The sequence below is a fragment of the Pteronotus mesoamericanus genome, unplaced genomic scaffold (assembly GCF_021234165.1).
Source record: "Pteronotus mesoamericanus isolate MK-2021 breed Mesoamerican mustached bat unplaced genomic scaffold, CSHL_Meso_final contig_163, whole genome shotgun sequence".
NCBI classification, from domain to species: domain Eukaryota; kingdom Metazoa; phylum Chordata; class Mammalia; order Chiroptera; family Mormoopidae; genus Pteronotus; species Pteronotus mesoamericanus.
The window spans coordinates 18327678-18890085 of NW_026555064.1; the positions used below are offsets into that span (position 1 = coordinate 18327678).

The following is a 562408-nucleotide window of genomic DNA, read 5'->3' on the forward strand; positions in this document are numbered from 1 at the left end:
CAAATTATGAATAGTCTACTTCCCTGTCCTCCGGGAGCTCCAAACCTCACAGAGTGGTCGGACACACATCCAGAGAAGGGAGACGGAAGCGCTGTGTGGAAGCTCTGCCAGGGAGGCGCCCTTCAGACCAAAGCACCACACGGGTATCCATTGTGCCATACGGGCCTGCCGCCATTTTTTGCGGGTCTCCCTGAATGGACTAAGCAAGCATTAATCTACCTCTGTATGATATCTGCCCCAGCAGAGAACCTGGCTATTCAAAGTATAGTCTGTCAAAGGAAGGAAGGAAGAAATAAACGAACTCATGCCAGTGTCCATTTTGTTCTGTGATTTTATCAAATTTGATTTTCCTGCAAGAGTTTGGAAAAGCAGGCTTCCCGTAGACCAGCTTCTAAGCCCAGGACAGGCCCGGTCCTCTTGCCGGGTTTCAGGAGAGGACTTGGGGTAGATGGAAGGGAAGCAATTTCCAAAAGAATGGCCAGGCAAGCCTTCAGGACCCGCACCCTTGCCCGGGCAGACAGAGACAGGTAAGGAGAGCTTCTCAGAGGCTCTCAGAAAGACCGCAGGTGGCAGGCAGGGGTGTGAGAACTACTCCAAGAGCGGAACCGCGGGCTCCCTGCCAAGTCCTCTGACCCTTAGGGTAGCCCCTCTGACCTTCAGGGGCAGCCTCACATCCTCTGCACAGGTGCACCCCCCGCCCCTCTTACCCCTAAGCTCTTTCTAAAGTCATGTAGGTTCCTAACTGAATTAAACTTTAAATCCAGAACTTGAAAGACTGGCTTCTCTCTCCCTGTCCAAGCCCTGACTTCTCCACTCAGCGAGAGGGGTGGCTTGGTCCTGCCGCACACGGGACCACACTCACCTGAGCAGCGTCCGTCTGGAACATTCCATCTCAGTGATTTCAGATTAACTTTTGTACAAAAGGGAACCAGCCCACGCAGAGAAAAGACTTTATGTTTTCACATAAGGCAACTGATCTCCAGTCAATGATTCTTTAAGGTTTAAGCTGGTTCTGCTTGTAGAGCAAACATTCTGTGTGTCTAAATAATGATGTGTTTTAATTTCATGATGACAGTTTGTGGGGCATCACCAGTAACTTCAAATGAATCCATACCTCTCAGCAGCTTATGTTTTTATTTCCGTTTCTACGTGGAAAAGCTGAGACATGCAAGAGCCTATCTGACATATCACAGTCCTTACTTTGGAATAACATTAAAAAAAGCCAATATCATTTGACATAGAAAGTTTCAGAAATAATGGCGATTTTTTTAAATAGCCAGCCTCATGAATGTTCTAAGTGGGTACATTTTGACACTTAACTTTCAACTTAAAAATACAAGCCACGCATCTTCAAATAATTAATTTTAACTCTTAGGGACATTTTGTTGTTATTTTCCTGAAGATTTTTACTCAGATTTTCCACTTCTGGCCCTTCCCCAGGCAAGCTGGTCCCAGCCTCTGCCAAAACCACTGAGATTGCTCGCAGATAAAGCCAAGGGCGCGGCAGGACCGCGACGAGCCTGCCCCCTGGCCGCAGGGCGGCCTCCCCTCCGCGGGTGCCTGGGTCAGGCTCCGCTGTCCTCTTCTCGCGGAGAGCCCTGGGCGCCCGTGCGCAGAGCCACGCCCCCGACAGCCTGACTTTTCCAGGGCCATGGAGGTCTCTTCTCTTTGGGAGTCGCCATGCTGACCCCATGGCCCCTGCCTTCCAAGACCGCATAGTGACTGCTAGGCTTGGTGTCCCCTGTAGGCAGCCCGGAGCCCTCCCGAGCAACCCATGACGGCCAGGTCCCCGCACTGCGCCCCCTCTCCACCTTCATTACCCTGAAGCAGGGCCCGCCCCCACAGGTAACACGGGAAGGGGGAGGGGTCTCACATGCGGGGAGACCCACGGCACAGGGGGTGTTCCTGAGCCGCCGCTTAAGGAGCCTCGGGGAGCGTCCAAGGGCCTGCTTCCCGGGAAGAAGCCTGTCTGGCTGCCACGAGTCTCAGATTCCTCTTCTGTCGCCATCAGTGCCACCCCTTGGAGTATCGGTGAGCGCCCAACGTGAATGGGGCACCGCGCACAGGGACCGGCACCCGGGAACAGCCGCAACAGCGCAGCCAGCCCTGGCCGAGCAGCAAACGCTGTGCAGGGGAAGGAATCCGAACGACCCTTGCTTGCTGGGGCACGTGGGGCGCAGCCCTGCACCCCTCCGAGCGCTGTGAGTGCACATTCTCCACCACCCTGAGCTGCGGTGTCCCCGGCGAGGCCCACACCCTGACATCCCCACGTTCCAGGAGCCGACCTCCTGCCTTGCGATTTCAGAATCACACAGACCCCATGCTGTTAAAACACATGGGTTTGACACACACGCGCCCTACTTAGAACACGTTATAGAAATGGTCCCACCACAAGCTGGTGCTGCTCTGTTGAACCACGCGCAGACGCACAGAGGGCATGAGGAATGTCGTCGTGAGACGGAGGGTGGGAGACGCGGCCCGGGCCAATGGTCGGCGGCGCCGTCGGGCGGGCCTGGCACAGGTCGTCGGGCTTCTGAGCGCGCGAGGGAGAGTTTCAACTGGACTCCGTTCAACAAGACGCGAGCCGGAAAGACCGCTCCAGTCTGGTGACATAAAGAGAAGTTACATAAGTTGAACAAATGCGCCTCTCTTTCAGGAATGTCATTCACAAGACGCCCAATCTGTCAGAGCCTCGGGGTGGCGGGTGGTAGGGCGGGGGTGAAGAGGAGCTGGGCGACGTGTCTGCGCGGGCTGCAGGCGCAGGAGGCCGAGACTGCCGGCCCGCCCTCCCCCGCCGACCCCGCCCACGCACCCTCACAGCCGTCCCCCTAAAAAGGAGCCTCGTCGGGGGACCTCGCCGCCCCGTGGCTCCCAGGTTCCTGCCAGCAGGTCAGGCCTGGGGCGGAGGTGGCCTCCGGGGGCCTGGTCCCCGGGCCTGCCCAGGGCCACACCTGTTCTGAAAGGAGCCAGGCCCAGTGGCACCCCGCTCAGCGCGCCGAGGCCGCCTGGCTCCAGGCCGCGCCGGGAAGCGCGTGCTCTTCGAGGGCGAAGCGCAGGGAGGGCTCCGACCCTGCGGCAAGGCGGCTTCAGGGACCCAGCGCTCCTGCCCCGAACTCCGTGGTCCTTCAGGACTTTCCCAGGGAAGGAGTTCCCGCTGGGCTGAAGAGATGGACAGAGCGAGAGCAAAACAGAAGACAAATCTGTATAATTTTATTAACCAAGGTGACCCTAATAAAAAACTTTTTAAGTAAAAAAAAGAGCCCTGAACAATGTGGCTCAGGTGGTTGGCGTGTCGCTGTGAAGAGAACACCAACGCTGGTGACGAGCCACCTGGGCGGCGCGCGCCCTGCGTGCCGGGGGCTGCTCTGGGCACCTGCACTGCTGAGGGCGGTGGGTTCGTGCTCACAGCGCCGGAGCTGGCCCCGCACTTCCTTCCTGAGCACGTCGCCCCGCTGGCGGGGGACACACGGTCCCTGCCCGCACGGGCCCTGCCTGGCTGGCATGCGTGGCCACTGTGCGCAGGGACTTCCACCCCCGCTTCGCGGCCTCACAGGAGGTCGTGCCTCTGCTGCTAAAGCCAGGGCTCCACGGCCTGGGTGTTTCTACGCTTCTCTGTTTTTATAAATGGACACAGATGGGCCTCTCTGGGAGCTGGTTTCAGGGAATCTGCACTCTCTCCTGGGCCGTTCTCACACGCCGCTGCCATTTATTCATTTTCCAGCCACGTTTAGCACAGCCTGATGAACGGGCTCGTGAACCAGTGGCCAGAGGCGCTGAGGCAGCGCTTCCTGAAGGTCGGGAAGGTGCTTGTCTGTGTGTGCATCTGGGTGAATGCATGTGTGCGTTCGTGCATGTGTGTCCCGTGTGTGCATACATGTGTCTCTGTGAACACGTGCACACACGTGTGGTCCTGCGTGTGAATGCATCGTGTGCTCACATGTGCATTGTGTCTGTGCGCCCACATGTGTGCATGTGTGTGCATATGGCTTTGTGTGCATGCGTTGTGTGTGCATTATGTCTGTGTGCCCGCGCATGTACATGTGTGCAGATGACTGTGCATGCTTCTGTGCATGTGCGTGTGTTCACATATGCCTCTCCATGTGCATCTGTGTGCATGTATGTATGTGTGTTGCCTTTGTGTGTCTGTGTGTGCATGTATGTGCACACATGTCTGTGCACACTGCATGTGTGTGTTGTATGAGCATGTGTGTGCATTGTGTGCATGTGTGTCTGTGTGTGTATGCATACGTGTGTGTGTCCTCCAAATATAGCTATGAGAGAGACCGTTATTGTGTATAACACAGGCATGGAATCAAACAGACCTCAGACAGAATTTGGGCTCCTCTGAGTCCCTTTGAAAGGTTAATAATCTCTTTAAGTCTCAGTTTCCTTATCAGTAAAATGGGACTAAAGATAATACCTATCTCAAAAAGATGTCAAAATTATCTTTTTATATCATATAAAGTTATCATCACTTGCAAAATGCTACTTGTGATTATAGCTATTTTTCCAACGTTCACCGTGCAAACCTCATCATCTTTGTCGTTTAATAATAGCACTCTGTCACATGACCCGGCAACTCCACACTTCCCTGGATTTCCCAGGGAAATCCCTTATTTGCACAAGAACGTCACAGGAGGTTGGCAGCATTGTCTGTGACGGCTCTTACGAGCTGAATCATGTCCCCTGACCTTGGAACGTTGCGGCCCTAGCCCCCAGGAACCCGGAACGGGACTCTGCTTGGAGCAGTACACTTAGTAGAACAGGTGTTAAAAAAATCACAGGGAATATAAATTACTTAAATAACACAACTGATCAAATTAACCTAATTAAAATTACGGAACACTGCACCCCACAACTGCTGAGTACACATTTGTTTTCCAGGTACATAGAATGGTCACCCAGATAGACCATGTGTTGAGTCATAATATATAATTCAATGAATTTCCAAGGGTTTAAATATTACAGCATATGTTTTCCGACCACAATGGAAAAGAAATAACATCAGGTCATTCTGCAGGCAGGTAATGAAAAAACATTCAAAATAACTGTGTCTAAGAAAAACATACCATCAAGATTAGAATAAGCAATAAAAATAATTCATAAGAATGAAAAAAGAATGAGAGTGATTGGAGAGTCTTAGGAAGGAAAACAATGAGAGTAAACAATTGGAAGAGAGGTTCTATGAAGAAGCTACAATGGCCGTTACCTTCATTCTTCTCAGAGTCCTAACAGCGAAACAGGTGACAGCAACGCAGGTCACTGTATCATCGAGAGTCTTCAGAAACATCGGCTTCATAATACTGAGTTTTATTGGCGTTCCTCAACCTTTTTGTGCCTACAGAAGACCTGCAGCTCTTACTAAACCTCAGCGTCCTGCCTAATACATTCGGGCCAGGCCGGAGACTGTGTTTCTGGCACTGCCAACGCTGCTCCTCTGCCCACCACGCCCTCTGCAGTGGGTGTTAGAAGTGACCCTGTCAATACGGTCCAATCACGTCACTGAATGAAATCTCATGGGCAAAGCCAACCGACCTTTCCCAGTTCACAGCCCTTCCATCATTAATTACAAACTGGTTTTATAGGATGCATAAAAATTTTGTAAATGTATTTGACTCTTTAGAGTGATTTTTACCACAAAGAAGGACAAATAAGAAAGAAGTGGGGAGGAGATGAGCAGGGAGCTGTTGGTTAAACATGGACAAAGCCAAAAGCTGCATAGAGAGGCCTTTCACATTCTCTGTTTCCATATGGGGACAAATGTCTACCATACTTCCCAGGACAAGAGAGTTATGCAAAGGACTTTGGTTCTTCAGGTGGCAAATCCAATGTAATTAAAAATACTTAAAATTTGCTCTCATGAAATGGGTTACATTAAGCACTTTTTAATGCAACTGTAAACAACAGGTGAGCATAGAGGAAGAACCTACACATACCTCCCAGAGAGAAATCTGAGGGCACAAGACCCCTTTCGGACTCGAGGGCCAGCAGAGCGAGACGGTCAAGAAAGATCCTTGGAAATATACGGCACCACAAACGGGGCGCAAGCTCTGGTCACCGAAAGACCGAGCCAATGGACCCTGCTTCTTTTTTTGTTATGTTGGCTGCCGTGGAATTAAAAAACAAAATCTAAGTAATTCAACATGCCAAATGGATTCTTCCCTTCCACCATGGAGTCACTCAACTCATGTGTATAACACCTAGCGGACACAGGCATGGTTGTTTCTACAACAATATTTACCCAGAGTTCACATTCCCCAGAAATCCTTCCTTTTCCAGTAAGGTGACTTTTTAATTGTCCACTTTTATTTGGAAATAAATTCAAACTTAGAAGCTGCAATAATACAAGGAATATCCATATACCCTTTACCCAGATTCTCCTATTGTTAACATTTTGCCCCATTTTCTTTGTCATCCTGAACCATCTGAGACTCAGTGGATGACACCGTGCCCTTTACCCCATGTGCTTCAGCGCGTACTTCCTGAGAACAGGGTGTTCCCTGACACGGCCACAGCACAGGTATCAGCCTCAGTAAATTTAACATTGATGCAGTGCTGCTATCTAACATGCCATCTGCAATCCACATTTGCCACTGGCCCCAATAACGTTTTTTATAACATGTTTTCCTTCAGAACTGAATCCAGTCTAAGGTCAGGCATTGCATTTAATTATCACGTCTCTTTAGTGTTCTTTAATTTTGAAAATTCCCTTAGTCTTTTTTTTTTTAATTTTTTGGTCATTTATGATATCAACATTTCTGAAGAATTCATTCTCTTTTTTTTAATAGGATGTTCCTCGTGATTAAATTTAGAGTACGCATTCCTGGCAGGAATTCTCTCTCAGTGATGTTATGTTCTTCCAAAGTATCACGTCCAGAAAGGATGATGCTTTTTAAGTTGAACAAAAATTTTTTCATAGCAACTTAGATGAAATGTTCAACTTTTAAAATAAGCCTATTTATTGAATATGCTTTTTTCTAAATTAAACAAAATGTTTTTATTCAATAAAAGAATTTTTTTGTTTAGAACAAGTAAGCCATCCAATATTGCATGCACATATTTTCTGAGCTTTTTTCTGTGGTCTTGCTTTAATGGTCAAGCATTCAATGCCTGTAGGCTACTCAATAATCTTCAGTAGCTGGAGAAGGAAAATTTCCAGAACCATCTCTTAATATTCATTAAGTCATTTCCAATGAGGTTTCCAAAAAAAAAAAGAGCCTTCTTTTTAAAATACATTCACAATTAAGACCTCCAAAATGAAAATATCTGCATTTGCCCCACGTCCCTTGCTTATTTAATCATACCCTTCATTAAATTAAATAAGGCATTGAGTTCGTGTTGCAACAGATATTCACACTCGTATCTCCGAATTGACGCCAGTAAGCTCGGCCCAATCACAGGCGACACAGGCTATGGCCTCCTACTTGCCTGCGTCATGTTCCCTACATGCCTGCGTCACGTTCCCTACACGCCTGCATCACGGAAGAATTCTAGAGAGCAGTGCATCCTGACAGCTGCTTTCAGTTTGCCGTACTTTTTCTTAAAGAACATTTGTTTTCAATTTGTCAATAAATAATGGAAGAAAACACAGCTGAGGGGCCCAGTGTGATTTTTATGGAAGGTTCATTTTTGGAAATCTGATAAGCTTATAACCACATATGTTTAAAATCATTCTAGTATAAAATTCAGAAACTTGGGACGGAGGAATCCTGCTTGTCAGGACACTCACATTTTATCTACTTTATCTATCCATTTTATCTCTTACTTGGCACTACTTGTCAAATGTTTTGTGTTTTTAGAAATTTTAGGAAAAAATGTAAATACATGGTAAACAACAATGTTCATACAAAACTTGAGCATGTAGATGTTACTTATTGACAATACTTTACAATTGTATGAACACGGGCAAATAGAAATGATATATGTGTGTGTTAATGATGTAGAACAAGAGAGCTACTCTCGCGGACCTACTGGAAGCTCAGTGACATGTTGGCGTGTGTGGGCACATTGGGTGCGGGTATGTTTATTGTTAAGAGGATCTGTCTTATACTTCTCTTCTAGAAGGGTACACACTTAGCAACACCAAACAAACAAACAAGATGTTTTAAAAGGTCTTGAAGATAAAAGATACTTCTCTGTTGGGCAATGATCTGGTCAACAGAATTTAATTTTATGTGCACTATAAATCCTCTGGTAGATAACAGTGGACCAAACACTTATGTCAGGCCAAATGCTCTGCTTTGGTAACTCAACAAGCAAGTTCCAACTGGGAATAAGTTTGATGTAGTAATCGTTCCGTAAGATAATATGAGCAACTCAAATCACAGTTTTCTTAAATTTTAAACACTAGATGAGCTACTTAAGAGCATTTGATAAGAATTTACTACAGCTTCAAAAAGTTCTAGAGAATTAGTTTTTAACAAGAATTTTTATTACTGTTATGCCTCCTACAATCCAGGCTATAAAGATAAACTTTGACAGACCACAATGACAAAACACAAACTTCAAATTAATGGAATCTAAATTTCTCTGAATATTACATTAAGGACAGGAAGCAGTCAAAAGAGGCATTTCCTGGTCTGCACCTATTTTTGGAGGAAAATAAGCATAAGACAGAAGCTCTGTCTCTGGGCATACAGCTATACAGCTATATAGAGAGCCCGAATGTGTAACCTCCCCAACGGAAATCCTAGATAAACATGGCATCCTTCACAATTCTTTTGATAAAGGATCACTTTTGGGTCAGAGTGTACAAACTTCCAACTATGAGATGAGTAAGTTCTAGATATCTACTAATCAGCATGGTGTCTACACTAAGAATACTGTATTATGTGCTTGAAAGTTGCTGAGAATAAATCTTAAATATTTTCACCACACACACACACACACACACACACACACAATGTACTTTTGTGAGGAGATGGTTGTGCTAACTAACCTTATTCTGGGAATGATTTCACAATACCCATGTGAATCAAATCATCACATTATACACCTTAAACTTACACAGTGTTATATCTCAATTATCCCTCAATGAAGCTGGAAAATCAAACAAATAAAAATTACTTTACAATGGTCATCAGATTAAATTCCTTTCTGAAAGATTTTTCAAATACCATTTCTAAAGCCAAGTGGCCAAAACTGAAAGGAGAAATCTGGCAACTCAGACCCAGCCTTGCTGTTATGCGTGGAAAGACATAGGAAGACATCCTTTGTCATAGTAGGCTGGGGTTGTTTTTAGGTTTTGAACATTTTTGCCAAAGAACCACTGAGATACAAATGAGTGAGAAAGAGGATTTCCTTCTGAACACAATTGAGAGAACAGGTGCTGGCTAAGAGGGAATTTTCCCGGCCGCCCAGGAAGGACATGCTTCAGCCTCGTGAAAGGTTACTCATATCTGCCGTCTAACACAAAGAAGCCGCTTGGACGATAAAACAGAAAATGTCAGAATTTGGAGAACAGTAAAGTAGTTAGGAATGTGGACTTAGGAGATGGCTACCAAGCTTAAATTCTAAACGTGCCGTTCATTCACCCTGTGTCCTTGGACACTTTGTGCGGCCTCAGTTTCCTCATCTGTATGATGGGAATCAGCTCATACGGACCTGCTTCCTTAGCCCTGTGTCGCTTTCTCTGACACCTCCTGCCCTTCGCTTCTCCTGGCTGTTGAGTCTCTGACCTCAAACAGCAACATGCCTGTCCCAGCTAATGGCCTGCAAGGGAGCTGGAGCCCTGGCCACCCTGTTCTTCCCACCGACCACCAAGGGTCAGAGCTTTCTACGGTTGCTGCCTCCGCTCTCCCACAGCACATTCTCTCCTCAATCCTTTGTAACATGGGGGCAGGGCCTCGTCTTTTAAGAGCCACGTGTGGTCTCAGCAGCTGGGGGTGTCTGTTTTCACTCGTTCCACCCCGCTTTCTCCCACAGTCTCCCCTTCTTCCTTTCCAGGGCCACACTCACCTGGGCCCCCCCCCCCACCTCTCATTGTTCTCCTTGCTTTCCCCTTTTCTTTCTCATCTCAGAATTATGAGTCCTTTCCCCAGTCTAGTCCTTGTTGAACGATCTTACTCACTTCAAAGGCCTTAAATAGCCCTCAGTGAGCAAGATTCCTAAATCCGCATGTCCGGCCCGGACTCTCTGGGGCGCCCTAAGCCTGCACCCCAAGCTTCCTCCGTGACCCTTCCAATACAATGAATTGCAGTCATTTCAACCATCACATCTGAAAGTTCACGACATGCACGCAACACCCTGGCTGCTTCTCTTGGCTGCTCTGCTTCTGCTGGTCATCATCTCTGAAACCTTAGAGTCACCTTTAACCTGCTCCCTCATAGCCATTTGATCCCTAAACCCTACCCGGACTTCCTCCCCAGCGCCTCTCCTATCTGCCCCCGCGTTGCTCAGGGCCCCCCTGTAGTCAAGGTCATCGTGCGCCTTGATCTCAGCACCGGCCTCCTCACCGGCTCCTCAGCCTCAGCCACGCCACCCCCCACCCCCCGGGTTTGGAGGACACTTCCAGGGAGTCTTTCTAGACCATAATATCCCCATCCTGCCCAAACATCGGTCAGGGCTTCCCAACACCTACAGGACAAGCATAGCAAAGCCGATAATCAGGGCCAGTCCACGCAAAGCCCAACCTACTTTTCAGATTCACCTCCCACCATCCTCCTTGCTGGGCCAAGCGCTGGACTAGCCACGCTCCGCAACCCTGCCGGGCCTCTGGCCTGTTCCCGGCTCTCCTGGCCAAGCCCGCCTGCTCCCAGCGTGAGGCTCGCTCCCGCGCCCCGGCTCTCCCCACCTCCACCACTTACCTTCCTACTAGTTTCGTTACTCCTTGTGGTCGGTTACACTTTTATGATTCGGTCTTGGGTTCGGAGACATTTGGGGAGGAGCGCCATGGGGTTTTCCAGGTAGATGGCCCTCGCGGCGGAAGGCAGCCTGGGCGGGCGCGGGTGGGGAGCCTGCGGCCAGGAGACCGGCGCGCCAGCCCGTGCCGGGTTGGGCTCCGAGGCCGCGCGGGCACCTTTACGGAAAAGCAGCGTCCTGGGCTGGATTGTGGAGCATGGCGCAAAATGAAAGATAAAATGTGTTTTATTAGTAGCTTGGAAAATACTCGTAAGGCTTTTTTTTTTTCTTTTTAAAGAAAATGTGGAAATCAGCACGGTTTTAGAAAAAATAGTGAGAACGTTGTAATTGGCAGAAAAGTTGTTCACTTGGGTGTTTTCTGGTGAAGGTGTTTTCAGGTACAACTGTTGACAATGAACTATAGTTTTAGCAGAATTTCAGTATGGGTTCTGCTCTCCCCGCCGACCCCCCCCCCGCCCCCCCCCCCCTTAGTTTTATAGCAAATAGAGTAAAATGACAAACTGCATAGCTAAATTTGGTCAGACTCCAACAAGACATTCTTTGTTAAGGCCCTAACAATGCCTGTGATGGGAAATTATGACCCAACCCAAGCACTGGCAGACGGAGCTGATTTTTACAGAACGTTGTCTTTAAATGATACAATCCTTTTACTATTCAAGTCATCTACATTCATTTACTGCCTAAGTCGCTCACTAAGCGTAACTATTCAAAACTCTACTTGGGGAAACAGGCAAACCAAATGCAGTCGCTGTGGTAATTGGGACTTCCTTGTTTATGTTTCCCACAGTCCTTTCATATTAATAATTTTTCCCCTATAGGTGAAATGTCAATGGCACTGATTTTTGCATCCTGCATTTGTAAGAGCTGACCTCTTCCTGCAGCGTCTAGGGGGAAGTTCAAGGGTGTGTTAGCCCTGATTTGTGCAGCGATGAAATGCAACGCTCTCGCATGTTTTTTCTTTTTTCCTTTTTCAGGTTTGCTTATTTTTGTGTTTCTTTTCTCATGGTTTCAAAACTTACTCTACGAAACCCCCAAGTCTGGAGTTATTTTCTGTCACTGCGGCCACTGAAGCATAGTGCTGTTTTGCTTGCCGTCCGGAACCCCCTCCAGATCTGGGCGGGGGGCGGGGAAGAAAGGGGGAGCAGGTGCGGGAGTTCTATTCACGAGGGCGCTGACCCTCAGCAGGGGCGTGACGGGGCTTCAAAACAGGATTAGACACCCAGACAAGAAAAAGGTCACCCTTGACATTTCCACTGGAAATACCAATGCAAATAGAGCTGATCCAAGAGACATTTTTCACACACACAGACACACACACACAACTTTAGATGAGCTTTACAGAAAATAAGTTTCAATGAATACTTCTCTAAAAGCTAAAAAAAAAAAAAGCCCAATTATTGGAAATAGGGTCCAACAGTAACAGCAAACATGAGTCAACAAGTTCATTTGAGAAACCATTTCTCTTTTACTTATTTGTTATTTTAAAGGGTTTATTCTTTACTTTCTTGTGAGAGGAAAAGAAAGAATGGAGTTGCGGGGGGAAGTTACATATAGATTTGGACGTTTTGATTTTGCTGCATCCAAACTCAGTTCTTAAAATTTAGTCCCTAATCATATCAACCTCATCTCTACCTGCAAATTGTTCCTGCCTCCTGTGTAACTGATGATAGAGTAATGATAACCTTTTTTTCTTGATTTTCTTTTTTTTTTTTTTTCAAAAATAACTGATACTCATACTAAAGTAAAATTTGGAGGCACCGATGGAGGAAATTTGTCTCAAGCTGCTTCAAGGTCCACCAGCACCTACTGAAGGTTCCCGGTGGCTCCCCGGGAAGAAGTGAGCTGCCCGTTGACCTCACTGCATCATCCTGAGAAGAAATTATGACACGTCATGACGCTTCCAGCTCTAAAAATGTCCATCTTTCCTGGTGCAACTGAGACATGTATGCCCATTAATAATGTCCCCAAGGTCAATGAGACCAACAAAGTTTTATTCTCTCTCTCTCTTTTTTAAAACAGATTTTAGCGGGGGAGAGAGAGGGATTTGTTGTTCTGCTTCTTGACGCATCATTGGTCGCTTCTCGCATGTGCCCTGACCGGGGATTGAAGCACCACCTTAGTGTGTCGGGACAACGCTCTAACCAACCGCGCCACCCAGCCAGGGCTACACGGGTTTTGTTCTCGATACCAAGAGTCCTAGCAGGAGTAGGTAAATTCTAGAGGCCTGCATGTATGCAGCCACACAAAAGGAGCCCAAGACGAATGGACCTGCTGCATCTATCCAGATTTAAGCATATTAGATACCCAGAAAGGGAGGTTCGTCTATACACAAATCATTCGTTAAGATCCTTGGACATTTGACTATGAACAACATTTAAGTCAATTCTACCCTAGAGAAACTAAAACCTTCAATAAGGAATTGTCCTGGTCTGGTAGGGTGAGACACGGGGGAAGGGATGTGTCAGTGTGTCCAAACTCCACGGTTTTCCGATGACCACAGGTTTTGACAGTGTTTCAAACTGAGATGATGCAACTGGTAGTCTTTTATCAGTCAGAGTCACACAGAGCAGCCACGGTGTGTAACTGGTATAAGATTAGACACTTACACCAATTGAATATAAATTGGTGTACTCAGTATACCTGGGTGAACAAATTGAGTTCAACTGAAAGCAAAAACAGAGGTGGGGGAAGCCACTCCGCCCACTTGCCCTGGCCAGGTGGCTCGATCAGTTGAGCCTTGTCCCATCCACCAAAAGCCTGTGGGTTCGATTCCTGGCAGGGCACATGCCTAAGTTGCAGGTTCAACCCCCGGTCAGAGCACATACCTATGTTGCAGGTGTGATCCCTGGTCAGGGCACATATGGAAGGTAACTGATTGATATTTCTCTCTCACATCAATGTTTCCCCTCCCCCCACCCTGCTCTTCCAAATCAATAGGCATATCCTTCAGAATGGATTTTGAAAAAAGCCACCCTCCCCTAGGAAAAGTATGATTCCATTAATTAACCCAAAATTCTTTTGAAACCTTCAAGGGTGCTCATAACTCCCCCAGTTAGCGCCTAGGGACCAGGGACGCCTAGCGCGACCCACAGGCGCTGCCATGCACTGAAGCAGCACCCTGGAGCTTGGCTGCGTTGAGCCTGGAACATGACTTACCACGTTCTCGTCTCACAGCTTAAGTGTAATAATCTAAATTGCTCCTTTATCCTTAATGAAATCCAAGAAGCTGTCACAGGGAAAAATATTTTCAATTAAAGATCGGCTTTAAGGTCACAGTTGCAATCAAGATTGTTTTTGAATCACATATGAAATTCAGAGTCTGTAGGCATTAACTGTAACAGAGACCGTGAAGAAAGGGAGAAGCAGACTTTAGATTAAGCAGAATTTTGGAAAGCGTCTTTGCTGCAATTACTGGGATTTGCCAGCCAAGGGAATTTGTGTGAGTTACCTTTAAAAATATTCTAATAGCAATATCGAACTTTACCTTTGGATGTTTGCCAAAATAATCTCACCTAAGTGCTTATGGGGTTATTTTGGCTGGGACCTGTTAAGGGTTTAGCTGGTGACACAATAGTAAACTGAAATGTGAGTTGGGAACTGTTGATGATCATATTTCATAAAGTCATTTAAAGCAAAAATTCCTAATTACAAGAATGTCATTTATTTCTCTCTACTAAAGAGCTACAGGACCTCACGAGAAAATGTAAAATGTGTCTTGGGAGATAAGGTGAGACACCAGAAAAAGAGAGATCAGATCACTCCCAACTCTGAGGTCACATGGCAAAGGAAGAAAATGTTTTTAACTTTGCAATATAATGTGGGATTGTTTTCCCAGTCACATGCTGATTATGTGAAATTATGTAAAAAAAAAAAAAAGCAACACATGCTAGTTATGTAAAATTTGAAAAACACAACACTTAAAATATTAACTGCCATAAGCAACCACTCCTTCGGGGTTTTTATCGTGCATAGGTGTCCATGCGTAAACAAATGTAAGTATTCATTTGAAGCATTCACATGCATTTCCTCATTTAAACATCGCAATAACTGTACTGGGTGGACAAGCCTGAACCTCTGCAGGTGGGGGCCAGCATGCAAACGGAGGGTCTTTCTTTCTGGTCCCCCACTCTGCCCCACACCACAGGCATGTCACACACATGCATGGGCACTGCGGCCCCCCCAGCCCAGCTCCGCCTGTCCCCACCTCCTCTGCTGCCCCCTCCCTGGACAGCAGCAGCGTGGCGCCGCTGTCCGTCTTGTGCGGGCGCCGAGGAAGGGTCCCAGACTGTCCTGGAGCAGGCCCTGTTGTGTAGGTCCAGAATTCTGGGGTCCAGGATGCCCAGACTATGGGCAACACTGGCTCTGGAAGAGTGGCCATGTCCACCCCGCACCCACAGACTCCCAGCCGCATGGGGAAGGTGAGACCAGTGGAGGGTAGAGCAGGGTCCCCGGAGCGGGCGGGGGGAGGCAGCATGTCAATGTAAGGCCTGAATGCCTAGGTGTGCGGGCTTTGCTGGGAGTACATATTGGCCCCTGCAAGTGGCAGGGACTGGCCTCGAACCTGCGTTGGTCCAATCCTAAGCCTGTGCTTTCCATCTGGATTCCTTATCTTTAACTTTGGCACGTGACAGAGGCACAGCGGCTTCAGATGATGGCCTGCGGTGTTCCAGGAAGGGCTTGAGCTCCTTGAGGTTAAAAAAGAAGGCAGCCCCAGCTGGTGTGGCTCACTGGATTGAGCGCCAGCCTGCCAACCAAAGGGTTGCTGATTCAATTCCCAGTCGGGGCACATTCCTGGCTTGCAGGCCAGTCCCAGTGACAGGGCACACAAGAGGCAACCACACACGGATGTTTCTCTCCCTCTCTTTCTCCCTCCATTCTCCTCTCTCTAAATAAATAAAACCTTAAAAAGAAGTCAAAGTATAGGAAACCTCTCAGAATGCCTGTGTTATTTTGCTGAGGAAGAAAGCGGAGCTACTGAATCTACTTTGATCAAAATTAGACTCATTGAACCCCATGCAGACGCTGGCCTAGGGACACAGACTTTAGGGGGATTCCCAGGGTCCCCATTACCTCCCGTGTTAGAAAACATGACTGGAGAGCAACCCCGTAAGGCCCCCTGGACTTCTGGGGGGCCTACTCCCGTCCCTTGAGGCCAAGCTTCCACAGCAAAAGCCCAGGTCTGAGTCAGTGTGTGTCCTGCGTCTCCCAAGGGAGTCCGACATCGTGCCGGTGGCTCCGGCGGAATCTTCGGAGCCTGGAAGATGTGCCCTCATCTGTCGTTTGTGACTAACAGCGTCCCCGGTGCCTCACCCAGCATTTGACACGCACCCAGCAGCAGTTCATTGGCTCCCTCCCCCGCCTCAGAGCTGTGAGCTCACAGATTCCTGCTCAGCCTGGGTTCAGGCTGCTTCTCCCCTCTCTTTGTGAATAAACCAGTTGCTTCTCTCATTTCCCTTCAGATGCCTTTGAAGAACGAGTCATTCTGTCCTGCCATTCTCAGGTCATCGCAAGTGCTTCATTTCCATTGTCAGCAAAGCCGTTTCCCTTTCTGTTGGGCTTCCCTCTCAATTTGCTCAGAAACGGGTCCTCTCTGGAGAACCCCTAAGAGGGCAATGTTCGCTGCCCTCCTTTGACTTCACCTCTCTGCTGGGTCACCTTTTCCATGCCACCTACAAGACCGGGGACTGAAAAACACTCTAACACCTAAGCATGTTATGAATTTGTGGTAGAGGCTCGTATAGGTTTCTGTTTGTTTCAGCTCAGATGGCGGCGCGGGGTGATGAGCTCAGGGTGGAGCACCCAAAATGCCTGTGGAGCCCCAAACGCCAGCTGCACACCCAGCCACCTTGTGGGGGTCAGAAGAGAGGTGAGGGGCCAGAGAGGACGCGAAGGGCAAGGGAAACTGGGAGAGTGGTGTTTTCTTTAGACCTACTCACCAGATGGACAAACGACTGACTAGGACCGCCCTACAAGCCAGTCTTTTAACTGCGCCTCTTTCTAGCTACCGCCGACGACACCCACTGGGCCATCTCCCAGGCAGGCCCGTGGGCTCCTGCCTACCAGTGATCAGTGGGTGTCGCCGGCCCCCTGAGGCAGCAAAGCTTTTCTCAGTTTACCAAATTATCATTGAATCAGACACAGTTTGCCCCATTCTGGATGGTTTTATTTTGATCTTGGTTGATTTAATGGGTTCAAGTAACCCAGAACATCAAAACCCTAACCCATGGAAATACTTAAAATTGTTTTCTTTTAAAGATCTCCAGAAGTTTCTCTTAGAATTCACCACAAAGGTATAAAAGAAAGGAAAATGAAAATTAAGTTTCCAGAGCAAATGGGTAGTAGAAATTGTTTTGATAAAAATGTCATTTCTGAAATCACTTTCATCTGAATTTTTTCCACCTAAGTTATTTTTAATTCAGGAAAATTTAATAATTATAAACTTGGGGGTTTTCCTTCCTTTGTTTAAAAAACAGTCATTATAATCCAACATAATCAGGAAAAACCCACCAACAAATAAAACTGAATTTTCTTAAAGATGAATGTTACTTCTCTAACGTGTTTAACAAGTAATGTGACATATTTTACAGTTCATTTATATTAGGCTGAGGATTTTGAATCTTTTAAAAGTATCCTTTGTTCACTCTTAGTAATAGGAATGACTGTCATTTTCTTCTCCAAACATCATTAGAGTTCAAAGTTCACAGACTCAGATGGTTTTTCTCCATTTGAAAGTAATGAAACCTGAGAGAAGGAAACCGTGTTCCTCAGCATCTGTCTGCACAGACACCTGGCTTATAGTGGATGGTCAATAAGTATTATTTTAAATCAATGAAATTTAATATCAGCTTTAAGCTCTTAAAATTTGCCACTTGAGAATATCAGACTAAAGAAACAAAAATAAAACTCCATTCTCCCCATGACTATGTAAATCTAGCTACCCAACACCACCAAAGTATATTTAACACCTTAAATGCCCAACTTATTATTAAGGCATAAGTGAGTTACCGAGGGAATAGACTGTGTGGCAAAAATAAAGCCTCAATAATTTGGACCAATTAAGTTGCTGACCAGCTTGACCCATTTGATGTAACTTCCTAACTTTTAGAATGCAGTTGATCTGGATCTATCTATAGGGAAGAACATTGGTTCTGTGAATAAAATAAAACCTCACTTATCCAATATTATCAGATATTAGGCATTGTAGTTTTGTTGACTTTGACCATTTTTTAAAGAAACCTTCCTAAATCTAAAGTGACCTACAAACTTCCCTTCCATGTGAAGAAACGTAAACATAATTCAATGTCCTTGCTGGCTTAGGGGAGTCCTGTGAGCGTCGAGCGTCCATCCTTGTGTGGCGGAGTGGGTAGGCTGCTTGCCTCTCACGTAACACCACGCCTCTGAGCGGTGTCTTCGGGTCGCAAAGGATTGAGGAGCACAGCGTTCCATTTAATTTATAGGAAGTAGGCCCAGACCACCCTGTTTTTTGGGCTCCTGGGGCATCTCTCTGCTTCTTAACTCCCTTTGCAGGTTGTCAATTGTCACTTCAGGCTTTGCGTTCCTCCCCAGAATCTCCTCATTGTCAGCCTCCACTTCCCCAGAACTCGGGACGCTAGGCAGCCAGGTCTGTTCAAACTGTCTCGAAAACAACCTTTGAGAAATTCCACAAGTGTTAATGTTCACAAGCTCCAGCGCATGGATTTGCTGCTCTCCTTTTGGACGTCACAGTGCTAATCACAATCCATCGAACCATCCAGTAAATATTCGCCGAGCGTCCCCCAGAGCCAGAAGCTGCCCAGCCTAAGGGGGTTACGGCGGGTAATAAAGCAAACATGGCCCTTGTGCCAATGCCGTTCACCACTTAGTGGGGGAGGAAGGCAGTAAACAAGTGAACAAGCAAATAAACACTTAACTACAACCATGGTATGAGTGTTCTCACTGCAACTGTAGCAACCACAAACCCCAACATGATCATTACAGCATAATTACCTTCTATGTATAGTGCGGAGTACTTCGTGGCGTTTTCAGGATTTGATTTCATGTTGCCCACAAAAGTTCGGGGAGAAAACCCTTTGACGAAGGAGAAACTGAGGTCTGGAGGGCTTTCCCCGGTCAGCAGTGCAGCCGGGCTTGAACACAGGAAATCTTCACCCTTCACCCTCATCCCATGTTCTCCCCGTTGGATGACAGGAGCGACAGCTCCCTCGCTGTCCCCAGGGCTTGTTTATCAGCTGCAAAGTCCTCTACGGTCTCTGAGGCTAGTTCACCTGTGAGCTAGAACCTTGTGTTGGCTTTTCTTTTTCCACCTCTACCCAACAAGTTATTTAACGTGCTTCGCAAAGGGCAGTAAACAATTATGGCGGTAAGAATAGGTTCTTGCCGGAGCTCAAAGATGCGTCGCTTCAATCACCAGGACGAAATGCTCTCCCAAGCAGTGCTCTCCTGCAAGGGAGGCGGGAAGCACTTGGAAGAGCAAGGCAGTAAAGGCAAGTTCAGGGGCATTTGAATGAAGATGGTGACGGACCCCAGTTCTGAATGTCACAAAAGGAGGGACCGAGAGGAAGAGGAGGGAGGACAAGGACCGGGGATTTGGAAGTCATCAGCACTAATGGGTGACAGAATGTACAGTGCGGAAGGCAGGCCGCCGTGGGTGTGTGAGCTGAGCTGCACACTGGGGCCGAGCCCCTGGTGTCCCCGAGGCCGAGGGTGGGGGGGGACAGAGACACACCTGGAACCGCCCCAGCCAAAAAGACCTTCCAGAACGTCAGAGACCCACCCCGCTCAGCGGACAGAGGGAAACTCAAGCTGTACGATGGCATGGGTGAAGCTGACTATTAAGAAATACTGGGAATTATAATAATTCAACAAATGCCTTGTTTATTTCATGACAAAATGAATATCCAGTTAATTGCCTGAAGCACCCAATTCTGTATGATATTTTACCATGACTTTATTTTTAATTCATTCTTTTACTTTCAACTAATTTTGGGGACTGGGTTTTAATTTTCTTCCTAATCAAATGGAAGATTATTGGCTTACTTTTACGACTTTCTGTGATTATATACCGAATAATCAGCAAATCTGCTCTGTGGCCTCTATTCCCAAGCCTCGGCGCCCTCCTTAAGGTTAACCTCATCAATAGTTTGCTAGCGCATGACTCTTTCAGTGAAAGTATAATTTTATCTTTACATTTCCATGTCATTCCCTATAAAAGTCAAAAATAGACATTGCTATGTCAACTATGCAGAAAATCAGCTTTCCAGGCATGGCAATAAGAGAATATGGTTTACAGCTTTCACATATATTTAAAATTTTGATAGCATTGCTACATCACTACACTAATATTGAGATATTAATAAATGTTGGTTGACTTGACCCCTATGACTACACTGTGTTTTGTTTGCTTTTGCTTGTCATCGCTGTGACAGTGGCTTCAGAAGCATCGCCTGCATCTTGCCTGCCAGTTTAATAAAGGTGTCAGTGAGGGGGAAAGTTCTGTCTTTCTGAAGGATAATCAGCAGAAGAATCTTGATCTCCTGAATCCTAGGCTCTGTACCCTTTTTCAAGTTTATATTTAAGCTACATTCCTCTCATGAAGAGCTTACGGAACTATTGGTTTCCACAACACTCCCATGAACGAAAAAGACAAGTGATCTTAGTTCAGACAGGAGTTTGGAGAAAATAGCCCATGCCAAGCACTGCCGTGACCCCGTCGGCTGCTCCGCTGTGAGCGCCAATGAGAAACAGATTCAGCGTTTCATTGGCCACCCACCCAAAGCCCCAAAGGAAATTTCCAAAGTTCTCCCCTGTCATCTCAGCGCTCTTCCCAATTCTCAGAACAGCTCCAGGGCTGAGGACATCCTTCTTTGCAGGAAAAAATGTGGAAGGAGAACTCAGTACCATTTCCTGGATCTTTTCAAAGATCCCAATGCTACCACTCAAACCTACGGTCAGCCTTCTAAAGACAGTGAGAGACATGTCCTTGCGGATCAGCGGGAGACTGGCACCAAGAGAAACCCACACACACGTGAGCGGCGTGGTCTCCTCTCGCTCCGTGAGGCCCCAGCAGCCACCTTCCCTGGGCCATGTCCCAGTTTCCTAGACTCCGCCAGGAAAGCCACCAAATGGCAAGTTCTCTGGCAAACGTTATCTAATCTGTATGCTGACAAAATTGATCAACAGAACCCATTGCCCTTTTAAAAACATGGATATTTATACACACACGTATACATATACATATCACTATCTTCTCAAAATTATCCATTGGTAAATTTTGCATGTTTCATGTTGTTTTTTGGAGAGAACTGTATTTGACCAGTGAAGCACAAATAAAAACTGAAAAAGGTAGCTCACACCAATCGTCTGGGACCTGTGTACTCACGCAATGTTTATGACACAGTCGCCCTTATAGCATGGAAGGCAGGTCATGAAGGGCCTGTCGGCCGGTCTGTGTCCTTCTAGAACAATTATTTGCATGACTGTGAGTTCCTGCTCCTTCGTCTATACAGTGGAACCCGCAAGACTTACTCACTCTGCCCTTTCCATCCTTGGCTTCCTTTGTGGTGAAGGCTGATGTATGTATTTCCACCTCGTGTAGCAAACATAGGCCCTCTATGTGACTAACAGTCACAATAACTTCTCAGCCATTGTTCGTTCACCACTACAAATCTCCGAAACAAGGAGCGGACTGGACCCCCTGAAGGAAAGCGGAAGCGGCATCACCGTGAGCCCCCGCAGCCGAGGCCGAGGGCGGAGAGCGGTGGCCACTGGCAGTCAGGGTCGCCTGCCTACAGACCGGGGCCGCACAGGCTGCGGGGTGGGAAGACGTTTGTCCCCCTCGGGCTGAGGGCTAGAAAACATCGACATGTTTATGTTAACAATATGTTAATAAATTTCAACAAAGAATCACAAAATGTTTTTATACCTGTATCACAGAACATTAACCTCTAGAGTGGAAACTAGGAGTTTTAAGACAAAAATTTCAAACTACGCTGCTAATTCTAGCTGATATTCCTGGGAATTTGAAAACAAAAGAAATTAAGAACGCCGATGAAAACTACAAAATCAAAAATTCCTTCATTTAATCCAGGAAGCAAATAGTCATGGATATTTTCCCTAATTTTCAAAATAAAAAATGAGTTAGCTTTCAGTGATTAAGGACAGTCTCAGTTATATGGTTTATTACACTTGTTACTTAGAATAATTGAAACCTGCTGGAAAGTTGCTCTCTGAGAAATATAATAGTACATTTGATTAATATTTTAATGTAAGTCTATACAGTCAAGTCAGTTTAATAGTATATTTATACAGTTAAATACCATATAGTGAAATCCTGAAGTAATCTCCTATTTCTCTGAAATATGTGGTTGTTGAACAGAAGGGAGTTAAATACATTCAAATGAATTTCAAAATGTACCGTTTGTTTTCTGGTTTACTAAAGACGGCGTCTTTGCAACCAGGATCCGCTGGTCAGCTTTATATTGGAGAACGCCCACCCCTCCCACCCCCACCCTCTGCCGAGGCCTGAGCGGCACCAGATTCTGCAAAGCCTGGCATTGTTCCCCCTGACACCCGATCAGCCCACACAAAACAGCGACTGCCGGCCCCAGAGCAAATGGGGCGGGGGCGGGTAGAGCCTGGTGCTATCTACTCAAGGGCAAAAGGTCACTTCCGAACAACTGGGCAATAAAAGATTATTTCTAGCGACAAAACAGAGAGGCCCAGAGGTAGTGGGTAGAAAGTGGGGAGGGGCTGGGGAGGAAGGAGGGCAAAAGGGCTCGTGGAGGGGGAGGGGCACAGCCCCCGGGCAGCAGACAGGAACCACCTGGCTCCTCCAGGCTGCGCTGAAGACAAGGGAGAAAGCCCCCGTCCAGGGGGCCCGCAGCTTCGGGCTGGGCGAGGCAAGCTGTGGGAGGAGAGGAGCGCGGCTTTCCCAGGCCCAGAAAAATCCCCGAGAGAGACAGAGAAGAGGAGAGAGGAGAGAAATCTCTTTCCAAACAGAAGTCCAGGCACGTGTAGAGTAGAGGATGCATTGCTTTTCAACCCATCGGTCAGTAAATAAACTCTCTTGAGAAGTACTAAGCAGATGATCCAGCTACTGGTGTGTAACTGTTATTTAACACCAACCTTCAGTTAAAACACACAGACACATGTAATTTTTAAAAGACCGTAAGATCCCGTGGTAACGACACAGTTGTATCAGCTTCTTCTTTAGTGTCTGCTTCCCCGGGCCCTCTCCCCACCACGGCAGCCCCTTGGAGGGGCTGCAGGCCGCGGAGGGGCGCCCATCGCTCAGCCTGCCAGCCTGGGCCTGGGGGAAGTGAGGGTTAGGGGGCGAACCCTGCACCCCCGCCAGCGTCCACATCAAGGAAACCATGCCCTCCACTCCCTCACCTGTGGGTTCTTTGTTTTGTTTTTGTTGTGTGTTTTTTGTTTGTTTGTGTTTTTTTTTTACCACTGAGTAATTACCAACTGAAACATGAAATGACCAGGCAGAGTGACCACGGCTGGCTGTGTGGCTGCAAATAGGAGACCCCAACGACAGTCGCAGGAGGATCTAAGCTCACGGCATGGGAGGCTTAATCATTTTCAGACTTTTTTTTTTTTTTTTGGAGGGGTGCAACATGGCTCGCAGGCCCGCTGGTCTGAGAGAGTTCACGGTGGGCCACGGTATGGTGTTCACGTTTCTGTACATGAACATCTTTAAAAAATGGCGGTGCCCAAGAATTGGGATTCGGAAGAAATGCCTGCCAGCCACACCAGCCAGACTGGTAGGAGGAACAGAGCACCTAGGGGTCCACTTCTCCTAGGACAGCTCAAGCCTGGTCCCCTCTGCAAGGCACCCTTCGTGTAAGCAGGACGCAGAAACACAGAGAACATTGGAACTTGCTGTTGACATCCTCAGAAGCATGGAAAAATATTACAAAAGAAAAATACTGAAGTAACATTATAAAAATTATCACACAAAGATATATTCCGATTTCTTCTCAAGAAGAACACAACAGGAAACTTTAAATGCCGTACTAGAATTAAATAGGCTATGATAATAATAATGGTGGTCAACAGTTTCATTAGCTGTCCACTGCACATTGATCGCTGGACATCCGGTGTCATGTATTGTCACAGGGGGTACCAGGATCCACTTCCTTGAGGAGCTTATGACCTAGAAGTGAGTGGCATAAACCCACTTGGAAAACCTACAAACAAATGTGGAGACAAACCCCCTGCTAACCGAGCCTAATGCTGAGGGAACCCTAAGATGAAATGCACTCGGGGTAAAGCCAGTGTCCTATGGGAGACGCCTTCAATGGTGAGGTGAATTTCAAACAAAATTTCAAAGATGAAGGGAAACATGCTTTGGCAGAGTAAAGAAGACACTGGTCTTCTCTAGCCAAGGAGGCTGAAAGATGAAATGACAAAGCCGCAGCCTGGTCACTGGGATGTGACCCTCTGCCCTGAAGCAGGCAGGCATTGGGGGGAGGTGGCGGCAGGCTGTAGAGCAAGGGGGCGCACAAAGGTGCTGTGGTTTAAAAATCAGCAGCATCAAAGACAGACCAAAACCACACCTCCCCATTAAGATGGACATTGTGAAAAGAAAATCAAATCCCCCAAATGACACGTGTTGATGAAGATGAGGAATGGGAACCCTTGTGTACTCTTGTTGAGAATGTAAAATGGAGCAGCCATTTGCTGGTCAATCAAAAAATTAAATATAGAGTTACCACATGTTCCAGCTATTCTGCTTCTGGGTATAAACTCAAAGAAACTGAAAACAAGGACTCTGACAGAACATTGTATATCCATGTTCATAGCAGCATTATTCACAATAGGCAAAAGGTAGAAAACAACCCAAACATCCATGAGCAGACATTTGGTATGTGCATATGATGAAATATTATTCAGTCTTAAAAGGAAGGAAATCCTGACACACCCTACCACGTGGATGACCTTTGAAGACACTACGCTAAGTGAAATAAAAAGACAGATCCTATAAGGTTTCACCTATAAAGTAGTCAAGTTCATAGAGACAGAAAGTAAAATAATGGTTACTAGAGGCTGGAAAAGAATGTAATGAGAGTCACTGTTTAACAGGTATCGAGTGTCAGTTTAGGGTGATGGAAATGTGCTGGAATTGGGTGGTGGTGATGATCACACCACAATGTGAATATATTTGATGCCACTGGACTGTAAACTTTAAACATGATTAAAAAGATGAGTTATATGTTATATATAGTTTACCACAAAAAAAATACCAAGATAAAATTTTTTAATAAAAAGATGAGCTTCAGCTCTAGCCAGGTAGCTCAGTTGGTTAGAGCGTTGTCCTGATACACCAAGGTTGCAGGTTCTGTCCCTGGTCAGGGCACATACAAGAATCAACCAATGAGGGCATCAATAAATGGAAGAGCAAATCAGTGTTTCTCTCTTTCTCTCTCCTCCTTTCTCTCTGTCTAAACATCAATAAATTAAAAAAATTTTTTTTCACAGATGAGCTTTGAAGTCAATGAGGCTGGCTTTAGCATCAGCTTTGCTACTTCATAGCCATGAGACCACGGAGAAGATACTTTCTCTTTGAGACCCACATTCTCAACTATGGAATAGGGGTAACAATCCACAATCCATGTTTATAAATACAAGAAAAAAAGTAAAATGCCTAACACTTACATGTGAATTAACTAGGATTCTTAGTTGCAAGAAAAGAACCACAAATGAAGTTGCTCAGCGAGTTCATTGGCTTATGGAAGCAAACCACTAGAAGGGAAGGCTGGAGGCTGTCCCTTGGCACAAATGGAACTGAGTTGCTGCTGGCTGACGCTATCAGGTTCTTTTAATGTGACTTGTCATCTGCCCAGTAGTTTCTCTGACTGCAGAGACTCCAGACGCACATTCTTATACTTTCACAACTACACAAAAAAGAGCTCTTCCTTTGCTCCTATTTGGAAATATCCTGGGGAAAGACTTTGATTGGACTATGCTTGGTCACATGCCCATCCACTGGACCAATCACTTGGCTAAGTTAGGAAAGTGAGAAAGCCCCTATTAAAACACAAGTTGAAGAGAGAGGACGCAGACAGCCATGGGGAGAGTAGGTGTCAACCAAGGAGCCCTCTAATTGGGTGACTACAAGAGCCAACTCAGGAAACGACAAGCTAGATTTCATATTCAAGATAATCAGAAGCCACTTCAGAAACCTGAGCAGAGAAATGACCATTTTATCTAAGCAATATGCATTTTGTTATTTTGAACTGATTAATTTAGTCACTTATTTATTAACACTGTCTGAGATGAGTTATTACATATTGGATAACTTTCCAAATAACTAAGATTTACTCTGCCAAGCATTAATATTTTTGTCTGAATTTTATCAAAAATATATTATAGCCATTTTGTGACAGAATATAAAAAAATGTTGGTAAATTCAAGACTATTTATTATAGAAATAACATATCATATTGTGTTGTAATATAGCAATACCCTCAGGAAAAATTTCTTGCTTCCAACTGTTCAAACCCTCCCCCCTAGGCCCAGAGGGCACCTTCAAGCCGGAAGCCACGGTCTTCATTTTTCTGCTCCAGGAAATCTGCTTCTCCCATCATCCTCTGCTCTGCTTCTAATTGCTGAGTGTTGAAAATTCAGATAAGTCGTGACAGTGAGTAAAATGAAACTTTCAGTGTATATTCTAAAGGGGAAAAAATGGAGTTTTTTGGTCCAAAGAGTTATTATAAGCATTCAAGGATTTGATCTTCAGGTCCACAAGAGTATTTTAGAAAGTTGGAAGTCAACCTCTGCCTGAAATCCAGGTATGTTGGGGTATTGAGTCCAGAAATAGTAAACCTCATGCTGGACTCAAAGGCAGCTGAGGCATTGGAAGTGTCTAACCAAGTCATTGAAACGCACTTTATAAAAATGAATTATATAAAGAACATACCACATTTTCGGCTGTGAGGTTTGGATATATACCAACAGGAATTCTGAAGAAATATGTTAGAGTATTTGCAAAGCCATTCTGTTTGGCCCCGGATACATTGGCTATTGAATTTCTCAACTGGATTTTCTGAAGATGTATCACCAGATTAAGAAAACCTCGACCCCAAAAAAGTCACTAAAATGACTGACAGAGCAGCTACAGAAACAGAGAAGTCCCGCCCAGGCACCGCGGCAACCCTCACTGATGCTCCACGATCCCAATAATTTCTCTGCAAGGCAACTTCGGCTCCACTGTCCACCCTGTGCTCGTGGTCGTGGTGGCAACAGTGAGTCTAAGGGAAAAGGACCCAGGGGGAGCCTGGGGACCAGGCATGTTGTCATTGCCGGTTTCCCAGTCTTCAGGAGAATATGTGACATTACCACCCTTTATCCATCACCATCAAGTACACGGCCTAGTATTTTCAGTAGCAAATGCTCAAATCCCTGACTCCATCAGGGACGAATTTGAAAGGGAGACGGGAGACACCCAGGGAGCTGCCTTCCTTGCTTTCTCTTTCAGGCAGCCTCATGGGCCTGCACAGTTCTGTTTTCTCACATGATGAAAAGGGCAAAATGGTAAAACGTCAAGACGAATCAGAGGCAAAGAGAACGCAACTCCAAAGCACCGGGCGCCCGCCACTCGGGGAGGCCACCCCCGCAGGCTCCCCACGCCTCCGCCAAGGAGCTCGGTCTCTCCAGCTGCGTCAGCTGCAGAGAGTTTGCAAGGGCACAGACCAGGACATAACCCCCTTGAGAACAACAAAACGGACACTTGTGCAGACACTCATTCACACTGCACCACGTCACTTCACAACTTACAATGAGCCTAGGAAAGGCCTGGCATTGGCATGGCCCAGAGTGGTCACTCTCATTCTGGAAGACAGGGCCAGCATATCATTGTTTTTCTCTTTTACATCATATCTGCTTGAATCCCCCTCGCGAGGCACTGACAAGCCTGTTAAATCACACTAAGCCAAGTCAACGCCAGGCAGCCAAGTAACTCACTATAAACTGCAAAACATCCTGGCCACCAATCAAGGTCTGACGCTTCATTTTAGGGGCCGAGTTAAGTGCCTCTCCCTTCCCTTCTGCCTGGCTGTCTTACTGATAACTGGCTCTGGCACAGAGAGTCTGAAGGACTGTAGTTATGTTGCCGGTGTGTTCAGTTCGCTCCACTCTAGACACTCAAGATGTAAGATGATTTACTACAGTATAAATATACCCAAACCTCTCACAGGAGCAACAGGAATTTTGCAGATAAAAACATAAATAGGTGACAGGTAGATAAATGATAGCAGATAAACAGATGATAGGTAGTAGGGAGGTAGATAGGTAGACAGGCAAATGACAGGTAGGTAAGTAGGTAGGTAGACAGGTGATAAGTAGGTAGGTGGGGAGATAGATAGGTGATAGGTAGGGAGATAGATACATAGATAGAGAAACAGGTGACAGGTAGATAGGTAGGTGGGGAGACAGATAGCAGCAGGACATCAAGGAGAAAAGGGACAGATGCCCTTTCTGAGTCTGCACATGTGCTAGGATGTGACTTCACCGCCTTTCACTGATAAGATTAATGCTTAAGGAAAAGCTGAGTCTTTTAAGTTTGAGAAAGGAACTGTCATTTCTAGAAAGGGAGTTTGCAAAAGAAAAGGTCAAAGAAATCAAAATATACAAAAATACAGTTCTTTTATTAGGTTCTGCGAGCGTAGTTCTAAACGCTGGAGACCCAAAGCGAACGAGAAGAGCCTGCTCTCGGGAAGCAGCACCATCTGACTGTGGATTCTCTGCAGTTCCTTGTGCGGCGTGCGAGCTCCAGAAGACACTCAGCACTTCGTTCACCGACTGGCCAGCTGTTAGTGTGATCTTAGATACTTGCTTAGAGCTGGGTTAGTGATGAATAACATGAGGCTGAGCACCCCATGTAAGGACGATACAATCAAGTACAGTGCAGATTTGAATTGTGAATCAGAACCAACTGTTTCATGGTCATTGTCAGGCTAGAAGGATCGAGCATTGACCTCCCTCCTCCCCACCTGGCGTCGGGATGAATCAGGCTCTTTCCTGACCCGTTTATGCCCTCACCCCTGACTCAGGCGGCACTGTTCCTCCGAAGGCTCAGTATTTCAGTTTGCTTCTTTAGGTGAAAGCAGTGCCTTCTAATTCCTTCTTACGGATGTGTTGAGGTTGGGCTTACAAAATATTTTTACAAAATTGGTTGGGTATTTCAAATTATTATACTCCCTTAACAATGATCATAGTTTATCATGTGTCTTGTTTTCTGTAGAGCCATTGGCTGTTTTGTTGCTTTTTGAAAAAGTAATCAAATAATAAGTCAGTATGCGCACAAGTAACACAGAAGGCCAAATACGCTTCTGGTTCCCCGAGGAGCGCAGGGGAGAGTCACCGCTTTTCATCACCCCAGGCCTGCGGCGGCCGGCCAGTGGCACCGACTTCTAACTGCAGCTGGTCCTGAGGCTGCGAGCCTGACTCTGCCTTCACTTCCCCTCTCCCTGGAGAACAGCAAACAATTTTGTCAACACAGAGTGCTGGATTAGCTGTGATCAGGAAGCAGGAACATTTTTAAAAATATGAGAGCCCTTAAGAGTGAAAGGCTTAGAGAATCATTTCCATCATTCAATCTCCTGTTTTAGCTTTAACTTTTTTTTTTTTTTTGGAGGTGGGGTGGGAGGGAGGTTGTGTATTTGTTTGGTTCGTTGGTGCTATGGTTGTAATTCTCTTTTACGACTTCAAAAAGCTACTGTGCGTCTGAAGCTTCTAGTCAGGGGCTTTTTGTCCTAGAGTTTCAAAGCTTAGGGCAAATGGCTTTCTCCAGCTCTGCTTAACTCAAACGTGAAACAGGAAACTGTGATGTCGTGTCTGGTAAACCATCAAAAGCACTCTGTTTAAAACAGAGAAATTAAGTGAGCTCATTGCTGCTTTCAAACACCTTAAGTTTTGGCAGAACACTTACCTATCTAGGAGTCATTGTAAAAGGTTACTTAAGTAAAATCTAAATCAGCCACCCCTCCGTGCCCTGGCCGGGCAGCTCAGGTGGTTAGAGCATCGGGGCCCCTGCGCCAGGCGGGGCAAGTACAAGAATCAACCAATGAACACGTAAATAAGCGGAACATAAAACTGATGTCTCTCTCTCTCTCTCTCTCTCTCTCTTCCCTCCTTCCCCCGCTCTCTCTTACATCATCAATAAATTACATCAATAAATTAAAAAAAAATTTTTTTAAATGAGTCATCACTTCTTCCTAAGGGTGTCAGGCTGGATTAGCAAAGGAGAGTTCACATGAGAAAAGACCAGCAGCAGTAGCATCTCCGCGTGGCCGTGGGGGCAGGGAGGAAGGCCTCTGCCACGTCCAAGGTCACTGTCTAAACATTGTTACATTTTCAATGGACGCTCCAAGTAATCACTTCCTCTGCAACCAGAATGAAATTTAATGACAGCGATGATAAAGTTGGCTATGTAATTCCAGGCTAGTCACCGACGGGGGGGCGGGGGGGGGGTGGGAATGATGAGCATTCGTCTTCAGAGACGAAGTTTCTGAAGGGAAGTTATTAGCTCTATTAATGTGGTTCACGGACAGAGCGGAGGAGGGGAGAGCAGGAACCCGGCTCTCACAACAAAGCAGCAGAGACTTTTTGAAGAGTTGTCCTCCTCGTACTTTGCTCTCATTGTTGGCAATGTCAAATAACAATAGTTTCTTTTAGGTAAAAGTCACATTTTTCTTGCCACTGAGCCTTTCTGCCCTCGCGGGATTCCAATATCCTTAGCTCTCTTTTCCTGATCAAGTGCCTTCATTTTCCTCCTATAAAGGTGCTGAGCCGGGTAAGTTCAGAAAGCTGGGAAAAAAGCAAGTTGAGTTCTGCCCCACCCCCATCTACTCTTCTTAATAACCGGAAGAAAAGGAAATGAAATAAAGTACAAAGTCTGGGTCTTCTGGGAGCGACTGTTTTCTGACAGGTCACCCTGGTCTCCACCACATTTTGGAACCAATATGTCTCTTCTAAAAGGGTCAACGCAGAATAGAAAATGCTAAAGCGACAAGAAAAGGTGCAGACTGTGTCTTCTTCTAAATACACATTTTCAAAGGTCAAGAAACGAGGAGATGGGTCAAGAGAGTATTCACATAATTGTGCAAGACCCGCTGTACCTAGGAAATGGGCAGTGGGATTAGCTGGGACTTTCATGGCCTTCCTTATGCTTTTCCTACATTTTCAGAAGTAATGTCTCCACGAACACATAATACATCAGTCAACAGAAGAGAAGAGCAGAGGGCTTTCCGTTTCTGGGGCAGGTCGGCCCGCTGGGCTCTGCGTGGAATGAGGGGCCCACGCGGAGCCCACGCGGCCAGCGCGCCACTCAGAGCTGCTCCTGCACCCGCGCGCCTCTGGGCCGAAAGCCGGCTCCGCGCGCAGGAGTCTGAGCGCCCGTCCAGCGCGCGCTCTGGTTTCACGGGACGCATGAAGGCCTCGCCAAAGCAACTGCTTCTCAGAGCAGATGGGTAACGTGACATCTTCATTCCGCTCGTTGGAAGTGGCTTGGAACAAAAAAGCTACCAACTGTTGGTTTAATGTCACTCTAAAAAATAAGTGGCTGGGGATCTCAGACCCCAGTCTTTAGGGTTTTATCAAGAGCTCTGCAGCCACGCTGTGCTGGTAGATGTGAAGGGCGGGGGCTCACCGTGAGATGGCTGCTTTCTAAAGAGACGCCTCCACCTGTTCCGGCAACGGGAGTGGGAAAAAGTCTGTCACGTGGCCTTAGGGACAGGCCCCGCCATCTCTCCATCTTATTGCTCCCGCCAGCCCGTGGGGCGGAGAGCTATTTCACGGCCGCTGAATGAATCAAGGAGTCCCTCCCACGACCGCCAACCCACTTTGTCTCAAAGTGGACACAGCACAGGGAGGGGCGAAAGTAGGTCCCCAGTTGTCCCTGTGGAAAATAATACAATCATTAATGAATTAATGAGTAACAATACAAGAATAAGCTGTTTCACATACGCACAACTGTAAACCTGCTTTTGCCCCACCCTGATGTTTCAGGGACAAGGGCAGTCTAAAAATATTATTTATTCAGAAGGAAGTGTTAAAACAAAGACCCTGTCACTACAAAATATAGGATGAAAGAGCAAGACACACTTTTTCCAATATGCCAGACATCCAAGGCACTTTCAGCAGAATGTGTGTGGCCAATAACTACATGGAGCGGCGAATAAAAATCTCTTAGGCTGGCATAACTTTAACAAGCGGGTGGGTTCTAGAGTTGAATTTACAGAACAGAAAAAAGGTGTCTTGAAGAAGTAGCAAGCTTCGAAAACCGTTCACCGCATAAAACAGATGAAGACATATCGATGCGCTCTGAGCCCAAAGGCACGGCTTAAAGGGGCGGCGGTGGTAGCCACCCCGAAGCCTTCTCGCTTAGCGGTCTGTATTTTCAGAAGTTTTCCTTTTTCTTCTGCTTTCTGTATCTTGTACTCAGTCATGTAGAGGGTGAGACGAAAGTAGGTTTACAGTTGTGAGAACGTAAAACAGAGCTCCTTCCTGTATTCTTTATTAATCACGGCATGATTTTCCAGACAAACAACTGTAGGCCTCCTTTTGCCCCACCCCGCATGCGACCCAGATACTAATGCCGCCTTGCTGATGCTCAGACAGCTATTGTACCCATAAAACCACTGCACAGTGTCTAAATCAGGAGCTGAATATGTTCTTCTACCTTTTATCGGCTCTAAAAAATGCAGAGCAAACATTATCTATTGTTAATTACCTGTAAAGTAGGGCTTTAGCCACTTCCCCAGTTTCTAAGAGCCCCGGAGTGAAACCTGAAAGAAGTCCCCCATTGTTTTCAATTGTGCAAGGGCCAGGAGCAAACAGGGCTCAAATTGCAGCCTGAAAGGCCACAGGAAATTGGCACCCCACTAATCTGCTATTCAAAGAAACAAAGCCCGCATTCCTGCTGAAAAACTCTCCCGCAGAAACCCAAGGCAGGTCTGTTCCGCTGGGCCTCCCTCGGAAGAAACCTGCAGGAATACAAGTTTAATTAGAGAGCCGTGAGGCCGGGCTCCCGCTTCCTGCTCGGGGAGTGCCCGCATCCTTCAAAGGTCTCCCTCATCCTTCCAGTTTCCCCCCAAAGGAGACTTTAGCCTCAGACCGCCTTCCCCCTAATCATCTGAGCACGGGGTGGAGTGGGCGGGCACAATATAGTAAGAGGCCAAGCGGTCACCGCAGATAGCTGAGTTATGATGGACTAAAATAATCAGCCTCCAAAGCAACCGAAATTTGCTCGTGTGTGTTTGGGCTCCACGCATCCCTTGTAAATGCAACCACGGTGCTTCTAGACAAGCAACTTCCAACCAGCAGGCCGCAAGAATTTTTAGAGCAGGCGCTACCTGACTAGTCGGGGGCGCGGACCTCTTTCCCTTGGGCTGTCAGAAGAGTGACAACAGCCAGCCCAGCAATGGCTGCCTGGTGTGAACGAATCAAAATTATACCTATTTTTTTTTGGTCAGATTGGTAAAAAACATATTGTTTGGTGTGCCCTAGAATTTTAGTCATTAGTTTACGTGCACCATGAGATGGGAAAGGTTGAAAATCACTGGCCTGCACCATAGGAATGGGACGCAGTTAAGAAATCGGTGGGATTACCTTTCATACAAAACAGCACAATTTAAAATGAAGCTCCCTGTAAAATTCAAGTATGAAAATAGGGCTCATTTCAACTGGACGCTGCATCACAGCAAAAGTCACGGGCAGACCCCGGTGTCCTCGGCGGGTACAGCGTACCCACCTGTGCCCACGGGCTCAGTGGCCCCTGCGCAGACAGCCAACGGACTGACCAGACACGGGAGTCGGGGTCTGGTCCTGTCTTTAGCAGTAAAGGGGGAGATTGAATTTCTCCCCTGCTCACACTTCCTTATTTATAAAAGTAGGCTAATCATCCACCCTCTTTAACTCACAAGTTTGTTGAAACACCAAAGTTTTATAAACCTAGGTACTTCAAAAGTGTGACGTGCAATGTACAATTTGAGATATTTCTGTATTTACTGACAGCAGAGCTTTGATTTGAGTGGTAACAAATTACATATCATCGTAGATGTTTCTAAAGAATGTTAAGAAGCATTAATAGCCGTTGTACATTGAAAAAAAATAGAAAGATGTTCTGAGGCGCGCGCTGCCTGTGCCACGTTCAGCAAGAGGAGCAAACAGCGTCTGGCATCCAGGAGAAAGCGCGCCAGCACCTAAGAGGCTGAGGGGCCTGGCGCTCGCCACAGCTCCTGGGTCAACTCAGTGCGAGCCACTCTCAGGAATACTTCTGACCCTTAACGAAAAAGACAAAGTGGTTTTTGCATCATGAATAACTAAGAATAGACTCACAAAGCGAAGGAGTCAGTAATTCTAGGCACGTCCGCCTGGGGCCTACTTGAGGCGTGGTATGGAGGCGCCCTTGCTCCTGGGGGTGGCAGGCCAGCTGATCCAATGACCTCCAGTGTCTGTCTTCTCCGGTGCCCAAATGCTACGGCTCCAATTCTTAACATTTGCATCTTCTGGAAACTTTAACACCATCAATAATATTACCAAAATTCTCTGCAGCAAACGATTACATACCTTTTTTTAGAACTCTGTTTGCTAGTACATGCAAGACAAAAATGGCTTAAAGCAGGTTACAGGACATATCAGAATACATATTTTATGAATATAGTAAATGTCCCTCTGGTCAGAGGAACAAAATCAAAATTTGGGGTTTATATGATTCAAGTGTAAAGTGCAGGGGAAAAAGTATCAATGACTATTTCCTGAGGGCCCACCATGGGCAGAGCCCCTTCGGAGGGCGGGGAAATCTACAACATACCTCAGTCTCAAAGAAGTGCAGCATAAAAGGGGGGAGGGGCACAAACGTGGAAGAACGGCAGAAAAATCTGACCGCAAACTAGGCCACTTGGGCATAAGGGGTGTTGAAGCTCAAGGCACTAAAAGCAGTAGGTGCAAGGAGGGTGCGCTGAGCTACCCTTTATGCCTGAAAGCAGGGGGTGAAACTCGCAGTGAGAGACGCCCTCCGTGTGCCAGGAGGGACGGACACCCTCGCCACCTGCGACGGGGAGCCAGGCCGGGAGCCCGGTCTGCACGCAGAGGCCCTGTGGCCGCGACTCCACCACGGTCCCCTCCCTGCGGCTCCCCGCGCGGCTCAGCCCCTGCCCCGCAGCGGCGGGCTCGCTCTGCTCGGCCTGGTCCACACAGCTGGGCCCGCCGCCTCTTTGGGTCTCGGTTCTCCCGCGGAGGCTTCCCAGGCGCCCGACGGTCTCCGCGCTTTCCTCCCGCTAATCCATCCGGGGCCGATTTGATTCTCAGGCCCCGCCGGAGCCGGTCGGAGGGCAGCGGTCCAGTTTTGCCCCCTCGTCATTAGAAAGTAAACATTAAAAGCAATGAGCGGGGGACACAATGCTGGTACTAAGGAATTTCTGGGAGAGAGGATTTGACGCGACTCAGTCAGAGAGGAAGGACTTAAACCTGGCTACACAAGGAGCGGATGAAAGCGGTAAAGGCTGTCCCTGGACCAGGACTTTCAGGGACACGGGGCCAGGCAGTGCCACAGGCTTGAAGCCTCGCCCTGCAGGAGGCCGGAGGGCAGGCTGAGAGCGCGGGGAGGCAGGCAGCGCGGCCCGCCGCCTGCGCAGCGCGCCCTGAGCGCAGTGGCCGGGGAACCCTCGGGGCTCCGGGAAGACGCGCATTCTGATGAACTGGAAAAGATTAATTTTTAATATGGCTATTTGCTATGCAGTCATGCTGTAGGCCAGGAACATCATATGATAAATGACACAAATGTTTCCAAGTGTAAATCATCATATTCCAACGAGGCAGCCACCCGCAGACGCACATTTTCCATTGGGTCAAAAGGACCCGGCATTTTATTTGCACAAAAAAACACAGCTCGGTGTTTTTTCCCCTGAGAAGCCGCCCCCTAGGTAACGCGGGAGCGGCCCCACCGTGAAGTCCCGGCGCTGGGCCGCGCGGCCCTGCGGTTGACTTAGTCATTTGTTGCGCCATAGGAAGGAGGTGACAGTCACGGCCCGGCCAGCTTGTCGGGCAGAACCTCAGAGGAACTTCCTCACACTCTAGAGGAGAAAGGAACAAATGTTTGTTTTGAAAGATAAGCATGGGTAAGTAGGAAAAAATGCTCAAGGGCAAATACTTTTGGAAAAAAAAATGCTTCATGAAAGAATGTTGGGTTTTGTTGTTTTTTTTTTTTTTTTCAAGAAAGGCAAGTTCAAGCAGACCTCCCCCCCCCCCTTCAGGAGTACTGTTTGCTTTTCTTCTTTCCAAAATTTGCCAGATTTTACAATCTATACGAAGATGTTTCCCCTAAGGACGAAGAGACTCCCCCCAGTTAAAATTTTTATTTAAGAAATCAAGGGACGTGGTACCTCATTCAGTGCCAGGGGGGGAAAAGTCCCATTATCTGCCTGGGACACAGGCTGGGGGCACTTTCACACTTGACTTTTTTTTTTTTTTTGGACTAAACTTCTCAAATTAAGCACCGCCAGCTTCCCTCAAATTCAAGTTATTCTGCTTTATAATGATGGCCTCTCAAAAAAAAGCATGTGCAAGTCTCCACATGCGCCACATACCGCCTGTACAGGAGGAAATTTTAAACTTCAATATTATCATTTACAGGCATTTCACAATACAAGAAAAAAACCGACCAGTTCCAAGCCCGGGGTGGCTGGTCCCTTCTTCCCTACAGCGTCTGCCAGAAGGCGTCCCGCGCACCAGCCCAGTGCGCAGCCTTGGGAGCGGGAGCCTCCCCCGCACCCCGTCCCCGCCCCCGCCCCCGCCCCGGGCCCCCGCTGCGAACGCCCCCGGGATCTGCGCAGAGGGAACAGGACGGGCCTTCTCCAAGAGGCGCCCCACCTTTCTCTCACGTCGCTGGCCCCCTTGGCTTTTCCCTTGAGCAGGTCACTTCATCTCCCTTCCACTCCCCCATGAGGGTAACTTTCTTTAAACTGAAGGAAAGGAAAGAAGTCATCTTTATGGTCCCTCCCAGGTTGGAGTCTGAGAGGCCTCAAACTACTCGACAATCCTGATTCCCAGTCACCTAATACTCATAGTCCCAGTCACCCTCCTTCCTTGGCCCAGCATCACTGCCATTTCAGACTTTGACAAACAGAAAAATACAGGGAGGAAGGACAGCCAGGACACCCACGTGGCAAACATGGGCTTTGAGACTCTCCCCGGTGGAAGCCGGGTGCCTGGGGCTGGGGCCGGTGGGAGAGGGCACAGGGCTGGGGCGGGGAGGGGAGGGGTTTTCAGACAATCAGGAGAAAGTGGTGGGTTTGCCGACTCTGCTGGTTCCGGACTTTAGTGTTTTTCACAGCAAAGTCCGGATATGCGATGGACTTTTCCGAGTGGCACACAGTGAACTCCGGGGAGCTCAGGTGGACGAGGGAACTGAGTTTAGCTGGTCTGGCCGTCAAAGCCTCTGATTTTCTCTGCCTTCCTGCTCCCTGCCTTCAGCCGACTCCGTTACTCGTTGACTGCTCTGGAGAGACGTCGTCCAAGGGGAGCAAAGGGCCCTACATCTGCCGAAGCCCGGGGTGTTTGGCCTCCTCACACATTTCACTCCCAGGCATTCTCCCTGTTTCGTGCTCCCAGAGGCCGTGGATCTGGCACGGAGTCACCAGGTTCCTCCTGGCTCGTCTTCCTCGGCCTGTCCCTCCACACCCCAGTCTTTCCTTCCGGTGTCTGTGTCCCCGTCCGTCGCCTGGGCCATCGCCCGGCTGCTCTCTCCCCCATCGCCCCAGGGTGGCCTCCACAGTGCTGCCTGAAGAGTCTTTCTGAATCTCTCATCTGGACATGCCACTCTTCGGGGTACATCTGTCCTGCCCCAGTCTCCCTGCAGCCCACAGGGTAGAGCGCAAACTTCCTGACGTGTCAGCGACGTTTCCAGGCCTGGCTCCCATCCTTCCCGTGGGCACGCGGGCCAGACGTGCTCGTGCACTTGCGGTTTTCCCACCGTGCCACGATCGGGCCTCTGTCCTCGTCCACCTGGCGGCCAACCGCTCCCCCCCGGGGTTCCCTCCGTGGAGCCCCCCCGACGCGCACAGGCAGACACGGCTACCCCCTGCAGCGCGCACCCGGAGCCCCGGTCACCCCCTGCTAGAGCCGCGCCCCTCCCATGGCGGAACCCTTGCACATTACTCATCACAGACGGGGACCCTCAGCACCTAAGAGGTTGTGGAATGAACAATGAGACGGGTGACAGAGCCACGCAGTTCTTATTTCCCTCAAAACTGCCCATAGTGTTGACATTCGAAACAGTATCCAAAACCCTGCAAAAACCAAGACTCAATTTGGTCACTACTCTCAGCGTATTTCCTTACAGTGAAACTTTGAGGAGTAAATCCAGCAAGGCAATCAATGACAAATAATTTATAGCGTTCCTACTCTACAGTAACAAGCACTGTTCCCTGCATTAGATGGCAAGAAGTTAAACTGCTACATTTTAGTTTCATCTTGATTTTATCTTCCTTCATTGAATTCTGTTTCTGGTACTAAAGGGCAAAAGCTAAAAATGGCCCACAGCAGACACAAAGAGGAAATTAGAGGTAATTCCAAGAGTAGGTTTAGAAACCACAAAGAAACCAGTTAGACCTTTACACAACTGTAAATAACTGTGACACCAGCAGCTTTCTCTGTAAAGATGGGCCTCACGACACGTGAAGTAGGAGGCCCGCTCTGGTGACCTAGTAGGACAGATGCAAAAACGCCAGAGCTGCGGCTCGCCCCGCACGTCTTCAACACGCAGCAGCGAGACAGGCAGGACGGAGCCCGGGACCCAGCTCCTGTGCGTCCGGAAGCGACTGAAGCTACAGGAGGGAGGGGAAAGCAGGTGTTTTGGCTCCGTGTGCTATTTTGACCAAATTGACTGGTCACTCAATTTTCATGAAGTTCTTTTTTTTGATTCAACAACAGATTTGGTTAATAGACCATTTGTGCTATAAATAGAGCACATCCCACTGGAAATCAATTCTACTCCGCCAGTTCATTCCTTATGAAGACATCTTGCATTTCTGTCAGATCTTATGTACTTAATTTATAATCCGTTAGCTTAAAAACAAGTGGGAGTGTCTAAGAACATCCTTTCCAAACACACACAGCGGCCCCAGGGCTCCTTCTCCACCTCTACCTCTGGCCTTTTAATACTGAAATTAACAACTCTTCTAGCCCATGGGCCTGTTTTTCCTCCTTTCGTCCTTCCCTCCAAAAATCTCTCTACCTCAGCTACCTGTCAGCACCAAGAAAGCCCAGATTTCCTTGGCATTTCAACATGGCCGCCTTCTGAGACCTCGACCTGCAAAGTCTCCAGTCTTCAGCGGTATGCCTGTCCTCTTTCAGAATTCTCTGTAAACCTGTGTCCCATCTGTGTTGGGACCTTCATCCGGTCCTTCTGGCCAGGCGCCTCAAATGCGCAGCCGATGACCATCCTAAAATTTCCACCATTTCTTCAAACCCATCACTTCTTACTGGCCCCTTGTTCTTTGCTGTAACTGCCCCGCTAACCAGCGGCTGCAAACCATGTCCAGATAAAATCCGAACACCGTTTAGTAGCCCTCCCCCAAAAAATTCCCTACTTGGGTGTTGATTGTGGATCAGCGGCGCCCTAAGAAGCCACCCTTGACGCCTGTTCTCAAGACCTAAGTTCAGTCCCTGATGCATCTTAACTATCAACCGAAGAGCATCCTATACTCACCTAAAATGGTGCAGTTCCCTCTTCTTGCCTTCAAACTCCATCATCTTTCTCTTCCTTCTCTTCTTCTATTCTCTACTCTGGGAGAAGGCCCCTTGTGCTCTCTCTTCTGTCCTCCCCTGCCCCTCAACATTTCCTCCCCTGCTCAGTTGCCTTCTCTCTCTCCCTGCAAATAGGCTCATGTGTCTGTAATTCTAAAAACCCTCCTCACGTGCCTCTACTTACTTTCCTATCTCAACATGTCTAGAATAGTCCCAGCTGTTAACTCCAGGTACTCACCGACCGCCCGCTTCCTCATCCCACGTGACCTGGTTTTTACTACCACAATTTCACCTCAACACCACCCACCAGATTTAGCTGGGAATCCCCACGGCTTTTGCTATTTAATGACTAGCTTCCATCCTGAACGTTTTCTGTGGATCTCAAACATGCCAGTCTCCTGGGGCGCACGCTCCTCAGACCGCCCCTCACCCCCTGGCCTGTGTCCCTCCTGCCTCTGTCCCCACACATAGGTACGGTCCCCGAGGGTTAGTCCGTAGCCAGCTTTAATCCTGTCCTTTCCCTTGTCACCGCCACGCGGATCACAGGCCACCGCTCACCTCCTTTAAACTCTAGACCTCTTTCTCAATGATCTGCTGGAGACGCATCCGCATTTTAAGAGTTTATCCCAGCAGAACTCAACACTTCCCCTCCCACGTGCCTCCTAAACAAATTCCACCCATTCCAACAGATACCGTGTGCCTGTTCACCAAGGTCCAAGGGCTCAGTTTCACCTTCAAGCCTTTCCTCCCGCTCAAGCCCACGTGCGAGTAACTACCAAGTCCTACAGGTGGACCATGTGTAACGTTTCCCACGCTGACCCTTCTCCGCATTCCCACTAACCTCTGAGCTGGCTCAGATCCTTGGTAGCTCTGGCTTTCTTTCTCTAAGTCTGCCATTTTAATCCCCCACAGTCCCCTCCACATACCTCTGATCTCATCCACCTGGGGGGCTTTGAGGACAAAGCGATGCCAGAGCCCCACCCCAGAGGTCCTGCCGGAGCAGCTGGGCAGGGGCCTAGGCGCCGGCATGTGGCGCAGTGGCTCTGCGCTCTGGGGGGTCTCCTGCCCAGCGGCAGTGGAAGCCCACGGCTAACCATCGGAACTCGGCTTTCCCGGACGCACACCGTGTTTTCTTACATCGAATTCATTTGGCTTGTTTTCTCTGATGTCCTTCTATGGCGCTTCTGTCTCTGCCTTGGGCGGCCATGAGTCCATGGTACATGAACAAATTTGTTCAACTTTATAACATAGATTAACCAAAACTTTCCTTCAAACCATCCCCAACAGCCTCCTTCCAGCCATTCACCGCATGTCCATAGACAGCAAGTAGGTTTCTGTGCAGTTTATTTTATTACCAAGCCCCTGACTTCGGGTAGGTAACTCCCCTGCACCTGGCTCTCTCATCGCTCAGTCACAGATGAATTACAAGACCGTTGGGTTTCTTTCTAGCACTGCAAGTATGATTCTACGACTGTGTTATCAAAAGAAACTCTTGGACTACTGGTGAATGATGGAGGCTTCTAGTATATTCCCCCAAATTACCCAGTTCTGGATTCTCTGACACCTTTCGCAGTTGGGATTCATACCACATCTACTGGCCTGCCTGAGAGAAAACACCAATCTTTTGAACAGGACAAAAGAGAACGTTCAGAACTGCTCTTCAGTGACTGACGGCACTGCCACCAGAACGGCGGGTGAAGAACTACCACATGCACGCTTACATCTAGGTGCTCACGCTTCACCCACGGATTAAACCGAGGTGCTCCTAGAAGCCTGGCCGGAGGAGGCGCGCGCTGTTTTCACACGAAGCTGCTGACTTAACATGCACAGAATGAAAAAATAATTGGGCAACGAAGTCATTGGCTACTTATTGCCAACAGCTAAGTGCAAATCACATATGCAGAAAAGCACCCCGTTTCCTAAGTTATGCTCAAACACATTCATGATGAAGGGAGAGCCCCTGGTAAGAGAGTGAGGTGGTAAAGGCCGAATGGGCAGCGCGGGGCGCGGGGCTTGCTGACCCCTGGGCAGGCCCCTGCTCGGCCCTGGGCCTCACTGCAGGCCCCAGGCGTCGCTGCAGGCCGCCCGCGCCAGCCCGGCCGGGGTTTCTACATCCTCACAATGATAACACGGCCCTAAGAAGGCCTCTCAACTGCCTGATAAAATCGCCCAAGAATACGGAATACAGTACCAAGCTCCTCTCCGGAGAGTCTTCCGACAGAGCCCGAGCTGTGACAGACATCTGAAACGCTCACCTCTCTAACCTATGCGTTTGCACATGTAGCTGAGAAACATTAAGCAAGACAGATCCTGCGATCCAGTTCTAGCTCTAGAATTCTTCTGCGTATAGAATAATGTAGCAACATGGCTTGGTAGCCTGAGAACATATGAGAAGAACCAATAACTTGTCAATTAAGTACATTGCTATTTTGATTATATCTGAACAGTGAAAAAATGGAAAAAAACAGTCCTCCACCTGTTTTGAATATATTTCAAGATATTCAAAGATTCCAAACTCTCTTGCAATTAAAACAATCTATATGGTATAGTTTTAGATGAGAACTGTCTGTATTTCAATGTTTCAACAAGGCATTTGTTTTCGTGTTTTGTTTTGTTTTGTTTTTGCTAAAGAGCTATGCATAAGAACTCCCATGAAATGTAATCCTATTAAAAATAAAAGATTTAGGAAGATGAGACAATTTCAACAATTAAATCCATCTTCTAAAAATGAGTCCTCTGAGCCGGTTCCAATATCAATTTCAGGGTAAAAACACAATTAGTTTTTAACTTCCTTCCTTTCACTTTAAAGGCCATTGTTTTGACTTTTACTTTTTCTTAGCCACAACTAGAATGCTCGATGGTGTGGATTTTGAAAACCAGGGAATAACCGTCACAGGCTCCGCTCTCAGGATTCACCTTTGGATTCACGGGAAAGGGAGCATTGCCTGCCCTCATGTTTCCTTTCTCCGCCAGGTTACACTTGACACTCTCTGTTGACAGGAAACTACTCAATGATAGCGATCCAGTACCGGTTTTATTCACAATTAAATTCTCTAAATAAAACTCCCTTGAAACCAAAAAAAAAAAAAGAAAGAAAGAAAAAAATTGTCAATCCAAAAAATAGGCGGGAAAGAAACTAACAAAAAGGTCCCTTCTGCGGGGTCGCAGTAGAGGAGGAGGAAGACGGGTGCGGGACAGGGAGGCGGGCCCCTCCCGCTGGTGTGCTTTTTCGTTCAGAGGTCAAATCCACGGCAAGTGGCGGGGTGGGAAATATCAGCTTTGTGGATACCTTCAGAGTCTCACGGTCAAAAGCGCTTAGGACGCACCCAAATATTTTTTTCCTTCTAGGTGTAAAGCATCACAAGGGAGGAAGTTTCTAATTCCAGCGTTTTTACTGTGCCCCCGACAAGCCTGACAAGTCCGCGCCTCTGTCTACTCCAAGGGTGGGCGGGCACTGCGCAGAGCCGGGCCGCGGCCGCATCTCAGTCCTGCGTCTCAGTCCCGCGGCTGGGCTGCGCCCGAACCTAGCCCCGATGTCAAAGGTGCCAGCGGGCCCGTGCTCGTGGAAGTTACACGTTTCTTTCCACGAGAACTACAGCTTCTCAATCTGGCGGTCAGAACTACAGACAGTGCTTCCTCCAGCGCCTAATCACACCAAGGGTCTGAAGAGCAACAGAACAAAAAAATACAGGATTTGGAAGGAGTCTGTATTTGAAACCCTTCGTTCATTAAGGAGTCAAATCTCAACGAAACGCTCAGTATGAAGGAGCTGGTGATAACATCGCATAGCTTAAGTAGGAGAGGAAGTCAGTTCACATTTTGAAATACTAGATGATGAAGCAGCCTCTAAAACACAAGCATCCATATGCTTTCAGAGACTAGAGAAACAGTCTGATCACATGCCACAATGCTGATAGGCTTGGTGGCTCGATGGCACAGCACTAAAACAAGCTGCTGTCACGCAGGCCTTGTGTGATTAAAACAAAACCACGGCCTACTTATGAAGAACGATACTTCCAAAACTAGGAGCCAAATCATCTGAGAGATACCAATCAAAACACAACAGCTGGACAGGAGTCGTGAGAGCCTAAATCCTGAGTTCAAACTACGTCAACACGTTGTTCTCCAATGCAGATCACTGTTCAGTGGGACGCGCCACTTAGGCACAGCTGGTGGGTGACACCGAGTCTGAGGATTCACTTGAGCAGAATTTTATCAGGCCCAGAGATACAAGCTATGCATTGGTTTCAGCAAACTGAAAAATAAAAATAGCTTACTTCTCCTATATAAAGTTTCAGGCCCCCAGATTCCTTATCCCACAGGACAGAACGAAAAATAATTTGAGTAGGCAGCCTTAGAGACTCCCTAAAGGAAATGAAAAGGAAGCAATGCTTTAAAAAAAAAAACACAAACCACTAGGTAGGGATGTTTTTGAAAATAGGAATGTTGTTAAAACAGTTCTCTGATAATGTGAACTATTCCCTTGGTGTACTGGAACTCCTAGAAGCCTGCTACAGAACTAAATGCTTTTAAGTTTTGCTGATGAAGACTAATTTCTGATTCACCCAAGCGAGTTAAGATAAATATTTTTATAAACTTCTAGATATGTCCCATTCCAAGAAACTATGACACACAAAACCTCTTGCTTACAAAACAGCCACAGTGGGAGTGATTGTTTATACTGATCCCAAAACATTTTCACTTTATGGTGATTCGCTCAGGAATTTGTTGGAACAGAATTAGGATCACAAATTTGCTTCATGCATTTTCCAGGAAACAAGCAGTTCAAAGTCCGAGCCCACCTGCGTCCAGGCTGGGTCTGTGAACGGAAAGAAAGTAAATGGGTGTGTGTGAAGAAAGAACCAAAGGAAATGACCAGGATCCCCCCAACAGTCCAGGCCACCAAATGAAGAAACCAAGAGGCAGTGTCATTAATTAATATATTTCTGCGTTGCAGTTGACATAGGCACTTTCTTCGTGCCGCCTTATTTTCCGTTATGTATTGATATTTTGTTATATTCAGACATGAGTACATTTCAACAGTCTTTTGAAATAAATATCATAAAATAATAGAGATTCGCATAATAAATATTCTTTACAATAAAAAAGTTTAACAGACTTTTGTCTTAAAAATAGTCAGAATTCAACTTTGTGATTTATACATAAAATATACAAAAAGCACCACAATTTGTGGTTAAGGCCATGAAAACACAGAAGGGGTTAGGCGCACTCAGCTGTTGGCTAACCAGGGCCCAGGGCCCAGGGCCCGCGGAGGGGCCAGACGGCTGCAGGCGGCCGGCTTCTCTGACACCTGCGGACTGGTCGCCACAAACAGGAACTTCAGGAACCCAGGTGCCCGCAACAACAAGAGAAGTTTGGTGAATTGAAAAGTGTGCGCTGTGGAAGGAAGGCAGCTGAGTCCTTCACAAACATGAAAGCTAGAATAAGGATCAGCAAGACACAATATATCTCCAATGTGAAGATTTACATTGTGGAGCGGCTCTAACATGACGTACAAAACTGTAACAACAACAACAACAACAACAATAATAATAATACCTGGCATCTGTAGAAGATAATGCCGAAACTAAGAGGCGGGAACTCTGAGGGGCGAGAAGGCAGTGGTTAAAGGGAAATTTGTATGTTATAACAAAAATATAGCCCCCGTGCTACTTAAGGGCCCAACACTAGGAAGACAGCCCTACCTGGAGAGACTGAATACATAGCTTATTTAAGCAATGAAACGGCTACTTCTTTAAAAGCCGATCTGCCTGCTCCCAGAGCAGCCCCATGAAAAAGAGCTCTCAATCTCTGACGCCTGGGCACGTGTGGGACGTGGGTGTGGACGACTGGGGCAAGTCGTTGGCAGAACCAAAAGGCTCCATGAGACCCAGCCAGGGACTCCTGACAGGCTCCGGAGGGCGCGGCAGAGACTCCTATCCCGGGGGGAGCCCGGTGCCACCCCCTAGTCCCCTCTCACGGACTGTCCGAGGAGGGCGGGCGGCCCCCACCAGCCGCGCCTCGGGAGCAGGGGCAGAGAAGGCAGGAAACGCAACCGGGGCGAAGAAAGGGAAGCTAGTGTCTAACAGCATCTCCTCCAACGGCCACGCCCTGGAAGTCGGGTGCCCGGGAGGCCCGCCGCCTCCGGCATCAGGAGGGCTTGCCCCGCGCCCGGGAGGAGCAGCTCTCCGGCTTACAGTAGACAGTGTTGGAGTTCTTGCACCTGCACCCCGGGCGGCGGGCCCAGTCGTAGCAGCCCCTGCACAGCTTCAGGCCCGCCTTGGCAGGCGGGTAGCAGAGCAGGCAGGGCAGGAACAGGGACAGGGCCCCCATGCACAGGTACCGGGGGCAACAGTGGGCCTGCGAGCAGGAGCAAGGGCTGTCCGAGTAGGAGTCGCCCTCGTCGTCGTTGGAGCAGTGGTAGAAGATGCCCTTGACCAGGCACATGCAGGTGCCGTACTCCACCATGCTCTCCGCGGAGCAGAGGCACTGCCGGTCACAGGCCAGGCAGGACGGCAGGGCCCGGGGAGCCGTGCACTCGCCGCACTTGCACTTCCCGCACCGCTCGCAGATGAACTTGTGCTGGGCCAGGTCCTCTTTCAAGGAGCCCTTCAGGTCGTCCACAAGCAGCTGCTTGGGCTGGGTCCGCACTGCCCTTTCAGAGCGATGAGCAGGAACAGGTCTGGCTGGTGGGGACCTTCCCAGCAGGCCCTGCTCCGAAGACGCGCTGCTGTTGCTCCCAGAGCTGGCGGCGCTCCCAGTGCTGGTCGATCTGCTCAGAACAGGGCCTCGGGCGAGATGGGAGAGGCCTGTGTGCCCCGCGTGGCCTGCTGGCCTCTGCTCGTAGTTGTTGTTCACATTGATTGGTATGATTTCATGAGTCCTCTCCTGCTTTTCTTGTCTGGGAGCCGCTCGAGGAGCAGGTCTTTTCACCACCGACGGCCCTTCCGTGTATTCATTGCTGCCTCTGATGGCCTTGATCTGGTCCAGGGACAAAATAGCAGCAGGCGGAATCTCTCTGTCGCAGTCCAGTCTCGGCCGGCTGGCCAGGGCGGGCTGCTGGGTCACAATCAACGAGCTGCCACTGCCCTGCTGGTTTGGGGGATCCATGTGTGGTGGCCTTGGACGCTGGCAATCAGCGGGAACCTGGCAAGCATCTGAAACCCTAAAAGGGAATCAGACATGAGAAAAACAGAGAAAGAGAAAATAAATGACAGGAAGTATTTGGGGGAGAGGAAGACAACCCCTGTCAAGTCGCAAATTGCCTGGAGCACCTGGTAATGATCACCTTCACCAGCAGATGACAGAGATGCTGGGGTCCTGGCCGGAGGCCAGCCCGAGAGAGGCCGAGGGCCGTATCATGGGAGAAGAATGTGAGACGCAGGCAAGAGCTCCCACGCCACAAAAATCAGGCCACTCAACTTCTAAAACGCAGAGTGCAGGTGGCGCGGTGCCTTCCCGCCAGCAGGTCTAACAAACAGTTAAAATGGAGTTCGCCCGTGTGGGGACACGGGGCACGGCCAGGGAGGAGGACGCCCAGGGTCGTTCCACCGGTTCCCCAGAGGGGAAAGTGTCCACTGAAAACCGGCCTGGGTGCTGCTGCGTCTGTGTCATCTGTTTGCTGTTACAAGCATCCGATTAATGATGAGGAAATCGGCCAGCACATACTTCACCCACTAAAAAGGAGACTCCAAACGAAAACGGAGTCTCAAAATGAGAAGTCATTTTCTGGAGCAACCAGAATTTTCAAGTTAGCTCATTATTAACGTACAACCTGCAAATGAATATAGACGAACGCAGGAGTTCCTGGTGTTTATAGCCACAAAAGTGCGCGCGTGCACACACAACTCAATTTACAGCTCTGCTCAGGTGAAAGAGTATCCACATTTGAAATAACGAAAAGAATTTTTTTAAAGATTAGGTAAGGGCTCCCTCATATAACAAGATAATTTTTCATGCATAAATAAGTGTCAGGCCTTTCAAGCAGTCCGAGGAAATCCTGGCCATGTTAATTACCTGTATTTCCTCTCATTTAAAGACCTGTATTTACATGACAGAGCCTGATTTTCAAAAGCACTGCCAACTCTGAATCAATGCGCTGCTTGTAATAAAATATGCACACTGATAAAAAAAATCTGATAAAAATGAGTAACTGCGTTTCCTTACCAATAGTAAGTTATTTCTCATTTATAATGCATTCTTAAAAAGACAAACTACCAAACATAAAAACGTCCCTGTTTTCAGTCAGTTGTGAACTAGAATATTTTACACACAAATTCCTTCCAAAGGCTATAAATTCGACCTCATTCAAGAACGAAAAGAAAAATGCCCATTCTCCGCTGCCACCTTGAGCCAGAAAACACCAGCTTAAGGAATAAAGCAGAAAGAAGCCCCATCACCTAACTCTGGAGTGAAGGGCCTCAGGCTGTCCTATATCCTAACTTCTGGGCCTTCCCTCCCTCATTCTCCCCACGCGGAGCTCGCAAGGTTCTGCTTGATTCGCCCTGCTCTGTACCTGGGACCCACTTGGTCCCAAAACGCTGGGCTCAGCCCTGCAGCGCTCGAGGGCCGGGCTTCCGCAGCAGAGTGTGGGGAAGGACTGAGGCAGAGTCCCCTCGGAAGGAATCGCGCTGGAGGAGGGTTTGAAGAGCATAAAGAAAACCCCAGGCGCGGCTGTAAGCTGCCTTTCCACTGACTGCGGTCCCCAAGTTCCTGCCGGCTGGAAGGTCGATCAGCAGATAAAGAGAAAGTGAGCCGCTTCTGGCTTCTGGTCTGAAGCAAAGCCCCTTGGGCAGCAGGGACCGTCCCCGAGCCACCCCACACCACGCTCACACGCTCTGGGCACACGGTTCGCCCCGAGAAAACACGGTCCAAGTCGATACCTTCTCGGACAAGCCCCTCACATCCTAAGGATCGCCGTGGATTCTCCAAAATCTGTTTGTGTCCCCACCGAAGTGGCTCACAGGTCCCGGGCCGGCGCGCGGCACGGACGGTAAGCAGCGCCCGATTGCACCTGGGCGCGCAGCGGCCTCCCAGGGCCGGGGACGAAGGTGCGGGGCCGGGGCCGCACCGCTGCGCTGCCACAGCGCGGGGCCTGCAGGGGAGCGCGCCCTCTGCGCTCCGAGCCCAGAGCGCTGAATAAATAGTTGACGGAGAGGAAGGAAAAGGAAAAAGTTATGAATGAAAACAAGTTCTCTCCCCCGCTCCAGCGGGCTGGGGGCGGAGGCGGAGGTGTCCATGACTCGGAGGGCGGGCTGCCCTTTAAAGGGGCCGTGCCCTCCCCGCCGCTCCGCACTGGCACAACGTGGGGCTCGGGGCGGCGGGCTGGTTCTGTCTCGGGGTTGATGCGACTCCTGGGGTAGGTCTCCCAGCGCGCGCGCGCGTACACAAGCGCGCGCACATGAGCGTGCACACCCCCCCCCGCCAAGCGCGCTCCGGGCCCTGCCCGGTGTCCGGTGGCAGAGACCCCGCCACAGAAAAGCCCAGCGCCGGCACAAGTAAAGAAGCTCCTGGCCCTCCAGGGAGTAGCCCAAAAGCCTCCTCGAATCCACCTTTCGAATGGAGCTGTTCCCCAAAAGGACGCCGGGGCCACGGCCTCGCCTCTGCAGGAAACTGGGAACCGAGACCCTGCCTCGCTGTCCTCCGCCCGCACCTGCCACCCGCCCGCTCCACACTCACCTAGGCCGCGGCGGTGGCGGGGGGCCCAGGTCCCGGTGCGGGCGGCGGGCCGGCGCCGCATCAAGCGCGGCGGGGCGGGCGAGGGGGCATGGCCCGCACCGCCGCCGGGCTGCAGCGCTCCCCGCGGCCCCCTTCCGGCCGCGGAGCTCACGGCTCCGGCGCGGACCGCTCACAGCTCGCCTTGGCCGCGCGGCTCAGCAGCATCCACCTCTGGGCTCTTCTCCGGCAGCCCGTCCAAGAACCGGAGCGCACTCCCTTCGGGGGCTCTGAGTCCCTCTGGAGCGGCTGGGGAGCGGCGGCGAGGACTGTGCGCGCCGCGCGCGGACTAGAGGGCTTCTCGGTGCCGATCGCTCCTCCCGCTAAAGGCAGTGGTGGCGACGGGCGAAGATCTGCGTCCCGGACGTCCGAGCCTCCGCGGCCCGGGACGAGTTTCGAACCGGCGTCTACAGCGGGACCCAGGAGCGCACGCCCGCGAGGCCGAGGCCGCCGCTCCCCGGGGGTGGGAGCGGGCCTTTTACCCGCTCTTTAAGGGGGGCGGTGAAGGGAGCGAGGTTGGGGGGCTCTCGGGAGAGGAGGCGGGGCGTCGTCCGGCCCCGCGCAGGTCCAGGCGCTGTCCCGATCCTCGCTCTGCGCAAGTGGGGCGCCGCGTCCCGGGCGCTCGGGTCCTGGCAGGTCAGCCTCGCAGGCCAGCGCTCGCTCCCGGTCCTCCGACGCTCCGGTTCCTCGGCCGCGGTGCCTGCTGCAGGGGATTGGAGATAAAAACACATTAATCCCCCTCTTTCCAGGCGCCGGGACGCGGGGCGGGCCGCCCGCCGCCCGCTGCCATGTGCAGGCTGTTGGTGCTGGCTGTGATTGACAGGCCGGCGCAGTCGGCGTGTCAGCAGCGAACCAAAGTAACATGCAGTCCTGCACGTTTTTTGCCGAAGTGCCTTTGCCCCTTTGGAATGCCTAGGAGTTCAAACAGCGTTCAAGCAACGCCTCTGCGCATTGGAAATCAATACGCAGGGACGGGAAATTCAGGTTTTAAACAATTGCTTCGCCAACAATGCCTAAACAAACACGCACTGGGTCCACACGCCGAGTGCCAGCCCCTCTTCCGCACAAACCATCCAGTTTGTCACACAGCCGACCGTTTCAGACTTTAAACTTGTTACTGCTCGGATAAGTGGGAAAATAATCAAAGGGGCCCTGTGGGTTGTTGTTTTTTTTCTTTTTCCTCCAGCGATCGCATTTTGCTTTAAGAGCACTGGTTTTAGCAGTGGGAAGGCTACTGGTAATTTGACTTGCAGCAACCAGATCTAAAACGAGTTCGAAGAAACACTCAGTTCCTTGTAAAAGCCAGCATTTCTCACCTAATCTTTCCTAAAACGTCTACGGAAGGAAAGGAAGGAAACGGCTCTTACCTAACGCAAAGGTTGGAAATTGCTTTTCAGGCACATTTACAGCGGCCGTAGCTGTGCCTTCTCCGGGGCAGGGCGCTCTCTGCTCTCCCTCTGCACACCGCCGCCTGCCTCGCAGAGCGCTCCCACTCCAGCTCCGCACAATTTCAGCAACTGGCCTCCACCTCCACCTCCGCTCCGGGACACGCCTCCCGTGATATCATGTGTCAATCACATGGGCTGCCCGAAAACCTGGAACAGGATTTCCCCCACAGTCGTTTCCTCCTGCGTTGTGCGTGCACCGACTTGGAAACGCTGCCCTGGAGACTCGCGTAATAAACATCCTCTCCAAGGACGCCTCTGGAGATGCTGCAAACGCAGCGGCCGTAAAGGAAACCTTCACACTCAGGCACTTCACTTACCGATCTCTTAAAAGGGTATGGACCCCACCCTTAGAGCTGAGTTAGAAAGTAATTTTGAAGAATAAAAGATTTTTAAAAGTTGTACGTGAAGCCATCACTTCTGATCAGCTAGAGAGAAAATGCATATTGATATAAAAAAGATAACAGTGTTACAGTTCCTATTTAAAGCACAGTTCAGGATATATAAAGTCTGAAAGTTCAGAGGGTGGACTCCCTACTGCAAATGCGTACAACTATGTGTCACAGAGGTGAAATTTCCTGCTGTCGATTTCATACTATTTGCTTCATCTCGATTTGTGATATAATTTCCCCAAAATCAATCAAATTTTTAAAATTCCAAATGCCTTCAATTTTGTAATATATTTATATACTTTTGCAAAGAAAAAAGTCCAATCCATTTATTGTTTTAATCAGCTAAATGGTAACCAATTAAAATGGAAATAATATACCAAGAAGTTTTATAATTCTTACTGATATATGACATGTCATTAAAAAAAATCACTTTAATTAATAGGAAACTTACTTTTTGTTTCCTTTGAAACTATTGGATTTTAGATATTTGTTATACAAACCATGTACTTAATGCTGCAGTGAGGACAACTATATACGAAATGTAAGGTTCTGCAGGGACTTTTAAAAGACACTTAAAAACCAAAAACACATAGTAAGTGGAAAGGAAATATTTTTTCCAGGCACCACATGTAAGAAGTAGCTTAAACTTTTTAGGAAAACAAAGCCAACAAAATAAAACTCCAGAATTAAATCCTATATAAATTTGAGTATCGACATTTCAGTTCAAAATAATTTTTAAAACTCCTTAACATGGTGAGTAATTCTGTTGGAACTGTTTTTTTTTCCCCCTATGCTAGACTTACAAATGTTTGTGCATTGAAGGTGCGTTTGAAATTACCCCTGAGGAACCCCAGGCTCCACTAAGGCCTCCAGCAACAAGAAATCATCGCTAGAAAGCAACAGAAACCAAGGATTGAGCCAAGAAGCGGCATATTCACTCTGTTAAAAACTGTAGTGAAACCAGCTGTCCGAAAGGGTAAAGTCAACTTTATTTTATGTATTTTCTATTTTTTTCATAGACCTCATTCTACTGGGAGATATAATGAACTTTAATGAGGGCGAGGGTTCTTGACCATTACGAATTGATTGGTAACAGTCAAATCAGAACTGGAGTATCACCTCAGGGCAGCTTATGTGGTGGCTCTTTAAAGCTGTCTCCCCAGCCATCAGCACAAACCTGGCTACGACATCTGTTCACCAATATGATAAAACCAGGAGAGGGAGCACCGAGCACCGTACTTCCACAAATCCCACAAAAATACATTAGAAAGATGTCTATTGCAAAGAAACTGCAAACTATTTCAACCACAGGCATCTAACATACAATTTCCATGAGATTATAACTGTTAAGTTATAATAACATATAAAATCCATGCCATGTTCTCTATAAGACTATCTATAGCATGGGTTCCATTCTAGTTAGAAATCAAATATTATGCTGCACAAAGTTGACCAGTGGCCCTCTACATCATTTAGCACTAAAACAGATCCCTATGATTTTCTTTCACTACAAGATTACAAAGAAATACAGGTATAGCCCTGCCGCCCTGGTCTAGAAGACATTTAATAAGCCTGCCTTTCCTTTGGATTGCCTGCAATTATAAGACTTTGTGGAAATTCTAAATTTTTAGCTTAAAATAAACACTGTTCCCCATTTAGTAAGTTTCGTTACAGTGCAGGCTACAGATGGATAGCTGGCGTGTGAAATGTTCCTGCAAAGGAAAAACAATGTAAACAAATACCCTTAGGGAAAGCTTGCAATGATTTTGAGTTCGCTATATTAAGGTAGGTCTACAAGATGGAAGGGGAGCCCTGACTTGTTCTTCACTTTCATGTGAAACAAGATCAGCCATCTCTTCCATGGATCTGATTTTTGAAAAAAAGAATAAAATAAAATGAAAATAAAATCCAGTAATTCCATGCAACTACTGGTGACTTAAAAAAAAAAAAAGTGGAGTACGGAGAAGCTTAACTTATTCATGTATCTATTTGCCAAAATAGCAGACCTCTAATGTGTTCCAAACTCTTGAAAAATAATACGTTATTAATTCTTGTAATGTGTCTGTAGAGTCATGATAATAAATACAACTTTTTATCTTGTTGAGAAGCAAACAAGAAAAAAAATCACAGAAGTTGGTGAGTTAGCCTACAAGTATCTAATAAATCAATGAAAAACCAGGAATGGGAACTAAATGTTTCCTTTTAGGGAAATAGTCACTATATTACTATACTTCCCAAGAAAAGCTGGCAAGCATAGGGCATTTTATTTTCAGTTTCCTTTTGTAAACACTCTTTGTAGTTGACAGAAATAGACCAACATATTCTGTAAATTTTCCATAAACATTCTCTTCATTTTCATGAGCGAAACTCTCATCTTGCCCTGTTTGAAATACTAAGGTTCTGCATTGGTTTCAAATTCTGGAAGTGGGCAAACCCAACAAGACACTGAGTAAATCACACTGAATGAGTTGTGGAATCCCTGCCAGCTCTGTCAGTCCACACCTCGCCATCTGTGTCCTGTGTCACAAGCGGCTCTATTTTTCTACAAGTTGTAAGAAAAGAAAGACACGCATAGGGAAGAGCTCCGAATTGGTGCCTAAGTGTTATGTCCCTTTACAGAGAATCAAAGTGACAAGTTCAGACAAACTGCTTCTCTGCTACACAGCAAGGATCTTAAATTAAATACACATGGTGAGATTGTATAAGGACACATCTTTGTCCTGGTACAAAACGGTCTTCATTTCTCTGTAGCCAGTTGAGGAATAAACACTGTCTTCTCTTCCATGACAGTAAATGTTTCTATGTAGCCCTCGCTTGCTCCTCATTTTCAAAAGAAAACGAGGTTGCCCCTCTCTTCTGCTGACTTGGTTTCGGAAACCAGGAGTGGAGTAGCCTTAGAACGACCACCTGCTGTCACCTTCGATTCCAGTGAGCAAAAGTTACTAGTCTCTCATCATTTTGATTCCCATCTATTGCCATCTTCATCTTCAGAGACAAACGTGTAAGAATCTCACTTAATTTAAACATGTAGCTGCCCCTAAAGTTAGAACAGTAAGAAAACAAAACCATGTTTTCATTAAAACAAAAACTTAAAAGGCTTGCCCACTTTAATCTTTAATTCCTATTGAAATAACCAAAGGCTATAGTTACTCCTTTTTATGGGAAAATAAAAATAGAATATTTATTTGATGAACTGGCTTGAAAAAAGAAAACATAAAAAACTTACAAGAGGTTTTTTAATAAAAAAAGAGAATCGATCACATTTTCTTCGATTTGCAATTCTCTTGGAGCGTTTTAAATAATTCGATTTATATAAACATGTCCCGTGGTCTGTAATAATCGGTAGGATTCATGTATTAAACTCTGAGCTCTGACCACATCCTTCCTCCATGTCCTGATCTATAACTTCAGCTAATGTACCATATTGTCTCATAATGTCCCCACGTCCAGTATTATAAATATGAAAATTGATATGGTATGGGGAAAAGATCAGCAGATACAGGGTCAGATGATATGAAGTTCATGTCCCAGCTTTGTCACTTTCTAGCTTGGTGACCCTGCTGAACACCTCACAGCCTGCTTGCTTGTCAGGAAGCTGAAGGAGCAACAATGTCTTGCCTTCCCAAACCACACTGCACTCGCACTCCATACATAGTGCTTTTTAAGCTTTACAGCTCCGTACAAATTCCTATATGTCCTCATTGCCTCAGACACACCGTACAACGAACAAATGTTCCAAGTCCCCCGTTCTAGGTCCTTCATCCTCAAATAATAAATTCATTTGTCTTATCATTGTTTCAAATTAATTCAGTTTTCCTTTTGTTTTTCTCAGGCTGAACCCTTAGGTTTAAATACGTAATGGAATACTGTGTGTGTATAATAGGACAGCTCTCTGCTCATAATTTGAGGTTATGCAACTTAATGAGCCTTGTTCACTTCAATATTTACCTGGAATTTATAATCTTTTACATTTTACTTCTAATTGAAATAATGGTCATTGCAAATATTAACAATCACATCTATAAAACTTGTAAACTCTACCATCATTAAAAGTAAAAAAAAAAAAGCAAATATGTGTTTTTTTAAAAAGTAATTGAATAACAATTTCCAAGTTGAAAATAAGTAGAAAAGTGAAAAAACAGATGACCGTCGTACATATTTTCCAGAAGTGCATGCCTGCTGCTTCCTCTCACCATCTCCCAGAATGTTAATGGTGACAACAAACATGGCAGACACGCTCGCAGGCAGTTTCTGTCACCCGCCAAAGTATTACACGAATCTGAAGGTTCTGCATTCGTTTCTAAAATGGGTAGCAGAAGCTGTGTCCTACGGCCAACGCTGCCAACTCCAACGGAAGCCCGGGAAGCGCCACCTATTGTTGGGAGTTGGTCATTTCAAACTTCAAAGCCTGGAGAAGGCCCGGGAGCCGCGGAACTGGGTGCCCACGTGGATGGTGGGTTGGGCCCCGCCCCGCAGTGGGCTGATGTCCGTGTTCTGGGCGCGCGTGAGGTGGGCTAGGCTGAGCCGAGAGGTGTGCTAAGTGCATTTTCAACTGGCGATATTTTCAGCGTTCGGTGGGTTTATCAAGACGCGACGCCACCCGTAAGCCGAGGCGCCTCTGCACCGTTTCTAAACGACCGCTCGGAGCGGGGAAACGCCCTGCGGACACAGCAGGGCCCGTGCGCCGGCTAAAAGGCGGCAGCACTGCTCGCTTATCTTTCCATTGATGCTGGGGCTTCCGGTGGGCTCCGAAGGCGCAGTGCTTGTGTGTGCCTTTTAGATTCCTCCAGAAGCATCCGCAAGCGAAGAAGATCCCAGGTGGTCCTATTAGGCCCGCTCCACGCCTTGTTTCAGAACTCAAACCGGCAGAAGAGGTGGGCAGTCCTGTGTTCTTCTGGAAAGGCCGCGCGAGCTGCACGAGTACTTGCAGCGCGAGTACCATGTTGAAGGCCTGAACCTGCCTTTGAGTTCAATACTGTATTGGGGATACCTAATACGAGAAGATACCAGAGGTTTCAACCAACAGACACCTGGACGTAAAAGGAAAGGAGTTGTGTCCCTTATTAACACCCCTGCCCTGTGCACGCTCGTGTGCACGCGCGCGCACACACAGGTCAAGTGCAAACAACAGGACAGCGCGGCAGGCCGACCAGGCCCGGTAAACGCAGCTCCCAGGTGGGCGAATGAAACCTAAACCACCGATGAGTGCGGTTTACCTGCGGGTGGGATGCAATTGCGGGGAGGGGGCGTGCGGGGGTGGGGAGTGTCTTCCCGTGGCTAATCCATTAATCTGCTTGCCCTGTCCCCATTTAACTGAGACAGCGTGATACACACACAAACATGATCATCATGCTTTAATTTCTTTTCCGTGTGGCACCAAAATGCATGAGAAACCAGCTTTTCTTCTGACTAAAAGGAACGCTGTGTGAGCCTTTCCCTGGGGCCATGGCCCTGCGGTGCCTGTGGCCCCAGGGGAGGTGTCTCCCGGGAGAGGAAGGCTCCGCGCCCGCTGTGCTCCAGACCCTGCCTTCCGCACTTCTCCTGCCTGATCCTCAGGCCAGGAGGGCCCCATGCGCAGAGCCGTTGCCTTGGCCTTGAAACCGTCCACCGCAGGACTGTCGGCAAGGGGCGCCTCCTGCCTCTAAGGGATTCCTGGCGAATTAAAAGGACTCTATCCAGGAAGGTGTTTACTAACAACGGGGAAAAGGCAACTGTCAGGAGATGCACTTTCAGTGCTTGTACGGTTTTACTTTTTAACGTGCACCTGCACCTTACCCAAGCTTTATCTTTTATACGGACACCAATGGGCACCATGTTTCTCGCCGCCACGTGAACTTTCTTTCCCGCGCAGGCTGCAGGGGAGTCTGTGGTTGCCTGCTCCCTGGGGCTTTGGGTTTGCGGGTGAAGGAAGTGAGGGGAGAAGGAGAGGGAAAGGGAATTCAGCAGCATGGAGAGGGGTGTCTTAACTGGTGAATAGTCTCAACAGAAAGTTATAAATAGTTAAAAAATCAGTGGAATAAATAGGGGGTTGGGAGGAGGAGGGATCAAGCAAGAAAGAAAAAGGACTCACGGACATGGACATCGGTGTGGTGGTTGCGGGGCGGGGCCAGGAGGTGGGTGGACGTGGAAGAGGGGACAAGGGGGATAAATGGCAATACAGTAAAAATGAACTATTAAAAAAAGGTAGACTTATGCCTTGTCACTACCCATGAAAAACTAAAGATCCAAAAAGAGTAAATTTAAATCCACAGTAGTCTGTTGTCCCGTAATTATTTAATAGAGTCATTCAGAGTTCCGCCTTTTATTTTGAACAGTGACCTCTCTACTGAATAAGAATCACGTCTACCGGGTCTGAATTATTGCAAGTTCTAAGTGGTTTCTGAATTAATGAGATTAATGAGATATTTTTTACACTGTCCAGGGAACCTGATCCTGGGGTAGGAGCTTTATTAATGAGTGGCCCAGCCCTCGATGACAGCGTGCCACTTGATGGGCGTATGTTTACAAGGCCCTGTGCAAACATCACTAATTGGCTCCCGCTCGGTTCGCCCTGACAGGAACGATCCTGCAAATACACCGCCCAGCGGTCCGCCATCGTTAGCAGAGGCCGGGGTGGGGGTCCCTGGAACTGTTCCTCATGTAACAGTGGCACCGAAAGTTGACGCAGCTGCCATTGGTTTGAAGGATGTTACAGGCTGACTTCGAACATGCTGTGGGTTTTGTTCCCATTGCAAACCATTGCAATAGGCAGTCACAAAAAAGCAAGTCCCATGAAGTTTTTGGCTTCCCAGTGTCTGTAAAAGTTACGTTTATACACGCTGCAGTCTATTAAGTGTGCAATAGCATTATGTCCACAAAAACCACGCACATGGCTTAATTTAAAAATACTCTACTGCTAACAAAAGCCCCCCATCCTCCGAGCCTTCGGCGAGCAGTGAGCTCTTGGCTGGCAGAGGGGTCGCCTGGAGGCTGGTGCCGCTGGCCAATCAGGGTGGAGGTTGCAGAAGGTGGGGTCGGGGCGGGGGGCGGCTGTGGCAGTTTCTTAAAATGAGGCAACACTGAAATTCGCCTCTTTGATAGATTGTCCCTTTCCTGGGTGATTTCTCCATAGCATGCGATACAATTTGATAGCATTTCATCCACAGAACTTCTTTCAAAATTGGAGTCAAATCCTGCTACTGCTTATCATATTAGGAATGTTTGTTGTCATTCAACAGTCTCCAGAGCACCTGCGCCAGGAGCAGAGTCCATCTCGACAGCCGCCTTCTTGGCTCACCCGCGGGAAGCACCTCCTTGCCCGTTCCAGCCTGATCCTGAGACTGCAGAGGTGGCGCCGCATCTTCGGGCCCCACTTCTAATTCTAGCTCCCTTGCCACTCCCACCGCATCAGCAGTTACTTGCTCTCCGGTGGCCTTGAACCCCTCAAGGTCATCCATGGGGGCTGGAAGCAGTCCTGTTCTTTCAGTCCCGTTCGTGCTGATATTCTGGCCTCTTCCCATGAATGGTAAATGTTCACGGCACCTGGAATGTGAATCCTTTCCAGGGGTTTTCAAGCACTTTGCCCAGATCCATCAGAGGATGACTACCTATGGCAGCAGGCGCCTTGTGGGACGTGTCTCTCAGATAACAACCCTCGACTGTTCTCATTTCAGGACAAGGTGCGTCAAGAAGAGCTTCTACACTAACAGTGTGGGCTTCCTAAAGCGCTGATCACTTTTTTTTAAACATACAAACTCATCGATAGCTTCCCAGTGTCCCCAGGCTTGCATCCCAACTTGGCACGGACTTGGGTCGCCGTGGTCTGGCCCCTGCATCTAGGTCTCCAATGCTGCAGCCGCACTGGGATTCTTAATAGCTCCTTGAAGGTGCCCAGGTTCATCCAGCCTCAGAGGCTTTGCCCGTGGCTTCTCCCTCAGTTACAGGATTCTGCCGTTCTTTGCACAGTTTTGCACAACTGTAATTAATCATTTATTTACTTTGAGTAATTTGTTTAAGACCTGTCTGTCATTGTGGGCTGTGAGGCGTGTAGACGTGGTGTTCATGGTCACCGCCTGCTCCGGCTCCGGCTCCGGCCCCGTGCGGCCCTGAGACTCCGTCCGTGGATGTGTGCGGGCCAACGAAGGTCTCTCCTTGCAGGAAAGACTTCATTCTTTGAGGATGGAAATTCAGATTCATTCTGTGTTCTGTAACAATCAAATCATCAAGAACTGTTCGTGTATTTCTCCATTCAAACATATTTTCATCTTTATTTTTTTGGGGGGGTTCTCACTGTCTCATCAATAACATAGGGAGAATATCTAATCAATCCCCTTCTCACATTATTGGGCTATTTCCATAAAGTTAAAAACACAAAGGTAGAAAGTGAAACGAACCACAACATAAATTCCAGATTTGGGATTTTCACAAGTCAGGAGAACAATAAGTGATTTAATAAGTCGGCTGTTTCCTTCCAGATTAGGGACAAATCATGAGGGTGCATGGCCTACGACAACCATCCAATCAAACATTGCTCATCTGTTGATTTCTAACATTCAAGAAACCCAGGAGAGATCCGACAGTGGAGTTCTTTGTGTTTCTTCTCTAATGAGCATTTGGCAAGACAACGAGGTGGAGAAAAATGTTCCTGAAGGCACAGAGTCCAGTGTCACTTGCTTACAAAGCGACCATTGGGACCTGAGGTGATTGACCATCTGTTTTCAATTGTGGGTCAAGATTTCTTTTAATCCAGGATGTAATTAAATCCCTGGTATATACAGAGATATCTGTTTCACGTATATAACTCCCGAGATGTTTAATTATAAAGCAGTTGCAGTCATTTGTACAAATCAATTCACATTATGTGATTTTGACATCAGGTTTTGCGTGGTTTGGAAGGAGCCGTCGGGGGCGCTGAAGTGGGGGCGGGTGCAGTAAAGGAAGGAGCTGGTCTCCTCCCCTCCGTTTTCCGGTGCCCACCAGGCCGCTACCGAATGTCGCCTGGTCACCCAGTCACCCCGTATTGGGAGAGCAAAAGGCCACCTGGTCACACCTAGGCACGGTGGGCTTGCAGTCACCCTATCTAGGTCTGAGTTATAAAGGGATTCCTTACATTCTTCATTGAAATAGGAGCATTTTCTTTACACTACTAATTGTATAGAGCAATACTACTTTAAAAATAAAAAACCCTAACCCAAGGAAGACAGGAGAAATAAAAGATCGTGTTCTTCATGTTATAACGTCTGTGCCCTGTAAGCTCCTCTTCTCAGGTACCTGGGGTGGCCTCCCGATCAGGGGAAGTCTGAGGCGGTTCTTCGGGGCTTCATTTCCTCCACCGAGGCGCCCGGGGACGCAGCCCCTCCGTCTCCGACGGAGCCGCTGCGCTGCCCGCCTCACACGGCTGCTCCTCCCGCCGCCCGTGGAACCTGCTTCCCTGGTCGAAGCGGCCGGGCCGCGCAGGGTTCCCTCGGCGGGGCCGGGGGTGCCGCAGGGTGGCTGGCTGGCCTTCGCTGTCAGTTGCTGGGAGGTCACCCACACCCTCGGCCTTCCTGAGTGGCCCGAGTGCTCTGGTGTCCCCGGAGGGCCTCAGCGGGGGCCTGCCCCCGAAGGCACTCCCGGTGGGCTCCTGGTGGCTCACCTAAGCGGGGGACCCCGCGTGGGGCTGGCCACACCCCTCGTCTTGTTGCGGGGCGCACCAGAAGGACCCGTCCTGTGACAGGAGAGTTGGCGCCAGGGTCCTGCGGCTTACGCGCAGCCTCGGAGGACGGGGGACAGGCGGCTGGGACGTGCGCTCAGCCGCGGGCAGGGACCGGCGGAACCTCCCGACGTGGCACAGCCGCCCGGAGAGAGGCTCTGAGCCGGGGCTCGGGTGGGCTTCCTGGGCTATCAATATCCCACGCAGGTGCTGTCGCACATCGATGCCAGCAGGGGGACGTGTCCCCAAGGGCGTGGGAGCCTCACATTTGCAGTGTTCTGGGTCCCAGGTTTCAGCCTGCGCGGTTCTCCTAGGGGGCTGGTTCTGCTCTGCGCCCTCCTCCTCTGATAAACACTGTCGTGGTGGGCCTCGCGCTTCCATGAGCTCTGCGGGCTACCTGAACAATCGCTGACGTGGAGGGGCCGCGGGGACACCCAGTGCGTGGTCAGTTGAAGGGAAGGTGGCCCTGGGGCACCCCCACCCCCGAGTTCTGCGGGTGTCAGAGTCTGCGGGGGGCCGGTAAAGAAGACCAAGACTACCCCCCATGTCCCTTGCAGGTCCTGTGCCATGAGCAGTTCGCAGTCAGTGTGCTGAGTGGACACAGCTGTCCCGCTGGTCGGTTGTGGGGTCAGGCGGCTGGAGGAGGAGAGGGAGGGAAAAGCAGGCTGTCCTGATGGAGCAAAAGAAGGGGCCAGGATGTGACTGTCTGGGGAAGACAAAGATGTCCCCTGCCCCTGGCAGGCCTGGAATAGCCTGGTGGCTGTGGGGACCTGGAGAGCCCTGGGGAGGGGAAGGGAGAGGTTTCCTGTCAAGAACCAGAAGCTCACAGGTGGGGAACCAAGCACTGGCTTGCAGGAGAGAGGTCTTAGCCGAGGGTAGCATCACCTGGCATGTAGCTGATGCTCCGTAAGAATTTAATGAGTGCGTTGACGTTTTCCAAACAGTCTTACATACACTCTTGTGGTAGGAAGATTGATGTCCCCCCCTCAACGCGTCCATGTCCTCACCCCTCAGACCTGTGACTGCGTTGTTAGGGGGCAAGGGGAGTTAGGGTCGCAGACGGAACGAAGGGTGTCGACCCGCTGATGAATGTGGGAAACTCAGGAAGGTCATCCTGGACATCAGGGCGAGCCCAGCGCAATCACAGGTGCCCTTACAGGTGAAAGAGCCGAGAGCCCAGGAAGTCAGAGGGGTGCATTGTGGGAAAGACTCAGCCAGCCATTGTTGTCTGTGGCCACAGGAAGAGCCACGAGCCACTGCATGTGGGAAGCCTCTAGAAGCTGGAAAAGGAGGGAAAACAGATCCCTCCACCCCCTTTAGTCTGCAGAAATAAACACAGTCCTGCCGGCATCCTGATTTTAGTGGTGTGACGTTTATTTTGGACTTCTGAACCCCAGGACGCTAAGACAATTTGTGTTGTTTCAAGCCAGTAAATTGGAAAGCGATACAATCATTTGGTTTTACAGATAGTGGAATTTAAATTAAGAGGTATTCAAAAAATGAAGATAAAAAGAAGAGACATAAATCACCAATATTAGAAATTAAAGATATTATTATAGATCTTGCAGTCATTAAGAGAATAAGGGATTACTATGAACAACTTTATGCTTATAAAGTAAACACTTGAGAAGAAGTTGAATTTTTCAAAAAGCAAAATTAATCAAATTCAACCAAAGTGAATAAATAATCTGAACTATTTTATGCCTTCAAAGAAACTGAATTTTATAATGAAAAAGCCCAAGAAAAAGAAATCTCTACACTGTCCCCACCTAAGAATTCTAGAAAACATTTAAAGAAGAATTAACCCCAGTTTTATACAATTTCTTCCTGAAAATAGAAAAAGAGAGGACACTTTCTACCTTATTTTATGAGGCTAGTATTACTCTCATACAAAAACTAAAAAGAGTACAAAAAAGAAAACTATAAACCATTATCTCTTATTAGGTTGGATGCAGAAATCTTTTAAAAAGATAGGCAGATTCAACCCAGCAACGTATAAAAAGAAGTCCATACCTTGACCAAGTGGGACGTATTCCAGGCTTGCAAGACTGGTTTAACATCTGAAAATCAATCATTATACTCTGGGTTAAAGATGAAAAATTACATCATCATATCAGTAGATGCAGAAAAAACACTTGATAAAATCCAGCACCCATTTTATGATTAAAAAACCCCACAATTCTCAGCCCATTAGGAATGAGAAAACTCACTCAACTTGGTAAAGAGTAGCTCCAAAAAACCTGCAGTTAATATCATACCCAGGGCTGAAAAAGCTGTGCGCTTTTTCTCTAAAGCTGGGAACTAAGGAAAGACTTCTATTCTGACTACTCGCACTCAGCATAGCAATGGAAGTCCTAGCCACTGCAAAAAGTCAAGAAAAAGAGATAAAAGCCATACAGATTAGAAAGGAAAAACCCCCAAACTGTCCTATCTGCAATGGCATGACTGCCTACAAACCAAGTCCTGGAGCTAATAAATGCGTCCGCGGAGCAGGGCAGGGGATCAACCCACACAAATCGACTGTGCTTTCATATAGGAGCAATAACATGTTTTTAAAGTCATTTAACATCTTTTGACTAAATCATATTTTTACATGGGTCAAAACATAAAAGTATAAAAATGTGGACATGCTCCCTCTACCTAGCCCCTAACCCTCTCCAACGGAGAACCACAGCTATTATATTCTTGAATATCCCTTTTAGAATTTTTTTTTTACTGCTCACACAAGGGATTATGAATATAAATCTCTTTCATTATTTTATATAGACAATAACATATCCTACACACCATTCTTACCTTGCCCTTTTCACTTAACATAATATCTTGGAGGTCTTTTCATCCCAGCGTATAAACAACTTTCTCTGGTTTGTGGCTGCATAATATACTGCTACAGAGAGATCATAGCTTACTACAAACTATCGTCCTGAGGATCGTTCTCGGTTTTTGCTATGATAAGCAATAACCCAAGGAACAGACTTGTTCATCCTTGCAGGAACTTATCTGCAGGATGAACTCCTGGAAGTGGATCGGCAAGGTTTATGGAGCTGTCATTTTTTTTTGATATTTTCTAATCCCATCCGTAGAGATGGCATGATTTTTCACACCCGTTAGGACTGTTCAGGAGAGTTTCTTTCCTCCGGGGCCTCCCAGGCACAGTGTGTCATCAAGCGTTTGAAAGGTCGCCAATCAGATAAGTTAAAAAACGGTACCTAGGTGTGGTTGTATTTGACATTTCTCTGATAGTAGCAGGAGGGTGGAACATCAAACACAGGCTGGATTTCCTTTCCTGTGAACTAATTGTTCAGCTCTCCACTTATCTATTTTATTGTATTTTCCAAAGACTTATTTTGAATGCATTGGTATTTGCTACTGTTTCTTTGTTTTACAATTTGTTAATTTCTGTTTTATTTTTATACTCCGTCCTTTTGAATTTCTCAGCATATTATGTTGTTCTTAAAATGCTTAATTTGTTTTCACTCTTTGTTTATTGATATAAGCAGGAGAGGCTACGAAGTTTCCCTCTAAAAACTGCTTTAGCTATATCTTATATATCCGGACACATAGGTTGCCATTCCTTGTATTTTCTGTATATTATCTCTATTTCAAATTGTATTTCCTCTTTGAGCCAAGAGTTGCAGATTTTATTGGTTGGTTTGTTTTCTGCTTTTCATTCCTAGGTAGTAAGGGTTTTTATTGTTATTAATGTCTGGGTTGCTTTCATTTGTAGTCAGAGAACTTTGTCTACACTATTTTAACTTTTGGGAATGCACCGAGGTTTCCTTTGTGGGCTAATATAAGATATCAGTCCAGGGATACTGAAACTGAAAATATTTTTTCTATTATTAGGAGAAGAAGCATGATATTATAGAACTATTTACTTATCAGTGATATTATTTAGGTCTTCTACATCTTATAGATTTTTTTGAACCTTTGATCTCCTGTGAACTGAATGAAAAGAAATCTACTGTTAGTATTTTCCTGTCAACTTTCCTGGCTCCTCCTATCGCTTCTGCGTTATGAACGCTGCCCCTATATCATCTGATGGAGTAAGGTCATTACACCTTTGGTTTTATTTTGGATTGTCCCCTGCATTCCTTCTTTGCCTTCACTACTGTGCTCTCCCAGACCCCGCGGCGTCTGGCGACTTCTCTCTGGGCGCCCCTTTCACTTGCCTTTGCCCGACCTGCCTTTCTCTTCCTTTATTTTTAATATATTTAAATAATTTTCTTTTAGATATATCTCTTGTGTCCAGCACGGAACTGAATTTTGATTTGTGCTCATACTAATTTTGTATTGCTTTGTAACAAATTACAGCGTAAAACAACACAAGTGTGTTATTTCCCCCGTTACGTGGACCGGGCGTCCTGCTCCGCGTTTGCCGGGCCCTCACTGGGCATCTCGCAATGGCCACAGGCAGGTGCTGGCGGAGCTGGGAGTTCTAGGGGAAGAACGGCCTCCCAAGCTCGCTTGGGTTGCTGGCAGAATTCATTTCCTTATGGCTATAGGACTAAGGGTTCCAGGTTCCAGGTTCCCGCTGGCTGTCAGCAGAGGCCACCGCCCGCCACCCCGCCTCCCCTGTTCCTAGAGGCCACTTGTGATTCCTAGAGACCACAGTGCTTACCACGTGGCTGTCCAGCATCGCTCAGTAAGGGATGTGGCCAGGCAGGGTCGACCAGCAAGATGGAGTCTTACATAACATAACAAAACCACAGGAGCTGCATTCTGTCTTGTTTGCCATATTCGGTTGGTTAGGAGCAAGTCACAGGTCCCCCTCCCTCCCACCGCAAGTGGTGGCATGGCACAGTGTCATCCACACAGGAGGCAAACTGCGTGGGGCCACCATAGAGCCTGCCCCAGGGTGACCCCATCAGAATCTTTTCCTTCCGTTTGTGAGTGTCGCCCCTGATGTGTATGTATGGGTCTCATTCTATATAACTTGGTGGTGTTTGTTTTCACAGCATTTTAAGAAGTCTTCCATTACGTGCATACTCTTTGTTTGGGGTTTTGTTTTGTTTTGTTCTGCATGCTGCTGTTCTGATGTTCAGGAAGGTTTTTTATTGCTGTTCTAGTTTGCTCTCTGTAGTTACGGCTGATTGGCCGACCTCAGCCTCTTCCTGGCCGCCGGCTCCCGTTTCCCAGGCGGCCGCTGCGGAGACACACTCGTCCCGTAGACGCGCCGCGGTGCCACCCGGCGGGCACCTGGGCCTCCGCTCGGAAGCGGCCCGGCTCCCGGAGGCGCTGCCAGCGCCCAGCTCGGCACAGCCGCCCGCCTCGCCTTCAGAAGGCTCCCAGCAGCCCGCTTCGGCCCGGCTGCGCTGGGGCCGCAAGGGCGCCACGCACTCCTCCCTCGTTTCCCAGCGCTGACCTGGGGCTGCCTGCGGCTCAGCTGGCTTGGCCGCAGAGCCTCTTCGTTCCGCAGCCCCGGCCGCTGGGCGGCGGCCCACGGAGCGCGCCCGGCAGGCCGTGGGCCAGCGGTGGCTCTTCACAGCTCCCTCTCGAAAGTGGCCCCTGGCACTTGGCTCACATTTCCTTAGCCGAGTCAGGGTTCAAGGCCACCGCCGAAGCCAGTGGAGTGGGAAGGCCCTGAAGGGACGGCCAGGGCCAGGGGGCAGGAGAGAGTCGGCTAGGGAGGGCAGTCAATATTTTGAACAAATAATACAATCTGTCACACAGGGGGAGTGCCTCGGCCCTCAGGGCGGACTTCTCCCCTTTGGTCAGTATGATTGATTGATTGATTGATTGATTGATTGCTGGCTGTCACCGAGATCTTCTACCCAGTGTCCTCCTACCCAGGAAAGCCTCTCTCTACATCCCCTTCCTCCTCGTAACTCAGCTACATTTAGTGGCCTTCAACAGAGTTAGGAACCAAGAGAATAATATACCTGTTTCCCAATTTCATCCCAAATGGGGTATGTGTTAATTTTCATTCCCCTTGTTGCTTTTGGAGGATTTCCAGGAGGCACAGGATAGGGCGGTGGCAGGGACGGGGACAGGGACGGTTCTGCTGGCAGCTCTGCTGAGCCCCCACCCGCTGAGCCTCTCCGAAGGCCCACAGGCCACGGTGACGTCGCAGAGCCCGCAGCCGGAGCCTGCCTGGTCGTGTGAGGCGTCTGACAATTTTCATAGTGTTAGTTTGTATAGCCACGTCCGGCCTTCCTCTCCAAGTGAGTAGGACTGGTCAGTCCTTTTTCTTTTTCTTTTCTTCTCCTTTGTACCCTTGGGATGTTTGGGATGGTCACTGCACAGTAATTGTGCAAAGTTTCAAGGAAAAGTGGTCACCAGCACAGGGTGAGTTCCCTGTCCCTTTTCTGTCAGCAAGTAACCGATGCCCCTGGCCGTGCCCAGGCCCCTGGGCCCTCGGCACTGCCCTGACCCCCGCGCTCTGCCACTCAGCCTCCCGGGCCAGCGCACCCTGGCTGTGAGCCCCCTTCCAGATGTGACGCCAACGTTCACACAGCCACCGAATGAATGAATTTTGCCCTCTGCCTAATTCCCCCGCGACTGTCTTTGTCCCACGACAACCGCACATGAACAGATATTCAAAGAAAAAAAATATTTTAAATCTTGAATAAAAAGAAAGGTGACAGATTTTTGTCTGCAGCTCATCCTCAATGTGCACTCCGGAGCCTGGTCAGCCACAGAGGGATCCAGGTTCCTTTCTCGGTTTTCATTGTTTTGCAACAACAGACACAACCTCAGGACGTGAGGACATGGAGCGTGGGCAGTGGCGAGTCCTGAGCACTGGGCCACAGATGTGGCCGACGATCGATTCAGTGCCTCCGCCCTGGTCTCTGCTCTCGCACCGCACCCTGGAGATGCCTCCCTTTGCTGATGACTTCCCCCTGAGCTGAACTGAAGCCACCAAACTCTGTCATTCAAACACGCTTCTCCCTCTCAGACCTCAGATTTACCAAATGGAGAAAACAAGACCTTCTGTCTCACTTGGAGGTCTCTGGACAGGCAGGAACCACAGAATGTGTTAGTTGGTAAACAAAATACATTTTTTGATTATGAGGCGTCCTTCTGGCGTGGAGGAGGCAGGTGTGAGGAACAAGAAACAAGAGGAGGCTGGAACTAGTTAAAAAAAAACATTGAATGGGAAGAATGTCAAGCTCCAGGGCCGGGCCAGCGGCGTGTGCATGTGGGAGAAGGGGACCTTCGTTCTGGTCACCCAGGTTATGTGGGTTGGGTGTCTTATTGTCCAGACTGACAGATTTGACAGTACACGTTAGGGTAGAAAAACAGGAAGACGATGGTGTTCATTCTAATTCAAGGCAAATCTACAGCACACAGGCGCGGGCCGGGGGCAGGCCGCAATCGGACTCAGTCAGGGGACTGACCAGGGAGGGACAAGGGGGACAAATGAAGGGGCACGGCCCCTCCACCCCAGTCCGGACGTAGATTTCAGGTCTCATCATCGGCATAAATTCCAAATTACAACTTAAAAGAGCATGAAAAGAAAGAACTCAGATGGACAGTACATGCAAACATTTAAAAATCACAATCCGTGTTTTAAACAAAACTGTGAACTTGTACTTGGATAGTCCTTGACAGTTCGCAGAATATTTTTAAAATACACGTCACCAGAACTCAACCAAGGGATCAGGAAGAGGCAGGAGGAGTCACGTCGCCTCATGGTCCAGAGGGAGATGGCGATGTGTGAGTAAGCCCGGAGTCGCTTCTTCCTGGTGGCAGCGATGTGGCATTAGCCTGAAGCAGGGCATCCGACAATACTGGGCAGGAAGAGTGTTTCCTGGACCGGCGGAGGGAGCGCCGCTGCCCGGGCAGAAGGCACGGAGCCTCCCCAGGTGCACCGGCTGGACCGGAAGCGCGCACGTAAGCCCTTCCCCCCACCCCCATCGGGGTGATAAACCTTCGTGTTAAAGCAGGCACTTCACGTGGCACCACGAATCCTGTAGCACATCTTTCGTCATATTGTTTATGCTGTCAAATTTTTTGAGTTGCAAAAAAGGATGCTCTGTTCCCACTGTGTCCCAGGGGTGGTCCGGACCCCTGCACAAATGGTACCTGACTCCCTGATGCCCCAACACGCCACACCAGCTCCCCGATCTCTAGCTCACAGACTGGCTGTCAGAGTCCTAGGCGACGACGGGCAAAACCAGAACTTCGATTTAGACTCAGAAAAGTAAAATGAAGCCTTGTGCACGGGCGTCAGCGGCCCCCTCTGGGAAGCCATGGACGGGGGCGCGGGGGAGGGGGGCACACGGGAGAGCTCCTGCGCCACTTACCCTGCCCTGGGGAGTGGTTGGTCACACAGTCTATTCACTTGGTGACAATTCATCCAGTTGTGTATTTAGGATGTGTGCGCTTTTCGGTATGCATGTTACACTTAAATAAGAATTTAGCACACGAGGAATGAAAACTCGCCCATAGACACAATTAGCTTCTGAAGAAAAATGATTTTACCGCGCAGGCCGGGGTGGCCCGGCCCCCGCCCTGCCCGAGCACCTGCGGGGGCCGCGGGGTCGGTCAGCCCTTCCGCTCCGTGGCTCCCGCACGAGTCCCCGCACAAGGCGGCCTTACAGTTAAACCGGCTCCGCGGCAGGACAGTCCCCGCCCCGCCGCGCGGGCCGGCACTGCGGGCCCAGGCTGCGCCCGGACTCGCTCGGTGGAGGCTGGCGCGCGGGGCTTGGAGCCCTTCCCGGAGGTGGCTTAGGGGCGATTATGTAACACGTTAAGTCTGTGTTCCTTTTTCAGGCATAACTGAACCTTTGCCAAAACAACTAATTGCCAGCCCTTTCCCACTGACCCAAATAAAAACACCGTAAATAAATTACAGTTCAAAAAAAAAAAAAAAATGAAACCACACAACCTGGCGTTCAAAGGACATCCCAGCCCAACGTGCCGGACGCCGCAGACGCCCACCGAGAGCCTTTTTCAGTCCCGCCCAGGGTGGGGGGAGCAGAGGACAGAGCGTAGTAAAAGAAACCAAAACAGCAACAAAGGATGCTGCTTTTCTGCTGCCTGGTTTCGGTCAGAAAAGGAAAACAAGGCTGTGGCCGAGCCCAGGGCCTTAGGCCTGCAGGAGGGATGTGGGCGCGTGTCCCAGCGCCCGCAGTCCGCGCAGCCCAGAGCAGCCCACCCCAAAGGGAGGTCACACGGTCCCTCTTTTCTGTCTCTGACGCCTGCTTTTTATGGGTCTCGGGCTCTACGGAGGATCTCGGAGTGTGTGCACTGCACAGACAGACCTCCGTGGGGGAGACCCCTCGGTGACCGCAGAGAAGGCATGTCCTTGCGGGACCCCAGCGTGGGGACCCCAGGACAGAGGTGCAATCGGGAGCTTGAGGTCCGCGTGGCACGGTGGGTCCCGCGCTGACCGGCCAACAGGACAGACTGTGGCTTTGGGGGTGGGATTCCCCGTTCCCAGCTCCCTGGGCCAGGCCCAGGCACCCCCAAACGCCCAGGGAGGCCGTTCCCCGGCCTGTGCCGTGAAGACCCACATGCCCTGGGGCAGCAGGCCCGTGCGGGCCAGGGGCTGGTAGGCAAGGCCCAGCGCTGCCTCCGGACAGCACTTTGTCCCCTACCAGCAAGTGCCAGTGAGGATTGAGCCAGGGGAGAACTCAGAGAAACTCAACAGAGCCTCTTGCCCTTAAGTGATCAATAAACAAGCTGCACCCATAGACCAAATGCACACGGGAATGCTGCATTTCCTTGATCCACAGCTGCCATTTACACCCTCCAGGAATGACTTCTGGGGACAGAGCTGTGTGGAGTATGTGTGTGGAGGACAGGGTGGGATCCGACTCAAGAGACTTGGGTACGTGTAGGACGGGCCATGCGGTCAGAGCAGGGGCCTGCGGCCAGGAAGGGGCGTGGACGGCTGAGAGCTGCACCTGCGGGCAGAGGGGACAAGGGTCAGGTGGGGGCTCTGTTCCTGACGTCGTTCTGACGGAAAAGCACTGGATGGCTATTGTGCGAATTCCAGGAACCCAGAGGAAACCGGACCGGCCTTGCGGGTGAGACAGCGGGAAGAGACCGTCAGGCTCAGCTCACAGGGCCTGGGCTGGGGAAGACAGGCTTGGGGAAGTTCAGGAAAACGATTGGTCGGGAGTACAGTACAGAAACAAGGAAATTCTGAGAGCAAACCAACCAACCAGAACAAACAAACAAGCAAAACAACAAAACCAGAGTCAGGCTGAACACGTAAATAATTCCTGTGAATGAGAACAGGTGGCAGCCGCCACAGAAGAAACTTCTCCAAATTGTTCACATTTCCACAGGATGCGCGTTAAGGGCAGAGGATGTCGGCTGGAGAGCAGGCCAGGCCCGCAGCCCAGGCTGGGGGAGGGGCAGGGCCGGCCAGGGGTGCTCGCTGAAGATGGGTCACACGTGACGCACCGTGTTTCATTTTGTCCTTCACAGCCGTACAAGGCAAATGGTGTGCATTTGTTTCAGGCTGTGCTGTTGTGATAGAGTGAGGAATATAGAGTTGCTCCCCACCCGCCGGTTCCAGGCACAGAGCTCCTAAGCCATGTAACTCTCTGTGAGAGCGGTGGGCGGAGCATCTTTGTTAATCGTCACAAGCACCCCCCAACCACACCTGGGTTGGTGCTAATGAGGTGATTGCTGGTGGGTCCCTAGGAAGCTTGGGGGCGGGGGGCGGGGGGCGGGGGGCAGGCGTTGAGTGGCGGCCAGAGGAACTAACCTTGTAATGTGAGGTCTAGAACTTTTAGTCCTCCCTATCCCCTCCCCCCCACCCCAGCACCCGGGAGCAGAGAAAGGTTGAATATTGAGATCAATTGCTAATGGCCAATGGTTTAGTCAGCTATGCCAGTCTATCTACTTTATGAATTGTGCCCATTGGTGAAGAGGAAGAGACCCAGCCACAGGGAAGAGCTAGGGTATCAAAGTGATAAACTGATTAGAGCTGCTAACTAACCCATGACTCCTTCCGGGAACTCAGAGGTGGGAGCCTCCGTTAGATGAGCCACAGGTTGGGAGGCTTTCAGGAAACAAGCGTTCCACCGCAAACCTCAGGTCAAGGTTTATTCTGGGGCATATTTATGCTTTATATCTTACCGCATGTAAACTATTATTTTGTTTATGGATAGTAACCATAGAGATGCTATTTTAAACACAGCAACCTTTTCTTTAATCCTCATCCAAGGATATATTTATTGATTTGAGAGTAAGAGAAAGACTATAGGCATTCCAACTGGGAATCAAATCTGCAACCTTTTGCTGTACTAGGCGACACTCCAACCGAGCTGCGCGGCCAGGGCTGAACACAGCAGCCTTGACTCCATGGCAATATTCAATATATGCCTGTTGGACACCAGGCAGGGACACAGAACAGGACTGAGAGGTACATTTTCAGAATACGAAAGGAGCTGTTCTTTGCCTTCAGGAGCTGCCCCCGGCCAAGGGGGCCACTGAAACAGTCCAGTCCCGATGCAGGGACGAGGGGATAAAAGCCAGCAGGAAGGGCGGAGATGGCCCAGGAGGTCACGGGACGGCGAGGGTGCTGCAGGTCAGCAGGGCCAGGGCGGCTTCCACTCAGCAAAGGGCGGGGGCTGGAGGACGAGTCTGCACGCTCCGCAGGGACACGGGCAGCAGAAACGTGGAGGGGTGAGCGGCAGGGCGGGCGTGAGGCTTCCAGGAGCAGAGCTGGTGCCGAGGAGCCCTAGGGAAGCAAAGGCCTGGAATACTGGCAGGTGGCCGGGCAGGTCCAGCCTGAAGGGGTGGCCGCTCGCACACCGTCTACAACCCGCCACTTGCAGGGGTAACTGCTCTCCGCGCCTTGAGCCCGATTTTTCAAGACTTCTTCCCACTCACACGCCTCCTTGGTTTGAAGCCTGGCTCTGCCGGGTCAGTAGCTGTGTGTCTTGGACAAGGGACTCCTCTTCACGTGCCTTAGGTCCCACTTTCCTCAACTGCACGCAGACAAATAACCGAGCTCCTGAGAGCAGGGTGACAGCCTGTCACTGCGTTAGTGCTGCCTACGGCTGCGTGCCGCTCTTCTGCGCGGCGTGGACACACCGCTTTACCCAGCCATTTGTTTACTGATACACCTTAGGATAGTTCTAGTTTTGTTTTGTTTTGTTTTGTTTGCTACTACAAATAATGTTGCCATAGAACAGTCCAGGACAAGAGAGGCTGACATGTGAAATGTTGAGATAGATCGCATGACGGAAAGGGTGCTGCGGATTTGGTGGTTGCTTTAAGGAAGAGGATGACTCGAAGTTGGCTTAAAGATTTGTACGATATTTGTAATCCATTAAAAAGACTTTCAGAGGATGAAGTTCCCTCCCTCTCGCTCTCCCCCCGCCCTGCTCCTGGATAACCCTTTGGAATGTTCCAACAACCTGCCTACCCTTTCTTCAGTCACCACATCAAAACCAGGGTGCCGCAGAATGGAGAAACACTTTGAAGACTGCCTTGAAAATACACGATAAAAATCACCACCTTCTTCCCTTCCCAATGCCACGGGCCTGAACAGTCAAGGGGCGCACCTTGTTGCCATGGGTTGAACTACGCCCTCACCCCAGCACCTCAGAATATGGCCACATTTGGGGAAGGAGTCGTAATTAAATTCACATTCAGGCATGAGCGAAGCCCTTCCTGGAATGCGGTCGGTGCCTTGTGAGATGGGACAGCCTGCCACAGACAGCGCGGGGTGGGGGCGGGGACATGGGGCGGGGGGCGGGCGCCGCAGGCCCAGAGAGGCTGGACACGTGGGCCCTCAACCCTCCGAAGGAGCCGGCCCTGCCAGCGCCGGGATGGGCCTCTCAGCCTCCAGGATGGGGGCAGGGCGCCTCCGCGGTGGGAGCCACCTGGGACACTCATGGAAGCATCATTCTTATTTTTAATTTGAGTTAATCAAGGTCCTGATTCAAGATCACTGTCGTCATAGGGCTGGGAATGTCCAGCTTGAATTTTGTTATTCACTTACGTTTAACAAGGAACTTGCATCTGGGAAGCCATCTTCCAAAACGAAAATAGGGCTGGGACATGACTCGCGTCTGACCGCGGTCCCCGCCTGGCCAGCCAGCCCCCCCCACCGGCCGCCCGCGTCCACTCTCGGCCCCGCACTGCCCTGCTCCTCTTTCTGCATAGTTTCTTTGTATTCCTAAAGTGTACCTTGAAAACAAGCTCCGTTGCTTTAAAGTGCATGAAGGGTATTGAGTGGTACATAATCTTCGCAACTTTTTTTTTACCTACTATCACGTTGCCAGGAGTCCCTCATCTTGGTACGTGTTGCTGTGCTTTGCTGTGCTTTGTTACGTTCTTGCTGTTTGGAAATGGAATGTCCCAAGGCCTGACGGCCGGTTGGAAACGCTCACACTCTCCTCCTTCCCTGCACTGCCCCTCCTGCTCCGGCTGAAGGCCTGCCGGAGACCCTGTGTTGCAGGACGGCGGCGTCCCCTAGCTCCCATGTCGCGGGGACTTTCGGGCTCACAGCTGCAGGGTCCTCCCGTCCTCGTCCTCATGTTTCGTCATGCCTTTGTTCCCTGTGACGCTCAGAGGCCGGGAGGCCTCCTGACAATGAGGCACTTCCTGTTGGTCACCAACCAGGAGGAAAGAAGGGCTCGGTGGCTCACGTCGCTCAGATTTCAAAGGGCCAGTGAAGGGAAATGTTAACGTGAGTCAGAATTTACCCACAGGCCTTGAGTAAACAACCCAAAATAGTCGTTGCCTTGGGGGCTCCTTTCCTTAAGCGGGTGGCTCTGAGGAACAGGAAGGCCTGGGGCAGACGTCCCAGTGCTTAGAAGCCACCAGCCTACCCGTCTCTCACTTAGCAGCGGGCAAGTTGCCAAGTCCAATGGTGCTCGGAGAAGCCTTCTGATTCTGGGACCAGAGGTCACACCACGGCGCCTTCTCCACTCATGCAAAACTCAACCCCTGAGCGGGGCAACAGGGACCAGCCCAGTTTGTCCTCACTGTTCAAGTCAAGTTCAGGGGCACAAGGACCTGTGGCTCTACGGCACCCGTTCTGGCTGTGACCCGCAGTCCTGACCCCCAGACTGAATGGGCCCTGCAGATGAAGCTGCTGTGGAGGTGGCGGCGGTTCCAACCCGTCTTCTCCTCCTCTGGCTTCTCTGGGGCGCAAGGGCTCCCTGGAGCTTTTCTGCAGGTTGCGGACAGGACGTTCCCAAAGGTGGAAAACCGAGGGATTTGGAGGGGCCATGGGAGGGAAGAATGGAGAAAGTCTAACCGGTGTGCCCACGGCAATAACATGACCTCGGTGCCAAAGCGAGGGGTCGGCAGCAGGGGCTTTTTGTGCAGCTCGGTATTTGCGATGGAGAATTTGCCAGGCCGGCCGATTAATCCCGTTCCCGCCGGCAGACTATTCCAGGACATTGAAGGATTCATTTGTTTGCTAATCTGCTTCAGACCCAGAGGCTTTGCCACACAATCAGGAAAGGGCCAGAAAGGGGAGGTTTTACACCCGGGGCCTCGCTGTGGGCCCCGCTGAGCCCAGGCCAGCCGAGGGGACGCGCGGGACAGGGCTCACCACTGCCCGGTCCCGGGTAGGGAGAAGGGCTTGACTGAGAAGCGCCTGAAATGTTCAAACGTGCAGCTGGGTTTCTAACAAGCTTCGTCTTCCCCAGCAGGTTTACGGGCAGCAACCACCTGTCCTAGTCACCGCAATTTAGAGCGGTCTCTTCTCCCCCAGTGTTCAAACTGCCCCCCCCCCCCCCCGCACGCTAACCACCACGTGCCGGAGCGCTCCTTCCCTTTTCTCCTCGGGGGCACACCGAGCGCGGCAAGAGCCAAGCATCCCCCTGCCCTCGTTCTCAACGCCGAGAACCTTCTTTTGGGAAAAGCGGCCGTTTCGCCCTTCTCCCAGCCCCCTGACGATGCCGAGGAAACAGTCGTTGCCTTAGCGCGGCGCCCGGGTCCGCGCGCCATTGCCAGCGCCTGCGCGTCTGTCCCGCAGGGCCCCGCCGCTTCCCTCGGGGAGGCGCTTCCTTCCGCGCGTCCGCACCGAGAGCCCTGCTTCATTCTCCGCGCTGCCCTGGCTCCCGGGACGCCATCCGCGCCCATCGTCCCTTCTGATCCCTCCAAGGGACACAACGGCCCTTACACAGGGTGAGCCACCCCCCCTTCCCGGAACTGCCCCCCCTCCGCGAGTTATATAATTATGGCCGAAGTGATAATTAATTACTTCCAAATCTAAATATTGTTGAGTTGTTGTTTTTTTTATTATGTCATGAGAGCCTCCAGGAAAGATTTTGACCATGTACGTTTTGAGGCCGACACTTAAACAACTGAAATTGTCTAGGACATTGAGGAAACAAAGTATTTTCCTAGGTAAACGGGCATAAATGTCACAGTGTGTCCCGCAAGCCCTGGGGAGGGTCCCCTTCCTGTCCCCTCCAGCGGCTGCCCAGGCTCGCGGCTCCTTCCCCGCCTTCCAGGCCCGCAGTGGAGCGCCGCCCGCCCAGTGTCCGCCCTGCACGCCCTGACTCCCCGCCCGGCTCCTGCGCGCCAGCGCCAGAGGTGACACGGGGAAGCCCGCACGCTCACCTCGGGATCCTCAGCCACGTCGGCACAGTCCCGTTGGCCACGTGAGGTGTAACATTAAATCCACAGTTTCTGGGGATGAGGACATGAACATTGTGTGACTGATTATTCGGTTTTGGATTTTGTTCTCCAAAGAGCGAGCTGTTGGATCACACGTTTGTCCTCAGTGGTGGTGGTACTGTTGTGAATTTCAGCTCACTCTTGTGTATTTTCCTGAAGTTAATTTTGGAGTTCTTTATAATAATTTTTTGAGAACAGTGCTTAATTTGGTTAATCTTATTCAACTAATAGAAGTGTTTAGGTCTATAAATTACTCTCTTTGCAGAGTATTAATTGCATCTCATGGATTTTGATATTTTCATTATTATCTTCCAGATATTTTACTATTTTTATTTCCTCTTTGATCGAAGTATAATATCAAAGTGAATTTAGAACATCTAATTTTTTTTATTGTTGTTTCCACATTTCTTTAGTTTTATTACATGGTGGTTACAGAGCACATTGTGCATCCTTTCTGCTTTTGCAATATATATATATATTTATATATATATAATATATATATATATATAGTGTGTGTGTGTGTGTGTGCACCCCATTAATAATTATATAGATTATACAATGGGAGCATGAAACAATGTACATTTTGTGTTTGTAGCATATAAGCATGTATCTAGGTTACTTGGATTCTCTATATATTGAAGATAATTTCTACATCAGTTTATAAAGAGCTTCTCTATCATTTTTTACAGCATTATAATGTTCCATTGTATGGGTGTACCATAACTTACTAAATACTCCCTGTTGATAAGTATTTGAGTTGTTCTAATAGTTTTGCTATTGGAACAAATGAGATTGTAATGATTACCTTTGAATGGTAAGTAATATGCCATTCTGTGGGAGTGTATCAGTGGGATATATTATAAATAAATCCATTTCCTGAGCTCTGTTCTTTCTGAATCTTATTCAATTGTTTTATTGTCTCCTGAGTCACATCGGCGGGTTGTCTTAACATTTTTTGAACCTTCAAAGCGGTTGAATTCTAGCGTTTTCTTCTTTCCTCAGAAGCTGTCTCCCTTCAGGCACAGCAGCTCTGTTTTTGGGCTCGTGCTGTTTCTGCCCCTCCTACCTCGGCTGAGATCCCTGGCACAGCGCCTGCCGCCGTCTGCGGCATGTCAGTCTGCACGCCCTTCCTCCCCCTCTGTTCACCTGTCAGCGTGCTCATCGTCGTGACCGTGTTGGCTGCAAATAGTATTTTAATTGCTGTGATCTGCTCCCTTCTCGCTTAACTGTTATTTGACTGATTTTTAGTATGTCTGTTTTTAATATTTTAATGTTTCTGAAATCAGGATGTAATAATAGTCAAATCACAGTGCTTTATCTTTCTTTTTTTCCCTAAAAAATGATGTTTTTAAATTAATAGCCTTACCATTGATGGCGTCTTGGACCCAATAAGGCATTTCCTCTCATAGCATATGTACTCTCAGCAGAGTATGCGTTGAACTTCCTGGATTCTTTTTAAGTTGGTCCAAATGTGTTGTACCTGACAGATAGCCTTTGAAACGTTTACCATCTGGTCCCTAATTTCAGTGTAGATTAACTCGATTTTCTTTCTTCTCACTTCCTGGGGTTTCACTGTGTGTGATGTGTACGTGTGGACACGCTAACCATCTTTCCAGAAGTGTTTATCATTACGTATGAAAGGAGAGTCCGTCATTTCCCAGTGATTCTGCAACCATGTCAAACCTTGTCACATCTCTCCCGCTTAAATTTGCTGGGGTGAGTCCTGCTCCCTAAAGGGAGCCCCCAAAGGTACAGGCTGTTGGGGGTGTGCCTGATGGAGACATCAGGTAAAAAGCCTGCACGTGCACATGGCTGCCATGAAAACTGCAGGAAGGAAACCAGGGAACCCAGGGTTTAGCATTTCCGTATTTGGAAACTACCGTTCATTCCATCCACATAAAATTTCCAAGGGTGCTTTGGTGTGTGCGCGTCTATAAAGGATGGACTCAGGGAAACATGACAAAATGAACCGGGACTTGAATGGCCTCACATTCAGGAATTTAAGTAACAGGCCAGGGAAGGGAAGTCATTGTATTCTATCTTTATAGCAGCTTTTCTGCAGCTTTCTACTGATTAAGATAAATGCAACATAGACTCAAGTTTGGTTTTCTCATAAATCCAATAATTATGTTTCCAAAATGGAAAACCTATGTAGTATTTTTAAAACCTGTTTTACACATCAGAAATAACACAGAATTGAGCATTTTTCAAGCTAAGTTAGGGCAGTCAGTATTAAGCTTATAAATATACTTTCTTGGTCATGAAGAAGTAAGTTAGAAGCCATTCTAAGTTTTGTTAGAAGGAAACATTAATTTCCCTATGCAAACTGAAGTCTCTTGACACACACACACACACAAAGTATCAATATGAGTATCACCAAAACCTTGAAAAGAATCTGAAAAGTTGGTCAAACTTTTGACCAGATTCCAAAAAGATAATTTTCTTTCCTTGTTGAGGTTAACTTCTCCATGAACTATACCCTGTATTCAATCACAAACAAATCCAAATAATAGGATCCTACACTGTTTTAAATGCATATATGCGAGACTCGGGGATCAGAAAACCCTCAGAGGTGACGCTGGGGTGAACTGTTAATAGTGACACCTGACCTGCCCTTTATGTGATTCAGATTTTTATTGGTACTGTTGTCGAAGGGCGCAAGCTTCAAATAAAGCAATACCACTGCCTTTTAAATGATAATAATTAGCTATCTAAAGATATAAAAATAATTGGTTTGTAATAGGCTAGAGATGTCGTGTTCTAAAAATCTTTTAAAAAAATTCTCAACTTCCAACTCCTTCCTCCCACCCCTCTGGAGGACATGTGTCACCTAAACACTTTTACCAAGAGATCTCTCTTGTTTCTGGGGTCCTAAAGCCTGACCTCTTACTTGCCTTCTCACGTTTTATTCCATCATACCCAGCAGTCCTGGTTTTCCACACTCACGGGGCTGCAAGCACTGAGCACTGAAGCGGAAGCACGTGGGACTGGACTCAGTGAGAGGGCTGTGATCTCGGTTAGAACGCAGTCATGGCCACAGGCGCGGTTCACCCTCAATCCATCAGAAAATACTTAGGCACACGAGAAGTGCAGACGGCACTAGAATCAATACCTGCCCCTCATTACCCAGCTTAAAGTAGGAAGTGTTTTCTCTCCCAAGGAAACTCCCCACCAGCACGTGGTGCTTTTCATTTCCATTCATGCAGTCATTTACTACACGTCCCCATAAACATGGGCCATTTTGCATGCTTTACGTGTGAAACAAATATTGTAAGTATTCTTCTGAAACGTGTTTGAGATTCATTTGTTTTACGTGCAGTTCCATTTTTCGCTGCCCTAAGTACCGCATTGCATGAGCATTTCGTCGCAATCCGCTCTCTTACTGATGGGTGTGTAGGTTGTTTCCAGGTCTGTACCACTTACAAACGGTGCCACAATTTCTTCTCTCGTTTCCTCATTGAACAGACTTGCCCTGAGACACACACTGAAGAGAGCTGCTGAGTTACAGGGTCTCCGACATGCTAGTTGCTTCCCGAGGTGGTGGGGCCGTCGCTGCTCCAGCTCCTTTGGGATCGTAAGCTCTGCGGGCAGGGTCTCAGCTGCTGGAACCCTTGTGGACGGGCTGAGGACACAGCCCTCCAACGGGCACAACTGCACATCACCCCAAGGATGTTTCTAGCTCAGATCCATGCTTTCCCGCGCCCAGACCAAGTCAAGAGAGGCTCCATGAGGTCCCCCAGGTGGCGGGAGGATTTCTTTCCCCGTCTTTTCCACTGAAGGTCTTTATAGGTTGGCATGAAGTCTGAGGCTGTTTAACTTCCCACGTCATATGGGCCGATGGGTGTGAGTGGCTTCGCTGACTGAGACTGTCACTCTCCTCCCCACCACCCAGCGGCAGCCCGAGAGCCCCAGGGTGGGGTCCAGCTTACTGCTATGGCTTTTATCTTTGGCAATGGGGCTTCTTCAGTTTTCACATTCAGGCCTTTGGGAAGAATTTTATTTTGTGTCGTCAGCACTTATAAGAAGTTATGCTACTCTAATAAGTAAAGGGAGAATGGGAAGCATAAAAGTAGTTTTGAGGTTTTATTTCAGCGTGTGAGCCTTGTTTTCTAAATCAGCAGAGGCCACGAAGATTCTGAGTGGTGGAAATGCTCTACACTCTCCTGTCCAACATGGCAGGCACTTGTCACGTGTGACTATTGAGTACTTGAACTGTGGCTAACGTGAATATGAACTACATTTTTTTTTAAAGATTTTATTTACTTATTTGTAGAGAGAGGGGAAAGGGAGGGAGAAAAATAGAGAGAAGAATGTTCATGCGTGAGAGAAACACCTATCAGTTGCCTCTCACATGCCCCTGATCAGTGACCTGGCCCCCAACACAGGCATGTGCCCTGGCTGGGAATCAAACCCACAGCCTTTCACTTTGCAGGACAACACACAACCCACTGAGCCACACCGGGCAGGGCTGAACTAAATTTCAGTTAATTAAAATTTAAACTTAAATAGTCCCACGTGACTAGTGTCTATTATATTTGACAGCACAGTTCTAAATAGTAGTAATATTTTTTGTCCCTCAGGTGGTTTTATATACTAATAAACCAACGGAGTCTGAGGAGAAAAGCCTTGCAAATCTGTTCCTGAGAGTTGCAGAGTGAAATGGTTGAGATGTGACCGCAGAACACCTGCCACCCAAGGACTGCAGAGCCCCCCATTTTGATCTTCAGGCATTTCTTGCCTGACTTGCCTGTCTGAGAATTTCAAAGATCCGCAGTGGCCAGGTGTGAGGGTACAATCTTTCCATTGCCAGGAAGCCAGGGAATCAACGGTCCCACAACATTTCAAGGATATTTATGAAGCATCAAAGTGTCGACCAATTCCAAGTGTAAAATAACTGGAGTATAAATATAGCTATTTAGAATGCAACATACGACGGTAAGATTGAGAGTACAATTTCGTTATATCTTTTAACCAAAAACTTTACTGGTGATCTGAAAATGTGTACAAGCTAAAACATGAATACTTCGTATGGTTCACTATAAGTGAATTTAAATTTTCAAAGGGCATTACAGTGTAAGAAATGACTCAGTTCTTTTTTCTTTTCACCATAAGGATAACATGGCTAAAGTAAAAATGCAGGTATTAATTATCCTGAGAACAAAAACATATTTGGAAACAAGGCCACATAAGCTTGACTGGTGCATTTGGCCATTTCACTGTTTGGCCTTCAAAATAGAGACCTGTAAGTGCCATCCACCATGTGGTCGTCCGCACGCACTCTTCTTGTGCGCAGCTGAAGCCCGCCGGCTTGGTGTTCAAAGGAACCAGGTCCAAAATAAAAAAGCTAGAAGTTTGCATTTTAAAACTCAGGACACATTTCCAGATAAAACGGAATAAACTCCTGTCCGGAGATTTTCATTGTATCCTCAGAATTTAAAATGTCTACAAGAGGTGCAGCCCCTTAATTGCAGTTAACACATTTGACATTTTGATTCCTAAGGATTTCTTTTTTAACATTCTCAATACAACATTTCAAAACAAAACAAGTTTTCTCCAGGAAGCATTTTCAACCGCACTAATATGTATACTTTTAGAGTGTGTGAAGCCCACTCTGCTCTCGATAGTCTTCATAGAAGCGTCTCAGGGACTCGGGAATCCGGGGCGTCACCGCGCTCAGGGCTCGGGTAAAATGTCTTCTCCTAATGCACTTGGCTTGAATGTCTTCTTCCAGCGCCAGCAGGGCGGCCTCTCTGCAGACGGCGATGACCTGGGAGGAGAGAGAAGGTGATCAGTGCTGGTGTTTGGAAATGCTGAATTCCAAATATTCGGGGGAGAACGTCTACAACTCCAAGCACATGGCTCAACTTATCTTCAGGAACCATTCTACTTCATTCCAAAACAACGCGCGCAGCACGCAGAACAGGGAGCAGCACCACGCAGCAGCCGGGACGCCTGCTCACAGCTGCGGGGGACGCAGAGCGCAGGCACACCCTCGGCGGCGCAGGGCCACAAGGGCCGAGTGTGCGCGAGTGGGGGCGGGGGCCGGGAAGGAGGCACCAGAGCGTCCGGCTCACCAGCACACCTGGTCACAGCACAGAATCGCCACATTCCTTCCAGCCTTTGATGTATTACCGGCATGTAAAAGCATTTCTTTATGTGCATCTCTTTAATGAGTTGTTAAATCTCGGGAGCATCAGATCGGGTCCTCTCCGTGTACTCTGGGGAGCTGCGTCAGAGCCGGGAGGTGGCTTGTTTACTCAGCCAGGGAGGCTGAGCGCGGCAGAACGCGGCGGGAGGGGCGGCGGCGGCCCGGAAGGGAGGCAGGTTCCAGTCTGGAATCCCGAAGTGTGTTTTTAAGCTCCCTGGACTTCAGACAGCGGAAGCAGCCCGATGGCGGTGTCATTCTAAAGACACATGGCTGCGCTGAAAGGCGCTTGTGGGATGAAAAGGGAGATTGTGAGTGTCGGGGCGGCGGGGAAAACAGCGATTGATCCTGACTGCGCCCTTCCATCGGGCAATGAAAGGGCCAGCCGGGGCGCGTTTGTCCAGCCATTCAGCACATTTTCTCTGTTTGTTCACTTACTGAAAAGGGTTCCTCTGCTTCTCCGGGCTAACGGCTGCCAAAGCAGCTCAGTAGCTTTTTAGGGGATTTAGTTGCATGTTTAGGGAGCTTTCAAAAAACACGCATAGATTTAGGGGCTTTGTCAGGTTACGACAATGTAGCCATTAGTTCTGGGCTTCATTAATGAGAGCTGAGGTTGGCTATGGTGGTTCTGCATGTTAATGCTTTTCCAGAAAGAGTGGCCACCAACTTGAAGGAAAAAACAAAACTTCAGGGATTAGTAAAACAACTCCATCACATACTCTGGTGCAAAAAGAGTTATTCTGAAAATAAGACATTTATAAATAATGAGCACAGAAGTGTGGGGGCTGCCTGGCACGGCTCCCTGGCAGTCCAGCAGTCCCACTGTGATCCACAGAGACCGTGGGGACCTCCTTTAAGGGCCGGGAAGGGACAGAGTGGGGACAGCCTCCACCCTCCTCCCCTCCTAAGCGGCACTTCCTTCATCTGGGAGAGAATTTGAAGCAATGTCTGCAAACCTAAAAAGTCTCAGGGACCATCTGGAAGGAGGCGGCGAGAGGACTGAATTTCCCGCTGGCCAGGGGAGTTCCAGCTCTGAGAGTGCCCCTCTCAGGCAGGTGGCCCAGAGCCGCTGCCGCCCTGGACCAGTGCCGGGCCGCACACACCTGGGAACTCCGGGAGCACAGGGCCCAGCACCTCGTGGCCGCAGGCCCTTCCTGAGCCCCCAGCGCGTGCGCGCCAGACAGCTGCCCGTGCCCCTGCCGAGCAACTGCTCCGGGAGCGCGCCGGGTGTCGCACAACGCCGGGACCGGCTAATGGGGCCGTGCAGTGTGACCAGGGAGCATGAGAAGTAGAGTGGCCAGGGCAGCTGGTGGAGGGTCGCAGGGCGGGGTGGAAGGCTGGGCTGAGCTGAGCAAAGAGCCTCTCAAGGTCCCTGGCGTTGGGCTCACCGGGCCCCTGGGCCATGCTGCCCGCATGGCAGAGAGGGTGACAGACGGCTCGGCAGGCTCTCTCTCAACGCACAGCGATCAAGCCGGGGGAGACTCCCCTCCGGCACCGCGGGGATCGCGGGGACTCTGAGGCACACTGGCAGGAGGAGTGGCAGGTCGCTGGGGCCTGGAGGGCTGTCCTGGGAGTCAGCTCCCCTTCGGATCTGCAGGCACAGATTTCTCTCTGAACTGGAAATTGCACTTTGCCTTGATGTGGTGGCTTCCAGGCAGTGGCTGGGGGTGCCTGGTGTTGAGATGAGGTCAGAGCAGTCCCAGCCATACAAAAGCGGGGTGTCTGCACCTCGGGACCCCCAGTGGACGTCAGGCTGGAGAGATCCCCGACTGCCCGCCCATGCCACCCCATCCGGGCACCGGCACCCTGGGAGGCCCAGAGAGCCCGGCCGGGCTGCGACTAGTGCACCGAGAAAGCCGGGTTAGACTGAGCGACCCTCAGACCCCTGGAGACGACAACAGGGAGACGGCGGCTGGGTCCTGGCCCTCAAGGACCTCACATGAAGGTGTCCTGGGGCTGCCTGAATTCAACACTTTGCTTTGACAAATGCCATCTTGCTTCTTTTTATTTATAAGGACACCCCGAAGAACCACTCAATTAGGCAATCCTTTCTGTCATTTTGGTTTTCCTGTCATATGTGCTTAGCAATGTACAAACCAGTACCTGAGAGGAAACAGGATACTACTAACAACTGTCCGGTCATGCCTTCATCAGTCGACATCCACTGAACAGCTGCTGTGGGCGACCGCTAGGCAGGGCAGAGCAGAGGGCGCAGCGGTGATAGAGACATGCACCGCTCTTCGGGCGCCGGCAGTTAGCTGCCCTGAGGGGTGGTGTCAGAGGCCCCATCAGCAGGGCAAAAGCAAGGTGCTTGGTGTGAAGGGAAGGAAGGAATTACTGCTTCAAAAACCAGAGCGGGAAGGGCAGATTTGGTTAGATGTGAAATGAAAGGGCATTCGGAGCAGAGCGAACTGAGCGAGAAAAGAAACGACGAGGTGCGGGGAACGGAAGGGGGACAGGGAGACGGGGATCACACTGAGCCAAAACGAAAGAGTAATGCCATCACCACACATCACTAAAAATAACGACAGTTTTCAGAAGTCAGGCGGCCACAAGGACAGCCAGGCTAGTCGGCACCAGGCCTCACCCAAAGTGCAAGCCAGGTCACCAGCGGCAGCGGAGCACAGCTCCGCAGCTGCCTGGCCCAGCCTTTCCCCAGGAAAGCGCTGCTGAGTAACAGCTGCGAGAGCAAAAGCCTTCATGGCATCTCTGGCTCTTCCCTCCTGACCCATAGTGGAGGACGGGCCTGAGCACAGCGGTGCCCGGCGCCCCTGCACCTCTGTGCCCGGCCAGGCCCCCGCCCCGGCTGAGTGTCTCTCAGGGGAAGCACTTCGTTTGGACAGAGGACATTTCAGGTAACTGTGCGGGCACTGCTGCCCGCAGCGCATGGCGGGGTTTCCAGACACTGTGGAGCCTAGCAACGGTGATGTGCTTCTTTGTCTTGAACCCTGTGTTTCCCACAGACCCCACCCACCGCCCCATTCTTGGCAGAGCACCTGTCCCCGGCTATCACTGGGGTCACCGGCGATCTTCAGCAGCCACTCCGGGCAGTGCTAACCCCACCAAACAACGTGGTCAGGGAGCATTGTGGCTCTTGCCTGTCTCGTGCTCGCCCCTATTCCAGAGCAGGAGAGGGAGGGGCTGAGCAAGAGACAGGGGACCAGTCTGTTTAACAAGGTCAAAGGGCAGCGGTCAAATGCTTCTGTGACTTTGAGGGATGCTTCCTTAGGTATCAAAATCTGTTATACAGGGACAATGTTTTTGCTGCGTTGTCACGGGAAAAAACTACACTGTCATTGAGAGAGATTCCCAAAAATTTACCAACCGCACAGTTATCAATATACTGGTTTAGAGGACTGAAATGGAAGCTCTGTTATAAAAAATGCAGGTGAAGAGGCCTGCCGGGTGGCGTAGTTGGCTGGAGCGTTGTCTCACACTCGGCAGGGCTGCGGGTCCGACTCCTGGCAGAGTGCAGGCGGCAGGCGCCTGATGGATGTTTCTCGCACATCGACGCGTCTCTCTTCCCCTGCCCCGCTTCCTCTCTTGCAAATCAATAAACATATTCTCAGTGAAGATTTAAAAAAAATTAAAGAGAATAAAATTCTTTAAAACGAAATCATGTGCGTGGTGCTCTCCTGTCGCACCTGACGAAAGTAACCCGGCATGGAGCAGTTGCGGAGGGATTTTCTCTGCAGTGACCTTCTGAAAGGCAAGGTCTCCCTGGATACATTTGCCAGTGCATCTCTGTTTGGGAACTGGGTGCTGCAGGAGCTAAGTAAAGAACCTCAGTTTAAACTGGGACCTCCTCACCGCTCATGACAGCTTGCAGAACCTGACGTGACAAGTGGGTGTCTGTCTACAGGGGACCCAGGGACCGCATGCTCACCGTCCGTGCTAGTGACACATTCAAACCTCCATGGAGAGGGGAGAACTCAGCTGAACTTCTCCCAAGAGGGCACAGAGGAGCCTCACTGGGAAGAGGTAGGAGAACAGGCAGATCTGAACCACAGGCTGGAATGTGACACTAACCCGTTCACAAAGGAAGCTCTTGGCGCTTGAGCGTCTTCACGTCTCCGCAAACAGGGCTCTGGAAGCTCTTTCCAGTCTGTAGCCTGTGGGGACCACTGTGTCCTCGTCCCCACAGGCTGCAGACTGGGTCATTTAACGAATCATCAACCAACAACCGGTTAGGGTCCTTTCGCCAAAATGTTTGGCTGGCTCTGTAAAGCTGAGTTTTACTTTGTGTTCTTTTTCAGTTTTCACCAAAATAGTGATATCTAAGCTTTTAAAAAATATATGTACCTTGTTGCAAAGGTGAAAATACTATCTGTTTAGGGAAATGACAAAGGAGATAAAAGACTAGCAGTGGCCCATGGCCTCGTGGTCAGAGCTGGACTAAGACACGTTGTTGTTTCTGTGGCTATGACACCCACTTATTTGGTGCCAATGTGACACCAATTCTCTTCCCATTTGTTGAGCAGTGACAACAGACTATCAGACACCTGAAAAATAACATAAACAGAAACTCTTTCTATAAAAGATGTAGGCCTATTTGAGGTGAGCATTTAGGCATATTGAGGTGAGTTCCTGAGAGACAGAAAAATATTTTTTAATAAAAATGTTTAAGAAATCCTCAAAATGAAGTCACTGAAGGAAAGAGTAAGTGTTTGCAAAAGCAGGAGAGAAGCTCCGCGTGGATCTCAGGCTGGGCCAGCCTCCAGGGCAGCGTGGGCAGGACCAGACGGGGGCGGAGCCGCCCTGGTGAGGGGTGGGCTGCTCAGGAGATGGCTCTTCACCACTGAACCTTAGGAAATCTAACTGCCTCCCTTTTAAATGCAAAAGGGCAAAAGAGGTAATTGTGCCGACTTCTGAAAGCCACTGAAAGCCCAGAAGAACAGGAACAATGTCTTACTTTACTGTGGAAAAAAATGAACCCTTCCCTCAGCCTTCAGGTGGGCCCACTTAGGAATCCAGAAACGGGTGCCCCGTGAACGTGGAACCAACAAACCAGCACGCTTTCCAAGCACGCAGCACCGTTTTTAAAAATGACACAATAAAGAACAGGAGTCAAGGCAAAGGCTGTTCACCAATGATGAGTCAACAGGCAGAAAGGGCCGCAGGTGCTGGGCAGTGTGTGGGGTGTCCATCCAGGGCACGGTGACCCGCCCGCGTTCTTCTCGGTGTAGGACCCCACCTTCTTTTCTGGGCACAGAGACTAGAAACCCGAAGTCAATGTGAGCAGTCACTGCCGTTTCAAGACAAGGCCTGGTTACTGCACACACTTCTTTTCTCCTGACTGTGAACGGATGAGAGACGCAGCAGGGCCCTTGGGAGTGGCCCACAGAGGCCCCGGACCTGCGCACGGGCACTGGGCCACTGGCTCCTACAGGGACGGCAGTCCCGCCCGCCCTTCAGCGCTGAGCGGCCCCCCGATGAACACCCCCTTCCCGGGAGTGGGGGAGGAGCCCTGAGTGGTTCGGCCACCCACCCTGAGACAGAGGAGCCTCGGACCTGTGGCCTCAGAGCAGACTTGCCGGCAGGGCGGCCTCAGGTGCTGAGGGCAGAGGCTGTGGGACCCAGGTGGCGTGTCCCCCAGTCAGCGCCCGGGGCTGCGGAGCAGGCCAAGGGGCCCCAAGCGTGCCCCAGGGTGGAAACACGCACAGGGGGCCAGCGCAGGCAGGAGAGGGCCAGGCCGGGAGCACTGCCAGCAGGCCTGTCCTGCCCCCGCACCCCCTCCTGCTGCCTGCTGCCAGAGCGCCTCCCACGAGGCCCAAGTGTGCTTCTCAGCCTCTCTGTATTTCAAGTGTGCTAAACAGCTTTAAAGAATCCACCAAATGAAATGGGCTGCAGTGCTTGAAAAAGTCTTAGGTATTTTAAAGAGAGCGGTGTTGTTCAAAGCGTCCTGTCTGGAACACCTGTGACCGGCTGAGCCTCACCGGGCTGCAGCTGGCCGGGACTGTGCTCCTGCGCGGCACGCCTTTCTTTCCACCTCCCCAGCCCGCCCTGATCCCGATCCCAGGTGCTCCCAGGGGCGGCCGGGTTAGGGGCCAGGGCCTAGTGGCATCCTGCTGTTCCCAAATAGCCCCATGGCCCGCCCTGGAGGTGCGAGAGAGGAAGAGCTCCTTCTCCCCGCCCCACTGAGACCTGCTTGCAAGGGGCTGCCCTGCCGGCTGGTGAAGTCCCACCGTCACAGGCCTGAAACGGGAGGGAGCCCCAAAGGGCCCGGAAGGCAGCTCCAAGGGAAGACATGCGAGAGAAGGGAGTGGGGCGGGGAAGGGAGGAAGGAAGTGGCCCTTCCTTCAAATCCTTCAGAATGACACCTCAAGGAAAACTGTTAGGTGAGGCTGAAAGGGAGGACCTAAGAGGACACGTTTCAGAAATTACCAAACTATTGCTCTTAGGCTACACACAGTCCCTTGGGTGGTCAGCAAAAAGAGCTTAAGGTGAGGGATCCTTCTGGAATTATGTTAACGCTGCACTGTCTAGGATGCCACCCACAGTGCCAATTCAAAAGAAAAGAATTTCCCTAAAGACACATTCAAAGTTTAATGACATTAGAGAAGAGGGGAAAAGCACTTGGTTGCTTAATTTTTGCTGATTTAGAGTTATTTTGACGTATGTTAAAATACTGTTGACACATATAAACATCCCAAGCAGAACCCTCCGTTAGTACTGGCATGGAGAAGCCTGTAAGTTTTTACTTTCTAAAATTTACAAATCAATTGATCACTCCACAAGAGCTCTTGGTCTGAAAAGATCCAGAGTTCTTATTCTTATTGTTTCTAGAACCATCTGCACCTATGGGAATTTTAAATGTTTCGAACATCAATTGAACCATAAGATGAAATGGAGTATTTTTAATTTAGAGCACACCAGTGCTCCGGGGACTGCGACGACAGCAGCCAGCACATGGGAAGGGGCGGGGGGGGGGGGCGCGTGAGAGTGGGTAAGGCGGCAGTTACTCTAGAAACCTTGTGGCGCCCACCAGGGATCTGGCCCTAGGAACACAGAGGCCAAGTCCCTTCCCTGGAGCAAGGCGCGCAAAGTCCAAGCCGATCCTCCACTGCCTCTTCAGGTTTGGTGCAAAGGTATCGCTCGGAGTCAACTTCACCCCCCATCCCCACCTGGCTGCTTTAGGGTCACTTGTTTTGTGGCCTGGTAGACACTTGTACTGTTGGGTCACATCTCAGCTGTCAGAATGGAGTTGTTTGTGGGAAACGTCTATTCCCCTCACTAGACTAGACACGCCTCCAGCCCTGGCCTTGCTCTTCTCTGCAAATACACCAGGCTAGCGTAGCCCTTGACCTCTGGGAGACTACAAAACAGTCTCCTGCTGAGGTCTTCTGTGAACAGAAGTGTAAACTAGTTTTTGCTTTAAAAAAATATACCCACAATATATCCACACACACGCTCAGCTCCTGCTGCAACAGCTAACTGCAGCCAAGGCCACTGTCTGCCACGGGCTGAAAGAGCAAATGCGCCTGGGGCACAATGGGTCGCCCTAAATTGAGGTGTGTATTTGGGAGCTCTTGTGGGCTGATGAGTAAGCCAGGACCAGAAAGCTCCTGACGCTGTGGCAGAGGCAGCAAAGTGGGTGAAAGCACCCAGGAATGGGAGCGCCTGGGGCTGGCCCCCAGGCAAAGAGAGGAGAAGAGCAGGACAGGGACACCCGGGACAGAAGCCTGAGGGCACTGTGATGCCACTGGAGTCTGCGGGAGGGGGAGCCCGAGGCGCTGGCTGCAGGCCACCTGCGGCGGGTGGGCACCAGTTTGACCTTGCACTGGGCTCCCTCGCCAGGGCCCTCCACGTAAAAGTGCCTCCTGTGAGCTCCAGCGTCAGGAGCGACCGGGGCCTTCTTTGGGTCTTGTCCAGCTTGGGATTCTGGATTCTTTGAGCACTTGCAGAATGGGGTACAGTCACACACACCACTTAACTACAAAGACAGTTCTGAGAAACATGTCACTAGGCGATTCTGTCATTGTGTGGACATCACAGGCCACTGCACAGACCTGGGTAGGACACACAGCACACCCGGACTGGGTGGCACGGGCCTTGCTCCTCGGCCCGAGGCTGCACGTGTTACTTTCTGTAGTGAATACTGTAGGCCAGCGCAACACAACAGTAAGTATGTGTGCACCTAAACAGACCTAAACATAGAAAACGCCCAGTAAAAATGCAGTATAAAAGAAAACGTGCAGAAGGCACTTCCCGCAAGCGGAGCCTGCAGGACTGAAGTTGCTCTGGGGTGGGTCAGGGAGTGAGGGGGGAGTACACGTGAATGTCCACCACGTTGCTGCCCATGAGTATAGATTTTATAAACACTGTGCACTTAGGCTACACCGCATTTATAAAACAATGTGATAAAATCAACCGCAAGAGACAATGATGGAAATCAAGACACGTGGTAAACGAGATGTACAAGGCTAGCTGTCACCGGTGTGACACGGCATAGTGTTTTACAGCAAACATTTTTTTTTAATAAATAGAAAGAGCACACGTTAAATAACAACAGAGTAGACCGCACAGCGAATGCATAAACATAGTCGTTCTTCGCCCTCAGGCACGCCGCAAGCTCACGCACAGCTCCACAGGGCCTGTTTGCACCAGTGTCACCACAAACACGTGGGCATGTGTTCAGATGACTACAGTGTCACTAGGCAAGGGCAATTTTCAGCTCCATTATAACTGTATGGGACCGCGGTCATAAGCGTGGTCGGCCGGTGACGACACATCATTGTGTAGCGCATGGCAGTTTCTGGGAGTCGGCACGTAATGCAGCACCTTTCCACCAGCCTTTACATTTTTTCTGGGGGGGGTATCATTGACATAGGAGATTATATTCGTTTTAGCTGCACAACATATTGATCTGATATATGTGTACAGGGTGGGGCAAAAGTAGGTTTACAGTTGTGAGTACACAAAAGTTTTATTCTTGTATTACTATTTATTAGTTATTGTATTACAATCTGCACACCTACCTTTGCCCTACCCTGTATATTGTGAAATAATCACAATATAACATCCATCACTACATGTAGTTACAATTTTTTTCTTGCGATGAGAACTTTTTAGATCTACTCTCTTAGCAACTTACCAGATACAGAGTAGACTGTTATTTAACTGTGCTCCCATGCTGTCTTTACAGCCCCAGGCCTTACTTAACTAGAAAAGAAAGGACGTGACAATCTGTAGCTGGCTAAGGGGCAGCTGAAGATAGGTCCTGGTGGGGACATGGAGTGTCCTATCAGCATATGGCGGGGGGTGAGAAGACAATGTAATTGTTTACCGCACACTTATTTTATGGACATCATTCTCATTGACAATAGTATTGTCCTAAAAGAGAGAAAGCTCTCCTTTGCCCCTGGCATATAAATAAATAAAAGTGAATTTATATTAAGTGATATCATCAAGTAACATACTCTAAACACCCAGGATATATTCACATTTCTTCTTTATTTTTCCATGTTTGAGGAGGGCTCTGTTTCTTCTGACTGATAATACTTATAAGCCATTTGTTTAGAAACTCACATTATATTATTTTGTTTTAAATTCAAATAAAGAAACAGTCTTATTTGTTACATAAACGACATTATTTTGAATATCACTTCATCAGTTTTGTGTGCTTATTAGCCATATAATAAAGATTCCTAACCTAGGGTCCATGAACACCTAGGTGGATCTAAGAATATAGTGAAACCTATGAAAACATATATATATATTTTTGTTTGTTTGTTTATTTGTTTTTCTCTCTAGAGCGAGTTGAAAGCTTTCATTATATTCTAAAAAAGAACCATAACCTCTAAAGGGTTAAGAACTACTGCAGTGCAGTAATTGTATTTCAAATTTTGAATCCTATGAATGCTTCATAACAATACCTATCTCCCCCTTTCCAGATTACTTAGGCCGGAATGTGGCGTGGCTGGAACCGGTGCAGTGCCGGGGTTACACACACGGGGGTGGCTCATGGCAAAGGCAGGTAGTTTGTGCTTTCTTAGACCTTCCTCTTGTAACCCCCCAAAAATGTAACAGCTGCTGCTATGTATAACTACATGCTTTTGAGGTCTTTATTGACATAAGGAGGAACCTAAAGATCTACAACCTATTCCATTTACATAGCATATTCCATGTAAAAAAGCTAGGATAGTAAGATACTAAGACTGCAAGTTTCAGCACACTAGTTAAAGAATGCAAAAGCCAAGTTCCTAAAATAAGATTAGAATTTACAAGTGGCGCAGATTAACTGTATGTGATTTTAGTTAACTCACAAGTGAGTTTTTAACTTTGAGTGCATGTCAGCTTGTCGTTTTTGATGTTTGGAAGAAACATTACACACTAGGTATTCAGAAACAGAGGGATTTTCTTCCTTATCTGCAAAATTACATGGCCTGCTGTCTTCTAAGGAGTGAGACACACTCAGAGCTTTATTTCCTGCATGTCCACCAGGAGGGAAAAAAAGAGAAATCTCTAATTTTACTACTTTGAAAGCCAACGGTGAGGTATAGCTCTTGCCTCTTAACAAAAAAAAAAAAAAAAAAAAAAAAAAAAGTGATACAACTTAAAAGAAATTACAAATACTTGTAAAAGCCAATCACTGACAGGACAATCATTTTCATTACAGTTACTCTTCAGCCAGGTCAAGATGGAGAATAAAAATGATTTGGTTTACAAAGGCTTTAACCAAAACATGCGTGTATTTTTTTTTTCCTGACCATTAAGTCCATCATTACTCAATGACTATGAAACCTAAACATTTTTTCTTTACTGTTACCCAAACTCCTTTGTAAGAACTGTAATGACAGAATAAGGTTTGTGTCAAGTTCAGCAATGAAAAAAGCCAGAAAGCCTCCCAAGGAAAGATGAAGAAATGTCAGTAAAGACTAAACTAAAAAGGACGAGCGAGGCAAGGGAGCTGTCTGCAGAGATGGAAGGGTCGCAGGACGAGAGGGTGGAGGAAAACACCTGTGGATATGAAGACACCATGTTTTAAAAAAATGTTAATCTAAAAGGCTGGGATTGGTATGGCATCAGAAATGCAGAAGTTAGTATATTTAAAGAGCTAATGGTGAATTTTCAAAGCAAAGATTATCTATCTAGTTTTTAAAGTCTAAAGATGAAAAATTGAGTGAATTTGAGTGTATATATTTAGTAAGTATCAGGACTACAGGCGCACATTTTACCTCATCGTTTTAAACTAGGTGAACTGTCCTCAGATTTCTAACCATTAAAAAAAAAAAAGCATCATGGGAAAGAGACCAGTAGGTATTTTTAATGGAACAATTTTTTTTCACAGATGAGTCAACTGGACACAAGGGGATTCTACAATGGACACTATTTTGCAGCTTCATCTATGTATTCTCGATTGTCAATGATAAAATATACACACAATAGCACTCTAAGATGTTGCAAAGAGGAGAAAATTGCAGCAAGTGCCAAGAATTTTCTAGCAAGGGCTGTGCTTTCTCATTTGGAGATCTAGTCACTAAGCTTCAGACAGGCCACACCCTGGGGACAAGCACTGGCATCTAAGTGGATATAAACCTGCACAGCTTTCACATGGTGTGATCGAGGTGTCTTCTGTACACATTTTACAGTTACACTGAAGAACATGAGCCAGGAGGAATTTTGAATTACTTTACAGGTCCATCCTGTTCTCTCCCACCAACTGTGCTCTCTTTGAAAATGTAAAAACCCGCACTGATAGGCACGCACACGCACTCACTTGCAGAGACAATGCAAGGTCACGGGCACGGCGTTTGAGTCTCTGCACTGGAGTGACCTGTGTTTTGCCGTCAGCAGTTCCGAAGCCCACCGTTTATGAATCTCAACAATTCACTGGGCTACGGAGATCCCATCGCTCTGGCAGCAGCCCAGCATAGCTGGGCCTTTCACAAAAGAATTTGGTAATAAAACGAGATTTTACATGCTGAAACAAAATATTTTAAAACATCTTTCTGCTGATTGCTCTTTTGGTAATATCTGTGGAATTTAAAACCCACCCACACATACCCAAATGCTCCCACAGAAGATTATGCAAAGTTTTCGGTTAACCTCAGAATTATTAAATTTTTATATCAATCTTCTGATGAACACTTTAGATTTACTTTCTTTTAAACAAACCCAAGTCCTGAGAAGACTTGGAGGCTCCGGGCCCTGACTGCCGCAGCAAACGCGCCGGCCCCGTCAGCCCAGGCGCTTCCCCACTGTGCTCCGAGTGCCCCTGGGCAAGGTGGGCACATTCTCCCCGAACAGGCGCCCTCGCCTGCCGTGCTCTAGGGCAGGACTGCTAGGGACAGAAGCTGGGTGTGACACAGCGGGGCTTGACTACAGGGTGAGGGCTGGGCCTCGGCCGCGCCAGGGACCGGGCTGGGATGCCGTCAGCGGGCTCCGTGCCTCCCGCGCCTGCTTCTCTCTGCACCGCGCCTTTACCCCCCCACCTCAGAGCAGGCTTTCCCGCATGGCACTGCACATGCGGGGCAACATCTAGGTTTTGTAACTCCCAGGGTGAGCCGCCAGCAGGTACTTATTTCCCTCAGTTCCAGTAACCAAAACACCTGTGGCAGGCAAGTCTCTGACTGGCCTGGTGTAGCCACCGTGGCTGGAGAAGGGCTATATGACTGGGCCCAGTCGAGGCAGGTCATTTCCTCTGCACGAAATCGAGAGTGAGTGAGTGAGTGAGTGTGAGTGTGAGTGTGAGTGTGTGTGTGTGTGTGTGTGTGTAGTGTCGCCCTGGGGTAACAGGACAACGCTGTTGGTTTCAGGGGTGCTGAAGAGCCTCAGGAGGCTGGACGTGGAGCCATGCGAGGCAGGCCTGTGTCGGCTGGTTGGGTGGTGGGGAGGATGAGGGAGGGCCCTTTAGGCTCCTCTGCGCAGGTGACCCTGGGGTGCTCACACACCACTTCCTCTCAAATGCTGGCTGGGCAACACATCGCCTCAACATGTTCTGTGCAAAACCTGCCACTGGGGAACCTGTGTCCAGTGGGGCAAGTGCTCCTGCCCCCGCTGGTCACACTTTCCGCATGTGCCCAGTCTGCTGCAGCGGGGCCAGGGGTTCCGGGCTATACAACTGGCTTCCAGGCCGCAGGTACCATCCGGCTAGGAGAAGGGTGACAGCCTCCAGGGCCACCGGTCGCGTTCTCTCAGCGGATGACGGCCTCTAGAGGGAACATTAAAGCTGTTCTTTCTGGGTGATGATTTAGGACAGGTCATGATCAAAGTGTGATGTTATCTTTGTGTTAAATCTATTTGCTTTCTTGGCAACTGGAGCATTCTAAATGAACATCAGAAAAGAAAACAAAAACTCAACTTTTTTGTGTGGGGAGGGATCATAAATAGCTGATAGACTACAAAGCTCGAGTCTGGAGCTGTTCAGTTTGGAAGTTTGTGGAAATTTTATTTGGAGACAATCCCTAAATTAATTAAAATTGTGCATGTCACTGGAAATGCGTGCTCGCAGGGCGGCAGGAGGGGCAGACCGCGGTGGACGGCATTCCCGGTGTGGCGCGCCTGGACCCGTCCCCCAGTCTAAGTGGCTGGGGCTGGTGTGAAGTGTCTTTCACAACAGCACCACCACCCTCTGTGACACTGCTGGACCCTATGCCAGAGAACAGAGCCAGGAGAGAGACAAGGCTGGAATCCTTAAGGAGCATTAAGGGAAGACTATTCTCCCTACCCCACCTCCTTTACACAGAAACAGGTACAACAGAGAGAACAATGTGCAGTGAACACTCGCTCACCTGTTACCCAGCTTTCACAGGACTGACACGTGGCCCACGTGGTTTTATCTGTACTCCACTCCTCACCCCCAACACCGCACTGAGCTTTGTGAAGAGAATCCCAGAATCCTAACATTGTGCTTAACCCATATACATTCCAGCATATAGTTCTAAAAGAATGCTTTTTTAAATGAAAGGCATAATATTATTTCCAAATAAAAACAGCAATAACTTCTTAATATTTAGTCAGTCTTAAAATTTTGCCAATTATACATACCTGCATTTCACAGAGAGTTCAGTCACACTGGGACCAACGTAAGAACCGCACGCCGAAGTCAGTTAACACGCCTGCCATCTAAAGGGCAGCGCTGCCTCGCCCTCACAGTCCATGCTGAAGGCACCGGACCCCATGTCCCACGGAGCTTCCCACATCCCTCATCTTCCAACAGTGCCCCTGTGGTGTGATTCCACATATTCCTCTGTCTGCTGCATTTCCTGTCAACGCATAAGATCTAGAGGCTTGGGCAGATTTGGGGTGGATTTCTTGGGACAAAAAATGTAGAGGTGCGCATGATGTCTGGAGGCCTTTCTTTTTATGGTTTAGTAGTCACTTACGATTGCCCAAGTCCTTCTACCTTTAAGGGCTACAAAATGGTGCCATCCTATTTCTGTTACTGGCTGGGATATATTTATTCATTCATTTTTTGACTGGGTAGCTTTCCATGCCCTCTTGCCACCTTTGTAAATAAATGTTAGGATACTATTCACACTTTCCTCTACCCCGCCTATTCATTAACAATTGGCAATCACTTGATAGATTACAGAGAGCTAGTTCTCATTCCTGTTACAGCTGCTCGGCTTATTCAACCACAGCCTAAGTAATGGGCGTTTGAGTGGTTTCCAGTCTTTTGTTCCCTTTTAGGATTTATTTATATGTCAATCAAAGTTTAATGGCAGTCAAGTAGTACGAAAGTCAAATTCCAGCCGAAGAAAGAACCTGGGAAGATGCTCCTACTCACTGTAGTGTGGGTGTAATTCCAGAACCTTGCTTTTCCAACCATCACTTGTTCAAAATGTTAAAAAAGGCAAGTGTTAGAAGCCCTACTTTCCAGCCCCTTCACTGGTCCCATTCTTACTTCTCACATCGCTCACCTCCAAACAGCCTGTCAGGACCTCGGGCCCTGACAGGCCAGTCCCTGCTCAGCCTCTCTGCACCTCCCAGAGGCCTCCCACTGTCCCCGCCTGCTGCCGTTGCTCTGCCGCCTGCGCACAGGTAAAGGGGAGGCTGTGCTGCCTGTCGGCTGCCAAGGCCGGCTTGGGTTCGGCCCCCATGCTGCTGTCGGGGCAGTGTCCCAGGCTGGGGCGGGAGGGCAGGAAAAGGGAAGCCAGGATTCCCTTTTTCATTCTGGCGATTCACACCAGCGTGATTCTTTCGCATCAGCTTTTCGTGTGTGTGGGAATGTGGTCTCCTTGTCTGAAGATCACACCCCCACATGCCCCAGACAATTCTAATGTGGGCATGGTGTTCTTGGCCCCTGGTTTCTAGCCTTTACCTACAGCCTCTCAAAAAATAAATCTACTCTCACGCCTTCAGATGTCACTGCTATGCACATACCTTCAAAACATTCATCTTCAACTCAGGCACCTCAAGCCCAAAGCATCCAACAGTGGGTGAGCCATCTTGACCCAAAAACTGCCGGCCACGCTAACTTGTTCTCAGTGATAGACCTTCTCCGCCTTCCAGGCCCAAACTGCTACACGTCCCTTTTCCGTGGCTCCATAACCCCAGTCTGGCCACGTCCCCTGTTTTCAATCGTGACTTACCTGGAGTCATGTGAAGACTCAGAAAGGCCAACCCTCCCCAGAAGGGGCTAACGAGTGGGGGGGTGGGCGGAGGGGACTCCCTGGAGGCTGTGCTTGGGCCTTGGCTGCACCCTGGGGACACACACAAGATGAAGCCCTGGAGGCCTGCTGGTCAAGGGCAAAGATGTGTAATATCCAAGGAATACGTGCAAACGCAAGCCTAGGAGAGCAAAGACCCCCAAGGCCAAGACAATCAACACTGATGAGCGAGGGGAGTTGATTACGGGAGCCTGGGCCCTCCTAGGAGAGCGAGCAGCCTGTGCGAGAGCAGCCTGAGCCACATCCCGGCAGCGGCACTGAGGGCCGGGAGCGAGAGCCGGAGGGAGGGAGCGAGCGCCCACCCATGCCCGACAGCCCCTCCTGGACAAGGACCAGGGCTGTTCATCTCATGAGGCTCTAGAAAGCAGACCCATGCTGCAGGAGAAAGGTTTTTGCTCAATGAAAGAAACATGGATAATTTAGAAGCTGGCCAAACATGGAGATAGCTCTGGAGACAGTGCCTAAATGACCACATGACAGGAATTTTATTCATACACTGGAAGAAGGTCTGTTCACCTGGCAGGAAAGGACTTCCAGGACACATTTGCCCCCTTTACTTGTCCCCACACCTTTCCTTCCTGCTTCAATAGATGAGCTGCCTACGTTCCTAAAATGTGTCCTGTTTATGCGCTAGACCCCACGCCTTTCTCGAGTCAAGGCGGCTGCAGCATGTGTCCCCCACACGGGGTCACAACAGTGCACTGTCATGTCTCGTCTCTCTCTCTCTCTCTCTCGTCACAAATCCACCACTAGCAGAACTCCTGGGAGGGTTGTCTTTATCCTCCTTCCTCCAGACGCACTCCAATGCACCCAGGGAGACCTCTGACCCTCCACTGAACTGCTCTAGCAAGATTACGACCCAACAGTCAGCCCTCCGCCATCCCTTGATTTGATCCGCCAGCAGCATTTGATACCAATCATCCCCCCACTTTACCCAGGTGGACAGAACACCCCAGGCTCTCTTCACACCAGCTACTCTGGCTTCCTGGCTATTCTGGACCGCGGAGAGCTCAGTTGTGTTCAGAGCATCTGTGCTTGTTGTTCGTGCTTTTGGAATGCTCTTCCCTCGGAGAGGCACCTGCATGTGTGTTCACTCGCCTCATGGTTTACGCAGATGCCCCCGCTTCGGCAAGGCTCTTGTGGCCACCTTGCTGCAACCTGAGACCTCCAATCCACAGTCCTTCCTTCTTTCCTTCCTTCCTCCTTCTTTACTGGCAACCCCCCCACCGCCTCACTGCTATCTAATAACAGCACAGTAATTGATCCTCGTGACGGTTGTTTCCTTTCACAAAAACGCAGCTCCACAAAGAGCACTGACTTCTGTTTATTTTGTTTACTGACCTACCCTAGTGCCTAGAACCCTGCTGGGCATCCAGTAGGTGTTCAATAAATGTATCTTGAATGAGAACAATGAAGAAAAAAGGGGAACATATGAAGAGAGTAAGGGCTGACGTTTGCCCCACGTTAGCTGAAGTTAAGACTCCGTCCTAGCAGTTTGGTTTCGGGCCCGCGGACACTGGCACACAGCTCTCCACAGCCCGCAGGGCCACGGGGCTCGTGTGCTCGTGCTCCCGAGTCAGCCCAGCCTGCCTCAAGTCCTAGTGGCCTGAAGTGCACTCTTGGCCGGCCTTACACAAAGCGGGGCTGCCCTAAACGCCTGGTAACCAAATAAGTATAGTAGAGATTAAGGAGAGATTAGAGCTAAACGGAAAGTTGAGTAAAGCTCTCAGCTGTGATACTATTTGATATTTCTAAGTGGCTGAAAATAATTCCTGAAAGTATTTGGTGTGTGGGTTCAGCCTGCTTTGCTGGCACTCCTTGTCCCCAGCACACTGTCCCCGGGCTCAGGGCAGAGGGGTCCTTAGGTCCTTACCCCGGAGAAGCGCAGCTGCTTCAGGGCTCTGAGGACACCACCTAACACGGGCCTGTGTGACCACTACCCGGGCAGGGGGTCCGGGGCCCCACAAGGCCCGCCGGTCACCCGGCGGCGCAGCCGCCACAGACGCACAGGCCAGCCACGGCGCAGATCTTCCCTGCCTTCTGCAAAACCACCAGCAGAGCTTCCCCCACGTTCCTGGTCCCCCAAGTGACAAGTCAGCAACAGGACGCTGGGACCAGCATAAAGTGTGATTTGTGAACATGTGACACTTCTGAGAAGCAGAAAATCTGCTTTCCAGAAATATGTTCAGAGGTAGAAAGGATTTTGTAATAAACATTATGTAAAAAGAAAAATTACTAGTTATTTAAGCAAAAAAACAAAAAACAAAAAAAAAAACAAAACCCACAAGACTTTGCAGTGGCTTTGATTTCTTACATTAGAAAGTGTAAGGACAGCTCTGGCCAGCGTGGCTCACTTGGGTGGAGCATTGTCTCATAAACCAAAGGTTGCAGGTTCGATTCACAGTTGGGGCACACATCTAGGTTGCGGGTTAGGTCCCAGGACAGGTGCCTATGGGAGGTCTCTGGTTGGGGCGCACACGAGAGGCAGCAATAGATGTTTCTCTCACATCGATGTTTTTCTCCCTCTCCCTTCCTTCTTCCCTCCCCCCCCCCAAAAATCAGTAAAAATGTCCTCAGGTGAGAATAAAAAAAGTATAAGATCAAAAGTAAGACATACCTTTTAATATAAAAACTGTAAGTATATATTAATCTTATTTTAAATATTTTGTGTATTTATATATTTAATACCAAGATTTTTCTTTTTAAGCTTGCTTTTATTTATTTATTATTTTTAGAGAGAGGAGAAAGGAGGGAGAGAAACATCAACTGGTTGCCTCTTGCACGCACCCAACTGTGGACTGAACCCCCAGCCTAGGCATGTGCCCTGACTGTTCTGCTCAGTCAACTCAGGGAAACTGAGGCGCAGGTCATTTTTCTGTGCTCTTGGGGAGCAGGACTTAAGGACACGGCTAGGGGCCTGGCATTCGGAAGGGGGAAGACAACTACATCAGTGCTTATTTAGGCCAGCGACGTGACTGACCTATGAGAAGCCTATCAAGCTGGGACGGAGGGTAACACGGATGACGACCACAGTGACCGGCACCACCGCCATCGCCAATGTCCCCTTCAGTGCTCAGACTTCACACCCTGAGATCATCCAACAGTCCAGTCCACTCTCCCCAAGCTCTACGTGAAGAAAATCACATGTAAGAATTTCAGTAAATCTGCCCACCATCTTGCAAACAGGTACGGGATGTAAACCTACATCTGCCTGACTCCAGGCCTCTGCTCTGCCTACCAAATCAGCCTGTGCCCAGGAAGCGGATCCTGGGAATGTCGGGGGAGGAGACTGTACCAGAGAGGCCTGGGGACACACAGGAAACTGAGATAGTCCCCCCGGAAAGCAGAGAGGGCTTCAGGAGGGAGGAGGAACCTTGGCAGGTGCGGCAGGAAGGCCAGCGGGATGAGGTTACCGGCTGGAGGGGAGGGACGAATGGGGCCTGAGGGCAGGGAGGGAACGGGCGTGCCAGGCTTGTAAGAACTTTGGTGGTAAAAAGAGACAGGTTGTAACCGAAGAGTAACAATGATCTAAGAAAGGTTTAAAAAAAGAGTACACTACTCAAAAGAGGATGTAAAACAAGAAATAGTTGTTTCCAAAATTAATTTTTAATTTCCTGAGTTCACCGCTGCAAGGATTTCAGACCACTCTGGCACTCACATCCTGGCACGCATCTGACTGAACTGTGGAGACAGATGCAGTGCAGCTCAGACAGAAACCAAACATCCTCTGTAACGCTACGCCACATTCTCCAACTTCCGATCCCCTAACAATTTCAACTATAACATAATGGTTTCCAACAGGTAGGACAGGTATCCCAAAAGGTAGCACAGAAAAGTTTATTGAATAAACACTAGCACACAAAAACTCCCAATAACACATACTATAGTGATTACTCAAAACCTTCACATTTTCCCCATTGTCAAGTACTTTTCCTTTGTATTCATGTTTTATTTGCTTTACCTTAAGTCACCCCCTAATCATGCTGACATCTACTACTGATGATTATATTAGACCTAAAAGTGTTCTTAAACAAATGAAAAATACTGACTTCCATTCCTGAAAGCCCTGCTTCCAATTTTCAGGAGGAAATTAAATAATGTATAAATCAAACACTGGGCCTAAGCCCAGACAGCTGAACATCGTTTTGTCCTTTCAAGGCAAAGAGGAAGTGTCTGCTATGGCAGGGACATGCCAAGAGAAATAAAGCTTAACCTCAGCCCCATGTGAAAGTGATTTGAGATAATCGGGGGTGTCTGCAAATAGGTTAAAAATGGGACCACATACTAACAGGGAACTTTTTATGGAAGTAAAAAAATGTGTCGCCATCTAACCCGCACCTTACAAACGAATCAGGTTGGGAACTGCAGGGCAGGAGAGGGAAGAAGGAGCAGAAAGGGAGGGCGGAGCCAACAAGTCAAAGGGCAAGTCAAAAGTTTCCTTCACTCATCACTGACTGCAGGTTCCCCATTGGATTTCTCTGTAATTGCCAACTTCAAATGATGTGTGACGAGATAGAGGGGGAGGAGAGGAGAGGAAGAGAGGGAAGGGAGAGAACATATATGAATAAAACGTGTGGGTAGAGTGGTAGATAGTGAAAAATTATTTACACCAGGGGCTACCAAATGTATTCAGTAAAGGGCCAGGCAGCACATATCTATTTAGGCTTTGTGGGGATCAGTCCCTCCTGTCACTACTCAAATCTGCCCTGGGAGTGTGACAGCGGCTATAGGCAATCTGCTCCAACGAGATTTTGTGAACACAAAAATTAAAATTTCATGCATTTTCCCTTTTCTTTTAATTTTTCTTCAATCAGTTAACCATGTAAAACTCTTCTCAGCTTATGGGCCTTACAAACCAGCCCGTGGAACGTGTGTGACCGCAAATCATGACATGCAGCGCTCTCGTTTAGACAGGTAACTCCCCCTTACTTCACACAGAATGTTCCTACAAAACTGCGCTTACTCAACCTGGGTACGAAAATCTGCTGTTCTTTTATTCAGCAGCTGAACAAAAAGATGGTAGTCACGGTAGAAAGTATTTATTTTGAAGGAATAGTAGATTCTCTAACCCTGTTAAAAAAAAAAAAAAAAAAAAAAAGGACAAGTCTACTTGTGTCCAGCAGGGTACTTAAACTAGAATGAAAACAAAGTCAAATGCTGTAAACCATTAATGTGCAGCATTATTCAGGGATCAAGAATGATTTAAAAATAGTACCCCCTTTATCAGAATGTAATGTTTTATAAACATCCTTGGCATCATAATGTGAGTCTGGAATCACACAGCGGTTTCCACTGTCACCTCTGCGGAAACCGGGGAGCTGGGGACTAGAGAGCATTTCTGGTGGAACATGCGCGTCACAGATCCCGGGGGATAAACACCACGTGGAGCACCTGACGGAGTCTTTCAGAAACAAAGGGAGCAGAAACGGGCAGGACATCTGTGCTTGTGGTTTTTGTGAGGCAAAGTCACTTTTACACATTCAGGGTTTGGTTCCAGAACCAACACGGGCCTGTCCTTCCCACGCCGCGAGAGGAAACCTTAGAAAGAGCCCAGGCAGGTGCTCTGAGCCTCGACCCAGGACACATGGCATTCTCCCCGTCCCCTCTGTTCTCTATCTCCCTCTTCCTTCTTCCCCGCTTTCCCTATACTCAGTTACCTGAACCGAGGAGCCTCCTGTGGGGAGCTGCCTCAGCTGCTCCGACACTGTGCGAAGCCCGTCCTAGTGTCCGTCCCTGTGGCCGCCAGACTCCACTGCTCCAGACAGGCGGTAACGTAAGGGCAGCAGGAGCCAAGGGGGGTTAAGAAGGAATGGCTGTTAATGTCCAACTGTCCCCAGAGCTGCAGTCCCATGGGCCCCAGCACTCCGCTCAGTGAGCAGTGTCTACACAGGCTTGTTTTCAGGAACTTGGAGCGTGCTTTGTTACTGGATGGCAAGTTCTGGTCAGGAATCCTCAATTATAACAGTGTTCATAAAAGGAAACATAATTCCTTCAACAATGCTCTGTTTGGTGGTGGTTTGTTTTAAGGCGCTGTTTCTAGGAATTCACTGTGGAGAAAGAACTGCCTTACCATCCCCCTGGAAGTGACTGAGGCTGGAGGGGGAGAGCGGAGTGGGAAGGCCACGTGCGAACAGGAGGTTGCAGCGGTGAGGGCGGGCTTGGTGATAGACTTTTATTTCCTCTCTCCTTCATTTCCTCCCATCCCGTGTATGAATGTGTCTTAATAGACTTCATTTTTTGGAGCAGTTTCAGGTTCACAGAAAACTGAATGGAAAGTACAGATGTCCCCCGCCCACTATCACCGTCCCCACCAGAGAAGCCTCCTTGTTATAGCTAATGAACCTACACTGTCGCGTCACTGTCACCCAGTGTCCCTGGTTTACGTTAGGGTTCTCCCAAGGTGTTGGACAGTCTATGGAGTTTGGACAAACGTATGACGACACGTGCCCCCCATCAGAGTGCTATACAGCGTTGTTTCCCGGGGAGGCTAAAATGCTCTGTGCTCTGCTATTCATCCCCCCCGCCCCCGCCCTTTTACTCTTTCCATATCTTTGCTTTTTCCAGAATGTCACAGAGTTGGAATCAGACATTATGCAGCCTTTTCAGACTGGCTTCTTTCACTTAGTGTGCATCTGAGGCTCCTCCATGTCTTTCATGGTTTGCTAGTGCAGTTCTTCTTAGCGCTGATCTGAGGGACCACAGTCCATTTATCAATTTGCCTCCTGAAGGACATGTTGGTTGCTTGCACAGGGTTTGTACTCATTCTTCTATTTTAGTATCTTTCTTCTGCTTTAAAGTCAAAGCATGTCAAAATAGGGTCTTAATTAGCAACCCAAACAACCCTCAAAATAACTCCAAGGAAACTGAGGCCCAGAGGCGAGATGACTGGCTGTGGCATTGCGCCCTCCCTCGTGCATCTGTCGGAGCCCAGTTGGCAACACCCGCCCGGTCCTGAAGCCGCTGCTGTCCACGCCGGCCGCCTGCAGGCCTCAGATCTGTCAGTCTCTGGACGAGGACGTGTGATCCAAGCTTAATCCCCCAAATATTGCATTTTTTCCCTGCATCCAGTGTTATTAAAGAATGTGACTCACCCATCTTCAAGAATATTTTCCAGGCAGTTGTTTGTCAGTATTAGAGGCACGATATTCAGGTAATGATTTACACTTCACAGTCATTCTAGGAAGTGCTACAACCACGACACACAGGAGAGAACGCCCAAGGCCAGAGGGCCAACACATAGCAGAGACGGGGCTCACATCCAGGCCTGCGGAGTTCCAGAGGCTGAGATCTGGTCTCTGCTATACTTCCAATGTGCACGTGTATTTTATATACATTTTTTGTAGTTGAAGCTAAAGAATCTATTTTTCTGTTAAACCACAGATAATATGAACTCACTGTAAGGGGATAATTAATACATTTCAGATATCTTTACCATGGTCCTAAATCCTGGGGCCTATTTTTGTCTAGGAGGAGCTGGGGGCCATTTGTACTGTAAGAAACACACAGATTAAGATTTAAAATTTCTCCTCAGAACTTCAGCAGACCACTCACCCTAATGTGGAAAACATAACTAATTTCTGGAATGTACCTGTCCAAGAAAAAGCACCAGCCCTGCACTTATGCATTTACCACACAGCTTCTAATGTTATAGTTTCATAAATAAAAGCGCAGGCACATGCCACCGAGCCAGCTCGCTACAGCGATGAGCGGGGCGGCCACAGGACCTTCCTCTCCCTCTTCCTGGCCCCGGAGGACCAACGTAACGAAGAGACAGTTGTAGGGATGGCAGTTTAAAAGAACAAACCACACATGAGCAGAAGAGGTGACTAAAACTTTCTGCAAATATTGCTTACAAACTCACCTGCATCACCTGCAGGGCGCTCCTCACTGGTTTCTGCAGCCCCAAAGTCAGTTACCAGAACTGAGACAGCGCAGGCTCGGGGGAGTGGTGGGGTATTACACAGTGTGCCTGTCTGTGGCTGTTTACATTAAACTGGACCACACAATGAGGTGAGAATGGTGAAAATTGGACGGGGTAAAACAAAAAAGAAAAAACAAAAGACAGCCATAAAAGGGTCTGAGGAAAAAGTACTAAAAAAAAAAAAAAAGAAAAAGGTTTAGGTAAACATAATCTAATTAAAATATAAAATATTCCCAGAACTCTAGGATGCAAAGGCTAATGTATCTGCACAACTCAAGAAATAGCAGTGAAGGCGCTCAATCACGCAGCCATGAGTTGCTTCTGGCCCATCCAGCAACTGACCGAGATTCTTCCTCTTACTGAAAATTATGACTCAGTAAACTTGACTTGAACCAAAATGTCTCCGATCACAGTGCTGCTAGTACTCTGGTGAGACCGAGTGATGGCTCTTCATTCTATATTCTCGCCTCAAGCTCTTGCACATAGGAATGGCCCCCTGGCATTACCAGGCGGCCCCTCCAAACACATGGACTATTCTAGCAGGGAGTCAACAATCCTTTCCATTATATCAGTGCCCAAAGCACTTGGACCAGAGAACTGGGTAACAGGATATGATAGGGTTTAAAAAGTTATATACCCTTTTATATAATTCACCTGAACCTTGCCCAAACCAGAACCGATTCAAACTTGTTATCATCAGATATCAAAACTCATCCCAAGGGAAAAGGAAGTGAGCGAAGTCCCTGTCTGCAGAGTGCCTGGGACTCACGAAGTGCCTGGTACTGCAGCGAAGATGCAAAGGTTCAGAGATTCTAAAAGAAACATGCACAGCCACTCCTTGCTGGGGAGAACTGGAGATTTTCTAGTGCACTGAGCTTTAAGGAAATGGCATGTTGTTCCATCCTTCACTCATCAAATGTTCAAGTGCAAACTGCTGGCCAGGCACTGTTAGTCTTCTTTGGTCCCTCAATTCACTGTAAGACTCTGATGCCTTTCTGCTGTATTACAAAGACATTCTTTCTAGAAAATGGAAATAGTTCTCGGATTGTTGCAGAAGGGCAAGCATTAAAATAATTGAGAAAGCCCTTTAAGACTACACTGAGCCACAACCAACATACTACATACTATAAGGACCTATTCTTTGTGATAGTGGACCTGGGACTAGATTATCAAGCAGGTCAGAATAAGTTGGAAAAAAAAAAAGGGCCGGAGCACCCCCCGCCCCCGCCCCTGCCCACGCTCACACCACTCCATAGACCACCGATTCTAGCTGCTTAAACGGTCCAGTCTTCTGGAGGTTGCCGATATTTAAATCTTGACTTACCAATTTCAGATATTCTTTATTGATGTCTTATTATGACACAGGTGTATTTAGCATATTTATACCTCCCCTTTCCTTTTTTAAATCTTGGTAACATTAAACAATACACTTTAGCCTCTGTTTCTTGTTCCAGTAACTGCAGTTTACATCTTGATTCCTTACTGTGGAAGATTAGGATTTTTTAATGTCATTTTCCTCAAGTACTTCTCTGTCCCTTCTTCCCGTTCTGGGACCACCATCAGGCTTTGACTACAGGCTGAGTGTAAAGTGGGCAGGTAACGAGAACAGTCCTGAGCCCTCTGCCGACTCTCCCTAGAGCAGCCAGGGCCCAGCGGCGGGGTCCCTCGCCCTCTGCCCGGCCAACCTGCTCCGCTCCTCGCGGACACCTGCTCAGGCCTGCGGCCAGCCCCCGCCCTCACGCTTTCCATTATTACTCTTTCCATGGCTTCCTTGTTCTGGAATTACTCTTTTGTTTACCTGGCACACAACCTTAAGTCACTTTGTGAACAAGAACACATGTTGAATCCCTTCTAGAATATTAGCAAAGCCTTTATTCAAACCTCCCATTTCTAAAATTTAGTTTGGCATATAAAGCTGGGTTAAAAATCATTTTCCTCAAGGTCTGAAGGAAATCTTCCTCTCAGCACCTTTATCTTCTCCCCCAGTAAGCCTCCTCTCCCTGCTACTATTCCAACGAAATATTGGATATGCAAAGAATTTGGGGCATAAGGGTGAATGGAGCCGCACCTGGGGTTAAATCTTGGCTCCACTAGTTGTTAAATGTGAGATTTTTTTTTTTTTTGAATTACACATATGGCAAGAAAGCCATGCTTTAATTGATCTTTTTAAAAAATTTTTAAATTGTTGTTCAAGTACAGTTGTCTCCATTTTCCTGTCACCAAAGGCTCAAGTTTCTTCTTCTGTAAAACAAGCATATTAATTTTGTACCTTATAGGGTTGTTGTATTCAATTAGACAACCCTGTAAAGTACTTATGTCTAGCATATATAGTAAGTGCTCAACAAAATTGTGGCAAATATTACTAATATTATTAGTATAGTGTCTGATTACTGAATGTATAATAAAGGCCAACAGAGATCTGGTGGCTATGGATTTATTGATCGTTTTTTCCTAATAACAACCATTTATTACTTAATGCAAGAGGAAGTCCCTGAGTGGTCTAGGAGGCTTCTCTTCAGCATGTCCTTATAAGGTCCGACAGGTGGGTACACGTCCTTTCTGGCTGTGACTTGTCTCTAACTCCTGTAGTCCCAGCTCTCCTGGAGTGTTTCCCAGAGAGTGACTGAAGCTGGTGAGCAGGGTTCTGATGTGAAACGGCTGTAAGGAAGCAACCCCAAGCTAATCTTCATGGCCATTCAGCATCCAGTACTGGAGACTGGGGGAGAGTGATATTGTAAACAGCTGGCCAGCAGGAAGGAACGAGGAGGGGAAGTTTATAGGTTCAAGATATAGTTGTGCATAACCAAGTTTTGTAGATAGCAAAATCTTAAAGATTAACTTCATGTGTATTTAGTAAAGAAAGGTCTACTGAACTCACAGTGGTATTTTCATGACATCCACACACATAGAAAAATGGGTTATCTGTCAACAGCCATCTTTGCAAAAGGAAAACAAAACATTTCCTAGCAGACAGAAGCTCAACAGTGTCACCCTGACTACTGGTATTATTTGAACATCAAGACTGAGTGATGAAATCTTAGGCTGCCTTTGCTGACTGGTAGAAGCATTTCTAAGTTGATAGAAAAGATCATCCTTGCCAGCACCTCAAAGAATTTCACTGTGTGCTACAGTGTATTATTATTTATATTATCATGATTATTAGCATGTGAAATACAGATTATTTTAAACTTTTAAAAATGAGTATAGGTAAATCTTATTCTTGTTCCAGTCAGAAGACCAAAGTGACCGACATCATTTGGGGGGCATTAAAAACAACAGCAACAACAACAATAACAAGTGACACATAAGAATGAAGCCCGTGGTAGAATTTTAACTGTAGGACCAGGATGACTTTTCCAGTATAAGTTACAAATGGCAAAGAAAAAGCTTAAACCTTATTCAACTGTGCGCGTGTCACAGTCCATCAAGTGAACAGTGGGTCTCCAGTACCCAGGAACTCTGTTGTCAGAAGTGAGCAGGCCAGAAACCATAAGAGAACAAGAGGAGAACCTAACCCACGGGGGCCAGGACATCCTTCAAGCCATGACCCTTGTATGAATAAGGCTGGCAGGCAAGGCCACCACACCAGGCCACAGTGACTGAGCACTGCCATGGTCAAGAGCAATATTCACATGGACCCCTCTGTGTCCCGGCTGGCAGGACTTCATCAGGGCCCTCAATTCTTGAGAACAAAAGGATCCTCATTTAATTAAAACAAAATGAAGAAAAATAACAACAGATGGACATTTTAACTGTTACCACAGGTGGAAAACCAGAAGATAATAAAAAAGGACTGAAGACCACCTTCAAGCCATTCCAACTATTTTCTTGCCAAGGTGGGAAGGCCCAGCTTTCTTTACAGGTGTGTCTGAGAAATGGTTTGGCCTTGAAAGTCGCTCCTAAGTGAGGAGTTCATCTGGGGTGTTACAGTTGCTCTCCAGCACAGTCCTGTAGTTCTACAAGGACGGCATCAATCACGTTAAATTCGGGCACATCCATGACCTATGGAGACACAACCCCATGCCTCTGCTTCTTCGCAGGGTTCACAAACGGTATCCTTAGAGAACGACTGAGGGACAAAGATGAGGGACTGCGCTGTTGATTTCCACGTGCAACCTACTTCTCAAGGTCTTCAAGGTAAAAACATATCCTCTGAGTTGAAATGGTAAATCCATGCATCTGTTTTTTAGGCTGAACATAAGATAATAATACCTCTACCTGTGATTCAGGCTGTTCTTCTAATTGCACTTTGATCAAGCTTCAGATTAAAATAATTTGCCTGCCTAGCTACGCACTTGCTCAAGGTTTTAATTCTTAAAATTACAGAAAGGGATATAAAAAAATGAAGTTTAAAAAAATGTTATTTTCCTCTTTTAATTTCATAAGCTATGTTTTCTGGACTACATAAGATTTATAACCATTTCTTTATTATATTTCTAAGCCTTACCAATAAATATTAAACATTAACCAGTTCACAAAATGCTTGGTTAGGAACTACCCTTTCCCACAGCAGGTAATAAAGGCAGTAAAGCTGGCATTTTTAATACTTGCCACAGACAAATCACTTTTCAGACTGAAAAGTACGGCTGCGCGCTGTTAGTATGTGCTGTGCTTTTCATGGTACACAGGCAGATTCGATTCCGATGTGACAGACAGCCCATGATGACCACACTAGACAAAACCTCAATTTTCATAGCATTAAGGTAATTGTTTTTAGCCTTCAGCCTCATCTTTTAGTTTTATTTGCCAAAGTAGATTGTATCTGGAAAGCTATTTAAAACTATAAATCTGTCGACAGCTCCTTTTACAGGGGCGACATGGGAAAGAGAAAGGACGGCATTATGAGGGACAAAGGCCGCATTACCAGGAGCACCTGAAATGCAGGCTCCCCATCCCAAACATGGCACTATCTGGAGGCTCCAGGTTTGCCTCAGCTCACGCGTACATGGGAAAAGAAATATGAGTTGCTAATTTCAAATTTAAAAATGTCAGGAATGTAAAAACTGGAGGTTCCAACCTTTACCTGAAACCGAGACTTTTCATTAGAAATGAAACGAAACAAGACAGACTGTTCCGATTAGATAGGCGTGAACCTGTCAGCAAGCACTGGTGCCCCGTGGGCCAGGCCGCCTGCGCTCACAGCTCGGCAGTGTGTGCCGCCTGCTCACCTCCCTGCGCCACGAGACTGCTGGGCGCCCAGGCTAGGACGCCGCAAGGTGGAGATGCAGCAAGCCCTGTGCTCAGCAGCGCTTTCAGCGAGAGCAATCGTTTTCAAACTGCCCTGCAGCGTCCAGAGGCTTCTCAAAGGTCAGAGCAGGAGGGAGACGGACGTGGGTGAAAACAGGCCCCAGCCAAAGTGGTTCAGTCCCATCTCTTTTATACAGGGTGGGGCAAAAGTAAGTTTGCAGTTGTTCCTATGGAAAATAACAATGATCAATAAACAGTTACTAAAGGAATAAAATGTGTCGCCTTCTCACAACTGCAAACCTACTTTTGCCCCGCCCTGTATACTGGTCTTCCCAAGTTTTTAACTCTCCAAGTAAGTGACGGAGGGGAAAATGTTCTGCTTTTTAATCTTTAGAAACTACTCGTTTTTGCTTTAAAAAATGACAGAAAAGACTAACACTGAATTCTAAAATAAAGATTTCCTGGAAAAATTTCCTGGTTTGGAATCAAGAGGTAGAAGGAGCATATGCTCATTTTTTGAGACAATATTTTGCTTTTATAATTTCCAAGTGTAGCTGATGTAATCTTCGCCTACTAGTCTTTCTTATTCTTCTCAATTGAAAAGCAAAGTCAGCCAAATAGTCTCAACCTGATAAGAATGACTTTTCCTTGCCAGCTTATATAGAGAAGCATAAAAATGTTTTTTCTGGAACTTCCCTCCAGTCACCCCGGGGACAGCATTCGCCGCCCTCCTGTGCTGAGCCGCTGTTTCCTGGATCCGTGGCTCTCTCTTGTTTTTGGTGGAACACGTCCACCGTCCACTTCCTAAAAAGAGGTGTGTGGGGAAAAATTTGTTTTACATCTTGCATGTCTGAAATGTACTTATTTCATCTTCACATTTGGTTCCATACTTTGGCTACTAGATACAGAGCTCTCGGCTGGACATCATTCCCCTCAGAAATATAAAAGCGTAGAGGAGCGCTGCTCTCCTATCTGCCGGCTGCTCCTGCGGCTGCTGCGGCGCATCTGGTGGCAATCCACATTCTTAGTCCGTTGCACGTGATGGGCTGGGGCCTTTCAATCTAGAAATTTACATTCTTCAATTCTTGGAAAGAAATTCAGAGTTTTCTCTCCTCTGATTTCTCTGTTTGCTCCCCGAAACTCCTGATAGTCACAGCTCCATTTCTCTAATGCTCATATTTTTGTGTTTTATTTTCTGGGAGACTTACTCAACTTTTGACAATTCTTCTATTGCATTTAAAAATTTCCCCTTGAATACTCTAAAATTTCAATTAAGGAGCAACTGAATATCCTTTTGTTGAGCTTCTGGTCTCATGGTTGTACTCTTTTTCTTATCTCTCTTTTCATCTGCTCCCTTATCATCTCTACTTTCTGTGTTTGTTTCAGATTTATCTCATATTAGAAACTTTCTTCAAATACTAGTGATCCTTAATTTTCCATTCATATTTAGGAACGAGGCACTAGAATTCCAACTGGCAACTCTGTGTGCATCAGGGAGGCTTGTCAGCTGGTGTCATATGGCGTGAAATCACAGGCTGTGGCATCTCCAGCTTCTTCTTCCTTCTCAAGGATGCTTCGGCTATTTGGGGCCTTTTGTAGTACCATACAAATTATAGGGTTCACTGGTTTATTTCCGCGAAAAATTTCATGGAATTTTGATAAGGACTGCACTAAATCTGTAGATTGCTTTGGTAGTTACGACTACTTTAATCATATTAATTCTTCTAATCCATGAGCATGAAATAGCTCTCCATATATTTGTCTTCAATTTCTTTCATCAATGTCTTATAGTTTTTAGTGGATAGGTCTTTCCTTTCTTTGGTTAAATGTATTCCTAGGTATTTTATCCTTCTGATGCAATTATAAAAGGGACTGTTTTCTTAATTTCTTTTTCGGATAGTTTGTTTTTGGTGTATAAAAAGTACACCGATTTTTGTATATTTTGTCCCCTGCAACTTCAAGGAGTTTTTAAGTTTTTGGGTGGAGTCTTTAGGGCTTTCTATATATAAAAGTCATGTCATCCACAAATAGGGACAGTTTTTTATCTTCCTTTCCAATTGGGATGACTTTTATTTCCTTTTCCTGCCTAACTGCGCTGGCAAGGGCTTCCAATACTATGTGGAACCAGAGCGATGAGAGTGGGAGTCCCTGTCTTGGTCCGGACCTTAAAGGAGAGCTTTCAGCTTTTTACTGCGGAACATCACATTCACCGTGAGCCCCTGCTTCCCTAACAGGGCCAGCAAGCACAAGTCATGGTCAACCCATGTTATGTTTTGAACTCTTCTAATGTGGGCAGAGTTACCAAAGAAAGATTATATTCTGCTGCTTTGCTGCTACCAGGATACATTCAATTAGACATGTTTCCACAAGACATGTCAGCAAATTGTTATTAAAAAATCCTCAATTATCTTTTGAGTAAGATTTAAAAAATTGAAATTATAATATATATTAAAAAATTACTTTCTTTATATTTCTGTCTTACTCTTTTATAATGCGGGCATATCTATGTTCTCTGTAGACAATTTCCCCTAAGCCTAGTTCTAAAATTGTTTAAAAGTAATAGGTAGTATAGTTCAATGTAAGAGTCACAAAGTGGGTATAAAACTCCAGAACAGTAAAGCCAGAAAGGCTCTCAGAAATGATTTCATTCAATGAAAGGAAATTAAAATACAAGCAGATCAAGACTTGACCAAGGTCATAAAGTGGCTCGGCAGGACTTAGAGAAGGAGACTCTATGACATCACTGACAATATGTGACGTGACGAGGTCGGCGAATCAGAATGCACTCTACTGTATTTCTTCATTTAAAGAGCCCCTCTCCTTGCCTCTCACCTCCGAGTATAGCTATGCTGTGTTTCAGAACGTGGCTATATAGTACTGCCACTGTCCAGTGTGTGACCTCCACATAATATGCCTCACACACCCAAGTCAGGGCTCCTCCTGTCGAGCAGGGAGTCCCAGTTTCTGAGGAAAACATTTTTCTATTCATACAGGCAGAAGCGTCTTGATTTAAGTACACCAGCATAATATTCAAAAGAAAAAGGATGGTTTTCTTCATGGCTAACAGCTCTTTGAGAGAACAGTTCTCCCTTGCCATTAAAAGTTATAAATCACCCTGGCCAGGTGGCTTGGTTGGAGCCCTGTGTACCGAGAGGTTGTGGATTTGATCCCTGGTCAGGGCACATACCTAAATTGCAGGTTCAATTCCCTGCTGGGGCACAAACAAGAGGCAACCAATCAATGGTTGCCTCTCACACACTGTATTCTCTCTCACATCATTATTTCTCTCTCCCTTCCTCTCTCTCTCTAAAATCAATAAACATACGCTTGCTTGAGGATTTTTTTTTTAAAAGTTATAAATCATCTCAATTTTAAAAGGACAAAAATAAGCTATTGAGCAAATATGGTAACTTCTATCTATAAACATTTATAAAAGCACCAATTGATTCAAATAGATTTCCTTTTACAGAAAGAACACATTTACTACCTTATTAAATATATTTTGAAATAAAAATGAATAATTAATTAAAATTAAAAATTTCTGGTCTAGGAGAGATACAGTTTAGAGAGTGGAAAGATAAGCCACAGACTGGGAGAAAACCTTTAGGGAACACAAATCCAATAAAGGAGTGGTATCTAAAATATTCAAAGAACTCTCAAAATTCAACAATAAGAAAACAACCCGATCAGAAAATGGGTAAAACATCTGAAGAGACAGCCCACCAGAGAAGATGTACAAATGGCAAATAAGCGCGTGGGTGAGGACGGTGAGCAGCAAGCGCCCTCGCTCCCAGTTCGTGGGGCTGCCACGTGGCGCAGGCGCAGCAGAAGACAACCAGCCCATTTCTCAGAAAACCAAACACATTCTGAGCAACCGCACTCTATTTACCCTTGCAAGTGTCCCTGCAGAGTTCAAAACTAAAGTAGACTAGACATGGTGAAGTTTTTGGTGTTAATTTCCTAGCACACACATCTTTATGAAACTATTAGAAGCCATTAAGGAAAGGCCAGACCAACCAGTCTCTGTGAACAACTGGTGCATGTGTGCATAGTTCACACCCATTAGGACCAACTCAGCTTTATGGCAGGAAAATTCATTTTGTATTGACAACTTTTGGATTCATCTCTCCCCTAATCTCCAGTTCCGACACTTAGGCTTATAACATGGGGAAAAATGCTGGGAATTACTGTTTTTGCTATTTAACAGTGTTTGACCTTTTATAGTTTTAAGGATTCTTGCAAGAAGTTAATGCTAGACAAACTAAATGCAATTTTTGCTTTTAAATATAAAACCACTCCTTAAAGATTCTTTTGAAGTGAATTAAAAATGCCAAGGGGCTACTTTTGATACTGTTGAAAGAATGCCTTGTCCAAATGCCAAAAACAGTTTAAGCAATTAAAAAATATTTTTGAGGAAAATGAGAAAATAATTAATTTATGATTTGAAACTTCCATAATGGTAAAAGTATAATATGCATTATACCTGACAGTGTCTTGCTCCTAAATGAATAGGAAAACTCTCCTACAAATATAAAAACCAAACCCATTTTCCACATTTTAATAGGAAAAAGAGAGCTAGCTATTACTAAAGAACACAAGAAATAATATTTGGAGGTTAAAGACAAACGAAACAAAAAAAGAGACATGAAAATTTTAATTTCCTTCTTTTCTTTCTAGCCTAAGGTAAGGTTTGACTCTGTTTTCAAATTTTTAAAACCTAGTGGAGATTACATTTAAGAACAACTGAACAACTACACTGCAATTCTGAACAACCATTTTATAGAGTTTGGTGACATTCTAATAGAACTGAGAATTACTGTCATTTCGGGACGTCACCATCAAACACTCATGACAAAACATGCAGTGCTTTGTCCTCAGCATTAGATGTCTGAGCCCCACCGAAACGCCTGGGTTTGACTTGAGCCTAAATGGAAGGGCACTGCCATTAAGGAGCTCGCTCCACAGGCAGTCGCTCCGGGGGGACAGAACCCCCAGCTCTTGGAAGCTGCTGGGTTCACCGCTTCTCTTCTATTTAATTAACAAAACTCAGGTTAGGAGAGAAAGAAGTAAGTTATACACAAGGAACTAGAAGTTACCTCAACAAATATGCTGGGATAGGGATATGAGGTAGACGGTTTGAAAAAAAAATAAAAAGACAACTTTATACACTTGAAAGTAAAAAATAGTATAAATCTTTAACAAGGAAAAAAATAAAAATAGGTCTTACAGATGTTTATAAATATAAACCAGCTGAAAAAAATGCTGCATGTAACTATGAAATATGGTTCAAATTTAAAGAACACACCACTAAAACTAAAAACATGACACACACATAAAATGCTCATTATGAGTATTCGTAAAATTTAAGGCAATAAAATATAGAAAAACTGAAAAATTTTTAATATTAGAAATCAATTAAATGGGATATAATTTGTTGGTTATAAAAATATTACAGAAACGATTTATCGGGCACTGGCCATGAATTGTGCCCTCTGCCCCGAACAACAGCTCGGGGAGGTGGGGCCGCCCTCAGACGAGAGCCGGTCACCAGTTAGCAAGCGGACAAACCGGGCACTTGGATTTACTCTTTCTCATTCCGTAACCCATTTGCTTTTCTGACGCAGCTTCACCTAGTACAAAATGTTCTCAAAAGAAGAAACAGTTTTCACATATGTTGATGGCATACTTTTTGTATACAGATATTACTATTATAAGAAATTAGCCTTTTATCTCTTCATATATATAACCCAACAATGACACTCCACCAGAATCTGTATGACAGAATTAACAGCATACTTTGCATATCATTTTTATAATCATAAGCTCCTCCAAAGCTGGCAGAACCCCCAAATTTGTTACTCTTTTCAAGATGAAGCGGCACAGATTAAATATTTGGGCAAAAATTCTGGAGAACCAGTATGAGTCAACAGAGAGCCTGAGAATTAGGGGAGGAGACACCAGGCGGGTTGTTGAAATGCCCAGGTGGGCATGCCCCCTGGTCTGAGTAGCTCTTCAGAGCCACGGATGGAGCCCGGGGAGCGGGCTTGGGGAGCAGGTCATCAGTAGGTCTGGACTAACGCGCTACCTTGCTGGGCAGCTTCCCGACAAAGGCTGCAGGACGTGGTTGTGAAAGGCTGTATGGAGTTCGCTGCCAGGTTCTCATTCAACATCCACTTCCTTTCTGACTAATGCTTCTTGTAATCTGACAGTGGCTGCGAGCGCCTGGCAAGGAGTCAGAGCTGCAGGTACAGCAGCACAGCGCGTTCTGGAGGATGACTTGCCTTGCTGTAAACATCCTACCGGAGGCAGCCCTCAGGTGAGCTGACTTAAGGCTCTCTTATTGCCAATTTAAGTAGGAGTTGAAATTTGGAAAGATGTAGAATATTTACACCTCTGTAAACTGGAAGTTTTAAAAACTGTAACTTAAACATTATAACTTGAAACTTTTACTTACTGCCTAACAGAGTTCAGGGAAAAACTGGGCTGTTGCATATTTCTACTTTATAACATTTTTTTTTTATTTCAGTGCCTCCAGAATCATAGATATTGAACTTGACTAGGTGTTTCGTTGAAGAGCAAAAAAACCCTATAGGCCTTAGACGAAAAAAAAAAAAAATTCCCTGGGCCTGGAATTCTGTGAACAGGTAAAACTTTCTTTTCTGTTGAGTGGACGACTGTTAAAGCCTGCTAAGGAGAACTGTGTTAAAACCTGAGTTCTGTGCACTGTCAGTCCTTCCAGGTCCCCAGCCCTCTGATGCCATGGTTCAGATCCCTGGGCCACAGTGACAAGCATGACAGACACTGTTCAAGACCCCAAGACCCAAGGTTCCTGAGCAGCATCATAAAGAAACATCACCGTATTATATGTCCGGGGGCCTGCCCTAAGGGACAATAAATCAAACCCATGACAGGCGTACAGCCATACAATCTCTAGACCTAGGAAGGGTCACATAGACTACCTCCCCACGCCTCATCTCAGTGTTAGAACTGAGCCCTAGAGGTAACGGACGTGACCAAGCAGATACTGCAGTGAATGGCCAAGCTGGGACTATGGTCCAGGTCTAGGTTTTTACTGAACTTCTCGAGCTAGTAGGAGACTGTAAACTAGTGGAAAAGAGGAACGGGGGCGGGTTGAGGGCTGGCTTAAAAGGTACAAGTATCTGCTTTAGTGTGTTTGGGTTTTTGCTCTGAAGGATGAATCGTAATTCATTGACAACAGGGCAGCCATATTTTAGCCACGCAGGGTCAAAGAGATAAGGTATTCACCACAGGAGCTTTTACTCAAAGTTACAAGTGCTAATACGGCTCAGAGAACATAATCCACCGGACCATACCTGGCCATTCACGGCAGATGCTGTACCTCACGGCTGGTTTAATGTGGTACTGCTGCACAAAGACATATTTAATATTCCTAATTTATGCCTGCTCATTCACAAAACATTTTTGTCTAAGGGCTCAGGAGGCAAATCTTAAAGTCAAAGAAACTTGTTTATCTACTTAAGATTAAAATCTAAATTTGTTTATTCAAAGAATATATACCAATTTCATATGCAGTATTGTGCTAGGCACCGAGGGATATTTAAAAGTGGATAAGCCCCAGATGAGACAGCTTTGTAGAGGGGAAGTGTGTGCGTATACAGGGGTGCCCAGCTGAGGGGTGCAAAAGGACTTCCTGAAATAGAGACTTTCATGGAAGCTCATGTTCTGCTGGACAAGGCTTTTTTGTCCCAGCAGAGAGCTGTCACCAAGTGGCGTGAAGACATACCTTTTCATAGGTCGCATAAAGATGCTCAGTAGGCCAACCAGTGGTGGCTTTGGCAGAAATCTGACAGCAACATTCCTTATCAAAATTTTCAATGGTTCTCCATTGCTCAAAGGACAAAATCAAGGTCAGCTAATACCCAAAATCCTTCACATTTGTCTGAGCTACTTTTCCTGTTTTGTCACCAATTACTTCCACATGCAGACTCTTTCCATTAATATTTCAACCTTTAACTAAGTCTAGAACACCCGCTCTCTCTTATGTGTCTCTGCCTTTCTATCTGCCAGGAGCCCTGCTCCGCCTGGGGAACCCCATCCCTCCAATGCTACTCAGAGCAACGACCCCTCCTTCCACCCCAGCCGGCGTGAGCTGCCCCCTGCCCTTTCTCCCACAGTGTTGGACACATCCCTAGATGATGCTGCATGGCCACATAATAAAGGACTTAAGTTGTTTATACGTCTTTCCCTCTAAACTGCAGGTCTTATTCATAATACCTGGGAAATACAGTAAGTGAATAAAGAAAAACAGTTCCTAACTTCAAGTAGCTTACACCTTTTTTTGGAGAGATGACAACAAGTCACTAAAAATAATGGTAATGTGAGACAAGCTCATATAAAGATGGTGAAGATGTCTCATATCTACTGTTTGGCCTACTAAGGCGGAATCCACAAGAACAGCAAACCTTCCCCAAAGACCACTCAGAGGTGTCCACGGGAAGAGTTCACGAGGGTAAAGACCTTGCTTCTGGCCCTGCGTTTGTCTGGTACGGGCTGTGGGACCTCAGGCAAGCGAGTGGTTTTGCTTGGCTCTGGATCTCTTTCATGGTGTTAAGGTGCTCAAATAGATATTCTACACAAAAAGATGTTTAAAACTAGAAAATGTTACTTTAGGGAATGTTAAGACTGCCAGTTAAAAAAATCCTCACCTGAAGATATGTTTGTTGATTTGAGAGAGGAAGGAGGAGGGAAAGGGGGATACAGAAAGAGAGAGTGAGAGTGAGTGAGAGAGAGAGAGACATATTGATCAATTGTCTCCTGTATGTGCCCCAACTGGGGACTGAACTCGTAACCTAGGTATGTGCCCTGACAGGAAATGAAACCCACAACCATGTTTGGTGTAGAGAATGATGCTTCAACTAACTGGACTGGCTAGCCAGGACAGGACTGACGTTTTTGTTGGTAAAATGACTTGGAATCAATTCATAAACCTATCATTCATCCAATATTAACATCCACCGACTGAGTGTGAGACAGCGGTTGCTTTGCTAGACTCCTCAAGTACAAAACCTAGTTCCTCCACAGGAGATCTAACTGTCTGGGGAGATGAGCTGGCTGCTCATATTAAAATAACTACAAATAAAAATGTGCTAAGAGCTAAACCAGTGAAACACGAAGGAGTAGAGGAGTTCAAAGGAGAAGCTCTTTCTGGGCGGGGGGTGGTGGTGATGGTTTAATGACAAAGCAGTGATTTCAGCAGGTTATATGAACCAAGACCACCTTGAAATTCTGGTGCATAGATACAGAATTTTAGGGCGAAAGCGCAAGGAAGAGTGAAGAGATAACAAGATCCCAAATAAGAACCGCGGAGCAGCCGCTGTGGCGGTGCCGGCGCAGGATGCCACCCAAGGCCGAGGAGGGGCAGGTGAAGCCAGGAGGCCGAGTCCCGGGCGCTCTGGCTCGCCTGGAGGCAGAGCACTGTCCAGCGGCCCTCTGACGGTGCCACGCGGAGGCCACAAGGTGTCTGGCCCACTCTGGGACCTTTATTCCCCTGTATTGTTATAAGGATCCCACACAAACTATGCCAGATTCTAACACACTGACCCAGACTTAAATCGTCACGAGACTCACGCTGGAGAGTATAGGCGGCTTGAAGTGGCTGTAGTTGCTCCCTCTGTTTTTGCCAAGTGGGAGAAAAGAGAGGATGTCAGAAGAAATGGTAATCAGCAAGACAGAAAGTGGAAGCTCTCCTTTTATTAGTGATAACAGCTCCAGCCCAGAGAACAGAACCCTTCCCAAGTTAGTGAGGCACACTGGAAGGTGACTTTTTAATGTCAGTCTGGCACACAGACCTTGAGCTACAGGAAAGCATCGACAACAAAACAGAGTTCAGGGCATGACACGTCGTTTTAGTAAAATGGGGATAAATATTCGGAGACTAACTTTACATGAAGTGAAAGCTTTACAAAACTTACTGTGAAATGCATTTAACTAACAAATTGCTTTAAAAAAGACTTTCTAGAGTAGACTCATAAGTAGATTTTTATATTTTGAAGAAAAGGCTAAGCAGACTCAATTATCACTTAACTTTCAGGAAAATTATCTGCCTACGGAGGCAATGGAAACCGCATTACCCACATCAGCCAGCCCTTTGGCAGTAAAGAGAACACAGTGGGCCAGCGGGGGGGCCGGGGGGCGGTGACAATGATGACTCCCACGAAAGGACAGTGATGCCCACAAAACACTCCTTATACCAGGCATTGTTTCTTGGTGCTTTGACATTTATCTTATTTAAACTTCAAGACATTTTAGTCACACAGATATTTTACAAATGAGGAAAATGAGGTTTCAAAGAAGTCAACAACTTGCCTGAAACCACCCTGAAAGGATCTACAACACTATTAGAAATTAACTCAATTGCAACATTAAAATTCTATTTTTCCCACTTGACTGCCCCTCTTGGAAGATGAATCCTGAAATCTTGATGCAGGAGAGAAATGCTGTGAGCGCCTATGTTATTTATAAAAAGTAGGGCTGATGCCTGGCTTAGACATCTCCCCAGTCGCACTGACTGACATCCGCTCTAAAAGAAGGGCCCCGCTCAAATGCAAACATCCAACTCCCCTGTCAGCAAACCCCACACAGAGAGGAAGCGCTGCCTCTCCCTCGCCACCCTGTCCATGAGCACAGGGCATGCCGGTGATGGACCCAGCTATGGCTTTCACATGCATTTATTTGTGATTGTTGGTTTCCTGTCCCTGGGGAAGATAAAAGTTTTCCTAAAGTAACTAGGATGATGTGATAAAAGACAAATGAAAAAATGGAGTGGAATCTGCTACAAATAACTTACACAAAAATCAAAGCAACGGCAAACAACAGCTATAACTGAAAAAGACTTATTATTTCCTCCTGAGCTGAATTCCCATCTGCTTTTAAATGGCAACATGTTTTTCCATTAACTGGGAGCTACAGCCAAGATGCCAGAGACAATGAGGTCCTGGCCACAGCGGGTGGCGGGCGCAGGCGTGGTGGGAAGATGCCGCCTGCCAGCCCCCAGGGGTGCTCCCCAGTGGCCGCATAGCTCCCCTGGCTGGCGACAAACCCCCGCCCCCCCGCCCCGGGGCTCTCCTGAGGATTACTGAAGTGCTCTAGTTCTCTGGACAGACGCCCTCTCCACAGGAGACCACGGACTAACTCAGGGTGTAGGAGCTACTTCAAACACTGGGCCTATGGAAGCGTCTACAGAATGAGGTTGACCGGGCAAAGTAAAGCACAAGATGGAAAGAAAGTCCTTTTTTAAAGTACCTACCTAGCCCAATCATTCAAAGTACCACCCGTATCCTCTCCAATCCAATCATCCTCTACACTGAAATTAAAATTAAAAAACACTCACTACAGTTAAAATAAACATTTTATGTTTGTAAAAAACAGACTGTCAGCAATTCCCTCATCTCTGGCTTATCTGGCCAAATTCTAGTTCATATAGCTAATAGGGTACAATTACATAAAATTACCTTGATATAATTTTGATTAATCTACTCTCCCGTGAGGACAACTAATTGATCTGCGGTTTCATTTCTGTACCAAACATGGCCAGAAAGACACTCTCCAACTCTGAAGAAGCGGCTGTGCCCATAGCGGGGTACAGTGCCGTGGGGCTAGAGGGCTCCGCCCATCCCACACGAGAACGAAGGTCTGTTTTCCCTAAATGTAATTTTGAAAATCTTTTCTTTTCTCCAGTTTAATAAGTATTTGCTAACCATGGGCCATGCAGCTGGCTCTCTGCTGAAGGGTAAGGCCTTAGCCCGGGCAGGAAGCCCATCAATTTTGTCAGCAGTGAGGCAGCGCCTGGCAGGAGTCTGGTGAGCGAGGCTCTGGCTTTGAATTTGTTTCACCACTGAAACTAAAACCTAAACTGATTTTGGTCTCAACGTCACAGCCCCATTTTCATTTTGATGGAGAGGGGGGAAAAAGATGAGATCTTGTATTTTATCTGAAGCTAAATTTTATCTTACATTTCCTGTTTATTAATTTTAAGAGTTTAAAAAAATGATAATAGTTCTCAAACAATAGGGCACCCTCCCTCAAAAAAGACCCCCCAAATATGACACAAACCTGTCTTGTCCAAGTTGAAAACCCTAGAACTAGTAAGATACAGCTCTGGAATCATTTCTACGAAGCTGTAGTAATATACTGATGATAATCAGGGCCACCGTGGGACACCCTGCCCCTACCCCAGCATTATGGGACACAAAAGATGTAATCCAAGGATGAACGCAATTTTCTGCTACTTTCCCTGTGACTATTTTAGAAGATCAGATATAAATATTGATCAGGAACGCACGTGCCTGCACCTCAGGCTACACGAGGCGCGCACCACGTAAGAGCCAGCAAGCAGGCGCAACCGCCAGCATTGCCGAGCTCTCGCCTCTCCGCAAGGCAGAGCCTCGCTGGCTTTGATTTTTGTTTTGCTCTTCTCTGTTACTGCCATAAATTACTTCAAAGTGAGGAAGGTACATTTATACCTTGCTAACTACTCTTCCTCCTCACTCAAGTTAAGTGAAAGATTTATGGTGTCTTCTTGCCGCTTCCTGTAGTCTGACGTATCATGCACACTATGCCAGCCCTTGGTCTCACATCAAAAAGTGAACTCCCGAAGTGCGGCAGCAGTCAGTCAACAGTAGCTACATGTTCATTTTAACGTGATGGATGGTCATGCCAAAGAGATGCTCATTAGAACTATTGTTTGACAGCACTTAAAAGTAAATGCACTTCATCTGCTTCGCAAGCTACTTTCTGCACGGCTTTCCCTTCACCCAGTGCAACGGAAAAACCTAAGGGGGGAAACCAACTCGACATAGTTCATACCTGAGGCAGGGCAATGAGCATACTTGGAATCCATTTGGTAGTTGCTATTGGCCATGACGGTGTGACAGACGAAGTTCAACCGCACGTGTAAAATGACCTATGAACTCTCCCAGTACCACTTACAATCTGTGATGTGTTCATCTCTGGGTTTTACAGAAAGAGATAAAAAGAACAGCAAGCAAAATAGAACGCACAGTCCCAGTCTGCTCGATAACTCAGAATGAAAAGAGTCTACAATATTTTGCTTTAAAAATATCAATTTCTCAGCACAAACCTGTATCAGTGGTATTCAGAAGATATTTTTGTATTGAGTTTGTCCTTTTCTTAAGAAATGCTTGTAGAAAGATGCATAATTTTAATAGAATTGTATGTTGTAAATAAAAATAGCCCAAGTAAGCAGTTGCTAAGGACAAAAGAAAATGTTTATCTGCCATACTGAAAATTTTCCGATTTTCAGAGTTCTAGCCGCTCTTGTTAAGTATATTCTCAGTAAAGGGCAGACTGTCCCCTTTACAGTTTTTATAACAGAATTTTTTTTGTTAATCCACAAGCAGACATACTTTTTCAAAATGATAAAAGATAAGAATATACTCTTTGCCAAGCCTTTTGAACTGCAGAGTGCTTTCATTATACCCTAATTTCACTTTCATGGTCTCAGTGAGAAAATGGTAGAGGTGGTTGCATGTGATTTCCATTCGATAGGTCAAGGGACCAAAGTTCAGAGAAGTGTGTATGGTTGAAAGCTGCGTACCAAGAAGCTCCAAAGAGGACTCCTGCTTCTAGTCCAGTGTTCTCGCCACTAGATCTGGCTAGTACTCTGAAAACTACATTATGAGCACTAACAGGAGCCGAGTAAGAAGAACTGAGGTGTAACAGAGGTCAGGTAAAATGCAATTTCATTTAGTGATCATCTGTCATGCAGTGCATTTCCTGTCTTGATTGTTTAATATACAATTATTTAAAACAGCTGGCATCAAGCAGACTTTTTGTTAATGGCCCCAAACCGCCGCTTTGCTCCCACCAAGATCTTTTGAAAACTTTCTTACCTCTGCTCCTGAATATGTATCCGTTTGGAGGATGAGTTCGTTCAGATCAACATCCTGACCGATTGGCATAGAGTGAAACTGCAGGTTAAATATTTCCCTCCTTGTGGCTGCATCTGGTAAAGGCACATAGATGATTCTATCGATTCTTCCAGGACGCATCAGTGCCTGGAAAGAAGATGGGGCAATGAGGGTCCACCAGGGTCAGTGCCGACGCCCACAGGAACGATGCCCAAAGCCGGGGACGCCTACAATCTCGTGGATAACCACTATTCGTGATTAGTAAACAAAACACCTGCTGGAGAGTCTACAAACTATTTTAAAGATTCAAATCAATAAACACTGTTCAGCATACTTTTGAAAATAGAAAAGCACTATTTCTGAGAGGCTTTTTGCTCCTCAGCCACTGTTAGGTCAGTAAAAGATGACTACTGTTTTTCAGGGGAATGCAAATATGACCTGCAGTCACCATAACAAAAGAGATGTTTTTGGTAACTTCCTGCAATAACTCTTAAAATATGGGATAAGCTGCTTCAGAGAGCCCTCAAAAAACACATCGACTCTTTCTAGAACTGAATGTAGTCATACACACTTTCCTCACATTTTATTGGAGGCTAATGCTTAAATTATCTTAGAGCTAATAAATACATCCATTTAGAAATATTAAGCATGCATTATATATCAGACACTGTTCTTAGTACTAGGAAATAGTAAAATCAGCTGTGATAATGGTTACATGTCTATGAACATAATACGAAAAACCACTGAATTGTATACACCCATTTAAATGGGTGAATTTTATGGTATGTGAAGTATATCTCAATTAAGCTATTAAAAGAGATCAGGGTTTAAAATGTGCACCTGCGCGTGCGTGCGTGTTGGGGGATGGCAGAAAGCCTGCGTGGGGAGGTGACTGGTGCTGTCACCCGAAGGAGCCAGCTGGAGTGCATGCCACTTGTAACAAGAAGCTCCTGGGGGGTTGTAAGTAGGAAGATGAAAAGGTAACATTTACATTTAAATTAAAGATCATTCTTGTGGGATAGTATCAAAAGGTCTAACTGACATGTAATCAAGAGTCCCAGAAGAAAAGGAAAGAGACAATGGGGCAGGAAAAAAAATCAAAAAGAGCCAAAACTTCCCCAAATTGGTAAACAAAAAAAAATTTACATGATTAAGAAGCTCAGTGACTCTCAAGTAAATACAAAGAAAACCACACCTGAACACATAAAAGTGCAGCTGCTGAAACCCAAATATAAAGAAAACAGAAGCTTGCCAGACTGAATACAGGGACAGTGGAGAGTGGAAACCGGGGAACGACATCATATATGGCATTTCGTGAAGATTTAAGAGACACTCACTTATGAACAGTGCAAAACATTTCTATATGTACCCTTTTTAGGATGAAGTATCCAGAGAGAAGATGTAATAGAAGTAAATACAGAAACCAAGGAAAAACTCAGAATTAACAACTTCTAGTTAAAAAAACAAAAGGGGGGAAAAAAAAAACACAGACCCTGAACACATACTGGGGCTGTGCATGGAGCATTTCAGAAGCTATGAAAAGAAGCAGGAAAGGAAGAGGCAAGCGGAGAGCCGTTAAGTAGCCATCCTCTTTAAACCCAGAGATACAGAAATGTAAGATCAAGAACCCGTGTTTTAACATTCCAACCTCGTAGTGTTGGAACAGTCATTCTTTTACTTATTTAAAGAGCATTCACATCTGCCATGTGCCCGGTTTGGGATCCAAAGGTAACTCTCATCCCCTGAATTCAAGGGGCTCAGTCAAGGCCTGGGGGTAAACACACAAGAACAGGAACACCGATGTGGCATCTAAAAGTGAGGCAGAGCCGCCAAGTGCCAAGCGCTGTAATTTGAGTTAGACATTCATCCTCTGAGTAGGTACTAGGACAGTCAAGGATTTTAAAGTATCTGGATGTTTAAATGGTTTGTCCAGACACACAGCTAATAAATGGTGGAGCTAGAATTTTAACCCAGTAAATTTTAACCCGTTAGACTAATTCTTTTGCCCTCCCTTTTAACCTGTATGCCGAATTACAAGTTCCATACTTGGAAGAGTCATAGAAGATTACAGAAAAGAGAAAACGTTGAAGCTGAAACTTGAACCTAGAGGTGGAGCTGGCCTGACAGCTAGAGAGAATCTGTCTCTGGGAAGGGAGGGAAGGAGGTGTGGGTCTGGGGTGAAGGCAGCCTGGAGGGTCTGGCCGGCTGTGCGCAGAAGCGCCTGGGAGCCAGGGCCATGAGGGAGCTGCAGCCAAGGTCGGAGGGCTGCGTGACACCGGATGGCCTGAGGTCCTGGCTGGACTTTGACTTTTCTCTGTGAGGCCCCATTCATTAATGGTTAGGAACTAGGAAGTTACAGCATTTTCAATTAGAACGGTCACTTTAGCAGTGATGTGGACGGGGGAGGGAGAAGGAGAATAAAACGGCTGCTATGATACTCTAAATGAGATTGTGTTGGCTTGACTTGACCGAGTAAACATTTGTTGAGTGCTTTATCTGAGCCGTTGCTGAGTTTACAGTGTGGAATACAACAATACACACCTGCCATGATATGTAGCCTACAAGCTGGCGGGAAAGTCAGACAGTAAAGACGCACAAATATATAATAAAGAAGATGGAGGAGAAATGAACATTTCAAAAGAGATATCAGAGGTATCATGAACCACACCTATTAATCATTGACTTTAATAGGCAAAAGAGATGCCTAGAATAAGTTCAAGGTTTCTTTGAAATAAATCAGAGCTGTTATGAAGGATCCATCTCTCTCCCCAATTTCCGGAACTATCTTCTCCATGAATCATGATACGTTGGTAAGTGTTTTACTGGAGTGAAACATAAAGGCTCAGCGCTGCTTTCGTTTTCAGAGGAAGGCGCTCGCATGCTTACACACACCCCTGCTGAGCATTTTAAATGGATGGCAGCCATAGGACCTGACTTCTCAAAGTGTATGTTTTAAAACCTTGGTCTGAACAAGTATTCTATGGTAATTAAATTAGATTTGAACATTGATAAAATATGAAATCACAGGTGTCACATTTCAGAATTTTTTTTTTCTTTTGAATTTCAGAAGCTTCAAAAAGGGAAGGCAGCCCTACAACTGTGGTATATGGTTGGATAAATAAGAATCATGAATGTGAAATACCAGAAATGCTTTTGAATCAGACAGACAACTAATAGTATTAATTCAGTTTATTAGTGCAACTACTAAAATAGTAAGAACACATTTTCAGTAATGCCCATGTAATATCCATGCTGGGCGCGTCCCGGAGTAGGAGTCCGCAGCGGAGCCCTAGAATTGGGGGCGGAAGGTCTGGGGTGCACAGGCAGGTTTCAGGTGAACTCCGTGGAATCGTCTGTAATTGTGTGGGGATGTTTTGTCTTCTGGGTGGTTTGAGGGGAATTTTTGTCATATGGATGTAGGCATCTCTGATTAAAAAACCACCTGCATTTTCACACACAAGGAAACTGAGGCTGACAGAGGTACAGAGACTTGCCAAGGTTTTGAATAAGTTCTCTTGAAAAGGCAGTTTCCCTGTGATTTCTTAAAAAATAAGAGTTTTTAACATAGAGGCTGTGGTATCTATGACCTTGGGACCAAAGGGTTCAAAGTACTGGGTTGGGCAAAAACTCTGTAAAGTTTTTTCTGTAAAATAAAAGACATATTTTTCATGTTCACCAATAGCTGTAGTGATATGGCTATTCTGAGCATGTTGGCTATGTCCTACTATTGGCTTCTCGTGGGTAGAGGACAGGGGTGCTGCTAAATGCCTTCCATTGAATAAGAGAGCCCCGCAGCAAACGATTATTTGGCGAAAATGCTGATAGTACCGAGAAACTTCGCAAACCACTTCTGACACATTCAGTCACAGCTCCTTCCATACACTGTACAAATCTTTTCTTGTGTTTCAGTTGCATTTTTACCTTTCTTGAAATAAATAAAGCCAATAGGCCAAAATGTTGCATATTTTCTTTCTTCTTCAATATTTAAGATGGTTGCACAAAAATTCACCCATTTTGATAAGTTTTTAAGTGCACACTGCTATGACAGCTGTTATAATACAATCTAACAAAATTGTTCCTAGTGAATTTTAAGACAACTAAGCACTGCTAAAGCCATTGTTCAGAAAAAAATGTAACCCAGTTTTTGGTCAACCCAGTATCAGGAAGCCTTGGCTTGGTTTTTCACTGAGAGCTGTCTTGCAGTGATTTTAAAATAACAGAACTTGCCATCATTCAGACTAGGTTCTTCCACCTTAATATGCCAGGACAGCATTCTTAAGGACATTCTAGGAGGGGTGTTAACTCGTTTAGGGTTCCACAGGAAGGAAAGCTCCTTTTTAAAGACCACTTTCACTGACAAGAGCAGGCCAGAAAAAGCCTCGCTGGCTGCTGGCCCAGACAACACCGCCGCCCCTGAGGAGCGCTCAGCCCTGAGCTGTCCAGGGCCTTGGGGAGAAAGCCCAGGTGCGCCCTAAGTGTTGTTCTCGCGATTTAGGTATGTCCTTTGCTGTGTTGTTCTTTCAGCGATTAGAAAGGAAGGTTTAAAATAGCCGAGAATATTTTCCCAGAAGGGTGAAAAGGAAAACTTCAATTTTATAAAGAAATAAACTAAGCTATTCATAGCTGTATCCCTGGCAACTAAACTAAGGTCTAGCACATAGTAGATGTATAGTAATTTTTTTATGAAAGAATTATGTGCATTTAGTATCTATGTCATGTTTCAGAACAAGAACTTTTTTTTCATTTGTCCCCAAACAGTGAGCTGCACACCGTGCCGGCAGGACAGCAGAATAGAGGGACCGGTTCGGCGCCGAGAGCCCAACTGCAGCCTGCCTCCTGCCTTTCCTGTGCGGTCTCGGCCTCATTTTCTTCTGCCTAGTGAGGCGTGACAGTATCTACCACACAGGGTCTGGAGGGCTATTAAGTGCAAAAGGAAGACACAGATAAAGCAAGGATTCTTTCAGATAGATTTGTATTTGAATTCTGCAAAGAGAACGACGATACTTTTGCCAAATCAAAATCTGGATCTTACCACATGCCACAACCTCACTCTGCAGCTGCCGGACAGGCTTTTTCAACATTTCCAATCGCATTATAGGTATTGAGTGACTCGGTTACTCCTGGACTCAAGGGGGTTTTTGGGGCTCTCTGTTCAAGATTCACAGAGCAGTTCCAATTCTGCAAACATCTGCTGAGTATCTCCTATGTACCAAGTACAGGATTTTAAAATGCGTTTCTGTGTGACAACATCTGAGCGTGTGTTTGTATTAACACAAACCAATCCATCAGTCCGCAGGCTCTCTGTCTAACGCCGGGCTCGCTCAGTTCTGTAACAGCCCGTGGCGCTGTGCAAGAAAGGACTTGACGCCCCTCGCAGCAGGTGTTAAGGACGATGTGCCACAGTCAATGGCAGCGCTTGATGAGGAGCACAAAAGGATGAAAAAACAATTCAACACACACACTCGCACATGCAAGTTCTTTTCCTAGAATGATATATTCTTCATCCACTTCTAATTAAAGGGGCTTTCAGGGGTCAGGGAGCTGGGTGAAAAAGGTAAAGGGGAATATAGTCAATGATATTGTGATAAGTTTGCAAGATGACAGATGAGAATTAGTGGGGTGATCACATTTATAAGGTATAGAAATGCCAAACTACTATATTGTACACCTGAAACATGTAACTATATTGTATACCAACTATACTTAAATACGAAATAAATAAATAAAAGACCCTTTCCCAAAGCCAAAACGGTATTTATCTAGAACTAATCCTAACTCTTCCTCTTATGAACAGTGAAACTATAGAAGAAAACTGAAAATACTGCAATTAATCTTTCAAATATCTCTAAAAAATTTGTTTTAAAAAGTTCTCCACAAGGTAGAAGGTGGAAGAGCAGGGGGGCTTCCTTTCACATACGGGGGGCGGGGGGGGGCAAAAGTAGGTTTACAGTTGTGAGTACATAAAAGTTTATTCTTGATTATTTATTAATGTATTATTTTCCATACGAACTGTAAACCTACTTTTGCCCCACTCTGTACATTGATTTGTATAATATCTAAATATAAATAAACTCTAGATTCTTCACAGGGGTGGAGGGTGAGGGGTAGAGGGAGCAACCTGTGCCCTGCCTGGCCCTCCAGCACCTCTCCCATTATCAGGCCTCTCCCTGCTCTGCCTGTGCTACCAGCACAGGACTCCGTGCAGCTCCCTGAAAACAGACGCCCTTCCAGTCCAGCGCCCCTGCACGAGCTCCTCCCTCCGTCTAACAGCCCCACCTGCCCCAGTGCCGAGCACTCCAGGCAGATTCTGGCGCTTCCTCCAAGTCCCGTCTGCGCAACCCAGAGGAGGATCTTCCCTCTCTATGTTACTTCTGCACACAGCTCACACATCTGCCACACGTTTACACGGCAGTATTTGTCCACGTGTCCTGATGGTCCACTGGACTGCATGGCATTCAAGGGATATCAAGTTTTCCCAATTAAGAAAAAACCCAGTTCATCAAAACATAAGGTGTTGCAGGCATCTGACTGAGGCAGGGAGAGGTCAAGCAACCTGCCAAGGTCGCACCGTGAGCGGTGGTGCCAGCGCCGGACCGCTGGATTGCTCACTCTGGAGCCTGTCCCTCCACTGTGCGCCAGAACACACCTTTCTGGATGCTCCCAAAGTAAAGCAAAGATGACACTGCAAACACAAGCCAGGGTCCTTGTTTTGTCAGTCATGAGGGCAAAGGTCATTTTTATCTGGAGCAAGAAGAGTTTTTCTTACTTTGACACGAAGAAAATTAGAGAACCACAGGATAGTGGCATCACAAAGATTTCTTCTATTCTAAACTCCTGCATTTACTGAGAAGTCTGAGGTCCAACTAATTAGAGGATCAACTAATGTCATGCGTGGCTCAGCGGAAGAGCTTAGAGCAAGCATTCTAACAATGCCTGAAATGACGACATCTGGGTCACCGGCCACATGTCCAGAACTGTGGCCAGTGCCTCTCTGTGGAGACTCAGGCAGTCCTCACGGGAACACTCAGGGGCCACCCTTCTGCCCACTTTACGGAGGGCGGGTAAGGAACGGCCAGCGGTCAGAGGGGTGCTAAGCGGTGAAGCTGGCAGGGGAGCCGAGGCTCCCTCCCACACGGTCGGACCTCAGCAACAAAGCCGCCCTGCGCTGCTCCACAAGGCCACCCCTCAGCCCGCTGCTGGGCAAGAGAAAGTCTTAGGGAAGCTTCAGTGAACATTCGCGGGGAAATGCCTGTACATATACCTTTGCTGGGGAATTGGGCTATTTTTCCTCTTTCTTGCAAGAAGGGTGGTGCAAGATCAGAAATGAAGTTATGTGTGTGTATGCCCCCCATTTAAGATGGGAACTTAATAAAGAAACACTTTAGACGAGAGAACAATTCTCCTAATGGAGCGTAGAACCAGATTCTCCTGGCAATTAATCACCTGGTGCAAACCCACGGGCAGTCTCCGACAGCCCCAGGCCTCCGCCGGACCGGCTGGAGAAGGTGTGCCTGGGCTGGCTTGTGAAAGCGCTCCCTGTTCAACACCTCTAAGGTCTCTGAATATATATTTACATTTACTGACGTGCGCACGCACACACTCACACTGCAAACCTATTTTGCATGTATGTGTCTATATGTGTGCGCGCGTGCATAAGTGTTTGGCTCCCATGAATGTATGAAACTGCAGACCTCGTTCTATTGCTCAAAAATGTAGAAAGAAATGAAAAGAGACCTTCCTTTCCAGCAACAGGGAGCTATCTACCACTTTCAGAGATCCTTCCTGTTTTTAAGCAGTTGGGGAGACACAATTTCCAACCCAAATACTTAGCTTGGCAAGTTAGTGCTGTGTTGATTGATGCGTTTATAACCACATTTATTCCACCTTCAATATCAATATGGAAAGAGAGATGTTTTGTTTTTCTCTCTCAACTTTTTTTTTTTTTCGAAGGTTTGGGAAAATAGGAGAGAAGAGAGGAAAGGGAAGCAAAATACGATAAGCAGAGCAGCAGAGGCTCGCGCAGCCCAGACCGCTGAGGCCGGGTCGCTGCAAACCTACGTTGATGGGGGCGGGATGGCAGCGGCTGTTTTGTCTGAAAGCAAGAGAGTAAAATGGAACTCCAGCTGAACTACAGATCTTTAAAGAAGAGCCTGGAAGGTTCAAGTGCAAGTCCACCACATTCTCTAATAAAGCATTGCAACAAATCTTTCATGCGGGCCATGGGATCAATACTGCTTCGGGCATTAATGTTAACAGCACTGTTGATACAAAAGTTCTCAAACAGGAAACTCTGCATTCATGATTTTTTAGAAAAATGAAAGAATTTTGTTTTGCATTACTTAACACTGCTCCTTGAGGTCCGTTAAGTACCTTCATTTGCCTTTTTGTTTTTTGTTGTAACAAGGAAGAATTCCCATAGGAATAGCAATGTGCTGGCCTGGTTTTCATTTCACGGTGATGGTGAGAACCGACATTAAACTCGACACTAGGTTTTTCTACATTTTACCCAACTTTGTATCAGACCAAGTAGCCTCCTGACGTGGAAGTGCTGCCGCTGAACCCCGCCGGGCCTGACGCGCTGGGACACGCGCTCAGCTGCCCTGGCTCCGAGGTCTCCCAGCTACGCTGGCTGCACTTGTCCACCACTGTGTAAACACTGCGCACACAGCTTCCTCTGCCTGTGGGCAGCCTTGCCCCCAGCCCTGACCTCCGCCTGGCTTAGCTCCTGCCCATCTCCTTCCTCCCTTTGTACGACCTGTGCTTTTCAAGCTCTACCTGTCTCCAGGTTTTTGTCACCCACCTCAGCTGACTCCATCTGTCTCTATCACTCCATCAAAATGACTTGTTAACATAACCACTGACCTCCAGATTGTTAAATTAAACACCCCCCCCCCCCCCCCCCCACCGTTTTTCTGCCTGTAACTTGCCTGAACTTTCTGCAGGATTTAAGAAGCTGGCTTTGTCCTTAAAATGCTTCTGGACCTCTACGCGATACCTTTTATTTCTCTGGACGTTCTTACTGAGCCACCCTTGCTTGAGGTTCCTCCCTCAACTTCACCCACATTCAAAGGTTCAAGCACTTCAGAGCTTGTGCTTAATGTTGTCTTCTTCATCTCCCCTTTTCCATCCATTCCTTCGACTTCAATTATCATCTACAAATAAATGATTCCCCCAATCTATGCACCAGGCCCAGGTTTCTAACTTCCTACTTAACATCTCTAGTTAGATACCACATAGGTATACCACAATCAACATATCCAACATAATTCATTATTTTCTTCTTCAAGCCTGTGATACTTCCAGGATTTCCCACTCTCAGGAAATGGCTTTTCTGCCAACCCAGAAACCTAGAAACTGCGCATCTTTCTCATTTCCCACTTTCAAAACTGCCAGGTCCTGTAGATTCCAAATAAAATATCTCCATCCACTTTGTTCCACTCCCACTGCCTGACCCACTCTCTCATGATTATCTTTGTGTCCCCTCTGGTCACCCCCTCCAAAGACAGCTCCTACAGAACACTGGAATGGGGACATCATCAATTGCCAGCCACTCTCTACCCACACCCTTATACCTTCGGTTGTTTCCCATTGCCCTCAGAACCAGGAATGTGCTACATACTCTCTAACCTCCCTCTTTTCAAACACTGAGCCCTCTGAGTAGAACAATCTCCTGTGCCCCGCTCTCTCTTTTCTAGCCGTCTGCTCATCCTGTACAGCCATCTGAAAAATCAGTATCTCTGGGGATGCTTTCCCTAATCCGCCAGACCAAGTGAGACACCCCCTCCTACATGCTTCTCCAGCACTTGGTGTTTATACACAGCATTGAGTACCTGTAATTATTTTTTAAGTACTTAAAATTATTTAATAGAAATGCTATATACCAGATATTGTGCTGCTTCTTATAATATAATTTCGTTTAATCTTTGAACAACCCCGAGAGGCAGCTAGAATTACATTTTCCCTCTTCGCTAGACTGTAAGCTTCGTGAGAATGGGGGACCATATCCGTATCATTCACTCATCCATTTTCGATACCCAGCCAGGAATATCTTAGGTGCTTAGTAAGTCCTGTTGACTGACTGCTAGCAGTTTTCAAATACACAAAACAACAAAGAGCCTCCACTTAACTTATCTAGTAAGTCAATGTTACATAAATGTTCTATTTTGTATGGTTTACAGTGGAAAAAAAGTGGCTTTATGTCCATCACATCTGGTTTCAAATCCTTAGTTTTCCATTTGCGAAGTGGGGAACATTTGCTATGCAATTCCTTTGGCTTCTCTGAGCTTCGTTTTCATTATTCTAAGATGTGGACATTCTACTACTTCTGAGGACTGTCCTAAGGATTAAATGAGATCCGTCAGCACCATTGCCAGTAAATAATGTGTCCTAAATAAATGGAAGCTGCCATTATTCAGAGCGCTCTGGCTTTGAGCGTTCGTTCGTTCAGCACTTAGTCATTCCGCTGCCTTCTGCTCTGCATGGTTTCAGTAAGCGATCAATTATCATCTTGTCATCTGTATGCGGTATCTCATTTTTCTCCATCTACTTTTAACACTGTTCTGTTTTATATTAGTTTTACACAATTTAATCACGGTGTGCCTTCTGTAATATTCTTTATGTATATCCTGCTTTGGGTTAATTTAAGGTATATATTTTTCACCATATTTGGAAGTTTTTCTGACTATAACTTCATGGAACAGCTTTCTGCCCCGCATCCCTCAGCTGTTTGTAAGCACGCTGACCCCACGGGACAGCTCTGCGCGAGGCTCTGTCCTCTGCCACCCCACCCACGCTTTTTTCTTTCTGTGCTCCCCCTTGGCTAGCTTTGTTGCTACATAGTACCTCATCTGTTAATAAAGTCGGCCAGTGGATTTTTACTTCAGATACTGTGTATTCCAGCTCTATAATGTCCATCTGATTTACTTCATAGCCTCCATTTATTTCCTCTGAACTATGCTTTTCTTTAGACCCTTAAATGCACGTATAGTAGCTGTTTTAAAGTCTGCTACTTCTAGCATCCATATTAGTTATGATCTATTTCTTTTACTGCTTTTCCTTCTACTTATTCAGTTTTCTTATTAAAAAGACATTCGGGAAGACTGAGAACAGAGGAGATGGCTCTAGAATTTTGAAGGGAAAGAGTAGATGAGATGGTTGTCTAGGAGAGTATGAAAATAAATAGATAGAATAAATGAAATGTTCTTATCCAGAAAACCTGAGATTCAGAAAAAAACTGTGGGACATCAGTTTAAGTATCTTCAAGGAGCTTCAATGAAATGTTTAGATTTTTTTGAGGGGGAGGTCGGAGGTTCTAAAATAACATGAAGCAACTATTTTAAGCAACTTCAAGAAACTGAAATGAGCTCCAAAGCCAAGGGTTAGAAGCAAGAGGTGGCCGCTGTGCACCACCGGAACTGCTGCCGCAGCGCAACGCATGGGCCGCCCTGCAGGGTTTCATGGCGAGTCTTCGCTTAGCGGGAGGGGGCTGCCCAGACTCTCAGCCTGCCAGTCCAGGCCACACAGCGCTCCGGGGCCACTGCCCCTCCCGAGCTCTGCTGCGAGGGGGTCGGTGCCTTCCACCCTCCTTTCACAAACCTACCCGCAAGTCACCATCAGACCTGGATTAGTTCAAGCTTGACAAGAGCGTTCAGGAACTTTCAAAGGATAATCTGGAGAAGGACGACATACACAGAAACAAAAATGTGGGTCTCTTGGCCTTCATCTTGAATCCTAGTAGTCTCCTGGCTCAAGTCTTGTCTGTCCATGGACCCATCCAACACTGACCTACACTTTCCCCACCCCATGACCCTGCGCTGAGTTACCTGGAAACACTTATTGAAAATTACCCTTTCTTGTAAGTCCTGCTCCCCAAAAATCTACATATGAAAAGCAACAATTAATAGTCTGTGAGCATAGTAAGTAAAAAGGCCGTCAGAAGTAAACACCTCTAAAATTTTTCGGGCTGTGTTTTGCTCTGCATGGCTCCTTCACCTTAATTGCAGCAACAACACTCCGTTGTGTTCATGAGGAAAGTCCCTTGACAAGACCGTAAGAATAATTCTCAAAGACTGAAATCATGCATGGTTGTTATATCAATAACATTATAACGTAACGGCAACTGCATACCAGAATAATGGTGCATAAGAACTACCGGTGCCCCAAAACGACACCTTTCACAGCAAGGAGAAACATGTGCTAAACCCATCCCAGAGCTTTATAGGAGAATTTGAAATTTAAAATAACAGACACATAAGAAAGTGTTATATGTTAGAAGGAGCCATTCCTAACTTAATGTTCTAACTTATTTTACCAGATCTATAGGAGTAAAGAAAAATCCGTTACTCTACTGGCTCAGGTAATATTGCATTTCCTAAAAATTCATGACACAATTGAATTCAGAAAGTAAGTAAAATCTGGAGCCCACCCCTAACCCCGGACCCTCAGCTCTAAAACACGTGAGGTCTCCAATCTGCTCAGGCCTGCGACATCACATATTGTCACCTACTTGAATTCCAGCAATGAGAAAGGTCACACTAGTCCAACAGAAATACAGTGTAAGCCATATATATAATTTTAAATTTTCTAGTAGCTACATTTTATAAGATTTTTAAAAAGGTAAAATTACTTTTAATAATATATTTCATTAAATACAACAATCCAAAGTGTTATTTAAATACCAATGTAAAAATTATTTTTAAAAATGTTTTACTTTTTTTTTTTTGCAGAAAGCCATTGAAATCTAGGGTATATTTTACACTTCGAGTACATCTTGACTTGGACAAGCCCCATTTCAAGTGCCCAGCAGCCACATGGGGCCAGCGGCTACCAAACTGGACAGGCAGGACTACCCCAAATACACAGTGAGTCATTAGGGCAGCAGGTAACTAGGAGGAAGTTTATGACTCTCATTCACCAGTCTCCTCAACTTCCTCCACAGGAGAGAGCATCCCTGTCTTGCAGAGGAATTTATTTTAACAGACAGTAGGATCAATCTTCTCATGTTGCCAAATGGTGAGTTTCCACTGAAGCTCAATTTCTATCCAGCATCATTTTTGAAACACACGATTAGCCTCACCATATATCTAAGATGATCAATTTTGTTAAATTGAAAATGAGTAAGTTCATTAATAAAACTAATTAGCCATTATCAGCTGAGGAATGTTCAGCTTATTAACAACAAAAGGATCACCGCTAAAAACCACCAGGCACTAGAGTCTGTGACAACAGAGGTGCGCTCTAGGCTCAAGTTTAATTTGCTGTGCAGCTGTGAGCTGAACACAGTCTTAACTCTGGCTGAGATTACTGTTAGGGGCATTAATCGTTAGAGAGAGCAAAGGAGCCCTGTAAACTAGGTAGACTTGTACTTACTAGGAGAAATATGTAACAGCATTGCATTGTTCCTATGATACTGGGTCCCAAACTTGTGTCATAGACTTTACAGTACAGATCCAAGAATTTTTTTAAAATTATTTTTCCAAATAACATTTGTCTCTGCCTCCCCCGACCACTTTCCCCTGGCCCCCCCATCCCCCCTTAATCCTTCCCCACTTTGGCTTTGTCCATGAGTCCTTGCTATATGTTCCCTGACTTGCCCCTTCCCTTCCTTTTCCCCCACCCATACCTCCCTCCCTCCCTATTGTCTCTGTTGGTTTCTTTTTCTTTCAGTGTTGCTGGTCTTATTTTCCTTGCATCTTTGTTTTGTTGGTTAGGTTCTGCTTATAGGTGAGATCATATGGTATTTGTCTTTCGCCCCCTGGCTTATTTCGCTTAGCATAATGCTCTCTAGTTCCATCCATGCTGCCGTGAAGTGTAGTACTTTTTTTCTTTCTGCTGCACAGTATTCCATTGTGTAAATGTACCATAGTTTTTTGATCCAATCATCTACTGATGGGCATTTAGGTAGCTTCCAGAACTTGGCTACTGTAAATTGTGCTGCTATGAACATTGGGGTGCATGGGTTCTTTTGAATTGGCGTTTTGGTGTTCTTAGGGTATAGTCCCAGCAGGGGAATCACTGGATCAAAAGGCAGTTCCATTTTCAGCTTTTTGAGGAAATTCCACACTGCTTTCCACATTGGCCGCACCAGTCTGCATTCCCACCAACAGTGGACTAGGGTTCCCTTTTCTCCACAGCCTCGCCAGCACCTGTTGTTTGTGGATCTGTTTATGATGGCCATTCTGACCGGTGTGAGGTGGTATCTCATTGTGGTTTTGCATATCCAAGATTTTCAACTCATCTGATTTAAATAGTTCAGAGATATGAACACATGTCTATTTATTAGGGCTTTACATTCATTTTAGGTAAAAAGCCAAGGTCTTCGTGTTAGGTATGACTGTTAGAAATATGTGTGTGTGGTATATGTATTATGTACTAATACACACATCACACACACCACATATAAGTAAAATTATACTTTGGCTGCCAAAATAGATAATATGTTTGTCTTTCTATATTTATTTTTATATACCCATAAATTATGGGTATAGATATCATCCACAGGAAATATCATCCATAGGAAATATAAAAAGAAATTACGTAAATTAATTGTTTCATGTTTTTCACTGATTTGGCCAATATGGGTAACAGTGATTCATTCATTTTTATCACAGATTTTGATCTGTTCAGATGTCTCAGATTTCAATGTTTGGATGCAGTGATGGTCATAGCTGACCATTTCCTATTCTCTAACACAAACATTAAAATACAAAAAAAGAGGCCCCAATATTACAGTTCCTTTCAATTCCCACTCAATTTAGAGTGATTTCATATCCTAAGGTTAAAACTTTATAAACTGCTAAAAATACTCCCATTCCCAAGCTTCTAAAGCTAGAAGCAGCAGACTACAGAGAGTAGGCCCATGCATGCATGTGTGTGTATAAAACTACTGTTAAGTAAATCACCTACATTAAAAGGCTAAATTAACCCATTGATTAGCCAGCCAAACAAATACTTACCAGTCTGGCACTGGATTAACCGGTGACGAGCAATGGCGCCCTGGCCTGGAGGAGCTGGAGGATGGCGGTGCCATGTGGACAATTTCAATCTCAGATGCTTCTTAGATGTGAATTTTTTGTTTCTAACGGCAGAATCTGTTCAACTAACTTTTCTAGCCCAAAAAACTGTAACAAAAACCTCTCAAACTAGATGGGATTCACTTCAGCCCAACAAAGCAGTGCAATTCTTTTTTTCCCTAGTACTTATTAGTGGCCTGCTTTTACTGCAGCTGCATCCCATCCAGAACCAATAGCAAGTGAATTTCATTTCTCCAGTTCATACTGTCTGTAAGGTTCACTCCTGTACGTGACAACCTGGCCGCTGAATAAACTAAAACTCCACAGGGGAAGGAGCAGAAGAAAACCTTAAATGAAAATCCCCGGGACACTGTCCTGGTTCTGCTCTCCTGCTTCCTGAAATTCCTGCGTTTTGCAAAGGAAAACTTTAATCAAACTTCCTCGAGTATTTGCACACATCCTCCTGACACACAGGACATCACACTTTACTATCTCAGACAGAGGCGGTGTGACGGTGCCAGCTCGGACCTGAGCTGCGGTGGGCCTTGCAGCGACAGCGGCCAAGTCACCCCATGTCCTCCTCGGGGAGCGTGTCTGGGGAGCGCGCCTGGGGAGCGCGCCTGAATGGGTTCGCTGCCCAGGATTAACCAGCGGGGGTGCGGGGAGGAACAGATGTAAGCACTGAAGAGCCACACGCTGCAATCCAGGGCAACCTGTCTGACTTTTTTTTAAACCCTGCAGAGTTGATTATACAGTATTCCTAAAACAAAGAAAAAAGCGATCATTTCTAAAAATGGCCAGGGAAAAGCATGCGTGTGCCAGGGTGAAGGCTCTGGTGTGTGTGGGAAGGTATGACACATCATCACTCACTACATCCTCCACACAGCGTGCCCTGCACTTCAGTTAGTGCTTAAGTTTTTCCTTTTCACTTTTTTTTTTTTTACTAAGAGAATGTCCCCTCTATATATACCTAAAAATAAATTCTCGAGTCCAAATGAATGGAAAGAGAGGGTCTCTCTTTCCTGAAATTTACCAGGAGAATGTTTAAAACATGACTGAGTTCAAAACGATGAGTTAAACCTCAGTCTTAACACAGCCGCCTGGTCCCCAGCGCTGCCGGCACTGCGCCACCTCCCGGGCGGCTCGGCCCATGGCTCGGCTCTCCCCGGTGCTCGCTGGAATTTATGGTTAGCCACCTTTTACATACGAGAAGGTCCCAAGTCTTACTGTTAATACACAGCAAGGCTATGCTATTCAGTTGACTTTTAAAATAAAAGTAACTACATTGCTTTCTCTGAATAAAAAAAGCAACTCATATTATTGTGAACAATTTCAGAACAGTACTGATTAACATTCAGTACGTGACAGGGCCGTAAGAAGGTAGGAAATGCCTGGGAAAGTGGAAGGAGAAACTGAGACAAGAAAATTAAACAAGGCCAGACAATTGGAACAATGTACAGCCAGGTGTTGAACTGCAAGACCTTATCTCCCCTAACCACAGACACTTGAGAGCAAATACTGTAGTTCATACCTGTCCTCCATGACCAGAGTATACATAGCTTACATTCCCCTGGTCTGAGAAAGAGAGCAGGGTCCCAATTAATGTCATTTGTGCTAGCAAAACCCAAGGATAGATGAAATCAGGGGAACAAATAACAAAAACCCCATTAAAATCACACAGACCAAGATAAAAAGTAAAACAGTAAAGCAGACCAAAGAATAATCCCAACCCCGCCCACCATACACTCATTTTGATGCATCAGCAATTAAAAATGCACCTGGAAAGCTAACGATTATTTTGCTGTAACCCTCACCTAAGATTCTCAGGTGAAGAAAAGGGAGAAAACCCCCAAGTCAAAGACGGGGCGTAGGCCCACTCCAGAGCGCGCTTGCGCCCCTCCCGGGCAGGAACTGTTCACCTTCTAAACTCTAAGGGTCCCCATGAGACTTGCAGCCAGGAGAGCAGGGGGCAGTGGTGGCAGCACTTCCTGAGCTGGCCCGCGATCCTGTCAGCGAGACCCGTTCTTCTCTGGCCTCCCAGGGAGCTAAAAGCAGCCCCGCCTGGGCTCTCTCCTGCTGCTTCTTCCACCCTTCTTCCACCCTTTGCTTCCCTGTCCCCGGCTTTAATAAAGGTACTTGCACCATCTCCTGGACTCGTGCTGGAAACCTTTCCTGCATTAAGCCAGGAGGCCACACCCACAGGCCAGCCGAAGGCAGGCCCGCTCCGGGCAGGTCCCTGTCCAGGAACAACTAGAAAGCAAAAACCACCAGAACGGTAGCACCACTAACATTCTGGGGAACAAATTTCCAGACCATTGTAATGTGCATTCTTTTACATGAAAATTGTGTTATTTTATTAGGGATCAAATAAGCCACACAATCTAAGATTCCCTTTTATAGAGGAAGTCTCCATCCCATGAAGACGGTAACAGAAGAAATAAAATGTGAAGGACCTAGAATGTAGCCTCTGAGATCCATTACAGACAGAGATGAGGTGAGACAAACTCAGACTATCACAGTTCTTTGGGAACAATAAATTCTCCAAGGCACGGAACAAACTAAAGCAGTAACTGGAATAGTTAAGACCCAAAAAGAGGGGAATGATGTATGGGGACTATGACCTTCAGAGCTGGGTGCCCAGCTGATGCAGAAATAACCGCGTGGCTGTTAATCGGGAAAAGGAAAGAGAAGCATCAGGACACCCCCCAGGGGCTGTCAGGCATAAGGAGCGGGAGGCTATGGCTGAGGTCACAGAGGCCAGCGGACCAGGAATGAGGCAAAAGGATGGAGTGGCTCCGGCGGAAAGGACACAAGCCCCCACGCGGGCTGAACTCCAGGGATGGCGCCACCGGGCTGGCCTGCGCCATGGCCTGGGAGCCCCCGGGAACCGGAGCTCCCCTCTGAGGCAGTCGGGGCATGTGAGCGGCCACACATCTCCTACTCTGAAATCTGGGAAACGGAAAACGAAGGCCTTGCTCCACACATCAAATAATAGACATAAGGACAGAGAATTAACGAAGTCATTCCATGGCCTGCAAAGGAATCTAAAAGATGTTCTCGTTCCTTTAGAACAATAGTAAATGTATATATGCTAAAATATCTTTAAAAATTCAGTCCAGGAGAAAACAAAAGTCTGATCTGAGTAAATATTCCACACAAAATAGGACTCCATTCAGGTAGACATTTTTATGCACTTAATCAGAAGGATTACTGGATCTATCTGTAGCTTTGGGTTAATAGGAAAGACAAGAGATAAAACATTAAAAAACTTTTATAATTTATTATAGCTAGTATTTATGACAGTATTTATCTCAAATTAAAAATTTCAATGTGTAAAAATTAATGTGTCACTACCTATTTAGAGCTCTACTTTTGTTTCTTATATTACTGCTATAATTCCTTCCACAAATTCAAAATAATAATGTCATCTATGATTCTGAAAATCTGTTGGTCTCTGTGGGTCACTCGAAGCCCCCAGTTCCGTTTACATAAAAGGCCTTCTGTATTCTGCGAACACTAACATCATTTTACATTCTATGCCTGGAAAGATCAGGATTCCCATCACACGCTCCGAACACCTGGCCTTCCCTTCTCCCACCATCAGCGGCGCCGCTGCTGCTCGTGCCCTGAGGCTGCGGCCCGACCTCACGGGGCCCCTCTGGGACGTCACGTCGCCCCACCACAGGGAGCGCACGGAGCCCAGCTCACCCCTCATCTCCTGGGTGCAGACCCACCAATGTCAACACACTCCCTGACTTGTCTCCTCAACTCCCTCTCCCACCCTATTTCATAGCAAGTAACAACACATATTCAAAAGTGCAAGTCAATTTTAATACACACCAACCTCGGGTGGGGCGGAAGACCCAGTCCTAGGGTAGGAGATTTTTGGACCTTGAATGGTCCTCCCTAGTGGTGATTTTCAGCGTTGTGTAATGTCCTAGCTTCAATGAAATAGGTGTATCTAAGAAGAAACAAACTCAGAAGCAGAGACACAATTCTAAGACCAAGGTGGCAGGATCCTTTCTAATGGGGCTTCAGGCCCAGCAGAGTTGGACCGGGAGTCCAGGGACCCAAGGGAGGCAGGAACACTCTAGCGAGACAGCAGCTCCCGAGCACACACACTCGCCATAGCACCAAACTGCCGGGGCGATCACGCGGCCCTACGCTGCCTGCCTTCAGTGTGGCTTCCATCGGCCTCTCCACACAGAGTTCTGACGAAGGCTTCACGACCCCAAGTTCCTATTTTTCTCCTTAAATAGAATTTGTAGGTCAGCATTCAAAACGTACCTTATAGAGTTCACACTTCTGATTTTATCTAGGTTAACACCTGACCCCCTATGCGCACAACCATGGAAGGAATGTGCATATGCTTATACACAAGAAACTGAAGGAAACTGGTGAGCCAAAGAAGGAGGCTAATGTGTTTTTTTGCCTTTTTAATCTTGTCTTTATATCTGCTACATGCAAATAACTATATTCTCTTAACCTAGGGAGAAACTGAATAGAAATGAATATTAGGGATAAGGAGGAAAACATGCAATTATAAAAAACGCTAATGGTTAATCAATACCACCCCAAGTCTTATATTGCCTGGATTCGTGGGTTATAAGATGTACTTTAAATGTATTTGGCTACTTATAATAAATCTAGGTATGGCCAATATGAAGTGTGTAAATCCAAATGTTTTAGACAAGTATTTCAAATGACTAGTGATTGCAGTAAAGACTGTTAAGTGTTCTTGCTTACACAGTTTTAATGAAAAACAGGGGACACACATTCTTTTAGAGCCAGTGCCACTGCCAAGAGCGGTAAGATCATCTTCACTGAAATCAAAGGACAGCATTCTTCCCTATTATTATTAAAATTTTTTCAATTCATTTTATTTAGTGTTTTACAACTTAAGAGAAAGTTTTACATTGCCAGAAAAATTACCTCTACAAATCTAGAAATAAAGACCCCATGGCAAGAGCCGTACTAACACTAGAGCACTGGGAATAGAAATTACAGTGACATTGTTTCCAATACTATGAGCTGGCAATGAACTTGGGAAATCTCAGGAGTGAGCTTCTGTAATTTCACTTTTCTATCATCTGATCTCCATGCCTGGTTATACCTGACTAACACACAGCAAGTAACCAAGATCCCATTACACAAGCACCCTATGAAATCTTCAAGTTCATAAACAATGAGTCTAATGTGGAAAAAAATTATGTGCTTTTTACTTTTGTGTAAAATGCTCAGGAAATCTATGTTAAGTTGCTTAGTATTGAACAAACCCACCCAGCACCCCCGGGAACGAGGCGCTCGGCACTGTGAGCGGACACAGCCTGCGGGAGGGGAAGGAGTGGGGTCGGGGAGCAAACCGCCAGCATGTCCGGGCTGGGGAAGGAGCGCTGCCCTCTCTCCAGGTCCGAATGGCTGTCGCCACTGGTCCTGACAGAGAGTTACTGGAGTGACGCTCTCCTACCTGTGAGGGCTGAGGGCCATGGGGACCGTAGAACCAGAGGGAGAGCACATCCTACCTCCTGGCATATCACCGCCAAAGGAAACCTGTTATCTGGGCTTTGTTTTGTTTTACTTTTCATAGGAGGATTAAGATTCTTACCTTAATAAGAGATGTTGTCAAACTTGAATTTTATATGCTTTGTATAGTCTAGATTTTCAAACCTGAACTGCATATCTACACAGACAGGGATTCCTACTCCCTCTCTCTACACGCAAAGCATTTGGAAACATCTGCTACTGAGATTCTTCCCTCCAAAGGGGCTGTTAATTTAATCTGACATTTCTGAAATGGAAATTTTAAACAATTTATTTTTGTATTAGGAATAAAACCACAAAATTTGAAATTCCTAACACTGACCTCGTGGAGCTTTATATTTGTGATGAATTTTTGGAGTGTATCTTATAAATTAGCTTCAAATAGATTCAGCTGGGTTCTCAGGACAGCAAATAACTGCGAGAAAGGGGAAGGTTTTAGATCCAGTCTTCTCTACATAAAGCAAATGGTGTGACATGTTTATTTGTTTATTTTTCACTTGACTCACTGGCGTGCTGCCTCAGTAACGACAGAAGCGTGTAACGCAGTCATGCTTTCCTTTTACTTCGTCAGCCTGTTGAACTGCTCGAGTCACCATTTGCGGTCAGTCACTTGCGAGTCACCATTTGCGGTCAGTCACTAAGCTATCATTAGCTTAATACCCTTTTAGAAACTAGGAGGGGAATGAATACATGAAAGAATGAAAATTTCAAGTTATGCGGTAAAGTATGCCTTATTTTCCATATTTGCAATTTAGAAATAATAATATTGCAGGGGGCACCCTAAAAGAAAACCAACGTACAACGGTAACTGAGAAAGGAGCACTACTGCAGCTGTAGCGGGGCGTGTGTATTATCGCTGCTTCCGCTGCTGGGGGTAAGTGCCAGACCTGTCCAGGAGCGGAGGAATGGAACTGTTTGGTGTTGTCATCGCCACAAAAAGAGGAAATCTCATGGTAAAGGTCATGCACTGACCATCAATTTTGAATCAACTCAAAAGCTGAAACATTATTCAAAAACCCGAATAAACTTAATTGAATGTAATCAAAATAATATTTCCTTTATACCTTTTTGAATTTTTCAAATCCCTAAGATTTTTATATAACTCATTAGGAGAGATTTGCTTTTGCTTATAGAGAAAAAATATTTTTAAAAAACGCTTCAGTGTTAATATAATGCTAAGTATCCCTCAGAAAAGCTCCTGTAAAGGTGCCATTGAGGTTTCAACGGTTTTCCGTCAGCCCTTCCAGGCCAACGCGCCCTCTCCCTGCGAACCCTACGCCTTCCTTGGCCAGGCCCTTCCCGCACTCGCCCACCCTCAGATCCCCAAAGCCACCCAAGAACACACTCTTGAAACATGAAATAAAGCAGCCTGTGAGTTAGGCATTAACATGGAAACTGTACAACTCTAAGTTACCTTATAAAAAGAAGTCTGATGACTAGTTCGCCCCTCTAAGACCACTCCACATAACAAGAGGGTGCGCATGTCATTTCAAGTTGCTGCTGAATAACGCCTAATGATTCGATAAAGCGCAGAGAACGACTTGACTCTCCTCGCCCTGGGAAGCGGTGGAAGGTGCCCTGAGAGGCTGGCGGAGGCGTGGACACATGCTCTGCTCTGCTGCCCTTTCCTTTCCGTCCGCGGGGACGCTGGTTCTGAGGCCGTTAGGGCTCTGTCCCGCCCCCCCCCCCCAAGTTTCTGCGTGGTCTGTTTTCAGGAATGATTGAGAAAGAATATACATGTGTGCTTTTTTTTTTTAAATTCGGGTAAGTGATGACATTTCCATACTTTTAATTTTTGAGGCATATTTTAAAGATGTCAGCTCTGGTTTAAGTTTTGATGAAATACAATTCTGTATTTTATGTCCTTTTCCAGATTTAAAAAAAAAAGGTGCACTGCATATTAGAAGTTAAGATCAATCTTCCTTGCTTTTCCTCTGACCTAGTGAACTTCCCTGGTAATCGCACACCAGGGCACAGCTTTGCTGTGGGGCTCAGTATTATTAAGTGCTTTAAAATGTTAAGTCATTTATTCATCGGCTGTTAAATGAATATTACGCTTTTCTCTGATCTGTGGTACTTTAAAGCGAAGCTTGTTATTTCTTATTATGACTTTCAGCACCTAAAAGTTTATTAGAAATAATCAGTAATAATGATCTTCACTCTATATTCTCTGCATATTGCGCTGCAGGGTCAGTATTTCATGTTGGCAAACACATAAAACTCTTGTAACATTAGGGAGTGTTTACGAAACAGGAACACTTCAAGAGCACCGTTCTGAATTTTCTAGGTGTTTTCTGAGTACACTGAAGTCCGGAACATTTATTTTCGAATGGTCGGCGCCTCACTAGCATCGCTGAGGACGTCACAGTGCCCTCCCAGGGACAACAGCCTGTGGAGCTCGGCACCAGCGGCCTCTGCAAAGTTTATAATTCTCCCCGTAAAATCACGTTTCAGCAAAGTTTTATTAGAAGCTTCAGGTTTCCAAGACAATGTGTATTCACTGGTCTCCTCAGAAGAATTAGTTATTCAGTGACTGAGCAAGAAAAACATATAAACACAAATAAACGATGTACTTTTTGCAGATAAAGCCTAGACTTATTTCTTATTTAGTCACACGAGTACCTTAGAAATATTAAGCAAATACTCTTTATGTTTAAATTTATGTTTGAATTGGCATATTTTTAAATGGACTGGTTTATTTACTCGATGCGCAGACCTAATCAAAGATAGAATAAAAAACTGGCTTTGGATTTAGAAAGAAAAATATATTGATTTAAAAATAAAATATATTGAATTCAAATAGAGTTCAGAATTAAAAGTGAAAGAATTGAACTTTTATGTAAATGAACAGTATTTCAATTAAGGCGTGGAAGCTTGAATGCTGTGGCTGCATTTTTGATAACCAGGGTCTGGGTAATTTGAACAAACCTTCCTGCCCAGAATAACGAGAAGAACTGAAGAACAACTTCTAAATGAAGAAATCAGAGAACAAGCAGCAACACAGCCAGCATCCGGGAGAAGGACGACAGAGGCAAGTCCGGTATCTGGGGCAGCGTGTCGCTTGGGAGCAGCTCTAATTCCCGGAAGAAGAGATCAAGAGACAAGAAGCTTGTTGCCCTTCAACACTCGTGCGGGTCCAGGAGGAGAGAAGCTGGAGTGGGAGCCCCCTGCAGGGGTCCAGGTGGGCCCACAGGGAGGGCAAACACTGCACTGCATGGTGGGGGCCCCACACCTGCGCTGTCCAACAGCGAATGCTCCCCAACCACGCGTGCTGAGGGTTTGACACGCACCCAGCGGGAGGGCGAGGCACTGAATTTTAAATTGTCTTTAATTTTAATCGGTTTAAATTTAAGCGGTTCCATGCGGCTCGTAGCCTCTGCGCTGAACAGCGCCTATCTGAATGAGGCGAAGCATGGGGTGGTCACTGCAGCATCAAAAATCACCTCAAAAACTCCACATGGATTGAGGACCTAAATCTAAAAGGGAAAACTTTAAAGCATTTAATGGAAAAAGAGGACTTGGGGTGCAGAGAAGGATTTCTTTAATAAGAAGACATAAAAAACACACAAAGAACAAGACCGGTAAGTTTGATTAAAGTGAAAAGCTCTGCCACGACCGAAGTCCGTCTGGAGCACCAAGTGCCAACAGCGGCGGCAGGGCTGGGAGAGGACACCCAAGGTGCACACGCCTAGCAAGGCGCTAGTGCTCAGAACACGGGCGGGCCTGGAGGCCGTAGGAAAAAGACACTCACAGAAACAACAGCAGAACAGCAGACAGTAGAGTTCAGTGCTTTGTTTTGGGGGTTGTCACACAGTATTCCTGTCTTTCCTAGCTGAACACAGCCGGAGATGGGGGAGTGGCGGGGGCTGGGGGCAGAGTGGCAGGGCCAGAGGGCTCCAGAGAAGGGTAAGAGACACGGAGACCAACATATCCAAACGCGCCATCGCTTGCCTTTTCTCCCTGAGCCTGGAGCTTGTCTCTACAGACACGGGGCCTCCAATAGCCGGCCTCTGAATTAGATGCGGCCTCTGAATTAGATGTGCTCGCCTCCCGCCTCCCGGGTACTGCAGGCTCCCCCGTAGGCAAAGCCTTCCCCAAGCTCACATCCCGCGGAAAAGGCCCACCCCAGCAAACTCTGCCTCCTGGCAGCTCCAGAAAAGGAAAGAGCCCAGGAGGGGTTTCAGCGGTGTGGGGGCCCCCTGGTTCCTTTATCCAAACCAATCAGTTAAGATACTCTTCACAGAAGTGATGCGTATAGGGTGGAGCTGGTTAAGCTTGACAGGAATATCTAAAGGCAGGGTTTCATTTCTTCTGTGTTTGAAATCACTTGCATGAATCAAATAATAATTTCACTTTTAACATGATTATGTGAATACAAACAACAACCCATGCCCCTCCTTTTCTGAACTATTCTGTCAAACTGCCCCGTGCCTACCAGAACTTGGCACTCCACAGAAAGCGCTGCTGGGTGAGGGCATTCATTGGAGTAACGAGGAAAGAGGAACATTTCTGCCAAATTTTGCATGGAAGCAGTTTTTAAAATCTCTGTACCCTTTCTAACACCCACATGACCGAAGAGTATATTTTGCAAAAAAATAGAAACAACGAATGCCCGCCGTAACTGCCAGACAGTAAGGAAGTCAGGGTTCTGACTTCCACACTCACCCATGGCAGGGCCAGCTGCCGTGGGCCGAGAGGCTTCTGCTTTTACCGAGGAAAGGCGGTGTTATTTGCCTCGCATGCCTACTTACGATCTACAAGAGGGGGTCCCTTTCCTGGCGGAGGAAGAGGAGAGAGGTGCCTTCAGACCCTTTCTCATTCTGTTGGCTCTAGGAGATATACACAGGAAGGATGGAAATCTAACCAGAAAAGTGATACTTCAAAGTCCTCCATTCATCTCTGTGAAATCTGGCCATGACCACGGAATCAGATGAGGTTGCATACAGAAAGCACACTGCTTTCTTTTTTGCCCTGATCATTAGTGCTGAGATGGAAAACCGATGAAACACAATGTGACACATATTTTCCCGGAATGAATTTGGATGCTGCCTGATGCCAGAAGTGCTATTACGGAAGCGGAGCCTCATCCGCCCCTGGAACCGCTCGCAGCGCGGGGGGCCGCAGCAGCGCCAGGGGCAACCCTCCCCCGCCCTGCACACGGAGGCAGCGGGGAGGCACAGTGGTGTGGCAATGCCAGGGACTACTCCCGGACACCGTGGATCTCCAGCATTCCAGGGACCGGAGCAGATGGGTAAGGTCTGCACGGACTGGGATCAAACTGGTGGGCCGATCCAGGCAGCAAAGCAGCGGCGCCGAGGGGAAGGTGGCGATCAGAATCAGGGCTGGGACAGCGCGGCGGAGAGTGCAGCGAACACAGCGGTGGGAGGCTCGTTCAGGGCCTGGCCACCCTGGGCGCTTCTCTGACTATTCGTGCGCCGACTAAAAGCTCTACCTGTGCTTAACAAACCAATCTCAATGGGACCGGAGCAAAGCGGGGGTTCACGGAGGTGTCCGGGGAGAGTTAGGCTGGGAAAAACAAGTTTAAGAAAAAGCACCTGAAGGTTCCAGTGGGAAGAGCAGGAGCCTCCTGTAAGACGCACCGTGGGAGAGACACAGGAGGGGGAGGCTCCAGTCCGTGGAGAACGCTCCAGGACTCACTTGTGGTGAACCCCTAACTCTGGGCAACTGAGAAAGGATGAACTAAACGGAAACGTAGAATCACAGTTGAACAAATGTCCTAGAAAAGATGGGGCAGTGTAGGAGAAGGGGGACACCACAGAGCAGGGCTCCTCAATCCCAGCACGACTCACTGGGGGCGCGACCGCCCTTTGTTGTGGGGGCTGTCTGTGCTGTGCGTATGGGGCCTCTAGCAGCACCCCTGGCCTCTGCCCAGTAGTAGCCAGGAAGCTCTCTCTCCAGGTGTTATAGCTAAAATGTCTCTAGATGTTGTCGAACATCCCCAGGGGGGCAGAACACCCATGCTGCAGAGGGAAAGGGCTCGTTTTAGGTGCCGTCTGGCCTCTGAGGCGGCCCCAGTTGGATCCCACTCAGTTATGGGGCCACTACTTGTGTTGGTAACGCGGGGGGTGGATTTGTTAGCAGTCACACCACTCAGCCGTGAGGAGTCAGGCCAGTGGTTCTGCTTCTGGTTTTAAATTGATCTATATCAGATGACCTAAATCATTTGGTCTCTCTAAGGACATCTCTTCCTATAGTTTGAACTAGTGTTCAAACATGAAGTTCTTGGTTTCCCAGTGCATATAAAAGTTATCTTTCCACTATACCCTAGCCTATCATTACGTTTGAAAATGTACAGAGCTTAATTAAAAAATAATTTATTGCTAAGAAACAGCGCCAATAGACTTGCTTGAAGCTGGGTTGCCACAGACCTTCAATTTGTAAATAACACAGTATCTGCAAAGCACAATAAAATGAGGGGTGCCTGCCTCAGTTTCTTTACAGCAGAGAACCCCACTACTAAGCTTGGCATAATGCCTGAAACATAGTATAAATTATTGTATTTATTGATGCAATTTAATGTCCAAAAAAAAAGTTGTATTGTTAATATGATTTAATACTATAAATCCAATCGCAGTCTAGCCTAGACCCGAGCCACTCACTTGCTTCATGTTAACGCTGTTCCCGGATTCTTCACAACCTGTTTTTTCAATAAGCCTGCTGGCCTATGGGTGGATAAAGGACACGCGATACACTTACTGACTGACGATCACCTACAGCAGACATGTAAAGACAGGACATGAGTCTGCAAACCCAGGGAACGACTGGATGCCCCGAGTCACTGACTCCTACCCTGGTGGTTTCTCTACGTGCTCAGCAATCACAGAGAGCATGTGTCATGCTACGTGCAAACCGCTGTACACAGGTCGGGTAGACACACAAAGATAAACGGACTCGCCGCTTCCCGCAGGGAGATGACGCCCAGCTGACGGAGACAGAGCGCTACCACAGGCACGCAGGAAGGGATGCGGAGTGCGAAGACGACAGCCGCCAAGGCTGCCCACGAGGTGCGGGGTTGCCTTGGGAGATACGACACCTGCACTGTGTTCTATGGGAGGAGCCAGAGCCCATCAGGCCGAGGAGGCGGGGCCTGCTACAAAGGGGAAATACCATGCCCAAGGGCAAAGCCAGGACAACACGCAGCAATCACTTTCCTGAACCACAGGGCGAGGGGCACGTGCTTTGACTCCTACTGAGTGTCTGCCGAAGGCCTTAAGATCCCTCCCAACGTGGTAAACGAGTGAAGTGAAGGGAGGATGGTGGGCAAAGGTGAGTCTGAGGGCTGAGAATTCCAACATCCAGTAACCAAGTATGTATGGATAATACGATGCTCTGGATCTCAGATTTAAAAATATATTTAAGTAAAGCATATGCTGACACTTGGATTCTTAAATTCAGCAATCATATCAAGAAGCCAATAAACAAGCCTGGACAGGAAAATCAGAGTGTACTCCCCCTTAATATTATTTTTCTGCTACTTAGTATGGCTTTGCACAGGATCATACTCAAAGAGCAGGTGAGGAATGCTCAGTAATTTCCACTTTTTGCCTCTGCCTATTTTATTGCTTCCATCAGAATGACCCTTCTTTTTCAGATATTGTTGAGTGGGTCACAAGGAGACTATCAAAAAGACAAATACTGCAAACTTGGAAGGCACTGGAAAAGCACTGGCGCAATAGTCCCATCATTTCTTAAACTCCCTCTGACCACTCATCATCACCTCTGCTTACTGGCTGAGTTAGGCCAAATCAACACAGAATAATGTATTTTGAAGCTGCAGGTAAAACCCCCAGACATGCTTGGAGAACAGGGAATGTGTGACCAGGGAAGACACAGAGCAGCGAGAGGCTTAACCATCACAAATGTTTAGTTTTGTGATTCAGAGCTATTATCTCATATACTTAAACCAGTAAACAGGATGTAGGTTTAGGAATAATCGATAGAAATGCACTTGATAAAACTGCAAATTGAAGGAATTCGTCAATTGCCTCAACGTTACAGAACAAGAACTAGCTGATGTGCAGAATTCGGGGGCCCAACATGGCATCCAGTGTCCTACAATCATTAGGATGCCTATCTATAAACTGACACTTTTATGATTTGACACAGAATAAACTGTCAAAACAGAATTATCTTTTACGGTCAATACTTTAAGACTGAAGTGATCCAAATCAAGACATTTGGAAAAGATCAGTAAGTTTCAAGGAAAGAAAAAAGCTAAGAGGAAAAAAATAGTGTTGCCCGAAGACATGGCAGGAAGTGCTGTTGAGACGCCAGGCCGGCCGGACCGCGTGGGCCACACCATCACCTGTGACTAGAGGCTGGCTCGGGGAGGCGAACAAGAATGGTAGTCTTTCTGCCCAAGATGCTGGTTCCTATTTTGAGCATACTGCAGAAATGCTGTTAATATTTTATGATGGTTAATATTTCATGGGAGACTTATTGTTTTTCTTGTAAGGATAGAGATGTCTAAAAACAAATATAATTTTTTGGTAGTTAAAATGTCAAAACTAAAAAATGGTTTACAGTTTTAATGTTATGATGAAATTCATTGGGGAAAAAAATCACTATAATAAATAGAAAGTTGTTGTAGAACAAACTTTGTAGGAGTGTATTTATACTAGGACTTACAAATCCTCAAAATACACAGATTATTAAATGCACATGAACTATAAAATATTGTTTTATTTATTTAATAATAGGAGATAAAAGTGAAAGATTAAGAACCAAAGTAATCTCATTTCTTTTTGTCCCTTAAAATGCAGAAGCATAATATTTAAAGTCTAGAGTTGAGCCCTTTTTTCCCTTACGGCACAAAGAGTTGTGGAGGGTCACCTTAGCTTAGATACAACTGACACCACTATTATGCATAATCAGTAGTAAATATAATTTTGATGCCAGAATATTAAAACTTCGAACAGAAATATTTAAAATGTATTAATATTTTAATAAATTCAAGACTGTACTGTCTCCATAGATATTCTATGGACAAAGAGAAAATGATGTATTTTTGAAAGAAAACCTCAGTGTACTCCTGGTCAAAAGCAGAACCAGGCGGGCCTAAGGAGCACACCGGCCCCTCCATGCTGTGTGTTCTCGTTTATAGGTGGTTTCCGCCCTTCCAGAGTGAACTTAGGGAGTGACCACAGATGCAAGTTAATGCAAACAGATTCATAAAAGAGGGAGAAGGGGAGTAGTAAAGACTCTCAGAAAAAGTGACTTGAGGGGATCGGGTCCAGAGGACACAGTGACACAAACGCACTCCCCCACGAACAGCAGCAAACACCGCAGTAGGCGAGCTCTGACTTCTCCCTTTGTTGGTCATTGACAGTTTTGGCTGTAATCATTGCCAGGATTTGGCTAAAATCATTGCCAGGATTTGCTGTCTACCTTATTTACAAAGCAATGACAAGGAACAGGTTACAGCTATTTGTTAAACTCGAAAAGCTGGCTTAAGGCAGAACACAATACTGTCAAACTGTCTCATAATCTGAAAAGCCAGTATCTTACTGAAGGAAAAGTAATACTTCCATCCTACATAATTTTATTTAACTTTTCCACTGCTTGTGTTAAAATCACCCTTTACATTATTATTCTGTAGTCACAATATGCATCTAAGATGAATCCATATATTATCAGTATCAATAATACTATTATCAGTTGTAAACTAGAACAGAAGTGCATGAATCATCTGTCTCCAAAATAATACGTACAGCAGAATTCCTAGCCTATTAGGTTATTATTAGAACCTATGAAAATTTTGGTATTACACTTTTATGAATTTGTGACTTTGAATGTTTATTAGCATTTTGAATGTCATATTCTTGTAATTTTGTCTAGCTTCCAAAAGAAAATAGTAACATGTGTGACATTATGATACATTCCATAAATGTTGATGTTCTGACTTCACCTAACAAAAGTCCCTTTGATATATTTCTGAAGAAGAGTTCTGATAATTCACAGAGACGCCAATACAACACTTCCCCTCTAAGTGAGTTTTTAGAAGTAAGGGCTTACTGTGGCACTAAAATGATTTTTTTCTTTTTCTTTTTTTTTTTTTTTACAATTTACTAGCAATGAAACAGGAACATGTGTTTATCTTAGAAAATTAAAGTACACAAATTATAAAACCTACATGCTTAAGAAAAGATGTCTTGCTCAGACTTTCTAAAAGGTACGTAGGAATACCTGCTTCTTAGGCACGTTAAACTGAGGTCCTAGAGAAGTTGGCAACTCTTTGGGAGGCTACCAAGTGCAAGAAACTATGTTAAGAACCAGGCTGTCTGCATTCTAGAAAGCAACTGATACCTTGGGAAAAGAAACAATGTCACAAAAATCTAGGTCTAGGTTGTACTAGAAAAAGCTCCCTTAATTAACTGGCCATTGAGTATCTACCATTTCCCAGATGCTATACCAAGACATATTACTGGCCTTGAAGGTTGTTAAGCTAGTGGTTTTAAATTAATATTATTTTTCTATAATAAAATTTATAAAGGAAAATTCACAGTTAAAAGCATGTAGTTTAAAAGGATGATTCATAATCATTTTGTTTGGTAGTTTACAAAGGATTTTCAGCATCTACATTTCAATTAAGAAAATAAGCAGTTTTAAGAGGTAGGCAGAGTTGGTGTCATTTCCTCAGTTTGATGAAGAGGAAATTGAAACAGAGTCGTTTGGTGGCCTGCTGGAGACCAGAGAGTCTAATAAGTGGCAAATTAAGGGCTCAGATTCAGACTACCTGACACAGGGCACACCAACAGATGGCATGGCTCTAGGTAATGGTCATGTAGGCAGTCATGGACTTTAGGTGAAGCATGAGCAATTACTTCCTGTAGTAACTAGGCTGGTACCTAAAACGACAAAACAGAAGCACAGGCACTGGTGTTGCGTGGATTCTCGCGCTGTAAGAGGCTCTCTGCTTATCCTCACAAAGGGGCCAGAGGAGCCAAGGCCGATCATGCCACCTGCCCCCAGTCCCAAGTGCGCCGGCACACAGCTGGCTCTAGATCGCAGGGCTGGCGCAGGTGCACCAGTGGGCCCAGCCTGTTTCCCAGGCCTCGCAACTTAGAGTGGCGACTGCATTCTAGGAAGGCTGTGAAGACAGGCGCGGAGGAGAGAGAGAGAGAGAAGAGGACGGCAGGTGGGGAGTGTGGCAGGGACCCCGTGCACCTGCAGAGGCTCGAGTACTGGCTCTGGGCCTCCAGGGAACAGGTTTGCTGGCCCTGTGGAGATCCTGAACCCGGACAAAAAGACCCCCTACTCCGAGCCCCGGTGTATCAGATAACAGCACAATCTTAAAATGTGCTTAAACTTCTTTATAAAGGAGGAATTAGACAGTATTTTTTTTCCTCCTCCAAAACACTGAAATGTTTTAAGGTAAATGGATTTCAGGTTTGAAATACTTATGTTCTCAGTAACTTCTGATTGCAGGATCATGGGATTTACTACTTGTCTATAGTGTGCAAAAACTAAGAACCAGAATAGAGAATTCTAGTCTGAATGCCAAAAGAATTTACCTTGCCTAGGTAACCCCCTCCTCGAAAACCCAGTCCCGCCCGGGCCCACGCCTACAGGACACAGTGGGTCTCAGCCGTCGGCAGGGACCCAGACGGCCCCCTGCAGCGCCAGCCACAGTCGCCCTTAAAGCCAAAGGCCTGCCCGCATACGAACCTCCACAAACATGAAATCTGCCTCCTACTGCCAGTGGCTAAAGAGATTTTAAAAAAAGTCACTGTTGTTCTAAATGTCCCTGTAAAATAGCTAAGTCAATGGTTATACTACTAAATTCTTTACTAGCTTTCCCTTTCCTTTGGTATCACATGCTCAAAACACCTTCTATCCATTCTGATAAAATTCCCCTGGAAAGACCACTATTTCAAGTTAATGATTTTAACAGACTGTCCAATGCTATAAGCACTAATTCTTACAGCAGTTGCAAGAGGATGACATTTATGATGTGTGGGTACATGTATGGAAAATTGTGTCAAGTTCCATTTCTGATATGGAGATACTAAATAAAGTCCTACTTAAAGTGAGTGTCAGTTAACGATTTGAAGAGTTTGAGGAAAAACCACATTAGTTATTTAGGGGAGGAAGCGATCTGTCCATTCCTGCTCTGTTTCCTCCACTGCTAGCGAGCTCAGGAAAGACCGCTGAGGTCCCAGTCTGGCTAGGTACACTCCTGAAAAAGGTTCCTCAGAAGGTGTTCATTCTCGTTGAGTTCCTGCTGTGCTTCATACTGTAGTAGTCTTCGCTGTTAACATAGTGTGGCAACCATGTTATAGGTTTAAAAGACGTAGGGAGCTACCATTCTTAATACTGTTTTTCAGGAAGATGTGAATTTGGACAATTTACAAACAGCCCAATTTTTGAGAACAGTTCCTTCTTAATCCTATCTACATAAAACAAATGTGGAATTTGCTAAATATTTTTGAGATGAAACACACGGAAATTTTAGGAAACGAAACCCAGAAGTGTGAATGAATAAATTCTATAGAAAACACTGTGGCTTCTGTCAAGAAAATAGAGGCCTTATACAATACAGAGATTTCATAGCTTATGCATAGTAAGCAAAATTCCAGAGTGATTCAGCAATTGGGGTATTATTCAAGAATGTGAATGGAGGTATGTTTGTTTCTTAAGTTAAAATTCATTATATTTGTAGATATGGAAGAAACCTGGGGATCTGCCATGGACTTATGGAGGTAGTATAATAAAGAGAAAGTATCCTTAAAAACTAATTTCAGGGTTTTGAATGCTTACAGAGAAAGTTCTGTATTTGCTCCTACAATGTTAATGAATGTTTGAGTACTTACAAAGATGAGCAAACAGGATTTGGGGACATAAGAACTACTGTAATATACTCATACATTTTCCCTTACCTGACAACTAAATGGCATAAATTAAGAGAAAGAATGTTTCAAAACCACCACCAGAGCAGAGCCAACAAAGAAGGACAACTAACAGTAGGTCAGGCCTGGGAGGCGGCATGCCCTCCCGGGTGCCGCAGCTGACCCGGACGGCGTGCCAGGCGCCGTGGGGCCCCCGCCGTGGGAGCGCGGGATGGGCCAGGCCAAGCCCGGGAGGACCCTGGGACAGAGTCCCACGCGGTCACCTGGGAGTTGTGCAGGAAAGGGCCCAAAATCAAAATTAAGCCTTTTCTCCTTCCTAAATTAAAGGGTTTATGTTCTGAATACCGCCTCTAAATAATTACTGCAGAACCAGGGGTGAATCCTCTCAAGACACTTAGGATATTTGCTTTTAATGCATCACCAATAAGGGACCAGCAGTGGGGACAGGATGTCTCTGTGCTCCTTAAAAACATAAGCTGTCTTCTACAGAGAAAAAGTAAACGATGACACTGTAACATGATTACACTCACTTGAAGGTTTATGAAGAAACCTTTTACCTAAGATTGTAATAAACTAGCTTTCTCTGAAGCTAATATGAGCACTTTTTTTTTTTTTAATTTCCAAAGCTTTTGGGTATGTTTAAAGTTAAATCAAGTTCCCACATGAAATATTAATGCTCTCATTTTACACTGGTGGGCATGTTTTATTTCAACAAGCAGCAACATGCTATCGTTACAGTAGCTCATTCCTGCTGGGGGAAACGAAAGCGGTTTAGGAAAAGCTAGAAGGGGGCGGGCCTCCACCCCAACCCGGCACAAGCAGGGGCCCTGCGGGAGGGAGACGCCGGCCCAGCGCCCACTCCTCCCCGCACCAGGCGACGCACATGCTGGTCCTGGGTCTGGGCCGCCAGGCCGACTGCCCTGACCTTCAGTCTCTAGCACGGGAGCGCACAGGCTCACACGAGGCTCCCCTCTAGGTGCTTCCTTCCACCCCGGCCTGGCCCCCTTCTGCTCCCCACCATCCTCACTAGAGAGGAAACCCGTGCCTTTCCACGAGGCCTTGGATCTACGTTCATCCTTGAATAACAACACACGCTACTGTTTATTTGTTTGACTTCCATTCATCTTTTCAATAACCTGTATCACATTCTCAGTTCTCTTCGTGGGCGCGGGGCTGGGACAGAGAGAAGCAGAGGCAGGAGCTCCTGGCACCAACCAGAGAGGCTGGCCCGCTGGCCTGCCACTCCTCAGTGTCCTGCTGAACACGAGTGTTTTTACAGAACATCCCCATCAGACAAGGCTACTCTGTGACCACGATGGATCTTGGCAGAGAAAGACCACTGCATGATCATGTGATCATGCTTGAACACGGACAAAATATGAACACTGTCCAAGCGCAAACACAACCAAACCCTCCCTATTCTCCCCTCCTTACAGATCCTGTGAGTTTACCTCAGCTTCCTGACAGCGTCGGCACCGGAGCAAAGTTCCACTCTAAACTCGCTCTGGAATCATCTGAGAACTTCCACACTTGGATCTAAGCCCCCCAAACGTCCTCCTGCTGAGGCACCCCGCAGTCCTGCCCTCCCAGCAATGAGCAGTAAATGCAGCGAGGCCCGCCACAGGGGCGTGTGGGGATGCTAGGGGGTCTTTGGCTGGAGGGCGCTGCCAGTACCTTTATTTTATTGCTTCTGACACCTACAGAGTGCTCTCTAGAGTGCACCTATCATGTTTTATGTAACCATTCCCCTAGTGATGCTTAAGTTGTCCCCGACTCGACGCTATCTGAAACAATTCTGCAGTAAACATACTGGAATACACAGCCTGTTAAAGACCTGAGCTGTGTTTCACTGGAATGTGTCACAGAGGCGGACTCCCGGGGGCAGTCACACACACACTCCGCTGCGGTCGGTGTGGCTGCCTTCCAAGCTGATTGCATGAGCCTGGATTCCCACCAGCAGTGCCTGCAAACCCCCAAGACCCCTATCTTCGCCTACATTTTGATTTATCAACTGATTTTTCAGAAATTTCTTCCTAAATAGATGGGTGTGAAGTGGTATGTTGTTATTATTTTAATGGGCATTTCTCTAATTAGAATGTCAAACATCTCTCCTGATACACTTGGCCATTTAGGAATTTTCTTCCATGAACTTTCTAGTAATAATCTTTGCTTCTACATATACTGTTTCTCCTTCTCATTATTGAATTTGCAAGCATTTTCATATAGTTCACAGATTTATCTCTTTGCAGCTTTGAAGTGGCAGATATCTTCTTCCCTCTGTCACTGTTGTGGTAATTTTGTTTATCCTGTAATTCACTCAACAGAAATCCTCAGTTTTGACAGTCAAGTTACCAATTTATCCCTAATAGTTTGTGCTTTTGGGGTAGGATTTAAGTTCTTCCATGTACTGAGGTGGCGAAGATATTCCGACAGTTTCTTCTATTACCTCCATAGTTTTACCTGTCATTGTTGGTCTTTGTTCCCCTTGGCGTCTGTATAGTGCGAGATGGGAGGCAGGGCCCAACCATGTCTTTTTCGTCTATTAAACCAGTCTTTCCAAGAACCTTCTGAGCAACACAACTCCTCCCCACTCTTGGTCTCTTTCTGAGCACTCCCTCCTGTTTCATTAGTCTGGCTGCTTCCTGTGCCATTTCTAGAGTGCTTATATTAATATAAATTAAAATCTGGTCCAAAAAAATCATTATTCTTTTGAGTTTATTTCAAAATAGACTTAGCTATTGATGGATCTTTTTTGAGTTCCTCAAAATAAAAATGTTACTATCATTTTAGTTGGATTTATTTGTGGCAAGAATTGACATCTTTATGTTGTTTTCTGCCTCACGGATGAACGAACATGTTAGCGCTCTTCAGTGATTCAAGTCTTCATTTATGTCCTTTAGTAACACTTTACAATCAGTTCTATAAAGTTATGCTTTTGGGGGTTAATGACTAAATATATTACAGTTTTGTAATTTCTGAATTAATAATTACTGCCAATGTGGAAAAACAAAACTATTGGTTTTTGAAAGTAATAACTTGCTTTTACTATTAGTTAGTCCTAATAGTTTGCACATGTAGACATCATCTAATCTCTAAATAAGGACTGTTTTGTCTGTTGTATGTTTCTCTTTCCCCCCTCCTCCCTGTCTATCTTTATTTTACTTCATTTTTTCCCCCTTTGCATTAGCCAGATCTGTAGCAAGAGTATCAGTATTAACAGGTATGTTTGTCTTGCTTTGTCTAAAGCTTGTTTACAGTTTTAGTTTTGATGTTTGCTATAGGTTTGGTATATAACCTTTATAGAGTTTGTCATTTCCTTCTATCTGTAGTTTATTCTACACTTTTAGTCATAAAGTGGAGTTGTTTTATGAAGTACTTGTTAAACATTCTTTTAGATAATTATATAATTTTATGTGTTTATTATGTATATATTTTCACCCATTAATATAGTGGATTTCATTGCCTTTTTAAAATGTTAAGTGATCCTTGACTTCTAAAGGTAAATACTGTATTTCTAATTATTTATTTATTTATATTTATTTTTTATTGAATTTATTGGGGCGGCATTGGTTAATAAAATTATATAGGTTTCAGGTATACAATTCAAAAGCCCATCATTTGCATATTGTATTGCACGCTCACTGCCTCAAGTCAAAGCCTCCTCCCTCACCATTTACGGCCTTTCCCCCTTTCCCTCCCCCCTTCCTCACTGTCTGCTTTCCTGAGTCTTCTTTTTCTTTGCTTAGTCCCTTTCACCCTTCTTACTGGGCCTGCAGCCTCCTCCCCTCTGACAGCTGTCGGTCTGTTCTCTGGATCCATGAGTCTGTATTTTTTAAAAACCTTACTGCTGGATTAAGTTAGCTAATGTTTCCTTTAAAAGTCCCACAGTTGTCACTGTAAGTGACATGGACCTGTAGTTTTCCTTTCTCATACTGTTCCTTTGGAATTAAAGTTGCACACTCTTGCAAAAGCAGCCAGGCAGTACCACCATCTGCTGCCACTCTTTTTATTTATTTTTTTGCGTGGGGAGGTGGTGGTGGTTTAGGATGAACCCCCCTATGGAAATCTGCATGAGACAGATGCTACATCTGGAAACTTGGTAGAATATCTTGAAAAACCTCTTCAGGTCAGGGAGGTGTACCTGTTTATTCAGGTGTTTGAGTAGAATTTAGGGAGAGATTGGATTATCATTTTTTCTATTTCTTTGACAATTATTGACAATTTTCTACCTTTTTTGCGTATTTACTTTCTGTTTTCAACGCAGTGGTTTCATAGAAGGTAATTAATCACAAATACGTTTTTGCCAACCAACACTCCGAGTTCACAGGATTCACATCCACTGTTACCGAGACCTTATAGCCAGGTCCGGTTTTCAGCTTGGAGTATCTATAAAAAATGACCTGTCTAGCAGGAAGCTCTGTTCTTAGCCTCTAGAAACAACGATCTGTCCCTATGTGGAGAGCAGCCTGAATGATGTTGCCTGATGGGGCCACACTATGGTATGGGAAAAATCTGAGCATTTATACTTCAAAAATAGGAAGGAGTGCTTTCCAGAAGTAAGGGACTTAAGAAACAAAATTCGAATCTAAGAAAATTTGCTGAAGGCCCATAAGTGGGCGGAAAAGTTTGCCTTTGAACCTGGTTTTTAATCTATTTCATCTGGATGATCTAAATCAATGCTCCTCTTCTGTTAGGACATCATAGGCATCCAGAGGAGCCAGCTCAGGTACAGATTAAAGAGGCGATGCCCCACTGAAGATGTGAGCAGTTATTAGGGACACACTGTGATGGCTAAGGTCAGCATTTCTGAACAATTAAGGCTAATGAAAGCCTTCAAAGTTAGGCAGCTAATTTATTACGTGGAGACTATTCTCATGGTTTCTACTACTACACTATTTAATGTATCTTCTACGTGTTAAACCCATAGGCCATAATAGGGTTTTTATAAACTGTTAGGACAAATGCTGACGTGCATCTTACTTTGTTTATCACTGAACCCAGGCCAAAAGGCACTAATTAGAGCAGTTCTGCTACACAATGTTTATATACTAATTACCCCACTTCCTAAACCAAATGTTCCAAGAAGTCCTAAGAATGCATGGCAACGTGCTGCTGGCTGCAGCATCAAGCAAGCTGCTTACCAACAAGAGGAGCAAGAGACTCCGAAAGAAAGGAATGACAGAAAAGTAATGCATGCTAGAAGGTGCGGTGATTAAGGCTGTGTTTTCCTAACGAGGTGGTGAGTGTCATTATGCTAAATGGCACAGATATTTTAATAAGTATTGAGACTTTCAAATTCAAATATATATATATTTATATATAAATATATAAATAAATTTAGAAACAAAAATGTTATACGCAGTAAAGGCAAATATGCTCCATACAATCAAGACATTTTATATGTCTATGTCTATTTTTCTATACACACACATGTATTTCACATTCAAGACATAATTATGGAAAATATTAGGGAAAAAAGTCCATGAAAAATACAAGTTAGTAATGCAAAGCCTTATTTTTGAAATTTAAATATTTCCTGAGTGCCTTCTATGAGCCCCATGAGGAATAAGATACACATGTTCCTTGCCTTCGAAGGCCTGCCGCCTGAAAGGGGAGGTGGACAACTGATCGAGCACACAGTATAGTGTGACAAATGCTATGAAATGGTGGGCAGTAACAGCCTCCAGAGAATGCCACCCAGTCTAGGGTTTTACTCCATGTGTATATATATAAACAAATGAATGAATTTTAGATGGAAGAACTTTCTGGAACTTTCCTATCTTATCTGTCCTCCTTCCGGGCATGTATATGTTACGCTGTCTGCTCCTGTAGTACTTACTCTCTTGCCTACCTCCTATCAGTTTGCCTTCTTCCTCTTCCCTCATGTCTAGTGATTTTACGTCACTTACTTTTATTTCCCTCCTTAGCAATAATGTAAAACAATGTACTCTTTTGCACTGTTAAAAATATTTGTCCTAAAAAAAAAAACAGTGATAATGTTGGAAATAACTATAATAGGCTTCCTGATGTGCCAGGGTGGTCTAAGTACTTTGAAGTGCAACGACTCATGAGGATGAAGCCATATGGTTTCATGGAAAACAATTGCCCATGTCCATTCTATAATTAACAGACACTGTTCCAGGCCTTCTGATCATTCCACAGATGTGATCTCATTCAATCCTCACAATGACCCTGTTAAACAGGTAGATTAATAACCCCATTTTAAGGATAAGAATATCGAAGCACAGTGAGCTGCCCAAGTCACAAAATTTTAATAGGAGAAAATAGTAAGAAAAATGAATTTTGAAAACAGAATAAAATCCTAAACTAAGTTATCTTTATTGTTCTACAACACCATATTATCTTGATCCAGACTCTGGAGAAAAACAATAGTTCTATGCTTCAAGCTAATAAATCTGACTCGATGCACTGTCATCGGTCCAAGGTGTTCCTGGTTCTTTAAACAAGGAAGCTCTGCCCTGCCACTTTTCAACTGCGCTGCTCAGTAATTCAGCCAAGCATCTTCCTTTCTGCTGACTTAACTCAAAGTTAATTTTTATTCTCTTTACCTTCTCAGCAGTATCACAGAAAATCAGGTAATAGCACATCAAAAAGAGATACATTATTAATTAGTTACGGACGGAATCTGACCATCAGAAGACAAATGAGCCCTCTTTGCCTCCATGTTTTCTGTCAAAAAGCACACACATCTCACGAGTAACTCAGAGTGAACCTTTATGATCATCTCCTTATACGCAGGCAATGCTGATTTGGATATATAAAAACAAATAAATAAAGGCACACTGATTTGTGTGTGCACGCTGCTATAAAATTACAAGCATCAAAACCTCCTCCAAAAAACTTTAATTCACAATCTCGTTCTCTGAATTTAGGGGAAGTAAATGGCTCTCCAATGACGGGGAAGCCGTCTTAGAACGCTGGAAGACTTACCAGTTCAAAAGCACAGCAGAATTCAGATTAGGGAAGGAGGTAATTAGTGCCTGCAGCTTTGTTTAGGGTTATTAGTGCCAAGGACTGCAGTCAAAGAGCACATGCAATCAGTCCTGCACATTATAATTAGATGATGGGAAGGACAGAGCTAACTACTAAAAATACCACAACCGTCTGAAGTGTGAAAGAAAACCTATTAGCTTTCCCCACCAAGTCATGTTTCCAGCTCTGTGACGTGAGCTGTGTGACCCAAAGCTTTTCTAAGCATTCTTGAAATTGTTTAGGGTGAAGACGTTTCGCCTGCGCCTGCCCACTCTTCCAGGCCTGCAGAGGCCGAGGGGCGCACTCGCAGCCTGGCCCCAGGCCAGAAGTACGGAACCTGAGACGGCTGCGTGTTAGATCCGGAATGGTAAATACTCAGGCAGAACTATTTGCTCTCCACCGAACCTCACATTTCTGACATGAAGGAAAACAGAAAAAACTTGTGGAATAAACATAATCTACACTTAGTTCTCAAGTTTCAACTTGGTCCTTGCTGCTCTTCGGTTATGCTCTCAGGGCCCACTCCCCTGGCCTCACTGGCTAATGCAAATCTTCCTAGCGGGCTCAGGCTTCAGGGAAGTCTTCCTCCAAGGCTGGCTGAGGGCTGCAGGTGTTAACTCTTTCATTGACCTTGCTCATGACCTCAAAATTCCTCGTTTTCTAGACTTGCCCTAAACCCGAGGAAAAGCTCAGCTGTGCCCACGCCCTGTCTTCCTCACCATTCCCACCCGCCCCGCCCCTGCGCCAGGCTCACAGCTTGTGAGAACGCCTCGCAACCTCGTTGCATCCGCACAGCAGGACCACACACCCTCAATGCTGTTTCTCTCATCTCCCAGAATGTTTTCAGTTCAACAAACACTTTTAAGCGCCACTGGGACATGGTGAGCACCTGACTGGATGCTAGGTGCTGTGCTAGGTACCGAGTCACCACCACCGAGGCGGTGTCCTTATGTCATCCAGAGACCATCTTCCTTTTGTCCTCGAATACCCACTAATAATTATCTTCCAAAAACCTCTTGGTCTTCATTCCACCTGAAGCTGCTGCTACCTCTATCTAGTGATAATCCTCCCAAGAGCTCAGAGTCCAATTCAAGTTGCACCCTCATGTGTTTTTCCTGATCATTCCAGACTGGAGCAATCTCTCCTTTCTTTGTTCCAATAGCTTGAACAATCATACACATCTGCTTGTTTAAGAGGAAAGGATGGTTTTACAGTCAGAGCACGGCTCAAGGTCAGGCCCTCCCTGCTCGGGACTGTATGACCTTGAACAAGTCACTAGTCCTCCCTGGATCGGGGGATTATTGTAAGGATAATAACTTAAAATATAGGCACACAGGTTGGTATAAATTCTCTTCCCCATTTGATACACTTTGATTGAGGTCTTATAGCATGTGAATGTAAGAGTAAGAATTTATTAGTAAGCCCTTATTTCTAGGCTCCTCCCTGTTGTTTCCATGTAGAACCAAGGATCGCAAGCAAAGGTAGAAAAGGGGTCACTCCAGGGAGGGAAGAGCTGGTCCTGCAAGCCTCTACTTACTGTTCGTCCAGCGAGGAGCTATAAGCCGATACCGTTTTAGCTGACAAAACAGTTTCTACCCCATCAGCGCACATTTCGCACAGCGGCTGCTCTGCCCGTCAGGCCTTGCTGCACTGCCATTGTACACGGAGGCGCGCGCCAGCGGAGGGCGGGCCCATCGGACCAGGCTCACAGCTAACGGATGCGCGTGGCTGCACGCAGGCGTTCCTCTCCAGCAAACCGTGTCCTAGGATTCTGAACATGATGACCAGAGACAAAATGGAATCCCAACCACCTGCTATTAGCTTCAGCTGCTCACACAAAAGGCAGAGCATGTTCATGGCAATACTGACTGTTCTTTTCCATAGGAAGCTATTTTATCAGACATCAACTAATAATATTTATATCTGTTAGTATATACAAAAGAAACTTTTAGCTTTTCCCTTTACAACATCAGAGACTTACCAAATGATAAAATGCATACTGTATTTTAAATGACTTCTATTTAAATTTATACGTAGATAATTCCATGTACAATCATCCCCCATTTGAAGTAGTATTCAATTAATTTTTTTCACCACCCACTTTTTTATAAAGAAGATTTACTTAGAAGAAAATGGGGGCGGTGCTGTCTTTTCTCCTAGTAAGGTAGCGGTGGGATAGCAATAATGTGCCAGGCTCTCAATGCCCACCCGTTATTACCTTAGTCAGACAGACTGTTTTAAATACTAGCCATCCTGTCTTGCACACATTTTTAAAGGTAGCTGGATATTAATTTAAGGTATCATTTGAAATGAAAATAAAAATGTAAATAAAGACTTGCTTTTTCATTTTTGCTTTATCTGTTATCAGTTAAGAAAACACCACACTGACCTCTGAAATTGTTTCTTCATTAATAAACTGCTGAAAGGAGAATAAAAGGTTAGATTAAAAAAAAAATAAATGAAGCTCAATAGTTTGAAATGTAAGAGACGCCCTATCTTATCTCCAAATACCTTATCCTCAAGATTTTCTAAGTTTAAAAGCATAGGTAGAATCTGTACACATGATTGATATATATTAGGGGAAATTACAAATGCAATTCCCAAGTAAACAGCTACTTGGAAAAGTATCTCCAAGAAATGATTACTAACAACTATATAAAGAATTTAAACTAATTATTAAGAAAGGTAGTAAGATTTCAATAGCTAAATGAACAAATTTACTTAAAGAGCAAATCTACACCAAAAAAACAAAATGATTAATAAAAATTAGAAAACAAATTTTTAAGACGCCATTTTCACCAATTAAAATATGGCAATAAAGTGATTCTTAAACACTATTGGTTGGAATGTAATATAGTACAAAATTTCTAAAAAGTCATTATAATATATATAAAGAACATTAAAAGTATTTATACTCACCCGGCAAATCCACAAAATATAACAAAGATAATGTTTAGAATAGTTTTTTAAAATGAGAAATTTACATGTTTATAATGTTTAGTGAAAAGGGCAGAGTATAAAACCGGTTAATTTTGTTTCAATAATGTATTTAAATGCCAAAAATAGCTGTTAAGGAAAATATAAAAAATACTATCACAGGTTATCTTCATAAGCTAAGAACACATATTTCTTCGTTTTGTTTTATTGCATTTTCAAAACTTTCTACAAAGAGCATGTTCTTGCTTTATAACATAAAAAATCATATAAAATAGATGTACCTATATTTCTTCGTATTGAACCTGAGTGTTAGAAATTCTACTTTAAGAGATTCTAATAAGTCTTGAGGCCTTTCAGGGCCTTAGAGAGGTTTTATGAAAATGTAAGTATTTCAGGAAAGCCAGCACACTAATAAGCACTTACCAACCTCACCTCGTGATGAACGTATACTTGGGGTCAGGGGTAAAGGCACAGTTGGAGGAAGGCCGGAGAACTTCATGCAGGGACAGAGGGAGGGCCAGGAGGCCGCGCCTCAGTCTGCCTCGGTCCGCCTAGAGCTGGCCCCTGGACCGGCACGGCCTGGGCTCACTCGCGGCGGGGCCCAGCCAGCCTCAGCCGCGGCTGCCACAGGCAGCCAGACCAAACTCTCCTGCACTAATTTCAACTGACCCCAACAAACGGCAGGGCTAGGGCTTTGTGCGTAAATAAGGTGGGTTATTTTTGTCTCTGATGCCAGGAGTTTTTATACCAAGGTTCGCTGGAACAGTCTCATATTATTCAGTAAGTTTAAACTTGTACCTTCATTTTGATGATAATCCTGAAGAATTAAAATGCTAGATCAATAAAATGAATACCTTATGCTAGGCTACTACTAACCTGATTTCGGCATCTAAATGTGTATTTGTATTTCTGATTGTGTTGGTACCAAGCTATCATGGAAAGTGACAGTATTTAATTAATGAAGTTTCTTCAGCTGCAATCTGTAGGTATATTCTTAGAAGCCTGAGGGAATTATCTTCACAATGTGTCCAGATTTAAACATATAAAGAGAAAAATCTGGCCAAGGAGGACAGGAAAAAAGCTACTAATGTGTATTAGTATGTTAATAATAGTAAGTTCCTGTTATACTATATTCAACATGCTGTTCTAAGTACTTCTCATCGTTAACTCATTCAATTCTGTCAAGTTTATGAGGAGTTTTATTCTCTTCTGCAGAGGGAATAGCAACTTGTCCAAGATCACCGAGTGAGTGAGTGGCAGCGCCAGCCGCAAACCCGGGGCGCCTGAATCCAGAGGTGTGACTGCCACAGTAGGCTCCTGTTCATAGCCCGTGCTAGGAGCTGGGCAGACAGCATCTGCGCACTGTAGCTGGAAATTAATGTTAGTCGGACCAGGAGCCAACAGGGCTAGATGAGGCTGATTAAAAAGGGTGACATCCTTAGCCATAGTTACTTACAATCCATAGATTTATAAAACTTTGAAGTTCAAGGAAACAAAGAAAGCAGTCTAGCTTTCTTCTTCTTGACTAAACAAGAAAACTCTGTTGGTGTGTTATGACTATGCCTTGAAAATCAAGAGCTATTTAACCAACTAACTCTATATACCCAAACAGGTCCCTTAACCACCTAGGATTTCATAGCAAATGCATAATTTAGTAAGATTGTAACCATCTCTGTATTAAGAGACTTTTCAGAGATAGTAAAAGAACCTCACACTTCACATTCTTATTGTCATTAAAAATATATTTGGAATTCCAAAATCATTCAGTAAGTAAAAGTACTATTTTTTGTTTGCTTCAGCATCATACTTAAAGAAGGAAAAATGTACTAGAAATCACAACAGTCAAGTTTTCATATTAAGTGATTTTTAGCCATGACACCTTAAAGTGTTGCTAATTATAAAATAAATCAGAAATGCCCCAAAAGTTCTCAAAGTCAAATTAATTGAACGAATTAATGAGACCAACAAGTATCCAAAAACTTGAAGCAATTTAATAAATCTTTATCACATATTAACTGTACCTAACTACAATATGTATTTTGCTAGGCACAATGGGGGACAAGATAGAAGATAGTTTTCTACCCTTTAGGGGATTGGGGAAAATAAATTAGATGCATGAACTAATAAGAGAAGAATTCAAAACAGAAAGAAGCGTCAGAACCGGGGCTGTGAGTGAGGCGGACTGGAAGGGTCACTAGAGGTCGCAGAGGAGTGACTTGAAGTGTGGTTCTGAGACATTTAAGAGGCCAGAAGGGGTGGTTTTCTAATAGGAAGGACAGTACAGTATATTTGCTAAAGAACAAAGTGCATCAGCTCAGTACTGAGCAACAAGCCTGATCCGTTGAGCGCTGACAGTCCGCGTGAGTGCAGTGTGATACTGGCCGCAGATGAGAGGGTACAGAACGAGGCGGGAGACGCGGGCATCAATGCCTCCCCTCTGCCCTGCAGACAAGGGTTTAGATAAGGCTGGAAAAGGGACACTGCAGCACGCGTGCCTGGACAGCAGGGACTGAGACTCTCTTCTGCATGAAACAGGACAGTCCTCTGTCCTCACTTCATCTACTGACACTTGGACGCTTCCTTTCAAGGGTTGCATAAGAGCGGGCAGTCCATTAGGTGAGTCACCGAGGAGCTGGCACCGCAAACAGGAACAGCCTCCCTCCCCTCAGGGGCGGAGGAGCCCAGCCAGGACTTCCAGTCCATCTCAGTCTGTAAGATAGGTGTTAACGGTCAAGAGTGGGGACCTGCTGTTTGTTCATACGTTTCAGGAAACGAAGTGAAACCGACACTGAGGTTTCAATACACACTGGGCTCTACTCAACACAGAAATCCTAAGCATGACCCAATTTAGAATCCTGAACTTGTGGAGCAGGCAGATAAAGAACCTGGGTTTGCCTTGGTTAGGGGCTGCTAGGCACGAACTGACAAGTGATGGAGCCAGGCTCCAAGTCCAGCCTGCCTGGCCCATACGCCCCTGCTCTTTCTGCCTGACCACTGTGTCCCCACAGCATGTTTATTTAAAACCTTTCAGATAACAGTAACAGTTGCTACGTTTTAATATCAACTATGTTCTAGGCTCTTTTCAGTTTCCTGAATAAAACATTATCTGTACAATAACCCAGGAAGAGAGTAATTATATTCCTGCTTTACAGATGATTAAACCACAACCCAGAGAGGCCAAGTATTAATAGTATGCCAACATTAAATAGCGGGTAAGTGGCAGAGCTGGCTTCAGGTTCAAGTATGCCTGAAGTTGCCCACTGCTCTTTATCCTGCAGCACAATTCCTTATTGGGTGTGCATTTTAAGAAACAGATCTTGTTATTTACACATGGGTACCTAAACCCATGTCTCTGCATTTTCTATTTATCTGAGAAGTATAAGTGAATTATTATAAATTCTGAAATCCTCATTTAGTAACCTAAGTAAATAGCATGGCCATAAGCTCTAAGACATTGGTGAGCCCACTGTTCTTCTTCCTTTATCCTCTGATATTAAAGATACTCATAAATAAACCCAATGGCCTAATAATTTGTTCTTTTAAAAACACCTGCCACCGTCAACATCCACTTCTCATATACCCACAGGTTTTACAATATTTCTGATGGATGGCCTGCTACAATTGATAGCCAGCTTCTTATGTGAACGAGAAAAGTTGCTTATCTATAACTTATAAATGGTTCTGATATATGAAGTTAACTGAATCTGTTTGTAAGTCCCATTTCTATGTGGCAGACTTTCCTTTCATGTATTTGAAGACAATGCTCAAGTTTCTTACCAGTCTCTTACAAATTTTGTGTCTTAAGCCTCCTATTAGACTCTCATTTTGAGGCTAAGGAATGTATCTTATTAAGCCAATATTGTGCATGGTAAATACAAACTTCATTGCCAGCATATGATATAAATCTTCATCACTTAATCAAGCCAACGCATCTTTAGTGACCATCTGTCACATCACAGGCCCCGGGCTAAGTTCATGTGACATGAACCTGAAGAAATGGTCCTTTCCTTCAAGGAATGGACAATACCACGAGACCTGAAGTTAGAAGCAGAAACCAGGTGCACCCGCGCGCTTTATGCAGAGCAGCAGCCTGAACCTCTCCAGGGGCAGTCGGGGGCTGAACAAGCGGATGAACAGGAAGGCCGTTCCTCGGTCACAGTGATTATGGCGGTGGTCTTTAGAACATGTTGTAGGAAGAAGAAAAGTCAAACATGACACTGCCGGGAGAGGCCAACCAGAGCGCTACCCACGGGACCCTGGGGCCTGGAGAAGGCAGTGCTAGCATCAGCAGGACTAGGTGATTGGCAGCGGGGGCTGAGCTGATGCAGAAGCGATAAAGCAAGGAGCTGGCCACAGCAATTTGTGTTGTCTGTGTTTTCAGGAAGAGGTGTGTCTTTATTTTGCCTGCAGTAAAACCGGTGACTAGGGCAAGTCTGTACTCCACCCAAAGTGAATCACTTTTTTAAAGGATCTAACTGAATGTTGTGTTCTAGCTTTGCCTTTACAGGTGAGGGTGGGTAACTTCTTTACTACCATGTATAGGACTTGGATTTTTCTCCAAGAAGTAGTACATCTTGGTAAATAGAAAGAAAAGCCAGCCACCACACTGACATTGTTTCTCCAAAAAGTACAGATTAGAATTACTCAGACCTTTCTTAAAACGCTGTTTAACTTCATTTCTTTCCTTTTCAGAGACTATTTATGGAAAAACAAGAGTCAAATACTTTATGCACGCATTCTATCCTTTGTCTTCAAAATCCTAGGAGTCGCGAAGATTTTGAGAGTTGCTCCCATTTAAATTGTTAAGACTCGATATCTGATCCATTCCCCTGTTCACAGCTGGACAGAGCCAGGAGGCTGGGTTTGGGCTCAGGCCCAGGCACTGCTGCCCGATAGTGACCCACCGGTCCCAGGCATCTGCATCAGCTGGCTCCCCTCTGCTGCTCTCCCACCCCTTCAGAAAGGCCCTCTCCCTAACCCACCGCCTCTACTACTTCCACGTTCTAAGGAGCTCATTTCTTCGTCCTTTACATCGCAGAAGGGAGCACGGGACCTGCTGTTGGTGCACGTTGTAGCCTAACTGGCTGCGTTTTCCTTCTTAGTCACCTGCCAGGTAACGGTGTGCCTCACCACCAGCAGCACCTGGACTGTACCACTTCCGTGACAGGACTTCCATCTGACTTAGCTCCTGGGTTACGTGCGATGGAGTCGGCTCCAATGCCCGGCGACCCAGTGGACAAGAGATGTCCACAGCAGCCCGTCCTCATGTCCCTGCTCAGCTCCTGGGGACTCGGCCTGTGGCTTCTTTTATGGAGTCAGTCCATCTCCTGCTTGGTCTCCTTTTTTCCTGCCACCTCCTATTTGCCCAGCATTACTCCCCCACAGAATCGTGACTATTTTGATAAAACTCCAATTGAGTGAGAAATGAGACTTTTAAAAGCAACATTTGGTAGCTCCAAAATGGGTCCGAGTATCATTAAAAACTTGTTAGAACTTCTACAAAAGAAAACTACATAATATGGTATATTATCTGTAAATCCTTCACAATCAGTTTCCCAGAAACACTTACTAGTTATAATCAAATAACAAACATATGCACTTTAGATGGGCTGTGATTTACCTGAGTTTGAAAATGATGTGGTTAGTTATTCTTCATCACAGAGTGTCACGGACAGAACACTGGACCCTAGGACTCAAATCATGTTTTCCAACCCATGTTACCACACCTGGGAATAAGAGGGTCAGAGATGATTTAAGTCCCTGCCAACACTTACCCTCTGCGGTTTTCAGTATCAATATTTGGATAAAGATCATCTTTACTGGTAGGAAAAAATATACAGTCTAAAATCTAGGACACGACTGTCATTTTGCAGCTGAATTTGAACCTTGTTTTGAGTCAGAGAAACCTGCTGCTTCTCCTGCGCCGCGGGCGACGAGGCGTCTGGCACTCGGACCTGGCACCCCTCCCCTGGCCTGCTGACTTCCTTCCTCTGATGCTGCGGACAGGCTGCAGCAGGCAGCACTCCCTTTGGGAGAGATTTATTGTGCTCTAATGTTCCTTCTGTGCTTCCCTCCCGACATGATGCAACAGCAAGCATGTTTACATACGGCCCGCGCACCCTGTGTTTCTTGACTTGAACTTCTCTGAGAGCCACTGCATAACAGGCGTTACCACACCCGGAACTCCACTTGTCAAGGAGAAAGATGAGAGACTGGAGAGCTGCTTTTTTCACCTCTCCTGCTGTCATGCCTCAGTGAATTAATAGCTTAGTAAACCCCTGTCTTCATGCTGCGAGTTTATATAAAAGCGTACTGCTAGAAAAACCCTCAGTCTCCTCTCTCCCTGCCCCGATCTGCATGCACACAGAATCACAACCCTTGCTCAGAAATCCCTTTCGTTGCACATACATTGCCACAGACTAATTCCAAGAGGACTCCCAAACTTTCAAGTGTCCAAAAGAAACAGAGGACAACCTGATCTGAGACTCCAGTTATTTTATCTTCTCCAAGCCTTAATGATCACATGTATCAAGGGAGGATTTGGCCTGTCAGTGGTTTTCAACCCATCTTCTGCCTCAACACACCCGAGATGATCCTCCTCAGCATCAGTGTCCACTGGGCCCTCGCCTGGTGCTGCTGGAGAGGGGGCGGGGGTGGCGGTGACAGAAAAGGCTTCCGGGCGGCCCTAGAGAGGTGTGTGCGCACAGGCTGGTCACTCTAATCCCCTCTCTACTTCCACTGCCATTGCCAAAGGCTGAGGAGCCCGAAGGTCCTTTCCAGGAGCAGTTTCTGTGACTATAAATGGAAAGTTCTCTTTCAACAAGAACATATCCATTATTTAAGTTGAATAGGTTTTTCTCTTTCCGTATTGGTAGTTTTTTTCTTTCAGTGTTTTAAAGATATCATTCCGTGGTCTCCTGGCTTGTACTGTTTCCGACAATTCCTACCTGTGTTCCTGTATTTAACATGGGTTTTTTTTTTGTTTGCTCTTAAAATTTTCCTTTATTACCATTGGTTCAGCAACTTTATTCTGATAACCCTGGGGTTTACTAAGCTATTAATTTAATGAGGCATAAAACAATAGTAGAGATGAATAAAACATCTTTTCAGAGTTTCACCTTCCTCCTCAATGAGTGAAGTTCCAGCTGCGGTAACACCTATTAAGCAGTGGCTCCCCAGAGAAGTTCACGTGGTTTCCTTGTGCTTGTCTTGCTTGATTTCCTTTGTGCCTGCGTATCCTGCTTATTCTTGGAGCTACTTTTTATCTGTGGGGTGATACCTCTAGCAAACCTGAACATATTTTGGCCACTTTTCTTTCAAATATATTTTCTCTGATCCTCTTCCCACTCTACCCCCAGGAATTCAATGTCATCTACGTTAGATCACCTAATGCTATCCCACAGGTCACAAAGGCTCTGTGTTTTTGTGTGTTTGTTTGCGGTTTTGGTTTTTTTGCCCTTCTGTTTTCCTGTGGTTCAGTTTGAATGGGTTAGTTTGCCAACAGCCTGATGCATTTACTGATCGTTCTTCTGCAGCATCTAATCTGCCGTTAAACCCATTCGATGAATGCTTCGTTTCAGACTTCGCATTTCTCAGATCTACAACTTTTATTCGATTCTTTTAAAAAACGAAATAAGAGTATAAACATGGTATTTTAAAAGGTAAATGGTGGGGGTACCTAAATGAATAGAGAGTGGTTCATCTTGGGGAATAGAAATTTGGGAATGGGGAGGAATGTGCACAAGATATACATTTGTTTTCTTTGTAGCCTTGTAGTTCCTTTTTTTTTTTTTTAAATTTTATTTTATTTTTTCAAACACATTTGTCTCTGCCTCTCCCCCCCTTTTGATATTTAAAAGTATGATAAATGAAATGAAAATAGATATAGGAAACTATTGCTATACATACATGTATGAAATGATTTTTGAGCAATATCATCCCTCCCTACTCTGTTTCTCCATAAAGCAGACACTTTTGTTTTCTGGGAAGTACTGGGATCCAGGATCCCCACTCCCCCTTCCCTACCTCGTACTCCTTAGAGTGGTTTCCTGGAACGCCAAGCCTGAATAAAGAGTCATGCGTAAGTGAAACCGCTAATCACACTCAGTTCTCCTTCTTCCCACCCCACCAGGACCCAAATCTTATCCAACTGTCAGGTAGCCATTAAGAAAACTGTCATAGGCAAGATATTTTTGAAATAGCTTATGTTATTCCAAGTAAACTAGATGGTTGGCTCGCATAAACAGACTGTAAAAATAGTAACAGCATAGGAAGCTATCGTATCATCTGCTATGGGTTACAGATGGCTGCAAAACCTTCCCGTTCCTTCTGTCAAGGGGTTGATACTATTCTCCTCCCACAACAGGCTAGCTTTGTGAGATGCTCTGACCAAAACCAGGGCAAAGGAACTAAGTAAAGTGACGTGGTATGACTTCAGAGGAGGGCCTTTGGAGATCTGCAGCTTTTGATCTGCTGGGCTAGAAACACTCCATCTAGAACCCAGCTGCCTACCATTGGGAGCCTGTGCTGGTAGAGTGGCCACATGGCACTTGAGGAGAATGCTCCAGGTAAGTCAGGCACATGGCTGGGCTACTCTGGCATTCTAGCCCAGCTGAATCCCCATTTAAACCTAGAGCATCATCCCTATATGCCAAAGTTGTAGGCTCAATCCATGGTCAGGGCACATATAAGAATGAACCAATGAATGCATGAATAAGTGGAACAACAAATTGATGTTTCTCTCTCTCTTTCTCTCTCTGAAACAATAAGTAAAATTTAAAAAACATAAAATAAATAAAAGAGGGAAGCTAGGACTGGAGTCAACTGCTCACTTAAAGAAAGAGCTAAAAAATATTTGAATAATAAAAGGAAAATTGGGGACATTCCTTTGATAGTTAAGACACATGTGCAGTTACTACTGCAACAGTTAAATAATTCAACATATGTAAAATATTTAAGACAGCATCCGGCACTTCCTAAGTGCTCAATAACTGTTAGCTATTATAACTACTGTCAAAGAATCATCCCAGGCTTCCCTGACTTTTCAGCCGGTCCGACATCAGCTATCCCTGGCCTGCATGGGCAGCGGGCCCCACCCGGGCCTCCTCTCTCCCATGCACTCACGCACACCCCTCACAACGGAGATGCGCATCTTGGAGCTCTTGATAATCACCGACTTCAGCAAACAAAAACCTGAATTTTTAGGATTACTAATTATGAAATTAAAAAGTATGAATTGAATCAGAAGAAAAATCTTACTATTCATTTTCTCTTTATGACAGATGTTCCCATTTCTTACAATTTTATTTCCTGCTCCTCAAACCTTTATTTTTTTCCTACAATTTCTCTTTCATAGTATCCTTCCTATGTTTTTTTTCTTCTTCACTGGCTCAGTAATTTTTCTGAATTAGATGATTATAATTCTTTTCCCTAGGATTTTACCATTTTGCAGCAAAAATTCATCCCATCTCGTTTTGGCTCTGGCTCACTTTTAATCACTGTGTTCTCTATTTCCCCATTTCTAAGCAAGCAACTCCTCTAATTACCTGGACAAAATAGAGAAAAAACAGTGAGAGAGAGAGACAGAGAGTTTGTTCTATTCTGACTTCAGTTCTATCAGGTCACAAATGTTTGCCAAGGTAGATGGCAAAATACACAGAAGTTCAGAACAGGCTGTGGTGGAATCAGAGCACCAGCCAACTCAACTGTAGTTACTATAGAAATGAGAGTCATTCGTGTTGGCAGAAAGTTGAAGGAATCAAGACATAGAGCTAATGACACATATTAAAATATAATAAGGCAGTTGCTACAGTCTGGCTGGGGACGGACTCTATTATTTTTTGCCCTTTCTGCATTCTGATCCTTTCACCTTTCTGGCTGATCTCCCTTCAAAAATCATTTTATAACCACCCACTCTTCAACACTCCCTGGAAAAGCCTCACTGCTTAACTTTAAAAGCATCTCTCTCTCTCTCTCTCTCCTCCTTCACCTCCCTTCCTTTCTCCAAAACTGTAGAGTTCTGGTCTCAATCAGTGTGCACATGTAGCTCTTAGTGGTGCTAAAAAGGAACTGTATGTATACTTGAAAAAGAAAATTGAGATTGTTGCCGCCTCACATGTATTCATGTTTAAATAGTTGTAAAGGATGTAACTTCCAGAGTACTATAAATATTGAGATTTTAAAATAAGACCTTTTTATCAACCCTTTCCAAAATATTCAGATTTAAAACCACCATGATTTAATACTATCTCATCCATTTAAAACTAGCTTTGAGAAACTTTACATTTCTTCATTTTCTCCTTAAATTTGTAGTTATATTCCACTACCCCAAGAGAACGTCTTTTCTTCATTGATCACTTTCTAATAATTCTCAGAAGTAAAAAATACGTATATACATTAAACATTTTTAAAATCATACTAATGTTATTTTCTAAGTATTAAATTTCTTCTGATTTGAATTAGCATTACAATTACTTATATACAATTATATACATTAAAGATTTAGGGGAAATGCTAGGCATAAAAAGTTAACATTTAGAAATTCATTTCTTAAGGAGACAGATGAAATTATCTGATCGGTCTTCTCCACAATGTATTCTTGTTGACGTGGGAATCTATTATTTATTGTTAGGATTCAATTCTTTTTCAATTCAATTTCTTATTTTTATGGAATTAAGTACAGACAGACCTTCTTCACATAAATAAGTGGGTGAGTTTAGAAGAAATTTTGTTACAAGATCTCTCAATTCTTTGAAATTTGGGTTACATGTAATATGACAAACAAATGACCCCTGAGCGCCTTTCTCCCCCGTAACTCCTGAGAAAAGGAGAGCAGGACAGGCAAGAGGCCGCTGCGCCGACCCCCAGGCCACACGGAGAAGACGTGTGCGGCAGGGCCAGCGTCCCCTCAACCCTGGTGCCCGTGTTGCCTGCTGTCCTCTCATTGGGCACCTCGGGGTTTTTAAAGAGGGATCTGGAAAGGCGGGAATCCCCACTACTGTCACTGCCGGACTCCCAGGCAGGTCAGTGTTAGATACGGGAAGTCCGGAGATGGACTTCCTTAAACCGCTGCTCCTGTGCGTGCCACGCCCCCCCACACGTGAGCGCCCCTGGTTTAAAGAAATGAATGTCTTCAAGATTGCTCATAGAGCATTTAGGTGATAGCTAAGATAACTGAAGAATGAAACTGCAATACAAATATTTAATAAAACAAGATCAAGTTTTTCATAAAACATGATATATCTTGGAGCTTCCAGCTAAAAAGAAGGGAAACTGGCTCCAGCTAGAAATGGGTCTAGAGCTGTGGATCTGTTCTCAGGAGCCATTCACTCCAGGTTGTGAACAACAGGACACGCCGAGAAGAAAGCTGTCTTAATAACCCCTCAGTCTACGCCTCTGGCAACAGCCACAACCCCAAACCCTGTGTGCCTACTGGGGTGTAACACCGAGGCAAAAACGAGGGCTCCGGCACCTGCCGCGGGGCCCTCACGGGATGACAGCACGAGACCCCTGCTTTCAGCAGCACGGCAGCGCTAAGAACACCACGCGGACCAGAGTGAGTTTCTGGAATCTTTTAGGTACTTGCAATTTAGGGACACATGAGACAAACAGCTATTTAAAGCCACATACATTAAATGGTCAGCAGACCCTCTAGAGGGAACATCCTACCAGAGACTGGAAGAAGGAGAAGGTAGATCACCCAAGGCTGGGCAACACCTCCTTGCAATGCCCTTTCTAAGTGAGTCTCACTTTGCCCGAGGTCCACCTATTGGTGCGGGACCAAACCTGTCAAGTTTTTAAATATCGTATACAAAAAGAATAGGACATTTAAAACTATTCATAAACTAGTCTAAGCAATTTCATCAATTACCAAGAAACAGGGTTCGGGTCCCTCTCAGTCTGAAAAATTTGACATGACAGGTTCTGTATAAGCAATCTTTTTCCCAGTGAAGTTTTTCTTTTGTTTCAAAAACTGACTGTAAAAACAAGTATATTTTTTCTTCTTACTGAAACACTTCTGCTTTTAATCATATCTAACACTTTAAGACAGGTTAAAGAAAGGAGAGAAAATACCCCTTATAATTATAGAGCTTTATAATTACTGTGTGGTTTACAATAGGCCCACTTACAAGGCATCTTCCTTTTTCAACTAAAGCTGGAATCTCTCTAGATATTAAGTTATTTACTGGCTTCCCTTGCATCTGGCACCCAGTGTAGGACATAGTATATAAAACTATAATCTGGCCTCAGATAATAACAGAACAAAAGCCAGGGAAAGCATAATTAGCATTACTATATTACTCAGAGCATGTAAATAAACTGAATTAGATAATGTATACAGCTTATCCTTAAATTAATTAAACTTTGCTGAGCAAGACAGAAAAGTAACTGGTGGAGAATATTTAAAAGTAAATGAAACCAACAGATATGTAGAAAGCTGAAGACTTACGGGGATGAACTTTCCCAAATTTCCTTCATGTCTATGAGGCTACAGTACAGTAAAAACAAAATGGTTTCAGGATCCCTGGAGCAACCTGAGAAGCTGCCCATCCCATCGGCCTGGGTAGTTCCTGAGCGTCTCCAATGGTTCACTACTTGCCTACTGGCAAACTGCCTGGTACTCTCTGTCCCCCAGTCTCTGCACTGGGAGAAAGGACTTCATGGTATGTCTTGGCAAGTTAAGAGAACTGGCCTGAACAAACCGGTGACAGAGCAAACTAGTCTTTCTGGGAGTACAAATAGGACACTCCTGAGATAGACAGACAGACAGATAGATAGATAGATAGATAGATAGACAGACAGACAGACAGACAGACAGACATTACTTTCTTAGCTTGAACAGATTAAACTAATATTAAGAGCAAAAACATTGGAAATTCATAGGGCCAAAGATAGTTTTCAATGATTATTCTCAAAATTCAAATCCCGGATTTGCAAATTCTTACATATATGCTAAGTGGCTGAACCATGAAATCATTTTATGCTTGCTACCTCAATTCAAAATTTAAAAACAAATCAGAAATGATCTTTTCTAACTTCCTAATCAATATGGCAGATACTTAGCACAATCAACCCTTAAAAACCTCTGGAGGAACAGAGTGGTCCCCAACTCCCAGAACCAGCAAGTCCACCACATGAACAGCTCTAGCTTGCTGGAAAACTATTTTGTTTGCCCAGAACCTTTTTAAAATCTGTCTCTTCTACAGAATGAATGTTTAAATGTATAAAGACAATAACTGAACCTACATTTATTCTTCTGTTCTCCAGAATATAACATGCTCTGGTCTGTATCTGTTGTATCTAAAATTATTTACAAACCGTGAGATCCCAAAACTGTATACTATACGGTAGATGTGATCTGACTGCGACAGCGCACCAGCAACTCAGCCCATGCGAGCTGGCACTGTAACCAGTGCAGCCTAGACGACGCGAGCACATTCTCAGTAGAATCATGGCCGTGTTGGACTGAATGTGAGCTCAAATTTCCATATCCCATCAAACAAGTTAAGGTCTCTTTTATCTTGTGTGTGTTAACTTCGATGACCTTAAATGTAAAGTTTTCGGCTTGTTTTCAATAAACTCCTTTTGGGGGAAGGAATGTTCTATATAATGCTAAGATTATTTTTCATATTGCCATCATATGAAGTTTAATATCTTATCCAAGCTTATAACAAAGGAAGTATATATAAAGCAATGTGATAATCGGCAATCCACTTTAGCAACTATAAAGTATCCAAGGAGTTACTTTTTAAATAAAGTTTTAAAAGAATCAAATTTAATTTAACACTTTCCAATTTAGAGATTTATAACGCCTTTGGCACTGCAAGAATGGGTTTTTTGTTTTATTTTTTAACTGATCCTTGAAGAAATTGTTATGAGATAGAACAGGTGTGTTCTGACTCAATAAATAAGCCTAAACTATTATCCTATATCAATCATTTAGAAGACTATTTGCAGTATTTTCTATTATGCTGTTGGATTGTAAGTAAGAGAGGAAAACCAGAATTTTAAGTACAAAATCCATTAAACTATGTATGTCTAACACTCCCAAGCACTGAAACCGAAAGCAGATTCTATTTTAAAAATAATAATAATAATGAGCGGCTAACAAAAGGCGGATTTCCTCACTTAGTCATCCTCCTGTATTAACAGCTTCATTTCCTATCCAGTGTTTACTCAACCAAATGCTGGATGTTCTGTAAACAAGTTTGTTTGCTTTGTGTAACAGGGACAGAAGGGAAGAAAGGAAACCTGGTACAGTATTTCTTTTCCTGAAACAAACACCAAAATGTTAGCCTTCAGAAGCTGGGCCATGCCAAAAGGCTGAACCCCTCGATCCAGCAACGGCCTGTCACCTGCCTGTCCGCTTGCCCCTGCGGGTTCTCTGAGCACCGTAGCAACCCGCCTGCAAGCCACCACAGCACTCTACAGGGCACAAAGCACGGGCTGGCGGGAAGCTGCTATTTTGACATACAAATCTGACATGTCTTGGTGGGAGTGAACAGGACAAATTATCTTGTTTCAAGCTGTGTGTGTCTTGAAAAGGAGAAAATAAGTTCTCCAACTTGAGCCCTATCCCTACTGGATATCTGTTTATCTCTTGGTGGACACAGTTTTTAAAACTATTTGTTTTATCCTAGAAACCTATTCCTCTGATGTGGCTGAAAAGCAGGAGATCTCAATTTAAAAACAGAAAGTTCCCATTAAATAATAGGCTTACAAAAATCTAATTGAATGTACAAGCTAAATAATCCAGAAAATTAGTGACCATTCACAAAATAAACTGTTCTTAGACTGGTAATAAATAGTACTGTAATAATGCATCAATTTTTGCAGAACTTAAATATAACCTAAATTCTGTCTTAAGTGGAAGATAAATGTTCACCTTGTTAATGATGGGTCACTCCTTCACAGTGGTTTTATATCAAGTACGTGAATTCAGGTGTTACTTTAATTATCTGACACCTTAAAATGGACTGAGTATCTTAATTCTCTTAATATGAAGATTAAGTTACCACTAAAATATATTCTTTATTATAATTTGTAACACCAAAATTCATAATTTTACTTCCAGCTTTTCTGAATCACAATTCTGTCAAATGGGTCTGGTTTTAACTTTCAAATGTTAATGATGCTTTTTTGGAATCTTTAAAACTCATCTGATTCCAGAAAGGAAAAAAAATGTTATTGTGCCCAAGGCTAAACAGCAACAACAAGCTGATGAAAAGAAATCTGACCACACAACAAATTTACTACTGGTTTTAATGAATCTTGTTTGAATGACCTTGAGTACTAATTCCTTAGGAACAACACAATGATTGCTAGAGAACAGAGTAAAGGAAAACAAAGAGAAAGTTGCCAAACTCAAAAGATTTTTAGATCTTTTCTCTCTCTATCTCTGAAAATAATGTTTCATAGACATCAAACTTTTGTCTTAATATTTGCAAAATCTGTTTCTTTTCCCATTTGAAAAGAACTATAATATAATCAAATCTGAAAGAGAAAGATAGCTATTAAAAATTCTAAAATTGCCCTGGCCAGGTGGCTCAGCCGGTTGGAGGGTCAACCTGTGCACCAAAAGGCTGTGAGTTCAATCCCCAGCTAGGGCACATACGAGAGGCGAGTAATCAAAGTTTCTCTCTCACATTGATGTTTCTCTCTCCTTCTCCCTGCTTTCCTCTCTCTGTAAAATCAATACACATATCCTCATGTGAGGATTTAAAAAAAATTATAAAATTATACCTATTAATACCCCACAGTTAATAGGAACATTTTAGCTGACTAATAGAGTATTTCCATTTCAATGGTAAGGTCTGAGTTTGATAAAAATTAAGAGTTCTTTGATCTCCCCTCTATCTATTCTACTCCAGTATCCTAGGAAAAATGTGTATCTTACTTTTGTTATTATTACTCATTAGTAGCCTAAAATACGGTTCTTAGTATGAGTTGCAGATTCCTGTGATTCAGACCCCATATAAACATCAAACATTTTCTAAAAAGTGAATAAATACTATGACCTCCACATATGCCATTATTTTTCATATATATGTATATGGTGCTATGATTACAACAGAAAATCATTTAAAAGTACCACACAGGTCTCAGTTTATTTTTTCCCATAAAATATTTTTTCAGTTACACTGAGGAAATTTAACTGCAATTATGTGGGAATCCACAAATTGTTTGGATGTCAAAAACAAGTTCCACAAACTCAAAGAAGTTAAAATCTGCTGGAATAAATTTCTAATGAGCTATTTTAAGTATAGAAGATGCCTTTTGAAGATGGAGAAAAAGTACATTTTTACAACTAAATTAGAATACCTAAAGATATGAGAATACGTACACTTGGAAATCAAATACTTAAAAGAGGAAGAGATTTGTCATAAGCACCACTACTGCCTGAAGAAAAATACAGGCAGTAGCACTGCAGTCAAATGTGCCAACCTTGAAACCAAAACACCCAGCTCTGCCACTTACTAGCTTAGTTGTGTGACCTTGGGCAACTAAAACTCCTTGCACTCCAGTTTTCTCATTTATATCAATAATCTTGCATCAAGTAAGAGTACATGAGCAAGAGGTTAAAGAGTAACTAAGGTTGCCTTCTATGGGATACGCCGAGCTGTTGCTGAATATCTACATTCCCTGTGTTCTTGACTGAGATAGTTGTAAGGTTTCTACACTGCACTTTGAAGGATAAAATATTAACTGTAGTAGACTCTGAAAATTTAGGTGTGGATATTGTAATTACTAGAGCAATTAATGCAAAAGCATACAAAGAAATACAATAATAAAGGTATCAGAAGAACTGAAACAGTGTAGTGAGAAATATGTCAATGATTCAAAATAAGGAAGAAAAAAGAACACAGAAGAATGAAAACCAGAGGGACAAACAGAAAAGCAATTAAATCACTAAACATACTGACAATGACACTAAATGTAAATGGTATAAAACACCAATTACAAAACCTGAGATTCTCAGATAACATGACAAATAAGACCCAACTAAATGCTACCTATATGAAACTCAAATGAGATATATAATAGACATGTTAAAATTAAGTGACTGGGAAAAAATACCATGCAAACACCACCCAAAGAAAAGTGGAGTAACTCTGCAGTACTATCTGACAAAGTTACACTTTAGAATATGGAAAATTACCAGGAATATAGGAGGCAATATATAGTGATAAATATGTATGCACTTAAGATAGTGTCAAAATACATGAAACAAAAACTGACAAAACTGAGAGATAAATAGATAAAACCACACTTATACTTGAGGACTTCAATATTCTGTCTCAGGACTTAAGAGACCAAATAGAAATCCAGGAAGGATACAGAAGACACAACACAACCGACCAAGGTGACCTAAATGACATTTATAGAATACTATACCCCAAAACAGCAGACTACATTCTTTTAAAGAACACTTTTAGATATTTATACCATTTGAAGAAAGGGTTAAAACAAATAATCTAAGTTTCTACCATATGAAGTAGAAATAAGACAAGCAAATAATAACCAAAGGAAGTAGAAAGAAAGGAAAATACAAGAATAGAAATCAGTTTGATTATTTTTAAAAAGCTATAAAGAAAAATCAATGCAACCACAACCTGGGTCTTTGAAAATTGCAATGAGTTGTTAAACCTCTTCAAAGACTAACAAGTGAAAAAAGAGAGAGAGAACACAAATTGCCAAATCAGTAAGAAGAGATTTTACTCAGACTCCCAGAGACACTAAAGGATAAGAGAAAATGAACAACTCTATAGGTGTAAACTTAACAACTTAGATAAAATGAATCAAATTCCTAGAAAGACACTAGCTTACAAAACTTTATTAGGAGAAAATATGTAACAACAGCCTAATCTATTAAAAGTACTGAATTTATAAAAAAATGAAAACAAACTGCAACAAACAACCCCTCCAGATTCAGATGATAGCAATGGAGAATTCTACCAAATATTTAAGGAAGAAATAATATTAATTCTAAACAATCTCTTCTAAAAGAATAATTCTAATTTCATTTTTTAAAGTATTATTGATATAAAGCCAGACAAGAAAAGGTAATTATACACAAACATCCATCATTAACACTGACAGAAAACTTCTGAAGAAAGTATTACCATTAAAATATCATTGAATGCAGTAATATATAAAAAGAATACAACATGACTAAGGCGTATTATTCCTCAGAATGTAACACTGGTTTAACATTTAAACTCCATGTAATCCAAGACTGTAACAGTCTAAAAAAGAAAATTCCCATGATCACATTGGGAGATATAGGAAAAGCATCTGACAAAATTCAAAGTCAATTCATGATTAAAAACTCTGATCAAACTAGGAATAGAAGGGAACTTTCTCAATCTATTAAAAGGCATCTACAAGAACACTTAAGCTACCACAACACTTAATGGTGAAATACTACATGTTTTCTCATTAAGGTTTGGGGAAAAACATGAATGTTACTCTTACCATTTCTATTCAACATGGTACTGGAATCTTAGTGCAGTAATTCAAGAAAAAGAAAAAGGCCATACCAAGTGGAAAGGAAGAACTAAAACTGTTCGCATTCATAGACAATATGATTAAGCACACAGAGCCCAAGAAATTTACAAATATCTCCTAGAACCAAAAGTGAGTATAGCAAAGGTGATCAACACACAAAAATGTCACTCATATTTTGAGATAATAATACTAAAAAACTGGAAGCCAAAAATTAAACAGTATCATATATAATACCTGAAAGAATTACTTTAGTATAAAGTTAATATATGTGCAAGTTTTCTGTGCTTCAAACCAATACACTGAAATAAAAGAGCATCTAAGTAAATGGACAGACAATGTTCATGACTGTGGAGATTCAATGTTGTTAACGTTATAAATTCTCACCAAATTGTTTTTTAGATTAAAAGCAATTCCAAATAAAATTTAACAGAATTTTTCAAAGATTTTAACAACTTCAGGCTATACTTTATATAGAAAGGCCAAGGAACTAGAATAGGTAAAATAAATTTTGAAAATCAAGTAACAACGACGGAAGACAGATTATCTGACTTTAGGTCCTACTAAAAAGCTACGATCATGACAATGTGGTTTGGTGAAAGGACAGAGAGAAAAGACCTGACTCCACAGAAATACGATTTTTTGAGGATCTGCCATACTGTTTTCCACAGCACCTGCACCATTTTACATATTTTCTATTCCTACCAACGGTCCATAAGGGTTCCAGTTTCTCCACATCTCTGGCTAACTCCTGTTATTTTGATGCTTTGTTTTTTGTTTGTTTGCTGTTTGTTTTTTTTAAATAGTAGCCATCCTAATAAGAATGAGATATATCTCATTTGGTTTTGATTTGCAAATCCCTGATGATTAGTGATGCCGAGCATTTTTTTTTATAAGCTAGTTGGCCCTTTGCCATCTCTGGAAAAATATTCAAGTCCTTTGCAAATTTTTTAATCTGATTTTTTTCGTTTACTCTGTTGATTTTGTCCTTTTAATTTTTATGTAGTTCAATTTGTCTATTTTTACTTTGTTGACTGCATTTTGGTGTCAGTCCAAGAAATCCTTACTAAATCCAGTGATATACAAAGACTTTCCCTTTTGTTTTCTTCCAAGCGTTTTATAGTTTGGGGCCTTATGTTTAGGTCTTTGATCCACTTTGAGTTAATTTTTATATATGGCATAAAGTAAGGCTCCAACTTTATTTTTTTGCATGTTGTATCTAGTTTACCCAACAACATTTGTTGAAGAGACTCCTGTGTTGTTTTTGTAAAGGATTTACAGTTTTACATTTAAGTCTATAATTCATTTTTGGTACAAGTTATGTATGTAATGTGAGTGACAAGTAGCAGTCCTTTTTTGCATGTGGATACAAAATTGTTCAGCACTGTTTGTCGAAAGACTATCCTTTCTCCATTGGATTGTCCCTACCACTCTGATTAAAAATAGAATTACAATATGACCCAGCAACTCTACTTCTGGGTATACATCCAAAATAACTGAAAGCAGGATCTCAGAAATATCAAAGTCCAATTAATTATTAACAAAGCACACTTACGTTTACAAAAGCACTATTCATAATAAGCAAGAGGTGAAAGCAATCCAAGTGTCATTGACAGATTAAACAGATAAGCAAAATGTGGTATATACATACAACAGAATTACTATTCTGCCTTAAAAAGACAAGAAATTAGAATACATGTTACAATATGGATGAGCACTGAGGACATCATGCTAAGTGAAAAGACCAGTCACGAAAAGACAAATACTGTATTGGTCACGTTTCTTAACCTGCCTGGACCTGTTTTTTCTCTACAGGATCAAGTATGATCACTGTACTTTCCTCAAAAGTTAAGAACACTGAATGATTAAAATACTTAGAGCCAAACTTAGATTTAGGATATGATGAACCAGAAGCGCCTCTGAGATGTCGACGTAGGCAGCGCATTGGAGAGAGCGGAGCGAAGGGCTAAGCTGATCCGAGCGGCACCGGAAGCCATGGATGTGCATGAGGGCGCCCATGGAGGGAGGAGAAAAGAGGGGCGCCAGCATCCAACCTGGATGACCTGCAATGCTTTACAGCCAGGCAGAGGAGAAGAAATATGTAAAGGAACCAAGAGGGGACAGGAAGAGAATAAAACCAGATCACGGGGTCCCGCCAAACACTGAAGAAGAGAGTGACCCTGAGAGGCGGGGCGGACGGTGGCAGCGAGGAAAGCTACCCCCTGACGGCCCGGCCTGCTGGGCCTTCCCTGTCCTCCAATATCAGAGCTCCGCAGTTCAAGCCGCACACCCAGCCCATCAAAACAGAACATGTGTTTATTCTGCAGACTCCCTTGCAGAATAGCTGAATGTGGTCACACAGCTAAGATGGATCGTATGTATGTAAATCATGCGAGCACCTTCGGGGTTCTGTCCTTCCCGTGAGGGAGCGAGCTCTCCTTCCTCATCCCCTCACCCCTGTTCACCTGGCAGAGAACCCAAATGATAAGACAGTGCGGGTTTGGTTTTGTTTTTAAATCACATGGCCCAAGTGATGGTATAGCAGCAAGTTAGAAGGTATCGGAGCTTCTGACACTGTGGAACCATCGCAGCACTCGGTGGCTCTACTGTCTTAAAAGTACTCCTTTAAAAGACTCTTTCTTGAAGATGCAGTAGCCTTTGTACTTCAGAATTCATCACAGCAGATTTATGAGAAAGGGCATATATGAAGAGTAATAACATATTTTCAAGCAAATATTTAAACAAATGGTATAACATATACATTAAGAATTATCTGATCTTTTATAAAAAGCACATGATACTTTTCTACAGTTTGAAAGTGACCAAATGGCATTTTAACCTCATACTTGGAAATTCTTACAGGTGTTTCTCTGTTTTACTGGGTTTGAAAGTAAGGGCTGACGTAAAGAATCAATGTAAATAATTAGGTTATTTCCCATGATAATAATGGGAAAAATGAGAAAGAAAAGAAAGGACCACTGACAAAAAATTAGACACAGGTCTAGTCTATGCCTGTTTGGTCAATCATTTAAGAGTTCAATCATAACTTTTTTTCTGTCATTGAAAAGAAACATCAGTACAATTTTAATTCAATCCTTAGCTATCATATTTAAGTATAAAGTTAGTTACACAATTGATTTTTGTATATCTTACTCACATTAAATAATAAAGCAACATAAAAACTCCCAATCTAGCTTTTAAAAAATTTAATCTGTGTTCTAGAAACAATCTCCAAAGTATTTCTTTATAGAAATGTTGGAAACCCTGCATTTTTTGAGCCTGGAAAGAATTATCAAAAGCCTGATTCGAGTATCAAAAAAGGCATTAAGTTTTGAGAATAAAAGTAATAATTATTTACTAAATCTGTTTCTATGTTAACCTCTGGTGTTTCTAGCAACAATTTCCAGCACACTACCAGGAAGATGCTTCTCCCAGACATAATGTATTCTTTTCTGACTAGCTGCATGCATGCAAAGTTAATAAACGGAAGGAAAAGCAAATACAGAGCTGGTCATTTTAAAATTATATTCTTAAAAGGTTTAGAGGTATCATTTGTGGAACACAAAGAGATTTCCTTCTCTCACAGCATTCCAGGACGCCACTCTTTCCTGCCTACCAGCAGACAAGATTATACTTGTCTGGAATGTCAGTGAAGTATTTATACAAAGGCACTTTTTCAAAATCTTCTTACTGTGAACACAAAACAGGAAATACAGTAATGCCACCAGTATATGTTAAACACTGTTTAGTATAAACTGTGTTTCTCCCTTAATAAGAGGAGGAGGTGAAAATGAGCACGTCGATAAACACATACCACTGGTTGTTTGCAGCCGGTCAGAGGGAAGGTTCAGAAAGAAAAACTCAATAAAACTTGAAGACTTTGCCAAACTATGTTTTAGTGTTACACTATCGTCTCTAATAAAAACTCATTTTTTCAAGTTCACAGGGGCAAATGAAAATATTTTATAAAAGTTAATATTTTACTGGAAAATAAAAACCAAGCCTAATAATAATTTAATTGAAATTCAGACTCTGAGGCAGGAAAAACAAATTTCTATGTAAAGTGGCCATCCATCAAAACTGCCAGATAAAGTATTTTATATTCTAAAACACATCTTTCATTTTTTATTTAAAAATATCTTACTTAACTTCCATGAATTAAGAGATCAGAACAATTCTACAAACCTCCCTACTGAAGAGTTTTAAAATATATAAATGGATTATAAAGTATAGTTGGTATCCCAAGAATAACTCTTACAGAGACAAATTTTAATTTCCCCTAAGATAGAATGTACTTGGGTTTGACTGCCCTCTGCTGATGTGAAATTCCTAAAACTACACAGGTTGCCCTAATAAAACTGTGATGTTATTTTTTATTCTTATTTAAATTTTTAAAAATTGATTCCAGAGAGAGAGGAAGGGAGAGGAAGAAGAAGAGAGAAACATCAATGAGAGAAACACCAATAGGCTGCCTACTGCACGTACCCCAACTGAGGACTGAACCCACAACCCAGGCACATGCTGCGACTGGGAATTGAACCCACAACCTTTCTGTTTGCAGCATGATGCCCAACCAACTGAGCCACACCAACCAGGGTGCAATGTTATTTTTTAAAAACCATTTTTTACTCAGAAATTCGTTTTAATTTCTTAGTGAAAACTAAGAAGATTTAAATATTTAATCTCTCGTCTTATTTCCATTCGAAGAGCAAACATTTGTGGAATATCTATTACCTGATGCTTATCAGAAATATTTCATCTCTTTGACCTCAAAATACAAGTTGTTAGGAAAAATCTGGAAAAGAATAAACTATTAGAGAAAAATCAAGAACTAAACTACAGACATCCAGTAAAGATGGAGGCCTAGGTAGATATGCCTCGCCTCCTCGCAAGACTGTAGAAAGAATTACACTCAGGTCTCAAAATTAGTTAACACCTGGAGCCATCAGACAATCAAGGTGTATGGAAGTCTGACAACCACGGATTTAAAGGAGACACATTCATCCAGACAGGCAGGGGGCAGAGCTGCAGGGACAAGCGAGAGGTGGTGTGGCTGGAAAGGTGACAGAGGCAGACGGGAGGGATGCCTTGGGAGTGAGCGATCCCAGCCCCAGGCCGGACTGCACAGCCCAGGGGTTCAGCACCGGGAAGACAGATCCCTGGTACCTCTGGCTGTAACAAACAGTGGGGGTTGGGGCAGTGGAAGAAACTTGGATTTTCACTGCTTAAAAGGCCAGATGATCTTAGAACACACACAAACCCACCTACTCCAGGATTCACCACCAGGGCAGCAGCTGGAAGGGCACCAGACATACACAGGAAGGGATTAAAGTGCCTGGAGACAGGGTGAGCAAGAGGCAAACCACCAAAGCCAGGCGGCAACATTGTCCCCTCTCAGAGTCCCCCCCAACACAGCCACAAAGTGGTGAAGCAGTTGTCCTGCCCTGACAATTACCTAAGGCTCCGCTGCACACAATTTACAGGTGCCTTTTCTATATAGGCCATGCTACTAAGACAGGGAGTCAAAGCAGCTCTACCTAATACACAGAAACAAACACAGGGAGGCTGCTAAATTGAGGAGACAAAGGGAAATGGCACAAATGAAAGAACAGAACAAAACTCTAGAAAAAGAACTAAGCAAAACAGAGATAACCAACCTATCAGATGTAGTGGTCAAAACACTGGTTATCAGGATGCTTAGAGAACACCTTGAGTGTGGCAAGAAAATGAAGAAATGAAGGTCACATTAAGTGAAAGAATAATCTACAGGAAACCAACAGAGAAGGGAAGGAAGCTGGGATTCAAACCAATGACTTGGAACATAAGAAAGAGATAAACATTCAACCAGAACAAAAAGAAACAAGAATCCAAAAGAATGAGGATATGCTAAGGAACCTCTGGGACATCTCCAAACATGACAACATCTGAATCATAGGGGTACCAGAAGGAAAAGTGGAAGAGCAAGAAATTGAAAACTTAGTTGAAAAAATAGTGAAAGAAAACTCCCCTAATTTGGTGAAGGAAATAGACATACAAATCCAGGGAGCACAGAGTCCCAAACAAGTTCGACCCAAAGAGGAACACACCAAGACACATAATTACAATGCCAGAGGTTAAAGACAGAATTTAAAAGCAGCAAGAGAAAAGCAGAGTTACCTACAAAGGAGTTCCTGTAAGACTATCAGCTGATTTCTCAAAAGAAACTTTGCAGGCTAGACGGGATAGCAAGAAGTATTCGAAGTCATGAAAAGCAAGGACCTACAACCTAGATTACTCTCTCCAGCAAAGCTATAATTTAGAATGGAAGAGCAGATAAAGTGCTTCCCAGACAAGATAAAGCTAAAGGGGTTCATCATTACAAAACCATTATTAAATGAAATGTTAAAGGGACTTAAGAAAAAGATGATCAAAACTATGAACTTTAAAAAGGTAACAAATTCACAACTATCAACAACAGAATCTAAAAACAAAACAAAACAAAAAAACCCCCAAAATGAAGCAAACAACCAGAACAGGAAGAGAACAATAGGCATGGACGTCATCTGGAGGGTTATCAGCGGGGAGGGGGAGAGAGGAGAACGGGGGCAAAGGTGCAGGGGTTAAGAAGCATAATTGGCGGGTACAAAACAGCCAGGGGGAGGTGAAGGATAGCAAAGGAAATTAAGAAGCCAAAGAACTTACACACAACCCATGGACATGAACTAAGGGAGGGGGATTGTTGGAGGGAAGGGGGATACCAGGCGGAGGAGGGCAAAAGGGGAAAAAATTGGGACAAGTATAATAGTATAACCAATAAAATATACTTAAAAAAAAAAAAGAACTGAACTAAATGGTACTGAAGAGAATCAGGCTAGAGGGGGGGAAAAAAAGTTGGTAGAGCCAACTTAGTTAAAAAAACCCAACTTACTGCAAAAGGTCGTGAAGACTGCGACAGCTGAGAAAAGTGATAAGGATGGTGGCAGACAAATAGGAACAAGACAAAATAAGCACACGCCTAGAGGGAATAATGACATGGCATGTACAGAACGTGTGACACCAGAAGACTTAATTGCGAGGATAAACAGATAAATGGTCACTGGTGAGAGGTTGGGCCCAAGTTTCTAAACTAAAAAAGCCAGGATGAAGAGCAGAACTTAAGGCAAACAACAGGGAGCATGGGAGGTCCGTTAGCAGCATGATAACCTGGTTAAAGATATTCTCTAGAAAGAGTACTATGAAATAGAAGGAAGATGAATCGGAGGAAGAAGAGATAGGAGGCAGAGAAACCAGGTAACGGGACAACTGTCATAATCCAGGGAAAAGTACAGAACCATAAGGGAAGCAATGGAAATGGGAAAGAAAAATGAAATTGAGATCTATTTTGGGTCAATAGCAGAACTGGGTGCCTCATTGGATTCAGATTTGGGTGCAGTTCTTCTGCCATATTGATTGTTAAATTTAACTGACATTAAAAAGGAGCAGTGCACAAAGAGGGAAGTGGCCTTTAGCAGTATGTTGGGTTGGCCAAAAAGCCCGTATGGTTTTTTCCGTAAAATAAAAGACATTTTTCATTTTCACCAATAACTTTATTGATTGCGGTGTCCCTGGGACTACAGGCGCAGAGTTTCAGTGAGATATGGGTCGTTGGCAGGATCAGACCTGCAGATCCAAGGCAAACAAGAACCCTAAGAAGCCATTAGGTTTCGTTTGATAGTCAATGGCGACCTTCCCAAGTTCACACGTTTAATAAAATAGAACAGTCAGGAGTAACTAGAGAGCTGAACAATCTCAGGATTGAGATGAGCCGCAGAACTGAGCAGAGTGAATTCTCTTCAGGGGACCGTGTCTGTCTCAGAGCAGAGGAAAGGAGGAGCATGTAAGTAACAAGGCAGACCATGTTTAGCTGAAGGTGGGGGTACACAAGGAAGTTCATGGCAAATGGTCTCAATTATCTCTAAAAATCAGCTTTCAAGCTCATTTCTCAAAAAAGAATGATAGATTAATATTCACAAAAAACTTGGAAAATATTTGATATCACTTTTCTACCCAGGAGTCCAGTTTCTAGTGGAGATATCCAGTCCTCAGGGATGGCTTCACTTAGCCACGGCCTCTCGTTTTTTTATATGTCTAGAAAAAATCTGTGCGCTATTCCATAACAAAGTTCAAAGCAGATCGACTGTTGACACTGCTTCCTACACATACAAGTACAGTCTTTCCAGACATGTTTTATGTGAAGACAGCTGGAATTAAGCAGGGAACTCAAGAACAGACCATACTCACAGCCTAAGTAAACATGGTCATGGTAAGACCTCATGGAAGTCATGTGTACCCTGAGATAAAACAGTAGCTTGTTTTAGAATCACCCAATGAAGCCATGATAAATTCTGAATTTTATGCTACATTTTCTTTGCAAAGGAATTTCTGTTAAAAGAAGTAAAATACTTGAAGTTAGATTTCAATTAATTCATTTGCTTGCACAGCATATCTCTGCAATGCTTCTGGCCCAAGTTCATTATCTTGTATCACTGTATTATTAGTATTTAAAAATGAATGTTGAAAATTGAAGTTTCCTCCCAAAACTCACAGTCACAAAATAATGAAATAAACATCCAGATGTTCAGAGGCTCAGTAAGATCATATCATGCTTCCTGGAGAACACGCCAGTTGTCTAGAGGCAAGACCGAATTCTTCCTCCGGACTGAATATTCGGAATATACCGTAAACTGATAGGAGATGCTAGCACTAATAGATATTCGCTAGAAAAAAGTGTAAAATTACGAAGAACTAGGAAATACTTGTAGAATGAATAAAAGTGCTGCAGTGATTATATGCCTATACAACAGACCAAACGAAGTTCTCTCTAAGGTTAAACAGGGAGGGATCTGATAACATCTTCTTCCTTTAAAACTGAAAAGGATTACTGAAGTTATTAAATATAATTTTAGAAAAAGGCAAAATTAACCATTGTTTTCTTCTTTAAGTATTATCCTCTAGTCTTTATGTAAATTAACACATTTTATACACTAGTTATATTTTAGGTATTTTAAACTTCTTTTGGTAAAATGGATTTTTCTGAGGCAATTGCCCTTTGAAAAACAAACACAAGTTCCTCTGACAAGAGATTTCCCTGCCAAAAAATAACAAAATAAAGCAGATTTTCAGAAAGTAAAATATTCATGGTAAAACTAAAACAGTAGGAGTAACCATTTTAAACAACGAATGCAAAGCCGGTTCTAATGTACTGAGTGGGCCAAAAAGTTGTTTTGGTTTATTCCGTTAGATGACTCTAGTAGGGCTTAGTTGTCTTTAATTTAATTCAAAACAATTCTGTTAAGATTGTATTGTGACAGCTATCATATCAGCATGAGTTAAAAAAAATGGTGAATTTTCATGTAGCCATTTTCATATTGAAGACTGAAGAAAGTACAAAACATTTTTGGCATAGTATGCTTTATTATTTCAAGAAAGGTGAAAACGCAACTGAAAGGGAAAAAAAGACTTGTGCAGTGTATGGAGAAGGTGCTGTGACTAATCAAACATGTCATGAGTGGTTTGCAAAGTTTTGTGCTGGAGATTTCTTGCTGGACGATCCTCCGAGACTGGGTAGGCCAGATGAAGTTGATAGTAATCAAATCGAGACATTAATTGAGAACAATCAATATTCTACCACATGAAAAATAGCCAACATACTCAAAATATCCAAATCAATAAAGTTATTGGTGAAAATGAAAAATGTCTTTTATTTTATGGAAAAAACCATACGGGCTTTTAGGCCAACCCAATATACTGCTAAAGGCCGCACTTGGATGAAAAGTAGAGGCTCTTTCAAAACAAAACCCACAACCAAAGACTGTTAGACCACTGGCTAACAACTGTGTAACCAAAACAGATGACATGGCCAAAACAGCTTTGTGCTCTATTCAACTAAGGAGATTAATATAAATGCAAAGAGATAGTCCTGTGTGAAGAAAGAACAGTTCATCAATACGTCAAAATCTTTCTGATACTTTCCTGCATTAGACATTAAAAGCAGCAGTATTATGTCCAGAGGAGCACAGTTAAAACACACATGTATCTCAGAGCGAATCTAGCTGTTTCATCAATATATCTTGACGAAATATTTACCAAATTATCTAAGTATTACCCTAGACACTAAAACAGGTATATTTTAAATCTATAGATTGGAAGTAGAGGGTGATGCATGAAATGAGCGATGCAAAAGATGACAAATAAACAAACGCCAAGCAGGCAGCTGGAAGTACACAATGGGCCTTGGGCCAGGAACGAAAGACATAGGGTGATGGCATCCAAGACCGACAGAGCTGGTTTAAAACCAAAATCAAATTTGTTCCGTACGAAGTTTTGTAAACAATCAATCTTGAATATTTTAATCATTCAAAGACTTAGAAGGATGGCCCTGACCTCCATTGGTAAGAGCGCAATCTGGATATGTCAAGGTTGCCAGTTCGATTCCTGGTCAGGACACATACAAGAATCAACCAATGTATGCATCAGTAAGTGGCCCAACAAATCGATCTCTCTCTCCCTTCCTCTCTCTAAAATCAATTTAAAAAAAAAAGACTTAGAAAAAAGTTCATTATTCTCCACGGGCACACAAAAAAGCCTGTGGAATCTGACTCAACTGAAACAGTCTATTTGGACAAAGGTTACAGAAGAAAATATCTTGAATCTGATGACAAAGTAAATAGCAGGAAGGTGGTACAGGGACATGGCAAATTCATGATGATGCATAGGGGAAAATGAAATGCAGCGAACACTCCCCTAGTATGTTTTCCCAAAGAGACAGCAAGATACATAGGTGTCTGGCCCAGTCTGGCACTCGAGCCGAGAAATGAGCTAGAACTTAAAACTGAGGCTTCCCTTAGGCCGCTGCTCTTCCAGTTTAATCACAAAGGAAGGACATATCACAAAACCCTTAATTTCCAGTACAGCGCAGTGCCAGCCTGGCAGGCCGAAGGTCGCTGGGCAAGGTCACCCTCTGCAGTGCCCCTGCTTTCTCCGGCCTGACCTTTCCTCCCGTGCTCTGGGTGCGAACCAAGAGTCAGCAGAGGCTGTCCCGCGCGCCGTGTTTCCTTCCGTCCCCCCACCTTGCATTCGTGTTTACGGAGCACTCCGTACGGCCAGACACCCTAACAAGCACAGTGACACATCGGTGAAAAAGGAAAAACTCCAGAATCAAAAATTCTAGTATAACAACCATTTAAAAATCAAAATAATGGGATGTAAGTATTATATGAACCAATACAATATGACTGTTAAAAGTACAATGCTATTTCTGAGAAAATCAAGGCAAATGCTCAGGAAAATTCAATAAATGTGAATAAAGTAACTGTTAGTTTGATGTAATCAGAACACCTGTTTGTTGTTTTGTTTTTTTTTTTAAAAAGGGACACTGAGGGCGCTCGAAGTCCTCACCCTGTAAAAGTCGCACATATACATCAAGACGATGAGGTTAGACAAGAGACAACAGAAAACCCCTACCAGCAGACTATTCCCAAAGATGAGGTTTGCCCTAAGACAAATAAATCGTGAATTATTGCATCTTTAAAGATTTTTATGTAAAAATAAAATCACTAAACTTGATGGAAAATATTTTAAAGATTCTTTATTTAACTGACTTTTTAAATTAACTACTAACTACTGGTACCAACCTAGAAATCCTGACACAGTTCAAATTACCAAAGAAAAAGCAAAATGGTAGAACTGCCGCAGGAGGAAATTAGGCAGTATCCGCCCAAATCACAGTGGCATTTACCTTTTGACACAACAGCCCTACCATACAGCAAACCTGCACTGGTACCGAATGACACACTGAGGTTAGTGTGGCCAGAGGCTGGCGCCAGCCTAAGCACCACGAGCAGGGGGTGATTTGTGTGTAGTTCTGCACCCATGCAGCCCACAGAAGAATGAGGAAAATACCCACTTACTGCAAAGGAACAAACTGCAAATACAGAGCTACGTGAACAAGCAAAGCACTGGACCGTGTGCTGAGTCCCCTGCTGTCTGCATGTGTGGTGGGAGGGAATGCGTGTTGGAAATAATAAGTAAATACACATGATTTGCTTGTACTAAGAACACTGGAAGAAGAAAAAGACTAATAAAAACGAAGTGAGAAAAATCAGTATTGGGATGCAAGAGTGGGAGCAAGGAATCACCACGTGTATCTTTCCGTACAGCGTATCACCCATTTATTCTTTAAAAAGAAAAAATGACTAAAGAATATACAGAATACAGGATGACATGAAAGTTATTATTTTGCTTCCTGTTATCAGTGAAACAACTGATTTTATACATTACAGCCTCTAAGAGGTGATCAAACTTTGCATTTTTCACCTCTCGCTGGGAGCGAATTTCTTATCTGAATTTTTCTTTACACTAACTTAATAGCTCTGGCTGGTCCCTTAATTAAAAACAAAACAAAACAAAACCACTCGGAAGACTTTCGGTGGTGACAGAATGCAGATCTCCTGTCTGTCTCCACCAAAGAGACAACTCGTTCTTAAACATGTAAACAAAGGTAAGTGACTTGCTATGATTTGTGACTCCAGGTTGCGTGTTTTTTACGCGTTCTTGCTTTACAGAAAACATGACTTTTTCATAGCATGCATTCAGCTAATTAACGGGGTATGAGTAGAATGGCAGATAACAACATCATTGTTTAAAAAATAAGATGAACTGCAATATTTTTTAGTATAGTAGGATTAAGAAAATGGCTCGCACTTCATCCCCAGTGCCTGTTTTTGTTTTAGCACAATGGGTGGAATATTATGAAATCTCTCTGAGGCTTTGTGTTCTACCCCATGCGCCACTCCCACGAGCCTCAAGGGTGGTCATGGCCATGCCCTGGGTCCTGGGCCAGGAGGCGAAAGCCTCAATCTCTGGAAGGCAATGTCAACATTCTTTGTCCCTGACTGGCCTCCCCTAAGTCACCCACTGCGTTTGTATGTGTTTATCCATGTGTGTTACATACACTTCCTTCTACTGCAAATCGCCGTAGACAAGGATGACGTGATGGAGGTGCAGGGGCTCCATCTGGGAAACGAACAGGGGAACGCAGCTGCCAGTTACAGTTCTTTTAGTTCTGAGAAACGTTTAGTGTCAATGCAAATTGCCAAATACAAGTTAGGCGACACCCATCTGACGAGTTTAAAAAACCAATGGACTTTGTAGATATGTGAGACATTAAATAAGTCAAAATAGATTGTAAAGGTAAAAAAAAAAATACAAAATCCCTCATGTCCTTCTATAACGAAATAGGATTGTTTTCATTTCTCTGAGATCACCGTATTTTCTCCGTGAACATTTTCCAAAGGATGTTTGTTTACCATCTCCACAAATCCCTAAATCAATGTCAAAAGCTGTTCTTCTCTCTTCTTAGCAATTCAAACAAAACCAAATTTCCCCATAAAACACTGCACACTTCAGTGTGGCAATGCATTAGGAAAAACTCCCTGAAGATACACACCTCGGCCTCAACCCTCCTGACTGCGGAGCTGCCCGTCCGCCACAGGGAGCGCACGGCAGCCCTGGCCTCCCCTCCCGGGGCCCAGCATTGCCACAAGCAGCGGTGTCTCCAGATATCACCGCAGGTCCTGTGGGCATGGAGGGACCGTCAGGCTGAGAACCACTACTATAGAAGGTTATAAAACCCCCATTCCTAGAAATCTTTAGGAAAAGAATAGTCAGCTTCCTGCATAGTCAGACATTCACCGCTTGTTGTAGAAGTTAGTCCTGATAGTTTTTGTTTGGTTTACACAATCTTTTGATGTTTTTCTTGTTGTTTGTTTCTATAATCCTATCCTAAACTTTCATTCAGAGTTAAAATTCTTACTGTAACGTTTTTAAAAATAGAAATGTCCTCCAAAAACACTCAAATTGTACTCATCACTGTATATGCCCATGTTTTTCTATTCAGCTTTGACAAAGATGACAAAATATAAACCTTCCAAATCAGGGCCAAGATTGGCAGTTGTGAGGAGATATATATGGAAACTAAAAATGAAATCCAGGTGATGAGCAATTGAATTATTGGCGCTCCTGCTTGATTCATCAGCATAATCACTCTCCCTAAAGATTGAACTGGTGAGGATTTTGCAAGCTATTAAAAACTGTTTATAGCCAGTTTGTTTGGTTTTTTTTTTTTAACTGGACAAGAGGCTGCAGTGTACTGAAGGCTATGGCTAATGCAGGGGGAAGGTTTAATCCCTGGGCGGACTATCTGGGTAAGTGAGCAGAGACTCTAGGTGACAGCAGAGATAATGCGATTCAGTTCCAGGCCAAAGCGCTGTATTTGTTTTTGTTGTTTTTCTGCTGTCCTATCAGCAGCCTGTCTCTATGGATCTGTCTAGGAAAATGATAGTGAAGCAAGCCACCCACTCCATCCATCTAAATCATCCTCCCAGACTCCAAGCAAGGTTTTGAGAAGGACCATCTTTTTAAATGTCCATTTCTATACATAGTAAGTTACTTAAAACCAATGAAAATAATGCACATGCAGAGAATAAGTATTTATACAGAAACGTAATTCCTTGAAGTTCAAGATACATTAGAGAAAAAGGTCAAGGACAATCATCAAATATTTGTAAATATGTAGAACAGGAAATATAAATATGTGATTGATGTTCTACCAACCCCTAGTAACTAAATTGCAGTAGATTAGTTACAAACCAGATGTGACTTCCAAAGGCCATCTATGCACTAGCCCTTTAAAATCTAGCATTCAAATTCTCCTCTAACTTCAAGAAATAAGAATCTAAAAGTACTACATGGATATCAACATCACCAAAAGTAAATGGCAAACTCTTATTGCAAAATGACAATACCAAGATGCACGAAGGGAAAACCTATACAGTTTTTGTGCCCTGGAGATACTTTTGGAAGAACCTTTAAAACACTGGAAACAGGAAACATGTTAATACTTGGCAACCAGATAAAGATTTTTTTTAAATTCACTATTCTTTAAGGTTCTATTCTCTACATTTTGTGCCTTTGACCAACCATTCAGAAAAAGGGATTCCACATCGCTCTTCTCTCTAATGAAGAGGAACTGAAATTTGAATAACGGAAGTGACTAAGTTTCACAAGATTTAGACGCTACGTAAATAAATGCAGACTATAAAAGATCACATCCTTGAATCTAGGATGATCTTGGACAGCATCACTGTCTGATATGGGTAGCACCCAAGTGACAGACCCAAGAGGACAGCACCCCGCCTGCATTTTAATCGCAATGATCTGAGGAACACAGAAACCATTAAAAATAGAAAATTTAGCTCGTCAACCTTTTTTGTTTTTTCTTTATCTCCTTTTCTAACAGAATTCCATAATTTCTTTTTGACAATTTAAAAAAATAACTAAATATCAACATTAACCTTTTTTTAAAAGATTTTATTTATTTATTTTTAGAGAGAGGAAGGGAGGGAGAGAAGGAGAGAAAATCCAAGTGCAAGAGATACACTGATCGGTTGCCTCTTGCACGCCCCCAACTGGGGACCTGGCACACAACCCAGGCATGTGCCCTGCCTGGGAATCGAATAGGCGACCTTTCAGTTCGCAGGCCTGCACTCAATCCACTGAGCCACACCAGCCAGGACAATATTAAGTTACCTTTTAATGTAATGTTTCTTAAACCAAGGAGAAGGACCTTCTATTCAATGGGAGGTTCTCAATAATGCTGGAGTCCAGAGCTCTGAATTCATTCACCAGTCATTCGACAGATATTAATTTAAAGCAATCTTTGGTATTAATAAACAGTATTTAAATGATCCTCCCATTATAGTAATTATAATTATAATACAAACTAACATTTATATAACAGGTATGTACAAAATATCCTCACTATGTTATTATAATTGACCTTTCACTCCTTCCTGCCTTTATGATCTACTGTAAAGGGGGAAAGTTAAACTTGCGACGAATAAGAGGTAGGAATAGGAGGCCGCCACAGGGAGTCATTTGAAAGTTACAGAATCAAATAGAATAGTAAAATTTAATTTCCCGATTTTTCATACACCACCACAAGACTTGAATGTATCTTTTTCAGGAATGCTAGCTCCTTTACTACCCTGTGGTTTCCCAGTCTTTCATCAAATCAAAAGCTTAATTAGTCCTTTTTACTGTCCTATTCAACGTAAAATCTGAGGGCCATCAAAAGCTAATGTCTATGCTCACCAGGTAGTGTCAGGTTCTAAACCAACCAGAATGCAAGGATGCAGAGGCCACACACCCCCGAACTGCGGGAAGGACAGTACATTACTTCTCATGGCTCTAAAAAAGGAAAACTCATTAATTGGGGCACAGTATTCAGTCTTGGACAAGTAAGTATGTGAACAGAGAAAAACCAGAAGCAAAATGTATGTGAAGGGCTGCAGACTGACGCTCTCCCCGTTTCCTGAGCAGCGTGGCATGCTAATCCCAGTTAGCGGCGAGAAGATGGACTGAAATGAGGAAAAGGTCCGTGACAACCCAGTCTCTTTAGAGCCATTTTTACATAATAAAGATGACCTTTGGGTAATACCTTTATGCACAATATTTTTATTTAAAAACTTTGAAACACCAAACATTTCAAACAAACTTTACAAAGCATGTTGGTGATTATGTGGCTATATAAGGCCTAGTGAATATGGGGATGAGAAAGGTAAAATCAAAGAATCCACCTCTGCTTAAAATGGGAAAGCAACAGCTTTACCTTTAAAATGACACACAAGGAGGTGTTACCCCTCTGCATGCCACCTCCCTTTTTGTAACACTCTCCTCAGGTTATTTAGAAGCACACAAGAAAATTTAAATTTTAAAACTGTATGGTGTAAATGTTATGAAATGTAAAATTTTGAAACCAAGTATAGAGTGTATTCATTTGGTAACACATCATAGACAATCCATGAGAAATTGACATGCTGTAGGATAAAGAATAAGGTAGTTAGAGAAACATTAGCCCTATCTTGCAAGACCGCCTTTAGTGCTTAGTAACTCTTGAACCCTGGCAAGCGATTATTAACCTCTTTAAACATCAATTTTTCTCATCTCCAAACTGTAAATAGAAATACTACTTTGCAGGGTCATGCTGTTAGAATTACAGATGATGTGTGCCTACTAAGTTGTAAGTGGTGATAATTCTTATTAGCTTATAGTAATATTCCTTAATTTTTCTGATCCCTTTCATGTACTCAACTTTATTACTTTGTTTTTTACTTCAAATACTATTCCTAAGAAAAACTCCTGCAATGAAATACATACAAGCACCTAACATTCATTTATTCAGAATTACATAGGCAGATTTACCTATAATATTCCATATACACATTATATTTTTGTGTAGACTACATTTTCACTTCTTTGTTTTCCATGAAGACAACCCTTGCTGCTCACGAGAACATTCGGCTTTTCTCGCTGTCTGAAGGGACACAGGGTTAGGTCCCAAATGTGAATGTAAAGTGTGAATTCACGGAAACTCGGCTGAGGACTGCTGTTCTCACTAATTCTGCCAACTATGCAGGCAGAGTAATCAGTATCACCAAAACATACTCTCGAATGTAACTGAAGGAAGAGGAGGTCTATGAGGAATTATTCTTAATTATTTTAATGGCAATTAAACACACAACCACATCACTTCAAGGCTATCAGAATAGTTAACAGAAGCTTTAATCTTCGTGTGCATTTTTCTATTCAATAAATATATAACTCAACTACTCCTACTGGCTTTCACTGAACATTTATCACTCTCAAGAAAAATATATGTGAATAGTAGTATTTAACTGGTGATAAAGCAAGGAGGTAAACATACAGGAAATACTAATATCCTCAGTGAAGAACATATAAAACAAAAAGATACATAATTTTGCTTCACAAATTATTTTCATTTTGAATCAGCAAATTATAGCTGACATAAAAGAGCTGAGGCTTTCAAATGCATTTATGTAGCCTATCAGAAGAACACGTTAGGCAAGCCTCTTTCCCACTAACTGCTTATTCTGTGCCCCAGCACTAGGATCCACCAGGTGTGTCCAAAAATGCCAATCCAACAACCATCCTGGTCTTTCTGGGGCTCACCCTGAGCAAGGGCAAGACAGACAGTACCGAACGCTGTGAACAGGTGGGCTACGGAAAAGCCCCAAGCAACGCGAATGGGAGTCAGGAGCTCCCGAGACAGGAAAGGAGGCGAGGTCTCTACGTGTCAGGCAGCTGGTGCACTGTTGGCCAAGAGGCGCCGCAGTATTACTGCTTCACTCAGACGAGATCTGTCTTATGAATGTTGTCTAGCTCTTATAACTCCTATTAGTCTATTAGTTTTTTACAACCTGTGTTATAATGGTTATTAAAAAATGTTACACATTTCTGTGGGAAATGTTTGTTTTTGACTGTCACCTATGACATTGCCTGGCACATAACAGGTGCTCCATAAATATTTGCTGAAGGACTCAATCCAAGCCAATAAACAAACCGTTTATCTGAACAGTGGTCCAAAAACTTAGTTCAGGGGTCAGCAAACTTTTTCTTAAAGGGTCAGACAGTAAATACGTCCATCCTAACAGCCCAACAGTCTGAGCAGCAGCGGGTGTGACTGTGTTCCAATAACACTTTGTCTGCATAGAAAGGCAGAGAGTCTAATTTTCCTGCCTCTGCCTAGTTTAGTCTGTATCTATCTAATTGCTTTAAGTCTTCTGTTAAATTTCCCTGGGAGTATGAATGTACTTTCAGCATCTGCACATTTGCCAGTGCTTACTTTTTCAAGTCTAATAAACTCAAAACAAAACATAGTGACAGCAACACACACAAACTCAGCTTCTCCCTCCCTCTTTTCTCCTCTCCTGTTTTTTTTCCCCTTCTCCCTTTCTATTTTTTTAAGTGAAGATTGGTAAATTGTGAAAAAAACAACTACACTGACTATACCATAATTTTTACAAGAGCACACACACAGCACTACTAGCAGCGCACAACTGCCGGCCTACGGAATGCGCTGGCGCCCGCTCGCGGAAGGCGCAGACAAGCGCTTCCAGCACCTGGCCCCGGTACCTGTCGGGTGTGAGCCCGCAGCACGTGCTCGGTGCGCAGCTCCTACCTACCTGACGACCGCTGGGTCTCCCCCCACGGCTCCGCTTGCCTGTTCCCAATGTTCCCACCTCAGTCCCACCCAAACTGACATAGCCTGCACTCAGACTTAAGTCGTTATTTGTTAAATAAGTTGTACAGTAGAACCCCCCTACCCATCACTCAAAAGCAAAGCCAGTCCCCTCTCCTCCCGAAGCTGCAGCCTTGGCTGCGGAGTGCCCGGGCTCAGGCGACACTTCAGGTGCGCGTCTCCATCTTGTGTCAAGAGAGGGTAACTGCAACACCAAATCTATTGTCGGGCAGAACACAGGTGACAGAGGCTGGAGAGAAGAGACCTCACCTGCTCTGCGCGGGTGCCTGCACAGGCCTGCGGACAAGGTTTGGGTGTGGTGCGTGCTCTGTGTTTTTAATACTTTAAACACACCCCTTCAAAACACACACACACACACACTCTCTCTCTCTCTCTCTCTCTCTCTGAATAAAATGCCAGGCATACAAATGGCACATTATTATTAATATTCTCTTTCTACTTTAAAAATAACCAAACTAGCCCTTCTACTAATGACTGTAAAACCTTCATGACCTCAGATTTAGTTCTTGGCTACACTAAACATTAGTTCCCAAATAGAGGAATCTAAGGGTATTAACAATATAAGAAACTTTTTCAAATTTAACCTTAACTTTAACTTCAAATCTACCATAGAGCTAGACATTCTTGTTCTAACTCAAAATTATTTTCGCATTCATTGAAGTTTTTAAAAATAGCATATTATATAGGCCAAAATATTACAGGCTGATTAGACACCTGTGAAGGAAGAAAATATGCAGCTCAACAAGTTTTCCTTTTTCAAAGAGTAATAAATTTTCAGTAAAAATTTAAGTGTTCTTCAACTGTCACCCAAGGATTTTATTACACAACAGCAGCCTGAAGGCTGATTTATGACTTCCCCCACCCTTTTCTGACAATCTAGTGGTTAAAAAGAAAAGTAATTTTTGCACACCTGGATAACATTCGCTTGCTTTATAACCTGTTTGAAGAAAGGAACTTTTCATTAACAAGAAAGTTTGAAAAGGTGGTATCTGAAGAAGCTTTAAAAACAAAACCAAACCATCAGAAATGTTTAGTAAATAGCATCCTTTTATATATCATTTACAGTCTCTAGTATCTGTCTCTGTGTCACATTAAAAAAAAAAAAAAAAAAAAAAAAAGACTGTAGACCATGAGTGATGCATCAGGGCTTAGCTGGTGTATTTTTGACAGGTACAGAAATTTCAGGCTCAGAAAGGCTGAATGGCTTCAAAGAACACACAGTGTGAGAACGGAGCCAGAATCGGACCCAGGACCCCACAGGTGTCTGTCTCATTTCTTCCAGGGCCGTCTTCTCACTGTCAATTTCAGGCCCTCCTATCACACTTTGCGTATAACACTCTAGTTCCTATCACCTTTGTCATCTGCTCCATGTGCCAATCTCACTGTCCCCAATTATGCAAAAGCTCCTGTCCAATGTGATGCACACTCCAAAACCTCAGCTGAACACTGAGGTTTGGGAAGGGCTTTGCCCAAAACACAATAAACACAACATTCAAAAATGAAAATTATACAATTCCTCGTACAATACTTCTAGTATCACAAATTCCTGAAGCTGTAGCTATAAATAAAAAAGTAGAGGCCATTGAGGAGGATGTTAATTACAGTTTCAGCCCTGCTTTAGAGCTAAAAGAAAACAAAATGTTTTAAACACCTACGAGGTTTACACCAGATGAACGGTGAACTCCTCCTCACTCTTACAGTACTCTTAAAGCCTTACGGTTAAGAAGGGCACCTAAATGTCATTGACAGTAATGTGTCTACTCCCGTCAGAGAAAAAGGAAAGCATTTCTTTACCCAAATATGTATTCTTAAGGTAACTTATGTAATTCTACCTTCAACTGTTCCTCCTCCATAAACGATCTTAATGGTAACTCTTCAAAAACATCCGCGGACTATGTCTGTGCCAACTGAGTGTATCATGAAGCTCACCTAAACTGGGGGGCCTAGACTACATCTGTTAAACTATTTTTCAAAAGTCAGAAAGCTACACAAATTCTTGATTTTTAAGACATATAATGTCTCTGCTATCAATGCACAGACAAGACATGCAAAAAGGTAGAAACAGGATACCTCACTTGACAAATTAATCTATCAACTCTAACAAAATGAATTTCATAAGTCTTCTAGTCCTACGTCCTGAAGCCCTTGCAGCTGCTGCCATGGATGCTATTGGGAAACCATCTGAGCTAAAGGGAAAGAAATCTGTGGGAAGCACACGAAAAGTAGGATGGGCTAGGAGGGGCTGAGTTTGAAGGAAGACCTCAAGATCCGATGGAACATGGCTCAACTTCTAAGACTTAAATTAATAGCACACATCGAAGGCAGGGAAGCCACTATTTGCCAGAAAACTGAGGGAAGATCTTGATTTTTTTTAGTTTTGTTCTTGACGACCTTGAATTCAATAGCATTCAACAGCAGTCTACAGTGTGACACAGGTGGCAAGTAAACGAGCCCAACCCTGGAATGCATTAGCTAAAGGCAGGAAGTGTCTCACCAAGCTCTCTGTGCGTGTCAGACTGCAGCCTACTGTGGTCTATTCACAACTGCAGAGAGAAAGGAACGAGTGGACAACAGTTCAGGAAAAAAAAAAGAGTAAGAATGCTGAAGATGGAATAAGAGTGTCACAGGAAGTTAAAGCAAGACATCGGGCCTAAAGAAGGAAATACTGGTCTGTCTGAGATAAAATGTAAAGACAAGACACATAACACGCAGTTTTCAAGAATAAGGAAGGACCATATAAAAGAGGGATTAAAAACTGGTTTTTATTGCATCTTGGAATGAAATCAGACTGTGTGTAGAAGCATTAGGGAGACAAACAGCTGCTGCTTCTTTAGCATAAAGAACTTCCTGACAGTCTGAGCAGCAGACGAAGCCGCCTACTGCGTGAGGTGACAGGTCCCTCGTGGTGCGGTGAGCGGTGCGGTGAGCTGAGCGAGGGAGCCACGGGCGGAGGAATGCCGGGGAGGGACTGACGGCAGCGTCAGGGTGTCAGAGACAGTACTAGGCTATCAAGCCTTCCGAGTTCTCTCCAGTTTTAAAAGAAGTAGTTTCAGGTCTCGGTTATCAAGGGCAATACATCTTATATTTTGTTACTGTTCTTTCTCTAACAGAAGACTAAATTTACTTATATGCATGCTGCCACCATAAAATATTATTTACCAAACAAATATATTTAAACAACAGGTTTTTAACTTCTCAAAATTCAAATATCTAAGCCTGAATATCCCAATGGTGACAAAGGGCATTCAAAATACAATTACAAAAAAAAAAAAAAAAATGTAACTTTAAGCTTCCGGTGTCATGAATATTTATATTATTCATATACTGTAATAAAAACTGCATTTATAGATTTTGGTGAGTCATTTAGTTGGAAGATATTTAGTCTCTTCAAACATTAAATATTAAAAGAACTTTTAAGAAGAGGCAGAACATACTTGAAAGAACAGAAGTTAACGCAGTCTTCCTGCTACTGTGAGCGCATTCTTGGCTGAGCATTATATGGTTGCCTCATATAATTTATCTTCAGAAAATTTATGCAGTAAATATATTTAAACAGTAGTTAGGAGAACTGTGTAGCTCATGTACGAACAACATACATCGGAGACTTTACTAAACTTCTGAAAGTTTCCAAGGGCAGATCAGTGGCCAGTGAAGGTCCAAATGGTAAGACGCTCCGGCTCCAGAGGCCACGCCCCAGTGTCACGCTCCTCCCTACTCCCCAGTGCACCCGCTGGGTGGTGCTGCCGGATTCTAGCAGAGCTTTACGTGCGGAGATTGAAATGTGAATTTATCATTTTCACACATCACAAAATATTATTCTTCTTTTGAACCATTTTTCAACCATTTAAATATGCAAAAACCATTTTTTAGGTCATGGGATATACAAAAACAGGTGATGCTCCAAGTCTGACTCATAGGCCACAGTGTGCTGATCCCAGGGATAGACAGTCTTTATCTTATCAACATCGAAATAAGGTAAAACCTCTGGCCCACTTCTCTACTCACTCCCAATCATCCGTCCCCAAAGCTGAGACCCTCACAGCTGCCGCCATGGGAGACACAGTAAAGGGACTGTGAGCATCCTGGGAAAGGCCAGCAGAGCTGCAACTGGAAGCCGACCGTGGGGGCAGCCTCCCAGGCCTGACTGCGCTGCCGCTCACTCCTGACCCCCAGGGGCTCTCCACGCCCGGCTGACAGACCCCGTTAAAGATTAGCGAGGGCCCCCTCCCTGAATACTTAGAGGGAGGAAACTGCAATGCACAGACTTTTCCTGTCGGTTAGGTTGGTCAGTTCTGACTTAGCTGACGGCAGTGCTGTTGGAGCGGGACCTGTCACTTGCAACGAGGAAGGATAAAGAGAAAAGCTGCCCACAAACATACTTGTAACCTTCCTTCTGAAGGTATTTTTGGAACACAAGTCATTGGAAATTGGAAGCTACATCTAGTTAGCTTCTCATTTGCTGACATTTCTAAATATGTTAATTAATTTTTTCCATGTAACGAAGATAACCATAAAACCAACTTCTGGTTTGCAATATTTAAAAAATAAAAATTAAAAGGTTTAATTCATCACACAAGTTTCTTCTTCCAGAAAAACTGAAAGGGAAGTTCACGCCAGTTTGTCACACGCATGACAGAAACCCATGAGGTAGAGAATAATTCTGAGCCCTGAGTTCCTTGAGACCGTTACATAACTTCCAAGTCTTCCTCACCTCTCTCCTCGGTCATTTCCACAGATGGCTGAGAGAGCAGTGTTAAAAATCTACACACTCACTAGTACGTGAAAACTAGGTTTATGGGTTAGGGATAATACTCTCAGTAGTAATCATGAAGGGCCTACTACACACTGGGCATCAGTACTAAAAAGTAATCAAAGGCCTAAATTAAAAAATATTCATAAAATTAAACTGTTTTGAAGCTGTTTAACACCTAGAAAAGTACACAAGACTGTTTTTTCCTTAATATTAAACACAAATGCATGAAATGTCATGGATTGAACACTATTCTAGAGGGGCCACACAAACAATGGCCTAACAGAGAACAATATAAACTTATAGAGTTTGTACATTTACCTATTACTTGAGCCTCAATAATAATCTAGCTGTTTGCTGTTCTAAAGTCTCTTGATGCTGCCTGAGGAAATCCAGACCACCATCAATCTAAAGACGTGTCTGCCTGACATCACACAATCTCATTAATCTTCATCTGTCCTTCACTTCCTGTCATTCTTAGCAAAATGGACACTTGAGGTTGCAACTTCTCTTCACTCATCTCTAAGCTGGAGGAGGGGGTTGGAGGGTAAGAGGTCTGCAGAGGCTTTGCGATGCCACCAGAGACCCCGGGAATCACTTTCCTCAGCCTAGTGCGCTGCAGCGTAGCTAATGGGGTTGATGTGTAAATATGACATAAAAGGAAACAGAGTATGATTCTTACGTTGCGTCTCACTTCCTTTGCTGATCACCATAATCCCTAAGAAACCCTAGCTTTCGCTTCCCCAGACTACATGAAACTGAAATGCTGTCCAAAAAAGACACTAGCTATGCACAACATATGGGTCGCATGATGCTATCAATTTCACCCCTCGGACGGTCCGAGAATTCTCCTTGTTCTAACACACTGACACAAGGTCAGCAGGACACAGAGGTTACAGGTGAAAGGGCAATGGTTTGTAACGTATGCGAGCTAATTTACAAGGCTGAACACCTTAATTAAACGCAGCCAAAGGCAGACTCATTATTACATAGAGAGTGTATTATTACATAGAGAGTGTATTATTTCTCTGACACCAGATTGGTCCTTCCCCCTCTCCCTTTCCCCCTGGAGGCCTAAAACAAAATCTCTACTTTCAATATCAGCCCATGAAATTTACTTTGACTCTTCTGTTGCCTGTTCTCTTCCTGCTACAGTTTCCTCCAGACAAGACAGGTGGCGAAAACTGTGTCTATGCATTTCACAACAGGAAATTGTTTTCTGGCTTGAAAAAATTGTCTCTTAAGACTGTTTTGTTTCTACCAGCACATTCAGGGCACATTTTGGACACCACGTTCTAATCACACATGTGCTTAATCTTTTTTTATAGCACTATTACACAACACACAAGTAATACTCTGCAATAATTCTTCCGAAGAAAATAAATCTGGAAAGGAAATAGACTTTCAATATACCATATATCATCTGAGTAGTAACAAAAGCACAGTTTAAAAAAAGGCATACTCTACGTGAATATGAAATTTTATCTGAAAGAAAAAAAATGATTAAAATATTTTTTAAGAAAATTTCTGATTATTTAAAGTAGTTATTTTGGCCCTGCCTGATGTGGCTCAGTGGACTGAGTGCCAGCCTACGAACCAAAAGTTTGCCAGTTGATCCCTGGTCAGGGCACAGGCCTGGGCTGTGGGCCAGACGCCCAGGTAGGGACATGAGAGGGGCACCAACCAATTAATGTGGCTCACATCGGTGTTTCTCCCCTCCAACCTTTTTCCTTCCCTTCCCCTCTCTGAAAATAAATAAAATCTTTTAAAATATAAAATAAGATAAAAATAAAGTTGTTACCTTGCACAAGTACAGGGTAGACGTAGAACATTTAGGCCATGTTTCAATGAACTGCACTCAAAGTTGTACTTAAATGCATAGCATATCATTTTGATGACCTTGAAACCATCCCCCCCACTTTTTTTTTAAATTTTAGAGAGAAGGGAAGGGAGGGAGGGAGGGAAGGAGAGGAACATCAATGTGAGAGAGAAAGGCTGACTGGCTGCCTTCCACACACGCCCCAAAGAGGGTTCAGCCTGTGACCCTTCGGTCTGCAGGACGCCGCCCAACCACCGGAGCCGCACCAGTCAGAGCTGAAACCATTCTTAAAGATACTTTTCCCAGTGACTGATTTTATGTTTTGCTGCCAGTAATTTTACTTTCATCTGTTACAAATCAAACATTACAATTTTTTAAAAATTTAAATAGTTAAAGATCTTTAGGTTCTTCCTAATTCAGTGAAAAAGTCTTCATATCTAATTAGTAAATTACATCTTAGTTTAAATGTGCTCATCTAAAATTAACTGGTTAAAAGACATTAATTCTAATTTTTAAAAACTAATAAAGTTCTCTATGTATGTATGTATGGGTGTACATGTATACATACATGCATATATACTCATTCATATACACAAATACACACATATGTTTGCGCTTGTCTCTGAAGCTTCTTGAAGCAAAGGTTAATTAGTTAAGAAGTGTTAACAAAGTGTAAAAATACTGGCTCTTAAAATATGTATTTTGGACAATTAAGTGTTTTTAGAACTGAGGCATTAAAGGTAACATTTTACGAAGGATAAAAATATGACTACAATTTGGGCAACATATTTCTCAAAGTCTGTGATGTTGAAGAGTGTCACTTAGGAGTTGCTACTAATGAAACACAGCACCCGCCTTACTCTTGGGCAAATATTAGCAGGCAAGAAACAGAAAAACAATCCAAAAAATCTAAAATGTAAAAAAGAACTACTTCCATCCCTTCAATCTCACATTTTGGAGAAAAATTCTGCCCCAAATGTGGCATTTTCTCCAAGAGATCCCAGGGAGCCACGGACTACAGTACCCTAAAGAGAATGGGAGTCACCTACCTCGGGGGTTCTGACTTCTAAGATGAGCCTAAGAAAGGCCCCAAACCTTAGAGAGGCTCAAGAATAATTCTCATCCCCAGGTTTATCTCGAAAACTTCTCAGGGTCTCTGGTGCCAGGCACAGGTAAATCCAGGCCACCTTATACCTTACCGAAAAACACAACAGCTGGGGTTCAGTTTGGGTTTGACAGGAAAAATGTAAAGAAAACATTATAAATCAACAATTCCATAAGGTGTACACTTTTCATGTTCATATAAAAAACATGAAAAAAATGTATCCCTTAAAAAGGGCATTCAACTTGTTTTGCTCTTTTCTATTTTAAGAGAGATTATATGTACCATCTGAAGACATCTCTCTGGACAAGGCGTGGCAGTGAAACGCCGCATGTGAGGACAGCAGATTCCACAGAACAGGGACATTTCAAAGGAGCTGGTTTGTTGCCAGTCGTGCCAGGCAAGGATAAGCTGGTCCCTGAGAGTGAGACTTTGTTCCTGGTGCCCAGAAGAGAAACTGGGGGGGAGGCGCCGAAGAGCACCGAGGCAGGAAGAATCCGAGAACAACCAGCCACAGGGAAGGCTATGGTCCCTGGTGGGCAGCCCTACCCCTTCTCCCAGTCATTCGAAGGCCAATCTAGGCGCCACTGTGAGGGGCTTTTACGAATACAACCAAGGGCCTGAATCAGCTGACTTGAAGGTGGAGAGATTTTGCTGGGGGAGGAGGAGCTAACCTGATCAGGGGAGACTATAAACAAGGTGGCGCCTCCTGGCAATGGAAATACACACCACGCGAGGTACAGAAGATGGTGGAGTTTCTCCTCAGCTGTCTCTGAGGAGGGAAGGGGAACAGGTGGGTGGCCTCCAGGAGCGGAGAGCGGCTCCCCACTGAAGCCAGGAAGGAAACACAGTCACCAGGCCTGCAGTCACAAGGCGTGAATTCTGCCACAGCCCCATGCACTCAGAGAGGAATACCAGCTCCTGAGGAGAATGTCCTTAGCCTCTAGCGAGTCCCTGAGCAGACAGCTCCGTCATGCCATGCCCCGATCTTAACCAACCCGCGGAAGCACTAGTAAATGGGTGTCGTGCAAAGCTGCTAAATGTGAGGTCATTTGTCATGCAGCAAGACAACTGACGCAAGCCCTAACCAGGCTAATTCACACAGCCTGATTTAGAAGAACCCAGAGAAGTTTACTGTAAGCTCAACATCCTCCTTCCAGAAATGGATCGAACAGTGAAGCCATACAATACAAAAAAACCAAAGAGGAACGCGGTTGGATCAGGCATGTGGAGCAGGAAACCCAGGAACTTTCAGAGCTCATTAGCCATCGAGTCACCAGGATAAAAATGCCGTAAAAATCAATGTAGTCTTAACAGAAAAAAGACACTTTTTCTGGATTCAGCCCCTTTACTTGTGAAACCGAAAGGCGGGCCCAGGCCGACTCTCCGGACTCTTTCCCCACTTTCTATAACCATGGTCAGATGCAGCCCTCCCATTCCACAGGCGCCTCGGAGCCTGGCACCGACTGGGGCGCTCCAAGTGCTCAGAGCTCACCTGGCGCCTTACAAACGCTGCATCGGAGAGAGTGACTAAAGGGTCTTTGTCACAGAGCAAAATACCTAAGTGAACGAATTCCACATAAAAGTTCCTTTTACATTTTCAAAAGGATCATTCTTTAAAACCCTTTTTTTAAAACCGAAAGTCTGCGTATATGTACACGGGGTGGAAGGAGCACATAAGGTCGTATAATGTTAACAAAAAAGGAGACACTGGTTCCAGCTCTGGGAGTAAATTATTACTCTCAATTTTAATCTTTGTTTAAAAAGGTATGCATTCAGTACAAATTAGACACTTAAAATTTAGTTGGCTCTTTTATTCAACTATGACGGGCGGAGGGAGCAATAACTTGAAAAGGTTGCTGTTGTGCCTGTACGCCTTATTGAATGCTACAGCCTAAGTACATTCTTAGAGAAGGAAAGTCCACTGTCATTTTATTCTAATTACTCTGAAATCAACTGCTAGGCCCGGACTTCCAGCAAGTTGTTAATAATAACTTGAGTCTAGTACTAAATAGCCAGAAATTTATCTTAAAACAAAGGGAAAAGTTAAAAACTTCTAAAAAAAAAAAAGTCAGATGAAGCAATAAAAAAAAAAAGAATCACAGAACTTCAATTCTCTAGGGAAATACAATGAAAGTTTTATGTAACCATGGGTGAGGGGGAATTCAAGGGTTTGCAAAACAGTTTCATTAACACCAAAAGCAAAAAAAAAAAAAAAAAAAAAAAAAAGGCTTCATTCCCTTCATTTCCTTTAGTTTAAAGGCTTTCGGTATCCTCTAAATAAAAAATGGAATAGGAAATAATTTGACCCATAATCACATGCCCCCGTCCCTGAGTCTGCAACACCCAGGCAGCCCCCTTCCTCACCTTGTCTATCCTGTCGGGGCGGTTCGTGGCGGCCAGGACTGTCACGTCCCTCAGCTGCTCGATGCCGTCCATCTCCGTGAGGAGCTGAGCCAGAACGCGGTCAGCCACACCTCCAGCACCTGAGGAGCTGAGGTTTAGAAAGACAGTTTAAAAAGTGGGGTGACCTATCCCCAAATATGCCATTATTTTTAAAATATTGTATATTCTATAACAAAAAAATTACATCTGTTTCAAAATATAAAATGCATGTTCAGAATCCATTCCTGCATGAATTATTACATCCCAAAACGAACTGTATTCAAATCACTTCTTTCCCCCGTCATCAACCACGTTCATTTTCTCCTCAATAATGACATGCTATGTCAGTGTCGAGTAGTAAAGAACTGGGCAGAAAGCTACGCATATTTAAAAAGCAGCACACGGATGTGAGAAATACTAAGGAACACAATCAATAGGGCTGGTAAACTGAAGCTTTCATGGAGTTGCTGGGGGAGAACTTCAACTGCTGACATGCTGCGTTCCAAGTGCCTGTGGGGCAGCTTCAGATGTGGACATAAAAGAGAGGCCTGAGGTAGAAATCTCTCTCCTGACTTTTGCCATAAACACCATACCTGAGAGATGGGAATAGAATAGATCACCCAGAAGTGTATAGTGAGTGAAAAAAACTAACTGGGTAAGGAACAGGAAACCATCACCAGGATTTTAGAAGGGGTATGCCATAACAAAATACCACCAACTAGAGGCTTCAACGACAGGAATTCATTTTCTCATAGTTTCAGGGGCTGACAGTCCAAGGCGAGAGTTCCTGCATGGCCGGGTTCTGGTGAGGGCTCCCTCTGGACTTACAGACGGCCGCCCTCTGGCTGTGTCCTCACACGGCAGACGGAGAAACAGAAAGCAGGCTCTCTGGTGTCTCTTCTTGTGAGGATATCAATCCCATCAGGGGGGCCCCCCCTGCATGGCCTCATGTAAACCTAATTATATCCCAAAGGCTTATGATCTAGAATTTTTTTGAAAAAGCAATGTTTAGTACTTCATTCATTCTTTTTGGAGCTCTTTGGCAGATGAACATATTCCAAAGCTCACAAATGCTTCTTTATGAGGATGATGGTGTCTCTATGCACATAAATACAGGTCACAAAATTTCCCAGATAGTTCCAGAGTTTAATTTTTTGAAAAATGACACTGAAACATGGTAACGTCAGATTCTAAGAACCAATTGAGTGAACCCACCCTCTGGCTTTTCTGTGCCTTCATTCCCTTATTTGAGAAATAAAGATCTGGTGCTTCCTCGGTAGACACTGTGCAAGAGAGCGAAGAGGCTGGAGGCCTTCCTGCTCCCTTGAGGACTCCACTGTTATTGGCAAGTATGATGAGGAAGTTAAATATACATCTCTTTATCTTTCTAGCTTTAGAATTCTGTGATTCTGTGATGGTATTATGTAGTGCCTAACTCAAGTTATTTAACTCATTATTTTTAATAAAAATATGCATATTCAGAAACTTGTTACTGACAGCCCCGATCAGGTACTTCTAAACAGACAGGAATTCATACTCGACCAATTTGCTCTCTGCTGCCAGAGGAAACAGTGGCTGGAAAGGACGTGGAAGATGAGGTGAAGGGAACTCTTCGGACTCCCATCACCCCCCACCGCCGTGCCCTGCATCCCCACAGATCAGTGAAAGCTGCTGGAGAACAGCACAGTGAAAATGTTTTATGGGCTGAGAAATATTCTTGGCTGAATTTCAAAGCTGCAGTAGGAAACAAAAACCATAAAACCGACATCCTAGGAAATCAACTCCCAGAAAAAGTCTGAAAACAAATGTGTAATCACTAACATAATGAAATGATTTTATAAAACTTTATAATCTGCTAGAGATAGTCAACATGAAAATGGGGGGGCAGGGGGAATGTTCAGCTGTAGAAAATATTGAAGCTTTTTCCAATTATTCATATTCAAAAGTCACATGATACCATGGACCGAAGGGACTCTATATCTTTAAACAGGTCAGGAACCTATGGCCACAGACCAAATCCAGCCAACTGACTGTTTTTTCACTTGCTGACATACTTGCCGGGCCTCTCTCGCACTGTGGGGGCGGAGACGAACAGCTTCTGCAGAGGCTGTATGGCCCGCACAGTCAAAAGCATGTACTAACTGGCCTATGGCAGAACTCTCACTGCCGTGATGGTAATTAGTACACTGATTCTTATTTTTCAGTACTCGATATTTCACAAAAATGATATATTTTCTTCTGAACTCCTGCAATGAAATGTTCTATCATATTTCTAAATTATAGACCAAAACCTCATTTATCCAATTTAAAATTGTCAATGTTTTTCTAGTATACATTTTAAAACACTACAAAGAGCTCCAAATGGCAGACATCTGTCACAGGCATTATTCAGGCCTGGAAGAGACCTAAAGAAGACCAGCCAAAGAAATGCCACTCTGAACACAAGCCTGTGATGATTCTCTTGGTGTTTATGTAAAATGCAAGAAAACTTTCATTTTAAAGGCAAGACAGACACAATAAGGGAAACTATTTGTCCTATGAAAACAAAAAAATAATTCCTAGTGGCTAGTCAGATGCTGCAACAGGCCCTGTCTTAAAGAAAAGTCAGACCTTTCATCTATACGGTTACAGTGCTTAGACAAAACACAAAACAAAATACTTGTAGAACTCTGCGGCATGTCAGGAAACTATTGCAATGAAAAATCATTAAATGCTTTCCATTTCTTGTGCTGTTTTCTTCAGCATTTGTTTAATATTAAAAGTTGACCAATGTGAAAAATCAGCATACCAGAAAACAGGCAGTGAATTTAGAAACTCGAAACACAGACATTCAAAGTAAAAGTGGTTGAAATTCTTACGAGGTGGTTTTTGTTAGAGTTTGTTATATGCAGAAACCTTCGTTTTGTGATTAGATCATTTTTACACGGATATAGACACACCCATGTCCTGAGGTCTAGGCAGCCGCTCTAAGAGCCTACATCAGACAGAGTGCGTGTGCTCCATCCTGCTGAGACCACAGAGGAGTCGTGGGCCTCTTCTCTTAATTCTAGCAGCTTCTGTTCCTCTTGAAGAATAAAAACTTGTACTAGATCACTTGTCAGAATTTTTCCAGCTATAAAATTTTGTGGTTTTATGAAATTTTAAAAACCACCATAAAAATCACATTAAAACAGTTTAGAACGCTCCCTGAGAGTGTCATTCAGAGAAATGACGCCTACAGAAATTCCCTCTGCAGCGCTTAGTGTCCTGAATACTTGGGTTTACCTGCCCTCAGGCTATGTGACAAAAAAGGCTCCCCCACCCCCTGGTCATTATTGGAAAACTCAGAGCTCTGCTCAGAAGGCCACCAAGTCCAGAGCCCACATTTGCCACGAAAGCAGACCCGGGACCCCCTGCTGTTTACCACATACCCCAAGTGGGAACCAAGTGCACCAACAGCCACACACATCGCTGGTCATTGGTATCACGGATTCTCCAACACCTTACGGGAGATACTCCGTCAGCTTTTAACCGCGCACTTAGTCTTCTCCATACAATCATCTTTTTTACATTCTAGTCATAAAACAACATCTCAAGCAGTTGGTATGTAATAGCATTGGTTTTATAAAACAGAAGAGAGCACCCTCTCTTTCACCCAAATAACAACACTGTCTTTCTTCTATTTCTAAAACACAAACTTGTTTCATATTTAAAATTTTTGAAATAAGAATGTCTCTTGGAGTTGGTGATTTTTCAGCACTGTTTCACAGTTTAAAGCTGAACTTCTCTTCAGTAATGACACAAAGATAATGACCTGTCTTACAACCGATGGCATCTTAGGTTGATGAAATCTCACAGTACCGGTCGCTTGTAGAATACTTTTCCTAATTTCCCAAACACTTCAGTTTCTTCTACTAAAATATAAACTCTGATGAGCAGGATTCATTTTTATCTCTAGCACTATACTTCTATCTATATGAAAGTTATTATTATAAAAATACCTATGCAGAAATTACAAGAAATGCTAAAGTTTTTAAGTGGCCACAAAATGCCGGGCACCATGTGAAGCGCTTTCAGGGGTGTCCAACCCACGGCCCAGGGCGGCTGTGAACGTGGCCCAACACAAAATCATAAATTTACTTAAAACAATCAGAGATTTTTCTGTGATTACGTGTTGCAATGCATTTAATGTGTGGCCGAAGAAAACTCTTTTTCCAGTGTGGCCCAGAGACCCGAAAAGTTGGACACTCCAGACATGTATTTAATCCCAACAACCTAGAATTTGTTACTATTAACTCCACTCTGCAAAGGAGAAACCGTGGCCACAGGACGTTAAGGGAACTGCCTTAGGTCCTGTTCCCTGTTTTATCCCCTCGCTGAGCCTGCTGCAGAAGGAACTCTCAATAAATATTCACTGAACCAGTGAATGAGTGGGTGCTTGAAAGGAGTCTAACAGCAGCCCAGTTAGAAGGACAGGGTCATTACTACGTAAGTCGCTGGGAAAACACAATGAACACAAACTTGAAAGGTAAGAGAGTTAACTACTTAGACCTGGAATTCTGGACTCTGTGGTGTGGTCATCAGTTCAGAAAGTGGCTCAGAGGGTCTGCTCCAGAGTGGAAATGCCTGACTTCAAATTCCAGCTCTGCTACTAGGGATACCTGAGAAAGGAAGGTATTTACACATCTAAATGCCCAGGCCAGTTCACCTGATCAATGGAGGTGAGAATAGGGCTACACTTCCTGGGGCTGTTGTGATGATTTGCAGATAATACAACAAAAGGCCACAGTGAAAGAGGGAAGTTAGTGAAGTAAACAAGATGGGCCTCTCATGCTAGGGTCGCTAAGTTCCAGAGATAAGCTCCCAGAGACAGAGATTCTAGTTCTGCAACCAGCACCAGCTTTTGACCTTGATCTGTGACAAAGGAAGTTTTGAGCCTCCCCCCCCCCCCCCCCCCTCCCCGTCTCTAAGTTAGCCAGTGGCCAAGTCCTCAGTCACAGGGGGCCAGGCCAAGCAGTCCCTGGGGCTCCCCTATGCCTGTCCACTTCTGGAGACAGGGCTGCTGCCCAAGACAAGGCTGACTGCCCAGCTTGCTCTCCCATCTCCATTGTAAACCTTGAAAAAGGTGGAAGGTTAAGGTAGTAGGGAGGTGGGGCAGAGTATGGAAGACAGTTGTCAGTTGTGTAATATCCTACTTTGCATTTATGCAGGGGTCTTTTTGTGAGGCTTTCTTTACCTGTAAAGCATTTAAAAGTTTCTAGGTCCTAATAAGCACTAAATAATGTTATTTAATGTTGCTTGTCCTGTATAATTCAAGTCCCTCCCTACCTCAGTGTCCTACTTCCTCCCATATTACCTGTTTTCCAAAGAGCTGTGCTACTTTAACAGCATTTCCAATTTTCCCAAATGTTACAGAGATCACTGAAGCACTCTACAAAAGGAATCTTATATTTCCTCCAACTCCCAATGTGAAATAAGACCAAAAAAAAAAAAAAAAAAAAAATCTTATTCAGAACACTGTAATTTAAATGGGTACACAAAGAGATATAAATATGAGGTTTATTTATTTTCAAGTCCCAAAGAAATTTAAATGGACAGGAGGAGGAGAAAACAGTGGTTGTAACTAGACACTTTTATGAGCATGAAAAAATTCTGTCTGAAAGCACAAGTATGTCTGAAGCTAAGCAAACAATGTATCTCTGCTCTGTTCTCAACATGCCGCCTGCAATCCTGTCTTCATGGCTAATTTGAGTGACTAGAAATAGTCTAAATTAATTGGTTTAAGATAGTACGGGCTAGTATGTATGTACCATAATTCTCTGCTCAATTTATTAGACACCTTAAGTTCGGAAATTAAAACCTTTATAAAAAGAAACAGTCTTCTTACACATTGTCATTTTTGGACTAGCCATATGGGTTTTATCTAAATGTTATTGTTTGAACAAATGAAAGTAGTGACTATTCTATAGCACAATATTATGTAGAAATGCCTCCTACTTCATGGAAATTTTTATTTTTCTATGTTTTCCATTTCTTTAATAATGCATAAAATTGGTTTAGGTATCTCTAAAATTTTATGCTTTTGGTATCCATCAACAGCTGTTTTTACAGTTTCTAGAAATTGTTTAATTTAAACAGTTGAAGAACAAAAACATACAAAATACATGTGGAGGTTTTATTTGCTTTAGTTTTCTGGTAATAGCAACCTAATTAGATAAAATGATGACTTTCTAGGCAATGTTGGCACATCACAAAATCAGGAGGAACAACACCCTGAAAACAGAATATCACCCTATGAGATCCCTATGGCTATGAAAAACAAACTATATGAGACTTACTGCTACTGGGGTACAACCTAAACTCTACTTTGAACCATTAGCATTACATTCGCTCACCAGTCTCACCTTTGTTTTCTGAAGTGTCAAATAACTTTGACCCAAAATTTTCTATACAAAGGACACTGCACAGAATTCACCTGTACTTGATCTGAACAAGCCTCTGAAGGAGGGAGGCACACAGTCCAGACCCTGATGGACACGACTGGAGGACACGACAGACACTGGAGGATGCACATCATTAGCATCTAGCAAATTCCTTCTGAGCCAAACTGCCTGCAAAAACAGGAGGTTTCTACCAAGTGCTTTCTCTGGTTTCTCATACCATTTTATTTCAAAAGCATTTCATGAGAATCTGCAACAGATTCTACCTCCCATCTGGTGATCTTTAACGATGTATCTCACCCTGTTCCTTTCCGGGCTCCATAAACAGATGTCCCTAATGTCACATGAATGTGACAGGTCACACGCTTCAGCTGACTTCTCTGGCTTCCTTTCCTTCTCTTGCAGTTAAGCTGAACCGGAGCTTTTTGCAATTGTGCCATCTCACCTCAAAGGTAATGAAAGGGCCCAAGGACGCGAACCCGTAACATGAAAAGCCTGGCGGCATCTGCAGGAGGCACAGCGGGTGGACGGAGGGCAGGGCAGGCTCCCTCCTCCCCAGGCTCCCAGGGCCCTTCGCGCTCTCATCCCACCCGGCGGCCAGGCCACGTGGCGGCAGGGGAGCAGCACCGCCTCTTATCAAGGTTGCTCCTGCAGCTCCCACGGTGCCTCTGCCACCGCTGTCATTGCCAGGCAGGCTTCTATAACCAATACATACATCAGGAAGCTATGCACAATGCACACAAATCACCATTCTCCAACACAAAGTTCCCATGCATATTCCTTAAAGGACCTCTAAACATTTGTAGGGAAGAAATGATCAAAAATAGTTCAGTGATACATGTATGTGATTATATGATCATAAATTTAAACTATTATAAATAACCCTCTTTATTGTCTGAGATTCAGAAATAAAACTATTAATACTAATTTCTATTCCTTTGCACCTAATTATATTTTAGGAAACGTGGTTTAATCCAGAGAATACTAAGATCTGTATACTAACACCTTTTATCATAATTGGGTTATACTCTATATTATACTTAATTGACCTTTGTTCATAGTTTTAATCATGTATTTATGACAACTCAAGTTTTGATAATGCTAAGGGTCCCTATAGATAATAAACTATAAAAATTAACTCAAATGCCGCAAATGGGTATCAGTGATTTTTTTAAATTGTATATGAAATTGTATATATGAAGTAATTTAATGGATATAATAAAAAAAAAAACCTACATGACTTGCAGAATGTTTTCTTTCAGGCCAAATGTACTAATAAATAAAACTGGTATCAGAGATGTTATTTTCGCTGCACTGTAGGTGCTGCTGTCCCACAGCAGCCCTATAAAGCAGTGCCTACCTGCCCCTTTCAACCGCCAAGGCGTCCAGCTCATCAAAGAAAACAATGGAAGGAGCCACGGCTCTCGCTCTGCGGAAGACCTGGGGGAGAGAGCGCCACGTTAGCGAGGAATCAGCTAACTCCAGAAAGCCCTGCCACTGGCTCGAGTGTGAAAACTGTTTAGAACTGAATCCATTAGATACAAGACAGTCAGCCCCATAAATATGTGCTGCACCCAGACAAACACCCACAGGTATCCATAGAGGTCTGTCTACATGTTGGGGGCAATGTGGTTAAGCGATCAAACAAGCCCAGCTAAAATCCCAACTCTCCCATCTTAGTGGCTGTGTGACTTTCAGTGGGCAACATAACTTCTGTGACTTTCAAAATGTCCACACCTATCCAATGCCAAAAGTGATAAATGCTAGCCTCAGATTATTCTAAGAACTGAATAAAAAAATAATGCAAAGTAATTAGCACAATGTCTAAAACATAGTAAGAGCTTAGTAAAAGATAGGTATTAACCACCATAAACACATGTTAAAAAGAAAAACCATAAATGTGTAAAATTAACCATAGCTTAGCTTATAAAATAGAGTCAAAACTCAGTTCTTGACCCTCTTGGCTCTCAACCAAGTTGTTCACAGAAAAAAAAAGTCAGTTGCCTAACAGACCTTCGACTCTAGATTCTCTACCAGACACCCCTTTCATGCTGACACCTGTGTCATCAGCCGCACGTCTCTCGGGTGACAAAGGAGATGTGGTTTTCGAAGAAGAGATTTGGTAAATCGCTTCTCGAACTGTTTTCCAGAACAAATTAAGTTTGAACCAAGGTTCCACTTACCCCTAAACTCAAAAGCCACACACCTTGTTCACCTCACTGAAGACTTTATGAAAGACAAATGAATAGTTGATACAAAGCCAGGAAAAAAAAGAACAAGGGCCAAAACTGGGAAGACCACAGGCTGGTTAGGCCAGAGGTCAATCAGAGAAGCCATCAACATCAGAGACTGGACAGCCAGAGAGCCACAGGGCGACACGTGGACACGGGCTAGAAGAAGTCAGCACAGGCGGGGAGAACCCCAATGTGTGTTACCTGTAACCTAGGCTCCCATTTCCTTGTCACAAGTATAAGAATACAAAACATTAAATAAACATCATCTTTTTCATTTCAATCAATGATGGTACTGTCATTATCAATTAATATTTTATACAATTATCATCATCTACATGTTAAAGAAACAAAACAAAATTTTTCCTCAGATGCAAAAGAAAGTATTCCGATCTCCAATATGCAGGTATTTCACAAATGCAGACCGTCCACTCCACTGCTGCTTGTGTTTTCTTGTCCTCGCTGAGCTTCTGTGAGGACACAGGGGGCCTGTGCGAAACAGGGCCCCTCTGCTCGGGAATGTCAAGACTCGTGGCCACACTGCTGCAGCCGCCACGTGCCTCCTGCAGTGAGAAGGCGTGGCCTGTCAGCCCCGCGGGCTTCAGAGCGTGGGGGTGGGAGGGATGCGTCCAAACCACCAGGCCACGGGAAAAGAAGTAAAATAGGAGAGTACAGTGGAATTTTTATACACTAAGCTTATTTGCTTTAAAGGACTACTTAGTTTAAAATATTCAAATATCATTCTGAGATCACGTGTTCTTTGTAAGTACAGACGTGTCCTTTTGTAGATGAAATGCTGGTACCTGTTTAAAAAACCTTTGGTAAAACTAAAGGGTGGTAATACTATGAGGCTTAAAAACAAAGTATGACAGATGATCAAAACTGCATTTCTAAATAATAAATAATATTTGCCTAAAGAAAAAATATACTACTAGAATTGGGATTTGGAAATTTCAAAATCTGTAACCCGAAGCAGAATGGAAACCATCTGGGGGCCAGGAGCATGGCTCTCCTGGGCAGAGCGCCACCAGGAGGGACGGTCCTCTTACCTCCCGAACCGCCCTTTCTGATTCGCCGACGTACTTGTTCATTAATTCAGGCCCCTGCGTGACAAGAAAACAACTGTTCAGTTCGAGGAAAGAGAAAATACATCCATTAGATAGGAAAAAGTAGGGGGGACGGGGGAAAATAAACAAAAATCTGTTTCTAATTAAATTAGTTCCTTTAGCATGCTTATTTTCACTGGGTGTTATCTGTGCCTCAAAAATTAAAGCTATTCCATATTCCAAAAACTACACATCGATCCAAAGGAGAGGGAGTAGTCATAAACGTCTTGTTCAGCCGTCTACCCACTGCCCACATTTCCGCACTGCATCAGGCACGGCGCTGGGCTCTGAGGGTGGAAGACCAGCAGAGCTCCCAGGGAACACTGAGTGCCGAGGCCGAAGCACTGCCTGCTCTCAGCAGGTCCATTTGTGAGGGTCGAAGCCCACTAGCTCAACAGGCCTCAGGGCTCCTGTCCCCACGATCCCACAGTAGCTCTGGAAGTGGACTGGGAACCACAGGGTCCATGACAGGGCGCTACGGTGCTTCCCCGAGAGTTGCTGACGTAAACGCCGCCAGCCGACGTTCTGCTCTCCCTTGACTTGGCCATGCAGACGCAGACTATGTGCATCTCCAGGGCCAACCATGCCCTTCTCAGCCATGCCCTGACCAGAGGGGATCACGCCTGTACAACAGTGCCTCAGGACCACAACAGTGTCATGCTGTGGCAATGACCCTTGTCCCCCTCAAAAGTGTCTATTCACTCAACCTCTGCTTGAATCTTGCTTAAGGTGTCTGCCACTCAGCACTTCGTCTGGGTGATGAAGAATCTCCCTGCCTTCTGTGTCCAGGTATGTCAGAAGGGGAGCCAAGGCTGAAAGGCGCACACTTTGTGTAACGAAGCCCTATCAATTGTTAGCAACCAGCCATCAGAAGGAGAGTCCCTACTAAAGCGGCTGGTCTCCCGGTGATATACTACATATTAATGACTGATTCAAGGACGCACATTTTTTGACTTAACATTTCTGAATTTTAACTTTACTTTTCCTTAAATACTGAAAATATCACATATGGTATGAAAAAACAGTAGGCTTTCTTTTTCTCCACACACCTAACTACTGTCTCATGTTATACAGTCCTCACATCACAAGTAGTCATAGGATATTAAAAAAACAACAAAAACCCCCTGCCTAGACCCACACCTACATCCCTCAGGCACTGGTCCAAAGGTCGCCGACCAGGCCAGGGGCCCTTCCCGCCCGCGGCAGCGTTCTCTCACTGCGCTCACGGTCCTCCCCAGCCCCTGGCTTCAGCGACGCCCTTTCCCCACACAACTCCAAATCCAACAGGTGCTGTGTTGTGTGTTTCTCCTTCTCCAAACACCTTATTTTGAAAAAGGTTCATGTTCGACCCCATGCATACAATGAGTCCAGACATAAGGGGATATACGCAGGCACTGGCCTGAGTGCTTCCAACACGATTTACATCAATTAAAAAAAACAAAAAACCCAAACCTGATGGAATGCAGCACACTGGCAAAGCCTAGCAAAATGTCAACTAATGCCACAAACTGGTATAAGTGATACTTAGTTTCAGTTAAGAGACCATTTCACAATAATTACCATTTGGTATGACAAGTACTAGGAGAGAGGCATGTCTAGGTGCCACCGAAACACAGAAAAGAAACTGCTTAGAGTCAAGAACACTGGTGGAGAAAGAAACATGCCAGGCGAGTCCTCAGTTGACTTATTCTGTACCTTCAAAAATAAGAAATACATCAAGACCCAAGAAGAAATCAAAAAAGCCTCTGATGAGCCCAAAAGATAATACTACATGCACTTTAACTGGAGAAAAGCTCCTAAGGTCTTTCTTCAGAGGTCCCTGACTTCTCCGGGATACAGGACAGCAAACCTGAACAGAACAGACTGACGGCTGTCAGAGGGCCGGAGGTTGGGGCTGGGTGACATGGGCGAAAGGATAAAGCAAAGGAAAAAAAGAAAGACTCACAGACACAGACAACAGTGTCCTGACTGCCAGAGGGAAGGGGTGCACTTAGGTGGAAGCAGAAGAGGATAAAGGAGGGATTAAAGGACGATGGAAGGAGGCTGCACTCGGGGTGGTGAATGCGCAGTACGATATGCAGATGATGTGTTTTGAACTGTATACCTGAAACCTGTATAATTTTATTAACCATCACCCCAATAAATTCAATAAAAAAATAAATTGGAAAAAAAAATAAGCCTATGGTAAAATTGGTTTCATTATACATCATTTCACTTAAAATTCCAGAATCTACTGACAATGTTAGGTGAGGGCTTACCATAGTTAGCTGACCCCAATCTAGATTTTAAAAAATCATCAAAAATATCAATGACATGACTGCTGAGTGAAAAACCTGGATTTCAAAATATTATGAAAACTGATCAAAATAGTATGGAAAAAAACAACACTTAAAAAGCAGTATCAAAATATCTAATAATGTTTAAGATGACCGATGACAAGAACTTCTACTTCAATGTACAAGAATATTACTGTAGCACTGTTTAGAACAAATATTAAACCTGAAAAAGTCTAGAACTTGATTATTATAAAAATGAGTAAATAAACTGTAGTGTCCTCATAAAATGGAGAACTGTACTGTCAAGTTGTGAATAAAAGGTTGGGCTAAGGAGACAGTTTGGAAGCAGAAGGACCAGCGAGAAAGCTGTTATATGGGCAAATGCACTGCCTTACACATTTATAAACAAGAGTCAGAGAGTTCTCAATGTTTTGCCAAATCTTCAAAGGTCATGGAAAAGCTGGACTTTCCCTCACTGATTGTTAAGATTGTTTTTGCCTGGTTTCACCTTGTATGATCATTTTCACAGTCCTGAGCTACAGTGCAAAACAAGGTCTGCCCGTTCATAATACGAGACAGAAAGTCAAGTGAACAAAACTTGTGCTATTCATCTACATATGATTCTTGACACTTTTACCCAAAGGGGACTGTGGACAAAGTTCAGAAATTGAACAATAAAACAAAAATCAGTCCACTCAATAAATAAGCTTTAGATAATCAGGAGAATGGGTTTCACACAGCTTGGTAAATAGCAGAAGAGTGATTTAAGTCTTTTAGCTATTCATTACACCTGACAATTAGAGACAATGCCCCAGATGTTTAGCCACCAACAGGCACGAAGGTAAGCGACACATAAGAAAATCAGCACTGCGTGAGCCAGTCACAGAAGGTGATGAGAGGAAGGGCAACAGGAGTCACGAAGCCTGACCTGCCTCACTTAGAACTCAAGGAAAACAGGGGGCCAAGGGAGCGAGAGAAACACTCAAGGTCCCAGAAGAGTTAAATGGCAGAAGGGGTGGTAGGAATGCAGGATTTTGTTTCCCAGACAACTTTTTCTAGAAACTATGATATCCTCTGTTTTCGCCAAGTCCTTAAAAAAAAAAAAAAAAAAGGAGGGGGATGTCTCCTTAAGATTTTACATAGTACCAGTGATTCAAACTCAAAGGTATTTGTGGGAGCAGATTGTGTGGCGAGGGCAAAGTCTTATTTTCCACACGCAGCTACCAGGATGGGTACATGGGCGCCCACATTTGCTCAGAAGTTATTTAACTCTTAGAAAAGTGATATATAAATCCCTAGAATAGCCCAGGTCAATGAGGCTGGACAAGGTTACTTCTTTTCCAATTGTAATTACCAGACAGATATCAATGGTGTGTTAGTCCTGCCACATTTCACCTGCCTAGGCGCCATGTGCTTCACTGATGCAGATGAGCAAGAACAAATACCACAAGGAAGCTAAGCAGCATAAATTGGCTTAGCTAGGGGCAGCATTATTGCACATTTCCATGGCTGAGATCAAGTGTTCGTTTACAAAACATCAGAAATAACATATATACATGTAAGTGGTTGTCCACTGTTGAATCTAGTGTGAGCGAAGCCAATCTTTTACTGTTTCATTGTTTTACACCATATCAGTCACAGATTTGAGGATAATATTTATACCTCATGTTCTCGCAATTTTGCCCCTTTAATCTGCTGGGTTTCTCCTAGTCTTCCCAAGGGCTTTTTAAATGTGTCTGACACCTGCCTGTTGCTTTTGGCCATTACAATTCAAATCAAGTTTTTATAAGTTCTAAAATGTCTAGGGAAGGCAAGTTAACCTAAGTGTTAACTATAGTTAAATGTTACGGAATATGCTCATAAAAACCCAAACTCACATGAGATAGAATTACATATATGTAATGTAAGTAAAGGATCTTGAAAATTAATAAAAAGAACGGCATCAGCACATACAGAAGGCCATTTTAGGAAAGTACTTCAAAGGGTGTGAAAACAGGCATTAAATACCAGGTCTTGGGTAAGTAAAAACCCTAAAAAGCAACAAAGGCTGGCAAGGAAGGGAAGAGAATTCAAGCTGTTCCTCCCAAAAAGCATACTACAAGCCTTCCCCAAAACGCACTCGCTCAGAACAGAACAGACGTGTCTCAGAACTCACTGAGGACACCATGCTGACTCCGCCCAGGCCGGCAGGGAAGTGTCCCATGTGCGCACACCGCGACAACCCCCCGTGTCGCTCACCCCCCTCTTCCGCCTGGGACACAGAACCTTCAATGCTGGTCTCAACTTCCATGCTGCCATCTCTAGAAACGGTCCTTCTCTGGAGCCACAAATCCATATTTACAATGGCCTTCAGAACCTATCTGCCATATTGTTTTAAAGGTGTTGCAAGCTCCAAGTGTCTAAATCCCAGTTTAGTACCTGCTCCCTCACCTCCAGCCTGCCTCTCCTCCTCACACGCTAAGTCTTCCCATGGTCAGGGGATTTTTACCAGTCATTGGAAGTAAATATTTTAACCGCCTTTGACTTCCCGCTTTGTTTCTGCAATTAATTGTCAAGATACTAAATGTTACCCATTTCCTCATATCATTTGTTTAGTCAAGTGTCTCTCTCCCTAAATTACAGGCTAATAGCAAGGAGCTGTCTAATGCCTCTCTGCTTACCATGGACAGTGCCTAGCACACAGAAGGCGCTTCATGTGCAATTTGGAGTTATTGTTGCAATTTAAAACATTTACAAGTATTTCTTATTTTTGTGAAAATAAGTCTTATAAGTGTTTTGCAGTGTTACAGACATAAAATTGTAATATTTATTTCAACTCTAATTAAATTCCATTAAAAGATCGAAGAGAGAATAACTAATCTCTCTCAGCTGGAATCTATGAATAAAAAATTAAGCCAACCCAATAATAAAATTTTCTTCTGTTATTAAGTAAATTTCTTAGAAGTCTAAAAGCATTCTTCTCTTTCTAAATCTCTCTAGATCTTCTTACATTCCAAGTGCTAAAGGTTTTATGACAGTTCATATTATTGTCATTTTTTGCTTTTAACCAGGTGTTAGAGAATATTTTCACATCTTTTTCACATTGCAGTTTGACATAGCATGAAACAAGCCCACCTCAAATACATTTATTAACATACAGAGTTTTAACGTATCTCAACACATCAGTTCACACAGTGTAGAAATAATGCCAAATTTAAGCAAATCCAATCTCATGTCTACAGAACTCTGTGATACTGACAATGGCACATTAACTATTGTTTGTCCTAAGAATAATACGTTACCATTCCCTAACCGCCACTCAGTGATAAAACTAAGGATATGTCTTCATTTAGTATCCATGCTAATAACCGCCAACTTAAGTGCATGGGGCAAATTAGACAGTATTATTGGGAGAAGTTGAGGGAATTTTTAAAGTTAAAAAATAAAAGCTCTAAAGCAATTCAAGTAGAAACTCCAAAGGTCTCACACTCTGGATGAGCCCAAATGACAACAAACCTATAGAAGGAGAAGAAAGGGTTAAGGTCCACAAAAGGCACAAAAGTGAACATAGTTTCTGGCTGAGACTCTAAATTAGAAGCTGTACCCAAGGTGAAAGAAAAAATAACTGAAACTCTACAGGGAAGTGTTCTTTAGAATGCTGGAGTCTGGGTCTGCGGCCAGAACCAACACGCACGCTCCAGGCTCCCCCTGAGAGCGACAGAGGAACAGGCAAGGGCAGCCCCGCCGGGCTCCCCAGCCGGCCTCCTGCCAGGGCTTCTCCCAGTAACTCTCCACTGTCGCCACACACAGGGGGATGAGAGAAGGAAAGGACCCATCCTGTGTCCTCCCCGGAGGAGTGGACCATCGTCCCGCGGTGCCCCTCCCCTGCCTCCCACCCACCCGGCACAGTGCAGGACACCACCGAGCCGGTCTTTAACTTCAGCTACGTTCACTGCATGTGTGTAACATGCTTGGGTCTGTGCTACTGCCTTTAAAACTCTTTCATTTAATTAACAGACTTCTTTGGCAGCTGGGGAGGAAGTTTAAGACTTATAGAAGAATTGAACAGACAGTACAAAGAATTCCCATATGCCCATCCCTATTCCTCACCACACAGTCACTTTTCCCATTAATATCATACATTAGTATGGTACCTTTGTTACAATGAAGAAACCAATATTGATGCATTATTAATAAGTAAATTCCACAGTTCATTCTGATTTCCACAGTTTGTTATCTAATGTCCTTTCTCTGTTCCAGGGTCTCACCCAGAAAACCCTCACACTATGTTTAGCTGTCATGTTTTCTTGGGCTCCCCTTGGCTGCGAGTTTCTGGGCCGTCCCTTGCTTTTGACGGCCTTGACAGCTGCGCGAGTGCCGGTCAGTTTTCTGAGGCCTGTCTTTCCATCTGGATTTGCCTGATGTTTTTCTGACAACTGAACGCCAGTTCTGAGCGTCAGGGAAGAAGACCACAGAAGGAGGGGGCCAGTCTCAGCGCTCTCCCACGGGCACACGCCGCCAGCACACCTGACCCCTGCGACGCCGAGCTGCGCCACCTGGCTGAGGTGGTGGCTGCCAGCCTTCTCCACCGGAGAGCAGCTCATCCCCACTCCCGCGTCCACACTGAATTCTTTGGGTGGAAGGAAGCTCCAACTACACGCAGCTCCACACATACGGAGTTGGGGCAATTATACCCTCCGGAACTTCTTCGCCTACTTTTTTAATATAATCCTCTCAAAAAGCCTGTACAGATGAAAACACTGAGACTCGGAGAACTTGTTTAAGGTTACACAGCTGAAATTTAGTGCTGGAGTTAGGAGTCAAACCAAAGGCAGCAAAAGCCTGGCCTGGTGCTCCCTTCGCTGCCACACACCCTGTGCCAAGGGCAGAGGCTGCACGAGCCCGTCCGTTGCCAGCTCCGCCTCATGCAACCCCTAGCCGTTCCCACGCACTTCCACTTTATCCGTCAGGCCCTGTTTCTATGGCAGCGGTTAGCCTCTCTCATCGACTCAACCAGCTCCCGTGCCCAAAGCCACGCTGTTTCTCTCGGTTTTCTTGGTCCTAGGCCCGGTGTCCGACCTTTGGGCGTCTCTGCACCACACTGGAAGAAGAAGAGTGGTCTTGGGCCACACATTAAATACGTGGCATAACGTAATCAAAAAAAAATCTCCTATCGTGTAAATGTACGATTTTGTGCTGGCTGCACTCACAGCCGTCCTGGGCTGCGTGCAGCCTGCAGGCTGGAGGTTGGACACCCCTATTAGAGAATCAAAATTTTATTTTTAAACTAGGTCCCAGAAACATCTATGTTTTCACTTCTCTGAAGCCGCCCTATGGAAACGGCCTGAACTACCTTCACCAGCAACTTGGTGTAAGTGATGAAAAAAAGCACTGGACACTAGTTTTATTTTATTTTTAAAGGGAAATGAAAGATCCTATAATAGAGTGGGTTTGGAGGTCAGGCCCTAGAGTCAGAAAGTCCTGATATCAAATTTTAGTTCCATCACCACCACTTTGACCTTGGAAAGGTCACCTCACCTTCTTAAGCATCATTATTTATTTGTGACCATAGAGACCAATCTTAAAGCTTTACGGATATAAAAGAGGTATCTATGCAGTTTTCCACACAATGTCTGCAAAACAAAAGCTCTCTGATTTACTATCTAGCCTACCAACAAAAGCTTAAAGATGAACTTGGCACTCACCACGCTCAGATATTCTTATACCTGTCATAACAGAATGATAAGGGATCTGGTTAAATTGATAAAAGCAACTACTTTAAATAACATACAGGTTTTCCTAAAAATACACTGTATTTTGTACCGTTCCTCTCTGAAACCAGGATCAGAAGGAAATCTCCCCCAAAAGTCAAGGACACACTAAACCCACGGTATCCCTGTACTCGGCCAATGCAGCTAACAAGGCTTCCCAGAAATCCCTGTCCGGGGACCAGCCAGCCTCCCTCCAGCACCAACGGCCGCGCGGGGACAAGCAGCCCTCACGCGCCAGGGTGACTGGCCTACTGCAGCATGCCAGACACAGGCAAGAGCGGCGCAGGGAGGAAGTTTCAACTGGGAAATATTTGGACGTAACTGACCCAGATGACAAACTAAACTTCAGCGTATGTCAAGTGCTCTGGTCTGCACAAAACACGTACAGACGCCAAAGGCTGTGAAGAGCCCACACAACTGGCCACGGTGACGTCTCAACTGTCAGTAGCGTGTGTATCTTCTAATCACTGTTTAGAAAAGATGCACAGAGGAAGCTAGGGGGTACTTTCATAAACTCAGAAAAAATGCCCGAAGTCTTTCAATTCTTTATCTTGGGAGTTAAAGGTAATTAATTAACCCTGAGAATGTGTTAGGGAGCTCCTCTTTTCAATATATCTAAATTACTTGTTTCCCAACTGACTAAAAAATCCCTGTGTCTAACTACTTTTTTCTGATTACTTTCAAAATGTATAAGACTTGTTATTTCAAAAAGCTCAAACTTAATAATAATGCTGAAAACCCTCAGTAAACAAACGTGTATGTTGGAACCAAAATGCAACTTTTTTCTCCTGGAAAGATAAAAGAGAAATGATACAATATAATTCCCACCTTCTTTTGACTTCATCTCCTCATCTGTAAGCTGTGTGCCAAAGCTACTTTAGCTTTTCTCACAAGATCAGACCAAGATGAAAGAACCAATGAAAATACAAAGGAAAGCAAATTGGTTTTACATGCTTCCTCCAGCTTTTACTTCTGAAAAATTTTAAACATATAGCAAAGTTGAAAAAAATGGTAAAATGAATACTCATTGTTCATTAAATATACCCTCCACCCAAATTCAAAAATAGTACTGTGAAATACAATAAATTCTACACTGAATAAAACCCCATATTAAATAAAAATTAGTAAGTCAGGGTGTGATAATCTCTAGGCAAGTCTGAATGCATACTATTAAGAAAATTTCTTAACATCGTTTATCTTTTGTCTGCGTAACCTAAAGGAATTAAAAACTTAATTAAAAAGCTGAACACAGCCTGGCAGAGCACTCAGTTGGTTAGCGTCGTCCTGATACCCCAAGGTTACGTGCCAGTTCCCTGGTCAGGGCACACGTAAGAATCAACCAGTGAATGGACAGGTAAGTGGAACAACGAATCAATGTTTACCTCTCCCTCCTTCTCAAGTCAATCAATGATAAAATTTGGGGGAAAAAGCTGAACACATGGTTGGTTATTTTACAGGAACAGTGTCCAAGAGAAACCTTTCAAAGAACCTTTGAATCATTTTCTCACACTGAAAAAAGACAAAAGTGAAACTATCTGAAGTTATGAAAAGTTTCATATTAAAAAATGGTAATAAATATATTTTTAAGTAATCCTAGTAGAGGCCAGAGAGCAGTCCTGGTACCATCTGGAACTGTTATTTTAGGTCATGAAAAGTAAGGTGCTGATTTGTAAGAAAATATATGTAATTTTCCTTGAGATTCAAGTGCAAATAACTATGAGCTGAGTCCTAATCAAATAAGGTTCAAATTTCTAGTAGACAGGAAAAATTCAAAGTTTATCATATACAACTGAAGAATTACATGACAAGGTAGGCACAGAAAAATGGAGATGACAGTAAAGTAGAAAATGCCGGTACAATGGCCCTGTCCATCACCACAACGTAAAAGGACAAGAACCAGCAATTTAATATATTTGAATACATATATTTGTGGTAAAGTCCACAGAAGTATATTTAAAGTTTTATGTATGTATATTTAGTAAATGGCTTTATAATTGTATTCCACAAAAATTAATAACAAAATTAATATCTATTCTTCAAGTAAATGTATAACAATGTATCAAATAGGATTATCTAACCCAAGTTTCATGGCAGGGCAGTGAACAAATAAAATGTGCACGTGTACTTCACAGAGTATTAAACAATGTGCATATATTCTCTGACTGCAAAATTTTTAAGGAATTTAGCTTTACCATACACAAAACCTGAATTCTTTGAAAACTCTGTATATGTAAATATTAAATTCACAATCCCATTTATTTATAATTAAGTCTTGGTTATGTAAAAGTCTTGGTTAAGCAAAATTCTACATTTTTAAATCAGTACAATTTAAAAATGTAAAAACTAAAAAAGACTGGCGTCTATTACACATGAATGTAAGAAATGCTGAGAATCAAGAGACTGAATAAAGCAGCCCTCGGCTGCCCGCCTTGGTGTGCTGATGACTCACACTCATTTACCCATCTCCCCGTTTTCCGTTGCCATCAACCTCAAATGAAAATCAGCTACCCCTTAAGTGGCTTTCTCACGTTTTCGGAATGGAAGGAATCACAGGATGGGTGCTGGAGGCTGGAATAAAGAGTAGCAATTTAAAACTTTAATGCCATACCTTTATGGCCAGGAAATTGAGCCCACTTTCACTGGCCAGAGCCTTGGCGATCATCGTTTTCGAGCACCCAGGTGGCCCGTACAGGAGAACCCCTTTAGGTGGCTGAACACCCATTCGGGTGAAAGACTCCGGGTGCTTCAAGGGCCATTCCACAGCCTGTTTCAGTTTCAGCTTGACGTTTTCCAGTCCGCCTATATCTGACCAGGATACCTGCAAAATAGAACAGTTTGTGCATATCAGTTTGCCAGGACAGAGAGGACTTAAGAAAAATATCAACAAAAGAAATGCAAGAGAGGGAACAGAATCGTTTAAAAATCATGAAGATCCTAAAAAGAAATTCCAACAGTATCAAGATTACTTAGGAGCACATAAAATGTAATCTGCATATTATAGAAGTATTAAAGAAAAACAAAATGCTTCTGCTTGCAAACCTTGCATAAATTACTGTTTAAATGACTGAACACACTGTTAAATCTATCTTCTATTAAAAATTAGGCTTTAAAAGTTAGGTTCATCTGTCTGAAAATGGTTTGAATCAGTGACCCAAGGTCTCATCTCTATATATATAATTTCTTACATTTCTTTTTTAGCAAATGCCTGCAAATGTATTTCTGTAGGTCTTTATGGAACACATAATCTTTTCTGTCTTTGGCATATTAATGAAATATCCTCAGAATTTTGTTCCTTGCTCTTAACTGCAAAATACTCCCCAAATAAGCTAGCTCTTTACATATTATTTACCTAATAAATATGTATTAAGAACTACATAGCAGATAATTAGGAAATAGAAAAAAATAAAACAGGAATACAGACTTTAAAGAATTTAACAAGTACCGGTGACATGCACACAAATAACTGTAGTACGAGGGAAAGGGTCCTAATCACATTAACAAAGACCCAGAAAGGCCTCTGGGAGTTCCCAGGAAGAGAGGCCCTCCAGCCAGAGCGCAGCCCTGAAAGCCAACAACGCTCAAAGCACAGATGAGACCTGGGAATGTGAAAACAGGGAAATGGTCAGGTAGAGGCCAAGACATGATGAAAGACTTAGAAGGAAGTGTGACAAGGATAAGAGAGGAAAAAAATTGAGGGAAAGAAGTGAAATTAGAACTGTAAGTTGAGGCCATATAGAAGTAGAGGACCCTGAAGACTAGATGAAGGAGTTCAAGGATCTCTGTTTCCTGAAGAACCCTGGAAGGGTTTAGTCTAGAAAGCGATATGGCCTGACCTGCGCATCAGGAAGACTGACAGGACTCACTAGAGGAGAGCGAGCACAGGGAGTCCAACTGCAAACTGTTGATCACAAACATCCTCAAAAACAAGAAACAAGCTTGAACGAGAGTGAGCCCACGCAGACGATAAAGACACACCAGAAAGACACTGCAGGTCTATAGGGGAGAGTTCTGAGGGTGCAGCAAGAAAGAGGGAGAATTTAAAGATAAAGATGTCAAGGCGGATTGATAGAATGTGAACCACAGAGGGGGAAATGTTCAGTAGGGAAAATAAGATAAATTTTTTTAAAATTAAAATGTGGGATAGCATATTCAAAAGATGAAAACTGAGCAGGTGACAGGTAAGCATCACAAACAGAATAGAGATCTCTACACACAAACAACAGAATACACATGATCCACTAAAATTGCCAACCACAGTCGGAGAGATGTGGGTGTTGGGCACCACATACATTTAAGAGGCAAGTGGAAATGAAGAGGAAGAAAAGTCAGAAAACAATCTACAAATCCATAAAAAGGGGGGAGGGTGTTTCTTTGTTATTATCAGGAAAAGACTGCTTTTCCCAACTGAACTTGCATGGTTTTTTGGCCATTTTTCTTTTGTCCACAGAACTAGGAGAATGCTGTATTCCCAGCCATAATCCTGAGATCGATTAATTTCTGAATTGCTTTCCTGGGTTTATTTTAAGAAGTAAGGTTAGTGGATTAAAAGGTGTGGACATTTATTGGTCTCTTGATGCACAATGCCAATTTGTTCTCCCAACCACTTCATCCACTTTAACAAGAATTAGTTAGATTTGGAGAGGTGGTGAAAAAGAAAATGGAATCAAGGGCAACAGCCAGGACTCAGACTTTGGGCAACTGTATAACTGAGAGTTACCTTAAAAGAAAAAAAGAAACGTGTTTGGAAATTGAGGAATTCACTTCCAATTATCTTCCATGTGCCGGGCTGTCTTAGGGACTACAAAGGTACAAGGACCAATGAAACAATGTTCTCAAAATTTTTGTAATCTAGGGAAGAATAAGAAAAGTCTCCTAAAAGACACAGTCTTTGTCTAAAGACAAAATATGTCTTCACACAAATTAGTACAAAAACTACTAAAAATATATAAAATTCTTTTACAGCTCCTAAATACGTGAGATGGTGAGGACGGAGATTTGGAAATTGTTGCATATACGTAAGGCGTGCCAAGGTGTTAGAACGTGAGAACAGAAGCTATTCCCATCTCATACGATTATAAAGATAACTGATATATAATATGTGCAGCCTATAAAAAACTATAAAGCACAGTATAAGAATTAACTGTTTCCCCAACACCTAAAAGCAAGCATTGTTATTATTTTGGTGTAGTACTTTCTAGCCTTTCAAACATATGCGTGTACATGTGTCTGTGTGAGTTTTTCCAATGAAATCATAATGTATTCTCAATTTTATATTCATACAATTCCCAGGATTATTGTGAGAATTAACCAATACACTACCTATTAAATCAGCTATCCTTTGCCAGGCACACAGTTCCTATTTAATAAATACAAGGTATTATTTTATGTAAAAGTCTAAAGCACAATTATAATAAATAGTTATATTCTGAAGGACTAGTGACAAGAAAAGATCAAACCATCACATTTGTAGTTCATAAGCAATATATAATGACCATAATTTTTTCTATTGTTTTTCTTTTTGTCTGAGCACATTTCTTAAACTAAAGGCAAACAAATTTTAAATTTCAATTCAGCACCTGAGTGTCAATAAATGTCTATAGCTAAGATATGAATTCAAAAATGAGTATAAATCAGCTTAAAGAGCTTACAACTGTACAGAAGAGTCTTAAAGCACAGAAAAGTCATGGGAAAAGTTAGTCTGTGAGAGAACAAACACCAGCATGAAATCATAAAATCCTTGAACTAGAACAGGAATTCAAAAACTAGTTATTTACTATCCCCTCCTCAGTCAGTTTTTCATCTTTCAACTCCTCTCATCTTTCAGCAAATACTATCTTATGCTCTTCTAAATTTTCTAAAAATTCTACGACTCTCTCTTTTTACTCAAGTTACACTCTATCATAACTGCCATATTATTTCTACAATCTAACCAAAATCGGTGCTGATAATAGTTGGGTCCTTTCTTTCTTATTCTGTTCTAATGAAAATAGTGAACAGCTGCTCACATATGGCTTTTTAACTCTTTGAATTAGCAGTAAAGTTAGAAGGGAAGGAACAGCTGTGAAAGGAGCAGACAGAGCAGTGAGATAAATTTCCCAAAGGAGATGACCCCCCCAACCACACATTGCACCCCCACCCCCGCCCGAACATCTTACAGTACTTTCTGGACAAAAATCTAACAATACACACCAAAAAACCTCAAACTACATACCCACAGATGATCAGGCTGAGAAAGAAAAAAAAGAAAAAACCCTGTATGGACAAGTTCCAAGGGGACCAAATAAAACTCGGTGAGCTGGACTGCAGACACTGGGAGAAGTACTATGAGAGAGGAATTCAGGAGCTCCAGAGGGGCCGACAGTGTCTGTACACATCTGTGAGTCCTCTTGTTTGCTAGGTGCCAAGTTTTACACTGCCGGGGATAAAAATTCTTTTGAAAGTGTTATTTTTATAGAAAATATTGCAACAAAGAATACTGTTCATTTTGTTCTTTCAGGCTAACAAGTCCCAGCATTAAGGACCAGAAGCCAGGCAGTAGCAAGCGGGCTGGCGCCTGCTCCAAATTCTCTGCTGGGCCATACACTAGGACATTTATTTTGTTTTGAAATCATAAACGTACCAAATTACTACAGACACTACATAATGAAGAAATAAAGAAGTCAAGAAAACCCAACCTCCGAGATCCAAAAGAAAAACAATAGATTTCTAGGTGCTTCTTTAATGGAGGAAAAGCAAAATTACTACTACACTAGGAAGCAGTAGTGTTCTAAATGTATTCTCAGATCTAAGTGAAGTGAAGGCCTTTAGCTTTATATTGTGAAACGACAAGTATTTTCCCCTATGTTTTAAAAATGTGTTCTATAGAGATTTTTTAAAAAACAAGTCAAAGTTCCAGTTCTGCTACAGGGTCATAAACCACCTACAACCCCACCCCCCCCATTAATTAAAAATAAAAGTTTCATTCCAAATACACACCCTGAGGCCAGAGGACTGTGAAAAGCCAAGGAAGGGGGTGGGTCATGAGGTGAGGGAACCCTCGAGCACCACCCTACACACAGGATGGGGGGCTGAGCGCCCTGTGGTGTTTGTCCTTGTCTTTCCCTCTGGACTCAGCTATTCCCTTCTGCCTGTTTCCCTTCCATTTTGCAAAAGCAAGCTCCGGGTCAAAATATCTAACAATTTCACAAGTAAGAGAGCACAGGGAGCTAAAAAAAAGTAAATAAGAAAGAATGTAAGAAATTGTGCACCAAAACTTGACCACTAATTGCAAATTGCCACTGATCTGAGTAACCTTGTTCTTTAGTAAATCACATTAAGCTTCTCAATGAAACATTATAGGAACTATGGGGACGGATGCTCCTATAAGTCTAATTCATAAGGGAAAACATTAAGATAAAGAAGAAAGGAATTATTCAAGTAAAAAAATGCATATATCCCCAAAAAACATGAAAAACATGATCAACTTAAAGATAAACATGTCACAATCATTTTAATGATTATACTGAAACCTGAATTTAATTTCTAAACTATCACGACATTCCCATCTCACGTTAGTAAGTTTGCTGAGCTGTCCTCAGTGAGCTGTTGACGCATAGTCAAACCTTATCTACCTAATATGTTATTATCTAAGTGAACGTCCCTTAGATCACAAAAGTTAATGCCTTAATCCAACTTAAAAATGGGTAACCGTATCCAAAACGAGCTTTTAAAAAACTACTTTTGCCAAATGAACAAGTACTGGGGGGCGGGGGGGGGCGGGGGAGGGAACCTCATATAAAAAAATGGAAACTTTAAACAAGGAAAAAAACATTAATTTAAAAAAGAAATAAACCTCATGTCATAAATATGATACAAAGTTCAACCTAAAAAATTCTTCACATTTCATTAAAATATTTTATATTTTTCTAATTTGCCAAATACCTTAAATAATTTAACTGTAATCTGCAGAAAATGCTTTGATTATTTAAGGAAACTGCTTAGTAACTCTTGCCATTCTTACAATGGCACAGCAGGCCTGGGAAAAAACAAAAGAATACGGACAAAGGAGAGAAAGAGGCAGGGACTTCTACTGCCTGGCCCCCGTGCCCAAGTGCTAACTAAGCAGCACGTTTCTCAAGTGAATTTTAAATCAACCATATATAACACATGACCAAATGCCTCCAAACTGAAATAAATCACATAAAAGGCCTAGAAAAAGGCCTAGATTTAATGGTAAACATTTTTCAATGAATTTCATTCTGATTATTCTTCTTTAGGAATTTGTGATAGGCAGAAATGATCACCAAACGAAAGGGCTTTTTGTTATAAAGTGCGTATTACCAGGACCATCCCAGCATAGGGCCTCATACACACAGGTGCTCAAGGCTTGGTAATGGGATAAATTAATGGGCAGACACGTACTTCCCTGTATGATCTTAAAAATAAAGCAGGAGAAGGGTAGAAATGGCAGGGGGACAGCCTGGTAGGAGGTGGTATGAGAAAACTAGGAGAGTTAGGAATATAACAGCACATGTGGTCACAACTAGGAAAAAGTGTCACCAACACGTTAAAGTGCGCAACAGCATACCCAGCTTGCATGACATTTTCTAGCCCAGATCTGTCCAAATAATTGGGTGATAAATTCAAGCATGTTCCTCTGATTCCTGATGCTTGGTTGACAATAAACGCTTGCAGATATGGAAAGAAAAACCCTCTCCTGCTAAGACTGGCCAAAACAATGCTCCAAGCCCTCTCTATGTCAGAAAGCCGAGCCAACGCACGCAAGCAGACTCCTCGGCAGCTCTGCCTGAGTCCTGAGGTACAGACCAGGAAGGAAGCTCCCGCACGGGGCACGTACCCCTCTGGCTGGCGTGTTGGGGAAAGAGGACTGCCGCGGCTGCCTAGCTGCAGGGCAGAGAGGTACAAGGACGATGAGGAAAGGAGGTGTCACAAAACAATCCTCAGAGCACAGCCTTAAGAACAGTCAATACTCAGAAAACGAAGGAAAGATTTTTTTCCTTATCATTAAACATGTCCTGGATGCTAAATGTGCTAGGCACGACAGCCAGGGGAGGGGCGTGAACGCAGTGGAGGAGGGCCAGCTCGAGAGTCAGGCCTGAAGGGTGATGCCCCAGGATGATTCTGAAGGCAGAAGTTGTCTAAAGAAACTAGAGATGTATTATAAGCATACACCGAGTACGGGAAAGGTCAAGCAAGCCTCAGAGAACTGGGCAAAGCCTGTGTGGTAGGGTGTTGAGCAAAAATTACCTACCCTGGGATAAAAGTTGTCTAACTTTCACCTTTTATAACTTCTGGTAAACATGGGGCTTTACGTACTACAGGTGTCAACAAAAGATCAGACTCTTACAGGTGAAGCTGATAGAGGTTTTGATATCAAATATCCATTTATTTACTCATTTACTGAATCACTCATTCACTCAGTTATGTTCTTATTGCAAAAGGCTGTTAAGTCTAGGATGCTTAGCTGGGCTCTAGGCATACAGGTAGAGTATACAGAATGAGCAATGAAGGATGCACAAGACTGACGTGCACTCTACATCATGGAGCTTGCAGTCTGGAAGAAAAGGCAACATTAAATGAATATACTAATAATAAATTAAAAACTAGAAAAAAAAATACAGGATACTACAAGAGCACACAAAAGGCCTCGGAGGGTCCCACAGGGTCAAGCACAGTGTTCTAGACAACCTGACACTTAGGCAGAGAAATGAAGGCGGAGTGGGAGTGGGGCAACCAAAGAGAATGAATGAGGTTGAACCATCTTATTTTTCAGCTCCTCCTGGGGAAGGAAGAAATGCACATGAGGACAATGGCAGGCACACTGAGGGGACTGGCTAAGTTTTACTCCATACTCTAATCTGGTCAAGAGACCTGTTCTAGCTGCCCCAGTCCGCCCCTTGGCTGCTTACTGCTCTGCCTCCTGGCTGCCTTTCCCGACTCTCTTTAGGTGAACCCGCAGTGCACCCGCGAGGTATCGATGTCACTGAAAAAAGAAAGGCTGTAGGTTAATTAAACGTGGGTAAGAACCACTGAGAGCGAATGTGCAGGTAGGCCGCACCTCAACTTAAATTCTGTTTAAGGACTCCTGAGGGCCTGGAGGACTTCTAAATTAGATCATTAAAGGTCCAAAATTAATATTATACCCTCTGTGGCCTTCACCTCTATGGCCTTCCTCCCAAAACCCTATACTCCCAGCCTAACCATAATAAAAACAGCCAGACTCAAATCGAAGGGCACTCTGCAAAGACCTGACCAGGAGACCTCCAAGCTGTCAAGGCCACTAAAAACAGAAAAGAACAAGAAACGCTGTCACAGCCCAGGGATTTCTAAGGAGCCAGGTAACTAAGCGTACTGTGACAGCCTAGGTGGGGTCCTGAAATAGACAAAGGGCATTAGGGGAAAACTAATAAAATCTAAATGAAGTCTGGGGTTTAGTGATGTGACAGTGTTCAAGAAAGGTTTGATTCAGAAGACCCAAATGTGAAAGCTAAAACTATAAGCTCTAAAAGAAAGTACAGGGAAAATCACAGTGCCCTTGGATTTGGCATTGGTTTTACAAATGTGATACCAAAAGTACATACAACAAGAATAAAATAGATACATTGGACTTCATCGAAATCAAAACATTTGTGCTTCAAAGGACACTATCAAGAATATCATCTTTTAAAAAAGAGGCAGTTCACTGAATGGGAGAAAATGACCACAAATCAGATTTCTGCTATCAGGTATCACAGATCTAATAAAGAACTCGCATGTACAATATATAAGAACTCTTACAGCTCAATAATAAAAAGACAAATAACCCCATTAAAACTGGAGAAATAATTTGAATGGACATTTTCCCAAAGAAGATATATAAAAATGGCCAATAGGCAAGCAAAAAGCCACTAAAAATGCCAGCAAAACCACCATGAGATACCACTGCACAGCCACTAGGGCAGCGACAATAAGCAAGACAGCCGGAGACACCCGCATGCGCGCGGCTGAGACACGCAGGCCTCTCTGCACACTGTGGGGGTGTGAAACGGGCAGCCAGGCTCTAACCCCGGCAGTTTCTCGTGTGACCACAGAGCTACCGTGACGCAGTCACTCCACTACCGGAGGTGCGCCACCGCAGAGCCGGTGTGCACAAACATTCGAATGTTCAGAGCAGCTTCTTCATGAGAGCCAGAAAGTGGAAGCAATCCAAATGCCTATCAAGTAATGGATAAGTCGAACGTGCTATAGCCAAACAATAAAATATAATTTGTCAGAAAAAGGAATGAAGCACTGATACATGATACAACAGGGATGAACATGTAAATTTTATATTAAGTAAAAGAAGTCCATCACAAAGAACCACATATTTTGATTCCATTTATGTAATGTCTAGAATAGGTATCTCTACAGAGAGGTAAAAAAAGATCAATAAATAGCTGCCTGGGGCTGGGGGGAGGATGGGCAGGTCGGGGGACGATGGGCAGAGGGTACGGAGTTCCTTCTGGAAGTGATGAGCATGCCCTCCAGTTGACTGCGGTGATGGCGGTACAACTCTGAATACACTAAACACCAAATCGACCCTCTGAATGAGTGAACTGATAAGTGAATTTTATCTCAATAAAGCTGTTACCAAAAAAAAAAAAAACCCCACATTTACATAGAAAGGTAAAAGGACTATCTCTGAAAAACAAAAACCACTATGACCAAAATGCTTCACAAAATATCCAGTCATTTCACAAGTTTGTATGTATTAACAGTTGTTACTACTTTTAAGCAGTGGGAATACAGAGACGAACACGACCAAAGACCTCAGGCACATGCACGTACTTTGCGCACATGCGTGTTAGGGATCGCACTTGCAAGGTCCTTGGTGCCGGGGAGGCCAAGCAGCGGAGAGGGCAACACGTGCAAAATAAGGGCTGGCTCGACGGGATGGGCCAGGAGCGGGACATGGGAGGAGAGTGGAGGAGGCGTGAGCCACGTGAGGAGCACCCCCAGGAAGAGCTTCGCCTTCCTCCTAGAGGTGATCAACAGAGAGCTATGCTGATGGTTTTTAACCCAGATCAGGAATTTCTTTTGGAAATGCCACCCTAAGCAGCACTGGGATGGAAGGGCAAGAGGGTGAGCTCAGATGAGTATCCCACCGCCCCGTGCCTGCAGAAGGAGGTGCAAGGCAGTGCGGCGCCGCAGGATGACCACGCCGCCCCTACCAAGGAACTCCTCTGCTCCAAAGGGAAATCGGTGTTTTAGCAAACACGCATCAAGTTTTATTAAGTACTGATCAACTACACATACAAGTGCAGCATTATTCATAAATTCAAAAGAAGACACCCATAAGAAACTGCAAGTTAAGAGTCTGCCATTTATAATCTAAAAGGAAGAGTGTTTGATTTCACCAAAGTTAACCAGGATCACAGCTGAGAACGGAAATCGGTGATTCTACCACTAACTTTTGTTATCTCCTCATCTCTGCTCCTCCAGAAGCCTGAGAGAAGTAAGGTATAAAAAGAAAAGTGGAACAAAAGAGTTAAACTTCTAAAATACGTAATAAAGCTAAAACTACAATCTTGATCTTGGCACAGAGTATTTCCTGGTTAAAAGTAATCTACTTTCCCAAATGTGCTTTCCTGTTCAATTGTTATTATTTAAAACTATAAAAATGTACAAGAGACGCTGGCAGGGAAGACTGGGATCTTGGGAGTGATAGAAGACACTCTCCTGTCTAGACAACAAGAGCCCAAATCAAAAGAAACCGAATTCAAAAGCCCTGCCAAGAACCAATATGGAATTAATAGAATTTCCACAGGTTGTACTATCTATTCCAAAAAAAGCAATCTGTTATTTAGGAAAGCATCACAGGAACCTTCAATCCTTTGAAACTGTAAAAAATAAAGAAAACAGAGAATCCAGTGCTGTTTTTAAAATACAGAAACTCAATAAATTCCTTCTAATTATCCTGAGGGTACATGAAGAATGAACTGTAATTATGGTCAATTAAACTATTTAACTCAAATCTTCGCACCAGAGAAGTAATGTTAACGAGCTCATCCTATGAAATTCACCTGGCTTGTCACATTCTGCGATCTCCTCTTATCTGAAAAGGTGCCAAATGAAAATACATCAGTAAATTTTGAATATGTAATTAGTGAAACAGACAGCCCTTTGATTATTCATATAATTAAGAAGTTTGCTACTTTCTAAAATGGGAGTCAATAGGGAGTGTTTGTTTAACCAACGACATGCTGTATTCTCTCAGTGTGACAGCCCACTACCTGGAAGTTTAATCTGGACCCAGGTTTCCTAATGAAACCCACTGATTTGGGGCCACACAGCTGGTCCCAAGGTTCTGGATGTAGCTCACTTTACAAAAGTGGGTTCACATGAAAATAGAGCCCTACCCTTTTATTGGCTTTTAGCTTATTCTGAACCAAATGTCCCAATTCTGAAAACTGTAATCCAAAAGCAGTATCACAAGTACAAAGATGGATCATTTCTAAGTAATAAGGGACAACCTAAAACTACATAAAATGAAATAGGGAAGGCTGGGGCGGGGAGTGGTGGTTAAGATGCATAAAATGAATTAAACTTGATGGCAATTAATCTGTATATATTTGGTTAAGAATGCTATTTATCAGTGATAATTGCTAAGGTATATATGCAATGACCTATTGCAAAAATACCATACAAATATTAAAAGCATACTTTTTCTTTACCTTACTAATGAGAATTTTAATACATTAAGAAAACTTGTTTCTGCAGAAAATATAAAGCACTATTCTACATCCTTCTAGAGTAGACAGCTTAGCACTATTACAGGCCCTTTAATTACAGAAATGTTATATTAACTGAACAAACAGTAAGGGCTAAAATTCACTCCAGAAATCAGCAGCTTCATAAAATATAAAAAATCTGAAGAATGTTACATGTAGGAAATAACAGACAGACTATATTGGACTTTTGTGTAGAAGAAAGATGACATACTTTTTCAGATGTATCTAAAATGAGGCATCTAATACGTTTTTTCATGAAAAATTGTATTAACTCATTCATTCAACAAATATTGATTGGACATCTCTTATGTGTTAGTCATATGCTAAGTACTAAAGATAAAAATAAAAAGCTCTCATAAAACTTAAAATCCATTAAAAAAATCATCAAGCTACACACTTTATCTAAAAATTTAACATTTTTATGGAAGGAGGAGGCATATAATACTTTTCATCTTCTTTTTAAAATCTCTATGCATCTAAATATTAACCAGTAATATTCCTCATAATAAAAGAGGATCTCTTCAGTCAAGACAATAAACTCTAGTAGAAAGTAAAAAAGAAAAAAACTGAAGTGAAAATAAAGTAAGATTTTGCTTAAGCTCTTCGTCATTTAAAATTTTTATTACATGGTTATAAATTAGAACAACCTTTCTGGAAAAGAAACACCTTGATATTCTAGTAATTCAACTTCTACAAATCTTAAGTGCAAAGACTAGACAAAACATGTTTATAACCATTTAAAAAAATAAGAAACTTAAATATTTGAGAATGGAAGGATAAAACAATTACAGTTTATCCATATAAGTCTGTTATTCCGTCATTAAAAAGATGTTAGCTAATAAATTTTAAAGTAAAATGTTTACCATATAATTTTAAGTAAAAAAGCAGAATATAAAATTATACCCTAAGGTTAACTATATTAAAATATCAATATGCTTACAAACAAATCTTTAAAATCTATTGAAACTATAACAAAATATTAACAGTTGTTATCTCTGGGTAGAAAACTGACCTTTCACAATATGTATTAGAATATTCAGTGCTCGCTTCGGCAGCACATATACTAAAATTGGAACGATACAGAGAAGATTAGCATGGCCCCTGCACAAGGATGACACGCAAATTCGTGAAGCGTTCCATATTTAAAAAAAAAAAAAAATATTCAAGGATTTTAAGAATTCTTGTGGTAAAGAAATACCTTTGACTTTAATCAACACTTAATTGTAAAATACATTTGACTTTTAATACACCAGTTGGTGTAATCACCATTTCAGAGCGTCCAAGGAAAGGCAACGTTAATCTCAGTAAATGGCCAACGCTCACGGTCCCCTGAAGTTAGTAAGGTGGTGTATTGTAACTGGCCACGTTCCCATCCTGAGACATTTCTTTCAAACTTAAATATAGCGAGGCAAGTGTGACTACAAGTCTTCAATTTCACACACTAAAATCTTTTCTCAAAAGATACTGAATGCTCAATTTACTACTTTAAAATGTTCACAATTAACTAGCTACTGAAACATGTTTTCTATAGCAAAGCAAGCATATTTTCTGCAGAAATAATTGAGAGATATTTCTGTAGATGTAGTAGCCAGAAATCAGAAGGGTGAAGTTTAGGAATCCAATTATAGAAATGTTGACTTCTCAGGAAATTTTTTACAATCTGAAGTGAGCATAAAAAGCAATATAAGCAAGTCCTTTGACCAGGACTAACCACGTCGGAGCTCGTGAGCAACATCACAGGACACCGTGGCCCAAGGCCAAACCGTAAAGTGCCAAGTGGAAAATGGCACAAGTCCATGGACTGTAAATACTGTATCAAAAGAAAATAAAGGAAAAAATCTTTCATTAGCGCAATTAAAAATGCAGTTATAGTACCAGTTCCTGTGATGAATAAATCAGTTCAGCAGGTCCAAGAGCTGACAGCCACTGTTTAAACACATTCTCCACTGGCAGCGCCTTTACGTTTAAGACCTTACTGTATGTTTTCCTAGTTCCTAAAGTTTTTCAAACAGTAAGGTGTTTTTGGATGGTATAGTTGATTTATAACCCTATCATCTAAAACATGTGGCATTTTATGGTTAGGCATCTATCTGACCCATTATACTATGCAAAAGTAGCCAATAAAATACAGATAAATACAGCAAATAAAAGTATTCATACCGATGTGCCCAAACTTTAGACCATAAATTCCAAAGAAATGAAAAGTTTCTACTAACCCGACATCAATCATTCATTATTTCATAAACCCCATTTGTCAAATTATTCTTACTAAATTAGCATGTTCTGCAACAGAGCTTCTGAAAAACCCCAAAGGTAGGCTGTAAGTTCAGTAGTGAATTTGAAAATGTTTCAAAAACATTTCAAAACCACATTAACTCGCCTGAACTAGCAGCCAGTCCTCGGGGGTGCTCCTGCCTCTAGGGCCCCATTCCCAGCCGAAATTCACAGAACAATTGTGTTTTATTGTATAAGGAGTTAAAAAGTGTCTGTACCTCTTAGCTTTTGCTATCCACCCCAAAATTTAGTGGCCAATAACAAAAGACATTTATTATTTCAGACAATTCTGAGGGTTTACTGGGGGTCCTTCCGGTGTGGGCAAACTCCGACGGGCGGGCTAGTCCAGCGCAGAATCACATGTCTGGCAACTGGCTGGATGGCTGGACTCAAGTGGGTCTCAGGTAAGAGGGCTCATTTCTGCTCCGCATGGTCTCTCATCCCCCAGGAACTGGAACAGGTTTCTTCGCAGGACCGATGCAGGGTCCCAGAGAGCAGCAAGAAGGCAAGCCCCCAGCGATGCCAAGCCTGCTTGCAAGTCCCAGGGCCAAGTACAGGTACCAAGAAAGGGCAGAGAGCTTGACTCCCTCTCTCCTATGGTGGGAGCTACAGCGCTGTAGAGCAAAGGGCAAATGCACAGCGACAGGAAGAGTTTGTGGTCCTTTTTGCAATCTACCACACTGCCAAGCAGAAAGCCTCTGCTCCACATGGGCCATGGCCAAAACTATTTCCCTAACAGCTCTTTCGACATTTCATAATACATATTAACATATTAAAACTGTTCATTCTCTAGCAAATTAATATATGCAAAGAAAACTAAAAGGCCATTTTTTCTCCTGAATAACAGGCCCACTTGGGACACAGGGAACATTAACAGATGATCCACACAGTAAAGGTAACTCCCCGGCCTGCCCTCACAGGTCCCCTCCATCCTTTAACAGCACATAATGCTGAAGTCTGCTTCCCTCTCGAATTCCCAAACCGCATTTCGACGCTGCCAATGGAATGTTTCCTTTCAGATGTTCGGCCAATACCTTACCAAACTTGTAGCTCTGGTTTGAATAAATTAACAGGAAGTTCAGAGGCAAAAGGCATGTTATTAGTATTTTAATTAAAATTTTTTTTTCAAGTTTAGCCTAGGAAGTCTCAGCTCCTTTCAGAGTTGAATTCAGCGTGGCCCGCATGAGGGTACAAACAACTTACATTTGGAACATCAACTGCGACCTCCCTCATGGCGCTGGGCCTGACGTCATTCATCGCCTGCACGAAGTCGCTCAGAGTGATCTTCACCAAGCCAGCCACCTTGCTGTCAGGGAGTTGAGGCTGCTCCTTCAGGACTCTCCGCAAGGCACAGAGACCTGCAAAGGGAACAGTGACACAAGATTTATCCTTTACCCCTTGAATACAGGCTGAACCACTACCACTCATAACAAGCCCAAAGCTCACGCACATCATAGCATTTCAAACGTGTTGTCCTTGTTTGTGTGTGTGGCGGGGGGGGGGGGGGGGCCGGGGAAGGGGGCGGTTGGAGAGGAAGGTGGATGAGTATGAGGGATGGAAGCAAAACTCCAAGTGCTGAGTTTGGCAGGAAAAAGAAAACAAACTGGTATGAAATATGAAAAGACAGATGCTTTACACACATGAAATCAAACTTATAAAACAACATCCTCAAAAAAGACCATAAAGGTCCATCAAAATAATCTGTTTGAAGAATTTCTTTTAAAGGCCAAAAGGGTAAAATACTAAATGGTGCAGTAGTATAGAAAACAAAATAAAACTTTAGTAATAAGGTGCTGTGTTGTTTAAACAGTACTATGGCGGCCTGAAAGAATTTAAGTAGTTTTTTAAAAAAATCTTCCATAAGTGGAAGTGCTGAAAAGGCCAGAAGACTCTTACTCTTCTTCATGCCCCAGGCAGCTATATGACAATACCTGTCAACATCTCTCATTTAAACCAGGTATCTCACTCTTACCAGTACTGAGATACTAAAAGCTTAAAAAGGTTAGTGGTCTAATAATTTTCCAGCCACATTTATGTCATGTAAGCATAATGATCAACAATAAAGAAGGCCAATTATTTTCATTTGAAAAAGGGGTTTGGAAAGGGAAGGCAATAATACATGGTTTTAAAAAGGATATACAATATTATAATACACCTACATATTTATAAAACACAAAGCCTTTGTGCTTTCAAATACAAACTACAGAATTTACAGCTGGGCAAAAATGTGAGGTCTATGTGAGTAATAAGAAAACAGCACTAGTTCCAAGAGGAGACAGAAAAGGGAAAACAATGAAGTCTTTCAAAAAATTAATAAATAGTAAAGTACAAAGATTAATTCTGTGATGAACACAACAAAACATTTCCAAGCGATTAGTAAACATATTACATGAAATATATAAAAATATAACATGAAAATTTGTGGGACGCTACTAAAGCTGTACGTTATAAAGGATGGTGACAGATACAACGCACATGTTAGGGAAGGAGAAAGGATGAAAGTCAAGGAGGTGCTCAGTTCCTCTAATCTCACCTCAGGCACGTCTAACCCAGGTTAGTGGGGGGGATTGGTGGCAATTTAAGACAACCGTCACAGAAATAATTCAGTATATCCCTTTATTTCAGAAATGATGAGAGATTAAAAAGTGTCTCCAAGTTCAAGCAGTTAGACTTGAAAAAATGAGCTGATGTTAAACTGATAACATGGGAATTAAGGCCAAAGAGGCAGCAGAGTTTCCAGGCAGAGAGAAAGGCAAGCAAAGGCCCAGGGATAAGAATGAGCGTAACACTTGAGACCATGAGACCCTAGAAGACAAAACCCCGTCCTTAAAGAGTTCACTCTTATAAAATATGAAAGAACATGTTTTGAATAACCTAAATCCAACTTCCATACTTTGTTTGTAGATCCCTGACAAGATTAAGCATGGCAGATGGTCAGAAAGGAAAAAAGAACACTAATATACAGATTTGCAAAAGCTATGGGTCACGGGCCTTCTAATGCTAAATGGCTATGAGAGCTTGCAAAAATTAGGCTCCCGGGAGCCTTCCCATTAACCGGTCCGGCCCCACGGTCCTCTGAGCAGCCACTAGCTGAGGTGTCACTTTACATAAAACTGCCTCTTCGGCCATCAGCTATCTCATTTATTAGATGGAAAAATTAAAATCTATTTTCTCTAAATTATTTTTTCAGTTTTAAAATCCTGTGATGCTAAGCTGAAATTACTGGACACCAACCATTCCTCACGAGGACATACTGGAATCTATGCCAAGAAATTAAATTCTTAAAAATATGAATTTTTTTAAAGCATAAGTAAACAATTACTCAGAGACGCAAACGGCCACATGTACATCATCAGGGAATATGGCTTAGAGCAAGCAATCTGTGATACTTCTTTTCCTTGTTATGTTTCAAGTTAGTTTTTAAAATGTAAACAAAAACAGAAGCAATACTTCCCTGTTCTTAAAAATCTTTGAAACAAAAAAACAGGTGTACCTAATTAAACAATAAATGTGACATTTTGTTTTAATTATTTTATTTTCCAATGCTCTAAAAAGTTGAGAGTAGAAAACAAGATGCAGTGAAGAGAAGACGATAAAGCGCCCCCGGCAAGCCGGATGCCGGCACACCCCTTCCAGTGCAGCGGGAACCCCGCCCCCGGCCCCACTCCGCCATCCAGAGAGAACCGTTTCCGGACAAGAGCAATTACTCTAAATCCATGCTCTTCATTACCATCTGTTCCAGACTCAATCAACAAACATCATCTAGCCACACGCATGTGGAATCCCACAATCTGACACTCAATGCTTGCTAAATAATGATGTTATTTTTGAGAGTGCAATTAAGTTCCTTTATTAAAAACTAACAATAAACTTCAACGGATTCCAGAAATAATGATGCTTTTTTAAAATTACTACCTACCCTACAGACAATTGTATGAAGAAGTAACAGGAAACATGGGCATCTGGATCTCAGATTTGAATTGAAAAGTTGAGCATAAAATTTCCTAATAATATACTCAAGAACGTAAAGCCTGCAAGTAAGTATAACAGAATCTAAGGCTCCCTTTGTAAAGTGCAGTTTCCTCAAAATATGAGAACACCAGAAAATTTCTGTTTTATGCGGAGTCTTCACTCCCCTCAACCCAGTACTGCATTCGGACACGGGGCAGGGGAGGGGAGGCATCACTCACCGTGTCCCCCCCGCCCATTCCCCGCCCCGCCCCCGAGGGCTCCATCTCTCCCTGCTCCTGCACGGAGGAGGAGGAAGCAGATCGCCTCAAGGGAGCCCGGGCTCTTGTTTTACTCACATTTAAAAGTCACTGGTGTCACCTCCACTGATTACAGGAACTAGTTCTGTTCTGAACCGCCACCACGTTCTTTTTTTTTTAAGATTTTATTTATTTATTTTTAGAGAAAGGGGAAGGGAGGAAGAAGGAGAGGGAGGAAAACATCGGTCGGTTGCCTCTCTCATTCCCCCAACTGGGGACCTGGCCCGCAACCCCGGCACGTGCCTGGGCTGGGAATTCAACTGGCAACCTTTTGGTTTCCCGGGGGGACACCCAACCCACTGAGCCACACCAGCCAGGGCTGCCACCACTTTCAAAAGTGTGGGACAAGGGAGGCAAAAAAGGGAAGAGTCTGTCACTCTGATTCAGAGAGAAAATCTGTCAGGGAGGCCCCCATAACAAGCCACATCTGTCTCCAGGCTGTATGTTCTTACTGATGAGAAAGTCGTTCACTGACCCAGATTTAGTAAAAAATCACTACTCTAGCAAGGCAGAGAATTCTTCCAAATTTCCCTGATGTCTCTTGTACTAAAATAACCACAAATACTTCATAAAATATCAGTAATATTGCCAAAATTCAAATAAGCTTCTACAAGTGCATAAATACACATAAAATGCGTAAGTTTTTAAAGAGAAAGGCCCTACTTACCAAGGGCCTGAATGAACCATGACCACTGCTGCCAGACTTTTTTTATACCTCTTAAGAATTCTTAAAAAGGTATGTCATCCTTATTTAGCAGTGAGGAAACAGAGTACAAGAGGTTATCTGGCCTGCCCGAAGACTCAGCCAGCTGACAAAGGACAGTGCTACCATGAGAACCTATGCCATAAGCCTTCCACTAAACCCCATATGTCCCTGGACTTTATTTAAAAATACTGAATTCTCACAAATCAGTATTTTAATTCTAACTTAGAAAACACCATTGGAGGAATTCCAAACATGGTGAAAAACATTACAAAGAGAACTTTTCATAAGAGTTAAGTACTTTGTACAAAGTAGATCCACCATAAATTCCCATTAAAATAAGCTACTAATGGGTGGGAGGAAGGGCTAATAGCCATAACTATCTCAGAACTCTGGTTTAAGATAGATAAAATTTTCCATCTCAAAAAATGTTATCTTATAGTCATTAGGTTTAGTATTGTTACTAGACCTACTTGAGCGTAATAATGATAAAATCATTGTTTAAATATGAGTTTTCATTCTTCCTGCTCGGTGATGCTGTCTTACCAATGCCCAAGTATGAACACAATGAAATGATGTGTAATCAACAAGGATGCTACAGATAAACTCATAGAGTAGTGAAGCAAATACTTCCTTTCCCTGTAAACAAAATGTCTGAGCCCATCTCTTGAAAAAATCAGCTCTATTTATATTCACTCTCCTGAAACGGTACAGGCAGCCTTAGAAGGGCAAGTTTATAATAAATCCCTATATTTGGAAAACACTGTTGCTAAGCATCTACTAACATTCAGCAGAGTTTATATAATTCACGTCTCTGCTACATAATTAACATTTCATGTTTTCCAAAAAAGTGTAGTGTGCTTATCTAGGTTGTTAATTTAAAACATTATAAATTTTGAGGGAATTAATAAAAGGTTATGCAACTAATTAATTAGAAAGGCAGCCTAATCCCTGGAGAAATACAAACACAGACATTAAATGTCAGGATGTGTCAGAGCTGAGCTTGTAAACAGCTTGTCCGGTTGAGATAGAACATTTCAAGATGCAGCTGCTCTCTGCTTAAAAAGGTGAGCTACAAAACATGAGGCTTTTTGGACAGGTCATGACATATCAAATCACACTCTAGCACAAAAGTTAATTATAAAGGAAACATAACATTTGAAAATAAGTTTCACACCCAACCCTCAATATTAATATTATATCTGCTCAGATAATAAGAGATCCAAGTGTTGAAAGCGACATGACTGTAGTATTTCCAACTTTCATGCTCATTATGGAGACAAAGGTAAAAGTTATGGAAACTGTTTAGTAACACTGGACAGACCAGAGAGCTGAGCGCAGGCGCACTGGGACAGAGGCAGCGTCCCTGTGCCAGGCTGCGGGGAGGCTGTGAGCCTTCCAGCCTCTGCAAGGGCCTGCACCAGTGAACATACACCAAGGGGATTCTGGCCTTCCGTGCTGTGTCCTGCAAACAACCTTCGGATTACAAAAACAATCAACGGCCCGGCCTGCGTGGGTTTTGTGAAACTCAGGATCGCTTCACTGTATGTGAGTACCAGACATCTGTGCACAGCGTTTTGTTAAAAAGAGCAGCTTCCCCGACTAGAAGGCGGTCCAGGAAGAGGAAAACCATCAGAGAGCCAACACTTCAAAGCTCACAGAACACACAGGTCCACAAACCGCAAGCAAGCCAGTGTTCCAGAAAAACCATATGTCCTCATGCTTATTTCTCTTATTAAGTGTTCATTCTTAATGGTTTCCTTAATTGTGGCTTTTCTTTCAGATTTGCCATTTTTAAGTTTTGTTCAAAACCATTACGCATACCCGGAAAACAATCATGGACACGCACTTTCTCACAGCACAGGAGAGTTAAATGACATAGCTGGGGATAGCACATTATTGTCACATGAAAGCTCTGGAAAGAAACTCAAATCTAGCAGAGGTAGTCAGAGAATCACATTCCCTAAATCTAACCCTCTTATTTAAATCATAACAGACAATCTGCAAAGCTCCTGGCGCTGTTTGGCCTAGATCCGCGGCCCGCGGGGTACAGTCCTAGAACCAGCAGCATTGACACCACCTGTAACTTGACAGAAATGCAAAATCTCTGTGCCCCTCCCAGACTTGCAGGGCCAGGAGAAGGGGGCCCGGCACTGCATTTTTAAGAAGCTCCACCAGAGGCTCTCACACAGATCACAAACGAGAACCGCAGGCCTGACTCCCAGTTCACACGGCTCGCAGGCTGGTGCATGACCAGCTGCTTCACAAGCGCGTGGGAAACATAAATACCAATGCCAGGTTCCCCACCTCTCTCACTCAATTCAGTATCAGGGCAGGGAGCAGGGTCAACATGATGCATAAGAAGGTTTAAGAACCAATGTCTTGTGTCCTGAGCTCTTGGAATGTGGTCCCCAGACCAGCAGCTAGGAGCCTGTCAAACCTTCGCGGGCAGCAGCCCAGATGGCCCGGATCAGACACCCGGGGGCGGGCGCTCTGGCCGGCTGCACACTGAGCTCTGCAGATGTGAAGTGTGGCTCCACACATCTGTCCTTAATTGAAACTCGCACAGGGACGTTGCCCTGTGGAGGAGGAAGAGCCCCCCACAGACCGGAGGTCATGGTGTCCTGCCTCCCCGACGTGCCGGCAGGCATCCCAAGCTGTCCACTTAAGCACAGCGTGACCGGGAACAATGAAAAGGCCGCCTGCGAGGCACCGGTTTTAAGCAAAACGTAGGAGAAGTCCAGCCAGAGCCACAGCTCGGGACCTGTGCATGGGAAGCCAACCAAAGCTGGGCCTGTTCAAGTGAGCGCAGCCGCTGCTCAAGCAGGTGCAGAGCACCCACCTTGTTTACAGCTCCCCAAACAGCAGCCGCGCAGGTGGCCATCCTGTGTCCCAGCTTTCACAGCCCCCTCTGATCAAATACCTTTGGGTCCCTACTGTGCACCAGAAATCACTAATATTGCCTCCAAATATTAAGATGTTACCAGGACTCTTTCGAATAAAACAACAGCTCTAACTCTGTGTGCAGCCTTAAGGTCAATGAGACCCCTGGGACCACTGCCACTGGCCCAAGGCAGCGTACTTGAAACGGGGAGCGGGCCCCCAGTCAAAGCTCCCCAGGTGGGCCTTTCGCAACTCTGAGAGCCATTCCAGCCACCTCTCAGCAGGTCTAAATTTAGGCAAGATGCCACACCAAATGTTCAGTTCCTTTTATTTATAACTAGGCTAGTGGTTCAAATTTACCCTCTGGTGGAGCATTTTCTTGCTGTGCTCAATAACACACCACAATATATGGGGATCCTTGTATGTTCAGTAAGTCGGACATACTTATACTTGTTCTACAGCAGTTGAGCGTAATTCTACTATTTCTAATGCTAACAGTATTTGAGCTGTTTTATCTTTCCTTTTGAGTTACACTGGTAACCAATCTTATAATTTACCTAAGTCCTTAGTCAAAAATAATAAAATTGTTCCAATGAGAAAATGCAGCTAACTTCACCATCAACATTAGTTTGCTTTGTTGCAATAGTTCCAAGAACGCTGGGAGAAAGCCCCAAAGCAGCGAGGTGCCAGCCACTCAGACAAAGAGCCCAGAAGAGAAGCCAGTGAGGGACAGTAAGGCCGATTGCAGGACGGTGGCCAGTGAAGCCAGGCCAAGTTCAGTGGGTAATATGAGTATTCTTTGTTGCGTTCCCCTCTCCTTTTTCTAATTCTTCCTATCCCCCCTGCCAACTTCTTCCTTGTTCTCCCTCATATCCAGGGAATGTCCTATTTATATTTACAAAGGTTCTTAATAACGTCTACCACAACACCCTCAGTTTACAAATGAGAGAAAACTAAGGCTCAGAAAAGACAAAGAACTTGCCCAATACCACAAGCCTGATTTCCAAGGTTGGTGTGTCCAACTCTCAAAAGCCATTTTCTACTATAGCTCCGTGCCTCTCTAGAAAACCCCTTGCAAAATAATCCTAGCACAATGCTCTTAAATTTTATTCTATTACATAGTTACAGATGACACCACGCAATACAACATACACTAATATTTAAGACAATATCCACAAAACCACTTATTTTTCCCTACTGGACACTTGAATTATTATATTCATCTTTTTAAAAGCTACCTTCTCATAATCTGATTCACCCCTAACTCAAGGGAAAATAGAAGACTGAATACCTGATCATCTGAAAATATTAAGTTCCATTATTAGCGGTTAATATGTATTTCCTGCTGTGCACACCACGTACAGCTTTTTATATACAACGTCTCTCTGCCTTCAGGTTGGAGCCGCTGCCTGCCCCATCTTCTGATCTTTCACAACTCTGTCAATCAGGTGTGCGTAGTGAGGAGCAGAATTGCTCAAGTTGTCCTGCCACTCGCCGCAAGTTCTGGGGGCAGTGCCGTGTCCCTGAAAGCAGAAAGTCCTACTGACAGCAACTGTGTGACTTGCACGTTCACGTCTCCCCTGAAATCGGCTCAGGGCACAATTTAATTTTGGAACTAGACTTAACTTGTAAAAAAAAGTATGGTATTTCTTCTATATAAATTATTCCTCCTCTTAGGTTCATAGATAAATTAAAAAGCCTTATATCACTCTAACAAAAGCCTGTTTTATGGCTTAATCACCAACATGGACTTGGAGGATGGTGAACTTGAGGTCAGACCCCAGCTCTGCTCCACACTGGCCGAGACCCCGAGCCCATGACCCTCACGGCGCAGGGCCAGTGCGCGGACGGGAGGGAAGAACATTTGCCCTTCTGCACCATCTCATGCCCCACATTCTGCCTGTAAAATGCTTACTTTTTCTTTAAGCTTCCTCTCAGATGGCACTTTTTCTACATAATAACAGCATTTCCTTTCCCCACAGGGAAGTTTCTATGTTTTCCATAGTTTTTTGTATACATATTTCACTGTGTAAATAAGTGTTCACAAATCTTTCTTTCATAAGGCTGTTCATGGACAGTAAGAATCCCAGAGTCTTCTAGAATATGCATATTAGAAAGTCAGAAACTGTCTGGTAAAGGATGTTGAAGAATGAATCCTTGCCTACATGGGCAAATCCAAAGCAACGCCTATGCAGTACCCCAGAGGTTTGGAGGTTCAGTTCCAGATCACCCAGGAAAGCCAGTATTTCAATAAAGAGAGTGGTAATCGTACTGCTGGTGGAGGGACTTGCCTTCAATTTGTAAAACACACATCCATGAAGTGCAATAAAGCAAAGTAATAAAAAAAGGTATGCCTGTAACCCAGACTCTTCATTATCACCTAATGGAATGAAGGAAACCAAGTTATCCACTGATACATCTGTTTCCTGATGTATCAGGAATTCAGTTCATGATCAATCTCACCACTTCTTGTGAAGCACAAGAAACTAGACAGAAAGAGCCCTGTGCTTACACCATGATGTACCAGAAGAATGTTTGTGTTTGCCTTGTGTCTACATAACCTGCAGTCTTCCCCAACTGTGGGCCCTCTAACATGGAAATCACAATAATGATCAAACAGAATGAAATAAACCTGATTTTCTCCTCCAAGAGTGAGATATTGAAAGACTCCCAAGTATCTCTTTCAAGTTTTCCTTTCCCACCCATTCTTCATTCTCTAATCTCTTTTCGTGCAGTCAGGCCAGATCAGAAGGGCCAAGGACTAATGAAAGAGTTGACAAAGCCAACTAAATTAGATGAGCTGTGAATCAATGATTTGGAGGAACTTATGAGTTACTCTATTTCTGTACTAAAGCTCTAGAATAACTAAATTTCCAACTCAAGAATTCAATGTCTTCTATTACCTTGGCAAGGGTTAAACTTTCTTTATAGCACCTTATGAAAATATTGGATAGCTCACAACTGGAACAACATCATGCCACAACTGAACAAAATACCTCCAAAGTAGGAAAGAACTTAGAAACAAATGCTCGCACAAGAAAAAGGAATAAATATAAGGCACCTAAGATTACTGGGAAACCAGAGATGATCTGAGGTATGTCCCCCGCCTTTAGAGGTTACCAAAAAATACACACATCCTTTCAGGAAGGGGGAAAAAGCCATCAGAAAGCTTTCAATGAAGCCTTACTTGCCTGATCAAATATTTCAATAGCTTATAAAAACTGCCCTGATCTAAATAAATACCTCTTCCATGGCTGAAACTACTCTGAAAAATTGCCCACACGTTAAAAGGTCTTAAGGCTTCCAAAGTAACTACAGTTATAACAAGTGAAGTTCTTAAAGTCAAAGAGCCAAATGATTAATAATAGCCCTTAAACGGTTTCAGCCTTAAACATCACCATCACATACTCTGAGGCATAGAATTCTTTGGTTTCACTAAGCGCTTTTACAGCACTTCAACAAATACAAAGCTGATCCTTAAGTAAAATTTGATCTTGCAGGCACCCTAATTTCCATAGCACAATGTTAATAAATACTATCATTACTACTACCATTAATGCATACATTTATACATCTGTGTGTATGTGCAGACGTAAGAAAAATCTGAAAGGATATATGCTCTAATAGTAGTAATATTTAGGAGGCAGGATTAAGAGTGATTTTTCTTTATTATAGTTTCATGAATTACCTAGATTTTTTCAATAAATATATCTTTTATGATTAGAAAAAATTAACCATTTTCATTACGAAATGAGATAGAAATTATCAGTTTATATAAAAACTAGAGTTACGAAGCCCATCACCACAGACCAACTACACAGCAAACCTCCGTCACCTGCTTCGTTACACAAGGCTTTCAGGTCCGCCCCGACGTATCCGTGAGCGCTGCTCGCCAGCTGCCTCAGCTCAGCTTCCGTGAGGGCACGGGGGGCCTTTCGCAGCAGCTTCCGAAGGATGTCCAGCCGGTCCTGAGCATTAGGAACTCCAATCTCAATCTCTTTATCAAATCGCCCAGGTCGGCGGAGTGCAGCATCCAAAGCGTGAGGGCGGTTTGTGGCCCCAATGACTAACACCTGTCCTTCACTTCCTTCCTATCAAAATAAAATAAAATAAAAACAAATTAGTTATTCTTCTAAAAATAAAACATATAATACACATTCATACATATCTATAGAAAGAGACACACGCACACGCAGGCAGCAAGGATGGACGGATCTGACTGTCCAGGCGGCTGAGCCCTTCCACTCTTACTGCCCACCCCACACTTCCTCAAGCAGCCCGAGTGCTCCCTCCCCTAGGAAGCGTTCCAACACCTGCCTTCCCGTCTACTCAAAGAATGGCTCTCCCACACGTAGCACCTTACCTACTATTCCTATGAATAATAACATATAACACACTATCATATAGTTATTTTAACTTAAATGTTTTAAGTTGTCCTTTTCTCTTACTTGAAAGCAAAGATTACAACCTACAGATTATTTAAATAGAAGAAGGCACCGGAATAGTTGTCAAAGAGATCTTCACATATGGATTGTTTTCTTTTTTAATTTTGATAAATTTTTAAATTCCTGAAAACACCAACAGCAATATAACTAAAACCCGAGTATCAGCAATACTTGAGTATGTATGGACTTTTACTGAGAATGAAATTTGGAACAAATTGTAAAGAACTATGATCATGATCAGCCATCTACAAAAATTATCCAACATTCTACTCAGAAGACCCAAGTGTAATCTACAGAGGCTAACGTACCTGAAATGTGATTCAAAGAAAACTCAAACCTAATCAATTATTTCGGATTTGCCAAAAGAAAATGCATGGGTTATTATGAATTCAGAAGACAAATACAGGCCCTGAACCATCCTCGGACTAAAACACCAGCGTCACACGCTTGCCGTCCACCCAAAGGCACGAACACCGGCCCACAGCAGGCCTGCCCCAGGGGCACAGAAAGAGGCAGCTGCGCTCAGTGACTAAGATGCTCCAGCCAGAGCCTTTCTCCTGAATTCCTACTCGCCAAGATTCCTAATTACAATACAGTTCTCCGTATACATGCCTTTTGGGTGAAAATGAGAGTCATCCATAAACTAAGATATTTGGTCAGCTTAATAACTCTATTTCTCATTATACACAAACTGGTGCCCCAGGTTATGTGTCAGACGTGTGAGTATTATTACTGTGGGTCGGTCATCAGAGCCCCACCAATTCCGAAAGACTAATGTTGGATTCTCCAGCTTCATCAACTGAGAACCAAACCTGAGACATGACAATCACACCTAGGTACTGACCCAAGACTGAGAACCAGGGGGTCACCCAGCCTCCCCCAGACGGCAATCCTTCTCTTGTGTTACTCTTAACATTTTAACACACTGTTGGCAAATAACAGAGCCTTGCCCGGGCCAACTGGCTCAGTCAGTTGGAACACTGTCCCATATACCAAAGGGCTACAGGTTCAATCCTCAGTCAGGTACACACCTAAGATGCGAGTTCAATCCCTGGTCGGGGTACATAAGGGAGGCAACCGATCAATGTTTCTCTCTCACAACAATGTTCCCCCTCAACCTTCCTCTCTCTAAAAATCAATAAACATATCCTCAGGTGAAGATTTAAAAAAAAAAGAGACTCAATATGAAATCTTCACATTATTTTCACATGTTCAGTTTCCACCAATAAGCTGTAAAAACCAAAAAGTTCTAATAGTCCAGTGTTTTAATATGCATAAGGAGTACATAATTTTAAAAATTTATTTAGGTTCTAACATGATTCTAAAAAATAAGTTATTTACAATCCTGCATAAGAAATGTATTTTCTGATGGATGACCGTCAGGAACGTGGGTCTCCCTTCAGTAATCAGCACAGACTTTATTAACCTAAGGGTGCCGCCCTGTCAGAGAAGCTAGTGAAAAGGTCAATTCTTTTCAAATGCTGAACAAATACATTTTCCATTACTCTCACTTTCTTTCCTTCCACTTGTCCCCGAAGTATCAATTTACACATGGGCATATAAGACTTACTCATGAAATTTCTTTGTAAATTGCCCTAAAATCTAACCACTAAATCTTTCTTATTGATTTTTGCTTCAGGTTTTAAAGTTAATAACATGTATTTATTATAAAAGAAACCCATCATCATATATTATTTTATATGCTAGAAAAACATACCAGGTTATACTGCTCTAGCAGTTACTAAGGAATCTGCCCCAGAAAATTATTTTATGGTCCTTCCTCTAGTTTTTATGGCTAATATTTTTCCCTCATCCTAGAATACCCTAAAACTCAAGGTATATTGGGTAGTTTTTGCTACCACATACATACAAGGCATTAAGAGTCAACCCCTTCCTACACCGACTCAACAGTGGCGCTGTACTTACTGAGCCAATGCCGTCCATCAGTGTTAGGAGTGAAGCTACAACTCTTTTCTCCACTTCATTCTGAGTCCCTTCTCTTTTTGGGCAAAGTGCATCCAGCTCATCAATAAAAATAATGGATGGGTGCCTAAAAACAAAGAAGCAAAATGAATTCTCTAATATACATTTCATTTTTAAACTTAAGACATGGTATTTCAATTAAAAAATTAAAGCTATAAATCAAACACAACATGTCACATTTACGATTTAGTTAACACTATTAAAAGACAAAGGGAAAAGGATGTTAAACTCAAAAGCCTTGGGTTAATTCTAGCTAAACTGCCAGCTCACCAAAATCACATTCTGGTGGCCCTGAGGCCCGTGAAAGAAGAGCCCCGGGTGCAGGCTGCTGCTCCTGCGCCGGGAGCTGTGCCCAGGCAGCAGCTGCCCGCTAACACCGCCGACTTGTGGCGCCTCGATTAATTCAGGAGCTGAGACTAGAGATGCTGTCCCTAGGAGCAGGCCTACTGTCCAAGGTGGGGAAAGCAGAAATGTGCTCTTTTTTTTTAACTATTAAAAAGTAACTTTCAATATGGTCAGTGCTCCTATAAAAAGATGTGAATCTCTCCTAAGAGGGAACCTTAACTGTCGCGAACATATCAATGACAATAAAAATACACTAAATAATAACGTACACGCTGGCTCTCAAACCTTCAGGATTAAGACTACAGACTCCATATTTCAACTATCCTATTACTGGGGAAAAAAACTTTAAAAATATTACTTTAAAATATTTTAAACAAAGAACCAAAGAAGTTCTTTTGATAAGACAGCAGTAATTAGGGTAAGATAAACACGCAAACAACGAGAGCGACCTAGCCATATGATAAATATTACATTAGACTAAGTCATAGACCATAGTCAACTGCTCCTTACAATGTAACATGGTAGCCTAATTTGAGGAATAAGCAATAAAAATTGTGGTTTAAGAGCAAAACATCTGTCCCTTTGAAGCAAAGTATAATTAAACAAAGTTTTAAGAATGAAGGGCTAATGCACTATAGTCTACAAAGGAACGACATATGCTGACTATGCCTGCGAGCCCAAAAGAAAGAAAACCATAAATTTGTATGCCTAAGTGACATGACATCAAATAACACTGCCTTAATTCTTTTACCTTATGTAATTTTTAGAAATTGAAATAAATTGACATATAACATTATATTAATTCCGAGTACACAATGTAACAGTTTAATATTTGTACTTTTGTGAAACAATCACAAGTCTAGCCACGGTGACCTCTGTCACCGTGTATAATTACAACACTTCCTTTCTTGCGATGAGATCTTTTAAGATCCACTCTCTTTACTGCTTTCAAATATCAACTTTAGGCACCATTCTGTACATTACACCCCATGACTTATTTCTTTAATAACTTGAAGTTTGTACCTTTTGCTACTTTACGTAATTTAATAACTCACTTATCAAGCTTCCAAAAGTTTTAGATAAAATCAATTTGATAGAAAATCATTAGATTTACAATCTCTTCTCATGCTACCACTAATAGTTTTGTACTATTCTTCCATGCTTTGTATAAAGTGTTGGTATCTCTACTTCGATTAACACATCTTAACTCCTAACTTCAAACATCTGAAGAGGGAGAATACCGCAGAGTGGCTTCAGCAAATATCTGACGTAATCTTGCTTCAGTCTCCCCATAGAATCTGTAACAAATAAAATACATTTAAAGGCTAACTCAATATTTTTAACGCCTTTTCTATAAAAGCTCATTTGACTTTCCAAATATTTCCAAAATACTTAAAATTACTTTCAAAAGTTACTTCCCAAACAATTTGTATATACATTAAAAAGAAAATTTAAAACATTTAGACATACAAAACATCCACACAGAATACTATGCAACCATTTTTTAAAAACCACATTTGAGCAGAGCATCTCTGGCGTTCGAGGAGGTAACGCCGCAGCAGGCAACAAATCCTCCTGAGGCAGGTTGCCGTCAGCACCTGAGCCTCCACAAACCTCACAGACCTATAATGGCTTTCGGACTGACCACCCTTTCTCTTTGTGTGGCCGATGCCGGTTATTCGCGTGCAACCCGAGAGAACACAAAGGACCTCTGTGAAGCCACTGGCAGTGAGGCGCACAGTCACGCGAAGGGCGAGTGCCTCGGTGCGATGACCAGCACTCTCACTACGGGCAGGGCTGCATCCAGGGCCCTGGAATGGTCCCTGACGGACTTTCCGAATGCACACCACGGTCCTTGCTTTAAAATGCGTCAGTGAGGACACACGAGAGCCACTGCAACCAGACCAGGACGGCCCGTTTTGTCCTCTCAGAGCTGCAGCCATTACTTCATTCTTTTTCCACAGAGAGCTTCTCAATATATTTTTTTAATTAAATTTCTTATAAAAGTGCCATGAGAATGGGAGTCATTTCCGTTAATTAAGTTCTATATGATAAAAGTACCCTGTGTTCTTAAATTTGTATGGTATTTTTAATATTTTAAGGTCAATTGTATCCTTGCAACTACTTGTGAAGGTTTAGTTTTGTTACACTACTTGCAAAAGCAAAGTTTATTTTCTACCCAGCACGGAACCTGTGTTTGTAAAGAAAAAGAAATAACGGTAAGTTACTGTGAAGCCTGCAGTCAACACTCAAGACAAACAGTATTTAGAGTTACGGATAGTTCATATATTTAGGTTTTCCATGTCAGCTATTTTTGGTTCAGAATTTTTTTTAATTGAAAAGATACTCCCACTCACCTACTAAAACAAACATTAAATGAGGGAATAACCCAAAGTAAGTGTTGTTTTATCTTTAAAAAAAAAAGTATGTTATACTGATGTATGATGATTTTATTTGACTACAACTATTACCTGTTTTTGCAAAGTAATGCTACAATGATATGATAAACATAAGACTAAATGTTATAGTTACTTAAAAACCAGAACTATGCAATAAGTAAGGCCTCCTTCCTGTTTTGGGTTTACCTTATATAATTTAAGTCTTTGTGATAAGGGTTCTGGACCTGTTTCACTGCTAGATATTTACTCTATTCTCCAAATCACTGTAACTGGGGCTCAGTAATAAATACTATCTCTGAAATTTTGTTTTATTATTATCAAATAATAATAATGGCATAGGCAGAGTTTCTCATCATAATGTAAGTTTTTAATTTCCAGTACTTTACTGTGGTTTTTCAAGATATGTAAAAATGCAATTATGTCTGATTTGTAGATATTAAAGAGCTCAGCTGAGTGACGTACATGCAACTAAATCAAATCTTTACGAATGAGCCCTAAAAAAACGTATTTAAGAAGCATGCTTCAGAACGCTGGTATTCTATTACAGGCTGCACCTACTTGCTGATGATCTCAGGGCCGTTTATCACGGACATGTACGCTCCGACCTCGTGGGCGATGGCCCTGGCGATCATCGTCTTGCCCGTCCCCGGGGGGCCGTAGAGCAACACCCCTCTAGGGGGAGGGATCCCTGGAAGGACAAGAGAGCACCTGAAGTCAGCATTGCTAAGGCTCTGGTAACTGCTGTCATATGGCTTAAAAGACAAGTTAAAGGTACAAATTTATCTCGCATCACAAAAGAGTCAGACCTTCTTCACTCTGCCCAGAAAGAGGTACTAACTAGGCCAAACACTGCTCTCGGGCAGTAACTGCTTCTCTCTCTACAGACCCAGCCCGTCCAGGCACGCGGACAAGAACTGGCTGGACACCACACTGTTGCCATGGCCCATCCCACATCATCAACGCCAAGTCCAGACAACAAGGCAGCACAAGGCAAACCGCCAATCCCAATTTTTATCCAACCAGCTGTCTGGAAACACACACGCATTCCTATCAAAATGGCAATCCAAGGGTTCATTTTATATGTACATACATACATACTTGCAAAAAAGACAAAAGCAGAGATGGAGATGGTGCACACCGAGTACGTGCAGAGCACCAGGCAGCAGCCACATGGCAGCGGCTCTCGTTTGCGAGGAACCCAGCCACTGCCCTAACCACTCGCCTCATGCAGACGTGCGGACTCAGCTACGTTTCCTAACCAAGAAGTCTCATCAGCGCATGGCTTATGTCTTTAGTCATTACAGCTGACCTAGCCTGACAAGAGACTTGTCGTAGATCCAGTACAAACAACTGTGCAAGTGTGCAATGAAGAGACAAGGCTGCAACCAACTCACTGCAACCTGAGGACCCGGCACAGAAGAGAGCTCAACAACTGGCATCTCCCAAAGCAACCCGCACCTCCTGCCATGCCTACCACTCAGGAAAGAAATGTAGGTAAAAGGGCGGGCAGTTATTAAAGTGTAATGAGCAAACTGCTTTCAAGTTTGAATTGAACACGTTTGGGTGCCATACACTGAAGAAATCATACCGTAACTCTTGAATAGTTCAAGCTGCTTCAGAGGAAGTTCAATTATTTCTCTAATTGCTTTCAGCTGACCACTTAAGCCACCTATCATGTCATAAGTTATTTTGAATTGGTTGTCCTGGTCTTTAGAATTTGTACAAAGTTTTATAAAATTGACTCTGGTTATTGAAGAAATGAAATAGAAAGAGTCAGTGTTGCACTTTGCTCCCAGACTGTCTGACTTTGGCCCTCTCTCTTCACTGGTAAGGTGCTTGCTTCCGTCTCTGGCAGACACGAAGCTATATTCAAGACCTGAGACCTCCTCGAGCCCAAGCCCACTGCTGCCACCAGGACTCTGTGAGACATCCGACAAAGTGTCACCGGCTTTCTTTTTCTCTCTGTCATCTACTGGTTTGCAGGGAGTGCTGCTTGACGGTGGGACCCGAGGCCCTTCCAGGTCCAGCTGGCTTAGCTGCAAGGACATATCCAGGGCGCTGGCTTCAATGCCAGCCTGTGCAGAGGGCACACCATGGGCGTCAGCGTCAGAGCTGCTCTGCAGCCATCTCAGTATCGTGCCATCCGCCCCTTTCACTCGCAGCACCTGCAGCTTGCACGGTCGTCCATAGAACGTAATGTACAGGAAGTTGCCTGGTAAAACAATCTTGCCATCTATAGAATAATTTATTGAACATACATGTTAGCACAGTTTTTCACCCATCTAATGTTTAAAAAGCAATTTGTTTCATCAATTAAAGAAGCTCCTTGACTGAAAAGACTAAATCAAAGATGGGAGTATTAATAAAATAATTGTCATAAGAAATAAAGGCCCTACTATTCCCCTATAAGGGAGTACTATCTGGAGATCAAAGAAAAATAAGATGACTCTCTGAAATGGCGAAGACTCTATCAACTACATTAACAAATAGCCAGGTGGTCTACATTTGATAATAAACCAAACTGGCACTGTTATGCCAACACACCAAGATAACACTTCTCACTAGGAAGAGCAAGAGCTCAAGGGTTCAAAGTCTCAGTTCTCCCATGACTTTGCCCATAGCCATGATGTATATTCTCCCTGTTGCTCAACTACCAATCAGTTAATTGGGGCGGGGTGGGGGAGGGAATACAACACATCACTATCTTAAAAAGACATTAATTCATTGAAGAGAATATTTTCTACACTACTTTGAAAATAAGATTAAGTATACAAGTCCTCAAAGACACATAACTTTATTTGCTACTGCCTTGCTTCTTAAAAAACTGTTTAAAACATGTCTCACCTAGTTTTCTCAGGAGACAACCAGCAAGTTGCTCTTCATTGATATCCAGATTTTTATCACTGTAAAGGGGAAAATAGAAATAAACACTAAGTATACCAAAAGCTTAAATATAAAATAATACATACATAGCTATAATGTAGACCTAATCAAAAGCATAATTAATTCAAAACCTGGAAACGATTTACACAATTTTGGAATGATTTACAGTTTTCAGATAGTTCTTATAGCCATGAAAATGTCACCTGCAGTTTGATGTCCTCGTGGCCTAAGTCAGTGTTCTTCAAAATATAGGATATAGCCCTGAGTGGTGTGGCTCAGTGTACTGAGCACTGGCCTGAGAGCCAAAGGGTCACAGGTTCAATTCCTGGTCGGGGTGAATGCCTGGGTTCCAGGCCAGGTCCCCGGCGGTGGGGTGCATGAGAGGCAGCCATGCATTGTTGTTTCTCTATCTCTCTTTCTCCCTCCCTCCTCCTTCTCTAAAAATAAGTAAATAAAATTTTTTTAAATGTTAAAAAAAATAGGGTACTATCCATTAGTACATCATGAAATCATTTGTCAGTCCTACCCAGCACTTTTAAAATAAAATACAAAATGCCAGAGTATGCCACACACAGATAGGGTAAATATTGCTTTGTAACATATTATTTCATTGTATACACATACACACCTGTGCATATGTGCATTCTGTGTTTATATATTGTAGATGTGTATATACAATGAATCACAATGATAAATGTTCCTTTTTTTATTGGGTGTCAGTCAAAAACATTTGAAAAATGCTGCCCTTAATTCCTTACCAAACTTGCCTAGCTTGGCAAAAGGCTTCTACTTATAGCTTACTTCATTCCTTTTGAGTAATTTATAGATTATCTTTCAGAAAAGAAAAATCCTAGCTTTTTCTGAAAAAAAAAATATAGTACATTATTAAAGAGGAAGAAATAAAAACGAGAATGGTACAGTGGAAGTTTATTCTGGAGAAAAGGCATGTCTAAGAAAAATGAGAACCCTATTCTGACTGACAACAGTACATTCCAGAAAGGTTCTTGTTTTAGTCCAGGAAGCACGCACATCTAAAAATCGTGGCACCTATACAGGAACACGTCCTTGGAGAGTTCTCAGAACTCCGCACATGTTCCTTCTCTGTGTGTAGCAGCAGCCCACAGGGCCGACAGCTGTGTGCTCTGCTGACATCAGTAGAAAGGGAGGGTTTGCCTCAGAGAAAGGTGTTTTGGCAGGGCCGCTGGGCCAGGTCTAAGCCACACCCCCACTGTCTCAGTAACACAGCCAGCAAAGCTGACATTCATTATCTGCAATTCCCTACGTGCAAGTCACCTACTTGCTAAATGAGCTGGTGACCCCCAAGTCAGTACTAGCAGAGCTTTCCCAGTCATTCATGGGGATGCATAAAGGAGGCAAAGAATGTGAGCCACACAACACTCTCCCAGCCTCTTGTTTCATCCCTCAGCACAGGTGACCGGAGGCTGGCAGCTGGAGACGGCAGGGGACAATGCAGGGACAGTGCGAGTTCCAGCTGTGGGACCTGTGCGAGGAGTCTCAATCCTGACTCCGGCAGCTGTCAGTGAGGTGGCCTCACCTCTGAACTACCTCTTCTCTTTTCTTAAATATAGAAAATAGAAAAAATAGAATATACCAGAATAAAGTGTTCTAAGAATTTAAGATTATAATGTATATAAAATAGATAATACTTGCATATTTATATATGTTAAATATAAAAATACATAGGCCCCTAGGAACAACGGTTCAGTTTTAATTCAATGTTCGAGGCAATTTTACAGAATACAATAGCACGAATAACAAGAATTGATTGTGTATTCATATAAAAGAAAAAGGAAGAGAAAAATATAAGAAGGAAATTTCATGAGTCAAATGTATGTATAAACTAAAGAGGAAATAATATGTGACTCCCTAGATGCTTAAATTTATTTGTTTCTAGAAATCTGAACCAGTTATACTTAAATTGTTTCTATTTATTAAACTCTGAATAGAAGATATTTACAGATATGTGCAAGAACAGTAAAAACACTCAAACCAGTTTGCTTTTAAAAAAAGAATGGGTGTGGATAAAATCATTTCCACTAGAAGGAGCTCTAAACTTACTAATGAAATGTTTCAGAGCATACAACTAAAGGCTTTAAGCAGCAGATTAAAATTACTTATTTTTCTTATTGGAAATTACATCTCTTATCTAAGCTCTGCTTGCTGCCACATTTAAACTATAAGATTTTTTTTAAATAAAAAATTTAAAACCAAGCTTCCACGGAAAACCTATGGAGTCCCTCCACTGCAGGTCCCCATCATGACCAGAAGTGCCGTGCTCTCCGGAGGTCACAGTTAGCGGATCTTCGGAAGCCCAGACCCGGGGGCTGTGCCCACAGACCCGTCTGCAGGCAGTGTGAGCGCTGACACTAACCAGCCCGCCATACAGGAGCCGCCACACAGGAACTGGCAAGCTCCTTCTCCTCGCTGGGAAAAAGGGGTATGTATGGACAACTTGCAGGATGTTTAGGGGGTTAAATGTAAAGAAAAAGGAAAAATATGTGCATGCACACATGTGTGCTAGGACACAGCTGGTGCTCAACTTGTGCTGAGTTCCTCTTCCTTTCTACCTTTTATTTTATCATTTGGTAAATGGCTGTTAATGCTCTGAAAACATTTTCCTGTTTTTCAGAAAAAAAATATGCCAAAGCTAAAGCTTGGCATCTACAAAAGTAGCAAAAGAGAAGAAAACATTTTAAAATCAAGCTAGATTGAAAAACGTTGTGTGATTCTTGTATTAACACACACACTCCCCCAACACGGTGACTAAAGTGATACTAAAGTGTCAAAGGCCCTGGCCGGACAGCTCGGTTGTTAGCCTATCTCCCCGCTCCACCAAGGCTGCAGCTCCATCAGGGCACATACAGGAAGCGACTGCTGGATGCATCAGTAAGTGAGCGACAAATCGGTGTTTCTGGCTGGCTGTCTCTCTCTCCCCCTTCCTCTCTCTTTCAAATCAATAAATAAAATTCAAAAGTTGAATGAAGTATCAAGAGACGATCTTTTAAAAAACAAATCTTGGTAAGATTTTTTACATCCAAACTAAGTCAAAATCCTATTAGATACAGAATTTCCAAGAGGATGAGCGATTTAACTATATTGATAAGCTGTTTCAAACAACTAGTCTTTGGTGAGGGGCCATTTAAAAATCTGATAGAAATAAATGTTTCACTAGAATGAATAACCAAGGAGTTAAAATATATAGTCAAGTACGTCGTTTGAGCAGTCTCAATTAAAACCTGCTTCTTGCCTTCTCACAGTATCCTACGCCCTCCTGCACAGCTGTAAAAATGGCAAGCGGCCCTGAGTGCGCTGCAGACCCAGACGAAAAACATAGCTAAACACCCATCAGCAGTAACTCCTCTCACCTGAAGTGTCAGGGCACACTCTAATCAGAGGCACTGGAGTCCCCAGTCCCTAAGTCACACAGCACTCGTCTAGCTCGTGCCTTCTAATGCAGGAGGCCACTAGCCACTCGCCACACGGGGCCAGTCCAAACTGAGATGTGCTGTAACTGTAACATACACACTGCATTTTGAAAACTTAGTGTAAAAAATAGAATGAAAATCTTATTAATACTTTTTATAGCTCTAAGTTAAAATAAGATTTTACACATATTACATAAATTATATAATTATAATTTCATGTGTTTATCTTTTAAATGTGGTTACTAGAAAATGCAAAATTACTTATGTGGTTCACATTTGTGACTCTCATTATATTTCTACGGGGCAGCGCTTACTCAGTCACCAAAGAAAAGAGCCAAACCTGAGAGTCACGTCCATTTCCTCGGCCTGCAGCACAGCGCCCAGTAGAGGCTGGACGTGGATGGCGTCGCCAACTCGGACACCCACATTCTTCTGCGCAATCTCGCTCAGGCCGACCTTGCCTCCGGGAAAGCCGGACACAGGCCAGGCTGTGTAGACCTGCCCAGGACCCAGGGAAGAAAGACACGAGAAAATTAGCACTCATACTCTACCAGTGATTTGTAAAGCCCGGCCAAGCCCATGCACCTGCCAAAGGGGTTACAATCTGACACAAGTTATTAAGAGTTTTTATAAATATTACATCTTTTTGTGAAGATTACAAATGACCCCACAGAGAAAATGGTGGAAGATTTGAGAGGCGGGGACAGGAAAAGAGACAGAGGTGTTGCAGGGGAGAAGAAAATGAGATGAGATCCTGCCGGGAAGATGCCAGCAGGTAGCCCAGCCGGAACGTAAATCTAACCTAGGAAACAGGACGGCAGCGCCAGAGCTCTGGGGAACCAGCCCGTCCCCAGGCAAGCGGGACGCTCCGGCAGTGGGCTGAGCTCGGACATTCGGTGGCTCCTCTTCCACAAGACACAGTACAGGGTCCTTAAGGCTAAGCCCGAAACAGTGAAAAGACTGGGAGGCATGACATCAGCAGGGAAGATTTCAAAGCCTTTCCAGAGGGCTCCAGGGGATGAGAGAACACTGAGTCACGGTGCAGAGAAGACGCAGCAGAGGCAGGGGCCACAGCAGACAAGAAACAAACCAAGCTGCCAAAAAGCAGCAGCAAGGAGAAAGGAGGCTGAAAATGAGGGGGGGCAATCAAGTATTTGTATGAAAAAGACATGGTGACCTTCATACCCCCAAAGCGTATTTCTGTAGAGACAAGTGACAGACCGGGAGAATGAGGACGACAGTGTAGGTCTCACTCCCTCCACCGTGACACCAGGGACCGTACTCCCACTGCAGTCAGACATCGAAGGAGGCGACAGCTGACATGGGGAGAGGGTCTTTAAAATAGAGGTTTTGTTTTTTTCCTTGTGTTGAAAATTACAATCCAAAACCTCTCAAATCTTTCCAGACTAAGAAAATGACAAGGACTGTTACCTCTTGTTTTCCGTGTAAACTGGTAAGCAGCACTGGTCGGCCTATACATATATTTGCAGACTTCATAGTGTTGAGTCCAAGTTGAACGAGGGAATTCTGGAACTTTTTAGAAACTTTGTCATCTACCAAGAGTAAAAGAAAATTATTTTTGTATTATTTTGTAATTAAAATTAAAGACATGCTTTCTTTTGGAGAAAATAAAAATCATCTATCCACATAACCACATAAACACACGTACCATACCCTGAAGAAAGCACTGTTCACCCCTTCTTACTTTAACAGACTTAAAACCAAGCCCTTAGAGGATCCACAGACAGTATGAGTCTGGGCTTTGCTTAACTTAACAAAAGAACGTTTTACGGAGTAGCTAATGGTTTTCGTTATTTAAAAAAAAAAAAATTTGCCCCGGCTGGTGTGGCTCATTGGGTTGAGTGCCCGCCTGTGAACCAAAGGGCCACTGCTTGATTCCCAGTCAGGGCGCTGGGTTGCGGGCCAGGTTCCCAGTAGGGAGCACGCAAGAGGCAACCACACATTGATATTTCTCTTCCTTTCCCTCTCCCTGAAAATAAATAAAATCCTTAAAAAAATTTTTTTTTAATTTCACAAGGAACTGAACATACTTGCAACCAGAAGTCTTTGAACTTTCCTTTCTGTATTACCGACTCTGAGTTGAATTGGGGAGCTGGTCCCTCATCTGGCTCTAGAGGATTAGGTCACATTTCCACTTCCGGTCCACGTAATAGCAATCAGATATTTTTCTTCGGTTCCCAAGGATACATGGAGACCACAGTAGCCCCTCAGGTGAGCACTCTTACACTGCCAGGCCCAGAATTCAGCCCCGTTGGCAATGCTTCTGAAAATGACGTGCTAACATCTCACCCCTCGAGCTTCACGCTGGGTTAGCGCTCCTTCCTCTGACTCTCCCAGCATCTCATGCTGCCTGTTACTAGCACTCAGCATCATAATATTCGTTTGTTTCACAGTGTGATTTTCTCCCAAACTATACACTGCTTCAGGACAGGAATGGAGCCATATTTATTTTTGTATCTCCAATGCCTAGCAAGGCATCAAATATAGCAGCTCCATAATAAATGTCTGTTAAATGAATGAATGTAGTAGACGAGTACACAGTATTTTCCTTTTCAGTAAAATTCCATAATACTTAATGAAATTTTAACCTGCCACAGACTTTCTTATAAAATTACATATACCATAATCATAGAGCTCTCATATTAATGTTCCTTAATAATCAGAAAAACAGCTCTTCTGTAATTAAAAATTAGGTAAATGAAAGAAAACCAAAAGGTATGTCTGATTTACATTACTCTCTGCTATAACAAAATAACATCCCAAAAACATTTATTCTCCTCCTATCATCAGATGAATAAATCTAAAAACACGAAGCATTACACTGAGGTAAGATTCATCGTACTAAGTATAAAATAAAATGAGCATATTTTGCCGTGGCTGGTGTGGCTCAGCGGAAGGGGCCTCAGCCTACGAACAGAATGGTCGCTGGTTCGATTCCCAGTCAGGGCACAGGCCTGGGTCATTGGCCAGGTCCCCCGTTGGGGGCATGTGAGAGGCAACCAGTCAATGTTTCTCTCTCCCTCGTTCTCCCTCCCTCCCTCCTCTCAAAAAAGAAGTAAATAAAATATTTTTTAAAAAATGAGCATATTTCATAATATAACAGATTGAAAGGAAATCCAACTTTCCTGTGAGCATCGGGTCTCTCCCGCGGTTCGCCCCTCCGTAATGACAGTGTCCCGCCGGATGACCTCATAACGGACGTTCCCTCGTGACAGGTGTATCAGTCCTCAGCAAGAGTCTACATTTTCTTCTCTTCCCCCGCTTCTACCCTGCACATTCACCGAGCACCGGGATGCGACACATCACAGGCCTCTCCAAATACCGCCACTTCCTGCGTCACCCGTGGAGATCACCCTCCAAAGGCCGCGCGGCCTGACTTCCCAGGACATCTCCGTTGTACCCTCTGCTCACAACACACACGTCGGCGAGCTGCCCTCCACAGTTCCGGCCACCAGTCCCCAATCCTTGAAAACTTAAGAAATACATCTTGACGTCTACTAACTCACTCTGGTAACGAACTTCAGATTTTTTGAGCATTTATGAGCCGGGTTAGCGGATGAGACAGCAGCGGGAATTTCAAACGACCATCCACACTTCACTCAGCCATTCAGCAAATCTCTGCTCTGTGACTAACGTGCGGCAGCCGCTCCGTGAGGCACTGGGGACAGAGGCGACGCAGTCCCTGGCCTCGCAGGGAGCCCACAATCTAACAGGACAACAGTTACTAAATAACCACTGAATAACTGCATAATTATAAACTAAGGTTAATGTAAAAAAAAAAAAAAAAGACTTAGTGTGCTAGAAAGAAAGGCTTTAAAGTGGGATCTGATCTAACCTGGAAGAGTAAGAGAAGTACCGTTTCCATCCCGATCCGGAGGAGGCGGCGGAATTGGCTAAGTGAAGGGGGGACACCAGAATTCTGGGCGAAGAACAGCAGGTACAGAGACGGCGGGCGGGCGGAGCTCAGAGGAGAGGGGGCAGGCAGAGGAGGGGGGCGTCGGGGGGCCTCGCAAGGAGGGCCGAGGCCACCAAGGGCGGCGGGCGGCCTGGAGCTGCGGGCCTTACTCTGCCTGCGGCCGCGGAGGGGCGGGCAGCCGGGTCCCGGCAGGGCCTTGGTTTCAAAGGCCACCGGGCTGCAGGGCGCGGGGCGCCGGCCGGGTGCGGGCTCCTGCCCACGCAGCGGGAACAGAGGGCCGGGCTCCGGGGCGGGAGAGGGCGGCCAGGGAAGCGGGCTGCCGCGGGGCGCCGGGGCTCTGAATTCGGCCGCGGGAAAACTGAGCGGCCCCGCGGTCGCGGCCCGCAGGGAACGGGTTCCTGAGGTCCGTCTGCCAGGCTCTGGGACCCGCCCAAGAGCGGAGGGATTGCCCAGCGCGGCTTCAAGTGTGGCCGGCAAAGTATTGCTTCTGCGTCCTGGTAACTGCAGAAAGTCAGAACCACCGTGTAGAAGCGGTGACTGCAATTTGACACAGTAATTTTACATCTGTGGAATCTAATAAAAATTTCTGTTTTTTAACTTATTTTTCCAGTAAGTCACTTTTATTGTATTGTGCAACCGCCTGACCTGTGCCATCCGGGCAATTTTAAACCTCGCCGCAGCTCCCAGCCGGCAGCCGCGAGGGCGCCGACCTCCTTCCCCTCAGGCTGCCAAAAAAGGAGGCCGGCCGGCGTGCATGAATCGAAATTATGTCTGTTTCTTTTGTCAGAGCAGCAAAACAACGCACATTCTGGGGCGCCGCGGAGTTTTACTAACGGGCTTGCGTGAGCGGTGCCGGGAAGGCGGCTGCGAACCGCGGCTCCGGGGACGGTGCGCCGCGGCGGCGGCTCGCCCACGCCGCAGACACGCGGCGGACCAGGACGGGCGCCGAGCCGCTCGCCGCAGAGTCCTGGGCGAGAAGGCAGTCGGACGAGGAAGGGGGCTCTGCGGCACCTGCCGGCGGCGGAAGGGGATGGGCCTGGGCCGCAGGCTGACGAGCACCCGCCCGGGGGAGAAGAAAACCCAGAAAAGTCTGAAGGGGCGGCACGCGGAGGAGTCACGTGGTCCCCGGAGGAGGGAACGGTCAGCCGACAGACGACAGGGAGGTCAAGGGCGGCCGGCGACGAAGCCGGCCCCGCGGGTCTGTGGCCTCGCGGACGGACGCACGGCCGCGACCGGGCAGCGGCGGCCGGGGAACACGGGGTGCAGGCCCAGCGGGGACCCGCGAGGAGCGAAAGGGCCCCTCGAAGGCGGGGCCGGCGGGCGGGCGCGCCCACGTGCCTCTCCGCCCGGAGGACGAGGACACGTCCCGCCGGCGGCGAGTCACGCGGGGCGCGGCGCTAGGTCGGCGGAGGACGGCCGCAAGGGTCGCCCCGCCGCTCCTCGGCCGCATTTTCGAAGCCGGGACCCGCAGAGGCTTTGCCCGTCCACGCCTCCCCCCGTAAATCCGTTGTCCCAACTCCCGGAGCTGAGATCGAGGCTTTGCGGCCACACACGTCTGGGCTCAACGGTCGCCCCTGGCGCGTAGTCGCTGTGGAACCCGCGAAATGGACGCGATGAACCCAGCACCCGTGTCCCGGGGCGTCTGTGGAGACCAAGTGTGAAGGCGACACTCGCGGACAACGACGACCTGCCCCCGCCCCCGCCCCCAGAGCCCGTGCGGTCCAGCGGGAACGAGCCGCCTCCCGCCCCTGAAGGCGCAGGAGCGATGCTCGGGATGGACGTACCCGCATCTGGACTGAACCCGACTTCGTTTTTCGCCCCCTGTGCTCGCAAATAGGAGCAATCGTGCCGCTAAACATGTCGGACATCGCACGTGAGCCGAAGTTGTCTCGAGTGCAACTTGGCCATTCAAGGCAATTTACCAAAGGGACCGCTCGTGCCCTCGCGGCGGCGGCGGAGCCGGCTGCGAGCCCCCGCCCACGTCGGCCTCGCCACCTGGGGCGCGCGGCGCATGCAGGCGGATCGCCGGGTCTCCGTCCCCTCAGACGGCGAACCCGGCCGTCCTCCCACAGCTCTCACCCTTTTCTAAGAAGTTGATCACCGCCAGAGTCTCGATGGCCGCCGCGAAGCCGGCTTCGCCGCCAGCCGCCGAGGCCCTCGCAGGAGAGTGAGCCGCGGCGGGCGAGGGCGAACCGCTGTCGGAGCTCCGGTTGAGCCGTTTTCTGTTCTTCTTGGAAGACATTATCGGAAGGCAGCCTGGAAACAAGCAGCGAAGCCGGCTCAACGTGCGCGCTTTACTGAGGGAAAAACTTCCGGGGCAGAAGTCAGCGAGACCCCACCCCCCGCGCCGTAATTCTCCGAATGAAGCGAATAAATAAAGGATAGGGGACCCCATGGTCTCCAGAACCCGCGGTTTTCGGGGAGCCCTTCTGCAAAGGAAGACGGATTACGTGGACGGAACCCTCATTTAGACTGCACATTCCAGAAAGACAGTACCTTTTCCTATCTCCGTTCGCCTTCTCTAGCCCTGCGTACGCATGCGTTGTATTAAACTACAGGGATGTGGGAGAATAGTGGTGGGGAAGTTTCTCCCCACTGTCCTGGGGCCGAGCAAACTCCTGAGAGGAGCAGGTGAACAGGACTTGGTGGTCTCCTGGATATAGCGCTGCAAAGGGAGAAGCCCCGCTCAACTCTAGGCGGCGTGTGCGGCACTCTTCTGGGGATTACGGTAGCACCTCCTCTCCGGTGGGCAGAGGCGGAGCGATTTGGGGGCTGAGCGAGCGGGCGGTGTGGGCCGGCGTGGGGATGTCACCTCTGCCGAGCGGAGGCTATCTGGGCTCGCTACTGGCCCGGGCCCGCGATGCCAGGCTCTTGGCCGGGCACCGCGGTGCCTCGGGAGGCCCAGGTTGCGCGCGGGATCCTCCCGCCGGAGCCGGCTTGTTGCGGGGAGAGCTGGACAGATTCGGGGGCGTCTCGGTGCAGCTGGGCGCGTTGGACCGCCTGGACGCCGCCACCTTCCAGAGGGCTCTGCAGGGCAAGTGGCTGTGCCGAGGGTTCCTGGCTCCCCGGTCGCAAACGAAATAACCGCGACCCCGCGCCTGAGCCTGGCGGGCACCGAGCCCAGGGGGCGCGCCTGATCGCACCCGCTTCCCGCTGGTTCCCGGGCCCTTTGCTAGGAGGTCTCCGAGGCGGTTCCGGGGAATGGCGGCGATCCTAGACTTCGGGGTCGGCAGTCCCAGTTTCTGGTCCACCTTCTAGCCTGTGACCTTCACCTTGGGCAGGTTCTGTAAACCACCACTTCCTCTTCGGTGAAACTGGGTAATAGGACGGCATGAGGTCGCCGAGAGTTAAGTTGGTAAAGAGCAAAAAGTGCTTAGCACAGTGTCGCCCATATTTAACGCTCAGTAGACTTTGTCAGTACCAACCCTTTATTCATTTGTGTCATTGCCTGAGCATTAGGTTTGCCGGGCTCTATGCCCAGACCCTCTCATACATGTGGTGGACAATGAGTGGACCAGAGGTTCCCTGTGGTCGTATTTGCATACAAATCGGGTCGGGGCCGTGATTTAATCAGGAAGGGGGTGAGTGACTCATCTTCAGTAAGAGTGCTACCCACTCTGGACCCTGAGTCCAGTGACAAGAAGGAAAGTTTTGATGGAGGAGTCTTCACTTTGAGAGAAGCATAGATTTGGTGGGGCAACCTGTTTTTCAAATTGTCCCCGTGCCCCCCCCCCACCCCCCAACCTTAACAGATTGAAAGCTTAGCATGGAAGTGCTGCCAGGGAAAGATCCTCACACTAATGAACTTCGAATAATCTCAGTCCTATTATTGAGCAATATGGCAAATGAGCATCTATCTGTGAATATAATTGAGCTGAGTTTGTGTTTGTTTTGACAATTTCTGTGAGCTTATTTGAGCCAAACTAAGGACATATGCTGGGTAGCAAGGTCTCAAATGCTCCTCTTTCTTTAATCATCTTCATTTCTAAACTACCGACTTCTCATCTTCTCTCCTGTTTGTGAATAATTGCTGACTCCAGCAACATCACCAATAGAAGATTCAAATCAATGTTCATTCTTTAAAAGGTGTACATATATGTGTGGGCAGGTACAGGTACTGCACACATGCGTCACCTGTCAGCGACCACACCAGTAATCAAAGCTCTGCAAGGCAGAGCAGAAGAGAGGGGCCTGGGTGTGGAGTCACACAGCGAGTTTTCAAGTTCAGTTTCTGCCACGTGCCTAGCCAGGCATTAGGCATTTCACCTCGGAAAATACTTGCCTCTAAGGTTGTTTCTGTGAATGCCAGGGCAAACTACTGGATAGATGTGGTCATCAAAGATGAATGATATGAAACTAATTTGTAAACTCAGAAGAACCATATACTTTTTATTTTTAAAATACTGTTTCACTTACTTTGAGTGCTAGACCCCGTTTTAAGAACTTTACAAATAGTAATCCACTTAATTCTCATAACAACCCTGGGAGGTAGGCACTAACATCTTCATTGTAAAGATAATGATACTGAGGCACAGAGTGAGTCTTACTTCTCGGGCTCTAGCATCTATTCCCGCTGCACTGACTTGCCTCCAAGAGCTACTGCTGGTTCTCTTGTTATTAAGCCCAACAGAACTGAATGGCATTGCCTATTAAAAACCCAAATAATTTGTGGATCCCCTGCACCCTGTGTCTGTCACTGTGTTGGCCTCACTCGCTTTTCAAAATGACATAACTGTTTAAGAGTAAATATGATAGAAGCCCACGATACCCACTTGTAAGGATTAAAACCAAAGTGTTAAAAGGAACATTAAAATGGCATTTTAAGTCAGCTCTGCAATTGTTCGTCACCAATTATGTGCCAAGCAATTGTGTCTGGTGATACGAATATAAAGCCATCCCTGTCCTGACTATTCACGAGGAATTCAGTCTAGTGGGAAAGTCACGTAAACAAGATGGCCGTGACATAAAAGATGGCAGTTCCCACGCTGCGGGAGATCAGAACATTTTGGGGATCCCTCCGCCCCATAGCTAACTAGTGAGGGAAGTGGGTGCTCAAAATGGCTTCCTGGAGGCGGCCACGCCCTGGATGAGTTTGAGTGTAGTTTACTATCCCCATTGGCAACCACTGAAACGCGCGTGTCTCCTGCATTTCAGCGGCCGTTCAGCAGTGGCGCTCGGACGGCAGGGTCGCGGTCTGGCTGCACGTGCCCATCCTGCAGAGCCCGCTCATCGCCCCGGCCGCCGCGCTGGGCTTCCGCTTCCACCACGCAGAGGCGGACTCGGCCACGCTGACCTTGTGGCTGGGACAGGGGCCCAGCCGGCTCCCCGGCTACGCGACACACCAAGTGGGAGTTGCAGGTTAGTTTCGAACCCACGGGAACCAGGGTTAACTTTTTAGACGAGAAGTTTACCCAGTTTGTGCTCACAGCTGAGCGACGGTTTATTTTCGTGGGGCAAGTGGAGGAAATGGTTATCCTTGGGGCCATTGCTGGTGCTCTGAATGGAGGAGTCTGCCCCGTGAATCAGCAGAGGGCAGCTCGAGACCGAGCAGGTTCAGCGTTTCGTTTGCCGAAGGCGGTACTTGGACTTGCTTCACACAGACATTTGAACTTCACTACTCAAATAGTAACACTGAATGGGCACCAGGGAATAAATGCATTATGGTAGAACATTGGTTTTAATTATGTGAATTTGTAGAATAAAAGATAACCTGGGTGGAATTTCAGATAAAGCAAACCAACTTTTTAACGGTCTGAACATCACTTCTTAAAGACGTTGAGTTATTGTGCCAAACCGTTGTTTAAAGTAATGTAATTTAAATATATTGAATTTTGAAATTACTGATTACAGTCTTGAGAGAAGACTTGGTTTAGGTCAAGAGAGGTTCTCAAATTGTGGAGTTCATCAAAATCACCTAGAAGGCTTGTTAACCAGAGGCTGGGCCCAACCCTCCTGAGTTCTGCTCAGGGGTCTGGGGTGGGGCTTGAGAATTTGCATTTCTAATAAGTTCTCTGCTGCTGCTGTTTTCTTTGAGAACCGGGTTGAGAACGTTCCTAGATTTCCAGAAAAACTAAAATAGTATAAAATCCTTATGACCTAAAAATAAATGGAAGCAGTTATATAGTAATTACTAATTTAATCAACAATAATTTTATTTGCCTTCCTAGAATTTACAGGAGTTTTTAAAGGTAGTTCGCATCTTTGAAATCATTTAAAGGAGTTATTCCAGGCTGGCTAATGTTTTCTCGGTCCGTGGTCTCAAGCACAGGCCCTTGGAAACTGTCCATTCGGCTCTACTTCATAAAACTCCATGAAAAATTTGATGACAGCCTCACACGTTGTTAGAGAATCAAACCGATGGTTGTCCATGCGTCAGTGCAGGCTGAGAGTTTCCGGTAACACGGAATGGGTGCTGTGTGCGGAACGAGCATCCTGGGAAGCACTCGTTTCTGACTGAGGACTACATACTGTATTAGAGTCAAGACAGACCATAGGAGTTCAGGGAACGAGTTCTGGAACTTGACAAAAGTCTTGAATAAGTAGGATTTGAAGTAGCTATTGCAGATGGGGATGAGATAATGTAAGAATGCGTTCTGGAAAGGTACAGAGTTCCTAGGTGAAGAGAAATAGTTGACACTGGTTGCTATAAGCAACAGAAGGTAGGTGTGACCGGTGTTGGAGCTCCGGCCACAGAATCTGCCATTTTGGCGTATTGATTATTTTAAGCTGAAGACGATGGAGAAATAGCAATGCAGGAAGGGTTCTCTGCATCCTCCATTCTATCTAAAAATAGGGCATGAGCTTCTTGTGCCAGGAAGAGCATTCTTATCACCAGAGATAGGAGCTGACGGAGAGGAGTCTGTACAACCTACTAACACGACTCTTGTATTCTGTTACTTTCCCCGTTCACTTCCTAGCCACTTTCCCACAATTTACCTCCCCTAGTCAACCTTTTGTCTTATCACCTCTCTACAATTTATCACTCTTTGTTAAAATGGTCTAACTGCTTTTCTAGGGCCTTCTTTCTAGGAAGGCTTCCACCCCTATGCCAGGCCACGTAAAAATAGTAATATCAAATAAGATGCGTATTTTTCCTCCAGTAGCCTGTCTTCTGTCAGTTCAGTTCACAGGCCCCAGACCCCGAACCCGTGTGGGTAGCGGAGAGCTCTTTCCTCCCTGCTGGGCCTGGCCCCGAGCCTGTAGGCCTGTGGCTCCTCTCCCTGCCTGCCCCGCCCGAGCCTTGCTTTACTTCACTCTTTGGAGCTGGCCTTTCTCTCCGATGGCTCCTCAGCAAAGCTCCTGCCGTTCTGTCTAAACCACAGTCTTCTCACTTGTCAGTCCCTTCATCCTGCTGTTTTCCTTCATAGCCCTTATCACAATCTGAAGTTATATAATTTCATATACTTAATTTCCCTCACAATAATATAAAACTCCATGAAGACAGGTACTTTATCTCCTGTTCACCGCTGCATCCTCAGGTGAAAGACAGTGTCTAACATAAACTCAGTGCTCAGTGCGTATTTCCTGAGCGAATGGTTGAATAGGTCTGCAGGTGGGGACAGCCACCCTGTGAGAACTCAGCTGTGTCTCGGTGAGGGGCCCGGGCTGCCGTCACAATGCCGTGAACAATGCCCACAGGATGCTAGTCTCCGAGCCGTGCCGTGTGGCCAGTCAAAACGATGCCGCTGGCGGGACTGATGTGAGGACCACCTGGGGGATGCGCCTAAAGCGCTGCGCGCCGTTCCCCGCTGATGATGGTACACTAATAACGTGTCTCACCTCCGATCTCTTTAGATTTAACTTTTATGTTGTGACCAGCAGGGGTCGCTCACATTGTGTTTTAGCGCTCCGGGGCTTGGCTTTGGGATACTTTGCTCCTGGTTACAGGGAACTCATTAGGGAAAAGTTCAATTTGAGTAATGACAAATTATTAAAATTTAAGAGTAGGTTTCCTTGACATTTCTTTGGCATTGTGTCCTTTGTAAAATCCAATTAAATTATAGTTTATGTTTCCTAATAGAAGTCAACATTAGTGTTAATTATATCTCACTTAGTGGTTTTCCTTCTTGCTTAGAAATACCAGTGTGTTTTCATTTCAAAGCTATTCTTCCTTGTGTTACACATACCTATCCCCTTCTATATTTTACTGCCCAGTAGCATTCACCACCTTCTCACATTCTACATAATATTTTTGTTTGCTATAGCCTCTTAGACACACACACACACATACACACACACACACACACACAACTGTGAATCCCATGAACATAGGGAGTTTTGTATTGTTTACCACCATATCGCTGTCACCCAGAAAAGTGTCTGACATAAATAGCAGCTCAATTCATATACTATATATAGAACCTATACATGTTATATATAGACACTGAATTAATATGGAAAGAATGGATATGTAGAAACTACCTTTTTAACACTATCTTCCCACATTATATAAACACAAATATTTTTAAATTATAGCATTTAAAGTAACATAACACCCATCATTACCGTATCATAAAGGACCTAGGATTGCCCAAGGAGAAATATTTTAAAAATTGTTTTTGACTCCTAACGTCTAGCCAAATACTTGGTGTACTGGGCAGTGTATATGATGAATGAACAAATAAACGGAGTGGACTAGAACTTAAAACATATATAAAATAAACACGTGTTCCAAAGCAGCATACTGCTATGTTATCAAGGTGGGTACAAAGAGGTGAGCAAACCGAGGGGGCTTCAAGGAGGTCTTATGCTGAGTGTGGACATGTGTGAGGTCCGCTCACCAGGAGCACAACCCCTGTTCTCCCCTGGTGATCTGAGGAATAAAAATGAGAATGGAAAAGTCAGCGCATTAATTCAGTATTTTGAAGCAGTTGAAATGGTCCTGACACGAAAGTAAGTGCTATCAGAGGATCGAAAGATGAGATATTGAACTGTCATCCTCAAGAATAAACAATTGAGAGAAGCTTTGCAGGAGGTTGTCCTACAGGGCGGCATGTCTTAGAACCTTCATTGGTTAAAAGAACCTGGATAATCAAGCAACCACCTTCTTGCTGGAAAGAGTGTACATCTTCATGGATGAGCTGGTGTTGAACTAGATCTTCCAGGATGGGTAGGGTTTTAATGACCACATACAAGAGTGTAGGAGGAATCTAAGATGAACAAAATTAACATTTCTCGGTATCTTTTATTTTTCCCTCCAACAGGAGCTGTATTTGATGAAAATACTGGAAAAATATTAGTTGTCCAAGATCGAAATAAAGTAAGTTGCTTCTATTTATAAATTGCTTTCTAAATGTTCTCTCTAGAGAAAAATAAAACATAGAAATTTTTATATGCTCAAGGAATTACAGAAAGTTATTGTGAAGAGTTATCTCTAAGCAGTTATGGATCATTTGACTATTTATTTAATCTAAAAAGTGCCTATACAGGCCTTGAAATGTCAGAGTCCTCTCACCATCGCTCAGTATTATCTTATGGCCACAGGAAATTAGAAACGGCTGCGTTTGATCGGGAAGACCGCTATTTCTAACAGGCCATCAAGATACCGTCCCATTCATCAGACTTTCTTTAAGCTCCTACCTGGAGCCAGGGGCTGAGAATACAATGATTAGAGACAATATCCCTCATGTCCTGCACCTCGCCCTCTGCTTGGGAAAGCAGTCATACAACACATGGTAACTGCCTGCTTTGAAAAAGCCCCTCAAGAATTCTCAGATGAGGTGACATTTAAATTGGGTCTTGAAGAATAAGTAGGAGCTTATTAGGACAAAAAGGAGGGTAGGAAAACAGACTGCGAACATTCGAGTTGCCTATGTAAGGGCATGGAGCTCAGAGAGCTGACATGGGGTGCTAGCCCAATCAGGCTGCTGTAACAGGAACACCACAGGCTGGGCGGCTTAGACAGCAAACAGTACTTCTCACAGCGGTGGCTGCTGGGAGGTCAAGGTCATCCTGCATGCGGCCCAGGATGGCTATGAATGCAGCCCAACACAAAATCATAGATTCACTTAAAACCTTTTTTTGCTCATCATTTCTCACTAGTGTTTATGTATTTAATGTGTGGCCCAGAGGCACCAAAAAATTGGACACCCCTGGAATTATAAATAATGCTCCTACTTAGGGTTTTGCTCTTTTTTTTTTTTAAAGTTACAAGCAGACATCCACCTGAGAACAACAAAATACGAAAGCTTAGTATTCATGTATAATTGAGTGTTGTAATAAAAAATACAAAATGTGACACTAAACCATATTTAACCTCTGTAACTATTTTGGTGCCAGGTGGGAGTTAGGCACACATGGCTGCTATTAACCATGAACAGCTAATCAGCACTATTCCCAGACACTTGAGCCAGTCCTCCTCCTCTAGTGCCTCCCTTGGCCCAGGCAAGTGTGTGTGGCAGAGGGAGCTTGAACCCTCTCCACAAGCGCGTGCACACACTCACACCCACAGCTCAAATGATACATGCGCATGTCCTTTTTCCTTTCCTACCCACGTATTCCCATCCTTCACCCCACCCCGTGATTTTGAGAAATACAAGATCTAACAGTGGCTTGATCCTGTAAACTGGACACTAAAAAGCCAAGCGCAGGACAGGGCCTGTTCACTCCCTCTCCAGGCGTTTCTGAGTGCCCGTACTCCCTGCCTCATCAGCTGTGTTCTGAACGCTAGGCACGCATCAGTGAGCAAAGTGAAGGTCCTGTGCCCGCAGCTTACAGTCAAATGGGTAAGACATGAATAATCAACAAATGAATAAATGATACATCAGGTGGTGGTGTTATTAAGAAAAACACAGTGGTACAGGGAGGAAGAGAATGGGCTTGCTATATCTCGCATTAGTTTCTGTATGCCCTGCACTTCACATTCAGTAAATTTTTGTTGAATGAATGAACTTATTAAAAGGTCTCCATGGCGGCTTCTATCTCACTGGTAGCAATAATAATATTGTAGCTAATGTATCATCTAAATACGGTGGCTCTGAATTCTGAAAAGTGAGAGTAGCAGCATGAAAAGTGGAACATTGGAAATAAAAGATCATCAACTTTCTGTCATCTGAACAAGTTGGAGTAAAGGAAGAACATAAAGGTCAAATAATACGCAAGGACCTACAGGAAGAGGCCAGCGGGGCCACACCCTTGCTCCTGGTCCTGGAGACAGGGCCGAAAGAACTGAGTAGTCACTAGGGGTTCTGTTTACGCAAAGTTCTCCCTCGGATTTCGGCAGCCCTGCCCAGGGAAGCTCCTGAGGCTGATCGTCTGCTTAGGGAAACAGGAGATGTCTGTGAGTTTGGAAAAATAATGAGAAAAAGGATCAGAGAATAAAGCATTCCTATTCAACCCATTCTAGAAACTCGTAATATGAACTGGAGTTGATCTTCAGGACAAGCTTTAAAAGAAACAGTGCTATAAAATTAAAATTGCTTTAAAAGAGAAAATATCTCACACTCTGTTAGTGTCCCTGAAAAATGCATTAGAAGTAATACCCCTTGTTGATACTCAAAATGCTTATTTCTTGGGCTAGAAATCCCTACCCCCGAGGAAGGGGGCATTCGCAGTGATGGAGGGGACCACGTTACGTCGTCCACTGCCCTCTCCTTTCCATCCTTCGGTGCACACGTATGCACATGCCCAAGGACATCAGATTTATCATTGGCCAATGTATAGGAAAACTTGTCATCGCATTCACTGTTCCGAAATATCACACATCTTTCTAAGTTAAAAGGGTACGTGACCTCTCATAGTGTGCAAGAATCAGCCACGCCTAAGGGACTGGGCTCAGCAGCTCTGAGCCGGGAGCGCCACGGGAGTGAAAGCTGCGTGGCACCACCAAGCACAAGCACTCTGAGGAGAATATTTCTTTTAAAGTGAGTGGAAAGTTCCTTTTGTGAGATTAGGGGTAAAAGGATCATGGAATTTTACACTTACAGCATAAAGATGTTTTGTCTTTTTTTAAATGTGGGAACTGCGGATGAAGATGAAAACAAAACAGACTCAAATAGGTGTTAATCGAAACCCATCCTCTCCCCTTCCTCAGTAATTTTTCCGTCATGAAACAATATACTGGAATGATAGTAATAAGTCACTAGCATAGTATTAAATCTCATGCCAATCAGAATGTTCTGGATAGAGAACTCACAAGCAACAGGCAGGTACAAACACGTTTGATACCGAACTAGAGTTCGGTTCAAATTCACAAGCCCTGGAGGGGCGGAAGTCTCCGGCAAAAATGTTGGTCTGGTTACATGGAATGTTCCAATGAGGTCTGAAGGAAAGAGCAAAAGGTTAAGAAAAAAGCAGCAAATGGTACTTAAAGATTAATGAGAAAACAGCCAGTCAACTTTTTAAATTGCTTAAAAGATGGGTAGAATCAGACAGCCTGGATTTTACTGCACCCTAGCTGGGTCACCTCAGGCAAGTTATCAAATCTGTTTATGCTCTCGGTCATCAATTCCAAAATGGGTTACTGTCATAAATGTGTGTAGTTCTTTAAAAAAAAAAAATTTTTTTTTATTTATTGACTTTAGAGAGAAGGGGGGATCAATTTGTCATCCCAGTTATTTATACATTTATCTTGCTGCTTATATGGGTCCTGACCGGAGATTGAACCCTCAACCTTGGCATATCGGGATGATGCTCAGACCAGCTGAGCTACTCAGCCAGGGCTAAATGTGAGTAATTCTTACAGAAACATTTAGCAGCATCTCAAATCTAATGGACAATCAATATACATTAGCTGGCATTTATTATGATGTTGGTAAACCCAGCTAATGGGGAGTATTCTTTAATATTAAAAAAGAAGATACACTCATCTCTCCATTGATCAGATCTACATTAACCAGGTTTTCAAACCGCCTACCTTGGCCCTTCTGTCATTTACACTAACTGCAGGCTGAAGCTTTTAGCGGGGAGGAGGAAGCTTTTTCAAACAAGCTCTTTAAAGCTAACTGGTACCGGAAGATATCACAAACTACTCACCAGCATAAAAGCAAACTGAATTTTTCCATAGCTAAGTTTTATGAAGTAATGAAAATCAAATTTATGTGATCTGTTTTCAGTCCTTATATCTAACAGGGGTGTCCAGCCTGCGGCCCACGAGCCACATGCAGCCCAGGATGGCTGCGAATGTGGCCCAACACAAAGTCGTAAATTTACTTAAGACATTACAAAATGTTTTTGTGATTACATTTCACAATGTATTTAACATGTCCAAGACAATTCGTCTTTCATTGTAGCACAGAGACGCCAAAATGTTGGATACCCCTGATTTTAGCATGTTACCCCTTCTAATATGTTCATATCTCCAAATTTAATCAACAATTAATCTCCAATTATTTGCCATCAAGTCTAGGAAAAGATTTTAAAAGTTGACTTTTGTTGTTTTGGGAAGCCTTTGAATCTTTGGTTAGAAATGAAATTTATGGTGGTGAAGTCCAACATCCTACTGGATGAAAGACCACATCGTGTCTACAGAAGCGCAGCCTGTGGAACCACTTCCAAACGGACTTCCCAGAGACAGTGGCAGAGTGTAGACACACTAAGAGGTCCCTACCCGCATAAAATAAAATATACCCTGCATTATAAATGAACCTAGAGCCTGAGCCCAACACAGAAGGCTGGGAAGCCTGAATCCAGTGCCCACAGGACTGGCCGTCTGAGGCAACGCGGGGAACCGTGCTACCGGGCTCCAGCCTGGCCCAGCTGGGAAATGACACGCTCTTTAAGAAGCCCCTGTCCGGGAAACGGGGGGACACAAAGCACGCCGGCCGAAGTCCCTGGAGGTGTGTGATGGAGGAAGAGTGTGGTGTCCTGGCTCCACGCTGCAGTGCCTGTAGGAGTCTGCCCTCATTTCTCCTTGTTCAGCTTCCATCATGGGGATGGGGAGGGGGTGTAACAGACCTCTACTGGGAAAAAATCATCAGGTCAGCCACAAGAATATTGCCCCAGGCCATTTCAGGATTATTCCTTATTCTTTTAAAGATTTTGTTTATTTTTAGAGAGATGGGAAGGGAGGAAGAGAAACATCGATTGGTTGCTTCCTATGTGCCCCTCAACCGGGGACCTGGCCCCACTACCCAGGCACATGCCCAGACCAGGAATTGAACCAGCGACCTTCTGGTTCACAGTCCAGTGCTCAACCCACTGAGCCACATAATAAATCTTTCCCATGTGTATCCCTCTTCTAAGTTCAGATCTTCCCACTGCCCATTCCCCATCCCCCCAAAAAGGAGCACAAAAAACCCTCATAAACTTAAACTAATTAGTTTTATTCATACTATCCATGAAATCATTAACACACAGAGCAAGAGAAACCTTAGGATTAATAATATATCTGATTAGACACACAATACAGAAAATAAATGTGAAATTAAAATAGTATACTTTAGTGATTAAATTTATACTGTATTTTCTACTTATTTATAGCAGCATCTGTAAGATTCTTCTATTTGTTAATAGGTAACTAGCAGCAAAATTTTTAAAATTACACAAATTCAGTAGATGTTTCCCTTCACTGTTTCATTCATACAGAATTTATCACATTAACCAAACAAGACCATTTCTATTTCCCAAAGAAAACCGTAGGAAAAGAATTCATAAGTTACCAGTTTCCCCCAAAAAGAAGGAAGAGAGGAATGAGGAAGGAAACCAGCAAAAATGTACATACAATTACGAAAAAATAAACCTTAAATATGGGTGAATATTGTGGATCTTCAGGTATGTGTGTCTGAGAATACAAGCTGGGTTGACTTTATTTTCTGACTTTATGCTGCAGTTGAAAAACATGTGGAAGTTCCCAGGAGGCCTGTCGGAGCCCGGAGAAGATATTGGTGTGTATCTTACATGTTGTTGAATGGTCTGAAAATGTGGAGGAAATTTCAATGTGCTTACTTTCTTGCTCTATAGTTAAGATTTTAAATTTTGTAACTGGTTCAGAGAGAGGTTACTTCAGGGCTGATAGGAAATTAGCAGCAAAACTGGTAACATGGGAACTCATTCCATTCCTATAAAGAAGTGCCCCGGGCACCCACACCTGCCCTGCCCTTCAGACGGCCTGGGAGCGCTGTGTGGAAGTGAGCAGCTTCGGGCGTGCATCAGCCAAGGTTAGCACTGACGGCCATTTTGGCTGTGACTAAAATTGTTGGAATTACACTAAGAAAACACAATTTCTTGACCATTTCATTGCACAAGGATGAATAGTAATTTTTAAGTGAACTTGGAAACAAGTAATATTTATAAAGTCAATTATGGAGCAGTGGTGATGTAATTGTTCTCTTTTTGAAAATTTTATCTACTATTTATTTTGAATAATCAGGAAACCAAAACAGTGAAACATCTCATAGGAGATCTCAAATAAGAGCCATAACTCCTCAAAACTACGTACTGAGATGAACACGAGAGACAGGGAAAGGTCAAATGAGCTAAGAATTCTCATTGTCACTGATTTTATAGGAAATAGATGAAAGAATAGAATCTGAGTTTTCCTACCTATTCCATACACCACTGGGTCAAATACAGCCCCTCTCCAAATAAATCACAGATGACTCATTTGCTACCAGTAGTATTTCTCCTGACTTCTTCCTCAAAACGCATGCCCCTGTTTTATTCAGCCAACATTTATGTGAACAGTTTCCTAAATTATCTTTAGATATTTAAAAATGAAACGACTTTTTAAAAAATATAACACAGATTAAAATGCCCTATACACAATATATAGCCAACTCCTAACATCCACTAAGTAAATTCACTACATTCAGATAGATCCGTAGCCAGTTCTGGGTTTTAGATACTTAACTGACCCAGATTCTGCTGGGTCTTCTGTACAAACAGAAGAGGACATGGTTGTGGGGGGAGTGCTGGAAGGGAAAGCCACTGTCTCGAGGACACCTGATTACCTTCCACTCTCCGAGCGTGATGCTTGAGAGCGTGTGGACTGGGTAAGCTTCCGGTCACCCCCCACCCGCTCCACGCTCAGCAGGAAGCTGTCAGTCTACGGGGGGCGGGGGGGTATATGCAGCTTCCTCTTCTTGAAAGCCCATCTCCAAGCCAAACAGAACCATTCCAGTCTGACTAGTTAAGAATTCACTACTTTTTTGAAGCATCTGCGATGGTCACAGCAACCCACCTACCCAGGGACCACGTCTCTGCCTCAGCCACATGGAATTAGGAAGCAGCAGCAGGTGGTGCTCGCCCTGCTGCTTCAACGAAGTATCAATGAAAGCTTTGCCTTCGAATGGTACTAAATCCCCGAAAGCAGCTGGAAACGGTAGCTGAGAGCAGAGGCCTGGAGGACAAGTCTATCCGAGGGCCAATCTGCTCTGTAACATAGCACACTAACAGACACTCTTGATGAGGAAGCCACATCGCCCAAGAAGTACTCACTTTAAGCCTGTACTTCGGAACATACCAAGCTTCAGGAATCCTGCCACTACCTATGTGCAAGCCTTCACACAGGCTCGGAAGTAGGAAACGGGTTGACTGGGAAGCATGCCTGTGTGGACCCCCACGCTTTGATCACGCTACGTCAATGAAGCGCTGCCGTCTGTCCCATTGTGTCTAAACAGAATGGAGAGGAGCACATGCAAAGGGCGGTGCAACCCTTTCTATACCGCCTCGGAGCACAAGGATACGGGCATGGGTGAGAATGCGGGGGCTGCCTTCCCAGAAAACCCCAGGACCCCTGCCGGGCAAACACCTGCCTGGCCCCGGGACCAGCCACTGGTCCGGGTTCATCAGGGCACCCAAGTCTGAGGGAGACACCAGGAAAGCCCACCTTCTGCACAGTTTTTCTTATTATTTTATTTGATTTCAACCTATCCTATCATTAAGTATCACAAACTAGTAATAAAAAATATAAATTCCATTTCATTACTGTCTTGTAACTCAACAAAAATGCTGTGATGTATTTTAACATCTTCCTCAATCAGCAAAAATAAAAACATAAACCTCTCGGTGTTTCCTACGACCTTCAAACCTCTGTAACACAGTAAATGTTATTTCAGTTTAGCTTACAGAACATTAGAATAACAAAGGCCCGCCCGGGGAACACACTTTATCCAGATAATTCAAATTCAGGGTCACACTTCCATCTTGAGGTGGAAGGGATCTCTCGTCCCCAGACACGGAAGCACTGGCTTCCTATCGCTTCTCAGTCTCACCACTGCTCTGCTGGCGCGAGGGAGACAGACAGGACGCTGGGCAGCGCGGGCCAGGCCCACTGCTCTGGGGACCACTGAGCAGGGTGGAGTCCCTGACCAGCCACATGCTGCGCCCTGGGGCCCAGGGACAGGCTAGACAGGGGACAAAGGCCCCACTGAGGAGTGGCACTGAGAACTCACAGGACCCACATGTTCGCTTTTCAAAGTGCTGAAAGAATTAATACTGAAATAATAAAGCGAGATGAGCAAATGACAAAATCTAAGACCAGTGCCACAATCTACAAAAGGTTTAATAACAGATATGCATTCTATGTCAGACTGAAAGTTATTTTTCTTATTAAGGAAAGTTGTCCTTTTTTAACATAAACTCTTCTTCCATATTCTTGGTTTAAAAAAAATATAATTGCTATCCCTGCGTCATCTGTGGGAAATCTCAATTATAAGGGAAGTCGGCCGGTAAATCAAAAACGGCAGACGGACGCGCTGCACTTCAGGGCACCTTCTGCACGCTGCCAGAGCTGCTACCCAGCGTAGGGGTGCGGTGGGGAGGCCAGGGCGCGTCCAGGGACCTGTACAACGTGCCAGACAGGGCACGGGGAAGGGAGACAGTCTCCTCACCTTCCTCTTCCTTGCCTGTTCTTCCCCAGTAAGACCACTACCGAGAAGGCAAATAGAATTTACTATTTGACAAACAAGAAACATCAGGCACTGAAGGGCATTGAACAAAAATCTGTGTAACTAGGATGCTCCTGGCAGACGAGTGAGGAAGGCAGCTGTTTTGAGGGCATCGTGCCGGCACTTGGGGAGAAAACGGACAGCTGCACAGGATTAGAGAAAGCCCACGCGGGGGCTGCATCTGGAGAGTCGGAAAAAGCAGCCACCAGATTATGTGAATAGCAATAAAAATCCTGTCCCAGAAATTTGTGTATTATCAAAAAATCACCCTTAGAAAATGTGAAAACCCTGTTGTATTGCAAAATTCTGCATGCTGCGAATTTTTGGAAAACCTCTGATGAAGTGACATTTGGGTGTTGGAGGAATGAATCTAAGTTCTTTGGAACCTCAGGAAACAAGGAACATGCCGCACATTCCCAGAGTGGGCTTCCACGGGCCCGATAACTAGGCAAGTGTAACAAAAAGGTCGCAAAGGCATCCTCTCTGTGCTTTAGAGCCCAGGGCCCAGGAGCTCGCGAGCCACCTCAGAGGTCCCTACCCGCGGCCACCGCGCCCTTCTGTGAGGAAGAGTGGATTGCTTTTTCTCAATTCCCACACACACAAACGTGAGCAGTGCTGGTGAATGTTCAGGAACAGAGGAGAATGAAGACGAGTAGAAACAGTAACCGCAGCTTTGCAGCCTACGTTTTCACCTTTTGGGAAATAGAGCAGGAAGAGGTTAAAAATATGTGGCCCCCAAAACCACACAGGCAGGTAAGCCCCCTGTAGCAGCCAAAGAAATATTCACTATTTCAAAAGCTTCTTAGTGTGCAGTGGTCAGAGAGGACTTTGGTTCAGGACGCCCAGAAGGCAGAGAGTGTTTGTCAAAAACTTCAGTTCCGTGACATCTTACTCTTGAACCTTTGATAACGCCGCTGTTAACTGAAAATCCTTGAGGATTATTTTCTAAAAAAATGTGACCCTTACTGATGCATACATCTTCCTTTCATGTAGGAGACACGGCCGTGCGAGAAGTTTTTGAAGAGACGGGCGTGCGATCCGAGTTCAGGTCCCTCCTGAGCCTTCGGCAGCAGCACAGCCACCCCGGGGCCTTCGGGAAGTCGGACATGTACCTCATCTGCCGCCTGCAGCCGCGCTCCTTCGCCATCCAGCTGTGCCCGCACGAGTGCCTGCGGGGCGCATGGATGGACCTGGCCGACTTGGCCGCGGCCGCCGACACCACGCCCATCACCCGCAGGGCCGCGCGGCTGCTGCTCTACGGGCACAGGGAGGGCTTCGACAAGGTCGACCTAGCGGCGGATGAGCTCCCGGCCGTGCACACGGGCTTGTTCTACAAGCTCTACCACCGGGAACTGCCGGACAGTTACAAAGCCACGCCAGGGGTGGAGTGAACGCACCTGGGCACGGGCAAGGATGTTAAGGACATTGTGCACGGACGTTAACGGGGGCCATGTCGCAGGAGGAGCGGACATTCGGGGTGGACTCAATATCTGGCTTTTATATTCTCATGCGGATGATTTCCATGAAGAAAATTTGTAAGAGCGCACATTTTAAAGGCCTCTTTTCAAATGAAGCAAATGTATGGAAAAGATTGTAGCTCTAAGTAAGCTTCACTGGATAAAGGCAAATGCTATATAAAAGGTGGAAATTTATACATTTTCCAGGAATTCTTGTTTTTCTTTAGTAAGGCAATGGTTAAATATGTGACTATTAGATAAAGGGTTACCTGACCAGTTATCCAAACTGAGCAGAGAGCTGTATACATCTCCTTTCCTTCTCAGTAACAAAGTCCTCTTTTACAAAGTCCTCAGTAACGATACACCTCTTCTTTTGCGCGCAGTGAGATCAGACAGGGGCATCGAGATCAGCTCTTAGCAGACATCGGTAGGAAAAGTATGGCTTTCTGGCCAGGTCCTGTTTTGGGTCCCAGTTTGTACTGCCCAGTCCGCTTCAGGGCCACGTACCAGCTGGAGTATTTCCTTGACCGGTAAGTGTTGTAGTTATTGGATTCCAACCGTTCAAAAAAGAAACACTCGTCCGTAACACATTTCTGAAAAATAAAGGAAGAGGTAGTTGTTATCATTGCCGGTATTATTGTACTTTTCACATTAACTGCCCATGACCATTCCCTGCCCATTCTGCGCAACCACAGCAGTGCCGCTGGGTGCGGCAGGACAGCCAGACTTAGCAAGACTTGACAGCCAGACTCCAACACAGTCCGGCTGCACAGACAGAGGCGGGACGGCTCACCTCTTCGGGGGACAAGGCCAAAGGCCATTTCCTCAGCCCCTGCCAGGACAGATCAGGTGTTGGGTGGCAAGACACACAGATGGTGTAGGAAGCATACTAGCTCTGACTTGAAATATCCCATGAACATAGTTTCAGAGGTCCCCGCAAAGAGGGGTGTGGCCAGGACCAAGAACCGCTCCACACCTGGGGAACCCCAGAGGCACAGCTCCCACTGGGCATTTACAGCCACACTTGTCCCCCTCTAGGGGAAGGTCACCGATCAAGTCACGTTGACTTTACCAGGGTCCCCATGAAATGGGGCTGGACACGTAACTTTCTCATGACAAGGAGCAGGCTTTTGTTAGTACTTTACTCACAGAAACAGAATTAATTCCTCAAATTTTAATATTTTTTCTAGTAGCTAATATTGTCTCTAAGACAGAAATGAATAGCTTATTGTACAGAAAATAGCGAATATATGTAATGTCCCCAAAGTGTATTGCAACATTACATAAGATGAGCATTCTCAAAACACTGGGAGACAGTGTGGGACGCCCGGCCGCTGGCAGTGTCCGGCGGGGGAGGCAGCCACTCTGCCCTTTGCCATCCACCCGTCAAGCACAGAGACCCGCGAGCTCGGCCAACAGGGCGATCTGCAGGCACTGTTCCAAGCAAGCAAGGCTACCGGGCTTCCATGTTATTTCAGGTAAATGTTCAAAAATCAGCTCCACAGAATAGCACTGGTGATAGGTGTTGACCTCTAGGAGGGAGGGGATCCACAACTGATTTGGTCGCTGTGAGGGAAGTAAGGAAAAAATCACTTACTTTTTATATGGTAATTATAGATAAATGGATAAACTCACATAGAAGGCCATATATTTTTACACATATTTATGTCTCCACATATAAGTACATGTACACACACCCATGGTTTTGCATTGATGTGCACACCAGATTGCTGCCTATGTCTATATGCTCAGGTCTAGGACTTCAGGATTGGGAAAACCCACATTCAAAAGGCTTGAATCTCTTTCCAGATTCTTTGGTTCCAAGATAAACTAGGCAATGGCACAAACTGTCAAAAAAAAAAAAAAGAAAAAAGAAACATAATTCAATAAGCAAGACAATGAAAAGAGCTGGTGTAATGCGGAAATGAAAAGGTTCTGAGACCAGAACGAACGCTGCTCCGGCGGCTGACGTGGGGGTGAGGGAGCAGGGCACGCAGTTGGCTTCCAGGGCCAAGAATTTTACGTCAAGTTTTCTTGGCTGTAAGTGTTGATCGTTGTTACTTAAACTTTAAAAAATTGAAATACAAACTCATCTAACTTGCCCATTTTTTTTTGCAACAAATTAATGAAGCAATTTAAGTCTTTCTGATGAAAATGAAACCCAGGTCGCCTTGCAGAGAAGGACCAGCTCTGCGAGGCCCAGGACTGTCTTGTGGTGCCTGGAAAGACCCAGATGTGGACGCAGATGTGGGCTCCGGGGACACAGGAGTAATGTCGACATGCCATACTTTCACCCTACCTTTGGAGAAAAGTACTGTACATCTTGTGTGGACTGAGGTTAACCTGTGGTCCTTTGCCATTTTTCAGTGCCACTGATAAAAATCTCCCTCTTCCCGTCTTCTAGCTTTGAGACCAGGAGTGGCAGTGGGAGGAAGTAAGAGTGAAAGGGAAGGCCGTCACGATCGTAAAGGTGACAGGGAAGGTGGCACTGAACGGCACCGGCGAGCTCCCTAGGGGCAGGCCCAGCCCGCCTCCCTCAGGCCTCCGGACGCCGATATGCTCATTTTTGGTGTTCAGTCAACTTGCAGGGTGCCCCCACCTTGCCAGCTGGCACTCTTCACAGTGTTTGGCCTATGGGGATGTGTCCCATGCCAGTAACATTTGCCTTCTCTGCCAGTTCCTACGATTTCAGAGAAAAGACACAGTACCAGGGATTAAGTGGACACTACATCATGGAACCTGCAAACTGTTTTTACAGAGGTTCCTTGTACCCTTACAAAACAGCGCGGACGGAAGGCAAGCTTCTCCGTGCTGGACGTCCAGACACATAAGTTTACTAAACAACTGCTATGCACTTGAAAACAAACTGCAATAGTTTTTCAAATGGGTCGTAGGGCAAAACTCGGCTGTCAAGAAGAGCGGGCGTTTACCAGCGCCATGTAAGCACAAGTTCAATCCTCTCCCTTCTCAGTTTACAGATTATGTTCTGTGGCTGTGACCTCAATGTTTCTGTTAAAAATTGATGCAACGTAAGTTCTATTAGCCTTTATAAACATGTTTACAGAGCTTTTTTCCTATCCCCAATGTTTAACTGCTCATCATTTCGAACTTAAGAGAAAAGGGGATCTTTGGAGGAAGGGTGTTGCTGCAGAAGTGGGTAAGTAACTTCGAAGGGCCCGTGACAAAGCGCACCTTGCTTCAGGCCTTATTTTCTGTAGGCCGTGAGCTGAGAAATCTCTTAATTCATAGTTGCTGATTGCCTTCCTGCACATCAATTTCTATAAATACCACAACAATCCAGCAACATCGTTATTGAATACTCATCAACAAACAAGGAATCTAAAACCGGATGCCCTTACTAAGTTATTTCAGATTGCAGACATCCTTTGCTGGTGTATCTATCTCACACTTTTTCATCAAATTAAATTTTCCCTTATTTTGGTTTATTTTAATTGAAAAATCATTTTAGGATGTAGAAAGCACACGGTTCAAATAATACATGTATTCATTGAGCCTGTGCTTTTGTCGTCCAGGTGCTGGGACTGGTCCACGGACAAAACTGAAGGAGGGCGCGTCTTTGCGCCACTCCCCTTCTAGCAGGTCCGCCGCGCCCGGGGCGTAACTGAAACAGAAGCAGCCCCGTGGAAGGGCTCACGGTGACAGCGTGAGAGGGTTGGGGCAGGGTCGGAGGTTGCAATACTCAATTGCTCGGTCACAGGAGGCTGCGCTGAAGAAGCGACATTTGAGCAAACACTTGGAGGTGGAGGCGTTAACCATCCAGCCAGAAGAGCAGAGCCCTGAAGCAGAGAAGGGACAGCCAGCGCCAACGCCCCGGATCAGGACCAGGCCTTCAGTGCCAGGAGCGGCAAGGTGGCCAGGACACATGCACAGAAGGGCTGGCCGGGGAGAGGGCCAGACATGTGATCAGAGAAGACATGACCATAGAGGACACTCAAAAGCTGGTCAATGCTCTGAGGAAATGGAGAACCACTGTGGGCTTTTGAGCAGCAAAGTGGCCGGACCCGGCATTTTTCCAGGTCACGCTGGGGCCCAGGCAGGTGCAGGGGCCTGAGTTAGGGGCAGGCTCGGCACCGCAGGCAGCAAAAGAACAGACACAGATGGCGAGAAGCTGTCTGTGTCTGGATATATTTTGAATATAGAGGGTTTTATGACGGAATGGCTATGTGGTGGGAGAGAAAGAGGAAGAATCAAGGATGGCCCTGAGGTGAATGTTCTAGAATGATGACTTCTCACCAGGGAAGACGGGGACAGCTATGAGGGGGAACTCATCAAGGAAGCGCAGGAGCAGTGTTGAACATGTTGAGTCTGAGATGGACATCAGCCATCCTGACAGACGCGATGAATATTTAGGGAACACATTCTACAAGCAACAGGCCCATCGCTTAACCTTCTTTCCCTCTTGCTCATGCTAATAACCACAGAATTGCACGCTGAAAAGTACTAATTAATAAGCTACAGTAATCCTCAATTCTAAAACGTGTGTACTCGAAACAAGGAATGGGGGTGTCGATGTCTGAGACGAATATACACCTGCCGCGTGTGCGCGGTGGGGCGCACCTCAGGACTTCCTGAGGGTAACCTGCATGGCCCAGCGCAGCCTGGCGTCCTGGGTCAGCGACCCTGGCTGTCTGCTGCCATGGTAACTACCGTGCTAATGGTTTTAAGGGTGGCACCGGGAGTCTGGCCCCCTTGGAGGGGTATGGGGCTAGGGAAGAACCAAAGAGAATTCAAAAAAGCCTAATTAACATTTTAAATAGTTTGACTTGGTTTTTTTTGACTAGATATTTAGTGTACTTTGAAATTTCAAAAAGGAAATGAAGTAATGAGAGATTAATCCATACTGAAAAACTCACCCAAGGAAATGGGGGGAACCAGGTTTCTCACTGTTAGGGGTTACAGACCAGCAAGAAAGGGCAGCTAAAATGATTCAAGTGATGCTGGTGGCTGAGAGCCAGATACATCCGTGTGTCCTCACGGTCAGCGTAACACGTTCATAAGTGTGCGTGCATCCCCCCGTGAGCAGATGCCTGTATTCCATGCTCCGCCAGGCAAGGGGCTGGAAGGAAGCACAGCTCGGTAGCAACAAGCACACCAGCATCCAGACCTTGGTTCCTAACACCATTTTCCAACAGAAGGAACCAAAGTATAAAATAAATATCCATGAGGAGACACTGATATAAATCACTGAATAAATAAATGGATAGACAAATTCCTCACATAAGAGAATCCCAATTAATTTATGTACATCACTGCCCCCCAAGGAGATGTAGCTCACCCCCACATCCCTTACCTGAGGGCTGCGCACAGCGACCTCCCTCCAAAGAAGGCAGCGCAGACGGAGCGGGGGCTGGGGTAACCCACCGCTCTCCCCGCCCCGTCCCCTCCCCCGGTGCCGCTGGCCTCGAAACCCCACCAGCAGCTAAACGTTACATTTGAACCTTACGGCCATTCCCTCGTGCTCTGTTTTTTGGATTGTTTATTCTTTTACAGTACTTTGATTTTGCAGTTTTGGCTTATGAGGGAGTTTGCTCAACATGAATCCAAAAATGCTTTTGCTTACACCACTTCTGAGAATTAAAAACAGACGTGATGTTAGTATCAGTGCTATTTTAGAACAAACTCAAACACACAAATTGTGAAAAGCTAAAAGGAAGTTTGATCTTAATCTTGTAAAAAAATATACATCTATATGTTGTGTAATATTTTTTAAGATCGGCTTCTAAACGAAGTAATAATTCGAACAAGGCAATAACCTCTGCATTTAATCCTATTTTCTCTCTTAAAAATGATATACCTTCCTCTTTAACTGTTACATTTTCCTGACAAATTTGATCAGTGTATATTGTCAGTCTGGATAACTGAGCCCTCAAAAATCTCATCTCCCTACTTTGCTTTCCATGTATGTTTCACAGTAAAGGCCCCTAAGTAAGAAAGTGAATCTATAGGTTAAAAAAAAAAAAAGTATTTTACTTTTACAGTAATGAAATGTGTATCCTCAGAGAATATAAATAATTTTTCATATTTCACTATTATGGACCAAAACACATTACACACACTCAATCCTTACTGAAATATTTTGCTGGGTTATCACAGTCTATAGCATTTTATAGAAAACAATGTGGAACTTTCTAGCAGATAAAGTCCAGGCAGATTTTTTCATTTCAATGCTAACATTGAGGTTGTTTGGTGATTTAAATGTAAATCTACAATTACCTCACTATATGCAATTTTTTTTAAATGTACAAATTTGGTGAACGCTTAAGAAATCATAAATCCTAATATTTGTTCTGGACTTCTGTTGCTCCTAGCAACAGGATCTGTCCTGCTATGGAATGGAATAAGGAGTCTGTTGTGTATTAAGAACAACTCCACGTCTGCCTCCAAACACAGGCTTTTGTATTTTCTAGCTTGGAAGGGGCAGGGGGTGGGGAGGAGACCCTTGAGAAGTGTCTTCAAACAGTGACAAATCCGTAGCCCAAAGGCTCATTCATACCATCACTATGTGAAGGTGTTGAGAAAAAGGTGGTACACAACTTCATCTTTTCTTCAAGCGCTCAGCCGGCAGCAATCTACCTGACAGGACTTGGAAACCAGAACGTTTCGCGTACCCAGAGTGCTCTTTTCCCGCGGGGAGGGGGAGGCGGGAGTGTCTGGCCCACCCCACGGGAACCGCACAGGGTGCAACGCAGAGGGGCCGCGGCAGGGGCGGCCAGGCGGACCCACGGGGAGCGGGAGCAGCAGGCCTCTGGCAACTGCACCTTGCGAGCCGCCGTTTGCCCAGTTGTAAGGAGCCTCTGCACCCCGACGATGGCTACTGGTCACAGCACTGGGCTCAAACCAACAGTTTCTATCGCTGACAGCTCGGGGCCCCCGGGTCTGACTCCCAGAGAAAGATGCCCCTCCCTGAGCCACCCACAGCACCCCCGTGGGGTGGGGGTGTGAGGCTGCTTTCTCCTCTGAAGGCTGACCCAGCCCCCGCAGACTAACACGAAGGAGACAGGATCGCTGTTGGAAAGGCACTGGCAGGGAGCCACCGAATGGGGAGCGGTGAAGTCAGAGGGTAACGGCGACCTAGCAATGGGAGCGGGAACCACCAAGAGGCCCCCGCTTTTCGGAGGAAACTGACAAATCCGGAACTTCCCCTTTGTGCGGGCCGCTGCAGCTTTGCCCCTGCGCAGGAGAGTGTGATAAATTCCTAGGCATTGCCAAATTCCCTCGTTCTGCACAGGCTCCAGGGAGAGCTGCTGTGCTGGGCAGAGTCAGCCCACATCCAGCCAGACGGGCGCACTTCAGGTGAAATCCAACCCACAACCGTAACCTTGTGGGAGGTCCTGGGCAGCGAAGGAAGGAGGGGAACATTTATTTTAGAGCCCTTTATGCTTCCGATGGCGCAGAAGCAGCAGTTGGGGAAGCCTGATGCCTATTTATCAGGAGAAGAGGTCTGAATTCTCTGAGTCCTAATGGGTAGAAAACTCTGCAGGCTTCCAGGCCCGTTGCCTTCAACGGGGTCCTCGTTTAAGGACCCCGGTAGTGTCAGGGACGCACTTGGAGGAGAGCCTCTTCTGTTTTCATCACTGTTGACAACTAGGGAGCTTTTGATCACCACTGATGCACCTCCACTCCAGACTGCGTTCTCAAGAGAGGTGACCCCTCCAACAGCTACCTTACAGGGCCACCATCATTAGCAGCTACTGGTTCTTAATCTTGCTGAGTGGGAAACCACAGGGCAACACTATCGAATCACTCCCTGAGCCAGCTTACGACAGGCATAGAGAACACTAGCGCTTTAGCACCATCTGACTAGGGTGATCCATATTGGTTATGACAAGCCAGCGTGTGCACCTCCCCCTTCCCTCCACCACCTTCACCGTCGGACAGCGGCCAAACCAACACTATTGCAGAAGCCAGGGTGATTCACACCACGTGTGATTTGTCACATCCGGAGGTGAGGAGAGCAGGGGTAAACTCCTCTTCCTCTCCCTGCAAGGGTAAGGTCATCCCAATTACCCATTGATTCACAGTCCTGGAAATATTTAAAATGCTACTTTGGTGGAGTCCCCAAGTATTACATCACCCCCTGAGTTGACAACAGACTGGTAGAAAAAAGAGACGAGAACAGTGGAAGAAGTGAACTCCCAAGTAGTCAATCTTGTAGAGCTATTTTTCACCCAGAATGTCATCCATTGCTCTGACCTAGCCATCACCTTGGTGCTGATGACAGCAGAGCCTTGAAGCGGCGCAGACCCCCCTCCTCTAAGCCCCAGACCCAGGCTGCCAGCCACACCGGGCGTCCTCACCCGAGCCTCTCCTTGGCATCTCAACGCAGACAGCGCTCCATGAGCACCTGCATCACCTTTTCCCAGAACTCACTCTGGTCCTCTCTCCGGTTCTTATCTACCTTCTCATCCAAACCAGAAACCCAGGGACCCCCTCCAGCTTCTCCCTCTGCTCTGCTCCTAAATGTAACCCATCTCAGCTGCTCGCCCTTCGCTCCCTGCGCCGCCGTCAGTGGGCTTCCTCCTCGCTTACTTAAACCCGTCTCTCTCCTCCAGTCTTGGCCGCCTCAAATCCATCCTCCAGGAATTAACAGTTTAGGACCTATTATGTATTAGACCCTGATATTGGCACATGATATATTATCTAATTTAATCTTCGCAAAACCTGTGAGCTAAGATCGTTAGTGTTTGTATTTTACAAGTAAGGGAACTACCTCAGAATAATTTGCCCAAGACCCCACAGCTAATCAATAGCAACCCTGGCATTGACACCTGGGATAAGAGCCCACATTCTCGAATGGTGTTCCCCTGTGCAAGAGTTTGTACTGCATATCTGCAAGAAGAAACTGCTGATCTTCAAATGACTGCACAATATAAGGATTTTCAAAAAACAAAACGGAACTGTAGTTTAACAGCTTTGCAGTGAGCTGGGGGTCAGGCCCTGCCTCAAGGCAGCCAGGCTGCCCTACTCACCTGATGACTCCCTTGGCACTCAGCTTCCCTACCTGTGAAACAAAGGCCCTAATACTCTGCATGTTATCGGGTAAACGTGGATAATAAATAGCACAGTACTTGTAAAACCTTTAATTAAGACTTAATAAATACCACCAGCAGGCAGGAAGAGCACACAGCCAACACAGGAACAACCGCAAAGCAGAAGGCGCTACTCACGGAAGCCAGCAGCCGGCCATCCTCCTTCATGGCGAGATAGCGGTTGGCGCACACTCCTTTGATGGACACGACCCCTCTCTCCTCGGCTTGGAGCTGCAGTTTGACTAGGAGCAATGGGGAAAGTGAGCTTTGTAGCATCGTAGAAAGAGGCACCCACCACCACGTTCATGCGACGTAAAGGCAGGGGACACCAGGGCAACCTGGGCGTCCCCTCGAGGAGCTGAGGGGCAGGGCATGGGGAGGGGACGGGGGCGGGGGGCGCATGGCAAAGCTACCACGGGAGACGCAGGTCCCCTAGAGGGGAGCGCCGCCTGACCCCCTTCTCCCTCTGACCAAGAGGAGGGGCAGCATGGAGAGCGTTTCCCTTCAATATGCGATTAGCGCCCACTTAGCTGGGTAACTGCTCGCTTTCTTCGTAAGGGCGCACAAATTTAAGGGTACGTAAAACGTAAACCGCTTGTGAGAATTTCCATGCCATGGCCTGAGTCTAAGTCTAAACTCTCCAAAGGTTATTTTTAACCAATTCTTCAGAAATAAAATAGGATCGAATCGCTATTATGTTTGGTTTGTACTGCCTTGAGTTTCAATATATCTTACTTGTAGCTTCCCTTTCAATCCAATACCAGTGCATTTTTCTTCCTCTTGAGGGAGTGCAATGTATAGTTGTGTGTTGTTTTTTGTTTTGGGGTTGTTGTTTTTTTTTTTTTTGTTTTTTGCAAATATCTATCTAGTGAAAAACAAAATGTTTGCTTAATTTGCTCATACAGTATAAAAAGTGATTTTCAGAATGTAAGGCACTGAAGCAGCTGGTCTGCTATGCTGCATTATCAGTTTTAAGCAGGTTGCAGGAAAACAAAAAGATATTACATGAGTATAATGATAATGTACTCATGTAATATCATGTAATAGAGACAAATCATCTAATTCAAAAAAAAAATGAAGTTCAAGTTTTCTATTTTGCTCTTCTTGCAAATTTCTAATTTGCACTCTCCTGCCTAGAGCAGCATTCCCCCAAATTTACTTGGCTAACAGAGGTTAGATTAAAAAAATAGGCTCTGGGGCCAAATAAATTTACAACATAACTATGCTGTTTACGAGAAAAGCATTTTGGCCCTGGCCGGGCAGCTCAGTGGGTTAGAGTGTCGTCCTAATAAGCCAAGGTCGCGGGTTTGATCCCCTGTGAGGACACATACAAGAACGGACCAATGAATGCATCGATAAGTGGAGCAACAAATTGACGTTTCTCTCTCTCCATCTCTCTCTCAAAAAAAAAAATCAATAATTTTTTTTAAAAGCACTTTAGATACAAACATCCAGGCAAACTGAACATAAAAATGTGGGGAAAAATATAAAATGCACACCCTGAATGTAAGAATGCTGATATGGCTATATTAGCATCAAACGATGTGGACTTCAAAGCAAGTATTAAAGTACTATAATTAAAGGTAACAGCATTATGTCATAAGAGGGTTAGATACATCAGGAAGGCATAATAATCATAAACCTAGTAATAGAACTCTAAAATATATGCAGCAAAAAACTGACAAATGAAATAATCAAATCAGTAAGAATATGTAATACATGAATAACATTATCAACCAACTTGAGTTTTTAAAATTTTAGATCACGTAGGTTTCATTCATCCGAGACTTTATTCTTCTCTTAACATCCATCCAATGCTCATTTCCCCATTGGGTTTGAATTGTTCAAATCGATTAACTTCAGCTGAGCCATTCTTTTTCCAAAGTCACCAAGATATTAAGTCATATCAAGGGCTCTGGTCCTGAACTGTTGGCGCTCCTAGTGCCTTTATTTTTTTAAGAATTTGAGATACAATTCACACCCGACAGAATTCCTTTAAAGTGCACGTTCAGTTTGATGGGTTTTAGTACACTCACGAAGTCACGTGGCCATCGCCACAATTAATTTTAGGACGTTTCATCATCCCATAGCCTTTAGCACTCACCGCCCAAGCCCATAATACTGCCATCCCCAACCACAGCGGTCCCCTAACCTACCTCCTGTCTCTACAGACTTGCCTGCGCTGGGTATTTCATTAAATGGAGTCACCTCTTCAGTGGTCCCTCGTGACTGGCTTCTTTCACTTCACATGAGGCTTTCATGACTCACCCACGCGGTAGCCCTTATCAGTGTTTCATTCCTATGAACTGCCAAATAACATTCCATGGACTAGAGAGGCCACATTCGATTCACCCATGTCAGCTAGTGGGCCTTTGGTTTGTTTCCAACGTCGGGATATTACAAATAATGCAGTCATGAGCATCCATGCAAAGGCTCTGCAGACATGCGTTTTCATGTCTCCTGGGTCTACGGCGACTATACCAAAAAGTTGAACTACTAGGTCATGGAGTAACTCTATGTTTCACTAGGCTGTTTTCTGAATTTTACCTCCCCAGGTTCTGATATCCTCACTTCCAAGCCAACCTTGCTACTGTGTGTGCGCGCGCGCACTCGCGCATGCAGGTGGGTGGGTTTTAATTATAGCCATCCTAATTCGGTGTGAGGTGATATTCCATGGCTCTTATCCACATTTTTCTGACGGAAAATATGCTGACCATCTTTTCATGTGCTTACTGGCTATTTGTACACTGTCTTAAGAAAAATTTCTATTCAGATCACTGGCCCATTTTTTATTAGGTTATCAGTCTTTTTATCATTGAGTTGTAAGAGTTCTTTATGTATTCTAGGTACAAATTTCTAATCAGATATCTGAGTTGCAAATACTTTTTCCCATACTGTGTGTTGTCCTTTTACTTTCTTAATACTGTCCTTTGAGGCAAAAACATTTTTAATTTTCATGAGATGCAATTTTATCAGTTTGTTCTTTCACTGTTTGTGCTTTTGGGGTCCTTTCTGCCCAGACTGACATCACGAAGATTGATTTACACCTGTTCTTTTCTCATCCAGCTTCAGTTTTACCTCATTCATGCAGCTTCAAGCCATTTTGAGTTAGTTTTTATGTGTGACGTGAGGGTCCAGTTTCATGCTTATGTGTGTGGATAGGTCCAAAGGGACAAGTTCATTACACACAAAGAGCAGGTACAAGGGATGTTCCCCAAAGTAAGTTATTGTTGGCCATGAACCAGGTCTCAACACATTTAAAAGGACTGAAATCATACGGAGTATATTAGAAATTAGTAACAATAAGACATCTAGGAAATCCCCCAAAATTTGGAGATTAAGCAACATATTTCTAAACAAAACACAGATGAAATAAATCACAAAGAAAATGAGAAAATATTTCTAATTATCTGATAATGAAAATTCAACATGCTTCAATGGAAAGGTATAGTTGTAAATGTTGATACTTGAAAAGCAAAAAAATTTATGAAAATCTAAGTGTCTACCTTAAGAAGTAGAAAAAGAAGAGCAAATTAAGCCCACAGTAGTAGCAGAGGGAATACTACATAAAATTATACATTGAATATATACAGATTAGTAGAAAATAATCCCAAAGTGTTGACAGTCATTTTGAAGTGGTGAAACAAAAATAATATTTTACTTTCATATAATTGATACTGAAATTTTTTCTCAGTTACACTTATGCATCTTTTATAATAAAAACATGACAATGTTCGCATTGCCAGAATTTTTAAACAATCTAGAATACGAAGTGTGTGCCATAGTAAACATGGCTATGGAAATAACATTCATGAGTTCCAAGAGGGAGAGGAAATTTCTCAATGAAAAGACACGTAAGAGACACATCAGTCAAAAGTACGGTGTAAACCACATTTGGATCCTGAGTAACACAAACCAACGGTAAAAAACAAAAATATATTAAGACCACAGGGGAAATGTTAACACTAACTGGGTATTTTGTGCTTCTAAGGGAAATTTTAAGTGTTCAGGCATGAGAGTGGAACCGTGAGCACTGTTCAAGCCCTTGCCTTCTGGAGATGCATATTCACTCCTTACGTATCCAGCAGGCACTACCTGCACGCATATCACTTATGTCACGATTTCTGTAGCCACCTGTAAATGACCCGGTCCAATGGCGTGGTGTCTGGCACGCACCTCCAAACCACCCCGCAGTCAGGAGGGGAGAAGGGCTGGGGGCGCAGGCAGAGCCGGATCAGCCGTGCGAGGTCAGCTGCGGCAGCTGGTGACAGGCATGTGGGGCTTTGCTGTGCTGGTCCTTCTATTTTTGTATGTATTTTTGAAACTTTCTCTAATAAAGTTTTGCAGGTTAAAAAAGAATAGAAAATAACCAGAGGCAGGTCACTGGGCAGTTGTGTTAAGTCTGGGTAAGCAATGTATCGAAGGGTGCTATCTGGCTGCTCTAACAGCAAATGCCCGAGACTGGGCGACTTAGCAACAAACTGTATTTCTGCCAGTTCTGGAGGCTGGGGAATCCAAGGTCAAGGCGCTGTTAGACTTGGGGTCTGGTGAGGTCCTTTTCCTGGTTCACAAACAGCCGCCTTCTCTCTGCCTTCACACAGTGGGAGGGGCTTAGAGGGTCCCTTTTCCAGGGACACTGGCTCCACCTTCCCAGAGGCCCCGCCTCCCAATGCGGCTCATGGGGGCTAGAATTTCAGCATTGGAATGTTCAGGTGACACAAACGTACAGTCCCTCGTGGGCGTGAAAACTGTGCACCTTCTGGAGAGAGTCCTCGCAACTCTGGGGGTCAGTGCAAGGCGCACTCTCGGCCGGCGCTGCTCACGGAGCCCGACAGTCCTGTCCAGGGAAATGGAATCCGGGACGTGCAGGTCGGCCTTCTCGTCGTCACTGTCCCATGTTGGGACAGCTTCACGGGGAGGAGGACACAGTAAAACAGCCACACTTGAGACCTGGAAGGCTCCCGCTCAGCAAGGCCGCTGGATCTCACGACACAGCAAAGGCACACGCCAAAGATACAGGGCATTTGGGAGTGGGCTGGGAAGGGGCCATCCTAAAGGCGCAGATTCAAATGTCAGGTACTTTGAGACAGGGAATGAAAGAAATTATATTACATTTCCACATAAAGAGCACATTGTAAAACTTTCCACTGTTTCAGGAAATGAAACGACATAATGAACAGGCAAGCTGGCAAAACTTTGTTCTGAAACACGGAGGATGACGTAACCCCCGCGTCTTCTGAACCATTCAAGGGGTCCTTTCCCTGCTCCGCCCAACCAGGGAGGCTTGACTCGGCCCAGCCTCTGCAGAGACAAATGTGCCTGGCTGACTTGTCGCCTTAGCTAAAAGCTAGCCCCTCCTTTAATATTCCAATCCAGATTTTTGAGTTACACGCTTGAAAGGGGCCTGCCCCAACTATCCAAAAAGAAAAAAAAATTACTTTTTCTCCACGTTAACAGGAAGCCTGCTGCCTGAAAAGGGCTTCATAAACGACTACGAGAACCTTCCTTTCCGCGGTAGGAGGTGACCCCGGGGAGACGCCGCGGACCGAGGCTCGGAGTGACCCCTCCTCAGGGAACCTCCTGCAGCGGCCCCCTGCTCCCCGCTCCGTGCAGACGGACCTTCTCATCCGCCCTCGCCCACGGCCTGCTTCCCCACCCCGCTTTCCCCCGTCCCGTCTGTCCCGCCAGCCCACGAGCCTCTGGAAGGTGGGGAGCTGAGCAGCAGGCCCCCAGGTCCCGGCGTGAGCGCCGAGCCCGGCACCAGGAGCGCGCAGGGGCTCCGAGGGGGACCAGGGCAGGCTGGCACAAAGTCACCATCGCAGCCGTGTCCGTGGTCTCTGACGCAGGCGCTGCGGGAGCCTCCCGGGGAGGGCCAAGGGCTAGGCTGAGCTCCAACGGCCCGGGAGGACCAGACGGCACGGACAGGGCCCAGGGTCGGGAGACACGGGGGAAGGGTACTCCAGGAAGGATGGCATCCGTCCCAGGACTGAGGCACAACAGCCCGGCCCCAGGCAGCCAGAGCCGTCAGGTCAGCGAAGCCCAGCCTGAGCAAGGCCCCAGTGACCGCGAAAGGCCGAAGGGGCACCTGGGACTGCGGAGGGGAACGCTCACATGTTTCAAAGGCAAAAATGGAAGTGGAGTATTTAAGGGGGCCTACTGGCATGATGAAACTATTAGGAAAAGCAAAGAGGGGATTAAAATAAAAATCTGCACACCTGAACAGGGAGGCGGGGCCTGGGAGTGGGGGGCGAGGCCCACCGAGGCTCTGGGGCAGCTGGCAAAGGTCCTGCCTTCTGACCCAAGTGATGGTTACAAGAGAGTTTGCCTTGTGCTAATTCATTAAAGGACAAATTTGCTTTGTGTGGTGTTCTGTATCTATGGTATATTTCACATTTTTTAAGTTTTTAAAACTATGAAAGAAAAAAAGGGCTACACTAAAAGCCCTTCCTAAACCAGACCCCAGACACAGGTCCTCTCAGCGAGCGGCAGACCACCCACTGTACTTAGTTTATGGATACACAAAAGTCAACTATTTTGATAAACACAGATTTCTGTTGGCTTTGTAATGTTGATATTAAATCCAGTGAGACATGAAAACGAAAGAAATAGTGTATTACCCAAGCTTAAAATTCAACCTTTTTTTTTCTGTTGTAGCACAGAAAACAAAAGCTATAAAACTACAAAATTTAATAATCTCATCACTAGGCAAGATTTCAGTCCCATCATTACAGTTACATCTTAAGCCCCACTTACAGCATCCATGAGAAACGGTTGTCTAACTGTTGCTTGAAACTCCCCAGCAAAGGAGAATGCACCCAGTCTCTCTAAAGTGATTCAGATCCGTGAGCAAAGGAACAGAAACTCTGTCCGCTGGAAGGAAACCACTCAAGTGTTCAAGTGCTCAGACGACTGGCATGCAATGCATTTAGCCTTGCACTACGACCAGAAAGCCAAGTTATTATTTCAACGTTACCACCATGGCTCAAAAGATCTTAGAACTCCTTTTTTGGAATTACCTTCAGAATTTGCATGGTTTCCTTGAGAATATGCTCAAGGATGATAAATCTTAAAATCATAAACACTGGTTTGGAGGAGCTGAAAAGGACTTCAGACAGCATCCAGTGCACCCTCTTCATGTATGAACAAGGAAGCTAATGCCTACACAGGTTTGTCCCCAGCAGAAAACATTGACTATATAATAATTTTTTGGAAACAGTCAAGTCGGGGTTTCCGAGGACAGTGAATTCATGTAGTCATTCACTCAATAAGCAAGCGCTCGTAATAGCTACGCGCCAGGTACTGTGCTTAGCAATAGGAAGCACAAAGGAAAATACGGCATCTCTTTGACTTTGAAGGACATCCAGTATTGTCGCGGAGACAAGGGATAGCCTACAGGTTAATAAACAAACAGGACCGATAGTGCACGTGCCCCGGGAGCTGTTTACACAAGCTACCTCGGGAGCACTTGGAGGGCACGCCTGACCCAGCCTGGCGACCAAAGGGTTCCTCGAAGCAGTGACACCCAATGGGGACCCGAGGAGTCCGCAGGAGTCTGTCAGGAAAAGAGAGCGTTACATGTATAACTGCCAAAGGAGAGAGGGCGAGCAAGCGGGCACGCCCGGGCGGCAGGCCCTCGCGTGCGGCACGCGTGCAAGGGGGCGGCAGGGACTCCTCTTCAGGAGCTGGATGTGTGAGAAGGGATGGGAGGGTGAGCGCAGGCGGGGGACAGCTGGGACGGAGAAATCAGTGAGCAATGAAGGAGACAATGAACACGAATGGCTGCGAGGGAACAAAGGGAATGGAGGTAGGAGGGAGGCAGGGAGGGAGGAGAGAGGGAGGGCAAGGGGTGCAGAAGGAGTCCAGGTTTCTCTCTCTCTTATAACTGGGGCATCACAGAGACAGGAAATCCAGGAAGGGCAACAAGTTGGCAAGAGAAGACAATGAGATGTGTTCCAGGAAGACGCACTGAAAGTCTGCGGAAAGTCCAGACAGAAATTTCCAGAAAACATGAACCTGGATCTCAAAAACGAGCTATGCTAGAAAGGAAGGTCTGGCGATGGCAGCAAGCCAGCCACGCTGGTGCCGCCGCCCCCAGCCCAGGCAGGGAGGTGGAGACGCAGGGGCCGCTGAGCGCGCAGCCAGCACAGGTTCCCAGGCAGAGGCGGCCCTGGGAGCACCGACCGGGGGAGGCAGGCGGAGCACGGGCCTCCGGGAGGCGGCTGGCCCACACGCACGCGGGGCGGAATGCACACGTAAGAGCTGTCACACACGCACACACGGACTCGGAAAGCAACAGACAAAACCGTTACTCTCCGCAGATGGTACAATTTTCTACATTAAAAATCAAGAGACTAAATGCCACGCGATATTCTGGCCTGGATCCTGGGATAGAAAAGGGACACTAGTGGAAAAAGCGGTGAAACCCAAACACGTCTGCAGTTAACAGGAATATACCAGCATGCTTTTCTTTTTTTTTTAAGTTTTGACCAAAGCGCCAAAACAAATTGCCCTTATGTAAGGAACTCACCTCAGGGAGAGCAGGGTGAAGGGACTGGGGAGCGCTCTGTAAAATCTTTGCAATTTCCGTATATCTAAAAGTCTTCTTAAATTAAAAGTTTTCAAAAGTCAAAATAAAATACAAATGAACTACTAATTCAACAAGGTTACTTGATATAAGAATACAGAGTAAGGCAAAAAGTAGATTTAATTGTTCATATGGAAAGAAATATAATTAATAAGTAATATTACAAGCATAAACTCTGTCTCACATACTCACAACTGTAAACCTACTTTTGCCCTATCGTATATATTAAAATCAGTTGACTTCTTGTAACCCACAACGAATGGTTACAACATGTGATCACACTTTATAAAGAAACCATTGGGGATAATAACTAAAGGTGTTCGCATGGAGAAGGCTGTACAACTTCATGGCAAGTCGTTTTTGGAAGACGGGAAAGGGGAGCTTTGCGTGCTTGCAGATGGGAAGACTCAAAATAGGTGTAAGGCCGCTTCCTCCCTCCCTCAGAGACTGTCAGTTTAATGAAACCCCACGAAATGGTTCGAGGGGGAAAAGCAGGATGGAGTGAAAACCAAGCAGTGACAGACTCTCAAGTGGGACCTCCAAAGAGACCTGGAGTGGCAGATGGGACGAAGGAAGTCACGTAGCACCAGGCTGGAAAGCATTCACCGGGTTCGACCACAGTCAGAATCTGGGAAGAGTGACTGCAAACAACTTCTTCAAGAAGCTGGCTCGAAAGACACCATCTGGTGCCAAGTGCATGGGTTTTGGAATCAAGTAGAACTGGACTCAAAATCGGGCTTCACCCCCCACCCCACCCCACCCCGCTGAGCTCACCTCCTCACCTGCACCATGGAAAATAATTGCTATCAGTCAAGGCTACAGTGAAGATTCAAAGAGATCAGATTTCACTCCACATATAAAAGTTTTAGTATACAGTAATCATCAAATGGGTCAGCTTTCTACTCTACCTGCTCCTTTTCTATTGCTTTGAGATTCAAGAAATTACATTATTCATTAGGGAATCTTGTACCTGATCAAGGACGTGAGAACATCTAGCAAAGGGCAGGTATGACCTGCGTCACATGGCTGGGACATCATTTAAAAATGTGTCATTTATGCTGCATAGAATGCCTTACCATAGCAGGGCTGATTCTTCGCCTACAGCAAGTAAATTTGGTTTCACTCTTCTCAAGGGAAATAACGGTACTTAATGCAAGCAAAACGCAGGCCTTATGCAACTTCTCAGCCTGTTATTCAGCGTTTATTATTTATTCACCCAACAAAGTGGTATCAGTTGCCTCTTCTGTGTCAAGAACTATTTTTGGAGCTAGACATACAAGCGTAGCCAACATCTACAACGTCTCTGTGACAATGGTGTGGTGCTCATTACTTGGGCCAGAAGGCATGTTATTTCTCATTTAAGTAATTTGGAGCTGAAGTAAACAGAAACCCGCAATTTAGTACCTGAAGGTAATCGGAAGGCGGCTGTCCAATATTCCGTTTCAAGGTTCGCCCCATCGGTCTACTGATGAAAAATACTGCTGTTTTCCTATGCCCTCATCTCAGAACACTGCGCACATTTTACTTTTCTTGCTTACTCATTCAAAACAACTTTTTCATTTAACACTGAGTGTGTTAGCTTTCCAAGGGAATTATGTTTTTAAGTAAAAATAAATAAATAACTGAGTTGGGTTTAGCAGTCTCCTTGGAACTGAAATTCCCAAGTAACTGATAACAAAATTCCAAGGCATAACCCATGGGTTTCTCTTCTCTCAGCAATCACCCAGCTTGATGTGAGACCGGACACTGAAAACTCTCAAGCGCTGACAAAGGAGCCCAGGTCACAAAAGAAACACATTCACTGCAATGAAAAACTTTAGGTCTCCATGCGTATGTATGAAACACTAGAGGAAATAATTAGACAAATGCCAAAGAGCAGCGACCTAAACTTACTTGTCCCTTTTTTCCTTTTGGTGAACAAATCACAGATATGACTAACGATCTTCCAGTCCATCATTTTTTATTCACTTTCACTTTTTATTATTTCCTTTGCTTCTCATCCAAGAACCCACAATCCAGATTCCATTCTCATCACATCAAAACTGGCTAAAGTTTATGGATAAGATCACTAGACACACAGATATTTCATTAAAATCCTTGCAACTCCTCAGTTTGCAAAGGTTAAAACAGGACATAATATGAAAGAAAGAAAAATAGAAAGGAAGGAAGGAAAGAAGGCAGGAAGGAAGGCAAGGACCTTAGGAGCCCACTCATCCTTCGCTGCCACTCGCTCGGGGCACAGCTCCGTGGGTCCATGCATGCTTTCTGCGTGTCGGTCCCCACGTCCTTGTTGTAGAAAGTGTTTGTTACACGACCCAAGACTGTCGATGGCGACAAAATGTTTAAACTGTTTTAATATAAATAAGTGTAATACACTATGTCCTGAATGCCAAGTTTCTTGCCATAATTATTACACTTCTAAGGCACACCATTTAATTTCTGCAATAAAACAAAATTGAAAATGTACAGCTGATCAACGCCAAAGACAGAGCTGTTACAATCAATTCTGACCCATAGAAACCTACAATGATCAATTCCCTCCCCTACCTCTTCTTCTGGACTTCATACTTCAAGCCCCAAAATGCATGCGTTTGGGCTGGCTGGGCTGCAGGCCAAGTGCAGCAAGCCCGAGTACTGGGGGCAGCAGGTGATTCCTGATCCTTCTGATAGCACGGCTTGTTTAACAACGGCAGTGGCTTTGACTTCTGTGGTGGCATCGGCTAATTACGTCAGACTGATTGAAAGCAAGAAGGACAGACTATTTGGCACCTTGTGCTGTTCCAGATGCTCCACAGTCAATGCAAGATCAGAGCAGAGCTGCACCTGGCAGAGAGCACTTCGAAGAGAGAGAGGGAAGAAAAGGAGAGAGCTCAGAGTCTCAAACAGTGGTCGCATCCCAGCAGGTTGACAGAGAAAACACCTTCTCTCACCCTTTCAGCCGCCAGAAGCTCAGGTCGTAATCGAAATCACACTGTCCAGCGTCCACGAGCAACCAGACATGCTCTGCCCCCAGGTGCTTCCTGCCTGCTGCACTAAGGTCTTGTCATTCAGGTGGGAACGTTTTATCAACCTGTGGAAGGGGCCTTTCTGGCCAGAACACTTGCAACGTTGACACTCAGCAGCCTGGACTTCGGGGCCCTGCACTATCGCCGCAAAGCGACACTGAGTGCACGCAGCGGTGAACGCTAGCCTCCACCTGTGAAGGTCATCAAGTGTTTCTACACACAAGTCGGGAACGAGATTACAGAAACGCAGACCAGCTTGGGGGCTGCCAGAGGTGGCATTGGGGAATAAGCGTGGCTCCGAACGGGCAGCCTGAGCCACCCCGGCAGGGGCAGCCCTGTCCCCTGCCTGTGCCGACGTCCGCAGCCTGGCTGTGGTGTTGTGTCAGAGTTCTGCAAGATGTCACAACGGGGAAAAGTCTCTCTGCGTTCTCTCTCACAACTGCATGTGACTCTACAATTACCCTGGCATTTAGAAGAGTTAATTACGAAATGTCAGCCAATTAGTTCAAAATCTCACCTAGTTTAACAATTAACATTTGAAATATGTGCTTTGAGAGACACATAACTGTTTGAGAGAAAAAAAACTACAAGCCAAGTAATGTAAAGCAGACAGAGCCCACTGGGTGATATTTTACTGTAACTTCGGCGCCGCGGTGGGACAGACAGGGGGACGCCAAGGACCCACAGGCGTGGAGCACGCGGGCCCAGCGCCGAGCGCACTGCCGAGGGTCAGTGTCCTGCAGCTCCCGGCCACCCCCGCGAGCTCATCCTGTCAGGGCTCACGGAGAACACAGCACAGTGTGAAAGCCGGATGCGAAGTTGCAATTAATACTACATTTTAATGATTTTGCTCTAATAACCATGCAGGCAATGCATGAAATGACTCTAAGAAGAATCATCATTTGAAAATTCTTTTCTTGGATGACTAATTCCACTTATCAGATCCTCAGTTACTCAGGGGCTCCTTCTGTGGTCTGGGGGCTGTTCTCCCAGCCGGCTTCTCCGCCCGGCCCATCCTCCGCACACAGCCTCTGAACGCGTCCACCGGAGGCACGCACGTAGGGGCGGAGGGGAGAGGGGTGAAGCGCAAATATCACTTTTTTTGAATATACAAAATGAAGTCACTTTAATCAAGCTACTAAAATTATTACTGTGAAGGTTAAGGGATAAAGAAAGAGTCCATTCTTGTTCTAACTGGCCCTAAGAACTTAAAATTTTTCAACTTTCCAGTCCTGAGTCAATGCCTGGATATACATCTGACTTCAGGTAACTCTCTACTTACCTCCCAAAGGACTTACACATCCAGACCATCCGCCTGCCCCCCGAATGACTCAGCGGATACACCCCCTTGACACCCGCTATCCAGACACCCCTGACTGGCCAGAGCTCCTGGCTCCCCTCGCCCCGTCCGCCTGACAGCTCCTGACTCATAGCGGTCCCGGAGCGACCCAAGAGCCAGGCATGCGGGGTTGATAACTCCCAAGAATGAACGTTTTACTATAACAACTTTTAACTTTTCTTTTTTCTTTGGAACACTTCTAGGGTTTTGCCTAACTATGTTCCCGTCTGCAAACTCCAAGACCCTTGAATAAGTATTTATCATTGATTTCTAGCAAAACCTCCAGGCTTTTTGAATTTGTTCCACAGAGCTCCTAGAGTTTCTGTGAGGCTTACATGGGTGCTTAGCACAGTACCTCTCACACAGTAAGCGATCAGATGCCAGCTTTTAATATCTTCATTCTACCGCTAATAAGTACGGGGATGGGGAGCCTATTTGTAATGCTTAGCTTGTGCTTTTATTTGTGTAGTGTGCAACAAGTCTCAGTACATACTGGTTCTCTCCTTATCCTCAGAGATAACAGTCACATTACAATTGTCTTTTTCTTACCCTTCCCCCCTTACACTCTTAGCCCCTTTTCATGAGGAGCCAGACCTCGTTCTTGTCTCATCCTCCCAGCATGGGGAAGGCACAGTAAGTGTTTAAAGTAATAAACTATTAACTGACTGTTAATAGTTATTTCATTCTGACTCTGCAGAAACTTCCAAGTTGCTCATGCGAGAACTGTCTTCATTGTCCCTCACTCAGAGAATAATGTTGGCCCTGCGATAACTTTGCCATCATCTTCCCGGCAACTAGCACTTTTTTTAAAAGTATATTTTATTGATTATGCTATTACCATCGTCCCATTCTTTTTTCTCCCCTTTATCTCCCTCCACCCAGCACCCCCATTCCCTCCAGCAATCCCCCCCTTAATCCATGTCCATGGGTCACGCATGTAAGTTCTTTGGCTTCTCCATTTCCTATGCTATCCTTAACCTCCCCCTGTCTATTCTGTACCTACCAATTATGTTTCTTATTCCCTGTACCTTTTCCCCCATTCTCCCCTCTCCCTCACCCCACTGAAAGTTTTCCATGTGATCTACATTTCTGTGCCTGTTCCTGTTCTAGTTGTTTGCTTAGTTTTTTGTTTTTTTTTTTTAGGTTCAGTTGTTGATAGCTATGAGTTTATCATTTTACTGTTCATAGTTTTGATCTTCTTTTTCTTAGATCAGACACTTTAACGTTTCATATAATAAGGGCTTGGTGATGATGAACTCCTTTAACTTTACCTTTCTGGGAAGCACTTTATCTGCCCTTCCATTCTAAATGATAGCTTTTCTGGATAAAGTAACCCTGGATGTAGGTCCTTGCTTTTCATAACTTTGAATACTTCCTTCCAGCTCCTTCTTGCCTGCAGGGTTTCATTTGAGAAATCAGCTGACAGTCTTATGGGAACTCCTTTGTAGGTGACTCTCTTCTTTTCTCTTGCTACTTTTAAGATACTCTCCTAATCTTTAATCTTGGGCAATTTAATTATGATGTGTTTTAGTGTTTTCCCTTTGTGTCTACCTTGTTTGGGACTCTCTGAGCTTTCTGGACTTGTATGCCTATTTCCTTCACCAGATTGGGAGGTTTTCTTTCATTATTTTTTCAAATAAGTTTTCAATTTCTTGCTCTTCCTCTTCTCCTTCTGGCACCCCTATGATTCAGACACTGGAACGTTTAAAGTTGTCCCAGAGGTTCCTAGGCCTCTCCTTTTTTTTTTTGAATACTTGTTTCTTCATTCTGTTCCAGTCGAATGTTTCTTTCTTCCTTATGTTCCAAATTGTTGATTTGAGTCCCAGTTTCCTTCCCTTCACTGTTGGTTCCCTGTATATATATTTTTTTCAATTCACTTTGTATGGCCTTCACTTCCTTTATTTTGCATCCATATTCAAATCATTTCTGTGAACATCCTGATTACCAGTGTTTCGAACTCTGCATCTCATAGGTTGGCCAGCTCCTCATCGCTTAGTTCTTTTTCTGGAGTTTTGATCTGTTCTTTCATTTGGGCCATATTTCCTTGTCTATGTGCATCTGTTACGGTGTAAGGGGCGGAGCCTTAGGTATTCACCAGGGTGGTGCAACCCAGGCTGCTGTGTTGTGGTGCTGTATGTGGGGGAGGGGTCAGAGAGGGAACAGTGCTGCTTGCTCAGCTCTTGCCCCGCTTTCAGTCACTTCCCCAGCTTCCCACAAGCGAACTGCACCCTTCGAGGCACTGCCCTGGTGCTGCTTCCCAGGTGGATGGGTTTGTGTACATTCTAGGACCCCGCAGGACCCTCCAGTGGACTCTCCTGTGAGACCGGAAGTTTCTCCAGCTGCCACATCACCCACAGGTTTTTATAGCCAGAGATTTTGAGGCTTTATTTTCGTATCACTGGAACCCTGGGCTGACTGTCTTGCTCCCCCTTTGTTCCTCCTGGTTTACCTGCACGCAAACGTGGGACCGCGCCATCGGCCAGTCGCAGCCTTGCCACACGTCCTCTCCACCTGCTGCCCGTCTCCGCCCCTCCCACCAGTCTGGATGAATGTTTCTTCTTTAACTCCTTGGTTGTCAGACTTCCCTACAGTTTGATTTCTGGCAGCTCTGGTTGTTTTTTGTTTTTAAATTGGTTGTTATTCTTCCTTTGGTTGCACGAGGAAGCGAAGCTTATCTACCTGCGCCTCCACCTTGGCTGGAGGTTGTAAGTATCACTTTTGCTACCCATTTGCCGCCATGGTACAGATTAAGTGGTAGAAGGGGGTTATGTAAAGACAAAAGATTTCTTGTGCCTCAGGTAGATGACTGTTCACAGATGGTTGTGTTTTTCATACCAAACAACTCCAAGAGCTGTCCTGGTACTGCGTGATCATCACACACTTCTCTGCATTTCTTACAGTGTTTACTGAATGAGCAGGCCCCTCGGCCCGGGGCGGGGGCAGGAACCTGTGCCATTTGTGAAACGTCTTGAGAGTCCTAGGGCTGGCGGTGGTAGCGCCAGGTGAGACCCACGGCAGAAAGGCCTGGGAGGCGTTGTGTCCCAGTAAGGCTCACTCTGCCACAGCCTGACCTTCTGCCAGGGTTGGCCACGGCTATAAGCTGGGAAACGCTCTCGCCAAAAAACAGCTGAGGCTTCTACATTTTAGTTCTGTGTGCAAATCCATTCTCGAAGCTTCCTTGTCCATCCCTTTGGTTGATCTTCAAGCAAATGGACTTCAGCATTCAAGCAGCCGTGGAAAGCCCTGTACTCTGAGCGGGGTAGCCGCTCCAAGGCCTGGAGGTTCCGTGCTGGGGGCATGCAGCGAGGAGCAACTTGGGGACGAGCCGCAGAGGAGCAGAGGCAACGGGGTCTGTGCTCAACCACAGCATGCGCATCCCAGCTCAGGAGGCCGCCACCACTGAGCGCCAGCCCTGCCGGAGTTTATACTCTGGGACACGCACACTCACACACACACAGTGATGGGACGGTGACTAATTTTGACTATCGACCTGGCCAGAATACCCTGAAGTCAGAAGCAGCTCAAGACCAATGAGCACTGTAGAAGCTGCCTCAAGCAAGCACCCGACATGCCCGGGCAACAGAGCACGTCCTCACTCTGGCCTCTTCTTGGCGATTCTTTCTGTCCTTTCGAAATGCTTCTTGGACGATTGCGAGAGTCTGAGTTTTCTCTCAAGTTAACTGCCCCGCGGAGATAACGCAACCCGCTTGGTTGGCCGCGTGCCGAAGCCCGGGGGCGGATGCCAACGCGCCCGGCTGTTTGTGTTCCCGGCACTTCCCTCTGGATTGAGAAGTTCACATTCATCTACAAAAATCACACAATTCAGGCAGCTCCAGAACAGAAAACAGAGCAGCAAGTGTGTGCCCAGGAAGGGGAAAGGAGGGGCTTCAGGGGCAAAAGCAGGGCTGGGCAGGAGGGGCAGGAGGGGCAGGAGGGGCGGGAGGGGCGGGAGGGGCGGGAGGGGCGGGAGGGGCGGGCGGGGAGGGCGGCGGCCCTGGGTGTTCCAGCCATTGAACTGCACTCTCCCACACTCACTCGATTTGACTGGGAAAAGGGAAAATCATTAGGAAAACACCTTTCAAAGCCGGCGTAAGACAAGAGTGTTTTTTATTTGGCTCTGATGAAAATAGCCAGGCAGCACGTCCCTCAATCAATGACGAGCATTGCTGCAGCCTCCGCTCTGGAAAACTCCGGTTCCAGCCAAGAGCTCCAGGCGCATCTCCAAGACTTCGGAGGAGGCCCTCCCAAGGAAAATTCTCCCGGCACCCTGCACAGCAGAGCCGGCCGGGCTCCGGGGGCTAGAACCAGCGCCCTGCCTCCCAGCCACCAGTGAGAAACAGAGACCCTGCCCAGCTGTGCTGGGAGCCCACAGGGACGACACAAGGTGGCAGTGAGACAAGGTCACAGCTCAGCCCAAGAGCGCAGCTGCCGCAAAGCCCCAGTTAACGTGGGCCCCGGGCTTGGAGCTCTTTACAACAGGGTACTTGAATCTGAGGCTAGAAGCTGGGGCGGGGGGAGATCCTTCAGACACACCTGCCTGCCCCTTCCCTAAGCAGCACCCCGAAGACTGAGGCTGAACGCCCTCACTGGCCTCCCAACAACGCCGTGTCTTCCGAGTGGAAACAAACAGCATCGACAGCGTGCCTATGAGCGGCGGGCTGCGCCGGGCGACTTCTGAGTTCATGCTTCTGTGGCCGGCAGTTTAACCTGCTGTCTCCCCAGAGGGACAGGAGGCAAGTCTGTCAGTGCCCTGTTTTAAAATGCGATCTGAGCCAAAAGACTCACACGTCTAAAAAGAAATATAACAGCTTTCCCTCCCAAGTCCCCGACGTGTTCTGTGTAAGTCCCCTGGCGTGCGGCAGGACTGGCTAAGGCTTCACTCCTCCCACACACGGCTGAGTGCTTAACAAATGTCTGTTTTTAATGGTGAGGATAAGTCAGAAAGCTGCGTTCTGCATCTCTCTCCATTTAATGCACAAGCACATACATCCTTTTATTTGACTCTGTTGACGCTGTCCGTTTTAGTTTATAAAGAAGCATGAATTTAACTTCAGTTTTGCTTCTATCCTTCAGCCAACGAACACTCGGGAGGTGGTCCCTGTGTGCCCAACCCGGTACCCCTGATACCGGAGAAACCAGGCCGGGTGGGTGTGCCCCACAATGGAGCCAGGAGCTGCACACTAAGCGAAAGACGGGTCAAGGTTTTTTTAAATTAAGAGATTCCATTAAAGGGGATCTAATTTGTAAACCACTCCCCCCCAAAGACCCATCCGCTTTACATCGTCTTTGAGGTTTCTGCCCAGCCTCCCCTACCCGCTCTGTGCTCCAAGATATTTGTAATGTGGCCGGACTGAGACTCTCGTCAGGTGCCTTCCCTCCTCCTGCTCCGACTCGGGGGGCGGGGGAGGCAGGTGACGTACAACAGTATTAAGAAAAAAAAAAGCCTGACCACTGGAGTGGGCTCATAAAGAAAAGCCGCAGAAAACCCCACAGGAAGGTTAGTTTCCATGCCGCGAGAACTATAAATGGGCTGCAGGGTCTCAAGAAGCAAAGCATCAGGGATTTTGCAGGTGCTCGTGTGTCAGACGGTAAGGATGTGGACGCTGACGGTGGCCGTGATGGGGGGGACAACGAAGCAATAAACGCCAGGGTCTCATGAAGACGGGATTTTGGGGGAGAAAAACCAGAAGAGGGAAATGAGTGGTGTTTACGTTTTCCACTTAGAAATATGAAAACTGATATGGGATAACCTGGGGCGAAAGCTGATAGAATGAGAACAACTGATCTATGAGCCGGCACCAGCTCCACGCTCATCGAAGAGAACGACAAATTGCTCATTTGTCTGAAGTGCGGTTAGGAGATTGCAAGCTCACAGAGCGCCGTCCACATGTATTTTCCAGACAGGAGAGACTGGGAAACTGGATGTGGTAGACTTATTTTGGTGGCTCCAATGAACCACACCTCTTGACAGTCATACCTCGTGTAGCCCCTCCCGTAGTGACTCCAGTCTGGGGCTGTGTTGACCGAATCTGGTCAACGGGACATTTAGCAAACACGGTGTAAACGGCGCTTCGACGCCGGAGCTGGCGTTCTCGAGACCGTTGTTCTTGAGATCCAGCCGCTCTGGAAGAGGCCCCAGCCAGTCTCGTGCAGAGACTGCATGGAAATGACCTTCTCAGGCCCCCACTTACCCCTGCTATGTGGCAGACAGGTACGAAAGCCCCTTGAGACATCCCTGTCCCAGCCGCCATTTGTCTGCAGCTGCGTGAGAAATCCCAGGCTCTTAGCAGAAGAGCTTCCAGCTGAACCCGTCAATCCGCGGATTCAGGAGAAAGAACCACATGGCTAGGTCGGGCTGTTACGTCGTGAGATGTTCATTTCATAACGTAACCGCCGCCCTGGAGGTCAGGTGAGGCACGCAGCAGCAACAGCTCACAGCTGGTGAGGGCTGCCGCCAGGCAGCACTGCACCAGGTGCTCCGCCTGCGTTAGTCTCTGTTAGCACTTACGACAACGCGAGCACCACAGCTATCACTAGGGAACTAGCACTTCAAGAAATGAAGGAACTTACCCAAGACCCTACAACTAGAAAGGCACAGGTGAGCCACAAACCCAGGTCAGCCTGTCGCCTGCATGAATGTGAAAGACGAGACCACAAGAATGACCTTAGCAGTAGAGTGGAAAGAAAGAGGCCGAGGGCGGGGCCAGGGCCAGAAGGAATGCCCCCCGAGTCCAGTTCTGCATTTTTCCTCTAATGTCAAGAACAGCTGTTCTACACATTCCAGGGAAGGACGCAACCACAGGCCCAATTTAGGCGGCCTGTCCCTCACCTCGGATGCCAGCCGTGTCTCCGAGAGCCGCACTGGGGGCGCGCCGGCTAAGGGAGACCGGCCTCCGTGCCATGGCTTCGGGGTGGCCCTGGCCGCCCCCGGGGCCAGGCCCGGCGCGGAGCACCCTCTCTTCTGGGTGCACACTCTCTTCCCGGGGCCACGCCTACTTCTGACTACTCCCGTTATCAGCTGGTCCCCCAAACTCATTCTTGGACCCTCCAGCAGACCTGGATTCAAATATCCTTAGAATCTGGCTCTGAGGAGCCACCTAGTCCGGGCCTCTCGGTTGAAGGCCAGGAAGCACAGCGCCATGTTGGCAAGCGGCTTTGCCCGCGGTCACGCGGGACCCAGGGTCACAGATCAGCCGTCCTCACCCTCCCCTCTGGGCACTGAACCGCACAGAAGCATGTGCAGCATGTCACGCTGTCACTTCCTCCTGTGCCATTCTCCAAGGAACAGGGGCTGAACCAATGTTGAAACTGTGCCTCGCTCCCAGCAGCGAGTTTTGTGTGGATGGACAGGGTGGGGGAAGGCAGGGGAATGGATGAAAATGCCAACAAGAGGTCTTTTCTTCCCAAAGAAAATTGTCTCATACTGTCTTCTTCTTCCTTCTAATAAGAGGACAAAGAGTTCATTGCTATAAATTAGAATATTACAGAAATGTCGCCGAAGTGCACAAGCAGTAAAGCAAATAGCTTCTGGCTCTAGTATTCATACTTCCTGCCCCAAAAAGGAGCCTAAAATCACAATTATTGAATAATTATTGGATTTCTTTCCTACCCCCAGGCCATGGAAGCTCCTCAGGGTGTTTTCTTTTGCTCCGCCAGATTTGGAGGCACTTTCCTGAGGGCGGAGCCAAGCGCCCCACACAACCAGCCACTCAGGAGCTCAACTGAGTGCGCACGCCCGCTTCCCCGAGTCGGCCCTGCGCCCTGGAGTGTGGGCCTGGTTGCTTCTCCCTCTTCCTTCTCCTCCTCTGCCTTCCGCCTCCCGGGCCTCACTGCTCCCGGCTTCACTTATTCTAGCTGCTTCCTCCAAAGGCCACACAGGAGGCCATGGCAGAAGAGAACCCAGCCCCAAAAACGTGTCCACCGCTGTCAGCCGTTCATTAATTAGGGGGAAGGCTTCAGGCCCCAAGAGGGACACAGTTGTGCAGCTGTGACCTGAAGTCTCGCTTCTCAGGCCTGGAAGGGGGTCTGGGCCTCTCATGTAAATTGTTCCAAGACCAGAAACAAACAGACTCCTTTTGCTTAACACACAACTTTTTACTGGCATAACCTATTTTCCCCAAGAATTGCTCAAGTATTCTCCTGCCTATCTCCCAGAGAGAAGGGGGATTTTCACGTGACAAGATTATTCTGGGTCTGCGCACCTTCTTCCCTCTGGGCATTATAAGGGATTACTTCCTAAACCGCATTTCTTCAGATGCCTGGAAAGAACTTTTAAACCAGGAGGATGTTTTCTAGACCATGGGTTCCAGCACCTTTGGTTCCCTATCCCATGAGGTTTTCCCCTCGCAACACCCAGCTGCTAAGGGCTGCCGGCCACCTCAGTGCACTGCCACCCCTACGGGGGGCCCCTTCTTCCTGACGAGCGCTCCGACCGGGGTCCGGCCCCGCCCTGCAGGGCGTGGGGAGCCTTCGTCGAGACCCGAGCGTCCAGGGTACAGGTCTGGGACACCTGCGGTGCGTGCCCCGACCCGAACCCCGCACCCCCACAGCCCAGCTCAGGCCCAGCAGTGCCCGCCGCAGATTTGGAAGATGGGCTGGCATCTGCTAGCCACCTTCCCTTCCTTCTGTCGCCAGAAGGCTCAGACAGCCCACCGCAGAAGTGCCTCTGGCCCTGCTAGTGCTGGTTCCATCAGCGACATTTCTCCTGCCCAGAGAAAGAGGGTGACGCTTGGACAGAACTGCCGGCATTTCTGATCACAGGCCAGAATGTGGCTCAAAAGCAAACCAGCCTCTCTACGGAGCCAGGCGCGGCCTCGACACCCCTAGGCGGCCCCAGCGTCGGGCTCCCAGGCCTGGTGCAGCTCTGCGAGGAAAAGGACAGGAGGCCTTCGGGGCAGGTGGCCACCGGCAGGGACCAGAGACAGCGGTGGCCTTCCCAGGACCGCGGGCGATCGGACACATCCGCACGTGTAAGCCGCTCTGCACTCTTGGTCAGAGTCGTTTCTGTGTGTGCGTCTAATCTAACAGTGTCCTTTCTTCTGGAACAGGACCATGACGCTCGTTTCCAAAAATCCTAAAGAAGCCAAACCAACCCACATATGTCAGGGGAAGGAAAAGAACCAGGAGAAAGAAGCTAATGAAAAACAGAGTGGAGGAGGTTCCTCAAAACACTAAAAATAAAACTACCACGTGGCCCAGCTGTCCCACTTCCGGCGTCAGTCCAAAGGGGACCCAGTGGCCCCTCAGGAGGACACGGGCACCTGCGTGCTCATGGCAGCACCGATCACGGCCTCGCGGGGCGGCCCGAGCGCCACCGCGGGCAGCCGGACGCAGAGTTGGAGGCGCCTGCACCCAGCGGAGTGTCACTCAGCCCTGGAAGGAGGGAGCCCCGGCCCCTGGAGACGCCACGAATGGCCTCAAGGGAGTTACGCTCAGCAATGTCGGTCAGAGAGAAAAGACACACGCTCATCCGTGGAATCTACTTAAAAACAAACTCAGACACAGCGAACGGGCTGGTGGTCGCCAAAGGCGGGGGCAGTGGGGGGAAGGGCGGCAACGGTGCCAACGTCGGTGACGAGATGAGGGAGTCCCGGGACACGAGAGGCAGCTTGGTGACCACAGTCGGCCCCACGGTGCGCTGCGCCCCCGAGGTCGCCGAGAGGGGAGGCGTGCGACGTTCTCACCGTAAGGACAGAAAATGTGGGCCTCTGGGACTCTGGGACTCGAGGGCGTCAGCTACACTCACTGTGGCGGCCATTCCACAGCACGTACGACCGTCCGTCGCCACAGGGCGCGCCTGAGACCAGGACAACGCTGCGTGTCAACGGTATCTCCATTACAGGGCGAGAGGCAGGGGCCCAACGCTTTGTCCCCTGGCAAGCACCAGGGCCTGGGGGGGCACCTGGGGACCGAGGCAAGACTAGCCCCTCCGGCTAAACGGGGGGCCGCCCCAGTGCCTCTATCGGGAGCGCTCTGGCCCGCGTCCTTGGGACACAGCTGCTGTAAGTTGGTCCTGTCCAAGCCACATTTGGACCCTCAGGCCAGTCCCCAATTTATGCCAACAGGTGCCTGCAACTGTTCGTTTTATTTGTCGACTTAGTGGAGGCACGGCGCCCAGATGTGGGGTCGAGCGTCCCTCCGGATGGCTCTCTGGAGGCATTTTGGGGTGAGATGAGCATTTAGGTCAGCAGACTCCGAGGGAGGCGCCCGCCCGCCGCGGCGTGGGTGGGCCGCACCATGTCTGGGAGGCTTGAGCGGACGGAGGCCGACCTCCCCTGAGCGAGAAGAGACCCTGCCAGCGGGTGGCCTCTTGGCTTGGGCCGCAGCCTCGGCTCTTCTCTGGGACTGATGGGTTGCCAGCCTCCAAGTCGCAGAAGCCAACGCCTTAAAATAAATCTCTCCCTTCCCCGCCCCCGCGCCCGCGCCTATCTCTGGAGAGCCCTGACTAATACCGGCCCCTAAAAGTCAAATCACAGGCCACGGTGCGGACAGGCGTCTGTCCAGTCACGGCCCCAGGCAGTGTCTCCAGACAGCTGGTCCACGGACCTGCTCCTCCCCGGTGAAGATCCCCAATGAAATATTTTCTCAGTTTAAAAAAAAAAAAAAAAAAAAAAGAATGTAATAGAGTGGGAGAAAAGATGGCAAAGCCTCTGAGGGGAGCTTGAATTATTTTTTAAATCACTGTTTCTGTTCAAATTTCTGCTCCACTGTCGCTCTGGAACCCTGGCCATGAACCGGTATTTAAACACTAAGAAGTCCGAAGGCACAATTTACCATCACCTGCTGTCACAGAGGTGGCGTCCTGAAAAGCCAATAGCAAAAACTGCATTCGTGTTGGCAAGATGAGGATGATGACACTTGTTTCACACATTTGTAATCAAGAGTGAACACATCTGTAAGGCTGACTTACAGCATGTTTTCAAGTATTTCCTTCCTTCCTTCCTTCCTTCCTTCCTTCCTTCCTTCCTTCACTACTCAGTCAACACTCAAGTCCTAGGAATACAGCGGTGAAGGCCAAACAGCTGGCCTTTCTCCTACTGCTGGGGACAGGGACTTTGCTAGTCGCTATGCCAGCCTCCCCAGGTGTCCAGCTGAACAGAACCCATGACCGCTTCCCGGCTTGAAAACCCCGCCTCCCCAAGTGACCTACGCCCCATCCTGTAACAGAGGAAGGTGCTGCTGTAACTCATCATTTCTTAAAGTGGCCCCCGCTGCGTACGCCCTCCAGACCGATGGCTGCTAATCCTCTAGGAAGCTGGTCAGCAAGGCTGTCTTCCCAATTCCACCCGCACGATGCTCCCGTCACGGAATTGCTGAGTTTAGAATAATGTATAAATGTAAGCATGCGAAAACTTCCAAAACTTGGAAACACACTCAAAATAGAATATTTCTCTTCTCACATCTTTTTTTTTTTTCTTGACAAATGTCTTATCCCAAAGAGGATAAGGAAATAAGGTTAATCAATCTTACATTTAAAGATTAAATTTGACTCGGAGAAAGGCTCTCCAGACAGCTGTCTCTAATGCGATGAAAAGTAACAAAGGAGGATGAACTATGCAAAAGGCAAGATCACCCCATCCCAGAATCAGAGTGTCCAGGATGCAAGGGACCTTCCTGCCTTGCGTCCCATCCAGTCCGAGTAGCCGTGCAGCCAGTGGGCACGGGACACTCCCCGCAACGCGCACGCACGCACCCCCTTCACACGAGCCAAGGCTAGAATTAGCTGTGAGGAGAAAGGTCAGCTGACACGGGAGGATAAAAAAAAAATCTTAGGCCAGAAAGTAATAAAATCAGTTTAAACACACACACACACACACACACACACACGAGGTGTAGCAGGTGTTGAAGGTATATGCTATCAGTGAGTAGAGAGATTAATTTCATTTCTAATTAAAAACACAGACTGTTCAGCAAGTGACACATGACAAAAAAGTGATTTTTAAAATGAAGGTATTATGTGACTCTGTGCCTTTCTTCCTTCCCTATGTGTGTAATGACCACCTAAACACCTACGAAATTGTTTTCTGTTTGCAAAATGATTCAGCTCAGAGGGGAATCATTCGGCGACCTCTCCCACCAGCCCTTGCAGACATCACAGCACAAAGATTATGACTCACTTTGTCACACAATTTCTGTCCTTTTAAGAGTTTTCAGATTGTTGTGATGAATACTGGCTGGCTCATACGTCTGAAAGTTTTAGGGTGAAATGATTTGTGCTCCTCCTCATCGCCAAAAGGGATACTAACAAAGGTCCCAGACAGCTCTTAACCCTAATTTGTCAGATGATTCACTGGTTTTAGACTTGAGAGAGATTTACAGATTCAAGTGCTTGATTCAAGTATTAATTCTTACATCATCATTCCTGAATTAGAGGATTATTTCTCGTTCTCGAACTGGTTAGAAGCAGCACTGATGTTATTCAGTAGCTGAAAAGGACACCTTCCACAATAAAAAGGAATCCTAACAGATGATGAAGCTTTACCTTTACTGCTTCAAGGGGGCAGTGGAAAGAACTGCCATGATACCACAGCCCACGTATCCATTCTGCATGCCTCCTGCTGAAGTACTTACGCTTGCTACCTTATGGTTCTGGCTCACCGGACAAACAGAGAGACTGAAGCCCCCGGGGGCCTCCGCCAGGTCCTTCATTCAGCAGCGGAGCACAGGACAAGTTATTTCATCTCAGAGCAGAAAAGGAAAGGGCTGCAAAGGGATGCTGTTTGACTTTCTTTTTAAAAAAGATCCTTACAACTAAGCATTTCAGTACCATATGGGGACAGGCAATGAAACTCCATCAAGCACTCAGACAGCATCTTCAGGCAGCACACAGGACAGACGGGCCCACGGCACCTTGGGGGCTGACGGGCGGGCCGAGGAGGGAGGGGACTTTGGAGCCGGAGGAAAGGGCCGCGGCCGAAGGCTCAGAGGGAAGGAGGAGTGAGGAGGTGTCGGGAAGGACGCGGGGACACTGGCTCCTTCGGTGGGACAGGTGGAACTGAGGCCATCTTTGAGTGGCCACAGTGCCTGAGGACAGATACCAAAATTCTGACCCGGCCCCTGCCCACTGTCCCCAGTGCCAGGACAACAAAAGCATCAAGTCCGGCGGGAGAACAGGTGCCGAGGGCTATGGGATAAACAGAGATGGAAACAGTGGGCTCTCCCTGCGGAGCTCAGGGAGCGGGTCACCCCAGAAAAGACTCTGGAGCTGGCTCTGAAACCTCTTCCTGGAGATGGGAGGAGAGGGAGGAAGGTGTGAGAAAAGGACTGGTAAGAAATAGGGTTTTTCCAAAACCCAGGGTCACACGAGGGAAGGCCTGTGATCGTCACGGCGATGGTTCTGAGGCAGCTCTGAAGCCCTGGGTGCTGGAGGCATGGCAGGGGCGGGGGCAGTAAACAGGAGACAGGATCGGGCAGGCGAGGCAGGCAGAGGCTAGCCCTCAGGGAGCAAAGCGCAGGGGACCTCAAGAGGCAGGGCAAAGGAAAACCACTGAGGCAGGGAAGGCTCCGAGGGGTGGAGCTTTGGGGGCTAGAAGAATTTCACAACAGACAGAAAGTTGGTAAGAAGGGTGCGAGTTTTCAAACGTGATGTTCTGTTTTATGCGTGTTGAGTTGGGGCCGTGATGGTTTACCGGTCCCTGATGCAGTGGGAGACTCGGCGCTGACCCAGATGGGAAACCGGAGACAGAGACCAGAGGGGATCCGCTGAAGGGGCAGAGTCCGCAGGAGAGCAGAGGCATGGCCCCAGCTGTAGGGAACAGGGAAGACGAACACCGAAAGCCGGAGAGGCCAGAAGGAAAGACAGGTTGGGTGCGGGGGGGGGGGGGGGGGCAGAAGACCAGGGCGACGGGGCATGAGGGAGCCAGGGGATTCTCGAAGACGGGCAAACAGTAGAGCCAAATGTCAGAACGAAGGTGACAAACTGGGCACACACCAGGGCCCAGAATGATTTAAGTAGATGCCAGAGTTAAAAAGAGAACAGCAGGTGAACCTGAAGAGCAGAGTAGAGGACTCCAGGAGACGTGCCACAAAGAAAGTGTGAATGAACAACACGTGCTTACCTGGGGACCTTCACGTCGCATAGGACATGACCAATCGCTCACGTGCTCTTAAAAGAAAACAGAATTCCTCAGGAGAGCTTTAAACTATCCTGGAAAATGATTCCTCGTTCCATAAATTACCCCTAAGAAAGGCAAAGCGCCAGCCTCTGAGATGCCCAAATATTTTGCAAATACAGCTGCTTTGCATACAATCACCTTCGTTAGGAGGGGCCACACGCCTCGATCAACGCCTGTGCGCTGCACCAGGAGAGCGACAAGCACCCCCAGCCACACACAACACACAGCACGCTGCGCAGCGCATTCCTCCTGCGCTGACATCGGCGAGCTCGCCCTGCGCAGAAGGCACAAGCCTTTCATGATGTTATTTACACAGGAAAGTCGTAGTTCCTACCATAAGATGCCAGCATTATGAACACAGAAAAACCCACTTCCAGGATCTAGCCAGATCTTGACTACTCTATACAAAGTCCCTTTTTAAAAACCCACTTCTTTCTTGGCTAATTTGAGTTATTGCTTAATTATAAATTTTAATGATACATTAATGTATGGCTTAATTATAACTTAAACCAGGAAGATGCCTTTCAACAATTCAATTGTACCTGGAACATAACAATATTCATATACCTCCTCTTCATGTTTTGATCTCCAGAATACCTTAAAAATCTGTGAACCTTTCATTTGAGAGTTCTGTGGGATAATTTAGTTTACAAGGTATGTCATTATGGGGAAGTAAATAGCCCTTTGAAAACGCAAACACACACCCCCCGGATTTCTGTAAATGAATGAGTAAGCATTAAGGATACACTGATCAACTCAAAAGCCACCCTCTGCAGGAAGAGTGACAGATGGGATGAGACATAAATTAAACACTGAATTTTAAATGCTGTCTGTTGCCTCCAGCCCCCCCAAATTTCCTCAAACTAAAAATATCCCTCAGGCATCTCGAAGAGGCTAGTCTGGCCTCTAAGACCGGCAGTCCACGGCTCCGTGGGTGAGCATGGCCGGGAGTCACGGCTGTGGAGTCCTCTCCCACGTTCCTGTGGCTGTAAATCACCGGGCTTAGAGGGAGAGTCTGAGAGGGAGAGAGGAAGCAGCAGCTAACCTCACAAACACAGCAAGGGACAGAAAGTCACGATGCCACAGCAGCACTTCCTATCGACGCAACGCAATTCTGCATTTACGATGAGATTCTGCATGGACAACTGTTATTCCAAATGATCTTCCAAACCACCCAGCGTTAAATATTAAGAGCACTGACGACATACAGTTTAAGACCAAGACCAGAACCTCGACTTTCGAGTGCAAAAAAGGACAAGCTCAACAACAAAACAGAACAAAATAGAGCTGCTTGGACAGAATATGTCGTGAGTTTCCGGTTTGGGCCTGACAGCCGGGATCCGCCTCTTGCCGGGTGAGCCTTCTCACGCGGCCTGGCCGCTGGCGGCAGAGAGGCCCCAGCAGGGCGAGCGGAGCAGCCGCGAGCGCCGCCTCGGGAGAGGCACGCACAGGCCGCGGCCCCTGTGCCGTCACCGTCCTGCGGTGGTTCGTCAGGCACGGTTCTCACAGTGCGAGGGAGACCTTACACCACCTTTTCTAGTGCTGCCGATGGTGATTTCTGAGAATCGATGTGGACACGGATGAGGCCAATTTTACAATTATAATGTACAAAGGATGGTTCTTGTTTTGATTATTACATCTGCAACATTTTATTTTCGAATTAAGCTCCAGACCCCGGCCATCCACTTAAAGGGGTATCATAAATCGAAATGCGAAGACATAGAAGCCAGTGGTTACACAGCACTGTCAAAGCCGGATTACGTAATGGCCACACTCCAAACACAGCGAGGGCCCACAGGGCATGTCACAAGGGGGTGCTGCTGCTTCTAGGCTGAAGTCACTTGGCATCACCTCATCATCCAAGGCTCCCAAGGTGTGGTAATATCTATGACTCAGTGAATTGTCCTTTCACTGCTGCACCGATTACATGATGGCCATTAAATGAACTATGAGAGTCTTAGTTCATTTGTTTACTGCTGACAAACAGCACTACAGTAAATACCGGGTTGATTAAGGCAAATCAGTGAGAACCCCTTGTCAGATATGAGCCAAAAAGGTGAGGGGACAGAATATAGTGTCGTTCGCTCAACGGTTCCACTGACAGAAAGGCAGAGCAGGGACAAAAGTTTTATCTGCTGGCCCAGAAGTACACCTGGAGGCGACCTGTAGACCAGGGAGCAGGGCTGCCCTGCTGGCACCGGAAACGGAGGACCCTGGAGAAGGGGCCCAGAGGCGCTCACTTGGGCAGAATGGAAGACAGCGATGAGGCGGGGCAGGCGGGGCCAGGGGCCAGGCATGGGTGGGCAAGCAGCTTGCTCAGAGGCTCACAGAAGAAGCCGGCAGGTGAACCTCAACATCCTCTTCTACAAAATGACATCGGTGAGCCAGACAGTCTGAGACTCCCTCTAAAAGCCACAAGCCCCCGTGCGTATCATGGTCAGGGCTGCAAGGCCAAGTGCGGGCAGGGCGTCAGGCCCGAACCATCCTGGTCCATGGGAGGGGGGGTTGCGGCTCCTCGGGGGCCTTGAGGCAGAGGGAGCAGCAACGGAAGCCCCACCTGGGAGAAGCCCGAGGGCAGACCCGCACGTCCAACTGCCTCCACCTGTCCTCCATGGGAGCGTCCGGAACACATTTGCTGCCAAACGGGGCGCAGCGACACGCAGCTCACATTCCGCCACCACACACTCTCCCAAATGCCTTCACCAGGTTCGCTGCTGTCGAAAACACGCTTCCCCTCCCACGCCCCGTGGACGTGTGGAGGAGGCCCATCAAAGGACCCAGCACGCCCAAGGAAGGCAGGCATGGGGCCCGCACGGGGGAGCAGACTGTCACCACAGCTCGCCGCCACCCCGGCCCTCACGGCAAGGGAAGGTTCTCCCAGGACAAGGAGAAAGGGCAGAAATGTGGGCCCTTTAGAGCGAAACAATGCAAGCAGACACCCAGGTGTGAGGCGAAGGTGAGCTGCAGGCACAGAGGTGGGAGAAGCTGGGTGCCGGCACCTTCCAGCTGCCCCCCAGGTCCACCTCTGTCCCCTGCCCGGTCTCCCCTTCAGTGCCTGAGCCTCACCACCACACCTCCCCACACAGAGGTCCATTTTCAAAGCGCCTCCGAAATTCCGGTCCCTCCGGTCAGCTTCTGCGGAAGAAGCTGCAGCGCCACTGAAGCCGCACTGCGTGTTAACATCCGACAAAAGCTGCCGCTGCCTTTCAGAGGGGTTTGCGTGTTAGAACCATCAGGACAGAAAGCTTTGCCACCTGAGGACTCAACCTCCCACAACAGGCTTGCGGGTGAACAGGATAAAACAGTGCGGGGAATGGGCTATCCATGGGTTTTTTCAACTTTTCAAACATGTCTGGACACCGGCGCTACAACCAATGGGAAACCGTGGCAACCACTAAGATTCCTCCACGCACGCTCTTCTGCTGTGTTTCTTCTGGGGCCTGGAGCGGTGGCTGCGAGAATGTTGTGGCACATCCACACTCAGGCTTTGCCTGTGTCTTCCCATCGGTTTCTTCTTGGTTGGGTCAACTATTGGCATGCCTGCGACATGCCAGCAAAGTAGACGGAGCTTAAATTTATGCCCATGTTGGCTACATAGGAGTGGCCTAAAGACATCATTTTTAGGTTTGTATTCTTGTCAGTCTATTGCCTAATAAAAGGCAATTTTTTAAAAATCAGCACTCTCCACACACCTGGATGTACTCTTTGCTTTTTCCGTTTATCTTTAGCTAGTTATCCGGTGGGCCGGGTTTCTCAACCTGGCACTATGACCCTGTGGGTCAGAAAATGTTGTGCTGTGCATCGCGGGATATCCAACAGCATCCCGGCCTCACCTGCAAGATGTCAGTAGGACCCTTCAGGGTGCCAGGACCAAAACTGTCTCCAAGCATTGCCAAATATTCTTTGGGGGCAAAATCATCCCCATCTGAGAACCACTGAGTTAAAATAAGATTAAAAAATGACAGCCCAGCGCAGAGTTGGGAAGGAAGGTTTAGGGCGGCTTTTAGAAGGGCTGCACCGTGGCATGCGATTCGGAAGGAGCCTCGCTCATCAGCCCCTGTCAGGTTACGCTACTGCAAGCAGGGCATCCGACACCCAAAGGAAAAGCTGATTCACAGCAACTAGTAAAGCGTCTAAGGGAAAGAAAGGAGCCAGGAGAAGCCCCGACGTGAACCTCATCTGGCGGAGACTTCTTCTGTCTCTCTAGTCAGAGAAGGGGCTCCTGTTTCATCACAAAGGTCCTGGTGCTGGACGACGTACACTGGCTAGGACATGCATGTGCCTCAGCCTCGTCTGCCGAGCCAGCCCCGCAGAAAACTGCAGAACTGGCTGCAAACACACATGTCAACAGAGAAGAGAAACAGCACTAACCCGTGCACTGGCTAACAAGCATCTTTTCAGTTTGACTGGATAATGCAAGAGGCTGATAAAGGGTTTAAATTATGGCAGGCCTGGGGAAAAAAAAAAAAAAACCACTAAAGACCTCCATCTTTTGCTCATGGGTACTTTGGAATTCGTACAGACACAACTACTATAAAAGCGCATTTCCCTGTCCTTTCTCAACCAGGTTTGGTGGCAGAGCCTCCTGCGCTTCCTCCCCTCATCCAGGGTGTGGCATTCACTAGCTTTCTGAGGCAGAGAGGTTAGCTGGCCTTTCCTTGGGTAAGCAGGTGATTACATTCGCTGCCTGAAACCCCCGAGGGAAGGAACACATAAATACGATCTTTTTTAAACATCGCTTTGTTGTTCTACTTTATATATTTACACATTCACTGGTTGTTTTTCAATGTGTCCTGGCCATAGGTCGAACAGGCGGCCTTGGTGGGACGGTGGCCTAACAAACTCAGATGCCTGGCCAGGGCTTGGAATTCACAGCTTTTTAACACAGGCGTGTTACCTGCACCTACCCATCACAGTTAAAATACCTCCTGACCCTACTTCTCTCTCTTCAAACCCCAGTGGCGGTGTCCATCGCCCGGTTCCTTCACTCTTCTTCCGCTTTGCTGTAGACCAAGCGGCTCAGGCCAGCATCCCCCGGGGAACTCTCCACACGTGCACATGATCAGGCCCCTCCAGAACTCGGCAGTCGGCGCCTGGGGAGCCGGGCCTGGTAACGAACCCTCCAGGTGGATCCCCCGCAGCCTGACCACCAATCACTTCGGCAGTGTTATTTCTGTAACCACTAACAGACGATTTTTGCAGAAAACAGAAGTGTGTGTAGACTGGCAAACGGAGTCGACTCCGCACGTTACCGAACTTCTCAAGCGCCCCTCCACCCCGAAGCAAGCCAGAGGCTATCGCTTCAGGGAGGGGCCGGCTCAAGGGCTCAAAGCTGGTCGCTGCAGATGGGGGGGGTCAAAGTCCTTCCAGTTTCCTCACTATTGAAACAGAGATCTGTCGCATCTTATTCACAGAGTCCCCCCCCCCCCTTTTTTTTTCTTTTTTTAGCTTTTGGGTAATTCGAGGACGGGGGAGAGAAATGGCTGGGGAGAGCTGCGTGCCCGCGGCCCGGGTCCTACTGGACGGGCATTTGAGGGCGCGACTGGGGAAGGTGTTCTTCTAGCAAAGAACCCCTAACCCAGCCGCGTCCCCGCGGGCCTCCCCCCGCGGGGCTGCCTGCGGCTACAAGAAGAGGTGGCAACTTGGGGCGGGGGACACGCCTCTCCTCACCGCCGGCATCCTCAACGCGACAGGTTGTCCGCGAGACCGGAGCCAGCCGCGCACCCTGCGGCTCCGCGCCCAGGGGACGGGTTTACGGGGAAACTGGCACCCGCAAAACCCGGGGGGCGCCCAACCCGACACCGCAGCGCGGGGGAGGAGGCCGCGGGCGGGGAGCCTGAAACCGCCGAGGGCCGCGCGAAAGGAAACCGCAGTCCCACTGGGTCCGAGGAAAGGGAAGATGGAGCGAGGAGGCTGGGACAGAGCGGAGGGGGCGCCCCGGAGATGGAAATAGGGGGCTGGAATGGAGAGGGGGTGACGTCGCAGGAGATGGAAATGGGGGTCTGGAATGGAGAGGGGGTGACGTCCCAGGAGACGGAGGTGGGGTGCTCCAGAACTCACTGTGTGGGTCGCTCTTCTCTCGGACCCCGTCCACTCGGCCGTCGGGGTGGATGCGCAGGAAGAAGCCCCCGTTTTTGCAGTAGAGCCTCTTGGGGTCCTTGAAGTGGCCGGGCGGGAAGGCGCCGCTGCCGCCGTCCTCCGGCAGGGCGGGCAGCGTGGTGATGCTCCCGGCGGCCATGGCCCCACCGGGGCCCTGCCGGGGTCCCCGAGCCCCTGGCGCCGCGCGAGGAGCCGCCGCCCCTCGGCCTCGGCCCCCGACTCGCTCCGAGGCGCGGCCCCGGCCCCGGCCCCGGCCCCCCAGCCTCCCGCCCGGCGGCGCTCGGCCGCGCCCGCGGGCCCCCAGCCTCGCGCCGCTCGGCCCTGCCCTCCCCGGCGGCCCCGGCGCGCGGGCGGCCGGTGTCCCGGGAGCACGGGTCTGCGCTCGGAGTCTCCGCGGCAGCCGCTCTCCGGAGGGCCCCGACCGGGTGCAGCCGCGGGAAGCGCGTCCGCCGCTCTGGCACGGCCGGGGCTCGTCGTCACCACTTCTACATCCCCGCCCCCGGCACCCACCACCCCACGCGCAGCTCCCCGCCCTCCGCGCGCGCCGCCCCCTGCCCGCGCCGCGCTTTGGGGCCGGGCGCTCGGGCCGCAGCACGCAGGCGCGCGAGGGCGGCCTGGGGCCCCAGCGTGGCCCGGGGCGGGGAGGTGCGGGCGTGGGGGTCCCCCGGCGGGTTCCCCTGAAGGCGCCCCAGCCCAGCCCCGCCCCGCGCCAAGGCACCGCGTTCAGCCTGTCTCCGCGCGGCCGAGCTGCAGTGCGCGGCCGGCCGTGACTCAGCCTTCGGAAGCTTAAACGCAGCTTGCTCGCCGTGGTCTCTCCGGGCCCGCGTTTCAGCGCCGGGAAACCGTCCACCTCCAACAAGCAGAGGGCTCACAAGTGGGGGGTGGGGCCCTGTGTCGGAGCAGGTTTTGACCATTTCGAGTCCTTCAAAGAGAAGGGCACCCAGAACACACACCGTTAAAATTGACGGCACAAGCTGAAGTCGCTTACGAAGGAAAGGAGAGAAAGAGGCCGGAGGAGGGGAGCGGGTTGTCTTCCAACCAAACTAACTTGAATGAGGCGACGTGGGGAGAAGACGACGGGCCTCAGACCCCGATCGTGCCGGACTGTGTTCCTGTCTCGACGTGTTCCCACACTGGCCCTCACCGTGGCTAAGTTGTTGGGCATTTCTTGGAGACGGTAGTTTTGTGGAAATCCCGAGCTCCGGGACTGAAGTCCGTCGCGCTTTGGTAGCCCTCGGTGGCATGGAAGAGGCGCTGCAGATTCGCAAACCGTCCGCCCGTAAAACTTGAGGCGCTGAGCGCCCACTCCGCGCAGAGCGTCGCAGCCGGTGCGGCAGGGGAGCCCCGCGAGGTGGGAGGCGCGTGGGGCCGCGGACACCGCGAACGCCGCCTGGGAGCGTCAAGGCCGGGAACGGGGTGGCGGGGGGCAAAATGAAGTGAGGTTTCAACCGAGGGCTGAGTCGGCTTGGGGGCCGGTGGGGAGTAGGGAAAGCTTCTAGGAAGAGGTGAGAATACAGAAATTCCTCTATTTAGGAACATATTTGGTGTCACAAGATCACCCACGAGTGCATTTGTTCCTAGGACTCCAAGAGGGCTTAGCTCTAGCTGCAGTTCTAGGACATTAGTTCGGAGGAAGCGTGGATTCTTCAGAGCTCGGGCGCCAGGCGTCCTCTCCGCCGGCCTGGTGTGTGTTCTCTGCCGCCTCCCCCTAAAACGGACAGGTGTGTCCTGCCCTGAAAATCCGTGGAAACAGCGCCCTTCCGGGCGATCCCTGCAGGTGATTCCCAAGGAATGCTCAGCGCTCCTGCGGCATTGAGGAAGAGAGTGAAGGCCTGCGACGCAGTCAGTAGACAAGCTGCTAAATTACGAAAATCAAGCAGGTCCAGGCGTGGGGAACGGATTCTGTTCCCGTTTTAACCGTCTGAACTTTCCGGTCCCGTGTCATCAGACCCCCAGGTAACCCTCTGAGGGCCCCCGAGGGCTAAGGAAAGAGGAAGCGACGGTCCTGCGTCCGGGCCACCTGAGCGCCATCACTCCGGTCATCGCAGCGTCGCCGCCTGGGACCAGCCCGGAGGCTCACGACGCAGGACCGATCTTCTCAAGAACGTATTTTTTTAATTTACTATAAAAACGTTTAGCTTTTCTTTCTTGTTTGGAATACTCTGGGCTTGGCCTAGTTGTGTTTGTTTTGCAAACCCCAAGACCCTTGACTAAATCTTTATCACTTATTTCTGGCCAAAGCCTCCAGACTCTTTGAGTTCATTCAACATACAACCTAGTAACTCCTCAAACAATTAAACATATAGTCACCATGTGACATAGCAGTTGCATTTCTATGTATATATACAAAAGAAATGAAAACATATGTTCACACAAAACATGTTACTGGATGTTCATGGCAGCATTATTCATAATAACCCCAAAGTGGAAACAACCCAAAGGTCTATCAACTGATGAATGAATAAACAATATGTAGTATTTATAGAATGGAATGTTTTGTCAGTAAAAAGAAATGAAGTACTGGTATATGCAACAACATGGATGAATGTTGAAACATAATGCGAAGTCAAAGAAGCCAGATAGAAAAGCCCACATATTATTGTATGAGTCCGTTTATACAAAATGTCCAAAATAGACAAGTCCACAGAGACGAAAGCCGACTAAAAGTTTCCAGGGGCTGGAAGCAGAAGGAAATGGGGAGCGACTGCTCACGGGCGTGGGTTGTTCATTTGTGTGAGAGATGAAAAAAGGCTCTGGAATTAGATAGTGATGAATCTATTGAAAAAACACTGAATTATGCTCTACGCTTTAAAATGGTAAATTTTATGGTATGTAAATTTTAATTTAGAAAACTAAAGACATGCATTCTGAAATAAAAATAAAATTTTTCTCCCATAAAGCTGAGAGCAAAAAAGAGACACCCCTAAGGGCAAGGTGACCTGGAGACTTCATGAGCTACCGGACAGCGAATAAATCATTGCAGCATCTTAGAGGGGCAGCTTAAAAGCGTGTGTATCAAGTCCTTTAATTTATGAAATTAAATATCATTGGAACCAGTGTTTTTGGAGCAAGAAATTCACTCTAAAGGGGGAAAAACACACAGACGGATACATTTAACAACCTTGGTGTCCATTACAACACTGATTGTAATGAAGAAAAAATGAGAGAGAATGTGAGTAGTTAAAGGTGAACAAATCAATCTGAACAAACCATGTTCTGTTCCTGCAGACCAATGTGCTCCACGGAGCCATAGAGGCCGTTTTGTAGGAAGGTGCGTAGCGTGGAGAGCTGCTTGCAGGGCGTTGTTAACTGAAAGAAGTGGTTGACAGAACTAGAGGAGTATCTTATTGGTCATATACATTCCCAAACACATCTTAGAATGACATAGAGTAAAATGGTAATAGTGATTGCTTTGGGTGGTCAAACTATTTTATAAAAATAGCCTCTGGCTATTCACTATAACATCAAACATCTAATATTATATCTTGCCTATTTGTTTCCTTATTTATTACCAGTCCCGTCCCTCCAACAGAATACAAGAGGTCCCTCACAGGAGGGGCCGGTTTGCCCCAAACACCGCAGGATCCTTGGGCCTAGTGGTACTAACCAGGGTCCGAATAATTATTTTTTTTAATGAGTGCATACATTAATTTCATTATAAAAAGTTGTTTTTGAAAGCCACATTCTTCATCTACACTATGATCAAGGATCCTGGCACTCCAGATGTGAACTGTCCTTCTAATGAAACCACACCTAACCCATTTCCTTGTGAAATCCCGCTAAAATGCACACGTGACTGTCTTCTCAGACCTCGCACATCAGGAACAGCCTTGTCAGCCCTCCCGTCGTCATGATGCTGACCCTGGCCAGTGGCGCAGGGGGACAGCCACCGCCAACGTTGTGTCCACCGGTGGCGGGTGAAAGTGAGCATGTTTGCCTTCCATCCTCAGGTAGCAGATTCTGGCCTCTCCAGAAAACAGTTCTGTGCTTTAGGTTGATTTTGTGTCCTGGGTTTTAAAAAAACAAATAAACAACAAACACAAAAAATTCCTGAATAGCCAAGGTGTGATTAGGTTACATTTGGCAGTTCTATTTTTAAACATTGTATCATCCTAACCAGATAGGCGGGCTCCAGTCCTTGGCCGTAATCAGGCGTCCGTGGGACTGGACTGATCAAGAGACTCAGCTCCTCACGCCCCCCTTGATTTTGATCAACCACTAAGATCAACCACTAAGCTCAGAAAAATCAAAACCTCATGATATGTTCCATTCCTCGGCTATCTTTGGGGCTTCTCTGAGAACCAGCAGACAACTGCAAAGATTTGTCCTTGTACCTTTTCAAGGGAGGGGTGCTAGAAATTATTATATTTATTCTGACATTCTCTCTCTTTTTTTTAAATGAACTCAAAGCTATAGGAAGAATTGCATGGGAAGAGCTATGAATCAAAGAAGGAGCTCAGCTTCCCACATATCAGTTCCATTCAAATGCATTGTTATTAATAAGACACACGTTACAAAAACGGCCCTTCACAGAAGGTCCTGTTACTCCTTAGAATCTTCATAATCTGCACAGATTACAGACATTCTAATCTTGGTGTCTAGCTGTTCTTCTTTCACATTAGTTTAAAGGGACGTCCTGACTCAATTCAGAGCACTTTTTTTTTTTTTTTGAACCTGTAAAAACGAGGGGGAAAAAACTGTCATCTTAAAGCAACCTCGCAAGATGTGGGAACCTGGATGTACCTTTGGACCAGGCTTGGTTTCCCCTTGGTTTGGGGAAAGCTGTAAGGACGAAGCCTGCAATGACACAAATTTAATGCAAAGACCCACCGCCAGTGCTGCCCTTGCGCACGACAAAGTCATGAGAGGAGTGACACATTGGGAAAGTATGCCACATCTGTGACGTCAGCGTGACTCTTCCAAATATAGAAGAGACCTTAAGTGTCAGTGAGTAAAGATCCATGGACAAAGGAATAAGAACAAGTAGTTCATAGAGAAGGAAATACAAATAATATATAGATAAATACATAATATTTAAATGAAGCAATCTTTTAACACATATAAATATGAAATGTGAGTAAAAAATGCAAATGAAACCTAGCATGAGATACACTGTTCTACCTCTCGAACGCCGCAGTCAGAAAGCTTAGGACACAGCGCTGGAGCACAGGAGGACCCGGCCCTCGCTCCCGCCGGCGGGGGTCCGGCTGGCAGTAGCAAGCAATATGCAATAGGCGCACCTTCCAATCCGGTGACTTCTTTTCTAGGCGTTCATCCTATAGCCACACTCACACGTGGGCACCGAAATGTAGGAACGCAGGCACTTGAGCTTTGCGTGTGGTTGCGGAGTTTGAAAAGAAGCAATTAAAATGGTCATCAGTAGAGGCTAATAAAGGCAATTCTAGTAGTCATTCATTTCATGTGTGTTTTTGAAAGTCTATCAATGCGAGATGTATTTCTACAGTGAACTATTGCAGTTTTTAAAAAAATGAAGTCAATCTACATACATAGCTATGGAATGATGATGTCCTCATCTTTCATCAACTTGTTTTTCCCTCCATATGTGTTGTAGCAAATGTTCCATCTTAGTTAAGCAGGAGCAACCTTGTTCAGCTGCTACAGAGAATTCCACAGTAACGCGTCCATGCCACTCGCGCATTGCCTGGCAGAGGGGCGTGCTGGCCCAACACAGGTCCCTGCTGTTAGACACAGTGCCTTGGCAACCACCCTTGTCCGGGCCCCCACGGGCCCGTTTTTAAGTTTTTCTCGACAGTTGTAACTAGCCATGGGTTTTTGGGGTCCCTGCCTTTTCAGTTCTTAGAGACTGAAAGGCCAACAGAGAGAGAGTCTGTAGGAGAGGATGCTCTACGTGGAGACAGAAGAGAAAGGGTCACTCTCACTTCCTGCTCCAGCGCCCGTCCAAATTCGCCTCCGGAGTGACGGAGCTGGACGCCAGGCCCGCCGCAAGCGCTCAGGCCTTCGGAGAGGCGCTGCGCCTGCCACAATTTTAGCGACATCAAGCTGAGAATTCTAGTTAGTAGCGGAGATAATAAGATGGAAGTCAAAAAGTCTTCCTACAAGTTAGAAAGGAATAACATGAAATTAGTAATAATGTAGATAGATACAGGTGAGGTTCTACATCAAAGTACGAGAAAAAGAACGAATTGGACAAGTATAGCATGGTGAAATCTGGCTTGGAAAAAGGTCACATAAAAGAAGATCACACGGCAGTTAAGTAGCCAGGCCTGCCTCCCTACGGAGACCACGCCCGCCAGTACACTGGGCAACAGCGACAGCAGAGCCTAGTGGAAACCGAGAGCGCAGACCCCTACGGGGCAAGCCAGCAGACCAGGCCTTCACTGTCGTGCCCAGAGGCTGGGAGGCCACAGCTCCTCTGACCTTTAACCAAGTCACACCGGAACACACACATCTCAAGGGGACGTTTCAAGACAGGGCAACGTGATTGCCATCGTCCTGTGCTATGATCGTCACACAAACTCACACGCGTCGTCCGGTTCTTCCAGTCAAAAGCTGGGGGGGGGGGGGGGGGTGCCATGGCAGAGAGTGAGAGCGGCTCTATTCCTTAGCTCTCCAGGTAGAGCATCCGCTACTACGGACTCTCCCTCTGTTGGCCTTTCTGGGTACAGGAGAAGGACCACCGTCGAGTTCTTCCACCTCCACAGCTCTGACACTTTTTATCCTTCCTGGGAAATATTCTGTTTTCCCAGAAGTGTTCCTAAACATCGGTAACTTTGCCCTGACCATATATGGTCAGAGAAGCAACGCGGACCAGATTTACAACTATTATAAACTCCACCCCAGGCCCACAGGCGGATGATAGCCCATGTTTGTGTTCAGAGGAGAGGACTGAGTATTTTTTTCTTTCATCACGGAAAGAGCATCCGCTCTGCCTGTAGCCCCAGCTCACTGTGCTCTCAGCCAAAACTATGATTTCGCAACTCCCCAGCCAGTGACCTCAAGCCTGACTCTCCGCAACCATCTCCTGGGACGAAAAAAGGTCATCGGAACACCTCAGGTGCTAGTCACTAGGAGGACACAAAATTTCATCTGAAATTGGCGTTCTTAACGTTCAGGTCTCCCCACAGAAGTAATAGAAAGAATGAGTAATGGCTTAAAAAAAAAAAAAAGCTGGAACAGGAGTTGACTGGACTTGAACATTTCAAATGTTTTTTCCAATGTTTCTTCTACAATAGGAAAATGCATTTCATTAATTTAAACTCTCCAAAACACTGTGTTGTCTGAAAAGCTAATATTATTATTAGTTTTTACAACGATACAAAGATTAGCACAACGAAGAAAATATTATTGTAATATCCCCAGCTAGCAATTATCATCGGCGACATTTTGCTAGGACGGTAGTTCCCCTTCTCTGCGGGGGACGTCTTCCAAGGCCCCCGGTCGGTGGCTGTGCCCGCGGATAGCGCCAGCCCCTTCACACCCTGTGTTTTCTCCTATACTCGCACATGTGTACACGCTTATCATAATATTTAATTTATAAATTAGGCACAGTAGAGATTAACATTAAGACCTAATAATAAAATAGAATAATTATAACAATATACTGCAATAAAAGTTACGTAAACGTGGCCTCTTCCTCTCTCTGATAACCAGTGCCGTAACCCGGATGGCTGCTGAGAAAGCAAAAGGGAGGTCGCATAGGCAGGGCGGCGGGCGACAGGGGACCAGGGCACAGTTCATGTCCTGGGCAAGGTGGTATGAGATTTCATGACGCTCTTCAGAAAGGCGCGCCGTTTTTAATTTATAAGTTGCTTATTTCTGGAATTTTCCATTTAATATTTTCAGACTGCAGCTGACCATGTGTAACTGAAACTGTAGAAAGGGAAACTGTGGGTAAGGAGGGACTAGCGTATAATCTGCACAAATAGGTAAGATTTGAGACATAGAGACAGTTTTTTATGTATTTGTTTGCTTTACAAAATTGGGTCATACTGAAAACACATCTGTAACATTATTTTCCATTTACCTGTGTATTATGGATATTTCTATGTTATTAAGTATTTTTCGATATAACTTGATTCTTAATGCCATCATATCTTCCTGCTGCATGGATATACCATAATTTATTTAATCCATTGTCTGTAGACATTTAGGTAGTTCTTACTGTTTAAATGATCTTACTGCATAATTTTGATTACTCTCTTAGGATTAACTCCTTGTTTTTATTTCCTTTTGATTTCCCTTTTGCAGGACACATTGCACTTGTAGTTACTTTTGTAATGTCTATGAACCAATAGAACATAATTTCCAGCCCTTCATAGCAAAGACACCCAATAATACTTTTAATGAAATAAATGAATGTTTTAAGACTTTGGGGAATATTCTATCAAGTTGGCTTGAAGAAGTTGTGCCAATTTCTATTTTTTTTCCCAAAAGCATAGTGAACATCTCTTTCATCTTCCCTTTTCCTTTAGCTATTGTCTTAAATACAACATTTGCACAACTTGACATGCAAAAAAATGGCAGTTTGCTATTGGTTTAATTTGGATTTTTAAAGTTATTGTTGAAAGTGAACAGTTTTCCCTGTGTTTATTGGGCTTATTGCCTGTTCTGTGGTTCGCTGGGCTCAGGTGTGGAAAGTGCTAAGGAACCGTCATTTCAGTGTTATCTGGAAAGTGCTGGAAACAGCAACGTCCAAAGCGACGCTCTCAGCTGTCAGGTGCCAGGTTCCTAGGCAGTAACTTTAGACGCTAAGCAACCAGGGTTCTGACTTCGAGTCTGGAAGGGAAGGCGCCTCGCCTCTGCACGAGGGCGAGCCACAGGCGCCCCGCGAGCTGGGTATCTGGGGGATAGAAAGGAAGTCCTGGTCAGGTGCACCTGCTTTGTCGTTGTTCTTTTCTACTCCTCATTCTCCATATGGAAGAGGCATGTACCAGACTCTACGCTGACTGTTTTTCTTGGTCAATTATTTTCAGCGCTTAACTTTATTTTTCTTACTACTGTGTTTGTTTCCCCTCAGGTTTCCTATTCATTTCTCCCCCCTCCCCATTTCCTGATCTACTTAGACTAAACCCCAGCATGTAATCCTGTCCACCTCACTGCTATTAATGCTCTTTTTTATTTTTTTTAAAGATTTTATGTATTTACTTTCAGAGAGATGGGGGGGGAGGGGAGAAAGAGAGGGAAACATTGACCAGTTGCTCCTCGCAGGTGCCCCGACGGGGCCTGAACCAGCAACGCAGGCATGAGCTCTGACCAGGAACTGAACTGGCGACCTTTCGCTTTGCCAGACAACGCCCCACCGAGACACCTCAGCCAGGCTTATTACCCTTAATGACGTCAGCGTGAGGCTGCAAAAGCACCAAACTTTTGAGAGGAGTTAGTCATGCAATTTGTGTGGCCCCGTCTTCACTTACCCAACAAATTTTAAAAAGACCTGAACTACATCACTCATACCAAGTAAAATGATACATATTCCTTTATTCTTTGCAGTTGATGAGGACCCATAACCCACTCCAGACCTGTGAGTCCCAGGCTGCGGCTTCTGCGGGGTGGCGGCGGCCAGCGCGCGGGCCGGCTCACGCAGAGGACTGCCCAGGACGTTCTTGTGTGGTGGCAACACCTTCGAAGAGGAAGCGCAAGATGACCTCTCAGGTGCAGGGGTGCTTTCAACACCACTGCCCACATGTACAAGGAAGTGGGGAATACCAGCAATTTGTGATGCTGAAACTGAACTCATGGAAGAGCCACAGAAAAGGGAAAGCCTGTGTGTGCAAGGCATTGGCATTGTATAGTCCAGGCCGGTGGTCCTGCCCAGGGTGTGTCGATAAGGCCTGTGGTTGCCCACGTAAGGACACCCTGGGTTCCCTCCAGAAATGCTACCTATCGCCTTAATCCAGTAGTTCTTTCAACTTCTGAGACCACTTCGCACCTCTCCATTTTTTTTCCAACTTCCAACAAAGCCCCACTCTTTGGTGACTCCTCGCCTTGCTGCTTATTTCACTGACTATAACGGAATCAATCAAAATAGAATTCCCCCACTTCCCACCATCAAACGGCCACCCTACTGCACTGGCGCCGTGGGCTCCGCTGGCCGCCGCCCCGCCCCTGCCCAGCTCCCCCGAGGTAAGCGCCAGGCACACTTCCTCGCCGTGGGTGAAGGGCCGTCCTCCAGCACCACTTCTCCCGGTTTCTAACAGTTCACGACCATCAGCGTAAAAATATGTAGCTGCTTCCTCTCGTCAAAAGAGCTGCTCCCTTTTCTGGCCCCACACCCCTCTCCCAATCCGGCCGTCTCTGCTTCCCTGCACAGCAAAATTCCTCAAGCGTTGTCTAATAGTTCGGTCTCTTCCACTTCCACCCTTTTGTTCCTCTGTTTGAAGCCTTTGTGTTCATCCAGTGCTTGAGCAACTGTATGACAACAAAAGTAATTAATACAAAAAAGGCTTCACCCACATTCCACGAGCCTAAGACAGCGATGACCGCTGTCTGATTTGTGCTCCTGCTTATATTTGCTCATTGGCTGATGTCCTTTTCTGACCTGTTGCATTCGCAGGCTAGGAATATTTTTATATTCTACTTGTGGTTAACATGATCATTTCCTATCTTTCTACATTATTTACAGAATTCACATTTTAAAATTAAATCTTACCAATGGGATATGTGCACAATTCATCTCACTATCCACTATTTTGGGCCATTCCGATGGTCTTTTACCATTGTTACAATACTGCTGCCCACGTAACTTACCAATAACCTATCTGTGAGTTGCATGCATATTGCAGAGGCGTTTGTTTAAAATGTGGTGTAACTACCCCAGAAGTCGTGGTTAGTGTTCTTCCACAGAACTCCCTCCTTGTCTGTGGTTTCGCGTTTGGTGGTTGCAGTTACCCACTGTACAGCGCAGTATGCAATATGAAGCGGAAGATTCCAGAAATTATTCTTAAGTTTTAAATTTTACGCCTGCCATTCTGAGTAGTGTGATGAAATCTCGCATCTTCCAGATTGCTCATTGCAACGCTTTTCTCCTCCTTCCACTGAAATGAAATCTTTAAACATGTACCTACCCAGGCCCCCCCGTTGCCCAAAGCTTGAGTTGGGGTGGGATAATTGCGGGAGTTCAGTCCCAGACCATGGCCACGCTCTCCCTTGCAGAATCTCCTGTTTCAAAATTCTTAGCAGACCACAGGCCCCGTTAACTCTCATCATCCACTTCGATTCAATTGTAAGTATTATAAGCGTCATTGTTCATCAATGTTTCTTGAACGTTTCATCTTCCCTATCTTGAGATTTGATTTTCATTTGATTGGAGAATTTTGTTGAGACGTATATGAATAGGATATTTTCAGAGCCCTTATTTTATTTTTTATTTTTTTCCTTATTACTAAAGCAAGGCAATACTGACAAATGCATGGGAGAAAAAAGGTTTTTCTCTACCCGCTCAGGTTCTACACCCGGGGGGCCTTTGAATTAAACTGACAAAAGAAAGATTAACAGGAGAAAAACTTTGTTTCTTTATTGATGTCAATATTTTTATGCGTGAAGAGATTTCACAGAAAAGAGGCGAAAACCCAAAGAGGGGATCATGTGCCATTTTCACCAAGGGTGATACACTGTGGGGAAGCGACTAGACAGAGGAAAAGGGGGCTTGGCTCCCACCGGGGTAAGTTGTGAGGTGCCCAGGAAGTGTACGGGACAGGAGACTTCCTCAGTCGAGGCGGTTATGCGGAGGGGAATCTTAGCTCTCCTCTTCCTGCAGAAAGGACGCTCTACAGACGGAAATCTATTCCAGCTTTACAAGGAGAGATCTATGCCCTGCACTCAGGCAGCAGGCAGGTGAGCAGGCAGCGCCCCTTGTATCAGCTGCGTCTCGGTGGCCCTCAGCTTGAAGTAATCGTATTCCCGAGGGGCGTGTTTGGGGTGGTACAAAGCAGGACACGGGGCCTTCATGGCTGGGGCCAGCTGCCTGGGCCTGTGAGCTGTGCAGTCACACAGAGACCTGCCTGCACGAGGACCGCGGGCTTGGCACAGTGCTCTGCTGCCACTGTCTTGAAATGCTTAAGGTTTGAGCAAGTGCAGGGGAGGAAAAATATTTTCCCTCCACCCTTCTGAGCTCTTGAGGCCGTCTGTGATAAAGGGCATTTTAAAAGGAAAAAACAAACCAAAGTTTATTGAAATGTACACCTCGTGTATACATGGAGTTCCCGAGGAACACTGAGTAACCCCTCGGATGGTCCAAGCCTCCACTTAAATACCATCTTCAGCTAAAAACAAAAGAAGGATGTTGGGGCAAGGCCAGTTATGGACGGCGACGAGGAAAAGCGAGGTCAGGAGGGCGAGGTCTGTCACGCAGCTTGTGCTTTCTCTCACGACGGGACTGTCCTGTGACTCCGCCGTCCGTCTCACCCTGGAACTGGGAGGGAGGCCTTACGAAGGGAGACTCCCTCTACAAAGGCAAGTCCCTCACCGCAGGCGACGTCCGCCCTGTTTCAGGGCCTCTCTGTGTCTCTCATCCCTCTAAAGAATCGGCTCAGGACCCCCCTATGCCGGGAGGCTTCCTTGGGGCGGGCGCATCCTGGTACGCTGTACAAGAGCCCCTGCTTTTTCATGTTGCATTCATACGCCTTTTTGAAAAGTGTATAACATATTTTTATAGATTTTAAAGTGAAATCATATTGTGCACATTTTACCTGCCTTTTTTCAGCTGAAAAGTGTTTGTATATCAATATGGATATTGTCAGCATCATGTTTAATGGCTGTATAATATCCCATTATATAGAGTCACCATTCACTTAACTAATTACTTATTATTGGGCATATAGATTATTTCTAGCTCTTCAATATTACATGAGCCAGGAATTTGGGTTAATAGACTTGGGTTAAAATCCTCCCTCTATCCTTTACTAGCTGTGTCACCTTAAAACAAATTCGCTTATCTGAGTCTCAATTTGCTCATCTATAAAATGGGGGAACTACTAGAATCTCATAGTTTTTTTTAAAGTATCAAATGAAGTGCTACTTACAAACCACTTAGTACCTTGTACATAGTCTTTGCTTAATTTTTGAAAATTAGTTAATTTTTCCTCAGCTTCCTCTGTTGTGAAATGGGAATACTATAGTATTCATCTCATGCATTTCTTATGAGAATTAAATGAATTATTATACACGAAGTACATTTAATCAGTGAAAGGACAAAGCCAGGCCCATTTGCTATCATGGCACCACAGCGGGCCTATGACCTTGTTAAACGCGGCTGCCACTTTACCCTTCTGAGCTTGTCCCCAGGACTGGAAGTGACTGGAAGCAAGAACAGAACCAGCCGCTCCCAACAGCCGCCGGCGGGAGAGAACGCTGGGATACACCCCCGCCCCCCGCCCTTTGACATCCAGATACAGTCCAACAAAAGCTCCAGGGCACCCCCCCCCCCGGGGCTGGTGCCTCTCACCACACCACGCCCCCTCCTCTCTTGGGGAACGAATAAAACCTTAATTCTCCACACTTTCTTCTCTTGTGAATTCTTCCGCAGCCCGCGGCACCGCCCACCGTCACAATCAGCACTCAGTAAACGTGAGCAACATGATAATCAACCACAAACCAATTCAGAGCTGCCTGACTGACAATGAATTATCAGTTAAAAGACCAAAAATTGAAAGACGAAATCTGAGTAATTATTTATAAAAATACAGAAATGCTTAAAAGTGGTTTGTGGGGGGATTTTTGGCAAATATTTTTTTGACCCAGATATCTGAAGCCAGGAGTTAGGAACTCTGTGGCCAGCCTTGGTTTGCTCTGGCCAGCTCCTGGGGCTCACCGGACCGCTGCGCTTTTATTTAAATCACTGAGCTCATTCGCTAATGTGCTATTAATTCTGGTTTTTAAACCAGAATCATATTCCCTCTTCAGCTGTGTTTCCTCGAACGAAGAAAAACAATACTTTCCTTTTTTTTACAGGTCCCACGTTACTGGGTTTATTTAGCTGCCAGATATATTTTGAACTAAGTTCTTATGTCTTTTCAATTCTGTGCTCCTCGCCGGCCTTTGGGGCCCAGGGCCCGCGTTCATCACTGCCTGTTTTAAATGCCTTGGACAAACTGAAAGCGGTTTCTCCTCTCATTCTTTCCCAGCCCATTCTCTTTCCTTGGGTCCAGATCCTGCCAGCCCGGACGTGCCCGCTCAGGCCAGGCCGAGCCGAGCGAGCCAGGGAGTCCCCCGCCGAGCTCGAACCAAAACTCGGGAACTCGGAACGCGCACCCCGATGTCTTCCCACGCTGGCTTCCTGTCCATCTCCCTGGCAGGGCCCCCTCCGGCAAGCTCCGGCCCCCCAGTGCCTCCGGCCCTCAGTGCCACCGAGGCTATGGGCCACTGTGCTCTGTCTTCTGGAAACTCCCCTGTTTCGGAGGCTCTGGTATTTAGCTGGAGACATCCATGGCCTCCGGGAGGGTTGTTAACGCAGAAACACAAAAACAAAGAAAGAACTATTGTTTAGCTTTCGTGTTTCAAAAATAGATCTTTCAAACCCACACCGGAAACAATAGTAAGGGAAGAAAAAAAAAATCAGGGCTTTGTGAGAGAGAAAAGGTTTTCCTTTTAGCTCCAAAAACTTAGTTCTAAGTATCAATAGAAAAATGCCTCAAATGAAGTTTAATAGGAAGGATACCTTGTAAAAGGTAAAGTAAGCAGGCGAGGCCAGGCCTGGCCAACCTGGGAAGCGTGAATGGAGGGCAAGAGCCCCTCAGAGGAAGGGGCAGGCCCGGCCCTGCCTCCTTCTGGGTTGACACCCTGGGGGCAGCTGAAGAGAATCTACTGGAAAGTTTTCTGAACGCCAAGACCGGGGCGTCTCCTGTCTTAGGACGCAGCTCTGGGTGGGGATCAGCCTCGCAGACCCACCCAGAGCCTGGCGCTGCCCTGCCCCTTGTCCCCCCCACAACAGACAGGGCAAGTACGCCTCAGGCCCTGGGTCGAGGTTGGGTGTGGGGGTCAAGGAAAGAGACTGGGGTGAGGAGGTGCCCTGGCTGCATGTGGGGATCAGATGAGGATCAGCTGCGTCTCAGGTGATGGGACAACACATCCGTGGGATGCCTGTGTGGTTAACAGCAGACACAGGGAGACCCTGGGTGACCCAGGGGGCCAGGACCAGCTACCCCGCCGCGCACCTGGGAGCTCTCTCTCGTGGGCACCTTGGTCCCAGCTGGCCACTCTGTTTGACCCGCACGCCATCCTGGGGGGCGGGGGCCGTGCTAGCCGTCGATGGCTCCTAGAGAACTGTCCTCATCAGGAACAGCTCAGACCCACCTCGCCCAGCCTGGAGCCAAAACTTGGCACAGGGGCCAGCCTAGCCTGTTGCCCCAGGGCCTCAGCTCTGTGATGCCCTCCACTCCCCGGGCTCCGCAGTCCAGGCTGGATTGCAGCAGGAAGCCCCCAGGGAGCCGCACTGTCCTGGGCGGAAGGGAGGCTTTTTCTGGGGCGGCTTCCCCTCCTTCTCGGCCTCTGCTCGGCCTCTGCTCGCCCTCCCGGCCGGCCAGTGCTGGGCGCTCCTTCCAGGGCCGCTGCAGGCGGCCCCTTGTGGTGGAGCGAGGCCCAGCCTGTGGCCCGCTCTCCGTGCTGTGGGTTTCCAGGCTGCCAACGCCTCACCATCCCGCACAGCCCACACTTAAGACGCACTTTCCTCACAAGACTTCTCTGGTGTCCCGGAGCAAAATGACAACTCAGGGACGCCTTGACAGTCGGATGCCTCGTTCAGGGTGTTTATTCGACTCCATCCCGTGCTCCAGCTGTTTGTGGGCGTCCCTTAGCCCTTCCACTGGCCTGCAAGTTCCCGCCGGGCCTGTTCTCGCTCTGCAAGCCCCGACGTCGGGAGCTACGACCGATCGAGCACTCAGAACACATTTGTCGAGGATAATTGAATCAAGAAGTAGTAGACTGGGCACAAAGAAATTGAGTGTGTGTGTGTGTGTGTGAGTTTGTGTGTAGAGCGAAAAAAAGAGACAATGAGGGAGAAGGACGCAGTTGAAGCCCCGAATGAACGCCCGCCCCACAGATGCGTTCAAGGTGCCAGCGCGGCCTTGCACTGCTCTGCTTGTCACCATGACAAAGCTGATGAGTGCTGTTTAATTTTAGTTCATATTCTATTTAATTTTTGTCCAAGTTTCTATGTGTTTTATTTTTATTAAGTGTCACAACTTTATAGTTCAATTTTAACTTTAAAAAATAATTGAAAGCATGCCTTTTTGGCTTATTACATAAGGTTCTTAACAATGTAAGTATAGTAAAGGCAAATTGTGCTCTTAGTCAAAGACAATAAAAAGTTTCAAACCAAGTGTTTTCTATTAGCTTAACAGATTGCAAAGAGTGTAATCCTGCAAGTGCTGCCCGAAAATGCAGGGGTTTTATATAACATTTGCATTACTTACTTTTGCAAAAAATTGTTCCATTTCTCTTCGGTAACATAGTTCAGGATATGCCAATCCTTTAAATGAAAATTAAAAGAAGTAAGCACTAATATTCTGGGAAAACTTTAATATTATTAAAAATAATTGTCCACAAAATTTAAATTTTTTTCTTAAAATGTTTAAGGAAATATTTAAAATAAGTAAATAGTATGTAGCTTTCCTTTTTATTCAAATTTTAACGGTGACATTCAAGAGGAGAAAAACGTTTGCGTCACAAAAGTTTCAGGCGGGTCCTTGAGGGTTAGACAGGAATCTGACTCTCAGCACGGACACCGCCTGCGGGAAAACTTGCGCTCGGTGGGCTTCCACCTGGGAGTCGCCTCGTTCCCGCGCCCCAGGCAGGTGGGCAGGTACCGGGCAGAGGCCGCAGGCAGCCTGGGTCACGGACTCCCAGGCCCGTCTCAGGGATGCTGCGTCCAGGTCGGAGGCACAGCGCGCTAAGGAGAAAGAGCGGATAGAACGACTCGGAGCCGCGAGGCCATGTCCCCGTGGCGGGGGGCAGAACTCTCCCCGCCGCCTCAGGGCCCCCAGCTGGGCCCGAGGGTTAAATTGACATAGAACAGGCTAAGGAGGAACGCGCGGAGACCGTCGGGCGCCCGGGAAGCCTCCGCAGGGGAACGAGGACCCAAAGAGGCGGCCGGGCCCAGCTGTTTGTGGACCGGGCCGAGCAGAGCGAGCCCGCTGCGGGGCGCGGGCTGAGCTGCGCGGGGAGCCGCAGGGAGGGGACCGCGCGGAGTCGCCGCCACAGGGCCTCTGCGTGCTCTCCGCCTGGCTCCCCGTCGCTGTGGCGAGGGTGCCCGTCCCTCCTGGCGCGGGGAAACTCACGGGGAGTTTCGGGTCCAGCGTTCCGGACGAGGGGTGGGGCTCAGCGCACCCTCCGTGCACCTACTGTTTTTAGTGCTTGGAGCTTGGAACGCTCCTCCCGCCCAAGTGGCGCATTTGGGAGGGGCGGTTCTGCGACTGCTCAGGCTCAGTGTGGGTTCCGCGGGGCGCCCCGCTCGACGGAATCCCGCAGATGACGCCGTCAGGGAGAAAGGACCCTCGGAGGGAGGATGCGGGCCGAACGTGCGCCGCCCTCCTGCAGGGGCGCCGCACAGCGCCGAGGCCCACTGCGGGCCGGCAACCGACGGCAGGAACGGCCGCTGGTCAGCGCTCTCCGGCCGAGAGCCCCGCATCCGGGCCGCGCCGGGACAGGAGCGGCAGCGAACCCCCCATCCTTTTTTTCTGTGTAATGCATTTTTAAATGGCTTTACTTCTTTCCTTCTTATTTTTACTCAGGCTAATAATGAAAAACCTGGTTATGATGTCTTAGGAAGCATCAAAGCAACAGTCGGGAGGCCAGTGGCCCCCTCCCCCGACCTCCCAGCCCCGTCTGGGATAGAGTATTTTCTGATAAACCAGAAGAAAATGAAGGTGCTCGCTGTTTACTGAAGTGGGCTTTGCAGGTTTTGGCTTGTCCCCTTTGCATGTTTACCACACAAAGCGTGTGCCAGCCACAGCAGGGCTGCCAGCCGGACCCGGGCGGCGCAGGCCAGACACAGAGCAGACACCTTGCATCCACAGCCACCGACAGCTTGTTCTTGTTTTCTTTGCCTTCGTTTCCCAAAGGAGATTTTGCTCCGTAAACGATAGGAAACCATCTCCTGTGGCCACTGGCTTCCTCCTCCAGGGTGACTTGGGAACGAGGGAAACCTGGCAGCCTGAGGCGAGATTCCGAGGGAGGGACACCAGGCAGCGGAATTTTACCTTCCTCACGGCTGTTTGGAGACAACACAAAGGCAGCTGGCTAATCGCCAAAGACCGAGGAGAAAAATCTGCGTTTAAGAAAATGAGTTCTTGGACTGTTTTCTAATCTTTTTTTTTTTTAAACACACCAGCCTCAATCTAAAGCAAAGATTTCCAATGTACAGTATTTTGTTAGTTTTACCAAAAGGCAAAACCAAAAGTGCTTAACATTTTCACATTAATGGAACAATGTCATATTCCAAGGTAGCAGTTTTCATTATCTAGAAAACAATTAGATTTTTAAAAAAATGAACATATCACAGAATAATTTGGGTGATGATGTTGACTTCCGTGTGGATGATTCTTTGTCTATTTATTTATTTTTATTTATCTTTTAAATCCTCACCCGAGGATATGTTCATTGATTTGAGAGAGAGGGAAAGGGAGAAAAACATCAATGTGAGAGAGAAACATCAATCAGTTGCCTCCCATACACGCCACAACTGGGGAGTGACCAGGGATCTATCCAGGACCCACCAGGGATTGAACCCGCAATCTGTTGCTGTACAGGAAGACGTTCCAACAGCGGAGCAACCCAGCCAGGGCCAATTCTTTGTTCAAAAGCACTTTCAGATACCATGTCTTTCTGATCTTCACAACAATCCTCTCCTAGACAGAGCTTCCGACATGGAACCCAGAAGAAAGTATTTGTTTATCCTTCTAATTGGGCAAGAAGAAAAAAGAAAAGAGAGAGCTGAGAAATAGGATATCTGATAAAACGGTTGTTCGGTGACCGTTTGGGTTTTTTTTTTGACTTGGAAAAAGATATAACACAAAACTTAAAGTGGAGCAGAACAGGCGGGTGGGGGGCTGGGGACAGGGACTGGGTGGCTCTGACGGAGACTGGAGGCGGGGGAGCCCCCACAGTGGCCTCATGGAAGAACTGCTCCTTTTCCAAAATTTCCAGTTGCTTTCAGGCTGTGCTCCCTTGAGCCGTGTCTGTTGCCACTTCACTGAAGTCAAGACTTTTCCAAGCTTGAACAGCATCCACTTCTTTCCATTCTTTCTTTTTCAATTTCACTCCCCTTTTTCCTCTCTAAATGCTTTCAGGAGCTTCAGCCACATTTGCTATAGAAGTGGGATGGGAAAAAAATGTAGATTTCTCCTTTTCTTTTTCTTAGTTGATAATGGGTACTGAATACTATTTTCTTTGTATTGTCTGTACATAGATAAAAGTTTTAATCAGATTAGCAATGATCACACAGCAATTCTTGGAGAGTTATAAAAGATTAATTTGTGCTTTAGAGAAAAAAAAACAACAAACAAACCCAAACACTGAAATTCCAAATGTTGTGACTAGTATGAAGAATCAGAAAATCTGTTTACTCCAGAAGTACTGTGGAAAGGGGATCAGGCAACACCTGCTTGAGGTTAGAAAGGTGAAAATGATGGCAGTTTATTTTGGTGATCTTCCTGCACTTTTCAATAACTGGTGGAAAAACTGAACAGAGAATTGAAGTAGAAGTCACAAGGGAAGAGAAGCTGAATAGTGTCACTGGATAAGTTGACAGCATAATGCGCTGTCATTTAAAAATTCAGCTTCCCAGTGTTGCACTTTGGAAAAATCTTCTAACCGGAGCATGAACACGGCAGCCGCCCCGATGGCCGCCAGCGGCTGCGCCCCTCTCTCGTCAGCTCAGATCCCCGGTCTGTGTGGACAAGCGCGCTGGAGCGTCTTGCTCTGAGTCAGACGCTGGGGCGCGCTCCCCAGGGCATTTTGGAGGAACTTCTAGTGAGTACATCGCTTAGATATATTTTGTTCTTCCCTGTTAATCACTCAATGAGGGCTCTGAACTCTTCTGCAAATCTCTAAACAGGAAGTCCCATGTGTGACGCCTTCTCTCGGTCTGCGTCTTCTTGGGATATTACACCTCAAAAGCAATTCCCAGTAGTCAGGCGAATAAACAAGCACCAGATTCCAGAAGTAAAAAAATAAATGAAAAATCTGGAATACAGGATTCCCTCACCAGGCTGAAATACTAAGGAAACTGGGCCAACCAGGGGATCATTCTCTGTCCCTTGGCCTTCGGTAATTTCTAATCTCTTGGCAACACACAGATACGAACGTGCATATAAAGGACCTGCTGGGAAAAGGAAAAGAAAAACCTTTCTCTTTTCTGCAGCATTACATCGAAGACCCACTCCCTCACCTCACGTGACCCGCAGTGGAGCCGTGCGTTGTTCCAGCATGCCTGGGCACGCTGGGACACTGCGTTTGTTCCCAGCCACGCCCCCGGGGACCCCTGGCAGCCCAGCGGTGGGAGAGGGCGGACGCTGTCCCTGAACCGGCAGGCAGCCTCACCCCACACAGACGCGCAGGGCCGGTGTCCTGCCTATGCTGGTCACAGCTACGTCTTGCCACTTCTATCTCCTCACTGCATGCCCACATATAGGGGTTATGATAACGTATCTAAATAAACCAGACTGAGACCAGGAATGGCTGCAATGGTTAGTTCTACCGTCACCTTAGAGGTTAAGGGGACCTGGGCTCTTGAGAGATCTTGAGAGGACAGATGCTCTTAAGATTCTTAGAACCGCTTATTCTTTATACTTTCCAGTGTTGCACCCAGGCCTAAGTGTCTTACTAAATGATATCCTGTTGCCACGAAAGCATCAATGTCCTCCACACTAAAAGTCCTAAGACACAAGGAGCGCAGCTGCTCAAACAATGCCCTGGTCAAAGCTGAACTTTCCGAGAGAGCCCAGGTATCCAGTCCCTCGCCACTAACAGGGTAAGCATCTAGTGGGACAACTGGGGCGTGTGTGGGTAGCAGTACCTGCTGTGTTGTATGTGCGGATCTATAAAAGTACACGTCTGTAGGGATTGTAGTAAAGTGTTATGAGAGTTGCACTGTAACGTAGAACCTTTGAGCAACGAAGGGCTGGTGCTCTTGGCTTTGCCCTTTGGCACCGCCTTCAGGCTGACATCTCCGAGTTTGGGGAATGGAGGTCTGGAAGTCTGCTCCGGACTGAATGCGGGCACAGCCCGGCCCTCTGCGGGCTGATGGCCTGCCCTGCGGCGGACCGGTGCTAGGACCTGGGCCTTTTCGGAGGTGACCGGGTCATGGGGGGCAGCCCTCACGAATGACGCTGGTGCCCTTGTGCGAGACCGGGCGACAAACCTTGTCCCTTCCCCCATGTGAAGGCGCCGTAGGAAGAGGGCAGTCCGTGACCGAGGCTCCTGGTCTGCTGGCGCCTGACCATGGCCTTGCCAGCCCCGGGAACCGTGAGCAGCACATCGCTGCAGTGGAGGTGCCACCCGCCCCTTGCGCTGCTGCAACCCAGACTATGTAGGATGCGCTGGCGTTGTTCGCGCTAGAGGCGGGGGGAGGGGGGCGGCGGGTGAAGGAGCCATCGTCGCCGCGGTGACCGCGGCGTCCAGGCCAGACGCTTTGGTGCTGACCCGGCGGCTACATGGCCCGACGCCGCCAGGCACGGGGCTGGGGTCAGCGCTTCTGGCGGCCAGGTGGGTGCTCTGTCAGCCGCGCGACTAGCCGCCCAGGGCGCTTGCAGGCAAGGGGCTGTGGGCTTTGCAGGTGTTTGACAAAAACGTGGTTTCTTACAAAACCTCTGCCAACAGGAGTTAGGGAGAGCGATCTCTCACGTTCCCTTCATGTGTTATGCCCTCTTCAATGGATGGCTGCATTTCTTTGGCAAATTACAAGAGCAGTGCTTTTTGATAAAATTGCAAATGATGCAAACACGTTAATACAGAAAATAGAAATTCCAGAGTCTCGCCCCCCAGGTGTTAACTGGGTGCTGCCTCTTGCCCCTGCCCCCATACATTTTTTTTTCCGCGGTAGGGAGGCATCCTGGCCTAGCAGCTAAGAAGGCACATTTTGAAGTCAAATCTCAGCTGTCACCTACCAGCTGTGTGACCGAGGGACCAGAAGCTGGCCTCTCCGTCCGGAATCCTATCTGTACAGCGGGGCTGATGGCCTCCTTCCTACTGTGAACATTCGCGTGTTGGTGTTTGTGTTCAAGGACACGGGGACAGGGCCCGGGACGTGGCAAATGCTGCTTTCATTTGTTATCATCCTACTACAATACGCAGAAGCAGATATTGACACGCACGGACCTAAGGTAATGTGTCTGTAGGTGTAGCTCTGTCTTTACAAAATTAGAGGCGCCGCGTACCCGCTGTGGCCATGCTGCTGTGGGCTGAATCCCCGGCGTCTCCGACTTTCCCCTGCGAGCCGCGGGGTTTTTCTCGGCCCAGGCCTCCGCATCGCAGATCGCTCGCACCTGGGTCACTTTTGCTCCTGTTTCACATGAGTTCATTATTTCTTTAATGATGTTACTGTTAACACATTTAAATGCATAGGACATTGACTCCAAAAGGAACTCAAGGGACAGAGTGACAATCTTCCTGCATCCCTGTCTACCTGGCTCCCAGTCCCAACTAGAAGCGATCATGCCTGCCATTTTCTTGTGGGTCCTTTCGGAGGGGTGTGTGTGTATAACCCAGTTGCCACAAACAAACAGTTCTGCACGAACGGTTGCACCCGCAGCCTCTCTTCCACACCTCCTTTACAACGCATCTCGGAGAACCTTCATTGTTACCACATAAATACCTGCCTATGAGTTAAAAATACTGCTTAGGGGAAAAAGATGCAATGAAACAATGAAGAGCCATGGAAAAAAAAGGGCTTGATCAGTCATTAGCTGCATGGATTTCTCTAAGCCTTAGTTTCCTCATCTATAAAGTGAAGATATTGGGGCAGAGAATCTAAAAAAAATTCCTTCTAGCTGTTAAGAACAAAGCAAATTTAAATGATGTTAGTTTTCTTTGTAAACTAAATCAACCTGAGATGTAGGAACACAAGGCAGTGCCCACAGCGGGGGACAGAATAAGGAGCTGTTCTGGAAACACTTGACAGGGAGTAGCAGCTTCGAGCACAGAGCTTATGAAATCAGTAGCAATGCTAAAGCGACTCAGTCCTCAAGGATCAACCGCGGACACAGCGGGGTCAGGGCCGACGCGCACTGTTGCAGTGTACAAACATGATTGCAAAAGGAAGCAGACGTTTTCCAGAACCTTATGATAAGGGAGTCATTTCTGGAAACCCAAGGTCTTATGAATAGTTCCACAGAAATAAAAGAGTAATAAAGTGATGAAATCCTGGAGCCTATGAAGAAAAAAAAGTGGGAAACAACTAAATTCGTGGAGCTTGGAGAGGCAATAAACATGGACAGAAAGGAAGGCGCGTCTGGACGGTCCGCGGAGGAGGAGTGATTAAGAAAAAGTCACTGGCAACAATAGAAACGAAAGAAAGTTGAACTGACCTTAGGAAATTCCATTTGATGACTGGCGAAACACATCACAATATGGTTTGCTATAACTAGAAATAGATGAGTGAGCCAATTCTCTTTAGCAAGTAGCCTGATATGGGAATTTGAGGTTCTGTTTTTCTTTTCTTTTGCCTAATTTTTTACTTCCCAGAATAAAACGTAATTATAAATTAAAGGTAGTCTCGAAGAGCTGGATTAAGTCTCAAAAGATTATCTGGCCAACGACTACCAGACAGCATCTCGAAACAGAGCTGATTCTACAGCAAGGCGAGTTTCCAGAGTCCTGAGCACAGTTTCTGGGGGCATCTTCGGCAAACAAATCCCGTACCAAGGACTCCTCCCGTCAGGTGCTACCTGGATGTCTCATCAGAGCCGCTCTCCTCAGGGGGGAAGGAAGGGTCTTTCCCGTGTTTCCAACAGCAGGAGCCTGAACATCTTTCAGTCTCCTCTTGATAACTCAGTTTTCCCGGAGCACAAATCGTAAATATACAGCTCTACGCTGAATGACCGCAAGGTGAGCCCCCTCTGCGACCGCCACCCAGGCCGTGAAGTAGGGGCCCTGCCACACCCGGAGGCCTCCTCCCCCTTGTCGTCGGTGCCCCTCCCCCAAACACGCCCGCTGACTGACTTCCAACCAACGCAGGTTTGTATATGTCTGTTTCTAAGGTGTACAAAAAATGGTTAAACCATATGTTCGTTCTGTTTTGGGAGCCCCTAAATTGAGGTGTACTTTACACAACATAAAATTCCCCACTTTCAGCTACACGGCTCAGTGGTTTTTACTATATTCTCTGTTTGGCAACCATGGGCTTTATCCCACTGCAGCCTTTTCCGTCCGCCCACCGCCCCCTGAACTCCCTAGACCTATCAGCGGTCAGTCTCATCAGCACGTCCTCTCCTCTTTCTGGCTTCGTTCGTTCAGCACTATGCCTGGAAGATTCATGAGCTATGTTCAGAGCCAATATTTTTTGACTAGAGCCTAAGAAGTAAAGTGCAGGTTTTTCCAGTTAATTTTGGTTCCATGCACAATATTAGTGGTTTTGATGATAATTACACACAAGTACCCACCAGAGGAAGTTAAAAACACTGATGCGTAGCCCCGCCCCTCCAGGTGAATAAATGACAATCGGGCACTAGCAGTGTTGAATGGGCTTGGCAGCCAGGGCTGAGAAAGGCTCACCTGTCAGAAGACTTCACCTGGCCAGAAGGGGGCGCCAAAGAGAGGACAGCGTCTCCTGGGCCCTCAGGCTCCTGAACTGGGAGCCTGAGGCCGGGGGTCTGGGAACCTGCATTCTGACAAGCGGCCCCAGTGCTTCGCACATGGCAGTTTTAGAAACACTGCACCAAACCGATAATTACTTCTAAGAAAAGAAATGACTTCATCAACAGAGGTTTCTATTGCATTTAAATAGAAAACACAAGTGCTGATTTAAAACATTTTAATACATTAACAAGAAACTAAATAAATGGATATTTAATTGGAGTTTTGGGGAGAAAAATATGTTACCTCGGCCTCGTTTCTTTAAATTTGACCTTAGTGCAGAGTGCAGCCCGATCGGGAAGCAGCCCTTTCTGCCCCCCCGCTCCGAGGTTAACACAGGAAACAGGCCTCCTTTTTCCAGACATAAACCAGACTCCGTGTTGACAACAGACTAGGAGATCCCCAACTTGCCTGTCATTCGTCGCGCACAGTGGACACAGAGGCTTCTTCACACCACCAGACAAACGAATTGGAGCATTTGGCAAACAGTGTAGAAAAGGAGACCTCCAAATAGTCCGAATGGGACTTCCTGACGCGTCGCAGTGGAACGGTGACCACTGGGCGCGTCGCGGGAGCCGCGCCCGCAGCAGGGGCCTGCCTGCGGACCGCGCGGTGCTCTCCGCGTCCTCCGCTCCCAGCAACGGAGGGTTCTCTCTGCTGAAGGGCATCTTCTGTTACTGATCTACCACATGGCTGTACATGTGACCTGGTAACTTTTCGCCTCATCAGTTGGACGCTAACAGTAAACTAGGTTTGGTTATTTAGTGCGTTAGTTCAACACATGAGACGATGTGATGGTTGTCTGAGTACACTAATGTAATTTTAAGATCAACACTTAATTTTATGTACAAAAAAGTTGTGAAAATAGCTCAGAGCATTCCCATATATGCCACATTTAGTTTCCCTTATTATTAACATCTTCTGGTAGGATGGTATGTTATAATTAATAATCTGATACTGACACATAATTATCAACTGGAGTCCATACTTTACTCTGATTTCCTTAGTTTTTACCTAATGTCCAGGATCCCAAAACTCTTGGTTGTCAGGTCTCCTTACAGTCCTCTGGGCTGTGACTGCTTCTCAGACTAAACTTGATTTTTTACTAAACTTGATAGTTTGGAGCAGAGCTGCTCAGGTTTTTTAGACTGTCACAACTAAACTTTTAAAGATGACCTAATTTGTCCCTAGCTTCAATTAGTGCATTAGAAAAATCCACCATGAAGTGATTCTAAAAGGGAAAAAAAAAAACTTTTGGAGGTGGTTCCAACTAATATTAGAATCACCTCAAATGGACTTGAATACTTGGCCTTACTACATATGGACATACAATAATACCAGATAAAATAATTATGACTAATTAGAATTATTGTCATTTCTAAAAGTTGGGACTTTACCAAATAACAAGAATTGGAATGATTTACCTTGCTCTGTGTTTCAATCTTTGATGTTTTCTCTGGGTTTCAATCTTTGTTGTTTTTACGTATTATCTCAAGCTGTTTTTTCATTTGGCACTATTTATAAACTTGTTCATGTGTTGAAGTAGAATGCATACTTGACGCTTTTTAATCGTAGCACAAGCCTCATTCCACCAGAGCAGTCCCTCCTATTTGTCTAAACACCGCCAGTGTGGAATATGTGGTTTGCTTCCATTTTTATGCTACTGTGACCACTTTCCCACGCGAACCACTGACAGCTGAGCCGACTGGCCTTTTCCCCGCGGCGCCCCAACGCAGGCGTCCCCGCCGCCCCGAGCCCGAGGTCGGATCAGACAGTCCGCGTCCGCTCCGACGGGCAGGCCGCCGCCTTCCAGGCGCTCTACCCGCGCTGCGCCGGGGCCCGCGCGCCTCCCGCGCCTCCCGCGCCTCCTCTGAGCGGCGTTCAGCCTCACAGAGGGGGCCGCACGGAGAGCACTCCGCTCGCTCCCGCGGCTCCAGGAGGAGCTGCCCGTCTCGGAAGCCGGGCGTTCGGGCGAACGCGCGGGGCCCCCTGGACACTGGCGGCGAACGCACCGACGCCGGCGGCCGGCGCCGAGAAAGGCGCGGAGGCGCAGGGCGGTCGTTCCACAGCCCGCAGCGCCTCCCAGCGCCCTCCGCAGGCCCACCCAGCGCCGGGTGCGGGCGGGCGCGGCCACCCGAGGGCGGGAGACGGGGGACGAGGGACGCGGCCGCTCAGACAGTCGGCGGGGGAGGCGCGGGCGCGGGGGCGCGGGGGCGCGACGGCGGCTCTCAGGAAGCCTTGGACACTGGCGTGGCCGGGCCGCCTGAGCTCATGGAGCCCCACCTGCCGCTCGGGGGTGGGTGTTCGTGTTCACACACTTCGCACAGGACGCCTCTCAGGGTGTGTCCCACGTAGCCCCCTGTCACTGCAAATGTATGTATTCCTGAAATATGAAAAAATGTGTCCTGTGTTCAGTAGCTCTTCTCTTTTTTTAATATCCCCCAGTGTATTGCCCATCCACGTTATTCTGGCTTCTTTGGGTTTTATATTTTATATTGTCGCTTCTTGCCGATTTATGTTCTACCTTTGAACCCTTTGTAATTTACGGATAGGGCTGCAAAGACAGCAGTTCTCAGCTCATTCTTTTTCCTCTCGATAAAAAAAGGCACGTCCTTCTCTACTGTTACCTCCGGTCGGCAATAAAGTCAGTCATTGCAATGGTCTGAATCCATAATTGGCCAGTTTTGAAACCCCAACATTATAAACATCATGTTTTAAAGCTTTTGCCACCAATTTTAGTTTGGCCTTATTATGCTCTTTTAAGAAGCAATTTAATCTTTTCCCTCCTTTCAAGTGAACCTCACTATCACTCCAAATCTGTCAGGGATTTAAACTGGTTCCAAGAACCGTGAGAGTCAGAGCTGGAAACTATAGTGGGGAGGACGTCATTCCAGTTCCACTTAAAGGTGAGAGGCCCAGACCGGCCGCCTTCCTGAGCCACAGCAAGCTCACCGCAGAGGCGGGAGGTGGGAGGCGGTTCCAGGTCTTTGCGACCGTCTGCGAACCCACACTAACAAGAAGGAACGGCCTTCACCTTTCCTGCCCTCCATTCACGCGTCCCCAAACCAAAATCATCGCTTTCCATTCTGTGCACTTGAAACCAGCAGGTCGGTTTTTTAAGAGCATGAGGGTGGAAGTTTGCCACCTACAGGTCAAAGAAAGAAATCTTTCAGGTTTTTCATGGTAAAATTCGGACAACCTTGCATATTTTAAAGCGCTTCTGTGGGAGCACGTAGCTCTCAATCTTGTATAGGACAACTGTCATAAAGGGGCGCTGCCTGTATCACCCCACTGCTGGTGTGACGTGTGTACCGTATTCGTTTTTCAGTAGAATATGCTGCTACTATCATAGCAGAAAAGAACGCTGGACACTATGAATCCATCATTAGAAAGGCGTGAAAATGTTCCTGAGCAACTGAGAACCTCTTTTTCTGCTGGTATTTCCTCTTCACTGCTAAGAAGTATCTCAGTGGGCAACAAAAACTCTAGCGTGATGCTGGGACAAGTGGATAATCATTTGGAAAAAGTTCTTTTAGAGTTCAAGCTGTCTACTAAAATAAATTCCAGATGGACTAAGTATTTAAATGTGAAAGAAGAATAAGACCATAAAATTACTAGAAGTCTGTATAGGTGATTGCAGTGTAATCTTGGGGTTGGGAAGACCTTTCTAAACATAACACCAAAGGAAGGAAATACAGAAATTTTACAAACACTGAAATATAAAGAAACATTACTGCCCTTTCTTCCTCACTAATAATCAAAGGAAGGTAAGAGACGAGATTCCATTTTCACCCAAATTTCAAACAAAATTTTCTAATATCCAGTGGGGACAATGGCTATGGAAATGACACTTTCACTTGCAGAAGCTTTGGAAGAATTTGGCAAAAATATATTAAAAAAAGCTAAGATACCCACCTACCTGTTGACTCAATAGCCAATAAAATTTTCTCCAAGGGACATAATGACAAATAAGAGGAAAGATGCAGCTACAAATACATTTTTCATAGCCTTGTTTGTAATAGTGTCCAAACTGGAACAGGACTAAATGTCTAATAGGAAATCCGTGAAATAAATCACAGTAGGTCATTGGCCTGGAGTAACACGATGCCACTGAAGGAATTTTGCTGAGCTCTATTTGCAACATTGGGTCAATTTCTTAATGTATTACCTGACAGAAGCAGGTTCTATGGTGATGTGTTTAGTACGATCCTAATTACGGACTGTAAAAACATTTCTACATCTACACACACAGAAGGGGCTTGGAGAACCACACTGAATGTTAATGATTCGTTGGTGTGTGTTTGTGGAGGTTGGAAGAGACCAAAAATTTCACTCTTGCAGAGTAACGGAAAGCAATAAAAGGTGCACGCGCACGCGCACGAGTGTGTGAGAAAAACCCCAGGATGAAGCATGAACTGGGCAAGAGGGAAAGGCGATCCCCGGTTAAAGATGAAGAGGTGAAAGAACGGGCCGGGCTATTTTAGTAGACAACATGAACTCTACAAGATGAAGAATTAAAAGTATTTCGGGAGAATGAAGGTGCCAGAGCATGAAATCAGGCTGGTCAGCGATAAAGTCAGACGCAAAGTAAGGGCCTGCCAGGGCCGCTCGCTCGGGAGCCGGGAAGGGAGACCAGGCCACCTGCCAGCCTGGGGGGCTTCCTCACCCCAGGGTCGGCCTCATGGGGAGCAGAGCCTCTTGCCTGAGGGGAGACCTTTGCTGGCTAAAGAGCTCCGTAGAAACGTACTAAGGGACCACAGGTGAGAACTCACTTTAAAATAACAGAGAAACTAGATTTTTTAGAATGGCTCATTGAAAACTATTTCACAATGTTTGTGGGGATGTCACTAAAATATAATGTCACTTTGTTAAAAGTCTCAGCATCACCCCCTGGAGCCTGTTTGGGGGCAGTTCCTGGCTCTCTGGTTCATGTTCTTGTTCTACTCTGAACCGCTCGATTTAGTGGGGGTGGGGGAAGCGCCGGGGTCAAAGTGGCCCAGGGTCTCGCAGGCCGCATGCCTGTCAGTCGCCGAATGGAGGCTTCTCACAATCACAGCTCTGCCGGCCCACAGACGCCGGTGAGGGCAGCAGAGGGTCACCCTCATCAGGGAGTAGCTCGTACGGACCAAACTCACAGAGGTGCTGCCTAGAGCAAGTAGCTACTTTCACATTTACACTTGCGACCGAACTGCCAGAGGAAGCAAGAATACTCACATGAACTGAGCCAAGAGTTTTAGTCTACTGTGATTTACAAAATCTGTTGTAGTGAGACCTCTAGTTTCAAAGGGAAGGTAAGATTTTACTAAATAACATGCAAATACCAGCTTCACAAAAAACCCATCATACAAAGTGAGGTGAACCACTATCTACATTAATATCAGTGGCACACATAACCTGTGCAGTATTTTAACAAAACCTAAGTGTTAATAGCATAGTATACAGGAGAGTAAAGGTGTCAATATCTACTCAAGTAAAATAATATATTTTACTTTTAAAAACTGTTCAACACTCAACATTATTTTTCTAATTTTGAACAACAACAATATACACACCTGGGATGAGGAGCTGTGTAAGATGGTCACGTGATCATGTTTAAAACAACATTAAACCCCAAATCCCAGTCTCTTACCCGAGCATGAGGGTAATTAAATCACAGTCCCTAACATATGTTTGAATCCCCTCAGATATCGCCCCATATGACAAGAGGCTGCAGCTGCTTGGTGACACTAGCTGTGTGACTTAATGAAATCCAAGTATGGGCCATTCAAATCAGGTTTCACAACGAACCCGGAAGCAGAGGGGCCTGGGCCTATGGAGGTCCTGTAGGTGGGGAGAGTGGCCGCGGGAGAAAGGTCCTCCACCAGGGATGGCGGTTGCATTCCTGGAATTTTTTTGAAAATGACACCAAAGATCAGCAAGTCAGTCAAAACTCCCTTGCATGGGTGATACTGGATAATCGGTCTTGGACTACATCCTGGCTAGTAAAGAGACCTACGAGGCCCTGGAATTCACAGCCGACTAAGCTGAAGTCCATGGGGGCCAGAACCGCGATCAGTACTGTAAACTGGCTTCGCGGGCTCTCCGATGTTGACAGCAGCCTTATTTAATTGCTGTGTGAGACCAGCTGGATGGATCTGGTGTCAACTAAACGACCTGTTTGTCAAAGTAGCCAGGGCAGCCGGCGAGTGGCATGCTCACCTGGAACTTCAAGTTTGGCCAAGACCGTATCAGGCTGAGTGCAGGCTGCGGACACAGCTGCCCAGGATGGGCTCTGGGCCCTGGGCACACTTTCTAGGGATGCCATGAGCGCGAGGACCGGCCCTATCCTCACCAGGTCCAGGTTCCAGGCGTGTGCTATGCTGCTCTGTAACCCCGACGCGGGAAGTAACGCTCCGCTTGGACAAAGTACAGGCCCGGTTCTGCTCGTTGTAAACGCAGTGACTGCCCTAAGCTCAGTGACCCGCTCTCTAACGGGACCCATGGCTGTGCCAGCTTCCACCCCTGGCCCTTCGTGTTGCCGCTCTGGGACGCTGGGCAACTGTGGCAAACCCGCACAGGGCTCTGCTGCTGCCTCCACTGAGTCATAGAACTCCTTTGTCTCTGACCAAAGTGTCTCGTGGGTTCTGCATCATCCCCTTCCTGTGAAAGAGTAGCAGGCTAACCGGTGAACTTGTAAGTGGGGTGGATTCCCGACCTTGCACAGTTACTGATGGACATCAATTTTTCTTGGTAAAAGCTAGCATTTTAGGCACGGTGACTCGTCTACTAGAAAATTTATTATCAGCATATCACAAAAGATTATTTCCCAAAGACTTAGCCAATAACCCTACAAAAACAAAAAGCCCTCCGACTCCTGTGACTTTATCTGGGCGTGCCCACGCCCAGTAATGATTTCGCTGTCTGTCTGCAGCACTAACAGCACTAGATCCAGGGCGCGGCGCCATGCCTCCACCTTTGGCGTAACGGTGTCGTAGACTCTGGGGCTGTGCCCCAGCTGATTTGAATTGCCTAAATTAAAAATTCCACTACTCAGTTCACTATATTCATTCAAGATGTAAGACGAAGGAGAGCCCGAGTCTGCGGCGCGTTGCAGATGGTGCTGAATCAAAGTCCAGGCTTCCAGTTCCGAGGAGTGACCGGCGGCGTTACGCAGGAGAGTGGAGAGGTACTGGCGCCACCCGCTGGCCAGGCCCCGGAGCACGGCGGGTCTGTGGAGCGCCGGTGCCGCGGCCAGCCGTGGGGCAGCGCCCGGCCGCCCTCCAGAGCGGGCCTGGTCTCCGGCAGCCACAGGCAGCTCCGCGAGAGCCTGCAGGTGGCTAAGACACAGAAGCTCAACCGCACCGCCTCCGAGGAAGACCTTGTGCTCCTTCAGAGCGTAGTGCAGACGGTAGGCGCAGGCCCAGAACCTGTCTTCTCTGGTCTGCACCTGTGCCGCGACAGGGCCAGTGAGCACCGCCGTGACCAAATTAATCCCTTCCGTTTTCACCACGATCGCCCTTCCATTGACTCCATCGCCAACGACCCCGGGAGCACCGCCCCAGGCGGCCACGCAGACCCCGCTGCCCACGGTGGCGGCGCTCACCTGCGAGGTGTAGGTCACCGGCGTGGCGCTGGAAGCCTCCGCGAAGATCCGCATCACGCGGCCGGGCACCGACCCGATAGCCAACCGCCCGCTGCGTGCGCACCTCTCAGCCAGCAGCTCCGACACGCTTCCCTGCACCAGCACGAGGTGCACGCCGAGCCCAGCCAACACCTGCAACACGTGGTTTGCCCACAGTTCCCCGGGGCTGTCTCGGTGAAGTTTCTCTGCGCTCTCTGACACTGTTCGGACATTTGCAGCCTTGTTAAACCCCGGGTGGCGGTAGCTCTCTGTGAGGTCCCCCTCGAGGAGAACCACTCGGAGAGGCTGGCTCGGTAAGTCCCCGAGCAGGGCAGCGCAAGCTGCTGACACGACGGTGACATATCCCGCACAGACGCAGGACGCGGCTTCGGGGAAGCCTGGCAAACAGCAAGTGAAGACTCGTGAAACGTCGAACAAGAACGGCGCCGCCGGGCTGCCCCGGTGTGGGCCCGCCCGCTGGTGCTGCAGCCGCACGGCCGCCTCTACCAGCTTCATGCTGCCGGCGTCTCCGTGGCTCAGGCCCGCCGCCAGCTCTGCCAGCTCCTTGCACCAGGGGGCAGGGGGAGCGGCTGCACATTGTTCTAGAACTCCACCTGGCCTGCTCGCCCAGCGAGCATCGCCTGCCCGATTGCAGTGCCTACTGTGGGTCAGTATGCGCTTTCCGCTGCGGGGGTCTGCAAGCAGACTGCTTCTCAGAGTCAGGGGGGTTTGCGACGGGTTTTCATCTGTTCCGACTGTAGCCTTAGGTCTGAAAAGTTTGGTTGACTTAACAGGTCCCCCAGCAACACTGGAAATGGCTGATGACTGAGAGGCAACCTCTTGGGGACCACACTCTTCCGGCATCAAACCAGTCTCTGAAGGCGTCTGTAGAGAGAGACCCAAACTGACACCCGATGACCCAGGCCCAGAAGACGGCTGCGTACTGCCCATCTGGTCCACGACATGGTGGAGAGGCACTTGAAGGACAGCTGCCTCTTCCATGCAGGAGGCCAAGCCCTCCGCCATGCCCGACACAATGGATGGCACGGGGACCCCCAGGTGGAGGCACTCGGCGGCGGCGCTGCTCCATGCGCCAGCGAGAGACAGGAGGGTGCTGGCCCCAGTCCCGTAGGCGCTGCTCTGGGCCTGGACAGCCTCCCTGAGCAGCTGCCCTACCGCGCCAGACAGGTCCAGCCTTTCCAGGAGCCGGGCTGTTGAACTGACTAGCACACTCTCCTGACCCTCTTCGTCCACAACGAACTTGGAGGACTTGACTGGGCCCAGGAAGGTCCTTCCTGCGTGTGCGAAGGACGCGAGCTGCTGGAGTCCCACGTGCCTCCTTTTGTTTACGCCCCAGCAAGCCATCACCCCGCCGTCATCTGCAAATGAAATAAACACCTGGGAGGTTACTGAGCGTAGTTTACGCTTCAGAACGCTTACAAGGGACAGTGAGACAGTCCCCGCCCCGAGGAGATTCTGGACCGCGCAGCCTCCGTCACACGCAGCCGTGCGGGAGTGGAGGTGTGGGGGCTGGGGGGGGAGCCCTTTGTCCCACGGCGGGGGCGGGGGCACAGGCACTGGCTCCAGAAGAAGGTGATGCCAGGACTGAGTCTTGAAGAATCATCTGACAGAGCCAGCAAGTTGAAGGAGGTGGCAGGAGATGCAGATACGTGAAAACTCAGGGGGTGCTGGGGCCAAACAAGCAGTTGAGTGTTAGGGGAGTGTAAAGGGCGTGGGACGTGCAGGACATGACGCGCTACAGGAGGCGAGGGCTCGCAGCCTGCAGGGCCATAGGTCCCTGCCCCTGCTGCGGCTCCGGGAACCACAGGAGGGCTTCGCCTACGAGGGCAGGAGACAGCGTGAGGCAGCGGGTGGAGCACGCTCTCCGAATCCAGCAGCGGGGCCTGAGCTCAGCTCTCGGGCACAGCCTCCGGCGAGTCACTGACTGCTCTGCCCGAGACACAGGGCACTTCCCAGTGTTGTTAGGAGCAGGAACGAGAGCCATGCTCAGAACAGCACCTGGCGCAGAATTAGTGCTCTCCGAGCACTCGCTATATATGCTGCTGCTAGTACTATTACTGCTGCTACTGTCTGTGTTTGGATCTATTACCACTACGCTGCCAAGAGGGTTGGAACTGAATGGGCAGGTGCCAGACTGCAGGCAGGGGGCCTGTTAGGACCATTCTGTAGTTACTGGATGAGAAGGGGGCGGGGGGATGGAGGGGAGAACGATAGATGTGGTCACTGATTAGAATATCAAAAAGGAAAAAAAGCAGTATTCAAAGGAAACTCAAGAACAATTGGACTTTTCCCACATAATCTTCAGAATTCACATCTAAAACTAACAGAAAGAAGTTACAAGAGAAAGACTTTAGCCCAATAAAAACAGCTTTTTAAGCAAAGTAATTGAAAAGCTGTCTCATGGGTATGAGCTCTCAGTTAAAGTACTAGAACTAAAACTGTAGAAAATATGAACTTCTCTTCTACCTCTAACACATTATAATTCCTTGACTAATGTGTTTATTACCATCTTTTAAATCCAAACCATCAAAGAGCATATGACTCGGAGGTTCCTTCTCCTCCAGCACCGGCCCAGCACTGGTAAGGGGACCGGAGCGCCTAATTCACCCCTGCAGCTGAGGAGTGAGCACCGGGCTCAAGGCGCACCGAGGCCAGCAGGAGGCCGGAGCACAGCTCCGCAGCGGCAGCTTCCTGCCACTGCCAGGGACGAAGGAGCAAAGCCAGTAGAGTCCAGGGGAACATAAAACGGGCTGTTTGAACTCAGTTTCAAATTCTCTTTTGTGCGGTTCTCAAGTCTATAGAATAAAAATAACTCCCGATACACGCACACCCCTCGACAGCATCAAAATACACAACTCCAGTAATCCTCCCCCACCGAGTCCTACCCGGCCCTGATCCTGCCCCGCTCTTGCTGCCTTCACCCCTCGGCCCGTGTTGTTAATCCTCGGCTCACCCAGTGTAGCTCCCACTTATCAGTTACTACAATCGCCCTCAGAACCCTTGTCCCTCTTGGGGTCCGTCTCACTCACCCTGCAAAGCCACTGGTGTTGAAGAAATCCAGCTCTCTCTACTCCGCACTTGCCGGGGCAGCTGAAAACAAACAGAAAAACACCCAGGACCCTGCTGATGGTGTCAAATGGCCTTAACACTGCCTGGCAGCCCATTTCCCTAGTCGTTCTTTTTTTTTTTTTTAATGGTTATAGCTTTCTGGTTCTATTTTTAAAAGTGTTGCCTACCACTGAGTACAAAGGACGTTCTTTTATATTGCTTCTAAAAGCATTACAGTTTAGTCTTTTTAAAAATGGAGATGAAATTCACATACCAAACTTAACCATTTTAAAGTGTACAATTCAGAGGCACGAAGTACATTCACAGTGTTGTGCGACCTCTGCCTGTGACTAGTTCCCAAGCATCTCCATCTCCCCAAAAGCAAGCCCTGCAGCCAGGGAGCAGCCTCCCCCTGTGCTCCTCATCCCAGCCCCTGGCAAACGCCACACTGCTTTCTGTTGCTAAGGATTTACCTATTCTGGTATTTCATGTAAATGGACTCATAGAGTATGGACCCTTAGCGCGGCCTATCTCACTCAGCGTACTGTTTCTGAGGTTCGTCCTCACTGCATCCCGGGTCAACACACCATTCCCTTTGTGGCTGAGTAACATTCCACAGTACGTGTACGTCATTGGGTTGATCCATCCATCCCTCCCTCCGTGGACCTTTTGATTCCTGTGAGTAGGGCAAGCAAACATCTGTGTACAAATGTTTGGGTCCCCGTTTTCAGTTCTTTTGGCTACACACCAGGAGGGGTCCTGTGGTCGGTCCATGCTGAACTTTTCGAGGAACTGCCACACTGGTTTCTATAGCAGCTGAGTCCAGGTATTTGCATGGCCACGTACCTTTCCAAGGCTCTAGAAAAGAATCTTTTTTGCCTCTTCCAGCTTCCAGTTGCTTCCAGAGGTGTCTGGCTTTTGGCGCCATAACTCCAATCTCTGCCTCTCTTCCATAGGGCCCTCTTTAAAGGACAACAGTCATTGGGTTTAGGGTTTTCTAGGCAGTTCAATGCCAAGAAAAGTTGCTGGACGTACTTTCATCTTTGAAAGGATCTATGTCACCATCCCCTTCACCATCTTCGCCTTTTTTTACTCAGCTTCTTAGAAGATGAGGGATTCTTGTTTTCTTTTTATTTTATGTTAATTATAGCAAGCTGGAGGGACGGCAGGCATCGGGTTTCCTAATCCCGTACAACTTCATTTTACATAATTATATCTACAAAGACCCTGTTTCCAAATAAAATCATTTTTTGAGATTCTGGGTGGACATAAATTTGGGGGGAACACTGCTCAACTCTGTGTTTACCAGAACTTATTTTTCGTTTGTTTTGTTTTAATAATAGACATCTAGTGGGTTTAAAGTGAAATTTCATTGGGGTTTTGTTTTGCATTTCTCTAATGTCTAATGTTTTTAAACATCTTTTCATGCGATTTTGGGCCACTTGTATATTTCTTTGGAGAAATATCTATTCAAGTTTTTTGCCCATTTTAAAATTGGGCTGTTTCTCTTTGTGTTGTTGAATTGCAAGAGTTCTTTATATATTCTGGATATAAGAAACATCAAAATACGCCTTGCAAATATTTTCTCTCGTTCAGTAGATTGTAATTGTATCATGTACTTTGATATGTAAAAATTCTCAGTTTTAACGAAGTCTAATTTGTCTACTTTTTCTTCTGTTGCTCATGCTCTTGGAAGTCATATCTAAGAATCCATGTCAAATCCAAGGTCCTGAAGATTTACCCAGTGTTTTCTTCAAAAAGTTTTACAGTTTTGTATAACATTCACTAATACATTTTCAGTTGACTTTTGTATATGGTGTGAGGTTGGGGTCCAACTTCATTTTGGTTTGTTTTTTTTTTCATTTAAAAATCAAATTGTTCCAGCACCATTCACTGAAGAGGCTATTCTTTTCCCCACTGAGTGGTCTTGGCCCTCTGTCGAAAATCAATGGGCAACAACACATAAGTTTGCGGGTGAACTCTCCATTCTAGTTCACTTGCCCTTAAGCCGGGCCACCCTGTTTTGAGTACTGTAGACAAGTAATAAGTTTTGAAGTCAGAAAGTGAGAGTTCTCCTACTTTGCTCTTTTTGTTTTAGGTTTTCCATTTACAATTTACCTTAAACTGATGTTTATAAATGGTACGAGGTGTGGGTCATTTTTTCCGTTATGAGTTAGAGCCAATTGCTCCAGAATAATCTGTTGAGAAAACAAACTTGACAGGATAAGACTCGCTTTTTGCTTTTGTTTTTATTTCTAACAGGTTTTGAGAACTTACTAAGTCTGAGGCCCTTCACATGTGTAGTTCTCACAACAACATAAGGTAGGAACTATAACTGACCAGTTTTAATGACATGAAAACGAAGAACAGTGAAGTAACATATACAAAATCTTGCAGTAGTAAGTGAAAAGTTATGGACTAAAACCCAGGCCTGTCTGATGCCCCAGCCCCATGCTATTAATGACGACCTCTAGCCAGCAGGGCAGAGACTCAGCCTCTCCTGTGGAACCCTCCCCTGCCCAGATTGCCTTCCTCCCGGCCTGTTCACGCTCTTCACACCACGGATGTGCCCTCCCCCCCCCGCGCCCAGGTGTCAGAGTCTCTGTTTATGGTTTCCTTTCTATACTATGTTTAAATCCCAAGAAAGTACTAGATGAGTGGAAAAGTCATAAAGAATTTAGAGCAAAAGGAAGGTAGCATAGGCTATTTAAAATTTAGTCTGTATTTATGCGATAAAGTTTTCCCAAGAGAAACATTAAATTATTTTAACTAATCTACAAGCAAAAATTGATATCAAAATTAATACAAGATCTATTTCAGCATTTGAAGAGTCTATCCCAAGTTTCAGTAACTTTTAAAAAAAGGCTTAGCATTCCTAAATTTAGAAGCGCTCCTAAATGGTTATTTTGAAGAAATTGCAGCTTGCTATAATTAACATAAAATAAAAAGAAAACAAGAATCCCTCATCTTCTAAGAAGCTGAGTAAAAAAAGGCGAAGATGGTGAAGGGGATGGTGACATAGATCCTTTCAAAGATGAAAGTACGTCCAGCAACTTTTCTTGGCATTGAACTGGCGCAATCTGATCATGTTCTGCTACGCATCAGCAGCGTTTTCCATGAACAGCAATGTTACTTGCCAGCTTGGCGTTGCTTTAATTCTCTAAGTGCGCAAGTCGGACAGTGGGCTCGGCCCTCCACTGGGACTCGGACATCAGAAGGCGCTTTCTTGTCTGAGATCGTGACTAGTCTTGGCTGAGGTACTTGGCTCAGAATCCTAAGACATTTGACGCCTTTTCAGGAGATGCATTATTTTAAAAAGTAATATTTTCTGACAGGTATAATTAGCTTTTTTCATCACGTCAAAACCAACAGTTTGCCTAGCTTCAGTCTATTCCCAGTACCACAGTCTGGTCACATCATTCCACTGCTTTGGAAAATAAAAGTCTCTTCTCCCCTATCTGACACAGGACTCCCTTTTAAAAGTTAACTCATGTCTTTTCACTCCTCTGCTCAAAACCTCGTAGAGCCTTCCCACGTCCCTGAAAGCCTTTACACCGTCCGGGCTATGCGCACTCCTGCGCCGCCTTTGCCGGACGTTGTCTGCTGCTACTCTCCCCCCAGCCCCCTCTGCTCCACCGCCCTTCCATTCCTGAACGGGCGAGGCAGGTTCCCTACCCCAGCATTTCTGTTCTGTTGTTCCCTCTTCTGGAATGCTCTTCCCCAAGGAATCCAAAGCCTCGCCACCTTTAAACATTTTCTCCAATGTCCCCTTTTCGATGGGGCCCACCTGAGCACCTTATCCAACACCCCAAACTCTTTCCCACTCTACACTCTGCATTCCTTTATCTGCTCTGCACTTTCTTTTTTCCTGTAACACGTATCTGCACACAGTACACAGTTTACTAATCTACTACTTACTTACTGACTATCTCCTTTCTTGGAATGTAATTTCCGGGGGCGGTGGGGGGGCAATTGTAGCGACTGAAGTATTGCACGTACCCGAGATATTGTCTGACTGCTTACGAGTGACTGCGTGATTGGTTTTCACCGTATGAACGATTTTAAATTGAAGCACAAAACTGAAACAAGATTAAATCAATGGCCCTCTCGGTACCCCTCCACCCTGGCTGTAGGGATCAGGCCCCTTTGGAGTGGACACGATTCTTATTTGCTGCGGCCTTGGTTGAGGCCCCTTCATTGTTTTCAAAATGGTTCCTGTAAACAGTGACTGCTGAAAAGCACAAATATGATCAGGCTGTCCCACTGCCTAAAAACATCTGCTTATCTTAGAAAACCCAGTCGTTCCTTCCAAGCTCAACACAGGTGTCCCATAATCTAACCTCATTCTAATGCGTAAGACTCCTCTTCAACCAGCAGGTCTGGCGCTCTGCACAAGCCTTTGCTTTGGTTCAAGCAGGTATACGGGTGTCTATCTCTTGGCTGTCACTGAGTCACCCGGACTACCGGGCGACCTGTGTCCTACTCGAGAATGCGGATCTGGGCAGGATGTGGTTGGATCGCCGGCCAGATCTTGGGGGTCAGCCAGTGGGATGGCTGAGGGTGAGCCATCCCTCCCCGGCAGTCGTCTGGGGGCGCTCGCCGGGTGGACTTCGCCGGGCCCTGCGTGTGTGTGCAGACGTCTGGGGGCGCTCGCGGGTGGGGCCGAAATCCTCCCCGGCAGATACACACCACAACACAGGTATACCCTCCGTCCTATGCAAGGAGGCTTCCAGGGCATCCGAGGCCCACCGCGCCCCTGCACCCGCTCCCTCCGATCGCGCCCCCGCACCGCGCCGAAACTCCGCGAACAGGACAGGAGGCAAGTGGCCAACGACCCCACCGCAGGCGCCAGCGGCGGGTCTCTCTGCCTCTGGCCCACGTCCCCCGGACCCGGCGGGCCCTCCATTCTCACCCTTTCCCAGGCCCAAGCGTAAGGAAAGCAAACAAGGGCTCCCCGGACTCCATCAAAGACCGAGCAGTCGGGGGAAGCATCTCGCTACTAACCTCGCTCTGTTCTCCAGCCCCACGGGAGACTCCACAGTCCGCTTCCCACCAACTGGCGGGTTCTGGGGGCACAGGCACACCCGAGCGCGGGCCGAAGTCGGCCCCCGCCCCGCACGACGCAGTTTGTGCAAGAGCGAAAGTGGCCGCGCGGGCCGGCGGCGGGCCTGGTCGCTAGGAAACCAGACCGCGAGTTCCGCCTAATGGTAGGTGGGAAGGCAAGACGTCACGCTATTGGTCAATAGTAAAGAGGGGGCCGGCCTTAGGGCGTCTCTTTCTGACTACTGGGTAAAATGACTGTCAATCAGCATTGGAAAGCCTGGGTGGGCGGGGCTTCCTGAGATCTGCAGCAGCGGCCTTAGCAACGGCTTCGGAGCCGAGGAGGCTGCTTAGTGTTGCGCTACGCGGCGGGCGGAGGAGGCGGGTGGGCGTCAGTGGGCGACATGGTGAGTGCGCCGCTGTAACCTCTGGCTGGGGCTGGGGCTGGGGCTGGGGCTGGGGCTGACGGTCCTCCCCGGAGCAAGGAAGGATTAGATCGTGACACGTATTGGTTATTCGCCTCCTTTTCCTAATCCTCGAGGGTCGTTAGTCACCCCTCCTCTTACTGCCAAACAAGCGCGTCGTCCGCGGCTCTAGGGACAGAAGAGCGGTTCCCTAATTCGTTTTCCCTCCTCAGCCCCGTCACCCGCTCGCACCTCCAGCCTCAGGTAGGCTCCCTGTTGGAAACAGAAACCACTCTTTAGCCAGAAAAGAGTTACATACAAAGAATAAGACGCGGAAACAGCTGGAGGGGCTGGGCCCTAGGAGGAACCAAGGGGCTCCGCACAGCCGGGAAGCTGGAGGTGCCGAGGCTGCTCCACCGTGGACCTGCCGCCGGGGGATCGAGACCCGGCCGCCGCCACACCCGTTGGCACGCGCGGCGCTGGCCGCCGAGGCGCCGAACGCGGAGTCCGGCCGGGTGCTGCCTCTGCCACTGCTGCTCCTCACCCGGAGGCTGCGGGCGACGAGGTGCCCAGATGAAGCTGCAGAAGAGGCCCCGAGGCACTCGGACCTCGCCTGCCAGTGGAAAATGGCTAAGAGCACGAGGATGACCCCCGCCTTCCCTGGACACAAGGACTGGCCCAACATGTACTCTTACGCAGATCCCTGGAGTAGCTTTTCACCTGCAATATAGGAATGGAGGCTAGAAGGTGGAGAAGGGTATTATGTTCCCATCCAGCCTATCCCACAAAATAAGTTTAATGATGAGACAGTTAGGCATAAAGGAAGTGAAGGTGCCTTCACACTGCTTTTCAGATACACCCAGTACCGCCGACTGTGTTCTGTGACATCTCTTTCAGCATGTCTGCCTTTGCCTCTTCTCCTCTAAAGGCACTAATTTGAAGGAAAAACCTAATTGGTAACAAAAATCCAAACCAAAACAAAAACCCAAAACAGGCTTTCCACCAATGTATTAATAACAAAAGCAAAAATGTTCGCACGGGGAAAGGCGGCCCCTGCTGAGGCTCCCTGTATAGTTAGAAGAGGATATTTGGCAACGATTCTTGTATTTAGTTAGTTCACATCCACTGCATCAATGATTCTGGTTCTGGTAACTTTTCTGGTTACGTAGCTTGTCTTTCACCCACATGTGTATTTATTACAGGCATCCAACAACCACACAAGTTCAGGCCAACCGAAGAAAAGAGCGGCAAAAATTGAACTGAGTGAAACTCAAAAACAAGAAATTAAAGAGGCCTTTGATATATTCGATGTCGATGGGTCTGGAACCATAGATGTAAAAGAACTGAAGGTCCAAAAGTTACTTCTAATTCTAAGACATTTTAAAAAGCATATCATTTATTTGTGGCAATCTTTTAAGTCTTTAGCAGTAACCTCCTGAAAGCTGGATATCAAGTCCCTTCCATGCAGACAGCCGGCTCACACCCACCAAACAGTATCTTGTCTAGCAGTTTATTCTTGTTTTAGACAGTGATGTGTCCCACGGTGCAGCAGGATTGGAAGGCCTGCTGGCCAACTTTCTGAGTGTGTAACTTGTCCACAGAAAAAGAAAAGAGAGAGAGAGAGTAGTAACTAATAAATCATTTAAAAACTAAGAATGAGATTGTGGCATATGATAATATATTTGCTTCCTATTTCAGATTGCAATGCAGGCCTTGGGATTTGAACCAAAGAAAGAAGAAGTTAAAAAACTGATAGCTGAAATCGACAAAGGAGGAACTGGCACCATTAATTTTGAAGATTTTTTTGCCATGATGAGTGTAAAAATGGTATAGTAGGAATTGTGTTTTTCAAAGAAATACAATCAGTAGCCTTCTCCATATTTTTGGTAGGAGCAATCAAAGGTTTCATAGAAGAATTTAAACATGGTTGAGGTTTAGACAGGAATAGCAGATTAAAGATGTTTTCAGGGCAGTGACGAAGCCCATCTGGTGTGCAGAAGGGCTTTTGTGTCAGGGAATCACAGGACATGTGGGTGGAGGGAGGGAATGGGACTAGCAACTGGAAGCCTGGAATCCCACAAGCCTTCACTGAGTGCCTGCTTTTGCCTAGCACCCTTCTGGGGACACTGAATGAGACGACTTCCTTGTTCTCTTGGGGCTCACATTTTTGTAATGGAGTTCAACTACTGGGATTAATAAGACAGACATCCTCGTTACCACCTGCGCCTCTCCCACTTCAGCAGCCCTGCGTGTAAACACCTCGGCAAGGAATGAGCGCAGGGGCACCGTTTTAAAAGGCAGCGCGGTAGGTGAGGTCAGAGCTCAGCTACCTGGTATAGTGCTGCTCTACACCTCGAAGACCTGTAAGTCCAGCTTCAAAGGATAAATAAATGAAAGACCAATAACATTTTGTTGTTTCTATTTTTAAAGAGTGAAAAAGATGAAAAGAAAGAACTGTTGAAGTCTTTCAAATTATTTGATGATGATGATACTGGAAGCATAACATTAAACAACATCAAGAGGGTTGCTAAGGAACTTGGGGAAAATTTAACAGATGACGAACTTCAGGTAAATTTTACTTATGTTTATAACAATAATTTACATGTATAATTATGTACAATTATCTACATATTATAATTTACAGTTACAGTCTTAATTGTACTCATATATTTAGAATTATGTTTTTAGTATATATTTGAATATTCATTTATATCATTATTCATTTTTCATAGATTTTACATTATATTTACATTTTCTTTTATAGGAAATGTTTGATGAAGCTGATCGTGATAGAGATGGAGAAATAAATGAGGAAGAATTTTTGAGAATGATGCAAAAGACCAGTCTTTATTAATACTGGTTTTTTTTTTTTGGTTGTTGTTCCTTCTGGAAATTAACTAATTTATATTCTACAGTTTTATAATATCTGAATATTTATTTTCAATTTTCAGTTTATATGCACAAACTGGTCTCTTGATGTCTAGTGCATGTGAGAAGTTACATGTTTCTACCAATATGTTGTTAAATCTACAACATCAAGAAACAAAATAATGACTTCCTTGAACCATGAATCTAAGCACAGTGTTCATTCCGACTGCTATTTATAAAGCCTGGGTCCAAAGACTTGTAATCTCTTCTTAAGTTCAATGAAATTGGCCCCACATGCAAATGAACTTGGCAAACCAGCATTACTTTCCCTATTATCATCTCTTTAAAACTGATGAACATTTCTTTTTTCAGCAGTTATTCAGATATGAAAGTATTGAATAAAACTGTCCAGCAACTACTACTTACATGCTACTACTCTTATTTGCTAAGAGTATTATTTGCTACTCTTCTTCCTCTACAGAACTTCAAGGCAGCACAGGTATCCCCCAGCTTTCCCCATACGTTAGCATTTATATATTTAATATCGGTGTCCTAGGGCAGGAGTTCTACCTGTTAGCTCAGTTAATATCCTGCAACTTAGAAGCTGGTAGCATTCTCTCTGACTGCATAAGAGGAAACGAAGTTCAGAGAACTTAAATTTAAAAATCGCTCAATTATCCATAGATACTAAATAAAACATGGATTCTAAAGTCTGCGTCTCTCAGTAGGCTGCTTCCCTATCGATACACACGCTCAGGGTCAGCACATTGTCCGACCCTTTCCTTCTGTGACTCCTGTCCTTTCACTGCTTTGTCTTCCCCGGCAGAGCCAGCCCTTGGGAAGGCGCCCCCCGCCCCCGCCACTGCCCCCTACAGGCTGTGAGCCCTGCGACTGCTTCCTGAGGAGACTGTCCTCCCGAAGGAGCTCGGCTGAGCGCGCTCTCCCTGTTTCAGACCCGACCCGGACCTGCTCATTCCCCCGAAGTGTGCGTGTCCCGTGGCCCCTGGCCGGCGCCCGTCCCCCGCAGAGCGAGGCTGGGTCTGCTGTCCAACAAGAGGGGGTGTGCAGGGCATCCGCCTCGCGTGGGCCCCGGGAGGGACCTGCGGGACCCCAGAAACCCAGGCTCACGGCTGAAGCCGGCCTCGCGCCGTCCCTCCCCTGGGTGACTAAAGGCCGGTTCCCTCCGCCCCGGGCCTGACTGCCTTTGTTTTCCTCGGCGGTCGGATGCCAGGCTGCAGGGGCCGACGTGCGAGACTTCCGGTCCTGGTAACAGGTGACAGGTGCCACTCGCGGGACGCAGGCTCTTCCGAAACCCAAGTAACGGGCCGTGGAGCAGGAAAGGCTTGTAGAAAATGTAACTTTAATTGCCTCACCTGAAAAAAAAATCTGATTTAAAAAATGGGCAGAGGACAAAAACACTACTCCCCAGAAGACCTACAAATGGCCAACAGATAAATGAAAAGATGCTCAACGTCCCTAGTCATGAGGGAGATGCCAGTCGAAACCCCGATGCGACGGCACCTCAGCCCGTTGGAAGGGCTGCTGCCGAGGAGACAGAACAAAGCGCTGGGGCGGCTGCGGAGCAGGGAGGCCTCACGCCCAGCGGGGAGGCAGCGCTCGCGTGTCTTCACCGGGAGCCCCGCCCCCTGCGCCTGGGCTTGAACTCACGCCTCACCCTTGGCAGCGCTGCCTCAGCCCCGTAGCGAAGCTCTGGCGCAGCCCTTTGTCCTCCCAGACACTGATTTCTGCCGGGTCTTTCGAAGTCCGACCCTGGCCACCTGTCACGCAGGAGTTAGTCCGTGACAGGGCGGGGCAGGCCGGAGACCTGGACGGTATTTTGCATTTCGCTCAAACTGCCCCCCCCCCCACCCCACCCAAGTGTTCCTCTCAAGCCTGGACACTTTGGCCGCCCTCAAATCCCAGCCTGTTTCTGATGAGTGGCTGCCTTTGGTGTGGAAACCCGGAGGCTGGATCCCAAGCTTTCCGTCCTGTGATCTCACTTCCAGTCGCCGGGCGCAGATGCAGCGGCCACGCTGGGGAACAGCGGCCGAGCGCCCGCACGCGCGCTGCGCGGCTCTCCCTCCGCCGCGCGGGCTTCCTCAGCCCGGGCCTGTGCCTGCTGGATGCTGTCACCGTCGTCGTCATCCCAACTCTACAGACGAGGACGCTGCCTTCGTGAACTCAGAGGGAGAGGGCCCTGCGGCCGCCGCGAGCAGGGGGTCCAGACCGGCCAACGGCTGTGAGGTCAGAGAGCACAGCGGTGAAAGTTACTGCTTGGTATTTTATATATGGGCACTGTCCCCCCACATCACTGGCCCTCCCTTTCTTGGTGATGGCTCACTTTAACCAAAGAATTTTAAGTGTAGTTTAAATATTTGTTAAATGAATGACACAGGAAGTACAATTTTAATAACACGAGGAATGTTACCACTGAAATGTTAGTCGCGCACGACGGAGCATAGAGGCCACACCACTAGAGGGCGCTGAGGCCCTACCAGTGCGGCCAGGGAGGGTGTGCTTTGATTTATGTTTCTTTTTTTGAGCAACTTAAATTACTTGGATTTTTTAAAAGGTCAAAGTTAAAGACGTAATTTATCAAGAATAACTTGAGAAAAAATTATAGAAATTGAATTATTCTTGAACCCACTTCCTTGGTAACTAATCACTTGTGTTAATGAAAAGTAAAAAAATTCATTTATCAATAAAACCAATGGGACACTATTAAAAAATATAAGCTATCGATTTATCAGTGGGAAAATATAGTACCTGAATATTTAAAAAACCTTTTCCCCCAATCTAATTTTGAAGATGTTTGACATTTTCCTCTTGTTTTATAAGGTAGGAATTCAATAGTTTCGTATAAAAAATGACCACAGAGGGGCTCACCCAGCTGCGGACACTCGTTACTTCCGGAAGAGGAGGGTGTGATCTGGGAGAGGGCAAAGGTGCTTGCTTTTCATTCACCATAACTGCGTATGGTTTGAATTTTTATGAACGTAAGTTTTATAACTTAAGTAAAAAGAAGTAAAACATCCCATTCAACTGCTTTTAAAAACTAGGTTAGGAAACTACTATAAAAATAGATTAGAAATAGCCTTGGCCGGGTGGCTCAGTTGGCTGGAGCGCCATCCCAGGCACCAAAAGGCTGCTGAGCGATCCCCAGTCAGGGCACCTGCCTGGGCTGCAGGTTCAGTCCTTGGTCCGGCACACGCAGGAGGCAGGTGACTGTCTCTCTCACATCGATGTTTCTCTTCCTCTCTGTCTCTCTCTTCCCCTCTCTCTAAAAATCAGTGAACATGTCCTTGAATGAGAACTTTTTAAAAACTAGAAATATAAGTCCAAGTTTATGTACTACGCCTAAATATTTATAAATATGGTGCCCAAGTGATATTAATAAGCATTCTACAGTACAACATCAAATAGAAAGGAAGGGTGTTGTTTACACCATATACTTCAGCACCTCTTGTACTGCATAATAGATAATAACATATAGGCTCTGAAGTCTTCAAAATTGAAACTTAACTTGTTTCAGCCCCAAATATATCAGTTTCGTTGAGAATGGAACACTTTTTTTCACACTTAACAAATGATACCTATAGACTCTGTTTGGTGGAAAGTGACACATTTAAAGGCATTAACGATATATAAACAAAGAAACATTCACAGTCAAAAAATTATGTTCTGGAATCAGGCCTTTTGAATGAATTTTAAGCTCATGAAGAAATATATACATATACTATATTACATTATTATTTCTTTGTTTTTTATTAGACATATAGAAGTCTTTTTTACTTCTCTTGGAAAGAGTTGTAGATTAATCAAATATCAAACCATATAAAAATTAGAGCTAAAGAAACCTATTCATGTGAGGAGGGAGGCCGCTCCTCATTCCTGACTTAGCGATTCCCTACCAAGCACCCTGAGCCGCGGCGGTCCCCAGCAGTGCCCGCGGGGAGACTCCGGAAGGCCCCGCCTCCGTGGAGCCTCCCTCCCCAACCCCCGCCCTGCCCCAACCCCTCCAAGGGGCCTCTTCCTGCCCGAGGGGCTGCAGTGAATGCATCCCCTCCACCAGCCCCGAGGGGACTGTCCCAGAGGCATCTGGCCAGAGGACTCAGGGCCCGCAGCGGGGCGCCAAGCATGTCGAAAGAAGAGACTATGTTAGGCACGATCTCATCAAGACGGGATTTGAAATGAATTTTGATCAATCATATAAGCAGGAAACTGAGGCTTTTTCCTTCTTTTATTTTTTGGCAAATAGAGATAAGTGTCCTTCCTAATGGTGAGAGCAACCGATGAGAACACTTCGGAAGGTAACAGAGAGGGTCTGCAAACCCAGAGAACGAAAAGAGAAAGCACTTGGATCTGAGCGAGAGCACAGGCCATTTTCTTACCTATAGTGTGTGTGTGCATGCGCGCTCACGTGCATGCGTACACCTCTCCCAGCTGTGTGTTTTTGGTAACTATGTGGTATGGAATTAGGCACGTTATATTTTGTTGGTATTCCTCAAAATAAGTGCAGTCCTCCTCCTTCAAGTCATTTTATCTATCTATATGTCATGAAATATGTGTAAAAAATTCCATCGGGTGCCTGAGGTGAGTTGACACTACCTAATTAACTCAGCAAAACCCCTCACCCAACTGCATGACAGTGACGAGGCGCACGTGTGCGCAGTGCTGCCACAACAGAACGTAATGTTCTGAATATCTCCTGCTCGTTGTTTCAATATTATATACTGGAATCCTTCACGTCATTCATTTTTCAAAAATTCAGTTATTTGGATTAATTTGGAAACTGAGCATAAATAACTACTAGTTCTCCTGCTGTATGCCTACGTTGAATAGTATTGAAAATCTCTTATGCAAAAAAGTAATGTCCTAATCAAAGTCTTTCAGCCAAAGTTAATTACAATCAGTAAAACCTCCATTTGAAAGCTTCTCCCACCTTTTCAATTATTTCAAAACATGTCCAGATCAGTAGTTTTGTTTTCTTATATCTTTCTTTCTCAAAAGTGGAACACGGGACTCTCCTAAGTAGGGCTGACACCCGTGAGTGGGTAAGATAGGCAACAAATCAGCCGTGGAAGCGATTTGGGGACAGGAAGGGCTCGATGGGTGGCAAACGTGCTCGGTGGCAGCGGGACAGGATCTGGATTATTCCCAGCTCAGGTGGCAACGTTGAAGACACTGTTTCTATAGCACGTAAGTAACAGGCGTGCAGAGTGAGCTGTGGAAGGAGACAGAGAACTAGTTCCTAATGCTCAAGCCACTGCTGACCTAGAGGGGACCCGTGGCCAGCTCCCCTAACCTTCAGCGGGCTCTCTGTTGCAGCACCTGGAAAGGAATCTGCCCGCAAAGCCCTGTGGGGCCTTCCACTGACAACCCAGATGAGACGAAAACATCTTCTACTTATGAACCACGTGAAACCCACAGAAAATAATGCAGCAGGCACCGTGGATCGCCAGTCAGACTTAAAGGATACGAGCAGTTTGCTGAAATTGGCACAAATCTCATTTCTCATTAAGAGATAAAGCATTTACAGATACAGCAGAAGTTCCTCTCTTGCCCCTACTAGCATTTCCCCTCTCTTCCCAGAAGCAGCTGGGGCCTGTCACTTCCAGGCACTTGTCTGTGCTTTACAACACGGTGCATCCCTTAAGTGGCAGACCATTGTCTCAGGTGTCTCACACTTTACCTGAGAGCTGTGTAAATATCCTTTTACAGCTTGGCTTTTTTACTTGACATTGTATTTCTGAGATTTGTGTACATTAACCCTTGTTAATGCTGGTTCATTTCAACGGCTCTGTAGAATCTTGTTCTGTGAACAGTTTCCTTCTCTGTAGGAAAAAGTCTGGCCGTCCTCTTGTTTTCACTGCTAGGTCCCACACGCTGTCACAAACCTGACGTCTCCTACACACGCCTGTGTAAAGGCCTTCCAGGGCAGGCGCCAGCTTAGCTCGGGCTGCGTAACAAAGCTCCCCTGGCAGGGTGGTTACTGTCTCAGGGTTCTAGAAGCTGGGCGCCTGGGGGCAGCCTCGGCAGCTTCCGGGGAGCGCTCTCTTCCTGGCCTGCACGCTGTTGCCTGCTAGCTCTGTCCACGTGGCAGGGAGAGGTCTCACTTCCCTGCTTACCCTCTCCATTCCCTGCTTACCCTCTCCATTAAATGTGACCGCATTTAACCCTAATCACCTGCTGAAGACCCCATTTGCAGATCCAGTCACCTGGGGGATTAGGGCTTCTACGTATGAATTTGGGGGTGGGGGGCACCATTCAGTCAGTCCATAGCAGTTACCGAGTAATAAAATTGCTGAGTTGCCTAACACCTGCATCTTCATCCTTTTCAGATTATTTCCAAATTGACCTCCACATTGGCTGTAATGATTTACATGCCCAACAGCAAGTATATGCGCACTAGAATATTTTTAACTAGAAGAACTTTAAAACCCCAAATGGAAGATAGAGGCTGTAACTCTTGCAAACTGCTACTTCTTTTTCCCATCCCACCAACATCGGGAGAGTCTTCTTCCAAAGAGCCACTTCCCCCTGGCTGCTGCTGGCGAGCACTCCGCTCAGAGCACAGCCGGAAACCCTGACCTCCTCGGTCCGGCGGTGCCTCGCTGCGGGTCCCCGGCGCGGACCAGAGCCTGCAGCGGGCTCAGAGGGATAGCGAGGGCTCTGGCCCAGGGAAACCAGGTCTCACGTGCTGGGAACAAATGACACAAGTGCCACGCCCACCGCCGAGGGGCGCCTCAGCCCGCCGACCACCCCCACCCCTGTCTTCCACGTGTTTTCACGCCAGGGTCTTTGACACTGTGATTTTTTTTTCAAGTGGAATATTTAGTTTTCCTTAAGGATGGTTTATGCGGTGCCCAGGCACCTCCCTCTCATTCCATTGGCCCCTGCTGTGCCCTCGGTCAGCATTCCGGGCCCCCACCTCGTGGGCGCGTGGCCCCCCAGCCCCCCGCTCCCCGCCCCCGTGGTGTCGCAAGTCCTCCTGCAGGCACGGGAGGGTGACGGCCTCACGCCCTGGTCTGTGAGTTGGCAGGAGTCTGATCAGGGAAGGAGATGCTTTCTTCTGTCTTGGCCAAGCAGACGGCCTGTGAATCAAAAGGGATTTCTCAGAGTGAGTTAAACAATCTACTTTCCTTCCCGTATGTGTCACCGTTTTTCTGGAAACTCTTACTTATCAGGTGCTTGGGGAGGCTCTCCGGCAGCTTAATCATGTTCTGCACGGATCCCACAGTGAAGCCCGAAGCTGAGAGTGTGTGCCCCTCTCATTTCCGTGGCAACTGTCTGGGGGACAAATATAGGGCCACCGTTTCGCCGTAGGACCCAGCAGAAGAAGGAACTGAGTGGCGAGGAAAACCCCTTTTAGTCAGAAATTTTTCTTTAGGAGGTCAAGACCTTTGAAAAATTAATGGAAAAGTACCAACGATACCTTTCTTTACACATACACATCTTTTAGTGCTGCCTTCTTAACGAGGGAATTTTACACCTATGTGTCACCATGAATCTGTTTTCCCTTTGCTGCCCCTTCTCCCTCTTTCCGCGTCTGTCAGTCTTTCTGATCCTCGTTCTTTCCACTGAATATGATGCCTCTCTAACCAGCAGGAACTGGAAACATGTTTCTGAAGGTGATACTGCGCCCAGTCACGAACGGTCCCACGCAGGGGGCTCCCCGCGTGGCGAGCCGGCCGGCGCTGGCTGTGGTCCCAGCCCCTGCGTTCTCTGGGGAGAGGGAGGGTCCCCACGAGCCGGTTCCCCCGTCTTGGGCCTTTGTCATTTAATCTTGAAGGCTGTTTCTCTTACACTCAAATAAGAAGTGTTTGCCTCACCTGCCATTCGCTTTGGCGTGAAAAATCAAGACACGGTCCTGCTGCCTCCTTTCTGAAGAAGGGGGTGATGTCCAGGCCACAGTGCTAAGCACGACACCTAATGCCTGTGGCAAGGCTCGGGTGCAAGGCTGTGGCTGTCCCCGGCAGAAGCCCGAACACCCCTGCCCATCGGGCTGTTGGGCTCCTGATGGCCGCCACCTCAGTCTGACCCGTGGGGAGCCGTCGTTGACAGCAATAACAGTAAGACAGGGTTACTGAAATGTCTAGACCTTGATGGTTTCTTTAGATTTACCATAACTGCACGCCCGATTCTGTCAGTGGTTAATGAGATTTTACGATGACTGTCAACCACAGCTACTAGCAGTTTTTCTAGGAATTCTGAGAGAAAGGAACAGCCCAGGTATTTCGGTGCGCACTGAGGGGCACTGGGGTCAGGCTGGTATGAGACCCCCCAGAGCTTAGGAGGAGGGCGCCTGGAGGGGCGTGTGCTGGAGCCCCCCACCCCCGCCCCCAGCCCCGGGCCTCCCAGGCCAGGACACTTCTGTAACTAACACAGGGAGAGGAGCGTTTTGGTCTGTTTTAAAGAGAGCTGAGCCACTCCTGTCACCGTGGAAGCACAGGCCCTTGGGGACACAGAGCCAGGGTGGCATCCGGCCCGAGCCCTCCCTTTCCCTGCCGACCCTGCTGCTCAGGATGCCCTGTCCCCCCAGAACCGGGGGCAGAGCCCCCGCCCGCAGGAGAGCCACCGCCCTGCACGGGAGCCTCAGGCACCTGCCCCAGGCCTGGCCGGGCTATGGGCTGCTCCGGGCAGGGCGGCGGCTCCTGCGGCCCCCGTGCCACCCCTCCACCGGCCCCAGCACCCCGGCGGGCCCAGCGCGGGGCGGGGGGGGTGGTGTTCCTCCCGTGCCTCGCAGGAGTGCGTGAGAGCCAGGCGCTCCTGAGCGCTTCCAGGCTCTGCTTCCCGTCCTCATAGCTGGCTCACAGGTGGCCTCGTGTGGTCCCGAAGCCCGTGGCCCAGGCACCTGTGACCCAGAGGCGAAGGCCTGCTTTGGCTTTACCAAGTGTTTGGCCTGTAAGGAAGACAGGATGCATAGATTGAAACTGGTTTTTAAATGCCAATTACATGAAAGGAAGGCTGGAAAAATCTCCCAGTTTTAAAGGTTTTATTAAATTGTTAGAGTTAAAATATATCACTAATAATAGGCCTTACTGGCTAAAAAATTTGTAGGGAAAGATACTTTACGGGATCTTTCTTTTTTGCACGTGAATCTCTTATGAGACAGGGACTATGGAGAGAAATGGCTTTCAGAATGAGTTTAAGAAGAAAATTCTAGCTTTGAACAGAAAAGCCACATGTCTATACTAAGTAGTTTGATTTTTTCTTTTTTCAAATGAGACAACTAGTAAAGTTTTAACTGAATAAAAGAGTGGCGCTAGCTAGAACGGTGACGCTATTGCAGAATGGCGGGCGCCTCTCCGGGAAGGTCGCTGGGCTCTTGCGGGCGAGTGCTGAGCTCAGGGAGAGTCAGGTCTCTGAGTTCTGGACTGCGGACAGTAAGTTAATGCAGTTTTATGCCATTTCTAAAGAAGTGGAACACATACATACTTTCTACCACCTCTCTTAGTTTCTCCAAAATTAATGTTTATGTTCATCTCCTAACAACGCATGGCCACCTCTCCTCCATGGGAAAACTAGATATTCTTCCGAAAGGTGAGACAGGTGACAAGGGACAGTCTGCCCTTGGAGGCAGGAAAGGAGCCGCGCGCTGTGCCGGGCCTCTGGCCTCGAAGCCCAGGCCGGATTCCCCGCAGGGACCTAAGCAGAGGGCGGGTGCTCAGGAGGCCCCTGCGCCTCCATCCTTCAGCTTCCTGACTGGGGACGTCTCCAGCAAGAGTCACCGGCCAAACCAGAGGGGTGAGCCCCGGGCCAGTACCCTGCACGGGTGGTTTCGGCGCCCTGGTGCGACCCCTCTGCGATGGAGAACCCATCTCGGGCCTGAGGCTCCAGTGGGGTTTCCTGATGGTGCCTTTGCAGATACCAGACACAGGCCAGGGGTGGCTGGGGAGAAGGGAGGGGAGAGAGGGCCAGAGCGGACTCCCAAGTCCATGAACCCACTTGGTCACGGGGGAAGAGGTGACACGGCTGAGACACAGCGGCGGGTCCACACTGCTTGTGACACAGCGGCTCTGCTCGGGTGAGAAAGGAGGCCCCATAAACACTCAGCAGGTTGCCACCAACGGGCTGCTCCTGTTCTTTTGGAAAAGGCCCTAGAGGACAAAGGGGACCGCGGACAGAGGGGGCGCCCCTGGCGGCGGGAGGTAAAGCTTCTTCTGCTGCTCCGTGGCGATGGCGTGGCGGTGGCATTCGCTAAGAGCATGCGGTGACAAGGGCGGCTGTGCATTCGCCAGGGCGAGGCGCTCTGGGTTCTGAACGAACGGGGCGCGGTCGTAGGTGCAGCGGACTGCAGCGCGCCCCGCGCTCCCTCTGCTGCGCGGATCTCTGCGGGAGTCCTGGCGACGCGGGCGCCGACTGGGTGTGCCCGCCCCCGCCCCCGCCCCCGCCCAGTTCCGCAGAACGTGGCTGGGGGCGCACCATCTTCTTCGACCAGGCTGGTAAAGACACGCGTGCCGGCAAATAACACAAATCGGAATTGATTTAATCGCTTGGTAAGCTAGCAATGCAAACAAAGGGGACATTATTCTAGAAACAATGGCATTTTTTTTCTGGTTTAAATTCTATCACATTTCTTCACTGTACTAAAAATGATTTTATCAGTTAGTGTTTAGTCCATTATAAACTCCATCCCAAACTTCAGTGGCTCAAAACAGAAACGACATGACTCAGGTGTCTATGAAAAATAATCTTCAAGCCCCCTTAAGGTCCAGGCTCACCGTGGTACCTTGCCATTTCCCTTTCCTTCCAGTGCCCAAGGCAAGTCACATGGCTAAACCCAGAGTCCAGGGGCAGGAAATACACTCTGCTCCCTTAGCGGGAACACCTGCAAGGTCCGTGGCAAAGGGCAGGGGCCCAGGAAGGCGCAGAGCACGGAGCTCATCCTACAATCTGCCACAACGGCCCACGGCCAGTAAATTACATGCGATGCTGCCCCTCGGAGAGTCCGACGACGCTGGGAGTGTGTGGGGCTGGGCTCAGGGAAAGGGGAGCCGGAGCTCCGGGTTGGCCCGTCTGATGAGGGCGCCGCGCCTGGACTGAGCGCTTTAAAGCGTTCGACCCGCTGGTCCTGCAGGGGGCGCTGGGGCCCTCTTGCTCCCTCAGAGCTGTGACCAGGCAGAGCTGTGACGAAGCCATGAAGTCCCGTTGATGGGAGGCGGATGCCCAACAGAGGCAGAACCATGTGCGGGGTAAGTAACCAAAGGAGATGGGGACACCCAACCAGTGCCCCGGAGCCCCAGTAACTGGGGAAGCCTTGAGAAGGGCCTGGGGGCCAGAGACAAGGCCATGGCTCGCCACCCTCAGCAGCTCACGCGGGAGACAGGAGGGAGCGGCTGGTTTGGTGACTTTGCCGAACTTGTTTTGGAGGGGTACACATATAAGAGAGCTGTATTTCCTAAAACTCAGGTAGTCGTGCTGAATGGCGCCCCGCCCCCAAGCCTTTCCTTCTCATGCAGGTTTAACAGTAACTTGGCCAGTTTTATAGTTTTTCAGCCTCTCTGGGTTATCAGAATAGTGTAATCATGGCACTTAACATTGAGTCCTGTCCACAAACCTGAGTCAAAGCCTGTTTCCTTCCTCAACTCAGGCTAGATCTGCGTCTATACCCCCCCACCCCGCTGTGTCTCAGGGTTGGGGGCAGGGGTGCAAGCCCCCCAGGCTGCCCACAACTATACCTGCTCCAGGTCTGCACACACTGAGGAGGAGCCTCCAATGCCCTTTGCAAATGAGGAGGACAGTGGGTGGGGAAGGGGAGGCCCTGGCCATCCCTGGCTGGTCTGACCTGCCCCCCTTCAGAGCCCCCCCGGTTGGTGGCACCTGCCTGCGAGGCGGGGGCCGCTCTGCCAGCTCCCTGCTTTCCGACACACCTGTCCACGCCCGCTGCCCGCGCCGCCCACACCACAGCTGTGGCCCCAGCTCTCGCCTTCCCGCGCGCTGTGAGGTCAGCAGGCAAACGCAGGGTCCCTTCCTCCAACGGGAACCGGCAGGTCGCAGGCAGAGTGGACCCGGGAGCGCCTCCTGCCCCTCCCGCTGAACCTCTGCACCTATTCAGGTCCCATGCGAGCCAAGCCACATGTCCTGCTACAGGGATGAAAATGTTGGTCTTCTCTTGTAGGCACCCCCATCTTTAGAAAAATTCTTTTTCCCCCTTTCCTTTTCTGTTCGCATGGGGGAGTTATGCCCCTTCCCCTCTCAGTCCCCCTGGGAGGGGACCTAGAGCTGGCAGCTGTCTGGGACGGCCCCGAGGGGCTGGGCCTCTCGTGGTGCTCTGGCAGATCGGGGCTGGCAGGTGCCCGCCGCTCTCTGATCTTAAAACGCACCTGCGTCGCTGGTTTTCGGCCTTAGCTGGGGCCTGAGCTGCAGTTCAGGGCCTTACTCCACGTCCTCTTAGCTTTGGGGTCTTTTGGCAAAACTTGCCTCAGAGCTGAGCTCTGCTACTCACGACTGAGTGTCAATTTCTTGACCCAGAATCTCCTTCTGGGGTTGTTTGACGATAGAGCGAATGAGGGCCATTTGGCTTTCACATGCAAGGTGACCGGTCCTGTTCGTTCTCTTTCTCGTCCCTTCACCCCCCACACCCGCCCTCTGCACGCTACTTGCAGCCGTTTCTGTGTATGGGCGCACCTATGCAGACAGATATAAACATGCGTGTTTTCTTGCTCCTTGAATCCATGTTATGCCATTGGTGCAGGAAAAGACACTGAGGACATAAATCTTCACCATTCAGTCGCAATCGTCCTGAGTTCTCATATGACTCATCGCGTCACAGCGACCGAGGGCGGCAGGTGTGGACTTTCTGCTCCCCGCAGCACAGCTGTGTAGGTGTGCTGTTACCAGAAACCCCCCGGCACTACCCAGCGCGCTACCGAGATGACTGGGATGAAAGAAAAGAAAGAATGAAACAAAGAAATGTGATTGTTTTTATGTTTTACCATCAAGAATACCGTTTTAGTTAAAATGAGACCATCCAAATGAGAATAAACAAATTTACATAATAGAAGTTTTGATGCTGATTTCTAAACTGACTGGGGTTTTACCTGATAAAATCTACAAAGCAGAATATTTATCCTCAAAACACATCAGCCGCGCATAATCATTACTCATGCTTTCACACCCTCAAATATGGTAGATTTTTAAAAAACTAAATAGGTTGAGAGCTTTTTAGGATACCTGGGCTCTATGTTTAGAGAAAGAAAAGTTAGTTCAATTGTTCATTCAACAACCGTTTGTTAAATTACTAAGCTAAAGAAGTGTCTCTGTTGCTTTCAAATTGGGAGCTTAGTCTAACAGAGGGAAATGAAGTAAACAAACAAAATCACACTCCAGTGGCTTCCTATTCTCCTTTCCACGTCCAGTGGCTTCCCCAGCTCCCCCAGCTTCACCAGCTGGGGACACCCCAACACCACGATGGCCGTTTCCACCACCACCAAGCAAGCGTAAAAAGGTCTGCTGTATGTGCCCGGCAGGAAAGTCTACAAGAAGGAGAGACATCTTGAATCATTGCCTCTCCAAGCTTCACCATTGACTAAATCCACACAATACCACCCGACTAGTCATCATAACCAGTTACCAGCGGCTCCTGCAAGTCGCATCTGGCAGAGACGTAAGCGTGTCCACCCGGACTACCCGTGGCCAGGCCCTGCTTCCGTGCACACGTGCCCGCGCACACGCATGCGGAGGAGGGAGGCAGGGCTTGTGTTTGACTTTATTTTTAGACGGAAGATACACTCAAAGCTCTGGCTGATTTTGACTAACACGAATGACTTCAACAGTTCCAACACACCAACCAAAAAAGTCCCATGAGCTTGACGTACACACAGAGACAATGGCCAGGCCACCCCAGGAACAGGATGTTGAAATTGAAGCATCTCGGGAGTCACTAGTCCAGATCTCTCATTTTACTGATAAGGAGACATAGGCCTTTGACTGTGTCGGGAAAAACTCAAAAGACACTTAAACAGGAAGAAAAAGAGCACCGGGTTTCCTATGTGGCACACCTTCCAGGGTGTCTAGTGCTACAGGGGTTTGAGGCCAGTCGTCAAGCTGTTAGATAACTTAGTAAGTCTTAGAAAACTTACAGTAATGCAAATAATCCTTGTCCCTAGACATGCCAATGAATATTTTCATGTGGAATTGAAATGATGAAGTCCCAGTGGATATTAACAACTTTTCCATCCATGTGCAAATTCTTTTCAGCATTCCTAATGACCTATGTGTGTGTGTTTGTGAACCAGTAATGTTATCTTTCTGGTTCCCTCATTAATTAACGCATGAAACAGAACCACAACCACCTTCTCAGTGCTCCAGTTAGCATGGCAAGGAGCAAGCCAAAGAGAGTCTAGAGTTTTACTTTCGGGAGGTCCAGGTATGAAGGGGAAGGCAGTGGGGCAAACTTGCTTCTTCTGTCCCTGGATGATTGTGGGAAAAGAAAGGAGACAGAAGCAGTGAAAGGCAAGGGCCAGGCGCAGGTCCCAGCACTGGTTACGGAACGATGAATAAGTAAAGATCTGCGGCTTCCACAACGCAGCCTGGTCCTCCCGAACCAGTCTGCGGGTGTGAGCCCCACGCACGCTCAGGCTGGAAAACCACGGTTCTAGGGGCCCAAAATAATTTGGGGCTCTTACAAAGAGAGGGAAAAATGAATTAAATGAAGCAAGAAGGAGAAACCCTACGACTCTGATCTGGTTCCAATTTTAATAGGAAATGAGCCATAGAAAGCATCACCCTGTGTCTTTGGCATGATGGCTCCAAATGTGGGTAGTGTTGGCAGGATTACCTTGGATTTCAGCCTCAGGAACTACCAGAGAGTGTTTTCTTGTGGTTCTCCAAGCACGACCAAGGCCTTACATCCACTGATGCTCGTTCTAACGAGGGTGCAGAACCGCCCCCAGCAGCCCCGGCTCCGGCAGGGAGGGATGAAAGTCAGGATCGAGCTTTCTCTAATAGGGAGCTGTTTATTTTTACAATTAACATAGAAAAATAGTTAGTCTTTGAGATTTGTTGGTTGGTTTGGTGAGTCAGAACTTAAACTTAAAACACTAGTTCTAAGAGAGGAGTTGCCCCCAAGCTTCACCCACCCTGTAGAAGCCAAACTTTTCCATGACAGAAAAGGATGTATCCTTGAGAAACGCAAGGAGATGAACTGGGGGCAGGGCGTGGGGCCACTCTTGCGTGTCCGGGGCCAGAAAAACTTGAACTCTAAGCACACTGGCTGCCCCTCTGGTCTTAAAGGTTCTGAGAGCTCCCGTGTAACGAAATAAAGTAGATGAAAGAAGACTTGAACTCTGTAGATAGACACTGGTTGGCATTAGCAGCTTCCAAATGCTTGTGTGCTGGGTTCCAGTTCATGGCAGGGGCCGGTGAGCTTCTTTACATTATGTCTTGTTGTGACTGCAACTTCCAGCTCCATTGCTGAACCCAGGCTCCAGACCACGAAGGTAAGACGCCCCGTAGCCTTTCCTTAGGGCATCAGTTACCTAGGGTGGCCAAAGTGCCACAAACAAGGTGCCTTAAGACAAAAAGAAATTCACTGTCTCACAGTTCTGGAGGCGGGGAGTCTGGAATCAAGGTGTCAGCCAGAAATGCTTCCTGGCCTTCACCTAGCGGCTAGTGGCCTCTGGGTGGCCTCTGGCACTGTGGCTGCATAACACCAACTTCTGCCATTGTCGTCATGGGGCGCTCCATCTCTGTCTTCACGGTCACCTGCTCATAAGGACGTCAGTCCCTTCGGACCAGGGCTCCACCCAATTCCAGCAGGACTGCACGTTAACTAATCGAATCTGCGACAACTCTACTTCCAAATAAAAACATGTTTTATGGGGCTTGGCCCTCGACTGGCAGGGGAGGCGAGCGGCCTGGCTGAGCCAGGCTGAGCGCTCAGCAGCAGCAGCCCCCCGCCCTGCACGGGGCCCCGGCTCAGGCCCCGGGGGCCGACTCGAAAATGATCAAGAAGGAAACACCTGGATGAAGGAAAGAAACGGTCCAGGTAAAAGTGGGGCAGACAACAGGGATGTAAAGTACAGCACAGGAAATGGAGCAGCCAAAGAACTTAGACACGTGACCCACAGACAGGAACAATGGTTGGGGGTTGCCTGAGGGAGTGTGGGGTGCTGGGTGGATGGGGGGGAAATCAGGACAACTGTAATAGCACGATCAATAATATATCATTTTTAAATAAGTGGGGCAGACAAATAGAGCAAGAAAAACTAAGAAATACTACCTTAATTTTTTTTGACACTACATAGTAACAACAAAGTCCTTAGAACAGAACATCGTTCTGATACTCAGGAAAACTAAATTCATACAAAAATGGGTAACAGAAAAGTGCCAAGGTCAAATCCCGTGCAAAGACACTATGCGCTCTCAATAAAAAACCCTATTTGAGAATTTTTCACATCTTGTGAGAATGAATTGTTATTTTTCCACCTTAAAATTTCATGAGGAGAAAAAAAAAATCAAAATCAGGTTGGTTTCAGAGAGTAAATAACTAATTACTATCAATTTTTACATCATAATGAATGTAGAGAAAAAAGAAAACAAAATAATCGCTAAAGTATTGAACACACATTTAGCTTCACTAATCGACTTCTAATTGGTGACTATTAAAATTACTATAATATTCTAAAATTTTAATTATTTTTCAGACTTACTCTTGATCCCTAGTTCTTTTTCTCATTTGGTTTGGCCTTGACTTGAGCCAAGTACTGGCTTGAACTCTTGGCCCTTTAGCATTTGGAAAACACACTCATCGGTGCACCCCAACCACGTGAGGCTTGTGGCACGAGTGATAGAGGACACAAATTCTCAGGGAGCTACTTCCCCCAAAAGGAGGACAAGAGCTGGGGTGGACCTGCGTGCCCTCAGCCTCTCTTTCTAGACTCATCAATCTGATTATATCTTCATCAATTATCTACTGCTGTTTAAAAACCACCTGAGAATTCAGTGGCTTAAAACAATTTAATCTGTTCCTAATACTGTGGATTGTGCTCATGGTATTACGTATATTCAGTGACACCTATACTAACACTGAGAAAATAAAGAGAAGATTTACATGGCTCCTGCACAAGGATGACACGCAAATTCAAATGTCAGGTGCTCCACATTTCTAAGGGATCAATTCTTCTAGAAGATAGAACAATGGTAAGTATACATGCGCCCAACATTGGAGCAGCTGAATGTATTAAGCAATAGTAACAGATCTGAAAGGAGAAACAGACCGCAATACAATAATGTTATGGGACTTCCGTATCCCACTTTTGACAAAGGATAGGCCATCCAGACAGAAAATCAGCACGGAATGTTGGAGTTGAACCTAACATTTATAGAACATCCTATCCATCAGCAGAAGAATACCCATTCTTCTCAAATGCACGTAGGACGTTCTCCAGGATAGATCATATGATAGGCCACAAAGCAAGTCTTAGAAATTTTAAGAAGACTGAAATCATACCAACTATCTTTTCCAACCACAGTGGTATAACTAGAACAACAAGAGGAAAGTTGGAAAATTTACACGCATGTGGAAACTAAAGAATATACACCAGAACAATCAATGGATCGAAGAATAAATAAAGAGAAATTTAAAAAACCCTCAAAACAAATAAAAATGGAAAGAGAGTATATCAAAACCCAAGGGATGTTGCAAAAGCAGTTCTGAGAGGGAAGTTTATAGCGATAAATGCAGATGTTATGAAAACAGAAAGATCTCAAACAACCTAATTTTACATTGCAAGGAACGAAAAAAACAAATGAAGCCCAAAATTACCAGAAGGAAGGAAATAACAAAGATTAGAGTGGAAATGAATAAAATGTAGATCAGAAAAACAATAGAAAAGATCAATGAAACTAAAAGCTGTTGTTTTTTTTTTAAAAGGAGAGAAGACTCAAATTCATAAAATCAGAAAAAGAAGACATTACAACTGATATTACAGAAATTCATAGGATCATAAGAGACCACTATTAGCAATTATAGACCACCAAATTGGATAAGCTGGAGGAAATCAGTAATTCCCAGAAACATACAACCTGCCATGTCTGAATCAGGAAGAAATGGAAAATCTTAACAGACTGACTATAAGTTGGGAAACTGAGTCAGTCATCAAAACCCTCCCGACACAGAAAAGCCAGGAGCAGGTGGTTCCAATGGTGAACTCTACCAAACACCAATCCTTCTCAAACTTTTCCAAAAATTAAAGAAGAGGGAACACTTTCAATCTCCTTCATTTTATGAGACTGCACTTCCAGGATAACAAAGCCAGATAAGGATTATAGAAAAGAGAAAACTATAGAACAATAATTTGATAAATATAAATGCAAAAATCCCCAACAAAATATTAACCAACTGAATTCAACACCCATGAAAAGGATCATACGCCATGACGAAGTGGGATTTCTCTTTGGGATGAGAGGATGGGTCAGGATACACAAATCAATAAATGTGATATATCACACTAACAGAATGAAAGATAAAAATCAGAAGATTATCTCAATAGATAAAGTAAAATCATTTGACAAAATACAACATTCTTTCATGAAAAAAAGAAACCCCTCAATGAATTGAGTATGGAAGAAACACACCTCAGCCTAACAAAGGTCATATATGCTGAAACCACAGCTAAGCCCATGCTCAGTGGTGAAAACCTGAAAGCTTTTTCTCTAAAATCAGGACCAGGACCAGGGTGTCCACTGCCACCATTCACATTTAAAACAATATTAGTTCTCCTGACTAGAATAACGAGCAAGGTATAAAATAAAAGGCATCCAAAATGGAAAAGAAAAAGTAAAATTGTCATTATTTGCAGGTGTTATAATCTTATATATGGAAAATTCAACCAAGAATCTGCTGGAACTAATCAAGGAATTCAGTAAAATTGCAGGGTATATCATCAACATACAGGAATCAGTTGTGTTTCTATACATTAACAATGAAATATTGGAAAAAGATGATGCCATTCACAATAGCATCAAAAACAATAAAATACTTGGGAATAAATTTAGCCATAAAAGTGAAAAGTCTGTGCAATGAATACTACAAGACTTGGTAACAGAAACTGAAGAAGACACAAATGGAAAGAAATCTTGTATTCATAATGACCATGGACATGGAGAACAGAGCGGAAACTGACTGTGGGAGAGGGGGGCGGGGTGGGATGGGTGGAGGGGGCAAAGGGGGAAAAATGTACTAGAGTAAACATGATTTAAAAATAAAACTTAAATAAAAAGAAATCTTGTATTCACAGATAAAAAGAATTAATATGCGTCAATGCAATCCCTCTCAAAATCTAATGGCATTTTTACAGAAATAGGAAAAACAATCCTAAAATTTGTATGGAACTACAATAAACCCTAAATAGTCAAAACAATCCTGACAAAGAACAACAAAGCCAGAGGCATCCTGCTTCCTGATTTCAAAGTGCACTACAAAGCTGTAGTGACTAAAACGATATGGTCCGGCATTAAGAACAGACACACAGACCCATGGAACAGACTAGAGAGCCCAGAAATAAATCCATGCACATTCTGCCAACTAGTATTTGCCAAGGGAGCCAAGAACAGTCAATGGGGACAGGAAGTCTCTTCAACAAACGGTGCTGGGAAAACTGGAGAGCCATGTATAGGAAGATGAAATCGGACTCTGTCTCACACCATCCACAAAAGGTAACTTGAAGTGGATTAAAGACTTCAGCATAAGACCTGAGAATGAAACTCCGAGAAAAAATGGGGAAGAAGCTCCTTGGCTCTGGTCTTGGCAACGATTTTTTGGGTATGATGCTTTTGCTTGACATTGCCAAACAGCAGCTCAAGCAAAAAAGCAAAAATTAACAAGTAGGGCTACATCAAACTAAAATTGTTCTGCACAGCAAAAGAATCAACAAAATGAAAAGGCAACTCGTGGAATGGGATAAAATGTTTCCAAACCACATATCAGATAAGGGGTTCATAGCCAAATGTATAAAGAACTCATACACAACAACAAAAAAGATTAAAAACCGGTAGTTATTCTTCCAACAAAGATCTCCAAATGGCTAACAGGTACACAGAACACACTCAACATCATAATAACCAGGGAAACAAAAGTCAAAACCACAATAAGATATCACCTCACACCTGTTAGAATGACTGCCGTCAAGGAGACGGGCGATGACCAAGTGTTGGCTGGGATGTGGAGGACAGGGAACCCTTGTGCACTGTTGGTGGGGATGCAGACTGGTTTCAGCCCCTACGGAAAACCGCGTGGAGGTTCCTCAATCCGTTAAAAATACAGCTGGATACCATGTGATCCAGCAGTCACATTTCTGGACATACATGAAATGAAAACGGAACGTTGACAAGACACCTGCGTTCCCATTTCCATTGCAGCGCTATGCACAACAGCCAAGACACAGAAGCGACCTCATGTCAAGGGACGAATGGATAAGAAGCCGTGGCGTATAAGGGTGTAGACACAGAGGACGGAATAGGACTGAGCCATGAGTGGGGAGGGGATCCTGCCATTTGTAACAGCAGGGGTGGGCCTGAGGGCATTACGTTTAGTGAAATAAGCAGACAGAGAAAGACAAATATTGCATGGTATCACTTCTAGGTGGAATCTAAAAAAGCTGAATTCATAGAAACAGAGAGTAGAACAGTGATTATCCCCGCCCGGGGGTGGGGGAATTGGGGAGATGTTGGTCAAAGGGTGCAAACTTGCAAACAGAAGATGAATAAGTTCTGAAGACCTAATGCTCAGCCTAGCGATGATAATCAACAATTCTGTAGTATACACTTGAAAACTGCTGAAAGACTCCGTATTAAATGTTCTCCCCCCCCCAAATGAAACGATAATTATGTGATGTGCTAGAAGTGTTAGATTAAGCTATGGTGGTAGTCAAACTGCAATATATAAAAGTGTCAAATCAGCACATTGTGCACCTTAAACTGACACAGTGTTGTGTGTAAATTACTCATCTATCTCAGTAAGAAAACACCATGGCTCACCCATTCGCCCTGGACGCGGCGGGGGTCCTGCTGGCCTCGGCCGGCCACCCGCAGCTCGACGGTCTGAGGCGAGCTGGCTGGTGTGGCTGGGGCTGGTTTTGGCCGGTGCTGGGCCCTGCTCCCATGTGTCCCCCGCCCCCGCCCGTCACTAAGAAGTCCAGTCTGGCCTTCCTGGCACAGGGGTGGCAAGCAAGGGGCCAGAGCAGGAGGTGCAAGGCCACTCGGGGCTGAGAGGTTCAGAAGCCCCGGGCCACCCATCCCTTGCCCTGCGTTACGGTGGTGGGAGCACACGGTGAGGCGCCCCCAGACTGCAGGGCCGGAGGGATGAACCCCGCCGCTGCAGGGGAGGTGGCTCAGTCCCCTCGTCAAGGGCCTGGGGGGGGGAGGGGCAACTGGGACAGCTTTTGCCAACAATGCCCCCCAGACGAGTAAGGGCAGAGAGAGTCCAGCTGCGGGAAGGGGAGGGGGCCCTGCTCATGGAAGGGGACAGCAGGAGTAAGGGGGGGCGTCTGTCGCTGCCATGCACCCCGCAGACCGGGGCTGTAAAACAGACGACTCCCATCAACCCATGGATGGCAATTCCACACACTTCCAGAAAAAGAACACTAACCTGAACAACATTATTTTCTGCTTATTACTATATCTTTAAATCTTTCAATGTATAATCAGTGGTTCTAGATCTTTAGATTCTATTTTGCCGTGAAGCTTTGGTATTGTTATGGAAAGTTTAACGACAGTTTCAATATATTTTTCTCCTGATGTGAAAAGTAAACCAATGAATGTGCTTGCAGCTAGAGGGGGGATAAGTAAGCCAGGAGACTTCCAAGCTATGGAGTTCATTGTCAAACCCTGATGAGCTGACGGGAAGCTTCCGACTCACTTGTTCTCTCCAGCACTTCACAAATTGGAGAACTTCTGTGTTTAGAGGGTGTAAGTGTTGGCTCGGTACTGGGGGCCGGGGGATGGTGCTAACCAACCATGATTCACTGCGCCTCTGCCGCCGCAGAGCCCACCGCTTCTTGTGAACGAGCCGGGCTGCTGGCCCATCACCGCCCCGCGGATGAGTAAGAAAGGAAAAGGCCGCCTGCGTCATGGGCAGTGGCTGGGATGGGGAGCGGGGACAGTGCAGGTAGGGCAAGCCTCTGCGGCCGCCAGGGGTTCGCTCAACAGCCGCTCCAGGCTCTTTGCTTGGGGAAGGTCCAGCATTCCTGGAGCAGAACTGGACCCCGGGTGGGACAGAGCCCATCTTGGACGGCCAGGCATCGGTTTCAGGGGCTCTTTGGTGTCAGGGCCCGGCTGCTGTGTGACCTGGTCATGGCGCAAGGGGCTGGCGCCATGTCCCTCTGTGTGTTTTCATCTTCTTGTTCTGAATCAGGGCAAAGTGCAGGTGGAAACTCAGAGCCCAGCAGGGGAAGTGGAAAGGTGGCTGTTTCGCACCCGCTGCCCTCCCTCGGCCGGGGCTTTCCTGGGCCTGCGCGTGCTCTGACGGCAGGGGGCCGCAGGGAGACAGGTGCCCGCAGGGGCGTCCCAGGAAGACGAGCCCCGCCTGAAGGCTCTCTTCCTTTCCGCTGGTGGTAACCATGGGCAATGGATCCCTCTTTCTCTCTTCCCCCACTCCCTCCTTCCCTCCCTTCCATCTCTTTTGCTTTCTCATGACTACGCACTCGTGAAACCAGCAAGAACGACCATGATTGAATGCGATCGGCATCCACACAGCTCAGCAACATGCACAAAGGCCATTTGACCATGAAAGCTGTCAGAAGCGTGACTCAGGATGTCTCCTCATCTGTGTGAGGAATTCTGAATTTTGCAGATCTTTTATTCTGGGTACGGGTGGGCATACATACATACGTGACCTTTAAAACAATTTTTCCCCCTGAGTCTTAGGGAATCATAGCAAGACTGGGTCCTCAGGAAAATCAGGGTTTGGATATATTGCATTTTATGATGCTGTCACTAAAGATGCATCTGGTGTCCAGCCTGCCACGTAAAAGCTCAGCACAGTGGGAAACGCGCGTTCTTTGTGTACAACGCGAACACTGCTTCCGACTTACTAAGCGCTTTCCTTCTGGGCTGATGTTCATGTAGCATGTCTGCATCTGTATGGCACTAGGGAGAAAAGGGGCCACAGCACAGGAGGAGAAGGTGGAGTCACCTGTCACAGAGGAGACTCCCAGAGGACCATATTACGCCCACACATGAAAGGATGCTCAGAGCAGCTGACCACTGGCCACTGGTGCACAGTTAAGAAGCAAGATGGTAAAGTCATGGCTTTTGGGTCTTGGGTTTACTTGGTGATATTTTGGAAAGGTAGAGAACAAATTCACCAAACTCCTATCCTCCTACATCTGGCCAAGTGTCCTACACACTCAAGTCTCTGGCGTGAGGCTCTGCAACCTCAGTCCCTCTCTCTGGTCACAAGGGGGACCCACCCCACTCCTCTCAAATGATGGTGCTGTAAATTGCATTTCTCCCAGGGCCTCTTCTCTCCCCTTTGCAGGGTGAGGAACCTGAGGCAAAGAGAGGCCAGCTCACATGTTCTCAGTCACACACCAGTAGGTGGTAAAGCCAGGATTTGAGCCCACTAGTCTTCCTCCAGACACATGACATCATGTTGCACTTGTTCCACGATGTCAAAGCAACCAGAGGAGCCGGGGCTGATCTGACACAGGGCCCTCCAGCGCGTTCAGAGGCGCCTTCTCGCCTACCGCGTACGCGGCTACATCAGCGTCTGATGAGACACCTCAGTGCCTAAAGGGGGAACCAGACCTGAAAGATGCCTGGAAGCAACCTGAGCCCAGGGCCCTGTGGGAGCTTTGTGTATGCCCTCTCATTTTTCAAATAACTTTTTTACTCCCAACTAATTCAACATCAATTATTTTAGGTACTCGCTTTTACCACTTCTTTCCAAAGCATTCTACCAACTGCCCCAGAAATTATTCCCCCATCATTCCCCCTCACATTCCCATTTCAGCAGGTTACATAATGTCTCATTAAATCACTTAAGTCCAGTTTCAGAGACAGATGGCACAGACAGGCTAGAGCAAAGGTCATTGAGCTCAGCGAGCCCTGAGCTCAGACGGCAGCCAGGCCTGGCGCCGCGGGCGGGTTTGGACCAGGACGCGTCAGCGAGCACGTTCTACAGAGCGAAGGAGAAGCCTGGGTTACCAGTGGAGCTGAGCGATTGGACACTATTAGGAGAGCTTCCGCTGACCAGATTCCTCAGTCGGGCATTTGTAGCCTTGACTCACCCCTCCCCGCCTCCCCGCCCCTCCCCCTTTCTCCTGCCTGTGTCTCCAGGACCATCCGTTAGACCTCATTCAGTCCTCTCCCGCAGAAGAATCCATGCTCCCGTGTTACAGGACACTTTGTCCAAAGCTTCCCCAACGTGGTTCAAGCTGCCCCTGCCCACAACTTCATTGTGTCATGACAACACCGGGACACCCCCCACAAAGTGTTCCTGGGAAAAGAGAAAGACGGTTCTTGGATAAAATCCCCGCGGCCCGCCCGCACGGCCAGGCTGGGTCCGCACACTGAACCCACACAGAGGCAGACATCGCACTTGCAGCGTCGAGGGGAGCCGAGCGTGCGGAGCTCTGCACCCGGGCTCCGTGCCCTCTCCCTTCTCCCCTCTGCCCAGTGAGCAACAACTCCTTCACTTAAACAGGGCATCCTGTGCTTCCGTAAGGCGGTCAGGCTGCACTACTCCGCGCGACCTGCAACGCTCAGGGCTGGCTGGTTCCTGCTTGCGGGCCCATGTTGTCTGTCCGCGATGCCGTCTCCAGCGCGTGCTCCCACTGAAGGCCTTCCCACCCCCAGGTCTCTCTCCGGAGAGGAGGTCAGCCAGTCAGCAAGGCAGCGTGTGCAGCGGAGATCCACACGCCCTCGTGTGTTCCTGTCAGCGACCGAGTGCACCTCACGGGCCACGGCGGACACGGAATTGAGGTGTGCAGTGCGCTACGCTGTCGAGCTTTGTGTTCATGCTTCCTATTGCGGTGTTCGCACAATGATGAGATCGCCTAACGATGATGTCTCAGAACCTGTCCCTGACATTAAACCGTGCACAACAGCATATGCCATTCACATTCCTAAAGGATTCCCAAAGGACTTAACAAATTCAGAATACACGTAGAACCAGACAAGAGAAAGAAGGGAATTTATTTGCTTGATTGTTTGGGTTGCTCTTTTACCCAGCAGAGTTCTGAATTTCGTTCTTGGTTTTTCTTAATTTAAATGGCACAAGAAATACATACTTTTTCATTGATAAAGGAAAGTAAGCTTGTTTTGCTTCAAGACTAAGTCATTCCTGACACAAGACTCAAACGCAGCGAAGCTGCACGTTACCACCTTTCGTGAGTAAGTGGGCACAGAAGAGAAGTGAAGAGGAGCCTCAGAGTCGGGGCCGAGGCAGCTTTGCGGAGATAAATTCACGGGCCCTTGTTGGAAATCCCTGGAAGTCTTCCCGTCTGATACCCAGGCTCTCAGCCGTCACCCGCCCCAGAGATCAGAACTTGCTGATGGCTCACTCACGCTCCCCCACTGTCGGGCGCTCAGACCGCCCGTAGGCCATCGCTGAAGGGACTTCACATCGGGGGGACTGAGTGTGTCCCCCCACTGATCAGCCGACTGATCTTGTCAAATTACTTACCTTCTCTGACTGTTCATTTCCTCATCTATAAAAGAGGTATAATGACTGGAGAACTGTAACTGAAAATTACCCATCACAGCACCTGACACATATTAGATAGCAATAAAAGATACTATTATTACTAGTTTTCTGAAAACAAAAACGCCCGAAACCCCACATAAAAACAAAACCTCAAACAAACAGACAAAACAACACTAACAAAAACCCTTCCTCCGCTCTGGCTTCTTTTCCTCTGATGAAAAAACGCACAGGCCTCCTCGGTCCTGGGGAAACCTCGGTCTAACTGACGAGTGTGCACCATTTTCTTTCCTGCCCACTTTGTAACGCTACTTCCTCACTGCCTGCTGCCTCATTGACACTTCAGAACCTGGCTTTCCTGAGACTGCCTCTCCGCCCCGTTGAAACGGCAGGGTCCCCAGTGACTCAGTGGCTCTCTGCTGCATGGGGCCGTGTCCCTTGCCTCACCCTACCTCCTTGTCCTTCCGCACCGCCATTTCCTCTCCTCTTCGCTCAGTGACCCCACCTCGGCTCTGCCCCAGGGAGGGCTGTTGCCCAAGGAGTTGTGCTCAGGCCTCTTCTTTACATAATCTCCACTCTGACTGAGTTATTTGATCAACAATAATCTTTTTTTTAATCCTTAAGTGAGGACACGCTTATTGATTTTAGAGAAGGAGGGGAAGGGAGGGAGGAAGAGGAAGAGAAAGAGAGAGAGAGAGAGAGAGAGAAACATTGATGTGAGAGAAACATGGTTGCCTTGTATGCACCTTGGCTCGGGACTGAACCCACAACCTAGGTATGTGTCCTGACTGGGAATCAAACCTGTGAACTTCCCTTTTACGGGGGGGCACTCCAATCGGGTAAGCCACGTTGGCCAGGGCAACCAACAGGTATCTGTATGGAGGTGCCTCCCACATCTTTCTTTCTAGACCAGATTATTCTCCAGATTCCAGCTGCAAAATGTTGAACTTCATTTGAATGTCTCATAGACACCTCAGACTCAGTGTCCTGACGCGCATCAGACTCCCCAAATATAATCTCCCTGTCTGTGTAAGGTGCCAACCTTTGACCCATCTTTGAGTCCTCCGTGCCCCCAGCACCAGGCAGGAGCGAAGGCCAGTCAGTTCTTCCGCTCTCACGCACCTCCCCGCCCCACTGACCCCTGCACCCGGGGGTCACTGCAGTTCTCCCAGCTCCGGTTTTCTTCCATCTCAGTCTATGCTGCGTACCAAGTCACTGTCCTACAGGGCTGTTTCATCAAACACATCAGATGACGTCCCACCTCAAAGGCATACATGGCTCCTTAAATTTTATAGAAGAGACAACCTACTTTGGTATTGTAGTTAGAGTGCTAAAAATGGATTTATTTTGTCCTTTGAGACTTATCGACAACTAATCATTAAGATTGCTATGTATTAAAATAAAAATAGCCTACTCATAATTTTTAAAAGTCCATGATGTTTTTAGACTCCAGCATCTATTCCCTATCTTCCCCTGCTTCCCTGACTTAAAAAAAACCCAACAAAAAAACCCCAAAAAACAAAACAAACAATCAAACAAAAAAACCAACCAATCCCGTAGTTTCTTTCTGGCACACACGCTTCCCTGAACATCGACCCACTCGTTGGCCAAGGTCCTACGTCCAGCGCCAGGAGTATCGCGTGGGACCCGAGCTCGCGCCCCCGGGGCACAACTCCTTTGTGGTCACAGTGCCTGTTTCCAGCATGGGTCAAGGGCGCATGGGTGGCTAATTAGAATAAACCCTGAGAGCTGTGAAGATTTCCTGAAAAGAGAGCCAGGATAGGACCGATGCGACTCAGCGGCTCCTCAGGCAGGAGCCCGGGTAGGACAGCACGACTTAGGGTCGCGGGGGCGGGGGGCAGGGCCCGCAGCACTTGCTTTCCCCACGTCCGACTCAATTGCTATTGGGCTATTCCTACGTCTCCAAGACAGGACGGTGAACCAAGTGAGGAATGAGTCAATATCAGAAGCTTAAAGAAAGCAACAGAGAACAGAGAAAGTAAGGCTTTCTGGGGAAGTGACTCTAATAATCCCACTGATTTATAAAATCCATTGTTCATTGTGACTTGTAATGGGGGGACTGTTAAGTCTTCAGAACTTGGAGGAAACTTTACCAGATTTGTCAGCAAGGAAATTTGCTACTGATTTTTAATACCACAGTTAGGGTTGAGGCAACAATTTCCCCTCTAAATTCTCATAAATGCAGGAAACCAGGTTTGGGTTTATTTAAACACAAAAATTTCCAGCTACACCAAGGAGAGAGGAAGGGTTGCGTCTGACACGGTGTATAAGGGGCCACTCCACTCATTCCAACGAGGCTGAAAATGGAACAGAGGACAATGATCTCTCCACAGGGAGCATCTGGCCTTCTGCGATGGTTAATTTTATGTGTCAATTTGGCTAATCATGGTACCCAGAAATTTAGCCACACGTTATTCTAGGTGTTTCTATGAAAGTATTCTTAGAGGACATTAACCCGTGAATCGGCAGACTTTGAGGGGATTGCCGGTACAGGGCAGGCCTCCTGCCGGCAGGGGCAGCAGGGGAAGGCTTCGGTGGGAAAAGGCTGATCAGCCCCAAAGACGACGGGGAGCTCTGTGTGCCCGTCGCCTCTGGGCTCGAACCACAACACTGACTCTCCCCTGCGTCTCTAGCTTCTCCCTCCATCTGTCCGGTGGCTTTGGGACTTGCCAGCCTCCACAGTCACGGGAGCCAATGCTTTAAAATAAATCCCCCTTCCTTTAAACATGTATATATCCAGTTGGTTCCAATTCTCTAGAAAATTCTGACCAATACCCTAGTCGACACATGTTTGAAAGCTTCCCTGACAAGTGAGTTTATGATGTCCAGCACTGACTCACGACCTGCTCGGCGGCGCTGGCAGAGCTGGCACCACCCGCCACCTCCCCAGAGGAAAATCGCAGGCACCACCTATAAATGAGGAGAAAGGGCAAGTGAGGCCAAACATAAAATTCCTTCTGAGAGATATTAATTTTATAGTACAATATGTGACTCCTTTGTGTGAACTAATTTTAATACTCTCTAAAAATGAACAAAATAGTAAAAGAAGGAGGCAGTAGAGCAGAAGGAAGGGGAAGAGAAGAAAGAGTAGAGGGGGAAAAGAACAAGAAGGCAAAGAAGAAAAGGAAATGAAATTATTAAAATGAACATGAGGTCTTTTTTAAAAACCTAAAACAAGAAAACCATCAGTCCAGGATGAATCAATAAGTTGGCTAAGCCCTTTTCTAGTAAAATGATATTTAGTTGTAAGAAAAGCAACCACAAAGGGTTTTTTTTTTCTCGCTCTCTCTTTTAAAAAAAAAAATATTTATGATTCGTACATTGTCTATTTCAAAGTCTCGTTTGAACTTTCTATAGTGAATCATCCCCACAGCATATTTTCTTAGTAATGGTAGTGAATCACTCTTTTAAAAGGTACTGAATGTTCCTTAGCATTCCACACTTGATAAACTGGCGCAATACCGCTACGCATGAATACTGCTAAATATCATAAGACCACCATTTGCCACAGAACTGAGGACTTAAATGAGATATAAAAGGGTACTGTCTGATCGCTCACACTCCTGAAAATATATTAACTGTTGACAAGATCAGGAAGCAGAACAACATAGTATAAAAAGTCCTGAACTAGAAATCAAAAGACCTCGATCCCAGGCCCAGATGTCACTACCAGGGTCCCCATGGGCAAACCTGTCTGATGACTCTGAGCCTCAGGCATGGCGTTATCCATAGCATCCAAATGTTAATAGGAACGTTACGTGGGGGAGATTATCTTATGTGGGAGTGTTTGGTACAGAGTGAGATTCCTGGACACCAGCGACGTCCAACCGTGTCCCTGTCACGGCACACCTGAACTCATTGCTATAATTCTGCAGCACGCCAAGAAAGTATATTTTTTGCTCATCTGACAAAGAACTAAGTATGATTTTGATTCATTCACAGCGGACAGCTATTGTGGTGTGGTGGCTGTTGTCACTTTTTTTTTTTTTTTTTTTGGACAAGCTAAGAGGTCAGTGCCCCGACTACATAGTCAGGTGTTGCATGTTTTACAAATTCTCGCCGCCGGCCGGCAGAACATTGCTGATGTATCCGGATACCACATGGGGAGAGGTGGCACCCACAGCGTCCGGGGCAGGGAGAACACACCACGAGGGGGTGCGGGAGTCAACAGACCTTCGAGGGCCTCGCCCAGGCTCTGAGCGAAGGGCAGGCGGCACAAAGAACCAAGGACCCCTCTGGGCCCACAAACAGGGCTGCCACGGGGCCAGTGTGGTCTTCCCCGCACCCTGGGCTGTGGGAGGGCACGCCGAGCAATGTCACCGCTGCAGGGTCCACATTCTTGCAGACGGCAGGTGGCCGAAGGGATCTCCCGGGTGCGGGGCCTCTGGCTGGCTTCTAAGGGAGCCCCAGATATTTCAGGCATGTGGCCTGGGAAGGAATAATCCTCGATCTCGGGGGAGCCACGTGTAGATAAAATTCGCATGGCTCTGCGTTGCAGAAAGGGTTGTGGAGCAAAGGACTTGGCGAACGTTTGGTGCATCGCCGGTCTCCAGAACGACGGCTCTCCTTAGGCCTACTGCTACCATTAGCATCACCAAGTTGGAGAAGGTGGTGGGGAATTAAAGCGCATGGCAGAGACGCGCCCTCTGTGGCTTCTTTCTGAATTACACTCGAACAGATAGTAAAGCACGTGGGTTTTCTCTGGACGGGCAGAGCAATCACGCGCACGGGAGCATGCACCGGAATTCTGTGAATTACACCTGGGGGCGGGGCAGCCCACGGTGGGAGGTCCCCAGGGCACCGAGGTAGGGGGTAGGGACTAACGACCGCCCCCTCACCCAGCAGTCCACGTGCACCCCGCGTGCGAGCCCAAGGGTGCACGCCTGTGCGTGGGATCAGGCCGGGGTGCCCGGAGCGCGCCAGTGCGCATGCGCTGACTCCTTCGGGTTAGAAATCCTAGGAAGCGGGTCTTGGAAGTCCCGGGACAGTCCCGGCGGGGGGTGTAGCTCGCTACCTGTTTTCCCTGAGCTGATACTCCTGACCGTCTCCTAAGGCCCAGCCTGTCCTCCCACGTGAAGCCGCGGGACACGAGCGCGGACAGCTCAGGAGTTTCCCGGCGTGACTGCCCCCGCCCGCGTCCCTGGGACGGCCAGCGAGGCGGCGGCGTCCCAGCCGAACCGGAGCCGCGCGGGTCCTGCTCGCAGCACTGACCTGGCTGTTTGCCGTGCTTGCCCGGGGCCTTGTCTGCCGTTCCGGGGTCGCCTGTTGGGCTGAGCAAGCCCGGGGCTGCTGTTGGAGGGCACGTCACTGGACAGTCTGCGCTTTCTTTGGCCACAAACCACTTAATCCACTAAACAGCAGAAACGGAAATGAAAGAGCCGTAGTGGCCGCTGGGGTGAGAGCTCCCGGTGCGCCCGAGCGCGCCGTCCTCAGGCCCGGGGTCCCCTCCGGCCGTTCTTCCCGAGCCCCACGGCAGACGCCCGCTAACCCACTAACGTCAAGCACATACCCTCTGCTTCACATTGGATATTTTTCTCCGTTTAAAACAATGTCTCTAAACCTAATAGGATGTCAGAATCCTGGCTGTGGTGCTGATTTCTCCGACTCTGCAAGCTACGGACTTGGAGCTAAGCAGAAAAGAAGGTTCTTGTTAAATCGCCAAGATTTAGATCCCTTTTAAAAATATTATATTTTAAAAATATTAAAGGAGAAAGTTAAATTGGGACCTTCATGTGACTATTTCTCATTAATTCTTGCTTCGACACTACAGACTTAGTTGGAAAGAGTGTCCTTTACACATTCTGTCACTTCAAATATATTCATCTTTAATTAGAAATATTTCCAGTTAATCAAAATTAGGTCATACCGAAGTTTCCAAAATATTATAGTTTGGGTTGATTTTTGACATCTCCATAACATCTGTAGATGAAACGAAGACTACACCTTATGGTGAATTTCAGCAGCTTTTATTCAGAATAAAACTCCCACCTTTACCACAGCTCCCAAAGCTTCCTCTGCACGCTCACCAACGAGCGACTTTCTGAGAGAAGCGTTCAAGGAATGTATGAGTCGGTTCCAGGCAGTCCCCCCTCCCCTCTCTGGCGGTTAGGAGTCTTAGCTTTTCACAAGTAAAAACATCCCCTTTGTTCTGATTGTCACAAAACCTGGATTTTGAACAGGAAGGCTCCAAGCAGCAGGGGCTTCCTGGTGGAGGTGAGGTGCTAGAAACCATGGCCGCGCCCCTCACTGCGGCGACTTACCGGGCCGTGCTTGCTGGCGGTGCGGATGCTACGGGCCGCCTTCACAACTTTCCGCTGGCGTGGAATTCCATCTGTTTAATCAAACCGAAACAAGTTGCAGTGTCAAGGTCCTTGTACCTTAAAAGATTTCCTTCCCGTTATCTTGTTAACCCATTGCATCATTCAGAAGAATAAATACCCCAGCTCAGCACACAGGAAATGTAACAACAAAAAAAAGGAAATACAGAATTATTAAGATTTATACATGTACGTATCACATATGTACGCAAAAGAGAGGGTCTTTGTAACAGAGGAGTCAACCGTTTATTAAGCACATGTAATAATGTTTGTCTGGTATATTTGAAATGATAAGCCAGCTAACTAAAACTTGGACCTTTCCCGTCATTTTTCAAAGACAGGAACAAATCAGACAGCATCCTGAATCTGCGCTAGCACTGGGCGGCAGGATTCCGTGTTCGCCCGTGTGCGGAGACGAGGCTGCTGCTTCGTTCCCCCGGGGCCGCTTCATCCTCCCGATGCGCCCCGTCCCGGGGGGGCGGGTGGGGGGACGGGCAGACACACCCGCACCGACAGGACTTCGACTGCCTCTTTGGGTCTCAATTCCAATCTATTCAAATATGACATGATACCATCAAGCAGAAGTGATTTCAACAGTTTCTTTTTGGTGATTCAGTTCTTCATAAATGCTCAGACTTTCAGAATTCTTTCCTTCCTTTCGGGTGGCAGCTGGCTGCGTGCGGGGCTTTCCTACGCTCTTTGGGGCGCCCCAGGCCACGTGCGGGCTGCTGTCCTCTGAGACTGGGCGCTCTGCTTCCGAAGTCTGGGGCTGGTGGGGCTGGTCTGTGTTCTGTCAGTGTGGCCTGAGACCAAGGTTTCCCCTGGCGACTTGGCCCCTGAAGGTTGGCTGCAACCGAGCTCCAGGGCCACTTTGCTCCTGCCTGGGGATTTCTGCCCCATCGGACAGCCAGCACCATCGCGTCCTTGTGTGGCCCCGCCCCGCCCACCCGCGCTGCTGGAGGCTCAGTGTGGACTGAGTGCCAAGGGCAGCCTCGCCGGCCAGCTCGGACTCTGCCAGCCAGTCCCCTCCACCGGCACAGCCTCCCGAGCAGACCTGTCCCTGCGGGGACCTCAGCCGGGGGAGCAGCAGGAGCTCCAGGCCTCCCCTCCCCTGCCTGCCTCCCCCACCCCTGGTTCTCAAGCGCTTTTCTCACTCCTCCTCCAGCTTCCTAACCCCAGCCTGGCCGCCAGAGCTCAGCGTCAAGGCGCTAGATCGGGTTCTTCCCATGTGAGTGGGATGACAAGGGTTTTACAAAATCATTTGACTTTTCAATAAAATGAGGCTTTATTGTCTCAGCACCCCTCCCCCTGAAAAATCCTATTTGGATTCTCAGAGGACAAACAGTGACTCTTTCCTCGCACTCCTGCCACAGAAAGTTCCAAAACACAAGCCCCCACTCACTCAAACCCCAGTTCTCCCGGCAGGTGCCAAGCAGGAAAGCCCAGGGATCCTCTCCCATAGGATGCAACTGAGCTGCAGGTGCACAACGGGCTGCGATTTCAAGGCCTCTCAGGCCAGTCAGTCCACAGGGGGACCCCGCTGCGCTCTGACAGGCGGCCCGGCCCCGCGCGTGGTCCCGGCCTCTCTGGGGAGGAAGCGGGCAAGGCTTTGGAACATGCGACGTCTCATAGAGTTGATGTCACGTTGTTTTAAAGGATTGTTTTCTCTTTCCTGTTTGGGCACTTGAGACCCTCTCCATATTAAGAAAATATGAGTTCGAGTGCTTTTAATCAGGAAGACATCAAAAAAAAATTCAATATTCCACTCTGCATTTGAGAGATGACCTCATACTTTCTCACTGAAATCAGATCTTGAATTCATTCTTTTGAACCCAAAATGAGGTTTTTGGTAAGTACCTAACACTCTGTACATAATTTCTTTGTTAAAAAAATAACAACCTGTCAAAACAAAAGTGTCATTTGATTGTCTGTACAACCCTTGAACTCAGGAATTTTTAAAGGAGTTCTTTGAACTTCTTGGAGTCATACACAATATTTTTTATCTGCATTTTTATGGGAGAAAAAAGTATTAGCTTTTATCAACTCATCAAACTGGGGATTTTTAAAGTCCTCACACAAAGACATTTTTTTTTAATTGCTTTTTAGAGGGAGAGGCAGGGGGAGGGAAACACATTGATGTGAGTGAGAGGCATCTGTCGGCTGCCTCCTGTACTCGCCTGCCCTGGGGATCACTGAGCGCCCTGACCGGGGACCAAACCCGCAGCCCTTCGGTTTCAGATGATGCTCCAGCTCGCTGATCTAACACTGGCCCCGGGCTCGAACTGGGGGTTTTGATTCCCAAACAGGGTTTAGAATTGATCTTGTATTTTACACCTAATCATATTGAGTGGCCAATCAGCTGAGAGAAGTAGACAGTAATGACTAGGTTGAAAAAGTCCTTTTTCTGAGTAAATTATAGTTTGCTAAAGGAAAATAACTGTGTGGACATGCAAGTTTTCCTTGGCAGGAGGTTTAAAATAAAATGAATTGCCGCTCGTGGCCCATGACCCTTCTTGCCCGCTGCGCAGAGTTCAAGCTCATTCGCGCGACACGCAATGCCGTTGACAGCCGGCCCCCGCCCGGCCCGGCCGCTGCGCCCTCTCTGCGTCTCAGCCTGGCTTGATCCCCCACTTTCCTCCGGCTCTTTCATGCACATTCAAGCCTCTCTGCGGACCTGACCTCTGCTGGTGAATCCCTGCCTACCCTTCACGGTCTCCTCCCTGCACGAGGTCAGTCCCCACGCGAACAGCTCACTCATGGCCTTGCAGTGGCTCCTCCCGAGTCCTTACCCACCGGTACCAGTGCACGGCCTGGCGCTGGGACGCTGCAGTCCCCAGGACAAGCATGTCCTGGCATATAGGAGGCACTCGGCACATTGGTCGAACTAATAATAAAACAAGAGAATTCACAAGAGGCAATAAAGGGCGCCGGCAGAGAATAGCGGGAGGCAGCTCAGCGTTCGGACAGAGGCATGAATTCACTGTTCTCACGAAACTCTCTAGAATGATCCCTCCTCGTCCCAGCAGAGACCTCCACCCACAGCGGGGAACAGGGGCGAGTGACAGCAGCTCAGGCCTGGGGGTAGAGAGGACCCCGACGCGAGACGCCCCTGGCCCCCCTTCTGCTCCCTTGGCCCCGCACTGTCCCCTCGCCTCGTCTCTTCCTGCTCCCACCACTTTCCCAGTTGCTACGCCACAGCCCACACCTCGTTTCAGAAACGGGCCTGTGAGGAGCACCGGGCCCCCGGTGACGCCAGTGTGGGGGCAGCTCTGGGCGCTCTTTGACGATCCGGTTCTAGGGACCTGCGAGGAGATGTTGACAGTGTGCAAAGCACTGGCACTGTGCCACATGTATCCTCTCACTCGATCTTCATTTGGGACTCAATTGCTCAGATTAGCAGGTGCGGGGGGAAAACACAGCAGCTTAAATCAGCGAAGGTGAGGAGCCTGGATGGGCGGGGCCCGGAGCAGGGGCTTCTGACCCCACGTGCACGTGGGGCTCCTGCTGGGACACAGGCTCAGGACAGACGGAGGCGTTCTCAGTACAGCCGAGTGTGAACGCAATTTTTTTTGTTGTTCTAAAAGTAGTAAGTGCACAAGGAAAGAGAGATGGTGAGATGAAATCCAAATGTGTGCTTCCTGCCCCCCAGGGTAACCACCACAAGGTTTGCATGTCCTTCCGCAAGTGTCCTCCTGTGTGTGTGCGTACACGTATGAGGGGAGACCCCCAATAGGGATTTATAAAAAAGTGTGTTTATTCTTCCATGTTTCAACTTAAGTCGCCTTCAAAGTGCTCTCCATCTGATGCGATACACCTATCGAGACATTTTTTTTCCACTCCTCAAAACAGTTTTTGAACTTGTCGATTTTGATGGCTTTTAGTGCTTCTACTTTTGTTTTACCTCTTCCACATCAGCAAAACATTTCCCTTTGAGGCCTTTTTCTCATTGGGGGAAACAAACCAAAAACAGTTGCTCGGGGCAAGATCAGGTATATGGGGGGCTGGGGCACAGGAGTCCTGCCGTTTTTGGTCAAAAACTGCTGAACCCTCAGTACAGTGTGGGCAGGTGGGCTCATAAATCATCATCATGAAATGGGCAAATGCATGGAAAGTCTTCACAAAAAAACTCCCTGAAGTCGAACGCAGCCTCTCACAACACCACCAGCTAGTGCACTGATACATCCGGGTTCCTAGAACACTCCGCTAGTGCAGGAAGCCTGTACTACAAGGGGCCTGCCTTCCCGAAGATAATTCTGGTTTTTTGGGGTCCCCCTTCATATGCGTTATATAGAATCATTACATAGAAGCATGCACAACTAGAAATACGCAATATATGAATACACATTTATAAACAAATTATGAGACCATTAAAATATAGAAATATAATATCTAAAACCAACCTTACATCTCTATGTGTATATATGCATGTATAAAATAATTCTATATAAAATCCCCCCTGTATGTGTTGTCTATATGTGTGAATGCATGTGTGCTAGTGTAGATACCCACGTGTACATACACGGACCTAGCGCCAGATGTTAGGGGCATGGCCGGCGGTGGAGGCTGGGGACGTTGTTTCGGACGCCCGCCAGGTCGAACGGCGGGCGTCCGGAGGCGGTTGCTTTGCTGGGAGAGCAGCGGGGCCCCTGCCGGCCCCGGCTGCCTGGGCAGAATGTTCTTCCTTAGGGAAGCTTGGTCTGTGGCTTCCCTTATTAGGCAACCCTCAGAAGTTGGTCTGTGGTGATGGCCACGGACTGCGATCATTTGGACTCCAAGACCCATCGCTGGTTCCTCCCGAGCACGCCCAGCCAGGGCTCCGCGGACGTGTCTGAGTGGTGACTGACTGTCTGCTAATGCCACCAGGCCTCCCAGCCAGTGACAGGGTGAGGGAAGTGCCAACAATGTCTGGACCCTCTCTGTGGCCCCAGCAGAGACCCCCCCAGGCGGGTGAGCGGCTGCAGAGCAGACCGGAGGCTGGCGCTGGTGAGGGCAGAGCCTCTCGCCTGCAAAGCCTCCCCAGGCCCCGGGGAGAGGAGGTGGCCTTCCCCGTGGAACCGTTAGCAAGGGCGCCCTCTCCGCTGGACGCCAATGGGAAGCAGATCATTTATTTTTAGAGCTCCTTGCTCCCTTTTCTAGTCTCACACCACCTGCGAACTGGCAAACTAGAGCAAGCCATCAGGTGCGATTTCTGTGCCTGGCAGCTGCCAAGCTTCTCGTTCTGGAACATTCTGTGGGGAACGCCTGGCTTGCATTCACTGGGGGAGAGCAGTCTGAGTGGCCAGGACAGTGGCGGACTCGGTGGCAGCTCCGGGGGAAGCACCAGTCCCTTACCCTGTGTGTGGAGAGAGCGGGGAAGCCACAAGGACGTGGACTTTGACCCAGTTTAGGGAGAACTTCCAAAACGCGGAGCAGCCACTCTTTAAGGCAGCGTGCTCTTTGGACCTGGAAAGGCGAGAACCATCCTGGATGGACGGGTGTCTCCGGCGGTGTCCAAGTTCGCCGACGTCACCTAAGAACAGCGTCAGTGGCCAGCGGGCGTCCCCGCTGCCCGCCCAGCTGAACTCCCTGCAGTGGGGGGTGCGGCCGGGTCCTCGTGAACCCTGCAGGCCTGCGGGGCCCTGGGAGTGTGGCTAGCAGGGCAGAGAAATGCATTTTAACAATTTGTTTTTACTCTTTCAGTTGCAGTTGACATTCAATATTATTCGGTATTGGTTTCAAGGCACAGCAAAGTGGTTAGAAATCCACGTCCATTACAGAGTACCCCCCGCCCCTGTGGCTGCAGCACAGCCTGGCGCCCCCTCTACCGCCAAAACCCTGCCCTGTGCTCCCGGCCCGCCCCGCGGCGTCACACGATGGCCCCTCGCTCCCTGTCCTGGCAGCTGCCTGCACACGCGCTCTGCCTAGCATGCGGCCTTGCTTCAGAGGGCCCATCGTGTCTCCTGGGAAAGCAGGAGCACCCTTTAAAAACAGGGGCTCCGCCACAGCCAGCAGGAACAGGCAGCACACACAATACTGCCAGGCCGGAAAGTACACACAGACAATCGACTGTGTGGCCACAATGCAAACACGGGTGTTTCTAAGAAGCGGGAAGGTGTGCCCTGCCTAGGGTGGGGGCGGCGGGCGCAGGCCCGCGAGCTCAGGCCCCACCGCGCTGCGCCCGCAGCAGGAGCCTTCCCACCGCGCCCGTGGCCACTGGGTTCCTTTCCCAGACGCTTTAAGAGCGAGAGAGATTTAGCACGAGGTGATAAAGTAACCTCAGGCTGCGTGTTGCTTCACCGGCAAGAGGAAGTTGTCTGACTTAGAAGTTATCATGTGAGATCAGGAAGAGGCCTTGGAGATTATATAATCTAACTCAGCTCCGTGTTGCACAGAGCAGTGAACCGAAGCCCGGAGAAGGCAGGTACTGGCTAAGGCCATGCGGTTATTTAGCAGCAGGAGATTTCATGTGCTTAAAACAAACCGTTAACATGTAGTAAGTAACAGATAGTTCCCCGTCTAAAATGTAAACTTTTTCTTAAAAACAAAGCAGCGCTTTCCCAGAGCCAGCAGCTCTGAAGGAGCATCCAGGGCTTCAGGGACGGCTTGGCAGGGGAAGGGGACGGATCAGTCCTCTCCTGAGTGTGGAGAGAGGGCCGAGCCTTTCACAGGGCCCTGGCTGGAGGGCTGGACCCGCCGCTCCTTGTGCTCACCTCCGCGAAGGCCGCGCCCCACCAGACGGGCCGGGGAGGGCGCCCCGGGGGGGAGGGGGTCTGCTCCGGCCGTCCCCTGTCAGATGGCTCCAAGCAGCTGGGCCCTGGAAGGCGTCTTCCCCCTCGTTGCTCACAGAACGTCCTTGAACATCCCCCAGAGAAGGGTGAAACCTAAACAAACAAGTTCTATTTTCAATGTGTCTTCCTGAAAACCATCCTTCACCCACATGAAACCAGCTCACAAGCTTCAAATGCTAGAGGCTTCTAGGTACTTTCTGAGTTTGCTCTGACTCATGTCTTACCTACATATTTATCCTCAATTTAAAAATAAAATAAAATAGATAAAGCAGAGACATGAGGGCTCCCTTTCAATGCAGAACAATTCGCTTCTTCCCACATCCTCATGTTTTCTCCATTACCATGTAAAACTTTTTCTTTTTCCTTAAAATGGGTATAGAATTCAGATAACTCACGTATTTGGAAGCTTATTGATGGAGAACCAGACTTCAGAAGTTAAGTTTAATAAAAAGATAGTGTCACTTCCAGCTCTGTAATCAGATCAGATTTCTTTTCATAATGACGAACAGATTTTCCTGGCGTCACTTGGCCGTACAAAGACCACAGCTGCCTTTCTGCTGGGAGCCTTTGGGTTGATCGGCCTTTGCTCCCGGCAGCCCACCATCAACGCTCCCTTCCCGCACCCTGTCGATCCACGCCTCCAGCTCGGCCCAGCCCCCCGCCCGGCCGCCCCCTGCCCCGTGGCCCCCCAGGCTTCCGTGCAGGCCACTCCGCACCTCGCCCCCTCTGTTCAGGACTGCCATCGCCCCCGAGAGCGGGCAGAAAGCTCTTTCTCTTCTGGGAACCCTCCCCTCGAGGCCCATGCAAGGCCTGCAGCGTTCCTTGTCTCCTCTGAGAGTCACTGCACGTGATTGCGTGCAGCGTCCCTGCTATGAGAAGAGCTGTGAAGCTTCACACCCGGGGAGACAGAGGTCGGGCCGACTGCACCCCCGGAGGGCTCCCCCGCCACCCCTAGCTCAGCCCGGGGTCCGCATGGCGCAGATACGCCCAAGGCCCCCGGGGCTGGAAGCTGCACCGTCCGGGCAGTTGCTGGTCTGGTGGGAGCGCCACAGCGCCGCTTAGATTCCTATCTGGGTGGCGGTAAACACTGAGGAAACATGCAGCGTGTTCTACGGAAGGTGAGGACAGCCCAGAGCTGCACTGGCGCGACGCTGCTGTCCCCACTACTAACAATTAGGGCCGCGGCCCCCGGTCCCCACAGCAGCGCGGGGCAGCCGGGAGGCCGAGCGCTGGCCGCGAGCAGCCGCGGGCCCGGCGCGTCCGAGCCCCTGCGCGCCGCCCTGCCCTCCGCTCCAGCTCTGCGGGGCGCGCGCGCCAGGCGACCGTGGCGGCCCGGCTGGAAGGCAACGGGCTCCTGACTCGGAAGAAGGCTTCCTCCAAGTCACCACGTGGAAGGCTGCCGCCGAGAACGCGGCGCGCAGCCTCCGAGCTGCGGTGACCGCGAGAAACCGAGCCGTTCGCGCGAGACTGCGCCGAGCTCCTCGCTCTGGGCCGGCGTTCACTCTAACACGTGCACACGCGCGCTACTCAGCTCTTCCGAGCTCCCTGCGAATGAGGTGTTGTCTCGTTTTACAAATGGAAAACCAAGAAGGAAAGGGCCACACTACTCACAGGAGGCGCGGCAAGGACTTGAACCCAAAGTCCACCCGATTCCTCGGGCCAGTGGTGAGAAAGGTTCAGCCTGAGGGCGGGTGTAGCTCCTGAGCCATTTCAGGCTCCACCGCGGCGATGCATCAGCTGCCCACCGCCAACAGAGGGCAGTAGCGGCTGCCGATTGACTGTCACTTCCAAATGATGAACAAATAGATTAAGCGCTACCTTTACATAAAATATAAGCTAAATGCACAGGGAGGAGATGCTGAATGCTCTATTGCCCTTTCCTGATGAGGGGTAATTTTTCCTTCCTCAGAACTGTCACTGCAAGGTATTCAAACCCCCAGGCCTCTCCTCGGAAAATGAGGCAGTTGGCCTAGCGTCTGATAACCCATACCTTCTGCTCAGACGCCGATGGTCCATTGTGTGAACGTGAAAAGACACAAACTCCACGCTGACCTTGCGGGTAAAAGGTACGCTGGCAGCTCACGCCGGGCTGTCCCTGTCCCCGTAGGAGAGAGGCTGGGCAGCAAGTTAGGTTGTGGTTACGCCCGACAGCGGGCGACCCAGACCAAGGCTCAGGCCAAGGCACGTCTAAGCTTCCCTTCCTCCCCCCTCCTTCCTTTCTTCCCTTCCCTCCCCTCCCTCTCTCCTTTCTTCCTTCCTTTTTCTTCTCTATATTTAAATTTTCTTCCAATGAGCACATGCAATTATATAATTAAAATAATATTGAGAAAAAAATAAGACACACAGAAACGCACAAGCACGTGAGCGCTGTGAAGGACATGCCATAAAGAAAGAGGCAGTGGAGGGGAATGGCTTTGGGTCACGGGGGGCCTGGGTGCACAGCCCTGCTCCGCCACCCCCTTGCCGTGCCCTCGCGAGTTCCCCAGCCTTCCCGAGCCTCGGTTTCCATCTATAAATCGGGGGGCGGGTAGCACAGGCACACCACAGGGCTTTGTGAGGATGAAACACCATACGAGCCGGAGGGTCTGGGGATGGGACAGTGAAGACGCAGAGGGCAACATACACGGTGTTACATTTAAGTGGTTTCAGGTGCCAATAAGATGAGAATGAGCAATTATATGCTAATTATTACCATAGTAACCAGTTGTTTTCTCAGTTTTCGCAGTTTGACCTCTTGAGACCTTCATCCCTGCCCACAAACAGAAGTCACACCTTTCTGCTCCCCAGCAGGCCTGGCCCATGGCACAGAAAGGGCGCCGTCTGTCAGTGCCCCCGGCCCAGCCTCGAAGCACGCAGCGTCCGAGCGTCACAGAGCAAGCGCTGCCGCGCCGCAGCTGCCGGGAAGGAGAGGCGAGCGGCTCTGTCCGGTGCGGTGCCCACCGCGTCGTCATGAAACTGCCAACCCGGGGACCAGAGGCCGTCCTGAGTACCGTGGCAGCCACCGCCACCCGAGCACGCTGCCGGACGGCACCGCTTAGGGGCACCAGGGAGAAGGGGCTGCCGGGGTCGGGCCGAACACTGCCCCTCTCAGCGTGAATTCCCTCCGAAGTTACCAACCACCCCCACTGTGACCTGTTAATGGCTGCCATTTATTAAGCATTTAGTGTGTGCGAGACATACTGCTTAGACCTTTGCCCTCAGAATTTATCCAGTTCCCACACTCTGAGAGGCAGGCATTGTTCACCATTATAATACTTACTGCTAGTAATTACTCAATTATGATAATTATGAGGCATTAACAATGATGATTAACTTGCTTTTTAGAAGTAATAAAGTGGTTCAGAGAGGTGGAGGGACTTGCCTGAGGTCTCCCAGCCTGGCGGAGCCGGGGCTCAAATTCACCGTTTATCTGCCCCTGCGCTCCAGCCCCGGCTCCGCTGCTTTGCCCCGTCAGGCCTCGCTGGGGCGCAGCCTAGGGGCCGCGGGGACAGGCAACGGCACGGAGCACGCACTGCCTCCCAAGCCGTTCAGTCTGGCGTGGGAAACACATGGAGGGAAATGTGCACAGCCAGCTGTGCTCGCAGCTGAAGGAGAGTGGCAGCCGTGGCGGGAAGAGCCCCGGCTGGGCTGGGGCCAGGAAAGCCGGAGAAGGGCCGGCGCTCATTCTGGGGCGCAGCCAAGGCCCCGTGTGGGAGCCGAGTGGCGGCGACGGAGGAGATGGAAAAGCCGGAGGGGAGAACGCTCAGTGTTCCAGGGGTGCTGGGGAGAAGGTCGAACGGAGGTACGGTTGTCAGGCCCTAGACGTGGCCATCCCCTCCCGGTACTCGGGGCCTGGTGGGCCTCTGCCACTGGCGAGACCAGCAGGTGTGGTGGAGGACGGGCGTGTGGCTCCCCGGGCAGGGCCCGAGGAGACAGGATGGTGCTGCTCCCGCCTGCCCTCTGGTCTGCTGTCTCTGGGGGAAGCCCGCACCACGTTAGGCGCCACACAGGAGGCCTGTGGGGAGGCCCCCGCAGGGAGGGGCCTGTGGGCCACCGTCTGTGCTTATTGATTTTAGCCACTGAGATTTGAGGTGATGTTGCTATATCGCAATAGGCAGCAAATAGAGGCAGCATCACGTCACTTTGCGATGTTCAGCTTGGGGAATGGTGGAGCTAATGACCCATTTCTCTTCCTTTCATCACGCCATCCGTATGAGCAAGCCACTTTGCGACCCAGTCCCGCAGGGACGTCCATTCAAAGAACAGCTGTGCAGCAACCGAGAAGTACACGAAGCGTCTAGTCCTTTACAGAGCTCTCTGCTGAATGTGCTGTAGGGGGACCACTTTCAAACACGTGGCTAAATTCCTCTGTAAAATCCCATTCCCCATTTGTCCTCGGTATTGCCTTGATACCACACTAGCTCCAGAATCCATCATCAAGATCTCAAAATACCACACAGTGAACTCAAGCCAAGTCGGCTTTGGTTGCTCTCGCCTTAGATCCGTCTTCTTGTGAAGATCTGTGGGAACCCCAGCCTCCCCATCTTCTCATTATTTGCACTCAGTAAACAAAGGGGAACCCAGGAACCCCCCGGAAACAGAGAACCCTCTTTAAGAGGAAAGGGTGGGGAAGAGAGAGAGAGAGTGCCCACGTTGCAACTACCAGCAGGCCAACACAACGCCCTGCGCTTTTGCTTCACGTGTCTGCACACCGAAGAGAGCTCTCGGAGCAGCCGGGTTCCCGTGAGTCCGCCGGCCGCCCATGTGACCCTGCGGAGCCGGAGAGCAGCTCTGTGCCTCCGTTGCCTCCCTCGCAGAGTGGTAGTACCTGCCGGCCGGCAGGCTGTGGGAGGAGGAAATGAGTGAACGCCTGTAAAGCAGCGCAAACCGCTGAACGCACAGGGAGCCGTCAGCAGCTCTTGCGATCTAATGGTTCATCTGAACCACTGGAAACTTGGCATCCTTAAACGTTACTCAAAGGGCAACTGATTTCAGATGCCAGCAAAGCCTGAGAGTCCCTTCTAAAAAAACGCTTTGTTGGCCTCTTTTGATATTTTTAGATAGCTGCTTCTATCCTTGTTAGGACAAGGTGGCTGCGACCCTGGTGTGGCATGGAATAGTGCCCTTTGTCTCTGGACACGTAAGCTGTAAGCTTTTAAATTCTGGTTTGCACTCTGGCTGGCGTGGCTCAGTGGACTGAGTGCCGGCCTGCAAACCAAAGGGTCATCGGTTCAATTCCTAGTCAGGGCACAGACCTGGGTTGCAGGCCAGGCCCCAGCAGGGGGCGTGCAAAAGGCAACCACATAGTGATGTTTCCCTCTCTTCCTTTCTAAAGATAAATAAATAAAATCTTTAAAATAAATAAGTAAACTCGGTTTACACCATGCCATCTGCCACTGACGACTTCTACGGCAGATGGCTTTCTCCATCGTCCTGCGCATTCGTCCCTGATCCTGCACGTACGCGAGAAGCCTGTGTGCTACAGCTAGAGGAGCTTGTCGTCTGGCGCAGGAGTTCAGTTCTGCTCCAAGTCATTCTTCGAGCCCCTACTACGCGCCACGGTTCTGGGTGCTCTGGCTGCATCAGTGAACAAAAAGGGAAAGGCATCTGATGCCCGAGGAAATCCATCCTGGGGGGAGGATACAGAAAATAAACAGTGAACACAGCTTATGAGTAAATTGTATCGCTATAAACAGTTACAATATAAAATCATTACAATGGGAAAAACAACAACAACGACAGAGTAAGGAGGTGGGACGCGAGCTGGCCGGCAGAGGGTCACCCTACCATGGGGCTGTCGGGCGGCCTCGCAGAGACAGTGAGCTTTGCACTAAATCCTGAGGTGAGGAAGTTGCTGAAACATTCCAAGCAAAGGGCACAGTGCACACCAAGGCCCTGGGGCAGGGTGTGTTGCACACACGAGGGACAGCGAGGAGGCGAGTGAGGTCCGCGCTCTCCTGGAGGCCCTTTGCGGCCACGGCAAAGACTGTGGCTCTTACCCTGAGAGAGAAACAAGCAAACTCCCCCAGGGAGCTTGAGCAAAGTGACACCATCTGACATTTTAGAAAGATTCTGGTGGCTGCTGATGCTGTCGCTGCTGGAGGGGGGTGTGACCTGGGCAGAGAGGGGTTGGTGGCGGGGGCGGCGCTGAGAAGCGGTTCGATAATAAACACTTCGCCTTCCGCCATAGTAGTTCAACTCAATTCACGTGCCGCCGACGCACCGCAAAAAGCCTTCTGCGGCTGACAGGCATGGGCGCACTCGTGGGCTCTCTGGTTTGCAGCTTCTCCCTGGATTAAAAACAAACAGCTATTGCTCCTCAGCTAACAGCCAGCTGACGAAACAACCTCCTGATTCTCTGGGAACGAAGGTGTTACACAGTCTCGTACCTGTTCAGAAAAGGCTCATATTGTCTGATGTCATTTCCCATCCATTTGGGGAAAAACTGCCCGTTGACGCCCACAGCAGTTGTGAGCTGCGTCTCTGATCTCCAGGTTGAGATGCGGTCAGACCACACACAGAGCGGCACTTCCCAGCACATTCCCCCCGCTCCGCTCTGTCCCACCACGGACACGCGTGTCCGCGGTGACCGGGCCACCGAGGACTCGGAGGAGCACTCGAAGGAGGCCGTGGTGACAGGCCTTCACGAGGGATCCTGAAAATCACCCGCACGTTCCCAATTGCATTAGCTCTTTCTTCTTAGTACTTTTCTCTACCTTCCACACCTGGAGTAAAAGGACGGCGAAGGCTCCCTCCCACGGCAGCCCCTCCTCCCAAAACGCGTGACCACAGTGCGTCTCCGTGGGGCTGCAGCGCCGCCTGCTCCGCAGACTCTCCGTCAGTTGGCCCTGCTGGGGCTGCCTGCCCCAGGCACAGAGGAAGAGGGATCGAAACACCGAACCGACGTGCGAGTGGGCTGTACGGGGTCTGCAAATCTCGGTCTAGGAGAGACGCTTTGGCCTTTGTCTCTCTGAGGACAGTGGGCACGGGTAGGTCCATCTCTGGGTGACTCTCTTTTCCCAGAGCAGAGTGGCCAAGAGGACGAATCTGTGACTGGATAGGGGAGGCTTGAGCAAAGTGGGTCCAGGCTGGGAATGAGAGCTTCCCTAGCTGCCTGGGTTCTCTAGATTAATCCTGTGCTCCTTCAATCGTTTCAAGAGTCTTTGGGGGTAGGGGGTCCTTTCAAGAGCTTCAGCCATGGGTCTAGATGTCTCTGGACAGCCTTCACATCCATCCGTCCATCTACCCGTCCAGTTCATTGTCCAAGGCAGAAGCCTGGAAATCTTCCTGCGCTTCCCATACTCGCTGCTCTGGTCAGCGTTGCGCCGTAGACGCAGACCCACTGTGCGCATCGTGGGCTGAGGAATTCTTTGTAGGAACTGGACCTCGCACAGGTGTGGGGGAAGCGAGGGAGGAAAGGCCTGAAGAAGTCGGAGAGAAGTCACTAGCCAGCTGCCGCCGTGGGTGTCGGGGGAAGGTGGGGCTCCACGGAGGACCCCAGTGGAGCAGCAGGTGGTGGGCTGGGCTCTCTCAGGAGGGTGCACTTGGGGCAGGACGAGGGACGCCTGGCTTCAGAAGGGTAAACTCGCGCCGATCAGGAAACCCCGAAACGCATGCCGGCCCCTCGCGGCCTCTAACCCCGACGGCCAGCAGCAGAGGCGGGTCCCTGAAGTGCAAGAGCCGCATGCCGAGCCCAGCACCGGGGTGGCCGGAGGAGGGGATGGCAAGGCCAGGGGAACGGCGGGCCGGCCGCTGCCCACGTGGCCGGCAGGTCAGTGGCGGCCCGAGGCAGGCTTTTCCACTCCCACCTCCAAGTCATAGCCAAACGCCCTGTGCGGTCGCCTCTGACCAGACACACAGAGGAGGAAGTTCCGGGACGCGTGACTGCAGCTACCGCGTCCGAGTCCAACAGCAACCCACACTCTGTGCGTAGCGCTCCATTCCCGCCCTCACAGGGCTCTTCACGACGGGCTTCCCTTCCTCCCCTGCGACCACCGCCGCCCAGACCCCCGGCCCACTGGCCGAGCAGAGCTACACAGCATGTGAGGAGTCCCCGGGTTCTGGACACTGGAACCTGGGAACGTCATCTGCCGGGACAGGCCCTGCTGCCTATCTCGCTCCTGGGGGCAACCAGAAACCTCTGGGACCCCTGGCGTCTGCGTGGCTTCATTCTTGCCGGCCTTGTCCTGCCCCGGCCGGCTGGCACACCGGCTGGCTGTCCCATGCATGCACACTCCTCGGTGCCCAGGACTGTGCCGGGCGGAGAGGACGGGGCGGGCGGCCACGGCAGCTGGGACTTACTGTGCTGCGTCCCTGGCCCACGGGTGCCTATTCTTCCCCTCACTGCAATGTTTCCACCAATACCTCCATTTTTCAAAAAAGGAAAATTCAAGTTCATAGCAGGTGGTGAATCACCCACAGTTAGACTGTTGGCAAGTGCTGAGCTCAGACTTGGCCCCAGACGTCGGTTTGCAGGGTGGAGGCAGCCTGGTCCCCGGCTGCCCTGACGCTGGGGCGTTGGCAGCTGCCGGCGCCGCCAGTTTCTCAGCGTGGGCCCGCGGCCGGCGGGCGCGTGGCCCGCTGTGCGGTGGCTGCGGCCAGGAGCCGGGTGCCCTGGGAGCCGGTCGCATGCTGCGAGCAAGTGGAGGGTCAGGGGCCGGTGGCGGGCGCGCCAGCAGCAGGTGGGGGACTCCAGGCTAAGGTGAGTCAGCCCCCGGCCGGGAGCCCTGGGCCAGGATGCAGACGGGCCAGCTCCTAACTCCCAGTGTGACTCAGTCGGCAGCGCGGCCCGAGAGTGGTTTAAGATGCGAGACACTGAGCAGGGGCAGCTCGGGGCTGCCCGGGGACCCCGTGCTGTGTTCTCTGGGCACCCACGGGCCATCGCAGGCTCTGTGGAAAGCTGAGCCCAGCGCAAGGTGGGGCGGCAGAGCTGCAGCTTGGCCTGGCCGCTCTGGACTCCGGGCCGCAGACCGGGGGGCCGCGCCGGGGAGCAGCAGGCAGCGCTGGGAGCCGAGGCAACAGGGCGGAGGGCAGCCGCGGCCGGCGACTGCGTGGGCGACTGCGGGAACGCGCGTCAGCGGGTAACAGGGGGCGAGGCCGGCGCAGAAGGCCACACCAGCCGGGGCGCAAACCAGAACTTCAAGGCTTACAGCTTGTGTGTCCAGAGGCAGTGGGCACTATTCCATGCCACATCAGGGCCGTAGCCACCCTGTCCTAACAAGGACAGCAGGAGGGAGGGCCAGAACGCCGGTGACGGCGGGCTCCGCGCGGGGGCCAGCCCAGCCGCTCCCAGGGCCCCGGCGCTGCCGGGCGGCGGTTCCCTCCCCCGACCCACGCGCGTGCAGGCCCTGCATGTGTTCACCTCCAGCGGCCGCGGGCAGCAGCTGCTGGGCCGAGGCCCTTGTGCGCGAGAGAGTCTGGCCGCTGCGTTCACGGAACCTGCCTTTCCTCCCACGTCGTGCACCGTCCCTGTTACCTAACTGCCCGCGGACGTGACGTCCCGGCTGCGGGGCGTCTCTGAGGCCACCAGCACCGACGCGGGACAAGCACGCTCCGCACCAGCTTGCAAGCCGTTCCCGCCTCCCGGCGAGGGGCCCGCAAGGGGACGGCGGCAAGCATGTTGCCCCGAGGGCGTCCACTCACACCGCCACGGGGGACAGAGCGGGGACGCTACGGCTGCAGCTTGGAGAGGGCGTCGGTCGGGGCTCCCTGCACCGTGACCCCGGTCCTCACCCACCTTGCGTCTTCAGGAGGCCGGAGGAGGCTGCATGCACGTTCTGAAACTTCTTTTTTCCACTTTGTGAGAAAAAATTATACCCCGGGAGGTGATGGTGGGGGCGCAGTTCTCGCATCATGAAAGGCAGGTGCTGAGTGAGCCGAGTGCGGGCAGCCCGCCCACGCAGGCCCCGGCCTGGCCCGTCAAGCGCGCTGCGCGCGCAGGGGCGCAGGGGGCCAGAGAGCGCCGGGGGCGCGCGCGCGGGAGCCGGCCTCCGCGCTCCCTGGGGGTCTGGGCCCTGCTGATTTTGGGCAAGAACACCCCCGCTTTACTTAACTTGCTGTTGCCCTTCCCAGAGTTTCACAAACTCCCTTCTCCCAACTCCCATCGCCATCTCCAATAAAAAAAGATTTTTAAAAAACCAATGAAGGTGAAGTTTCCTCATCAGGAAAAAGGAGGCCTAGTCTTAACCTTCTGGAGTCAGGAACGTTTTCCCGGCAGAAAGCTGTGGGCAGGGAAAGGCCTCCAAGGCCCAAGCCTTTCCTGCCCCTCCCCCGGCACAATGCTCGTGCCCTGCCGGCTCCTCGGACCAGAGAACTTTAAAATTACAGAGGCCTCCCCTCTGCCTGCTCCCCGTCCAAACAATGAAATCGGTGCAGCTCACGGTACGGCCTGGGCATGGTTAACGTTAGAGAATGTTTGCAGTGATTCCCGTGCACAGTCAGGCTGAGAATGAGAGCCCTGGGCCCTAATGTGCACAATAAAAAGAAAATGGTTAGAAGGCAGGAAAACCAAGACACGTGATACCTCTGAAACACCTCCCTGGAAGGGTTCGCTATAGATGGTGCAAGAGATGGAGAGGGAAGAGGCCAAGACGCCCCGCCGTCCTGCTGGTTCCACATGACTCTTGCGTCGTCCTCCGTAAAAACAGAATGCCCGCTTTGAACTGCGAGCTACCAGCGGTGGTAGGTGCTGGTCATAGGCCCCTACCGCCAGCGAGGCGGCCTTTTTTGGTCCTCGCCCCCACCAAGGCCCCTCCCCCCATTTCTTGAAGCTGGAAGCCTGAGTTCCTTGCTCCTGCCGCTGACCTCGCGCCGGACAGCTCCTGGTGGTTCAGACGTTCACACAGGCAGCCCCGCCGGTTCACTGGCCTGGAGTTCGCTGACCTGGAGTTCACTGGCCTGCTTGTCTGTGTCCAAGATCTTGCTGGCTCCACGCCTCTGCCACCCACGCCCACGGTCACTCCCTCGTAGACCGTGCCGTCGTCGGTCCCCTTCACCCCGTGCGACCTCGGGGGCAGGCACCCCGCCTGCTCACCACCCCCCCGGCTCTCTCTCTTGCCCCCAGCCCCACTCCTGCTCTGTCACCGCTTGCTGGTCCCGCTGCGGGTGGGCCGTCCCTCACTCCAGCCTCATGCCATCGCTCCCCGCCTTCCCCATCATCATCGTCCCCTGCGCTGTCCCCCCGGCCGAGGACAGCCGCGGGCACGTCCGCCCCTGCACCTGCGCCGTGCTCGCACACCCACGGCTGGGCCTGGCCGCAGAAGACCTTGCATCCAGGCCGGCGGGTCTCGTTGAAAGTGCAGGGCCATCAGCCCGGGCCACGAGGTGGCTGGAAAGCCTCACCAGGCTGCCCTGCACCCCCCGATTAGGTAACCCCTGGCCTCCCCTCCAGCCCCTCCCTCCTCAGCCGCACTCTCAGCGAGTGGCCTGCGGCCACTTTCTCGGAGAAGAGCGCTCTCCGCACTCTCCGCCACAGCGACCCACCGAGCCGGGTCTGTGTCCTCACACTCAGCTTTCTCCGCTTGTCACGCTGGAGGGACGATCTGTGCCCCTCCCTAAGGGCGAGCCCGCCCCCCGGGCACAGGGCCGCACCCTCACCTCACCACGCAAGGACACCCCCACAGCAGCGCCCCCCGGGGCTACCATCAGTTTTCTCCCTCCGAACAGGCTATGGTTTTCCCTCTTAAAAATGGCTTTGACCGTCCTCTCGTCACCTACTACTTTTCTCTGTTCTCCTTTACAGCGAAACCCTGAAATAATAATCTCTGCCTCCTGGCGCTCTCCTTCCTCCCAGTCTCTCTTAAAGCCACCTGGCACTGGGTTGCCGGCCTCACTGGCTCGCTGAACAGCCCTTCGCCTTCACGCGCACTCCCGCGCTGCCCGCCCGGCCACCGGGCACGCCGCGCCCTCCCTTCCCTTCGCGTCCGCTCTCTCGGCCTTGCTCCCTTGCCTGTGTCTACTCCTTCCCAGTTCCCTCTGCAGGTTGCTCCTCATCACCCCAAATTTTAAACTTTTTAGTGTGTAAACTTGAGGCTTAATTCTCATGCCTCTTCTTTCCTCCATCTACACGAACCCCCTTGGTGGTCCCAACCGCCTCCCCAGCGTTAAGCGCCGGACACATGCCTATCACTGAAAACGTGTTTCCAGCCCCGACTCCAGGCCTGCCTGCGTAGCTGCTCGCTGGACACCTGCACCAACTCTTCCCTCTGCCTCAGATGCCCTCCCGGCGGGCATCCACCGGCTTCCTTCCTCCCCGCTTTACCCGTAAGGCCTCTGGGGCACACTCTGAACCCACATTCCTGTCTTCCTTGGCCTTGTCTCTCCTACGCAGTCATCAGTGTCTGAAACGCCTTGTAGTTCAGGTTGTGGTCTGTCCGTTCTCTGTCTCTGCCCACCAGAATATAGTCTCCACGAGGGCGAGGCTCTTGGTCTCTTTGCCTGGCACAAAGTGTGCATTCAGCAAATATTTGCTGACTGAATGAATGAATGATCCCAGACTCTAGAATCTGAACGTCAGTAGGAGCAAACAGAGAGCATCTCTACCTGCATGTGAGACCACTCACCAGGAGGACTCTGAGGGTCTTTTGTAGACTCTCCCCGTTTGCCTCTGGGCACTCGCAGCTGAAGTTAGCCCGTGGGGACCCAGCGACGGGGTGGGGAACCGGGGTGGGGAGGCTTGTTCTAGTTAGAGCTGCATCCCTGGGGAGGGACGCCCCACATCTGTGCTGGGGATGCGCCTTCCCAGAGGGGACCCTGCAGGGCTTGTCCCGCTGACGCTCCCTGAGGAAGAGTCTCCATGATCACATGTTCACTGCTGGAAGTCAAAGCCATGATCGCACATTAATCAGTCAGAAAAGGCCTGCAGTAAAGGAGCCCAGCTGAATGCTTTTCGAGGCGTAGTCATCCAAAGACAGCGTTTGTTCTTACTACTTACTTGAAATGCATTTTAGAAACTCCAGTTAGACTGGGATGGAGCGCACAGGGGGTGAGCCTATAAACAGGACCCGCAGGGATAATGTGCCTCTCCCTGCGCTCAGCTAGAGACAAAACGCTAAGCCTATTTGACCAAACACTAAGATTTCAGGGGTTAAGAAAAGAAAGAAAGAAAGAAGAAAGGAAGAAGAGAAAAAAGACCAGAGAGCTGTAGCCCAGGGTGGGCGGACACAGCGCACGCTGGGATGCCGGTCAGCGAGGGGCGCCTCCCAGGCTGCACCGTCAGAACAACGTACAAGAGCTGGCGCTCGGGGGCTTAGCCTTGGCCAGAGTCACAGCAGAATTTGGGGACCACCGGAGGCGGTGTGGTTGGAGCAGTGAGGGCGGCCCACGTCCGGGCCGACTTTTGGTTTACAGGCCATCTCCTGCCACAGCGAACGGCGGGGACACACGTGCAGGGCGGGGAGCCTTCATCAGACACCTGCACCCTGGAGAGCCCATGGGGAGCGGGGCTGCGCTGTGCCTCCCCGCCGCGGTGCGAAGGATGAGCGCGCTCTCGCATGAAACCCTCGTCTCTCCCACACTTGCGCAGAAAGCCTCCTCTTGGTTCTCCAGACTCCACCCCCTGAGTCATTTCCGAGCCACCTGTCATTATAATGCGTGTGTGGGGGGTGGAGGGGTGGGGGGGCAAGGCGGAGGGCCTGGGAACCCTCCCGGCTGACCATACCCAGGGCACCGGTTGCCGCGTTTAAGAGCAGACGCGGCAAAGAGCTGGGAAGTCTAGAGAAAAACGGGGAGCCCGAGGTCGGTATTGTTGGCAACTGGGCCCAGGGGGAAACGTGAAGCCCGTGTGGTCAACGAGCAGAGAAGAGCAGGCCCCACGGAGCCTTTGGGCCCCGCTGCGGCAGGGCTTGGAGACAGAAGCTAAATTACAAGGCGGAGAGCCAGCTCTGAGCATGTTTTTCCAGGCCCTACTGTGCAGGTCCCGTCGGGAATCCCAGCGGGCAGCTCGCCTGGCACAGGCCTTGCCGACAGGCTCCCCGTGCTGAGCGAGCCAGCGGAGGCGGCCCTTTTCTGGGCGCCCTCCGCCCTCTCGGAGTGGCTTCCCTGCAGCCAGGGCAGCTGCTGGTTCTGAAGCTGGCGGGGGGGGGGGCCCGGTCTTCCACACAGCCTCGGGGCGCCCCCCAGCATCCGACTTAGCCACGTGCTCCCGTCCTCCTAGTAGGGATAAATTCACACTCCCTTTTAATTTTTTTTATCCACCTGAGAAGGACTTTGCTGATTTCTAAAGGAACAAATTGTATGCATGACTGCGTATTAAAACAATAAAGCTGGCTAGTGGATGAGGGTGTAAGCTAAAAATCTTTAAAATAACATGTAACAGTGTGTGGCAGGTTGCGGTAATGGACTGGATTTTGCACATCTCCCTGTACCCATCTCCTTTGGCGGTGCCCCCGCCATGCTGACTCCGGGCTCAGCCATGTGGCTAATGAGTTGGCAGTAAACTTGACACAAGCAAAGACCTGGAAAAAGACTTGCTGTTTCCACTTTCTCCCTTGGACCCCTGCCAGCACCATCAGAGCAGCGTGGGCTGGAGGGACGTGAGAGCCGTGTTCGGAGACCTGGTGGGTCACGGGAGTGTGGGTGAGTCGGCCAGGACCCGTGAAGCCTACCCCAGGCCACCAGACCTGCTAAGCTGTCCCGTAACCACATGAGAAGGAATGCACCGTGCTTGCTTTTGGCCGCTATGTTTGGGGCTGTTGGTTACAAAGCCCTAGCGAACTGACATACGCGTTGCTCTTTAGGTGCCTCGGGAACACACCTGCTGCTTTTTGGGAGCCTGTAGAGGTGCCAACAAACACCAATTATTGATTCAGGCAGAACTGCCTGCCACTTGGCTCTTCTCCCCCAGCAGGAGAGCAGTGTCTGCAGGGCATTAAGTAGCATTAGGGACAGAGTGTGGTGGCTTTGTTGAAGTTTATAAGCTGCATGTCCTTATTTACCCAGATCAGCAACCCAGAGGGTGTTATAGTTGGCTGAGTGGCAAATGTGGATCTACCACTGAGTGCTAGTGAGGTGACCCAGGTAAAACCTCTCATAGAGAGAAGACGGGGGTCAGCTGCCTTAGTTTTTTGCAGGTTTGGAGTCACATGGTCAATGATATCATCATCCTGATCAGGGCTCATGATACTGCGCTAAGTGCTTTCCCTGCCTTAGCTCATTTCATGCTTGTGGTCACACTATGAACTGGGTGCTGGGTTCCACCATCTCCACTTTACAATGAAGAAGCTGAGGCTCAGAGAGGTTCTCCCAAGGTCGATCTGCTCTTAACTTGCAGAGCCAGGATTCACACTCAAGCAGCCGGACCCCCAAGCCCACGCTCCTGACCTCTCTACTATATAATCGACGTACATATTTTTCAGGGGGTGAAAAGGAATCTAGTCCAGCTGCCTCATTTGGCAGATGGACGGTTGAGACCAGAGTCTGGTATAGAGATGCTCTGGCCCACAGGAATTGAGGGAGTTCTCCCTACTCTTGGTCCAAATCACCAAAAGCTGAACAAAACCTGGATTGTTCCATGAGGCTTCCCCTAAGACAAACCTCCATGTGTCAGCACGGGGTGGGGGGCGGGGGGCCGGACTCCAGAACTCTCTCCCCTCATTATGCCTGTGCCCGGGCTCGGGGCTTCCTCCTCTCAGGGGAAGCAGGCACCTTGGAAAATCACTCTCTTGCACAGAGAGGGAGCTGTTTTATTTTCATTTCCACCAAAGTACCATGTGTGAGTGGAGCCCCTGCTAACTCGTCTGCAGGTTGCTCCCAATAAGACATAGCTGGAGACCATCCCATTTTTTCACAGATGGAAAAAATGGAGGAGAAAGTGGAACTCGCTGATACTGAAGACTTGAATGGATGCGTTTTCAATGAGCAAAGATGCCCTCGCTGTGCACAGACACGCATGGCCCCAAGCACGTGAGACATGCAAATTCATACACGGGATGAAGTCCATCGCACCAAACCATTCACAAGATACGATCGATACGCTCTAATGATGCACACTCTTTAAAAATAAAATCCAGCAGGTTCACAGCTTTCCTGAGACACCCCCTTACTTCTGTCAGGGAGTCGAACTCAGAGGACAGAGAGCGCCGCCAAGCAACTCCTCTCTTCGGCAACAGGAGAAGCCACTGGCCCTTGCCAGTCCGGGGCCTTGCCTTGCAGATGTTCACGCCTCACCAGAAACCCGGCAGGCCGATGCCCTCCCCACATCGCATGCCCCCGCCCGGCCCGCAGCGCTGCGGGCGGCAGCAGCCTGGGCCCCGTGCACACGCAGGCCGGCCTTCGCTCTGCCTCTAATGACCGGGCCCCACGGCGCTGAGTCATTTCCTTACCATTCCCGTTGCTAACAAATGCTAATAACGCTGCACCAGGCAGATCACACATCAAGCTGGCTACTGAAAAAGAAACTACATAAATTATTTTTTTAAGTTGTCATCAAAAGAATTGCTTTTCTGCAGGAAATTTCTTTTCAACTGCTCAAGCATTTGCCTAGCTTTCTGCTCAAGTGACCGCTTCTTTGTTAGTTAACAAATGCTTCTGGTTCGTGAATGGAAACAGTTTGTCTCGTCTAGGGTACACCTGCAGCCTCTGCTGGGTGGGTGCCACTGCAGGGAAGCCACCGTCCGTTTTCTAGACCTGAGCTGTCTGTTTCCTGGCCGCTTAGGTTAACAGACTGGGGGTGGTCTCCTCCCATTCTGGGGCTCACTGAACCTCCGACCTGCAGCATCAGGGTTGAGCTGGCAATTGGTTTCCTGCTCTGCCCAATTATACTCTAGTGCCTGCCAGTCATCGGTTCATGAAACCGTTCATTCAGCCAGCCAGCCATTCATGTCTTCCGGCGCCAAGTGCCTCTGAATGCCTTTCTGTGCTGGGCGTTTTGCCGGGAGCAGGACGGTCCCACGAGGTCTTGATACAACACTGAGGCAGGAGGCAGTTACTTGAGGTTCTCCTGCCTCAAAAGCAGAAAAAATGACCAAGGAATTTAACCCAATGTTATGCAGATGAATTCTCGTACGAAGCCTAATAAAGCAGTTCCACCGGCAGGTGGAATGGCTGATGTTACTACTGCTCCATAGTGATTCTCCCACTGAATTTTCTCAGGCAGTGGACCCTGAGGTAACTAGCTAACCCTTGCTAACGGGTCTCATTAGTGTCCTCCACTCACGTGGGTTTCTCCGGCCTCTGCCCGAGTCTGTCCATGTCCAGGCTCTTTCTACTGTGGTTTCAGTCGTACGATCCCAAGTGTGTGCTCATGGTTTGATCTCAAAGACAAAAACCGTTCGATGAGCCAAGACTACACTTCTAAGGCTTGCTAATCATCGTAAAGTCACGGGTCGCCAGGAGTGAGTGTGCTACAGAAATTACAGAATGAGGACTCAGTGCGACTGAAAACCAAACCTCAAGAGCACATCTGTCCGACCCGACAGGGACGTGCTCACACAGACAGGCTGGCACGCTTTCGTTTTCTCCAGCACGCGTGTCAGGGAAGGTCAGCCTCACATCTTTGCGGAGCAGGACCCGGGAGCATCTGCGGAGGAGGACACATGCACAGACTCAGTTCACGTTTTCTGGTGATGTCACATCTCCTACTTATTATCTTACAGTGCAAGCCATTTTAGCTTTAAGATGGGTACATTTTCATGGTAAGTGCTGAATAATGCCTTCAAGAGTCCTCAACTTAGAGATAAAGAAAAAAATTCCTTGAAAGCAGCTCAGTCACCTTGCCTCCTGATTTTCAGAACACCACTGAGCCTGCCTGTGACTAAGCTGTAGGAAAAACCTCTTGCTGCTATGGAAAGGAAAACGTGGGCGGAGGGGACGAGGTTGGTCTCTGTCCACCTTGCCCCGCGGCTGCCACAGAGGAAAAAGGAAATCTCTGCTCTCCCCAGGGAGGGAGATGAGGTTGCTCCGAATTCCACTTTTGGGGAAGTCCACCGTGAAGGTGATGTAAATTCTCAAGTAGCAAATTGACTCAGCATGTTCCTAAGCCACAGACCTCCTGAGTGACGTGAGCTCAGGGCACGTCATTGGCCCATTTGCTCTCCCGGGTGACAGGGAAACCATGTGTGTTCCCCACCCCGTGCACGCACGAGCGGAAGTGCCCCGGGCTCCCCGGGGGGCTCCTCTCTGGCGTCTCTGGCCCGGAGGAGTTTCTGCGGCAGGTCGTGGCTGCTCATCCCGGCTTTCTCTCCTCGCTCTGGTGCGCCGCGCGTGGGGAATGACCGCGGTGACCCTTCTCCGCCCTAATGCTTTTCCTGTTTCTTCAAAGTCAGGAACACCGTTTCACCTTCCCAAACCTGTTTAGAAATCGCCCGGGACCACACCAGCCCTAACGCCTGTGCTCCTGCTTGACCTCAGGGGCGGCAGCCACCGCCACGACACCGACACCTCGAAAGGCTGATCCACATGAGAGTTTGTTTTTCTTGGCGGGGCGGGGGGGTGGCCTGAAAAAGCCAAGGAACGAACACTCAGTGGGTCCCTGCGATGTGCACGGAACAGGTTTCACGGACTCAGCTGAACCATGCCCTTTGCGGGCACACGCGTTCCGGTCGCCGTTTCCAGCAGAAGACTGATGATGTATTTCTCCAGCAGAGCCGGTCCGGGAGCGCAGGAGCACGGAACCTGCCCGCAGTGCGCGTGTGAGGCTTCTTTCCCCCGGCACGCCACACCAAATCTCACGTCATGGCAGTGATGCTTGCCGCCGCCTCTCGGTCCCCGCCTCACATCATTTGTCCCCAGGCCTCCTGTCACCTCCCCAGTAGCAGCCCTGGTTTCTGAAACACTAACATACAAAAATGCTTTCCTAAATGGATCAAACACAGTAATAACTAAAAGACATTATTAGCTCAGAACTTAAGAGCAATGCCTAGCACATAGTATGTGCCCAAGAAATGTGACCTGGAAATACCTGTCAGCAGCCTGGGCCACCGAGCAGGGAGGGCTCGCCAGCCCCCGGGGCCCGGCGTGGCTCTGGTCGAGGCTGGATGTGGGCACGACCGGCAGTGCCCCCGCCCCGGGCCCTGTGAGCCAGGGCTCCCTCAGTCCCTGAACACCTGTGTTCTTCTAGCGGGTAAGCCTGTCTTCGAACCCGCGTCTTCCACAGGCCCCAGCGTGTGAAGCCGGTGAGAGAGGGTTTTCTCTGACAAGGCAGCGTGGAGGGGCGCAGCGCCCGCTCCCCACCCTTTGCCTGTGGGGTGGCCCCTCCAAGGAGCCCTCTAAGGACAACGATGCCACTTTGTCATCATAGTTAAGATAATGAGTCTCCTAAAACTCTTCCAGGTGTTTGTCAAGCAGTTACTCCACACCTTGTCAAATGTCACTGTCCTGAAATGTCACCTTAGCTGAGGCAGTTCACCACACCCCTGGCAGCATCATTTTCTACCTAATATGTACATGCACAGAGCAGAACACACTTTCAATGTCCTTGTCTCCCCTTCCTCCTCTCTGGTCTCCCAACTCCGTCCATTCTGTCACAGGTGACTGAGGCCACCCTTTGCCTCAGCCGGGCCACCTCCGGACACTCTTGGATGCTCGCAGAGGACAGAACATGAAGGCTGTCCAATGTTCGTCCCACACAGACTTTTCGGCCGCCCAGGACTTCCCATTCTGACGTTGGCTGGGCCAAGAAGTCCCTTACATTTTTTTCTGGTAGGATGGCTCAAGTAGCGCTTAGTTGTCTTAAACTTCATTTGAAACAATGTTGTTATATTATATTGTGACAACTGTCATATCAGCATGCTTTTAAAAAACACCACATTTGGTGAATTTTTGTGCAGCTATTTTAATATTGCAGATGGAAGAAAATATGCAACAATTTCAGCATATTATGCTTCATTATTTCGAGAAAGGTAAAAACGCAACTGAAATGCAAAAAAAAAATTTGTGCAGTGTGTGGAGAAGGTGCTGTGACTGATATAACATGTCACAAGTGGTTTTCGAAGTTCCTTGGTCTGTTGGCACTGTGGCCAAATGATTCTCTGCCCTGGGGCTGCCTTATGTGCTGGAAGAGATTTAGCAGCGCCCAGCCTCGGCCCACTACAAGCCAATAGTGGGAGACGGCCGACATACGCAAACTATCCAAATCAATAAAGTTATTGGTGAAAATGAAAAACGTGTCTTCTAGTTTACGGAAAAAAAACATAAAGGACTTTTTGGCCAACCCAATCTATCTCTCGGGACACCTCCACAGAACAAGTTCAATTTAGTGAACTCAACTGCATGTCAGTTACAAGTTTATGGGAAACAACCCTTTCCAAACAGCCTTCCCTTCCAGGGTTATCCGGAGAAAACTTAGCAGGCGGGGGAAAGGACTGAAATAGAAATTCTCTGTTCGCCATCCCACACAAAATCGTCCCGCGTGTTTCCTCCCGGGGGGCGTCTGCTGGACGTGCGGGAGGAGGATGCGGGTGTGGGCGTGCCGTGTGCAAAGGAGGGACCGGCGCACAGAGGCCTCCACGCCTGGGCGGGTGCTCAGAGAGCCTTGACCCCAAGAGCTGCCGCCACGGGTAGGAGGGCTCTTACTGAGGCAAAGCAGCGCCTCGGAGATTCGGGAGTAAACGTAGGATATTCCCAAACTATCATCTCACTGGACACTAAGCCGGTTCTGCCTTTGTTAGTTTCCCTGTGGAACTGATCGTTCTATAAATTAGGAAAAGGCAGAAAGAACAATTTGTTTTTCTGTAAAAGGATCATTCACTCATGAGAGGGGGATAAATATCCCCTAAACTCAACTCCCATGAGGTCATTTACCAGAGGTGCTCCGCACGCCTTAGGGAGAATAGCTTGTTTAATTCATTCTACTTTAGTAGTCACAGGAGAGGCTGGGAAGCCTTATCTCATATAACAACTACCATGGAAACACATTTTTGAACAAAAAGGAAATAGAGCAGAAGAAAAAAGCACTAGAGAGAGAGAGCGCAGAACCGGGGAGCAAGTGCACAGCAAGAGAGAAGGGGGCTAGAGCCGCCCAGTGAGAGTGGGGGCGGGGGGAACGCGGGGGAGCCCGGGCCTGTGGTGCGTGCGGGCGGCGCCCTCGGCTGCGGTCGTTGTGCCCCGTGACCTCCGCTGACCTTCAGCCGCCTTGCCACGCACACTTCTCCAGTCTCCACTTCCAACATTGACCTGAACAGCGGCCCCTTTAAAAAGGATTCTCTGAACACAGCAGCGATGATCAGGGCAGCGGCTGTGAGAGCTGGGTCAAGGTCAAGGTCAAGGCTGGCCCCCCACCCCCTTGAGGACATTGGCGCTCCCAACTGTTGCACGTACAGGTGGCAGAAGTATCGGGAACTGTGAGGACGTAGCTGCCGATGTCCCCAAAGAGTGAGCCATCCATCTCCTAATTTCAGGAAGCTCTCATTTTAGGTGGCTCTCTTTAGAAGCATGTTCCTTTCGCTTACTGATTTCCCCTCCGCGTCCATCTGAGAGTTCTGGGCACCATCAGCAGCAGAAGATGAGTGTTCTCAGGGTCTCATCACGAGAAGGCTTGAAAAGCATCGCAAACCAATTATAACTGGTTAAATAGATGCACATAACTTAATCATGCTTTGGCCGTGAAATTGTCGCGGCAGCTGATTTCCTGGCTGGTTTGTTTGTGCCGCTCAGGGAATATGGTGCTTTCCTAACCAGAGACCCTGGACGGCCAGGAAAACAAACAGGTGGGTCCCAGGGCATATTACACCTGAAACATCGTTGGAGGCAAAAATGACAAAACAGAAGCTGTCTTACTTCGGGCACCTCTGAGAAGGCAGGTTCTTTGGGAGAGAGAATGATGCTGGGCAAAAGGAAGGCAGTGGGAAAAGAGGAGCCCACACAGGGATGGATGGTCTCCAGACAAGAAGCCGCAGGCTGAGCCTCCAGGGGCCGAGCGGGGCCGCGGGGTGGGCTGCTGTGGACGCCGCTCGTCCCCGGGGTCGGCGGGCGGCGGGGCCGACGCTACCGCCCATAACTGACGTTCAAGACCCGAATGATTGCTGGAGTCTGCTCACTTCCTTCTCTACTTTCATGGTTGTGAAATGCCAGAAAATTCTGTCAGCTCTTCCCCGGGACCAGGCTGTCACTGGGCAGCGTAAATAAAAGGGAATCAGATGTTCTGGTACAGGCTGGAAGCCGATCACTTAGTTAACCCAGACACAAGAGGTACATTTACACCCTGGATCCCCTCAGGAACAAGTTTGCAGCAGGACTCTCCACCGTGCCCCAAATCCACGTGCGGACACCTCGCCAGGGCCATCTAAGCCCTCTGCGGGGTCTCACGAACGGCCCAGGCCAGGCCGTTGTGCCCAGCAGCCCCGGCTCCGGACAAAGGGGCCTGGCCGTGCAGGCAGTTGCCTCAGTCACTTCGATGTGTCGTTCAACTTCTTTCTGCCTCCGTTTCCTCATCTGTAAGGAGAGAGAATCATAGTCCTACTTTTCACATTATTGCATCAAATGAGGCAAGGCCAATGGGACACTTTGCTCTAGAAGAGTTCGCTTTGATTGTTATTAGCTTTTTGATGGGCCCCGGGTGTTCCCCCAGAAGCAGAGACCCCTGCCCCTTGGTCAGCAGCAGAGGTGAATCTCAGGGGTAACTGGGGTTCCGTTTAAAGGCTGGTTTCAGGGCAGCCTCCGAGCTCACTGAGCAAACCTCGCGGTCTGTGTTTTCCTGCCTCCACTGGGTAACGGTCGCTATCGCTTACAGACCTGCCATGCTCTGTGAAAGAGTTCAAGTGCAATAAAACGGCGGTAAAAGTGTAGCGAACACAACTGGCGGAGGCTCAGATGCCATGTCAGGGTTCTGCAGTGCCCTGTCCCCGAGTGTGGTATAAGACTGTGTGCCTAATAATTCTGTCACGGCCAACTCTGTCCTAAAACGGCGGTGGTCAGGAGGCCCATGCATCCCCTGATGGAAGGGCCACTGCCCGTCAGCTGACTAAACCACGCTCAGTCATACATGTATTATAATTTTTCAAAAAGTATGTAGCTAGTCTTGTGATGAGTTAGACGCCAGTTCGTTTAAAAGCTCCCTTGGCATCCAACATTCCTCCGGTAGGACGCCCTAAGTCAATTTCTGCCACTGGCCATTATGGAAGATGAGGCATTTCTGGGGTTAAACAGGAGTTCATGCTGTAGAACGTAAGAGTCTCTGACACAGCAACATAAAAACCTAAAATCTCTGTATGGCAAAAGAGGCCACAGAGAAAATCAGCTCAATGTGTTTAGCATATCGTTCATGGGAGCGAGAACCAACCCAGCAGATGGGCAAAGAGTAGGAATGACCCTGTTGGCCGAAACAGAAATACGCTGGCACTAAAGACAGGAAATTATGCTAGACCTGACTGTCGATCAGAGAAAGGCAGACCAGAGGCAGGAAGACATTTTTGCCTTAGAATTCTGGCAAGTATTTAAAGTATTCATAATATATCGATGAGGACGGAGGAGGAACGAGAGCTCCGCTGGTAGGAGCGCACACTGGCTTGGCACGTTGGAGGGCAATTTGGCAGCTTCTATCAAAATTTTTAAAAGATATGATCTTTCCACTTAGGAAGTGAAAGGTGGGATGGGCACCTGAAGGTGCACGTTCCGTGTACTTCAAGGTGGAGCTGCTTGAGGACGTTCCCGGCAGCGTTGCTCGCCGCGGGTGGAGCGCGAAGCGCCCGTGCGTCCACCCGGAGGGCAGCCGCGCAGCGAGCACCGCCCCGCGGTCCAAGGGCGGCGCCCGGGCAGGCGTCCTGTGCGCGCAGCCCTGACGTGCTGTTGAGAGAAGGAAAGTGGTAGCGTCTGCCTGGGAAGACTAAATTTTTACGTGAAAAAACATTTTTCTGTCACCTCTAATATGTCTTTTTCTATACATCTTTATCTCCATATATAATTCCCTTTCCTGCAATCTCTATACATGTTCCCCTATATTGTTCTACATCCATAGCAGAAGCGTATAGAACGACATGTAGTCAACTCTCAGGAATATCCCCAGTGAGTAAAAATTATGGGAGAAAAGGAAGCCTTTTTTATTTTTACTTAACACACTGGTAGGTTCTTTGAATTCCTTGATTTGGTTCACAGATGCCTGGCGGCTCCCTGGGGCAGGCCCGGAGAGCAGAGAGAAGGGGCTTCCTGAGGCCGACGTCTGCCGGGAGGCTGGGGGCGGCCGAGCCCTGCCCCGGCTGCTGGTGGTGCATTTGGATCTCCCCGTCCTCCTCCTCCGCCCTCTGTGCTGCCGGTCCCGGAATGGAGGACCTCCAACCTGTGGCCTCGGTGATACCTGTCACAGTTGCCCGGAGACAAGCCACCTGCTGGGAGACCTCTGGTACCGGAGGCAGTGCATGGTACAATCACTTCCTGTCGCCCTCAACACGGGAGGCCTCCCCTGCGGGAGTTGGCCACGCAGACCACGCGCGTCTGCCCACGGGGGAGGGGAGCAAAGTGAGAACAGAAACGGAGTGCATGGCACGCTGAGGTCCCGAGGGAGCGCCGTGAGGACTGGGCAAGCTCGGTGGGCCCGGGCAGCACCCGGCACAGCTGCAGACCTGGCCGGCTTTCTGCCCGCAGCACCGCGAGGCTGCGGCCTCCTGAGCGATGCCGGCCCTGCGCTGTGCGGCGGGCCAGGACCCCGGCGCATTCCTGCCAGAGCGCCGGCCTGGGAGCGCAGACCATTAGAGAAAATCCTTGAAATGTGTCCACGGATCCCCGCGAGGGGGCGACTACAGCTTCCTGCCGTCGCGGTGACGGCTGGGCTCTAACCTAGGAAAGGACACCCGTGGCAGGTCCGCCCCCAGCCTATGCCCCGGTGCGCAGCGTACACAGGAGCCGCGAGCGAGCAAGCCTAGCGCTGGCCGCTCCCGTGGCTTCTCCGCGCCCGGCGCAAAAGGTCTGCGGCTGCCGCTCCCACCAGCGCGGAGGCCGCCCATGCTCAGGGCTTTCAATGCCGGAGCTCGGGTGGCCCATGCGTGAGAACAGGAAAGACACAGTTTGTTTTTCCATCTCTCGCCCTTCCTCCACCGCGCGCTTCCCTCTCCACCCTTAAGACTACATCCTTTGTCTGGTCCACCCGGATATAGCAAGTCGCTGTTCGGGCCTGCGTGCGACCACGCCGGGACAAAATTCAGGGCATTCTGCTCCGGCGGGACACGCGCACCTAATGATCGCTGCCCCGCGAACCTGCGCAGTGGGGGGATGGGATTGGGGCCTCTTCCTCAAAAACACATAAAAAAGAGGGCAGCATACGAATAAAAAGACGGCCGTTCTCCATGTTAAATGGTTAAGAAGTACCTACAGGCTACAAGTCAGGCACTTGACCCAGAGCAAGAGCTGCAGTTGGCTCAGGAAGGCGAGTGTTGGGTGGGCTGCCTCTTGTGAGCTGCTGAGAAGAGGCCGGCCGGGGTCCCTGGGGGGAAGGAAGAGTGTGCCCCCAGATGGGGGCAGCTGTGGCTCGTCACACGCGTGGCTGTGTGGGAGCGCGAGGCCCGCGGGCGTCCTGCGCACCATCCGCTGGAGGCGGCCGCGCTCCCCCGGGTCTCGTGCAGGAGAAGCTGCGCAGAGCGCACACGGCATCCTTGTCAGGCCCAGACTCCTGCCTGGTCTATGAACCGTCTTGAAATACATTCTCGTCTTCAACGCAGGCGTCGTGGCAGGGCTGACTGAATCTGGAGAGTAAAAATGATTACAACTCAAAGAGTAAAAAGCTGATAGACGCCAATTAAATGGTGCTGTGGAGGTAGCGAGAAGGTTAATGTTACTGAGCAGAGAGCACACACTCCGGTAAATCTGAGCCTCCTTTTTCCTACTCTCAGGTGCCTCTCGACGTAGTGACAAGTTCAAGTGAAATGCAGACCGGGCTCCATAAGTTCAAATCACACCGTCAGTTGTGAGTGAAGGTCCTGAGCTCCAGGAAGAAGTCATTACACCCGACTCGCAGAAAGTCCTTAACCCACAGTTTACCCCGCACATCCCCCGCCTTGCAGCAGCTACACCAGCCTCCCCTCCCGCACTTCTGCGCGGTCCTCGTCCCCTTACCGGCACACCCCGCCCCCGCCCCCGAGGCAGTCGGGAAGACCCCCACCCTGGGACAGGCTGCGCAGCCACGCCGTGTCCGCCGGAGCGCCAACCTGCCACGCGCCTCCTCCCACCCAGCACTTCAGCCTCTTCGGGCTTCTAGAAACTCTCCTCTGACCCTCGTCCTTGGCCAGCACGCAGATCGTCCACGACTTCAGCCCACGCCGGCTTCGGGCCTTTCGCCAGGAATGCCTATTTAAGCCCTACCACCGCCTGTGATTAGATCCTAGACTTATCTTCCTTTTGCAAGAACGTGCCCAGGGTCACGTGTGCTATTGATTGTCAGGGCCTGGGCTTGAACCCTAGCACTTCGGTTTAGAGGCTGAGCTCTTAACCTCTGTGGGTAGCGTCTCCAAGGAGACGCACCCTCTTCAGGCAGACGAGGGAAGCTGTACAGCGACGATGCGGGCGGCGGCGGTGCCCGGCAGCAGGGAACCCCAGTCCCTATGTATCTCGAAGGCTTACACGGGGCCTCCCCTGCAGAGCCCCAGGGCACAGGGAGGGCTTCTCGTTGGGCAGTAACGGTCTCACCTATTCTGTAGGACCAGCCTGAGCACCCTGAATAGATGGTCTATGATAAAAAGTTACAGTCGACCTTCAGAGCAAATAGGGCCCGCACTCCAGTTTATCTTGGCTACAAGACGTTCGAGAACAAAGGATGGCGGCTCATGTGTAAGGAATAAGTAAAGGCAACAGTCAGGAGCTCAGTTTGTAAGACCTAACTGGCTGGGGAGAACAGTCTACGCAGCTTCCTCAAATGTCAAGAGCGGCAGGGACAGGAGCCACAGCGAGAGGAGCGCGAGAGAACCGCTCCTGGCCTTGGGGGCTTTCGTTAACCGCCACCGGTCGCAGCTAGAAATGTGTCGTTTGTACCCAGAGGAAATGATATCTGACAGAAGGAGGTAGCACTGCACAACGAGAAAAAAGCATCACATGTGGGTATTTTAAATTTTGTTCCTTGAGAAAACACATCTTGGTCCGGGCGGGAACATTGGCCCTTTTCCCTCACTGGGCAGAAGCACCATGCAGGAGAGATGGACGCTGCAGGGCGATTTAAATGAAGGCAGCGTGTGGACACCTGATTGGTTCCTGCGTGGCCCCTTGGAATCACTGATTCCACGTACAAGTCAGGTTGTTGCGTAAAATGCTAGAAGCCAAGACGAATGTTATTTGAAGATGCTTTGGGGAAGAGCTGGAAGCACATTCTGCTCTAAACCCTTTCACCTGATTAAGAACCTAAACTGTTCTTGCTAACTTGGAAAATACCCCTGATATTTAAAATTTCCTAAAAGGTAGCTCTCCTCCTACCTTTTAGATGGAATACTAGGTGATATCAGTCAAAAGGCATCATTATTACCATACGAAAAAGTCCTGTGAGAAGGCACGCGTGGCCCTTAGTCATTGTTGGAGTGTCTTTATGACTGTCAGGGGGAGCAGGTGAGAGGCTGGCGCGGCGGCCGGAGAGAGCGAGCGCCCTGTGTTTTTGTTTACTCCTTTGAAGTCGTGCAGCACCTACTGTTTACCACGGGCCTCTCTCACACGCTGGCGGCTGGAATTCACCGCGTGCCTCCCTTTTCCTGTCGGAGGCGCGGAGGGAGCGCAGCCGTGGAGCCGGCCCATCCCTGCCCCCACGCGTCAGCACACGCACACGCACACCTAGCCAGTGGAAAAGAAAAAGGGTTACTCACCTTCATCCACTTGACAAAGATTTCCAGGCGGCGATGGGAGGGCTTTAGCTCTCCCTGAAGGATGAATAAATACGCAGCCCTGCTCGCAGCCTGCTCACAGTCAAACCGAGGTGGAAACGGAGACCGAGGTCCTGCTCGCCTGGCGTCTGTGAGACCCCGTCCTGGCACCATGCAGGGCATAGTCCTCTGCCTGATGGTCCTCTTCTCAGGGACAGTGGCCCAAAAGTCCGGCCTCCAGGGGCAGGATCGCCTCTTGATTAGACTGCGCCAGCTTATTGATGTTGTTGATCAGCTGAAAAATTACGTGAATGACTTGGTAAGGCCATACTTGTCCAAACACAGTCTAAATGATATGCTTCCATGAATGTAAAAGAAGCCTTTTGACTTAAAATAACTCAGAACTAATTTTCTTTTGCTCTAGGACCCTGAATTTCTGCCAGCTCCAGAAGATGTGGAGGTAAGACCAGTTGAATTTATTTGTGAAGATATATTTGATGCAAGTTTTAAAATCCCATTAAGAAAGGCATTGACGTGATTGTTTAGGAATATGTTTACTTTCAATGAATTTGGAGGTTTAATAGTTGAGAAACTAGTTCTTTCTATTTTGGTCCAATATTCACTAATTTACCGACCAAGCCAACCAATAAAATGCTACCTACCTTATAAAATATAGTTTTAACCCCAAATATCTCTCAGAATACACCCATGTGGTACTGGTGAGACAGAACAGCAAAACTAGAGACTAAATCTATACCGTGGCCAGTGTCTGAACACTGGCCCCCTGGTAGGATTTTAGGAGCCCTGTGCATGGGAGCTCTGGAGCACCCACGTAACCCCAAGAAATCGAGACCTGCACTATAAGAAGCAGACCTCGCCTTCTAATACAAAGAAAGGAAGAAAGAGAGAGCGAGAGAGAAAGAGAAAAGAAGGAAGGAAGAGAGGAAGGAAGGAAGGAAGAGAGGAAGGAAGAGAAAAGGAAAAGGAAGCCTGGATCGCGGGGGATGCGCAGAGTGCGCCCAGGAAGGCCGCCCGCGCCCAGGACCCCTGTATAGCGGCCTCTGCCAGGCAGGCCTTGGGCCCTCGGTGAGGTCTTTTGAAAGGGCCGTGTTCAGCAACTCACCCCGTCCTCCTGCGCCATCTCCCTCCGCTCGGGCCGGGAGAAGAGGCCTCGTGCTCAGCGTGCTGTGTGCTTGCTCCCTCCCCAGGCTTCGTGCGCCGAGGATATGAAGGCAGTTGGGGAAATTTTTCATTGCCACAGACTTTTAACTGCATAAATTAGAATAACTCCACAAGTGCTGCCAGTAATTAGGACCTTGCAGAGGGGGAGACTTAGGAAGCTCGGTTGCAAAGAAAACAATTATTGTAAATGACTATGTGTAAAAGTGTAGAAAGTGAATGAGTCACAATGATTGTTTTTCTCTAAAATTCACTCTCTAGCTCTGAGCCTAACCACTCTCATTTACTGGGGCCTTTTCCAATAAGCAGCATCTAAAATGAAAGTAGCACATTCAGTTTATTGGAAAGGCTTTTCCAATAAGTAAAAGTATGTCTTAATCAATGTCCTAGTTATCAAAACATAAAGCGTTTTACAGCATCTCCCGCCCTCTGTTTAACTGCTGTGGTTAGAACTCTCTCTCTGGAGTTCTGAGCCGCAGCCTGTAACTCGCGAATTGAGAAGTAAGAAAGATGTGCAACTTTCTAGCTTCAGTTGGCCTAGCGGGTACTTTCTTTATAAGCTTTGTTATGGAGAGGTATGTCTTATCTTCCATCACAACGCGAGGACTTTGTGTGACACTGTCTCTGTGTGGCAACCTGACTGAGCGGTCTGGCCGAAATGCTGCTGAGTGATGGTCTAACAAAGGCCACTGAGTTGCGCTGGCAGGCAAATCAGGAAGGAAGCGAAGAGTTCAAGGCCACCATCGTGTTATATCAAGTTTTTCAGGGCTAGCACTGAAGCAGGATCTATAAGAGACTTAAAAAGATTTAAAAGTTTAATGAAAATCAATTTATGTAAATTTTGCAGGCAAAGATTTATACACAGTCATTATCTAAGACCTCTAATTGGTCTTGGAAGTGTCCTTCTTTCTCTTTCTCATCATAACCAGGGGTCCTGAACCGGTGGTGACTTTGCCACCCCCCACCCCAAACATCTGTCAGCATCTGGAGAGCTATCTGGCTGGCACAGCTGTGGGGGGGGGCTTTGGGGGAGGTGTTTTCTATTGACACCTGGCAAGCAGAGGCCAGGGATGCTACTGAGCATTGTGGAAGGCACAGCCCTGGCAGCTGAGAGCAACCCAGCCTCAGGTGCCCAGCCTCAGGTGCCACCGTGGCGATGCCCTGACTTAAACCCAGTTTGTCTGTGGGACAAAGGTTATTTTATTCAATTAGCACGGCTTCTCAGTGTGAATGGGCAGGGCTTTCTTTGAAGGAAAAAAAAAGTAAGTAGGTTAAAAATAGGCTGTAAGAAGGCAAATATTTTCAACTAGTCAATTGTACAATGACAAAGCCTTGTGCACCTCCTTGCAAAAGCAGCGCTTGCCTAACTGCTCTTGGGCTGGGGACAGGGTGCCGGTCACTCCGGCTTCTGACCCGCACTGCTCCCGGTGTACGGCAGAACTCACGAAGGACAGCGGAGTCCCTGCGTCTTCCTGCGCCAGCAGACCAGGGAGCCAAGCCCTGCTACATCAGGCGCAGCCCTGGAAAGCCGTGCTTCTGCTCCCAGGCGGCGATGCCACACATGAACCTGGGGTCATCGGGGAGCCCCCCAAGCGGCAGGGCTCCTGGGGCTACCTGGACAGGTCCCCCTCTCCATGCCCCTCCGTGGCCACTTCCATGGCACGCCCTCGCTGCTGCTGCGCCGGGGCGGCCTCTCTGCAGGGGCACGGCCTCGCCGCAGCCGCGGGCGGCACAGCCCGCAGCCTCTTTCCCGCGGAGGCTGCCTTTGATGTGCATCGGGAATCCCGTCCAGCAGCTCTGTGTCCGGCCATGGCCACGCGCTGCCAGGGGCCGCGCTGCTGCTTGCAGAGAGCGCAGAGCCAAACCCTGGAGCCTCCGGACACCGGCCTGCAGGAGAGGGGGCCCGGGCTGGCAGGTGGCATCTCTGGCCTTGACCACTCCTGGCAATGGCCCCCGGGGGCTTGATTGGCGGGGCCCCCTGCTTCTTTGGAACCTGGCTTTCTTTCAACACCCATGTAAATGTTAACTCAGCAAAACGGGTCTCTGTGAGAAATGCTGGTTTCTCAGATCAGCACAGATGAAGCAGTTAGCGTTTTCAGTTTCAGCTGGAAAATTTACCTCTTTAAATATGAATATTATTTTTTCCAGTAAGTTAAGCCGGTTGTGGTCAAAAAGAAGAGAAAAGAAAAAACTTCAACAAACAAGAACATGTGGTTTTCAAGGAAAAAAAAGTGCTATAATGAACATTTATAAATAGTTTCTATTAAATAAGCGTTTTCGCAGACAGGGACAGGACCCCACGGTGCCTGCTGAGAGGTAGGCTGCGCTGGCCCGAGGAAGCCAGATAAGATACCTCGGGCTGAGGCCCGGTATGCAAAGCGGGCCTGGGGCTGTGTCTTGAGATGCATGGTATTAATCAACATCCACACGGGGTGAGTGCCTAGGCTGGAAAATGCAAAGCAGGCCAGATGCGATATTCTGCTGATTGACTGCCCAGGAGAGTCAGGGAGTGCTGTTACGCATGGGGCCGGCCTGGCAGGAACTGGCAGGTTGAGGTTTCTGGGCGTGTGGCCACGGCTCCCACACACCCAGGAGTGAAACGGTGCCACGCAGCTTTGGGGGATGCGATAGTATCACAGGCAGTATCACAGGCACCCACTTGCTGCAGGAAAAAAGAAACTTGGATACGAGTTCTTAGATCAGCATTAAAATGTTTCGACGGGTCAGTATAAACTTTGTTCTTCCGATAGATCTCATTTCATTGGCAGGGCGATTTCCAAGATTTTGACTTATGCCCTAGTCACCCGTTACCTCACTAAAGCAGGAGACCCCTTTGGACCCCCCTTCTGGCCCCTTGTCCATTCTTGGAGGCTGCAGCTTCCCTAGTCTCCTACCGTCCGGGGAGCTCTCCTCCCTCCCACTGGCCGGCAAGTCTCCAGCTCTGTCCTGCGCTGCTGGACCAGGCAGAAGCCTCCCCCACCTGGCCCAGGGGCGTGAAGCGCATTTCGGGAAAGCCAGGAGCAGCCCGCGGCCAGGCACTGGGTCTCAGAGGAGGCTGACGCCTCTGCAGGAGGGCGCCCAGGCCTCCCGGGGCCGGGGCTCGAACCCATGCACGGCCCTTGCCAGCTCGGCAGGTGCTCGCTGAGTGCGTACCAGGGAGCGACAGCAACACGTGCAGGGCACTGCCCTAGTCCCTGCAGGGACTTCAGAGCCTCACGATTTAGGAAGTACTTCCTTCTACAGCCCAACTCGGTCTCCCTCCCAAACACAAACCCCCGCCCACCGCCTGCCCCCAGGCCTCCGAGGAAGCCGCTCTGGGCCTGTCTTGTCAATCCCTCTGCATCCGCCCAAGCCAGGGCGGCCCAAGACACCATTGCGCGAGTGGAAAAAGAGGATCGGGGAGGACGTTCTGGCTTTCTGAGTCACTTTTGGGCACCCATCCACAAATGATTTCTTTTTCAGAGACACTGCGAGCGATCGGCGTTTTCCTGTTTCCAGAAGGCCCAGCTGAAGTCAACAAACGCAGGGGACAGGGAGCCGAAAATCAGCGTGTTAACTAAGCAGCTGGCGCGGTCGCTGCCCCTGACCCGCGCAGGGAGAAGGCAGAAGCAGAGACAAGTAAGACTGGCCCCGATGCCTGTTTTACCCAAGGGGACTAAGTGTATCTAACACACACGCACACACGCACACTCTCAGAAGGAAAGGAGCTGAGCAGGCCCGCGAATCCAGTACCGAAGACACAGGTAGGGTGGTGCTGAGATGTGTCCAGTTAAGCACCTTCACTTGCTAGACCAAAGGGGCTCAGTAATCTGCCGCCCGCAGACAGGAAAAGCCAGAACTTCCAGCTCCTCACCGTCTGTCGGTCACAAGCTCACACCACCACACCAGGCTGACATTTCAGGTGCTAAGTGACCAGTGGTGGCCTGCTGTGTGGCTCTCAGTAGCAATCAGGGTAAAGTACACAAACCGAGAAAATTAAAAAAATATACATACATGAACAATACACATATGAAAAACTGTGCACTCTCTCTGTGATCAAATAATGGAAATTAAAACAAGGAAATCCTATTTTTTCCAGTAACGAATTTTAAGGCCCAATAATGGTAAGAATGCTCTATGTGAATACAAGTAAGACTTTTTACAATATACATCGAAAGCCTTAAAATTTTTCATCCCTTTAATTTAGTAATCCTACTTCTAGAAATTTATCCAATAAAATAAACAAGGATGTATATGAAAAACTATTCAGGGATGTTCTTTGAAGCACAGTATAAAATAGTGAAATATTAGAAGTGTTATGTGTCCAAAGATAGTAATAGTTCAATCCTGTGTTGGAATACAAAGCTACCATTGTGTATCATATTTTTGAAGAATATTTAACACGCAGGAATTGTTTGTGATAAGTTAAGTGTAAAAAAAAAAAAAAAGCAAATTACCAATCCGTGTAAGTACATAAATACAAAGAAAAAAATCACTGGGAAGATGTATCTCCAAACACTGCCACAATTGTCTCTGAACAATTTTATGTGTTTCTCAATTTTTTCAGTGAGCATGATTTATGTCTCTAATTGGAAAAAAATACATTTTCGATGAACATTTTATTCAATAGGAAAAATGTTTTAAAGAATGTCACTTTTTCATTGATTTCTAGACGTGCCCTTCATGTGATTCTTATGAGAAAAAGCCACCCAAAGAGTTCCTAGAAAGACTGAAGTCGCTCATCCAAAAGGTACGCCTTAACACACATTGGCTTTCTGACCGCGCGCCTGCCCGGACCGCGTCCTGCATCGGGTGCTCACTCACAGTCTGCTGTTTCCACAGATGATCCACCAGCGCCTCTCCTAGAGCCCGTGGGAGGGAAGGTTTCCGAGGCCCTGCCGGCAGCTGGACACTATGTGACACACTATAACACGGCCGTGAGATACACTCCTGGGTATTCCACTTGCGGGGACGCCATACATCAGTGAGCGGAGGACTCAGATAAGGGTTCAAAGTTAGGACTATTCCCCCCATCGCTACGCAAGACTTCGGTTCAATCCGTGTGGTCTGTGTTTGTCCAACTTGAAAAAAACTGTCTACTCCTTAGAATCTGATTTCTTATGTTACGGATTTCTGTGACTTCTAAAATTTGTATTTAATGGCCCAACGATCACACTTCTTGGTTGGGCAGAAACTTAAAATTTTTAACCAAAAATGCATTTGGGAATTTATGGATCTTCTATTAACTTTGATCTTGATTACCACAAGAATAGGGCCTCTGATAATTATAACCTAAAAGTTGCACGCTTTCATCCAAGCTGAAAAATATAGAAGCATAGAGTCAAAAAGGAAAGTTGAAATCTTTAGTCACTTAATGAAATGAAAACTGAGTGTTTAAAAATGTATTCCCGAAGAGTTTACTGTTTATCGCAGAATGTCTAACATATAAATATATAATTTATTTATGTGCCAGGGGATATCTTTACTAGATGGTTACACAAAAAGTCTTACTTCCTTATTGAGGTGTGTTGAATATTTAAACACCATAGATGTGAATGTATTTATTAAATAGACTCTTCTTGTCTTTTTTCTGTATGTGGGTTTAGTAGCACATTTCCAGCTCAAGCCCCCGTATGAGCTAACACTGTGCGCTTGCGGAAATGGCGGTCCAAGTCTGCGGAGGGCCAGCCTTCGGAGATCTAAAAAGCTCACAGCCGCTCTCCCTGAGACGGTTGTGATCGCTGCATGAGGCTGAGCCAGTAACTCCAAATGCCCAGTGCCTTCCTCCTTTCTTTTTCCCCTTCTTTTAAAAATGACAGTTTGCGTTTGCATGCTTTACCTAAGGCAGATTCGGTCACCTGTAGAAAATTGAAGCCAGGACACACACAGAGAGTCCAGGACTCCCATCCTGAGAGAGCGCAGACTTGGGCACCGACGTGCCGGCCGCCCAGGCGTGGAGGTGAAAACCCGCAACCCGCTCTAACTGCTGTTTCCTAGCAATTCCACAGCTTGTTCAAGGGGGGGCGTTAGAAACTCTAGGAAAAGAAAATCTTCGCTCGGACATTATAAGCTATTTGAGAATCTCTTATTGTTAAAATGGCTGTGAGTGCCAAGAAAATGTTGTACAGGAAATGCTTTATGCTCTGAGAAGAAAAATTATCCACTTAGAAGCATTTTTAAAACAAGTGTTTTTATAGTTCTACAAGATATGTTAGGAATCAATTATGCTATCAAATCTCCATGAGATGTGTTATCATCAGAAACAACGTATTCTGTTTTGAAACTTTAAGATGCTCTCGCACAGGCATCAGGCAGACAAGCGCACAATGTGCCGCTGCACGGGGAGCCCTCGGTGCACGGGGAGCTGGCCGGGCCGCGGGGGAAGCTGGGGAGCAGGCGGAGGTGGCTCAGCGCGAGGGGTCTTCGTTCCTTGTTTCTGGCTTTCTAGTTGTTGACTTCTTTGACACTGTGATTTTATATTTAAAATAATATATTTATTGTGGTATGTTTACTGTTAATAAGTCTCTGTTATAATCTGTTTGACCAGAGATTTTACCTTCAAAGGAAAAGTAATTTAGTGGGGTGTTGGCTAAGGGCCTTCACTCACCCGAGTCCAGAGGCTCGGGCAAAGATGCTCTCAGCATCCCGAGAAAAGGCAACGCACCAGCGTAAATAAGATGAGGGGCGAGACCCGAACAGCTTCCCCGCTCTGTGTGCCAGACCAAGCCAGCCCTTGAAAGCCCGAGGAGGCTAACCCATAGCATTAGTGGTCACCTACGATGGTGACACAGGACACCTGCAATCTTGCTGGCTGTAGCACTTGCTTAAATTTGGGGGGTTTCTATTTCCTCTCTATAGAATGAGGCTGTTTGCCTTTTTTTTTTTTTTTTTTTTTTTAAAGAGCTTTGTGTGTTTCTGAGTTGCTAAAATTCTGGATACTCCTATGGGAATATCTGACCACACTTCTGAGTAAAAGTTTCTACTAAAATCTGATGTATAAGTGGTCAACTTTATTCCAATAGAATTTGTAGCAATACTCACTGTGGGAACAAGGAAAACGTTCAAAAAAAAAAAAAAAAAAAAGGAAGGAAGAGAAAGGAAGGAAGGAAGAAAAATATTGGTGTAGGTCACAGGAGTTCAGGGAAGTAAGTCAGGATTTCTATATTTTAGCTGAAGGTGTCTTCTTTGGACACTTGCATAGAACTGTAGCATTATTATCTATGTTATTGCTCTATTGTATTGACATTTGCATCTGAGAATTTAGTTTTAATATGAACTCTGTACTTTATAACTTAATGATTATTTATTATATATTTGGATTTAAATGTTTATGTTCATGGCTTCTTATTTAAGACCCGACCGTATTAAATACTACCCAGTCAGAACCACTGTCTTCTGTTATTCCCTGGAAATGCTTCATTCACTCTCTCAGCAGAAAATAAAAGACGACCCTTAGTTCCTGGAAACTTAGTTTTTTGCATGTATGTGCTAAAGACGATCTGCTTGTCTTACACACGTCACCGCAATGGAACTTTCCACTGCCTGCCCTGCCCCTGGGATGCCACGACCTCTGTGCCTCCCGAACCGGGGGCCGGTCCGGGAGGGATGGAAGGCAGCCTCCCCAATGCCCGCTGCTCTTGTGCGAACCGCTCTCCTAGCTTGACTGTCCCCTGCTTCTCATGGATGACCGCCATCTCGCGAGCACCCCTCCAGGATCTCTGAGGGCCTGGGCACGTCCTCTTCCTGACATCCAGCTTCTGCCACCCGCCGGGGACTTCAGCGCCCACCATGGGGGCTCGCCCACACTGCAGTCCCCGGAGCCTTAACTGCCTCACCCCCCACCCGCGCCTTTTTCTCTGTCCCTGGCCCACGCCAGTGCCCTGCGCCTGCCTTTATCTCCCGGAACCATCCTCTGTCTGAAATCTTTGTGTAGATAAAACCATCGCCTGCTAGTCCCCTAGCTCTCACACTGCCTACTTCTCTGCCACCGGTCCTGAGGCCCCATCAAACAGCCACCCCCTGTTCCCTCCACTGATTAGTCCCCTTTGTGCCCCATGGAGCCTGGGCCGCCGCCACCCTCCAATGCGGTCGCAGCAGCACACACAGCCGCGTTCTTTCCGAGGACCTGCCTACAAACTCCCTTCCGGGCTGCTCTGTCTCAGTCCCCTAATCCAGTTCAAACACTGGCTCTGTCCCCCGCCTGGGGATGCTTTCCCACCCCCCACCCCCGGCTCTTTGGGGTCACTTTCCCCCTTCGCTCTCAGCCCTGAGAACTCACCTGCTCCCACGTCTGTTCCCCCCACTCCAGTCCCCAGGCAAGCAGGCCAGGACCTCGCGTCCCGTGGGAGAGAGATCTGGGAGTGGGAAGAGCGGTCTCCACCTGCCTGCGCCCCTCACCCTCTGTCTGCTCACCAAGCCTCCGTAATCTGCTACCTGTCCACCCCTCGTCCTGCTGCCGTGGCATCAAAACGGCCCTTTCCCTGCACCGCCGCAGCTCTCCGAGGGTCTAAGTCCTCGTCCCCGCTGCCCCCCTGCCGCCCTCTGACCGAGGGGGCAGCCCCTCCTCCTGACTCTCGTCTTCCCTCCCGGGCCCACACCTGCGGCATCTCTCCCCCGCCGCTGTCCCCTGTCCTCCCTGCAGAGGCTGGTGCTCCTGAGGATTCTGGCCTTGGCTACCCGCCCACTTAAGCATCTTCCCTCAACAGTGGATGAGGTCCTGTGTTCCAAGTACCCTCCCATATGCTGCGGGCAGGATCTGTAGAGAAAGGCTACCTCCTCTACCTGAGAATTCCCAGACCCGGGCGGCCACCGTCTCCCTGGAGACTTCCGTCTGCGCCCCCGGCCCTTCGCCTCAGTGTCCCTGGATCGGCTTCCGTCCTACCCCCGCAGCCAGGCCTTCTCCGATTTCCGGGCTCCCTAATCTCAGCGACGGCCGCACCCCCGGCCTCCGACGCCCCACCCCCTCTCACAGGCTGTCCCGACCACCGCCCCGCTGCTTCCTCTCTCCAGCCCAGCCGCTCCTTTCTGCCCCCTGCCAGCACCTCAACGGGTGCTGGGCCGCAGCCGCCGTAGCCGTCAATTGGATTTCCAGGCTCCTGCCTCCTCTCCTCTGCAACCTACCTCCCTGTGGCCACCAGAGGGACACTTTATAGAACCCAAGTCTGGTCACTACTTTCCCTTGTCAAACCCTTTCTCTGTCCTTTGGAAGGAAGCCGAGGCCCACAGCTAGGCCTGCAAACTTGTTATCCTCTGCTCCGCTCAGCTCCCAGCCTCTCTCCGCCTTGAACTTCGTGCTCTGGCCAATCTAATCCACTTCTCGTTCCCTGGAGGGGAGTCACCCCTCCGTGCCTCTGTCCCTGCAGGGGCCTCTCCCGGGAATAGCGCTCCCCGCCCCCTCCGCATCCGCCTGTGGGTACCTCACCAAGCAGTCACTTCGTCCAGAAGGGTTTCCATCTGTCTTGCTCTCTGCGACGGGGCCCGCGTCCACGGCTCCCAAGTAAGACGGGGAGCTTACTTGGACCACCAGACTGAGCGTGGCGGGCACCGCTCGCGGCTCCCCCTTCCAGAACAGAAGCCCTTTGCAGAGGGACTGCGCTTTGCTGGCACAGCACGTCACATGCAGTAGACAACATATAGGAGGAAACGAACATTTGCAACACGGAACTGAACTAAGTACAAAATACATGATTGCGCATCGATGTTTTCCTGAACATCTCTCTCGCTTACACATTGAATCCAATGACTCCCCAAGCCAGTGGCGCCTGCCAACTGTGCTCGGAGGAGCAGGAGGGTCCCGCGCTGGCTGAGGCCACCAGCCTTGGATGCGCGGGACCGCGACCGCCCCCTGCGGTCCTCCTGCCTTTGTCCTGGCCCCTCGCTGAAGTCTGTTAGCCTCAAAGCAGCCTGAATGGGCCTTTCATGACATGTCGCCGCTGCGCTCACAGCCTTCCCGCGGCCCCCATCCCGCTCGGAGGGGAGCAGGGGTCCTCTGAGGGCTGCCTGGCCGTGTCCCCTCGCCCCCAGCCTTTCTAATCTCATTTCCTCCCACGGTGCCACTCTTTCCTCTCCCCGGCACCCCAGGGACACCGCCACCTGAGGCATTGGCAGGGGCTGTCCCTTCCTCCGGAACGCCCCCCGCCCCAGCCGAATGAGCACATGGTCCATCCTTCGCTCCCTTGTGTCCGCGCCCAGCGGCCGCCTTCGCGGGGTCCTCGTGGATGACCGCCGTCTTGGGAGCTGCAGCTCCCGCCCAAACCCCCTGCTTTATCTCTCTCCACTGTGCTTGCCGCCCCGGGCACAGATATCCCAATGACCCCTGTGTCTGTGGGCTCTGCCCCCCATCAGAGCGGGGGCTCAGCGGGGTTGAGGTGTGGTCTGTTTTGTTCCCTGGTACCGCTCTGCACCCGGGGCAATGCCTCGGACATGGAGAGGGCGCGTCAAGCCCCGCGGGGCGCACCGGTGCGCCCTGCAGGAGGCATTGGCCTGCCCCCGCCGCGGTGCGGTCGGCGCGCTGTGGGCTGGCCCCGGGCAGCTGCTCCCCGGTCTGTGGGCAGCACGCGTTTTCTGCAAACTTCCCCATGTGCTTGTCAGGTGTAGCCACACCTCTTAGTTTTGAAATTGGCTTTCAAGCCGCCTAGAATTTGGGAGATGAATATGGACACGTCATCCCATAGATCATTAAAATATTAGCAAGAAATGTTTTTCTAAAGGAGGCTTCTAGGTTTCTGGTGTCTGGAGTGCTTTCACTGGTAGATAAAACAACTTGATATTTTCCATGTTTATGGCTTCAAGTCTCCCATATTATATTCCCTCTCCCCTTACAAAAATAAAAAGTTCAAAGCATTCATTAGGACTCTGTAAAGGTGTCTTTTTCTGCTTTCATTTATACTAAGATGTTCTTTCCAAGAAGGCTTCCTTGCGTGTTTGGATGGCCTTCCCTCACTTTCTTCAGCTTCCCGTGTTCCCGCCCTCCGAACAGGATGGTGAAGTACGAGGGCACGACACACAAGCAGAGGAAGGGGGAGGCAGGCGGGGCGGGCGACGGGGACCATGTGCGGGGCAGAGGAGAGGGCAGTTTTAAACAGCAGGGAGCCCTGTGCCCAGGGGACCCTCCGCTTGCTTCCCGCAAGGCCCGGGAGGAACGCCACAGGAGGGCCGCGCGTCCCCAGGGCACAGAAACGACCCAAGGGAGAGCTCTCTGAGATGCGGGCTTCAGCTCAGACGAATGACTGCGCCCACCCAGCGGAGTGGCCAGTGGTCCCCAGCCCTGGCAGGGGGCACTGTCACCTGGGGAGCCTATAACAGTGCGCCTGGGCATTGAATTACAGCCACGCCAGGGTCTGAGGGCCTGGGCGGGGCGCTTTGCGGCAGGTGCCCGCAGGGGACCCCACGTGCAGTCAGGGCTGAGGGGCACGGTGGGGCGGGGGGCCGAGGCCGACCGTGCTGACACCTGGGAGCAGGGGCGGGGTGACAGGGGCGCTCAGCTAGGGGGAGATGCCTGTGCTCTTCCTAAGTCCTTTCCTTCCTGCCACAAATTCTCTCCAAGTCCCTGAGAACCAAGGTGGTGCCCAAAGATGTGCTTCTCCTTTGTAACAAAGGGATAGTTTGGGAAGTGTTTCAAGTACGATTATTTGTTTAAAAAAGAAAAAATTGATTTTGGCATAATCATATAATAAAACACAATATGGCAATAAACAAATGAACAATAGCTGTGTTGAAAAAAGGTGCTAGACACTAAAGAATACACATGTTATGATCTCATTTATAAAAAGTTCCCAAACAGGTAAACCTCATCGATGGCACAGGTGACACTTGAACCACATAGGAGGGGGGCTGGGAGGGCTGACCCCCTCGCAGCCCAAAAATCCACGTATCGCTTGTGACTCTCCAAAACGTAACTATCGATGCCCTACTGTTTACCAGAAGCTATACTGATACCATAAAGTCGATTACCGCGTTTTTGTATGTTATACATATATATTATTCTTATATGCTGTACTCTTACAATAAAGTAAACTAGAGAAAAGAAAGTGTTATTCAGAAAATCATAAGGTAGTGAAAGCGCCTTCGCAGAACTGTCTGTATTTGCTGAACAAAACCCGCGTGTGAATGGGCCCGCTCAGCGCACGCCAGTCACCCAGGCCGCTGGGTTAGTGGGCGGAGGGCGGTCAGGTGGGGGCAGGGATGCGGGCGCAGCAGAGGGAGGAATGAAGGAACGATGTGTTTTTCGGCCCAGAATGAGGTATTTATCGAGCTTATGATTTATGCCATTTTCTCAATGTATGGTACACTCTAATAAGAAGTCGAAAATAAGTGAAAGGCAATGTGTTTTAAAGAGGTCCTCTGTAGCAGATGCGTGGCACCCGGTACCCCTGGAAATGCAAGAGGTGAGGGTGGGGAGGGAGAACAGCCGCCGAGGGGGGCGGAGGGGCCGAGGGAGACCCCGCAGGTGCCGTGAAGGAAGTCTCGGTTGTGGGGCCCTAGTTAAGATCCACGCCTTTACAACGACCCTTTTAACCTGGCGCTGACCTTGCTACCCTCTTTCTGTTGGTCAGCGAGATTGTCGATTTGGAAAAGTTTGTGTGGCTGTGTGTTTTTCCCCCACGATCCTAATTCAAGTACTTTTCCACATCTAACTTACAAAATCAAAGGGAAAAAATGGAGAGGGCGAGAGCGCATGCGAGAGGAAAACAGGCCAGCGCCCACCCGCGCCCGAGGTTTCCGGGAGAACCGGAGAAGGAGCGCAAAGGCCCGGGGTCGGCTCCGAGGCTGTCGTGCAGGCGCGTCCGAACCCGCTGCGCGGCCTGAGGGGTGGCCTGGGCCACGATGCCCCGGAGGTTCACAGGCCTGATTACGGTTCACGCCCGGAGTTTCCCCACAGAAGCTTCCCACCGAGGGCCTCCTTTTCAGAAGACACCTCTGAAAGAAGAGGACATACTGCCACCTACTGAGACAACGCAAACATAGACAGACATCCCATCTGCCCAGCAGTGCTTTGTCGCCCACACCTGGCGAACAGCAGGCGGGACCTACGCTGAAGGGTTTTCTCTGCTCAGTCCCCGCCTTCACTGAGCTTTATTCCCGCTCCTGAGACCATTTCTAACCAGCGCTTCTGGGCCAGCACAGCCGTCTGCCTTCGCCCATGGCGACCTGCTCTGGGCGGTCAGCCCGAGGCCACGTGCCAGCCTGCAGGCCTCCAGCAGGCAGAGCACCTGTCAGGCTGCCGGGGACATGCCCTCCACTCGCGGGGCCCTTGGTAGACAGAGGTGCGTCCCCAGGACACTGACAAAGCCAGAACAGTGCCGGTGTCCTCACCGGGGAAGCAGCACCGGGGCCACTATGGGCGCCCACAGGGACCCCCTGGGCGCTGGCCCGAGGGGGCTCTCTGTGTCCCTCGGGGCAGGGGCGCAGGGCTCACTGCGGGCTCCGCCCCTGGGGACAGAGCTGGGGGCGGGCTCCTGCGTGCTGTGTCTGCCTGGGGACATGCTCGTGGGCACCTCTTGTCCACAGCCGCGGCCTCAGTGAATTGTCCTTTAACACACAGCTTCCTAATAAATAAAACATGTTCCTGGTGGCTGCCACAGAAGAGAGATTTAAATGCACCGATGCGATCATCTTCTGTAGCTGCCCCTGACCTGTGCCCGCCTTCCCGAAGCTGGCCGGTGGCGCCTGCGTGATACAGCTCTGCTCAGTAGTCGCCAGGGAAGACGTTCCACACGCTCCTCAGACGCTTTCGGGAAACAGAGGGGAGGGAGTTCTCCCGAACTCGCAGGCCAGCGCGATCCTGCCACCAGGGCCCGTGAGAAATCTCCCAAGAAAAGAAAATTATGGGCGCGTATCCTTCCTAAGTGTAAATATAAAAGGCACTTTTAAATTGGCAAATTGTTTCCAGCAATGTAGAAAAGTTTATGGCATCATGACCAACTATAGCTCATGCAAAGAATGCAAAGATTGTTGAGCATTAAAAAAAATCAACCCCTGTAATCTAATGTATCAATAGGACCGAGGAGAAAAAGCTGGTGCTGAGTAAGGGTGCCCCTGACAGCTGACTGCGGGCACCGGGGCAGGAACGGTGACTGCAAACTGGGTGCGGCGGGGTTCCCCAAGTCGCCTGTGATGTCGACGGAGAGGAAGGACGCAGCAAAGTATGTTTTGTTTCACAAAAGGTCAAAGTTTTTGCTGAGATGAAGGAAAAATTCTGTGGTGATATAAAAAATGTCTAGTTTACAAAAAAAAAAAAAAAAAAAAAAGGAATGGCCGCAGAGATCTACCTCTCACTGAACGCTGCCTGTGCGCCGGGACTCCGAGAGGTACGCGCCGGCATTTCCTCCGAGGCGCAGACGCCGACCCCGAGAGGCCGAGGAGACCGCCACCCCGTTGGCAGAGCAGGGGCTGAGATCGCCCGGCGCCACGCCCAGGCGCCTGCCGTGGCCACCTGCGCAGGGCCGTCTGCTCCAAGGTCGCCGCAGGTCACGGCTGTGTCCGACCCCACGGCCCCCGGGAGCTGGGAGTGCAAGGGGGCGACTGCGGCAGAGACGCCAGAGCCAGGGGGACGCCAGGGCGACCGTCCATCCTCCGCTGCGACCCTTTCCTGGGGTTTGAGCCTCCGCACGGCAGAGACATGAAAACCCACCCGTGACGGACTGAACGGTGTCCCCGCAACGCCCGTGAGCGGAAGGCCTGACCCTCATGGCTCAGGATGTGACCACGTTGGGAGAGACGCCCTGTGGAGAGACGGTGAAGTTAAAGGTGAGGCAGGGTCTCCTCCAGGTCTCCCCTGGGCCCGTGTCCCGTCCGGGAGGGGGACAGGAGACGCGCGGAGGACACGGCACGAGAGGGGAGGGTGGGGACCGCGGCCTGCTGGCACACGCGGCTCCGCTGTGCAGTTTCATAGGCCGCGGCGCTTTCAGCAGGAAGTGAAGGCCTGCAGGCAGGGGGACGTCTGGGGCATTTCCATGCCAGGTGCACTGACTGGAACGTCATGGAAAACATGCCAGGACCAAGGTCCGAGCTAAGGACAGTGAACTAGGGGACGCTCAGTGGGGTCCGTTGGCTGGAATTCATCTTGGCGTCCCTGTGGTCAGAGACAAGGATGCTCCGTTCCCAAGGGTGCGGGAAGGGCACCCCTCACAGGAGGGTCCAGTGCCTGCCCTGGAGGAGACGGGGAGGCCAGAGAGTCCTTCCTGCGTCCGCCATTTCTCAGCCTGAAATGTGAAATGTGCCAGCGGCGGTGTTTTAAGCCAGTGTATCCTGAACCTTGTTACCACTTTAGAATAGGATTATTTTGAGCCAAAGACATTTGAGAGTCAAGAGCTGCAGAAGGAAGCCTCACAGGGCGTCCCTGGTCTGACTCAGAGTAGACGTTCAGGAGCATGCGGACCTCCACCAGCCCCCTGCCCCGGGGAAGCCTTCGGGCCAGGAAGGCGGTGGGCATGGGCCCTGGGCTGGACCCCCGCAGGCAGCCCTTGTCTCCACAGGCCCCTGTACCTATTTATGTTACACACTCTGCCCCCTCGGAACCCAAAACCCTTCCCTTTGTCTTGCCAGGTCCCCGCCGCTCACCCTTCTCTGTCACAGACAGCACAGGCTCGCAGAGCTGCTCACTTTCGCCGTCCTCGCTTCTTTTCCAGGAAGTCCACCACGGCCCATAAAAATCATCACAAGGCAAACCTTGTGTGCCTTTCCTTTGGTTGATCTGTTTTTTGTCGATCTGCTTCGCAGGCCCCAGGTAGGGAACCTGAGAGGGCAGAGGGAACCTTCCTCCCCTAGGTTGCTGGTTTATGAGCTACGTCAGCTGATTTTCTTCATTGCGGTCCCTGTTCATTCATCTGTGCTCACAGGTTAACGTTCCGCCATGTTTGCCCTATGCATCCACCCATCTGTGCACCCGTAACCCACCCAGCTGTCTGTGTTACGGAGTCGTTTCAGAGCTACTTGTAGGCATGACCCTTGGTCTGTAAATACTTCAGCAAGAACCTCAAAGAAAGGCAATTTTCCTCTAGAAACAGGACTATCACACTTAGGCGTTTAACAGAGAATGAATACCATTACGTAATACCGTGCAGGCACCCAGTGCGGGGTCCCAGGGCCGGCCGCACCTGACCTCACATCTCGGAGCCCCCACTGTGTGTGTGTTGGAGGGGTGAGGTGTGCAGCCTGCATTTCAACAAACCCTCCAGGCGACCCGATGCGCGCCAGCGTCTGAGAGCCCCTGTTCTAGGTGAAAAAGAGGCTGAAGGTTTTTGACAACTAAATGCAGTGTGAGCTCCTTGAGTAGATTCAAGTTTGGGGGCGGGGCGGGCCGGGGGCGGGGACAGCCAAAGGAGCGCCGCTGGGGCGGCCGGGGAAAGTTGAGGCGTCTGCTAGAGCCTCGCCTCGCGCGTCTCAGCGCCCACAGGGCGCCCGGGGCCCCATGAGAGCGCAGAGCCCGGCTCTGCGTCGGGCGGCCCTGGGCTGCGGCGTCTGCGGGCCGCGGTCCAGGGGCAGCCGGCGCTGCCGGCCCGGGCGCGTTTTGAGGATTCCAAGCCAGTTCCCTGGCTCCTCCCCTCCGTCACAGTGACACTTCTGCAGCGCCCAGGCCGGCCGTCCTGCCAGGATCTCTTAGTCCCGGTGCGCCTGGTTGTTTCCCCAGCCATAGGTTCGGATTCCAGCTTGGGGGCAGGAACCGCCCTTCTCCCAGGGCACAGCAGGGACACGTGGCTCAACTGCTCCTTCCCGCATGGGCAGCTTCAGCCTCTGCCTTCCTTCCTGTGCCCAGCCTGCCCCTCCCGGCAGGGGCCAACGCAGGGGACCCGCCCCTGCCCCCCCCCCCGCCCCCCGCACTCTCCACCGGACAGAGGCAACGGAGGGAAAGGCGGCAGCCCCTCCCCGAACCCGGTGTCACAACACAGGGGAGCGTGTCTGTGAAAGTCCCCAGGGGCCGGGAGAGCCCCTGGCCGGCCTCAGAAACGAGAGGGACTGAACCAGACGGGCTCTGCTGCCAAAAATAACCCAAGGAGGAGGCCCTGCCACGGGACAGAGAGCACGCCGGAGCCCGCGGAGGGGCCCTTCACAACTCCTCTCAGGAGACACAGGCCCGGCCTGGGGACGGTCACCAGTCAGCGAGCGCCCCGCTTTCCTCCTGAAGGGAATCTCAGACTCGTGCAAGACACCAGTTTCACGGAGACGACCTACGGGTGCACGGAATGAAGACAGAAGTTAAGAATACCCGACTTTTGTTCTTAGCGAGGCGTCAGTTGAAGCTGAATAGTCAGAAAGCACTTGAACCTTTGCTCCCTTTAAGACAAGCAGGGAAACAGAGAGCAGCCGTCCTGCGGGACAGCTGAGCCCGCTGGGAACCCGCCTGAGGCGAGCGGCGGCGCTCCGGGCCTGCCCGGGGAGCAACATTATTTTTGAGGAGGACGGACACGAGAACCGTGCACTACACCCCTCCGCCTAAGCGCTCCGCCTGCCCCACAGGGCACAGCGATGCCCGCCGAGGCTGGGGTGCTGGCCGGCCTGCATCTTCGCTCTTGAACCCAGGCAGCTGGGAGAGCCGACTCCCCCCAAAGCTGGGACTCGCTGGGTCCCACGTCCAAGGCCTGAGACACCGAGACACGGGCGGAGCTGACACATTGTCACCGCACCCCGGAGACGGAAGCATGGGGAAGGCAGAGGTTAAACTCAATGACCTCCAACCTGCTCTTTCAGTCTGATGTGCTGTTAGTAATTAAGAGCAATAAGAGGGAGAGAGGCTTAAATGCAAATAAAGGGGAAGGGGTGTAGTCAGCTCGATAAATATAGGAATTTTTTTTTAAGTTGCCAAAGAAAAAGAGTCAGCTGGCCACCCCGCTGTGGGCCTGCTTCTCCCTCCGGCCGGCTGCACCTGTCGCTCGAACGACGGGGGTGCCTCGGACTGGCCATGCAGCCTTCCTCCCGGCCTCTGTCCCCGCCTTCCCCCGTTAGCCAGCGCACTCGGACCGGCCATCTCTTCCCAGGAAGCCCCCGAGCGCCGCCCTGTCCAGTGCTGCCCCACAGCGCCCTGTGCTCATGGCCGTGGGGGCGTCTGTCTCTTCCGCTGGGCTGTAAGTTCCTGGAAGGCACGAACCCTGTTCATTCTACTTTGAATTTCAGCATCCAGTCCAGTGGCTGGCACATGGTATCAATCGTGACAAAGAAGAACTTACTCCATAGCAGGCGCAGCTCTTAGTTCTCTGCGGCAAACAGTTTGTTTTATGGTCACAATGGCATTGTGAGTGATGTTATTATCCCCATTGGACAGGAAGTGGAGGCACAAAGTGCTGAAGTAACCTGTCTGTGTCCTCATACTGGTTAACGGAAGAGCCACCATTTGAATGGGGACAGTTTGGTTCTATGTACTGTGGTCTTCAACTCCAAACCTATGCCACTCTTAACAAATACTAGGTAGAAGGATGGATCAATGGAGATGATACTGTAAGGATGGATGGATGGATGGATGGATGGATAGATGGATGGATGCATGGATGGCTGCATGGATGGATAGATGGGTAGGTGGACAGATGCATGGGTGGATGAGTGCATGGATGGACAGATGCATGGATGGGTAGATTGGTCAATGGAGGGAGGGATGAGTGGATGCCTGGATGGATGCCTGGATGGACGGATGGATGGACGGATGGATGGATGAAAGGATGGATGGATGGGTGGGTGGGTGGGTGGATGGGTGGGTGGATGGAAGGATGGATGGGTGGGTGGGTGGGTGGATGGATGGAAGGATGGATGGGTGGGTGGGTGGATGGATGGAAGGATGGATGGGTGGGTGGGTGGATGGATGGGTGGATGGAAGGATAGGTGGAAGGATGGATGGATGGAAGGATGGATGGGTGGGTGGGTGGCTGGATAGGTGGGTGGATGGAAGGATAGGTGGAAGGATGGATGGATGGATGGATGGGTGGTGGGTGGATGGATGGATGGGTGGGTGGGTGGATGGTGGAGGATAGGTGGAAGGATGGATGGATGGAAATATGGTGGGTGGGTGGGTGATAGGTGGGTGGATGGAAGGATAGGTGGAAGGATGGATGGATGGAAGGATGGATGGGTGGGTGGGTGGGTGGATAGGTGGGTGGATGGATGGATGGATGGGCGGATGGATGGATGGATGGGTGGATGGGTGGATAGGTGGGTGGATGGATGGATGGACAGGTGGGTGGGTGGATGGATGGATAGGTGGGTGGGTGGATGGATGGGTGGATGGATGGATGGATGGATGGGTGGATGGATGGATGGATAGATGGGTGGATGGATGGATGGATGGGTGGATGGGTGGATAGGTGGGTGGATGGATGGATGGATAGGTGGGTGGGTGGGTGGATGGGTGGATAGGTGGGTGGATGGATGGATAGGTGGGTGGGTGGATGGATGGGTGGATAGGTGGGTGGATGGATGGATGGATAGGTGGGTGGGTGGGTGGATGGAAGGATGGATGGGTGGATGGATGGATGGATGGGTGGATGGATGGATGGATGAGTGTTCAGCTCTGTAGCCCATTAAAGAAAGTTAGGGCATGATAATAACTTGCCCACTGTAGTCTTCTTCTTTCAAGTGCAAACTTTTAGGCATAAACTATGCTAAAGCATTTCATGCTAAAGCAGGAATGTGTATCTTTGTGGACATACAAATGCACAAAAGCAGGCACTAAGGAACCCATGGGAACAGCACGGTTTCAGAACCAGAGGACCAGATTGCAATTAAGGCCCTGCCAGTTTGGGCTCAGGGAGGAGAGTAAGGGTCCAGAGGGTGCCTGCACTGAGGGGCCTGGGTCTGATTTACCACAAGAAGGAAAGTTCAGAGAAAAGGACCACAGGGGTTGGAGGACGGGGAGGGAAGACTTGTCTGACTCCCTTGCCCCTTCCTGGGACTGGGCTTTGGGCTTTGAAAAGAAAGGTGGACCCTAGCTTCCTGAGCTCTGCCAATTCTGCAGATTCTAGGATGGCTGGGCAACTCCCACGCCAGCTGGAGAACACATGCTGGTTATCACAGGTGACACCTCTGAGGCCGGCGTGCTTGATATTTATGTCTCAATGCACTTTCTCGGGTAATAAAAGCCATTAAAGCACACTGCAAAAAAAATTCAAGAACACAGGTACAAAAAATGAGATATCGGTCTGTGTTTATAATCTGGGAGGATCTTTCTTAGTTTCTGTCTATGTATACAAGTACAACATGAGTCCTTTTTAGAAAAAACTCATCGAATTAGACCGTATGCACGTTCTGTCATCTTCGCCGGACAGTGCCTAGCGGGATCACTAGCCTCACACGGTCAGGCCGCCGCACAGCGGCCCATCGAAGGACGCACCGCAGAGTCTTAGCGATCCTGTAGGTGACACTCACGTAAACAGCATTCCAATGAAAATCTTCGTTTACACATCTTTGAGCCCCTTTCCTATGATTCACATTTTAAAAATTCCCATAACGGGAATTGCCAGGCTAAAGGCGGGCACTTGTGTGTTGACGCACGCTGCCAAACTTTCCGAGAAAGGAGGCCCTTCACCAACAGAGAGGGAAAGTCACCGACACCTGCACCAGCACGGGGTGCAGCCATTGCTCTCAACCCTGTCAGACACATGGGACGAGAAATGTCTTCTCATTCTAACTTATATTTCCTTAATTGCTAGTGGATCACATACATTTAGATGCTGTTTGACCCTTTGAATGTTCTTTGGTGAAATTCTAGTTCGTGACCTGGCCCCATGTGCCTGTCTGGTTGTAAGAGCACACATTCGTGTTTGCATACCTGACACCTAGTGAGGAGCCTATCACAAGCCCTGCCCTGGTGGCTGGGCTGGTCAGAGCATCAGCCAGTAAACCAAAAGGTTGCAGGTTCGATCCCCAGTCAGGATGCATAGGGGAGGCAACCAATGTTTTTCTCTCATGCTCTCTTTTTCCCTTCCTCTCTAACATTGGATGAGGATTTTGGGGGAAAAAATTGTCACGTAGAAGTCGTTTAATAAACACTTGTTGAGTCCCAATACCCGCTGGCTGCAAAGCTATGTTTCTCCCCACGGGGTACGGGGCAGGGGGTTCTACGCAATCCTGAATCTGCCAAGAATTCATTGTCTCACTCTGAGAAAATAAAAATCTTGGAATCTGAAAATGATGACCACAGTCAGACCCCCGATGGCCTGACACCACATGGCCCCCAGCCTGATACTTTCGCAGGGGTGTCCGAGCTTTTGGTGTCTCTGGGCCACACTGGAAGAAGAAGAGTTGTCTTGGGCCACACATTAAATACACACACACTAATGAAAGCTGATGAGCAAAAAAAAAAAAAGGTCTTCAGGAAATTTATTCTTTTTTGTTCAGTTGCATTCACACCCTGGGATGTAATAAGTGTATGTTTAGAAGAGTCTAGTTAAGAAAATTTGTTAATAACCAAAATGTAGTGTGAAGTCAGTAGTTATGGCACATACATTTATATTTTACTAGTTATACTCACCTGCATATTTTAAAAATTAGTGGTACATTTGTCCAAAACAATCTTTTCACTCCTGAAACGATGCATGTAGAACCCCGATTCAGGGACCCTGTGCAATAACCCCATGGCCCACTAGGGGTCCCACGGGTCAATTCCACTGAACTACTCGCTGTGCTGGTACTTGACTGGGCCAGTCACAGAACCGCAGACTCCCGGGGAAGGGAACCAGCTATGCATTTGGATGCCTTTCAAGTTGGCGTTTATTTATGAGCCCAGAATTACTAGAATAAATTCCTCTTGGAATGTAATGCCAGGAACTACGTAAATCGCTCATTGTCTCTCTTCTGAGTCATTTAAAATTTTTCCAGCTTTGTTGAGATATTATTGGCATGTAACATTGTGCAAGTTTAAGGTTTGGTACCTTTACTTATTGCAAAATGATTCACCATAGCCTTAGCTGACGCCTTCACCCCGTCACAGAAGCTACATATCTCTGAAGGACAGCTCTGTTTCCTCCTTGCAGGCAGTGCGAACGATCGAACGCCCGCTCCCCTCCCCAGTGCTTCCCCAGCTGCCAGGAAACTGAGAGCAAAACCAGGTGCCCCGCGGTGGTCGCTGCCCTGGGCCACAGCCCCTGCTCTGCCCGCCCCTCCCCACACCGTCTCTAACTTCCTTCTTTGCTCTTGAACGTCCCCCTGGGCGTGGTTGCCACTGAGGTGTCCCCTTCACTGGACCGAGGTGGGCATGAGTTATAAGCAAGCACAGGGCCCCTCTTGGGCCGCGAGCCTCCAAGCGCTCACAGAGCGCGGATGCCCTGCACGGGGGCTTCCTCGGCGACACTGCTGCCCTGCCGGCACCTCTCCCGAGCGCCTGCGTGCGCAGAGGGCTCGTCCAGTCTCTGAGGCAACTGTTCCCAGAGATGAGGGGAGTGCAGGGGACAGGGCGGCTTAGCAGGGGACTCAGGACGACAGCACCTGAACCCCATGGCGCTTCAGAGCAAAACAGAACAAGCCACGCAATCCCTCCCCCATCGCAGGAAACCCAAGAGAGCCGACCAGCACGGACGGGCAGAAAAGGCAGCCCCCGCCTGTGCCCCCCGCGACTCCCCCTCTGGCAGGCTCTCCTGACCACTCTGCCAGGACACTTCTCTTCCACTTGGTCTCCTGCCTGTCCCCTGGCCTCTCGCCCAGCTCCCTTCTGCCCACTGGCTGACGAAGCCCTCCCGCCACTGGGGGGCAGTGCTGCCAAAGGAGCCGAGGGCCACGGGGCTGCGGCCCGGGCTGGAAAGGGTTCGCAGGAAAAGCAACCCATAGGCGGCGTCCTTCTCCGTGATTATTTTTCCTCTCCACGTGGAACCCACATTCTGGCGAGATGCACACTTCTAAGTGTATATTTGTATTAATGATTTTATGAACAGGTTGTCCTGCCTTCTGTCCAAGTCCTCTTCCCAATAAGGTGTCACCAAACACACGGTGCTGTGACAAGTAAAATCAAAATCGAGACCCAGCCTGGCCGGGTGGCCCCGTTGGTAAGAGCGCCGCCCCAGCGTGCCCGGCGGCAGGTTTGATCCCCGGTCGGTCGGGGCCCTTGCGAGAGTCAGCCAATCAGCGTTGAAGTAAGCGGAACGACAAACCTCTCTCTCTGTCCCCTCCACCCTTTCCCTCCCTCTCCCTTCCTCTCTCTCTAAAATCAATCAAGAAAGGTAAAAAGTGTTTAAAGTAAATGAAATTACTATCAAACTAGAGACCCAAGGGAGATTGCACTTGACTAAGGCCTCCTTTGGGTCCAAACCACAAAGTAGTGAGGACGAGGTATTTCTCTGAACTCACCCTTCAGACACGGGTGGTAAGACCCCTGCAGAGGATGCGGGGGATGAGGAGGATGGGGAGGGACGGGGTGTCCGAACAGCTCCCTGCAAACAGCCAGGCCCTTTATAACAACGAGGACCTTTGGGGATCGGGCTCACTGAGACTGGTAAGAATCAGGCCCAGTGTGGCGACCGCTTCTCAGTCAGTCCGTACACAAACGAGCCATTCTGCCATACTCCTGAAACCGCTGCAGTGTTCTGTGTCAAGTACACGTCGACTTAGAAAGGTTGGACGGTCTACACATCAAAGACAGAAAAGAAAGGACCAGAGCTAGGCAGGGAGAGCTGGGCAGAGGGAGCCGGGCCCCCAGTGTCGGCAAACGGCTGGGAGCCTGGATGCGCATCCCCGTCCAGCTGACAAAATGACCCCCTGTCCCAGACTGGAGAAGTGTCTTCTGTCCCTCTGGATAGAGTCTGTGGGCTAACCCGGGCGGTCACTGCCGACCAGGCCCTGTGAGGACGGACTCTGGGTGGCTCGTGGAGGTGCCGCACGGTGTTCCCGGAGGACTGGTTGTTGTCTGTCCTGGAGGCGTGCGGCTCGGCGGTGTCAGTGGGCTGCGGTTGCGGGCGGGGCGGGGGTGGGCATTTCTGTCTGCCACTGCGACCTCTCTGCAGATCTCCGGGCTGTGCATCGCAGTCAGTTCTGACACAACGTCAACAACAGAACTATGTGCTTTCTCTAGAAGAAAGCAAAGCGAACAGCTTAGGAGAGAACAGGGAAGAAGGGGAGTGGGTGGAGGCAGGTGCGCCGAGGCCGAGGAGGGGCCCTCGGCTTGGCCTGAGGGCGGCGGCGCCCTCCGAGGCAGGCGTTTTATCCTCCTTGCTGCGGTGTATTACTGTTACCCTCGCCCAAGGGAGGAAACTGTGAGGGCCGCGACGCCCCAGAGTCTCCCAGGGAAGGGGGCGGGACCCCCACCCAGCCGCGGACACTGCTCCCCGGCCCTGCGCCCAGCCTGCCTTCCCCGCCGCCTCTGCAGCAGGGCCTGTGCGTCCGGACATGGGTCGGCCGGGCAACGCAGACCTGGGGAGGCGTCCGCTGCTGCTTCTCAGCATCCGGGCCACGCCGGTGGGTGGGTAGGACTTGCTGTCATTTCTCTGGTGGTGAGTCCCCATTTTTGCCTTCCAGTGCTGTGAGCTTGAGGGTCCTCACTTCTCAAGCGCATCGGGCTTCAGCACAGAGCAGTCCCTTGGCAGGTGTGCTGAGGTTTGCCACCCAAACTGGGGAATGAGGAAACCTGTAAAGCTGCCTGGACGGTAACATCGCCCCCGGGAACGAAGGTAAACAGCAGCCCCTTCACCGACTCAGGGAAAATCATGTAAACCGTCCCGCACACATCACGGCGAGAGGCACACACTTTTCAGTGAGAGGGAAGCATCTGCTGAGAATACCCTCATTAGAGGCGACCGCAGTGACTCGGAGCTGGCGCCCGTGATAAACGCAGGTGCACACTGCGGGGGCTCTGAACGATCGCTCTCAGCAACGTGCAGAGGGTAAGGAAATGGCAAAAGACGGAGTGGGGGACGGCAGGTCATACTAAGCAGCAAGGTGATGGGCACACACCATTCCCTAGGGATGCGGTTTCAACTTAACTGGAATAGGGCGGACCTAGTGTTAACAAATGGTCCAGAACTATTGGCATAGCTACGGACCGCTGGGGCTCACGGGACTTTGTCCTGACGCTTTGCCATACACACCCTTCAATGTGAGTCTGATTCGTAAATTCCCTTTCTCTTGGCAACAGGTCGCAGCATGACCAGGTGGTCCGTGGTAGACACCCTGTGTGAGGGCCGCCCTGCTCCCGGCGGCCCCTCCGTGCATCCCTGAGACACACGGCAGGTCCCCAGCAGTCACGTTTGTGCCTCATGTCCCCATGAGGGCTGCACGCATTGATTGGGCTGGTAGGGGGTCCCCCCCAGGCAATGTGGGATCTGGAGCCAGACTGGTGTTAAGTTCTCTGTGTCTGTAACCACAGTGCTTGAACTTGGGAGCGATGAGAACTGCCTCCTTAGCCTCTCGTAACGCAGGTGCTTGGCAAGGAGAAGCGCGACACAGTGAAAGCGGACCCAGGACGCCCGCCCGACATCCCGTCCCACTCCCGCGGCTCCCGCGGCCCCGCGCTGCCAGCCCTGGCCCCTGGGGGGCGCCTCCGTCTCCTGAGAAAAGCAGGTACATCCTGCTTTTCTTCCTGAAGTCGCCTCCCGGCATCCACTCTTTGCCTCCCCCCTCCCAGCAGCTCCCCCGATTTCCAATCCGTTATGTCCGGTAGAACTGACCCTTCACCCTGGTTCCAGAGCGGGACTGGACTGAGGCCAGTGAGTGCAGCCCACTTCCCTGGGCGTGGTGACCGGTGCAGAAGCGAGCACATGACCGAGTGTGTGGTCATGGAGCAATTCAGAGAATTTTCCGGTAGCTTTGGAGAAAGGAATTTCCTTTCTCATTCTTAGAAGTGAGTTAAAAAATGTCCAGTGGACATATATGAAGAGATATATAAAGTCAGACTCTCTGAACGATACCTTACAACTATTAGGGAAGTCAGGTTTAACATAAAACCAAAACCATGCAAGAAAAAAGAAAAAGAAACAAAGAAACTGGTCCTTGAGGAGAACCTAGATCAAGCTTTTCCTGAAGCCTCCAGTTACATCACTTACATGTATAATGCATCTCCTTTATTTTTCAAGTCAATTCAAGTTTGGTATTTGGTTGCTTGCAATGAACAGCATCCTGATAAATAGTTTTAAGGTGATATCTATCATTTGCAACAAAAGAATACTAACTTTGTAGCATTCAATGATTTAATCTGCCACATGAAAAAGAAGTACAGGAAAAAGAGCAATTGGGCACTGAGGAGACACACAAGGGAAACTTCTGTTAAATAAATTCTTTAGGCTTGGGTGGGGGTAGGAGTGAGAGCTAAATACTGTTTTTACTTGATCTAAGGCCTTTTGGAGGTTCCTTCCTGATTTTTGGTTTTCTTACGAAGCTAGGTTACCAAATAAAGGAACTCAGGACAAGTGTCAGCAAATTTAGCAACAGAGGAAACGTCAGAAAGATGAACTACTTCAGCTTCCTTACCCATGAAAATCACCAAACATCCCTCAGATCCGAGTGGAACAGAACCTTCTCCACTGCCTCCAAATTTCAGCTAATGCCCCGAGCTGGAGGTAACGGGTAAACCCTCCACATCCCGAGGGGCCACAAGACATGTCCCAGCGCAACTTGCTGAGCATGCCCGACCCAGTCCCGTGACCTTCGCCCAACACCCCGGGACAAATGGGCGAAGGCTTCCCTGGGAAGAGCGAGCGTTCTCTGCACAGCGTTCCTGGGGAGAAGGCTGTCTCATGCACGGCCAGGGGTAGTACAGGACCGCCCTCCCCGCCTGCCCTCTGCCTGGCCCTGACTGCGGGGGGGCGGGGCGCGAAGAAGCAGCGGGTCCCACCACTTTGCCCAGGGCAGGTTGGAAGCCACCGATGCTGACCCAGCTGTAGGGGAAGGGGAAAGGTTTAATGGACAGAAGATTTAAGATTTGATACTACAGTGGGCTGTCCCTCTTAGAGGCTGAACATCAGATTGTTTTGATTTCCCACAACAACTGAGAGACTGGAAGCTGCCTCGTGTGTTCTCCAGATGCGGGGAGCGGAGAGCTGGTCCCTGCTCAGGCACAGCATGGCGACAATGACACTGTCTTACCTGCTGAATAAATAGGTAATGCTGGACTCATAAATACACACCAACAAAGACAACGGTTAGATTTTGAAACAGGATTCATAGCAGCTCGATAAATTCACACTGCAGACCTAACATTCTACTCAGGGGTCTGCTTAGCAAATAGCGCTACCTCCTGCTAAGGCTACTTAACTTCACGGGGCTGGGTCAGAAACACCATGGGGGCAGGCCCAGCCCCTGGCCCAGAGGCCCCGCCACACGCGGACGTGACATTCCCATCAGAGGCCCCACGCTGGTGTCATGGGGGTCCCCTCCGTCTCTGCCCATCAACAATTCTAATTTTGGCTTATTCAGGCACTTCCCCTTTCTCTTTGCCTAGAAGGTTCTTTGAGGACTGAAATAGTATAGATTGTAACACCCAAGTCTACAGCTAACAACCTATGGGTGATTTCGACTATACCATGTGAAAAACAATGACCGTGAATCTTGTCTCTGTGTGAGTAGTTAAAAATTCATGATTATTACATTTGTTCAAAATAACAATTCTTGTGTTTTGGTAGTTTGTCATAAAGGCTCCTCCTCGAGCCCTTGGGAGAGACAGCACAGCCTAGTTCTGTGCTTGGACACATCCGCTGCAGCCCGGTCACGCGGGTGGGCGCCGCAAGGGTAGGCACGCGCCTTTGCCTTGCGGCGCACAGGCCCCACCGGGGAGACCGCGCTACTATAGCTGCAGCACCACACAAGTTGGTCTCAAGACATGGAAAGTTCAGCATCACAATATGCAATCATGACTGTGGTATATTCTACTCTAATCACACGGGCTGGTATATTTTACTCAAATTACAAAAAACACACACATTCTACGAGACCTCTCAAAGATAACCAAAACCCAAAACCTTTTATTCAGCTCTGGATTGTCCGGAGAAGTCAGTTCACTAGACTCTCCTAATCTTTGGATACTGTGATTAAGTGCAATATACTTTTAGAAGCAGGTCGCTACCACCATAATGGATTTATAATAGGGCAACTCCATATTAATATAAAGAGTAAAGGAAGTGATAACATGAAATTATGCTTTTGTGAAACATTCTTGCTGAGTTTGTAAGTCTTTTAAACTTCATTTCTTTGTCTGCATGAGATTTTCACCCAACTTTGGATTTTAAGTGATTGCAAATTCTCCTTTAATATATTCTGTGCCAATAGGTATCCTCATTCGAAGACATGGACACCGTCAATAAGATGGACACAAATTTCCTGCCTTAGGACAAACACACTGAAAACTAAACAAACAAAAATCCAGTATTACTGTATCATTCAGAATCTATTAGAAACTGCTACTGTTAACTTCTGTAGAAAAATTTAAATTCTATTTTGCACACATATAGGTTTTCCTGTGGCCTTTTTGCTACTATCTATTCATAATATAGCCTTTATTGTCAAACTGAAATGTGAAATATAATTTACAAAGTTTCGTGGCTCAGATTAGCGTCCGCTGAAAGAGAATTAAGAGATATATTAAAATGTCTTTCAGAATAGAAAAGTGCACTCTAGGTGTTTTGCAACACCAAAAACTGATGCACAGAGCATATGAATAGTAAATGAATTTGCTCTCCTCCCCACAAACTGGATGTGCCGAGAGAGAAATGTCATCGTGCTGTCTTTGGCGTGTGACGCGGCCGACCCCTTCTGTCTGTCTCCCCCGGTTCCTTGCCACGCCCTGCCCTGACCCTCCTCTCAGTGCTCTGGTTCTGCCTTCCTTGTCCCCCTCCCCAGCTCCTGCACTGCTCCCCATTTCCACCCTGAGTTTGAGTTTATATTCAGCTGAAAGTAACAAAGACCCAAGCACAGTGTGAATAATAAGAGAAAATGTAGGTATGAAATGTCCGGAGCTGGTATATAACAGCCTCGGAAAGTCAACAAAAACGCAGGTCCTTTGACTCTTTGGTCCACTCTGTGGCCTATTCCCGCCTGGCCTCGCTGCCCTCTGCTCCCGCCCGCCTCAGCCCATCCTGCTCAGGCAGGCAGAGGGGACACCATGCGAAGAAAGGGCTGCAAAGCACGAGAGGACCCGCCTCCGTCGCCCCAGCGCGTTCAGACCAGCGTGGAGCTGTTCACTGGCTTCCGGAAACCAGCATTGTATTTAGGAACCGCTGTGTCCTCAGAGAGACCGGAAGGACCTAGGCCCACGGTTCTCCTCAGCTACAGGGCTATGTGATGGCTGCAGAGAATGGCACTAAGCCTAGTGCAAGAAACTTACGGGGCTCTTTCTTCTGAAGTCACCCCAAGGAGACATCCACATTCAGATTAAGTAATTCTTAATTTGAAGACTCTAATTTTTGAAAACCAACATCTCAGAGTTATTGCTTTTTCCTCCAGGGGGAGCTCCAAGGAGTCGCGGGCCAAGACCCACAACCCATCGCCCCTCCTTCTCTAGCGTGGACTTAGGGCTTGACGCAGCGGCAAGTCCTTCAGGGCGGGGGCAGGACTTCCACGCCTCCTGTTACCCCCGTGGATCTGGCACGCGCAGTCCACACTGGGGACGCGAGGCAGCCAGAGGCGGATATGGGAGACCACATCTTTGCTGCAACCCAAGCTCCTTCCAGAAGGGTCCAGGGGCTGCTCACACAGCCATCCCCTCAGGTGGGAATGGAAAACGCCTGCTCTCTGGTGGATGATGGGCCAACTAGAAATTGGATGGTAGGTGGTTTCTGTTTATTACTGTCGGTAGACACCTGTCTTTGTGAAGACATCGCCTTTTCCAGTAATTACCACTCCTGGTGTTTCTGGTTGGGAGGCAGAATGAGTCACGGGGGCCTCAGGCCACAATTGAGGCAGGTCTTAAAACCACATGGGAAAAACATGTTACCAAAAGAAATCTAAGTATATAACTCTCTATCATGAATCATCGCCTTCTTTTCTTAAGCTCATTCAGCACGCAGTTGAGCACCTACTGGGGTGCTCTGCACTCACTGCTGTTTGCTCATCGTCATCCATTTGCTAAGTTAAGCCCTTGTAAATAGGATTTCTTCCTATATAAACAGGGGCACAATGTACCAAAGATAAAAGCGCCTTATGAGAAATGACTTGGGGACTGTGACTAAAAGACCCAGAACTACTTAGAAATTTCAAGTCTCACTTTCTTTTATCTTGGAATTCTTTTTAACTTTCTCAATTTAAAATGTTCCGCTCTCTCCTACATGGAAAAAAGTAAAACCTGTCTTTCTATTTTAAGTCTGCAAAAACATGTTGACCGGCCCTTGGCAGCCAACGTTCTCAGGCCCACAGTTCAAATGCGTCGCCAAGCAGTGCCTCACAGCCCCTAAGCTGGCCCTGCAGAGCCTCAAAGCACGACATTTTGTCATCACTGTGACAACATGAGAGTCACCCTTCCAATTCACTGCTCCTTCAAAGCAAGAAGAACTGCGCAAGTCGGCCAGTTCCATCTGTTGTACCAAACGTCCAACAGGAGCCTCTGCTGGTTATAGGCCAAATGCTTTCTTATCACTTGTCAACACTTTGAACATCTTAAACATGAATTTCAAGTTGTTTTTCAATACCGATATTTAGAATACTATACTGATGACTGTATAAACATTTTAATTATTTTAAATGTTTTCAGTCATCATCACAAAACTAACGAACGCTTTACACTAAAACTTTACAACAAGTGTGTCCAACAGGGTCATGTTTCTCTCCCTCAAAATCACCTGTTACACTTTCCCCTTGGGCTGAGCGGTGTTAAAACGCCCTGAACGTTTGCGGGGATTTGGCTAGGCCACGCTTTCTCAGTGGGGAACACCTCGCTCTGTTTATGTATAAAGCGCAGGTGTGGACGTTGCCGAAGCCTATGTGCAATGTATCTTTGGTATTAAAATCCCATGGGAGGAGGGACCAGGAAAAAAGGCAATGCATGGAGAAGACGTGCAGAACCACCAGGCGAAGGGGGGATACGTTTAGTCTAGTTTCGTGGTGTGTCCTTACGTGGGTGGCCGCCCTTTTTTTTGCAGGCGAGCGAGGGTGGGAGCACCCTGGAATGCCACGCCCCCCCGCGCCGACTTCCCTGTGTGGCGGGGAGGGACAGAGCTGGCGCGGCGCTGCCCTGTGGGGGCGTGCTACCCTGCCGGGCCGCACACAGAGGAGAAAGCGGGTCTGGAGTATACGAGGTGAGAAGCGGCTCTGGGACCGACTCTTGTCGTCACCAGACACAAGCATGTGTAACTGAAGGGTTTCTTTCCTACAGACTTTAAGTCAAAGGTGGACGTTTCCCTCGCCATGGCGAGGCAACGCAGATGCGCCCACACTTGCATGGGGCCCGCACACGCACCCCGGATCCCTCGCAGAGCCCGCCCACAGCAGAGCCGTCAGCGGTGAGCCCCTGTGTGCGCCCAGCGGCTCCATGTTTTAGACATTGACCATCAGTCATGAAAATACAGTGCAATCGCCTGTGCTACAGAAAGTCTGTATTAGCTTTTCCTTTTCGCCACGGAACACAGCTTTGAGCTGCCCAACACAGCCGTCATGGGACCTGCACGAGCCTCCTTTCCTGTTCAGCGGGAACGTGTCCCGTGGCTGGACAGCCATGGAGTTGACCCATGTCACTGGAAACCCAGACGGGCACTGTCTTCCCTGAGCCTGGAGCCTGCCCCTCCCGCCGGCCCCGCTCCACACTCGTGGCGAGGTGCAGCGTCGGCCTCCAGAGCCACCCTCTGAGGGCGCTGGCACCCGAGCGCAGGGTGCAGGGCGTGCATGAGCCCTCGGCTGCCCCTGGCCCCGTGCCTCAGCAGCCACGCCCCCTGACCTCGCCTGTCCGAGCCCGCCTGTCCTCACCTGGAGTCCCCACAAACTGCCGCTAGGACTGGAGGGTGCCTAGGGCTCTCAGGATGTGCACACTGGCACCCACGGCCCCAGAGCCCAGATTACGGGTCGGTGCCGCAGCGGCGTGGCTCCGGGGCCAGCTCCTCGCCAGCGAAGACACTTGTCACAAGTGACTGCTGCTGCCCAGAACCTCTTCTTTCTCAGTGCTAGGTGTGCGTCACCCCCAGGCCCCGTCTGCCGCCCCGGACGTTTCCGTTCCTTTGGGCTATCATGATGAAGCGCCGCTCCCTGGGCGGCTTAAAACAGCAGAAGCTTGTCGTCCCCCAGCCACGGTGCCCCAGGCGTTCCCCCCTGCGGGGCCCCTCCTTGTCCCCTCGTAGCTGCTGCGTTGCCAGCGGCCTCCGGCCTTCCCGGGCTCGCACCCACACCGCCCCGGCCCCTGCCCTGGTTGTCATCTGCTGTCCTCCCTGTGTGTCTGTGACTTTGCGCACGGCCACCTTCTTATTAGGACACCAGTCAGACCAGATGAGAGCCCTCACTCCCGTATGACCTCGCCTTCACTAACAACCTTGGCCATGACCCTCTTTCTAAAGAAGGTCGCGGTCTGCGGTGGTGGCGGTTTGGATGTCAACATACACTCTGTGGGGGAGGATGCAACGCACGCCCTCGCACACGACCTCCCACGCCCCAGGCTACCCACGCCGGGTCACGCCCGCCGGGCCGTGGCGCCTCAGCTGACTCCTGCCCCTGCCACGCTATCTTGCCCCATTTCAACTGCCTGGAGCACCTTCCCAGGAAATCGTAACATTGACTGTGTTTGGATTTAGGTGGCGAGAGCGAATAGACTTGGGGTGTGCTGTTTGCACCGCATACTGGAGGGGCCCCCTGCCCCACACTCAGTTCTCCCTGCGGAGCTGGTCCCGGGCGAAGGGCCCCAGAGCTGCCGGCAGAGCGGCCTCCCTGGGCCAGGCACCAGCCAGGGGCGGACAGCAAGTGAGGGCACGCGGACCACACATTTCTCAGGAGAAAGCCCCGGTTTCAGCTGTGGCCTGTATCCTCTCTACTATTTTAAACACGCGTTTAAAGGCTTCTCCTTTAGCCCTGGCCACTGTGGCTCGGGTGGTTGAGGCATCTGTCCCCCGAAAGGTTGCAGGTTTGGTCCCCAGCAGGGGTGCCCACGGGAGGCAGCGGGTGGGTGTTTCTCACATCGATGTTTCTCTCCCTTCCTCTCTAAAAAGACTGCCCCTTTAATGTCACCCACAGAGTCCACGGTGACAGGGAGGGGTAACAGGAGAGCTGGGCCAAACCCTGGGGCGGCAGAGCGGACGCCATCATGAAGTCAGACAGAGGGACGCAGGCGACCCCCCACCGCCTGCGACGGTCTGCCCCAGCTGTCCCCAGAGACTCTGCTTCCTAAGTGGCCCTGGCTGAAGGAGCCCTTCCCCCACCAGGACAGGTCTTCCTGGGCCCTCAGCTCTGCCCGAAAAGCTCGGCGAATTCTCTCGTCAAACGTCCTGTGCTGGCAGTCAGACGTCAGAGGCCACGTGGGAGATCGTCGGTGGGCGAGGGGCTGCCCTGTCCTAAAGGAGACACCGTGGAAGGCTGTGCCTGGGGGTCAGAGACCGGGCGGCGGCCTTTCTGAGGGGCGACGGGACTGGGAAACCTCAGCTGGGGAGAGGACGGGGTTTGCTTAGGGACCTCCCTCCCGGCATGTGGAACAGAGCGAGCCGCCCGCAGGCGAAGAAAGGAGAGGGTCTCCATTTCAGGGACGCCGCTCCTACAGCAAAGGCAACGGGCGGTGCAGTGGTTCCTGGTGTGCACGGTTCTCCCTTCTGGAAGGGCTTTCAGCCCTCGGTCCGGAGAGTCAGGGGGAAGGGAAAAAGTCGACACAAGCCCAGGGGAAGCGGGGCAAGATTAAAACAGGCCCGATGGCACCGAAGGACTTGTAAAGGGCCCAATTGCTCTAAGTATTCTTACTTACTCATCTTTTGTGTTTTTTAAGCAAATGACTTCTATAGATGTTTATTTTTGCTTTGCAGTGTTTGTTCACATTTTTAAAAAGTTTAAGTGGGAAGGCTGCATGTTGTTGGATTTCCATGAATTATATCTACAGAAACTCAGCTCCGGCCTCAGCCGTACCTGCCCCTGAGCCGCCACCCGCGGGCCGGCCCCTCTCCCGCGGAGACAGGGCAGGCGTGGTGGGGGGCGGGGCGTCCCCGCGGCCGGACCCACCGCTGCGCCGGGCCCAGGGCCCCGCACGGGGCCCCTCAGACTCTGGCCCCCCGGCTCCATGTGCCTTCTCCGCAGCCTCCCGAGGCCCCGGGCCCGCCCTCTCCCTGCCGTTACACCGGGGCACTGGCGCCTTCCCCTCTTTGCCATCCCGTTAGCTTCAGGCCACACCCCCTCGTTCCACGCGTGCGCGTGCTTTCGATCTTCGGACCAGGTCCCCACAGAAGCCTGCGGTGGCCCGCGCCCTCGTTGCTCCGTGACAGAGCTGGCGCTTTCCCTCGGCCTCCTCCCCACCGGCCCCGCGGCTCCGCTGCCAGAGCCACCCTCTGAAAACGGCTGCCCCTCGTCCTGCGAAGGCGGACGGAGGCCACGCGACACAAACCACCTGTGCGTTGCCCGTTTCAGCTTCCGTGGCCTCGGACGCGCCTGGTCGCTCCCTCCCTGCCCCGTGGCCGGCTCTGCCAGGCCGGCGCCGGGTCCCCGCGGGGGCAGCGCTCCCGCCCGGAGCCCCTTCGGCCGGACCCCAATTACCCCTCTTCGCTGCCAGGTTTTCTCTCGGTACTGTGCTCCGGCGCCCGCCGGTCTTCTTCCTTTTTTAAGAGAACCTTTCTCATGTGTTAACTGTGCTAACGCTGTGTGTGGACACTGTTCGTGTCTTTTGCTGGAATGAAGACTCCTGGAGAGCAGGGAGTAAAATGCGAGCCTGGTGCGTCCTTCCGAGTCTGACCCTGAGCCGCGCTCACAGCACGTGGGGAATCGGTGTGCGCCGGATGCGGGGGTTCCAGTCTAGCAAAGGCATTCTCGGGACGTCCTCCCATTCTTGGGATGTTCCTGGGAAGTCATTCTAGCGAGGTTATCCTGGTCTCTGGGACGCGCCCCGCGAGTGCCGATTGCTGAGGCCGGACCCCGCAGGGCGGAGGAGGCCCACTGGCCGCCGGCGTGGGCCACCCGTCTCATGGGTGCCGCCGCTGCCACGGCCCCTTCTCCGCTCTCAGCAGTGACACGAACCTCCCCCTGAGGGATTAACTCCGTTGACTTAGGTCTTCAGCCCATCTAAAACGACAAGTCTCCGGGAGATGGGTTACATTTGAATTGGAGCAAGTTACTCTTTCTGGTACTTTCCTTTAGACCAAACTGCATAGATGGGGGAATGGAAATAGCATCTTCTGGCCACAGCAACTACCCACAGAAATAGAAGGCCTGGGCTTCCGGAAGCCGCGCTTACCGAGCAGCCTGGCATGCAGGCCCGGGCCCCAGCTGCCCGGCGCGCCGACTGGCTGTCACGATGCCCGGCGTCTCGCGTGCCCAGGGCAGGCGCCCTCCGCAGCCTCGACGATGGAGCACAGACACTGTCCCCTGAAGGCCACGGCTGAACTGTAGTTCAGGTCAGAAAGGGGAAGGCAGACCCCATCTGAACCTCACACATCTGTGGACTCTAACAAGCAAAGCAAATGAATGAGGCAGAAACAGACTCATCGGTAGAGAGAACAGACTGAGGGTGGCCAGGCTGGGGGACTGGGAGGAAGAGGCGAAGGGATTAAGAAGCACGAATCGGCAGCTACGGACAGTCACGGGGACATCCAGCCCGGCACAGGGAATGGAGCCGGTGACACTGCAATCGCTATGGATGGGGTCAGGTGGGTGCTGGACTGCGGGGGACCGCGCTGGACACTGTGCACGGGTATGACCCCCCTGCTGCGCACCTGAAGCCACTCGAAGAGGAGGTAGTCAGATGTGGGCGGGACCCCTGCCTCAGCCCCCCGCTGCCCGTCTGAGCCGAGGGCGGCTCCGGGGCTCGCCTCAGCGGGTGCTGCGCATGCGCTGCTTGTGGTTTCCACGGGCCTGTGCAGCCTGTGGTTGGTGATAGTTTCCCTTCTTTCTAAGTTTCCGTAACTTCAAATATCCTATAATTCATATGCTTTTTAAAAAGATTTTATTTATTTATTTTTAGAGGGGGGGAAGGGAGGAAGAAAGGGGGGAACATTGATGTGAGAGAGAAACACCGATGGGGTGGTGCCTTCTGCACGCGCCGGCTGGGGACCAAACCCGCAACCCAGGCACGTGCCCCCACCGGGGATCAAATCGGTGACCGTCTGCCGCGCAGGACAGTGCCCGGCCCACGGAGCCACGCTGGTCGCTTCCACGTGCTTCCATTTTACGAGAGAAAAGAGGAAACTATCTAAAGAGTCCATTAATTACAAGTTTCAGGGGGGAAAAGATGGTAATATCTCTGAGGCTATGATGTTTTTCCCAAAAATGAATATTGGTGAAAAATATTTTCTGCAGTACGCCGTGCTATAATTAGACCTAGTCTCCACCAATTCTTAATCACCAAATTTAAGGAAAGTTAAATAGATCATATAGGAAAAACAAGGCAAGGAGGCTCTATCGATATAAACCAAATATCCACCCCCCGCCCCCGTGTGCCCTTGTTCCTGACCTTAAATTCTGACGGCCTCCCACCCACACAATCCCGCAGCTGCATTTCCGATTTTCATACGGGGCAAATGTCAGACTTCGTCGGGAACTCCCGGGTCCCCTGTCCTGACGCTCGACTGCAGGGTTTGAGTCCCCGCAGCGCCTCCCAGAGCCTGTGAGCACCCGGGAAGGGTGTCCATCGCGTCACCTGCCCTGCACCCGCCGCCGTCCGGGCCGGGGGCCTTGCAGCAGCGTCCCTGCGTCACCGCAGCCCTGGCGAGCCCACCCAGACCCTCGCCGGGCCGCTCCCTGGCCCCCAGCGCCGACGCCCTCAGGCCCCGAGGCCTGCCGCCCCGCCCGGGAGGCAGTCTTCTCGGGAACCTGGCACACTGTGTCACTCGGCCTACGCGACCCTCAGCCCTTGGCCCCTGGCTGTCCCATCCTCCGCAGTCCCATGGTGGGCAGAGGACACGCACCACGCCTGCCGGGCTGCGTCGGCTCGAACCCAGCCCCCGGGCCGACCGGGGGCAGGCGCTGCCCATCGCCCCATCCTCCTTACGGCCTTCGCTGTGCGCGGCTCAGACCCACGGGCGGCTCCGCCGTCCCTCTGCTCAGCTCTCTTGCATGTCTGTGGCGGCAGAAACTGCTGCTGGGGTGCAGGGGGGATAGAAAGCGAGGACGTCCTCGGCGGTCGCCGTGCGCAAGCTCTGGGTCAGTCAGTCAGGCGCGCAAGTATAATTCCGACACCAGGACGCTAACCTGTCCTTCAGTCTGGAAAGCCAGGCAACCGGCCATCTGAGGATCCTAGTTCTGAAACCATGGTCAACAGTCAAGACCCCCAGGAGCCCTCGCGTGTGCTGGGGAGTCCAGCCGGCTGCTCCCAACAGATTCTTCCTTCACTTGTAGGAAACGTGGGTTTTCACAGCCTGTGTGGCCTCACCCGGGGACTCCTGCCTGCTCAGTGCCTTACCAGGCAACCTGCCGGGCCCCCGTCCAGCTGCTGCAGCGGCCCCGCAGGTCACGGGCAGCCGAGCCCCAGCCCCGCGGCTGTCGCACGGAGGCCAGGCTTCAGCAGGCGGGGCATCCGCGGTGGAGAGGCAATCCTGCGCCTCGCAGCTCATCTGGCTGGGCTTCCGCAGCCAGGATCCCTACCCGCGTTAGAGAATTTGAATTCACAAAACCAGCAGACAAATCCCGACTCCACCTGTTTCCCATCTGACTTGTAAATGAATGAGCATGTTTCTTTTTTTCGACCACATCCCTCTGCACCCCTGTGAGAAGCTCTTCAAGGATGAGGGAGTGGAGAAAAGGGAACCAGGGTAAGGAAGCAGGTAAGGGAAACGCAGTGGGACCAGGGAGCGCAGCATGAGTGTGAAAAAGAAAGAGAAAGTGAGGCTGGCCTACAAGACAAACTCTTAACTTCCTCCACGAGGAAAGGCAGCCGGAGGTGCTGATTCAAGCGCTCCGTCCCGGATGACTTCAGAACGCAGCACCCGGTCCCAAGACAGAGCTCCCAGGAAGCCGGGTGCCCCCTCCCCTGGCCGCCACAGACATGAGCCACGGGGAAAGCAAACAGGTTTGTTTCCCCCCAATCATTCTACAACTCGACTTCAGTTCTTCCACTCAGTGGGCCTCTTTACACCCAGCCCAGAGTCTTGGAGCTGAAACTGAAAGCACTGTTCACTTGCCATAGCGAATCCTTTCGGTTGGTGGTTAGGTGCTGGGGAGAAGTCTCTCTTCCCACGGCCCCCACCCCTCTGAAGGTGGCCGGGCGCACTGAGGCGGAGCGGGGCTCTGCGCCCCTCCGGGCCTGGCTGGGGTCTAAGCGGAGGTTCACTGGGCAATCTTTCATGAAAGAAAGTTGCTAAACTGTCTTCAACACCCACAGATCCGCAAGACCGAGAGTGAATCCGAAAGCCATAAATAGTCACCAGACCCGATCGTGTCCTTGTCTGTGTCATCCACACAAGGGGTGAATAGGTCAGTGCCTTCTGGAGAGTGAGAGACAGGACAGGACATGGAGCCCCTGAGGAGCCCTTCCTGTGGCGAAGTCAGCCCTGGCCGCCGGACCTCCGCCTTCCGCGCGCTGAGACGGCTGGCAGGCCGTGGCCACGTGCTCCCGGCTCCGAACCGGCGCGCGGCAGCATGGCGGGACCGGAGCCCTCTCCCCCCTGCCCCAACGCCTTCCCTGACACAGTCCTGGCCGTAGCCCGCACGGGAGCCTGCCTTTCCCATGGTGTTAATGCCGCTGACGCCAGAAACTCAGGCCTATGCAAATCAATGAGGCTTTCATAAACCACTCGCCTGGCTGGAAGCATGGCGCAGCTCTGTGGTTCCGCCAGGACCTGAAGTCTTCGGGGCGCTGGTCACTCCCAAGGGGAGTGTGTGGTGTGACCAGCACCCCCCGGGCCCAGAGGAGCTGCCCTGCATTCTGGATGCCGCTGCAGGGACAGCGCTCCAAGGGCCGGCACCAGCCCATGTCCGTGTCCGAGTTCTGCCTGCGTTGGCCCTGGTCTCCCCGGGGCGAGGGGACCTCCTAAGAAGGCCACCAGCTCCCTGGGACCCAGTGGCTATGAGGAATGCCGGGCTCTTGCTGGGAGCCGACAGTGTGCTGGGGAGGAAAGTGTGCTCTCGGGCTCGGAAGAGGGACGTCCCGGGGCGCGAGCTGCCGCTTCAGCCTGCAACACGTTGCAGCACATTGTGACACTGCTGTGGCGTGCTCGCTGTAGCTGGATGGGACGCGTTGGTGAACCCTGACGTGGCAGCACTTCTCTGGACCCAACGGACCTCCGACAGCAAGCCCGCCCCAAAATTTCCCTCAAAACATCCCCCACAGCCTGCCGAGCCTTACTCTTTTTCTCTGTTGATTCAGCCTCCAGACAGCAGTTGTTCTGTTACGAGGTAAAAACAAGGTGTCTGTCTGTTGTCACTGAAACAGAACCACTGGGCTCTATTCCTCCAGGTCCTATTGCCCGCCACCAAAAACCGCGACTCCCAGTGCCAGAGTCTTTTGAAAAGGAAAGGAACTAGTTATTCAAAAGTTATACAGGTTTAGAATAATGCCGGAATTCTGCCGCTAAATACCACTCCCTTCAGGAAAAAAAAAACAAACACCCAGAATCGCACAGCCCTGCCCCCCCTGCCAAACCAGGCCATTCGGGGGCTCCGTCTCCTAGGAAAAGGAGCAGGCATTCCCCCGGTCTCCGTCAGCGACCCCGGCTTCTCCCTGTAACCCGTGCCTGGCACGGCCCCTCCTCATGGTGGGCAGGCGAGGGTGCTTCTGCCTCCTTTCAAACTGTGTGGCCAAGGCTGCCCTCTTCGCTCCCAAGCCACGCGGCTAAGAGCCCGCACAGCTGCGAGAGCAGGCTGCCCCGTGCTTGGATTTACTCTGAGCGCGGACCTCCCTTCGGAACCCCGTTTCCGACCCCCCCCACAAAGGGTTACACCTGCCAGCACCCTGGTCTCTCCTGCCTGTCTTGGCTGCCATTGCTAGTCCGGGCAGGGTTGGTCCCCTGACGCGGGAGCCGCCGTCTTGGTCTCACACGGGTGTGGCCAGCCGCTCAGAGTCCCATCCACCTCCCCGGCCCCCAGAGCAGCAGGCGCAGCTGTGGGCATCACTGAAACACTGGCCACGTTCTTACGATGTGCAGAGTAACGCTCGACGGCCCTGCTTGCCCCCCTTCCCCAGCCATGTTAGTGGGGGTTTCAGGGACCTTCAGCTCAGCACGCCGTTACGTTACCTGGACCTTAATTCTCCACTGCTCCCTTGTCTGTGGCTTGCTAGAGCGGTCCCTGGGTATTTTTCCTTTTTCGTCACGGGTTTGTTTGTTTGTTTGTTTATGGCACAGAACAGATCTATCATGTTAAATCTAGTCTGCTTTGTTCACCTTTTCTTTAGAATATTAGGGATCTAATATTAGGGTAAAAGCTTAAGGGTTTAATCGGGCAATTTTTCATTTTTCTGTGTTAGAGCAAATCTCCATTAACTTATCACATAACACCCATTATGTGATCCTTCCTTGTACCATAATCTAAAGACAGGAAACCACCAAATACCTCATTTTGCATAGTAATTATAAACTCTGACTCAGAAGGTCTGATTAGAATCACAGAATCTGAACTTGGAGAGAAGAGAGAGGTCATCTCACTGACTTTATCTTGGGAATCACTGGGGTTGGTTTTGTTTTTTTTTTTTGTTTAAGTACTAGGTCCCTGCCTCTTCTCACCATCCCCAGAGATTCTGGTCTTCTGGGTCTTAGGACTGAGGGGCCGAAACCTGGACTTGCAGAAGGCCTCGAGGTGAGTGAGGGCCTAGCGTCTGTGGGCCTCCAACTAGTCCCCTCTCACACTCTCGATTTGTGAACATCCAGCTTCCGCAGGGACACGCTGAGACAGGAGACCTCCCCGAGCCCGCTCGTCCCACACGGAAGGAGGGGACGGCCGTCCTTCGCCTGCCTCCTGCCGGGTAGTCGATGCTGAAGCCGAGGTCCGGTGCCCTCGTAGCAGCCACTTGAGGAGGCTGCGAGGCAGTCTATAGCTCACACGTTTTCCAGTGTTATCACGTGCATCATCCAGTTCCAAAATAATTACACACCTAAGTAGATCCTCTTCGCTTTTTGTAAATGAGAGAACCTACTTTTCTTAGTCTCAGGGAGATGCTTATTTTCTTGTAGCCGTCTTAATTATGCAAAATTAGTTATAGCCAATAATTATTGATCACTTATTACGGCCCAGGCACCTCACGTGGTAGATCAATTATAGTACTGGCACACTCTGTGGGAAATACACTACTTATTTAAGTCAATAAGAGGCTTTATGATTTAAAATGTCTTCTTCTTTACAGGCCTTTTAAAAAGAGGAAAGATCCTGACTGCTGGGGACGGTTACAAGACTGCAGGGCTGGGAGGCAGACAGAAGGCGTCTGGAGCCCCAGAGTCCCCGCTTTCTCTTCCATGCTACGAGCAGATGGTAATCGGCCCAGAGAGGTCCTTGGTGAACAGCCTTCTACTTCCTGTCAAATTAAAAAATGTTTCCAGTGTGTTCATGGATTGAAAGCCGCTATGTGATCATAATGGTTCACTTTTCCCATGAGTTCAGTAAGTTTTATTTTTAGCATTTTTCTAAAGCCATAAAAAAATTTACCCCAAAATCCCAACAAACCCCAAAGTGTTACTTTCAAAAGGGAGGTTTTTTTGGCCACAGCAGTGGATTAGTTTACAAGTGACTAGAGTAAAATTTAGCTCAAGTTAAATTTAAGGTATTCTCTATTTTTTCTTCCATTTAGACTAAGGGCATTTTTAAATGTGTTGATAAACTAGAAAAAACTAGATATTCTTAACTCTGAGAATAACTCCTTTTCTAACTTGAATTTTTGAACACAATTCCAATTAAAAGGTAAAGTCACATATATAAAGTCATACTAAGATCTAAGGTAATGAAACTTCACTATATACTTCATATTTTTTTGCACCTCGAGTGTAAAATGACTCATTAATTCAGTAAATGTTTTTAGGGCCTGGGATGTATGAACAACCATGCCTGCCCCTAGGTGCACTGAGATGAATGAGACCAGGGCTCTGCCCTTGAGAAGTTTCATCATACTTTTATGTTATTGTATCAGACTGCATCATATTATGCCAATTTACCATTTTTAGCTTACAAAAATGGCAATTTTGTGTGGTTCGACCTGTAGTTACTATGTTGCATTGCACTGATTAATCAGCAGAAGTATGAACGTAGCTGCGGGAACTCCATTTCTTTACCACGGCCCTTCCTCCTCTCTGTCCCTCAGCACCCCCTTCATCATTAAGTCCTTAGGACATCAGATTCTGGTCCTAAGAGTCAGACTGTCCTAAGAACAAAGCCTGGGGTCTGTGGCCACAGAAACAGAGTTTCCTGTTGAACTAAAGATGACGCCTGGACCTCCGCTGTGTTTGAGCCCCAGGCCCAGGAGAGCACATGGCCCTACGGACCGTGCCCTCTTGAGCCAGACAGACATCACCACTGGGGACATCAGGACCTGACACAGCGCTCAACCACCCGCACCCTGGCCCCAGCCAATCAGGAGAGCCCACGACCCCGACTCCCGCAGCCACCACGATCAGCGATTTTTCCCCCAGGTCACCTGTCCCCCACAGCCATCGGGGAGCCAGGTCTTGGAGCATCTGTTCACCTGTGACCCTGGGCACAGCACTGTTTCCTCCACTGATAAACCCTTCTTTTCTCTGACATGACCTCCTGTTTGCATTTGGCTGGGCTTTGGTGCACCCAGCTGAGAGGACCGCACTGGCTGGTTATGCAAGGAAGCACTGCCCTGCGGGGAAGCAGGGAGAGACCACACACCCACACAGCTGTGGCTGCAGCGGTACTGAGCCCTGCAGCCCAGGAGAGCGCCGGCGGGGCCTCGCGCTCCGGCGCGGGGATGGGGTATGAGATGCCACTGGTCTGCACTGCTAAAAAGTGTTGTAATTTAGGTGGTAGTTTAGGGGATCAGTGCAAGGAAGGAGAAGCTGGATCATGAGATTAGTTTTAAGGCTGTCCATTAGTTTAGGTGAGATATGATGAGGACCTGGATTAAAGCTGTTCCGCAAGTATTATGGACAATATTTATGAAATTAACCATTTCCCAGGCTTTTTTGTTATTTTATTTAATTTTATTTTTTTATTGTTAACACTATGACAGATGTCCCCCATCCCCCCATCTCCCCTCTAGCATTAATTTCCTGAATGAAGAGCAGGCTGGGCCCCCTAAGGAAGGACCGTGTACACTGCCAGAACTATTCTGTCAGCCTTGCTCCCAGCCTTCCCTCCAGCTCGAGTGACCAAGACAAAAAGCGAGACAATCCAAATGACCAAATTCACAAATGAGAAAAAAGAGACACCAATGTAGGTTAAAAGGGTAATTAGTAAATGTTATAAACAACTTTTATGCCAAAAATTTAACAACCAGATGAAATGGATAAATTCCATGAAAGACACGAACATGAAGGCAAGAACTCTGGACAAAGCAGTCACAAATCAAATCCTTCAGTTTATACAAATGATAGGACATCATAACCAAGTGAAGTTTATCCTATGAATGCAATGCCGGTTAAACATTCAAGAAATTAAAATTAATATAAGTCACCATCTAACACACTAAAAGAATAAATCATAGGATCCTGTGAATAGATACAGGAAAGACATTTGACAAAATTCAACACCCATTCATGATAAAAACTTTCAGACAAAGAGGAATAGATGAGAACACCCTCATATTATTGGGAGCCATCTATCTATAGGGAATCTACACACACTATCGCACTTAATGGTAAAAAAACTATCTCCTCCCCAAGACCTGAAATAGGGCAGGGATGTCCATTCTTACCACTTCTGTTTCATTTTTCTAACGGGTTTCCGCAGCCTTCAGTGCTGCTCAAACTTCCTTCGTGACCCCATGACCTCAGGCATTTCTGTTGTCTCCTAACTCCCGAATAGCTGCACTTGGGGAGCGGCTCCCAGGGAAGGAAGAAACACGCATCGGGAGCGGGAAGTGTCCTAAGGAGGGGCTTTTCTAAAGGCACAGGTGTGTGTGAGCTCAGGCGCCCTGTAAAGAGTCGGTCATTGGTGTGACTCGCCCAAGCGCCCCCGGACACAGAGCCGGAGGCAGAGCTCGTGTGCACAGGTTTTCCCAGGAAGTGCCAGCTCGGCAGCAAGAGTCAGGGGAGGAGGAGCGGGAGGCAGGAAGGAGAGAGAGGAAATACACGTGGCTGCCGTGCAAGCCGGCCAGCGTCACTAGAAAGCACAAGGCTGCTCAGGCCCTCCGGATGGACTTCAAACAGGCGCTCTGGAGGCTTCGTGGGATGAAACAGTCCATCAGAGAGAGGATGGTCAGTGGCCCCTTTCCATCTCCCACACCTCAGTGGTCCGAGCTTGCCACGTGGTGCTCGATCCCCTGCACTTTGCCTGGTGCCATACAAGTCCCTTGTGCGGGCACCTGCCGGAGAGGTGGGACACCACGCCCAACCGGCTGATTTGGGACCAGGCGGTGGGAGGGGCCAGAGCCTCTGCAGGTGCCACCTGTGTTCCCACTGCAGCCCGGCAACCACCCCGAGGAGGCGGGACAGCAGGCGATTCCAGGCGATGGGACAACTGCAGCAGTGACCAGCGCACCCCCCTGACCACCAGGGAGACCCCGAGGGCCGTGGGGCTGAGGAAGCCCAGGCCGCTGCACAAACCGGGTCTGAGGAGTCTCCAAAGCACTGATCGCTGTGAGCGGCCTGCGGATGGCCTGAAATACCTGCCTAAACATGGCCCTGTTTTCTGAAACCTTTCGGGAAAAATTTCCTGAAAAATGCACTGCATGCTGCCATTTATTGGCCATAAACATAAAAGGTGTGGCTCCTGAGTTTTCTCAAATGCTGCATGGAGTTGGATTTAACAGCACCTCCATCCGTTTTCTGGGGCAGAAGCCTGGAGCCTTTTTTCCTGCCGAGATGCACACCCAGGTAGTGGCCCAGGGTGTCAGGAGCCCAGGGCCCCTGTGAGATGGGTGCAGCTCCCCGCACCCCCCCGACCCCAGCAAAGGGAACGTCTACCAAGACAGTGACACACGACCAACCATTGAACTATGTAAATCATTTATGATGAGCGTTAGTATCGTCAGAGGCGGAAGGACCACGGTTAAGCTCTGGAATTCCTAACAACACAGCTCCTGCCACAAACATCCTCGCCTCTCATGGCTCATTTGCCCACCATGACACACGAATAACAATGACGTCCCTCAGCTTGGGTCAGGTGGCAATTAAGTGGATTCCTCCCTCATCCCATGAGTGAGAGCTGCTGAGCTGGAGCGGCACCGAGCGCACACTGAACACGCAGGCAGTGCCAGCTGGTAGTGACAGCTCACCGCTGCGATTATCATTGGAAACCATTATTAGTAGCAAGTGATTTCATGTGATCAGTGTGCCACTGGTGTTCAACTCAGTTTCATGAATGTAGACTATTGCTTTAAAAGAAAAGTAGAAACTGTGCATTGTGAATCTGGAACAATTTTTCTTTGGAAAAAACCTGAAAAGCTATGTCATGCATATAGTTCAAGTACCAATCCTCAGCAAAGCACATTCCATTTCTGTAAGGCCTTTGTTCTAATTCTTACTAAGAGCTGCAGGACTCTGGGCTCTTCCCTGAAAAGGTTACTCTGGCACTTTTGACTGGCTGTGTTCTCAACAGGAAGGGTAAGTTCAGCATTGGAAACTGTCAGGGCCTGGGTCTTAGAGCCACCGACGGAAAGGGGCCCGTGAGCGCAGGCAGGTGGGCGAGCTGCGGAGCGAGGTAGACGGCGTGGGCGCGCAGCGGCTCCTCCAGGTGGGCGTCCTTTTCATGTGCTGTTTTCTTGCCGGGCGTGAGTTCCCAGCTCTGCCACACAGGTGCCTTGCAGCAGCCACGCTGTCGGACCTGCTCGCACAGCGCCCTTCCTGTCTGCCGCGCCGCACAGAGCGCCCCGTCTGCTCCCTGTCGGGGCCCTGGGCCCCTGCACTCAGGGTGCGGGTGCGGTCGGCCTGCCTGCCGCCCCGGCCTGGCCCTCCACGCGGCACCTCCTCGCGTGGGTCCGTGGCCACCGCCCCTGCTCTTTGGCCTCACTGGCAGGCTGCTCGCACCTCCACCCCCCCGGGACCACTGGCCACCAAGAGCTCCAGAGGCCTGGCAGCCCCTGAGCAGAACCCAGGCCACTCCGCAGCAAGAATGTCTTAGGTCTGACCATATTTGTTTGATGTAAAATAGCGTCTTCAATTACTTGCAGGCTAAATTATCTCCACCCCGCCCCCGCCCCCGCCCCCGCCCCCACCCCCACCCCCCACCGAAGCTTCAGGTAAAATGAGCGCTCTGCGAACGTTCTGCTGTGAATGCGGAGGCGGGACACCCGGCCTGGAGAGCACAGCTGGACTGTGTCCGCGGTGGGTCCAGCAGGCAGGTGCTTCTCACCTGCATCCCAGCCACGGCCCCCTCTGCCTCATAACGCACAGAATCTCCGCACGGCCCACGCTGCGCACTGGCTCTGCTCCGGCGGCCACGTGCCCGCGGCCTCGTCCCCTCCTGGCCCAGGGGACGCGGCCGCCCACTAGCTTGTCTGCGCGCGGCCCATGTGTTGTGCTCTGTTTTCTCTCCAGGCCTCTGTGCTCACTCTCTAAACGGCCTCACTTTCTCTACTCTGTTTTTCTTAGTCCTTCCAGGAACAACTCACACGCCTCAATCCCCTGAGAACATTTCCCCCCAGCTCAGGAGTAATTGCCTTTTCCGCTACAATTTGTTACAATTTCTCACTGACCCAAGGTTTTCTTTGATCTTTTCAGCTGCTTTTAAGCGAGACTCTCCCGGAGCAGCTCCCGCTGGGCTGCACACAGCGGGCTCTGCCGGATGGGCCGGCGGCACCCTTCCCCGCCTGCGGCCCGGGCCTCACCGGCCCCGGAACACACTCTCCTACGTGCCAAATGTGCCTTCTCCGGCTCCACTGACGCTACAACTGACAAAAGAAAAACGACGGGCACTTAAGAGGCAGAGCGTGACTTTATGGCGTGTGCATACACTGTGAAATGCCTTCCGCTCGGGCTAATTACCTTACCCCTCACTGCACACAGTTATCGTTATTTCCCAGCATGGACTGAATGTTGGTTCTGCACAAGTCGCTGCGTCTAAGAATTATCACCCAAATAGATTTGAAGATACTATTGGTCTTGCCTGAACATTTATCATGACTCTGAATATCATAAAGCTTACGATTTTTTATCATAACGCTTAGTTCTTTATAAGGAGGTTTATCTTTGTTTTTGGACAGCTGTGCAAGTTTTTCTTTATGATGATGTGAAATATGTCCCCCTGCCCCCACCCCGATCTCAGTTCTCCTTCTGGAACAGTGAGAGTGAATCTCATCTCTCTTCATTAAAACAGTACTTGAGGCGCGCGGCTTTCTACCTCTCAGAGCTCCCTCCCCAGCTGGCATGAGCGCCTTATCTCCTGCCCCCTCCTCCTGTGCACCCTTTTCTGCAACGTCGTGGTTTCCAGACTCTTCCTGATCTTGGTTGTCTTCTTGTGAACACACCCAAGTTTACCACAGTCCCTAGGAAGCTGAATGTGAAGTACTGCCGTGCTGTCACCAAAGCGCCTGCTAATGAATCAGGGCACCTGAACGTCTTAGTCTAAAGGGCAGTGTCTCAAATGACATACGGCACCTGGGTCGCCAGCCCCAGTCTAAGTTGCCGCCTCGAAGTCAAGCTTGCCGACCACCGTCAGATACCAGATGGTACCGTCTGCTACCAACGAAGGACCAGCAAACAGGCACTGCAGCTTGGGGCCTGGCGTGTGCCTGGCGTGTACCCAGATGCTAGAGACACGGTTGTGAATAGACAGGTTTTTCCAGAAAGAAAAGCAAATAGGAAACAGGACAGAAGCCAATTAATCAATATAATCACTCTAATGGAAATAGGACAAAGCAGGGCGGTGGGGTATGGGTGGGGGGGCCCCACGTGGCCAGGGCAGCCGGGCGGTGTCTCCATGGCGCTGACCGGAGGCTGAGATCTAGGGAGGGGGAGGTGGCCCTGCCAAGTGTGAGCGGGGAGGGCAGCCTCCCGGAACGAGGACACCGACGACGGTGCCCCAGCAACAGGGAGGGAGTGAGGCCAGGGTTCAGTTTTAAAACCGCACGGAGGCCAGAGAGCAGGGACGAGGCCGGACAGGGAAGGCAGGCAAAAGCCAGGTCACGAGGCGTCCGGCAACTGCCATCCTGAGCAGGTTAGAACTGAGAAGCAGGCTTCGATTTTAAAATACTCTGGATGCTCGGCATGAACTGCCGTGGTCCAGGAAGGAGGTGACAGCGAGAGGCTTGGGCCTGGGCGGCTGGGGTGGGGCTGAGGACAAGGTGGCAAAATGGGATCGCGGAGGCGCTGACTGCTGTTCGCTGCCCTGCCTCTATCAAAGCCGGGCATTGTTAGTGAATTCTCTCAAACCTAAAGAGCAATTTTCATGCAAACCGTAGGCACAGCAAATAAACAAACTGATTTTTTGTTGTCTTAAAAAAATAACAACATACAGCAGAGCCTTTGTCTGCATTGGCAGGAAGTGGCTGTTCATATTCCAGATTTGAAATCTTGGGCTCTCTGTGTCCTGAAAACATGAACGGAAAAAGGCTCATCCAGAGAGTCCCAGACACTGGGCCCCTCTCTCTGCTCCTTGGAGGGAACAGGGGGTCCAGGCTCACTCTGGGGCCAACGCTGAGACGCTGGCTTGGCTTCAGCCTTGGATTCGTGAGCTCCTATGCCAGGAAAAGAGACCTCCGCTCCTCACGTGGAAGGACTTTCCCCAAAGTTCTCTGTCAGACTCCCCGTCTCCTCCGCTCTCACCAGGTGGCCACTGGACCGGCCCATCAGTGGCAGGGGACTGACCCGCTTTCCTTTTAGGGACTTGATAAATAAAAGCTGTATTTACTGGTTCTCAGGAAGGAAATCGGCACACTATCCCAGAGGCTAGTGCTTGAAAAGATGCAGTTGTGTAACAGAGATCCAAAGAGGAGTATCAAGATGGCCCTATTGCTAGCAGAGAATGGTTCTGTTGTCTCGGACAAGATTTTTGGGTATTCCATGACTTGGTTTACCTAAATATTAATTAAATGGTTATAAAAATCAATGGATCGCTCTCCACCCCTTTCATGGTAGGAAACTAAAATTCTGAAAAATCCCCAAAATTGAAAAGGAACAGTGAGAGAAAGTACCTAACAGTCAAAAAGGGAAAAGGAATCATGCAAGCACCTGGCAGTGCGAAGCTGTCATGACTCAAGGAGCAGAGAAAATCAGTGAGTCAAAAACGAACGTTTTCACCTAAACAGACTTTCTCTGTTCTGCAGGCCCTGTGGTTTCACTGATTTCGAATCCCCTGGAAGGTTGTTGGGTCTCACACAGTGGGGGTGCAGGTGTCCCCAGGACTCTGACCCCATCCCCACCTGGCCCCAGGACCTGCGGCCCGAGGTGCATCTGCCCTTTAAAGTGTAGCCCCTGGGTTGTTCGCATGGGTGGCTTTTCTGAAAAAGAGCCCGGAGACCCATCCGCGCGGCTAAGGACAGGCCTCCCTTCCCGAGCAGATCTCCAAACCCCTGGGCCCCGCTGTTTCCATCTGCAAAAGGAGAGCTATGAGAGCGCTCGCTTAGTCCAGCTGTAATGTTTAAATGGTAAACCTAAGTAAGACTAATTAAGTCTTGGAAATGTTTTATGTTAGTGACACATTATTGGTAACGTTGGTGACGATAAATGGTAGCTAGTATTATTCTACATTCTTACCTGTGGCCACAACGTCACCTTCCACGTGAATGCTCGTAATTCCCAATTACTACTTAGCCCTTGTCCCAGACTCGTGTCCCCTCCTCCAAAGTCCTCTGCCCACAACGGTAACCCTCTCTTTACTGAGTTCGCCGCGTCAGCCCCCGCGGACCCCGCGATCCGGTCTTGGCCGCCTCTCTGCCTCCCGGTCCCCATTCACACCCGCTCACGCCCCGTCAGGACAGCCTAGCGGTGCCGCACTCCGGGCTGGGTCTCTCTTTGTCCATGCGCCTCCGGGGCCTGGAACGCCCTTTTCTCGGCACAGACAAACCCTACTCGTTCTTCAAGGTCTTCAGTCCCATCCTCCTTACGACGTTACCCTCCTGAGCTAAAACACGCCCATCTGCACCGACTCGGTACTTAGTTATAGAGCCCTTGTTTGAGTTTTCATTTGTTTTCTGAGCGAAAACCGAATGTCCCCAGCCAAACCGACTCCTGAGCGTGAAGAGCCCGTCCGCTGCCTCTGGCCGGCCTCCCACCGAGCCCGCCACCCACTTGCAGCGCCCGCCTGGAATCTCCACGGGGGCCGGTCGTCTAGGAAGCAGCCTGCGCACAGGCCAGGGAGCTGGCGGTGGGAGCGCAGGGCCCGCTCGCAGTCCTCTAAAGCCCTTCCTCACCAGCCTCGATGGCCTATGTCACGTGCCGGCCTGCCCCACGGCCGAACATGAGCCACGCTCCTGAAGCCTGTTTCCGTCTCCGTGTTGCAGATGGGGAAACGAGAGGTAAAGTAGTGTTCCCCAGGGCATAGAGCTGGAAGGCCACCCCCTGTTTTTCCTGTTGAAGTACATACTGTACATGTTCCATCAGCAAAGTAACAGAGACAGTCTGATCTTCTTTAATTTCTTATGTGGAATCTTTGGAACTAGAAGTCACAAACTGGCATTTCTTGGCCAAATATGTCCACCAAGTTTGTTTTATTTGGTTTACATATTACACACACACACACACACACACACACACACAGGCACACACACACACAGGCACAGACACAGTAAAGCAGATGATTCACATGAAAGGTTGCATTCCTCACTAAATTTGAAGGAATTCCACAGTTTCAAATTGCTCAAATATTTGAGTGGAAAAAAAATACGGTACTAGAGGAAAACCTAACTTAATATTTGCATACTCCTGGAATTGTGAAAGAACTTTCTAATAAAAATATCAAGTCCAAATGTCATAAAAACTTTTTGACATAAAAATTAAAAATTTCTATATAGTAGAAAGAGAGGGAGACAAAGTAAGAAAATTAAGAAGTCAAAAGTCTAACCAGGAAACAATATTTTCAATATGTAAGGAGATAAATGCTAAACCATCCCTAATATATAAGAAATTCATCAAAATCCATTAGAAAATGATTAAATTTCCAATTCAAAAAAATAAATAGGAATTTACAGATGAAAACTACAAGTGGCCAAATAAACATATGAAAAGATGCTGTAACTTAAAAATAAATTTAAATGTCCAAATCAATAGAAATGTGAGATAAATTATGGTAGAGCCACACAATGAAATATTAGTAAAACCTGGAAGGAAAATGACATAAAGATATGAAAAGAATTATATAGCATGTTATTAGGTAAAAAGTCTGTGTGTATATTATGATCCTAGTTACAAATAATTATATACTTATATGTGGAAAAAATCCAGAAGCATATACACAGAGCGTTAACAGCAATATTCTGTAGTAGAATTATTTTATATACTTCTGTATTGTTTGAGTTTTTAACTGGGCTGCACTTCTTTTGTAAACTCCCTGCTCCCTGGAAAACGCCTGTGGAGACATTTCACGCTTCCTTTCTATCTGCTCCCGCTTCCCGCTTACTGCTCTCCTCCAGGACCAGGAGGCGCCCACCGCGCCCCCCCCCTCCCCGCCAGCTGGGGACCTGGTTTGTGTCTTCCCTGTTTCCCCGCCCCTGTGCACACTGCGTTCACCCCAGCGCGTGGGTGGGGAAGAGGTGCCCCCCTCCAAGGACAGGGCCGGTGCGAGCGCCTTCGAGGCAGGGAGAGCATGTTGCACAGCTTCAGGCAAATCACTGTGTCTGAACCTCAGTTTCCTTCATTGTAAACTGTCACAATAATACCTCATTAGTCAGGTGGCTGTGGAGAATAAGTGGGAACATAAATGCCTGGCGATGGAAGTGTCTGCTAAGTGGCAGGTGTTGTCTGAACTTCTTACCTCCTGTGCCTTTGAGGGCCAGGGCTCTGCCTATGGTATAGTCTCTGTACGTTTTACTTAGTCCAGTTTTATGTACAAATGGGCACCCTAAACCATTACTCCTCGAATACTCCTCGATAGGGGTGGCCACATAGCTCCAAATGATTCCTGTTCATGTGTGTTTGAATAATAGCGTGTCTTTTCACATGTTCCAGTGTGGAGACTGCTTTTATGGGCGGACCCTGGGACACGCTGACCTTGTCCATTCAATCTAAGATTTAGACGCGAGAGGCAAGCTGCCCGGGAGAAGCAGCGCTGCGGGGAGGAAGGGGTGAACTGCAGACGCACAGGTGAGCCTCTCCGGTGGCGGTGGCAGAGCGGGAGGAGGGGAGAGAGGAAGAGGCTGTGTTTGCATAAACCCCAAGATCTTCCTTTCAGTTCACTCACTGTGATCTCACTGAAGATAAAGAGGAGACCTATCTGCTGCCTACCCACCCTCCTGCCAAAAAAAGAAAAAGAAAAAGAAAAAAGAAAAAAAATTAAACACAATCTTTTCAGGTTTGAAATCTTAGAAAGTTTTTGTAGTTTGGTAGCTCTTGTCAAAAGAACTTCAAAGGAAGATTCAGGCGTCCTAACTTAACAAGCCTCCTAAGCATTGATTTTACAACCCTCTTCATGACTCTGTTCCGGCGACACCCCTTCTTGCATGACTAAAAAGACTGTGGCCGGAGGGTCTTTATGAGAATGGTCAGGGGTTCCCGGTATCATCAAACCGTTAGAGCGGGTTTTGGGAGGGGTTGTGATTTAAGAAGGAATTTCATCTCCTCCACAGTGAATTTCCTTGCCTTTATTGACTGCTTTGAATCTTCATGCCATTAAAAACTGAGCTTTTTAAAAAGCAGAATTTCTGAATATGGAAAAACAAACTGCTTGCTCACTGTCCTCGGCGTTGGAAGGCAGGAGTGCGGCCGCCTGGGGTGCGCACCTCCCTCGCTGGCTCGCAGAGCCCCGGGGCGGGGTGTGGAGAGTCATACAGACAGTAATTTGAATAAAGGTGGGAAGACCAAGTCTTGGGCAAATGCCTCCATTGTTTTTGCCTGTATTGTCAAGTTGATGTGAATAAAAACTCCAAATTTTTAAGGGAAAATTAATGCCAGGATTTCAGCATTTTTTTTTTCCCCTGTTACTCAACTCTCTAATCAACCTCCATCTTCCCCCTTCAGAAGGGGAAATACATACCAATGTTTGATACGGTGCTTTGTGACCCATTAAAGTTTTTCATTTTTTCAACAGTTTAACTTTTTAAAAAATCTACATCATCAGGATCCTGTCAAAAACAGAGAGGGATGAATGCACTATGAATACTCCAGGGCAAAAATTCACATTTGATTGGAGGGAAATGTTCTTGTTTGTTTGTTTGTTTTGTATGTGCATCTCAAAGTTATTACAAACACCAGCAGCACAAAAAACCCAATGTCTCTTCCTTAATTCATAACTCACCGGGGGCACCTGGTTCAAACCCCGAATTTCATCACACAGGTAGCAGCAGAGTGTGGAACAGCACATGGCCCGGAAGGGGGCTTCCGCCTGTTTCCCAGCTCCTGCCTGCCCTTCCCCCTAACAGGGGAGTGGGAGCCAAGGGCAGAAGAAAGGGGGGCATTGGCAAAGGCCAGGCTGGAGAAAACAGTGCGTCTGCCCGCCGAGAAAGTCTGGCCCAGGACAGGCAGCAGGAGGGCCAGGCCGGCTAGAGAGCTGAGGGCTGGGGCCGACCTCAAACCCCAGAGCCAGGAAGCCCGGGTCAGAGCCTGGGAGGCGCGCCAGCCGAAGTGGGATGGTCCGGACCAATCCAGGGACTGTGGGAACGGGGCCGGCTCAATGGGAGACCAGGGAAGGGCAAACAGTCATAGTAAGTTCTACTTTTAAAGGCTAGTAAGTTGAATTAAAGTTAAACATATAAACCTGGGACCTCCCCTGAGCCCTAAGCCACAGTGGACAATAACCTCCACACTAACAAGAGGCGAGTAGCGAGCCCTTTCTGCCTGTGCAGATGACCCCGGGACCTGCGTTCTCAGCTGGGGACCCCCCGGCAGCCATGCTGCTCTGATGTGGGCAGTGCCCAGGCAGCCTTGCCGCGCCCAGGCAGCCTTGCCGCGTCCAGGCCTCCGCCGAGAGCCCCTCCCCCCTCACCTGCGACCCACGGCAGCCGGCGCCACGCTGCCCGCCACGGCCCGTCAGAGTCTCCGCTTTGATTGCCGCCGTGGGTCCCGCACAGGCCAGCGGGCACTGTCTCCTGGTCAACTGGTGACTTTGCCTGTCCCCAGACCACACCCGAGCGGAGGTCCTGTTACACTAGCCTCAAGGGGCAAGCTGGCCAGGCCACACGTCCCAGGGTTTGTTCCGAAGGCCAAGCAAGGCGAGAGGTGCTCCCTGGGGAGGCGTCAGAGCAGGCCCCTCCTCCCTGACAGGGCGCCCGCCCCCCACACTGCAGGCCGGCTCAGCAGAGCCCCCGGCCATCCGGAAGGGGCGGCCTGAGCCAGGAGGCCTCCGTCCCCTTGGCTCCTAGGAGGACGCTGGTGTTGCTGCACATCAGCCCCCTCCTCTGCAGCCGCCAGCCGTGCAGGTCAGACCCCGTCCAGGTTCCATTCCACCAGCCCTGGGGCAGCTGGCTCCTGAGTCCTCTTGTCTGCGTGTCATTGGGGATCCCCATGCCATGGAGAAGAGGGCCCGCCGTGCCCAGCTGTGTCGGGGAAGCGTGAGCGGCTTCTGTGCTGATGGAGGTGCTGACGTTGCCGTCCCGCTGGGCACTTTGTTACACCTGGAACCCCAAACGGAAGTTCGCAGACAGTGGGCTGGTTTGGTAATTCCTGCCACATCCACCTTGGCATTCAGGTCCGCCAGAGCTGGGCAAGGCAGCGGGGCGGCGCACTCCGGCTTCCTGGCCTTGAAGGCCTGACGCGCCTTCTTGGGGGAAGCGCCCATGCAGACAGACGCAGGTGCTCACTGCCCCTGTCGGCCCGGGGCCGAGGACCAAGGTGGGTAGAGGAGGGGCCGACCCAGGCCTTCACCACTCACTGGAGGGTCTTTCAGTCCCGCTCCCATGAACCCAGCTCCTGTGCCCACAGTAGGAGGGGCTACAAGAAAGTGTGACCAAAACCCTCAAAGAACTGATTCACTGGACCTTGTAGACTTTTGGGAACCCAAGAGAGGACTTTGCAGAGGAAAATAAGGAGAGCAGGAGTTTTTCCCGGTTTCGGTAAAAGCCAGCAGGGCTCTAGAGCGCGAGCAGCTCCCGGAGGTAGCCGCGGGGAGCTGGGCAGGAACCGGAAGTGCCACGTGGGAGCAGAAATTCTGAAAGACCTGTGACCTCCCACCGGGCCTTTCAGAATTAGCTGGGAGGAATTTCTGCAGAGCAGGTAGCAACCCACAGGCACAGGGCGTTCTGTGGCTGTCACCTGATTCTGCTGTTCCCTGATCTAGGCTGGCGCCAGACACACTAAAACTCAGCGGAGGCCTGAGGGTTTGCTCCTTGGAAGTCTGCCGGGTGGTCTGCATGCCACCTGTCTTCTGTAGGTTGAAGGGCTTCAAAAACTGTTTGACAGTCATCCTTACACACAGTAGCAGCGGCATGGGCGCTGCGGGGAGGAGGCATCGGTTCAGACCATGGGCATGCGCTGTTGGGTGAGAACCAGCATTCGGAACCGAAAGGCGAGGGTGGCTTTGTCCATCTGCAGGGCAGGCGTTCGAGCCTGAGGCACAAGGTCTGGACAGGTGCACCCTGCCCTGCGGTTCCTCACCACCCGCAAGTCTCAACACCGGCTCGCAAACTTCTGAAAAGAACCTGGATATCAAATCTTGAGCTTACGTGTTTCCCTTGCTTATAATTTAAACCTGTCTCTTTGTGAAGATTAGAGCAATATTATATTTCCATTATTCAGAGTTCTTTGATTGTTTTGCCTTTTTATTGAATAATATCTTAGAAGATTCTCTCCTTTTTCTTTATCTTATTTTCCTAATTTTGTTTTGTAAGCAGATAAGAGAAAGAAGAAACAGAAGAGTATCAGCTACAAAGGGAACGCTGAAAATGTTTTTTTACCCCCAGAAAGTCATCTTTACTGTTACTGTTACTATAAAGGTAATACTGCTTATGTCAAAAGTTCAAAAAAATATAGAAAGATATAAAGAAAAAGTAACAATGATTCCCAATCACATTATGCTGAAGATAATCACTATTAGTGTTTTAGTAAACAGCTTACACGTGTCTGTCTATGTACATACAGACATACAAGACAGACAGATGGACAGAGGAAGAGGGAGAGCATGTGAGAGCCTTTCTGTGTCCTTCAAGAACAGCCTGGTACTGCCCCTTGAACCAGAGCCTAAATGTTGTCACTCGGGGAAGACAGATAAGCAAACCCCATGTTTCAAAATTACCCATAATGCACGCGGCAGCTCCACAGATCAAATTAACCACACAGGACAGCCCTGAAGACCGCTCAGGAAAATTGCTAGAACCACACTGTTATCTAGTTTCCAGAACAATTCAGAACATCACTGGTGAGGAAACCCATACACTGTGAAGCATCGTCTTTGACGTACATTATCATCTGATAGGGGCCACAGCTCCTGAGTGGCTCAAAACACCGCAGCGTGGGTGGGGGGCCCTCCCGCCCAGGAGAGCCCTCCAGCACACTCCCCCGCGTGATGCTGCAGAAAGTCCGCGCTGTGCGAGGCTACCCCTGTGTTTGGAGAAGGCCCCAGAAAGACTCTGATGAAACTTTTGGAACCGATTAGTTGCTGGTCTACATCCAGGATAAACTGACTGATTTTCCATCAAAGGAGGAATTTAAGAAAAACCTACATAGAACGAAACAAAACAAAATTTTGCCAAGGAGGAGAATCAGTCTGGTACAATCCCTGTGTTTCCTATTTGTGGTCACACAGGTCTGAGTCAAAGGGCCCTCGCTTTGGCTGAGTCCCAACGTGTCCCATGCAACATCCTTACACCGAAACGCAAGGTTAACTAGGAGCCTGGGTTTTTTGCTACATCTGGCAACCCTGCACTCACTGCATGCGGTCACACAAGTGCAATGCTTCCCAGAATCGCCAGCTCTGCGTGTGGCAGGTGCGGGGTTAGTCACTCGCCCGCAGGTGGCTGAGAAGCACCTAGCGTTCACCTGGTACATGTTTACTGGTGCTGCTGTGGGGAGGGCTCCGGCCGAGGTCGGGGCGATGCGGCCTGTCCTCTGGAAGTTCCAGGAACCAGCGAGGTGCGCAGCTGGCTGTTGACCTGCCGCTGCGGTTAGCATGACAGCGAGGGTGGGATGTGAGGCGGCGCAGGCCTGCCCGTAGCCTGCAACAGGCAGGGGAGCTTTCTTTGCAGAACTGACACTTGAACTTGGATGCAGGCTTCCAAATGTGTGCACTTGGGGTACCAGACACGCCAAATGTCTAAAACTGACCTGGGCACCCTCATCTTTCCCAGAGCTGTCCTTGGTGTTAAGTCCTTGAACTTGTGTGGAAGGGGCCTCCCAGGGGTCGCCCACATGGGAAACCTGGGAGTTGTGCTGAACGCCCTCCCGACACTGCCTCTGCTCTCAGCTCAGTGATCGAGTTTTGCCCATTTTACCTTCTGCATCTGTGCCCTGCCCTCCTCACCCTCTACAATAGCTTCCTAATCAGTTGACATGGTGCCAGTTCTGTTCCTTTTAAACCGATGTTTTGCACTTGAACCAGGAAAAGTTACTCTACTTCCCCACTGAAAACATTTTGGTGACGTCCTTTCACTCCACGTCCGAGCTCTGTAACTTGGCAAACAGGCCTTCGTCACTGGCCCTGACCCAGCTGCCCCGCTTGCCTGCACATTCACGTCCTGGGTACACCCAGCTGCTTGCCGTCTCCCGTGCACAACGAGCCGCTCCGGGTGTCTGTGCGGCAGCCCGGTCTGCTGCCTCTGCCCATGTGCTCCTCGCCCCTTGCCCGCCCTCACTGCTCCCCAGGCTCTGCTCTGCGGTTCTCGCTCCTGGAGGGCTTCCCTGGGTGGGGCGCGGGCTGCGAAGGGACAGGCCGGGCCAGCCACGCTGACCCCTGGGAGAGCCTCGGAGTGTCTGGCCCTCCTTCCAAGGGCAACTCCTGGCCTGGGCCATCGCGCGGCTGACCCAGGGGGCACCACCGCAGTTACAGGTGACTGCCCCGGCAGACCAAAGGCGGCCATCAGTGCCCCGGCCCTCAGCCCGGAGGCCTGTCCTCTGGGCGCCACCCCACCTAGCACTGTGCTCAGCTGACGTCAGGATGGGCCGACGTGGGCCAAGCCACACTCTGGGGAGTTTGAATTCAGGACACTCAGCATCACAACCAGCACACAACAGCTGGGACAGAAGCCAGGAGACAGGGAGTAGGAGCAAGAAACAAAGGCCATAGGAGGGTAGAAGCCATGCGTGAACGGGGAAGTGGAGATCAGGGTCAGTTCGTTGTTAGCCGAGCCGAGCCACAGCGATGGTGTACGCAAGTGAGCTTCCCGTGCCTGTCCCAGGGTGCGACTGAGCAACCTCCGTTGTTTCCAGAATGATGGAAACACCGATGGTGGTTAGCACTTTTTCTTTTTTCTTTTAGCAATGAAGTGTTTTTAAACGAAGGTATGTATATATTTTTAGACATAATGTCATAGCACAGTTAATAGATGACAGTACAGTGTGAACATAACTTTGATTATGTGTCCTGGGAAACCAAAAGGCCATGCCCCTTGATTCCCTGCGATTCCTGCTTTGTTGTGGGGCTCTGGAACCAGCCTCACAATGTCTCCAAGGAACGCCTGTCACTACTAAGATTATAAAACACATAAAATAAAACTACTCATACCCCGCTGGCATATTTCAAACAAAGACAGGACTTCTTTGACCCAGTTTGACAGTACCCACCAGGAATAGCCAGGTACCCAGCTCTGCGTTCAACTGTGCCCCCTAAAAAGATTATGTTGAAGTCCTAACCCGTGGAACTGGGGAACATGACCTTATTTGGAAATAGGGTCTTGCAGATATAATTAGTGAAGACAAGGTCATACTGGATTTGGGTGGGTCCTGAAACCAACGACTGGCGTCCTATAACGAGGACGCGTGAGACACAGAGAAGAGCACGGCGTGGACCCAGAGGCAGAGGGAGAAGCGCCGTGGCTATGAGCAGGGAAGACCGAGGGCTGCCGGCCGCTGCCGGAAGCCAGGAGGGCGGAAAGGAAAAGACGCTTCGTCAGAAGCAGCCCTGCCGAAGCCTTGATTTTGATGTCTGTACTCCTGAACTGTGAGAGTGAGTTTTGCTGTTTTAAGCCACTGAAGAGGTGGGATTGTGTTACAGCCACCCTAGGAAACTTAACGCACACCCCAACCCCCAAACAAAATGAAGCCCATCTAGGGAACTTATTCCAAAGATATAGTTTAAAATATGGAAATAATCATAATATGAACATGTCCTTCATGGTGTTATTCACAAGTGGGAAAAAAATAGAAAACTATAAAAAAAATACAGCACTCCCAAATGGCCACGTAAATTATGCTCATGAAGACTATATATCGTGAAAAGTGCTTTTGATGATTCATTTAATGTGTCCACTTGACTAGGCCGCCGGGTGCCCAGAGAGCTGGCGCGCCTGCGAGGCCCCTCTCGGGGAGGGAAGAGCCGCGGAGGGGAGCGGCCGGGGGCAGCTGCGTGGAAGGACCGAGCGGGAGGGGTTCAGCCTGACGGCGCCTGAAGGCCAGGCCAGGCGCCTTCCGGAGGTCGTACAAGGCATCAGTGACTTCCCTCCCTTTCCCCTCAGGTGCGCCTTCTGCGCTCCCCGCGAGCAGGGGTGGCCCGTAGCGGCTCAGGGGACAGCAGTCTCCGCGCCTCCCAACAGCAAGCAGGAGACTCGTAGCCCACCCACGGCTGCAGAAGGATCTAAAAAGCACAGGCTTGCTTCTGAGTAGGAAAAACAGTAACATGCCCAGCACTGGGATGAAAAGAAAAAAGACGTTAGAAGAACCCCGCCCTCCCAAACAGCCGGGCCTGGCCGACCCTGCAGCGCCCGGAGAGCAGAGCGCGGGAGGTGCGCCTCCCTGCGAAGGGCCGCCGTCACCGCTCCCCCGCGCCAGGCGCTTCTTGCGGCCGAATCCTCGCGGCCCTTTCCTGCTCTCAGGAGTCAGGTACGCGGCTCTGGCGCGGACTTTCAACAGGCCTATGACCTCTCTGCCTGAGCATCCAGCTTCCATCAAAAAATGAAAATATGTGCCATTTCCCCTCAAACTCCAGTTGTGAAAAACCATTAGCCAGCTCCCCAGGCGCAGAAGTCCAGAGAGAGTGTCCACTTCTCGCAGCCTCAGAACAGAACCACCGTGCCTGCGGCAAGGGGGTGTCCCACAGCAGGACTTGAGCAGCAGGCTCAGGAGAGGCCCAGGCGGAGGCCACAGGGGCTCTGTTTGACAGAGAACAGAATGGAACCGAAGGCAGCGCAAGGCAGCGACCTCCTCTTGGCTGCGTTGGCCCGGGGAGCCCAGGAGGTGCGGCTGTCCTTGAGTCGCTGGGACGACTTCGCTTTTTTCTCTGTGGAGAGCAGGACCGGCCGGGGTGGTGGGGAGGCGGCGGGTAGTACCCCGCTCTTGCCGTCCTCTGCATCCAGTGCCGGATGCCACGGCAGCAGAGCAGGACTTAGGAAGGCCGAGGCCCCCCGCCGTAGCCCCTTGTCCTCCTCCTGCAGCCTCTGCACGCCCACTGTCCAGCGAGCTGCAGAGACAGCCAGGGAGAAGGTAAGGGGGTCGAAGCAAGGTCGGGGGCAAGTGCTGGGGCCCAGGCAGCGAAGCCCGGGCGTCTGCGTCGTCTGCAGAGCCGCACAACACAGAAGCAACGAGGGCAGGGGCAGACGGGGAGGAGAGGACCGGGGCCTCTTATTCCTCACACGGACACTGTGAAGGAGCTATGAGAACAACTTCCATTTGTGGGAGAGTAAGAAACCAGGTCAGCCACAACTTCCTGCAGCCTCAGTTGCAATTCACTTCTCCAGACCAAGTGGATGCCTCTGGACAGGAACCCAGGAAGCTGGGCTGAAAACCTCAAGGTGACAGGAGCCCAGAAGAGCACGCAGCCTGGCCTGTCCAGGAGAGCTGCCACAGCGATGCCCCCGGGGCACTCCCACAGGGTGGGGTGGCTGGACTGGGCAAATCAAGATCCGTGTGCCTATCGCCGCCTATAAATTCATTTCCACTTCTGGAAGAAAGTAAATACTCTGCACTGGATAGCATATACTTACATATTTTACACAGTTTGCAGTGTGTGGCTGACACTGTTTGGTTTACCTGGACCCCTTCTCCATAGCCACCTACCACCCTGCCCCCTTCTTCCTGCTTGAATTATAAAAATGTCTGGAATTGCAGCAGCCATTTTGTCACCATGAGGTGACAGACATACATATATAATTAAGGCTGAGAATCACAGACATTAACCTTGACATTGTGAAGCCACTAAGCCAATACAAGCAAGTACATATAGCCAGATTTATGACACAAATGAACTCCCATTTATTTAAGCACTGTATTTGGGTTATTTTCTACCTTAAAGCTTTCCTAAAAAATACAGGATGTCCAGCTAGCTTTATTGAACTATAAAGTGTGGTTGTTGATAATTACTTAAGTCAAAGTGAAATAAAAAATGCATAGCTTGGTCAATTTTTCTGCCAACATCTACTTATGCAGCTAACAGAATCTTCACTGGGAGATCTCAGTGCAGGAGAGTGCAGGGACGAGGTGCTCATTTGCATGGGAATGACAATGAGGTAAGCTTGGTTGCAGAGGCAACTGCAGCTACTGCTCCAACACCCATTCTAGCTCAGACCAGTCTAAGCCAACCACGGTAAGACTGTCTCCTTTGGAACTGGTTATTAGGGGATAGGCAGACCCTAAGCCAATTTCGGTCAAGGACCTACTTAAGTTTCTGGGACAAGGAGCTAAGTTTCACTCCCACTTGATGTGAACAGGGAAGTACATTTTTCCTCACTGCAGCCACATTATGACCAGGCAAGTAACGACTCTTGGCAGGAAGCCAGCTCTGTGGCAGCAGGAAATATGTCCTTGGTGACATTGCTAAGCTGCTGAATCAGCTAACTCTGGAGTCTACCCTACTTTTAGATTTCCTAATATACGAAATAAATGTCCTTGGTGTTCATATCCACGTGAAGCAGGGCTTCTATTACTTATAGCTGGGGTATCCTATTTGAAACAGAATTTGGTACCTGAAAGTGAAATGCTACAAGTCTCAAACCCTAAACATGACGTGAAATCTGTTAAGTGGAAAAAGTGGAACAAGAAGCAATGGGCACCCTGCTATTATTGCTGGTTGGTAGGTTCTAGAAATTTGTTTGGGAAACAGTTGGTAAAACTCTTTTACCTTGGAGGACAGACATATACCTCCTAAAGGTATACCATTTGGGGAAACAATAGGACAAATTAGGAATGTTGGAATGAATCAGCTGCTTCTTGGAAAAGGAGAGGCTCCCAGAAACTCTGTAAAGGTCACTGGTGAGGATTTTTCCTGGTCAAAGCCAATATGTAAAGATGAGGAGAGATGATTGTTTCTTCAAATGTGCAGACACCAGTGCAAAGCTATAAGGAGCAGGAACATTCATGGAAATATGATGGAACTGAAGAAAAATAAAGCTCAAGTAGTCATCTCTAAAGAAATGGACATCTATGTAGTTTCTGAAAAAGAATTCAAAATAATCATCTTATAGTAGTTCAGTGAATTACAAAAGAACACAGATGCCTAAATAAAATTAGAAAAAAAGTAACATGAGAAAAGTGAGAATATCAACAGACATGAAAACCAAAAATAGAAACCAAACAGCAATTCTGGAGCTCAATAATTTAATAAATGAAGAGAAAAATTTAACAGAGGGCTTCAACATCAACTTGATCAAGCAGAAGAAACAATCTATGAACTTGAAGTCACTTGAAATTATTCAGTCAGAAGAATAAAATGAAAACAATAATGCAAAAGAATAAAGGAAGTCTAAGGGGCTTGTGGGACATTATCAAATGAACCAATATATGCATTGTGGAGTGTAAGAAAGGGAGGGAGGGAAAAAGGGACAGAAAGCTTATTTTAAAAAATAATGAAGAAATTACCTTAACGTATCTAATGAAGGCCATATACACTAAACAGTAAAACTGGAAGCTTGCCTCTAGGATTACTAACAAGACAAGGATGCCCACTCTTACTGCTTCTATTCAGCACACTACTCAGAGTACTAGCCAGAAATATTAGTCAAGAAGAACTAAAAGCCAATCAAATAGTAAAGGAAGATGTAAAATTATCTCTTTGTAGATGACATGATCTTATATGTAGAAAACCCTGAAGATGCCACACCAAAAAAAAAACTGTTAGAACTAACAAATTCAGTAAAGTTGGGGGCTACAAAATCAGCATACAAAAATAAGTTATGTTTTTATGTACTATGAATGAGCTCTCTGAAAAAAAACCTTTTAAACAATCCCATTGCCCTGACTGGTGTGGTTCAGTTGGCTGAGCATTGTCCTGAAAGTGAAGGGTTGTCTGTTTGATTCCCAGTCAGGACATATGCCTGGGTTGTGGGTTTGGTCCCCTGATTGGAGCACATACAAGAGGCAACCTATTGATGTTTCTCTCCTTCTCTTTCTCCCTCCCTTCCCCTCTCTCTAAAAACAAAATAAAATCTTTTTTTTTTAAAGCACACTGTATGATATTGATATAAAGACAGGCATATGGCCCAGTGGAAAAGAATAGAGACCACAGAAATAAGCCTATGCATACACAGTCAATTAATTTTCAGCAAATGTACAGTATAATACAATGGGGACAGAATAATCTTTTCAACAAACTTTGTATGTATGGAAAACTGGATATCCACATGCAAAATAATGAAACTGAACCCTTATCTTGCACCAGACACAAAAATCAACTCAAATGGATTAAAGACTTGAACATAAAGACTTGAATCTCTAAAACTCCTAGGAGAAAATCTTCTTCACACTGATCTTGGTAATGAGTTCTTGGATATGACACCAATAGTACAGGAAACAGAAACAAATGTCTGCAAGGGAGACTATATCCAACTTAAAAAGTTTTTGCACATCAAAGAAGAATGAAATGAAAGGCAACCTACAGAATGCAAGAAAATATTTGCCAAACATATATCTGATAAGGAGTTAATATCCAAAATATATAAGGAACTTCTACAGCTCAATAGAGGAAAAAAACAAAAACAAATAACCCAATTAAAACATGAACAAAGGACTTGGACATTTCTCTAGAGAAGACATACAAATGGCCTATATGTGAAAAGATGTACAACATCACTAATTATTAGGGAAATGCAAATCAAAATCATAATGAGATAGCATCTCACACCTTTTAGGATGGCTGTTTGTTTGTTTAAAGCACCAAAAGATAAATGTTGGGAAGATATGGAGAAATTGGAACCCTTGTACATTGTTGATGGAAATGTAAAATGGTGCAGCTGCTACAGAAAACTGTATGGTGATTCTTCAAAAAATTAAAAGTAGAACTATCATATGATCCAGTAATTCCACTTCTGGGTATGTTCAAAAGAATCGATATCTGCATCCCTATGTTCACTGCGAAGTTATTCACAATAGCCAAAATATGGGAACAACCTATAATGAACATCCATCAACAAATGAATGGATAAAGAAAATGTTTTATATGCATTCAATAAAATATTATTCAGCCTTTAATGAGAAAGAGATCCTACCATATGCAGTAACATGGATGAACCTGGAGGACTTAATGTTAAGTGAAATAAGCCAGTTTGAGAGGGATAAATACTGCATTATTCCCCTTACACAAGGCGTCTAACAAAGTTAAACTTAGAGAAACGTAAGGTAGCACGGTTGCCAAGAACTGAAGGGAGGGAGAAATCGAGAGTTGATGTTCAGTGGAATAATCTTTCATTTGTGCCAGATGAGTAAGTTCTAGCTGCATGACTTAGTGCCCATAGTTATCAATACCATATTGTGTGCTTAAAGTGTTCGCTAACAGATCTCACACTGACTGTTATTACCATAAAGAGGGGAATAAAAGGTCGGTCTGTTTATTAGCCTGATTACAGTGATGGTTTCATAGATATGCCTATGTCCAGCCTCATCAAACTGTATATGTTAATATGTGCAGTATTTTATATATCAATTACACTTCGATAAAGCTGTGAAAAAAATTGGTAACTCGGGAAAGCATTTGTATTCTTAGAAATTAGGTTCAGATATAGTTGAACTATCTCTTTAATGGAGTTAATGATCCATGTGCAATAATTTTTCCAATTTAATAAAGTCCCTGAAACAATACCCCCAGTTATGGAAGATTTGAGTCACATGCATATTGAAGACAGAATTAAAAGATAATGGCTGTTTCTGTGATTGCTCATTCACGGAATCTCAAACTCTATCTTGTGTGCCATGGGTTTGTGGTTTCATCTCTGTTTTTCCCATCTTCAACCTCACATTGACTTAAAATTGGGGAAAGAGTTGCTCCTTCTCAGAAAGTGAGCCTCTCTGAGGTTACACACCAGAGTGGGGGCAGTGGGTTTATTCCCAATCTCACTGAATGCCCCCCCTTCTCCCGCCCCCACCCCAGGCCTTGCTGTTGTCTATCTGGAGAAATAGAAGAAATATGTTGAAAATTGGGATTAAATAGTAAATTCTGAGACAGTGGGAGACTAACCATTTTCCACTAATTTAATAAATATAATGTTTTACCTAGTCTGTTTCTAGTTACTGACTTATTTATGATTTGGATAGGAATTTTTAGCCCAGTATATATGGCCAAGAAACACTGAAACCCCATTACCAAGTGACAGGGAAGGTGTGGCGTCCCCTTTGTGAACCGCCCCACGTTCCTATTGTTTTCCTTCCTACAGCTACTTACCTTGAAATACAGTTTTCAGACATTCAGATATACTGATGTGTTGAAGGTTGCCATTTTCATTTACAAGTTGAAGAAAAAGCATTACCACTTCTTCAAGGCTTGGGACTTAATTTAGGTGATGAAAATTGGCAATAGTAGTAGTGATTGAACAGCATGTGGTATCTTACCATTTAACTATGAAGACATTTATGAAGTTTAATTCATTTAGTTCAGTCTTCCTAATCATAGTAACACAGCTTTCACACATGCTGTTTATATAAGCAATTCTTAGAGAGAAATACAGTTTCATTTGGGGACTTTATTTATTTCAGTATAGCCACAAACCAAAAGTGTACTACCTTTCAACCACAACCGTGAAGCTAGCAAAAAAAAAAAAAAAAAAAATAACAGCAGCTTTGAGATGTAATTTACATGCCTTCAGTGTACAATGTAGTGGTTTTAGCATATTTGCAAAGTTAAACAGCCATCCTCACCATCAAACTGCGAATATTTCCAGCACTTGGTGAGAAACCCCGAGCCCACAAGCGGTCGCTCCTCATTCTCCATGAACCCAGCCCCTGGGACCATGGATCTGCTTCCTCTGAACATTTCATACATGGAAGCAGACCATCTTGGGCCCTCTATGACCAGGTTCTTGAAATGAGTCCAGTGGTCTCAAGGTTCCCCTGAGCTGGAGAATGCATCAGTACTTGAGTATCTTTATTGCCAGGTCATATTCCACTGTACAGACACACCACATTTTACTTGCCCACAGGCCGGTTGATGGGATTTGTGGTGTTTCCACTTTCTGCCTCTTCGGATGAATGCTGCTGTGAACATCCGTGTACAAGCTTTTGTGTGGTTATGTTTCCATTTCTCTTGGATATATATCCAGCAGTGGAACTGCTGGGTTGTATACTTTAGTAGTTGATTTTTAATGTTTTAAAAGCTGCCAAATTGTCTTCCAAAGCAGCTGTATCATTTTATTTTACATTCCCATTGGCAATACATCGTGGTTCCAATTTCTTCACAACCTTGCCAATGTTTGTCATTGCTTTTTTTGTTTAGTCATCCTTATGGGTATGAAGGCATCTCATTGTGGCTTTGATGTGCTTTTGAGAACGAACATTTTTTATGTGCTTTCTGGTCATGTGTACATCTTATTTGGAGAAATGCCTACTTGAATAATTTGGCCATTTTTTAAGTTGGGTTATTTGTCTTTTTGTTGTTCAGTTGCAAGATTTCTTTTTACATTCTGGATACAAATAACTTAGAAGATTCTTAATTTGCAAATATTTTCTCCCATTCCGTGGGTGTCCTTTTACTTTTTTATGGTGTCCTTTGAAACATACAAGTTTTTAATTTTAATGAAGTCCAGTCCAATTAATTTTTTCCTTTTATTAATTTTGTTTTTAGTAATATAAACCATTGCCTGATTCAAAGCAAAAATATTTACTCCTGTGTTTTATTTCAAGTCTGTAATTTAAGCTCTAAAATTCGGATCCATTTTGACCCATTCTGAATTTATGTTTGTATGTGGTGTAAAGGAGAGGTCTAACTTTGTTCTTTTGCGTGTAGATACACAATTGTCTCAGCACCAGCTGTTGAAAAGAACATTCTTCCTCCATCAGATTTTCCTGGCACCCTTGTCAAAAATCAGTTGGCCATAAACGTTAAGGGTTTATATCTGAACTCTCCATTGCATTCCATTGATTATATGTTTACACTTCTGCCACAGAAGCTAGAACATGCTACCCTTAGTAATGAACTGCCTACTCATCCCCTTGCACTCACTGTCTTATATCAAGGCTTCCCTCCCTGTGTCTGTTTTACAGAGCAAGGTAATTCAGCGTTGATGGTGAAGGGGAGCAGAAAAAGCCACCTCAAAATATGCCTCTTGGGCATAAGGATCCTATTTCTAGTTGACTCAGAAACTGCAGTCAGGAGAAGCTCCAAAAACAGAATAAACGTTAAGCCTTTTATAAGGAACACCTACATCTACAAAGAAAATTTATATTAGAAAGGAGGCTTGCACCAGGAAGGGGGCTGTCCCCCGAGACAATCTGGTCACCGAGAGGCTTCTCTGCAGGGTAGCTGGCCGCGCCGCCCTCCTCGGCCTTCCCGGGCACGGCCTTCCCAGGCCGCGGGCCCAGACCCCCTTCTCCCTCCTTGGCTGAGGATGGCATGTTAAGTCTCAAACGTCTGGCTGCGTTTTGAGCCTCGTGTCTTTATGAGGCCCCTGTGGGTACATGTGTGTGTGATTAAAATTGTTTATTTTTTCTCCTATTAATTTCTCTTTCACTATAGCTTGGGAGGTGGGGCAGGGGAAGGGTTGATCTCAGCCGAGCATCTAGATGGGTAAAATGAAAATAATTGTCCCTTCCCCATAATGAACAGGGATCCCCTTGGATGCAACTGACCTAGTATGCAATATTTCTGCTGTACCTTACCACCAGTGACCATATAGAATGATTCGAATTACTTGGTCCATTAATTAGATTTTTCCCTGAGTTTAACCTGGGCAATGCCAGCACAGTAAAATTTGCCACCTCTCTCCTTCTCAACCCTTAAGTCAGGCAGCTTGGTAAACCTGTATGATATCGAGAAATTATGCAAAGCGAGTGTCATCATAAAAAAAAAAACACATCTTAAATGGAAGTGGGGGTGGCGTACCCAGAACAGGTCATGCAGTCACGCATTCACTCAAAGTGAACAGCTCAGTGCCGTGCGCTTTCATTTAAGCTCTTCCTCGCCCTTCCCAAGAGTCTAGGGAAGTCCACGCTGTCATTTTAGAAATGAAAAGCCAGGCTCAGGGGCAGACACAACTTGTTCAAAGTCCCACAGCCAGTGAGCGATAACTAGGACCTACCCGCACACACGGACCTGCGGTAGGAGTCCGCCCGCCAGGCAGCAGGCGCCCCCGCGCCCCTCCCCCCCCCCGGGGCCCCTCACACTCCCTGCCCTGCTCAACAACGTGAAAACGACGCAGGCAGTGCGGGGAAAGAGGCCCCTACCACTGATACGGGGTGTCAGGTGGTAGGAACTTTCTGTATAAGCATCAAAAACCTACAACTGTGCACATGGAAACCCCGGAATTCCATGTCTGGGCTTTTAACCTAAGAGGACAATCAGAAACTTGCACAAATATTTATGTGCAAAAGAGTTTCGTGACTTATAGCACTATCATAATTGTGAATGATTGGGATTAATGTAAATTCCAGTAAAAGAATAGTCACACAAGAGAATCCTACAAGTGTTAAAACTAATGTTTTAGAAGAATACTTAATATGAGATATTTGTGACACATTATTAAGGGAAAAAGAGTATGTAAAAAAGAAAACACACAAAAAAAGGCTAGATGGCCATAGACCAATATGTGATAGCAAGAGTTATCTTTACCTGGTAAGAGTCCAGTTAATTGTCATTTAATTTTTTAAGTTTCTTTGTATTTTCCAAATTTTCTATAATATGTATTATTTTATAATTAGATGTTATAATTTTAAAATCAGAAATAAGGACATTTATTTATTTATTTATAGAGAGAGGGGAGGGGAAGGAGAAATACACACACACATACATAAAAATTTAGTGTTAAGACAACAGGCCCAAACGGAGCCACTGGAGTGCCGAGTGCCACCTCGCCGAACCCTGGCCTGGCTTCAGCTTCAGCTCCCCCGGGGACGGAGCCCCCATCAGCAGTCCCCGGACCGGCAGGGCCGAGGCCCCGGCTGGGCAGAGCCCTGCACCTCCGGCTCCCATCCACAGTGCCCTCTGCGTTTCCTTGCTCTAGACGCAGGAGAAGTGCCAGGAAAACATCGCGTGCCCGAGTGATTTTAGGAGACTCCCGGAGCCAAAGGAGACTCAGACCATGAACAAAACCTCCCTCTCCTGTGTGCATTCGGCAGCTCTGAGCTCCTGGAAATCGTCCCGCTGCCACCAGGGGTGGCCCAGGCGGCAGGGCGACGCCCAGAGAGTGCAGGGCGAGGGCTGGAAGGCGTCCTCGGACCCAGCCTTCTCCACAGGGCCTCGTGGGCCTAGCACTGGGCACCTCTATCTTCCACGGAAATCACACGAGACCAAGACAGGCCAGGAAGGCTTGGGTTCCTGCCCTACCGTATTTTGCCGTGTACAATGGGTACCCAATGTTTTTGTGCGCATTATACACAGGATTATTATACCATTATGCCCACGTTACGTAGTCATTATACCCATGTGTAATGCACATCCTTATTTTTCCCTCAAAAATTTGGGTTAAAAAAGTGTGTATTATGCACAAAAAACTACGGTAACTTCACCTCTAACTTCAGAAGGTGATCTTGGGCAAGTCACTCAATCTCTGCAAATGTCAATTTTCTCACCAGTAAAATGTGACTCAGTGAGAGAGTGAATTTGAAAACACTTGCAAAATGACAAGGACCAAGCAAATAATTCTCCCATTCCAAAAGGTTATGGACACCATTAAAAGTGGCCACACAGAAAAAGCACACACGAACGACACAACCAAGACACATGGGCAGACGTGCAGGCGTGGCATCACACTGTGGAGGGCCCCAGGGCCACAGAGACAAGCGCTGGGCACCGACTGAGGAAACGCCTGAGGAAACGCAGATGTTCGTGGGAAACACAGCTCCCAGCTGAATTCTGGGAGGTATGGAGATCGCCCAACAATATGCCTGAATGTCCAAGGGAGAGAATGCATCTTGCAAAGCCAGGAGGCCTTTGGAGATCCTGACAAGAGATGCAGAACACAGGAATCAAGTTCCAGACCAAATTAAAGCTTTCCAGAGCCAAGCCAGAGGTCACGAAGAAGGGATTCCTGCAGGAGGCGGAGTCCTGGGTGGTCAGCTCTGAGGGATGCAGTGCGTGTAACTCACAGACCAGCAGCCCCAGGCACAGGAGGGACTTCCTTTGTTGCAGAACTTGGGCTGCTCTTGATTCTAAGAGACTAGGTCACAAACAATGCTAATAAGCAATTTAAATAGCTTCTTACTGAATAGAAAAATGTTATTTTCAACGGGGAAGTAGGGAGGTGACTCGCGGTATAGCTAGCAGTCTCCTGCTGCCTTTGCCACCGCTACAGCCAGCGAGGCCAGCTCATGGGCCAGAAATGCTAAAAAGTGAAAGTACACAGAGTACGAGAGCTTTCTCCCCAGGATTTTCAAGAAAGAAATGAAGCCAACCTCCATAACGGTGCTGGCAGCAATGACATTTCTACAGGGTCCCGTAAGTGTGGCCATGTTGACCCGTTCTCTCATGGAAATAGCCGGAGAACTAGATAACCAAGACTCCGAGAACATCAAAGGCCGCATTGGAAAAGCCCCCACACGGAGCAATGTGTGGGCCTGAGTCCTTCCATTCTGGAAGGGTGAGGCCTGAGCTCATGATGCCAGGATGCGACACCAAAATCTTTAGAGAAGCGAAACAAGATCACTGAGTAGTAGCCTTTCCCTTAGAATGAATACTAATTTTGTGGTTTTGATTTGAAAGGTACAGAGAGGTGTTTTGCATTTTTTTAGTAATATAAAGAAAAGATCATGATCATTTTTTTCTCTAGCCCATGTCTTCTCTTCTTAAAAAAAAAAAAAACCATTTGTCTCTAAACTGGCTTTCCTTCATTGTTTTTCCACCAGAGGAACTACAATACTTATTTTTCAATTGTACTGTTTTCTGTTCTTCAGAATATTGCCTGCTGCATAAACAGCACCGACCCAGTTCTCTGTCCTTCGCAAGGACGCTCATTGAGTGCCTAGCCTTTGCCTGCCCACCGCGCCTCCAGACCCTAAAGTACCTGGCAGCAGTCTGGTCATGTTGCCACGCCCAGGTTAAAGCCTGTTCCTTCTTCAAAACTCTCTCTCCCCGCCCCTCTGGAAGCACCGCAGGCCTTTTGTCCAGGATTGCACGTCTCCGTGCACGTGTGCCCTCGGCACCTCGGGTTCTTTCAGAAAGAATACAAGTGGCAGGGGAGTGAACTTTGGAGTCAGAATGTTCTGGCTTTGAATCCTGCCCTGTCCCTTTCTGCACTAAGGGCTGAATGACCCAAAAGAAGTGACTGACCTTCTCTGGGCTTCAGTTTTCCAACCTGCGCAACAGGAAGCCTCACTCAGCGAGACTGGGCGCCAGCACACTGGGCTTTTCCTCCCCCTTGTTGCGGGCACCATCGGCGCTGCATGTCTGCGTGCCATCTGGACCAGAAATGAGTGTGGCAGCAGAAATGATGGAGTCATGAGCGATGTCTTTGAGAAAGGAGCGCACTGTGCCTTGGATGCCCCCCACATGAAATCAGAAGTGCGGATCCGGATGGTCAGCCAGCACGTGGTTCCGGCGACAGGCTGGCACACACCCATGTCCTCATCTGTCTACCGACTAGGAAAGATACTCGTCTTCTTTCATAGCTATTGCTACCCTCGTGTGTCCCAGGAGCTTTAGAGGATGAGTGCAAATCTATTAATGAGGTGAAAACAGAAAAACTAGAAACATACGTTGGATTGGTTTACATACAACACATGCAAAGTCTATTTATTACAAAACTAGGCTCAGTGCCCTTGAATGCAAACCTTCTCTGTGTTTTTTATAGGGGTTAATAGTTCGTTCATTTTTTTCACGAAGGTGGTCCAGGCATGATCATGGATGTCCCTCCTAGTAACTGCCGCCACCAAGCTCTGGCTGCTGCCTTGCAGGAGTCACCCTGGAATACACGGGTGCAGGTGTCCCTGCTCGGAGGACTGCTCTCCCCCACAGGGGGCCCTCCTGCCCCGCGGCCTGCCGTTTCCTCGGGGGCTACGCGCCCCAGCCACACGGAGTGGGCCATTGCCGGCACTCGGCCTGCTGGCTGCACCGCGTCATCTTTCTCCTAAAGGGTGCGCACAGGGTGTCCGGAAATGCCGGTTAGTAGGCTCCTTCAGACATACTTGGGGATCCCTATGGCTATGCTTGTTTTCTGCCTCACATTGAAAGGACTATAAGCAGTGTGCATGTGTGTTGTCTGTGGGTGACGGGGGAGAAATGGAATGGACACGGGAGGGATCTGATCGCTCAGGGGGTCCCTTGGGGTCGGGGACCAAGAGGGAGAGCGGCATCCTTGGTCTCGCAACACTCCAGCTCTCGTCATATGCCCTCGATGCCCAGCAACAATAAAGGGACAAGAATAAATGCCTTGCACATCCTGACATCGGTATCCTTGGATGCAAAACATTTCCTGAGCATTTACTTGTTGAACACTGTGTTTTTTAAAAAGTTCCATAGACAGAAAGAGATCGAAACAGATACAAGAAACATGTTAAAATTAAAACATCATAAAACAATATCTCAAGACCCAAGAGTATGACATGTGTCCTCATCTTAGTATTTCTCTAGCTGATTATGTAAAAAGTCCTCCGTTGTGTTCAATGCATTAGCTGGGGTACTGTGTAGATAAAGAGGTAAAACCATCCTGAAACAGGAAACCAGTATTCTTCCTGTCTAATCAACAAATCTAAAAATTTATTTTTTTTCAACTATTTACTCTGGCTTTTGTCCACCACAACAGGGTGCACCACATGTTCAGTGTAGAGGAGAGAAAATGTTCATGAGCCACTTCTGTCTCCCCGCCCCCTTAGCGAAAGAGGAGGAAAAACTGTTTCATACAGGAGGCGCGAGGCGTGTGCTTTGGAACCGCCGCAGAAGTGTGGGCTCAAGTAACCGGAGGGATTTCACCTACATCCATTCAGTCAGCAATGGGGGTTTAAAGAAATTCCAAAGAGTCATCAGAAGAGGAAAAATAAAGGTAATGCTTTTTTTGCCACACAGGTAGAATCTTTGAAAATATGTGTAATATGTAAAATATTTTGACACCCCCATGTTATTTTTCCAGAATTAACAGTATAAATTGCTTCTCTTGTTTGCGAGCTCCCTATCAGCCTCTCTAATCACTACTCACTGCGACCTCAGCTCCTGCCACGATGTACAAGACGCACTTCTTGTCCTGCCTTGCACTAACTCTTGCATTCATCGCAGACGGTGCACCTACCTCAGGCTCCAGCAAGGACACCCGGCAGTGTCTGGGGGACGTGATGGAGGACTTGCGGAAGCTGCTGAGAGAGGTCAAAGTAAGTCTATCCCCTTTCCTACTGAAAGGACTCCATTTCACTTTTCTGCCTGGAATGTGCTTTGTAATAACAATCTGTTGTGCTTTCTCAGAACGACAAGACCCCTGAACTCTCCATGGTGTTCACGTTTAAGTTTTACACGCCCAGGGAGGTAAGTACGACTCTCTAAGTTCATTTTTGTGTTTTATTAAGATTCGCAGTAAGATGCTAATGTGCGTGCTGGTTGTATTACTAGCATTTCACCTGAGAAAAAGAATTAGTAACTTCAATTAAAAAAACAAAAAAACAAAAAACAACCCGAGTTTGACAAAGGGGCTTCTGTACAGTGGCTTTCCCTATGTATTTTTTAAGTGTCCTTGCCTGTGTTTGGGGGGAAGGGAGCGGGAAGGAAAGAAGACAAGAATGCTATTCTCACTTTATTGCTGGGGCAGTTTAAAACAAGAGTATGTTGACTGCTTTCTCTGAAAATGTAAAGCTCTAGATAGTCTCTGGCATGCTCTCACCGTATGAATGATCAAAGCCAATGTCAGAAGAGCCCCTTTGGGATAAACCCCTTGTCTTTGGGGAGGAGCTCAAGGGCCTGCCCTGCGGGCAGTGGGGTGCCCCCCTTCCCCTGGCAAGGACCGAGGGCCAGGCTGGGGGGCTGGAATCTCAGCTCTGCCATGCCCTCGCTTTTGTGAACTTGGGCAAGTTACCGACTCCTTCTGTTACTCAGTTTCTCATCTACATCTGTGAATAACTGTATATACTTTATAGTTTTGTGAGCATTAATGAGTCAATGAAAAGGACTAACAACTGCACCTGGCATATGGCGAGCACCATACAAGCACTGGCTGTCAGTAGCAATAAGTGGTGAAGCCGCAATTCTCCCTGGGGAGGAAAAAGTAAAACTTTGGACGTACACATCTGTATGCCAATAGACCTAGACTTTTGCCTTATGACTCATTTCAAAGCTCGGTTCAGCTGTTTGGGGATGCAGGCAGCTAGAGGAGCAGAGCCTGTGCAAGCCCTCACTGCTCAGCAGACTGCTAACAGTTGGGCTAAGCCTGTCCCCAGAGAATGGGCAAAGCCAGCCAGGAAGGGCCATCCCAGGGGACAGCTCAGCCCAGGAAATGAGACCTACTGGATCACAGATGCAATTCCATTGATCTACCTCTTACTTCCTTAAGTTGTGGTTCAAGCTACTCTTTTGAAAGGTGAAAAGGAAAGAACTTAAAGGTCTCCAGCTGAATCAGAGGCATACACCTCTTACCTCTGGCAGCTTGAAAGACCCCAGGCTTTCCTGGGGAGGCTGGCTGCGAGCTGCACATGCCAGGAGCGCGAGCCTCGAGCGAGCAGCACTTGCAGCAGCGAGCAGGGAGGCTGGGAGGTGCAAGTGTACGCGGTGTGGCCTCTCCCTCTGAAGGTTGTTAGAAAGATAGCAGGAGACATGTGCATACTTGAGAGGGTGGCAGATTCTTTGAAATCTAAGTTTCTAAATGACAACTCAAGATCTAGTTGAAACCAAAAAGTAATGTGGTATAAACTCCATTCACTTGTTCATTTTCCCACCATTCCATGATTCTAAAAGGTTTTGGAAAACTACAGAAGCATGTAATTCAAAGGATGCTGGGTAATGCTATAAAGGAAAAACTGAAATTTAATCCTGGCTCTTCCCGCGTCATATGGCCTTGGGGAGAACACGAACTCTGAGATTTACTTTCCTTATTTGTAAAACTGAGATAACACTGCATTGCCTATCTCCACAGGTGTCTGTGAGGCTTAACTGGGCTTATTTAGGAGAAAACACTTTGAAATTAGAATGTGCTATAGAAGTGTGAAATCTTATGATGTGTGTGTGTATCTAACTGAAATGGCCCATCCAAAGTCCTTCAAATATTGCAGTTTTTCATTTGGATGGCATGGTTTTTTAGATGCATCTTAATGTACTCATAGAAGAGGAAACAATGAAGATGCAGTTATGTGTGACTTGCTATTTTGAGAGCCATTTCCACCTACGGTGACCATCACCTAATCTATAAAATGTTGGAACTGTGACCCACGGCTTCCGAGAGCCCCTCCTATGAGTCTCAACTCTTAAGCCATGAAACACCAGACTCGCAGAGTGTGAACCTGCCCTCCCCACTCTGACCTCTCTGGCCCCAACGCCTTCTGGGCCGGGGGAGAGTTTGGCCTCTATCTGTGATCTGCGGTTGGATGCAGAAATGTTGGCTTCTTGCAAAGCCAAATTGAGCTGAATTAATGATTCATTATGTGTTAACTAATTCTAGTTGTGGGCACTTGAATACTAGTTCTTCCAGTTTTACAATGTAAACTCTATTGGTCCATCTTGACAGTAATGCTGAAACAGGGAAGAGGGTGGTAAGGACTATATACTGCTACTCTCAATAAAGTAAATTTGAGATTACTTTCTGATTACCTTTAATCAGGGAAAACTCACCTGATAATGATTTTTGTTATTCAAGGTCACAGACTTGAAACAGCTACTGTGTCTAAAGGAAGAACTCAAAAGTCTGACGGATGTGCTAAACGTAACTCAAAGAAAAAACTCCCACTTGAGAGGGATGGAGGAATCGGTGAACAACATCAATGTCATAGTTGACAAACTAACGGTAAGGCCTTACTTACCTCATTGCTTGCCTGGAAGGCAAACACGAGGAGGGGCGCTGTGAACCAGTGCTGCGTTCTGGTGTTTGCGAAGCACCCGTCCGCAGGGGCCCACTGTGAGCGCAAGTCCTCTGCTGTCCTACGGCACCGTGTGGAGCTGGGGAGTGTCAAGGTGTGAGCTAAGCACCAGAGGGCTCCTCCCACCGTGCCTGCGGGGACAGGACCCACCCTATACTCTCTCTGCTGGTCACACCAGAGCAAGCTGGGAGCAGAAGGCACTGAGCAGAAAGCGGGCAGGTTTCATTATTTATCTTTTAAATTCCTTCAGATCATTTTCCAGAATAGCCAACACTGATTACCTAAAAGGCCTTTTTAATGGGATTTCCTTACCATTGGTACCACGACTAAGAGATTTGTCTAAAAAATGGCAACCCTTAAAATGGCCAATGGACAGGATAATTTATTTAGAGGTAATACTTTCAGAATCTTTAAGTATCTTTAAATGCACAGGAAGCATGAACTATACAAGGGACACAGGTGAGATTCATGGCTTTTCCCATCTCATCTGCCAAGATACAAATTCATGAGTTAAAAACTATGCTAAATAAACAGCATAATTTTAATGATAGGAGGACCAAGGTTCTAAAAATGTTAACTCTAGTTGTTTCAAATAGGAGTCATTTTATTAGACTGTTTCTTTCCATCTACCTTTTAAAAAATAGAGAGCAATGTCATCTGGACATTGATAGACTGTTTCTCATCTACATCAAAGAGATTTACTCTAAAATTTTTGAACATAGGAAAACTCTTTCTAAATTCTTGATGCAAAAGATAAAATTATGTGAAAAATCAGAGATGTTTTGTTTCAAAAGCCAGATATTTTTAAAAATCTAACCCTCTAAGAGGTTACAATATTCAATTATACAGGGTCTGGCAGGAGTAAGGCTTGCTTAAGTATGGTTGGTAGGTAGGATAATATATGTGTAATAATTTATAATTTTCACTTGAGCATTTCACTAAAATGTCATATGGTGTGCTTGAGTGTGATAGTTATGTTACAGAATTAGATGCTTATGATTTTGTAATAAAAAAGAGGCATTATTTGTGTCAGATATGTATGTAAAAGAGAAGATCACACTACAACAGTTTATTTACAGAGAATATTTTCTCTCTCAGTTTGTTTTTCCAGGATAGAAATTACTTCAAATTCGGAAGGCCCCCTTGGGCTTCCTTTGTATCAAGAGTATTTTCTTAGCGTGGCCCATAGAGCTCCTATCAGCAGAGGAGGTTTATTTCCAAAAAATCAGTCCGAAGAACAAAATTTCTAATGTCTAGACTTTCAAAAGTTGGAACTGATTGCTATTGAGGTGGGGCTGGGGTGGATGTGAGTATTTAAGAAACTGTTTCTCATGCGAACTTCCCCCAAACAAAAGTTTGTCCTTACTCTTGGCTGGTTCTATGTGGTTTGGGGGAAAACATGAAGAGATTCACTCAAGGGGAATAATAGGAGACTTGAGGTTTAAACAAGACACATGTAACCCACAGATACAGATTTACACCCAGAGGAAAGGAGGGGTAAGAACTTTATTTTGCATGCAGCATTTAATGAAATACTTGTCTAGATGTTTTTATTGAAAATGTTTAAATTCAAAGGAAAAAATAATCTTGTGTTGAGATTGACAGAACACACATGGAAAAATCTCAGCTTGTGTGTTACTGTCACTTGATGTCACAACATGTAATTCTGGCACATCAATATGATCATTTTAAGAAAATGTGATTAATATGTTTAACCTTCTTGAAAATAAAGGCCATAAGCCTATATAGAATACTTTAACTGAGAATAATTATCGCATAATAATATATCAAAGTTACCCTGAATTTTTAAAAAAAAATTAAAAATTTTGTTTTATAGGAACCCAAAACAGAATTCAACTGCAGTTTTGACGAGGAGATGCTGACCATCATCGAGTTCCTGAACAAATGGATTGCCCTCTGTCAAAGCATCTTTTCAATGCTGCCCTAAGGCCGCCCATTTCAAATGGATCAGGATTTCTATTTATTTAAATATTTAAAATTATATTTATTTTTTGATATATGGTTTGCTTTTGTAATTATTATTCTTAGTATTCAGATGGTGAATAATGGATCTTTTAAGATTCTTTTTGTAAGCCCTAAGGGCTCTAAAAATGTACGTAAATTATTTATCCCAAAGTATTTATTTTATGTTGAATTGTTAAATATAATGTATATGCAGATTGGTTAATAAAATTATTTAATAAAGTCAATGGATGATAAAAGGCCAGACGTGTTATTCTGAGAAGAGCAGAGTGATCACTAAAATACGTCCTAATTGCTCACGTGACCTCGGGGACAGCCAAGATGCTGCAGGAGCTGCTCTGCCCCCGGGGAAGTGTGTGGAGGCAGGAATGGGCTTCTCAAAGCTCTTGCTGTCTCCTGCCACGAGCTGATCAGTTCCTTAGCTCCAGTCGGAGAAAACCTTATCAAATTGTACGATTTTCCTTCTCCCAGTCACGCCTTAAATAGGATACCAAACGCGAGCAGCCTGGAAGCCCTGCTTACACAACTGGGGTGCCTCTCCGTCCACTCCTCATGTCCCACGCCTGTTCTCTGCCCTCGGCCGTCTCCCGGCGCTCTGGGCCAGCTGCTGGGGCGCCCCGTGGGAGAGCTGAGGGGCAGCAGACGTTCCTGACTCACGGGGAGCAGCCTCTGGGTGGCTGCGCCTCTCGGCCAAGGTGGCTCTCTCGAGGCGTTCCCCTCTGGGTGCTGCCAGCCCTTCTTCCCCGCCTCCTCCCACCAGGCTGGCACCCGTCCACTGCTGCCCCTCCAGGGACTGCGCTGCACTCGCAGCGTCCCTGGGCCCAGCTCTGGGAGTCATCTCTCTGCGAGACCCTCCCTGAGTGACTCTCGGCGTGCCATCTGTTTCCTGACCCAGACGCAGTCACTGCCCGAGAAACAGCCTCTGAAACAGGTTCCTGGGACCAGATGGTTCACAGAGTCAAGGGCACAGTGATAGTGGGATATGGGAAACCTCTGGGGTGGCGTAGCATCCTTATTAAATTATCATCCATGGTGGCACAGGATGAAATGCAGGTAGAGGGCAAGGTACTGTGAGAGCCAAGGCCATGACATTTAATTGCTACAGCAACAATAGTGACAAAAATTGTGATTGTCACCTAGATTCTTCTGATGGTCCAGACACAGAACAAAGGGAAGAAATCAAAGCTATAAATGCACAACTGAAAGTGTGCACGAAGCGCTCACTGGCGGCTCTGAAACGGCCCGTTTCTGCTGCGGTCAGGGGCGCACCCAGCAGAGGCCACCGATGCTGCTCTGCGGGGGGCGGCACGCCCTCCTGGCCTCTCGCCATGAGGGCAGTGGCGGATGGACCCTGAGGTGGGGTGTGAGCACAGAGGCCGCAAACACCCGTCTGTCCTGCTGACGGAGGCAGCCCCCTTTCCAAGAAAAAACCATGCCTCTCCTCCAAAGCATCTCGGTGGCTCACAAAGTGAGAGCGATTTCCCGCCCCACACCCGCCCTCCCAGCTTTCATGTCTTCCAGGCCTAACGTGGGAACTGGCAACCCCTCAGCATTGCCGGGCAGTACGGCACACAGTGTCAGACCAACGCGGGTGGAAAACAAGCCATGCCGGGGCTGCTTTAACTGAGGGGAGTGCAACTCCCCGGAATTCAGGCTGCAACGAGAATGTTAATGACATCATGCAAATATCATTAACAGTTGACTGAGTACGTGCCTGGACTCCAAGTGGTCTCCTTCAATGATGCTGAAGCACCAGAGCTTCCCCACGGGGCGTCCAAGGACCAGGGAAAGGGATGCGGACTTCGTATCTGGCCCAGGAAGGCACCGAGAAATGCCTCGGAAAGGGGGCACCAGCGGCTACCTGGGTTCTGCCGTGGTTTTCTTTCTTGGGACCAGAAATGACAGATGTGCTCCTTTGGCACCACTAAAGCCATCAGACATCAAAAGGACTTGATACCTATTATCACATAGGAAATGACAGAATAGTGAGTTGCATTTTAATTTATAGGATGTATTAGGATCAAAAGATTTCTAAAGAGGAAATTCTCAATCTTCCTGTTTAGATAACAATATTTGTTCTCCTTTCTCACATCAAAGAACAATTATCTTTATCTAGGAACCATGAATTTCACCCCATTCTCAAAGAAAATAAACTTGCCTTGGTAAGTCACAGTAATCCTTCATTAACAATGTTATGAAGCTTGACAACATTCATACCTAGTCCCCGTCAGTATTTTCAAAGTATTTTGACATATTTCATATACGCATTATACTCAAATTATTTAGTTTTATCTAAAGCTCTCTTAAAATAATGCTCACTTCATTTTATGTGCAAAATGAAATACAGGTCTGGCACAAATATTGCCCCTTTATTACAAAATCTTTTATTACAAAAACATATGTAATTCTGTAACATGACAGTATCACACTCAAGCACACCCTATGACATTTTAGGTGAAATATTCAAATTAAAACTACACATTATTACACCCATTGATTACCCCGCCCACCGCACTAAGGCAGGCCTTCCTTCCTCTGGACCCTGTGTAATTATCTAGGGGTGCTTCCCAAATAAAACGTTCTAAGTGTCTATACCAGCTACCATGTTCATTTGACTACGTTACCCCATCTAGGCACTGCCTTAAGACATGATGAACACAACCACCTTTTTTACTAACAGGTTTAGAATGCCACTTTCTAGCCACTTTCATACCACGGCACAGGCGAGAAGACTGGATTCCTAGACAGGGTGAAAACAGGCTCTCCAAGCCTAGGGTTGACTGCACAGGCTCCAGCTGTCCCTAGCCCCACAGATCCCCCTCAGCAGTCAAAGGGTCTCAACACTAAACCCCCATTCATGAGCCAATAGTTCAACTACTACACTGTTTGTCCTAAGAACTGAGTTAGACTGAGGGCGAGGGAAGCGCCACAAAATACAGGCCGGGGTTCAGTCTGAGAGTGTGAACTGGGAACATCCTGGACTCAGCCTCCTGTTCCCTCACACCTGCTCCTCCTCCTCAAGGCAGCTGCTCGGCTTCCACCCGGTTCTCTTTCCTTGGGGGGTTCACTCCCCCTTCCGTTCAGTAATGCACTCACACCACCCAAGACTCCCCGGCAGAGCCAGCCCGACAGCAGGGCCGTTTCCCTGGCCTGCTAGCGCCCCATAGCCCCCCAACAAGACATGGCCATAACATTAGGTGGCTCTGCTATAAATATATGCACATAGACAAAATCTTCCTACTCTTATCAGCAAACATTAAAAATCAAACACACACCCCAGCCACAGCCCTGTTTCTCACCATCAAGCTGCCGGCCAGAGGCGACCACGGCCTCCGCGCCCCCTCAGGCCCTCACTGCACACCCACGCCCTGACCACAGGCCAGTTTCGCACCTCGCACCAGCTCTTCCTCCCTGGGAGGGCGGCGCTTCCTGGGGTGCTCGCAGACCTACCCCCCAGAGAGCCTGTAGCAGCTCGCTGAGCACAGCGTCGTGGCCTCTTCCCACCTCGGCTCCCTCAGAGGGTCTGGGGCTGGGGCCTCTCCTGAGCAAGCAGGCTTGGGAACCCCGATTTTCTCCCTGGAGGACTCCTGGGGGTCCGCATCCTCCTGAGAATTTCACTACCCCCACTCCTCGGCTACCTGTCAGACAACCCCATGTGTTCCCTTATTTTTCCAAATTCAGATGTGAAGTGGCCCTTGATGTTCTAGTCCTCATGTTCTCCTTGAGCTGAGACAAACAGCTTTCCCCACCGTCTAATTACTTCTGTGCAAGTGATTCATCATTTTTTATCTTTACTCCTAAACTTTCAAGGTCTCCGTCACTGTATTTTCAGTTGTGGACTACCTCTGCCAGACTCTACACTGCCACCTCCCGAACTGAGAAAATACGCTAGACTCAACCCTCAACTTCTCCACCATGAGTTCTATACTCTAGCCTCAAAGACTGACGTTTCCCCTCAAATCTTTGCTTTATTACGTCCAATGGGTTATGGATTCTCTCTCTGTTGCAGCCTTCTGAGTTTTACCCATCCTTACTCAGATAACAGGACGTGAGAGCTAAAAGAGGGCTTCAACTTAGATGCAATAGTTCAGTGGTTTCTGAACAATTTTGGAAGTTGACGTTTAGAGGCCTGAATTTAGAAGTTTACTTTTTCTGCAAGCAAAACAAGCTGTACAACCCCAATACAAAACAGATAAAAGGTAACAAGCATTTCTGCTTTGACGAAGAGTAGCCTGGAGCCCTTTTTCCTATCAAGCTTCCACCCTTGAGAAATGACAACCATTAGTAATAATTTCATCCTTGTCATAATGAAAAACTGAGCTCAGAGAGATTAACTTGTAACATTCCCGAAGGCCGACGTCAGGTTTCGCCCTATCTCCTGACCCTTCCGTTAGATGACAGCCTGCCACTAACGGCCACCTCCTTCACCCTTCGCATAGCCTCTTGCTATCTCTGTCTAGAAATGATCTTTTCTCTCTCTAAACCAAGACAGTACATACAACTGAGTAGAGAGAGCACACAGAGACACTCAGTGGCTATTGGTGGATGTTGAATAAACAAAGGGTGCTTAGTAGATTCTGTCTGTAAAACAGTTGGGCCTCTTTGCTTTATCTCACTCTCATTAGAGCTGTACCTTTTTGAGGACATGAAAGGTCTGGCGCTGGCTCTCACACAGCGTCTCACCCCAGCCTTGACTAGGCAGGCAGATGCTCAGAGGCGAGTCTGCACCACTCGGTCCTCTGCCTTTAAGTGCCAGTCCAAAGCAGAACACGTACAAACGTGAAGGGCCAAGAGAAGGTGAACAATCTTGTATTGACATTTTCAAAGGCAAATTTACTATAAAAATAATAAAGGCTGGACATTAGCTATGGGAGGAAACAATTCAGAAGAGAGACTAAAAATATCTAATAAGAAAATACCAGTTTGGAGAAACAAGCAATAAATTTCATCTAATTGATGGAAATAAAACTTATTAATAGTATATTTATGTTGCTCCATATAAAACTGCCCATAATTGACCCCTTTAAACTATCGAAAAGTGGCAATTTCACATGGTTCAACCTAGTATTAGTAAGTAGAGAGTCTAGTTGATGCAAGACATGCGTGCCTTTCCAGAATGGCTTTGATCTTCATCACCTAAACTCTGTCATACTTTTAGAATAGACATCCCCCCCCCAAAAAAAAACCCAAAAAACACCCCTACATCAATCTTCTAAGAGATTATAAATCCATATGGGGTGGCATGAGACTTGTAAATCTAATAAAGATCCAACCTCAGAGAACAATAATAGGTAATTAATTTACCTGCAACTGAAACTAAGTACTATGTTGAAGAGGCTGAAGTATGGAATAAACCTGTTGTTTCATTAAAGATACATTTCCTAACTTAAGAGTAAATAAACTGTTTTTATCTAAGTATCATATCAACAAATATAAAGCCAAACAGTCTTATTGATCTTACTAGAAATCCCTACTAATCTAAATTATAACGGGTTAAATCATATTTGGATGGATCTTATAGGACACTTGAAAATGAGTCATCTTATTTAAAGCATTTTTGATAATCATATTAAGCAGAATAACTCATTTATCAAATTATTCCCTAACATGTTTAACATTATTCTGCATTTACATGTGGAGTTTGACATGAGAAATGATGTTGTAGTGGCTGCTTTTTACTATCACGTTAACATGTTGATCGCAAATATTAGGCACTCAAATGTCCATTGAATTAACCAACAAATGAGTAAATATTATTATTTGTATTCTTGGGTTATAATTTTTAAAAATACTCAAGTGAGATACCAGGACACAATGTTGAGTATTTTTTGCTGTATGAATAGCTCTAACAAAACTTTAAAGAATGACTTCCCTTTTAAACTACAAAAAAGGTAATGGCTTTCTAATGTTTGTAAAAATGAATAGAAAATGGAAACATAATGAATAAGATAATTATTTTTCCAAAAAATAAAACTTAAAAACCCTAATACTTCAATGTAATTTGACATGAATATTAACAAATTTCTGGCAATCTGTAGATACTGCTGTTGCAAGATTCTGAATTTGTAAGCTGAAAATCATTAATATTCTTAAAAATTTTTACTAGTCACAACACACCGAAAAAAAAAAAGATTTTTAATGTGACAGTGGATTGCCTAATTCACATGCTAAATTGCTCTATACAGGGAGACTTCACAATCCAGGAGCCATAGCCATGTTGCTGTAAGTAGGATTTCAACAAAGTTTTAGCTTCTTGATAGGATCCAGACATACACTATAGAAAGGAAAAAAATGGAATTATAGAATATAGGCAGAATTTGGCTAATGAAAAGTAAAGTTAGTAGCCTTAATCTTGTCTCTCTAGTTTGACATTTTAAAAATTAAAATATTTCCAAATTCCTATTTTTTCTCAATACTATTTTTGAAACTAAGTTTTCTTTCCAACACTCCTGAAATTTTCTTTTTATCTTAACATTTTTGATTAAAAGAGTAGTCATACTCACTACCTCAAACATGAAAAATAGATAAAACGTAAAGAAGAAAATAAAAGTCCCCTGTAACCCCCAAACTATACATAACCAGCACTCACACGTGGGTTTCTTTCCTGTGTCTCAGCCTGGCTTCCTTGTGGTGGCCCTGCACCTGCAGAGCTTCAGGACAAGCCAATGACCTCGTCGGCTCCGTGCTCAGCTCCTCACCCCCGCCGGCTGCCACCCTCCCTCCGACGCACTGGCAGGGGAGGGAGGCTCGCCGCGTGGCGGTCCTTCACCGTCTCCCTCGCGGCCGGCCTCTCCCGGGGCTCAGGCAGCCGGGACACGTGGAGCAGTGACCCCAGTCCTTCCCCAGCTCCTCCACTGCGAAGTCCACCCAGTCCCCGGCTGGCCCACCACTTGCCCCAAGCAGCACTGCACCCTTTGAGGTGTCCTGCCGGATCCTACCACTTTGGGCACTTTCAGCTGACAGAGCCCCGAATCAAGACGACCGCCCAGTAGCAAATGCCCTACTTTTGACGGTGGCCTCCCTGTGGTGAAACGACAGGCCCTGCCATTCGCATCAGCAGAGGGGAAGAGGGACGGGAATGGCCCCGGCGGAGGTGGCACGGCCCCTGTTTTGGCCCTGAGGTCTAACCATTTTTCAACAATATGTGCTTTTCAGTGTTTTCTGCCTGTAGTCAATTTCCAAAGTTGTGAAAAAAAGGTTTTTGATTATTTTGTCTAGTTTCATACCGTTTTTAGAGAGATGATCTGCAAACTCATTATACTGCCCAAACCAGAAAATGTCCAGATGAACTTTCATACTTACAAATGTGTGTGTACGTCCACACACACCTGTACTTAATGTGACTGTTTCACAGATAGGGATTATACAGTTTGAGCATTAAGATATTGGTGAAATTAAGAGATGCTTACATAATGTATATCATTACTGAAACTGAAATTAGATAATCAGAAACAATTTAATACCTTGATAACATGGGTATGTCATATTATAAGAATATGGCTCCTTACGTCATTATGTTGAATAAACAGATTTAAAAAGATTATCCAGAATGATCTTAATATTTTAAAATGATGTGTACCCCAACATTTATATGCATGACAAGAAACTGAAATAGCATGCTTACAAGATTAAGATTATTATATTTGACTAATATATGGGATTACAAGTAATATTTTTCCTCTGTACTTTAAAAAAAATTGCCAAATTATCCACTGACACATGCATTACACTAAAAAAAGAATAAATAGTTTTAAAGAAAGAAAAAGGTTATCTACATCACCTACTTAGGCCAAAATTACATGCTGATATTAAAGCTGTTTTAAAGCTGTTTCACAACTTTTAAAAAGATTTGTTTCGATATCTTAATGTATTATTTTAGAATAATTAACTTCCATAGATAGCACAGTTAATATGCAAGCAGAAAAAATTTTATTACCATTTGTTTCTCTAGGCATGGCAGCTGGTTCTGAGCAATGTGTCAAAGCACATACCATACAAAGTACATACCACGGCTACTTCAAGTGACAACACTTATTTACATGCCTGGTTTCTAGCATGCTTATTTAAAAATTAAGTTTACCATTACATGGTAATTACATGAATAGGTCCATATTCAGGACCTATTCAACCAATTTTCGCTACCCATCATCCTGAAATTACTACACTATTTTTGTCTTAAATTATATTCCTCTGATGAACTGCACTCGTTGCAGGACTTACCTTAGCAGCATGGTATGTACTAGCTTCTAGCACATCCTCTTTCTTCGCTTCCCCGGCCAGCAGGTTGAACCGACTTAGCATCGCAGCCTTGCACAGACGACTGGCCATGGACACGCCACTTTTAAATGGGGAACTGAGGCAGAAAGGGATGCAGAGGTCACTAATCGCCGCTCAGTGACTTATGCTGGCAATTGTAGGGATTAAAATCTACCCAGAATGAACAGATATTTATCTCAATTATGTACAATGCATGGAGTGAAATTTTTACATAAAAATATTTGGAATATTTAATTACTTTCTGAAGTTAATTTCTTTAATGAAGTCACAGTTTAAGCTGTTAGACTGTTGCACTGGAAGTAAAGCAGACGGTGGTTCTACTAGGCACTGACCAGGAGGGGCACTGACAGGAACGCTTTCTGGGATGGCAGAGAGGCCCTGCATTTTGACTGGGGGGATGGTCACACAGGTATGTATGTGCCCCTGTCAAAATTTCTGACACTGTCCAGTGCATTTCACTGTGTGTAAATTCTAACTCCCTATCAAAGTAAAATACGAATACCAACACCCTGACCCTATGCATGCAAGTATACACCCATATTTTTTTTTTGTTTTTAATAAAAGCAGGTCCACATATCATGAACTTTTTGACTATTGCAACTCCTTCCCTTCGTATTTTCTCATTACTTGCTCTTGTGATAGATTACAAAAACGGCCTTCATTTCTCCATCTCCACGCTCTTTACAGTATCATCTTTCAGAATCACCATCTATGAGCTGGGTTTGCTTTCCCCTCCCCCTGAACCTGGGCTGGCTTTGGACTGGCTGTGGCGGACAGCCCAGGCCACGTGCCAGCTCAGAGCGGGAACCTCAGGAGGCACTGTGTTCTTGCTCTCTCGGGCCTCCTTCCTCAGCCCTGCCCATGAGCCAGCTGGAACAAGTGTACTTGGCCGCGGGGACACAGGCACCAGACACAGCTGTCCCACGAGATCCACCAAGTGGGCTTTTAGTTAACCTAGAGCTGACCCTCGACGCAGGGGGGAACCCAACAAAATCAGCTCGGTGGACCGCAGGACTTGTCAGCACTAATGAATGGCAGATGTTTTAAGCCACTGCAGAGCTGAGGCAGTTTATGTGCAACAGTAGTTAATGTACGCTCCCCTGTATGAAAGCTACTGATTATGCATTAATTTCCCACCATGATTTTCACTCTGGCAGTTTCTCAGATTCTTCTCTTGGGCTTTTCAGGTGTAAAATGATACCATATGCAGAGTGGTAATTCTACCTCCTCCTTTCCAATATTTTATATCTGACTTCTTTCTCTTGTCCAAATGCACTAAATTAAATGTTAAGTAACCGTAAACAACCATGTTTGTCTAGATGTTAGTGAAAATGCTCTGAGATTTCTTCATCTGTCATGATGACACTTCTGGACTAATAAAGATGCATTTTATCCTTAACAAAAATATCTATACCTGTTTTATTGAGTATATCTAGAATAGTCATACAGCTGTATTATATGCCTTCTTAGAATTTATAGAGATATGGTATTTTTCCCATACCATATTACATTAATAAGAGTTTCTAACCTGGTATTATTTTTATTATGTTACTACCCGCACTTTCCTAGAAAAAATGCCAATCGGTATTACTGTATAAAATACATTATTATTTTTAATGTACTGCTTGATTCTGACTCCTAATATTTTATCTGGCAATTTGCTTGGAGATAAAAGCGAGCCTGCGCACCCACTTCGGCAGCGAGGGGCAGCAGTCTACTATATTTAAGAATCACTCGTACATGACTGATAACAGCATGTTAATATTCTCCTCCTTTCTAGATAATATTGGGAATTTCTGCTACTTACAGGTTTATAAAATTCCTCTGAACCACCTTAGAATAGCGTTTTTTCTAAGGGAGAGTTAAGGTACCTTCTTGATAACTATCTCATGAAAATAATCTATTTAGATTTTTTCCTTCTCTTGTACCAATTTTAGAAATATTTTTCCTAGAAATTTATGCATTTCAACCCAGATTCTCAAATATATTTGTGTGGTTGAGCAAAGACGTTTCTTATGATTCTTTTAATTTTCCCTGTTTCTAAGTAATTACTCCCTAATTTATTATTTTATGAGATTAACTAGTGATGCTTTTCCACAAAGTCCATTTATAGTCCCTTTTTTGTTCTCTAGCTCTTTACATTTCTAGTTTTGTTAGTTTCTTCGTTCTGCTTATTTCCATTATTTGTTGGCATAGCATTTTTGAAGCACCACCTTTCCATCAGCTGTGCTTCAGCTGCGCACCCTACAAGTTCTGATATGTAATGCTTTTGAGACCCTCGTTTCCTACGCATTCTGCAGCTTCATTTTACATTTCCTCTTTGAGCCTGAAGTTAGAGAACTGTTTAATGGTCATGAAATTAACACTGGAGAAACACAGGTTCTGGAAACTGATTTTGAAAGCTGGCTCCACCACTTCCATAGCTTACGTAAGTTATATAACTTCTCCAGGCCTGTCTTCTCATCAGAAAAAGAAATTTTTCAAATTAGTACAATGCCTACAGCATAGCCACATTCAATTAATGGTATCTGTTATTGTTATTGTTCAGAATTCAAATAATCATATTAAAAAAATTTAGAATAAAAACTTGTGTTAAAATGTACTCTTCTGTATCATTTATCATTCTTAAAGAAATTAAATATGCTGACCTTTCAGTGATCTTCCCGCTTAGGCCATCCACAATCTCCAAAGAAACATCCCCTTGTGCCCAGTTCAGACTCAAGGACCTGCAGTCCACGTCGGGTTGAAGGAGAAATGCTGCCGGCACTAAGCTGATGTGAGGCCGGTTGACCAGGTAAAACATGGGGAGCTTCGCCGTGAGCGCATCGTCCACACGGTGCTTGACGGCGATTTCCAAGCCTCTCGTGTCGCTGCAGTTCTCGTCCCCTGGGGGGTGAAAGCAGAGCAAATGCTACCAATACCCGAAAACTCCCCCCAAAACCACAGAGAGGGGTCTCGTGTCCACTTCCTCACCCTGCAACCTGCCACCTGCAGCCTGCCCTCCCCTCCTGCTCTCGGGCAGCTACTTCCGTGTTCCTGACCAGAACCAGGCAAGGCCATGACAAGTCAGTCTCCATTCAAAAGAGACTCCCACGGAAAGTAATGAATTAGCATCCCAGTGAATGAAAGCAAAGAGCCAGAGCTGACCCAGAAGGAAACTGGTACTTTTTTCCAGGGTTTGCCAGAGAAAACTGGCTCCTTCTGTCTGGATTTCTCTGAATCCAGCATGAAATCGGCAGTACATATGTAGCAGTTAAATATGGCTGAGAAACAGTTAGTGAAAATGTTACTTTTCTATATCCAAGGGCCACAAATTACAACTGTCCCAATACCATAACCTTCTAGTTTCGTAACACAAAGCTTTTTAAAGAGGACCATTTCTGATCAAAATTGCACACAATACCAAAAGCTGAGAGTTTTCAGTCAAAATAACTGTTGATGAAGAGAGCTCAAAAAGTTACAGTGTTGTAAGTAGAATATAAGGGCTGCATCAAACTTAATACAGAAGTCAGGGAACAGTCACTCCTATTTAAAAATCAGCAATTCTACAGCAGATCTCTTTGTGCCTTAGAGGGATGGAAGTTCTCACAACAAGAGAATCTTTAAGTACCACCAAAAATATTTCACAAAGTTTTGTGTCCGCGTCATTGGAGGTGTTGAGTTAGCCACTGGACTCGCACTCATGATTATCTGGGAACTAGAAAACAACATAAAAAGAACCTGAGTCGCTCTGACACCTTTTTCCTAAGCGCTCCTTTGAATGGTCCCAATCAAGAGACACTGACAGATGAAGGCTAGTCGAGGATATGCTTGGGCAGAGAAAGGAGATGGGAAGACGTACAGCTGGTGTCCTAGTCATTATTTCTACAATAACTAGAAGACATAAATTCAAACTAAAGCATTACATATTTATTACATAGTGTCCTACAGACTGAATGTGTCCCCATGAAATGTGCAGGCTGAAACCTGCGCCCTGATGCGATGGTGCTGGGCGGCGCTGCCTCACCAAGGTGACCAGGTCATACGCGGGGGCCTCAGAACGGGATGGGTCCTCACAGAAGAGGACCCCCATTCCCCCACATAGAGACACAGTGAGAAGACCAGAAGTGGGCCTCAGCGGACACAGGACCGCTGGCGCCACGAGCGCAGGCTTCCCAGCCCCAGGACTGGGAGAAATCCATGTTTGTTGTTTAAGTTGCTCAGTCTACGCTATTTTTTTGTAGCAGCCCAAACAGACCAAGGGAAACTAATGTGATATGGGGAAAAAAAAAAACCCCAAAACAACAAAACCCTACAAGTCAAACTCTATGAAAGATTCCTTAAACACCAAATTGCTTCACCAGAAGTTTTAATGTGGTGATAAAGCAAATATAATAAAAAAAAAATCAGGTATAGTAATATTTTATTAGAAATTTCACTTTTCCCCTTTATGTATGGTTTAATGATTGACTATACCTGAACTATGAGTTTGAGTGTTTGATTGTATCTTGATGCTAAAATCTTTTTTCTAAAAAATATATGTCTAAAATTATATCACATAATTGGGAAATTTTTATTTGATTTCTTCAAAATGACCTGAAATAATAACATGAAACATAGAGGTTAAAGTCAAAGGTTAAGCTCTACCTGACCTGACAGCTTTTCACGCAGAGGCGATCTCAGGAGGAGCTCATCTGCCACAAGGACCACGTTAAGTCAGCAAAAGCTGCTGAACTGCAGCTGCATTCATAAAAATACAGAGTCCAGACCAAGGAGCGCACCAGACTGTGCTGTGCCGGTCCACACCCAGAACATCACAGCCAGCCTGAGCACCACATTTTACCACCCCCACCGGGACGCCACACGGCACCTGGAGAACACAGCTCGTGCCCCTGTGAAACACATGTGATGTCTGGCTAGGAGGCGGCAGAGAGGTGAGAAGCAAGGTCTTGCCTGTATCTTATGGGAAAGGTGCCCTGACAGTCACGTAACCATGGACAGTAGGTGGCTCCGTCAAGACCTGACAAAGAGGGAGCAGGAAAGAGCAGTGACCGCCTGTCCTAGAGGCGCACTGGACTCGCTAGCGATTAGGACACTAGTCCCAGCGCCATCCCCGTACCACTTCAAAGCTCCCCAGCTGAGCCTGAAGTGCAGAAAGAGAGAAGAATAGGTGTAATTTATTTTTCAAGTGTTTTGGGCACCAGAGTTAGTATCAAGTAGAAAAATAAAGTCACTTTCAAAAATGAAACATGCTGACTCTGAGTATTCCTGGAACATCTGCTGACCACCCAGTGCAAGCCTGACCAAGGTAAGTGGGGCAGAGCCTCTGTCTTAGGGAACCCAGGTGCAGCAGGCTCAGCAGGGAGATTCCAGTCGCTGGTTGTGCTCAGACACAGCTGTCAGAGCTCAGCTTAACACAAGCAGCCGCAGCATGAGGAGTCAGGACAGTTAGGTCCAGGCTCTACCAACCAGCACACAAAGCGGTTTTGGTTGAGTAACGTTCCAAACCTCATATTGCTAATCCGAAAAAAGGAGAAAGGAATGGATACTAAAATCTCTAAAGTCATCAAATGCTTCTTGAAAGTCCAGGAACTGTGTTTAAAACAGATTCCTTCACTAGGAGGGAATCAGCATTTGGTCTTCTCTGCAGTCCAATCCTGCCATTCAAACCAGCACACGGAAAGAACCCCTGCATGGAAACAAACTAAAATCAAACGTTCTGGAAGTTTTTAGACAGATGACCTCATCTTACTAGGATACCCAGGTAAATTATACCTTTAAAAGTTTGAAAACTAATATAAATCCAGCTATTGTTTAATATCTAAGCAAAATGAAAATTTTCCATATTACCCTTGATTGTTTTCTCTTCAAATAACAGTAAATGTCTTTTTCAAATGCAAGCCTAAAATTTTTCTCTTAAGAAAAATAGTCCTGGCTGGTGTGGTTCAGTGGATTGAGCTCCAGCCTGAGAACTAAAGGGTCACTGGTTTGATTCCCAGCCAGGGCACATGCCTGGGTTGCAGGCCAGGTCCCCAATTGGGGGTATGAGAGGCAACCACACATTGATGTTTCTCTCCCTCCTTTCCCCTCTCTCTAAAGACAAATAAATAAAATCTTTTAAAAAAATACTACCATAAAATGACAAAATGAATATATGAGAAAAATCCACAGCATAAAAATTTGTTTCTGAAAATTTTTTAAAAGTTAAATGAAGCCTCAAAATATAATACTCTCTCCATTTGTATCTGATCTATTAACTTAGATTCTAAGAATCAAAATAAAGAACTTCAAAAGATTTTATGAGACCTCAGAGAAAAGGGGACAAGGTCATTATCATCAAAAATTAGAGCTAATCTGTATTGTCACTTAATGCAGAATGAAAGGAAAGCAAATGTTGATTCTAAATCATGAAGAATTTTTTTAAACAATTAATGGAATAGATTGTTTAAATCCTCCACTCCACATGGCTGGATGCTTTTAAATTAGGGTTAGATGACCCTCTCAGGAATGGCATTAAAAGAGCTTGTGCAGTAAGTGAGAAGCTGCACTAGATGAGTAACAAGGCTCGGTGAACGAGGAAGATCTGTTTAGCTGTCCAGATCACGCTCTTCGGCTAGTGACGGAGTATTGAAGTGAGCCGTTCACACCGTCTGCGTCACAATCACCTGGTGATGCTCTTTTGCCTCGAAACCCCTCCCCCCCACACCCTCCCCCAGAAGAGCTTAAGAGGCCCAGAAATATGAATTTCTTACAACTTAAATATATTAAAATTGTTTAGACTATCCCAGACAGAACACCAGTAAATTAGCTTTAGATACGTCCCACGAAGACGTCCAGAAGGAGAGCAGGGGCCATTTGACAAAGTCTCACCACGTCTGTACCGCTCCCTGGTGGCCCCCATCACTAGGTATGAAAGGACAGTCAGAGTGACAAGATCTAAGTTTCAAGCCTATGTTCCAAGAGCTCAGCTTATACTAACCAAATACTAGATAATTTTAGAAGAATCTACACCCATTCTCTTGCAAAACTAAACGTGGTGTGGAGTTACACCATACCAATAACACATTTTAAAATATCTTTCTTCACTAAAGTCAAAGAGAGTCTTAAATGCCACAGCTGTGACTCTAGAAAAGGCACAGACATTTCTTAGGTGATTTATAGACATTTACCAAGAACAAAAAGAGCCTTTCCTACAGGAGAATGACAAAAGTTTAAAGTGTCTGAGAAAGCATATGAACTGACTAAAAGAAAACATGATGAAGAAGAACTTTGGTAACCAAATTAAATCTCAGAAGCGTATCACTTACAAGAATGTGTATCAGGAAATGCAGAGTTAGAAATAAACACTTCTGAGGGTGTAAACAGGCGCTCTCATGTAGGTAATGTGGCTAGTGGAAATGTGATCTGGGTGTAACTTTGTAATATTTTCCAAAAGCAAATGCATACATCCTTGACCTGCAGTTCTTCCAGGAATTCATCTTATCGCTATACTTTTACATGTGTAAATATTTTTATTTTTACATGTTATTTACACACGTAAAAGTATAGCTATAAGCTATTAGCATTTTGGTAGTTGTAAAAGATCAGAAACAATCTAATATATCCCATCCACTCACAACTGGTTAAATAAATTATGATACCCTTATACAAAGAAACACCATACAGCCAGCCATGAGCAATAAATGAGAAAATTCTTTATATACCTATGTGAAAATTTATGATACATTGCTAAATGAAAAAGATGCACAAGAGTATAAATTGTATGATCTCATTTGTGTAAAATACAGCAACAGTGAAAAAGAAAGTATGCACTTACTGCTATAGGCATAAACTGCATTTAGAAAGAAAAACAAGAAGGCATAGTCACACCGGGGTCACAGAGGCAAAAGGGTGTCTGGGCAGCGGAGGGGAGGGAGGCTGCCCACGGAACACCCTTGGGGGCTCTGGAGTGGAGAGCCAAGTAATGCACTTCCTATACAAAGCAAATAAGCTCAATATTGAACATTAAATAACCATTTTCCTAGTTATAATTTATTAAAGCTGAATCAAAGAAAAGTGACAAGAAAACACAATATTCTGTATACATACACAATTAAAAAAAACATTACCTACAAGAGAAATTCCTAAAGAAATGGGTATAAAGTATGCACAACTATGGGGGAAAAAAAAACCCACAAGAAAAAATTAACAAATAGCACCACCTAAAAACAAAGATGTTACCCAGGTGAGGATCTAGAGCTTGCGCATGGTGTAATTGCTACCAAAATTTAGCAGAGCACAAAGAAGAGCCACACAGTAGTAGGACTTAAGTTGACCCACAAGAGTACCTAAAGCCTTGAAACAACTAGGACTTTACGAAAATTATAGAAATGAGCTCCTAAATTGTTTGTCACTGAAATGATGTCTGGAAAACCACTGAAATATAAATACAGCATTCTGTAATATCCCCCACCAAAGAAAGAAGTAATTTACTGATTCACCTTATTGATTTTGTGTTCTGCTTACCTCCTACTCAGAGGATCAAGATCATAAGCAAACGTGTGAAAAGGGCATTAAGGGCAGGAAAGAATCAAAACAGGCATTGGGTATCGGCCTTATTTCAGGGAGAGCTAAACGTAGGCCATTCGATTTGAGAAGTTCAAGGAAACATCTTCCAAAAGTAAGTAAAAATTGGATATTGTGCAAGTTAAAGTGTAAGTTCAAGACAGAGCACATCTAATTGGCTACCCAAAATGTGTAAGTCTTGGCCTCTTGGAGAAGGACAAAATTTACAGTGTAGGAAGTGTGAAATAACATGAAACAGTGGCTCTGCTTTCTTCCCTCACATGCAGTGGCACACGACAACCTGAGCCACGCTGACAGCACTGTCTTTCCATGTGAAAGCACCGGGAGGCACCGGGCCGCACTCACCGACAAGCACGCCGCTGATATAGACCGGCTGAATGAAGTGACTCAGCAGTGCCCCTTGGACACCAAGCACTTCCCACTTCATCAATTTGTCACTTGCAGACATACTGCTTACTCTGTTGGCAACATCTGCAGGACAGTAGACAGTCAGGTAAATTTTGCCTTCAACAGCCACATGGAGACTCAGTTCTTCATTGGCTTCAAATGCAGATATTGAATGTGGATTAAGACGTCTGGAAAAAGAAAAGTTACTTCCTTTAACAAACAAGGCTGACAAAGGTAAAGCCACAATGTACATAGGAATTGTTCTCAAACATGTTCAACTGGCCAGTGTACATTTAATTCCAGTAACAGTGGTAGAGGCAAACCCTAGGCAAGGCAGGAATGGAGTGACTTGGTTCCAAACATTCTTTATGTGCCTTAAAATCAAATGAAAACCAAATTTTTTGTCCTTACTACAGTTTGAGTCAACAAAATTTTTGTGCAAAAATTTTTAAAAACTACAAACTGAGGTAATTATAAAACAAAAACTGACAGTTTTTATTTGAGATTCATCTCCAACACAATGTTAAAACAATAAAATCTAAAAAATTTTTCTTGACATTTCTTTCCAGAAACACTCATTGCCCTTGTTTTCAAAAGTGTTAGAATTTTTAACAAAATATTACCCATGGCTTTCTGCCAATGGTTAGCCTTGAAGTGAATTTTACTTTATTTTTTTGTGCTTCTCCATATGGTTTAATTTTCAGGCTAAATAAAGCTACCCATTCATCAAGATAATGAAGTTTTGGCCATACACTCACCAGAAAAACAAAATGCACTCCTTAACTCCTGTATTACTATGTGAACAGCGCATAAATCCACACCTTTTAAAAGTTTATGAATTCTTAAAACTACAGATTTTCAGCAGCACAGATAAGTGAGTGAAGTGCGTCCATTTTTCAGTAGTAGCAACAGATCAGAGTGAGTGGAGGGGAGGGAGATGGAATTGCAGCCTCTTGCCGTCCACAAATAACACCTCAAGGCTGGAGGGGACTATGCAAGAGACGACGTGACTTCTCCTGCTGGAGGGGTCCACAACACCGGACATGGTCCCCCCAGCTGCTTTTGAAACAACTCCCGTAGTACTTACAGCTGTGACTTGATCTGGGCTGACCCTTTAGGCAACTGGTTCATGTAGAGGTAAATGTTGATGTTCTGTTTGACAGTGAGTAAATTTGAAGCTGGCTCAGTACAGAATATTGATTTTTCCATCATAGCAGGATTTTTGCTGTAGAAGAGTAGAAGTTGTCTATAAAAGTACCTAAAATAAATGAATTATAACTTTATCAAGTCATACAGCTTAAAGATGATTATCTTAATGAGCATCATATTCCTGTGTGTCATGAGCAATGTCCCTGAATGTCAAAATGGTGACAGTAATAAGAACTCCTAAAATAATCTCAGCTTTATTTAAGGAACAGTCCCTTGGGTGACTGCCGCTCCCCTCTCGTCTCCCATGCAGGAGACCCATCTTCCTCCTGACCCCCTCCTCCTGCCTCAGACTTTGAAGACCAAACCCCAGCGCACAGGAACAATATAGTGAAGACCACAGTTGTATTAAGAAGTGAAGCAGATCTCCTGAAAGATACTACTAATCAAAAAAGGGACAAACACTATTCTGCTTATTTAAAAAATGATTTTAATCCTATTATCGGAAATACATGCATAATAAAAAATTAAGCACCAGTATATAACACTGCCAAGCATGGTAAGAAATAAATCTCAAAGAGGTATCTTTAAAGAGGTCATGTAATTCAACAGCACCGGGGGGACGCGAGGACAATGAGTTGCGTTACCTCAGTGGACTCTCCCAAACTTTCAAGATACATATTTAAGTTTTTCAGATAAAGGAATATACATAAACTTGTTTTAAAATACTCCAGCAAAGAAAACATCACCTCAAAAAGTGAATTTGCATAGATTAAATAAGAACAGACGCATGCTGATAACTTCATAGTGGTGTCAGTAGGCTGGAATTAATTATCTTATGTGAAAACGTCCATTGAAAGGGTTTATATAAAGTTCAGACCTCTCCTGTTTTTACACAAAGGGACTTCCCCACAGTAACCCTCTGACCTCGCTCCCCTGCTGGCTATCGATCCGCTTGCAAGGAGCGGAGTGACTGAGTTCAGAAGAAGAAACTGGGCATGCTCACCTCGTCCCCACCCTCTCTTCCTCTCTGAGGTCTGTCAGCCCACAGGTGGCCTTACCTACACACTCTTACATGGTGAACTTGCACAGACCTCCTGAGCAGAAGCCATTGCCAGTGCTGCTCTGGGCAAGTACGGCTAATTCAGGGGTGAAACACTACCAAGCCTACGTGGTCTCCATCTACAGCTAGTCTCCCTAAGTCCTTTCATCAGCAATAAAGATGGTATCTTGGGAAAAAAGGTTGTACGACTCAAAACTGGATTCGTAAGGCCTTAATATTAAAGCCACTAAATCCACCGATTAGATGTTGCAGTCCCCGTGAGACGGGTTCCCAAAGCGACGTGGAAGTGATCAGATCAGATGGCTTGGATGAGAGATGGCCACACCCCTGGCTCAGAGGGCAGAAGAGCGCCTGTGTTAAGACGCACACGCGCAGTGCCTTTGGGTGAGCGCGTGAACACGTGACGGCATTACCTGTGCTTGCTGCCTTACCTAAGGAGGGACCTCCTGGCCGTAACAGCGGCGTGTGTGTCGTGCAACACCCTTCCGTCCGGCTTAATGCACTGGCTGTAGTTGTACTCACCCGTGCCAAGCGCCACAACTTCGTACCGTCCTGCTGGGGGGCAGGGACAGCAGCAGGTTATTCTAGCCCCTCTGCCCTATGTCCAGCCGCCGCGCCGCTGGCTTACCATTTTCGTCAGTAAAATACATGGTCCCAGAACATGGAAAAATAATTCTACAATTTCAAGTAAGGGCTTGAGAGTCTTCTAAGCAGCAAAAATTTTAAAACACTTCAACAGCTCAATTAAAACAGCATGTTTCATATTATGCTATTGCATCTAAATGTTTACCTAGCAGTAGAACCACCAGACACCCTTTTCCATCGAAGCTGATTTTGCTTGCTAAGAGGCTTCAGTTGCCACACTACTTCTGTGTTAAGCAAATTATTCAGAGTGCCTCCATTTTTTCTGAATGCACCCCAACTCTCCACACCAACTTCCAGTTTGTGCGACTGAAACTGCTTTTTCTGAGGAAACAAGCACCTTGCGCTCTTCCCAGTCTTGCTCCATTTCCTTTTGCTGCGTCCTAAGGTTTCCCTGACACTAGGCTCTGAAGGGACACTGCTCTTCTCTCCTTTCACACTCTAACTATGGGGTCGTCCCAGAGCCTGGTCCCCATTTCGTTGCTCTTTTTCCTCTCGATATTCTTCTGATTCTCCTGCTCGTTCTGTCTTTACTTTGGTGTTGATTTCAGAAACTCTCTTAGTCTTTCCAACGAAGCTCAGTTTTCACATTTGTGGCTGCCTAAGGGACTTTCATTAATTCAATGACAGTCGCTGAGGCCCTAACAAGTACCAGGCACTGAAGCAGTTGCTGGGAGTAAAGGGCTGAGCCAGCTCCCCTCATGAAGCTTCTAACAGGGGACTGAAAAAACTGCAGTTAAGGGTCTTGATGGAATCAAACAAGGGCCTAATGCAAAGAATGAGGAGGGGAAGGCCACCTCACACAGACAGTGGGCAAGACCCTCCGACTCCAGAAGGGCAGTTTCAGGAGGAGCGGCCAGACGCACAGGGGAAGGGGTGGCATTTCAGTCACTGGAGGCAGCTCGTGCAGGCCCAGGCTGGAGAGAGGCCGGTGAGGCTGCCTCGGGGGAGGGCAGTGAGGGGCACGGCAACGGCGGAGGCTGGAGAAAGAGGCGTCATAAGCCGTGCTCAGTCCGTGGGTTTCACCCAAGAGCTGTGGCAAAGCCACCGGAGTCCGGAAGCAAACAGCACATGGGGTCACATTCTCTGTGTGGAGGATGCGGTATGCAGGGTCCAAGAAGCTGAAGGAGGGGGCCTGGTACAGTAGTCCAGGGAAGAGACAATGACTTAAGTCTCAAATGATGGAGGTTAAATGGAAAAGATGATCAGGTCTGAAACGGAGTTTGGGGATATAATCACAAGGACTTAAGAGATAAATTACAGGGTGTTGGGGAAAGGGATTAAGAATGGATGACTTAGATTTTTAGTTTGGCTCAGCAACTGCGTGAATGCGATGTACTGAGATGGAGGACGTTAGAGGAGAGGCGGGAGCAGATGGGAAAAGAAAGTTCCACGATCTCCAGTATTGTTGCTCCCTCCAGCAAGGGGTGGGGGTGGGGGTAAAAGGGAAAGCTCTGGGATGGTGATAGACGTTTGGACTTAAAAAGTGCAACAATGTGGTCAAGAATTCAGCTTCTCAACTCTGTAGCTCCACCTGCAATGTTTCATGCAGATACTAACGTTTGATAACGCAGGAAAAAAGGGATAACCAAAAGGAATCCATCAAGATGTAAGAGGGGACAGAATCAGAACTTAAGGGAAGGGATTAATCTCTAGGAGGAGACACCCTTCCTCTGCTCCAACAGTAGAGAAGATGGATACAAGAGCAAGAAAGGACACAAATTTGGTGGCAGGGGACAAAAGAAAGCTTGGATTTGATAGCTTCTTACAGACCCAATCAAAAATTATGAGGTGAGGCCCCCAGGGACAGCGAGGATGAAAGAGAGGGTGGGGGGGTATTGGGAACAGAGGAAAAGCACGAAACGGCCACCACAGGGCACGTGTGACCACTCGAGCCGCAGACAGGCCGGCTGGGCCGTGAGGACGCCCACGCGGGGCTCCCACACGCATTTTAAGCGCGCACTAGTCGTGTCCGTCAGCCCGGGAACATGCGCCGATTCTCCTCGGGCTTGCAACCCGTTTCTAACGCCAGACTTCTTCCCTCCCGTGTGCTCTCTGCACACCTTCACGCCAGCTTCCCTGTGTGCACGGGAGCACCGCTCCCCCATGTACCTTCAAATGTTATTTTTTAAAATATTTTTTCTCTTCCTGTTCATGTCTATCTCAACTCTGATGCAGGTACTCCATTAGCTGTGATTCCCTCATTCAGATCCAATCCTTACAATATTTGTAAAAAAGTGTTGGTTGCCTATTATTGCTTAAACATCAATTATCTTAATCATCACAAATGTAATTTATTAAGCTTTTACTAAATGCCAAGCACTGGGCTAAACACTTTATTTACATTATATCCAATCCTAACAACTTCATGAAGCAGAAGTTGTTACAATTTCTATTTTTAAGAAATAAGAAAATTAAAGCAGAGAAATGTTAAATATGTAACTTGCCCAATGAAGTAGCAGTGCTGAGTCTGATGTTAATGTTCCCAACAGCTACAGTACCTTATCAGTCCCTGTTAGAAAATCTTTCACAGCTTATTATCAACCTTACTAACTCAAACTTTTGACTGACTTTTACGCCACTCCATAATCTGGTGACATCTTATCGAACTATTGTGTGTTACTCCCCATAGAGACTCTTCTGCACGCGCCAAGCTCTCCCACGGTCCCACGAACGGTTATCTCCGTGCTGGTCCCTTCCCTCACCTGTGTGTGTGTCTCTCTCCCCCGACCGTATCTTCCTTTCTTCATTTCTCCAAACCTTACTAACCCTTAAAGAGCCAGCTTAAGTCTCACCTGTCCCAAACAACTTAACTCTATCAGTTCCTTCCTGCCTATGAATTCTTATGCATTTTTGGATTACAGAAAACAATTTTTAAATTTTATTCCCCTTAGACTTAAGAATGGAGACCAAATCTCAAATTGTTTTATGTTATCTTTAATATCTTATTCAGAGATGAATATAAAATTCAAAGACTTTTAGTTAATGATCAACCTAGAACATTAAAGAGTAAAATTAATGTAGTTGGAATCACATAACATCCAGACAGAAAACCAGAGTGTTCATGATCTTTCATATTTTAATCACTTCTTATTTAAAAATGAAGAAAGTATGTTAACTTTTACAGAGCCCTTCTCCATGTTTGTTTTACTGGGGATTAGATTTCAGAATTACTGTTTAAAATGGTAGGTATTTTACCATTCTGTAGTTTTCTATTGGTTCCTGGTAAGTATACCTTACTTTTGAGAATCTGTGTTTAATGACCCACAGCAATTAGAAAAGGCCACTTCAATAAAACACCATCAACAGGAGCCAAGTCGGTTAATTAAAATACTACTATATGCTCTGGCTGGTGTGGCTCAGTGGACTGAGTGCCAGCCTGCGAACCAAGGGGTCGCTGGTTTGATTCCCAGTCAGGGCACATACCTGGGTTGCAGGCCAGGTCCCCAGTAGGGGGCATGTGAGAGGCAACCACACATTGATGTTTCTCTCCCTTTCTCCCTCCCTTCCCCTCTAAAAGTAAATAAATAAAATCTTAAAAATAAATACTATTATAGTATAGTTCAGATCATTAAAGATACCTCAATTTTTTACATACTGACATATCCCAAATATTTGGACTTACCTCTTTCAGTTATAAAAGCAGCCAATGAATTGCTACATTTCAGATACTCTGAATGACTATAAATTAGTTGATTAAATGTTTCTTTAACAATATGAGAAATCTTCGCATACTGCTTGTGTCTCCCTTCTAGAAAAAAAAATCAAATGGAATATGAATTTGAACACTGTGGTTTCTCCCAGAGGCTTCTATTATTCCTTTATAGTTTCACAATTGAATGAGTCAAATAATTTAGAAAGATATGTAAGAAAGTTTATATTTAAGTCATGATTGAGGTTTTAAAGTATTTAAGTTGTAGTTTCCTTGGTCTTGAGTGACAAGTACCATTAAAGAAAACGAATATATTAATTGACATGAATTTCCAGACCATCAAGCACTAGGAAAGCCATTGGTCTTTATTAATGACAAGCCCACCAAGGGACAGAATCTTCAAAAAAGCAGTTACATGAAAGTGATGAACTATCTCCTTCCAGGAAAAAAATGGTATTACTTCAATCTTTCTTCTCCATTCCTCATTTCTCTGATTTTTTTAGCAACATATGAAAGGAAATTCTCCTCTTTGTGGAAATATGACAGGTTTGAATGATAAAATATTAATGCTTATTTTCGTACTTGTGCATACTTTAATTATATGTTGTATTGGGTTGGCCAAAAAGTCTATCAGATTTTTTCTGTAAAATACAAAGACATTTTTCATGTTCACCAATAACTGTATTGATTCGGATATTCTGAGCACGTTGGCCGTCTCCCGCTATTGGCTTCTAGTGGGCAGAAGCTGGGGTGCTCCTAGAAATCTTCCAATGGGTAAGGCAGCCCCAGGGCAAAGAACTATTTGGCCACAGTATCAATAGTACCAAGAAACTTCCCAAACCACTTTTGACACATTCAATCAGTTACAGTAGCTTCTCCACACACTGCACAAATCTTTTTTTGTTATTTCAGTTGCATTTTTACCTTTTTTGAAATAATAAAGCATAATACATCGAAAAATGTGTATTTCCTTCCATCTTCAATATTAAAATGGTTACACAAAAATTCACTATTTTTGGTGTTTTATAAATGCACACTGATGGCAGCTGTCACAATACAATCTAACAAAATTGTTTCAAGTAAAGTTAAAGACAACCATCATATGGAAAAAATGTAACAACTTTTTGGCCAACCTGACACAATTTTTAGTTGGGTTATTCTGCTAAAACAGAACACCACAAAGGACTTTCCTACCATAGTGCACTTTTGAAACATATGCTGGCTCAGGTGAAGCGGCAGGTTCTGCAGGGATGGGAGGAGGACCTGCGAATAAAACCAACAGAGAAGCAAACATAAAACTTCACTGTTCCAAGAGCAGGTAGCTCACTATTCTGTAATAAAATGGCAATCCAAGCAGGATTATTTTGTTTGTACTCTTCTGCCAACTCTAGACCATCAAATACCAAATAACTAAGTCTCCAGGAATGTCCTTCCTATTTGAAATAAATTGCACACACACATTTCTGGGTTTCCTAATCTTATGCTACTATAAAGCTTATAGTAGCTATAGTAGTTGCTTTGTAACAGATAAGATGTTCTGAAAAGAGGTCAAAATGACATCCTGTTTTAGATGCTTAACAGTTTTCTATTTACAGTAATACTGTGTAAAACATTTAAAATTAATAGTCTATTAAAAATTTAACAAACAAAAATGATCATTTTCAGTGCTCTTTCACCAAAGTGTTTTTTAAGGGAATACTACATTCAAAGTTTTCAATCCAAAGTTAGGAAATCCATGAAAAACAAGAAAACATGATAGTAAGCCAACAGGTAAACCAAAATGTAACCTAACATGAAGTGAATATTGACAAAAACTGCTTACCATGCTAGTATATATAACATGTTAACACGTTCTGCAAATTGACGTGTACTAAGAACTCCCATCATTTGACCGTGTATTATTCATGCGCACTGCTGAAGGGCTTTGCGCGTCAGCCACAGGAGGTAGGTACCAACGTTGGCCCCGCTTTTCAAATGACAAAAACTTAGGCTTAGAGGACAAGTCATCTGTCTTTTTAGCAACAATCCAACCTGAGCAATCTAATTCTGCAGTTTACTCTTTTAATGTATTTGTTATGCTACTTAAGGCTGTTATTTTCTCAAGTAATTCCAACATTACTGAATTTAATGCAGGCAAATGTCACAAAAATTGCATTAAAAACCTCTAAATACTAAATGCACAGTGAAAAATAAGAATCCAGTAAGTTATGGAGAAAAACAAGTTTCAGGGACGGAACCCACTGACAATCTGACAAGCTTTCAGGCAGTTCAGCAACATGTTTTTCTCTTTTGAGATCGAAATACATAAGAGCAATTTTACCTATTAAATACATCAGCATTCAGATAGCAATGGAAGGAAATTACTCAAATCCTGCCACTTTTACCTTGTAGCTGCCAGGGAACTCTTCATTAGCATAACATCTTTCAGGTGATTCCCTCTGAGACAATAACACCTTACGAATAAATACTTTATAATCCAGAGTATTTACCTGATGTCTCTAAATGTCTTGGTTCAGGTTCATCCAGCTGTAGAAGTTCATCAAGAGCTAGTTTTGCTGCATTGGATCTAGACTCCTTTTTATTTTGTCCCAGTCCAGTCTTGTATTGAATACCATCCACCACAGCACAAAAAGCAAAATATGGTCCCAAAACGTTACCTTGAAAAAGAACTCAGAGTAAATGCTGCAGGACTTCACAGTATAAAGCTGCAAAAAGTATCTGTCATACAGGACAGCATCCAAGAACAAGATTGTGGAAAACCAGCAATCTCGGCCTGTCAGGTTTTTTGTGGGGCCAACACAGGTTCCAAGGAGGCTGGTGCGTCCCTGAACTAGTTCTGAGCAGTTCTTGGAGCGGCCGGCTGCGTCCCATTCAGCAGAAGGGCCAGCTTTACACGACAGGCCACACAGGGAGTGACAGCCTCTGGCATAATGCCTGGCAATGGTGAGCATCCGAGTATCTGCCAAATGACCAATGATAGGCAAAATGCGGAGGCTCTGGCGGCACCTGTCCTCTCGCCAACTTCAATGCCAATGGAGTTGCCCTTCTCCCTCCCTGAGGCACCCGGACACCCCTGAAAGTGCCAGGGCGGAGGGCGCCTTTGAAGAAACGCGCTGCCCCTCTCGGGAGTCGTGGTCAGCAGCTAGCCCGCGGCAGCTGTGGGGCCAGTGGGGGAGGGGCTCGCCAGGAAAACCAAACACAAACGAAACAAAGAATTACAAGGGACGTGCACTCATCCAAAATTCCTACAAGGATCACCTTTACACAATTACTTTTACTAGTTTGCCCATTTGCCTGATTTAAAAAAAAGGAAATGGAATCATTTCCTAAATTTACAGGCCAAAGAATTTCCCAGCTCCAGATTTACTTGCTGGTGTTGGGACTTCAGGAGCCACTTGGAAACACCAGTCTCTTCTCTGGCTATGGGCGGCTAAGGACACTGTCACCGCACCCGAGCCTCACCATTAGCTTTTCTGCTTCTCGAATACCCCATTAACTACCGGCTGTTTTTGAAGCAGCAACCAGGTTACACGCAACGACTGGCTGCACCTGGGAAAACTGCTGTCCTCTCACCATCAGCAACCTGTTCCCTGCGTTTTCCCTCCAGGACCACCCGGGTTCCAATCCAAATGTGCTGCACCCGAGGGTGCTCTCTGCCTATAGCAAGGGGCCCGGCCCATTCCTACACATGAGACACCGTACACTGAACCTGCTAACGAGGACTGCGTCGGGGTCCTGACACGCCCCAGGTTCTGGAGCTTCGGTGTGAATGGGTCTAAATCACCTGTGGAGCATGTGGAACATGCTGATATTCTGGTCGCACCACCAAACCCATGGAATCAGAATAATCTATTAGTACTATGCACAGAAAATAAACACCGCTCAAAATCAGTAGGTTATGTTTTGAGGAGTTTTTGCGCAGCTCGATGAGGATGTGCCCCAATCAATTTTACCTTACTGGGATCAAGAGTTTACCTTTTCCAAGGGCAGTTTGAGAAGAATGGAGGAAAGCTAGCTAGTCACACAGAAATTAAGCCCCAGTACCGATCACATGAACTAATCCAACCAACAGTGATGGACCCAGGAAAACTCACTTCCACACCGAGACCCCGCCTGCACAGACAGGGAGGCACACGTGTGCGCGCCGTTTCAGGCACTGTCAGCGCCTCGTAGGAGCACTTCTCTTATCCCTCCACCCTCCCAAAGTGCTTCCCAGTCACTGGGCACAGGTGACGAAATCAGAAGCTGCTTTCTGCCTTTGGCTGGTCTGTGCTACCGTGGCCTTCCAGGGCACAGTGCGGTGACAGAGTCTGCTGGGGGCGGCGGTGTAGAGGGAACCACGGGGAAACAGTCACAGACAAGTCTGCAAACGACTTTCGGTCATGTGTTTTTTTTGACCTGTGATCCCTGAATTTCAGAAGCCAAATCTGACCATAATCTTTGTTAGGCATCAACCTCACAGAATCCTGTACATGAGATAATCATAGTCCAAATACTTAACATCCCTAAGAAGTATCTTTACTCTCTAAGTATTTACAACTAAGAATAACGCATGAGGCTCATGACATTTCAGTTCAACAAGCCACATACACAAAAAATTAAATCCCATGATTAATTTTGTATGAGTTATTTACACATTCTCAAGAAGTTAAATATTAATAAAATTTTCTGAAGTATACTAGTAGTTATCTAATCCCAACATTGTGTGAATACAACAAATAATCAAATTTAGTACCACTTTTGTGCTCTGCATTTAACAGGACATGTCCCACCCTGTAAGAAGCAGACGCAGCTCCACTTGCCTGTGGTTACTGTTTCCTTCAGGTCAAGCTGGACCCGCTGCATCTGCGCGAACTGGTGCAAGGCCGACACAGGGTTAATCTCACCACGTCTGTATTTCATTATAAACTCCTTGGGTATTTTTTTTGGAGGAAGGACAGGATTTGAAATAGATGAAAGACCTTTGGAAAGCAATGGCTCTGGGAAATTACCTAAAAACAAATGTTACGCCTGTCAGTTTGGTAAATTAAAAAATAAATAAAATGAGCAGCAGCACTAAACCTTCCTCTAAAGTGGAAGACCGTCCCTGCCACACTTAGTCGCGTACGTGCTTTTCATTACACACAAGTTCCTGCTAGACAATTCCGGCGCAAACCACCAGTGCAACCTGGCGCTCCGAATACTGTGTGCACGTTGGGCTACTGAGCCTGGTTTGCAAAGAAGGGCCGTCAGTGCCCCATCACCAGCGACGAGGACCCGCAGGATCTCAGGGACGCCACGGTCTCCAGAGGCTCTCCACGCCCTTTGTCCTCATGGTGCCACTGAGGCCTACGATGGGGTGAAACACAGACCTGGGACTCGGCCCGCATTTCTCGCTTCCCATCAACAATTTCATACCATCTTTTACCCTGAATTCAGTCAAATCGTGAGAGGGTGTCTGTCCCTGCTGCACGCGACCCGCTCTGCCGAGTGACCCGTGGAACACAGCCGGTGCGGGTCCAGCCCCTCCCTGGGGAGGGGCAACAGCCTCACCTGGCTCGGGCAGACACAGCCGAAGCGGGCGAACAGCCAGGCACTAAAACGTACCTGAGCCGCGGGGAAAGGAACCTACAGGCCGCATGCCAGGCGGCGACCAGCCACAGGTACTGGGCTGGCCAAAAAGCCGATTATGTTTTTTCCGTACAATAATTTCATGTTCACTAACTGTACTGACTTGGGTGTTCTGAGCCTGTCGCCGTCTCCTGCTATTGGCTTCCAGCGGGCAGGGGCCGGGCGCCGCTCAGCACCTGCCCAGGCGCCAGGCCGCCCGCGCCGAGGCCCGCCCGGCCACCGCGCCAGCAGCGCCCAGATCTCCGCAAACCACCCCGCACAAGTCTTTGTGCTTCAGCTGCGTTTTAACCTTTCTGGAGACAACTAAGCCTGATACAGAAGTGTTGCTTGTTTTCTTCCACCTTCACTACTAAAATGGCCACGCGGAAAGTCACCGATTTCGATAAATGTCTTAAATGCACGGTGACAGGACAGATGTCACCATACAATCTAGCAAAACAGTTTCAAATGAAGCAAAAGACCAGTAAGGGCTACCAGAGCCGCCCCCACGGGGGGCAAAAGGCACGGGACGTGCTGGCCCCGCCGCACCTGCCCACAGGCCAGGGACCCCGGGAAAGGCGGCGTACCCGTCACTGGGGTAACCTTGGAGGCCAGGCGGGCCAGGCTGTCGCTGTCCGAGGACGGCGTCGCGCACGGCCTCACCGTCGGGGCTGGCGGCGGAGCCGGCAAGTTCTTCTTCAGCATCTGAGCAAAGCTGGGGACGCGGGCGCTCTGAAACCAGCCATTGTTGGCCGACATTTTCTCACCTGCGAATCACAAGAAAGGTGGCACAAGGGGGCACACGCGCCGGCCCCGGCTCTAACTGACGTCGCGGCTGCCTCGGGGCTCGTTTCGGGGGCAGGGGAGCCAGCTCTGCTACCCCCACCCCAGGCACGGCTCGCTCGGGGCTCCGGGGAAAGAGCGGGAAGGAAACCCCAGCCCCAGGGGACCCGCAGCGCCCGTTGTGGGCGGCCTCCCGCGCTCCCGCCAACTCCCACCCACCGAAATCGTCCTTCCGGCCCTGCGGGCCCGACTCGGCGGGCCGAAAGCTGTGGCCCGGCCACAGGCCGCGGGGCTCGCCGGCCGACGCCGTTGCTTCCTCTTCCGCGCCTCAACCTCTCCCTCCAGGTCGCTGTGTGGGAGCGTCACGCGGCCGGCATGGCAGCCCTCAGAAGCCGCCTCGTGCCGGGTGGTCCGGACTGACAACCCCCGCTCCCGCCCTCGTCTAATCCCCCACCGTCTCTGCGCCTGCGGCCCGCCCCTGCACCTGCGCATGCGCCCACTCAGGGTGCGGCGCAGCCGAACGTCCTGGGCGTTGCGGCGAAGTCACGTGCGTTGGGCCACGTGGTACAGGCCACACGCTCTTAGCGTGGGGGTTCGAGGGAGACACAGGGGCGCAGGTCCGCCTGGTGGCTCACTGCGCTCCCTGGTGCTCCCGGCAGCCCTCACAGAGCCCCGCACGGGGCCTCTTGTCCACGGCGCCTTCGAGGAGACCCTTGCTTTACCCCCAGTTCTACGCTGACAAGGCGCCAGTGCACAGGCTTGGCTTCCACAGAGTCTCGCGTTGACAGAAAACACCCGAGACTTTGGCGGAGCAATCGGGATCACAGGTGCCGGCTCGCGAGCGGGTGGCCGGACGTGGGAGTTTTCAGTTCTTCGCCCGCCTGAACGCGGGAGGCGGGTCTCGGGGAGCTGTTAGCCGACAGGTTGCTGAGCACGTTTTAGTAGTAAATTACTACGTAAGTTTCGGCGCGTAGCCCGGGAGGAACTGAGGGAGGTGGCTATAACGACGTTTAAGTGCCCCTCATTCCTTTTTGTATGGACAAGGCTTCTGAAGCGTTCAATCACTGCACCCAACACGGGACAAAAAAGCACCGATAGACTTGATGGCATTATAGACCCCGTTCCAGCGAGAAGGGCTATCCAACCACAAAGGCCCGGGCGGATGGGGTGAAAAAGCAGCCTAATTCCGCTCGTCAAGCAAAGCGTTTTCAGTAAAAGCGTGTGTTGAGGGATTATCAAAAACGTGTCGATGAAGCTTTGCTCCAGTGCCATTGAGTAATTGTAATATAACCCAATCCAGAATTTTTTTTCTAAACATTGAGAAACTTGTGCTCGCCAGAAATTGGGAAAATTCAAATGTTGTTGCCAAGAAATGCAGTAAGGATGATGACTCAAACTTCCAAGTGCAAAAATATGTAATTATGTTAGCTTCAGTTCGGGAGGGACACGGACTGGAAATACAAGCTCAAGGAGCAAAAGGAGTGGGTGCAACCCGCTCTTACAGACACAGCGTCTATCCACATGTTCTCTCCTGAAGCAATTCTACACTTACAGAAAAAGGACCCTAAGGCGTTCCTCTGTCCGCTGGCTTGCGGCTTCCCGTAACGTCAGCATCTTGGTTTCCGCCGTGTATTAACGCAAACTAAGGAACGAGCCCCGGTGGGACACGGCGGCGCCGGGCGTCATTGGGACGCCGTTCCCGCGCACCGTCGGCCCCGGGATTCGGCCCCGGGATTCGGCCCCGGCCGCCCCGCCGCGCCTCGCTGGCGCGTCTCCTGGGGCTTCCGTGGTCGGCGGTCGCTTTCGGCCTTTCCTGGGTTTTCACGACCGGACACACCTGAAGAGGACGGGCTGGGTCGCCTGTAGAAGGGCTCTCCGCCCGGATTCGCCTGATGCCTCGCATGGTTACACGAGAATGACGTGTACGGGGGCGACTGCTGCAGAGCCGCGGCGCCCCCCAGGCCCGGCGCCGAGCGCGGGGGTGATGGCGTCAGCCGCGGGGGCGCGGGCGCGGGCGCGGGCGCGCCTCGCAGGCTTCTCCGCGGTGAAGGTCCTGCTTCCTCTTTCCTGCGTCGCTGGAGGGAAGTCCCGCGCGCACACAGAGGCGGCAGAGCGATGTCTGCCTCCCAGAGAGGATCGCAGAGTTTGGGGACGTACGCGTGTCAAACACCCTTTAATAAATACCTTGCAAAGATAACCTGAGGCTGTGTAAATATCCTGGTTCGCCCTGCAGGTTCACCCAGTAATTTTCATGCATGTTTGGATCTGGACTAAAGCAGTTGTTATCGTGGTGGTCCTTTTTAAAAGTTTCCTCAGTTAACTTTTTTTTATTGAGATGTAATCGCTATATAACATTGTATTAGTTTCAGGTGTACAACATAATTAGATAAATGTATAAATTGTGAATTGATCACCAAATAAGTCTAGTTAACATCCACCACCAGAAGCAAATGTTTTTCTTAAGGTAAGAACTTTTACGATCTACTCTCTTAGCAACTTACAAATACAAGGTCCAGCACAAATAACACCCCTTTTTTATGACAAAATCTTTTATTACAAAATCATAAGCATGTAATTCTATAACATAACAGTATCACATTCAAGCACATGATATTTTAGGTGAAATGTTCAAGTTAAATCTATGAATTATTACACCCATACTATGACCCTACCAACCACACGCAAGCAGGCCTTACTTCTGCCGGGCCCTGTATACATTGTGTAATGTTGTTCATTACATTCCATGACTTAATTTATAACTGCAAGTTTGTACCTGGTGACCCCCAAGCCCACCCCTTGTCTTAGCAAACAGCAATTAAAAAAAAGCAACTCCCACTTAAAGAACTCCCCTTAGCATTCCTTGTAAGGCAGGTCTGCTGTTAAACTCTTTCAGGCTTTGCGTGGGGAAGTCTTTAACCCCATCATCATTTCTGAGCGACTGCTTTTCTTGTTTGACAGTTGCTGTTTTTTTTTTCCAGTATTTTGAGTATGTTATCTCCTCCTCTCCTGGCCTGTAAAATTTGTTGAAAATCCTGTCTACAGTCTTAAAGGGTTCCTGTGTATGCATCTTCTCTTTTCTTTCTCTTTAAAATTATTTTTGTCTTTGAAAGTTTAATTATGTGTCTCAGTGTAGCCCTATCCTGGTTCAAGCTGTTTGGGGTCCTTTGGACCTCATGAGTCTAGATGGCCATCTCTCTTCCTAGGTTTGGGAAGTTCTGACCCATTATTTCTTTAAATATCCTTTCTGTACTTTTCTTTCTCTCCTCTTGGAATTCCCATAATGTTCCGGTTTACCTTCCCACCACCAATGCACTAGTACATTTTCCTCATAGCTTTGTCCAACAGCCACAGAAACTTTGAAGTTACAGATTTAAATTGCCCTTTCCTTTTTGTAGCATTATCACTGTAAGTGCCAGAAAGGGTAATTTATACTTACATCATTTTTTGTAATCTCATATATCAAAAGCACTTAAACCCATGGAAAAATTTAATCATTTAAGAACTTCCTGGCGTAACTTTCTTTGAAGGAGGGAATTAATACCTGAAGGACTCTAGTAAGGAACTAATTTCTTTAGTTTTTAGTTAGTTTTATGAAGTAACTTTCTCACAGTATTATCTTAGACACTA

The 562408-nt window shown here is 47.3% G+C and overlaps 9 protein-coding genes and 2 non-coding genes across 14 annotated transcripts; 6 read left to right on the forward strand and 5 right to left on the reverse strand.

The window, feature by feature from the left end:
• Positions 1-44538: 44538 nt before the first annotated feature.
• Positions 44539-50939, reverse strand: SPRY1 (sprouty RTK signaling antagonist 1). Of its 2 annotated transcripts, XM_054563399.1 has the most exons (3): positions 50694-50939; positions 49291-50029; positions 44539-46777 (listed from the first exon to the last, which is right to left on the reverse strand). In XM_054563399.1, exon 3 carries the CDS (start codon positions 46720-46722, stop codon positions 45763-45765), a length of 960 nt encoding a protein of 319 aa, XP_054419374.1. In that variant the 5' UTR covers positions 46723-46777; positions 49291-50029; positions 50694-50939; the 3' UTR covers positions 44539-45762. The 2 variants fall into 2 exon arrangements, with proteins under 2 accessions (XP_054419374.1, XP_054419382.1); XM_054563407.1 differs by lacking the exons at positions 49291-50029; positions 50694-50939 and adding an exon at positions 48495-48757.
• A 30413-nt stretch (positions 50940-81352) lies between these two features.
• Positions 81353-279597, reverse strand: AFG2A (AFG2 AAA ATPase homolog A). Its single transcript, XM_054563420.1, has 16 exons — positions 279384-279597; positions 274799-274920; positions 273708-273865; positions 269883-269941; positions 268627-269271; positions 267597-267726; positions 265881-265937; positions 264238-264361; positions 261702-261957; positions 251216-251370; positions 236599-236808; positions 225908-225961; positions 223988-224067; positions 216191-216317; positions 125142-125306; positions 81353-82149 (listed from the first exon to the last, which is right to left on the reverse strand). The coding sequence occupies exons 1-16, from the start codon at positions 279544-279546 to the stop codon at positions 81973-81975; spliced, it is 2682 nt and encodes an 893-aa protein (XP_054419395.1). The 5' UTR covers positions 279547-279597; the 3' UTR covers positions 81353-81972.
• Positions 248778-248884, forward strand: LOC129062870 (U6 spliceosomal RNA). The gene has a single exon (XR_008528321.1). It is a non-coding gene; the product is annotated as a U6 spliceosomal RNA (small nuclear RNA).
• Positions 279598-280078: 481 nt separating the features above from the next.
• Positions 280079-296768, forward strand: NUDT6 (nudix hydrolase 6). Its single transcript, XM_054563432.1, has 5 exons — positions 280079-280338; positions 282459-282662; positions 286508-286563; positions 292072-292126; positions 296123-296768. Exons 1-5 carry the CDS (start codon positions 280110-280112, stop codon positions 296518-296520), a joined length of 942 nt encoding a protein of 313 aa, XP_054419407.1. The 5' UTR covers positions 280079-280109; the 3' UTR covers positions 296521-296768.
• FGF2 (fibroblast growth factor 2) lies at positions 296769-339691 on the reverse strand. The gene is given in 5 exon segments (XM_054562084.1): positions 296769-297179; positions 305775-305878; positions 338739-339239; positions 339242-339391; positions 339496-339691. Coding segments are annotated over 5 exon segments (1137 nt in total). The 3' UTR covers positions 296769-296993.
• Positions 339692-370146: 30455 nt separating this feature from the next.
• Positions 370147-379223, reverse strand: BBS12 (Bardet-Biedl syndrome 12). 2 transcript variants are annotated; one of them, XM_054561943.1, is made up of 3 exons: positions 379216-379223; positions 374193-374253; positions 370147-372521 (listed from the first exon to the last, which is right to left on the reverse strand). In XM_054561943.1, the coding sequence occupies exon 3, from the start codon at positions 372505-372507 to the stop codon at positions 370369-370371; it is 2139 nt and encodes a 712-aa protein (XP_054417918.1). In that variant the 5' UTR covers positions 372508-372521; positions 374193-374253; positions 379216-379223; the 3' UTR covers positions 370147-370368. The 2 variants fall into 2 exon arrangements, with proteins under 2 accessions (XP_054417918.1, XP_054417927.1); XM_054561952.1 differs by lacking the exon at positions 379216-379223 and adding an exon at positions 375058-375118.
• A 406-nt stretch (positions 379224-379629) lies between these two features.
• LOC129061271 (centrin-4-like) lies at positions 379630-382509 on the forward strand. The gene is made up of 5 exons (XM_054561964.1): positions 379630-379658; positions 380858-381004; positions 381354-381482; positions 382086-382223; positions 382420-382509. The coding sequence occupies exons 1-5, from the start codon at positions 379656-379658 to the stop codon at positions 382507-382509; spliced, it is 507 nt and encodes a 168-aa protein (XP_054417939.1). The 5' UTR covers positions 379630-379655.
• Positions 382510-399527: 17018 nt separating this feature from the next.
• LOC129062773 (U6 spliceosomal RNA) lies at positions 399528-399635 on the forward strand. The gene has a single exon (XR_008528305.1). It is a non-coding gene; the product is annotated as a U6 spliceosomal RNA (small nuclear RNA).
• Positions 399636-449017: 49382 nt separating this feature from the next.
• IL21 (interleukin 21) lies at positions 449018-454977 on the forward strand. Its single transcript, XM_054562095.1, has 5 exons — positions 449018-449272; positions 449378-449413; positions 453595-453750; positions 454784-454861; positions 454954-454977. The coding sequence occupies exons 1-5, from the start codon at positions 449018-449020 to the stop codon at positions 454975-454977; spliced, it is 549 nt and encodes a 182-aa protein (XP_054418070.1).
• A 68906-nt stretch (positions 454978-523883) lies between these two features.
• Positions 523884-528663, forward strand: IL2 (interleukin 2). The gene is made up of 5 exons (XM_054562110.1): positions 523884-524030; positions 524122-524181; positions 526496-526642; positions 526732-526809; positions 528553-528663. Exons 1-5 carry the CDS (start codon positions 523884-523886, stop codon positions 528661-528663), a joined length of 543 nt encoding a protein of 180 aa, XP_054418085.1.
• A 6195-nt stretch (positions 528664-534858) lies between these two features.
• On the reverse strand, positions 534859-558757 carry ADAD1 (adenosine deaminase domain containing 1). 2 transcript variants are annotated; one of them, XM_054563503.1, is made up of 11 exons: positions 558586-558757; positions 557212-557400; positions 554899-555066; positions 553604-553672; positions 552383-552508; positions 548547-548670; positions 546994-547131; positions 545865-546094; positions 539624-539861; positions 536919-537051; positions 534859-534972 (listed from the first exon to the last, which is right to left on the reverse strand). In XM_054563503.1, the coding sequence occupies exons 1-11, from the start codon at positions 558755-558757 to the stop codon at positions 534859-534861; spliced, it is 1701 nt and encodes a 566-aa protein (XP_054419478.1). The 2 variants fall into 2 exon arrangements, with proteins under 2 accessions (XP_054419478.1, XP_054419477.1); XM_054563502.1 differs by having other exon boundaries at positions 546994-547164.
• Positions 558758-562408: the final 3651 nt, after the last annotated feature.

What these genes read in the sequence shown, in the direction of transcription:
- LOC129061271 (XM_054561964.1), top strand. An exon ending in TAGATGTAAAAGAACTGAAG is followed by an intron (nt 381,005 to 381,353) that starts GTCCAAAAGTTA and finishes TTCCTATTTCAG; the next exon opens with ATTGCAATGCAGGCCTTGGG. An exon ending in TAACAGATGACGAACTTCAG is followed by an intron (nt 382,224 to 382,419) that starts GTAAATTTTACT and finishes TTTCTTTTATAG; the next exon opens with GAAATGTTTGATGAAGCTGA.
- AFG2A (XM_054563420.1), bottom strand. Translation starts at nt 279,546, where the DNA reads ATGTCTTCCAAGAAGAACAGAAAACGGCTCAACCGGAGCTCCGACAGC. An exon ending in TCAATTTCCTGGCCATAAAG is followed by an intron (nt 225,962 to 236,598) that starts GTATGGCATTAA and finishes CTTGTCACGCAG; the next exon opens with GGGCCTGAATTAATGAACAA. An exon ending in CAGAAAGGGCGGTTCGGGAG is followed by an intron (nt 224,068 to 225,907) that starts GTAAGAGGACCG and finishes TCTCTCCCCCAG; the next exon opens with GTCTTCCGCAGAGCGAGAGC.
- IL2 (XM_054562110.1), top strand. Translation starts at nt 523,884, where the DNA reads ATGTACAAGACGCACTTCTTGTCCTGCCTTGCACTAACTCTTGCATTC. An exon ending in AGCTGCTGAGAGAGGTCAAA is followed by an intron (nt 524,031 to 524,121) that starts GTAAGTCTATCC and finishes GTGCTTTCTCAG; the next exon opens with AACGACAAGACCCCTGAACT. An exon ending in TCATAGTTGACAAACTAACG is followed by an intron (nt 526,643 to 526,731) that starts GTAAGGCCTTAC and finishes GTGTTTGCGAAG; the next exon opens with CACCCGTCCGCAGGGGCCCA.
- SPRY1 (XM_054563399.1), bottom strand. Translation starts at nt 46,722, where the DNA reads ATGGATCCCCCAAACCAGCAGGGCAGTGGCAGCTCGTTGATTGTGACC.
- BBS12 (XM_054561943.1), bottom strand. Translation starts at nt 372,507, where the DNA reads ATGGCTTGCTGGGGCGTAAACAAAAGGAGGCACGTGGGACTCCAGCAG.
- ADAD1 (XM_054563502.1), bottom strand. Translation starts at nt 558,757, where the DNA reads ATGTCGGCCAACAATGGCTGGTTTCAGAGCGCCCGCGTCCCCAGCTTT. An exon ending in GCCAGGAGGTCCCTCCTTAG is followed by an intron (nt 547,165 to 548,546) that starts GTAAGGCAGCAA and finishes CATTTATTTTAG; the next exon opens with GTACTTTTATAGACAACTTC. An exon ending in AGCGGGAAGATCACTGAAAG is followed by an intron (nt 537,052 to 539,623) that starts GTCAGCATATTT and finishes TTTCTGCCTCAG; the next exon opens with TTCCCCATTTAAAAGTGGCG.
- NUDT6 (XM_054563432.1), top strand. Translation starts at nt 280,110, where the DNA reads ATGTCACCTCTGCCGAGCGGAGGCTATCTGGGCTCGCTACTGGCCCGG. An exon ending in CTTCCAGAGGGCTCTGCAGG is followed by an intron (nt 280,339 to 282,458) that starts GCAAGTGGCTGT and finishes CCTGCATTTCAG; the next exon opens with CGGCCGTTCAGCAGTGGCGC. An exon ending in TTGTCCAAGATCGAAATAAA is followed by an intron (nt 286,564 to 292,071) that starts GTAAGTTGCTTC and finishes TTTATGCTGCAG; the next exon opens with TTGAAAAACATGTGGAAGTT.
- IL21 (XM_054562095.1), top strand. Translation starts at nt 449,018, where the DNA reads ATGAATAAATACGCAGCCCTGCTCGCAGCCTGCTCACAGTCAAACCGA. An exon ending in CAGCTCCAGAAGATGTGGAG is followed by an intron (nt 449,414 to 453,594) that starts GTAAGACCAGTT and finishes TTTCTTTTTCAG; the next exon opens with AGACACTGCGAGCGATCGGC. An exon ending in TGAAGTCGCTCATCCAAAAG is followed by an intron (nt 454,862 to 454,953) that starts GTACGCCTTAAC and finishes CTGTTTCCACAG; the next exon opens with ATGATCCACCAGCGCCTCTC.